We start from the raw sequence: 529,548 nt of genomic DNA, 5'->3' as shown, positions 1-529,548 counted from the left end.
GTATTTAATTTATAAAAATAACACCGAGTTTGTTTTTAAATTGGGTCAATATGACCCGAGGACCTTAAGTTTGTGTAGTATTTGAGGAACCGGAAAGGTTAAACGAAATATATACATATATATATATACATATGTACATATATATATATACATATGTACATATATATATGTATATATATATGTATATTGTATTTAAAAACTTAATATTTGAATTAAAATATAATTTTTATATGCATTTTTAGTATGGATACTAATATATAGTATATGTACATATATATTACCAGTACTTGTACTCGTTCGATTCGCTACTCCCTAACGGTTGATGAATCGAAGACAGCTTGGTTTTTTGTTTATGAGAGAAACAATTAGCGACGTCGAGAATATTTGTAAAGGCATATGTACTTAATTGTGATGAATAGTTGATTCGGTACTAGGAACCTATTAATTAAGGTTAATAATGGATATTTATACATATAATATTTGTAATAAAAATATATTATTCCTAAATATGTTGTTGTAGCAAAGAAATAATAGTTCTGAATATTGTTGTCGAAGTGTAAGCCCTCGCGCTGCTTTTAATCGAATAGTAGACTTTTTAGGTAGACTCAACTGTCGGGAAAGGCTGTAAAACGTAAAATATGTCGATTATTTGTACAAATTTAAGTACTTAATTGCACAATGCGTCGCAATTTACAGTTCGATCGATTTTCCTTTGAATTAGCGTTTTATTTATTGTAATTCTAAGAATGTTCATATTTTATTTACACTTTTAATGACATGATTTATGTCTGGAATACATGTATCTACCTATATTTTACTGATATGTATAAATATTTCAGAGTCAGAGTCAAATAAAAAAAAAATTATTACGATATGTGAATGCAGTTTTTTGTATAATATAATATTTATTTGAAATATCATCTTTTCATAAAATTGAGAAAAACTTAAATTTGTTTAGTATTTGGTTGATAAACCTTTATTTTCATTAACCGCCTTCGCTATTTGAGGCATACTATTCAAACAAATATTATCATTATTTTTTATATGTATGTGTCTGGATCATTCAGGCACACATCCTTTATGTTATCTTTGAGTGGGGCTATTGTAGAATTTCTTCGGGTATATACCTTCGATTTAAGGAACGTCCAACAGTTTTCGGTGGGGTTTAGGTCGGCTGAATTGCTCGCCTAAGGTAATATATTGATATCCAAGTTGTGAAGGACATTAGTCGTTCGTCGGGAGGTATGGCAAGGGACCTCAGCGTGCGTATAAGTGTATTGGGCTGCTGGAGGGTTCAGTGTTGCCAAATATGGTACAAAACCATATTGAAGTACATTGGTGTACTGCTCACTATTCATCGTTCCCTCAACAAAATAAATTGGTCCAGGACCTTCCACCGATATGCAGCTCTAAATTATTACATTGAGGGAAAATTTTACCGTTTTTTGAATGCAGTCCTCCACATAACGTTCACACGGTCTACGTCGCACAAATTGAATGGTCTCTATCACTGCTTCTAGCCGTCATTTGTCGCTAAAGTTAATCTTTGTTAAGGAGAAAATCATGTTAAATAGCAGGGTAACTTTGAGTGGGGGACGTTCATAATTTTTATACTCTCGCAACAAAGTTGCTAAGGAGAGTATTATAGTTTTGTTCACATAACGGTTGTTTGTAAGTCCTAAAACTAAAAGAGTCAAATATAGGGTTATATATACCAAAGTCATCAGAGTGACGAGTAGAGTTGAAATCCGGATGTCTGTCTGTCCGTCCTTTCGTCTGTCCGTCCGTCCGTGCAAGCTGTAACTTGAGTAAAAATTGAGATATCATGATGAAACTTGGTACACGTATTTCTTGGCTCCATAAGAAGGTTAAGTTCGAAGATGGGCAAAATCGGCCCACTGCCACGCTCACAAAATGGCGAAAACCTAAAACCTATAAATTGTCATAACTAAGCCATAAATAAAGATATTAAAGTGAAATTTAGCACAAAAGATCGCATTAGGGAGGGGCATATTTGGACGTAATTTTTTTGGAAAAGTGGGCGTGGCCCCGCCCCCTACTAAGGTTTTTATACATATCTCGGAAACTACTATAGCTATGTCAACCAAACTCTACAGAGTGCATTTCCATATGCAGTTTAAAAATGGAAGAAATCGGTTAATAACCACGCCCACCTCCCATACAAAGGTTATGTTGAAAATCACTAAAAGTGCGTTACACCGTCTAACAAAAAACGTAAGAAACACTAAATTTTACGGAAGAAATGGCAGAAAGAAGCTGCACCCAGGCAAAAACCATATCTCAGGAACTACTCTACCGATTTCAATGAAATTCGGTATATAATATTTTCTTAACACCCTGATTACATGTACGAAATATGGGTGAAATCGGTTCACAACCACGCCTTCTTCCAATATAACGCTATTTTGAATTCCATCTGATGCCTTCTCTGTATAATATATACATACATTTTAAAACTTTACACAAATCCGGTATTTGAAAAATATGTAAATGACGTATAATGAAATCTCGATTATCACTTTATCATGCAAGAGTATAAAATGTTCGGTGACACCCGAACTTAGCCCTTCCTTACTTGTTTTTATTATTTTTCTGTAGGATCTACTTTTATCTTTTAAAAGTTCGGCAATAGCACTTTTGGTTTTCTGTAAAATGCCCGATTTTTTTTACCTATTTCCTAAAAAGTATATTTTTCATTGTTGGTATTATAAAGCTTCAGAAAATTTCAAAAATACTAACCTTACAAATAAAACTCTGGAATCTATGAAATAATAGTTAAACTCTTATAAAAAAATTCGATTTCTTCCATTACGCCACACAATTTAACTCTGATAAGCCAGAAATCACAAATACCAATTCCAAGTGAAGTAAGCATTTCAATTTGATTTCGTATTTAAGTTCCGCTAATTGTAACGGTATATTTATTTTATATTTGACACCGAGTAATATGTAGTACACAGCCTACTTAATACTTAGGCAGTGGAAAAAATTGAAATTATTCGCCTAGCAAGCTTCCCCAGTACGTTATTCGTAAATTTTTATATTTATTTACCATGTTTCTAATGTGTTGGCGGGGTACTGTATGTATATTAAAATTACATCTAAATATGTATGTATGTATGTATGTATATATGGAGTCATCATCTACGAATTTGATGGATTAACTGACTTCCCCATTTCTCTGTCTGCTATCTTTGCGCGCTGCTCTCTTGCTCTTCTAAGTAACAACAAAGTTATCGCCATACACGAGTCTCAGTGGTATAACTGCTATTTTCAATGCTACCGAGTTTTGTTTTTGCTTTTAGACCAGTTTGGCTATTGTGAATGGCGCAAATAACAATGACAAACTTAATATACAAAGATTTTTTTATTCAAAACTTCAGACTTCAGATGAATTATACTTAGTTGTTTATAAAAAACAAACCTGAAACGTTTCTTTACGCGGAACGAAGAATTTCTTCGACAACGTAAGAATCGCAAAAATTCCGCATGAGTTGAAAACGCAGAGTTGCACCGCAAGTGTTGGCTGTTATTTAAATATCTGGTAAATATTTTGAATTGTTTAATAATATTTTTCTATAATATGAGTGCAAAATACAACATTCCCCGCTCAATTACGTAATAATTACTTTTGTATGAGCACATTAACTGATTTACTGTACTGAATATATGTATGTATGTATGTAGACTGATTTAGTTACCGATTATTAATTAACGAATGCTAATTGAAGGTCGTTTAATTTATTTATATAAAATCAGTTAAAAGAAAATATATAAAGCTCTTGAATTATTTATTTACATATTTATAACAATTTTATATTAAATATGATTACTAAAAATATATTTTTATATTTCTAGACAATATTTTATGACCGCTTAGGTAATGTAATTAAGAGAGAATTTAATTAAAACGTGTCCAATTAAGCGGAAAATACTATAAAGATTTCTCGCAATTGTTCGGCACGTAGATAAAGGGGAAAACAACATCCATTCCATCCGTCGTCATTCAATTATTCCTCAATATTTATTTTGTCGCCTTCAAAGTAATCCCCATCAGATGTAATATATGTAAGTACTTATGCCAACGATTTTTCCAGTCCGGCAATTTCAGTTTGGGGAACAAGAAAATATGATACGGAGCCAAATCTGGTGAATACGATGGTTGATCGATGGTATTCATTGCTTTTTTGGCTTTAAATTCAGTTTTATCGGGACGAGTCGAGCAAGAACCCGGTTTATATCCAAATTATCCACCAAAATCATTCGAATGGACTCGCCAGAGATATCGATGATTTTCAAGCACCATTCATTCACTTTTTTAATACTGTCATCAGTTGAAAATATCGAAGGTCGTCCAGAACGGGGCATGCCTTCAACGATCTCTCGACCGACACTCATCGCCTTGTGTTTTTGACAAAACTGAATCACCGTAAGCCTTTTTCTAACATTCGCACCGATTCCGCACACGAAATTTGAACCAAACTCTTTGTTTGATATTTTCATCCATTGTAAAAATCGCAACGCACTACTGCGGTACCGACTTAACAACTGGTGTAAACAAACTGGTTGACAGATCGCGCTCATAATTGGCATAGTAATTAATTACAGTCCTGCCAACTTAGCAAAATACATAGTTTTGAAATATGATTTACCCGGGGAATTTAATTACAATTTCCGCGTGTTTTTTGGTTCCAAGGTGAATCTACTATACAAATCATGTATAAACAGTTAAGAGAGATCATTACTATTTTGTTTTAAAAACAACTGAATAACTTTGTATCTGATATTAAATCCATAAATATTTTTCATATATTGTTTGTTTCTATAATTATATCTTTAACTCTACGAGTTACGACAGAACTAAGTGTCTATTTACACATTTTATAATTTATATTAACTATGTCACTGAGTTGTGCGGTTTGCTAATGAGTCACTGAGTTGCCGTAAATAAAAAAAGCATTTAAACAAAGATGTGACTCATCACGTGTAACTCTTATGAAGTCATTTCGGTTGTTTGCGGTTATATGACTTAAAGTCAATCAATGTAACTGTCACATTAATTTATAATTTATATGTAGGCATTGCTCAGTAAACTGTTTCTGTAGTTTTAAAGATATTGCTAAGGTATCTAAGTCGTATCGTCAACCTCTAACATCATAGTCGCAAAACGGCTGTAAACTAGTGAAATCGACAATTAATTTTGACAATTTTTAGTTTTGCTTGATAGCATAGTCTATGTATCTTTAAGAGAACCTTCAAAAAATATGCAGGAAATAATATTTATCTGCTTAAATTTTTAACAAATCAAAAAAAATTAATCTTTAACAAAACGGCGGTTTTTCCAAAATAACATCGTTTATTTTAAATTGACTCTTCAGAGTGGTTCAGAAAGTCGAAATTATGATCAAAAATCATTCTCAAAGAAGAGATTTGAATCTTTCCAATGAAACACTTAAAATTGCACATCGGAAAAATGCTATTTAAGGGATTAAAAAATATTTATTTCAAGACATCCGTTGAATATTGATATTAGACAATGTAATAATATAAATTCTTTGACGTAGATTCCACTAAAATATGGTTGGTATTATCGATAACGACACTAAAATATTGTATGCATTTTGAATTGATTTTCCCATTGTAATGGGTTTTCGTCCATAGCTGAGGTATGCTCAGCCGCTCCAGGGTCAGCCTTGGGACCCACGAACCCTTAGCAAAAAAGACTAGCTTTATCCTCGTATAGTTGTATCCACACCCCACCCCTTATGTGGACAGCCAGACCAGCCTGATGTGTACAGTGGTGATGAAAACGAACGAGATTGGCGAACCAGGCGTTGACGCTTGTTGAAGCTGGCACGGTGATGAAAACGAACGGAATTGATGAGCCAGGCGTTGACGCTTGTTGCGACTGGCACGGTGATGTATACGACGGGCTCCTCTGTATAGGAGAGATTTCGTTAATAGCCAACCGTCTTCGTTGGCCTCCAGCTATCAACTCCCACAGTACTGCACTTACATGTCGCCTGTTAGTCGCGTTAGTTTTCACTAACGGTGCCTTCCGGTACGTAAGTACGGTACTGACGCTGTTCGAGGCAGCGCAGCTGTGCTCCTCGTAGTAACGGTCGAGCCTTTGCGCGTACCGGTATCAACCCCTGCTTACTGCTATTTTCTGCGCGATGCTGGGCGACCGTCCTGTTCGCCGAGCTGGAGCAAATGATCGAATTTGGTGTAAAGTGCTTGCTTTTATAGCAGCATAGCGCAGCTTTCGTCACCGTAGCGAAGTAAGTTGTATGCGTATGGTGCGTTAGTACGTATGGTCTAGCAGCTTTCATCATCGTAGTGAGGTAAGTTGTGTGCGTAGTCAATGCGGTGAAGTTAAGTACGTATGGTGGTATGGTGAGGGTACATGATGTACTGTGGAGCGAAGTTGACGTAAATTATTGTAAGGTGGTAAAAGCCACGTTACACCATTTATTGAACAATTGTTGTTAGGATGCTTCTTAAAAGCCTTAAAACAAAAAAAAAAAACAATTATTGAAATTTTATAACTTGTGTTGTGAGACTTGTATAATGATTTGGAAATAATTTCAGACTAAACATACTCAAAAATTTTAAAAACTTATCGATACAAACGAAGTCAGATACCGCCATTCCCAGCGGTGAAGCTCTCACTGAATGGCGTACTTGGAGTCAAACCACCAGCCATTGTTGACGAGAGCTCGAGTTGCCGCGAGAAACGAGAGTGACCCTTGCGCAGTTTCGCCCTGTTAACCCCACATATCTTACACCCCTCTCCCTATGGTCAAACCCCGTCGAAACAGCACGTTTTAACAAACAAAATCTGTTATAACAACAAAATCCTTTTGTATTTTTCTGGTATAGTTTATCACTTATTTAGCATAATTGTCCTTACAGGTATATGAGATAGCTGAGGAATGGTTCTAAATTTGTCGATAAAGGGTCGAAAACAACTACTTATGTTGTATTTTAAAATTAAGAAACTCACATTCTTCATTCGAAACAATATCCGGTGTATGATTCAGAGGTTGCAAGCTCTCTCTCAAATATTGTACACAATTGTAATTTCTCGAGCGGTTCTCCACAGTTTTAATTCTGGCGTTTCTATTAAAACATTAAAAGCAAAAATTATTCATCTTCTATCACTTTTATTTATTTGGTTTAAGTATTTTTAAAATAAATTACTTCAAATTCAAATGCCTGACAAAAGTAACAAACAGTCAAGCGTCCACAAACACCACACACCTACACACTCTCACTCACTAAAACTGATTTTCTGCATTCTGTTCCATCGTCGCTCAGCGAAATTAGAAAAAAAAAATCGATTTCCGAAATGTCTACGTGATACTTATTTGCCCATCTTGTTTATGTTTTGCCGTGGGTTTAGCTAAATATTTGCCTACATGTCTGACAACATACAGGCCAACCATAAAGAATAGCAAGCAGATGGAACGCAGGGTAGGTAAGAAGTACACAAATCTCGTTTGTTTCGAAAATTTGGAGCCTGCGTGCTCTAACTCATTAAATCTTTAACTATCCATCCCTTTTGGAACAGAGCAGCTTAACGCAAAGGGACTAATTTTATTCGCTGAATTTTGCCAACGATGCAAAGTCTCAAATCCAATTCGCCAATGCTTGTAAACAAGTAAATATGTATGAAGTATGTACGAGAAAACAATAAACAATGAAAAAGAGAAATAGAAATGGCAAGTTAAGCGCCGATGTCTACCTGTGTGTGCGCACATGCGCTGCTCCCAAAATGTCTGAATGATCTCTGCATGGGCGACCTGACTGTCGGCATGTAGCTGCATTTGTGTGCGTGGTAATATATATGTACAATATGTACCAATGGATGTGTTTGGTTTCGGCTGGCGTACTTCTTTGATTCCTCTTTCTTTAATTTCCTTATTTTCAAGGTCACCGTTTATCTTGGCGCAATTGAACCAAATGGGGAACAATGGCTAAGTGCAGCAGAGGCGGCAGCGCACAGTGGTGCGATTGTGTTCATAAAACGGTTGTAAAATAAAATGCTTGAAACTTTGGATTCATTCTAAGCAAGATTCTAAGTAAGAAGAGATATACATGTGTATATAAATTCTCTTCTTTAGGTCACTAAAACATAGAAAAATAGAGACCGACTCTCATTACCACGCTAGCAATAGTGGTTGAGTATTTTTCCACACATTCTCCTGGACATACTTCAGTACTAAATTGACCAGAGCCATGGCAAAACCGGATAATATTTGTTAAAGAGGTTAGTAGAGGTATATAATGAACTCACATTATGCGCCAAATTGTTTCAATGGGTCGTTCAGTTAATAATTTCTTGTGATGACAACAGCTGATCTTATTGAATTTTTTCGCAGCGCATTATGTATTAACAACTAACGTTTGTTTATGAAAAAAAATTCTTCAATTTTTTTGAAATAGTTTTTGTTTGGTGTTCTATCGAAGATGGAAGATCTAAAACAGCATTTTTCTTATATTTTACTGTTTTATTACCAAATGGGTAAAAATGTTGTTCGAGCAAAGGGAAAATTATGTGATGTCTATGGAGAGGACGTGTTGTCCAAATTTGTTTGCAAAATTTCGTTCAGGCATTTTCGATCTTGAGGATTCATCACGTCCTGCCTCTTGAAGCCGATGTGGATAAAATGAAATTGTTGGTTGACGCAAATAGTTGAATAACAACTCGAGAGATTGTTGAACTATTAAAATTGTTTAACGTGATCGTTCACATGAAACGTCTAGGATTAATTTCGAATTTGGAGAAAATTTTTTTGGTCGCATTAACGACTGTGATTTGCTATCAAAAATGAAAGAAGTGATCCGCAATATTACTGGCGACGAAAAGTGGGTTGTTTCCAAGAATCTAAAGTGCAGGAGATCATAGTCTAAATTTGATGAACTAGCTTATACCGCTTCGAAAGTCGATAGTCACCAAAAGAAGGTTATGTTGTACGTTTTGTGTGATTTCGAAGGAATCGTTTCTTTGGACCTTTGGCCTAAAAATACCGCGATTAATTCTAATGTATTGTGATCAGCTGGACATACATATGTATTAAATGATTCACTCAAAGAGAAGAAGACAGAATTGATCAATAAAGAAGGTGCAGTGCCCCATCAGGCTAATGGAAGACCTAAAACGAATTTGATGGCTCGCCAAAATTTTTTGCAGCTTGAATGTGATGTACTAACATACCAACCATATAATTCAGACTTGGCACCGACCGGAACCAGGTCTCTGCATAATCGTTTGGATAGTATAAGCTTCACTGTAAATTAAAATATCAGAAACCACTGGACCAGTTTTTTGCCTTCAAGGATCAACAACTTTATAAGCGTGCGATCAATCTCTTGTCCGAAAGATCGCAAAAGGTAGTAAATAAAAATAAGTAACAACTAGTCCCCCAATTTTTGGAATATCTATCAGAATTTTGTTCATGTCTTTTTCTCCTTAAGAATCTGCTCATTTCTCGGAGCCGTCGATATTGGATGACTATAACATATAGTTGCCATAGAAATTAAACGATCGAAATCAAGTCCGCTTATGGGTCTAGAGAATAATATTCTTAATTTGTTCTTATATCTTGAAGACATATAAAAGTTGGGCTATTTCAATGATATTTTTTTTGAAATATTTCAAATGAACATACATATATAATAATTAATAATTTTGAGGGAAATCTTCCCACTGTGCAGGGCCTGACCGCATGAATCAGAGGCACGTCGTTGACAGCAAACGAACAGCTTAGCAAAGCAAAAGCAGAAAGCTGTCGCTGCCGAATATGTTTGAGAGGTTTCGCAGTGAATACGCGCAAACAGTTTCGTAAACGAATATGAGCTTTTCCATTCTATGTGCAAGAGTGATCGACGAGTCTCTGCCTATCAGTGTCCTTGAAGTATATACGCAAGTCGTCGACCTAATTGAATTTGGCCGCAAAACGCATTAAGTTGCAAGCTTTCTAACGGTGCTTTTCTTCAAGGCGAGTGAATCCGGTGCTCTTGCTGACCTAAAAAGCTTGCTAATGTGTGCTTTCTTTTCTCCCAGCGCTCTAAAACTTTTCCACCTAGATAGTAGATAACTGCACTTTACTTCGCCCATTTTCGACTTTTTCCAAATTTCTAGAGACATTCTATATAAAACGTACATACATACTTATGTCCGTCCATTTGGTCTGTGCGCTACGTGCTCGCCATCATGACTGAGTGCCAAGCAAAATTAACATTAGAGTTTGTTAGACTTTTAAAACGACGATGACGGTAGTGTAAGCAGTAGAGCGTGTGTGCGGAGACGCTGACGCGCTGGCAAAAGCAAAAATCGGCAGAGGCGAAAGAAAGCAACGATAGCATTAGAAACAACAGGGGGCAATGTGTCTTTGCACGAGCATTCATATAAACATAGATTTGTCTAAAAATAAACGCTGGAAACGCAGTGAAAACCAAATAAAACAAAAGCAACAGCGCAATGCTAACAGCGGAGCAACAACAAAACAACAATAAAAACATTAAAATAAACACACAAAAATATTGATCATAAAATCAAACGAAATTTCGGATGTTGGACGTTGCCACCCAATAGAAATTTGATGATTTTTTTTTGTAGACAACTAAAACGCAGCTGCTTTTTCCATAGTATGATTTGTAGAACTGGCGTAAGGTCAAGCGGAGATTAAACTTTGATAAGACATACTTGAGATTCGGTGAATTTCACACTTGATACTCAAATTTACTACTTTTATATGTAGGCATATGTGGAGGCATGACACTTTTGTCTTTGTTTTTATTGTACTGCCTCTTTTTCATTTCAATAAATTACCGCTATTATTCGTAAATATTTTGCTATTCTATTTTGAGCATTATTCATAACACTTTGAAGACTCAACTGCATTGATTTTATATATCGTGCCATTTCGCATGATCCGGATTTGTTTGAGAATTGTGCACAGTCCACTTAATAGCCTGTATGCCTTTATTTTATTTAAAAGCTGGTTTATACACAAACTTATTGTCAAAAAAACTGTATGTCTCGCTTTTCCCACATCATTTGAATTTGTATTTGAATCGTCACCTAGAATTTAAAGTTAGAAATACACTCCAAGGTTTGATATTAACCTCTAAGTAGGTACGGCTTTCAGAAATTTATTATTATTTTTTTCTAACAGTGAGTTAGAATGGTCTTTTCGACAACGTTAACCGTAAAATAAAAGTTTTGCTAAGCTAACTTCATATAATCGCAAACAAAAGTCAAAATAAATGTGATAATGCCAGTGATTGGTGGCATTGGATTTCATTCTGACAAGAGCGCAAAAAAGTTAAGAATCTGTTATGTTGTGGCGGCTGATTCTAAAGAAATGTATAGTACCGCAACGTGTTTTGTTAATTTTTGCCGAGGTTGTCTGCAATCTTGTTTTCAATAGATATGATATCCTCTAAACCGTATAACGGTAGTGCCAAGGACTGTGTTTCATTGATCTAATCATGTTTGGATCGGTAAGTTGTAATCCTAAAAGGTGTTACTGTGTATGGTCCGGAAACAATGTGGCAATCAACTATTTTGAAATAAAAATCCGAAGATGTCGTTTGTTCACAGAGTAGTTATTTCTCTATTACGTCCTAAAATAAGACCAATTATTGGTCTGTAGTTATTTTTGAGTTCCTGAACGGTCTGTAAGCGGTCACCTTCGGTTATATTATTAAACCTTAACCACACTGCAATTTTGAAGGGTTCAAACCACCGGAAGTTAAATTATTTACACTTAGTTTTCATGAAATTGATATTATAAACACTTACTTGTATATGTGTGTATGTATGATGTTTAGACAGAGACCCGTGGCTTTAAATCTCCTCGCCGCGTTTAACAGTTAACACCACGTCAAGGTCACGTGCCTACGTGTCCCTGCACTTGTACACGCTTTGTTCTTCAGAGGAGAATATCCACCCCTATACTCACCTTTCTAACCAAAAGTCAAGCATCCTCTACAAAGCGATACATTTACGAAGCGTGCTCTCTGAGATAAATATTTGGCTTATACTCAGAGATTTTCCTTTAGTCAATTATTTATACCGATGCTTTGTTGGTATATGTAAATATATGTATTTATATATTTCTTTCTGTTTTTGCATATTCAACCAATATTAAAGCCCAAGAAATCCTTAAATCCTCCGATAGCAATTAAATTGTTTTTATGTATGACTTTATATACAGGCGGCAACACCTTCACAAATATATGTAACAAATTGTCTCTGATTCAACACAGTGTGTTAGTTCAGTCGAATTTAAAGGTACCCAGAAGGAAAAGTAGGCGACCCTATAAAATACATAAATACATAGATCAGCTTGACGAACTTAGCCTATTTGGCCATGCCCGCCTGTTTGTATATGGATACGCGAACTAGTCTGTCAGGTCTTTATACATCGATCAAAATTTTACGCACTTACTTTTTTTCCAAGAAAGTTATAGCCTCCATACGAGTTCTTGGGTTAGATTATTGTCTAATACAATCCTAAATCCTTAAATCTCCGAATATATCCTTCAGATCTGACCACCATAATACATATATAGCTGCCATACAAACTGACCCATCAAAATAAACATGAAGATAAAAATCTTTTTGCATCCTTCATGCTATAAGAAATGCACCTGTGTGTAGCCATAAAAGGCAAATTATTTTTTGTTTGTTTATAATTTTTCTCCTAACTTAATATTTTCGAGATTTTAAACACTCGTGGGTGGATTTGTAAAAGCACAGTGAATACGAACTAAATGTAACAAAACATTGTATTTCCAAAATAAAATACACATTTATAAGCCACTGTATAGTACTTAAGCTCACGCGAACTCTTGTTGAGGGCGTTAGTCACCAAATACTCCTATGTTTGTATGGCAATTACGCTTGTGCGAAGACAATTATTAATATTTTTGCAAAAGATAATTCTCTCAACAATATGTACATACATACATATGTACATATGTATGTATTAAAGTGCGCCGCATTTAAAAACGAGAGAATTGCTTACATACGAGTATAAATATATATTTGTTGTCATTGTTGTTTTTGGCCCTACTACGTGAGATTTTCATTTAACTTGTACGAATCGATTATGCAAACACACACTTGCATACATTTGTGTACAAAAATCGGATGTATAGCGTCCATGGGAACTCATACTGAACAACCGGCAACACGCATGACGTGCACAACTACAACGCCGCAACTTCGTACGTTTTTTCACATTCGTGTAAACGTGCATTCGTACGACTTGCATTTTGCCGAAGACTTGTGCGATGACAAACAGTCGAAGGTGTGCGTTGTCGGCGGCAAATGCTAGTTGGCTCATTCAATTTCCAACTCTTGCTAAGTGCGGTCACAAAGTGCGCAAAGCGTGATGTGAAATATCTATAAACTACCAAAAGCTAAATTCATAAATAAACTAATTAACACACTAACAATTTGATAATTTAAGAAATGAGCAAGTGAAATTCATCAATGAATAATATTTTAGAGTTGCCCAAAGGAATATATTAAAAAAAAAAGTGAAAAATCTCATTACCAAAAATTGTGCAAATGCAATTTGCTGACACAACAACCAGTCTGTAGCGGCATTTTGTTGTAATTGTACACACGTGGAAAGATAAAAGTGCTAAAAGCAATTGGAGAAGCAACAGTGGGAAACAGAACCCATAGGTTGGCTAATATTGACCGCACAGGCGACTATCTGACAGCTGCTTAAACACCAACACACACACTCACCATCGTATATGTGTACAAATGCGTACGTGCGAACGCAGCACAACATAAAAGTCAATAGTAAGCAACTCCAAATATCACGTAGTCCCCTTTGGCTATTGCTTTGGAAGCGCCAACATTAGAGGCAAATTCTTGCTGCTCGCACTGTCTACCGCTGCTTATTCGTCTGCGTTGTGCGGGAAAAAGGGGGTGTGTCACAACGCCGTTTGTAAACGCTGAACTAAAATATAATTGCGTCGGCCTCCCTCAAGCCGTATAGGGCTGTGCGTGTGAATTGGTAATTTGTAAAAACTGCAAAAATAAACTCCGAAAACAAATTGGGTGCCGGCAAGCGAAAAAGTGTTGTGCGTGACACACAAATTAAAGAAACAAAGTTTAAGTTGCCAAAAATTATTTGCCGTGCAAAAATAAAAGCGAAAACCAACAATAAAAATTGCTCAAGGCCGAAACTGATTTCCAAACTGTGATTTCATTCATTCATCTATCAGAGGCTGAGCGCGCATTTCGGTTTTGTGTTTCTTTATTTGTAAACACCAGAAAATATCGTCATCATCAATTTATTCATCTGCTCGTGTATGTATTTGTTTGGTTGTGATTAAACACTAAAAGAGACTGTGATTCTTTTTAATTTAATTTTACGTTAAAATATTAAATTTTTAAACTTCTTCGCAACTTATACGTTACGTTCCTCAATGAAATCCGAAGTATTACATTGTAACAACAACAACCAATTCAACAGTTGTTTAAGTAAAAAACTAAAAGTGAAAAAATCGCTAAAAGAAATGTCTACGAAAATGATCGCCTCTCAAGTAACCGATTATGATAGTTTCTTCAAGCGGGCGGCGAAACCCTCCAATGCGGAACAGTTCTTCCGCGACAGTTTAGACAATGGGTAAATATTGAAATATGCAGTAATTAAGTGTACATTGGATATTTGTTAAGTGTAAAGTGAGTTGCCAAGGGTTATAAAATACATTGTATGTGAATAAGCTCCGAGAGCTTAAGGGCTTAGACAAAACATTGCTATATAGAAGGATGGAATTATTATATGCTTGCAAAAGACTTAAATACTTACAGATTATAACTGGTTCTTCAAAATTTTCTTATTTATTAATATTTGTGCAAAAAGAAAATAAAGTAAATGAGTAAATACTTACATATATTTTTTACCGAAAATTTTGGTAGATTTTAAATATTGTATTATTTAATATAAAAATATTTGTTCACAGTTTCTAATAACCGGAAAAGTAAAAATAAAATCTGTTAGTAATTAATTTAAATCTTAATAATTTTAGTTTGAATTGCTTTAACAGAAAAATCGAAACCAATTTTTCCATGAAAATATTTACTAATTTAAAAGAAAATACATTTTGTTGTTTGTCTATTAATTCTTTTTACATCGTCTCTTTTTCCGGTTCTCATTAATATTGTAAAAATATTAGTTTGTAAGAAAAAAATAATTAGTTGTACCTGTGTTAAAAAAATCTTTTATGTGTTTGGAAATTTTAAAGTTTTTATTTTTTATTTTTTGTTTTATTTTTTATAAATATTTTTTTTTCGAATTATTTTTTTTTTATAATAGAAATATATATAAAAAGTACGTGTCACATTGTTTGTCCGCGATGGACTCCTAAAGTACTGAACCGATTTTAGTAAATTTTAGCACACTGTGTCCGGTTTGAACCAAATTAGAAGATAGGATAGTAAAAACAATTCATAAATAAAAAATACAGTGAAAGCTCTATTAAGCGGACAACTCTATTAACTGGACAGAAAGGTTGGTTGGTAACCAGACATTGAGAAAGCAGCCTTAAATTTGTTATTATTTCCAATAATTTATTTCTATGAACATATTAAAAATTAAAACTCAAGTACAATACCTTGGATTCTTATACCGACAAAAACGTTTTCCCCTTTATTCGTAAAGAAAATTTTCGCTGTATTGAATAGTTTATTATATGAATAATAGTATAAAATGTATACCACAGCAACGCGTTGCCGGATCCACTAGTAGAAATTATAAAAACTAAAAAAAATTATTTGAAAGCAATTTGTTTTATCAAATGTTTATTACGAATTTAAAAAAATATGTATTCAAACGCATGCATTCTTTAAGAGCTTAAGTACTCTAAAGAATATAAAATCACACTTTTATTATAAATATAATATATATGTACTTATATGAAAGCGGATTATATATATCTATAAAAAAATGTAAATTGGTGTAGGAATTATTTTCAAAATGGCTGTCTTACTTTGTTTCCCAATGCTAATGGAACCTTCGGAGTATTCCCGACCACACCTAAACCTCCGAACAATTTTTATTTGTAAGTCAGTTTTGGATTATTGAGAAAAATGTTAATGGAAAATATTACTCGGTTAGTAGGCGGGATCTAATTCCGATTAACTGTTGTATTTTGGACTGCATATTTTCATTCTTTCTGCTTATAATATCGATAGTTCTGGATAATTTTTAATTGAGTTACCAAAGTCCCATATATAGAATGTCCCGCTTTTGCCGGAGCAACGCAAACAAACCTCGGATCCCAACTTTCAGTCATCAATCTGAAATAGCACAAAAAAATAAAATACCTAAGCAAATTTCTGATAGGTACAGGGCGCTTTGTCGATAGCTAATATCCATTCACAAGATTTTTTTGAGGGATCTGAGGGATCTTTTCTTTTAAATGTTTTCCAAAATAATTTTTGCTCAAATATCGTTTTAGCTTCACACATTTGTATATCTATACCATATTTACTGCTTCGAATACGTAAATACATAGAAGTATGTAAATGTGTGTGCCAAAATGTGCATTTCAAAGCAAAAGCAATTGTGTAATTTTGCAAGCGACACAATAATTTACGGTCGTAAAAAACTAAAAATATTTGGCGCCGTTGCATTTATTACATATTTATTATTATTTGCTATGTACCCGTATTGTATTTATTGCAATTTTCAGTTCTGTTTTGTTTTTGCTTGTTTTTGGCATGTGTGGGGTTTATTGTTATTTAGCATTAAATTACTTTCGTAACAATTTATTATTATTGGCGACACCAAGTTCTGTTTCATTTTGGGTCTAAAGTTTATTTTTTATACTTTAAACATACCGCTGACTCCGATTATAATAAGTTTACTTATTTATTTATGCTTTCATCCAAGCGAAAAAGCAGTTTTCGCAATTTGTGTTGGACAAAAATAGCTTTTTCGAATATTTGTGGTAGTATTTCAGTCTTTTATGATTATTGCGGTATTTACGCCTTTGTAGTCAGTGTCGATGAGTGAAAGGTGCTATCTAAGAAACGGAAGTCTTTTATGACAGTTATTTAGATAAATTCGAAACTGAGTTTTTTATTTCATATACTGATCATGTACTATATAAATTTGTACCTAGGCTAAGAAATGTCAGTGCAATTTTTTTTATTTTATATATTTTTCTTGCAAATTTTTCTCGAAACAAAATGTTAATATCTGCTACATATATTTCTTTATCAATTTTAAAATTTGTTAAAAGAAAAAAAAATTATTGAAATCAGAAATCCTCTCTAAGCACAGAAACCGTTAGTTACAAAAATTATTTAAAAGTACTAAATATGAAACGCAACTTTCAAGAATAAATAAAATCTCACTTGAGTAAAATTAATTTGCACGAAAGTTCTTCACTAGAAATCAATTTTTCTCTATTTTTTTCAATATTTAATTTTAAGTTGTTTTTAAAAGTTGTTTGTAATTCAAATCGTAAATGAAATTTTTTTATGAAAAAAGTTATAAAGAACTATTTTAGTTGCATTGCTTACTCTTTATATATTATTAGAAATAACATTAAAAATTAAAATTAAGAAAAAATCATAAAAATATTAAAAAGGTAAATAAAAAGTTAAAATCGAATAATAACTAAAATTATTAAAAAATAAATAAATAATGAAATGAAAATATGGAAAATATGAAAGTTAATTTCTAATTTAATGATTTCGAAGTTTATAAAACTTAAAATCATAAATTTTTACTCCTGTTTAAAAAATTGTTGTTGGATTACATACAAAAATAAGTTTACGCAACTACAATTCTCAACGCTTAGGTTTTTTATATAGTCTCATCAATTTATAAGTTATAACGAACCGAAAAAATAGTTATAAACAAAAAATTTTGATCTATACATCTTACATAAAAATATACATTTTAACAATACACATGAGTTAACACACAAGAAAATATGTGATAAATTCAGATTTCTGTAATTGATTATTCGTTGATTTTATATTTCAGCGCTTGCGATGCTGTCATCAACTCGTTACCTTACTTCTGTCGAAAGTTTGAGTAATTTTTTTCCTCATTCAAGTTTAAGTGCCGGTTTTTACGGCTACAATACACGTACTTTTGTGCCCAAACATACTTATGCCCTCTGTACATATGTATGTATGTATGTATACAGCATAGATTATGAAACCGTATGCTTTGCAGTTGTTGGGTGAACGTTTTGGTTCTCACGTATTCTCCAATTCACTGCAGAAATAGGTATACTTGTATATCACACGAATCATACCTGCGCACGCTTAGCGTGCGTTTGCTGAAATCCTCGAAATATTTGGAACTTGTTGTGAAGAAATCAAGTCAATGGCAAATTGGAAAGAATAATAATATGTGTATATACTATATATGGTCTAAGTGAATTTGAATTTAATTTAATAATAATATATGTTCTCGCGCATGCAACCCTGTGTGCTGACTCTTGAGATTTTTTCACTCAGTGAATACCTCATACAAAACTACAAAAATGCCCTTAAATTTTTTTTGTTAATTTTAAAATATGCCAAAATATGTATAAAATAGAACATTTTTGAAAAATAAACACTTACTATTTTCCAAAATTTTTTTCCGATTTTCATTCTAAATAAATCACTATTTATTTCTTCTACTTTTAGCGAGCGCCGCTATGACGAATTATGTCGAAATATTATCAGCGACATGAATCAGTACGGTTTGTCGGTGGTCGATGATTTTCTAGGCGTCGAGAAGGGCCTGCAGATTCTCAATGAAGTGCATCGCATGTATTCAGCTGGTGTCTTCAAAGTAAGTCTTATATTTGCGCAATATTTTTTTAAAATAAATTATATTAATTTTTTGTCTCTCCATCTCTCCCTGTAGGACGGCCAACTGGTAAATAATTTGCGAGAAGAAGAGCTGCGCACAATACGCGGCGATAAGATAACGTGGGTTAAGGGCGTAGAACCAGGCTGTGCAAATGTTGGCTATTTGATAAATCAGGTATGTTAGTGCAAAAGCGTATTTATAATAAATTTTCTAACATTGCACTTGCTCCATTTTGTTTTTAAAGATTGACGCGGTCATTTGTCGGGCAAACACAATGAAGAACAATGGTCAAATGGGCAACTATAACATTAAAGAGAGAACAAAGGTGCGTGCGTGAAACATAAAAAAATATAAAAATTTTAAATTATAAAATTCACCCACATTTTTGTGTGCTTTTGATGTCAATTTTTTACCGTTAAAATTATACATGTGTGTTGTTCATCCTTAATGTAGCCTATGTTTTATATCATTTTATTATTTTCATAATTTTAGGCTATGGTGGCTTGCTACCCGGGTTCCGGCTCGCATTATGTGGTGCATGTCGATAATCCGAACAAAGACGGTCGTGTTATAACGGCCATTTACTATTTGAATGTCAATTGGGATACGGACCGCAGTGGTGGCATTTTACGGTAAGTTTTTTTTAATTTGTTTAATTATTGAACATCATATTATGCAATATGGCTATTCGTGGCGAGAAAATTCAAGGAAATCGTATGGTTTAATTAAACTCCCTTTTTGTGCACAGATTTCATATAAACTATTTAAAATGTTAAGCAACTTTTTTTCTTTCTTTCTGTAATTTTATTTTTTGTCTTTATATATTTCTTAATTTTTTTAATTTTTAATTTTATTTAACTACTAATTTTTATTTTTGTTTACTATTATTATTATTTGACTTTGTTGTATTTATTATTATTTGTATATAATTACATTGTATTATTATTTATTTTTAATATTTTTTTTAAACTTACACATAAACTTATCTTCACTTCCTTTTATCTTTTTAATTTTTTAATCTTTAATTTTTATTTTCTAGTAATATGTATTGAATAATATACATACATATGTATAATATATATTTTCTTTAATTTTGATCCCGATTTTATATTATTGTTTCTATTTGTTTGTTTTTCCTTTTTATTCTATCACTTATTTTTATTTTAGATTAGGTAATATTTGTCTCACTTATTTTTCAATTATTAATTATTTTAGTTTTATTTTACTTAATACGGTTTTAGTTTATTTTATTTAAAACATAAAATAAATTTAAATGCTCTACAGTAAATAAAAATAAATTACTTACTAATTACCTGACTCGTTGACACAATTCTACTTTATAAGTAAATATCTACAAATATTTTTCATAATAATACAACAACTCTCTATTATGTTTGCAGAATTTTCCCAGAGCACGGTAATTCAGTTGCTGACATCGAGCCGAAATTCGATCGTCTGATCTTTTTCTGGTCCGATCGTCGGAATCCCCACGAAGTGCAACCCTCACATCGCACCCGCTACGCCATCACTGTGTGGTATTTCGACGCGAACGAACGCGAAGCGGCGCTGAATCGTATTAAAAACAACAAAAATAATGCCAAATCAACAACAAATACAACAGCGAGGGCGTCGGCGCCTACGAATATGCACGACAACTCGAGTACAACGCATACAAATCCGCAATTGAACACCAGCAATGCGTCGGCGCCGACAATAGCAACAACAGCAGCAGCACCACCAACAACGGCAACAGCAACAACAACGCCAACAATGCCAACACCCGCAAATACCAAAATGGTTGCGAATTCGAATGCGACCATAAACAACAGTAAATGTGCGAGTATAAACAATGCGACGGGGAATATCGGCGAGCACCACCACACGAACAGCAACAGTGCGGTGCTTGCGAATTCGAGTGAAATTTGCACGTAACACCGCAACCAGCTGTTGTTGTTGTTGTTGTAAAGAGAGAAAAAGCTGCTCTGTGTGCTGTAGCGCGCGTGTTTCTTGCGTTTGTGTTTTTTGTTTTGGTTTTATAAGTTTTTGTGATTTTTGATGATTTTATTTTAATTGTGTGCGGAAGTGCTATAAATGCGTAGGAGCATAGGAAAAGAACAATAACAAATTGGAAATGCATAAAATATTATCCTAAACTATGAAAATTGTATGTATGCTAGAAGTATTATATTTACGAATGTAATGTAAATATATATGTAATTCACTAGAACTAAACTCTTCGGCTTCATAGCTTAGGTAAAAAGAAAGCTTAATGAAATATTTGTATTACATATGTGTACTATGTATTATATACCCATTTGTACGAACATACATATATATGTATGTATGTAATGCATGCAAACATTTGCGCCTATACCTGAAATGTGATAAAAGCGAAGAAACAATGTGGGAACGCATTCTAGAGGTGTGAAACGCTGTAAAGCCGCTAACTTAGTCTAAGTATTGCGCGTTTATGAAATTTCTATACAAAATACAGTTGTATGCATGCATATACTTACATATGTATATGTACAAATATTAGGGTGTCCATTATTTGACTTTTTTGTGCTTTGTAAATGATTTCTAAAGTTTCAGCTTTTGCCCCAAATGAAGTACATTTGCATATAATGTACTGTATTCATATAGTGCACCATGTCGTATGAGCAACACTCTATGAACGCTAAACATTTTTAAATGTTGTAGATATACTTGCTTAATGCAACATATCAAAAAATCGTACGGAAAATAGAATTTATGTCAGGTTTAAATTGGAAATAAAGAGCTTGCTTCCGACAAAAACTGATACCCCTACTACGAATTTCAACTCCACTCGATTGAATTGAAGTTCAAATCAACCCAACTCTTTTTTTGGGATATTCAACTATTTTCAGTTGAAGTTTGATTGCTGTTGCCAACCTAAAAAATAAAGATTTTACATAATGTATAATTAAACAACTGAAAATATTTAAACGCAAAAACAATTTAATTTAATTATTCCTCATGAAAAGGGGAATAATTGTTAAAATGGACATTAGTGTTGATTACCGGTAGATATCAAGAATGCATTTTAAATGATTTCAGCTTTGAGTTGAAGCAACCTGCTATGGTTGTTGCCAAACCTGCTTTTAAATATTATAAACTCTATATTTATGCGCTATGTATAAAACATCAATGAAGAAAAGGAGAAAAATGCTTTAACAATTTAATTTTACTCAAAAAGTGTATCCCAAGAAGTAGTAGGTTATATCGAAGCTTTATCTTTGAAACACTTCCATTAATTTTCTTTTAATCTAACCAAATTGTAGATTGTCTCGTTCAGTTTAATACCGAATTTGAAAACTTCAACCAAAATGCAGTCGGGTTGAAATGAAAACCGTAATAGGGGCCTGAAACTTTATGGGGCATTGTAAAAAAAAAAAATTAACTTGAGCAATAACGGACATCCTAATATATATTTATGTGCGTATTTTGTGCTCGTCATACGAATGTATGTATGTGTGTATGTACATGAATGCACTTGCAAATAATACAGTATGAAAAACTTATCAAAGCTTTAAACAGATTTGCTATGAAAAGTCACTTAGCAAGCCAAAATAAGGGCAAAAAATTGTAATTACCAATAATGAGTTGTTTAGAATTTTATTTTAGGCGCTAAACGGAAGCTTATTGCTATGTATATACATATAACTGGTATATATAACTGGTGAATATAACTGACTTTGCTAATTATTTAAGCTAACAATTTTGTGCTGATAATACCAGTTGACATATTCGCTTAGTTAAAGTCTAATTTATTCGGTAGTATTTCAAAGTGATGATGGAAATGATTGCAATTCACACAAACACACATGCATTATTAATGTGTACGTGCACAATGGCATGCAAGCAAAAGTCAAATAGCAGCTGGCAAGCAAATATTAGCAACAACAACAAGGCGTAATGCAATAAGCTAAATGAATAATTAAATATAAATAACATGCATACATATATACATACATACATACATATATACTCATTGAGCACGCATAAATATTTGTTCGTTTGCGAGTGCGTGTGTGTGTGTGTGCTAATGGAACTAGTATATGCTTTATAAGAAATGAAGAAGATAATGCAGACTTTTTTGTAATATACTAAAAAAAATTTGTATCATTAATATTCATAAAACACATAAATATATATATGTACATATATATAGAAATATTTCTACTTGCATAAAACAATTCGACTACTAAACTTAGTTACCTTGTATTATATATAATTTAGTATGTTGTTACACATACATACATACATACGTACATAAATAAAACCAATAAGAGCCTGTGAAAAGCAAAATAGTTATATAACAATTGTGTAAAAAAAAATGCAACCAAATTTATTTGCTAAATAAAAATGTATACATAAATAATTTATTATTCAAATGAAAACAAGTAAAACCTATAAAAAATGTGTGTTTTCTGGGCGGTGCATAGGCATTTGAAATATTTGTACATAAGTACAGTGGCGATCAAAATTAAGTGAATATGGAGACCACGAATATACCGCCTTAAGTAACATTGTACAAAGGCGTCACAATGTCGGCGACTTTTTGGTTTACAGTTACTTTAAATTCAAGCGAACAGGTAAAATTTTTTCCCACTTAACCTGTGTAAAATCATTCGTAGTGAAGTACTTTTTTTATTTATTCGAGAATATTGACGTTTAATAACGTCTGCTGAAGATATATAAATCTCTTCTCGTAAGTAAAGTATAATTTATTAGGTGAATTTTTTATACCATTATCCTGTTTCGCAAATATTTGATTTCGGTGAATAAATATGGGAAAATTACAACGTTTTAGTACGACGGAACGCACTGCAATTGCGGATTTGCATAAATATGGTGAAACTATACGCTCAATAGCAAAAAGTTCAACAAATCTTCTTCAGCAGTCCACAAGATTATCAAAATATTCAGGAATGAGAATCGAATTGCTCGAAAGTTGTCCACAGGAAGGCCTAAAATTACACCAAAAAGTATTGATTCCAGGATTATAAATATTTCCTGAAAAGCGGAATTGGTTTTATTTCGAAACGAAAATTAATACTCTGTTGGTGGCGGAAGGGAAAAGTGCACCGCATTTGCCTATTATTCGTAGGCGCTTACACGAAGCAGATATGTACCTTATTAAATTCCTTATATATGTAAATAAGGTCAACTTGTCAAAACGGAAGATATGAATTTATTGAATGCTATGATAAAAATAAAAATAATTTCATAAAGCTTTCGAGTAAAAATATACATTTAATTTTGATTGCAACTATATGTCCACATGTTTGTTATGTATGTTGCTCAGCGCGTTTTATTCGCGAACGATCGACCAATCAGCGCCTTTGTCCACTCGCTGTTTTTGCTTAATGTTTTCTTTTCTGCGTTATCGCAAAGCCGCCGTTTTATTTTCATTTTAAAATTGGCAAGTTTTTGGCGTTGCGTTGTTCATACAGAATATAGTACGAGTATACGTACACATATAAAAAAGAGATATATCAAGAATAAATCCATTATTTTTTGCATTAAATTGAAGCCTTAATTTAGTATAGTTAAAATGATCAGATTTTAGGTCAAATATGCACCGTTTTATTCGATACATTTTTGCCATATTAAAGGTAGTTTTATAATAACTATAACAGAAACCGAGGGTGTTGTGTCGTTTTCATGAAGGTATTTTTTTTACGTGGGGGGTCCCAAACCCGGCGCATAACCCTGGGGAGGGATGATTCGCCTTCTTACTTTAGCTCACTTTGAAATGGGTGTTTTTTGGCTACCTCGACGATACCTGGTCTAAGACCGGAAGTCGTGAGTAGCTTGAGCTTCGCTCAATTTTATTTTTTGAGCCACATGTAAAAGAATCGTTTCTGATCATTCCCAAGTGAATGGCGCTCAGAGAACTTTCTCACTTGCATGAACTTCTACACATGGAAGTGAGACGCATTTGCAGACAAAAAAAGAGAGAGACCGAAAATCGTGAGTACGAAGAGCTTGACACGCTGGCCGATAGGAACTAATGCTCGAAAATTTACTGCGAAAAGATCGGCAACTAACAAAAGGTTTCAAGACGAGTATATTTTTGTAGAACCCTCAGAGAGTGATCTAGTGACTAATGGGTTATGAAGGGAACACTTATCCAGCCTGCTGAATGGCAGTGAAAGTTTAATCGATGACGATAGTGTAAACGTTCCATTGCTCAACTATGAAGAAGACCGAAAACAATTAGCAGTCTGAAGAACAACTAAGCAACGGGGGTCGATGTATTGCAGGCCGAGCTATTCAAAAACGGCGGCGGAGAATTGATAAGGTGGATGCATCAGCTTCTTTGTAGAATATGGTCGGACGAAAGCATGCCCAACGATTGGAATTTAAGTGTGCTCTGCCCAATCCACAAAAAAGGAGACCCCACAATCTGCGCCAACTACCGTGGGATAAGCCTCCTCAACATCGCGTATAAGGTTCTATCGAGCGTATTGTGTGAAAGATTAAGGCCCACCGTCAACAAACTGATTGGACCTTATCAGTGTGGCTTTAGGCCTGGAGAATCAACAACTGACCAGATATTCATCATGCTTTAAGTCTTGGAAAAGATCCGTGAAAAGAGAATCGACATTCGCCACCTCTACCTTGATTTGAAAGTTGCTTTTGACAGCACGAAAAGGAATTACTTTTATGCCGCGATGTCTGAATTTGGTAGCCCGCAAAACTAATAGGAAGGACCTCTCCGAGCCATTCGATACCAAACGAGGTTTCAGGCAAGGCGACTCCCTATCGTGCGACTTCTTCAACCTGCTTCTGGAGAAAATAGTTCGAGCTGCAGAACTAAATAGAGAAGGTACCATCTTCTATAAGAGTGTACAGCTGTTGGCGTATGCCGATGATATTGATATCATCGGCCTCAACACCCGCGCCGTTAGTTCTGCTTTCTCCAGACTGGACAGGGAAGCAATGCAAATGGGTCTGGCAATGAACGAGGGCAAGACGAAATATACGTATCTCCTGCCATCAAACAAACAGTCGTCGTACTCGCGACTAGGCTCTCACGTCACTGTTGACAACGTCTGTTAGTGTTTAACGTGGGATCCTGCTGGCGACAGCTTAAATCCACGGTGCTCAAAAGCACAACGGATCAATACAATGCGTCAATCAGCGCCCTGAAAACTGGGTAACGATTTTCAGTACCAATCGGCAGTGTTGAATGGACACACTAACCACCTTGGTAGGGCTCGAGGCCCATCTAAAACCTCTGCCGTACTTTGGGTCCGGCACCCGGTTGCAATGCAACTCCACATTCGACTGACGAAGTCAGTTCTTCCCACTGATTTGGGTTTTAACCACAGCCACCACGGAATCTCCACAAAGGGCCAAACCCAATGAGCAGACTGGAGCGAACTCCAGGGGCTACTGCTCCTCGTGGTACCAGGTTAAAGTCTTTGGTATTGACCTTGTAGCCGAAGCTACGACCAGTTGAGCTTCCATACAGCCCTGGACTGGTGGCCAGGATCTTAGTCGTCTCTTTCGACAAGCATGCGGGTATATTCGGTTTCCCCTCGAACCCAGAGAGGTCCTCCCGTACCCGCAGTCATAACTTCGAAGTTGTAGGTAATTTCATCTATTTAGGAACCAGCAATAACAACACCAATAATGAAAGCCTGGAAATCAAACGCAGAATAACTCTTGCCAACAGCTGCTACTTCGGACTGAGTAGGCAATTGAGAAGCAAAGTCCTCTCTCGACGAACAAAAACCAAACTCTATAAGTTACTCATAATTCCCGTCCTGCTGTATGGTGCAGAGGCTTGGGCGATGACAACAACTGATGAGTCGACGTTGCGAGTTTTCAAGAGAAAAGTTCTGCGAGAGATTTATGGTCCTTTGCGCGTTGGCCACGGCGAATATCGCATTCGATGGAACGATGAGTTGTATGAGATATACGACGACATAGTTCAACGAATTGAGAAACAGTGGCTACGCTGGTTAGGTCATGTTGTCCGAATGGACGAAAACACTCCAGCTCTGTAAGTATTCGACGCAGGACCCGCCGGGGGAAGCAGAGGAAGAGAAAGACCTCCACTCCGTTGGAAGGACCAGGTAAAGAATAACATGGTTTCGCTTGGAATATCCAATTGGCGCCACTTAGCGAAAAGAAGAAACGACTGGCGCGCTGTTGTTAACTCGGCAATAATCGCGTAAGCGGTGTCTGCGCCAATAAAGAAGAAGAATCTAATTGTATATCCCATACATTTACCGATATTTTCGGTCCAAAGTCAACTATAGATACTGGAGTCCACATTTACGGTATTTGGGGACTTGAACAGTTTTGGTTGGATTTGAGCAATTTTATGACCATTTGGCATACTTTAAAGGAATTATTACTGCAAAGTTGTATCCCGTTTTATCAATTGCTTCTTAATTTTGGTATTGGAGAGCGAAAAAAACTAGTGGAATTTAAAATTGTGCCTATTGTAGAAGTAGGCCTGTTTGTAGTCCGATAATCCCTTACTGCTGAGGAGGACCTTAGCCGAAGCGTCTAAAACTGGCGACGGCCTTTGTCGACGATTATTACTGGCCTTTGTCGGCATTCTGATGAGCGACATTTGACGTGGGAGTTCAAACTCGTTCAAGTCCCGGGACCAGACGGCATCATGCCAGCGCAGCTGCAACAGGTTGTTAAGGTGGCATGCAACTAGTTGGCACCTATCTATGCGAACTGCATAAGACTGGGTTCCATCCCGGGGGCCTGAAGAAGATTCAGAGTCATGTTGATCCCGAAGGCTGGCAGGGGCTCCCATGTCACGGCCAAGGATTCCAGGCCTATCAGCCTCTCCTCCTTCTTGCTAAAGACTCTGGAGAGATGGATGGACTGGTATATAAGGATTCGCATTCCGAGAGACTATCTGTCAGGAGCACAACATGCTTATCGTAGAGGCAGGTCAGTTGACACTGCCTTGCATACTATCGTGTCATGGCTCGAAGAAGCCATTGAAGCCAAGGACTTCGCTGTTGGGACCTTCCTGGATATCGAGGGAGCTTTCAACAATGTCCTACCGGAGGCAGTAATAACTGCTTTTGACGGTATTGGGGTTGAATCGAACCTCAAGTGCCTCATTCTCAGTCTTCTGTGTGACAGAGTGATCGAAACGGAATGGGGCAGCGCGCGTGCGAGGCGTAGGGTGAGTAGGGGAACACCACAAGGTGGGGTTCTCTCTCCTCTTCTATGGATCCTAGTTGTTGACGAATTGCTCAAAAAACTAGAGGATCGCGGCTGTCGGGTGATTGCCTACGCAGAAGATGTAGCACTTATTGTCAAAGGAAAGTTCCTTAACACCGTTTACGAGCTGACGCAGGGATATCTCAGCGTTGTAACAAAATGGGCGGTCGGAAGTGGACTCGCCATTAATCCAAACAAAACAGAAATGGTTTTATTCAGCCGAAAATATATAATCCCGGTGGCACCGTTGCCGCAGATGGGAGGTATCCGCCTGCAACCGGCGGATAAGGTGAAATATTTAGGGCTCATCCTGTATAAGAGGCTTTCATGGAAGCCGAATATCGATGAGAGAGCAAAAAAGGCATCTATTGCCTTATACTGCTGTAAAGGAGCTATTGGCAAAAGATGGGGCCTCTCACCGAAAGTGGTCCTCTGACTCTATGACACCATAGTCAAGCCCACCTTGTTCTAAGGTGTCTTCATGTGGTGGAGGGTTTTAGGGAAGACCACACTGGCCAAGAAACTTGAAAGCATTCAACGGGCTGCGCTAATTAGCATATGTGGTGCGTTAAGATCCACCCCAACCATGGCACTTACTGCTATTTTGAACATAACGCCGATGGACATTGCCGGTAGGTGCACAGCCGCGAAGGTGGCTATCAGACTCAGATAATCTGGATTCTTAAAGGAACGCGTATCTGGGCATTCGACTATCCTCACAAATTTGGACTGCATACCGGATCATCTGGATCATGGAGTCGCCACACCGAACTCTGGCGGCTCCTTCTCTGCCCATATACCGACGAGAGAGATATGGGTGGGAAGAAGCCGTTGGAGGAGAGGGGCAGCAAGCTTCTTCACGGATGGGTCAAAGCTTGGTGGGAAGGTTGGTGGAGGGGTCTACTGTCGGGAGCTCTCTATCAACTACTGTTTCAGACTTCCTGACTACTGCAGTGTATTCTAGGCTGAGGTCGCAGCCATCAAGGTAGCAGCAGATTTGCTGCTACGGATTGCATCAACCTTCAGGGAAGTGACCATTCACTCAGATAGTAGAGCGGCAATACTAGCCCTGAACTCATTCACAGTGCGTTCAGGTTTGGTCGAAGAATGTCTAACATCGCTATCTCTAGCAGCTAGAGTTTTTGTGATTAGACTGGTATGGCTGCCGGGCCACAGCGAAATTGCAGGTAATTGCAAAGCTGATGAGTTAGCCAGGAAAGGCACCCTAGAATCATTATCGGTAGAATTTGAACGGATCGGTGCTCCTGCATCTTCTTGTGTTCTACTACTAGATAGCTGGGCCACGCGGATGCTCGTCCAACGCTGGGCTAGCTTCGGTACTTGTGCGGTTGCAAAAGCCTTTTGGCCCAGAATAGATCGCAGGAGATCTAATGATCTCTTGGCCCTCAGTAAGGCTAACCTCTCATTATTAGTGGGACTCTTAACAGGCCTCTACCCTATTGGCATACATGCGATAAAAATGGGAATCTTACCAGATGCCGACTGTAGAAGCTGTTTGGAAGAAGATGCGGTAGAAACAACCCAGCACTTCCTGCTTGACTGTCCCGCGTTTGGGAGGTCAAGACTCAGGCACTTGGGGGCGCATACCTTTGGACATCCCACCTAACTGGCGGGTGTTGAAGTTAAGCGTCTGTGTAACTATGTATTCGCTACCAAGCGCTTCGCCAATCTGTAAGTTCGAACAGGGGAGTTCTTTTTCAATGGACTACATTATTAGTCTACGTCTAGTCAAATGACTACATTATTAGTCTACCTGTGATCTTTGATCAGCCATCTAACCTAACCTAACCTAGTCCGATAATGTTCGCACTATAACATAGGAATGTGAGTGAAATGTCACATAAAATATATAGTCAAAATCGGTCTGTCGGGCCCCGAGTAAGTTGAATTTGTATAAAAGTTGGTAGAGCCACGTCAACTCGTTTCGCTTTCCTGATAATTTATATATATAATATCTAGTTATGTGTAACCTATCTCGATTAGTTTTAGATGATACATACAACGGTTAGGTGAACAAAAATATCATACTCTGTGGCAACATGTTGCAAGGGTATAAAAACACAGCAGTTACTTTTGAATAATATGTATGTATACATTCTTTATTTTTCGAAAATGTTTTTTCAATGACTTTACATTTACATTAGAATTAATATATATGCATGTATATTTATAATAATATGTGTAGATGTAGGGCATTTGTTTGGGTTACGCACACATATATTTCTGTATGTATATGTGTGTGTAGTTATGTACTTTTAAATGTATATGTATGAATGTGTGTTTTTTGTTTTTCACTTATGCATGTACGCAACTGACTTTTTATACTTTCTTCACATTTTAATAACCGCAAAGTTTTCACTTTTTTTACAATAATATAAGTATATAATCGTATATTTGCACATACAAATTTGTGTATAGATTTTATTTTTTTTACATTAACAATTTGTTTAGTTTTTTTATACACATACATATATATATTTAATGACATTTTTCCTTTTACTGGCTTGTTATTATTTTTTTTTTATTTAAAGTATTCAAAAGCGTGTTTTAAGCCATTTTTATTATAATTTATTTCTCATATATTTTTATTTTGTTTTTAACTTTTTCATATTTTTTTTTATTTTAAAATATGTTTTTATATTTTTTATTAAAATTAAATTTTCCATTTTGTTGGTTTTTGTTTGGGTAATTTGAAACAGATCTATGTATTCTTGCACTGTATGTTTATGTGTGTGGATTTCAACATTTGCAGTTATTTCAACAATTTTGTAAACCTTTAATGTATTATACTTATGTGTACTCTTGTACATACATATGTATATATTTACTCCTTTAATCTCATTTCATTAAACACAAATTAATGAATTAAATAAGTTATATATTTTTGTTATGAAAAAAGTTGAAAGCATTTAACAAATCATGGAAATAAATATATTTCAAATGAAATTTTATAATATAAAATAAATATTTCGAAGTTCCACTGCTTTGTGGACTGCAGAGCGCTCCTGGGCATAAATTTTGAGTTGTAACTTTTTTTTGTTATGTCTACCTGCTTTATAATTCATATATGTTTTTTATTTCTTTGTCAACTGTTTTATTATTATTTGCTCTTGATTAAAATTTTTACATAAGCTGGCTTTTTCACTACTCTTTCCATTCACTTTTTTCAACATTTTCGCTTGAACTATGAAGTACTTTTGATTCCTGAATTGATGCATACATACGAGTACAAATGTATATGTACATACATATGTATGTATTTAATCTATTATATAATGTATGTAATACTTGCTTTGAATTTCAGTTAATGAGTGTACCGTTAATCCTCAACCATTCTAATCTTAGCTTGAAAGCACTATTTGCATATTATTCAGCACTGTTTTGTTGTTTTTGCTACGACCAGTATAAAAATAAATATATGTATGTTTAACTTTCATATCTCTGCTCTGCATCAACATCCATAATATACATATTTATGTTTGTGTTTAATTCGAAGTTTGCTATTTTTCAACTATTTGCAATGGTTTTTTCTTAATTCTTATGCAACCCTGCGTCTAAACCGGCACTATTTATAAATTGACTGCAACTGTCAGTTACTTCCAACTCACAAAAATATATTGTAATATATAATAATTTGATTTTATTTCTTCTGTGTTTTGTTGCTGCTTTTATATACTTTTTGTTGTATATATGTAAGTGTTTACATACGCCTTTATATATATATAATTATTTTTTTCTAACCCGAAATTGTGTATATGCCTTTCTAAGTTCTCACAAATCTTTGCTTAAACAACGAATAATACTTTATATAACAATATCATATTAAATATATAATTATACACACGTAAGTTTTAATTATACCAAATGCTTAACGGTTTCAGCTGCTAAATATTGTGATTACATAATTGATTTTTTTGGTTTTGTAGACAAGTTCGTGCCAATATTTGGCGTTGCTAAATAAATCTACAGCTCAGGAGCTTTTATAGAATTTTGCGTGGAGCTTTCATTGAACTTTGGTGATATCCAAAGCTCACAGTTGAACCTGAATATTCAGTGAAGTAGGCGAAAGTCCAGCTTAGGAGCTTATACACAGCTTTCGACAAAACTTTTAGCATATCTAAAGCTCAAAATTTGATTTCGTATATTCAGTGAAAAAGGTGAAGAACGAAAGGGAAACATTTGCAAATTTTGCTTTCAACTTAATACTCAATTACAGAGCTTATTTATACTTGAAAATATATTTTAATATTTTTATTGTTATGTGTGTTGTGTTCACTGCGTCACGTCTTGTTCTTGATTAATTACATCTCTAAATTTTATGTCGAATTACATCATAAAACGTTTATGTAATAACTCACAATAATCGAATTTCATAAGGATTTACAAGTACTACATATGTATGTATATGTGTAAACAAATATATGTATATGTATGCTAATTACATAAGTATTTATATATGTATATGTAGTAAGTGCGCACAACTATTAGTATCAAAAGGGACTTCCAACAATCGGTGCATACGCTTAAAGCAGTTTCTTTATGTAGTTCAATCTACCTATATACTATAAATATATTATATTATTTACTTTGAAACTTTTTGATGTGAATTTTTTTCTTGTATATTATTGGAAAGTATGTGGCATATAGTAGTGCAGAACTTTATAAACCGCACTAAGTTTACGCATTATTCAAAACCGCAAAGTTTTCCAAAACATTTTTAAATTACACCCGCTCAAAATGTTTTCGAAAAAAATGCTCAGTTCTGCTTTTTTCTCTTGGCACTTACTCTATTTCAAAATGTATTCAAATATACCGCAACTTTACATCATTTAAAGACTTTTGTCCAAATACTTACAAAAATATCTATATCTGACTAAGAGCAAGTTCCTGAAGTTCGTGTTTCGAATTCGACCTTTTAGACTTCGGAAGATGGTTAGCTATACAGCACATAATTTCAGAATCCAATCGATTTCTTCTTTGGATTATTTGAAATTCATTATCATCAATTTTGAAAAAAAAAACATAATTAATCTTAGAAAAATGGTTATGTGTAATATTTGACGATTGTGAAAGGACTAGGAAAACAATTTCAAAGCAAAAACTAATCCTAAAAGTCAGTTTTCTGGATTTTATTATTTTTTACCCAAGCAAGTTTAAGCAATTTAGTTCGTTCTCGAGCATGGTTGAACATACCGTTAATCGGACTTCGAAAGAGTTTCTTCCTGTTATAAGGACAAACGTTAATAATAATCATAGACAACAGTTTTGGTTCCAAAGCGGTTACTTTTTCCGGTTAAAACGATAAAGGTTAATAGTAACCATATACAACAGTTTTGGCTCAGCTGTACTGCATTCAGCGGATTTTGATCTTAAAAGTCGTTAGAATTTTATGGCTTATAAGTAATTAACCATGTCAACACAAGTCTGCTTTACAGAGATTTCGAAGCATGGTGCCGAGTTGACAGTCTTTGGCCGGATAAAAACTCGGATCCGTTTCGTTTACTTAGACCCGACTCTCATGGGAATGGACAGAGGTCGTCTCGACAATGGAATTGGAATTTTTTGCGCTGCTGATCACTTCGTTTCGGGTTTTCTTGGCATCACCGTTTGTTGCTAATAAACCGCTCACAACTATTGAAGTGGTTAGAACGATTTAATTTTTGTAAAATTTAGTTTTTTATAAACCTAACCTATAACAATAGATATCGTAACCGGTATTATTCTACCAAAATTGAGTTTAAGCGGAGACTTTTTTATAAAATTCTACACTACTAAACATCATTTTTCAACCCCAAAGCTGACAGCACTAAAGTCGGATTTTTTTTTCTTCAGAATTGTAGTACCAGTGGTAGTCTTCATTTGACAGATATAGAAATACGAGTACAATACACGCAAAATACGAGTACATAAGTAACCGATTAGGCGAGTACATCAATGACTATATGGTTTCCAACAGTGAACTTACACACTATATACGCACATACATAAGTTCATAAAAAAAAACATTTTTTCTTACACACAGAATCACGAATGCACTTTAAATTTTGTAGAATATTCTTATTTGGTATTTATGCACATATATTCATCTTTGTACATAATTGTACCGTTACGTGAACTCATGTATTAATATAAGTGTGCTCACACAACAATATTTTTTCTTCTTCTTCTTTTTTAATTAAGCTACAAAAGCATTTGTGGGTTGCGCTACCGATAATTTTAATTACAAAAATATTTACAAATAAAATGCAATAATTCTTAATATTTTATTTTCATATTTAAATGTATGCATGCTTATGTAATCATATATATATCAAATATTTTTACTTGTGTATATATATTTGTTTGTAATGAATTCAATTTCACTTAAATATTGAATATTTGTGTAGATATTTCTATGTTTTGCAACACATTTGCAACCAATTTAAACATTTTAAAATATATATACTTTTTATAGATTATTTGCGCGCGTTTTATCAAGTATTTATTTATTTTTTATAATTATGTAAGTTTTTTCTTTTTATTTTAACTATTACTCGCTTGAAATGAGCCAGTCTACAATTTAATTGACAGAAGTTACATTTTGCCGCGCATTGAATTTAATCCTTTTTTGAATTGATTTTTTTCTGCTTTCTTTTGTCCTTTTTGTGGCTACACAACGCCAAACAACAAAGGTGTATAAGTGCACACATAAAAGACTACCAATTTTATATATATATAGTATATATACATATATGTATATATTTATGCTAATTTCATCAAATTAATTCGCGGCTTAAGCAATATCAACACTACGTACATCGAATATTCTTTTAAAGCTAAGGGGTGGGACGTAGACCTACCAAATTTATTTAATATCTATATGTGCTAATAATATTTTAAATAACCAAAATAATATTTAAAACAAAAATCATAAGTAAAATTTCATATCAAGGATAATACTTAAGCGGCTTTAAAATGCAAGACTTCTACGAGTACTTGCTTCACAAAATTATTGACTTGGCAAGGAGGTTATCCCACAAGGAGGCGGTCGGCTCATAACGGCATATTGATATTAGGTGAAAAACATGAGGTGTTGAGATGACTTGATATCAAGTGTAATAATATCATATAATTATTAAAAAGTGTGTTGAATTCTCTGTTTTCCTGACATAAATATATACTTCATATACCATATATATGTACATACATATGCACTGTTACAACAACAAAATTTTTTTTTTTGTTTGGGACGTCTAATGATCTTTCAATCAAAGGAAAACATGAGAAATGCTGGAACATATGGATTTTATTTTTTCCGCCCTTGCTCAATTTTTTTGGCATTTTCAAAGTTTCACATTTCAGAATATGTCTCTTTTGGGGAGAAGAAAATGTTATTATAATATTATTAGTCCATATTTTCATCAACATCTGCTCTAACCAAATTCTCTTCCAAATAACAGTAAGTTTTCAAAACCTCCCCTTTCCGACAACCTGGATTTGTCTATGCTAATATTAGTTCCAACTGTCGCTAAATTGTTGCTCAAGCGGCGCCGTCTTATAATTTTAACGACTGGCCGCTATTTCCAACGTTTTTTCTCATTCTATCTAGATTCGTTTCTTCTTTTGCCGTTTGACGAAGTAGATATATTTGTAATATTGTATAGATTACTATTTTTTTTTCATTTGTATCATCCTCTTCTTGCTTCAGTCACTCACATCTAATTTTACGTGTGAGCCATCAAAATGCAATGCCTCGTTCAGCACTATTTTAATATTATTGTGGTTTGTTTCAAACAAGATACTTATCTGAGTACGAGGAATTTCAACAGTTGTTAGAGAAACTATGTCATAGTTTTAACTCCTTATCTGAACGATCTTTTTTTTTTATTCTAAATCTACCTTTTTCCACATAATGCCGATTCTAAGGTATGTATGTATTGATATAAGGTTGTTTAAAAAGAGATTTTGTCAATTGGCAGATGCACCAAATGCGATGTAAGCAATGTATTTTATTTCTAACACAATCGATTGTTACATGATCTTAGCAGATCTGATAATTATGTTTTATCCATACTTTTTCTAAATTCTTTCGCTCAAGGATAGCTTCCGAAGTTAACTTAGCTGAAGAGTCCCGATTTTTAACAACATATTTATGTCCGGTTTCACAGTCCATACTTAAGTTGTGCTTATCATAACACAGGAAAATAGTGTTTTACAGTTCATACTTAAGTTATGCTTAAAATACGGAAACTGAAAATGGGGAGACTTAAGCAGTGCTTAAAGTAACTGCAGATTTTGTTTTGAATTGTTTTGAATTTTTTCAGTCAAAAAGAAGAATAATAAGAAACTATTTTTTGTAAAACAATGTGGAATCGGATTGAGATTTCCACCAGTTCCAATAGATGCTCCGACTCTGCTAGCGGAGAAATTCGGGTCCTCCTTTGCTGTTTTCATCCATCTTCGATATAACTTTCTCGCAAATTTATGCATTGTCTGTTATAAATTAAATATTTCAAACATATTTTTATGGATGACATTTGTAAAACATATCGCCTCATTTGCTGCAAGACCGGCATAAGTCAAAAAATCGATTTGCCAGAAAACTCGTTAAAAGTTTTCAACTGACTCAAACCTTACACGGAAAACAGGAATCATATTCTCTTCTCAAGCGGAGCATATAAGAGGTATTCATATGAATTTTTCACTCAACATGAAGTATGATATAACGAACAATTCTGCATCATTAACTCAAAAAATCACGTTTTTGATTTATGCCGGTCTTGCAGCAAGTGAGCGATATGTTGTCCATAACGTTGCCATATATCATAATAAAATTTTAAAAAATTAAGGATTGACTGTGATACTCAAACGACTACTCAGTCCGAAATAATGCTTAGCTAAGATTTTATTTGGGCGCAACTTAAGTATGGACCTTGAAACCGGGCAGTAGTCTAGGTCTGAAAAAAAAATGAAAATTCGTTCAAATAGGATGGATTCTATTACGAAATTGTACGAAATCTTGAATTCTCGACAGACGACTCTAATTAAAAAAAAAAAATATAGAATATCGATATCTTGAATTCGGTGTATAAATCTAAATCAAGACTTTGCTAAAGGGTTTAGAAGCTTTAAAAAAGTCTTTAGAAACATATGGGCATTTTCACGGTAACGGAAGCGACATTCGTACGCTTTTAAGTGCGTTCAAAACAAAGAAGACAAAGGAAAAGTTTATATATATTGACATTGTTTTGAAGGGCTGACGCAGTACTAGATTTTAATATATACGGGAAGGTTCTACTACAAATAAGTACGTAGTTATAAGCAATTATAAAGTGATACGGACGCGACAAAAATAGAAGTTTTTTTGAGGCGCATTCAGAAATATACAAAATTCAGCAAATTAAGGATTTATATATATATAAAAATATATATATTAATAAATGCGAACAGATGACTGTTATTCGTAGGTTTATGAAATATGTTAATTTTCCCTTAGTTTTTTTTAATTGAGTATAGAAGAAATACGGACGCGACATAACGGACGCGACAAAATCTTCCAAGAACAAAGAAATACAATTTTTTCATTATAACACTTCAATTTTATTGAAAATTAAGCAAAACAATAAAAAAAAAAAAAAAAATTACTTAAAAATTAAGAAGAAAGTTATTAGTTTTTAGTATGGTCTATTTTAATTATTTTCTTGAATGAATAGGCGGTCCGAGCAACTTCAATAAATTTACTGTCGAAATATGAAAACCAATGCAAACTCTTAACTCCTTTGATATTTGGAATATTTTGCCATAACTCTGACAGTTGATTACAAAAACTATCAATTTGTGTTCCAGAGATATACAAAATGTTAACTCCATGAATGTTGTTCTTAGCACATTCATAGAAGCATGAAGCATCACCGAGAACAATATTTTTTGCTTTAACGATTTGCCAGACTTTTCGTTTAACTACGGCACCTATTCCGTCTACAGCACCTTTGCCATGTGAAGTGGCAAAAAATTCCACTCTAAGATTCCGCAATTAAATTCAGCTGCAAGTCTTGGAATACTAGAAAGAATAAATTTATTTTTGAATTGGGAAGTGCTTCCATCAGAGAAAATATAAATGCTGGTAACTCCTTTGTACTGGTTTTGTAATATATTGATAATTTTGGAAATAAAACAATAAACGTCGAATTTACTGTGGGTCAATCTATCACTGATAACAGCAAAAGACTTGGTTTCACCAAGAACCCAAACTACGCACGTAAACACTGTTACTTGGCTATAACTAAAGTGGGCATCTTGAACTTCGTTTTGGAATGTCAAGCGATAATTTTCAGCAAAATCAACTTGCATAACAATTTCATTAGCTGCTACATTTTTTTTTTTAGTTTCAAAGTAATTTTGTTGGTGTCGTTTAACAAAACAATGCATTTTAAAAGCTGGTAGCTGAATCTCTATATCATGAATTAAGTCGATTAATGGACCAATAGTGTAGTTTAAAGTTATGCGATCATCTACTTTTCTCCACTGTTTCCATTTGATTTGCGTATTAAATTTATTAATAAACTGTATTGGAACTAGATCGTCTTTAATATCGCGTACACAGCTGTCACAATTATTAGCCATGCACTTTTCATTCATAACGTCGCAGCAAACTGATGTAAGAAATAATTCAGCTTTGGCAGGAATCTGCGGTATAATCTTTGCACAGCCTTCTAGTAGAAAAATAAAATTAGCATGGTACTTACAGACACACATATTGTGTCGTAAATTATTGATTAACTGAATGTAAGTTGGCTTAGAACGAATAAAAATAGTTTTGCAGACTTTTTCTTCGGTATATTCGGCTTTGAAAAGTTGATCCTTTCTTCTGAGTCCTTTTCTTTCTTCTTTTCTAATAAATTACTATCACTTTTCATTTTTTGCGATAATCTTTTTCGGTACTCTTGCTTTCGTTTTGCTTCTTTCTTCTTGTATTCCTGCCATTTCTCGACGTTTTCTTTCATTTTCTCTCTATACTTCATTGTTATTGCTTTTCTTGTTTCTTTTGCCGTTTTTGCCATCAATAAAATTTTAATTTTATGCAATTTCTACAACTTTATTTAATATTTAAGGTTTACGGTAACGGACGCGACGAATTTCAAACACCAATAAATTTTTTAATCGTTTTTGCCGAGAGCCAAATATTACTTTTTAAGTGAAATAATGTATCTGCTTTTAGTCTGAAAGCAATTTACACTTCAACACTTTGTTCACTAATGAGAACAATAAATGCTGTTTTTCGGTAACGGACGCGACATACGAATATAAGCAAAAGCAAACACAAAAAACTACCGTTATTCGATCTCCACTCAGTCTGTCTGCTTGTTGAACATTATGTTACTATCAGCAGAAGATTTTTAAATTATAAAAACATCATAGTATTACTTTGAATTAGGGAATATAACAAGGAAAAACGTTGGTATATTTGGTCAAAAAAGTGAGATTTTTGTAAATTTTGTGTATTCGTTGTATATTTCGGCTCAAAATTAGAAGAAAATAAAAATTCCTTTTATATTTATAAAATAAACACATTTGAGATTTATTATTCATCAACAGAAAGTTTTCAGGAATTGTTTGAATTTTGCACGCGTGGTGGACCTTTTGTGAAAATGCCCATATATGAATAGACGGAAAGTGCAAAAAGTGGCGACAATTTTAGATTTCCTTTGTTACTTGAATATAGTAAACGTTGTCGAGACGGTGCGGCCTCGACCGAGTATGTACGTTACGGCCAATGTGGGCAAATAATGATTTAAAAACTTTAAAGAAATTAAAAAATTAAATAAGATAGGCTTCCCGCTAGAGTAACAGTTCGACATTCTTCTCTTTTTAAATGGTAAGATACTACGTTGCCAACAATGTCTTACGGTACGATCAGATGGGAGTACTTAAAAGTCAATGCGGGACTTGCAGGAGCTTGATGTAATTAGAAAGTATCGTTTCATTTACATCATGCTTAATATTATTTGCATACATTTTTCTAATCAAATATATATGAAGCAACAATGGTATAGGTTTTGAAAGCATTAGTTCTACAAATTCTTAAAAAACGTCGTAAAAAATCTTAGGAGTTATTCTGAGATTCCTGCCATCCCGAAAATAAAGCTTTTTGGCGTGATCGACACAGTTCGTTCTGGGCAAATAGGGAACGTGCGCAGTGGGTTGATTGCAGCCGATTACAATGTTCTTTGTTTCAGTATATTTGAAAAGTTTTTTTTTTACCATTTGAGTTTGCTTAAAAACTACTTTCCACAAATGCTCGCATTATAAGATTGTGAGGTTTCATAGCTTAAGCTTTTTATGCGTCTTGCGCTGGTTTCTTTATACCGTTAACATTTTGTTTTTCAAAATTTCAGCTCAACAAGTGTACCGTTACAATTTTATTTTAAAGCTGAAGGGTTTTTGCGGTTTTCGCTTTTTTTTCTTTTAGGAGAAATCGTAAATGCACCAACAACGTACTATTTACTGATTATGAGGGTATGTAATACATACAGTGTATATATGATTTTTTATTTAGAGTATTTAATTTCTTTCAGTTTTCTTTGGAGCGTGCAAAAAACTACAAAACTACAGGAATACCACCATACATACATATATACTACGGATTTTTGTTTTTATTTAATGCGCTTATAGTTTTGTATACGTTTTTCTTAGGATTTGCTAACATTTTTGATATGAGTAATATTTGCACAAGCAACAACGTTTTGCAGCATACATAAGTAGATCATACACCAACACGGCTACATACATAATACAGGATATGATATTGTGAAATTGCAACGATACGGCAATACGTCGATACAGCAATAAGAAGGTGCTACAATTTGTTTCTTATTTCTACTACACATTTGGGAACTGTGCTAAGCGCTTACATAAGTTTTTCATTTATTTCAATTTCATTTCTGAGTTTTTTTCGTCATAAAACACTTTTTCAATTGAGTTTATTTGATTTGATTTCGTTTATTCCAAAAATTTTGAAACTCGTGTGCGTATTGTATTGAGTTTTTGAGTTTTTCTGCTGCTATTTTGCTGTAATGTGTATGGCAAGTTTGAGGTAGAAATTAATATTTGTGAAATAAAATGTCTGTAAAACATAGAAGCTAACATATAAATGCAGTCGTTCTGTAACCTTTCACACAGCTCTTAATGCAGTCAATTAGAAAATTGTTTAGGTTTACTAAAGCTAAACGGGGAAACATGTCACACTATATCACATAGATATCTAAAGGAGGTAATGCTAACATTAAGAGGTTATCAAAAGCTGGCCAATGAGTTTTTAAAGTAGTCAACCTCGACTGAGTGTCTTTTGTGGCATTGAAAAAGAATTGAAGACTTCCAGAATACACGTAAATCGACTCAATTTAGGAAACATACCTAAAATATACTATATTACTAAGAGAGAATAGTTGTTGAAGTTATTTTTAAAAGGCTAAAATGCAATAATTTCTCTTTCTCCTGAACAACTCAAGCTTGTCCAAAACCAAGCAGAACTTTTTTTATTAAAACTATATCAAGGTATCCTGAAGACTTCCCTGTCTTATGGGTAGACTGGGGATACCATACAACGACTATTGTAGAAGCTGCCAAGAGGTAGAGGAAGATGGGGCTATAGAGCAGCTTCCATGCGAATGCAAGGCTTTGTATAGAAAAAGAAGCGCAATTATCGGTCGAGGGCTTCTTGACGCTGTCTCGAAAGTTGCACATATAAAAACTTCTGTATTGATAAACTTCATCTGCATATTAGAGTGGTTTTGGGAGAACATAATAGAGTGAGGGGGTTTTAGTACCGGTGTTCTCAAAATGGACATCTTAAAAGCCTCTGTGCGTCGCCAGACATCCATCCTAACTTAGATAGTTAGTTAGCTGATCACTACATTTGACAAATCACAAATAATGCTAATACTGAAAAATTGCTGATTAAATCAGGCTTCTGGTTTCAGTATGGGTTAAGGGGATATTGGCCATGCAAAATCTAAATCAACAATATTAATCATGGCAAGTGATTTTGTGCTCAACTAAGAGATAATTGCTTCATTGCTTAACCTGATTCAACTTCCTTTAACTCTTTAAATATTTTTTTCTTCGGAGATACAAAATTTATTTCATGGATTTCAAAAGAACCGTTTGAATTGGACAAAGCTTTCTTTTTTATATGACAAAAACTGAAACTTCAGAGGGCGTTTGTAAAGAAATCAACTTGGGAAATAACGGTAGGCGGTCCGCATATACCTACATACATATATAAATGAGGTTTATCTATTTATAGTTTTTACATTTTCAAAGTGATAAGCGGTTGTTTAAAAAATTCTGTTGTACAAAAAAAGTTCATGTTTTTTCTCGACCTTACATGCAGAATACATTGCATTCAAGACCTTTTAATACTGATTAAGACTTCTAGCAAAAACTTGGAAGTTTTTAGTCGGAAGGATAATAACCCAAAAAATCTCCATGAGAGGAGAGAGCACGAATTAGAAATAAGAAAAGTGTAGACATAATTTTTATTTAGATATGAAGAGCCAATAAAAATTTGTAAGTCAAAAAATTTGTTGCAAAAAATCAATAAAATTTATAATATTATAATTGCATTTCGTTTGCATCCAAATTTTTCTGAGTCTATTCCGATAATTTCCGTATTGAATGCACCTTGTGCGTTCAAATAATTATAATTATAATAATTTCTGACTCAAAATTCTTATACCTCACTGTGATCAGTGATCAGTGCGCCTAAAAGTATGCTAATATATTAACTGATCTTCATGGGAAGAAATAAGACTGAACAGTTAAGCAGTCAGCAAAGCTTAAACAAACAAATTTATATAGTTTTTTTTTAACTCGATAATAGAAGAAGCCGGGAATCAACTCTTGAAGGACGGCATGTAAACTAAGAATACATATTGAGAGCCATATTTAACTCGTCACACGAATCCGTTAGTTAGTGGACGAGTTCTTCATGCGAACGATATATCAGATGAGGTTTACCAGAAAGTTATCAAATGCCACATTTGAAAAACTTTTAATTTTTTAAAATCACAAAATTCAAAACAGTTGAAGTAAGTTGAGTTACGGTATCAAAGAGCTAAATTACAACTTGTTCAATTTTCAGTTAATTACAGCACAGCTTCTGCATACAGTGATTACACAGTTGACTGTTTCAGATACAAATATTTAAACATGGAAGATAATAAAAAAATATATTTTTGCAGTGTGACACTTGAAATGATGAATAAGATGGATTTGTAGCACATTCAGCACAGTATTCAGCTATCATTTCTTTAAGCTGAATAAGCGTTGATTTTCAAATCTCTAATAGCACGACTTCAAATGAGGTTTTCAGGGGCTTCGGCTGCTTGGCACTTTACTCAGTTTAATTTTCTTTAGCTGAATGGCTGCCGAAAGCCAAGTTATGGTTTTAGAGTATAAATACTGAATTCTGTCGAATATACTTTAAACAATATTTTAAAAATCTAAATATTTTCTGTGCTGTAAGCTGTCTGCTTTTTCTACTCGGGGTTCTTTTCAATAAAATACTTTAAATCATATCTGTTTGTATTAGGGTGGGCTAAAAAAAGACGTTTAATTTTATCTAAGGAAAAAAATTAAAATTTTTGTCCCACCCTAGTATGCATGTAAGTTTGTAAAAATTTTCTTGCTTTTCCCCAACATACTAACCGAAATTGAATTGAAATTCTAACAACCAAAGAGAACGAAATGAAAGATATTGTGTTTATTTGTTTGTATCTGTTTTTGTTTGTAAATAATGTATTTTTGAAAATTTCCTTTATGCTCGTTCACATAATAATTGCCATATATTTATATATATATGTATGTACATATGAACTCTTGATTTGCGTTTTATTTGTTTGTTTTCAACGCTTCTTTTTGTATAATTATATTAAAATTTTCATAATTATTAAATTGAATATTTTCAATTACTTTAGGTCCATTATGCATGAAAATTACTATCCTTTTAAAACAATATAAATTAATTTTCTGAATTAAAAAATAAACAAACAAAAATACGCGACTTCAATGCTCTATGGTTGCACGTTAATAACAATGAAATAAACGCTACAGTTATGGTCATAATAATAAGAATTAGTTTAATTATTTAATTAAGTGTAAATTACTCATTCTATTAAAAACTTAAGTGTAATTATGACGCAATCAATGCGTTTTTTAACAGCTAGCTAGCTCACAATATTTATGTGTGTGTATATATATTTTTCGTTTTTTTTTTTTAATAAATTTTTTTTTGTTATTACAACATTTAAAATTAAATTTATGAAATTCTTAAATTGTCAACAAAAATCAAACCATGAAGCAAGTGCTTGCTTCTCAAAGCGCTACAGAAGTGGTGTGGTTGGTGGCGATAAGTATCTTGTAGGTGTGTATATTTGCAGCATAGGGCCTGTGGCCCGAAAGCAACAGCATGACAGGCGTTGGTGTAAATGCTACACATACATACACATGTATGTCTATATAAGCATTTTTAAATAAATTTATAATTTTAAATTTTTACAACTGCTAAATTATTTAAGTTACGTTACGTTACGCCAAGTCAGGTTACATTATATTATGTCACATTAAGTTGCGTTACGTTACGATAAATTTTGTTTACGTTACGTTATGTCACATTAAGTTACGTTACGTTACGATAATTAATTTTTTTTAACCATAATCAATACATATGTATATTTCTTTAAAATTAGTATATGCGTATTACTGATTTTTTACGGTACTTTTTACTGCGCATACTAACTGTAACATTTTATGTTATATACATATATACCTTTCAAAACCCAACAATTTTTTTACTCAATTTACTCAATCATTATGCTAATATAAAGTAAGAGAAGAAGTTGTTTTTGTTTCGTTATAAGCCATTTTTTATAGGCGCTTTTCACACTTTTATTCCACAAAGTTACTACTTTTCAATTATAATTTTTGAACGCACAATTCTACAAAATCTACTGCGCTACAAAGTATGCAACAATATTACGTTTAAATACATTTTTTAATTAAATAGCCGTACTTTTCTAATGAATAATTGCACTACGAGCTGCTGCCTCCCGAAAGTAGCGCTAAACCACATGCTGTGCCAGCGAAATAGCTTCCGACTCGCTTTGCCAAACAGTTTAGTTACTTTCAGGAGGCTTTCTCACGAAATACTGCAACTTAAAGTGTCTTTCGAAAAGTCGACTTTTACATTTTTGTTGTAGCATTAATACATAATAACTTAAATAAAGCAATGACACAGCATTTGTGTGAGTGTGTGTGTAGCGCATTTGCACAAAATTATGCTTAGCGCTTATGGTTGTATGTATGTAAATGTGTATGTGTGTTTAGTTTATATGCTTTCTTCACTACTCTGGCGCTTTTGCTGTTTTTTGTGTTGTGTTTTTTTACTCAAATGACACTTTTAAGGCTGACATTTGACGCCAAGTTGCATGTGTGTTTTCAAAATGTGCTGCGCGCGCATGAATATGCGTCAGCCGTATGTATAAAAATAATAATAACAATTCTTGCCTTTCGTTCTAAATGATTTGCTTAATAGCGCTTAATGTTTAATTATTATAATATGATTAACTTAATTTAATAGTTTTAATTATAAATTTCTTTTGCTTTTGCTTTTGCTTTAGCTTTTGTTGTTGCAGACGTGTTGTTTCTGCTTTCGCCGCAGCGTACCACAGGTTGGCGCTGGTCGCGCCACCACTTTCTTGTTGTTGTTTTTGAAACACTTCAACTTTATGGGGCTTTGAGAAGTTTCGCTTCGCTTGCATTTGTTGTTTTTCCTAAATTGGTTGTTACACAAAGTTAAATATGTTTGCTCTCTTGTTTTCTTTGATAGTTTTCTTTTCTCCACTAATTATAAAATAGTTTAGCTTTCGTAATAATTTTCTGTTTGCTTTCACTACAAAATCTTAAACAAATGCCCAGCATTCGAGTGTTTTGATAACGAAGTCTTCTTGCGGTGCTAGTGGCTCATTGCCGTATGTGCTGCAGGATTGTGATCGCCCTTGGTTGAGGTCACCGTCTAGCCATAGACCAAAGCGACCGCTGAAAAAAGAGTGAGAAAACGGAGTTAGTTTTAAAGAGAGATATGTGAGATATGTGAGAAATATAAAAAATTATTTGAAACTAAAAAAATAGGATTTGGAAAAAAATAGATTCGCTGCAAAGGGTTAAGGCATCAAACCAAGTCGAGTATTTTCGCCTTAAAACATATTTTTTCACAAGATGGATTTCGATAATCAGATTTGTGGTCGGTCGAGACCTTAAAATATCATTTCAAAAATATTTTGACATCTACAACAAACAATGAGTTTAAAAAACTATTCTTACACTTGAAAGTAATTTAAAACAACTCACACATAAAAAAGTGCTAAATAGTACAACTTTTGAGGCACAACCTTTTATTTAGAGAGCTAAAAAAGCATAGCCATTTTATTTCCATTTTTCAAGAAACGATTGGAGTTGAAAATTATGTAAAGATTTTAAGAACAAAAAGTTTTTTTTTATTAAATTTTCATAGGCACTTTTCATACACAATAAAATTTGAAAAATATGTTTTTATTCTTAAGAATTATAAATATTATTATTTATGTTAGAAAATTTTAATTTATATTAAAGAAAATATTGATGAAAATAAAAAATACAATCGCAAAAAAAGAACAGTAAAGATAAAAATAAAATTTATTCAAAGAACATGAAGAAATATTTAAAACCAATAAAGCAAAAATTAATAATTCCGCATATTATAAAAACTACAAAAAAAAAATTGTTTTAGAATTTTTCCTCCTGCTTACTTCGCTTTCTACTGAGCATTAATGCGCTTAATATTGAATTATTATTATTTTTTTTAAGAGAAATGCTATACTTCAAAAAAATTACTCAAAACGTATATATATTTAACACCTGTGAAAATTAATTGAAATAACTAAATATAAATGTGATTGATGAACTTACTCTCCAGCACCGATCGACAAGCTCTCCATATTGCCCTTAATGAAATATAAATTCTCGCCGGTCCAATGGAACACTTTAAAGCTGGGATTAAATTTGTATAACAGCGATTCGCCGGTGCCGTAGAAGTGATCGGACACGTGCAGGGAGCAGGACGTTAAAGCGCCAAAGACCTAAAAAACCAAATTTAATTTTGCGAAAATTATTTTGAGGCCTGAAAATATAAAGGCAATTTGTACTCACATTATTATCTGTATCTTGTATGACAATTAGTATGGGACTTTCGAGTTTCTGCATCTTTCGGTAGAGCGAATTCAGCGAGAAGCCATGCTGGGAGGTGCTGAATATCAATGACCACGAATAGCCTTCGGCGCGTGCGGGTAGGTGTCCACAAAGTTTTTCACTAAACGTGCGCAAAGAAACAACAACAACAATTAAAATAAATTACAAATTACTTAAACGTTGTGTCATGATACCAAATGGCACCGTTTTCTGTGACTTAAAATACTCTTAATTACATTTCTTTAATGACATTGAGCTTAAAAACGACTGAAATACGTTTTATGCATAATTATTAGCATATACATATATATTTTTATAATTAACACTCAAATCATTATGTAAATCAAGTGAGCTTTCAATAAAGGCCTGCCTGTATGTAGATATGTATGTGTGCTGGTTGCAAATTTTCGTCACAAAAAAATTTTAAATTACGGTTTTAATTACTTTTTTTTTTGCAAGAAACATGCGCCGTTAATTGCATGTTTTGAAGATTAAATCATCTTTGAATTATCAAATGAGTTAGATAATTAAAAATTCCATTATCATATACCTACATATGTGGGTCTGTTTATGTACGTTTATATGTATGTATAAAGTAGAAATCGGCTTCAGAACTATTTCAATAATGCTTTAAAAAATTAACTAAACTATTTTTCTCTGTGTAATATATGGCCACACGGTCATTATCTCAGAAGAGAATGCAAGCAATTCAAAAATTTTATTAGTTATCAAGAACAGTAGTCTAATATATTTTTTTTATAAAAACTTAATTAAAATTCAAAATTTACTCCAAGAACCACACTTGGCCACATTTTTTCCATAAATTCCTCTGTTCATAGCTTAAATTGTGTTAAACAAAAATTCCTTAACCACTTACCGATGCTCTTCTGTGAGAATTTCTGTTGTGCCAATTAAATCTGGTATGGGGAAGTCCAAGTCAAAGGAACCGGTTGCAAATAATGAAGCCTTGCGATAATCATCTGTGCTCATAGACAGCACCTGTACCGAAAAAATTAAAGAAAAGCAGTTAGTAAATTCTCAATTGTTATTGTACAGCGTAGCATTGTAAGTGTGTTTGTGGGGTTTGAGGAAGAAAGTAGTAAACATAACCTAGCAAAACAAATATGCAAGTACAATTACATCGTCAATCAATCAATCAAACCAAATCAATTCAGTTTAATTAATTAATTAATTAAGTGAAGCCATTTGCTGTAAGTTTACGAATATCACAAATATAACGGTGTAAGAAGTCGTGGCTAATAAATACTGCGTGATATATTGCATATATGTACATATATGTGAATATACTTGTAGGAACTACGATTCACTTGCTGGTGACGGTGAAATCACAAAATTACAACACAAATAAACTTTACTTAAAAGGTGAAAAGTAATTATGTGTTGGATAAGGTGAATTATTATATAATAATTAAAATTGTAGACTACATAATAGTAGTTACAACTGAAAAATACTTATAACTTATTTGAAATAAGTAAATAATTAAAAATATTGAATTTCTTTTTGAATGAAAAAACGTAAGTTTTGAAATTTTTTTCATTTTAATTAATGTAATATATTTATATATGTACATATATAATAAAAAGCGAAAATTATTAACCAAAATTTTTAAGCTAAACTTTTGTTTAAAACTACTGTAAATCCTGTAATTATGAGTTGGCAAAAATAATTAAAAAAACTTGAAAAATATTTTTAAATAAGATTAGAAGAAAACAATTACATTCAAAAATATTAAAAAAAAGAAATTAATTGAAAACAGCGAAAAATAGTTAATAATGTGTTAAAATATATATTGAAAGCTAAATATATTACGAAAATAAAATTTATTGAAAAAACAATCCGCTTTATGTCATTAAAATTTCAGAAAAAAATAAATTAATTAAAAATGATAAAAGCAAAAACTTAAAAAATAATAACAATTAAAAGTCTTAGATTTGGACTCTTCTCTTTTAATAAAAAAAAAAGTTATAAAAAACTTTAAACAAAAATAAATTTAAGAAATTTTAAAAAAATGAAAGATTAAAAACCTTAACAAAAAAATCGAAAGTCTAAATTTTCTTCATACATTTTTTTTAAATATTGAAAAATAACTCAGTTTATAACAATAAAACCTTTTGCATAATTATCATTATTTTGTTTTGTTAGCGCTTGGTGCAAAAAAAAATATTGTTAACTGTGCCATTTAGTGCTGTCCTATGTGAAAGCTTTAAGAAAAAGTATTCCCATTCGGTACAATGAACGATTTTACATACATATATGTATATATACTTAGCTTCGTGTGCACGTGTACATATGTATATAAGTATTTAGCACAAAATTACATACAAATTGGTTTAATGATTTTTCTCTGCGTTGGTGCTATTAAAAACGGGCAAAACCTGAGCGCAGTGCATAAAATTCGATTAAATATTATATTTAGCTTATATGTGCACATGGAACTGTTAAATAACTAGATATAAAATAAATATGTATATATGTAAATAATCACTGAGAAAGTAAAATCCTAAATAATGTAAGAAATGCAGCGCATACTCATTATAAACACACAAATAATGTAGATATGTAACTAAATGAATTAAGTTTTACATAATGCCACTGATAACGGTTATTCGCCGCAAACCGTGTAGTATTTATCTGTATAAATATAATTAAATTTGATTTCATATTGCTTTTATAATTTTCACATGCGACGAAACACGTGAAAATGAGGCAAATAATTGCCGCCGATTTATTGATTAAAGTTAAAGTATATTTACACTAAAATATTGATAAAAAAATAATTTCTAAGTGGTAGTTACAATGTAGTTGAAAACGTTATAAAACATAACTTGAGTGCCAAAGAATTAGTGAACGACTTATTTTTAGCTGAAAAATTTGTAAACAAAAGTGGAAGTGATTTTGATAGTAAACTTGCTTCCAAGCAGTGTTCTATAACAATGATATAATCAATTGTTTAATTGTTTATGTATATAATTATGCCTGCAAGTGATACTAAAAATAGTTGGCATTAAGCCAAGTACTTGAATCACCTAAACAAAATATATTTTCTACGCACTCAAGTGCCATCCATTATTTGAATTATTCCCTTGCATTTCATAATGCGCTCAGGTGGCAAAAATTATAAAAAAAAAACTTGCAATTGAACAGTCTTAAATGTTTATATACATCTTATTCGCAGGATTAAAGTTGTCAAGCGCGCTAAAGTCAAAATTTATGTAATTTTCCTTTGTTTATTGAATTTAATTGAAAATATTTACTTTGCTTTATTGATAGCACTGTTCGTAGAAAATTTATTTACAGCGTAGTCAACAAGTGTTACTCACGACAAAAAAAAAGAATATATATATATAATATATTGAACAGCTGTTTGTAAAAGTTGACCAAACAAATGAATTTAAATTCATAGCAGTTACACAGATTGATCGAGCAATTCAAATAATCGATAACAGTTCGATAACTTACATGCAATTATGTAACTTGGTGAACTAAAGAGTAAACAAAATCTCGCTCCAATTTTTGTAGAAAAATGTGGAATATGAGACTTTTATCACTTTTCGAGAAATGTGTCTAAAGGAGGTTATTCGATTTTTAGCCCAACAATGGCAATTGAAACAACTTTCAATTCCAAATGCATATTAAATAGAAATCTTTCACAAAATTTTATTTTTCACATATTTTGGAACAGTGTTGCCAAATATCGAATGAATTTGAGTGGCGCAAAATATTGAAAAATAACTGTCACACTTAAAATCTTACGAAAACTGTTCGTGAGAATTAAAATTCAAAATATTTTTATGTGGCCACTATTTTTATAAAACTATCAAAAAATAAAATAACCAAAACTGAGCAAAATATGAAAAAGTGACAAACATAGATACATAGACAAGGATATATTTTAAAATAGAGTTACAACATATCCGAAAAGGTACAACTGGTCAAAATTTTACAAAATGCGCACATAACGAAAGTCGTTTAGAAATGCTCGGCGAATTTATGAAAGCATAAATTTGCATCTGTTTTAGAAAAGAGATAGGAATTTAAAAAATTCTTCTGTTAAATGTTGGAGAAGTATGTTTTTAAAGATTTGCTGGCTAAAAATAACAGTATATCATTTGCTGTGCTGTAGACGACGAATAGTATTTTTATTTTTAGCGAAAAATTAAATAAGTGTTTAAATTTTGTGTTCTATATTTGACATAAATGCAATGAGATAATCGCAAAACTAATGAGAAAAGTAATTAGTGGTTAGATATTTGCATTATATTAGCTCATTCTAGTTGTCTAATGTGTAATTGCAAATTGGGTGAACTTGACGCAAGAAAACTAATATGTAGCAAGAGCGGTGTTACACAATATACAAGTCAAATAATTCGTAAATACATGGATGTGGGGCAAAAATTTTAGCTTAATATAAAATCTTTATTACAAAAAATTACCTCTTATTTATATCATTAATAATTTTAATTTTTTGATTTATAAATTTAAAATAGAACTCACTACCGTTACCCACAAACACTTATTTTTATTTACCGCGCATAGAAACTGAACAATTTGCAAGCCACAGGTAAGCCTCTTGTTTACCATATAATCACGTATTTATATAAAATTTGTTATTTATCTAGCTACATATGTTGAAGAGAAAATGCCACCCTCTTATAATTTCATAACAGCGTAAGTCCGTAAATCGATAATAATCTACTTTTAGCGAGGACGCATTTATGAATAGGCAGCAATAAAGCAAAAAATTACATTTGGTAATGAGTGACGCATTTATGAATAGGCAGCAATAAAGCAAAAAATTACATTTGGTAATGAGTGATTTTGACCCAAAATAGCCGTGGACTTTGCGCAAAAACATTGTAGTATACTTTATCTATTCGATGCTGATAGCAACAGTGAACTGCTGGTGACAATAACAATTGGAAGAAATCGCTATAGAAACACGAATTTTTGTCATCAATGTTACTAACTTGGAACAAAATGCCATAAAGTTAAATTTATACTATTTTTATTAGCGAAAAATCAATTATATGCTCGTCATATTTGAGTTCATTTCACCTGTTTTTGATGGCAATTCGTCACACAGCGAATGATGTCAATTGAGCACCAAGTTTCGCACAGACATACATACTATATATTTTTATTAATTATTCGAGCTAAGCGCGGTTGCTACTTGATTTTGATAAGCATTGTTTAAATGAGAAATTTCTATATATTTACTACGATATACATACATATATAATTTTTGCTGCTTATGAACTATCAACGTGTTACCAGCTCAAGTAAAAGCCGTTAGCGCAGAGCTGGAATTGTTTCTGAGCCACTGATAGTTACGACAAACAGTTAGACATTTTTAATTCTGATAACCAATTGCTGGCCCCGCTTCTGACCTAAAAAAGGGGAAATCAGCTCGTGTAGGAAATGTGTGAAGCTGCTACAACAATGACAAAAATATTTAACCTAGCTTCTGATCTACTTGAATTAATTTGAAATCTGCGAGTTGACATTTTACGTTAACAAGTGAAAAATTCAAAAAAATTCAAAAAATGATTAAAACCAATTTGCTGTTGGTTTCGCGTTTTGTCAACTCTTTTGTTTAAAAGCACAATGGAGAACACAATCAACAGCAATGATTCACAAATACTTTGCTTGAAATGTGCTCGCGTGTTCCAGAGCACGTTTTACACTACGTGCAACCATTTATTTCCACCGCAATCACAATTTTGCATAGCCTACATACATATCTCTAGCAAACAATAGTATAATTCAATCAAAATAGTTTTCATTTTCACAAAAAGCACTCGAATACTCGAACTAATAATGAGCACACTCACATCGCTGCTGCGACGCCGCCAGGAGAGCAGGCTTCTGCGCCTTTCCGTATAACGCGTGAGAAACGAACCTTTCACCATGTTGTTAACACTTCGAATGACAATTTGTTTATTGAACTGACTAGCCTAAGTAGCGGCTATTTAAATAAAGCACAGTTATTTTTACCATTTTGTTTTCGCCAAGTGCAAAAATCGTTATCTAATGGAAATGCCGCGGGGAGGTACAGAGATAGTGGATGAAAGGTGCAACGGAGTAGTTAAGGGTGCGAACTCGGCGGCTTGGACATTTTTATTATCGGCGAAATATAGTTACATATATATGTACATACATACATATATAATTGAAATTATGTTTGTTTGCTATATTTCAATATTTCACAATGTCTCTGTTGACACTTTGTAGTGGGTTAACTCCACTCAAATCAAGATTTTGGACATTACTTGCGATAAGCGCCGTTCAATTGGCTATAAAATTCAAAATAATTGAGATTCGCACGCGATCAGTGGCATTCAAAGTAAACAGAGTAGAGTGGGGAAAGTGACGGAGTAGTGAAGTTTATATATTTATATGTATGTATGTATTTATATATAAAGCGCAAGAAATGTGGTTATCAGCATTTAAGACAAGGACAAACTGATGGTACCAGGGTGACGATTGGCGCCGCCAATATGGAAAGACAGTTGCAGGTTTGTTTTTATTATTATACTTTTAGGTTTTCAATGACGATAGTTGTTTATAGTAAAATCTTTAAGGTTCGCACCGACGATTGAACGAACTGATGAGTATTGATTAATAGTGAGATTGACTTAGTTTTTGGCGACTACTTCGCAAACTTCATAAAATAAATATGAAATTATTGCGTGGTTTTTATAAAATAAATTGACGTTCTTACTATTTTATTTTTGCCTCAGACTTAAAAAATCGTATTGTTTTTGGCAAAAAAAGTCGGCAATTCCAAAAGTGAAGTGGACTGATTATTCATATAATGCGCAAAACATACTAAATCTGATCAGCACTGATGGCTCGAACAACGTGCAGCATGTGACGTAGTTCAGATTCAAATTACGCTTGGTAAAAAAAGTATTCAAAGTAGCAACGATGAGATCAGCGCAATAAAATAGCAGTGCACAAGCGATTTAATATACTTTATAACCGTTATCTGTTTCGCATGTGTTTGCGCAATTCTCATATAAACCAACGCATGTGCTTGAATAAAGCTAATAAATTAAAAATTTCAACGTCGAAATTGTTTTCGATATTTTCTGCAAACAAAAAATGATAATATTTCAACAAGCAATAAATAAATAAACAAACTGTAATCAATAGTTAAGCCGTTAGTGTCCAAAAGCCCTGAATTATTGTTATTCCTATTTTGCTAAAAGCGATTGAAGCGGTCAATGCACCTACACTTGCGAACGCCGCTGGCAATCAGGGTCAAATATTATTGCGATTTTGCCATAATTGAATTGTGGTGGTGTAAACAAGGCATTATACGCATTGAAGACTTATGTGTACCTATGGCAACTGATGACAGCGCCACAGAAGCCATTCAAATTGAGATTGATGGCCGCATTACTGCTGCAATAGGGTGAGGCTTTATACAAATATAGATGCCGTTAATTACATATTGGTATTTTATACGCTTTTTGTAAAGAAATATAATGAGTATTTCGCGTTCGCTTTGTTTATCACTTGAAAGCGAGCCCTTGGGTAAACACTATTTGAATTGGCAGGGTTCAATATACTGTTATTTGCGCGCAAAATTGACATAAATAACATCTCAATTGCATTTTAAAAAGTCCTGGACATTTCAAGAGAATGAAATATGGATGATAACTAGTTTCTGAGTAATGTCATGATAAGAACACTTTAAGTTTGCACACAAAAAACACACATACGTACATGCATATGTATATATTTATTGTATTTAATAATAATAAAATAAAATTTATCTAACAGGCCACTTTAAGTTGTAATTATAGTTTTAGTAAATTTTAAATAACAATTGAGTTAAACAATCAGTAGTAAATCAACTCCCAGTCAGCTGTGCACATCGCTTGTCTTTAGTGACTATGGTTTGCGACCAGACTTTGTTGGGTTACATACCATATTAATTATGAAAAGGAAGCGACCGTCTTTAACAAAGTAATAGCGGGATTTTGTAACCAGTCTCTAGTCTTTATTTGAGGCATTTTGAGGTAAAGTCTCAATAAGTGACTAGTTACTATTCACTAAACAGTCTCTAGCGTTAGTCTCAAAATATTGCCTCAAATTTGAGACCTGATAGTTAGCAGGTCACAAAACTAAAAGGAACTCATGTCTGCCATTATGAATAAACTGAATAGAGATCATCATAAATATTAATGGATTGCCGTCTTTTTATATTTTGTAAGCAACTCAAACACGAAAACGTTAAAAATAAATTAATTTTACATAAATTTAGTAAATATTATGAAACAAAGTATTTTTATTTTTATTGATAATTGTGTTTTTTGACCATGTTATAGAAAATTTAATATTTTTTATCAACATATTTATTTTCATTCAAGTGTAAAAACAACTCTGAATAATGAAATGTTATAGATTTTGTGACTGTCACTTACAGAACAGAAAAATCGTCTCAAGTCTCAAAAATTGTCTCTAACTTAAAATCTCAAATTTAGAGACTTGAGACTGTATCACAGTATAGAATCGCACGGTAAATCTATCATTACCAAGAGTGCGAATTTTCAGTACATTTTTATTATATTAAAATCTCAACACATCGCTTAAGAAAATGTATAACAAATATTTTTATTTAAACTATTTAAAGTTGAGGCACTGCGAAGGGTGTGACATCTACGACAAACTAATTAACAGTTTCTGCGTTAATTATGCATTTTTCACTATGCTTTTCACTGCCTTGCAATGTTCAAATGGACTACACGACATGTGTGAAATTTTTTTGTTTGTGAAGGGGTGTGATCTGACACATTGTGTTTGAGTGTTAAATATACAATATATAAATATGTATTTATACTTAACATTGAGATAGGTAAGAATTAAAAAAATAAGAAAAAAATAAATAAATTAGCAAATTTAATTTTTAAAATTAATAAACAGCAGACTTTTTTGAAACTTCGTGTGATTTTATAGGAAGGTATTAACGATTATATAATTTCAAAATCGTAATACTGTACTAAGAATTGAGTTAACCGTAGTAATTAAAAGTGATAATTATTTTTGATAATTGGGAAAGCAGAAATTTTTAACATTTTTATTTAAAATATATTTTCTATAACTTTTTTCCATTTTTTAAAAAATATAATAAAAATATTTTTTTTTTCAAATATTCATTTCTTTAATTTTGTTTACAACAAGAAAACAACAACAAACTCTTTACTTTTTCTGGAGTTATTTGCAATTAGCAACACCATATTTTTCGCCATTTTGTATTTTAATTCATTTTTATTTTTTTCAGTATTTGCTTTACTAAATATAATCCTTTAAAAAAGGCTTCTGAAATTAAAATATTTATATTTTTTGATTTAATTGAAAAAACTATCGTTTACTTTTTTAAGAGTTCCTTTCTCAAAAGTTAAAAAAGTTTGCTGTTTTTGAATCAGTACTGTAAACTTGTTCCGCTTCATTATTTAATTATCTTACTAATTCACACTATTATAATTTCTTTTCAAAGTAAAATACCCATTAACTTTCATCTATTATCATGTATACCGCTACGATTAATCAAACTACAATTTTTTCGCAGAATCCGCATTGAAATTTACTAAATTTATTAACTTGGAAATGTGCTAATTCCTCATTTGCATTGACATCACAAAATCGCATGCATCATGTTACCAAAACACAAGGAGGACAGGTGCCCATGTATACGTTTCTATGTAACATATGTACATATGTATGCATAACTATAACCGCAAAAAATAGTCCAAAAATCCGAAATATCGTGATTCAAACTTTATTCGGGTTTTTTCATCACACACCATCTCAATCCACTCCAACTGTTATTCATATTTAACCCAAGTACGCCCACTAATGATAAAAATCAATGAATTCCCTTTATAATAACATACACTGCTGTCATATGAGCAATTTTCATTGACTATCTATACACACATATGTGAGTGTGTATTTCGACGTTTGATTGGACAAATCCCAGTATGTTCACTCGTAGCTGTCAAAGTGTGCGCGCGCTTGTCTGCGGCAATGACAAAGTGCCAATTACCTGGCGGTTGTGATTTTTTTGTTATTGTTACTGTTATGAATTGTTTAGGCGGCATTGTACTTTGCTGATATCTACAAAGTCGCGCAAATAAGTGACTTTGAGTTATTGATTTATTCGACAAGTATTGTTGCATTTTTGTTTTTTTTTTTGCAACGTCATCAAATCAATTGCGATATAGTCGTTATAATCGCTGAATTACAGACATATCTGCTGCTGTAAACTTGTATTTTGTACAGTAGAAAATTGATTGAGTGTGGGAAAATCAGAGTGCTTTACTAGCAATAAGCAGGTGGCAAAAAAAAAAAATAATGAAAAAGAATAAATAAATATATGATAATAGAAAAAATATTTATATTATTGTAAAAGAAAAAATGTGATTGCAAAGCATGCGAGTAATGCACAGTTGTATTTGCGTTTAGCTGGGGAATTTTTATAACAGAAAAAATTCTGTTGTATTAGAATTAAAATTCTCGCGAAGAGCGCAAGTGCATAATTTTCATTAGAATACTACGGCGGCATTTGCATTTATAAACAACTAGCTGATGATGATTATCTGATAAGTAGTTGCATCATTGTTTTCATGTTGCAAGCAAAATATTATATATTATAATTTCTTAGATTAATATGAGAGAGAGGAAAATTAGCTGCTGGGCGTATGAGTAATATTTTAATTTTTTGTTATTTTCATTTAAGCGCATTACTCATACGACATGTAGTACCACACCAGCACCACACAGCAATGCACAAATTGGATTAAAGAAAGAAAATTATACAATTATGTGCAAGGAAAAAGACAGTTGCATATCCATATGCACACGTTACAATTATGAGTGAAAGTGTGTGCACCAATTTCTAACTGTGTACGAGTACGAGCGCAATATAAAATGCGCAAACGTGAAATGTTGAAAGCATTAACTTCCAGCAAATTCAGCGTAAATTGACCGTGAAAATATTTTGTATATATACAAAGTACATGACATGACACATGCTCGCATATGGAGAAGTCCAATAGGGAAAATTTTATTTAATTGGAACAAATTTTGAAGCAAAAGCAACAAAAACTGTTATTATAGAGAGAAGAGATAACACAGCGTTAAAAAAAGCATAAAAACAAAAAAAATATTTATGAAAAATATACATAAATATGTATATACGTAATTAAAAACAATAAAAAAAATCAAAAAAAAAATTAAAAAAGAGGTAAAAATATATAAAAAATGTATATGAAAAAATATATTATTTAAAAAAATAATGAAAAAAATGTAAAATGAGAAAAATGTATTATAAGATAAAAAAACAAAATGTAATGTATAAAAACAAAAAATATATAAGAAAAATATATATATAATAAAACAACAACAAAAAATAAGAAAAATAATATATTTAAAAATATACAAAAAGCATAAATAAAGAATTAATATAAGTAAATTATTAAAAAATATAAACAAATATGAAAAAATTAGGAGAAAAAATAAAGCCACATTTCGCTATGAATTTGCTCTCAGGGTATACACATCCGTAAGCGCTCAAACATGCACTAGCACTCATGCATATTTACTACACAAATTGCTATTTTTTATTCTGGTCCATTTACTGCTGATGTAAAGTGGAAAATATAGAGCAACCTCACAATTGTGATTTATATTTGCTTGTTTTAATAACGCACCGTTAATGCATATAAACATATACATACATATAAACTCATATACGAGTATACTTATGAATTATGCATTTAATATCACAGCGGAACAAAGTTCATACCCGCAAACGTGCATTACTTTTATGCATAAAATATATTTCTCCATATAAATATATGATTACATATTTACATGTAGATGCATGTTCGCATGAAGGTTGAGGAGAAATGGCCTTGACTTTCGTTTGTGCACATTTCAATTAAAAATTCTAAATCAAAAAAGTGTAGACATGTTTTGATCACATAAAAGAACGGCCGAAGGACGACATTTATATTATGAGGAAAAGTCAGTTGCTTCAATTTTCTTGCAAGATTTTATTAAGTTATATTAAATAATCAATTTCCCGAAATTGTTACAAAAAAAAAATAGTGAATTCAGATTCCCTCTTAGAAACTCCCAATGAATCAAAAAAATATGTATGTATTCACATCTGCCTTATGTTATATTGTTCTGGTATACCAACTCATAGTTTGTCTTTCAAACAAAATTTTAAACAAACAAAATTATCCTTTTAAACTGTGTTTTTTTTAAATAAAAATATTGAAAAAATATTAAAATTTTTATTTTTATAAAAAAAAATCTGAAGTAAATATTTAAGAAAAAAAAATAAAGAAAGAAGATTTTATAAATAAATAAAAAATTATGAAGGACACTAGTTTGTCGTATGTTTTTGAAAAAACAATTTTCGAAAATTATGTAAATATTGTATATTCAAAGCTCTTGTGAAAATAATATGATAAAGCCATTTACAGATAAATTTAAGAAGAAATTCAAGAACAATTTAGTTTTCTATAAATAAAAATATTTTGGATATTTTAAATATCCCAAAAACTGTTCTGAGTTAAATTTATTATTATTTAAAATTTAGTGTTAAACATTTTAGCTTCTTTGAAAAAACAGTAAATATATTAGTATTATTAAACTGTTACTGCATTTTCTAAGAAAAATATTAATTTATTTTTTTTTAATTATTTTTTTTTAATATTTTTAAATTACGATATTCTCACATTAATATTTTACAAAAATTAAAAAAAAATGTATGTTATTTATTATTACAATAAAATATTACTGAGATTTCTCAAGGAATATATTAAAGTTTGATATTTCTTTAATTTAAATTTTCTTATTTTTTTAATATTTTTAAATTAGGTTATTCGCAGATAAATATTTAATAGAAAAAATTACCTACATACGTATGTATGTACATATGTATGTACAAATGTGTATTTATAAATTTTGTGATTACCTCACGCCGCAGCGCTGGAATAAGCGCCAATTCGCACATCTTTATGCCGCTTCTGGTTGCTTAACTTTTTAGCGCCGAAATAAACAGAACGCAGGCAATTCAATGAATGTTACTTATACGCCACCGTGTTCACCGCAGAGTATTGTGAATTATGGCGGTTTAACCACACTATATACTTCAATAAGTGCAAAGACACAGATAGTCTACGATTTGCTAAAATCTGCTTGAACTTTAAACTTAATTAAGTGCACTACAAGGGGTCCGCCGAAGTATTAATTGCTGATAAGCGCTATCGCTGCTGCTTTGTAATAATTTCACACGCTATTCAAATGGTATGCCGCTGCAGCTACTGCCGCAGATTTTTTTTTATCTTTAGCTTCTGTATTTGTAATTTTTTTTCTAGAAAATTTGTGCCACTAACACAGTGAGAAATGCGTGTGAACTGCAAAGGAGCGTTTGTTGTTCTTTTTTAATTTTTCACTATTTTTTCTTTATTTAATTTGGTCAATCGGTTACAAAACAACGTTAATTTAAAGCTTAAATTTGTTTAGAAATTAACGGGGACCACACGCTTTGCCGCGCTTTTCGCAAAAGCTGACTGCTACTTTCCACGTTTTAACACAAACTGTTGCTCAATCAGCGCGCTTGAGCCAAATGAAGGGTGTTTGTGCGAACTGAGGCTGTTTGTTCGAACTCTGGCTCTCGCCGAGTTGCGCCAGCTGACGCTTAACAGTTTTATTATTAGCGGCTTCGCAGCCGGTCTGCTGTCGTGTCTGGTTGACTGCCTAATCGGCTGACAAACTGTCTGGCTCAAAAGGTGGCCAACGTGTTGTTGTTAAAGTGACCGCATGCTAGAATTTCCAGCTGCACTTCAATGGCTTGCGTAAGTGTGTGTAGCGATGTGCGTGTGTGCGTTGGCATACTCACCGTATGGTGCTCAGTTGCGCGGCTGAGCGCGCAAAAATAACAATAAAATAACTCTGATAAATTCACATTTTTTGTTGCAACTGCTGAGGCAAAAATGTTAATATGTATGCGTTAAATACCACACTGTGCTAGGCACCTTTTAAATTGCCAGTTTGTTTTGCCTTCGCATTTATTTTGAATTTTTTTCTTATTTGTTTTGTAACTCATTGCAATTGTTTTCTTTATTTAATTAAAGTTATGATATTTGCACATGGTGTGCAGTTGGGTGTGCAAATTTAGTAGCCAGAGATTTTTAATATTTATTATAATTAGCTTTAGATAATCACATGGCCACGTTGTTGGTTAGGTTAAGTGCGATAGTCGGAATTTGAAATAGAGTTTATTCACAACAAAATTGTGTACTTCGTTCGGTAATAATTATCCATTAAGCAACCAAGTACTATCTAGCACTTAATTACTGATATACATATGTAATTCATTATATTGTTTATTGCTTAAAAGAAGCATTGATAAAAGAATTTGTTTTGAAAGTAAATCTTTTGTTTTTCTTAACTGAAAATTTTTTTGAAATTCAAAAATTTTTAGAGCAATAATTTAAAAGTATTTTTTGAATACATTCCCAATTGTTTTAAACTTTAACATCTTATTCAAAATTATATTTTTTTCGAAAACCAGAAAATTTTCGAATAAGAAATGTAAAGTATAAGAAAAAGAGTTTTAAAGTATTTTTCGAAAATACTGAAATAAATGAAAAATTTTTGGGATTATAATTAGAAAGCACTTTTTGAGAATAATTTTTTTAAAATCAATAATTTTTCTAAATCAAAAATTCAAACTTTTTTTGAAAAAAGAAATATAAATTTTTATCGGATTTCAAAAACTAAAAATGTAAATATGTTTTGAAAATTCAAAGTTTTTTGGAAAAAAAAATCGAAATAAATTTAATTTTTTTTTCGAAAATCAAAAATGTTTTTTAAAGAAGTGCATATGTTTTGAAAATTCAAATATTTATTTTTTTTAGTTTCGAAAAAAATTAAATTTATTTTAATTTTTTTTTTCAAAAAATTTTGAATTTTCATTTTGATTTGATTTCAAAAATCAAAAATGTTAATTGTTTGGTAAATTCAAAATTTAAAAAAAAAACTTCACTCAAATGTTTAATTACGGATTTAAGATTTGATTTGAACGCCATGATTGATTTAAATGATATAATTTGCTGTGGCACTTGAAATATAAATAAAAAGACTTTCTCGAAATAACGGTTAATAGTGTTTGAAAAATTTTTTGTAAGTCAAATCAAGTGAATTAAAAAAGGAAAATTGTATCCTTAGCTACAACAAAACGTTTTAAAATTTTATTATAATAAAAATTAAAATTTGAAACAGAAAATCTGAATTCAAAAATGCGAAAAAATAATTATTTCGAAATTAAAAATATAAATTTTGTTCATTCTTTCTTTCTATCCCCATGGAAGTATTCTCATTTGCTCATTTTGTAACTAATTTTAGTTATTTCGTTAATTATTCATAATTGACAGATATCAGCCATAAATTTGTGCAACAAAACGGCATTTATTGTGATTTTTTGTGTCCTCAAAAAGCAAATTTAATTTTGCTCGAGTATTTTGTGCGAAGTAAATGTATGAAGTGTGGGAACACTTTGCGGCAGGCACGCGATATTTTAATGCAATTAATTGAATATTTGCATAATTTTTAAATATAAGTTATTTTTAATAAAAGCAATGGAATCCAGCAACAACAAACAACAAAACAAAAGCGTAAACAAATGATTAAAGAATTGATGGTCTGCTTGGGAAGAAAGAATAATTGACTGCTTCCTCATTGGCACAACTGTCTGAGAAACAGTTGCAAGACAATATGAGGAAGAAAGTTTTACAAAAAAAATTTCGAGGTAAGGGAAAAAGCGAACAAAAATGCGTTTAATTTTACACATTTCAGCACAAAGACAACAAAATATGAGTTTAGTAAAGCGAGGAAAAGCACATTAAAGGCAGAGCCAAACGTAAACAAAGCGGAATACACGACTGCTAATGCTAAAGGCTACAAAAACGAAATGTAGGGGGCAAACAGTTAGATAGTCGAATGACTGATAGTCTGAAGCTGCATTAGTGCGCATTCTAATCTGTTTTGCTTTTGTAAACAATCTGTTTTTCGAAAATCGCTTCCGCTTTAGTTAATTAAACATAATTATATAGTTTTGAGCAAAATTATAATTATTAATTCCAATATATTTTTTCGAAATCGTTGCACATGTTCTGACTCACTACGAAATAAAGAACAGCTAGACATCGTTAGACAGATATAAAACAAATTCTTTGAAAAAAGTAAAAGAGAACAGATACGGTTCCACAAAACCGAACAAGAGAAAAGTTGTGTCACAAAGCTTTTAATATAATGCCACCTGAAACGTTTTAACAGATTTTTTTGTATGGACTCTTGAAATTTAATAAAAGAGAAGAGGTATGAACTCCACAAATCGGACGAACAGTCGCTAGTTTAAACATTTCATCGGAGGTTCTGTGGAATTAAACAACAGAAAAATTAAGTTTCTGAAACGATGAAATGGTCCAAGTAATTTGGATAACTTTTTCGAGACGCGAATACTTCAAGATACAAAAGTTACAAATTACTATAAAAATAGCTAAATATTTTTGAAAACCTTGTTGGCGAAAAGTGTATATTTTCTATATATTTTATAGCGTAATATAAAGGCTTCCTTAACTGTAGATAATTTGTACGGTAATTTTGTCGGTGGACCTTCATTAATTCGTTAAATTGTGAGGAAAATTAGGTAATTATACAAAAAGTTCGAACATTATATGTATGTATGTATGTGTGTGCGTGCAAGTAATTTAATGCGCATGTGAAGACAATCCAGTTCATATTAGTTTCAAACAATAGTTTGCTGATTGCAAACAACAAAATCATTATGTAAAGACCACCTTGACAGTGTTAAAATTTATAATTCGTCATAAATATATACGAATCTGTGGCACGTGAAGGCTTTTAGCAATAATAAAGCATATACTCGTACGATCTTTATCGCTTTCATAGGGATGACTAAAATACATTTCACATGCCGATGAAATGTTCGCACTCGCAGTCAACAATTGATTACATAAATTGAACCAACCAACTGGTTCAAATTGGTTACGCAGTTAGATGAAATCGCTTTCATACCTGCGTGCAAAAAAGTAGCACACAAAGTGACATGTGTTTAGATGTAGCATACATTTCAGCGCAAAACGAAATTCACGAGCAGTTTGATTGGCAAAGCAAGGAGTCATTTTACAGGTAAAAAATGAGGAGAATCGACACTATTGAACAAACACTCACACAACTGTACAAACACACATACAGATCGTTTGTGTTAAATATAATTTTCATTTTAAAATAATTTAAAAAAATATTTTTGTATTTAAAATTGCTTTTGCAGCGCTTCGTACATTAAATATTTACCTTGTGTTCACTTCGAATATTCGCAAACATTATAAAGTGCCTTTCGAAATATTTTTGAGTTTAAAATATATTATATGTTATACATACATAATATACATATATTTGTATGTAAAGTTATGTATTCTTTTGAACGATATTGGCAAGGCTTGAGCAAACCTTTCGTATTGCTTAATTTTCCCGTTAACTAACTTGGCTGTTGTTGGTTTGGCATGCTGCTTGCGAAACGTTCTGGCAAGGAGAGGCACGGCTATGAACTGTTGCCACAAAGTGGCACATCTGAACATTAAAGTGACACGAACAAAACCACATTAGAATGAGCTAAATAATACATATATGCACAATAATGCATTTTTTATATAACGGTGAATATACACACACACACACATATATGAAGTTGGTATACGCATGCATTTGCTTTGCAACTGAAAGGCTTAAGGCACAAGATAATGGGAAAAAATAATAGAAAAGTGCATTAAGAGTAAAGAGATTGCAGAGAGAAATGTTGCTTGAAGGAAAAACACGATTTTAACAGTATAAAAATCCGTTAACTGTAATTTGATACACTGCTGCCATAATAGGCGAGACAAATGGATCAGCAGGCAACAGAGAGCAAAACTGTTTCCAAGCACAAACTTACATACACACACACATACCATACATAAATTCATACATATGCCGTCATACAAGTTGCACTCAGTGTCGCCAACACTCTGTGTGCCACATACATATGTATTCGTATTTACTAAACCAATATGCGGAAGACAAGAGTGCAAATAGCCTTGCTGCAAGCAGCCGAAGTGATTGTTGTTGTTCGACGTGCTGCAACGCATTGCTCTGTTTGCTGCCGCGTTGTACATATCTGCTGGCGGCTCTTATGCACATGCTAGTCGTTTGGAAGCCGGCTTATTGCATACATATTTACTTGGACCAAGCTCCCAGTGTGATTTTATGATTTCGATGGCACCAATTGAGTTGAGAATAGTCTCTCGCAACTCTGGTAAGTTATTTTTTGTAATAAAAAGTCCATTGGTCAGTTAACCGCAGCTAAACATACACATATGCAAATGTGTGCTATCTTTAAATAGCATTGAAATCGATCTAATAAATCAATTAGTTCCACATATATGAACGATGAAATCAATTTTCCATTACAAGGTGATTCTTAATAATAAAAATATTGAAAAGAAAAATTATTTTGAAATTACCCTACATTAAATATTTTACTATTCGATTTCTTAAATGCTTTTAATTAAAGTTTCATTACTTATTTTAATTTTTTTTTATTTCCATTTTATCATAATTTTAATTATTATTTATTTTTAAATTATTGTTCATGAATATTCTAGTTATTACTGAATAAAAATTTTAGTTTATCGAGATTTTATAAGGCTTCATTAGGTAGAATATAAATATAAATATAAAATAAAAATTTACAGTTTAATCCATTATAATTTGGTTAATTATAGGCTTATATTTCAAGTGATTTTATATTTTATTTGAATTTATTTTATATATGAATTTGTGTTTCATTTTCTATATATATATTTATAATTTTTATTTTTTATATTTTTGTATTTTTTTATATTATTATATTTTATGTTTTTAATGTTTTCATATTTTTGTATATTGTTATATTTTTAATATTTTTATATTTTTTATATTGTTATAATTTTTATTTTTTGACATTATTATATTTTTAAATAATAGTTTTATAAGTTTTATTAATTTTTGTATTTATTATATTTAATGTGTTTTTTGCTTGGTAATATTAATTTATGGACATTAAAAAATGTAATCGCTTCGATTAAGTGCATACGATTTTTTTTAATAGTAATATAATATAAAATTTAATATAAAATTCGTCTTATATTTTCCGTTATTTTTAATTTTATTAAGTAATTTGTATCATTATTTTTGTTTTTATATTACTGTTGTTTTTATTTCAACTTGCTTTGTTAATATGTCTATACATTCCATTTAAATTTTGCTAATTTTAAGTACAAAACTCCTACAACTTTTAATATTTCATACAATTATTCGTAATTTAACTATGTTTGTCAACTTTTTAGTTAACATTTTTTTGTTTTTGTTGTTCAATTGCATTATTAATTATTTCGTTTTTCAATTAAATTAATTATATTTAATTATTTTATTTGAATTTGTTTATATTTCTACTTTTTACATTAGCTATTTTTTTGTTTTTTTAAATTTCCATTCATTATCGTTTGTTTTTTTAAATAAATTAATTGTATTTTTGTATTATTTTTTTTAGAATGTACCTTAAAATGTATTTCTACATACGTCTTTTTATGTATTTTTATTTATTTTGTATTTTTTCATTTTTTCTTTATTTGTACGATTTAACTTGTAAGCTCATCAATATTCCATGAGTCACCCTGTTTATGTGCATTTGAAACCCACCCATTTCATTGACCTCAATATCGGTTACGTCTCATTTTTATTGACAAGCAGTTTTGAGTTTATTTTTCATTTTTTGTGGATGTCTAAAGCATGTTTTTGTGCAATTTCGCATATTGACGAGAGCGAAGAGGCGCAGGCCAATGCCTTATTCATGGTTTTATGAAAATGCTTTGTGTTTTAAAAATGTTTGGTATAAGCACAAAAAAAGTGAAAGAGCACTTCAAGTGAGCAATTGAACATAATTGACAGTAAAGTATTGTAAGTTCTACAATAATCACATTATGTATGTATGTACATAAGTGCATGTTCACACACTTATTATTGAGTGTGTAAAATTCCATAATTGCTGTCAAGATTTAAAGTCTATTAAACATTTGAAGCAACAAAAGCAAGCGCAATAAGGAAGCAAGATGATATTAAATATTGGCAATTTATATTTATTTCTTATTTTTTATTCTTTTTCATATTTCTCCTCATCTATTTTACTAACTGTCAACTTTGGCGGTCGTTTTTTTAGACTCAATGTTTCATTTAAAGTTTTTTTTAATTGTTCTTTTTGTTGTTTTAAATGGGTGATGCACAAACATCTGTACTGAAATTAAAACATGTCGTGAGTAAATTGACATTTTACGCTTTCCTTCGAGGTGTGCGCTTCAACTGCAATGCCAGCGTGCTGCTGCCGTCAACTCGCCGCCATGCAGTAAGCGGCGCAACAAGTCACGTCTGCGAGTCGATTCATTGCCAGCAATCTGTTTTAGCAATCAATTCGAGTGTTTGTTGAAAATGCTTTTCTAACACTGATTTCATGCGAGCGATATTTCTCAATCAATGGATGCCGTGTGCAACGCAGCAGCGCATCTGCCCGGTTTGTATTGCCCGCGGACTCACGTGGTATTCACATTTGCATGAACACTCCAACTATTTTGTTTATATTTGTAAACAAATATTTATTAGCTTATTAGCTTACGTGAAAGTTAACTTTTTATTATATTTATCTTTCATTTGTTGTCTACAATCTTACTTGCGGTGTTTTGTTTTTACTTGCGACTCGAACAAGCGCACACTATTTTAAATATCTATGTTTTGGAGAGTATGCCAAGAGAGCTGTTTAGTCAACTTTTAATTACATATTTGTTGATACGAGTAGCATCAAGATTTTTTCTAATTTAATTAAATATTTTGCTGCTCTTTTATGGTACAAATATTAGATTTCCGAAAGATTGTTATTAAAACAGAGTGACACAGATGTGGAAATACTAAAAAAATAAAGCCATTATTTATATAAATTTTTGTAATTTTTCTGTTGACAAAAGAAGTCTTCTCTCACGTTCGTACGGATATAAGATAGTTAGTATATGTAAGTATATACATAAGTGCACTTTATTTTTAAGCTCTTCTCTGAATATTGACTATTTGCATAAGTATGTGCGCCTTTTCGGTGTGAATAAAATATTCCACTCTAAAGTGATGATTCTTTTTTTTTAACAGTTTCACAAAGGCTTCCTGGCATGGCTTCGTTGCTTACTAAATAAAATCGACCAAGGTAGGCTTTGTAAAGAAAATGATTCTGAATAGGTTGACAAATTGGGCATGGCTGAGCTGTAAACTCGTCAGCTGTGAAAAGCACAGCACTGTGCAGATTTTGATTTCGAAACTAAAACTTACTTAATCAAAAGCTGGCAAACTTAAAAAAACTGTTATTTCAAACAGTTTCAAGAGATTATAGAAATAGGTTAAATGAGAAGTTCTGATGAATAATAAGTTGTAGGTATTAACGAACTAATTTTTTGCTTAATGCTGTAATATGTTCTAGAAAACAGCGTCTCAAGAGTTATGTTATGATAAAGGAAGTTCACGTTTTTTTCAGTTCAACTAGATCTTTTTTAAATAACTAATTATATAATAGAGTAGAGTATGGGCGAAAACCTGATTTCATCGGTTTTACAGGGTGGTGAAAAATAATTTTTCTAACCCAAGCAACACATTTTGATCCTTTTCTTACCGTGATACTGCCTAATTTAAATATTTTCTAGCTAATAAGACCATATTAATCCATCTATATATGTACATATATATAAATATATGTATATGTTTGTATACACGCTGAAAAATAATTTATGTGCTTTTCAAACACTTAACAGTTATTTAAAAGAATTAGTCATATTTTTTAATTTACCAGCAAACGTGCTGAGACTAAATTAAAAAATTAATAAAAATGTGCAAATTACGCAAGCAGCTGGAGCTGGTCCGGCATGTCCGTAAACCGCACATAAAATGTGATTCTCTATTAATCTTCACTAGCACAAACAAATTTAATGTGAACTGTTAACAAATTGCATAAACACTTCCATAGAAAACGCTGCGCCAAACTGTTATCTGTCGACAGATGCTAATTACACCGCTTTGTTGTTGTTGCCACATGCAAACAACTGATTAAAGAGACAGCTGACCGATCACGTTTGTATATTTGATTAAACCCGCGTGGCAGGCAACGAATATATAGTACAGATATAGATTTATATATACATACATACGCTATGTAACGACTTGTATCTAACTGTAGTTGTTGTTTGCCAACACTCACCGTTTCATGCATTTCGCCACCCTCATCCAACAACCCTTCAACACTTTGCACATCTTTCGTCGGCGACGGTGGCGGCGTGGGTGCGCGATTTTTCGCCGTCAACATGGAACGCGGCAAAAAGTTGCGACCATAACGTAAATAAAACCAACGCCCCCACTTGCGACCGGCAGCCGCCAAAGCCACCGCGCAGCCCACCAACGAAATGACAAACCACATGTTGCTGGCTTTTTAATTAAGATTGCTGTTTTCCTTCCGAGTTGATTGTAAAATCCAACAAAAAAAATTCAAAAAAGAACTTGTGTGGCTGATAAGCACACCTTTAAAAGCTTAGTAGTCGCACAACAGGTTGCTCTAATATCGCAGGCTGTTCGTCGTTTCCCTTGAGTTTTCGCGCTGTGTGCTTTGTGCTATTGTTTATAAACAAATGCGAACACGCACGATAAACAGAGCGTGAAAATGGAGCGCGTGTGGGTGTGTGTGCGAGAAAAGCTTAACGAAAGCTTTGAGGGTTGTGCGAATAATTTGCCGGTAGATTCGTTGCTTTTTGGTGTGCTTGCTGTTTGAGCGCGTTGTGTTTGGCACTGAAGCGCGTGTGAAATTGAGCGCCTCTCTTGTCTAATTGAGCGCGTTGCACTATTGCTCGCATCGAGCGAATGTGTTATTAAATTAAGCGCTGCCTTTTCTAATTTAGAGCGTTGTGTTTTCTCTTTGAACGCACCTGAATTGTGTCAATTTATCTTGTGCGTTTGTACGGTTGGTTCACACTGCTCCACTGCAGCATTTGCGTGCTTTACTCTGGTTTCTCACACAGGCATATGATTTGTTTATTTTTTATTTTTTAGCTTTGTGGGCTCGTTTAGTTCTGTGTTTGTGTGCGTTGCTTATGCTCTTTCATATTTTTACACACATCGAATTTGATTTGCCAGCTGTCTGCCTTTATTCTCGGTTTGCGCTCGTTACTGTTTCTTTTTCGCTGTGTTTTACACTATTTTATCAATCGGTCTCATGGTCTTGTGACCAATTTGCTCGAACTAATATTGATATTTCCACACTTTGTCTGCTTTAGATTGCACAGTAGTCGACATGCACTTAGTTTTGTTGCTGTGCGCAACTATTCGTATATTTTCAGTTGCCTCAACAAATATAACAACTATTTCACATTTTTGAATGATTAGTTTTTCATTTGTTACAACAAATTTGCCATTACATTGATTTGATTTTGTGCAATGAAACTTGTGACACAACTACCGTCACACCAAAAACTAAAAGAAAGCACCACAAAAATGCAAAACTCAGCTGTGCTTAGCTGTCGATTAAAGGTTCCGCTCTGCGCTCTGCAACATTTGACAGTGAAAATAGGAACCTTCTAACTAGAGCGAGTAGGTGTCAAATTCTTTCGATGAGCTCAGCAGTGGGAATTGTAGAGGAGCTGCAGTCGTGGTGGGGACAAAGCTGTCGCTGATACGACCAAAGAGGAACTGCGCACATAAAAGTAGCTGAACGCGTTAGCGAATGATGTGAAACGTGAACTGGATTTCAAATGGCGAAAGAAATATACAAGCAATAGTTTGACGGCACCAACAAGTACCAGCGAGTGCGAAACGCCGCCAGCGAGTGCCGGGCAAAGAATATACAAGCATAGTTAATAAACAGACAGAGAGAAAACGAGCGAGAGCTAGTGAGAAAACAACTTGTGAGAAACAGGTAAAGAGCGGAGTCACTACAAAAGCTATATGTGGATGCGAGCGCTAGATATTTGGGGAGCAGCAAGCAAATCACTCAATGATACACCCAACTAGCTACATTTAACAACGAACGAACAACGAGTTGTAGGCGCGAGTGTTTAGCAGCTACGAAAAATACACCGAACCGGTTACTTGTTTTCCAGATTCAGCATGCCAGCGTAAGAGAGCCGCACGTTTGTTGATCGCGCGAGTGTTTATAACTCCAAGTTGGGTGTGTACCCACGTAAATTTTTTTTCCATCACTTAGATGCATTATTACACACAAGCTTGGTGTATGGTGCAGCCAAATAACTGCAGCCGTTTGTGGTGCTCTGTTTGACGCGTGAATGCGTGTGTTGGAATGCTGACTCGATTGTTTGACCATAATGGGCTAGTGGCTTGTCGAGCAAGCGGTTTAACCTGCTCCACTTGCGCTTTTAGAGGCGAGTGAGACAACAAGCTTTGCTCAGCGCTTGCTTATATAATGGAAGCAGTGCAAATGGAGGCCTGCAGCTTAATGGTAAAAAGTGAGCTTTAAGAAAATAACAATCTATTTCTGATTTAGTAATTAAAATAATAGTTTTCTTGCTTGTTTACGGTCTGAAATAATTACCATTTAATTAAACTGCAATGGTTTTGCAGCAGCAACAACTATTTATAGTGGTTTCAGCATTTTCTTGTTTCGCTGTGTATAACAGTATCATTCCAATTTGATTGGCTAGCTTTGAGTGTCGCGCAGCCCCCCGGGCGTATGCGTGATTATTTATGGCGTTGGCCGTGCGCATGCGTTTGAAATTCTTGAATAAATAGTTAACAATTTTTGTAATTTTTACAAATTAATATTATTTATAGGATTTTTTTTTTTTGGTTGCGAGTACACCGTTTAACTCAATACATTTATTTTTGGCGATAGTGAGCTGTGGGGCAATGCGCCACAGTGTGTGTGTAGGTATGTAATTTTGTCGTATTTTGAAATTTTTAATTAGTGAAATGCTCTAATAACGCATTTAAAGCGATAATTTTAAATTAAAATTTATTTTTTTAATTTTTTCCTCTGCACTGGTCAATCAGCTGAGGGGATAGTTGAAATATCATGATATATTTCAGAGCCACTCTGGCTTGTTTGCTAGATTTTCAGAAAGCATTGTAACAGGTTACTTACAGCTTGTTATTCTCTCAGTACGCTTTGGTTTTAAAATAACCTCACTTTCTTTAAATTTCTTGCCAGCAGATCACATTTAGAAATATATTTTTTAATCAACTCTTCTTTCGGTGGCCTCAAAACTCTATGAAGTTCTTTACATACTAATGTTTGTGTGTGCATTAGCATGTGTAAATTATATTAAATTTGCTTGCAAAGTTTAGTTGTGCAATTAGCACTTCCTCAATTTGAGGAAGTTTGCATTCTAAGCGGATGTTACTTGCTTTTGTTTGCACTTAAGAAATATAACAAAAGTTGTTTGTTTTTATTAAATTGAATGAACACAAAAACCATGTACATATATATATATATATACATACTATACAAACATATGTATATTGGTCAAGGGCAATGGTCGTTTTTGCTTTCGTACATGATAAAAATGTTTATGTTTTTTTCATCGCAATTTTCACGGAGACATACACGTACATATGTATGTATGTTAGGATAGTTAAGTGTTGGGTATATAAGTTTGTACCTGCTATTTGTTTTTTATAAAATGTTTAAAGGGTTGTACTAAATTAATTTTGTTTGCTGGTGAAGGTTAAGTTAAAAAAAAATAAATTATGTTATATAAAAACAAGAAATAAAAAATAAAGTTATTAATAAAGAAATAAATAGCAGCAGAAATAATAATATTAATAATAAAAATAATATTGTTATTAAAAAACAATATTAAATTTAAAAAAAAAAAAATACTTTACAGAGGAACAAAAAACAAAAATTAATAAAATTATAAAATAATACTCCACATCCGTTTCAGAAGAAATTGATAATAACCAATATTGTAAATGTATGCGTAAAAAATATTAATAATTAAGAAATAGAAATTAAAAAATATATAAATAAATTATGGTAATGTACTAGATCTGCACGCGGAAAAATAGATAATTGTCAAATTAAACACCAAAAACAAGGATTAATAAAAAAAATATGCAACTTTAAAAGTCGATCGATAAATTAATTTTCTGTGAACTCGTTAAACAAAACAAAAATCTATCTTGAAGCCAAATAACTGTAATAAGATCAATGTAAATAAGAATAGTGAGTTTTCAATATTTCGAAAGCTTTATTATAATTTATTAAGTGCACGGAATCGGATGGAAATATATTTTACAATTTTATTTATCAGCAATTCATTATATATACAAACATACATACTATATACATATGTATGTATATATGTATAAATACATATTTCAAGAAATTTACTACTGTTTATAAAACATTTCAGCACTTGCTTTGTTCAGCTTTGTGAAAATATTTATCGAAAATATATGCAAACAAATGTACGAAAATAAATACATACAATTCACCAATAAGAAAGAAAATATAAGAAATTAAAAAAAAAACTACAGAAATACAAGTAAACAGCTTAAATGGTGTTATCCAAGCTGAAAAAATGCCAGCGGCCACTAGTGCTGGCTTAACGGTCTGGAGCTTCAAAATGGAGCAAAACAAAAGCAAGCTGATAATACGGCCATTGTTGTTGGTTGGCTGTATGAAAATTTGCACAAGCTTATATAAATATTTGCACACGTTTGCATTACACTGTGTACATAGTTATACACGTATGTGTGTATATATGCAATAGCATCCAGACTCATAACCCTATTTGCTGTGACACACAGTGCAAAAATGATCGATTGTCGATCGTTTAGCAAACTGAATGCTACAATTATTGACAGCTGTCAACAGCTGGCTGCAAGAAATAAGATAAAAAGCGTGTTTATATATAAATATACATATACAAACACATACAAATATACATAGATACGTATATGCAATGTATCTAACATGACAAAGATTTTATTGTAAAAATAAAGAAGAAAAAAAATACACTGCTTGGCTTAGCTAATCGATTCAGCGATTGCAATGCGAAACTATTTATCGAAATTAGTCAATAATTCTGTGCCAATTTATTGACACGAAATCCCATACAATATATTTTTAATATCCTTTCGCTTTCTTAAGGCCAAATGCAATGCTAAAGAAATTGTGATAATGCAAAAACAAAAAGACAACAACAACGCTAAATGGAATGACACAATTTATTTCTGCTTTTCGCAATTCTTAAATTGAATTGTAAATTGGCTTTTATGGCAACAACGTCCTCTACTCAATTATTTCTCAATGCATGCGTGAGGAACGCGACTTAGCAGCGACGATGGAGCCGGGAGTACTTAAATATATAGTACATATTTACATCTAGAAATGTATATATGCATAAACGTATATGCAGTTATCAACAGCGCGATGCTAGGTGCCTTTGAAAACTCAGTTTAGTTTGCCACATGCAATTTGTGACATAAATAGCAGCGCGATAAATGCGATTTAAATAATAACAATAATGAGGACGCCGAGTGACCCAATCTAAAATATCACAATATCATGAGCTTGAATCATAATGCCTTGAAATATAGTTCATGAATATTTTTACGCATTTTAATTTGTAGAAAACATGTGAACACCTTAAAAACAAAAAATAAAAGATTCTATGAAAGAACTCTATTTTGATCGGTCAGTTTGTACGGCAGCTATATAGTCTTCCGATGTGAACAATTTTTTCTGCCAAATTTCTTGAAGAAATCTCGTTAAATAAAAAAGTTTTCCATACAGGGAAATGATTTTGGTCGTTCAGTTTGTATGACAGCTATAAGCTATAGTGGTTCGAAATTGGTGGTTCCGACAAATTAGCAGAAAGGAATTAGCGAATATGCAGACATGTGGAATTAACTAAATTGATTTAGTTCACCATATTGATCATTTATATAGATTTTTTAAAGAATCGCCGACGTTTCCTTCTGGTTGTTACAAATTTCGTGGCAAACTTAATATATATATGTTCTTTGTTGAAAGTAAAAAATAGAAGATTTCCTAAAGATTGTGCGGAATATTATGTTTATATATAGATTGAGGAACATACACCCGCGGCCAAGCGTAACTTACCATTAAGAAATTTCTAGCGAAAACGTGTTCTATCACTCATTGTAACGGTACTTGTTGCGGTAATGGAATTTTTCCGTTAAGTTTTAACGAAGTGATCTCTGACTTACACAAATATAAAATATTAAAAAAAAAAAATAAGTTCTGTCAAAAAAGTTAAAGTAAATCAGAACTAAAAAAAATGTTAGAAAGTGTTTGGGAGGAGGAAATTTCAAGCAGTGTTTTGGAGAAACTTGTTGGGTCAATGCCTGCTCGTATCGAAGCTGTAATATCCGCTAGAGGTGGACCGACGCCATATTAGATTTCCCGTTATTCTTTTTGAATATGTTGTAATTACATTTTCAATTGAAAAAAAAAATGTTGATAAGTTATTACAAGAATTAGTAATAATGAAATCAAAGACTTTTGTGCAAATAAAAAAAAGTTGTCTCAATTTAATTTTACAAATGGGCCAGATTAAAGTCAACAGTTAACCAAATATATTCGAGCCATCGATATATTCCTCGTATTCTATTAAATCCATAAAAAAGTTACCCAAAGAACGAAAAAATTGAAAATAGTGAAAAAATATCAAGTGGTAAGTTACGCTTGGCCGCGGGTGTAAAATACCTAGCCTATACCTATTGTACTTATAAAACCAAAGTTCTTCTTTAAGCTAAGTCCTTAAATGACGGTTAATTAAAGCCAACCAAAAAATACATTCTTGTAGATTTTGCATTAGATACTGACTTGTGTTGAAATATGGCTATATGAAACAAGTTGGGATTATAGATTAACAGCTTAAGTGATAATTTTCATTTGTGGCAGGGCTGCCATATATGAATATTTAACAAATAAGTTTTTTGAATCGGTGTTGCTTGGAGTGCTAAAATTGAAGGAAGATGACATCCCTAGAGAAGCATTCGACAAGAGTCGACACTTATAAATAATCATATTTTGTTTTAAGGAATGTTTGCCTTACAATATGGCCGATTAAAAGTAGCCACGAAAAAAATTTGAATTTCTCATGAAATATTTATGTTAAATAAATTCTGGCAACTTGGTAAATATATGCAACCAATATTAAGAATTTAACTCAGAAAATGGATAAGGGACAATTTTTAGTATTATGTATAATTCCAGCCACTCATTCAAAATGAGTTAGTTAACTGATTAATTAAGTAACAAGTTGCGCTAAATTTAATTAAATTAAATTGAAAATATATACAATTTAGAGGTTATAAAAAATTTTAAATTTCAATTAAGCGATTTTCAATTATTAATTAGCATCACTTAATCATTAAGTTTGTTATATAACTTTTACCGTAATAGATGCTAATTGAGCGATAACAATAAGGTGCATACAATTAACAATAAAATTAACACATTTTGCCGTAGAAAAACATGTTGAAATATAGCAACAACAATTACTTCATGCTTTATTAGCATATAATGACAAGAATTTGACAGTTCGTCAATTTTAATTGAGCCATCAGCAGACACTTTAGCAAATGTAAGCACCTACTTGGTAGTTAGCCATCTACAACAACAAGCCTTGAGTACTTGGCGTAATGAATACAAGGTTCGTAATACCATAAATACATTTACAGAGCTAGCAATTAGAATTTTCAGCACTTTTTGGCATGCATTATGGCCAGTCATTTTTTAAACGGCTGCCATTTGCGGCCATGCGATCGAATTGAAAAGGTAATGGCAGGCAATCAGTGGCTGAGACAGTTGCAATTAAATTTCGCAAATTTATGCGTTGCTTAAATACTTATTTAATTTAGTCGGCGTATGCAACCAAAATATAATTATAATTTTTCAATTTTTATTTGCACTTTTAAGTTTTTGTTTGTAGGTATGCGTGGTCATTCACAAAAATTTGTATGTACTGTATGTGCGTATGCACCATATTTTTTCAAGGCACTCCATCAAACGTATAACAAGTTTTGTTTCTCGCCTTTTGGCCTTTTTTGACTATATTATAAATATTTAATGACAAGGTGGGTTTATACATATGTAGCGACTGATGCGCATCAGCTATTTTAATGGGCATAAATACATATAGATACATACTATAAATATCGCATCAAGTCAGGTGGGTCAGGTCAGCTGACTTCGGTTGAGCTGTTTATATTCATGTAGGAGTGTATTAAATAAGAAAACAAATTGGCATACAAAAGTCACGTAGTCGATTTATGCATATTTATCGATAGTTTCGACTAGGCTCATACCTACATATATGTATGTACTATACATTAGGGCGCTTCAAAAAAATTTTTGATTTTTTTTTTCAACTCTTACCCCCTCAAATGTTAGTGGTTGTCAAACAAGAAATTCTCCCTCAAGCCAGGCGCTGAAGCTTAACTCTAAGGGGTCGCTATTTTTTTTTAGGTTCCCATACATTTAACATAGGAATTTTCGTTTTTTCATTCAAACTAGAATTTCAACAACAATTTTCGTTTCTCAAAAATAACCATCACATATTCATAAAGTTGGCTTTTCAAACTTTAAAAATTCCCGCGTAAATAATATGCGACTAATAATGCTATTCTTAGTGTTGTCCTCGCCTTTATTTTTCATTTTATTTGCTAAAAAATTATTATTATTTTGTCAACATAAACATAAACGAAAGACCTTGAATTATGACATTTAAAGTGAAATATAAAAGTGGGTCAACTTTTATGATTGATCTGTCAGTTTTCTATATTGAGGATGGCTTCAAGCACATATGACATATTAAAACCCACAACAACAAAAACCTCTTTCTGACATAAATATACACATTTTGAGCGCTGTTCCGTGCGAATGCTGGCACGTTTCTCACACATTTATAGATAATTATAAGTACTATGTATTTTATGTCCCCTATGATTATGAGTATTTATTACAATTTGCAATCTTGGAAATTCTATCGCAGCACACATGACACAATTGCGCCAAAGCAAAAACTGTGATTAACGCAAAAACAAAAAGAAAAAAATAAAAAATATACAAAAAAATACAAATGAAATAGTATAAAATAACATATTCATAGGAGGTGCTGAGAGGAGGGCGCTTGTGGCTTGTGATGGCCACACCTGTTGCGGTGACAATACCAAATGACGTACAATGGCTGAATATAAATCTTTGTTAACTAGTATAAATTTACCCACAATTCACCGATCGAAACAAAGCGTGTGTTTTTTCGAAAGTTAAGCTCCCGCTACTGTGATCAAACCCAGCAAGCATAAACTCAAGTTATTATACCCTGAACAGGGTATATTAAGTTTGTCAAGAAAGTTTGTAACACCCAGAAGGAAGCGTCGGAAACCCTATAAAGTATGTACATATATATAATGATCAGTATGTTGAGCTGAGTCGATTTAGCCATGTCCGTCTGTCTGTCTGTCTGAAATTTTGCAAACGTCATTTTCTCTTCAAGAAGTTGCTTATTTTTTGGAACTGCCGATATCGGACCACTACAACATATAGCTGCCATACAAATTGAACGATCGGAATCAAGGGCTTGTATGGAAAACTGCTTAAGGTAATAATATAATCTCCGAAAAAATTGTTCAGATCGGATTACTATAGCATATAGCTTCCATACAAATTGAACGATCGGATTCAATTTCTTGTATGGAAAACTTTCGCATTTGACGTGGCATCTTCCATACAAACTGAACACATAGTTACTAAAATGAATGCACCTGTGAAGGGTATATTAGCTTCGGTGCAGCCGAGGTTAACGTTTTTTCTTGTTTTATATTTGCGTTCTATTTTTTCTCAAATATACCTATTTCGTGAATTTGTAGTAATGTGTTAAAGCAATAGTATTTAACTTAAACCAGCTGACCATCGAGCTTTAAGCTCACGATAGAAAGCTTTCAAACTTTTCAAACTGAATAAAAAAGTATCAGCTTAGCATAATACGAGTAACATTTGTTCGGAAATCCGTTTCTTAACCCATGACAGGCTTTGACCTTACAAGCCACCCGCATCAGCAGCCTCTAGGTGCTTAGTAGTGTAAGCTTTAAGCCTTTTTAGACAAGTCTATTAAACTTTTTTTTCGCAAATCTAAGTAACCAATATCCAGAATAATATTCGCATTCCGTTAAAAATTAAACTGACAGTTTTTGTCATGTGGTTAGCTGATCACTTGAATACTGATGTTTTCTCTGCGGCCTGTTAAGCTTTCGGTTTTAGTTTCTTATTCTACTGCGGTCACGTGGTTATGGGTAAAGAAAAAGATACAGATTCAATGTGTATGAATAAGAACAATTGGCAGTTTCCTTTTGAATGAATCGTTATTGTTTTTGCGTAATATGAAAAATAATATACATACATAATTACATACATATGTACTTATATGTACACGTAAATAAATTTGCAATAAATGGAAAAATTGGCATAGGGAAAAAAAGAAATAATTATAATTATAATAAATTCACACGAAGGTATTTTCAGTGCGTTCAAATTAAATGTTTCATTAATTGTAACGGTAAAATAAAACAAAAGTTACGTTGCTAGAACCATATATTGGAACATAATAAATTTAGTAAAATGATCAAAAATAATATAATTAATACAAAAATTAAAATAAAAAGCTTAAAAATATAAAGGAAAATTGGATATATAATAAAAAAAATAGTAAAATTTTAAATCCAAAAAATAATTTTTTTATTTTTTTTTTATTTTTTTTTTGCAAATAAATTTAAATTCATATTCTATTGTTTTTATTAGTATAGTCCAATTTTTGAAAAATATAATTGCAGACTAGTAGTTTTTATGGCATGAAAAGGAGTTACACTTGCAACTGATTAGGTCACTGATGGAACTGATTGAAACACCGCACACAAAGAGTAATTGGCAATAATCCTCCGTAGAGCAACAATTATCCTGAGTTTTTAATATACAAATATACATATTGGACATTAGTCAAGCACCCCACTAGTGTGTTTTGCTAAATTATACATAATGTATGTATATATCGTCACCTAAAATGCAAAATAGCTTAAGATCACTTTTCATAAGTTGCCAGACGAAGGGAAAACGATATAATAAAAACCACTCATATTGAAACAATATTTGAGTTTTGTTTTTAAAATGGTTATATATTGGTCACATCTGACAACGAAAGTTGCAAATTTAATGCTACATATCTGAATATGAAGTAGTGAATCGGAAAGATTAAAAAAAAACAGTTTCGATTTTTTTTGATGAAAAGTTGTTTTGCAATTAAATATATGTATATATAGTCATAAAAAACTGATAAACTCCCCGAATATTTTTCTACTAATAAGGCACAGGCTTGTCACTCTGTGTGACGTTCACAGAAAGTGGGGTCAGTAAGGTGAAAACATAATAAAATAAAATAAATAACAATAATTTCACTCATTAAGGCAACATTTACGCAAATGAAATTAAATAAAAAGTAATGATTTTGTTGACAATAAAAAATAGCAAAAAATAATAAAAAATTAGAAAACATTTCACCACTCAAAATGTGCACAATAAAACGCAGGCGCCTATTGTTTAAGCTTAAAGTCGAAACATCCAAAGTTTAATCACCCTGAAACTGTACGAAAAAAAACACTTGGCATTTTTTTCTCACACTACGTGGTCACCACAACCACAGCACCGAAGAAAAAGTTACACGTAACGGTTTATCGCATATTTACCTTTTGCATAAATTAATAGATCCAAACAAGAGTGAAAGAAAAATGCGTTTACCGCTATTTACATGTACACATACATACATATACGATATATGTATTTACGTACATATGTTCATACAAAGGTAATTAGATACATACATACATATGTATGTATGTATCTAAGTTGCTGGCCGCGAATGTGCACCGTGCGTGCGCAGTGTAAGGCGACGAGCATTGAACCAAACGGCAACGTGCCAACGTTGTAAAAGGCAATAGAAATTTCTGCATTTTTGCGCAATATTTGGCAGCAGACGCGACGGAAAACATACTCACATAGATACTTATGTACCTAAGTTTATATTTAGTTGCAGCAAATGCAATTGCTTAGCGCAGCAGATCTTACAAATGACTTTAGAGCTTGCACTCTGCTGAGTAAAGTGAAAAGCAGAATGTGGTAAAACTGTTGAAAATAGTAAAATATTTTCATTAGTGAAAATGAGCTGTGAAAAAACAACAACAATAGCTACAACAGTCGCTTATATGCGTAAGCGCAGCTGGAAAGCCGCCAAAAACCGCACCTTTTCACTTATAAAATTTTTCTTGGCTGACTGCCTGAAGACTCTGGCACAAATTCAAACAGGTACTTTTGTATATATGTACATATATATCCACACAAAAAACAAACAAATATAGCTATACTCATATATATGTATATGTATGTGTGTATGTATACCAAATCTTTAGCTATGTTATGTTGCCATTTGCATAATGTAGTATTGCAGTTGTTGTTGCTTTTTGCTGACATAATGCGTTATGGCAGCGGCTGATATTACAACATTATTTTTTCCTCGTGCATTTATTGCTTAATTGCTGACAACTATGCATGTTGCTTGAATGCATTTTTACAGATCGATTTTTTTCTGCGGTCTGCATGTAGTCACTAGTCTATTTTAATTGCTATTTCGTAATTAGTTAGAAAATGCAATTCCCATTTCAAAGGTAAACTGTAATTTCTTGGCACACATATCGATGGGCAGACGTCACAGTTGCCTTGCCATATTTAAGAATAACTGCAGCGATAGCTTAAATCGATTTAAGCTAATTTTGGTGTTTGGGTTTATAGTGTGTAAATATGTAAGTATATGGATACACATTTCAATTAATTTGCCACCTAACAATAAATGTTTCATCTATTGTACGAAGCTCTTTTCCAAATAAATCAAGTGAGCTTTAGAGCTAAATATACAATTTTTCTTCGACTACCATAAATTCTTAAAATGAAAGCTCTTTTTAGTTTGGCTATCAGTTTTTTCTATGAGTATCATATTTTTAAAATTAGAGGAATAATTCAAGCTATTTAAGTCGGTATTGATTTAGCCATTATATGTAGATTTGAATAAATCTGCAAAATTTATTATAACCGATTTTATACATAACTGAATGGTAAATTTTGTTATAATTAGATTTGCCCTCGAGTACTAAAAACCTGGCTATTTTTTTTTTTTTTTTTTTTGAATGAGTAATTTTATTTAATTTTTTTATTATTTTTCCTTATTTTCAAAACAAATTCTTCACATTTGCTGGTTGCAATATTAACTAAAATGTAAATTGTAACTGCGTGAGTTGTAAATCATTTAGAGTTATTATTAATAGGTTCGTTGAAAATGCTTTTAACCTCAAGAGACATTTTTTTGACGCTGTTAACGCCAGAACATGTGAAAGGAATTTAACTAAACGCTGAGAAATACTTTAACAGGGCTTAGATATGACTTCTGCGAAATGTAAATCATGTAGTGCTAAAGAAAGCTTGGATAATTGTGATACAGTAAGCGAACAAAACTCAAACTAAGCGAAAAATTGTTAGCATATGTAGGTAGTTAAATATATTCTTTAGGTCAATTTCGCTGATTATTTCAAATAGTTCTAGCAAGAGTACGAGTACTCAAAGTCTAAGGCTATAATTCAAGGCACAAAACTAGAAACAGCTATGTCAACTATTAAACTAATAAAAATATTTTTTTTGGAGCGCAAATACTATTTTATTATTATGTTTTCATTGAGAAAAATTTCTGAAGCCTGCAATTGTAGCAACAAATTTTTGTAGTTATATTTCATACAACAATATATTCAAATAAAAAAATTATTTATAAATAGCTTTATATGTTTTTACATTTTTAGAAAAAAGTTGTTTTTCAACATTTGTTTACCGCTTTTTGACGCATTCGTTATTCATTCTGAATAAATAAATATGTCAGTATGCCATAACAAATAGAAATCAATATAGCATAAATAAAGTAATTACATTTTTATTAAACGCCATTTTTTCGCAACACGCTGCCCGCGTTTAACAGCTAAATATACCTATATATATATTTACATGAATATACTATCTATTTAATTAGACTTTTATAGGTTTAAAAAATGTTGTGATATGTTGTTTATTGTCTCGGCATATTTCGCGCGGTAAATTAGTTTTACAGTTGTTGTTTTTTTTTTTTGTGTTCGTAAAATAATTTTTTCACTAATTACAATACGTGCATATGCACTTTGCACTTATCTATATTAAAAATATAATTTATTTCGAAGTTGCAATTTCGTTGCGCGCTGACGTCGCAAAGCCGGAAAAAAATATTTTCTGTCACAAAACCCGTTAACTAAAGTCTTCGTTGCCGCAAACTTTCACTTTGCTTGCATATACTGCTTCATTATCAAGCACCACGTATGTATGTATATTGTCACGCTCTTTTTGGCATGATTTAATTGATTTTCGAAAAATAACAGTAAATATTGAAATAGCTCTTGTTTCTAAACTTTTGAAGTGATTTCACAAAAGCAAGTTCTTTTTAAACTGGCAAATGTCTGCTTTTTGGCGGGTCACACGTCAACGTTTTGGTAGAAATAGACGCAAGAGGCAACGCAAGCAAAGTGACATGTGGAAGATGAGCAAAGCAGATGAGGCGATTTGTAGTGTGGGAAGGCAAAAGAAGCAACGCAAACGTAATGCTTTTTGAAACGGCAATAAGTACAATGGCTCAGAAGAATATAAATAAAAATATGAAAACAAAAAGAAGGAAAAGCCTAAATATTCGAAGATTTTAGAAAAGAGAATATTGTAAACAAAACAAAAACAGAAAACACAAGCAAACGTACAAATATCTATACAAGTTAAAGCGAGCAGCAAGAAATATCTAAAAATATTCAATTTGCTGCAGAATATTCTAGTAAAATATTTCGAAAGATCGTTTGTATTTATATGTAGTTGAATGTAATATCGAAAACAGAAGAGGCGACGGTAAGCGCTTTACAAAACCACAGTGTCTTTATTTACATGTGTTTTCTTCCACGAAGTCATGACTGACGACAAGAGAATGATAACATTTAGGTTATGACAGATCTTCGGACAAATAGTTCTTTAAAAAATAATGTTTGTGTACAGAAATGTAACAGTAAAGGCAAAAAATTACGATTTTCGAAGTATATTTTTTTTTCAAAGAAAATATAACGGAAGACGATTTATTTTTTAATATTTTTTTTTTTGTTTTTAGTACAAAAAACTCAAAGCTTAGTATACATATGTATATATCTTTGGGACAAATGCGATATACTGAAATAATTAATATTATGATTACCGGGCATAAATCGCGTATTCGATCTAGAATCGTTATAACTAAAAAGGTTAAGCAACGAGATGAAGATATGGAAACTACCCCGATTGATATAGTTCAAAAACTTCTGAAAATACTGAGGCTCATTATTGAGGTCTTACTGCTCTGTAGATCAATTATGGATTAGAAATATAAATTCTTATTTATATAGAAAATATAGGAATAGGCCTGATTATACTTAGAGAAGGAAACTCTATTGCGGATCTAATTTCAAAGTTTAGAGAATGAAACTCCTTTGTGGTCATATCTGAGTTAATAATAGCGAACATGCAGTCTACTCAAGAAGTTTGAGAACAACCTTTTAATAGTTAAAATTATAATAACGATTAATTCAAATATTTGGGATGGTGGAGGCAGGAGGCATCAGAATCGATCGCGATCATCAAATAATACGTCGATAATTGAAGAATTAAGCAAAGAAATCTATGCCAAACCAAAATTGATCACAGGGGAGACGACGTGTGCCTTCGGACAAGTGACTTTTTGCGAGTAATTATTTGAAACAATGTCAAGGAGCTAACTAAAGACAGTTGAGACCGGTAACGCGTAGTATAGGAGAATATTTCGTGTATTCGGTAAAAGTTGTTATGATGGTTTTAAGATGGTTACATGTGTTGTCTTAGATGGAGAACATTTGGGTGGCGTAAAATGATTATCACTATAAATTTCTACGAAGCAGCTGAAGAGCTTTCAAATTTTTGAAGAAGAAGTAAAGACTTTTGTCGAATTTTTTATTCGAGTAGGCAATCGCTTTGCCGGATACTTGAAAAGTATCCACCTTCAAGTAAAAATTTCAATAAGAAAAATTATTAGATATAAAATATAGAAAAAAGTTTTGAAAACATTTTTGCTAAATTTTAGTTTTTGAAATATATCTTTTCGAAGAAGCTTTTTGGCATTCATTTTTAAGGCGACAAATATAGACATTAAACATTGGCTTTAGTACCGTTAACTAATTTTTTTCCTCGACTCATTCACCTTGTGTGTATTTATACATTATTATACCCTGAACAGGGTATATTAAGTTTGTCACGAAGTTTGTAACACCCAGAAGGAAGCGCCGGAGACCCTATAAAGTATATACATACATATATAAATGATCAGTATGCTGAGCTGAGTCGATTTAGCCATGTCCGTCTGTCTGTATATATACGAACTAGTCCCTCAGTTTTTAAGATATCGTTTTGAAATTTTGCACACGTTATTTTCTCTTCAAGAATCTGCGCATTTGTCAGAACTGCCAATATCGGGCCAGTATAGCATATAGCTGCCATACAAACTGAACGATCGGAATCAAGTTCTGGTATGGAAAACTTTCACATTTGACAATATATCTTCACAAAAGTTGGCGCAGATTATTTTCTAAGATAATAATTTAATATACGAGGAAATTGTTCAGATCGGCTTACTATAGCATATAGCTGCCATACAAACAGAACGATCGAAATCAAGGGTTTGTATGGAAAACTTTCGCATTTGACGTTGTATCTTCACGAAATTGGACATGGATTACTGCTTAAGGTAATAATATAATCTCTGAAGAAATTGTTGAGATCGGTAAACTATAGCATATAGCTGCCATACAAACTGCACACATAGTTAGTAAAATAAATGCACCTGTGAAGGGTATATTAGCTTCGGTGCAGCCGAAGTTAACGTTTTGTCTTGTTTTTAACAGTTTTTTATTTAAATAAGTATAATTAGTTTCGTGAATAAGGCCAAATAAGGTTATTACGTAACGGTATTTTCTTTTACTGTTCATTTAAGTATGTAGGTATGTATGTACTACATGTTGAGCAACCAATAATTACCTTCTTCTTAATATATTTAGCAATTTTCGAGAGCTTTATCGCTTTGGCATTTAATTTGTGCGACGTCGGCTTACTCGCCGGCGGCATATCGAATTTGGCTATTTTGGGTAGCGACTCAATTTGATTGCAACTCATCTTGACTGAGCTTGAATAAATGTTTGGCGCAAAACAAAGAGCACGTTTTGTGGCTTATTTTCAGAGTTTTTTCAGTTGTGATCAAATTTTTTTTCGAATTTTTTTGGTTTTTGTATTTTTATGTGATTTAAGTCGAGCGAAATTCAATTTTTGTTGTAATTTAATTTAATTTTATTTTTAATATTATTTTTATTGTGTTGAAATGTTGCGGCAATAAAATGCAATGACTTATTTGTTTTTGGTATTTCTTTCCAACAAATTATGGGTTATTTTAAGAGTCAATTTGCAAATTTGTTTCAAAATTTAATAGTGGTTAAATTTATTTGGCTACACTTTTGCTTTGATTTCACTACTTTATTTAATTAAAGATTCTGTTATTTGAAAGCAGTCACATTTTCACAATTTTTTCGTTCACAAATTCAATGCACAATTTTGTGCGCGACCACAGATGCTTCCACAAACTTGCTTTGAATGGGAGTGTAGTGGAAAAAATTTCTAAGCTTTACTTTCTTCGCTTGCAAAGCGGCGCAAACAACTCTCTCAAAATGTATATTTTGTTTTAGAAAAAATGTATTTCAATTTGTTGAAATCAACATTTAACTTTACTCCAGTTAAGTACGAACATTTAGTAGGTATTGACAGGCGAAGAGCTTTGCTGCTTGGGCAGTTTAGTCGCGAAACGCCGATCGTTAATTGAACGTGTGTGAATAATAAGAAGCACAAATTGTGACTGAATGAAATGTTTTCGAAAACTTCGAAACGCTTCGTCGGCGCACAGCGCTGTGACGGTGGCATTTAGTCGGTGGCCTAGTGGCCGGCGTCGGTGTTCCTAGAGCGGCACGATCGCGACAGCACCGAATTCAAATGCAATACTATACAATTGAATAGACAAGATGAAACATACATACATATGTACATATGTACGCATATGGTGGGCTTGACAGCGCTGACCATACACTAGTCAAATGGCTTGCAAGTCGCGTAGCCAGCTTGTCGGCTCAATGCGCTTTCGAGTGCTCGAGCGAGCGATGGTCAGTGTGGCAGTTGTGACGATCGTAGCTTCGTTGTTGCACTTATTTGTTGCAGCATAAAATATTTGCAATAAAAACTGAACTCTTGACTTTCTTTTTGCTGCTGCCGCTTTATCAGCAGTGCGCTGCTGGCCTTTGAGAGCCACTTTTTTCGCTCTCGCTGTTTTTACTTGCAAGCAAATCACGTTCGAACTCGAGAGACTAGCAATAGAAGCTACTTAACGCTCAGTTTGAGTTTGTTTAACAAACAACTTTTAATAAAACTATTTGAAGCTTTTTGGTCAGCATAAATGGCAGCGTCTAGTGCGTGCCATAGTTATCCACTAGATATACTTATGTATATATGTATAAATATATAAATATATATACTCTTAAGTATCTGTACTGTCTAGGTACATATGTACCAATTTCCATGACTTATTAGCTTCACCTTGCTAGCTAGCAAAATTCAATTTCACTATCACTAGACCCAGATCTTTTAAACTGTCGAAATAATTTAAGCTCTATTTATGAGGTTTCATTTTCGATAAATATTTTAAGCCGCCCATAATGACAAAGACAGACAAGTGACTGTCTACAGTAAATTCCTCATATTTAACAAATATGATGAAATAAGACTTTTCGTAAATTGTTCTTCTTTGATTCTACTTTTCTTAGCTCCGTTTTTTTAGACTGTTCTGAAAGAGTAGAAAGTAGAGAGAGTCAAAATATCTGTTGCTGAAAATGTAAAACAATCTTTTGTCATTATCAGTGTGCCTCATACATACATAAGTGCATATGTATGGGATTGCGAAAGCCGCCACATAATATACGACCAAGCGCAAATTTGGGTTGATAACACAATGGGCGGGATGGTTTTATGGTTTTATGGTGCGTGGTGAGAAATAAGAAATTGTTACAATGCTGAGGAAAACATATATTTGTGATTGTTATAGAAATTAAGGCAGAGTTGAAGATCAGTCTGGAGATGAAGACAGTTAGATGTAAGGATATTTACCACTACAAATTCACCAAGCTAAAAATATTTTCATTAATAGCATACACTCACTCTGTCTAACTTAGTACATCTAATCCACCACACCAAAATTCAACATATCTAATTTACCACATACGGACTCACAGCATGTGCTAAGTTTGAAAATTTTCTAAACCTTGAATTTCGTTTGCCATTTAATTTTTACAGATAGTTGAAATCTTTGTAATAAATTTCTTATTAATCCGTACGTGGATAAAAATGGATTTATAAGTAATTTTTGTTTACAAGAATGACCTGAGTACATTTATTAACTACAATATTACTTTGTTGTTATACCGCCTGTTGATCACAAGTTGTTTTTGTCACTAAAAAGTCGTATTATGCACGTCTTTCGAAATAAGCTCTCAGTTCTCAGAAATTGTATTTCATTGAGCAGGGAGTGTTCCGAGACCAATCTAATTTGATATGGATATGCAATACTAGTTACCACGAGAGCTATTAAATAAGCCAAAGCAGACAACAAAGTTGCTTTATAAGTGATATTTTTATATCACTATATTATATTCGAAAACACTTTATTTATTATCTCTTAAAGATTTAAGAAATTATAAACAAAAAGACATGAAAACCAATCGTGCGCCTGACTGAGCTCAGCTCCATGAGACTTAAGCAAAGCCTAGAACGAACATCGAAAGTGACTTTTCAATCAACAAAACCAGTTATACCATCGGAATAAATGGATTTATTAGAATATGAATTAAACTCACAAAATGAAATCAAATGAAAATCAGCCCAAAAGAAAATCGCAATGAAATTGAATTAAGATCAGCCCAAAAGAAATTATTTTAATGAAAATTATCGATAAATTGTCGAAAAACTTTGAAATTTATTTTAAAATTTTGGTATTTTATTGGAAGAGATAAATAATTTATCGAAAATGATTGTAAAAATATCGAAAATTTATTGTAAAACCGATAATTTATCGGAAATGTAATAATTAATTGTGAAATCTCGATAATACATATACTACATATATACTTATATATGACAAAAAAAAAAATATTTGAAAATATCGATTTACCCAGAATTCCGTTGAAGCTTTTGACGCTTTGTGTATTGAACGCAAGAAAAAACGCAATAAATTTGAATTTGAATTTCAAAACGATTTGGCCGTTACAATGTTGCAAAAAATAAATATTCTAAATAGGCGTGAAATGCAGAAATATATTTACATACAAACAGCTGTAGGCGTACGTGCAGAGAATAGTTTCGAATTCATCGCATTCCTTTCCAGTCGCTACGACATGTCAGGGGTAATAAATTTCGATGGGTACAAACTTGTACCAGGTGCATCGTGCCGCGGCGGCCATAAATTTGTAAATAAAGTGTGTAGCATCTTTACCTACTTTACTATTTCTCTTTAAATACTTGTAATGATATTATTGAGATTGCGCAACTTATTTGAATTTTTTCATTCTCGTAATTTCAAAGGAAAATAACTGTAATAGCCGACTCATTAAAGTTAAATAATTATATTAAAGTAGAGAATTTATGACAATAATGAAACGAAAGCACAATTTGCACTACAAAAAACTGGCCAAAACTGAATTTTGCAGTTGAAAAGTGTTCCGGGCATATTTTGTTTTGTGTGGTGACTTGAAGAACTTATGTATGAAGGCTTAGTTGACTAAAATTCTCATCAAAATATCAATAAAACTTTGAAAGACTTTTAACGCTTTTCTTTTATTTAAAATTTTCTTATTAAATATTTGTCCCCGCCCGATTGCACGTCTTAAAAACAGGCTCTTTTAGAAGAAGAATTTGACTAAGAGCTCTAATGAGCCCATTTATGGACGCATAAATTTCAATCTATTAATTTTTTACTCAAGCTGTGGGAATTTTTGAATGTAAAGTTTAAAATTTGAGCTTATGAAATAGTTAAAAATATAAAACACCATTATTACAAAAACAAAAATAAAATACTAAAATCAAAATAGTTTTGTAAACATGTTGAAGAGATCCATTGTTAGAGGCAAACACACGAGGGCGCCTCAAGCATACTGATATAATTTGTGTAAAAAATGCAACACAGTTGATGGCAACTATGAACTCTTTCTGGATAAAAAGAAAATAATGGATGCCAGAAAGAGCGGTAGAAATAGTTGAAGCCCATTGATGGGCGGAGGACCGAGGATTCTGACACAGTCGAGAGCCACTTGAACTGCGAAGCTTCTAGATATCTGAGAGGAGTTCTAGATAAGGCTGGACAGAAGCGTACGAGTGGTTGCAGCGTTTCTCTCATGCCAACTTAACTCCACTTTCTGCATGAAGTAGCCACGATAACTTGTAACTATCCGGTGTGCACGTCATGCCAGCAAGTTGTGACATGTCAGTAGGTCAACAACCGTCCTGTCGTTCTTTCTAGACCGTGGAGGAAAAGGCATGGGTTTTTTCCCGCTCTTGCACATGACCTTGGTGATCGTACATGTCTGTCAGCCCTTTCGGAAATTTCATTGTGTATCGTTTTTGGAAACTTATGTATTTTCTGTACTTTGGTCAGCTATTCGTTCTAGAATTCCTTTGGAACGATGAGCACTACATTAAAACAGAAGTCTTGTATATTCACGGCCCTTTGAAAAAGTGTATAATAACTTCAATTTAGTTAAAAAAAATAAATAAAAGAGTTTGGCGTGAGTAAAGAAAAACAAAATTTCCATAATTCTACCATGAAGATGTTATATAGCAAAACAGCCTCAGGAATTTTTCAGTTTGCATATCGTTCCGTTTTACATATTGGACCCCACAATTACTATTGTCGATGATGACTGCCGACACCGTAAACGCCATTACCCCTGCTAGGCGATTTTTTGTGGTACCTTGACAGCAGTACAAAAGCAAAAATGCAATTGTTCATAGAATGTGAGTTTGTTGTTGTAGTCACATATGTCTAAATCTACAACTATTGAAGTAAATAAAAGTTATCTGTGCATTTTTGTAATTAAAACGTTATTCCAAGTTGTAAAATGTAAAGTATTTGCTAACCAATCAATATAGTTTTGTAAAAAACTTGCCTTTGCCGTAAAATGCAGTTAATTGCATGAAAAATATCACCCCTGACATGTGAAGTGTTGCATTTGATATAACACCGGGTAACACGTGCCTCGGTATTAAATAACCGGTAAATCTAATAACCGACTTAATCATGCCAATTGTAGTTGACATCCGTGTTGTAATAGTTTAAACAAAGTGTTATTCTATATAACGGGTGATCCAAGTAGATGTACTTTTTTCAATAGCCCTTCCTTTTATTGGATAACGTAGGACCGAATAGACTACGTCCATTACGCATGCGATTCGGCGCCGTCTTTGGACTGATATATGTAACGACTTGCTTATGACTCGCCTTTTAGGTCGAGATCTTAAATTGAAATCGTATAAAAAACAGTTTTTGCAAGAACTGAAGTTACTTGACTTTCTCAAGCGACATCGCTTTGCTGCATGGGCTCTTGGAAAGTTCCAAGAAGATTCGACGGGCCAAATTTAGTTCAGGGATGAGGCCCATTTCTGGGTCAATGGGTATATAAACAATCAAAATTGCCACATTTGGAACGAAAAGCAACCAGAAAAGATTCAAGAGCTGCCATTTTCATACAGAAAAATAACGGTTTGGTTTGGTTTGTGGGCAGGTGGAATCATCGGTCCAAGTTTCTTCAAAAATGATGTCGTGGAGAAAGTAACCGTCAGTGGCGACCGCTACCGCGACATGATAACCGACTATTTGATGCATGAATTTTGAAGCTCGTGATCTCGGCGACATTTGGTTTTAACAAGACCCCGCTGATCAACGCTTTGATTTGATCCGTTGTACTTTTGAGTATCCTGGAGTAAGGCTGTCGTCAGCAGGTGCCCATGTTAAACATTCCGGTTGTTGTCCCGCCACTTCCCATACATCGCATCAATCAATGAATTTATTGAGAGAACAGTTCGGTGAGCAGATAATTTCACGTTTTGGCCGCTCGATTGGCCACCAAGATCGTGTGATACCATATTTTTAAATTTTTTTCTGTGGGAATAATGTAAAGTCTATGCGGACGATCCCGCTTCAATTCAGGCCTCGGAACAAAACATCACGCGTGTCATTCGCCAGTTACCAGGCGAAATGCTGGTGGAACGTCTGAGATGTAGCCGCGGCCAACATTTGAGAGAGGCAATCTTCATAAATACCAAAGAATGTTCTTTCGAATGATAATAAGCAATCCCCATTTTTTTTTCTTTAAAAAAAGAAGTAGGGAACCCCGAAATTGATCACCCCTTAACATAACGGTTTTTGCAAAAATGTACATATATCTACGTATTAACAGAGAATATATATTTATATATTTTTTTGCTCTGGGAATAGAAAGTTAAGAGCTTCAATATTTTCGACACAATTCAGGATTATGAGATATCTTCTTAAATACGGCAATCGTTTTTGCCTCTTTTGAATCAACAGTGCTCCCTCAATCTGAGATAGTCTTCAAACTGTCACTTCTTGTCACACCCACATAAATGCAATGACAGAAGAAACAAAACCTTTGCAGAAGTCTTTCCTTCTATTCATTCAACTGTCGCGACTTTTTATTTTTAAAGAGCAGCAGGAGTTTATAGCCTCTCATTAAATAATTGTGTTGAAGAACATAAATATTCATAATATTTAAATCGATTTTACTTCGTTTTTAACGGTTTCGAACTGCACCCGAAACACCCATAAGCCGTTAACTGAGGCTGGTGCGATTTCATAACACAAGATTGGATATAAAAATATATGCTTGCTGATTTTTTATATGGTGTCGGGTTTTTTAAGCCACAAACTGGCTACTTAAAAAACAAAGTTAATAAATAAACCATATTTGTGGTAGATATTGTTTAACGAGTGTCGGCAATAAGTGTGAGCGATTTAGGTACAAAAGTGTGTGAAAAAACAAAACGAAATTTGTGCATGAATGGGGTTAGAATTATTATTTTTTTCCTTTTGAGGAGTCATAAGACTTTGTATGTATCTATTATATATTTTGTTAAGAAAATGAATAGAAACGAGCTATTTTTGAGACTAGTGTGGACAGACTGCTGTACTGATTTCTGAGTTGTTTGAAAACGATTTTCAAAAGCTTTAGTTTTTTTATATAAAGCTACATATATTCGGTAAAAATTAGATACATTTTTATACTCTCGCAAAAAAGTTGCTAAGGAGAGTATTATAGTTTCGTTCACATAACGGTTGTTTGTAAGTCCTAAAACGAAAAGAGTCAGATATAGGGTTACATATACCAAAGTGATCAGGGTGACGAGTAGAGTTGAAATCCGGATGTCTGTCTGTCCGTCCGTCCGTCTGTCCGTCCGTCCGTGCAAGCTGTAAGTTGAGTAAAAATTGAGATATCATGATGAAACTTGGTACACGTATTTCTTGGCTCCATAAGAAGGTTAAGTTCGAAGATGGGCAAAATCGGCCCACTGCCACGCCCACAAAATGGCGGAAACCGAAAACCTATAAAGTGTCATAAAGATATTAAAGTGAAATTTGGCACAAAGGATCGCATTAGGGAGGGGCATATTTGGACGCATTTTTTTTGGAAAAGGGGGCGTGGCCCCGCCCCCTACTAAGTTTTTTGTACATATCTCGGAAACTACTATAGCTATGTGAACCAAACTCTACAGAGTCGTTTCCTTCAGACATTTCCATATAGAGTTCAAAAATGGAAGAAATCGGATAATAACCACGCCCACCTCCCATACAAAGGTTATGTTGAAAATCACTAAAAGTGCGTTAACGGACTAACAAAAAATGTCAGAAACACTAAATTTTACGGAAAAAACGGCAGAAGGTAGCTGCACCCAGGCTTTTTTTAAAAATTGAAAATGGGCGTGGCGTCGCCCATTTATGGACCAAAAACCATATCTCAGGAACTACTCAACCGATTTCAATGAAATTCGGTATATAATATTTTCTTAACACCCTGATGACGTATACAAAATATGGGTGAAATCAGTTCACAACCACGCCTTCTTCCAATATAACGCTATTTTGAATTCCATCTGATGCCTTTTCTGTATAATACGAGTATATACATTAAGAATCAATGATGATAGCGGAATAAAACTTTACAAAAATACGGTATTTGAAAAATATGTAAATGACGTATAATGAAATCTCGATTATCACTTTATCATGCGAGAGTATAAAATGTTCGGTGACACCCGAACTTAGCCCTTTCTTACTTGTTTATATATAAAACAATAAATGTCGAATAAAATACCGATATTCGGAATATATAATTTTTAGAACAATTAATAATTTTCGTTTTGAATATCGCATATATTTTTATATATTTATACCGATATTCAGTAAAAATTAGGTAATTTTTTGAAAAATTAATATTTCGGAAAAGTTTTTATTTTTCATATAATTTGTGCCCATATTCGGTAAAAATTAGTTTATTTTAAATAAATATTAATCGTTTTGAATTCCGCAGCAAGAAGTTATACTTATTTTTAAAGTTAGACTGTTTACTAAGTAACTACCGTATAATTTCAAAATTATTTTGAATACTGAAAGGAGTGACACGGTTCTCGAATAGCCAATTAAATTACTGAAAACCTATTAAGAAGACCTTGGATTACTTAATTTTGCTTTTGTATAAATTTTTCATACCCTCTTCATTATACATTCCTCGGTCTCTTCTAATTTTTATTTCAACTGTTTTTTGTAATTATTGAAGAACAGAACTCTATATCATAAACAGTACTTAACATTTCAAACAGGTTTAAGAAATAGCAACTTGCTGAAAATAAAATTAAAAACAAGAGAAAAAAATAAAGAATATTCGATTGCATAAAAGAGACTTGGAGTGCCTAAAGCCAGCAGAGCAAGCTATCAAAAAAGCGTTATGATAATCACTTTTGGGGGCTTGGTGCCCTGCCGAATACGTAGGCCAAGGTGCGAAGCAAAATATGCGAAAGTTAAGGAAATATCTTTGACTTAGACAAAGAGACTTGCTTTGCAGAATATCAGCTCACTGCGATCAAGTGAGTATAGCTAAAACGTCTATTTGTCTATTAAGTACATAGATGTATAGTATATTGGCGTACGTGTGCTTTTGGACGGGCAGCTGTTTCATAAATAAGCTGAGCTTAAAATAAAGTAGAGAAAAAAGGCGCTCAGCGCGAAGAAACTTGTTTGCAATTTTGCTAAAAATTCTAAAATAGATTTTAAATTTGGTAGCTGCCTGAATCTGCTGCGCTTATGTGTATTTTCGAAGTTGGATGCTCTGCCGAACAGGTTTTAGCACTTCTCACACTTCTCATCATTTATTTACAAAATTCAAAAGAGTAAATGAAAAGAACCAAAATACAAGAAAATGAATTTTATGTTAATAAATATAAAAGAATTGTAAGACAGATAATTAATGAAGTCAGTTATGAAATTAATCAAATCGAGCAGGTGCGCTAACAGAGAGGTACATATGTAGATCTACACGTAAAGTACGTTAGTAATGAGAATAGAAACGGAACAGTCGTACAACAAGTAATTAAACATGAAATGTGCAGTGAGTCGTAGTTGATGTGATGATATGAAGGCATCTAGTAACGCAATTCAGTGATATTTTGCTCAAATAAAAGATATGATATTTTTGGTATCCCGAATTTTTAATTATATTTTACACGCCTTAACTTTCAGCTATTAAGTAGTATTTCGATAAGAATTCTGTGAAGTATTCAATCAATATTATAAATAACGGGATAAAAATTTAATGATTTTGGGTTTAAATAAAAATATATGTACATACATATGTACATATGTAATTTTCCATTTACCTCACTATTACCTACGAAAAAGATTTTCATGAAAAACTTATTTGAATAATTGTTAAAAACTCGTCTTCGTCAGAATAAATTTTCTTTAGGTCCAGAAATGTCAAGTTTAAAAAAATTAACCGGGAATTTCAAAACGGTTCGGTATTTGTCAGAATAATTAAAAAATGTTAATCCTGAAATTTCGAAACTTCTGATTTTCCAAATTGTTCGGAATTCGTCAAAATAATTATCATTTTTTAATGACGAAATTTAGGGTTTCAGAGAATTACTTGGTGTTCTCGAAACTGTTCGGAATTTGTCAGAATAAATAATTTTTTTTAATCCCGAAATTTCGGGTTTCAGTAAATTATTCGGGATTTTGCTAATTGTACGCTATTTTACTGAATAACTTTATTTCTTTTAATCCCGAAGTTTCGAGTTTCCAAAAATTACTCGGTATTCTCAGAATTGTTCGGGATTTAAAGAATTGGTTAATTATCAAAATTAAATATTTTCATTTTTCGGGATTTAATGAGCTATTTGAAATCCCGAAATTTCAAAATTATCGAGATTGCTCGGAATTAAAGTTATTGGTTCAAATACAAGTCGATTCTATTTTTGACAGGAAAAATGTCTCGGTACCAATACTTATTACCACTACTGTTTATATATAGTAAATTTGAAATTCTATTTTTATTCATTTGACTATGTGGCTCGCGTCATCAACTTATTTAACTAATTTCATATGCAAAGATGTCCGTAAAGCCTGCTGCCAGCAGCACTGAATTCCAATATTTCTTCAATAGAAGTGTGTTTTTGCATTCTAACATATTTTTTTGCGTTTTCTATGTATGTATGTTCTATTAAAAGGAAATTACAATGGCATGAAATATTAGTAAAGCGTGCGCAGGCGTACGATTGCGTAATGCAATATTAATATTTAAAGCTAGTGGCCGCTAGTTTAGACAAATAGATAAATAAATAATTCCCATTGTTATTCATTGTTTTAACATAAAAACTAATTTAAAATAAATTAAATAAAAAAATTTCGCATTTTTGTTGTGCTGTCATTTTGGAGAAAACATCTTTAAAAATTAGTTCCAAGCTATATTATTGCATTGAAAATTTTCAGAGTAAAAGTGAGCTGTCTAAAGTCCTTAGCAGAAGGAACGTTAATTGCGGCTGTGATATCCGCATCGGCGGTTCTGACAATTGCCCAGCCTTTTGAGGAAAAAATGTGCAAAATTTCAGATCGGTACCTGAAAAACTGAGCGACTAGTTCGCGTATATACAAGCAGTCGGCCATGAACTTGCACAAAACAACTGATCAAATGTACCGTTTTTTCTTATTTGCCGATTCGATGATAAGAAAATTATTTATTTTTAATAAAAAAGTTACAATTTATAAAGCAAATTGAAAAATCGAATGTAAACAGCGTACAATTTGTACCGAACAGTACGAGCATTTTCCGAAGATAAGGTGATTTATGTATGTGTACTGAGCACATGTCCGTCCACGTGTGATAAACTCAAGTGTTGACCTTTTATTGATAACCAGTTTGTTATTGTTATTTCACTGTAACCTTCTATACAGCTCAATGTTTTGATGCAGTCAAAATTGATTAATAGTTTCAATAAACTACTAATTTGATGTCTTGATAATCTTTTAATCGAGATACTCTTGAATATTATGCTGAAAATTCTTAATTTAATTTGTTTAGATGCTATATACTTATATAATATATAACCTTTTCATGATGTATGGTGAAAGCTCTGACAAATCTTTTGGTTTCAAGAAAAAATTAAACTTAATTTAAGCACTCGCTAAAAAATCACCGAAGCAACCAAAGCTGTTGATAGCTGTCGTGAAAGCTTTCAATGCTTAAAAACGTTTTCACTTTAATGCGAGTAATATTTCTGAAAAAAGCATTAATTGCTAAGAGTTTGAGCATTTAAGCTTTGAGCTTTTAGTTTGCATCAAAAGTAAATCTTAATACTACAACAAAATTACTATAAGATTAAAGTATATAATAATATTGAAAACTGTTGACAAATGAATGAAAGATTTGCGTTTTCAGAAAAAGCTTCCACTTAATGACTAGTTGTACGAGTATTACTAAAAATAAATATCAATGATTTGTATTCTTGCTAGAGAGATTATAGACTTTTGTACCCTGCAGCTAAAATTGTATTGAGAATTGGTGTGAAAGGTTTGAGTTTTTAGTATTGGAAAAAAAAATTCCTCAAGGAAAAATGTAATACGCCTAAGTGCTATGAACACTTTTCGACGTAACTATATATTGTTATTTAAAGATCACATGTCATCAGCATGGATATCGTCTTATTGAAAAGCCATTGAGAATTGAAGTCCAAGCTTTCAGAACTTTCAAAAAAGCTTTCACTTAATAACTAGTTAAAGATACATGAGTTATAATTTGCCTATTGAGATGCTGTTGAGAATTGTTGTGAAAGCTTGAGTTTTTTTTATTATCGAAAACAAAAATGTCCACTAAAAAAAGACAGTGTATAGTTAAAGTTGTTAGTTGAAGATCACATGTCACTCAGCGTGCAATGAACACGAGCGCTGAACTTTATGTTGATAACGAGGTCCAACAAAAAGTCATTGAACATAAAATTCGCACATAAAAAAATCATATAAGTTGATATGAGTACATAAAAAATATATTACAAGGTATTGTAAAAAATAATGATTTTAAAGGCACGACGCTAAATCCAAAACTGATTAAGCGGTTTAAACCGCAATTACTAAAAAAACGTAAAAATCTTCACAAAAGCGTAAAATTCTCATTTTTTGGCGCTTTCAAATACATTTTCAATTTGTTTATATTGAATACTTATAGTAAATAAAAGAAAGTAAAAAAGTGTTTTCAATTTCATTTTACGTCTTTTTGCAGGTTGATTCCATTGCGCTGAATGAATGAGCTTCAATTAATCGCTTTATGTAAACAAATCTAATTAAAGTTGAGTTTATTTTGTGCAAAAAGCGAGAAACAAGACAATCAACGCACAGTAGCCACTCGCTCAACGCTTCGGTGCACATCAGCCGAATTATAAACAAAAATCTTTATCCTGAAATTACCGGTATGCTCGCTGCTTCCGCTCTCTCCCACCTGCCTCGTGTTTTCTTCTTTCTTTTGTGCTTTCATTGCAATCAAAAGCGCACCTCACACACACACATAAATGTGGGTGTGTATGAAAGCGATTTGCGATTTGTAGGCTAATTATTTTCGAAAAGTATATAAATAAATTAAATCACCTAATAAATTTCGATCTATGCAGGTAGTACTATGTGCCGCGGTCAGGAAACATGCTTCAGAGCACGCAGACAAAGAAAGCGACGTGTATTTTGACCAACAACCCTACAAATATATAACTGAAAGCTCAACTGCGCAGTAAATAATAACGATAAGCCTAAGGAACAGCTGAAAACGGCGTGGAGAAAGCTGCTGATATGATTTTGTTATTGAAAACCCTACGCATGCGAAGGTGTATCTTCTTGATTGAATTTAACCCTGCTGTTAGGTTAAAAAAACTTACGAATCTTATGTTAGAGGACCATTTGGTCCATACTGCAGTTTTCATACAAAATAACAATTTAATCTTACTCTTTTTATTTAGTTTGGTTCAATACTTGCCAAATATTATTATTTTATTATTTACTCAACTCTGGTAAAATAAAAACTAGGCGAGGAGTTCCCCCGTTTTGCATTTTTCTTTACTCAACATAGCTAGTGCAAAAAATAATTGCGGGATTCCCCCTTTTGGCTTTTTGTGGTAGAGAATCACGAATGTTTATGCGAATTTGTTCAGTTTGTGTGTTGATTTCGAGAGTTCGGACGTGTTTACTTATGAAATGGCGCACTTGAATGAAGACGAGATACGAGAAGCGCTCTATGCAGAAAGTGAATCGGATATCTCAGATTGCGATATTGATTATAATTCGGAAAATTATGAAACAAATGAGTCTGAAACAGATAGGGAACCGGAACCCCTCTTAACTCCAAGTGGCTCTGTTGATTAATTATTTATTGCTATAAACAAGATGGTATGGAGTGCCACACCATTACCTCAGCATATTGGATCTGCGGTTGAGAATATTATCTCAATACAACCAGGACCAACTCGATTTGCAGTGTATAAATGCCATGACATTGTCTCAGCTTTTTTGTTGTTTTTTCCGCCTCCAATAGAAAAAATTGTGATGGAAAATGCTAATAAGTACGGCAGAGTCAAGTTCGTACTTATTTTTGGAAAATTAATGTAAAGAAAATCAAAGAAAATATACTATGGACCAAATGGTCCCTTAACCTAAGATTCGTAATTTTCAATTTATCTTAGTCCAGTTTTAAGTCAGAGAATTAAATTTTCGCACATAATATTGTTTTATAAAAAGACCACCTGAGCTGAAAAATTTAGACAGTATATATCACCGTTCCAAAGTTACAAAGAAAAAAAAAAAAAATTGGACCAAATGGTCTTAACCTAACAGCAGGGTTAAAAACCGTACTTTGCTCTGAACTTTGAGTTTGCGTGCTGAAGGACGACGGTTATTAAGGAAACTCGTAGGCCATAGCCTTATGCCTTAGGTCAGTGACTTTCAAATCAAGTCATTATAAAGTATACGATGAAGTGAAAGAGGACTAAATTTGGATTCTAAACTATATATAAAATATTTGCGATGGCGATGTCCCAAAAATATGGGGTCTAGACATAAGCATTATATGTTTTGTAATACTTTTAAAAATATATCTTCGTGTTTTCTAAAATTATTATATTGGCTATATTTGTTTAAAAAAGGCAATTGGGCTTATTCGAAACTTATTTTACAAAAGGAGAGTGTAAATAAAAAATCTTGATAGCGAGGATCAGCCTCAAACCTAACCTGACTTTGGAAACAGATTGGTTCATCTATAATTTTTTAAATTTATGTTTTTTGTATTAAAAAATTCCATGAAACCTCATCATGTTATTGAAAACTAATTTAGAAACAAAAAATCTAATTTACAGTTGTTTAAAAAGTAATGAGCATATGATATATGAATTTATTATCAAATATATAATTATAATTAATTAATGCACTAAATCACATTCATCAAAACCAAATATGGATAGTAATAAGTCAATATGTAATTATATTATTACCATTCAATTTGAATATAATTACATTTATCAGATCAACTGTGAGCATTCAAATATACCATTCATTAAAGACCGATTTAACTAACGAAATTATTTATTAAACCACCTGTCATCATATTTAAGTTAGCGCTTTAGCCCTGCAGCATGTAGGGAAATTAAAATTACTAGGTTAGGTCAGAAACAAGAAGAAAAGAGCAGCTGTGTTCGAAACTCAGAAAAAAGTAGTTATATGGAAAAAATTGAAGGCAAGACGAGAATCCGAAAGCGTGTGTCTATCTTAAAGGTCTTTGCCTAGACTATATTATGGGTGAAAAAGGTTCCTTTAAAATTATGTTAAGAGCAGGGCTGCCAGCTGTCCGCAACAAAAATTTGTAGTGAAGCACGGCCCAACACCTGTTAAAGGTCTCAGTTTCTCACCCATGAATGTATGTATGTAAATAAATACAAAATCTATTATAAATAAACTTAACAGCGCTAAACAGGCAACTAAATAAGTATATATAGTCGTGAGAAAAACCTATGAAGTGAGTAGCCTATATTTAATTACAAATTTCCATATATACATAGTTAATAAGTACTGCTACTGTTGGGTAGGTGTGCAAGGGCATGTAACATCTGTTGCAATGACATGTTAACAAGTCTTACAAATAATGCAGGGAATATTCATTAAAATTTTGCAAATTACAATTACTTGGGTAAAAATAAATACCACTATGCGAGTTAATGGCTGGGCAGAGTTGATTAAATGCTGATGGAAAGCGTGTTTGCGCTAGCGGCAACCAATGCGTTACTTAAATGCAACTCAGCAATGCGGAAATATATATACATATATAAATTAACGGCTTTTTTTTATTTTTTTTTGTTTTTTGCTATGCATTAGTTTACAGCTGCTACTTTATATAAGGGTATGTTTGTTAGATTTTAATATGAGCATTATGTAATGGAACTGCGCTCTTGTGCTCAATGAAATTTTTTTAAAATAATTAGCTTTTTTAATTGCTTAGAATATAAGAGTTTGTGAATTTGTACAGCAATACATTGCTTAAAACAAAATTGAGCCAAGTAAAGGGTGCTCTTTCAGGCATATGCTTATGTTTCAAGTATGAGTAAAAACAAAACTTGTAATTTTTCGATAATTTTAGTTAATTGTAGCCGGCTTTTGTTGCAAAGCTTCTTTAATTTCCAACCAACCTCCCCATGTAACCTTGCTGTAAGCGCATAAATAACCGACCACGCCGCTAAATTCTTACATATACATAACTAAAAAACTCCCGCTTTTTTATTAACTTTAATTGAGGTGTCTGCTTTATGCCGCTTCATGACGTTAACGGTAATAAATTAATATAAAAAAGCTTTTTTTGCTTTCACAGCGCCGTCAGCACAGTTTTTCGCGCCCAACTACCGGCAAAAATCAGGTCAAAACCGCTCAGAAACTGTGCTGCAAACAAGTATGAACAAGTGACAGCAACGACAACAACAATTACAGTTTTTATAAACAATTAAATGCTGCAAATACTGACTGGTGTCCTTTTCATGTAAAAAAACAGCCTAAAGAAAAATCCGAGCTTAGCCGGTAGGAAGTAAACGAAGCGACGCGACTATTATCATACATACTTATGTACATATGTATGTATATGGTTTGTATTAAAGAAAGCAACTACAAATTATTTTAATTGAAGCAATTGATTTTGATAACACAATCGATAAAGCGGCAACACCGACACAGACACACACACACGCGCGCAGAGCGATGCGAACATGCACTTGAACGAGCGTTTCATGTCAGAGTACTATTTACAAATTGCACTACTTTTGTTGTTGTTGTTGTTAACGATACTGAAATGTGACAAGATAATTTGTAAACGCCTTCAATTGCGCCGTGTAGCAGTCGAGGCGAGGCATAATTGCTGTTTGCTTCAAATGTTTAAGAGCAAGAGCTGCAAAGTAATCATTAAATTTATGCTAATAGAAAAGTGAGCAGTAACAGGGTGTTCCAAAATGAAAAATAAATACAATAGGAAATGCTTATCAAAGCTGCTTTTGAAGCCTGAAGTGCAAACTGAGTACAACTGCACTACTGTCATAACTGTACATTATCGAAAATTTGCTAGTTTTTCGAAGTTAATATTGATTTAACGCAAAGTTGTAGTTTTTTCCCCAATGTAGTGTTTAGAAAAATTCGAGTCTTAACCGTGACATCACAGTTTTCAATAAATAATACTTATTATTTATTTAAAAATTTATCGATATATTGATAAATTATGGGTATTTTTTTAACTTGTAGCTTCAAAATATTGTTTTAAGTTGATGTTTTTACTATTATTTTACACTAAATATTTGGAAAATTTTATACTTTATATTTATATGCAAAATTATCGAAATAATTAATTATCGATATAATGACTATCGAGTTTTTTACGTCCTCGAGGAATTTCTTTAACTATATATGTTTAAATTATTTGTTATACACTGTTTTTTAGAAACGTTAATCGACATACATATTTATATATACTAATTTCTCGACGTATCTAGCGATATTGTTGTAAATTTATTTCCACAGCAATTTTTGTTGAATTGCAAATTGATAAATTAACACACCAAACAAACGCTGTTGTATTTTTAAATGGTGCCTACAAAAAATACTGTTACGACTGGAATATATTTATATTTAAACTATTATTACAACTTGCAAAGGTTTGATCTTCACCCAGGGAGTATGCTCTTACTACAATCATGAATCCCTTGTGATTTTTATACTCTTAATGAGCATATCTCCTAGACCACCAAAGCTATAATAGCCAAATTCGCTTCAGACAATTCTTATAAGAACTATGACAGTGGGAAAATGGATGAAATCGAATGGTTACCCCACTCTTTATATAACAGAACTGTTAAAAACTGCTAAAGACGCGATAAATCAATAAAAAAAGAGACATTAAAGTTTACGCTCGAAATTATATGAAAGAGCTTTATTGAAGCCGGTGTAAAAATTTTACGATGGGCGTGGTACCGCCCACTATTAGGTAAAACTGCATATCTTAGGACCTTTTATATCACCGTGAGAAAATGGACGAATTTGGACTGTTATGACCATATATTATCCAAATTCAACCAAAAAATGTTCAAGCAACTAATTACCGAATATTTGGACCCCAGTATCTATAGTTGACTTTTTGCGACAAATATCGGTGAATGTGTGAGATATAAAAGATATATAATTCAGGGATAATCCTTGCCTGACCATATTATCTCTGTGTGTCGCAAATGGGTTGAATCGGGTCAATACTTATTTTAGCCCCCATATACCTAATATAAAGGTTTTCGAACTTCCTGGTGACTTTATACCACATACATATGTATGTATATCGGTCAACATGTGAGTATGCAGTATTGGTAAAAATAGATGAAATCGGGCCGATACTATACGCAACTCCTATATACTAGATAAGTATGTATAATGATTTTCATTTTTTTATTAAACCTCGGTCACCGAATATATCGGCCAGCGTATAAATCATTCCGATCTTCTGGTTGACGGGTTGCATCTCAAGGGGTCCCGGTGGTCTAGAACTTTCAAAAAATCTATTTTTTTTTGTTTGATAGTTCGAAAGTATAGTCTTTTTAGAATATACTGTAAAATTGGAAGGATATTCACATTATTTTAGTTTCTACAGCGGTTTTAGCAGGTAGCGCGCGGTCGAGAGGCTCAATGAATGAATGCTTTGTACTTCATTTATCTCAAAACTTCTTTTTTCGGCGTGCCGTTGATGAAAAAAAAAAATATCCATCCGAATCACTTGAATTTTTAATATGGTGTTTATAAGATCTATATCTATCGCCGGGACTACGATCAAATTTTAATTTTAAGAACTTCGATTTTTTTTCGATCTAAAACTGGTCCAAAAATAGCTGTTTTCAGAATCTGAACTTCAAAAGCGCGAAATTTTTTTTATTTTCAATTTTTTTTGGTTGTAGTTCCAGCGACAGCGGCACTCCTAGTGATTAATAATTTATTTAGTTTTTATGTTTCAGATGTTTTGAAGAGTTAAAATCAACAACGGCACCGGGAGTCATTTTTAAAATAGTTTTTTTTGGACGCCATTTTTAATGTTGTTAAAAATTTTTTTATTTAGCAAAAAAAAAAAATATTTTTTGTACTTTTCATAAGTGTATAAATAAACTCTAAAAATTTTAAATCGATTGCTCTTTTTTTAAACCTTAAAAACAATTCAGAAAACACCCTGAATTTCAGCGTTCTAGACCACCGGGACCCCTTAAGGTATTTCCCTAGCTTTGATTATGCCAAGTTGCAAGAATATAAAATGTTCGGTTACACCCGAACTTAGCCCTTCCTTACTTGTTTAACATTTAATTATTTATAACAAGTCGCTAATCATCGTCGTCATATTTATTTCATTAATATAAAAATATTTAATAATTCGGTTTTTTTTTTTTTTTAATGAGTGTGCGCCACCAAATAACAGTACTTAAATTATTAAAATAAAATGATTTTATAATATGTAAGAAACAATTATTTAAAAATATTGAAATAAAATAATGACATGATTGTGCATTTGCATATAATTTGTTGCAGAACTTCCTACCAGTGGAAAAAATACATACGAATTATATACTATATGTATATAGGTATATATTCATAAAAGTACATAACTAATAAGTGTCGGTAGTTTAGAGGCAAAGGGTGCTGTTGTACTAACATACAATTAATTATTTGTCATTTTTACAGAGTGTTTCTTCAAAGGAATTCAACTCGCCAGTAATTGAAACCAAAGTGGTGAATAAAGAGTACATTAGGGTTTCTTAAGCGTTGCTGGCAGGAGTGCATTCAACCGAAAAATAATTTAAAGTAAGAAAACTCGTATATTTTCAGGCTACAATTCGTTTCATTAGAAATAAACAACGAAATTTCTTAATAATTATAAATAGATAAGTACTTATAAATAAATAATTATAAAAAAAAAAAAAAAATATTAAAAAAATATTAAAAAAAAATAATTATTAAAAATTAAAAAAATTAAAAACTACAATCCCAAAATAATTAAATAATTACAAAAAAATAATAAAAATTGGAAAAAATATAAGAAATAGTAAAAAATTAAATAAATAATTGAAAAATTAAAAAAAAATAAGATAAATCAAATTGCTTCGATTCTTTTTAAACTAAATTTAGAAAAATTAAATGTTTCCAATAAAATTTTATGCAAAGAATTTCAAGTTATTCCTAAATAATTTATTTTCTCTCTTTTAAAAATTATTTCTATAACTTATTGCTGCACTTTCACAAACTATTTTTTTTAATGCGAATTAGTTTCAAAAAAATTTAAATAAAAAATTACTAAATATTTGTAATCAAAATTTTTAAATTTTTTTTATAAAACATCTAAATTTCTTTTTACTATTTAAATTTATTTTTATAAAAATAAAAAAATATATTTATCTCTATATAAAAGATTTTTAAAAAATTTTTGTGAATTTTTGTTTTTAGCTTTTATCAAATTTAAAATTGAAACTGAATAGAATTTAGTAAATGTTTGAAAAATATAGTCTTTCTTATTTTTTAATCAATTTTTTTGAAACATTTTGGCTAAGTTTGTGTGTTTTAAATTTGAATGAAATTTAAACATAGCAAAAAAAATGTCTTAACTTTTTTTATATTTCTGATTTCAGGCATTATTTTGTTAAATAAATTTTTAAACTCAAATAATTTTAAATTCAATTATACATAATTGATTATGTTTAGTTACAATATTACAGGTTTAAAGCTCAAAAATAAAAATAAAACTTTACATAAATTTTATTATTTCAAAATTATTTAAATTTTGCTTGTTAAATATATATTTGTATATAGTTTTTAAACTCAAATAATTCTAATTTCAATTATAATTAACGATTTTTAGTTAGTATTAAAATAAAAAAAAACTATATAATTTTTTTTTATTTATCCAAAGGAAGAAATATTTATTTTGAAAATAAAAAAACATGAAAATTAGTTAAAAAATACATATTTTTAATTAAAAAATGTTTAAACTAACTTATATTTTTGTTTATTTAAGAATTTAAAATTTAATATCAGCTCTCACTGGAGTTCAACTATACTATAATATTAAAATTTTTAAATTAACTGTCGTACTGAGCGATTGTAAATAAATTAGTTAATAAAAAATATTTTTTTTTATACTTTTAGGTTTTTGATTATAAATAAAATGAATAATTTTTTTTTTTAATATTATTTTGTTAATATTATTTATAATTTTCTTTATTATTTTTATTTTTAATTTTTATTATATAATGTTATTAATTAAAAAATTATATGTATATATTTTTAAAAATTTCATTTTTTTGCTCAAATAGTACGCAATTCCAAATAACATAATTAAGTGTAAACTAAACAACGTTGAAAATACTTGACTTAAGATTTTAAAAATTTTTTTATTATATTATATACATATGTTCGAATCTCATTTCACTCCAACCAACAACGCTTGGTGCAATGTAGCAACTACAACGGAAAAATAAATACCAAAAATCGGCATATATGAAAATAAAACAAATTCACTTTGCGAGCTAATGAAATTTCTTTAACAAAATTTTTGTGCTTTGTGGTTCTTATTTTGTTTTTGTTTTGAGTGTCGGGTTTGTAATAAAGAATAATATTTTCGTTCCTAACCTCGCCGCTCAACAAATCCATTTCATGCGATGCGGCATGCTTTGCCGTTTTTATAATGCTGTAGGTCTTGGCGAAGGGCGCCTTTATAAGCTGATTAATGCGTTAGTAAATTTAAGGATTCGTCAAACATTTGTTAATTTGTATTTTTCATTATTTTAATATAATTTTTTTTTTTTGGTTTGTAGTAATGGAGCAGTAAAAATGTTCACGTTTTGGCGGAATAAGAAAACAGAAAAGAAAAAAATTCAAATGAAGAAAATTTCGTTTAAAATTATATGCAAGAAGATAAATGGAAATTTTCGTTCTAAAATTTTTTTTAATTTAAATTTAATTAATTGCTAAATCGTAAAGGAATCGAGTAATTTATTGGCATATTGTGATTAAACCTAAAAATATGAATTATTTAGTAGAGTTGCATAGCTGAGAAAATTTTGATTCGGACTTACAATTTTAAGGAAACTTATAATTTACAAATATTTATTATATTCAATATATTCATAGATATGTAAGTATGTAAAGTAATATTTGTTATATTAAGTTGTGATGATAATTATAGGAGTTAGTACCGAATAAAAGTAGTAATAGTAGCATATAATAGTAGTAAAAGTGAGAAAACTTAATCACGATAAAAGTTAAACCGCTGCAACCAAGGCACACGTAAAAAGAACGCTCTTGGCAATTCAAAACTTGTATACTCACCTCCCACGACTCGCGTGTCAAGTCACTAATCTCCTCGTTCTCTTGGCTGCCGCTGCGTCCGCTCTTGCCGCTGCCGCTCTTCGTCCACTCGGTATCATCTTGGATGAGTTCGAAGCCACGCGCTTTGATTTGCTCCTCATTCAATTCACCGTACAGGTGCTGCACCCAGGTGTTTATGAAACGATACAATTCATCAACGCTGTGAAGTGGAAGAAATTACAAAATAAAATTGTTAAAATATTTGAAAAAGTAAAAAAACTAAAGCTTTCTTTTGCAAATTATATTATATTTATTTTAAGGTATCAACAATATGTTTTTAATTACGGCCACGTTTCTTAAAAATATTAACATTTCCTATCCGTTTAGCTCGATACTCATATCGAAACATTCGATTTAAGTTTTTTTTTTAAAGCTGGCAACTCACTTTAAAAATGTTTATAATTAATGTGTAAATATAAATACTATTGATATTTTAACATCATTTTTATAGCATTAAGAAAATGTTTTTTTTATTATATACATATTATATTTTGGTAATCGTTTTCTATTTGTTTAGAAACACATTTTATTTGATTAAGTTTACTAAAAGAAAATTAAATTTAAACAGCTTCAACTCTCGAAAATATTTATATTATACTTTTTTCTATAGTTTAAAATATTTTAGAATTAAGTATTGTTACCGAATTGATTTATTTAATTGTAAACAGCTGGCAACTCTCCTCAAAAATATTTTTCACTGTATGAGTTTTGGAACTTTTAGAATTTAGTGCCCATATTATAATTTTCGCTTATGTTTTTAACTGTATTAAAACATTTAAACAGCTGGCAACGCTTCTAAGAAAATCTTATAAAGGTGCAAGTTTTTTTTCAATATATCAAGTTGTATGCCCATTTTGTGACATTTAATTTTTCTTATCAAAATTATTGATTTAAATTTTTTAACTGGCAACTATCACAAAAAAAATTCACTTTTATGCCTCCTATCATATTATAGTTATTTGTAGCATAATTCAGTTAAATTCAACTGCAAATTTTTTAAGCTTCTTTCATTTGTCACAAATATTCTGACAATATTTTAATTTTTTATCAATTTTTTTAATACAATTTTTACATTGTTGGCAACACGCGTCAGTGATCATTTCAACGCTAGTTTTTTTTAAACATTTTCCATTTGATATATTTACTGTAATAATCTATCCGTCTCTTAAATTTCATTTAATAAAATATTTCAACTTCTGGCAACTCTATTGAAAAAATATACCTTACACTTACCGATTTTTAGGTACACTAAACCAGTATTCAGGTCTCAATTTATTTTTGCCATAAGACATAACTGAAGTCGGTAGCGGTATTGCCTTGCCAATGGGCTTGCCCATGCGCAGGCGTAAGTACAATGGTGGGTCCGGACAGGCGCGTGCCGGTCGTGGTATCAATTCTGGAGAAAAAAACAAGAGCGGATGAAAAATATATTGTATTAAATTATGAAAAATGCAATTATCGGCTACACAACATTTAGGCACATATATGTATATGTAAAATATATACAAATATACATATATTAATATATACATACTATATACATATATACGTATGATTATGTATAGGTATGTGGCGCACAAATATGTTTGAGTATGTGTAAATAGAAATTAATATCTACAAATTATTTTAAGCTAGAGCAGATAAGAGCTAGGAGTATTTCGTGTGTGCACTGGTTAGAAATCGCAGTAGGGTTTATGTTATCTCAAAAAAAAACAAAAAAATATAATAAAATAAATTTTTGTGGCACACATAGCTACTGTATACAATAAATTTATAACACTTAAGCTGCAGTCGATTATTTTAGATTGATATATGAATTATTTACAAAGGAAACGCAAACACGGGTGAATTTTTTCTCAATTGAAATATAAAGTAATAAATTTGTTGCTATTTTTAAGCATAACTTTTTTTATTGTTAGCCATATTTTTAACTGAATTTCAATAATACTTTCGTTTTGTGGGGTAAACATTGAGATAAAGGATATGTAAATATATAAATGATTAAATTTACTGTTAAAGAGTATAAAAATATACTTATTTAGTATACAAACTGTGTCACATACCGACTATATTCAAGAGTGGAAAATATGGCGCCCGAACTACACGGTATTAAATTTTTTCGAATATGAATTAGGCGAGTATGAGTGTTAGTTTGAGTAGATGGAACGATACAGTGTAGCATTTTGATAATTTTTGTGACAAAAAGTGATAAAAAAAAAAAATTAATTAAAAATACTGTTACAAATATTAAATGTAGCTATATCACATCAAACATTATTTTAAAGTATCGCTAAAAATAAACCTCTATAAAATATGTGGGACTAAAGAGTCACTGTCCAAGATGAATAAACATGATTTTTGCTGAGCAATATGAAGAAATATATAACATTTTCCAAATGAAAATATGAAATACTACTAATTCGAAAAACAACTTTCAAAACAATATTTTTGAACAAGAGCAAAAATTTAAATAGCTTTATAACAAGACTGATAATGACACCAGAGCGACACGCTACGTCATAAATGTAACGTAACGAACTGTCAAACTTTCATTGTAATTGTAAAAAAAACGGTCGACTACCGAAACTTCTCAAAAACAACTAAAATTTGCTTAAACCACTAACTTTAAACTCAGTATTCACTTAAATAGATTTTTAAGTATCAAAGCGAGAAAAATTAGAGTTCCATTGTACATATTTACTTAAATAACAAAATAGTGTATAACTTAAAAATATAAAAGATTTACATCTACAAAGATTTTAGAAATCTCCAAAAATTTTAAAAGTCTCCAAAAACTTCAAAAGCTTTCTAATATAATATATTAAAACACAAAAGCAAACTACGTCTCCAAAAAATGTAATAAGTCTACAAAAACTCTAAAAATCGACAAAATTAATAATATTGACTTACTGTCAACGCTAATGAACAATTCCGGTTTGTCATCAACTGATACCATCGAACGGTAGTCCAATTTCGGTTGCTGTTTCACGTCCTTCAATTTCGTTGTGGAAGCAGTGCCCTCCGACGATTGTGGACGCATAAATGTGCCAATCGATGAGCGTCTGCATGTGGAGAGAAGCAAAATATTAGTTCAAAGAGAAATACATATTTATTATTTTCAACTTTTTTTTGCATTAATGCTTTTTTCTTTTGACGCGGGATATTATTTGTAAATATTTGAATAAATGTTATGACCTCGCAGCCAAAATACAATTCGACAATTAAAACAAATATTTTTAACAACTTTTGATAATGAAAGATAAAAGTGAAAGTGCTAAATGTTGTCCTACACAACCAGAAAGCAATAAACTAAATTAAATTTTTTTTTTAAATACTTTTACAAAAAACAGTAAAGCAGTGTTTACTCCCTCTATTATATACATATATTATGCAGAGAAAAGTAAAAAAATTGGTTTTAATTTTTATATTTTTAAACACATTTTCTTTTTTTATATAAAAGGAGGTGCAAACTTAAAATAATTTTTTTTTAAATTTCGAAAATCTTTACATCAAATGTAATTTAACTAAGCAAATCGAGTTTTTACTGCTTATAACTAAAACTTTATTTAACAAAATAACAAAATACACACTTGTAAGTTTTGACTTATAGAATTATTAATATTTTTTATTATTCATTATTTTTGCTATTTTCAGATTTTTCTTTAAATTTACTTTAAGATTTTTATTTTTGTTTTTATATTATTTTTTTTTATATCAATTGAGTATAAATGCTTTAGACCTTAAAAAGCCTAAACAATTTTCCATAATTAATATCGTTAGTCGATATGAGTAGAGAAATATGTGTTTTTCTACGTTAAAGCGCTAAAATGATTTTTTAAGTAAAATAGTAAATTCATGTTTTTAAGTAAAAAAATGTTACGAGTCTGATACGTCTAAAATAAATTGCTTTAATGACACTTTAGAAACTCTAAGTGCAGAGTTTTCGATTCTTATGTAAATTTCGAAATCGAATTCACCACATATTTAGTTCTGTTGCTACTCCGGCCTAGTTCTGCAGCATGTCAAGTTTTCGCTGTAATTATACAAACTTAACGACTAGCAAAAAATAATGTTTTTATGTTCGAATTAATATTCGAATTTTCGAACAGTTCTCTTTATTCACTAAATTCTACATTACATCGCATTTTTGGCGTAATTATAAAAACTTAGAGTGAAAATAAATATTTTTAAAGGAATATTCGAATTTTCGAACATAACAAAGTTTCACTAATACAGTCAATAGAACAATTTGTTTTTTGCGTTGAACCTATTACCTATTTTAATTACAATATTTCTCGGTTATACAATTTGATTTTATTTTTAATATTTCGAAATTAAGTATTTTCATCAAAGAACGGCTACATAGTAAGTATGTATACATGTATATATACATATATACATACATACAAACAATTTCTTAGATTTCGAAATTAATAATCGAATTTGGAAGTTTTGCCTTCTAAATATCTATATAACTTATGCCATCATAATAAAAAGAAAAAACCTTTCTGGACACTATATGTATTTATACAGATGTAATCTCACTTTCAGATAATATTATTTGGTTCTGTTCGACCTATGATTTCTGCAGCATAACGAGTTTTCGCCGTAATAATGAAAGCTTGATGATTAGCAAAAGTCGAATTTATGGTCGAACATTCGAATTTTCGAACATTCCTCTTTATTCACTAATTCTATATAACATCGAATTTTCGCCGTAATTATAAAAATTTAAAAAATTTTTTGGGCGGAATATGATAATTTTCGAACATAACAATTTCGAACACAATCTAGTTTTTTCTCCTATTTTTTTTTAATACTGCAATGCAAGCCTAATTTTTTTAAATTGATTTTAACTATGAATTTCCGGAAATAACAAGATCGGCTATACACATACATACATACATATGTACATACATATGTATATGTATGTATATATAAAACATATATTTTTTAATTAATTTATGGATTCGGGAGTTTTTTTTACTATATATCTTTATAATTTCTGGCTATACAATTATCAAAAAAGCTTTGTGAGATGTAATATTTATACATATTATATAATATTCGGATAAAACTATTTACTGACATTATTATTTAAAAAATTGTAGAGCATGTATTGACAGCAATAATTAATATTTTTGTAAGTCGACCAATACCTCTTTCTCTAAATTTGAATGCAAGTGGTGTTGGCGGATTTTCGAAAAATATGCTTAACAACAGTGAAAAAAGGCTATAGGTCAACGAAGGTAAACGAAATAAATAGCAGACTTTTCTATGAAGAAGTTCTTAAAACATTTACGGCATTTAGTAAATACTAAATCAAACAACAGTGCATGGGAAAAAGTGCGGAATAAAAAAATAACTTTACGCTACACATTTAGGAATTCGAACTTGTGTTATTTACATGACAATTTACATGTGTAGTACTTTCGAGAAGGGATAGAAACACATTTACATATATATTATAAAATAGTTTCACTAGGAAAAGGAAAAAATAAAATATAAAAGGAAAATGGCTTTAGAGCGATAGCACAACTGGGATAGACTCCAAATTAAACGTAAAATGAATTTTTCTATTGACGAAAAAATATCGAGCATACAATTGATTCGAACATTACAAAGTAACAAAAATTTTTATAAACAAATATTTGTTTGGCGGACAGTGAAACGACAAACAAGCATTTAAAAAATCCATTGAAATTTCAAAATTTTCGTTTTTGCTTGCGAAACGTAACAGTACTCGCGGCCAATGCTATTAGTCAATATTCGATATTCGAAGTTAAATGCAACAAAGCAACTAATTCTTACCCAGTGGAAATATGACCCTCGGAATGAGTTGAATGTGGAGTCAATGGTGGCACTGGTGAGCCACCAGAGTCTTCGGACGGTGTTTTTGAAAATAAATTGCCACCCAACTCTGAGACCAAAGTAATGGGTGAACTGTGAGTATTCGAATCGGAACAAAATAATAATAGTTGTTTTTGTATGCAGTGGGTGTGGAGAGTAAAGTGATGTGTTGGATTTGAGGTGGAAAAAACGGTAAACGAAAAGTTTACATGGCAGCATGGTGTGTTCGTTTGTAGGGGCGTTTAATGGTTGGTATTTGGTAAGTGCACAGAAAGTATTGAATAAATAATAATATTTATAATTTGTGATATATGTGTTTGGGTAGTATTTTTTACAAAAAAAAAAACATAAGATAATAATAAAAATATTCCAATCGCCGCAAGTTTAGTGAGCATTGTTTGACAAATTTCGTTTTGATTTTTGGAAAGGAAGAAAATCAAAGGAAAAAAATGTATACCAATTATTCTTTTGTTTCTCATAAATGCCTTACAATAATACTAATTCAACTAAAAACAATATATGATTTCCACTAACGGTAAAACTATTGCTGAGCCGCTTATATGCCGGTGAACTCACCTTGAAAATACTTTCGAAAATACGCTCTGATTCGAATCGCCCGTGTTGGGCGCCGACTCAGAGTCCGCCGACTTGCCGAGGCTGCCACCAGTGCCCGGAGGGCCGCCTGCTTCGCCAGTTAGGCCTTCCACCCAAGCCAAAGGATATGATAAGCGTTTCAACATCTGCAAATGCATAAAAATATTGTAATTTGATTATTTCTAACACACATCTATTGCATTTAGCTTATACTTTATTCTTCTTCTCAGTATTCTTGTCACCCTGTGCGGCTGCCGCTGCCGCCGATGCCGCCACCGCCGCCGCAGCCTGTTGCTCGCTATTGTTATCGTCCACGCTGAAGCTGACGCTAGTGGTCTTCTTGCGCCCGCCAGCCGTGCCCGCGTCAAGGCTTTGTGCGCTCAGCACAGAGCTGCGCGGCGGCGATTCGCTCATCAGTGTCGGCGAGATGGTCTTCGGTGGCACCCAATCGGAGCTCAGCACAATATCGGCATCACTGTAAACGGTCTTCTTTGGTATGGGCTGCAAATTTGCTATGGGTTCACGTATATCGATGCCCGAGTCATAGCACGATTGCTTAGCTAGCTCCTCCAGATGTTCGAGATCGGCCGGCGCCAGACCGCCAGGCAAATGTAAAGCGCCACTAGCCGCACCGATGCCGCTGATGGAGGAAGTGGCCGAATGTGGATCCTGCCCACGGGCACCGCTATCAATGGTCGTTTGCGATTCGTTGTCGCCTTCGTCTTCCGATGATCTTCGGGAATTAAGATAATAGAGGCTGAATTTTTTGCAAATTTTGCGTATTTTATACAGTATTATTTTTTGGAAGTAAGTGCACGCGTATGTAGTGGTGATGGTAAGCGAATTTCGCTCCGTTAAGAACGTTTCGTTATGGAGGCAAATGTCGGAGAGTGGCAGTTGTACAATAGCATTGGTGGAAGTTTTTGTTTACATAATGGAAAGTGGACAGTTAATAATTATGTGTGGAATGTGGTTGCCAATTGATGTCGGTTTTTTGCATTTTTGTTTTCATACACAAAATGTGTGTGTGTATGTGAAGCGGTTTCACAATTCACATATGAAAATATAGGAAAATAAAAATTTACAAAATTAAAATTTCAAAGTTTTGCAATTTCATTTAATAAATAAATACTACCAATTATCGTATATAGAAACATATACACGCACACGCTGTCTCGGCATGCGTGGTTATTAGGCAGCGTGCGAAAAGGGAAGCACGAGACCTCAGGAGGAGCGAATAAAAGTTGTATTTACGTCAATAATTTACGATTCACTTTTATTGAATCTATTTTTGATTAGTGTTAATTGGTAAACTGATTTTTAAAATAATTATTTTTAATAGGAAAAGTCATTAGAAGATGGTTACGCTGAAAAGGTGGCGTCAGTTTGTTAGAAAGCGGGAAATGCGAGAGCAGGCTTTAGCAAAGAAGTTATTTTGAACCGAAATGGATTCAAATAATTGCAAGTATTTAGTTTTTATAATATGATATAATAATTATGAATTACTAAATAAAATTGAAATTTAAATTAGCAATAACACATTAAAAATACATTTTTAGATTTCTTGGACATTTTACATATAAATTGAAGTTTTTTGAACTGCTCGCTTTATCTTCGTTATAAAATGCATAAATATTCGAGAAGCATTTAATTTTGCGCACTTTCCTCTTCCCAGTGTCAAATATTTACTGAATTTAATTTGATTTTCTTATCACGGAAGCGAAAAAGATACTCGCTGCATGATTGATGTTGGTAAACAAAGCTTTACACATATACTAAACGTATTGGAATTGACAACGGCGCCAGGTAATGCTTTCTTTTACGATACACTGTACGGTTTTCTTTTATATATACACTGCACATTGCCAATAGTTCCACTTTCAGCAAGAAAACTTAATTCTTTGCTAACCAAATGGCTCATTTTAAACTGTGTCAGAATATATGTAGCGCAATATAAGCTGAAAGCGTACTTAGCTAATTAATTGAACTTCCGAAAGTGGCGCAGAAGACTAGATAGTAACCCTGAACCAATTAAGATAACTGCACATTTATTTCTTAAACCAATACAAGAAGCTTACGTAAGCGAATTTACGTAGAAAAGGAGAGACAAGCACAGACACGAAGACCGGTACATAAACATAGACAAATTCATGCAAATATAGAGTGATGTATGATGGTTAATCGAATGCTGATTGCTTACCGATCTTTGCTCGGTATGGCCCAATGGTGATCCAATAGACTTTTGCGTCGTTCCTCCAGTGTGGTGCGTGTATCGGTGAGGTTAAGTGTTTTCTTCAAATCATTAGCATCAGCATCGTCTTCGGTTTTGTTGGCTTTCGTGTTGACCTCATCATCAGTCTTAGCACTTTCTTCTTTGGCTTCTACACCCTTCTCTGCGTCTTTTTGCTAAACAACAAAGTGCATTATATCATTTTTTCATATACGTACAAGAGTGTGAATTATTAACAAACCTCACGTTCGCCCGTGTTGGAGCATAGCGACTCCTGATCGTCACATGTCTCCATGGAACCACCTGTTTGTTAAATACGTAAGTATATTTAGTGATTTGAATAATGTAACAGTGCATATTTTATTTATTAAACTTATTTTTTACGCATTTACATACCTGTAGCGCTTTGCTTGCGCGCACCGTCAACACTTTCGTCGCCCCGCTCTTTGGCCTCTTTAGCCTGTTTCGCTTCTAATACTGCTTGTGGATAGTAGATTTCGGCATTTTCATTTTGTTCGGTATTTACACCGCCCGACACACGCATATGCGCTATATCGTGAAAGATGGCGGCATTCACGACCAATTCCATGGGTGCAATTACACCGTAGCTCTCGGGTCCATGTTCAATAACTAACGGATCGGAGACGTTCGGATCGAACATAACGGCGTTGGGTGTGACCAACAGGACACCACCCACGACACCTTGTCCATCGGTGATATGGCGTACATTGATTTTGAGGAAACGTTGTGTGATGACGGGATCGTCACTCTTATTTGCTTCGGCTTGTGCATTGTCGGTGCTCTTTGCAGAATCGACGCGTTCTATATGACCCGGCTTAGGTGAACCAGGGCGGAGACCTTCTAGTATATCTGTAAGAATTAAAATAAGAGAAATAGTGTAAAATTTCATTATTAGTTAAAATTTATTATAAAAGTAGGTCAAGACACAGTGTGCTTCAAGCGGAATTGAATTATAAAATTAACACAAGCTTGCCTTTAAAAACTTACGTTAACAACTGTTTCACTTATCTAGGAAGGCTGCACCAACAGCTAATACAATAAAAAATTAGGTGAGTCAATACTAAAACTATATATGTATGTACATATATATATATAATATACATTGTATATGGCCCGTGAGAACTAATAAAAATTAACTTTTTGTTTTGGAAAATCGAAATCAACTTTTTGTTTGTTTTGTTGCAGTTGTATGGAAGGTAAGGCGTAGGCTTGAGAAACTAAGTTTAAATAAACATGTGCTATTATATAATAGTTCTAAAACAGCGCTTTAAGATAATATCTAGATAAAAACAGACAACGAAATGTTTACTAGATGGTAAAATCTGGTAGGTAAATGTATTAGGACGCTAACTCATCAGTTTCTCTATCATTTACCGCTCATAATTAATTTTCAATTGCTTAATTGAAATTTTATTTGATGAAGTTGATTATGGATTTGGTGATTGACAACAAGTAAAGAGTCCTTTTCCAGTATGTTATTGGAATCGTCTTTGAGGACGTTTCGCACTAAAAACTAAAACAAAAATGATAAAACTATATAGCCGGTCATTAATACGGGAAAAGGTATTTTGACTAGCTTTGTTTGTTTAAATTATATATACACTTCAGTTATTGTTAAAAAGTTGTGATAATGATATCGTCGAAAACATGTGCACATATATCGAACATTTAGCACGTTTCTTAGTAAAAATTATTTACTGTTTATTATAATGGTATCTTTTTACTTAAAAACTATTAGAAAATGTTTTCAAATATTTATTTAGAGTATTTGCATATGCATATACTTAGAACGTTCACCTATAAACGTTAAGAGAAATCGCATGATAAGTTTTTGCTTCGGAGCTCAAAGTTTCAGAGCGACCAATAAATTTTCATAAATTTTGTAGCGTTAGTTCACACAAAAGTAAATATACACAGAACTAAATAGAGAAATTTAACTTTTATTGATCCTAGTCATGTGCATTAAAAATAAATCTGTTAAGGCTTATATAATTATGTCTTATATTATCAAAATATTTAACTAACTACTGCAATGTCCACTTTCTTTCTTAACTAATAGCTAAATAAAACTTTTAGTGTGTGTATTTTATCAATTTCAATAGATAAGAGAAAAAGCGTTAACTTCGGTTGAAACTGAGGTTAATACCCATCACATGTGTGGATTTTATGTAATGAAATGGTAAAAAGACGTTAAATCTTGATTGTGATTGGCAAATAATTCAATCTAAATTTCGTAAAGATATCTCATCTTATAAAAAATTTGATTTCGATCGGTTAATTTGTATGACAGCTATATACATTAGTGTTTCGTTATCGTCGGTTGCATAAAATGCAAAGCTTTTTGGAAGGAAAAGGACACGTGAAATATCGATATTTCAAAAACTGAGGGACTAGTCCGCATTTATACATACAGACAGACGGACATGGCTAAATAGACTCAGCTGATCATTTATACATCATATGTATATAATTTAAAGGGTTTCCGATGTTTTGTTTTGAGTGTTACAAACTTCGTGCAAACTGGTTACACCCTGTTCAGGGTATATAACTAATAGACAACAATTAAAGTCTATTCAAATATAAGAAGTCTGATTAACACCTTTTATGCAATATTTATATTGATAAGACGTCATATGAGCTTATTTAATAAGTTAAATAAAGTAAAGCTAAAAATTACTCTACAACAAAATAAACACGTTGCTCGTAATTCATAAGGTCCCATATGGTCTAGTGGCTAGGATATCTGGCTTTCACCCAGAAGGCCCGGGTTCGATTCCCGGTATGGGAAGATTTTTTGCACATTTTTTTAAAAACTTTTTTTTTTTATTTTAATTTTTTGTTATTAATAATTTTTTTCATTTTATATTTGCTAAAATTTTAGTTATGAACATTGTCATTAAGAACAATTCACACCAATAAGAATGTAAAAGACCTTTCATTATCACTTCAAAAAATTAATCAGGGTTTACAACTTTTTGATTAAATTAATATTTTGTAGTAAAAGCATTTTAATTCCTTACACAGCACCAGGTAACAATAACATTTTTTGTAATTTATGTGGCCCTGAAATTACGAGCTTTTTTCGATGGCCGGCTAATATAAAATAAAAACAAAAGCTGCAAGGTAACTTCTCTCGTTGCTCTGCATATGACTGGCTGTAAATGACAACCCTTATTTCACATTTGTTTTTTATTCACACAAATTTCTTAACAATTAGCACAGTTCATGTATTGTTGATTTATTGGAAAATGTAAATAAAGAACTGGTATATTTGTGTTCACCTCCGTTACGCCAAAAGACCGCTGTATGCATTGTTAGCACTTTTTATTTTCTCCCACTCGCCGTTGAACTTGTCGAATTGGGCTCTTCTTTCACATAAAACACACAATTTACACAAAAATTTTGCAGTTATTAACGTCTCTCCATTAAAAATTCTTTCAAATTAAGTGGAAAACGATTTTTTGCAATAATTTATACGATTCTAAAAAATGATTATTTGCAGAAGTCTTGACTGCTGTTACACGTATGTTGTTGTTTTTACGTGTGCTAAGTCAATGACAGCCAAACGTCAATAGCATATGTGTGGAAAAATGAACGAGTGAGAGGCAAAATGCAATCCGCTGAATAAATGACTACGATGAATGGGTAAATTGCGAATAAGTAAACAAAACGAAATGATGGTTGACATTTGCTAATGCTGCCACATGTTTTTGTGTTAAAGCAATATTTTTTAGCGGAGTCGCAATCAAATTGGTACTCATTGGGTTTAATAAGGCGATGTATAGCCCTGACAGACGAGCAAAATTAATGCGCCTTAAGCAACGCTAATTTAATAGTGACAGACGGCAGACTTGTGCATTTAGACAGCTGATAGTGAAATTTGTTTATTTATTAAAAAAAAGTGAAATAAAAGTATGCGAAAAAGTTAAGAATATTGGAAAAATGTATAAGAAACTGTGCGTTGTTTAATTTCTGCCATCTAAAAATATAAAAATTTGTTTTTGTTAATATACTTGCACATAATTTAATTAGGAATATAAAAACTGTTTACCTCTGAAGCTGTAAACACAAACAAGGCGGCAGATTTCAAGCGACATCTGTCAAACAATAGCAGAACTAGTTATTTTGGGCAGTGTTGTCTACTCAAATTTAGTAAATTCAGCTAAATGCACTAAATTTTTGTGCATTACTAACTTGCATTAACATGGGTCAAATGCGCAATTAAATGTAAATTAAGCCCGCCAATGCATATTAGCGCTGTCGTTTGTCAGGACTATTAGACAAATAATTTCTTATCGTAAGACGAATCTCTTGTTGGATTGACTCCGAAATATTTTTGAAGGATTTCTTCAATATGGTAAATTATATAAAACATTAATGTATAATTATTAAAAGCCGGTTTTATGAAAGTATAAGAAAAATTAATAATTATTTATATTTATTAAAGAAATTCCTTGTGCTTTACTGCTTATCAGAATTAAGACGAATTAATTAAAAAATAAAAGGATAATAATAAAAGATGAAACAACAAAGCGCTAATACCCTTTACAAATATGTCCAAAGGTTTCCATTCAAGAACTTGATTTCGATCGGTCTGTTAGTACGGCAACTATATGAAATACACATAGTGCTCCGATTTGAACAATTTCTTCGGAGATTGTAACAAAGCTTTGGGCAATAAACCATTTTGAATTTCGTCCAATATTTCGACGAATAAAACAGAAACAGATAAGGACTGAGTTTTGATCGATCAGTTTGTATGAAAGCTGCTTGCTATAGTGGTGCGTATCGGCGGTTCCGATAAATAAGCTGCTTGTTGGAAATAAAAGCGCTTGTGTAAAATTATTATATACAGACAGATGGACAGGCAGACAGATAAAAAGTTGCAAGGATAATAAGCAAATCTAACAAGGTTTATTACCAGAAGCAAATTAGGCATATATGAGTATATTTAAGAATGAAAAGCCGCGCAAAACTTTAGAAATTCTCCACCAAAACTATCTTAAGTGCAATATTTTTATGTTTTTTTTAGTGTAAAATGTTGATTTCTTGATTACTAGTTCTACTTTAAATTGTTTTCAACTTTACATTTTTTTTCTTTATTTGTATAATTTTCGGCAAATGCAAAACTCACCATTTTCATCATTCTGCTCATCGGTGGTTGATAGTTTGCGATCAATGGGGCTCGATTTGCCCGATATGCTGGCGTCGGAGCCCTTCTCATCGATGCCAGTCGCACTGCCACTGACCGAATCATTCTTGGCCGCACTCTTATCCGGCACCAGCAACTGTTGGCCCGGATAGATGAATGAACTGTTCAAACGGTTGAGATGTGTCAACTCTGAGGGTGTTGTATCGAAACGTGCGGCCACCGAGGTCAAGGTATCACGATTACCCACCGTATACGATTTGGTCGGTATGGTGGGCAGCGAAGACTTTTTGCGTTCATCTAGAATAGGCGGTGTTGTGGATTAAGGTGGACAAAGTTATGACAGGAAAGACCAGGCGGATGTATGGCAAAGGCGGAGCAGAGAAATTGGAAGAAAAAGAAAAACAGAACATAATTAAATTAATTAATTGAAAATAAATGTTATATAAAAAAATAACAAATTAATCAATAATGAAATAATTGTTTTACAAGTACAGGCTTGGTATACAATACATAAATAAATTGTGGTTAGTAATGTGTTAGTATATATGTACAAAGGAAAACAATAAATGTAGAATAAACAAACGCACTTCTGTTACAAGCCGTTCCTGGTACACGGCTTGCTATCGTTGTAGTTGTTGGTTTTGTTATCACTTTCGGCGTTTGCTTGAAGATTACAAACTTGTCATAAGCATTAGTGAGCAGGTTTTGCAATGCGTTGCCGTGATTATCACTGACATCACCAACACCCGTCACCGGCCAAGCCTCACTGCATACATTGTTCGCTTTATTGGGCCGACACAGGTAAACAACAACAAAGTTGTTTGAATTTTCTTCATGTCGGAATATTTGCACACTTTTCATTTCAACATTTGCCGCGCATAATTCACTAAACGACACATAAATGCAAACATTTACACCAAAACACACACACTTCGTTGGAGCAGCTTGTAGAATGGGCGTGAACGAAAAGCAACTGAAACTTTCAAATTCGAATTCAAACAAACGAGTTTAATTTTTAACTAAAGCCTGCTACACTTCCAAGAAAGATTTTCATTTTTGACACATGTTTTATTTTCGTAGAACGGCAATTGAGTGAAAAGCTCAGGTTACGTTACATACATTATGTATGTATATAAGCGACTGTTTCAGCGGCACTCAACGAGCGCGCGACACCTCCGCAATTTCTTACTTTATAATTTTTTGGTTTTACAAAATAACTTCATTTCACCAGCAGCTCCCCGCGTGCTATTAATCGGCGGAACAACAAATAATCGTAGTCAAATAGACAAGCGCGCCGCTCTCATTACCGCTGGAAGCTGTAAGACAATCGGCGGAAAAAGTGAGAAACCCCGCTAAACGTTGCTGTGCTTGAAATGCAAAGGCAAAAATCTAACTAATTGTTCGTTTTGTGTAATTTTCTACTGGCGATCTTGTTGCGCTTTATAGTTATTTGTTTATTTTTGTTTTTGACTTTTGCATTTGCTTTTCATTACCGACTCAAAGTTGAGACATAGCGCGCGTTTTTCTTATTGACTTTTATGCGCAAATGAGTAAAATGTGTTTGTATGTGACATACATACATACATAAATATTCCTTCTGTTTATTGTGATAAGTTTTACGGGCTTCGCAATCCATTTATGACATTCTCTGAGCTTTGGACAAACTCTCCCATATATGTACATTTGTATAGTATGTATGTAAACTGCTGCCGCTGCACTAAATTGGCCATTTGGCAGCAGCAACTTGCAAAGCGAACAAATATTAAATAAATAAATAAAATTTGAGCGAATGCAGCGCTTAATAAGCGCGAGAATACAGACATATTTTACGGTAAATTTTTAAATAAATTTCATATGACACATTTTGTTAACCTCCTTTGTAGAAAAACCACCATCTTTTAATTAAAAATAGTATTTTGGCGCAAAAGTGTCGAATAGAAATATGTGCATATAGCACATATGTATGTATGTATGTATGTATATTTTTCCAGTTCCGACGAGAAGGGCGCAATCCCCAAAGAGCGCAATTTGCCGAGCCATAAAAGGCAAGAGAGTTTTAAGCGTTGCGAACTTAAGCTGCTCAGCTACAAAAACAAAGATTTCAGCAACCAAAATTAAGAATTAGGTTAAAGTAAGTTTATCACTTTTAAATGTCACTTGTTAAGAGTAGAAAAAATAATTTTTTTAATGGTAAAGAGTGAGTCTTAGATCAAATGTGCTGGAATAAAAATTGAAATCGCGAACTATACGGCGGAATAGTTCGTTTAACTCAAATTTGTTTGAACGGGAACGTTAAAATTAATATCATACAACAGAGATGGACTACAGACTGACCCATTCGTAAGATTTACAAGAAATATTATACCAAGCATTTCCCTACGACTATCGAGTGTATGTAGATTTATAAGTTTTAAACTATTAGTATATAGGGGGAGATTTAACCTGGAATCCCAATGAAAATGATTTAAGCCAAAAAGCAAAAATTGTTTTTGAACGGACTCTAACTTCTCCGAATGGACCTGATTACTAAGGTTCCATATCACAGAAAAATAATCTAGTATAGGCCTCACCAAGGATGTAAAAAGAATTTTTGTAGTAAGCGAAACCCAAACTCCTTAGATCTACGTTTAACAAAACTAAGACTAAACTATCTTTAGCTTTAAAAATCATGGAAGATGCATTGAGATTAAAATTGAGTTTTGAATCCATAGTTACTCCAAGATTAACAAAACTGCATACTTGCTCCCAGCTAAAGTTTTGTATTAAGTATAAAGTATAGGGTTTACAGATCTACGGGAAAAGCACATCGTTTTCATTTTTTAAGGTTCAATGGAATATCATTTCTAACACACCAATAAACTAAGTTGTTTAAGTCTGTTTGCAACTGACATATTTCACTATTTAATGTACATATATGCATATACTTATAAGTATACTTATGAATACTTAATAACAGATGATATATCATTAATAAATAACAAGAACAGAATTGGAGCAATATGGCTACCTGGAAGAACGCCTGAAGGGACATTAATTAAACCAGAAAAAGTATCGTTAAATATAACTTGTTGAGTTCTATTACTAAGATAAGAAAACCAAGAAGCAGTAAAGTGCCGTTGAGTACAGCGACTTCTGAGATCGTGTTATCAACAAAATTTCGACGCGTAACACATTTCGAGGTTGGCATCTGAGTCGTTCGGAAATGCAAATGTGTCAAAGGCCAGTCAATTCTCCAATCTAAACCCGATTGAGAACATGTGGAGGAGATTGGCAGTCTTGTCTTTTCGATATAGGGAGCAAATGTGCTAAAAATCGAAAAACTGCGGAATTCATTATAAAACTACCAAAAGTTAATACAATCCATGCCATAAAATTGGAAAACTTATGCAAAACCATGAATAACCAGTATGGTTATGAAAAATCCATGGACCATAAAAAAACAAAAATACTTTTAAATTTTTTTTTAACAAATTATATTAATTATTATGAAACAATTTTCAATTTTACAAATCGGAGTAAAAGACATTCCAGTTTAATAAAGTAAAATGTAAATACAACATAAAATACGGAGAAAACACCTGAAGATTCGATCAGGAGATACGGTAGACTGAAGTAGGCATAAGAATAACGCAACTGGTAGGATGTTACTAATTTAGAGAGTAAACTCAATTCAATTCTAACCGTAATATAGACTAGTATTATAGTCCCTGAGGACAGAAACACACTCGGATTTTTATTCGGCCAAACACTGCCATGGCTGTCAATAACGGCTCAAAATTAAACATACTTAAAGTAATTTGTAAAAATGTTGACGAGTTGAAAGTCCTTGGCCGAATAAAAAACTAGATTCGTTGCGGCTATGCAGATCCGACCGTCGCACAGTGGCACCGCTCCATACATTTCTTGGAAAAAAATAGAAGGAGTGGTCGTACAACAATGAAACTTTGCAGAAACACTTCTCTGGACTAAATTAAGAAATTTTGAAAAAATCTTGGAAAACCGCCCACTGCCACACCCACCTCCCATATAACTGCAATTGCCAAAATTTTTATTTTTGGACCTAGGGACTTGAAATTCGGGACACTTCTTAATTGAGTTCTCCTGATGAAAAAAAATTAAACTTAAACGCAAAGTGACGTTATTTATACCTTTACCTTGATAAAAATCCAATATAATATGCAATGTTTTAATTGAATATGTAACAGGCGAGAAATTGTGTTAGTTTTTATTTGTAATATTATGCAAGCACCATATATTTAACAATCCTTAGAACTAGGGAAATTTTGTTCGAATGACTCCTTAAGCTGCTTACATATGTAAGGATCCGAAGTTATAAGAAGTCTGTTGAAGACATCAGTAATTAAAATCGATGTTACTAAAAGGGACGGTAATTGGCGGTTGTTTTTTTTTTTAATTGAAAGTACAGACTCGGAACTTTCATTTTTTTATAGTAAGAGGGCTAAGCAAGGCAAAGCACATAAAGTTTTTTTCCATCAAAAAATGAAAAGTTGATATTTTTTAGTATAATTTTTGAAAAATTATAAAAATTAGCTTACTTTGCCAATTTCAATAAATTTTTTTTTTATAAACAAGCAGGTGCTATATTTTCACAAAAAAAAAAAAGAAAAGCCATAGCTATAAACTTACACACAAAAAAAATTCTTTATTTTCACAATAATTTTAATCTTATTTTATTGAATAACTTTCCGTCGACTTCTGTTAGTTTTTTCAACTATAAAATTTCACTTTTTATAAAAAACCTTGTAGAATTTTTCTTATCCAAATATTTCTTTACAAAACAAAATCATTAAAGTTCTGAAATTGGAAAGTGGAAAAATCCTTTTTTTCCGCCGAAATGCCACTGTGCGTCGTGAGCACGGAACCGTAAAAAGTAGCACGGGTTTGTGTTGGGCATATTATTTCGTTTGACAACTGAAAACCTTGCGTTTTCATTCTGAAAAAGAACTTTTCTTTATCGAAGTGAACCTGCATACAGAAGTATGTCGCAAATTCATTGCCTTTTCTAGATTTCATTATGAGAAAATATGCAATTCGCCTAAAAGATATTTATACATGCACATATTACTTGGATCTTGGATGCAAGCTTTGTAATTGATCCGCTCTGCAGCGTGAAGAAATGACTCCATCACTCAGCGCATACAGTTGCAGTCGAAATTATAGCACAATGTAAACATAAATAAAGAAAGTCTCGGTTTGTTATTGATTTTCATGCAGGCTCAACAATTTCCCAAAGTTGATTATAATTAGTTGGATTACCATCGCCGACTGCTTCTCAGTTTTTTTTAATTTTCGTTGCAGGTGCAAAAGGATTCTGCTTTAAGAATTTTACTAGGCGCTTGGTCTCTCCGTCAGTTATTGCTGGACGACGCCCAAGTGTTTCATGATTTGGTTTGTATTTAAAGGTATTTCGAATCATCGTCGGCGAACAACCAGTTAAATTTTGTACTTCTTTATACGTCTTGCCTTTTAAAATACTTTTTAAAAACTTGCGCCGACAACCTGTGTAGTGCTTACCCTCGTCCCATTGCTGACAAAATTTGAATACCTGATTCATTGATTTTACAAAATGATAAAAAAATACATAAAACCCCAATACTTACTTTTCTGGAATTTGGTTAAAAAAATAAATAAAATAAAATAAATTTGTGTTTTGATAGTTTAATTTTGACTGCCTAATAGCTCACACTTATAAAAATACACGAAATTCCAATAGCAAGTGAAAGCTATACAGTTATAGTGGTAATTTCTTTCTTTCTTTATTTCAGGCTCTATCGAGCGTACTGTGAAAGATTAAAATTCACCGTCAACAGCCTGATAACAATTCATCGATTTTAAAGCTTCTTTTGACAGCATGAGGAGAGACTGCCTTTATGCCACTATGTCTGAATTTGGTATCCCCGCAAAACGAATACGGTTGTGTAAATTAATGTTGAACAACACCAAAAGCTCCGTCAGGATCGGGAAGGACCTCTTCGAGCCGTTCGATACCAAACGAGGTTTCAGACAAGGCGATTTCTTTCGTGTGACTTCTTCAACCTACTTCTAGAGAAAATAACTCGAGCTGCAGAACTAAATCGAGAATGTACAATCTTCTATTAGAGTGTTCAACTGCTGGCGAACGCCAATGACAACGATATCATTGCCGTTAGTTCTGCTTTCTCCAGGTTGGACAAAGAAGCGAAGCGAATGGGTCTGGTGGTGAACAAGGGCAAGACGAAATATTTCCTGTCATCAAATAAACAGTCGTCGCGCTCGCGACTTGGCTCTCACGTCACTGTTGACAGTCATAACTTCGAAACCGTAGATAATTTTGTCTATCAAGGAACTAGTATTAATACCACTAACAACGTCAGCCTCGAAATCCAACGCAGCACAACTCTTGCCAACAGGTGCTACTTCGGATTGAGTAGGCAACTGAGAAGTGAAGTCCTCTCTCGCCGAACAAAGACCAAATTCTACAAGCCACGTATCATCTCCGCCCTGCCATCTGTATGGTGCAGAGGCATGAACGTTGATAACGTCTGATGAGTCGGCGCTATGAGTTTTCGAGAGAAAGGTTCTGCGGAAGATTTATTGTTCTTTGCACATTGGCTACGGCGAATATCGCATTCGATGGAACGATGAGCTGTACGAAATTGATATAGTTCAGCGAATTAAGAGAAAGCGGATAGCTAGGTCAAGTTGTCCGAATGTATGAAAACACCATACATATCTCTGAGAGTATTCGACGTAGTATCCGTCAGGGGAAGAGAGGAAGCAGAAGACCTCCACTCCGTTGGAAAGACTAGGTGAGAAAGGACCTGCCTACACTTGGAAAAGGAAGAACGACCGGCGCGCTGTTGTAAACTCGGCTATAACCGGTGTCTACGCCAATAAAGAACAAGAATATCTACATAACAACATTTTAAGAAAAAGGACAAACAAATGAGACAACATTTGAAATTATAAACACTAAACTATATGCCACAGTAGCACTATCTAATTTTTTTAATTTTGATTAAAATAAATCAAAAAAATATATAATGTTACTATTTTTTTTTTCAAACCTGTCTTCGGCCAGTCAAAATCTTAGTAGAGCGTGAAAAAAGTGTTATAAAAATTTAAATTTTCTGAAAACTTTTGTGAAAATTTAAAAATAACGGTTTCATTATATAATCGAAATTCTTGGTTTTAATGTTGAAATTTTACTGTTTTTTCTTTAGTAATGTCGAAAATTCAGAATTTTAGCGCGTCGTGATAAAAAAAAATTGATTTCTGAGCGCAAAACTTATGTCGAAGTCCAAAATATTATTGGTTGCTTACCCAAAATTGTACATAACGCTGCCGACCAAGTAATAAAAAAAGTGGAAGAAAGTAAAGACAGTGAGAGAAGTCGATTCCATTGTCAGATACTCAAAGAGTTTCTATTTGCGGCTGCTACAGTGATAAAAAGATGCTTTTAATGTAACTGCATGTATTGAAACTGTATGCCGATCACGACCGAATACCAGCCGAAATATGCAACAAAACCGGTAAAGCATGGAGGTGCGAGTATCTTGGACCGATTTATTGGCTTAAGGAAATTATTGTTGGTGATTTGTACGTCGAAATACTCCAGAAAACCTTGCCAAATGCCACAAATGCCGCTTGTTTGGACGTTCCAGGACGGCAATCCAATTTGGAAAAAAAATAAAATAAAATATGTACTACTGAGTTTTTGACCGCCGAAATTCCTAAATTTTTTGATATATTTATAATATGTTGAAATTAGTTAGACAATTAGTTTTTTTATTTGTTTTACTTCCTCTACGAGCTTTTGTGGTACGAAATGTTTTTTTTTTTTATATAAGCGATAAGAATTTGATCGCAGCTTATTTATATACATATATATGTACAAATGTATTTGTGGTTTTCAATTTTTTTCAATCCAGATAAGCTTCTTCAATTCTTTTTCAAATATGGTAAAACTAAATGCAAGAGTATTTTTGTAATAATTTGATAATAAGCATTTTTTTTTTAATTTTTAGGAAGTTATATTTTTATTAAAAAGAAACTAAATATAGAAGCAGATAATGAAGTAGAAAGTCTAAAACAAGACACCGTATGTCCTTACTTTTCAATTTGTAGACTATAACGGAATCTTCGGGTCAAATTCGCATATTGACATAGTGTGTACATTAGGGTGCTTCAAAAAAATGTTTGAAGTTTTTTTTCAACTCTTATCAATCACTAACATTTGAGGGGGTAAGAGTTGAAAACAAAGTTCAAAAATCTTTTTGAAGCACTCTAATGTACATATGTATGTACATCCATCCATCTATGTGAGAACAAACTTACGAGAGTATTTGAAGCAGTATTCAGTAATGGTGTAGTTCTAAATATCGGGTGATTTTTTAAGAGCTTGATAACTTTTTTTAAAAAAAAAACGCATAAAATTTGCAAAATCTCATCGGTTCTTTATTTGAAACGTTAGATTGGTTCATGACATTTACTTTTTGAAGATAATTTCATTTTGAATGTTGACCGCGGCTGCGTCTTAGGTGGTCCATTCGAAAGGTCCAATTTTGGGCAACTTTTTCGAGCATTTCGGCCGGAATAGCCCGAATTTCTTCGGAAATGTTGTCTTCCAAAGCTGGAATAGTTGCTGGCTTATTTCTGTAGACTTTAGATTGACGTAGCCCCACAAAAAATAGTCTAAAGGCGTTAAATCGCATGATCTTGGTGGCCAACTTACGGGTCCATTTCTTGAGATGAATTGTTCTCCGAAGTTTTCCCTCAAAATGGCCATAGAATCGCGAGCTGTGTGGCATGTAGCGCCATCTTGTTGAAACCACAGGAGTCAACATTTAAATGAAATTATCTTCCAAAAGTAAATGTCATGAACCAATCTAACGTTTCAAATAAAGAACCGATGAGATTTTGCAAATTTTATGCGTTTTTTTTTTAAAAAAAGTTATCAAGCTCTTAAAAAATCACCCGATATAAGTTTCTACTCTCACAAATTTTTTAATTGGCAACACAAACAAATTTTCGAAAATGAAACCTCTAAACATTTTTGATCGAAATTTTAATTTCGAGAACCAATTTAAAGTAGATAAAAATTGTTTATTTTTTCAAAACATTTTAAATCACCAAACAATTTACTTGTATTCGTCCAAAGGCCGTATGTCTCTTATTGCGCCAAGAAAAGTATGTAAATGTAGAGCCGAAAATGTTTTACTTCAGTTTATTTTATTGTTTCAATATTTACCATCCGTCGTAACTGCAGTATTGTATCGTATAGTGCTGTCACTAAATATACACTATATAAATATATGTATATAATTCGTTGTATATGTATGTATATAAATGTATGTATAGGTGTGTTCTCATGTTTAACCATTTGTCATTTGAAATTGAGCGTTTTTTAATGCACAATTGAAGCATTGACTCACTTTCAATTGGCGTTGTTTATTTATTCTTTAATGATTTCAATTGAAATGCGACAAGTAAATAACAAGTGCACATTTTTTTGGACTTTTTGTGCTTCTCTTTGATACTGACCGATTTTCTGTGGGAAATATTTGTATGCACTTATATTAGGTACATACAAACATATGCATTTGTATGTCATATACTTAGCATTAATAAGTATATACACCTTAACTTGTCTGCAGGACTATATGACGAAATTTAATCAATAACAAGCAGGAAAGAGCTAAGTTAACATTTTATACTTTTGAAACTTCTAAAGATCAAAGCCGGAGAAATACCCTTAGGTGTGGGCAAAACTCCATTTTAAAATTGTTGCGAAAGCATGCAACAAAATTCATTGTGAAATCGTGAAATTCCTATGTATATTAGGTACATATGTATGTACATACATACGTATATTTGTAGATGTGTTAGAAAGGGGTAGGGTACCATTGACTCGGTTTTATTTATTTTTTATTAAGCTAACTGACATATTGACCGATAATTGCAGTATGAAGTCAGCCAGAAATTCGAAAATCTTTCTATTAGGTGTGTGGGGGCTGGATACCTATTGATCCAAATTCAACACATTTTTTGGCGCGCGAGCATATAATTATCAGAATAAAATTCTCTCTGAATTTCCATAATATATCTCACATTGACTTATATTTTCGATAAAATGTTCACAATAAGCAACTGGGGTCCATATATTCGGTATCTAGGGGATGATCAGTTTTGGTCCCTTTTAAAAATTTGTTCATAAACTGGCACATGTCAATGGCGGTATTTGTATATATGTAGTTTTATCCTGTTACATCATCAGTGTTTAATTTGTATACTGGAAAGTGAAAGAACCAGATGAAATTTAAAATTGTATTATAAGAGAAGCAGAAGATTTCACCCATTTCTGCGCTGTTGCATAGAAATATCAGTATCCACATTGTAAATTTGGTTGAAATTGGTCGAGCAGGTCGCGAGATATGGGTTTTCACCCGAATGTGGGCGATCCCACCCCCATCGTCAAGTTTTGACAGCGGCTCTTATAAAGCCCTCTCTTACCTTTTAAGGGGTAAAATTTAATGTCTCTGGGTTTTCAGTTATTGATTTACGTGCTTTTAGTTTTAGTTTAGTTTTTAAAGAACCGTTATATGGTAAGTGGGCGTGGTTATCATCTGATTTCATTTGATATATTTTTACACTGTCGGTAGGAGTGCTTAAGAGATTTGTTCCGCTCAAATTTGGTTCTTGTATCTTAAGTATTTTAGGGGAAAATTACATTAAACTTCTTAGAAGGAGGGGTCCGCTCAATTATTTAAGTTTTAGCCCACAAGCGACCTTTTATATATACATATATAACCTTATATCTATCTCAATTAGTTTTAGGTGATACAAACAACTGTTAGCTGAACAAAACTGTTATATTCTGCAGCAACATGCGACGCTGAGTATAAAAATATATTTTACAAATGCTTGTATGTATGTATGTGTATGTTTATAATATTGTTGGCTTCAAATTTCAAAACATGCAGTACATGATTGTATATACATACATACATACATACATACATACATACATTATTATAAAAGTATGTTTACATTATTATAATACATTCCTTTTTGTTTTTATTGAATCGAATTGAGCACCGAATTAGTTACATTACAATATTTGCATGTAATTTGATATTTTTAAACAGACGGTAAATCTGTTTCAAAAAAATGTACCAAAAAATGTACAAATTGTAGTATTCTATGAGAAATTTATACTTATTTTGGAATTAAAAAGATGGCCACCCTTTCATTTAGGAATTTAGAATTTTTAAAATGACTGGAAACTCAACTTCAAAAGATTTGCTGACTAAATTTTTACCTATTTGCTGTATGAATCCAGTTACGACTTCATTTTTTTGTGTAATTTATACTTTTATGTATTTTAATTAAGGTGGTAACTCCAATTGAACTGTATGATATTATCATATTAATATACATACATATGTATCTATTTCTGAAACAACTCCCAATTTGTTTTTGTTTTTTTTTATTTTATATGTATTTTAATAAAATTTACAGTATTAAAAGTAGACAAATTTTTCAAAAATATCCAATTTGAGCAAAGATACTACATTGATCTTATGAAATTTCTATAAAAATGCTGACGTAGCTGCTGAAAGGAAGGAAGAAGCCTGCAAAGAAGAGTCGGGGTCAAAAGACGGCTTTAATTTCTTCGACTTAACAGCTAAACGCTGGAGTTAAAGCATACATCCATACGCAGATATATACAAACAAAAGTGTCTTCAAGTATACATACCTAAACATTAACTACATTACTTCTGCCTTAACTGATTTTACAATGAAATTTGTATGTACATATGCACATTTGTATGTCTGTAGATTCGAATTATTTTCAATTAATTTTGTTGCGATCTTTTAATTGCTTGTTATGAAATTGGAGAGCTTTTTGCATGCTTTGTCACGTAGTAACGGACTTTTTAGTGCGTCAGTTTTCCATGCGCCTATAAGTATGCAGTGCATACTTATGATTTGAACTTGATTGTAGGTGGTATTTGCATCTGGTGTGCGACTTGGATGTGAACCAAGCAAGAAATTGCCGCTGCACGAAAGTGCTTCAAAGTGGTTGTTGAAAAAGGAAATCTTATACATACATATGTACACAAATAGAAATACTGAAACGCAAAATACACGAATGTTAAAATATATTTTTTCAAAAGATATTTATTTGGAAAATGTTAGCTAAATTTCGTAAAGTATAATAAGATTTTAGGAGTTAGCGTGGGGCTCCTATTCTATAAGATCCCACCTTCATAAAATGAGCAAAGTGGAGACGGGGATGATAACACGCTGGATTATTATCCATACGAATCGCCAGCTATATGCTGGGACATATTTCTTGTCTGCCTATGCTCCAACTTAAGAGACACTGGGCTGTTGGGGTAGACAAAAATCAAGTTTTTACCAAATCCACCGAGTTGCTGGGCAGCAATTTAGTTACTACCCGGCAGCACAATGGGCCTAATGATGGTCTAAGTGCGGCCGCCTGCGGGCTGGCGCTCATGCACCTCCCTGCCAAGCAACCAACCTAAAGTTACCGTGTGAAAACAGAATGTGGTTTCAATAGCAAAGACTCTTGTTTAGCAATCTTTTCTGCTAATTTAATGTGAAAGCTCATAGATAACTTATTTGTTTTTGGAAAGACAATCTGTTTTGGTGTTAACATAATTTTATCGATTGAACCATTTCTAATTATTATTTCCCTAAAACGCATATTTTGAAAAAATCGTTAGTTGTGGGTTTACCATTCGACGTATAATGTCAAACTTCAAAATTTATGTGCAATATGTAAGCCGTTCGGAGGTGTGGTGCCATAGAGTAAGACGAGGTTGGATTAAAAGTACCAGAAAATTCTAAATATCTAGCAACGACGCGTTGAAATTGAACTGAAACTGAAAAAGCCCGAATTAAAATTGGTCATGTCGCAGTTACGGAAGGTCAAATGGTTAATAAAAGTGGTATGATTCGGTACTTTGGTCAGTGGTCGAAGTTATAGGCATAAAAATTCATAAATTTTTCTTATCATATTTCACCATCTTATTTCAGCCTGAAGAAGATTTCAGCCTGATTGAAGTGAATGTATGACAAACCTCTGAAAAGTCACTTTATTTGCTTAATTTCTCTTTCTAGGGGGCAAATATCCGCTCAGGATAATACGATATGAGTCCATTAAGGCCAGAAATTGAATAACTAAGGTTCCGGATTTAATCTGATCCAAAACGTAACGCTGGGATTTTTGAGGAACTATTCGAGAAGGAAAATTGCTTTTCGGGCGAGAATACAGAAACAAAGTCTATCTTAATGATATGATAGACTCAACGCAACTATTTTTTGAGAATACCTTTATGACAAATAAAAAAAGTTTATATTTGAATGGCAGTACTCACTTGTCAATCGATCAACGCTCTCAAAGCGTCCCTCCACCTTCGAGCGCAGTGAGTCCAAATCGAACGGCGCAGCAAGGCCGTGATCAACGCTACGTGATTTGCTCCTGTAAAAGAGAAAAAGCAACAACAAAAACAATTAAGTCACACTCTTCATAGAAAAATAAAAAAAAAACACAAAAACAACAAAATAAACAGACCGATGATAATGCATGTGGGTGCCTAAAAATAGTCGAAAGTGTGAAGAGCCGACGGACATCATAGATAATGCCATACAATGTACTTATATGTATGTATGTTTATAGTATGTGTATGGGTATGTCTGTGGCATGACTAGTTGATTGGGTAGTCATGTGCTACCGGACTGCCAGTAAATATTTAGGCATTGTTGCTGCTTTGTTGAGTTTATGTCTTCACATTTTTAGACAGCGGCATTAAAAATATTTTAATTTTAATATAAAATAGGGCTGTCAACAAGAGTATTACTTCCATATAGGTTAATATAATATATATAAAGATATGTATGTGTGTATGTTGGGTTGGTGTCTTTAGAGATTTAGTGGAAATATTTATTAGACGTCTTTGCTTTTATGTGGAACTAGTCAAAAGTATATTCTTGAGGTACCAAATGCAATTTCCTAACAGATATGCATACATACATACGAACATATTAACATATGTATGTATATACATAGTTATAGAAAGTAAATGGTTGGCTTTCTTATTTCTTGGTGCATCGACTACGCCAATTTGATCGATTTATTGCTTTGGCACAATGAGGTGTTTTTTGTTTTTTTTTTTTGCGTGATATTTGAAACCAATATCTTTCGTAAGATCACTTGACGGAGTTGAGATATATTGGACTATACGTAAGTTCTTATTCGAATCAAAATATGATTTGAAATGCAAAGTACTTTGGAGCTTTAAGCTTTGAAAGTCAGCAGGATCTTTTCAGTACATTTTTTTTTTTCAAATTAAAAATAAGGCTTTCGGTGGTTTGGCTTTCTTTGAGTTCCTTAGGGGTAAACGGTGTTAGAAATTCGAACTTTTATGCAATTTTAAGATCCAAACTGCGAAATTTTAATTGATAAGAGTGTTTCATGAACATCGGCGGTGCTTATTTTACTATTGCATTTGTAACGGGAACAAGACATCTACTCATTCGTACTTTAACTTCTCAAAATCTGCGAGATCCATGTCAAAAAGATGAAACTTAAAAGCTTAGGTATTTCTTTCTTTTTTGTACGGTATTAGAAACTAGAGCTTTTGACTTGCGAGCTCTTACTCTTTGAGCGCTTTTTCTTATATAAGAACGTAGGTGTGGTTTCTTCTATTTTTGTTGTTCTCTTCAAAACGCTCTGTGTTCAAAATCCATTTCAAATGCAGACAATGCGTATTTTTTTTTAGCTTTAAGCTTCGAAAGCCTGTTGGAATTTCGGTCGTAAGCAATTTGAAATCGCAAAAGTAAGTTCGATTTAATGATTCGAAAGTAATTAAAACGGATGGAGAGAATGCCTACTTTATATATGTATTTAAAAAACCCCAATTTGCAGCATTTCAAAGGAATTCTTACGGATAATTCAAACCACTTAAATCTCAAGCGGGATTGTGAAGCCGTAATTAACCTGGACTTCTATCCAGACAAGAACTGTCAACTCGGCGACTTTCCTCGAAATTACTTCAGGAATGTTTTCTGCCGCTACAACAACAACAAACGTCGGAGGCCCAATCTTTATAAATATATAAAAATTACGTGTAACGTTGATTGTCCGCGATGGACTCCTAAACTACTGAGCCGATTTTAGCAAAATTTAGCACACTGTGTTCAGTTCGACTCAACTTAGAAGATAGGATAGATAGATAAATAAAAATACAGTGAAAGCTCTATTAAATGTACTCTCTATTAAGCGGACAACTCTTCTTAACTGGACTGAAAGGCTGGTAACCACACAGTGAGAAAGCAGCCTTAAATTCGTGGGTGCCTTTTCCAATGAAATTATTTGTACGAACATATTCAAAATTAAACCTGAAGTACAATCCCTTGCATTCTTATGCCGACAAAAACATTTTCGCTTTTATTCGTAAATAAAATTGTCACTGTATTGAATAGTTTATTATATGAATAATAGTATGAAATTTATACCACAGCAACTATTGGCCGGATACCCGATGAGAAAAGTTGAAACCCGGTTCACTGTCGGTCTGTCCGTCCGTGCAAGCTGAAGCTTGAGTAAAAATTGAGATATTTCGATGAAACTTGGTACGCGGTTTCCTTAGTGCGTAATCGGACCACTGCCACGCCCACAAATCGCCATTAACAGAAAACCTATAAAGGGACATAACTAAGTACTAAATTAAGATATAAAACTGTAATTTGGCACAGGGTATCGCAGTATCAAGCGGCCAATTTTTGAAAAAGTTTAATGTACATAACTTCTAAACTACTTAAGCTAGAGTTCAAAACTGCTAAAAGCGCGATAAATCACTAACTAATTACGCCAGAGACATTAAATTTTTCCTCCGAGATGGCATGGGAGATATTTATGGGAACCGTTGTGAAAATCGGACGATGGGCGTGGCACCACCCACATTTTGGTAATATCACATATCGCGGGTCCCGAAGGACTGATTTCGACTAAATTTAGTACGTAACATTCTTCTCATATTTCTATGTCACAGTGTGAAATTAGACTACAAACACGCCTACTTCCCATATTGCACAATTTTAAGTTCCATTTGATTCTCTCACTGTACACAAATCAAGAAGCAATTAATGTAACGAGATAAGATTTTGCACCAATAATTCCTTTAAAGTATGCCATCTTACGACCAAAAGTTGTCCTACAGAAACTGTTCAAGCCCCTAGGTACCGAATATGTGGACCCCAGTATCTATTGACTTTTGACCGAAAATATCGGTCAATGTAGGATATATATAGCTGAAACTCAGACAGAATCCTTTCCTGACAATAGTAATTCTGTATATCAAAAATAGGTTGAATCGGGTCAATACTTCCCTGAGTTTCCATATACCTATTATAAAGATTTTCGAACTTCCAAGTGACTTTATGCTTGATATATCGGTCAATATGGAGTTATCTCAATGAAAATTACAGAACGTGTTTAACTCCTAACAGTATATCTTTGTGCCAAAAATAGATACAATTGGGCGAATATAACTATTACCAGGAATTTCGAACGTCCGGCTGACTTTGCCCCACATGATTGGTGATTGTATGTGAGGTACCTTTATAAAACCCATTAAATATTTTTTTAAATTGTTGCATAGTTAGTAGATAAAATCGGGTCAATACTAACCCAACTCTCATACTACATACAACATATACTGATTTTCGTTTTCCTGACAAATCTTATGTCGAATTAGTCGGCCAGTATATGAGTTATACTCGTAGTATACGTACATATATATATATAATAGCTTATATACTGATCCTCTAGTTGGCGTTTTACACAATAAAGTATTTCCCTGACTTTGATTCTTGCAAGTTGCAAGAGTATAAAATGTTCGGTGAGATCCCTTCCATACTTGTTTGATTCAAAAATTATAGATTAAAATCTAAATTTAAAATTCTAATTTCCTTCTGATTACACAATTTTTATTCAAATCCGATTTTTATGATTAATTTTTTCTTTTAATTCCATTTTGTCGGAACGGCCAATATAGGACCACGATATCATATATCAAGTCATACAAACTGAACGATCGGAATCAAGCGCTTGTATAGAAAACTTTTTCATTTGACGAGCTACTCTCACGAAATTCGGGGTGGGTTATTACCTAAGTCAACAATGTAATCTCCGAAGAAATTGATGAGATCGGATTACTATAGCATATATGTAGCTGCCAAACAAACTGACTGATCAAAGTTCTTGTAAGGAATCTTTTGCTGTTGTAAAGGGTATTATTGCTTCGGTGCAACCGAAATAAACGGTATTTTTTGTTTAATGCACTATTTGCAACCCTGCTATCACTTCCATCGAAATTAGAAGTTCCTTATTTGAAATCATTTATTTACATATATGTATTGCCAATTGCATTTAGAAAACGAAAATCAGGTGATGAGCATATGACGGCAGAGAGGGAGAGAGGTAGAAAGATTTCGAGTATGGTGGCAGTAGCGTTCGTCAAGTGACAGCCCCTAAGCGATAAAAATCTCATAAAAGATGCACAATTTTAATCGTTTTTTAATTGATTTGTTTTGTTTATGCGCGCGTGCGCACAACCACGTCAACGCCCAATGCAAAGTGGTGAGCGGTGATCTGTAGAAAATGAATATGTCGTGAATGTCGCGCGATTGCTTGGGATATTTTATGGGATTTCAGTTTTTCCATTTCAAATATTTATTTCTATTTTGGAATGTGTGCTGGCATTTAACTTATTGCTATTTATAGTTTTAGTAATTTATGCAGCTTGGTTTTATTTTCTCAGCGCACTTTCGACTTAACGGTTGTTCACCGTAATTGCTTATTGTTTATAATTTTTCGTCTAATCTTTTTAACCTCAATTTTCAATCAGTGACATATTTTATTTCTCATTTTGTTCTCATTTTGTTTCTTTTTATTTAGCATTTTGGTATAGCGGGATGTTTCCAGCTTGCTGTTAAAGGGTGCTTCAAGTGGTTTTTGTTGTCTATGTTTTTGTGTGATATTAGGAAGGATACTGGATCCATAACAAAACTGTAAAGTAATAGTGTGCTAATGTAGGGATGGTTATTTTTACGAGAAAAAATCGATAAAAAGTATTTGAGATTATACCCTTTAAGTACACACACTGTGTACTGAAAGATACAAAGATATTGCATGTACACCTGAAAGATATGCAATATCTTTGATATTCAAATTTTGCTCGATTTTCATTAGTTGCAATAATTTCAGTTAAATTTTTTCAAATGCAACCATGCGCTATTAAAATAAGACGACAGAGCGTCGTTAGAAGGAATACCCGTTAGTTTTATTTGAAAATGATTAATCTCTTAGCAAGAACTAGTTATTTTTTGCTTCGAGGCATTAGCGAAACCAAGCAAAAGCTTGATTCAAAGGGTAGATAATGGTCTCTACAAGTTTGAAAACTTTAATGTTAGGAGAAACTTGATTTTAGGAATTAGAAAGTAAACTGTTGATGTCGTATCCCTAAAAATGACTTCGAAATGCCTAGAGTGGCTTTGCCATAATCGCAATTTAGTTTAGTCAGAGCTCATCTTTGTCGAAACATTAAAACATAAGAATAGATCAGTGGCTAAGAAACGGACAAAATTTCGTAGAGTATTGCTCACTTAACAGGGATATTGAGAATATTTGACCTATTTTGACATTCCTACTTTCAAGTTTGGGAATCTGCACGATTGGTGAGAAATTTGGTTCGACTGATTCGGCGTTGGTTGAGAAAACTTCAACTTTGAAGACTTTCAGAAGATACTTTACTATAATAATTATCAGTAATCTGCAATAAAAAATGAGACTAAATACATAATTATTATTCATAATTGCACATGAACCTAAAAATAGTAATGAGGCTACATAGGAACTCCAGAATAGTCAAGAAAGTATAATTAAAAAACAAAGTTAAGACACCTATTCTTCTCTATTCTTCTTCTTTTTAATTAGCGTAGACACCGCTTACGCGATTACAGCCGAGTTAACAACAGCGCGCCAGTCGTTTCGACTATTCTCTATTATTTGTGAAAAATCCCCCCGTTCTCGTCCAAAAAAACTACATATGGAAGCAACCATAAACTGTAACTGTTTGTTTCAAATGGTGTAACCAACTACAATTCTATCACTATCTGATTATACCAGTCAATGTACTTTATACCAGTTGTGGGTCCATTGGTCACTCTCCAAAGTTTGGCGAATAAAAGTCTACAAAAATGCATAAATTTACAAATAAATAAGTAATCAAGTTTCAATTGCGGCACCCTTTATTTACCACCAGCCAAGCGTGCCGCCCATTCCGCTTGTCAGTTAGTAAATCCGGCGATTCCATATTCATATGTACATATATTTGTGTATATATGTAGTATACATACATACAGTATGTATGTAAGTATTATTCGTATAACGGCGAGCTAACGCATACCACAAAGCGCCATTGTGTGTGAACCGTTTTTCTCTTTTTTGCTGTCATTCTCGTTAGTCGCTCTATTTACCTGTCATTTGGTAGTTAGTTGCATTGTTAATGTTGTTGTTTTCATATGTTTATTTTTATAATTTACTGCACTCGCTTATGCGTTATATTGCGTTGTGCTTTTTTCATGCCGCAGCCTTGTCCTTAAAATGTTTTCCTTGGCAAAAAATGCGTTACAACAATCGTTTTTTCTTAACAACAACAATGCAATATTGAAAAACTTTAATAAGAATGTGCTTGGCAGCGGTTCTATACGACATTTTTAAAAGAAAACTTAAAGAACTGTTGTTTTGGGAGAAATCCATTTAGATCCTTCTAATTTTATTTACTAATTTGGTCTAGAACAGAGCCATTGGTGACTGCTAAGTTCTTGGTAAAACCCTAAATCAATACACTAGGATACTATTTTTTGTCTCGTCACAAATTAACCATTCATGTTATCAACAAATTATTGACAATTAGCACTTAATGGTCTAACAACTTAACGTGTTTAACAAAAGCATATTTCGTTATATTAGAAGCCTATACTTGTAGAGATTCTTAAAAACCAAAAACAAAATTTTAACACGATAATCTTGATTACAATAAACTTTTTTTTAAAGCCAAACTAATGGATTGATAATTAGTTCTTAATAGATTATCTCTTATCGCTTAATTGACTATCAATTAGTGCTTAATTATCTTATCAAATGCATATGCAATGCAGTCTCGTCAACTAAAACGCTGATTAGAAAGATAGAATTTATAATACAGAAAATATTTCATAAAACTAATTTCAAAGAAATTGAAATTGGCAGAATTAACCAAAGCTTTCGACATATTTTTCCCGACGCTGTAAGCAGTAATAAGTCCTGAATTTTATACAGATTAAGTTAGCAGATTATACATTTTTTTCTCAGCCATGTAAGCACGCAATCCAGACTTTATTTTAAGAACTGCATTAGTTGAATATTTCTTTAATGAATTCAATTACATTTTTTCTCATACAGAAATTTTCACTAACAAAAATTAAAAATTGACGGCTGTAAAAATTTCTTTGAATAAACCAAATTGAACATTTATGAACAACTAATTCATTGACACAATTTACAATCTAATTGTCTGAGCCAATTGAGGAGCTTGGTATATGAAGCATTTGTATTAAAAGTATTATATCTACCAATGCCAAACAACTGCGATAGCCCTGTTTTTTAAACTAGGAAAAATTTGTTTGGAGCATTATTTTTATAACCAAATATAAATATGGAATTGAGCCAAAAAATCGGCACCAATGTAATAAAGGTTAGGCGGATCAAACTTAAAAATTTCGGTTTCACGTTGAAAATTACTTCTTTTCAACTTAGTTTAGTCGAATGACGATTTTTAAAATAAGAAAAGTTTGAAACTAAATTAACAGACACTCTATTTTGCCTAAAGAATAAGACTTCAATCACTTTTAATTTATATTCTAAATCCCAATTAATGAAATTTACACCTTTGATAAATTTATAGGAATTTATGATTTTACAAAAGTTGTTGCTATAATTGTTTGCGTTTTTTGACTATATTATACCAGTTTATAGCAACGGTTTGTTCGATTCGCCGTCAGACAAAATTCAGCGAGTTTAAGACAATTATTGTATGGAATTGAATGGTGAGCCTAAGAATTACTAATTGTGCTTCTTTTTAGTAATTGCTTGATCTTGATCTTCAAGTGGTTATTTAGCAGCTGTTTGCTTACGAGGCGAGCAGTTTATCTTGCGATTTTATAATGGAAAAATATTGAACAACGAGTTTACTAGAATTTTATGTTTCCAATAGAAGCACGGCTACGGAATTCGACAGCAATGATGTTAATGACAATAACGTCGAAACAATTAAAGAAACAGTGCTTCAAAATCGTCATAATGCCATCAGAGATATAGCAGAGGATCTGTTATGAATCCATCCAACCATTTTGGTAATTATTTTTGGTATGAAAGCTGGACTATAAACCTGAACACAAAACGAGAGTCATGGCTCCGCTACCGTACTTGCCATATTTAGATCCCTGCGTTTTTTTTTTTGAAACTTCAAAAATCATGTCATGAGTCCATTGACGCAATATAAAAAATGCGAGAAAAACTTTTAGCCTGGGTCCTCCGCCTAACGGTTTTATTATCAGATAGAAAAATTTATATCTCGCTTCCAACTACTTAAAAAAATATCTTGTTAATTAGGTTTTGTAGGAAATTGAATGCGGAGGACCTTCCCGTTACAATTAAAATCTCATATTTGGAGAGGCTTTCTTAGAGGTGTCTAGGAACCTATTTTTGCGAGTACCAATTGAAAAAAAATAAAAATTTTCTTTGAATCACCCTAATGTATACATATGTACATATGTAAAAAGGTCTCATCAATGAAAATTTCTTTTACCGATTTGGTTTTCTTGTTTCTTCAACAAAATGTTGAAGAAGTTCGTTTTAATTATTTTTGTACTTTTTATTTACACTTTTTTTGCTACATGCCGCCAGAAAACTAAATTACAAAAGTTATGTAATAAGGAGTGTGTCTCCATTAAATCGTCGCTTTACAAAGAAGTCAAAATCAATTTAACAATGCGCTTTGTTACGAAAACAAATATAAATAAATATGTTTGTTTGAGAGTATTTACAAACTAGCACGCATAAAACTGTCAGTGGAAGTCAGTTATTACAAAAACAAAAATAAAAAAAGAAGTGAAAAAATTGCAAAAACTTGAAATGCGCAGCGTTTTCCTTGCATTCATTCATTATTTTTTAAACTTGAATTTATTTATAAGAACAAATCAAAAGCAGAAATGAAAGCGAGCAAAAAATACACGCGCAACGCGACTGAAACACAAAAGAGCTAAAAGAATACAATGCAACTAACAACAAAAAGATAAAAAAATAACTAAAAGCGAATTTTTATTTGCATAAAGTGTGCTCAATCTTTCAATTTGTTAAATTAAAATATTTTTATATAAGCACATAGTACATACATACATATATTTGTAACTGTGTGTCTGTTGTGGTTCGCAGAGTCGCGCAGAAATCGGAACAAAACAAAAGGCGATTGCAAAATAGTTCGATTTTCATAGGAATAAGGCGTCGCTGGCTAAATTGGCGTTTTTTGTGATTTAAGTATTTTTGGTTTTTGTTGTTGTTCTGACTGTTTACTTCGGCGTTGCATATAAACATACTTACATACATATTTAGAATTTTCGAGGTGAGGCGCGCAAAATTGTTGTTGGAGGTGCAGCCATGCCTTGCCTCTGCAGTGACATAAGTCACGGTGCAGCAACATTTTAGAATTTCAATATTTTTATAACAACAACAACAATTCCACTGCGGTTACATATACACATGTATACAAACATATACATACATATGTATGTATGTATGTACATTTTATCAAGCTCAATGGAAATATACGCTTGCTGACGGTCTGAAGAAGCACACGTATGTACATATGTATGTACATACTCTTATGACAGACAGTTGGGCACGGACATAAGAGGAAAGTTAGATTTTAGAATTCACGTGATTGCTTTTAAGATTTTAAAATATTTAATATTAAAACTAATTTTAAATTATTTTTCACAAATTAAATTTTCCTGCAGGGCTTGTATGTATATTTACATAAATATATTCCAAAAATATATGCTAAATAAAAATCTGCAAGTGCACATTGACAACATTTTTAATATTCTTTACTGCAAATAAAAATGCAAAAAATGCATAAAATGCGTCAAGCGACTGGGCGCAGAGGTGATGTGTCCGCAGTGAGGCGCAGCAGTTTGGTAGACATTTTTGGCTGCGTAGGCGGATTTTATTAGCTGTGCTGAGTTTGGAATATATCTGCTTACATATATACTTACATATATGTATGTATGTATGTACCTACTGCGCATTTGGCTAGAACGAAGCGTTTACCAAATACAGTGAGGCAAAACTGGCATATGTATATTTATGCTAATAATATTAGAAGCTTGTGTAAAAAAGTGAGAGTTGTTCTTCTGGAAGATATTGTTTGATTATGCTGTTTTCGTGTCTTAAAATTCAAAGAGTGGCGAATCGAACAAACAACTGGTATAAACCAATCACTCTGGTTACTTAGAATTTTAAAGAGTGGCGAATCGATCAAGAAACTGGTATAAACTAATATAATTTAAATTAACTGGTATAACCATATAGAAGTTGTTGCTAAATAAGATTCACAGACTTTCTTTCAACGATTTTACCAATATAATTTTATTGTTTTTGAGGCCTGTAAACTTTTTGGCAAGAGTAAGAACTGCTGTGGAGTAATTAATAGAGTAAGATATATCAAAAAGCAAATATTTTAGACACTAAAAGTATTACGGAAACTATTAAAAGTGAAAATTGGTAGTTGCGAAATAGTCTAAAGAGAAATGCATATTTTATAATCACGCTGAAGTCCAAGTAGGTTTTAGGAGTGGCTAACAAGATAGTTAAACGAGGTTGATTGTCTACAGGCATATATATTTCATTGAAGATAAGCTACTATGGAGCGGAGTAATTATCTTTTGCTAGTCCTTATTTGATATAAAACTGCGGCCAATCTTCGCTAGCACCAAAATTATTCCTTTCAAAAAAAGGGTGCAATGGGAAACCTCAGAAGTTTGGTGGCGTTTTAAGACTTTTTGGATACATAATAATATTAGACATCTGGTCTATCAAAAAAGTAGCTTAGGTTTAATGCCTATCAAAACTTAATATGTTACATTACCTATTTAATAAAAAAAGAACGTTTGGCTATGGCAACTGTTGCATAATTTGCATTGATTTTCGAACAATAAAAATACTTCGATTAAATTAAAATCCTCAACAATATTTGTATGTACGTAAAAAACTTTCTTCAATCGATCTGACGACTATTGAGCATATTCAAAAGCCGCCGACCACACGGCGTATACTTAAAATGTCAGATTACAGGCAATCTATGAGTAATCCCTCAGCAAACCGTGGGTGGTATGACAGTACTTTGCAGCAGCACATATTTATGTATGAGTTGAGGCCGCTTAAGAGAAAATATAGGTATATGCGGTTATATATCGTTCTGTTTACATGGAATATATTGCTGTTTATTTGCCATACATATTACATACATATGCATATGTGAACGTAACTTTCCTTATGAATATGTGTAGACAAATATACATATGTTTCATCATATCTACTCTTATATATTTACACATGCTTGCAAATCTTGTATGTGGTTCAAGCTTCGACTTTGCCTTTTGCCGCTGACAGATGCTTTCAATACTTCCAACATTTCCGAATGTACATACATAAGTATGTATGTATATGATTGACAAAATTAATTTCCGCACACTTCGCGCACTGTTGTAAAAAAAAAAATAAAAAATCGAATAATCAAACACGTGTAGCTGCGTAGATTGAGAGGAAATATGTACTTTTATATTAACATCCGCTATACATACATATGAATATATGTATGTATATACGTTTAAAAATTGTCGGCTTCCCTATAAAGTTTGATTTCTTTCCAAAATAAATACATTAAACTACATAAATTGTTGTGTTCTTTGGCGTGTTCATGCCGCTGTTCAATCATTCATCAATTTTCAGCCGAGAGTAGTCAGCAACCAGCGTTATATTTGTATGTAAATATATGTATATACTTGGAAGCTGGTTTACTATGAGTAGAGTACCCAGCTGTTACGCAACAAATCAATTGCTGCTGCTGGCAGTGAAAAAATATGAAATTCATTAAAATTAATTAAAATCGCACGGAAGTGATTGCAGCGCCAATCGATACGGCTTGTGCGTGAGGGAATGGGATTCTAAGGAATAAAATTCAAAGAGTAGAACATTAAAACAGAGATAAAATACTTTAGAATTAGAATATAATATAGTGCAGCAGAAACATAACAAAAAAAAAACGTTAACTTCGGTTGCACCGAAACTAATTTCTTTTAGTAACTATGTGTCCAGTTTATATGGAAGCTATATGCTATAGTAATCCGATCTGAACAATTTCTTCGGAGATTACATTGTTGCCTTAGATAATAATCTATACCAAATTTCGTGAATATATCTTGTCAAATGAAAAAGTTTTCCATACAAGAACTTGATTCCGATCGTTCAGTTTGTATGACAGCTGTATGTTATAGTGATCCGATATTGGCAGTTTCAACAAATGAGCAACTTCTTGAAGAGAAAATGACGTTGTCAAAGTTTCAAAACGAAATCTTAAAAACTGAGGGACTAGTTCGTATAAATACAGTCAGACGGGCAGAAAGACGGACATGGCTAAATCGACTCAGCTCAACATACTGATCATTTATATATATACTTTATAGGGTCTCCGACGCTTCCTTCTGGGTGTTACAAACTTCGGGACAAACTTAATATACCCTGTTCAGGGTATAAAAATTGAAATCAATACTAACACACTCATTCATATAGTAAAATCAGTAATTTCGTCAACAATTGATTATGGATTCCCAATATTTAGTAAAATTCCCAAACGAAATTGGGCAAAAATTACGGCTATATACCACACAGGAACCCGACTGGCCATTGGAGCTTTCCGGATTAGTCCAATAGTAAACATATTAGCCGAACCTTATTATTATTTCAACTACCTTAGAAAACAGGTTACTCTTCATCACAAAAAGCATGACTACTAAACTGACCTACGCAGAAGGATCACCTGACAAAGTTATCCTAAAAAATAGATTAAACAGAAAGCGAAGAAAAAAAAAATCCAGCCTTGCAAAAGATAATCGACGCGGCAAAAGAAATGGATATTCCTGTTACCACTCCAGCAATGCCCCGCTTTCGGGCTTTCGGGCTTTTGCTATTTTGGACTTGATCAAATATAAAAAAACCCATCCCCTAACGTTTTCTTACAACTCTTTTTGGAAATTTTAAGCAAACACACTAATTGGAAAACTTTCTATACTTATAGTTCAAAGCACCATAATATCGCTGCCTTCAATGTCGTTAATAACTATGCAACAATAATGTCTGCTATACTACCATCTTTCTTCAGTGACTCCTTATCATAGCTCAAGGCTATTCTAAACGTAAGTTTTGCTAACCAATTGATTTTCAGAGAACTTTGTATATTATTAGACTGGTATTTTGTACTATTTGTGCTAGTAAATGCGAGGTTTACCAATAATGCAACAATATCATCTTGAATTCTGTTTCAGCTGTGGTATTTCTCTGATTAACCAAAGATATTGGAATACAGAAATATGGTATTTTCAAACAAGCTGTGCAATTCGGAACTCGCCTTGTACCAAATAATTTCGAAACCTGGTGTCCGGCAAGAGTTCTAGCTTCACTGTGAGGGGGAACAATAGAAAATAGCCGGTTAAAAAACCTTCCGGAAGGGCAAGGTAAATATTGCTAAAAACATGGAGCTCTTCTATTCCTGGTCTGCAGTCTGATGATTTTGGGGCGAAAGTTCCTTTACAAGGTCGTTGCGTAAAAGCTCCATGTAATTAATACAAGGTAAGAAGGTAAGTCTTCACTTGTCAAGAGCCCTCGAGCAGTGGCTTAACTCATTATAAATACCCTTTTCTATAATAAATTATTTTGTACAACCTGATTCTATTAATTTGAAATTTCACTTGCTACTATAAAGTGCAGTCAATTTGCGCGAAAAGCTTCAGACAATAAAAGGTTTATAGAGTGGCTTCATGTTTACGTTTTAATTAGACGCTGATTAGGGTGCTCGAATAATAACGGATCATAAAGCAATTTACTGATTACCGTTATACATACTAAGTACTTATTGTTTACTTTTCGAATTGAAGATAATTGTTATTAAGCGAACTTTAAACCAAGTATAAGTGGTCGTATTTCTTATTTTATATAGAATTAAGTAAATTAGCTGAAAAATAGCAAAGTGAGAAATGCAACAGCTTACAGCAGCGCGTGAGTCGTTTTTCTTTTTTGCTGATTGCTCACGACTTCCGGTCTTAGAGCAAGTATCCTCTGGGTAGCCAAAGAACATCCGTTTGAAGGCGAGCTAAAGTGAGAAGGCGAACTATCCTTCCTCAGGATTGTGCGCTGAGTTTGGAACCCGCCACGTTAAAAACGTCCACAACAGAAAGAGGAAACATTCTCGGACAACAGACCCCTTTTTGATGGCGACATGGCAAACGCAATAAGATCCTCTGGATTATAATTTATATAACTCTATTTCGTCAAAAATCGGTTAGATATTCAAAATGCGTTAAGTCTGCTTCGTTGAGATGAAACTGACTACTAAAAGATTATTAAAACCTTAAGTCCAACTAAGTGAACTTGAGAAAACCTCGACAAAATTAAGCCATCCAATATTTTTTGGTTAATTTTTATATTAGACAATAAAAATATGTGTGTTCCTAGCTTTACAATTGCTTTAAAATAGTTTTGCGAACTGAAAACAAGCGATGGTGATCTATGAAATATGGCAAGAGCTTGAGGTTCCAGAACAATGAATTTTCGATACTTTTTATGAGAAATATTTTTAGAATAGATAGAATTTTGGACTTGGTTAAAGGTGAACACTTTTAATTTCATATTTATATTTATTAGGGTGTAACTTACGTGTTTTTGACACTATTTTTTTTTTAATTTATTATAAATTATTACGGTAAAATACGAAGGCGTTTGCAAGCAGCATTTCCGAAATACTTCAGCAATTGATTTCGTTAAATACAAAACTAAATATAATGCCTAGCAATTTAAGGGAGTATACCACTTTAGAATTTTCAAACTATAAATTTTTTGGTAAAGAAGCTTTCTGAAGAACTTAAAATTTATACATATATATATATATGCATATGTATATGTACATATATAAATTCTTTGATAGGAAGGAAAGCCAATCATTCTTTAAAATGATCAAAGAAATTTTTAGAAAATATTCCAATGAAACTATATACAAATTGTACAAAAAATGTTATGCAATTTTAAATATTATTCTGAAAATTTTCTTATTAATTTGGAGTAATTATATTATTCTGGAGGTTTTCATATTATACTAAAGTCTTTAAATATAATATTTTATCCAATTTCGTTCGAAAAATAGTTATGATATTTTACAAAATTTTTCTGGATGGAGAGTGGTGCGCCCTAATGCATAACTATGTACATGTGTATGAAGCCTAAATCATCAACATTATTCGCAAGTGCATAAACACTTACTTGTCGCCTAACTTTACATTACTAATCCGCTGAAGTGGGTGTCAATGACCGAGCGTTCGCAAACACTTCGCCTCAAAACTTCAACACTGAAAGTGTGACTTTACTATCTGCACGCAGCTGGAGCAAAAGCAACATGCGAACATTGCTAAAATATATAAATGTACACATATGTATATACATAGGTATATACTTATATAATATACGAGCCTTTGTAGATATGTAAACTCTTAAGTGCTGCCCATAAATAATAAAAAAAATATTAAAAAGCTGTCACAGAGTCGACCTTCCTGTAATATAATCGCTGGATTTCGCGCAGCATTTTATTTTATTTCATTACTTCCACGTTTCATTGCCAGCCACAAGAGGGTTTATGGAGATGGCTCGTTTACTGAACACTCATTGTGCCACTGTGTTTACCTTTGGAGTTGCCACACACTTTGCACTCGAGCTTAAGCTTATGTGGGCACTCACACATATTGCAGGCACTGTGAGCACTCGAAACTATCGATAACGCAGCAAATAATAAGTAAAAGTGCCGAAGAAAAAAAAAGACTCAAAAAAATGAATAAATAAATAAAATAAAGCAAAAGCCCAGTGGCAATGAGGTAGTTAAAGTCAATATTGTAATATCGCAAATAATGTGGCGTTCCAATTTATCAACGCTGCGCCGCACTGACAGCGCCGCTGACACTTGAGTAGAAAATAAAAACAGCTGATACACTTCAAGACACTTGGGCACTGGCCGATATGTCATGGGCGCGTACTCGTAGATAAAGATCGGCCACTTTTCTTTTCATTTCGGGCTGGGTGCTTGAGATTAAATTTTATTTCTTTTTTGCCCACCCACTTAAAGTCGCCGGTCACCGATAAGTCAAATTACCAAAGAGATCATATGTTTCTTACCGTATATGTATTTCATATCAATTGAAGAAGATAAAACCGGTTAATGTCTCGAATTCATTTTAATTCAAGTGTGTGTCTCGTGCTTTATTGTTAGCTAAATGGCACTTGGTTCGTTTCTAAAAATTAATTATTATCAATATTAGTCATATTTTGTGTATTGTCTTTTAGTTCGGAATGAAAGGCAACACATTTCAAAAACTGTCGATGCATTAGTGATAATTTTTAAATACTCGAAAATATTTCTGGAAAATAGCAGGTTGTTGCTGTAGCAGCAGAAAACATTCCCGAAGTAATTTCAAGATATGGAACCGAGTTGACAGTCCGTTCCGGTTACTTAGATCCAACTGTTTTGGAAACGGTTGTTAGTTAGCGATGGCAACGTTGTTAGTAATAAAATTTTAATTAGTTTAAGCTTTCAAACATTTGACTTAAGCTGTATGAAAATTTTGGCAGAATGCCACTCAGAGAATCTGGGTTTCTAAGTGAATAAGTGTCGGAAAATTCGGAAATTCTCCTATGCTTTGGCTTTTTATCGGGTATTTTGGATGATGGGCATTGCCATCGGTTCATGCGCTGTCGCTATATTCTTTTGGCCCAAGCTGGATCGTAAGAGATATGGTGAGCTCGCCGCCGAAGGTGCGTTCCAAAGTAAACAGGACTTTAGAAAAAGAAATAGAACAAATGTTTTTTTCGGCAAAATCAATTTACAAGTATTTTATTCAAAATAGTCTCATTCTGCTTCAATACAGCTTTTGCCACGGTCCAAAAGCATGTCGAACGAGTGTTTTAGCTCATTGGCCGGTATGGTCGCCAGTATGCCGGTACAAGCCTTTTGAATGGCCACGTCTGAATAACGCTGAGCAATTTTTGGTCGTCAGTCAATTTGTGCGGAACAATCCGTGCACACACCTTTCGTAAGCAAAAAGGTTCGGTCAAAATGCGATAAATTGATGTTTTGGAGATCTTCAATTCCATTTCCATGAATTTCAATGATGATTTCGGCTGATTTTTGATGAATTCACGCACAGTTTCGATAGAATTTCCGGTAATCACTGATTTTGATTGACCCACATGTTGATCGTCATTTGTGTCCTCACGACCACTTTGAAAATGTTGAAACCACTCGTGCACTACGAGATAGGCAATCATCGCCATAAACTTGTTTCATCAATTGAAACGTTTCGGTAAAAGTATTACCAATTTTAAAACAAAATTTAATGTTGGCTTTTTTTCGAAGCTCATTTTCGCACCGATAACACAAATATACTGACACTTAAAACGCAATAACTTCACTCCCAATAAATGATATGTCATGAAATTCTCACTGGACAATCGATAGAGATAGCAGATTCTAACGCACCAGTTGACATATAGATGGCGCTACCAGGGGACGCTAGATTCAAAAAGTCCTGTTTACTTTGGAAACATTGTATTTTGTATTCTTCTGTCCTCAGGACTGGGGCGTCTATGGAACTGATCCTGAAGTCGAAATCTTAGTCTTATGTGCTTTGTGTGTTTTTTGGTTTTTGCTTTAACGTAGTTCGCTTTAATGTAGTAACTAAACTAGCCTTCTCAAGGGTACATAAAGATAACAAGTATACGTTTTGAAAATGTATAATCAAAACCAAGATTTTAAGAATTAAGGGAGCTTTAATTATTTTCAAATATTATATGCCATTTTGAATATTAATTTTAACCATTGACTATGCACACAACGGGTGATCCAAGTAGAGGTACATTTTTCAACAGTCTTTTTTGATAGATCACTCTTGAGCTTTGATAATATTTTTGCTCATTTCAGCATGGAAACACTTACGCCTGAATAACGTTTACAAATCGTTCAACATTATTACGAAAATTCTACCTTCTGTAAATAATGTGTTTGTTTGAAAGCGTACAAAATTAGGCTTATGCAAGAACTGAAGTCGCTCGATCTTCCCGAACAACATCGCCTCGCTTTAAGGGCTATGGAAAAGTTCCAAGCTATGAGGTCCATTTCTGACACCATGGCTATGTGAACAAGCAAAATTGCGCATTTTGGTACGACGTGCAACCTGAAAAAATTCAAGAGCTGCCATTCTATCTGGAAAAAACAACGAGTTGGAGTGGTTTGTGGGCCGGTGGAATCCTCGGTCCATATTCCTTCAAAAATGATACCGTTGAGAATGTAACCGTCAATGGCGACCGTTATCGCACCGTGATAACCGACTATTTGATGCCTGAAATTGATCTCGGCGACATTTGGTTTCAACAAGACGGCGGCACTTCCCACACATCGCGTCAATCAATGGATTTATTGAGGGAACACTTCGGCGATTATTTCACGTTTTGAGCCGTGGATTGGCCACCAAGATTGTGTGATATCACACCGTTATACTTTTTATTATGAGGTTATGGAAAGTCTAAAGTCTATGCGGACAATCTCGCTTTGATTCAGGCCTTGAAGCAAAACATCACGTGTGTTGCCAGTTAGCAGTCGAAATGCTCGAATGAATCATTGAAAATTAGTCTCAATGGATGGACCATCTGAGACGTAGCGCAGCGGTCAATATTTGAAAGAGATAATCTTCAAAAAATAAATGCTAAAGCATGTTCTTTCGAATAGTAACAAACATTCCCCATTACATTTGAAATTTCTGTGTTTGTTCTTTAAAAAAAGTAGGGAACTTCGAAATGGATCACCCTTTATATATTATTTTCGTGTAATTTCTAGGCAGGGCTTTAAAATATACTCAATGACTTGAGTTCTGTAGCGTCTTTTTTTAATCTTTAAGGGAGATTTAGATGTTTGGTTGGATAGATAAATGATACTATTATTTGTTTTCTTTGATTAAGTATAATCAAATTAGACTATTTCCACAGTAAAAACAGCGGATAATTATTATTATTATTTTTTTTTTAAATCTGTATTCAATATACGTATATGGTATATATAAAAAAGTTATAAAAGAAATTATATTTTGTTTTAGAAATATTTATAAAGGTGAAAGTTTAAAAATATACGTGTTTTATATGCGAACTTGTTGTTCATATGCAATTGTTTACTTGATTAAAATAATTATTTCATTGGGTAAAATAAACTACTAATTATAAGTAATTAATTACTATATATATATCAAATAAATGTGCTAATTTTTGTGCGCCAATACGACAAATTAACTGAAGTCGACTTAAGTTGTGGTATGCATTTGGAGTATTAATAAAAAATCGAATTTAATTTGTTTACATTTCATCGCAAATAAAGACTGCCGATTCTAAGACATCGTATAAGTAAAAACACAAAGTCGTGATTGGGAAAAGTAGGTCGAAATGGCAATAATATTTTCACGCAACTAAAGTCGACTTAAGCTCTTTTAACAAATTGCCACATATGCAAGTAAATAGCTAATGATTTATGAGTTTCAATGTTCAAATTTCAACATCAAAGCTACATAATTTAGTTATTTCCACATCGATTACAGCTAAATGCAAACAGCTTCAAGGTGCATGCCACAAACATGTGTACAAATATGCATGAAAATATATACATACATAGGTAAATATTACGGTTAAACATATAAGCATGCAATAGCAAATTAAGTCATCAGATAATACATATTTTGATAAACATTATTTATATGCCATATTCAACATTGACTTGCATAAAAGAGCATAGACAGTAAAATAATAATAAATAAATACAGTTTTTAGGTTAGAATGTACATTTGCGCATTTGTTTGTGTGTAAATAGTATAAGTATTGAGTAAGGTGCGGTTAAAGGATTAATTTGTGTACTTACCGACGCACTGGCACGGCTAAATTGTCAACGCTGCGTGACAAAAGCGATACATCTTGACTAGCCCTACGTGACCTATGCAAGTGTTATTTGTTTTTGTTGCGGTTAGGAACCAACGAGCAAATCGAGTGAACATAAAATAAAATTAAAGAAAAAATGAAAATGATAAAACGTACAAAAACAAAGTGTTAAAAGCGTTAAAAATAATATTTTAAAAAATTGCTAACACTAAAACCTTTAAGTAAAAAGTAAAACTACTTAAATTTATGGAAAATTTAAAAAACTAAAAAAGTTGTCTGTGTGCTCTGTGAATTTAAACTGCTTTGCGTTGTCTCTCCCCCTCTCAGTCTGCAGTGCAAACACGCGCTCTCCCTTCTAACAAATGAAAAATAATAACTGTAAAACACAGGGTCGCACCGATTGCATACACCTTTTGCGCGCGGACGTCACACTAAACGCCGTTAAATGCATTAACGGTGCATTAAAGCGTTTTGCGGCTTTTGTGCGCGCCATTTACCTAGTCACAGCGCAAGAGGCGCCCTCAGGGAAGCGCAATTATTGCATTTTCCCAACATTTCATGCATAGACAGTATGGCTGAGGCAGCGCTAGGGTGAGTAATGGACGGCAGGATTCCATGTGCCTTTGACATTTCACCGGCTATAAAATTCATGGCTAAAGAAATGCATCAATTCACTCGATTTTTTAGGTGTTTGTGTGAGTTCGCATGTCGAGAACGAGAACAGGAGTGGGTTAGGTGCGTGCAATTTGTGTGAATTTAAAAAAATTATAAGTAATTTCCGTTTCTGCTAATGCGCTGTTCTAAAAGGTTTGGCTTTAAAAGCTTATAACGGTTTCAAATGCAAAATACTGTTATTAAAAGTTTGTTATCTCAGATTGTGATATTTTTCATAAATAAAAATAACTGCAATTTGTAGAAACTGCGTTTAAATCAGGAAAATTCAAATAGTTTCAAATGAAATAATGTCCCTAGTGTAGACTTGATGGTAAATTGTGACAAAAAAGCACCCGGAAATTGTAATTAAATTCACTGGGTAAATGAAATGTACTTTGCTAAGTTGGCGGGACTGTTCTTAATTACTATGCCAAATATGAGCGCGATCTGCCAACCAGTTCATTTACAGAAGCTGCTTAAGTCGGTCCACCTTAGTAGTGCGTTGTGATTTTTACAAAGAATAAAAATATCGAGCAAATGATATGTCTAAAATTTTGAATTTCTAATCAAATTTTTTATGCGGAATCGTTGCGAATATTAAAAAATGACATACATCGATTCGGTTTTATTAAAGATAGAAGCCTACGAGTGGTGTAAAGCCTTCAAAGACGGTCGAGGGATCGGTAAAGACATGCCTTGTTCTGGACGACATTCGACCTCTTAAACTGATGAAAATATAAAAAAGTGGAGAATATTCTTATTGAAAATCGAGAAGTCAGTGTTAGAGAGATGGTAAGAGAGCTCGACAACTCTCACGAGTCCGTTCGAATGATTTTGGGTATGAAACGCGTTCTTGCTCAATTCGCCCCGATAAAGCTGATAAAGCTTTTACAAAAAGAGTACCGAAAAAAAGTCTGATGGTGCGAATTCCGATCCCACATTTATGGAGAGTATTATAACTGCCGATGAGACATGGGCTTATGAGTTTGACATTCAAATAAATAAAGAATGGAGGGGAAAACACGAGCCGAAACAAAAAAAAACACGTCAAAACCGTTCCAAAATCCAGGTAATGCTCATTGTTTTTTTCGATATGCGTGGTTTGATGCATCATAAATTTCTTCCGGAGACACATACGACCAATAAGGAGTTCTATTTGGCCATATTGAGGCGTTTGCGTGAGAACATCCGTCGAAAATGGGGGACTTGTGGAAGAACAATTCATGGATTTTACTCGATGAGAATGCAATATCGCATGGAGCCACGATTGTGACTGAATTCAAAGCCAAAAACGCAATGAAGACTTTCGATCAACCAGCGTATTCACCAGATTTGCTTCCGTGTGCTTTTTTCTTGTTCTCCAAACTGAAATTGCCGCTCTGTGAACCCGTTTTCAGTCGATCGGATAGATAAAACAAAAATACCCTGAAGGAGCTGAGGGCTATCCCAAAAAGTGCTTATGAAAAGTGTTTCGAAGACTGGAAAAATTGTTAGCATTAGTATTTTACATTCATGAATAATTAAATATTTTGCATTTTATTTACAATTTCCGTTTTTTGATAAATAAAAAAGTGATATCATCGTTTATTTGTATAGCAAGAAAGAAATACCTCAGGGCGATACAGTCAAGATTCCGACATTTAACCTTTCATACTAATCATTAGCAAAGGTTGCTCCTAATTTCGTTAATGATATCATGAAGCTCACTCCGAAACAAGAAAAAATTTTAAGTTCGATTGCTATAATCCCCTTTTCAAATAAAATTGTCCATACAAGAACTTAGTTTGGATAGTTCAGTTTGTATGGCAGCTATACCATAGCAGTTCGATATCAGTGGTTTCAACAAATGAGCAGCATCTAGGAAACGCATGCCTACAATTTTAGGAACGTTATATCAAAAACTGAGGGACTAACTCGCTTATGTACAGACGGTCAGACATGACTAAATCAGCTCGAGCTGATCATTTTAAGGTCTTCGGTGTTACTTATGTTACTTCTGGGTATTAGAAACTTTGTGGCAAGCTTAATATACTCTGTTCTGGTATTTCTAGAATTCTTACAGCTATAGTTTTATAAACGATTTGAAGACTACGGATAGAACATAGTAAAATCATTATCTAGCCACATACGTATGTATATATGTATATTTTTGAAACCTTAGCTTTACTTCTGTACGTCAATGAATAGTTAATATAAGTACAGCTTGGAGAACAAGTTTCCAAACTTCTGGACATCCGTAGAATAAGTAAGAATGAATAATTCATAAGAAATTAAGTTTTCGCCACTTCTTCAGGCATCCAAACGAACATTAGGATTTTGTCCACATAGCTTTTAGTTCCAAACATTTAATAAAATGCATCAGACTTTATTTAAGGGTGCCGAATTAATACAAAAATGGTTTTCAATCACTCTCCACCTTACTGTGAACCAGAACATTTTTACAGATTAGGAGGTTTTCGCGACGAATGAAAGCTCAATCAGGTGGAAAAAACTTACAATTCTTTAAAATTTATGAGAAAGCTCTGTGAAAAGTGGGTGTCACGCAAGCTGACTTTTGATCAAAAACAACGATGATGATTTAGTTTAGCGTGGAAAATTTTATTATTATAACGGAATTATGTTAACAGGTAATAATCGAAATTTTTAAATAATTTATGATTTGTCATGCATTTTTGAGTAGAAATTCTCTGAAAAAGCTGCTTCTATCTGATATCACACATAGAATTTTTCCTGTTGATCAATACCGGTTTTTAAAGCGATAAAATATAGCCTGGACGCACCACAACTAAGTGTATTTTGGAAAAGAGTTATATATAGTTGGATCAATATGCTGCCCGTGTTTGCCTATCTTTCGGATATAATAGTTCTCGATTGAGCTAATTGAAGTATTAGTCGAATGAGTTCGAGATGTTAAATGTTACCCAAGAACTACAGCTCAGTCTCAGCTAATTGCTCGATGCAAGCTTGAGTATAAATCATTACTTATTCGAAAAAATGGTGCCTTCCGAGTACAGTAATGTACAACTAACTTGCTTTTTTTGAATAAAATTTTGAAGTTATCTCTATCTAATGGTTGTCAAAAATAAACTAAATGGCTATATTGAAAAAAATTTGACAATAACAATTCGATTCAATTAAATGAGAATTTTATTATTCTTTTTTTTAACCTCAGATATATGTACATATGTATATTGTTTTGAGCACAATTGAAAGCGTATTTCCATCACTTAGGCATTTTAAATATATGGCCATCAAGAGCAAAGTTTGAGTTTATTTAATTTTTAACACTTTTAATTTTTTCTAGTAATAGACGACGCTTAATTAACACTGTAATAAATGACAATTTGCGTAAGTCAGCAAAAGAGTGTGCAGCGAAGCACACAAGTGTACATACATACATACATTTATAATAATATTATATATAAGAATAAATTATGAAAATATGCACTTATGTAAGTCATATATTATTTATGATTTTATGATTTTTTTATGGGGACAATAAAAATTAATTAACATTTTTGAAACTAATTGAATGCAATTTTACAATCAATTAGCACGATTGTCAAATGACAACTAAAAACAAGTGAGAGAAAACATTGAAAAGAGCATAAAATAAGGTGAGCTACTTTTCAGAATGTTGGGGATATCATATTACATATCTATGTTTATACTTTTTAAGTGATTTGATTTCGTTATCTTCTGCTTTGTAAGCTGTTCACACAGCCCATTCCATTGAATCGACATTGCAGAGAATTTCAAAATCACTTAATTTATTGACGAACCGGAGTTTACTATTTACCAGCTAATTGCTTCGTAAATGTTGGTTGTTAATTACATAATTCACTCAAGCCAATGACGTGATTTGTCTGATTTATGCAATGCTAATTAACTTATCGATTCAAGTGAAGGCATCGTGAAATGTATATCCACCAGAAATTGGTATAATCATATTAATAAAAGCTCCAAAAATTTTTTGTAGAAATATTTATACTTCGAGCGCGTGGCTAAAAATATCAAACGCAATTTTCTTAAAAAAAAGTAGGTCAATATTTTGAGTTCGAATTAACATCACAAAAAAATTGTTCAGAGGCTGATAGGGTTGTGGACGATGTTTATCCTTAACTTTGATGGTTGACTTGTAATGGCAACTTTATAAATATTCGTGATTTTTTTACTGATTATGAGCGTCCTTACATTGATAACAGAGATTGACAGCAATGTGAAATGATTGATGGAAATGTCATTCATATGTTTGATAGCTCTTAGGCAAGCGATTTTGATCAGAGGAGGGAGATTAAGCATCAGGTAGTTTGAATCAGAGATAAAGAGATGCCCAACTCTCCTGTCACTGGAAATGTGAGAACCGCTCACCTATCGAAATTTGACAGTTGACTGGTAGGTTTTGACGTTTTGCAATTAGAATGACTGGAACGGCAAGATAACAAAAAATTTTGTGAATTTTTTGCCGCTCAAACCATTTCGAAAAGATAATTATACGGCTTTTTGAACATTTGGCGAATAAAAATAAGTTTCTTAAGAATTTCATAGCGTTGATCTTATCCAAAAAGTTCTTGCCATAAACCAACTGGAAGAGAAATATCTGAATGAGACATTTGAAGGAATAGATCACTGAATCTCTGCATTACTGATTTGAAGCCGGACGAGTTGTATGAGGAGCTCGGACTTTTCTCATACCTTAAATCCTTGACGGTCGAACGATAATTAGGACATTAGTACGAAAAAGATTTGGGTATAAGTGAGGTAGAGAATGCTTGACCTCGCTATCTACAGGGTGCGGCAGTCAATCCCGCATTTTTGAAGTAGGTGTAAAAAAAACACGGACATAGATATCAAAATTATATTCATAAAATATTTTTCTACATTAAAAAGCATTTAAGAAACATTGAAAATAATCACTGTTTGAAAATAACATCAGCAAGATGGCGGCCTTCCCGTGCACGGCATTCGCGCAGGCGATTTGCGAAGCTGTTCATAACATCACGAAGCATAGGCTGAGGAATTCTCTCAATTTCTAGCCGGATTCTTGCCTTCAGTTCACCAACAGTATGAGGTCTTTCTTCGTACACTTTACTTTTTAGATAACCCCACAAGAAAAAATCGACACAAGAAAATGTCGACGCGCTGATCTCCGAGGGCTTCTTCCCACAGCAATTCGAACGCGTTCAATATTCTCTGGAGTTCGCACTGATCTCGCACTGCCACCTCTTTTTCTTGTCGTTTCACCAATATTTTCAAAGTTTTCGACCCACAACTTTATTGCGTTTACCGAAGGCACTGGTCTATTGCGATTAATTTGAAAATGCGTTCGGAAACGACGCCGAGCGGCTACATAGCTACCACTTTGATAAAAAGCTTTCACGGCAAACGAACGTTGTTGCTTAGTCCACGGCTCCATGTCTACTGAAATGCTATGAATAGGACAACACAATGGTGACCTTGGCTGCTCGCCCCCCACCACTCCTACGCTCCTGCGCGCTATTTATAATTGCAGTATTGACTGCCGCACCCTGTATAACGCATAGTTTGGTGAACTTTCAGTAATATACTATATTTTCTGGGAGTATTTTTTAGTAGTTATCATTTTATGTGTCCAGTGGCAATGTGTTATTTTTCACTAGATAAACTAGTCTTATTCAAAAAAAAAATATTCGTAAGATGGCGAGAGGGCTTTGAACAAAGAAATCTAGAGAGCTAAAGATCTTGAGAATATTGAATATTCGAATAACTGCAGAGGATATTATTTCATTATTTTTCAGAAGAATATTAATAGTTCTCTATTATAATGTTCTCATAAACTCTCGCTTGCACTCTTATTGCGAAATCGAAGCCTCTTATAAAATGTAAATATGTATGGATGTACTTATGTATACTTATGTTGTTGCTATAGGCACAACGAATTACGATTGCACCGCTGAAACATCATCGATTTGGTTGCGGCACCCATGCTCTAAGATTACTTGCCGTGTGGATGGCCTGAACGCTGTCTCCGAGTTTAAATAGTGGAGCTTACGTGACGTGAGGCACATGTGGCGGCTGACGGAGATTTACAAATACAAACATACATAAACATACATATGTATGTACAGAAGTACGTCGTCTTCGCGCCTTTTTGTTGTTGTTCATCTCTACTATTTTCTCTACAAAGTAATGCGCGTACTTTACACTTGCTCACGCGCTCTTTCACGAATCAGCACAAGCTGTCTAGCCGAATCTGTGTTGACCCTAATTTGAAGCATGCTTTGTTTTTGTATCGGGTGATTTTTTAAGAGCTTGATAACTTTTTTTAAAAAAAAAACGCATAAAATTTGCAAAATCTCATCGGTTCTTTATTTGAAACGTTAGATTGGTTCATGACATTTACTTTTTGAAGATAATTTCATTTAAATGTTGACCGCGGCTGCGTCTTAGGTGGTCCATTCGGAAAGTCCAATTTTGGGCAACTTTTTCGAGCATTTCGGCCGGAATAGCCCGAATTTCTTCGGAAATGTTGTCTTCCAAAAGCTGGAATAGTTGCTGGCTTATTTCTGTAGACTTTAGACTTGACGTAGCCCCACAAAAAATAGTCTAAAGGCGTTAAATCGCATGATCTTGGTGGCCAACTTACGGGTCCATTTCTTTGAGATGAATTGTTCTCCGAAGTTTTCCCTCAAAATGGCCATAGAATCGCGAGCTGTGTGGCATGTAGCGCCATCTTGTTGAAACCACATTTCAACCAAGTTCAGTTCTTCCATTTTTGGCAACAAAAAGTTTGTTAGCATCGAACGATAGCGATCGCCATTCACCGTAACGTTGCGTCCAACAGCATCTTTGAAAAAATACGGTCCAATGATTCCACCAGCGTACAAACCTCACCAAACAGTGCATTTTTCGGGATGCATGGGCAGTTCTTGAACGGCTTCTGGTTGCTCTTCACCCCAAATGCGGCAATTTTGCTTATTTACGTAGCCATTCAACCAGAAATGAGCCTCATCGCTGAACAAAATTTGTCGATAAAAAGCGGATTTTCTGCCAACTTTTCTAGGGCCCATTCACTGAAAATTTCTTGATTGGACTTTCCGAATGGACCACCTAAGACGCAGCCGCGGTCAACATTTAAATGAAATTATCTTCAAAAGTAAATGTCATGAACCAATCTAACGTTTCAAATAAAGAACCGATGAGATTTTGCAAATTTTATGCGTTTTTTTTTAAAAAAAAGTTATCAAGCTCTTAAAAAATCACCCGATACTTTCCGAAGTCAGCGCGTGTGTGCTGCCTTTTCGGCTATTTTTTGTTTACAAACTTTTTTATTAATTTCAACTTTTTTTTTCAACTTAATTTATGGTGCTAAGAAGTCGGCGTGTGTGTGCGCGCCCTCGCATAAGGAAACTCTGTGCTCTGTAAATGGAATTGACCTTTGGAGAGGCGTACACATTGCATACAAATCACCGTCAATTAATGGAAAATAGTTTTTTTTGGTATAAACCTAAGTACGGTACGACTACATACGTAAGCCGGTAGGTAAGCAGCGCTTTTTCGTCAACAGTAAGCAAAGAAAGGAAATGCCGCTTTTGTGTGCTTTTAATCATATTTCTGATAGTTGTTGTAATTTGTTGTTGTTCTATTACACATCAAAGGTCTTTGTTAGGGCAACTCGTACAGGGTCACCAAAGTTTGTACGCAAATTTTTAGTTTTTTCCACAACCATAGTTGCAGAGATTTTCGTGGCTGGAGTTAGCAAGCTAATTAAGTTGTTTTGAAAGTCTAAATTAAGCTTTTAGAAAAAAATCAAAATATTGCATAAGAGTATTCAAAAAGGCATAGCTTGAGTGAGTAAACAAAAAATGAATTTGTAAATAGGGCAATTTTAGTTGATTCAAACAATTTCTGTAGGCTTTACAAATACTTAATATTGTAAAATTATATAAAGATTCCCAAAAAACTTAAAATTTTGTTCGAAACTATAAATTTTTTCACGTCATCTAACTTATCACAAATCTTATAGACACTCAAAGTAAAAAATTAAACAATTTACTACACTGTTTTAAAATTTGTTGAAGAGAACAGCATGTTGTACTCCATGTCGAGGCCAAGAGAACAATAAGAGAGTGCTGATTACATAGAAAATTCTCTTCAATCATCATTCATTATTCTAAATATACATACATATATACCATTGAGGTCTTAGAGATAGAAACAATTTTGGGTAGTTGGTTGGTCGAAAATTAGGCTCATTTCCAAATAGGTAAAAATCACAGGGTGCCAGATCAGATGAGTAGGGTGAGTGATTAATGGTTAATATGGAGTTTTTTTTTCAAAAAATCAGCGTCGACTGATGACACGGCGCATTATCGTGCAACAGGCGTCAGGACCCTGCCTCACGGTATTGTGGTCGAGCACGACGAATGCGTGACAAAATACAAATTCATAACACCAAGGTAAATCACAGCATTAATCGTTTGGCCAGGTGGGATGAACTCTCGGTGTACAATACCCTCGGAATCGTAAAAACAAATCAGCATTGTCTTTATTTTTGACTTCTGAAGACGACCGACCGACCGACCGACTGATCGTCACAGAGGTCCTCACGACCTTCTTTGAATCGTTTAAACCACTCATGCACATTACTACGGGATAGGCACTGATCACCATAAACTCTTTTCAGCATTTGAAATGGTTCAGTAAACGTTTTCCCAAGTTTAAAACAAAATTTAATATTTGCTCTTTGCATTTTACGACCGATGACCAAAAGCTGCTGTCACTTTTTGATCGATAACATCGATTGTAGTTATCCAATTGTGTTAAAATTTTTACGAAATGTCAACAAGAGATCAAATTTTTATTTCATATACCAACCGAAAGGTGGCGCTACCAGAAACAGTTATATTTAAAAAGTTCTGTTTCTTTTACGACAGACCTTGTATTATAACCTGAATATTCCAAAAAAGAAACGTCGGAAGCCCTATAAAGAACATAAACAAATGATCATTGTGTTGAGCTGATTCGATCTAGCCATGCCCGTCTGTATATCCTTCTGTTTTTAGATATCGAAGCGATGTCACCCTTCCTTTTCCCACTTAGAAGCTGGTCATTCACATAAAGATCTTTTTGGATGTAGAAATGCATATATGTACATAAGTATCAAGGACACTGTGCCATCGGTGTTACCGAAATTCACGTTTTTTCTTGTTATTTTTCAAGTTTTTGCTAAAAATTGCTCAGAGCTGATCAATTATTTTACGACATATGATAAAGCTGCATTAATAACCCCTATAAAAGCTTTTTTTATTAAGCTATAATCCAATAATTTAATGCTTACCAGTAAGATTGCGTTGCCGTCAAAAAATGCTGCATTGTTTGTTGTTGCAGCATATATACAATTTGTATTTGTTGTACTATTTATAGAAATTCAATAAATATTTTGAATAAATTCGACTGCAATTATTGTTGGCACTTAGCTTTTACATATTACTTTTCACTTTCCTTTGTTTTTGCTGCAAGCAAATAAACCAGCGGCAAAAGTAGAAGAAATAACAAAAGCAAAAGCAATTGATAAGTCAATAAACAAACAAAGAGATGATTAATTAAGCCAAAATGTTTAATGCCGAATACAAAGCTGTGCAAACAATCACTTTCACTGTGTAAACAATTCAATCATTTCAGTTTTATTAGAACGCAGCGATCCGATCCGTCTTGCGACAACTGTCACATGTGAGCGCTGAATGCATGGCTCTCTTTGTCTCGCTGACAGGTGCTCATAAGCGAAAGCGATAAATGAGAATTTGCGTCGCAAGCGAAATTAACGCGTAATATCAAATTTTATGTTTTTTTCGGTTTCTTCGGTGCAAACACGAGACTTGGGTTGTCACGTAATCTCCTTTACTTTGTTATGGTGGCATTGACACGGAAAAAGAGCAAATTACAAAGTCAAATGCCGGATCTATCAGCTGTTTGCCAATTTTTGTAGCAAGAGGAAGAAAATCCTATTAAATATTAAATATCAATTTAACTTGCCATTCAAGAACTTTTTTTATTTGTTTTTTTTCTTTTTTACTTGCAGCAACAGAAGCAGACTCTGGTTTCATTTTGTAAAATTATGATTGAAAAATCTAATAAAATGCGAGTTTTTAGTTAGATCACATACCAATTGACAACTTGTTTAAGAATAACTTTCATATTCAGCTTCCTCGCTTTCGAGGGTTGTCTTTTAATTATGTGCGTAACTATTTCTGCTCGGTTTAATTTTAATGCTAGTTAAGGGGGTATTCTGGTTTAGAAATTCTAAAAAATCGAATTTTTTTTTGCATATTTTTATAGTATAACCCTTTAAGAAAATGTCTCTAAAAGGATTTTTCGAAATTCAAATTATTTTCCGAGTTACAGCTCATTTTGTGACTCCGACTACGACTGCGCGCGACTAGTTCTCAAAATTTAAACTCGTTTTTCTCATAACCACTTTTCTAGAAACGGTGCATGATATCTCAAGTTCTACTCAACCGATTCACATGAAATTTTACACAGGGACTTCTTATACATTATAGTATCGCACTACGAAGAGCTTTCGAATGAAGTTTTTTTATTATTAAAAAAAACCAAACCACAAAAAAACAGGAAAATTACGAAACTTTTTTTGCAAACCTCCACCTTTTTGTAAAAAAAAATGTTTTCGTAGTGCGATAACTACTTTTTACGGATTTGGCATAAATTTTCATTTTAGGTCACGGAAAGGATTTATATCCTGCACACCAGGACAAGCCATTGTTTCATCAGTCTCTACTTCGCCGACCTACAGTTTTTTTTAATTTAATTTTTTTTCTTATATTATTTATGTTTTGTATTCTTAGAATATCAATAAACAGCATGTGAAAAAATGGATAGTCAAAGTAATTTTTGATTTTTTTTTTTCAAAAAAAAAAAATAATTAAAATTCGGGCTTCTAAACCAGAATACCCCCTTAAGGCACCGCGCCCACCTAATTGAGTTGGACAGATAGTTTTAGGTCTTCAGTTTCTTCCCTAAAGTTTCTTTCTCTTTAACCAAATAAATAGTGGTTATAATGAAGAGCTCTCCTATTTTTAAAGTAATGACAATTTTCTGAAATGAATACAGTTTCAAAATACATTATATTCTGAAAGTAGCACAGAACTTCGTCGAATTTGATTTTCTTGGAATAAAAATGAAGTACTTATTTGCTGTAAAAAATCATTGAGAAGGGTCAATTTGCTTTTCGAGATACTCAGAAAATGAAAGCAACTTTGTCATAACTTTTTTCCGTGTCAAAATATTCAAAATTTTGCAGAAATTTCAAAATTAGTTTTAAATAAAAAAGTCTTGCAGTCGTATACAGTTTTGAAAGGCGAAAGAATTTTTCGTAAAGTTTCGGCTGTGCATAGACTTGCAGAATAAAAGTACTTTTCGAGAAGTTACAAGAATTTCGAACATTGTAGCTACCGAAGTTGCTACCGAAATTACGTGTCTAATGGTTAATTGTTAACGCAATCACTTGCGTAAGTACAGTCTAACGGCACCTTAACTACTTTGCGTATTTGTTTGTTTTCAAATGTATGACTGCTGACACCAGCACGAGCATAAAGAAAAAAAAACCGAACTTTGCTGACGTCAACTTCGCCGATCATGTGCCAAGTACCGTTGGGAAGCTGCAATACTTGTATACGGTGTTTTTTAGGCATTTTGTCAGTGGCAAATTCTCATAGCGTTAACGGCATACGGTGGCTGTGTTATCAGTAGCCTTGAGCTCGACAGCACGACTTCCCGAGATAACTTTTGCCGAAAGCACTTGTATAAACAGTGAAAAGTATTTTAATGAAATTCTGGAAGTCAACAGATTTGAATAGACGGAATGTTAAATAAACAGTTTAGGAAATTTTGATAATGTAAATATGTATATATGTTTATACATAAGTTTAGTATACTCTGGCTGACAATCTCAGACCAAGCGAAATATATGTATTTTTATTTCAAAATTGTAATTAAAAAAAAGGCAGAAAAAATGTTTTCCAATTTATTTTACAATATTGTTTGTTTCTATGAATCTTTAATTTGTCCAGGTTTTAGATCTGAATGTCTATTTTGCACAGAATGTCTATTTTGCGCCGTCAAATGAAAGTTGTGCCTTTGGAAACCTATTGTGACAGCTGTGAGCCTCAAATAATAAACTTAAATATTTATACAGAGTATTAACAAAATAATGTCTTCATTCACCACTGGTGGCACGTACTCAACTCAGCGTAAATAACACAGATTTACATAGACTTCGCACTTATTTGAGGAACAATGCACCGCACTTTATTGTTTGAATAATTGCAGAGCAATAGCAATCGCATGACAAGCTGCCAGATCACTTAATTTAGCTGTGAAATGGCGCGAGTTTTTCCCTTCATTATTTATCATTGTTTACTCAAGCCATTATTGATGCTGCTCACTTCAATATATGTATGGATGTGCTTGTGTTTGTTGTAAATTAAGTGGTCAACGATAATTTTTTAAATAAATAAATAAAGCTAGGCTTTTGTGGTAGTTAAAAATTTCACATGATGCTTTCGAAATGATTTGGTAACGCTGTCTCCATTGACTTAATTTCGGTTTATTAAACAAATATGCTCCTAATAAATCTCTGATAAATAAAATCTGGTAGTAAATAACTTAATTTATGTGTTGTCATTCAAAATTTGGCTTCTCGAAAGTTGCGTAGTAAGTATTTTGGTTATTGAACATGTGGAACACAGTGTTTTAAATCAAAATTTGGGCTTTACTTACAAAATTTCAACTTAAGGTAGGTGCAAAGTCATTTTTATTCAATTTAACAATGTCTACGTGAGGGCCTTTCTTGATTTTGCTATTTTTGGCAAAAGGAGACTGCGTAATATCTTTTTTTTCAAATATAATATTAATTTCAGACAAAATTTTCGAATTTCTTCACGAAATATTAGTAATAGTCTGCAAAAAACAATCTGTAGGTAATCCAGCGGATAAAACCACCGTTATTCTAATATGAGTCCCACGAATATTGTCCACTTCGGGCTTTCATGCCTTGATCTTGAAAATGAGCGCTGAAATTCTCACACCAAGTAATATTATTTGTACATACTACATGTGTATGGATTTCGATGCCGATTTCTTGTATGTTTTCTGGTTTCTATTTTTAAAAGCAGATCTTCTGGAAAAGCTCGTGAAAGCTTAAAGCTTGTGAAATTCAATATTTTCAGCCTTCCTTGCTAACAAGTACACTGTAATAGAGTATTTTGAGGAACATAATTTATGTGTCTAAAAATATATTTCCCAAAAATTTTTCTAGAAGTCATCAGTTTCACTTATTTTGTTAATAAAGTTATTTCTAATGATTACAAGGTTTTCACACTATGCATTGTGTTCGCTTTTCCTCAAGGTTGTGTTGTAATAATAAACTCAGTCTGCTGACATTGATACGAATTTTGACCCCTTGAAACGATTTAAGAATATAAATTCTCTTAGTCACAAAGTTCCCGCACTTGAACATTGTATTGTGTTGAAGTTTTTAAATTTATGAACACTCAAGAATATCCGACATACACTCAATCTTATAAGCAAAACAATCTGTTATAATCCGAGATTATCTCAATTGGCGATTGCGATTAGATTGTGGGATTAACCAAGTTGATGGAATGCGAGGTTTGGAAAAGAAGAAGCGAATTTCAACCTCTCTTGAAATAATTTGTATATTAAAGCGCAATGGTAAGAAAATCGAAAACACTTGAGTAACTAATGAAAGCCATAAATACGGTGAGTACACATGTTTGAAATATATGACGGCAACTAAGGAAAAAATATATATGTATATGCATATATTAACGTTTTCTGGCTTTACGATGCTAATGATATTTCTGATTGTGAGTATGCACAATAGAGTCATTCACGCTTTGTGAAAGACAGACACATCTCAGCCATTATTTATATTAGAATTCGGGAAAAATAACCAGAAACAAAATCATAACGAAATAAAGTGACTAAAGGCGTTACAAATTTAAAAGAAACACTAACTGAATTTGGAATATAACTACAGTACTTGTCCAATAAATTACGAACGAAAACAAAAATTTTATATTTTTAATATAATTTAATAATATTGAATATGATTCAATATAAAAATTTGATAATTTAAGTTTAATGTATATAGCATATAAAAAATAATTTTTTTTAAATACGCCAAATATTTATGTTTTTATTAATTATTAAAGTTAGAACTCCGGATAATTTTTTTGTTCGTTCGTAATTTATTGGACAGGTACTGTACATATGCATGTCATACAAATGAACACCAACACCTCACCTATACCAATAAAACCACTGCTTTAAGAAAAACAAAGCATCAGCATCGGATTATCACCAATCATAAATTAATTTTCATTGCGACAAGCTTTGTGACACCAAGAGCGCTTGAATCGCGCGCACTGTCTATTGCGCTGCGCGCTGGAGCAAACATGAGCTAATAACATCCCGAACGGGTGATAAACGGGCGCGCGCAGCGTAATCAATTGAGTTACTGTAAAAAAATCAATGTAATACAGCTCATAATTTGCAAGCGCTTGGCTCTACGTGCGCGTCCACGCATCGCGCAATCCATCAACGCTGCGCGTCGACTACAACTTGAGCAGGTGCGCCATCAGTGAAGCTGCATGCGTTAATAATAGCGGCACCGCATGTTGCCTTCTACTTCGCTTAGCGTGTCTACTAACGCCCAGCGAACGCGCATCGCCTCCTACTTTGTCTGCGCGCCCAGTCAACTCGAGTCACCTATGCGCGCGCTAAATGTTTGCACAAGTTGACGACAGTAAGCGATGATATGATGGCACATCTGTGCATCAGCGCAATGCCCCAATCAGTAGCACATCCAAAAACATACAAACACACTTAATTCAATCAATTGACGCGTGGTCACCCAATTTTGTGTTCGCGCGTAGCTGTTCTTTTTGCACAGTAGCTACGCGGCATGAGTTACGGCGCGACGCGGCGCGGCGCCTTGAGTGGGGCGGTTTGTGCTGTCAGTTTGGGTTGCGCGTTTCGGCATGTATGTATGTATGTATTTGGAGTGCGCTTGTATTATATTGTGCGACTGTGCTATTAACAGCAATTTGTGCAGCTGTTCGTTGCTTTTGCTGTTGTTATTGCTTATCTGTTCATTTGTTAACATCCGCTGGATGTGCTTTTTGTAGTGAGCGCGGTTAGTTCATATTTGCATTATTTATTAAGTTTCGCTGCAATTGCTTCATTCACTGTTCAGTCATTCTGTCATACTGTCTTTTTAATTAATTAAAACTCTTATTTTTGCTCAATTAGAGGCCTTTTTTTTAAATAAAATCTGACTTTCAGACAGAAAAATACCAAATGAGCTTCCATAATTGAAAGGACTGACTTGACTTGTAGAATAACGACGAACAAGACAGTTGTCCGCAGAGAAGATAATCACATATTGGGTCACTACGTAGGTTGAATGAATATCCCTGTAACTAAGTAAGAAGTATACTAGTTCGCTTAGCAAACGTAATAACCCCCTGGTCGCTATATAGTTCATTTCAAGATAATAAAGAATTGGAGCATTACGAGTAATCTGATCTTAATCGCTGCCTTGTATCCAATCTCATCGATAGCTTAATATTAAAATAAATTTTGAAGCGTTCTTTGCTCATTACACGATAAACTATATGTTCATAAAGACCTAAAAAGTTTAAAATAGTGCTATTATCTCCTCAACAGAGTCGCTACGAACCCTTTATGGCTGTAAGAGGTTTAGAACGCATGACATACAAACATACAACTAAACGACTGAGCCATGAGCTCTTATTTAAATTACTTCGATGAGGATTGGATGACCCGACTCAGTTGCAGAGATACTCCTTCGGCACTCCTATCTAAGTGTATATTCTAATATCTTTCATTAAGTATCAGCGGTATTATTTAACTTTTGTAGAATATCATGCGAAATTAACGTTATGGGCTCAAAAGTTGAGTTTGTAAATTACGTCGAAACGATAGAATTATAGAGATCGGAGCAAAATTTTTTATTGAATATCATTTCGAAAGTCCTGAATTGAAATAAGATGCCATTCCTGGTTGTAAGAGCGCACACTGCCTACTTAAATTGGCAGTGTTCTACAAGTTTAGTGTTACTCTTACTTTCTCTCTCGCTGTTCGCACAATCTTTTGACTTGATTGCCTTGGCTATACTGAGTTCAAATTAAATAGTTTCAAATTAAAAGTTTTCATACACAACTTTTTTTCGTGTATATACATAAATATGTATGTATGTATTATTAATTCACTTAACGAAATACTTATACGAAATACTGCCCAGTAATCTCTCATTCTACCAAAAACCATTCTTTAACTACACTAAATATGGTAAACAAAGAAATTTAGATAAGAGCTAACTGAAGAGTGAATGCTAGAACAAACACAAATCAAGGCGTCACAAAAAGTGTGTCAAGGCGAAGGTTGTAGAGCTGCAGAGGAAGCGAAGTTCTCCAGTGAGATTGCCATTTTACCAACATCTTTTAAAGGTGTGTTTAATTTCGGAATATAGAAGTAGGGTTCTGGCTTATTGGATTTTTCAGCAGACGAGGTTAAGTCTCTATTTTTTCATTTATCATTGCACATTTAATTCTAATTTACTGCAAACACGAGCTATCGAAATTTGATCAAGGTGGCCTGGTCTGTTAGAAAATAGAATGAGTTCTACAAATCTATTATAGTAAAGAAGCTTTGGAGATGCTGCTACTACTTCTCCCGAGCAACGATTTACATTTCAGAAATTAAAAAAAGTATCGGGTCAAACACAAAAGGTTGAACTATTTAACAGTTTTTTTTCGAAGGTATACAAACGTTATCCAAAAAATAACGTGGTGTATGTGTTGTGAGTACAAATAAACTTACGTCACACCTTTAGTAATCAAATATCGACTGACAGTGGTCGAAATCTAAAGAGAGCGAGAATGCCAACAATGTGCTTACCAAATACAAGTAATAAGCAAAATAATTGAAAGTGGAATTTCGTGGAATGCATTCCACACGTGGTAAACTGAGCTGGCGATAACCCAATGAACATAAAGATTGGCGTTTCAATTCTTTCTGGGTGTAGAAATAAAATTAAAATTTAGATAACGGCCAGTGTTTTATACTATTGTGGGCAAAAAATCGTACTTTTTAATTTAAATTTTGCCCGAAAACCCATTTGTCGAAATATTTTGTTTCCTGCTTGGTATGACTGTCAGTGACGTCTGTGCGAAATTTCATAAATAACGTCGTCTTTCTGAAGTACATAAAATGTATTCGACAATTTTTACGATGAGTGAAATTATTCAACAAAGAAGTTCCATGAAACTTTGTGTGCAGAATCAATTTTCTGGTTCTTGGTACAAATTATTCAAAGAGTGTCGAGAACGCGTTGACGACGAACCGCGTTCAGAACAACCAACAACATCAACTGATGATCAACACTTCAAAGAAATAAAGACTACCAGAGTGTCATGGAACGTATTATTACTGGCGATGAGTTTTCAATCTATGCTTATGGCTCGAACAGACGATCCATCGGCCGAATATCGTGGCAAAGGTGTGCCGAAGCCGATGAAACCACGTCAAGGCAGGTCAAAAATCAAGATTATGTTGACAGTTTTCTTCGATTATCGAGGACTGGTGCACTCCGCATTCCTTCCGAACAGCCAAACTGTCAAACTGTCAACAAAGAATACTATGTGAGTGTTACGCGTCATTGCGTGCTATTCGTAAAAAAAGCCAAAATTATGGGTTTACAACTCTTGATTTTTGCACCACGATAATGCACCGATGCATAGCATTGATTCTTCGTGGGTTTTTCGCCAAATTTTCAGTCAATATCGTGCCGCAACCATTATATTCGCCTGATTTATTTCCCTGTGACTTCTGGAAAACCATTTTGAGTCAATTGAAGACATTAAACGTGAATCGCTAAGCGCATTCAAGGCAAATCGAGTTTAACAACTATTTCGATGATTGGGGATTACTTTGAGGGGGACGTCACAGATTTTGAAGAATAAATTAAGAATTTTAAAATTATGAACAAAGTCTTACTACTTTTCGCTCTTGGTAGTATATACAGTATATATTTAAATTTATTTTTTATATTTAAACAAATGACAAAAGTCTGCATTATTTGCATTTCGTGCTTGTTTTTCCATATTTTCGAATTTATCATAATATTTGCGAAAGGTAGTTAAAATTGTTGGTCGAAAAATGTGGCAGAATAGAAATTCTGCGCACATTTCGTTTGCACAGCAACGAGATAAGCGTTTGTTTTCACTCTGTTGTTTTATCAGGCTCGGCAAACAAAGGAAGCTGACGAGCATTGAAAATTATGAAGACAGTTGTTTTTGTTGTCTACTAGTTATTGCTATTTTTAGGCGGAACAAAAGCAAATATAACGGTATGATAGCGTATAATGTTGCTCATTTGCAATACAATTCAGTTTGCCTGCGGGGGAAAGTACTAAAAGTTATTAAGGCACAAGGGTGAGACGGAATTTTTTTTTAAACATTTTTTAATTTTAACTTCGGTCAATCTCTATGAAGATATTAGAGATACTCCGTACCTCTTGTGGAACTAGTCTAAACATTTGGTTGACGTTTTCAATTACAAAAATGCTTTGTCATGTACAAGGTCTGTCGCAAAAGAAACAGGACTGTTAAAAAAACAGCAAAAAATTAACATTTTTCAAAAGTTATATTTTTTTATTCAAAGTAGTTTCCTTCGGCTTCGATACAGCGTTTAGCCCGGTCAATTAGCATTTCAAATGAGTGTTTAAGGTCATTTTTCGGAATGCTCTTGAGAATATCGGCCGTCGCCTTTTGGATAGCTGAAATGTCCTGAAACCAGTGTCCTTTCATGGGCAAAAGAAAATTTCCAAATAGGTAAAAATCACAGGGTGACAGATCAGGTGAGTAGGGTGAGCGATTAATGGTTAATAAGGAGTATTTTGTCAAAAAATCAGTGGCAAGCGTCGACCGATGACACGGCGCATTATCGTGCAACAGGCGCCAGGACCCTGCCTCACGGTATTGTGGTCGAGCACGACGAATGCGTGACAAAAGACGCTTCATAACACCAAGGTAAAACACAGCATTAATCGTTTGGCCAGGTGGGACGAACTCTCGGTGTACAATACCCTCGGAATCGTAAAAACAAATCAGCATTGTCTTTATTTTTGATTTCTGAAGACGATCGACCGACCGACTGATCGTCACAGAGATCCTCACGACCTTCCTGGAACCGCTTAAACCACTCATGCACATTACTACGGGGTACGCATTGATCACCATAAACTTTTTTCATCATTTGAAATGTTTCAGTAAACGTTGTCCCAAGTTTAAAACAAAATTTAATAATAGGTTGTCAAAAAAGTCTTGCGGTATTTCCGCTAGTTGGCGCTGAAAGCGTGTAGTTCTAGTTTTATGTCCCATGGGTCATGCTATACCTTTTTGGAAAGCTCATTCCACGCGCTAACAAGTGTTTGATTGATGGTCGTTTGTGAGTTATAGCGTCGCAAACATGGAGCAAAATAAAGAGAAAATACGGCATATTTTACAGTACTACTACGATAAAGGCAAAAATGCATCTCAAGCCGCCAATAAAATTTGTGCAGTTTATGGACCCGATACAGTTTCATTTCCACCGCACAACGATGGTTTCAACGTTTTCGTTCTGGTGTAGAGGTGGTCGATGATGCGCCACACTCCGGAAGGCCTGTCGTCGAAAATTGCGATAAAATCGCTGAATTCGTCGAAAGAGACCTGCGTAGTAGCAGCCGTAGCATCGGTCAAGAGCTGGGCATGAGTCATCAAAAATTCATTTCAATTTCAATAAAAAAAATTCAATAAAAATACCGCAAGACTATTTTGACAACCCATTATTTGTTCTTTGCATTTTACGACCGATGACCAAAAGCTGCTGTCACTTTTTGATCGATAACATCGATTGTAGTTATCCAATTGTCTTAAAATTTTTACGAAATGTCAACAAGAGATCAAACTTTTTATTTCATATACCCACCAATAGGTGGCGCCACCAGAAACAGCTATATTTAAAAGTTCTGTTTCTTTTGCGAAAGACCTTATATTTTATAATGAAATATCTGCTTTCTTTGAAAAAACAAACTTCAAAATAGAAGTCGCCAAAGAGTTGCTAGGCAACGAATTGCAGAGAAGAACATTTTCCAAGCCACCTTTTAATAAAATTTTGCTTATTTTGACTTTCGCTGAACCCACAGATTTGTAATGAGTGCTGGAAACTTGAAGTGAATCAGACTTGCTTGTTTTGATAAAAAAAAGTGCCGTATTTTGTAGGACATTGTGATGGGTTTGCTAAAAAATATAAATTTGTTTGTTACACTTCCTGTAACTTTTTCACTTTTCGGTTTTCAAAAATTAAATTTTATGTGGTGCGTTTTTGCCACTTTTTCTTGCATAACTTTGCCATCTGCCTTTGGCATAGCAATTTATTTTAAAATTCATATTTCTAAAGCATTTCAGTACATTTGCTTATGTACATATGTACATACAGATGTATATGTATGTACATATGTATCTTATCAATTGCTTCTCTTTGCTTTTGGCCTTCAACACGCCCTGCACAACTTCACTGCCACGTTCCGGTAGACGCTAAGATACAGCATTCATTTATTTATTTATTTATTTACTTTTTGTAACTTGTGCTCAAAGTCAAACACTTTGATAATAGCAAAATATAAATATGAGAACTTTCGTAAACACTTTTCGTTTTATTATTAAATTTCTTTGCGGCACTTTCTGGCGATTTGACGTTATTTGCGGCACCTTGTATTCGTTTACTCTTCAACTGCGCGACAGACAAACTAAATTACCGCGCTGTTCTTCAAAGCCGTCGAGGAGGCCGCCTGCAAGTACACCATTCACACACATACACACATGTATGCATGTACATACGTTTGTGGATACTTCAGCTGAGCTCCAGCGCTCAGTGGGTCGACGAGTTCTATCTTTGTTGTAGACAATCGTCGCGGTTCGTGTATTTCTGGTTTGCATGTTTTCCTCATTCAGCTTTATTAATGTCACTTTACCTCTCTGCCTTTACATATGTATCTACATACGCTCATATGCATATGGATATATTTTATACAATTTATTTGTGGATCGTGTTTCTTTATTTATACAATAATTTTATCACTTGTGTGTAGTTCGTCACACATTTGTGAACATGCTTGTTTGTGTTTTTGTAGATAGTGAGGAAGTCAGCTGATTGTGTGCGCGATTTAAAGTGTTGCATGAGAACGCAAAGCGGAGCACAAAATTCCCTGCAGCGATCCATTTAACCGGCATATTTTCGTTCTTTCGCTGAGTAGAAAGCATACATACAAATGTATATACATACATACATATGCGTACGAGATATATATACATATATATCATATATACATATATGTATATCTAAAGTTTCTGTAAGTATTATTTATACTTGTTTGTCCGCTGGGCAAATGGGTAGAAAATGTTTTGTGCCGGTGTGGTCACACTGGTCGTGCAATCAGCAGATTACATACCTACAAACATACAATGCAATAATGTAAATATATATGTATGTATACATATAGAAAATATGATTTGTACCGTAAGTGGTACTGGCCTGAGCCAGGTATCCTGTTGAGATTTATTAGAATTAATTTAAAAAAATTTAATTCCATGAACTGTGGCAACCACTTTTGTATTAAACGGCTCATCGTTTGTTTACTGGTTAGAACACAATGACTCTAGAACTGAAAATTTGACAGGTGAGTACGCTAGAAAAGTACTGAGAAATAAATTACATCACAAACCAATATTTATATCCTGAACTGGGTTATTGAGCTTGCAGCGTAAAAATAATCTTTGTGACGAGTTGAGTCGATTTAGCTATGTCCGTCCATATATAAGCAAGTTGGTGTCTCAGTTTTTGAGATATCGATCAGAAAATGTATATATTTTCTCACCAAGAGCTGCACATTTATCGGAAACACGGTTATCAGTAGACCATGAGTAAAGAAAATATAGCAGACGTAGCTGAGAGGGTACACGGAGACCGTTTAGAGTCTATTCGACGCAGTTCGCAGCAACTGGGACTGACATATCGAATGGATATAGAGCATTTTACGTCGAGATCTTAAATTGAAAGCGTAAAAAGTACAGCTTGTGCAAGAGCTGAAGCCGTTCGACCTCCCCAAGCGACATCACTTTGCTCTATGGGCTCTTGAAAAATTACAAGAATATCCGACGCCTTCGAGCCAAAGTTTGTTCCGGCTCAATGAGTATGTAAACAAGCAAAATTGCCGCTTTAGGACAAAAACAACTTGAAGAGATTCAAGAGTTGCCATTTCTTCCAGAAAAAATAGCGGTATGGTGTGGTTTGTGGGCCAGTGGCATCATCGGTTCATATTTCTTCAAAAAGTGATGCCGGTGAGAACGTAACCGTCAATGGCGGTCGTTATCGCGCCATAATAACCGACTAGTTGCCTGAGAATGAAGCTCGCGATCTTGGCGACAATTGGTTTTAACTAGACGGCACAACTTCCCACACATCGCATCAATCAGTGGATTTATTGAGAGAAACCCTCGGAGAGCAAATAATTTCACGTTTCGGGCCGTTCGGTTGGCCACCAAGATCATGTAATATCATACCGTTAGACTTTTTTCCTGTGGGGACTTGTAAAATCTAAAGTCAATGCGGACAATTCTGCTTCGATTCAGACCTTGGAGCAAGACATCACGCGTGTTATTCGCCAGTTACCTGTCGAAATGCTCGAAGGAGTAATCAAAAATCAGACTTAACGAATGGACTATCTGAGATGTAACCGCGGTCAAGATTTGATAGAGATAATCTTCAAATAATAAAAGTCAAAGGATGTTCTTTCGAATGATAATAAATAAATTTAAAGTGTGAGTGACATTTCTTTAAAAAAGTATGGAACCTCTGCAGCACATTTGTTGGAAACGCCCCCTTTTATCTAGCATACGTTTTCTTTCATTTAATCAAACTGAACGTCGTTTCTATTGCGAATCCAACGTAAATGGAAATTGAGAGGACACCTCATTTCGAAAGGCGAATGTGATAAAACGATTACAATGTGAGGACTCGGTAAGTCTTCACTTTTTTTTTTCAATTTTATTTTCATTTAAAGCAATCGCAAAGACAACAACTTGTTTTAAATTTGAAAAAAGAATTTTTTAGAAAACCATTTTACATACTTATTAAGGAAGATGCAGGAGATGAGATCGTTTATATTGATTTGCTGTTCACTTTCACATGGAAACAATGTTGACAAGTGAGGTGCTACTTAAAGTTAGTGAGTAGAGAAATAACGAATCGAACACGGCTAATACAAACGAGGACACAGATATCAAGTATTGGAAGACTATCGCGATTTCACCTAAGTAAAAGGTTTGTGTTTTTGCTTGTTGTATATTCTAATGCTTTTTTTATTAACTTCGAAGCGTAAGTATCAAACTAAAGAGTGTTGAGAATTATGGGATGTAGAAAAAAGATTCGCTTTTTGTCACTACATATAAAGTTAAGAGAGGTCGAGTCTGAAAATGCCTTTTTGACTAGCTAATCTACTATAAGAAGCTAGCGAAACTTGGTTGGATAATTATCGTACAACCAATCCCGTAGTTTTCTTTGAAAAATATATTCGTTTAGCTTATTAGTTTTCATTCTCTTCACTCTTCTCTTTTTATTCGCATCAGCCGCGCCGAGTTCTGGAAAATTTCCATCCACACGGCGTCGTTGATAGTCAAAAGCGCATAACCACGCACATCAAAGCGCACTTCCGGTCTCTGGGGGATGTTGAATCAAAATATACATGTAGCAAAAATCAGTTTGTATATATATTTTGTGTAAACGCGTTCACATACATACATACAAACACTTCAATTCAATCATTGCGAAAGCGCAAGGCGCAAAATAAACAGAAAAATGCAGAAAATATAATTTATATTTCATGCGGACGACACACAGGACGCCAATAAAAACGCGATTGCAAACAAAAAAGGAAAATTACGTTTTTTATATAATAAATATTATTTAATTTAAATCTTTTTTCATTGCATTCAAGGGGAAAATGCATTTATCGCAAGCCTCGCTTGTCCACTTCGTTTTTTGCTGAGAGCGAAGTGATAAAACTGTTTTGAATATGAAGTGTGTATGTATGTGTGAATATATTTATGTACTATATAGATATGTATGTGTGTATGTATGTAGTTGCGCGCCGCGTGGCAATATTTGCATAAGAAATGCAATCAACTGTGTGCAGCTGCGTAGCGCCACAGAATCTCAGCTGGCAAAAAGTTTGCTACAATATACACACATACACATACATACATATGCATACAACATCGCGTACGTGTTGCCTTCAAGCCAACGCGATAATTGTATGCAAATAGTTAGTGTTAAATATAATGACAGTTCAATGTTGGAATGATTAAATGAAAACACCGAAAACAATATATAAATGTCGGATAAATATGTACTTGCATGTGTGTTTGTATGCGTGTGTTCATTATTGTCGAGTGATTTATGGCTATTGACAAAGGGAAAAGTAAAAATTTAACACTTTTATTAGCAGGCCTTTAATGAAGTCATTAAAACTGTGACAAATTAGCGCTTCAATTAAATGCTAAAGAGTATTAAGCAAACACTTTAGTTGAACGGCATAAATTATTATTGCCGCAAGCGTTTAATGAAAAGTGTCTGTAATCGTATAGCTGTAATTATAGGTACTTGAAGAAGGTTAAAGATACACTTTAATCGAAAATAATGCTTTTAAACTAGCCAAAGCGAATAGTTTGAGAGAAAGAGTGAGTTTGACAAAAATGTGCAAAGTCAGCTTGGAAAATATTCCCACTGAGGCGATCTTTCCAACGAATAAAAACGAGGGTGTATTGGAGTTAGACTAGATTAGGACTCCTGATGGACCGATATTGTGAATTCATCTATACCCAGTCCAACCCAAGTCAGGTATAGGTCTGATTGTGCTGTTGTTGGAATGTAGTGCAGAGGATAACTGATTTGCTGATGGCGAAAAGACACTTCGTATGTTAAGGTCGAAAGTAATAGAATGTTTTTCCTGTGTATGCAGACTTAGGTTCCTATAGGTGTGGAATCTGTAGGAATCTGATAAATTAAAAAGAAGATAATGAAGAGTTTTCATGATATGTGACCTGGTCTACGAAAAGGGGGCTTAGGTGTCAAAAAAAAGGAGAACAATTAATGAGATAACGAGAAACTGACGATTATTTTTAACAGCTTTTCCGTTAGCCCCCTTTTCGTAGACCAGGTCACATATTATTATTAGAACAGCAAAGATTCAAGCTACAGCGAAAAGCTCCTTTGACTAGACACTAGTGGAAGGAAAACGGGGGCAACGACGCTCAGACATCCAATGGAAGGACCAAGTTCTGCTCTGGGGTGTACAACTGTTGTCCGAATAATGTAGAACTTACCCAAAAAAAGTTAAATTTGTACACCCTGAACAGGGTATAAGTTTGTAACACCCAGAAATAAGTGTCGAAGATCCTATAAAATATATACATATATCAAATATATATGATCAGTACATACATATGTTGAGCTGAATCGATTTAGCCATGTCCGTCTGTATATATACGAACTAGTCCCTCAGTTTTTAAGATATCGTTTTGCTAACGTCATTTTCTCTTCAAAAAGCTGCTCATTTGTCGGAACGGCCGATATCGGACCACTATAACATATAGCTGCCATATAAACTGAACGGTCGGAATTATGTTCTTGTATGGAAAACTTTTGCATTTGACAAGATATATTCACGAAATTTGGTATGAGTTATTGAAATAATGTAATATCGGAAGAAATTGATCAGATCGGCTCACCGTAGCATACAGCTGGCATACAAACCGAACGATCGGAATCAAGGGCTTGTATGAAAAACTTTCGCATTTGACGTGGTATCTTCACGAAATTTGACATGGATTACTGCTTAAGGTAACAATATAATCTCCTGTGAAGGGTATATTAGCTTCGGTGCAGCCGAAGTTAACGTTTTTTCTTGTTTATGGCTAACAAAACATGTCACTTGATTAAAATTTATTCCAAGAGTAGTCTAAATAAATTCTAATTTAAAGAAATAGCAAATACGGCGGTGAATCTGCTTTCGGAGAAAATTATTCGAGCTGCAGAACTAAATAGAGCAGGTACGATCTTCTTTAAGAGCATACAACTGTTGGCGTACGTCGATGACATCGATGTCATTGGCCTCAACAACCGCGCCGTTAGTTCTGCTTTCTCCAGGTTGGAAAAAGAAGCAAAGCAAATGGGTCTGGTAGTGAACGACAGCAAGACGAAATTTCTTCTGTCATCAAACAAACAGTCGTCACACACGCGACTAGGCTCGCACGTCTGTGTTGACAGTCATAACTTCGAAGTCGATCTATCTTGGAACCAGTATCAACATCAACAATAATGTGAGCCTCGAAATCCAACGCAGAGTAACTCTTCCAACAGGTGCTACTTCGGACTAAGTAGGCAAGTGAGAAGTAAAGTCCTCTCTCGACAAACAAAACACAAACTCTATAAGTTAATCACTATTCCTGTCCTTCTATATAAGGCAGACGCATGCTCGATGACAAAACATCTGATGAGTCCACGTTACGAGTTTTTGAGAGAAAGGTTTCGCGGAAATTTGTGGTCAATTGCGTTTTGGCCATGGCGAATATCGCATTCGATAGAACGATGAGCTGTACGTGATTGACATGGTTCAGCGCATTAAAAAGTCTTGTCGTCCGAATGGACGAAAACACTCCAGATTTGAAAGTATTCGACGCAATACCCGCCGGGGGAAGCAGAGGAAGAGGAAGACTTACACTCCGTTGGAAGGACCAGGTGGAGAAGGACCTGGCTTCGCTTGGAATATCCAATTGGTGCCACATAGCAAAAAGGAGAAACAACTAGCGCGCTGTTGTTAACTCACCAGTAAAGAAGAAGAAGAATAAGATTACCCATACTGACATAAACGATGGCGCACCCTATATTTATTTGCTAAAGCGTTCTTTGCAATAGTTCGTAGGTAGACCTGTATATATGTATTCTCCTTTCTTCCTTCTTTATAACACCACAAATAGAATTTAAAATTGTACATTTATTGCAATAAGTCGTTAGGTTTAGCTAATGTTGTAAGTGTCTAACCAAGAGCTGTGCCATAACCTAGAAATGATTGATGGTTTGAGGAGGAAAAATAAGGCAGGATTTAAGCTCACAGCTGTAAAAAATCGAAAAACACAACATCCGAGTTAATAATTATGTGGCTATCACGTATATATAGACACATATGTATGTATGTACGGAAATACATTAGAGTGGGTCGATTTTTTTTATCTACATATAAAACGCGTTTGCGGGATATACGAGTATTTTACGGACCATTCGGAACAACTTTTTAAGAAGACTACGGGCAAAAGAGCGTTTTCCTGCAAGCGACAAAAAATCTGATAAATCCGTTGTATGAGAGATATGTAATATAGTTATCCCATCTGACCGATTTCGACTTATTAAATTTCATCCGGATATCTTAAAAACTGACGAATAAATTTTGTTATTCCTTAAAAATCTTCGCCTTCAAAACCGCTGGCGCGAAACCGCTTTCAGACCCTTAGTCCCTTAGGCACAGCTGTTACGAATGGTGCGTAGAACCGCAAATCGACCCCCTCTATTATGCATAATACTATGTATGTATGTACTTTTATATGTATGTAAGTAAGCGTTCGCCCAAGCTAATTTTAGCTTATGCCACAAACTATTACTTGCTCGCTGTTAATTTCATAAAATGATGCTAATTTTTGCACCATTCTTTAAGCCATTAATTTTCTTCAGCTATTATTATTCGTAACTTTTACTTTGCCAAAGTTTTTTGCTTTTTTGAGACTCGTGAGAATTGAAAGAGCGGAAGCTAAGGCATTGGAAAAGCTGAGAATATATATAGCCTTATATCTAGACACATGAATATATATAGTACATGTGTAGATACATAGACTACATATGTACATACATATGTACATACAATAATCTACACTAATTTTAGAGCAAATAATATGAAAGCTGAAAAGCTGCTGTATGCCATAGTCAGTAAGTATTTGTTTTATTTACATATATACCTACAAGGGATTGCACATATGTATGTATGTGTATATGTACTTAAATTCTTATACATAACATTTTATGATTGCCGTTTTCGGTGCCACATCGTTGACATAAATAATAATGAAAACAATATTATCTATATCACAGCGGCCAAAAAATGAGTTATGGCTCACTTTAGTTGCATGGGAATAACGGTAATAAAACTTCGAATTGTTGGATCGCAAGTAAATAAATAGCATACGGTATGGCTGATTGGCCTGCTGCAGGAGTATTTAGGGTGGAGATAAGCCGTCTGCTACATATAATATAATTTATAGCGCTAAAAAAAAATTATTGAAAAAAACTTTTATTGTGAAGAAATTCCCGGGCGAGTTAATTGGCAGCGTTTATGGAGAGAGCGTTTATACTTCGGAAAAGTAGTTACCAAAATATTTTAATTTGTGGAACAAAAAAAATTAATCAACTCTTTCCTTTCGATTGCTTAATCCACTTGACTAGTTCGAACAAAAACCATTAAGCTCTGTTTTTTGAAAGACCTTTGCGTATTATTTATTAAAATTTGAAATTACTGATTATAGAGAAAATTATTAATCTATAAATCGATTTAGTGTTATTTTTCAAAGAATAGCATTTTCATAAAATTTGTGCATGATAATTTTTCAAAATATTTCAAGTTTATATTACGTCAACATATTGAAAGAAAAGTAAAATTTTTGAGCTGAGCTTTAAACTTTTTGAACTTTAATGTTACCAGAAGAAGTCGGCAGCTAAGATTTGTACTCCTAAGCAGAATATTAATTTCATCTTCCAGTGAAAAGAAAGTGTGCAATATTGGCTTCGAGAAGCTCGATTAAATTAAGATAATTCTTATCAGTTGACACCTACAATATACATATCGTCACCTGAAATGCAAAATAACGTAACAACATTTTCGGAAATTTACAGTGGCATGATATTTTCTTGTATTAATATATGTATGTAAGTAGGCTGATGGAAAGACAAATTGCATGAATTAGTGTGGGCAACTACAACAAGAACAGCAATTTGAAATTCTTTAGAAATTGTTCAGGATTGATTTGTATATTAATTTTAATAGAAATTATCGAAGTTTAAAAATTAATTCATCAGACTTAATTTCGATAAATATCGTTAATAGTAATCGAAATCAGCTTTCATTAATTATTTTTTTCAGTAGCTTTAAATATATTCTTGAAATTTAAAATCTAATAAAGAGTGTTCAGGATTTTTTTTAAACTTATTCGAATTTTAATTATCGAAATTTGAAAATCGATAAAGCCGATTGAAATTCGATAACTTTCGATAAATGTACTCGAAATTGATTTTCTGGTAGTTTCAATGTATTGTGTTGTATAGTTGAAATATATTGCGCACTGCAAGTGCGAATATTCAAACTAAAGCTTCAAAAAGTATTAAAACGCATTTTGAATTCCCGCGATTCCTGATAGTACAATCAATATATTTGTTTTCGAAAATCGGTAATTATTTTTTAAAGTAATAAATAATATTCGAAAATCACTAAAAAATATTTTAAAATTGTGTTCACTTCTATATATGTATGTATGTCGTTTAGCGATTATTTTAGAAACACCTCAGCTTAGGGTTGCCAAGCCAAGATAGTGAATTATAACGGTACATTACTAACCAGCGGTTTCCAAATAATTATAAATTGAAAGATTAAGTATTTATATATTATTGCTGTTTATTCACACCCCTGCATACCCGTAGAAGGTGCAGCTTTAGAAATAAATTTCTAATAAAAACATTCAAAAGAGTGGAAAAAGAGTTAGGTGAAGGTTTCAATAATATTGTTGGATAGTGTTTGTACACTAGCAGCAACAGCCGAGTTCTGGGTGCTACATGGCGTATACGTTATCTGCGCGGAATTCTATATATTAGCACACTCTTTCACATACATATATACATAAGTGTATCAGTAATTGACGTTTTCAAATTTAAAGTACAAAAATGTGTCGTCTGACCATTAAAACTCAAGTGTTTATTGTTTATCGATGGCTATAAATTGTGGCGGCAAATACAAACATACATTTCTACGATACATATATCTCGTATTTTCTTTTTGTGTACGAATTTCAGCAACAGTCAGTGCTGTTTATACTCATAACGCGTAAATATGTCAGACTACTTGGCTATTTGTTGCCACTTATTTGCACTTTTTCACTTTTTCGATTATTTTCCCTCGCTTTCATGATTACAGTTGCTTTCAGTATTTGCCATAAAAAATGTTGATTTTGTAGAAACAGGCAGGTAAACATCTATAACATATAAACAACATAAAAGTCAACAAAAATTTTGAAAAGTATACGACCGCAAGCAAAAAATGGTAATAAATAAAAAAAATGTTTAAAGAAAAACCGCAAAGCAGTAGCAGACAGTCTTGAAACGCGATAATATTAGCGCAAAGTTACTTGTTATTTTTGTTTTTGTGTGTTTTGTTTTCGTTTTGCATTTTTGCTTACTCCCCGTTTTGCTCGAGTTTTTACTTTTTTACGATATTTGCTGTGCAAACTGACGCGAACGCGCAGAATTTGTTGTTTGAGTTTTGTGATGTGCTTATTAGCTACACATTACCGTAGCTATTCTATGTATTTTGTTGGTATATAAATTACAACAACAATTTACAACGTTAGTATATTGTTTTTTCAAACAATAATTGTTGGTTTGATTGAATGTATGTGGACTGACTGCAGAGGAAGCACCCAACTGTTCTGAAGTCTGACTATCTAGACTTTCACTTTTCATTTGCATAAGCTAAACTTATTTTAGTCATGTTAGTTTTAAGAAACTTAGCTCTATGCAAAATTTCAAATAATAATTGGTTGTCTTGCGAGGTTTTAGAGCGCTTGAACTACTTTTGCCGGTCTATGCAAGCTAATTCACTTCATTCGCATGGTACGAGTATCTGCTCTAGACTACTTGCCCTGAACTGCTGTTGAATCTGCAAAGATTAGCATTAATGTAAATTTCGTGGAATCCTTCAGATTACTTTCAGCACAAAGCTCGATAGAAAACGCGTATAAAAATGTTGTGATCTGAGTTTGGGGGCTAATAGCAGAAACAGCGAATTCCGCTTCTCCCTTCCTTAGCTACCGCCCGTAGTGAACAAAATTTGTGAAAAGTTGAGCCATTCTTTTTTGTTTTCATTTGAACAATATTGCCATTGCTCAATACGCATATACAGTTTTGTACACATCTAAGTTTTCAATAACAATTTTTCATAATAAAAACATTTATAAAAAATAACATTCGACTCTGATTTTTAGTTAGTTTAAGACAATTTTTATAATTACTACAGTATATCGAGACTGGCAACCCTGCCTTGTGAGAGAGCAATCAGCTGACTCGTGGGAAATTCTACGGTATCGTTCGGTAAAGCCGGCGTTAGAAGCGGTGTTGACTAATCATTTATATTACATTGCGCTCTCATAAGATAGGTCGTATCAGCTGATTCGGGCTGCTGGTTTACGTTGTTTGCTGTTTCTGCTATAACTCTTCATTTTGGCAAGCAGACATCGAGGTGTTACAGGTGTTTGTGTACTCCAGTTTAGATCGCCAAAACCAGTTATAGACTAGTTACATTAAAGTAAAGTTAAAGCATCTTTCGGATATTTCCCAACACGGGTTTATTCAAATTGACACCAATTTTGCGAAATTGAATTACAAACCTTAAGAGGGGTCTACTAATATCACGATTTCTCATTAGGCTGTGAGACTTTTTCGCAGTAAAGAAGTTCTTGTTTCACCGTGATAACTTTTTTCGAAATTATTGACAGCGATTTAGCTTCCTAGCCATTTGAGGCTATAATCCGACTGAGTCAATGTATTACTCCGAATATGTCACCTCAGAGTACTTTTTAATACGACTTTTTGGAGTCCAAAGTAAATGTAGTGGTTTTTTCTATAACTAGAAGATATTCTACAAATTAATGGAAAGGCTTGATTTCATAAATTTAACCACTGGAAAGTATTGGGTTTCAAAAAGGGTAAGAATGGATTGACTTAAAAGCGTTTTTGTTTTTTTAATTTTTACGAAACATATCATTTTATTAAAGAAGTTTAATAACTATTAGGTTTTCCCTAACAGATTACTGTACATATGTATTATATAAATAGTTGACAAACACATACAGATGTAAAAATATATGTCAGTAAAAATGTAAGAAAAGTTTAATACTGAAATCCCCCCGAAGAATCCAGCTGCTAAAGGCAATTGAACAACTTCTCAGAAAATTTTAAACTGGAATTCACTGCGAGTCAAGTAGCCACTCAGTTTTGCTGAAAATGATTCGAGACATGTTTGGCTAAAGCGGTTTTTAGACAAGTCAAGTAAAATTACACAAGAAATTGGTGATTTTGCTTGGTGCGAATGCGTGAAGCCGCGCGAATTTCTAGAAAAAAAGTTCTGAAAAAATACGAATACGCGCTTGGGATCTCGGAAAATATGATGCTGTATGTATGTACTTGAATTACTGAATTACATAACTGTTATCTAAGCAATGTCAACAACCTCAAATAAGTACGCTTGGCAACAGCTGTCAATGCTTTATGTCACAATTGGTTGTGTTATTACTGTTTTTATCGCTAGACTAACATCTAGAGATGCAAAGTGGTACTTATAGTGAAACAATTGCAAAAATTATATATATGTATGTATATATGTATATTTATATATAAACATTTCGTTTATTGTCGCTTAATTGCAGGCCTAATTCATTGCTAACGACAACAAAAGCTGAAATAAAAAAAAAATAATATGTTAGAACTTCAATACTCTGCCAGTGCCGAATTTCGGTTATCAATGCTTGTACGAGTATGACCCACTTTTTTTTATCAATAACACACTTTTCCGGACAGCTTCTATACCCAGAAAAATATATTTATGTAAGTCCCGATAATGAAAGTCAGCGGCGCTGTGAATTTGTTTATAATAGTGTAGAGCTTTTAAGAAAAAATCGATATATTGTTGCTGAAATCGATAGTTGTAAAAATTTATTGATAACGTTACCACATTTTTCTTGCTCATTAATCGAAAAAATTCTTTTTTTTCATAAAAGTAAAAATTTCGTTAACCGTAATAAGACATTTATCGACATTAAAATTAAGATATCGATCACTTTAGATTAGATTAGAAACTTTTAATAAAAAGTAAAGGCGCTGTGAAGTTGTTTATCACAATTTGTAGTAGAACTTTACGAAAATCAATAATTATAACTATAAAAGAACAATAATGCTGAAAACATTAATTTTTCAATACATTTTTTATCATAGAAATTAGTTTTCGATAACTAAATAAATTATTTATAAATATCAAAATTAAGATTTTCAAAAATATAAGATTCCAATAAAATTTTAATGAAAATTAGATGAGCTATGAATTTGTTCGTCATGGATATATTGCTACTTAAATCGATATTTATAAAAAAAGTTATAAAAAAATATCGATGCAAAATAATATTTTTCTTAAAAACGAAAATACAAATTCTCCGACATAATTCTCTTTTGTCATTGATAATTGCACTTCGATATACGAAATAAAATATTTATCGATGTTAAAATTTAGACTATCGATGATTAGAAATTTCGATAAATTTATAATGAAATATAGAAGCGAAATGAATTTGCTTTTAACAAACCGTGATAGATATTTTCATCGATATCTACGATCGATATTGCCACTGAAATCCATAGTTATAAATATCTATCAATAACTATAACACATTTTCCCACCAAAATGATTTTTATTTTAGTAATAAATATTTTGATGACTAAAATACACTTTTTATCGATAAAAGAATTAAGATTATCGGTCATTTTAGATTCCGCTAAATTTTATTCGAAATTCAGAGCATTTCATTTATTTTTGTGGTTGGCTCAAATTTAAAAAGTGATAAGCCTGCCACCTATTTGAAATATATTTGGCAAAATTCCGATTTATAAACTCCAATTTCCGTCCCCTGAAAGTCATTGATTACTGTAATTTTCATGAAGTACACACTGTCCACTGAAAAACATTGTTGTTGCTCACTTCTGATTCTACATACGAAATTGCCAAAGAGATGTACTCTCGCCCACTTTTAATTACAACAACTACTCTAGCAATTAGTAAAAACGACAACAGCTGCTCATAATTCTTTAGAATTGCTGATAGCCAACTCAAATATTTATTGTTTGCCGCCAAACAGCGCCATATGCTGCGTACACGGTTGCATTCGAGGTACACGTGCTGTCGTACTCGCGTTCCCATCTCAATTCGATCGTTCCTGCGTTCATTAATTGAGGTGTACGATGATGCAGGCGGCGTGCAATGCTCGTAAGCACTTATTGTTTACAATTACTCGCATGCACTTGAGTTGTTGCTGCCCTCGCCAACAATATATTGCTGCTGCCGGTGCTTCTGCTGCCTTCATTATCATATGAGTCGCTTCGCTCGGTTTATGGTAGGTGAGTTCGCAGTGCAAATATTTTCATAAATAGTAACGGTAAGTGCCCACAAAGTGATTCATTTGGTTCTTATCTTAATTAATATTGATTTGTTTTGTTCGGGCGGAAAGCTGCATCTTTTTATTGTGGTTCATGTGGGAGTTCGTTACTATTTACAATTACATGCCATTACTTTAACGTATCTACATTTAAAGTGCATTGCAATTGAAGAAATTTATTTATTCATGCATTTGGGAATGGAATTTTTCCGGGACATCGTGGAAATAAAATAAGACAGATTAATTATTCGTTCGATGTTGATTGCAATATAAATTGATTGTTATTAATCGAAGTTATGTGCAGAAGATACTTAAACGCTGTTTGCATATTTTAGGAATGTGATTATATATGTAATAAAAATTATTATTTTTCAATATATACATACATGCTTTTTAGGAAAGGAGTTGTAGTAAGCTTTTGTGATCTTTATGTACAGGCTTTCGGTGATATTAACTGATAGTCAACATATCAATAAAATAAAAGAATTGATGCTAGAGAATTGACCATTAACAGTTAGAGATCTTATTGGCACTGTTAGAATATCGGAAGGATCAGTGAAAACCAGTTTGAAAGTTCATTTGGGTTTAAGAAGAGTAAAAGAACGAGAAATTTCTGGCCAACAGCATCACGTTATCGTTTGTGCAACAATACTTCTCGATTACCAGGATGTCATGAAACGTAATACTACTGGCAATGAGTCTTGGATCTTTGCTCTCGACCCGGAAACAGACGATTAATCGGCCGAATATTGTGGCAATGGTGAGCCGACGCCGAAAAAACCTCGTCAAAGCAAAACAAAAATCAAGGTTATGTTGACAGTTTTCTTCGATTATTGAGGTGTGGTGTACTCCTAATTTCTTTTGACCGATCAAACTGTCAACAAGGAATACTATTTGAGTGTTATTCATACGAAGCTATTCGAAAAAAGAGGCCAGAATTAAGGGCCGACAACTCTTGGTTTTCGCACCATGATAACGCACGGTCGAATACAGCATTGATTCTTCGCGAGTTTTTCGGCAAATTTTCAACCAATAACGTGCCGTAACCATTGTATTCGCCTGACTTAACTTCGGTTGACTTCTGGCTATTCAAATTCAAACGATTGCTCCGGGGAAACCGTTTTCAGTCAATTGAAGCCGTTAAACGTGAATCGCTACGCCCATTAAAGGCTATTTCGGAAATTGACTTAAACAACTGTTTCGAAGATTGGAAAAAACGTTAACACAAGTGTATTGGGGCCAAATATTACTTTAAGGGAGACGACATAGTGTTTGAAGAATAAATTAATAATTTTAAAATTAGGCAGAAAATCTCACTATTTTTTGCTCATAGTGGCACATTTATAAGAATTTATTTCTAATTTTTTTGAAACGAAGTTACAAATTTTATAAATTTCGTTGTTAATGTATAAATAGTCAGGCAAAGCGTGGAAAGTTGTATGTGAATTGACCGTAATTTTAGATCAATTTTGACAAGTTGTTTGTGTGATCAACTTGAAAGCAAGTTCTGGATTGTGTAACTGCAGCGTTATCGGGGCGGAACTCAGTGCAGATCAAATTTCCGGCTTTGTGGATATACATATGTAAATGCTTTGAAAGATGCTTAAAATTTTTTGCTACTTTTTACCAATCATATTTCACTTAATTGATATTGTCATTGTAATTTACCATTTTAAGGGTTTGTGTTTGCTTGCTCGTTTAGAAGCTAATAGTACTATTATTTATATATTAATTATTATTACAAACATTATTATTATTATTATTATTATTTTTATAGTTTAATATCATTTTTAATTCTTTATCGTTTATATTACTGTTATTATTATTACTCCACAAATTTAATATAATTCGTCATTTCGTTTTATTGGCGCTTAATAAATTTTATGAAATTGCTTGGAAGCCTTGAATGAATTGTGTTTTTCCAATTAAGTTAATTTTATGCGAATAATATCAATTTTGTATGGAAGCTGTGTCACGATTATTGTGGAACAAATTAATTGATATTAATTTATTTTGCAAATTAGTATTCATTTATGTATTTTGCTACAAATTACTTAATTATGAAATTAATTTTATGCGCCAAATAACGCATGAACCTAGAAGATGAAATTTATATGCATATTTAAGTATCTTGTGTGACTTAAAAGATTGCGCAAAGCTAGCAAATACCGTTACACTTGAATGATTAGCACATTGTGTGGCTAACTGTAATAGTTGGATAAGGTCAATAATCATGATACGTACATATTGTAAGCCAACATATGTACATACAATAAATGATTAAATTAGTGAAAACCAAATTAATATATGTATGTATGTATGTATATAAATATATGCATATTTAAATGCGCAGAAGAGCCGGTTTGCACTGAGTTCTGATTACATCTTACAACAATGAACTTGTTAATTGAAAAATGCCTTCAAGAGATAAAGGAAGATATGTATGTATATAACAGTACATACCTACAGATTTTAATAAATATAGAAAGATATTCATATATAAATAGTTTCACTTGAGTAATTAGTTGAATTGACTGTTTGACAGCCGTTACCTTTATCATTTAAATTTCCATAAATAATGACAGACAAGAAAGCAAATAATCCAACCGAGACGCCGCATGGAAGACTAAAGGGTTTTTCAATAGGTACGCTACAAAAGTAGACCAATAGGGACAGCAGACCACGCCACTTTTTTCCCGCTCTTTCGGCATTTCTTTTCAGTAAGGTATGCCTGGCTGTGAACGAGGGCAAAGCGAAATATCTCCTGTCATCAAACAAACAGTTGTCGCACTCGCGACTAGGCACTCACGTCACTGTTGAGAGTCATAACTTTGAAGTTGTAGATAATTTCGTCTATCTTGGAACCAACGTAAACACCACCAACAATGTCAGCCTGGAAATCCAACGCAGGATTGCTCTTGCCAACACGTGCTACTTCGGATTGAGTAGGCAATTGAAAAGTAAAGTCCTCTCTCGAAGAACAAAAGCTAAACTCGTATAAGTCGCTCATAATTCCCGTCCTGCTATATGGTGCAGAGGCTTGGGCGATGACAGCAACCGATGAGTCGACGTTACGAGTTTTCGAGAGAAAAATTCTGCGAAACATTTACGGTCTTTTGCGCATTGGTTACGGCGAATATCGCATTCGATGGAACCATGAGCTGTACGAGATATACGACGACATCGACATAGTTCAGCGAATTAAAAGACAGCGGCTACGCTGGCTAGGTCATGTTGTCCGGATGGATGAAAACACTCCAGCTCTGAAAGTATTCGGAGCAATACGCGCCGGGGGAAGCAGAGGAAGAGGAAGACCTCCACTCCGTTGGAAGGACCAAGTGGAGAAGACCTGGCTTCGCTTGGAATATCCAGTTGGCGCCACGTAGCGAAAAGAAGAAACGACTGGCGCGCTGTTGTTAACTCGGCTATAATCGCGTAAGCGGTGTCTACGAGAATTAAGAAGAAGAAGAAGGTTTGCCATTTCATCATGGAAAGATATACGAACTAACAATGGGTCGAAATTATTAAAATCTACTGCAGAAATTCTGAGTCAGTGGCTTCAACTTTAAGAGCGGGTTTATCAATAATAAGAGCGACACAAAGTTTTTTTGTTTAATAAGTTTGCGATTACATGGGGCAACTTTAGTTGCTAATTCTCGGGCGATTCTCTTTTGCTGTCGCCCATTACCTTCACACGAGCAACTTGTGTTGCGCAACTCTGTTCGAGTTTTTTTCTCATTCTCTTTCACTTTACTTTAACCCATTGTCGTTTCTTTTTCCTTGTAGGTATTTGGGCCACTCTATCACATTTATTAATCAGCTCTGTCAATTAAGAAATACATTTTATTTATTAAAACAAAGATATATCACCCTTTTTACTATCGTCTGAATCAATTTGTATGGCTTCCTCCATTCATTTCACAATATCTTTAATTAATTCGATTTTTTCATCATACTCCATTTTCTAAAATATTTATATTATATTATGTATATTTGTATACATATTTGCAAATTACTTACCAAAAGATGAAATTAAATTTTTTAAATATATTCAAAATATTAATTTCAAAAAAATATACGCAAATGCAACTATATACTACGAAAGAAAGAACACGAATGCCGAAAAACGTCGCAGCGAACTGCTACGAATAAGAACACAAAGCGAGTTGCTGAATACTGGAAACTCGGCGCGATTCTCCTCTCCTCGTCGCCCCCTCGCCTATAAACTAAGAGTTGCCGCAACAAAAGTTGCCGTGTGTGATAAGGCTCTAAAACAAAAACTGTTTGCGATATATTTGAAATTATTTACTCCTGTGAGAGTACATTCGTACGTACTCCATGAGTATCCATTGCATTACGAGAAAAATACAGTTTGGTGCAGTTTATGGGCCGACGGCGTCATTGGACCGTACTTCTTCCATTCCAAGTCACACAGCAAATGTCACAATCGATTTATTGAAAACGAAGTTTGGTGAACGTGTTATCTCATGAAATGGTCCAGTCAATTTGCCGCCACGGTCGTGCGTTTTGACGCCGTTAGACTATTTCTTGTGGGGCTACGTTAAGTCTATGGTGTATGCCAACAAGCCAGCGACAATTGATGAACTTCGTAAGAATATCGAACGTGAAATTGCAGCATTATCGGCCCATTTATGTTTGAAAACCTTCGAAATTTGGGTTCAGCGTCTGGACTTCTGTTAGTAAGAATTTCATTGATATCCCAAACCATTTTTATTTTTTTTGTAAACTTTTGTAGCGCTCTTATTGAAAACCCCTTTACAAACAATGCTACCTCTCAACCATCAAAGAAAATAAGTGAAAAATCAAGGTACTTTTCTTACAAATGTCAAATTTAAAGTTGTTTAAGAAATATCTACAAGGCATAGTTGTACTAGAGTGACGGATTCCTACTATATGTATGTGAAGCGCTTCCAACACTGTTTAGTTGACCAACGTTCTTTGTTCTCTTACCTGAGAACATCTTTAATACACTGATTTAAAATATAAAATGGGTCTTTATCCGATATGTCGGAAATATGTATAGAATAAAACGTAATCTGAAACTTAGTTCTTAATATAGCGATGCAATATCTTCCCTTATAATTATGTACTGATAGAAGTTAGAACCTAACGCGCACTTTAACCAACTCATTTAATGATTCGAGGCTAAAGCCTCGACGACCGAAGTTATAGTAATGCTGGAAAAGTTCCCTCAACTATCTTTGAGAATACCGTCAAGTTGACAGACCTTAGTATAAGCTCGTGAGACGATCACACTTAAAAGATTATAGGCCCATTCGGACCCTGGAAGTATTTCTGAAGATGAATTTGGTTGTTGATGAGGGTAAAACGGTGTATTATTATGTAATAATTCATACCGGGCGTCTTAAATATGTATGTATTCTGTTAGTATTTGTTGGTGTGTGCTTTGCCATCAGATATTTTTTAGTTAACATTTTTTTTGTTTTTTGATTAATCAAACATTCGGGGAGTTCATAATGTTGACTTTTGGGGATTAATGTGTAGTTTTACGACTTAATTAAAACTTTGTCGTACCGAAATTTTAGCATTTAAGTGTTAAATCTTGTAAAACGTAAACGATTCGATTCAAATTTAAAAAGTTGAAAAATTTTGAGTAAAGAAAATATTCATAACGATCTCTACGGAGTACAGTAATTTACGAACGACATTTACGGGTTTCCTTTGTGCTCGTACAATTCGTATTTTTAGCATTTCCGAACACACAAAAACAAAAATACTGTGACACCCATTTGTGTGATGAGGAGAAATGTCATAAGTGAAACTAAAAGAAAGATGATATTCAATTATGCAACCACAACCGACATACCCATATAAAGAGGTGTGGCACAACCTCAAGCTCACATGCATTTCATGTCATAACACGACTTAATATACCACAAAAAGTTGCATCCAAAAGTAAAAAAGCGGGAACCGAAGTCGCTAAAGTGCAAAAATACTGGTTCTTTCGCATTTCTTCTTAACCTTCCTGGAATAAAATGCATTCGCCGCCAACCGCATGCTGGTTATTCCCACGTACGAAATATATGCCCACTCACGAAGCTACGCACATTTTTTAACACATTCGATTAAACACGTGCAATTATTTATTTTTCTTTTTGCACTCGGCAGCATCGCTCCGCACAAGTTAATATTTGTTAGTCATTCATGTGTGTGGATCTGCCTTCAAGCCAGTGAAGAGCAGTATTTAAATATAGCTGAACCCGGTTAGAGTCCCTTAAGAGGTTATTTGCACAAAACAGGCACAAAGATAAGAACAACTACAAAAATAATTAGAGTAAAAGTTAACAGTATGGCATTCCAGTACACTTCGTTCGGTAATTCCGACAGCGCATGCCGTTATTAGCCTTGCGACAACACATTTCTTGGTTATTTTCTATAAAAGTAAGAACACGTTGCGCAACAAACTCGAGTTTAGGATTTTGTGTTAAAGATTATATCGGAGTTGTTTTGTCTATTTACATATGAATTTAACGGTACCGTGTTGAATTTTGGATTTTTTGCATCTCTCAAAATCTGTGAGTTAAAATAATTTTGTTTTATACATACATACATATTGGTTCTTATTTTTAAAAGTTAAACACCATAGTCCGCCCTTAAAACCCGAGTTTACAGCGCAACGTGAACACTAAATCTGATTAAAGGATCTACATACTAAGTTAGAAGGGAGGCACACTCGCAGTTATTAGCAATTTTAAATTCACATAACACAGTTATCCGGTTAACGGTTTTAGTTTAGTGCCCCATACTGTTACTCATAAAGGATTAAGATCTATAAAGGAATTCATTCTCTCCCGCTCACCTGGTCTTCAAGTTGTCTGGCACGAAAATATTCCACCACGAATGACGTTTCTGACGCGGAAAATAAGCCGAATGATGCGGATCGATATCACCGCCGGATAGATCACCCGACGATGCACCGATGGCGCTACCGCCCATACTGCCATTGGTCAAATCGCTTTGTGAGCCGCTTGGCAGGCTGTTGTCTATGCTCAATTGACTGATGTCGTTATTCTTGCGACGATGTCGCTCTAATTTGGCTTGAAGTGAACTGCGTCGTCGACGATTACGCTCTTTGTCTACGGGCGAATCGTAAGTATTGTTTATACCCTTCACAATGGGCCTTAGGCTAGAGCCATCATCGAAATAGGTTACTTTGCCCGGTTCATTGGGCGATGAGGCACGCACATGCTCCGCTGAGCTGAAGGAAATTTCCGGACTAGCGGGTGTGTTGGAGCCATCGCTTTTTTCGTGTTTCACAGCTGATTCATATGAATCTTTGGTTGTATTCTGAAAACGGAAAAGAGCATAATATTAATTGAAAGAATAAGAGAGGGTTTGCTAGTTCTTCGAAATTAGATACTTTGTCAATGTCTACCTAAGTGCTTGCAAACTAAGGGTTTCCAGTCGAATCTGAATGCTTGATTCATTGTTTCTGTTTTACTTTTGGGATTTATGGGTTACTTTTACGATAGTATATACCAGTTATTAACCCGTTTTTGTCTATGAAATTCTCACACATAATCTATACAGTAATTCTTGGGATGACTTTGGCACCCTATGATCAGTTTTTTGAAATATAAGCGCCAAGCTTATGAGAAATAATACTCGTATCAAGTTATATCCACAATAAGGAGCTCTATTAAAATCTGAATGAAGAATCTTGAGATTTTTTCAAAGTAGCTGAAAGTTCCATCAAGAACTTCCTAATTTTTCAGGTAATCTGAATTTGTTACACCACTACCACTGATCTATGATTACATTAAACCTTGAAATATATAAATCCATTCAGTTTTATCGTTATTGATCTACAACCCAGTTTAATGAAAAAGTAGGCTATCATGGAAGTTATCTAACAGTTGACTGAGGAAACGAGTTGTTTTGACGACAATGGACCATGATGAGCCAGTTTCAAGGAGGGTAGCGAGGGTACGGTGGCGGAGGTGGACTACTTGTATACAAACAACATCCGGTTTTACGATAACGGCATTATGCCTGAGTTTTGGACAAGAACTGTTTTTTTCGGTTCTAACCTGGATCAGTAAGTTTTAAGCGAGGCACAACAAATATTTCACCTAAAAGTCACGTGCAACTATACTCAGCTCAGAGCCAAATCGTTACACAGAACGTACTTGATCCGTGTTTTGTAATACTAGCAGCTAGAAGTTAGTAAACACTTCTGATGACCGAATCCCTTACACTTTCCTACAATAACCTACAAATACAGGTATATACTAAATGTGCACTCACCTTATTACTGTCGCGTCGTAAAAACACCGCAATCGAGCTGCGTCGCTTCTGACTCTTATCGCCTTTGCTTGAGAACAAACCCAAGGCCAATGAGCTGCGACGTGGCGGCTTTGGTGGCGGCAACGGTGTGGTAATATTCAGCGAATTCTCTACCTCATCACTCACATGCTCATCGATGTCGACCAATGACGGTATGGAGGCGCTGGCCCAATCTTTACGCAGCCGATAACGTCCGCTATCGATAATACTCATTTTGGATAAAAAAAAAAGCAGCGCGCGCGCGCGTGGAACTGTCTGCGGTCAAAGTCAGTGGGGTCAAGGTTAGTGAGCTTAACTTTCGTTTAGCAATTAATCAAAGTCGACTTTGACTTATTTTCGGGTTTCTTTGTTATGAAATTTCAAATAACGTCCTTTTCGTTGTTTGGTAAAAAATTTAGGTAAAAAATCTGTGAAAATAAAAAGATCAAGTGGATTAATGATAACTTACATATCTGTGAAATAGTTCCCAAAGAAATTCGCATTACTAGCTTCTATAACTGGATATTGAGTAATATTTTTCATTTGTAGATTTGTAGGATTACAGTGGGAGCTGAGAACAAAAAATCGTGCATAAAAATTGCCTGGCGTTTATTGCCGATTTAACGCCTCGCTGGCATTGCCTGCTTAACGCTCAAAATATGGCTAATTGTGTTAACAATAAATTATCTGTTTTCGCAATGTGATTGTTTTAATAACACGACAATTCACGGGCCGTACGCCCTTTTCCGACTCCACCAACCACTTGTCGCCGCGCAAGCGGGTGGCGCGGCTGTCGACGGCCGGTGATCATTCATTCATATTTACAGCGCTTTGTTTTACATTGTGAATCTCGTGTAAATCACGGGCATTACATGCGCTTAGCGTGTTCCGCGCATATCGACGGATAATCGAAGCTGTCAGTCCGACAGCCGCCAGCCAAACCCGCCGGGTTGCCGCCAAAGCGGCAGGTAAGTAAATAAACAGGCAGCAGACGGGCAGCTGGGCGGCTGGAGGCTGACGAGCGGATGCACCTACTCATTCGTATACTACAACTCGGTCTATATAGTGTGTATGTATGCGTGTATTCACTGCTGATTGACACTTATCGCTGGCGTACCCGCTCGTACCGATAGAAAAACTCATTTGTAACACATTTTTATCTGCCGCCGTGCGGTTTCAATGAAAATGAAAGTTTTACCCCGTACAGCGCACGTCGTACGCGTCTAACACGTCTAACGCGACGCTGCGATCATTGATCTTTGGCCCGTTTTCCCACACGTCGTCGTACGTACCGCACAAGCTGGACGTGACTCATTAAGCGCATGCACTGTGTGGTGAGGGGGATATTTCCAAAGCTCGTACTTATGACTTTGTGATTTCCACTTAATTCGAATTCGAGTTCGAACAGTTCGCTTAGCCGTAAATATAGTATTAGTTTTAACTGAAGCCGCGTAATTATCCGACATCGGCCAGGCGCTAGATGACTCGAAAAACTTATGTGTAAACACTGCTTTGTTGCTGTGTCAATAGAAATTGGCTTTTAATTGGCAATGTGTAGGCAATTGCCTATATACTTTGGTATCAACACAAATGCTGTTTACCTGCCGCCACTGTCGAGTTAGTAATTAGCGCCTTTTAGTGTCACGTTAATTAAACACAATGCGAAATTAGCGTGTCGTCGTATAATAGGCTGTGTTCGGATTTGTATTTGCAACGAATTTGAGGTGTTCATTACTGCACGAGCGCAAATTGCAGTTGCGGCAATGACATTAGCGCTTTGAGGGGGCGGGCGAAGGGGCGGACGGTTGAATGAACTCGAGTTAATGAGAAGGTGACGATATTGTTTAACTTCTGTTTGCACTTTTTTGCGGCATTGACATTTGATAACACACAGAATTAGATAATAAAAAATCCTAACGAAGTGCTAAGAGTGGCCAGAGTTCGAGAATTAAACAATTTTCTAATTTCTGCAAAATACTTAATTCTTGTTTTCAGATTATCACGTTAAAAGTTTTGAGTAGTTTTCCATTTTTCGTTGTGGTGATATCATATTTTATAAAAATCTGTTTTGTCTTTTTCTAAAAAAAACTGGTGCGCATATGGTACTGTGCATTTACTGCCAGGAAACCTATTTCATATAAATTACAACTCTGTATGACTTGCCACCTTCTCCAGATGCTATCCGAAACTTGTCACTGCGCAGTTGCTGCCAAAAAACCTCCCTCTCAAAAATTTCAACTCCGCATGACTTTATCCCTTAAGTCTTGGCACAGTCTCATTTTTTCAGATTTGAAAAGAGAAAAAAAAGTGGCGTTACCAAAATTGGCGAATTGAGCATTTTAGTTGAGAATACTGCTTTTAAACTTATATTCCTGAACACCGATAATCTATGGAAAAATGTTTATAAGTTCTCATTGAAATGTCGAGCATATTTAATGCTTTCATATGCTTAGTCAGGAGATACAGTCTCATTTCCGGAATTATAATATACAGTAATCGCTTCGCTGAAACTCACACCTGCAAATGAAAAGTGGGTCATAAGTAACCAAGCCATGCGAAGAGGGTCGTGGCCGGCTCACGTTGAGTCCGCGTAAACAGTGGTCACGCCTGGATTGACTGTCAGGAAGGGTATGCTGTGTGTTTAGTGGCATTGGGGGGATCATCTACCTTGAGCTCCTTCTTTACGGCCAAGCTCTTAATTCGGATCAGCACTGTCAACAATTGGACCGTAGGAAGTATGCCATCGGCCAGAAGAGGAATCTATGACCAATAGGAGAGTAAATGCCTTCCAATAGGGCAACACCAGGTCATACACATAAATAGTGACTCACCAACATCTTGACAAACAGTGTTTATCGCCAGATTCTGTAAATGGCTGGTGAAAAATTCGCCTCAAGGAAAGTCAATAGGACGAGTGTTTCTATGAGAGATGCATAAGCCTAGGCAACTGTCAGTTACAAAATATATATTGCAGCATTTGCTATTTTCGAAAAAAAAATCTCAGACCAACTTCCTTGTGTAAGTGCTTCCCCAAGTGACAAATATTTCCGTTCGACGTTCGTTGAAAACTTTATGATCTATTACTGGAAATTTGCTAGGCTAATAACTGACGTATTAGTTAAATATACGTGTAAGTTTAGGTTTTTATATGCCACTACATTGTATCTACATACATCATTGCCAGCAATCAATCGTCAGTCAATGGTGAATATTAAATAGGTCTACTAGTTCAGGCGAGAATTTTTAATGACTCAGTTTCAGGGAGAAAACCAGGTGTGCAATGAAGATGACACATAATTGAAATACGGATTCAGAGACTCTTTAGCAAATGATTATTAGTACTTTTTAAGTAATTTACAAATAAAAAAAATAAAAAAATTTCAAAATTTTCAATTCACCAAAAATATGCAATTATATTTTATTGGCATACGTTTCAATATACAGTATACTCGTACTGTATTTAGTTCGATTGTAAAATAAAATTTTTTTAATTTTTAAAATTTTAATTATATATAATGTTATACAAAAATATTATGTTTGAAAAATAGTTATTATATCTTTTAATATGCGATTTGTTTAATAAAATATTAAATTTTATCTAAGAAAATATAATTCATCAAAAGCTCGGTGCAGCACCTAAAAATACACCTCAATCGTTTATTGTCAATAAAACCAGCTGTGTTGACGTAGGTGTCAACTATCGCCCTGATACCGCTATATCTACTCGTGTAGGTGACATTGTGATCGCCGACATACCCAATCGTCGTAGTCTAACATGGGCTCGGTTGACAGGCGTATCAATTCGAGGCGAATCAGCAAGCGTAATTCATTAAGCATTATTTCTTTTTATTTTAATTCTCCACATTTTGATTGATTTAAATTTTGTTTTTATTTTTTTTATTATGTGGTAATTATATATATTGCTTTTCATAAGATTTCTAAAAGGCTTGAAAAAACAAGTTTTTAAGTTCGAAAATATCGGCAGAAAATTTAAAATTTGTTTTGGAACTTTTTATTCATTTTTGTTTTCTAACTATCCCCAAAAGTTTCGGCCTTATTTTGTCGATCGTATTTAAAATATACAAATTAGATAAACAATAATATATTTTCTTATTTAAATAATCTCAGTTGAGTTATTCTTTGCGATTTAAATTACATTTCTAAACAAGACTAAATCGAAGACGATGATCTTCCTATGTAAATATCAACCCCAGTGCTGCGAGAAAAATCACATTTTGACTGTTTTCTGTTATGGTAGAATATGTAACCATTTGTGGATAAATATATACATTTTTGAAGAACTCACAACAGATAACCATTGAGCAATAAAGCATTTAGTGTAGCCGTCAAAATACTTCAAAGGTACGAAAAAAGCCAACCATAGCCAGCCTTCCTTCCAGCCATATAGGTAAAGTGGCTTGTTTTAAATGACAGCTTCAGTAGATAATGAGATGACATTCGATTTATTCTGCTAACAGGTATTAATTCAAACTAATTTTATTTTCACTTTAATAATAATTAAAAGACTTGTTTGCCCAACAAGAGCAGCAATGATTTGTAATTGGTGCTGCGTGGATGTTGTTAAGGCGGAAACTCTTCGAAGCTCCGAAACTCTTTGAAGCTAAGAGAGAAAGGTTAAGCTACTTGTTCTCTTCCAACCTTATCGAAACTGCGTGCAGTAAGAGTAGGTGAAATCCTAATCGCCATTTGATTTCGAACAAACGATCTGTACTGTTATATGACTTTAATTTTCAAAATATCAACAAAGCACTTTCGAACAGTTAGTCAACAGAGAGTCCTCTCGACGGTTATCATCCTAATTTACCTGTCTCCTGTCTAGTAATGTTTTCCTTACTTTTAAATATTGGAATATTCGCGAAATATTAAAAATAAAATTCTTTGTTGAATTCCCCCTAATAAAATCCCTCATTTATTTAAAATAATTGCACTTTGCATTCTAATAATAATTTCCAAACAACGATTTAAAAGGTGTCATATTCATTAATGTATATATGTATTCACGATATAGTGCTATACCTATTGCAAGCACTTACATACATATACACGAATTGCATAATATTGACGCCCTCGTCGAAAGTCAAGCTAGGCGGCGTGCCATCACTGCCTGGTATCTTCTTTAATTTAGCATATAAATCCTTGAAATTAGCAAATAATTGGCGTATCACGTAATAACTGCATGTATATACTTATATATATGTATATATAACTATATAACTGCAAATATCGACTTTATTTATTTAGATTTATAGCCAGACTTTGAAAGTGCATCAATTAGAATGAACTACACTTTTGGTATATGAATAGAATATCAAACGCGGAGGCTTTTAGGGCGTTGAGTTTTATGAATAATTTTTGATATTTCGCTAATCAATTGTGTGCTATAACGGTACCTATATGTGTATATACAACTATATACATGCAATACATATGTACATATATTACAACCTGCAAAATTATTTTCCTTTATTTTCAATGGTGTGCACTAATCGAAGCACCCTGTATGATTTGGTTTTGGTATGCTTAATGTAAAATAATTCTCAAAATTTTGAAAAAAGTAAAAGAACCGTTTCGAGGCAAATTTTTTTTTTTTGAATACTTCGATGCCCAATTCAGTGGGAAGCATCCACCACTTTATTATACCCTGAACAGGGTATATTAAGTTTGTCACGAAGTTTATAACACCCAGAAGGAAGCGTCGGAGATCCTATAAAATATATATTTAAATGATCAATATGTTGAGCTGAGTCGATTTAACCATGTCCGTCTGTCCGTCTGTATACTTACATATGTATATACGAAGTAGTCCATCAGTTTTTAAGATATCGTTTTGAAACTTTTCGAACGTCATTTTCTCTTCAAGAAGCTGCTCATTTGTCGGAACTACCAGTATCGGAACACTATAACATATATCTGCCATACAGACTGAACGATCGGAATCAAGTTCTTGTATGGAAAACTTTCACATTTGACAAGATATATTCCCGAAATTTGGTATAGAACATTTTCTAAAGAAGCAATGTAATCTCTGAAGAAATTGTTCAGATCGGTTAACTATAGCATATAGCTGCCATAGAAACTGAATGATCGGAATGAAATGCTTGCATGGGAAACTTCCTCATTTAACGACATACATATCTTCACGAAATTTGGTATGAGTTATTGTTTATAGAAATAATGTAATCTCCGAAAAAATTGTTCAAATCGGATTACTATAGCATATAGCTTCCATACAAACTGAACACATATTTACTAAAAGAAATGCACCTGTGAAGAGTATTGAGGTTGGTGAATAGGTGTGGTGAGTTGTGTTGGTTTCCTTAGGGTGGGCCAGTTTTTCCCGGGTTGGATGGGGGGTAGGCTTAACTCATTTAAACACATATGTATGTTGAAAGGACTGTTACCTACCTTTAAATTTTTGAAAGCTTTTTAAATAAATTATTATTATTAATTTATTTTTTTTAAATAAATTAGTATTTATTTAAATGTCTAAATTTTTAGGCACAATTTTTAAGATTTGAAAGTTAATTTTTGAATAGGGTTGCCACCTTCGAAAAATATAAAACACTCTTATGATCGTTTTTCATTGTCTGATTGCCAGTTAACTGTCAATTAAGCTCTGGTTAGCTTAATCGAGACTTCTGCTTTCAGTAAAAAATAACCTTTTTTTTAATTTAGAACTTAACTAACAGTTGACTGCTAAGCAGACATTGAGAAAATGGCCCTTAGTCAGCAAATTGAGCAAAATGCATGAATTTGCGTACCAAAAGAGTTATACTTGGACTAGTTGTAGTTCGGCTATAACCGCGTAGACGGTGTCTGCCAATAAAGAAGAAGAAGAAGTTGCAGTGATAATGCTTTTATATAGAGATGTCATTTTCTGCTCTCAATTGTTGCATTTTTGGTCTTTTCTGTATTTTTATACGTTCATAAAAACACTCGTGGCCACGCAAACCTTACCACTTTCTTAAATTTTTTCTTCGGACTTTTTCGTTCGTTCGGGATTTTATTCAATTTTGTTTTTTTATGTCTTTAGTAAGTGTAAGTAAACTTAATTATATTATCTAATTATAATTATAGTTTTTAATTTATTACGTTTAATGAGTAACACACAAATTAGCTTTTCTGTGCTTATACAAAAGCGGCCGATTTTTTTGTTTTTAAAGTGATACACCGACTTAACTTCGTGTTGCAATTAAAAAAAAATAAAATATTGATTTCAATTATAGTGTAAATGAAACTAAATTAAAAAAATAAAAAATATAGTTTTTTCATCGCATGTCAGTCTCTTACATTTACTTATCTGTAAGTGAATGTTTTTTGTTTTTAATTTTTAATATTTTTGATTAATAACATGTGAATAACTTATTTCTAAATAAAAAAATTCTCGCGAGAAGTACCGCTGTAAAATGTAGTCAAATGTGCGCAATACTTGAAAATTTTGAGTGGTAAGGTTTGCGTGGCCACGAGTGTAAGGATGTAAGTTTATGTACGTTTTGGTGTAAATGCCAATATTCACACATAAATGGTGTTATGAGCTAATTTTCAATTTTTTTTTATGTTTTCCCATTCCACTTAATTTGCGCTGCCGCCTCACGTTCAATTTTATGTCATTGTCATGACAAATTTTGAACATCCGCACATATGTACATACCTGTGAATGGTATATTGCCATATACATATAACGTACGCATATCGCATGTGCACGTGTTAGAGGATCAAAATATTTAAGGAATTTTCTTTCTTAAAAATAAGAATATTTTTCTCTAACGCCAATTAGAGTAAAAGAACAAGCGATACATCAAAAAAATACAATTATTAATTAAGAAAACTTACATAAAAAGAATGAAGTATGATAAAAATTAAAAATAAAAAAATGAAAAAACAGCGATGTAAATATTAAAAAATCCAAAAATATATACATAAATACGTACATACATACATGTATATTTATATAAAAATAGCACTAAAAATTATTAAAAATAGTAAATAAATTAGTAAAAATTACAAATTTTGGTGTCCATCTACTATTTGGAATAAACTAATAATTCAGTTATTAAAAATATAATAATAAAAGAATAAAAACAAAAAAATTTAACTAGAAAAAATTATTAGCATGTATATAAGTAATAAAAGAAAACTTGAACAATACAAGAAGTTAAGTTTAAAAAAAAGCTAATGAAAACTAAATATTAAAAAACAAAAAAAAATATTAATATAAAAACTGGAAAACTAAACTAAATTAAAACTTTGACAGAAAAAATTAGTTTAAAAATTTCATATTACTGTGTTTAGCACTTTTTCAAATAAAGTTACAATTTATAATTCAAGAATTAAAAAATAAAATATAATAAATAACTTAAAAATATTTAAAAATAGTTAGAGATGAAGAAAACCTTTACAAATATAAACTTGAAATAGTTGAAAAGAAATATCCAATTTTTATCACTTGTATAGTGCTTCGAATAAAGAAATTATTTATTTATTTTAAAAACATCTCGTAAATATGAAGGCGTGACAAGTGGCCTTCGCGTAGTGTTTTGCAAAAACGCTTTGGAGCTTTGCCAATGTCCTGCGCAATGCATGGACAAAGTCCTACAAAAACTTATACATACATACTTATATTTTTGCAAAGTCTGAGAAACATTTTGCATAAATATGTATAAGTGTAAGTATACATATGTATGTGTGTTCATGTAGTTGTGTGTGTGTTTTTGTTTGATTAATGGAAAAATACAAGGCCTATTTAAATGATTGTCGAGCAAAGTAATTATTCGCAGCCTCTGATAAGCGTAAATACTCGAATGATAAGCGCTGCGTAGTTGCCGCCAAAGATGGGTAGTCGGTGAAAATGCAAGCGGCCGCGTTGCCTTGAGTGCGCCTAGCTATAAATATACACAAGTGTAGCAAAATTTTCCATAAACCCAGCGGCGGTGGTGCAATCGTCGATCGTTGGCAAAATTGCATTTATATTGCCATGAAAACAACAACAAACGGGCAGTGTTTGTGCAGCTTGTCATTTTCGTTGGCACACCATGAGGGGCCGCTGGTGTCGGCTGACATATGTACACAATCGTGTACGGCGAAAAGTTGCAAGTGCCACGACGTGCTGATGTAGCCATTAGGCCTAACAGGCGAACCGCTGCAATGGCGACGGCGTTGGCAAGACGGCCGTCCATACCAGCGATAGGCAAGCAAAGCCGTTTCTATTTGGACTGTTTGGACCCACGAATTAATGATGTGTGATTGTCTAAAAATAGCTGGGCAACGATTGTGACTGCGAGTGCAGCAACAAAAAATCGTATTTGCCGAGATAAATAATTGAAACAGCTGCAGTTGCAATAACAAAAACAACAATAAAAGAGTTGAAAAAAAACTAAAAAAATATTATTTAAAGTAAAGCGCAAAACTACTTCGTAAGGCTCGCCATTTGCAACCACATCCCAACGTTCGCAATTTGAGCAATTCAATAGATGCGCAGTCAATTAGGCTAATCGCAGGTCTAACGAACGGTTGTTCGTCGATCAGCAATTCATTTTTTCATCAGCCTATTTGTTATCTGCTAAGCAGGCAGTAGGCGGGACAGCCTCAAACAAAGCGATTCATGGGAACAGGCAGAGCACATATTGGCGATTCACAAAACATTGAAGAGTAGCGAATTGAATAAACAACTGGTATAAGTTATATAATGCCTCGGAACGAATAGAACAAATAACTGGTATAAACTGGTATAAATAAAATGCACTGGCATAAAAAATATAAATATAATAGCAAGGGACAATACCACTTTATACCACTTGGTATAAACTGGTATAACTGGCATATACTATTATGTGCTTAAGCTAACAGACAGTTTTCTACCAAAAATTATTACTACAAAAGAGGTCTTGAATTATAACTACGCGATATTAATATTTCTAAAGCCTAGACTAGCTTAGCAAGCGACAACCGTATTTTCAACAATGACAGAAGACTACATTGGTGCACAACATCAACGTGAGATAGAAAGGTAGGGTTTGTTTACATTTCCCCAGAAAGCTTAACGGTTCTTTTAATTTATGACGTTGCATGTATCATTCTTGTCTCTATCATACGCATACGGAGTCGTATGTCGAGGATATAGAATTTCTAGGTAAAAAATGTAAGTTTTGGGTTTACAAATATTTTTCCACTTAATTTAATTATTTAAGGTCTTTATATATACTTCACAATCACTAATTGCAGGTTATTAGCTTTGGTGCCTCGTAAACTTGAAATCGAACAAAAACATAATAACAATTAAATACTCGCTCAGTGCGCTCAGACAAAGAAGCGTAACAAAGGTAGTTGAATGTCAAAAATCACAAAATAAAATAAAAAAAATAAAAATGACAGCTCGACCACTTATCGCTGTCAAAAGCAACTTTACGCTGATTAATCAGAACTTGACGCGACAAACAACTACACAAGATACAAAAACAAACAGCGAACCTTTCTTTGTGCCGCATTATTCGGCAACGCTCCAAAGCCAAGGGCTACAAAGAGCCAAACTCCGAAGAACTTCGAAAAAAGAAATACAAAGAGCTAAAGCTTCAATTGCAATTTATGTCGTTTGCGGACATACAGACATGCATACCATATGTATTTGTAATGTAGCATTTGCATTGGACATTCAAAACTGCACACGATCGCCTTATGTAACCGCGTACGAAATTGAAATTCTCGAGTGTGTTGAACTGGCATTTCTGCCGGTGGCCATCGATTTTATAGTCGCTTAAGCGCATTTTTTCTGAAATATTTCACTACAACAACAAATGCAAGCGAAAAAGGTGCAAAAAGTGTAACAAACATATGTATTTACTTCGTATTTGCATACCAATTCGGTTTCATTTTCAACTCAATAAGTGTCAACGCATCGGGTGACAACAATTTATTAAAAGCAAATCAATAAAAACGGTAATTTAATGCCAACCAGCATTTTACATATGTACATACTTTATTGTGGGTAGACATAACAAACTACCATAAACAAGATAAAGACATAAATACCAACAAAGTGTTCGTAAATATGCGCATAAGCGTACGAGGGTCCTACAAATAGTTACAGGTTTATACTCTTTATCCTGAATAAGGTATGTGGTATCTCTAAGGCTTCGGTAGCTTATTTTTCCACAAAAGATTCATATCATAAGGTTTAATTCTGTGGGATTAACCAACGCAAACTTCGAATTTACTTCACATTCATTTTTGTAATTTTTGGCGTCACTCACTCTCACAATTTTCCTTGCTCTCTGTATTGCATGAGTGTAAGAGAACTATTTTTGAAAAGCCTCGCCTTTAATTGAATGAATATATAAGAGATATGCGAATATTCGGATTTGTAAAAGTTTTCACCATCATAGAGTCCTCTGAAGGGGGGATTACTAAGAGAGATGTGATTTACTATTGAGTGATGCAAATATTGATTCAAAACAGTAACAAAGGTTTCCAAGAAATATCACAGTAATGAATTTCAATAAAGAAGGAAAGTAGTCACGCTGCCATCGAGTACTTGGGGCCATCCTTAAAATGTGAAGTGATGAAATATTATCCTTCCTATGAAAGAGAAGGTGGACTGCACCTTCATTAGGTAATATTACCAGATTTACCCTTCTTCCAAAAATTTTAAATTTAAAGAAGCAATTCCGGACATTGAAATGCTCTGGATTTGGTTCTGAATAAAGATATATCCTTTATTATACCTTTTTTATACCAATTTTCCTTATTTCGAAAACTTTTATTTGCTTTACTGGCGTAGACATCGCTTACGCGGTTATAGCCGAGTTAGAACCTTTATAGATAACAGTAAATTTGTGTGCCACATTCAAGCATGTGCAAAATTTCATATAACTGAATATCATATTTCTGAGTTTTACTTGAACGCAGCGACTTTAAAAACATTTTTCTTTTTTCCTTCAATCATAAACTATTTATGTTCTAAGCTTTATTGAAAATTACTATCTCTTCTCATTTGCACTTGTATGAGGCGCCGCATATCGAGTTTTGACTGACTACTGCTTTGGTTCAGTCAAAATTGTATTTATATTTATAAAAGCAAAAACGAAATTAATCACTCCAATGCAACATAAGTGTAGTGTAGATACTGCATTGATGTGGCATAAATCATAACACCTGTTTTTCTAATTATACCAGTTTATACCAGTTACTTTTTCGCAGCACTACGCTTCAAAGTTAGCAAGAAGCTTGGAAGTTATATAGAGAAAAAAGTAATTTCGCATAATTTCTTTAAATTTATTACTTTTTGTTTTAATTTTTGAAAATATTTCCGTTCTCCTAACTATCCTCGCCACCACTGTATTACAAACTCACTTTTGTTGCAGAAATTGTTTTCCCTTAACTTTGCCACAAATACCTTCAGTGCTCTAACACTATGACACATTAGCCTACATTCTGCAGACAAATGAATATGTACCATCATAAAAACATACATACATTTATATATGTACGTATGTATGTGTGTTGATACACTGGCATAATGCAACAAATTACTGTGCCGAACAATTTATGTGGCCGAATTTTTATGTCGTGTCGCTGTTATTTTGGGCATATAAATTTCCCTGTCTCGTCTGTGTCTAATTTGCAATTGGAACTGTGCCAACAACAACAAACAAAAAACGCAAAGCCATGCGATTGCGACATAACCGCAACATCTCTATTGTTATTATGAGTTTAAATGAATTCTTGTTGTTGTTGGTAGATATGTTTATTGTATATAATGAAATAAGTATTTATAAAGGTACATACATGGGTATGTATATATGTATGTACATAGGTATGCTGTTGAGTGTTTATCGGTTTTATACTTTTATATGTGTGTGTATGTTTTAGTGTTTCTTGGCACAGCGCAAAGCCTATGAAACAAATTTAAAAAAATAAGCAACAACAAAGTAGTATTTTAATTTTATTTTACAATGTGCACTGTAAATATGTAAATCCCTGCATTGAAAGCGAAATTTTCACACAAAACGTTTTTCGCTGCAATTTCGCGCAAAAATAAATTTTTATGCGCTCACAGTCGCTACTAAAAATCCACAACCATTAATTTTAGTATGCTGATTCGCTTACATTGTTTTTTACTCACATATTGTATGTAGATGTTGTATTAATTTATTAGTCGGAAGGAAATAAATGAAAGGAAATGGAAAGGCGTCTTAACTTGACATTGATTTATTATTTAGCGACCCCACTTTTGCTGTTATTGACCTCCGCAGTGAGTAAATGCATTTTCGCTCTTAGCGTTTCTTTTTAGTATTTTTTAATGTCAAAACTAAAAGAAAACTTTTAAATTTTTATAGGCAAATTCGCTCATAAAGTGTTAATCGTCGTCGGCTATGAAGGAGATTGCAGTGGCAGAAGACCAAGGCGTATACAAAAAGTTTTATGGAAGTTTTAGTTTTGAAGTAAAGTGTATAAAATATTTAAAAAATATTAAAACTTATACAAGGAAGAAAAATGTTAACTTCGGTTGCACTGAACACATAAAAAATTGTCCATATAAGGACTTGATTTTGATTCATCAATTTGTATGACAGCTATATGATATATTGGTCCGATGTGAACAATATATTTGCAGATTATGGACAGTAATTCATGCCAAATTTCGGGAAGATTCTTGTCTAACGAAAAAGTTTTTCATACAAGGGCTTGATTTTGATCGGTCAGTTTCTAAGCCAGCCATATGCAATTGTGGTCCAATATCGTTGTCTAAATCAACTAAGCTTGTCACAATGACCATATACTCGATCCTATCTGATTTATAGGGTTTTTGTTGCTTCCTTGTGGGTACTACAAACATCGCGATAAACTTAGCAAAGGGTATACTGTTCAGGGTATAATATACATATATACGCTATTCTGAAGATTTGTTTTTACAGTTTTACAAGTGAATTTGTTTTTAAAAAGGGTGGCAATACCCAAATTTCAAAAGAAACCTTAAAATTTAGGAAAGAAAATGGAAAAATAAACTATGAAATAACGACAATTTTCGAAGCTACATACATTTGTATGTATGTATTTAGATTATAGAATTTCAGTTAAGCAATTAAAAAAATTTTGTTCGTACGTTGCCTCTAACTCGATAAAAATTGGCCGACTTTTTTAAAAATCATTTCAACTTTTATTCTACGTTTCGCCGATACACTGATTCCTTACTGATATTTGATGATTTCAATGTACAAAATCGAAATTTTATTGCTTGCTATATGAGAGTTTCCATTACGTTTACTTTCTATTAGAACTTATGTAAAAATCTTATTATCGATTTTTCCGATTAATCGAAATAGATTATTATAATTAATTTTTTAAATTATCGATATTTTTTTATTAAGTGAAAACTCTTTTTCCTTTTTTTTTCTTTTATTTAGTAATTGAAAATTACTCTATATTATTTATTACTGTTTATTGTAAGTCTCTATGCTTTACTGTTAATCGAAAATCGATTTTTGTTGATATACCAGAAATTAACTTTCCGCATTTATGCTACCAAATAATATTGATTTCGATATCAATCATATTTTAATTCATTATTATGTTTAGTGATTAAATAAATTATTGACATTTGCTTAACCCTGGACGGGTATCGATATTTTGCTGTTTGCAAAACACGATGATTGTTAGTCGAATCAACTTTATGTTTATGTACAAATTCTGTTATCGATATTTTCTTGTTAATCGAAGAACGATTATTATATTTATTAATTAAATAAATTATCGATATATTTATTTTGTAATTGAAAACAGTTTTTATTATTTATATTTGTATTAAGTGTCGTTATTTTACCGTTAACTGAATTTCGATTTTTGTTTATATTCGATTAATTTTCGGTTCGACTTTATGCTAAAAGATATTAATCGATTTCGATTTAAATCATACTTTTTAGTTTTCTGTGAGCACATTTAATTTTTGTTCTCCTCGAAGATAACACTATTCAACAAATCTGAAGAAAAATTGGCAGCTGATGCGGTAAATGGTCTGTGGGGTATTTGAGGTGCTCTGATCTTACATACATCTAGTTTGTCATTTCAGTAAAAGGTGGTGGTTTGACTCCTACACGCCGGGACTACAACACAAAAATCCCACGTGGTAGGAAGTTTTTACAATTATTTTCTGTTTCAACAATTTAAAATTGGCTCTAACATAACAGATGAAAAATTTCTATAAGCTATGTAGACTAGTGTAATTTATCTCAAATCAAAAATTGAACTATACAGACAACAAAAAGTGAAAAGACCACACCACTGAACACACCCAATCGCTTTTATCAGCGACTCTCTGCAGTTCATTGGCAATCAAGTAGAAAATTCGTAGATTTTTTGCAATTATTCATGCCGCAAAATTTCCGCAAAAAATCTAGGAAAAGTCTGCTTACAGAAAACATACATTTATATTTAAAGATATATGTAAATATGTAGTTATTTGCGCGGTTTATTGCGTCAGCCATTCAGCGGCCACCGGCGGCTCCAAACGAGTTGCCACCGATTTGTGAGGGGAAACTGGCGCGCAATGAATTGCTTTATGCACCTAATCAGCAAAAGCGTTGCCACACATACAACAACGACAACAAAAAGGTTGTGTGCAAGCACATAAATATGTATGCATGTATATATATATATATGTATATAATAGTATATGTATAGCAATATTTAGTAAATTATGTTCGTTTCAGCGCCATAAACTAGTTACTCGTACTTTGTACAAAGCACACAAACAACAAAAGCAACAACTTAATTAACTATATTGACTTAATGCGAGCAGCCCACTTAGGGTTTGGTCGGCTGTTCGGCTGGTCGCACGCCATACTACAGTTGCATTGATTGCTTTTAATGAGCTTGACGCGGTCGCTAGGTGGGTGCTGACCACTGCAACATAAAATTATCAGGGCCACCGGCATTCCAAAGGCACACTGCAGCAGAGCATACTACAACGTAGCATAACATAAGGCATAACATTACAATACTTAACATAGCGCAGTACAGTATAGCAAACCATAACATAGCAAAGCATAACATAACTTGACATGTGCATTTGGCTGGGAAAGCGCGTAAAAACGCTTAATCAATTTAGTTGTCTAACTATGCGCTCACTTAGTGTGTATGTATGTATGTATATATACAGTATGCCCTCGTATGCCTCTGTGTTTGGGGATTAATTGTGCAGCGACAAGCGACAGTCGGCCGCCGCACGAGTTAGATTAACTGTGTCGATGCTGGAGTCCGATTGTCGCCGTTGAGACGACTTTAAATTTGCGCTTGCGTCACGTGCTAGTGAATGCTTGGCATCACATAGATTTTATGATTGCGAATGCGACCGCTAATGTCAGTATTAATAAAAGTGAATTGCAAGCGTTTTCTGAAAATTGAATATCGGTGCCAGTGTGTGTGTGTGCCGTATGAATTCTATGCTTACGGTCAATATTGCATATTTATGTTTACATGTAGATGGTTATATGCGAATTAGGGTGGTAATAAAAGAACAAATAAAACAAGAGAAAACATTAACTTCGGCTGCACCGAAGCTATAATACCCTTCACAGGTGTATTTGGTATGGCATAAAGCTATAGCATAGCATAAATTTGATCGTTCAGTTTGTATGGCAGCTATAAGCTATATTTGCCCAATCTAAACAAGATATTCGAAGATTTTAGTATTGCCTTGCATAATGATCTGTATTAAATTTCCTGAAGGCACCTTAACAGATACAAAAATTTTCTATACAAGGACTTGATTATGATCAGCCATGGCAGCTATAATAGTGGTTCGATAGCAGCGCTCCTGATAATTTAGTAGCTTATCTGAAAGAATAGCACGTGTGCACAACTTCAAATCGATTTCTCGAACACTTAAGGACTAACTCGCGTAATTCCGTCTGTCTATAGGACATGCCTAAATCGGCCCAGCTCTTCACACTGAACAGTTATATGTATACATATATGCTTTATATGGTCTCCAACGTTTCTTGTCTAGGTTACAAACTCAAATATGTTCAGGGTATAGAAACTCACGGGCACAGATTGTGCTACTAAACGAAATGGTTCAGAGTTTGTTCTTGGAAAACTTCAAAAAAGTATATAGTTTAAACTTAGTGGAAGTTTCACAAAATTTGTAGCATATTCACCACTTTGTGTAACAACAAAACAATCTCGAAATGTGCGCAAAATTTATAAAATATTATTATCTCTTCCTTTGCATCGGCACGAAGTTCCCAAAATCTGCTGTTAACATTTTCCTACTGCACTTAAGTGCCACCCTACACTAACTAAAATATATATTTGAAGTAATATAAAACTCTTCATCCTACATTTAAGTACCACCCTAAAGCATATACTAAATAAGTAATCGTTCGCATTGCTGCAATAACATTTAAAGCCTAATTCCTTCGGACAATAGTGGCTACGCCTTGTTTTCCACAGCTTGTTGACAAATGCAATTGCCTTGCATGACTGTACAATTTATTTATATTGAAATATAATATTTAAGTCGCGTTCGCTGGAATTAGATGAAGCGTGCATTGCATTACTTCTAATTAAAATATGAAACAATAATAAATAAGCGCAGCTATCGAATGGGTTTGTCTGAAAACAGCGTGCCCGTCACTGCTGGACGTTCTTTGTTACTCAAATGGCAAGCGAATACTATTCGGAGAATAGTGGAAAAATGTAGGGTAGCAGAAAATAAATCAATATATGTATGTATGTGTAAGTGGTTAGATAAGAGCGAGGAAATTCTGTTGAAGTTGCACGTCCTCAAATTGATTCATGACTCAACGGGAACATTATACTGATTGCTATATTTTTTCCATGGACTCTTGGACTGTAAAGCCTGAGAGCTTGAAAGAAAGATCTATCATTACAATATCATCCGACTGAAACGAGTCAGAGCTCCGTTGATCTTATGCGGTCTAGCACTAGACAATTGTACTCCGCAACTTCCGCAAGATCCCTTTGATTCAGAGTGAAACGGAATAGATAAATTGAATTCTTTACTCATCTTCCCTGATATTGCTTTCAAGGCGTCTAACCAAATGTGTAGCAGTTTCAAAGCGTTTTGTCGATATGTAAGAATCTCTTAACGTATTCACAGAAGTTTTGTCATCTCAAAATTTGGGTGTTTCTACTATCCAATGGGGTCGCAGCTGCCTCTGTCGATGGAAACTCGTTGAAATGTAATCTTATCTACCCCACCTTAATCTACATAAGTCTATTAAATCGCTTGAATGCAAAGAACTTTCATGAATAAACGTGTGGGAATAAATTAAAGGCTGAAGATGGTTGAATCTAATGCTAAGTTTCGACTGAGGAACTTCACCGGAGCACTAACGCTAGGTTTTGACTTAAGAAAGTACATAAAATTAATTGACTGACCACAAAAAAGTGGAATATTTGGATGAAGACGTGCTTCCATACTTAGGACCTCACACTGCTGCTATGTAGTTAAGACTTTTATAGCTGAATGTTGCACTGATGCGACCCCAATTACTTAAATTTCATACCAGCTCTCTGAGAGTAATATTGAAGTAAGTGAATATAGGTGAGAATAGAATTTTTACAGCGTCGTAATTGAAGTGCAGGGAGCTCAAAAGCAGAATTGCGGCTTTTCGAAATGCAGCGTTAGCATTTATGGCGACAAGTTACGATCGCACATAATTCAAACACTAAATGCTCGTTACAAAGTACTGAAGCAGGAGGAAGAGTGTAAGTCTTAGTAGCACTAAGATCTTGGACACTCTAACGAAAGGGATACCCAGAGTATATTTTAAACCGTTGCGAATAAAGAATATACTGGCATATAGAGATCAGTTAATTGGTGGAGATCTCCAGCCAACGAATTTAAATAATTTGTCAATATTTGTTCTCACGACAGTGAGCTCTACATAAATACTATGGATCCCAAATTTCATCTGATTAAGGACTGTTAACTCGGCCGCATTCCTTAAAATTATGAAGAATATTTTCTGCAACTAAAAAGCAAAAACAAGAATCAAATTAACACAGAAGGCGATTAAGCCAAATCTTTTAACCGATATAATGAGATTAACGATCGCTTAATCTGAGTGGAAGAAATTGGCTGTCAATAACGTTGCTAAGGATCTATAAAACTTTCTGAACTTTTCAAAAACGTTCGCGTAAAAAACCTTATACAATGTTTGGATGAAGAAAATATTTTCGCTCTATTGTATACTCTATAAATACTGCTCTGAAAGTTCTAACGTCAAGTGAAAAAGAGAAGAAGAAGACTTACTTTGTATGATTGAAGTATTTTCTTTTTATAGACAGGTTAGTTAAATAGTTTGACTTGCTACTCATTAACAACTTTCATTGTCACGTGTTCCTTTTGCCACTATAAATATTCTTTAAACTTTTTTTCAGTGTACCAAACAACTTATTGCCAAGCGTTGCGCTTTGAACTGGTTCTCAAGCAAGTAGTCTACATAAACAACATATATGAATGTGTGTACATAATAAATACTTCCGTCACTGCAAATAAGTCATGAGTGCGACAATTATTATTATTCTATCACATTTGGCTCAATGAGCCAATACACACACGCACAAGTCTATTAATTTTTATAAAAACACCGCTATGTGGCGCAGTGTGTACGCATGTTTTTCTTTAATAAATAAAAGTTAGTTAGACAGGCGAGTACTTGTCGTAATTCGAACCAGAACAACAAGTGTTTGCGACTGATTGGGCGTGTCGCATGCTGTACAGAGCCAAGCAACATATATTTGTATATTTATATATATACATATATATATATATATGTGTGTATGCATTTGTGTGTGTGTATATTTGTTGTAGGTAGCGCGTTCCGCTATGCGCTTCCTGCTAACGGCAGGTAAATATTTACAAAACAATATATACATACATGCATATGTACATATGTATGTATGTATAGTATGTTTAGAACGACAAAGTATCAGCAGTCGCTTATGTCACTCATACGCCCGGGGGTCTGAAAAATTCTTACAAGCATTTAAGCTCTGTTTGGCCTTCCGCCGGTTCGAAAGTGTGTATTTATTTGCGTTACATAAACAATTGAGCGTCAATACAGAGTTCGAGGGATTTAATTTTTTATTTCTTTTATTAGTTTTTGTACGCGCTGGCGTTATCTATGATTTGTGCGCATTATTCGAATCTCAATTTCAAAAAAATTCTTTTGTCGCATGCAGCCGTGTGCGCAGAATTTTAAAGACTGTGTAGCGCTTTGAGCTACACTTCGTCATATTTAAATTCTTTGTTTTTGCTTTTATTCGCCACCTTCTTGCTTTGTCTGTCAGCGTTATTCGTAACGTAATTGATTTCGCTCGAAAATTATTTGGAGCACTTGGCGCCGAATTAAAATTATGTGTCGTAATAATTTCAGCACTTCAAGTGCAAATGAATATAAAACAATGAAATTGTATATTTCGTTTTATTTTCGAAATTATCGCATCCAAACGGCTTATTCAGTTCATGTGACGCCTTTCGGCACTTGACTCAACCATTTTCATTTTCATTTTATTAACGCGCAGTGTCTGTGTTTCTGCTTTCTGTGGCATGTGCGCTTCGGAATTCTAACTGCCCGATTTCAATTTCGATTTTTCATTACTTTTTCTTATATTTCTATTACTTGTACGTGCCGGGCATGCCCAGTAAATTGTTTTTATATTTTCGAAAGTCTTATAAGCATTTGTTAAGTAAGCACTTATGCACATGTGCTACTAATGCGCATTCTAACAATTCGCCGTCTATTTGAATTGATTTTCGAAGTCATTCGATAATCGCGAAAAAGAAACAAAATGGTTTCAGTAATAATGTTTCAATATCTACTGTGAATAGTCATAAATTAATGGACTGCCATCGGTTCCACATTGAAATCAGTAAAACAAAATTATTATTGAATTACAAACTGATGAAACAATAAACCAATAAATGTCAATATGTGGAAAAAAATTTCGAAAAACTCGAAAATAAATGATCAAGTACAAAGCTCAAGTAAACGCGGATAAGGCATTCGCTTTCAAATTGAGTATTTATATCTTTTCACCACGAATGTTTCAAGACCGAAGTTTAGAATTTTAAAACAAATCGAATTATAGTCCGATATTCGTTATATAAAAAGAGGCGTAGTTAAACAACCCTTTCCTCTATTTTGTGACGAGCTTGATCGTGTATGTAAAAGACATTTTGCCATAAATTTATGAGAGCGACAGATTGCAAAAATAACTAGCTGTGAACGATTGAAATTCATCATATCGTTTTCAGCTATGTGGGCGTGGTTGAAATCCGATTTCAAGCTATGTCGGTCGTTAATAAATTAGTATACTTCGAACTTTTTCTAGGCTGGTCCAGTTTACCAGCGTAATCTCAACTGAACATGGTTTCTCAAATAAAAAGGACGGCAATCCATCCATTGAATATTTATATTTAATCTCCCGTGTTTAGAACTTGTATATATTAAGCTCTCCAACCACCTTGTCGTTACTTATGGTAGAGTTAGTAGTCAGATATTCTATATGTACCCAATTCATCCAATTTTCACTTTTAAAACAGGTTCAGATCAGTAAATGGGCTTTAACGTTCTACGAAATATTGGAGAATCGAACAGTTTTCTTATGTTGATTATCTTAATCATCTCTAAAATTTGTCGGGTATTTTTCTTATATCAGAACCACTTTTGCAATAAAGCATAATTGGATAAGGATAGTAGGTTTTTTTGGTGGAACATTAAATTAAAATATGCATGTAATATACATAGAATCCCACAGATTTAAGAGCTAGTAACTCTAGTTGAAATCGAATTCGTCGCTAATGCATTAAGTTCAGCAGCTTTTTAATAACCGTTTTATAATCTGAGGCCCATGATGGCCCATGCATTTCGTCTTTGAGCAAGTTAAACGTGGGTTAAAAATGGCTGAATTTTTCATCTCCCGGAGTACTAGTAGGATATTTCTACTGTAAGCTTTTTGTGGTAGAGTAGGTTTCATGAGTTTATAATCATCAATCATTCGAATAGCGCGGTACGGATCGCACAAATAATTCGAAGACCAACAACTAGTCACACCGGAAATGTATAAGTTCTATGACATGGAGCCTGAAATTACAAAGCATCTGGTTTTAGATTGCTTAGCAATCTATAGACGCAGCAACAAGGCCCTAAAAGACACTCATATGAACCAAGAACGCATAGATTCACCAGCACCAGCATCCTTGAACATATAAGTGAGCTTGGTCTAAGTCAGTCCTTTTGCAAGAGGAGAAGGCACAATAGTCCAAAAGTCACAGTACATATCTCAAAAGCTTTATATTTTGATAGTCGGTGAAGACTGCTCCAAAAACAGTAACTGTTAGATTGCTGGAGCCGAAATTATTCCTGCAGACACGTCAGAAACATTTCTAAAGAATAGCATGGGCAATCACAATCAAGACTTATAAACTATTATTCATAGAGTGTTAACTTTTATTTACTACTTTATTGTAATTAATATCGTCGATGTTGGAAATCCGTCTGTGCTAGATTTCGAGTTCGAGTTTTTCGAAACAGCTTGTTTTCTGGACTTACTGTTTGTGCAACTCTTCGGCGATTCTTTTAATAACAAACTGGGAATCGAAATAAATGTTCACAATCAATGGTCACAAGAAAAAAATGAGAATATTGTTTTTCAAGATTCGATGTTTGAATGGTAGTTTTAAATATGAAGGAAGGCTAAGAGACCTTAATACCCAACCCTTAGTTTTCCTTAAGAATTTAGGTGAAAAGCAGTTGAATTTTGTTATAATTTTTTTCTTTTGCTTTCGAAAACACGATTTTGAACGCATGCGCTTTTTACTTGTAACCACATTCGTACTGACAAAAGCGTGTAAAGTAACCAGCTATAATTTGATTTATTAAATTTGCGTGCCCGGATACAATTAAGAACTCCAGAATTTGTAAGGTAGCTAAGATTTAATACTTCAAACGACAATAATGTGTTTCTTTTAACTATTCGACAGCTCCGGCATAGCTAATTCATAATTACCACTCGTTCTTTTTAATAATTTAAATTCTTTGTCTCACAGTTGAAATCTTTATAGCCACAGAAATGCTATAAGCTGAGGTTTCATAATATTTGAATTGTTGAAATTTTTGATTTTTGGCACGAATTGATTACCCTGCCGCTTGCCCTGCCGCCAATAGCTACCTGATATAATCTATTTTGATGGCAGTACGTGCTTTGAGTGCTTTAGCAACAACTCAGAGTACATGTCATACATATATATTATATACATATATAGTATATAGCATAATATATATAGACTTACATATTTACATATATATTTATATACGTATATATTCCTATATACATACAAGCACAAGTATATAGTATACATATGTAAATTTCGTAAAAAGTTTCAAAGGCAACAGGAAGAAAAGATGTGTCTGTGCGTCAATCATTTCTCCATTTATGGTGAATTTACTACGAAACTAGTTTCAGGTAATAAAAGGAATCCCAGGAAGTTTAATCAAATTGAATAGGCATTAATTTCAATATTTTTATGCTCTTCTTATTTAACTTTTTCCTTTTAAATACTCAACGAAGCGTTTATGAACAGCTATGCAGCCAAACCTGCCGAAGCTTACGACTGCGAGACTGTGAAATAGTAGTCTAGTACGCTACTGCTAGCAACCACTAGTTACTTGGTGAATGTCCCAGTAAGAAAAATCACTTATTTCAAGATCAACTTCCTAAGACTGGTCGGCTTTTTTATAATTAAAAAGAAATGATAAAAACCAGACGAGGCCTTGACTTATGCCGATTGGGCTTTTGAGCTTAGTTAAAAGAAAATTATGATAATATGAATAAGAAGTATACAAGCGTCAAACAAGTGTATCAAATTAATGAGAATTAAGGAAATTTATCTACTTTTAAATTCTATGGAGTAAAGGGGAGTTAAAATTTTTAATCTGACATCATATAGCCTAATGGATCATGTACTGTATAGACCTGAATTTGTAATTCATGCTCTTTTAACTTTTAATAATCCTAGTAATATCATTTATATTCAAGTTAACGGCAATATTTCTAGGTTTTGTCATCATAATTAGAGTAACAAAATATGAGGAAGCTACAGACAGCGAGAGCTTGTATATTGAGCAATTGATGGTGTTAACTCTTCTCAACTATATATATATTTCTATGAAATACTTCTCATAGATCTCATAGAGAATGAACTGTTTTTCCATCTACCAAAATTTCTACTTACAACTTCGATTCTATAGATTATAGATTAAGGATTGATTTTCTATGACATTACCACCAGCAACTTCTTCATTTATTAACATCTTCAGACAGACAAGCATGACTGAATCGACTCGCTATATAGTATAAGTATATTTTATAAGGTCTCCGACGCTTCCTTCTGGACATTACAAGCATCGTAGCAAACTTAATATACCCGGCTCAGAGTTATAAATAAAAGAAGGACCAATTTATTTTCAGAACCCAGTTTGTACGAGATGAACCAAAAGTCTCGCACTACAAAGTACCATAGATACTTCAAAAACTCACAAGTTTACTGCGTAAGGATTTGCCATTGACAAGTTAGCTTTATAATAATAGGAAAAAATCGATTAGTATAATGCAACTTCAGCGAAATAGATTTCACAGAAGAAGTATGTGAATCAGATTAGTTTTGGCACCATTTGTAAAGAACGTTCTTAAGACAGTGGGGTTTTCGTCAGCAAATTGGACCAATATTATTAACCAGACAAGCTCTATAATATCAGAATTGTAGGCGTTGTAGTCGTCACTTTTCCTACAAGGTCTTGCAATTTCTTTCCTCAGTACTAGAGGTAGTTAGTTTATGTTCATTTAAACCGATTAATATACCATGCATGTAATCGGTATTTATGTGACGGCAGCCCACATATATACATATCAAAAAGCGATAATAAAATAATACGTTTTTTACAGTAAATACTTCCGTAATTAATGCCACATAACACACAACGATAAAATAAACCGACTCGCTAGGCAAAATCAAGACAAATTTATGCACACATTTAGTACTGAAAACCGAAACAATAACTTGTAAATGCAGATTAAGCCAAGCAAGCGTTTAAGTAGCCGATCAAAAGCTCAACAGACGCAGTTGATTACTGCTGATTACACTTGATTGCGGGGCGACATAAAAGCGCACAACTAAATACTTTACGATTATCTGCGCACTCAAGTCACACCTACTCGTTTGTCTGTACAAATATTTACAAAATTCACAATTATTCCAGAATATTAATATGCAAGGCAGGCAATAATTGTATTAGCGACAGCTTTAAATATCTAATCATAAATGTGCGCATATAGGCGATAGTCATTACAACGTGGTTACACCTTGATCGACAGAAATGGTTCCGTGTTTTTGTTTACAAACCGAAATTCGCATTGAAAGCTTATGCAAATGGCTAAGACATGGCTCGTTTATTCACGTTCTTCTATTGTTTAGAAATTATTTTTATTACTATTATTATTCAATGTTATGTTTGTTATTTTATGAGATTTTTATGCTATCGAAAGGCATTCGCGCACCAGCTAATATAATATTTAGCCCTTCCTTTTGCATTACGAATTTTAAGTTTTATTCCGACTTTTTATTATTTAAAACTTATTTGCTTTTGAATATCACAAAAAGCAGTGTCACAGTGTCACAGCGTCTTTCTAATAGCGGCTGATTGTTGCGATTTCAATCGTGATTGACGTACGATTGATGCCTTTGGTGAAGTGCAATAAATTAAATTAAATATTTTTTAAAATATACAAAAATCAAATATGACATTTTATTAACTACAAGGCAGAGAAACCCTTCGGCATTACAGCTATTAGACCAAATCATCGCTATAGTAAAAGTCTTTCAATTTAATAAAAAATACTGTAGGTCGTTGCCAAACCGCATTGAATTGGACTTCTATTTTGCTGCCGCGTTCAACGAAATTGCTCCATTTTTTCACCAGCGATTCTTTTCTACACCCAACCTTCAGCGCAATGCACTCTGTGAAGAAAGTTGGCGCTAAGGTAATTGCCAATACTAAGGCCTTCTAAGAAGTAAAACTGAGCAATCGAAATGACATTGCAAGATGGAAGGATCGTTATAATCGGTGTATCACATTTGAGTTTGCTCAAAAATTCAAATTGCGACAAGCAAATATGTTTTACTTCAACAAAAGTTACGAACTTTTCACTCTGTGTCTTGCATGTGTCAAACGGCTCTCAATCATATATGCTATAATTATGCGCAGAAAATGAACTGATAACCAATAACAGATGTTTAACAACACCCAAAAAGATTACATATTCTTTTTTAGTGGCACTTGTTAACAAATTTTGATTGTTTTGGTTTTCAGATCCCTACAAAGGGTTGACAGCTCAGTGGAAATTTTTGTGATACTTTTTTCAAAATGATTTGCAAATTTAATATCAATAATTTTTTAAAATTCTTTTTAATATTTTAGACATTTTCCGTATTTCCTTGTTTGGTGTTTTCTTCTGCTTGCGACGTCACGCCACAATCAGCTGGTTGTCAAATAGTAAAGTCAATGGCTCTTGAACAAAATGCATAATCTTTCTCTTTTTAAATCCAAGAGTTAGCCGTTCAGATTTTCAGAAATTTGTTAGATTTAATTGAGCACAACAATATATCGTCACCTAAAATACAAAATAATGTAACAACATTTTCGGAAACTTACAGGGGAAAGAATAGAACACGTTATAAAATGGAAGATACGTGAAGCAAAATTTAAACATTGGTTAAAACAGGGTTATATCTGATAGCAGAATCTAAAAATGTTGGACATATGTACTTATATGTATGTAGATACTTTGAAGTAGTAGATCGTAATCAGTGAAACACTCAATTTCGAATTTTTTGATCATACGTTATTTTGCATTTTAGGTGACGATATATAAATATATGTGCATTTTTTATTGAGCTATAAATTTATAAAATATTTCGAATTTGTCTCTTTATATTTTAAACTTTGATAAAAGCTATTGTAAAGTGACGTAAAGTGTCAATAAAAATCACAAGGAATGAATTTAAAGTAAATATACATACATATGTATAGACCATATTATATATATTTGTGACCTAAATCTAAGCAGATTATTTATGAAGAGCAAAATTTGCTCGACGGCTACAAACGGTTTCCTAAAAATTAGCATACGTTTTTGGCAGGAATCTAATTGTTATCAAGCTTAAAAATCATGCAGAAAGCAACGAAAAGTAGAGCGATTGAAATATGTATATACTTACATATTTGCATCATTTAAACACACTTTAGAATTCATAGAATTTTGCCTCTCACGTTTTGTCAATTTCGATAATTCGACGCGATTATTAACACTAAATTAACTTCAAAGCTGTTTTAATTCGCCGGATTTGATCAGGTTCATCATTTTCGTCTTGTTATGTATTTTATTTTATGCCTTAAGCCAACAGCTTCTTATATTTGCATATTTTTTTTGTGACTATTGGTGCTTAGCTTCCAAAACTTATTAAAAACCATTTATACTAAAAGCTATTTATCTTAATAATTCTGGGTAAGAATGTGCGATTGGCTAGTTTTTGTGAATGAAATGAATTAAAATCGCTTGTTGCCACTCACAAGCGGAATTGAAATCAAGAAAACGGAAACCTAGCGAGAACTGACTGCACAGAAGCATACATACATATGTATACCATATGTATATGTATGTAGGAAAAAATAATAAAAACAAATCGAGATAAATGTTGCCCAGATAAAATGTATGAGAAGCTTGCCGGCAGAGTAAATGGAAGTGACAAAAAAATTCATTCACGAAAGCAAAATATGAAAAATATCCATTTCGAAGATGACAACATCGGCTTCTGAATTATAGCAAAGGTGATGAAAAAAATCCCTTTAATATGATATCAATGTGATTTTATACAGTTCTATTTTACAATTTAGTTTTAACTTGCATAGCAAAACGAAATGAAGGCATTGCAAGTATTAACTTTCTATAATCACTGCTACATACATTAGAGTAGGGCCTTAAAAATTCAGATTTATGAGTTTTAAGTCTCAACTCATAGATTTTCGGTAATGGGAAAAAAATTTAGTTAAATTTTTCTAGAAAAATTTCGCAAATATTTTTAAGGAGGAATGTTTCCGAGTTGACAGTACTTGGCAGTAAAGAATTCAGGTTCATTCCGTTTTCGTAAATACGCCTGCCTTGGCAGTGGCATATGCTACAGAACCAACACATATTTATGGGCGACATATTTGAGAGTAGTAGTATTGATTTTTTCATTGGTGGCGTTTTTTACGTGGCGGGTTCTAAACCTAGCGCACAACCCTGGGGAAGGATGATTCGCTTTCTCACTTTGGCGCTTCTTCAAACGGATGTTTTTTAGCTACCCAGAGAATACTTGGTTTAAGATCGGAAGTCGTGAGCTGTTTGAGCCATATGTAAAAAAAAAATCGTTTCTGGCCACTACCGTGAACTTCTACACATGCCTTCATGCTCCCGCGGCTATAACCGCGTAAGCGCTGTCTACGTTAATTGTCAGCTAAATTAACACTTTTGGCCCCATATAAGCCTAGCGATCGTTAGATAATCTCACGCACTTTAATTTTTAAAATACAGTCCAATTTTTGAGAAGATAGGGTTCAAAGATCTTAACTTGAATCATACAAGAGTCTTATTTTTTATTCAAATTAGTCTCCACAGCAGATTTGTTATGCGTTTATAACATTTCCTTAGTCCGTATATATCTGGCTTCAAGAACTGTGACATAAAAATAGTGAATTTGAAACTGTCCATCTCTGATCAGGCGAGATCTCCTATGCAAATCTAATATACCACGTTTGTGAACTTATTTCTTAAATTGCCATGATATTATTATAAATCATAAATAATTATTTATTACACATTTTATTACATATAATAACATAAATAAGCGCACAAAGATTGCAAGCAAAGGTCAGACAATTAATTTGTCTTATGAAATATTCATTGAATGGCGTTTATTAATTTTGAATATTTAATATAATTTTGATATTTATATTTCAGAGTTTATTTCAATAATAAAATAATAAAATGAAACTGTCTACATACATTTGATAGAGGCTATAAGATGCTGTAGGAATTCTAATATCTGCTATTTTATATGATTTATTGGCATTTGCGCTTGTGCAGTGCGAAAATGAGTAATTAACTCTCCTCGCTGTTTTCTCCTACACAAAATTCGTGTTCGGAATAATTAACGGTAATTAATTTATTTTGCAATTTGCATAGAAGACTTAAATACACGTGATTGACTTTAAAGTCGTTTAATCGATAATACTATACATGGACACAACAGAAAAATTTTCTCAGAAGTTATCTCGTTTATATTAGAATGGACCAAGATTATAACGTTTCGAAAATTAGTTTTCAAATTGTTACCGATTAATTAAATTAATAAAATTTCTCTTTATTTTACTTTCAGTTTTCATCGTGTGCCACACATCACCGCAGTATTTATATAAGTATATACATATTAAGCCATATCAAGGGTATTAAAGCAGTCATGTCGATACTAAATTCATTGCTTATTGTTGTAATTTGGTCTATTGTTTGGTAGTGCCAAAGCAACAAGCGTGTAAAAGGCATAGGAGAATTGCAAGATTAATTGTACAACATATTATAAGGTGTGCTTTTATAGAGAGCGCAATGTTACTAATTTGACGTTAAATTATTGACTGATGGAAACTTGTTCAAAAAAGCGGACTCTCTGTATAAATATAAAATACCGTTATAATCTGATAATGGGTGTTTAAAATTCGAAAAAGCTTGGAGAGTAGTGGTATAAATCAGAAAAAAACAAACTGGCATAAATATAAGTAACTTGCTTAAATAAAAGAAACTGGTATAAATAAAATTAACTGGTATAATACAAATCAATTGGTGTAAATAAATAGAGGTAGAATATACTATGGTTATGCGACTTTGTGAAAGCTTTTTTAAATTAAACAATGCTTGGAGAGTAATGAATCGAACAAATTGACTAGTATAAAACAAATTTGGTATAAATAGAATAAACTGATATAAATAAAGACAGAATAGAACGCGATTGTCCCACTTTGAAAAGAGTGTTTTAAAATCAACAAAGCTTGGATGGAATTGAACAAACAGATGGTATAAGCTGGTATAAATTAAATAAACTGGTATTTACGGTTTTGCGAACTTGTGAAAGGTGTTTTATATTAAACAAACTTGAAATGTAATAAATCGAACAAGCAAGTGATATATATAATCAAACTGGTATAAATAAACAGAGAAAGAATATATAGCGGTCATGCCACCGTGTGGAGGAAACCACTTACCCTATTATACTGTTCTTTTTTTGGCGAATCGAATACTACAAATTTTTCATCACAAACATCTCATCTAATAATTTTCAATAACCCTAAAACACGGTTAAAATTGCTCGTGAGACACCCTGTTCATCATATTAACGGTTATGCTATGTATAAATATATAAAGTATGAACAGCATTTTCACCGACAATATTCAAAAGCAGCAGCTTTTAAGCGTAAACAGCGCTGCCACTTACAACTATAAACCTTTTCATTTTGCCACTAAGTCGATGACCTTAAATAATCACATGAAATGCGGTTAAGCGCGCAAAAACAGTATTTCTTTCCTGCATTTTCCACTTTTTAAGCATTTTACTATTATTTACATTATACTACATTTTTGTTGCTTGTATTTTGTTGATTTTGAGCCACCGGTTTTGTTGGACGGATTTCAGTGTGTCAACGCTGCTTTTTTGCTATCGCATGGAGCTGCCTAGCTACCTACTGAGCATTTGCGTATGTATGTATGGAGTATGCATAATTATTATTTTCCATATATACTCGTATTTTACCGTCACTATTGCTGTCATTGGCCTGAAGTTGTAATAAATTACAACAGAATTACTCATAACGCGCGCGCTGAAGCGGTTGCCGGCCAAGTCCGAACTGCGGTGCGAAAGAAAAACGCACGAACGGTCACAGCTGCAAATGAGCACACTGACATTCATACATACTATATACATATGTATGTGTGTATTCATATGTGCGCATTAAGTCGCGTCGACTGTGGCTAGGCGTGCTTTCGGAGCACCCTAGCGGCCAACAAAGGTCAGCGTGGGGAAGTTGAAAAGACGTTTTGCTGCCGCCGCCGCGCCGCGCCGCCTTGCATGCAACCGTAACGAAAGCAAAAACTAGGCATTCATAATAAGCGTACAAGAGTTACTGCAATGTTTGCATAAAAGCTTTTGTCCGAATACAATAGCGCTCATTGCTTGTTTCCACCAATTCGGTTTTCGTTTTTGTTGCTGCGCGCACAGTGGACAAGAGTGATGCAATATTGAAATTTGTTTGTGCGGAATTGAAGGTCATTATTTTTTCTGTCGTATGGCTCTCCGGACTTTCTTATTTCTGTTTCGTTGGCGAGTTTTTGTGGTGTCATATTTTACAAAAGCGTAAGAAAGAGATAGATAGATACAGAATTACATGAGCAACGAAGCTTAAAGTTTGTACTTCTTTATATTGTTAAATGGTAGATAATAAAACGCTTTAGGACCATTCTCGCAATGTCTGGTATAGGTCATCAAGCAGCCATAGGTCACTTAAGTTCTGGTTAACTTCACAAAGACTCCTTCTCACGGTAAAGAATCTTTTTTTAACCAGTACTGAACCGATTTATGACTGCTAATCAGATATTCCAGAGACTGAGAAAACGGCCCTTAGTGTGTTTGCTGCCTGCTAATGCCTAAGCAAAGTCATTTCCAAATTGTATAGAGCTATTAAACAGTTCTACAGAAGTTCTTGAAATTGATCAACAATTGATATTTAGAAGTGGCATTTGGTTGCATAACCTGAAGAAAACCCGTTAATATTGTCCTTTCCCATTTTATTCGGTTTTGCCCAATCGAAATGAAGGCAGATCGAACTTTGAAAGGATTCCAAAAACCAAAACGAGGAAGTTTGTATGTCATTACAACAACAATATGGATAAGATAATACTTTAGTATCTTTCATGTAACCAAAAGGAACTCAAATCTTGATCTTTCAAAAAGCTTTGAATCGATTGTATTCTTAAAAAGTATTTGGATATTTTTTACCGTTACAGCAACCACAGACGATGCTATCAAGTGTTATATCTCTAAAACTATTTGAGAAATCTCAGTGTCTGATATGATATTTGGTTAGGTTAGTTAGCTAACTAACTAAGACACTATTAAGAAAATATCGAAAAGATATACATATGTATGTATGTACATTAAGAGCATGTCCATACTTACATACATACATTAATTAAGTACGATATATAAGCATTCCTTTGTTTTTGATTTAGTACCATATAGAGCTTAAAAGCGAACCCAACTATGCCAAATTAAATAATGTCGATCCCTTAAGAAGGATTTTTTTATTAGAATGTTAGCGGCTGTAGTTATTGAGAAGAAAGGCAGGCATAGTTTTGGATACTTAAAACGAAAGGGCGATTATCTCGGAGGCCGAAATCTCGTTGCAAAAGTTTTTTTTTTTTAATTTGAGAAGAGTACAGTAATATAACATTAAATGAAAAATTTTTCTGTGAGAACAATTTATACAAAAAACTTCTCTTACCCCAAAATAGTTATTAAAAAACTTTTGAATGTAGGGATTTTTGTTTTTTTTTTTCAGACCCTTCGTAATTTAAAAAGGAAGAAGCTCAAGGTTAGGTTTGTCTCTATGTAAAACGAACGTCAAAGAAAAATATTCTTCCTTTTTAGCCATTTTTATGTTTTCTATTTATGCTCACTTTATTAGAGGCAAAAAAGCATCTAATCTAAAAAAGACATCTTGAAATTTTTTAATTGGTCAGTTTAAGAAGCTTTTCGAGTTCTAATGTATGCGCATGCTGTCAACGTGGGTCTCTTTTTTATCCATAAGGGAGAGAGAATAATCACAATTTGCTTTCTCTTTAAGAAAATATAATTGAAAATATTTTTCTTAATTGGATAATAAAGTTTTTCAAGTTCAGTGAAAGTGATAATAAGATAATACTCACATAATATCGAACATTCTTTGATTTTGGAATATGAACACTATTTTGAAGAATTTTTTTCAAAATACATATGTATGTATGTACATATATTGTGTCACTACCCTTGAAACCTGCCTCGTTGAACTATGGAGACCCCCGGCGAGTTCGTCTTGTTGCACCGCATGCATTCAATTCTTAAGCGAGTGTTCGTTTGCTCGCTTACTTAAGAAAATATTAATATTATAGTAATTATCTAAAGGGTCGACTCTGAATTATACTGAAGATGTCTACAAGCCGAGTGGACGATATTTAATATGGAGTCACTGTTGCATGTACGAGTATGTATGTAAGTACACAAGCGAGTATGTGAGTGAGCATGTGAGTACTCGTTTGTGGGCAAGCATGTCGAAACCATAATTATGCTTCACATGGTTCATTGGGTTACCTCGAAAAAGGGTTAGTAAGCAAGCGCAAAACTATTGAAATGCTAACTATATGCAAAGGAAATTCAAAACAAAAAAAGAAAAAAGTGATGAAGAAAAACAAAAGCAGGCGAAAACAACAATGAGACAACCAGTGAAGACGCAACAACAAAAATATGTATGTATGATAATTAGATACATATATGCGTATATGGAATATATTATTTGTACATAATTATGTATACATGTGTACCTGTGTATATATATGTACATATGAGTGCATTTGAGCCGTTTAGCGTTATTGGCGGTGTGCAGGAATGCATTCCGTATATACATACATACATATATATTTGTTAATATGCACGAGTATGTATTATATGTAAGCACATAAGTATGTATGTATGTAAACGAATGTGGACCAAGTGCGCGGCGCTGGTCTATGCCAACGACCGAACAGCGCGCCAGACGTTCAATCGAAGAGCCAAACAACCGAGCAACCACATGATGGTTTCTGCTATTGTTTCGAACCCAGCTTTACCGCGGTAACGTTCACTTTTTCGCGGGGGCTTACCGAAGAGCGACTCACACACACACAAACACACCTACATACACATTTATTTATATGGTTGTTGTTGGCAGCTATTACGATCGAATTGAAGAAACGTGAGTTTGCATGAAAAGAGTTTGTATGAAGAAATAGGTTAGAGTACGAATTGGGGTTGACGAAGGCAAATGTGGAAGTGGGTATACAAAAAGTTATAAAAAAAATAACGCTTGCGTTGCCAACTATTTAATTTTATAGAAAACGAAAGTTCTTGCTTATTTGCATACGCGTGTGAACTTAAGTGAAAGAGCGCAAAAACAACAACAAAACACTATAAAAAAAGCAAAATATGCGAAACAATACGAAGTTATGCAAATTCGTCGATTCATACTTACATACATATGTATGTATGTATGTATGTACGTATGCTTGTGTGTTTGTATCGGACTGAATATTAAAGGCGAAGAAGTGACGCCTCTGCTAAATTTTAATGGACTTTTGTGTGTTTTACCGCTGTTTAGTATTTGCTAAACTCAGCAGCTAATAAATTAAAACACTTGTAGCTATTTTGTCAACATTTGTTCGAATTTAAGTGTTGCAGAGTGCGAAAATGCCGAAGGAGGAAATCCATAAAAGGTGAATAAAAGGTTAAGCACTAACAAAATTAGTTGCAGATAAGCAGCGAATGAAGAAATAAAAACAAAACAAGAAAAAATGTGAACTTCGGTTGCACCAAAGCAATAATATCCCTCACAAACGCAAAATGTTCCTTACAAGAACGGTCAGTTTATATGGCAGCTATATGCTATAGTGATCCGATCTGAACAATTTCTTCAGAGATTGCACTATTGTCTTCGACAATAGCATGTGACAAGTTTTGGTGCAGATATCTTATCAAATACAAAATTTTTCCATACAAGAACTTGATTTTGAGCGTTCAGTTTGTACGGCAGACCGATATGACTGAATCGATTTAGTTCGCCACGATAGTGTCTCTGACGCTTCCTTATGGGCGTTACAAACTTCTTAGTAAACTTAATATACCCACTTCAGGTTCTAGACAAAGCAGCATAAAAAAATTGTTGCTTTATTTTTTTCAAATTTATTCCTAAGTTAACGTTTAAGTCTCACATGCAGAAGGGAAGTGTTTGAAATACATATGTATGTATGTATGTGAAGCTAATCGGCGGCTAATGTATTATAGCAGAAAGAAAAGTACAAAAGTGTTTTTTTATCAAGAAACAGTTCCTAAAAATATTCCGGAGCTGTCTTTTGGATACCGTATTCATTTATGAAAATTGTCAATAATAGCTTTCCGATGAACAACATGCAATTTGAACTCCTAAGAGGGAATATCTATTTACATATGAGCTTAATATCACTGTTATATGAACCAAGTTTCTTAATAATAAACTCACATATCATTAAGTATATTTGCACTATTAAAATACTAATTGATTCTATTAGACTGCGTTTTCAATGATGAATTTATTTTAACCAAGTATCAAACTTCGTGATTTTAGTTAGTTGAAACTCTAACGCATTTGAGTTCGATATATCGTTCTAAAAGTAGGTTTAGAAAACTCTATTAAAATAACAACGACGTGATATTTCTCAGTGGAGCTTGGAGATGTTCAATCGTAATACACAAGGATTTTCGCAGCACTATTTGACAATAGTTGAAATTTCACTGCATCATGTCACTCCAGAGTCTTACCGACTGACTCCAAAATGGACCGCAAAACGGGGAAACCTAGAGTAAACTTGAAATGTAATGGCGTCTTTATTCTGGGTTGCGCATGTAGTAATGTTCATCGAATATTTAAAAAGGTAACAGTGCCTATAAAATAATATGAGAGCAAATTTTGAAGGCTGAAATCTCTGAAAAATGACTCAAAGTAGAAGAAAGTGCTCTCTTATTAAAAAAGTATCACAAATCAGTACAAACGCTGACAAAATTGGATAAATTGAGCTCCAAATTGCTTGCACATCGCCAGTATTCTTGGTATTTTGTTCCCAGAATCCCTTTCATTGGAAATCGAGAAGATACACACTCTTCGTGAATGTCGAAATTGAAAACTTTAATGGAAGCATGTAGAGTCCTCTCAGTGACACGAAATTAACTTAATTTTAATTGGTCTTTATTTGAAACTAAGGCAACCTAGCATAAGCTTTGACTTCTTTGAAATGTTGATGTGAATATTATATTGAAATATTAATCTCCGTTTTTTTTAGAAATACAAAGGTTTCAAAATAATGAAGGAATTTTATGTCTATTCCAGATACTGCCATATACACGATACTAAGAAAAATCTAATAACTTTTATGTAGGAGTGAATTATGGTAAACTTTCAGTTAACCTGAAATCTGGTACAAATTAAAAAAAATTAATTAAGTTTCTGCGTTGGTATTCTTTATACATAATTCCGTTTCATTATTCTGGCTGTCAAAATTCATAAAACAATTTTGGAGGAATTATTAAATATGTGAAATCACTATTTAAGCCAATGGCATGTTTTTGTTGCAGCATAAACTCGAGTTTAAGGTTTGGCGTGCTTACTGAGTTAAGAGTTTAAGCAATGCAGAGGGTAATCACATATATTTTTAACAACAAAACCAACTTTTTAAAGTAGATTATCTTACTATATTCTGTTGTATAGAGATTTATTTTCATAAAAACAATAAAAGAGTGGTGTTTAAAGCAAATTAAAGAAAAAACTGCGCAATAAAAGTATAATAAAATATAAAACTGCAGCTCAGTTGCGAATTTCTTTGGGAATTTTCAATCAAAATAAATAAAACTAAATTTAAATTAATTAAAAAAAAATAAAATTTGTTGAAACCAACCTTTTAAACGTTTTTGTTGTCGTCGGAAAGAATTCGTAATTGCTTTTCAAAACCCTGATTGTATGGCAATTGATTGGCGACAACACCACAAATTAGATTTGTCGTCAAGTTTTGTTGTTGATTTCGAATTTGTTGATATTAAACACGCACACATCAGCACTTATAAAAGTCACATTTCAAATTAAGCAATTTCCTAGGATTTTTTAACACTCAGTAATGTAGTTTAGTAAAAAATATAATTCGACGGCACAAACATTAGTACGCTTAACACTCAAAAATTGTTCGTAAAATGAAATAATTTTTGAAATAATATGTTTTTGAAGTTTGAATTTTTTTTCAGAAATTTTAATTTTATATTTTTTTCAAAAATTTTAATATTTTATTTTTTGTATTTTTGAATAACTTTTTTTCGTGGTATTTTTTTAATTTTTTTTTTATCGAAAATGGTAATAGTAATCGAAATCGATTTTATGTTTCAATATTTCACACACTTCTCAAGCAGATATTGCTTGTATTGCTGCTGTAAATATGTATGCTTGCATGTACTGTTATGTGTATTTAAAGGCACCCTGGCAAACGATTTGCTCACCTCTTCCTGAAATAAAATATTTTCAAAAAAATGATAGATTTGCAAAACACTTGTGTATGTATTTAAAGCACTTTTCGGATTATTTTCGAAAATATTGGCAATTAGCGACTTCGAATTTATTGGTTATTGGCATATTTTCGAATTTTGTAATTTATATTTTTTTCATTTAAACTTTTTTTAAACTATTTTCGGTTTTTTTTAATTATTTAGTAATTAATCATTTTTATTGGAATATTTTCGAATGTTTTAGTGTTTAATTTTTTCCTTTAATAGTAACATTTTCTCTACAATTTTCGTGTTTTTTTTTGTAATTATTTCCATATTATTTTCGTTATTTTTTTGTAAATAAATATTTGCTAAAACCGCGAAATTTGTGTATTTATTTAGCATACGAAATGTGCATGTGTGTGCGCAATTTGCGCAGAAGTGTCTTTGGCAAATTTGGAAAACTTGCCAAGAAATCGATTTATCTATTTTATAAATAGTTTTAAGATCGCCTGCGCTTACTACAAATTCGTAAATATTGAACTTGACATGAGCAAGAGATTAGTCCAGATATTGACAGTGAACAAATTTTTGAGATTTCGAAAAATGTTTTGCGCCAATTTCAAGGATTTCAATTTTGTAGCGCTTATTTGTTGAATTTTCGTTCAGAATTGCTACTGATTACAAATAAAACATATTTTCAAAAAAAATTATTGAAATCAACTTGGAATTATTTTACTGACTTAAAGAAAATGAAAAGCTATCACAACGGAACACACATTTCCAAACAAACATTCCCGCACAAAAACACTTCCAAAATCACTGCACACACACATACACGCCGCTCTGAAAGTAAACAGCAGAATAAAAACTGCGTCCGGCCGTGTTTGCGTTTATTTTATAATACATTTTATTATTTTTATATTTTTTTTTTAATTTCGCATTCATGTCTTCAGTTAAGGGACAATGTGGGGCGTGGAAGCCAGCAGACGCACTTAAAACGTTTTTTTCGCGCACACATCGCCCGACATACTTCTCATGTGTGTTCTAAATTTAGGCGTTTTGTTTTTAACTTTCCTTTGGTTGCTAATATTAAGCGTTTTGTGGTAAATGGGAACCGTCTTTTGCATTTAAGATTTTGCATAAATTATTGAATTTATTTGAAGTTATTTTTGAGCTGTTAAAAGTCACGTTCAACGACAACGTATTGTCTCAACAGACCGTATTCAATCGGGTATTTGTGTTAAGATTGTGATTATTGAGTCGCATGCATATCGTATCATCAAAAAAATCGAAGTTGAGTTTTTTATTGATTACGACTACCTACATCATATTACATACACATACATATGTACATATATAGTATGTAGTATTTCAGCTTCCGCTATCAGATATAACAAATATATAACCATTTTATAACCAAAACTCAAATTTTCTTTCAATATGAGTGGTTTCTATTAAATCGTTTTTCCTTGGCCTGTAAATTTATGAAAAGTGATGTTATGTTATTTTGCATTTTCGGTGACGATATGCTTTATATTTTTCACAAAAATATAGTTTATTTCATTCATTTTTTTATGTTTATATAAAATATGAAATTTAATTATTTAAAATTTTCTTTATTTAACATCTTTAATTTGAGAATTTATATTTCAAAATCGTCATGGTGTGCGCATAATCGTTTCCATGATATATACATAATTTTTTTTCCTATACAAGTATATTTTCGTAGTTCGTGCAGTAAAATCGCAGCAATTAACGTAGAGGCTGACCTCAAATTTAATTTTGGCTTAAAAGATATGTTGGCATTATGAAAATACTAAGTATATGCAGTATTTTATAAGGTTCAAATTAAAAAAAAAATAATAACAATTTGCACAATCCTTATGATTTGTATGTTAGTTTATTTTTAGTATTATTTGACGCAGTAATAATTACTTCTGAACCACCAAATCTTTTCTTTCAACTATATACAGTCGAAGCCTACAGTAACAGTTATACGTAACGCTGGATGGGTTCTCCGAGCTTGAACAGTTCTTGTTTCGCAATTCAAATGCAGAAATAAAATTAATTTTAATCGCAAAATTTAAGTTAACTTTAGATTTCAGCTGAATAAATATATACCGTATACTACCATAAATAGAAACAGTCACGGGTTATTGATACATTGTGTAAAGGGAAATATGTATTTGTGCTAAGACAATAAGAAAAACAGCCGAAGTCAGAAAAAGTTAATTCCAAAATGGAAATGCGAAATGCCCAGACTATGGCAATACATACTTGGTGAATCATACAATTATTTCATATTTTTAGTTTTTCTATTTTTTTTTAATTTGATCAGCATGTGATCAATATTTACATAAGATTAACGTATCAGGTACGTTCAAAAGCTGATAAGAGGTTTACTATGCCGGTTCTCATTCGATGAACAATTTCTGGTAGTTTTTTGCTTTTGATTTGGCCATAGATCTACCTTAATGTTTACAAGTAATTCTATGCTTACACGGCAGTTTGGTTCCAGCATTAACCGTGTAAAAAGCACCATGTAAAATAGAATTAGGTGTATATCAGAAGCCACTCATTATTATATTTTTTGCTGAACAACTTTTATTTAAAAGAACTGTGTGCTTCCTTCATTACATTTAAAGGTTAAGCGGCTCAGAAAGGCTTTTACCACAAGGGGTATAAAAACGGGAAGTGTTATATCTTTACAACCCAAGGATCGGTTCAAAACAAATATAAATTTTGGTACCTCGTCTCGAGGTTTCAACTTCCACAGTTGCTCTTTGATAGTTATCGTGGATTTTTTAAATTACATATGCGTCAAACAATTTTACACAATACTACAAAATCATATAGGAATGGCTTAGAATTTGTTTTTAACATCAATTGAAAGTTGGGAGTGGCTACTTCAGGCAAAGCCCCCAACACTTTAAGGTTATATAGCGTATATATATATTTTATATTCAACTTAGATCAAATTATAGTATAGTATAATATGTTTTTATATAGACAGTGTTGTAAAATTTTCCCACAAAAATTAATTAAAAGTTAAAAAAGAAAAACAAAATAATTTAAAAAAAACAACTATAAAAAATAAAAATTAAAAACAAATAAAAAAGTAAAAAAGAATATTCTTAAATTGGTTTTTAATTTTTTGTCTCGCCAGAATTGCCAGGTTTTACAAAAAAATATAATATAACTATTTAAAAAAATATTTTCGTATTTATTAATATAAACACAATTCAAGAAATAATTATTAAGATTACTGGGATTTCATTGCACACACTGCATATACGCGCTGATATTTTTCAGAAAGTGCAATTGAGTTACTATCGAAAATCAAACTTATTTCACATTATGTCATTTTAATACTTATTTTATGTGATATATTTATACCCTGAACAGGGTATATTAAGTTTGTCACGAAGCTCGTAACACCCAGAAGGAAGCGTCGGAGACCCTATAAAGTATATATATAAATGATCAGTTTGTCGAGTTGAGTCGATTTAGCCATGCCCGTCTGTCTGTCTGTCCGTCTGTCTGTATATATACGAACTAATAAGATATCGTGTTGAAATTTTGCAAACGTCATTTTCTCTTCAGGACGCTGCTCATTTGTCGGAACTGCCGATATCGGACCACTATAATATATAGCTACCATATAAACTGAATGATCGGAATCAAATGCTTGCATGGGAAACGTCCTCATTTGACGATATATCTTCACGAAATTTGGTATGAGTTATTGTTTATAGAAATAATGTAATATCAGAAGAAATTGTTCAGATCGGCTTACTATAACATATAGCTGCCATACAAACTGAACGATCGGAATCAAGGGCTCGTATGGAAAACTTTCGCATTTGACGTGGTATCTTCACGAAATTCACGAATAATAATATAAGCTCCGAATGTTCAGATCGGATTACTATACCATCTAGCTTCCATACAAACTGAACACATAGTTACTAAAAAAAATGAATCTGTGAAGGGTATATTAGCTTCGGTGCAACCGAAGTTCACGTTTTTTCATTTTTTTTAATTATTTTGCTATCATTCTTATTATTATCAATCGTATTATCATTCTCATTGCTATTATTGTTATTATTATTATTATTATTATTAAAATTAATATTGTTATAATTATCAATAATAAATTATTAGTCTAATTATATATGTACATATGTAAAAGGCGTACTCATTTCGTCAAATATATCTTATTTATATTGTTTTTAAGGGTTAATTATTTCCTATTGTTTATTTTTGTGACTTTTATTTTTAATATATTTCTCCCACAAAACGTACAATTGGATATACATAATTGTAGCATGACATATACTTTTTAAGCAACACAACATTTAAAAAATTTTGAAACGAAAAAAAAAGTTTAGGTTGTTTTCAATATTTATGCATCGCGCTGCTTAAATTTTAAGCAAAACGAAAAAATAGAAAAAATTATATGGAAAATTTAAATGACCGCCTGCCTCGTTAAGCACTGAAATTCACGGTTCTTTGAGAAGCTGTTGACATTCGTAAAGTGACTTTGCATTTTTTTATTGAACGAAAAGCCGATAATTAAAACTGTTTCCTTTTTTTAATTTATGTTTATTTTTGTTTTAGCTTTATAGATTTTTTTTTAACTTTTTCGTATCTTGACACATTTTTTTATTTACTTTTATTCACTTTTTTTGTCAATTTTATTGTAATTTTCAAAACTGTTATTTTTTTCTTAATAAAATTAATTTTTTTGAAATATCTAATTTTTTATTTTTGCGTATTTTCTAGTATTTTTCATTTATTATTTTATATCTTTTATGTTTTTGTTCAATAATTTTTTCACCACATTGGGCACTCTTCTTGGTCGTTTCCCAAATTTGCCATAATTTTTTATTCGTTTTCTTAATTATTGTTTTTGTATTCGTTTAACTGCACCCTCTTTGAATTTATTGTTATTGCCTTAACGGTAACGGCATCTCTGTTTGAGCACACCATTTACCGAAGAAATGTCGCCACTAACACGATAATGCGCGCGCACGAAAGCAGAAAAGGCAGGAAAATGCACAAAATTTTATTTAAAAAAAAAACATAAAAATAATAAAAAAACAATATTATAATTTAAATTTAAATATTTCACTATTTCAAAAAACAACAAGAAAAAATAATAATAATAGCATAAACGCGCGCTGCGCATGCTGTTACGGCGCTCGTGTTGTTGTTGACATTTACACGCTCCGCTTACTTTTTTCATTAAATGCTGCCTGACATTTACACTTTTCCAACTCGACACAAATTTACTTGACTTTTTCGCATATAAAATGAATCTTTTTCTTTTTGTCTGATTAATGCACGCTCGTCGGTTTGTTGGTTGCAGCAGCACGCTTCGCTGGCCGGTGAATTTTCTTGCGTTCACGTTGCGTTCGGCGCAAATGAAAAACTTGAACTGATCGGAAATTGAGGCGCTACCGTCTCAGCAAGCCGATACAGTACGGACCAGGCGCACTCAAACACACACGCGCACACGAGAATAAGAGCTCGTCAGCGCTGCAAAATCAACAGAAGAAACACGAAAGCGATCGAGGTGGAAGCAGCTGGCTGCGGCGGTACCGCCGACCACTGCAAATATCTGCGGCGGCAATAGCAATTCGAGCGCCTGCGGTCGCAGCCAGCGCATTGGCGCAGACGAAGCTAACAACGACGAGCAGCGATCAATCATTCCGCGTATAAGCAACGCGCTTAACTGAGCGACGCAAGTGCTTGGAGAGCAGCGCGCCGCAGCTTTGGTAAGTTAAGTGGCGAAGGTATAAAAGTTTCGCCGAAGAAACCGCAAGAGAGACATGCGTATAATTCGCTTGCTGCTTAGGACAACCACCGACCGACTTCAGGCGATGAAGAAACGGTTTGTGCGGTTTTGCGCTTTGTCTAGCAGCAGTCGTGAGGTCGCTTTGTAGGCCGTAAAGACGACCGCTACGCGACGCTAACAGCTGTTGAGCTGTTGGGAGTTCCCTCTCATATTGGTCAATCGCATTGCCGAAAACAACATTTTATTAGCATTTTGCTAAGTTTAAACTAATAGATTATTTATTTTGTTAGCACAATGCGTGAGTGTGTCATATAAATTTGTAGTGCTGATAGCGTACGCACCTAGTCAGCAGCGCTTGCGGTCGCTCCATTGCGAGTATCGAAGATCGTTTGCGCTCTCACTGCAAATTCAGCGCGTTGCTGTGAATGGCAGTTGCAGTTGCAGCGCCAAATGTATTTGGAGGTAAGTTATGCGCGCTGTGCTTAAATCGCTTTCGGACACCGTTTTGTGGGGCGCTACTTTTATATGGTCATTCGTGCATTCAAGGAAGTACATTCGGATTTGCACGAAGTCGGTTGTGTTTGTTTAATCAACACAGTGGGCTGGGGACTGAAAAAAAATGTTCAAAATATTATTTAACTACATCGATCAACCAGTGCTGTATATTGTATGTATATCATCGTATATCTATGAACTCAAGTATAATTTCATATATATAAAAAAATTAGAAGAGTTTTTGAGAAAATAAAAACCTGATAGTGATTCATTAATTCAGGTATGCGCTTAAACAAATACCAATATGATAGTTTTAGGTAGCACAGACCGACAGTGGTTTTCAAGTGAGATAACTGTTAGGATCACCTTCTTCTCTAATCTCCGTTCATGCTAATTCCGTGATGCCTTGTGTTTCCACTGTTAACAACAACACTGACTTTTACGTTCCTATACGTATAGCACCATTATGAAAAAAGGTGGCAAATAATTTGCGGTAACACGGTAGTGCCTACAAAATATTAGATGAAATATGATATCACAAAGGTCTGTTTTTGGAAAACTAGACCCAAAAGAAGGGCTGGTGAAAGGAAACCGGAATAAATTTTTCGGAAAGAAATTTAAATTCTCTACGGAAGAATTTTTTTAACATTCAGTGTCGCAACCTTGACCTGTTTGAATAAAAAAATTCCATATTATTTCCGGATTATTAACTTTCAACCCCTTTTGAGTTGCTTCCAAACGATTGGTGTATTTATGAAAAGTTTGCTGCTCTACTGAAAGTTTTGATATGGTTTGCAGAAGGTCAGGATTGGACTCAGAACCCATCCATTGGTAATCAACTATTCAAGATATTTATTTATACTAAGGTGGTAATTTTACATCAACTTCTTCTTTTTTACTTAGCCTTAGTTAAATCTTGATATAGGTTTTTGGTCCGAAAAAACCCAAACTATAATAGCCACCACCGCCTATTGCAATTTTCCACCAAACTACACCACTATTCCGCGGCAAATGAGTTTGTTCCGACACCCGAGTTAAAACAAAAACCAGATTACAACAAAGCGCAACCGCCAATGCAACTTTTTAAGCGCCAATTTTGTGCGCCGTTGCGTTCCGATTTCGAAAAACCACAAATTATGTATTGCATTAAAAGCGAACGCTAGAAAAAAAACCAACAAAAAGGAAACAAAAACAGCTCGCGCTACCGAAAAGCGTTAGCGGAAAGCAAAATAAGTTAATTTTCTAGCCAAATCGGCTAGCGCTCTCCGGCCAACTTCGCTCAATACGTGCTCCTTCGCTCTCGCCATTGACTCGCGGCGTGCGCTTTGCAATATTACGCTCATGATTTAATTAAAGTCTTAATAATGTGTGAATTAAAAACTTGTTTTCAACTAACAACCAACAATGATGATGACAGCGATGACGCTTAACGCTCGAGTGGCCAGCACATATGAGCACATGGATTTATACAGTTACAACATACTGAGCGTACATTTGTATGTATGTACATATGAAATGTTTAGATTGTTCAATGTGTGCTAATATACATAAGTATATGCTGATTGATTGAATCAGCTGTGCTTGACAACAGAATAAACAAGAAAGTATCAACTCTCTTTAATCACTCACAAACGCTCTTACGCGCTCTCGAATCGAAGCTAGAAAATCTAATAAAGTATGATTCACACATTTTTAGACGATTTGAAGTGCTCCGGCGCGCGCTCAGACGTAACGTTGGCAGCGCTATTTCGCGGCTGCGCTGCCGAACGCGTCACTTCGGCTGAGTGGGCTGCGCGCCTGCGCTTTGAACTTGTTTACATTTCGTGCACGTTTCGACTTTATGACGCCGGGAGGGGCACGCTTTGTCAATGCACTTTGCCTATGCAGATTGTTTTAGCAATTATAATGGTTATTAACAGACAGCGAGAACTCAAACAAATAGAAAACCAACGCAGACTTTTGATTCGCACTTTCGAGTTTTGCTTGCGTTTTTACTTCGTATTCGATTTTCTTTCTTTTAACCGATTTAGGCTGCGTAGGCCGCGGATTTTCACAAAAAAGGATTAATGTGCTCTAGGGTGCTAGTGCTTCGGTAGATTCCCATTATATTGCTTTAACCATATTTAGGAAGCACAGAGCGTAAAGAAGGTCGAGTATCATTTTTCTAGGCATAGAAAACCAGCTTAAAAATTCACACTGTGAAGTCTCCTTTAAAATTGGGCTCATATAGGCATAACTAAAGGCAAACACAGACAAAAAAGATACACATTTTTCTCGCATTAAGATGAGAAGTAATGCTTTAAAGGCGAAGCTTTCTACACACAATGCCTCGAAAAATTTGTAGGTCGGCTGTTGACCTAGACATGTTATAATTTACTGAACTCGGCTTAGTTATCTAGAAGGCTCGCAGTTCAAGAAACTGGTTGAAATATCAGAATTGGATATCAAGTTTCTGTTAAACTTCACACACAGCGTTGACGTTGTGCACGCCGACACGTTATTATTGAAACTATACCTGTCATTACCAAGAACCTGTTGGTACACATAGAGAGAGACGTGAGAGACAGCCAGAATTGCCTAGCCTAATTTAACCTACAATTTTCAACTATAAGATAGCAGTGCAATGGTCACATGGTCTACTTTGTTCGGCGAGAGTTGGAAGTTGAAAGTTTGGAAACACCAGAACCTCTAACACCATCGAATTTTCAAACCAGCTCTTACTCATGTCCAGATTTTCTTTGGAGGAAATAGTACAGGAACTTCGCTTTGAGAGCTTAAAATAATTTTAATATTAATAACAAGGGAACGTGACGACGATTGGCTTGATGAGAACTGCACACGCAGTAACAGTTTTCTTTAGCGTTATTTCAAGGTGGAAACCATAGTCGCATATCGAAAATGTCGCCCACAATTTCGGCGTATTGACTTAAAAACATGGTGGTGAGAATCAACAACCATTATGAAAAAACAAGGAAGCAATTTTCATATAAAACTCAGATAAATAAATTCAAAAAATTCTCAACAAAAAATAGCAACAAGTTGAGATCAGTATCGTGCAAGTACCAGTTAATAACCCGATACCGTGAAGCTCGCATCAACTCTGTAAGCTATGTAACTGTAGTTAAAATTTTTTTAACTGTGCAATCGCAGGCATAAAAATGTATGAAGAAATTTATGAAGAAATACTGTACAATTCTACGTTACGTAATTAGTCATTTTCTGCAAATCATTCTTTCATCGGCGTGTGGAGTAGGAAATGACAAAATGTAATGATTAATGGCAAAACTATTTTTGCTATGCACTTAATGTCAATCTGCGCAAAAACAACAATTTATATGCGTAACGCAAGCTGCACTTTATTTTTCATAATCAAAAATTAAGCGTCTGGCAAGCAAATTACTTAGGGTGGGTCGCATTTTGCGTCGGATGCTGCCTTTGGAAATATTGCAAAGACTTTGGAAATATTGCAAAGACCGAAAAGTTGTGCCAAAACTATTTCGTAACCATTTTTTAGATAACCTGAGCATTTTTTTTTACTACTCAAGGTATTTTTATTGCATTGCAAGCAATCGAAGTAATAATATGGAAGCAAAAAGTGAGGTTACAGGTATGTGCGATTTCGCTGATTTGTGATCACATTTTAGCACGCTTAAAGAGTCTCCCAAAATTAACGCAAGCTTGGACTTATTTACAGGGTGTCCCAAACTTAATGTAAGATTTCAAATTGCTGCCAATTATATAGCAAAGTGTCGACAATCCTAAAATCAACAAATCAACAGCTGACAATTTAGGCTTAGTAAAAATGGAGCCTCACGCGATTCATTAATGAACAATATTTGAAAAATAAACTATGGTGGAAATAGTGATTTCACTTCGTCAAGTGTGGAGAGTTTTTGAAATTCATCAAATCTTAATCTTGCGTTAATTTTCAGACACCCTATATACAAGTATATAAATAAATCATAAGTTTGAAAATTGAGGTTAAGTCACCAATAATGCATATTATACTGCGGATATGATTATTTAAAAATTTATGCTTATTAATATCAATAACTTGATTACTTGAATATGAAGAAAGATTTGGAAAAAAATTTAATTTTTTTTGGTTCAAAGTTTTTTTATTATATTGTTTATAAAAAAAAATTAATATTTGTTTAAAACTTTTCACTAATTTCGCGAAATTCTTGGCTCCAGCGCATTTCAAAGTCTTCGCGAATACTTTATAGTCCTTTATTTTTGGACCACCCTAATATATATCTACCGCCGTAGCAAATAAAAACCTATAAATTTATTTATAATCGTGTGTAGGTATTAAAAATGACATGCCAGAGATCGCAACGAGTTACATATGGTACATACATACATATGTATGTACATGACATGCGAGTTTATCGTTTGTGCCTACGCAAAAATTCGCTAAGGTCACTCACTTGACTCGCAATAATCGCATATGCTTTTAGATTACTTTTTGTCGCACAAAAGCATGCGCATGCGCAAAGTGAATTTTGCACTGCATTTACATAAGTATGTATGTACTTCACATACACATGTATAAAAAAATATTCGCGTGCTTCAACTGCTTTATTAACTTTATAAAGCAATTAGTCATGATTACGTTTTCATAATTAAAAATAAAAATAATATTGAAAACTTCGCCAACCTTCATTTAAATTCAAGCAAAGCTATCTTCCAGAGATCTGACCATTATTAATCGACGCGAATTCGGAGCTTCTAGTGATACCGAGATTTGATGGTGGTGAAGAATATTGGATGCTTTCAAGAGAACTTTGGGTTTTGATGATTTGAAATAAAAAACAAAAAAACATTTTAATGTTGTTTACGATCAACTATTGTATTATCTTTACAGTCGCGGATACGAAAATAGAACCACCTGATGCATCGATTATATCAGTTCCCAATTTCTTCTTCTTTTTCTTGTTTCCTATCAGTCCGAATAGTTTCCTCCCTTTACTGGAAATAACTTTAGTTCGGATTTAATTTAAATATGGCAGCGCTCAAGACGTAGTCGACAACAAATTCTTACTTGTAAACCAATAATAACATGTTGTAGGAGTGACCTAAAACTAAAAATCACTGGCTACCCATTTGGTCGAGAATTAAAGTGAAAAAGATAAGCATGAGGATGACCCAGAGTCAAAACCACATTCAATGAAGCATGAGCAGCTATATTACAAGCACTTAATGAAAGTCATCACAAGGTCATAAGTAGAATGTTTAAAATTTAACAAAACTATAATACTCTCCTTAGCAACTTTGTTGCGAGAGTATAATAATCCCTAATTAATTAGGAAGTCTAAGCTTATTGTCGCGGTGATCAAGGTCTTACTCCAAAAAGTTAACTCATAATTTTGTGGTGGTTTAAAATGACTTGTACTACCATTACGGCTACTATTCACCGGTTTTATAAGAGGCACATTACTTCTTCTAAGTCGATTCTGTAATGTGTTACCCAAAATATTTACATGAAGCTCTGTGTGAGATTTAAGTACTCCCAGTTAAGGCAAATAAATAATAAGGGAAGCATGGTTTTCGCCTTGAATAATATTTCAGTTATTTTTATCGGTTGTTTTAATGTCTGTCGTTAAAGTTTTTGACCTGCGTCCTTTTAACTGGTAAAAGAACTTAATATTCATAAAAATTACGAGAAAGAAAAGAAAGTTAATAAATTGGCATAAGCTTGAATTCTAGAAGGTACAGTTGCGATTAGACTGACGTCATAATCGATATTGTCTATTGCTAAATTTCTGAGTACGTTTCTGTTGTAAATAAGGTTCCCCGAGGAGCAATCCACTCTTCGAAGTGTGCTTAAAACACAATGATTTTAATAAATGACCCGTAATATCAAGCGCACCCCAAAAGTGTGAAGAAAATCTCCTTCAAACATCCAATGACTATTACATACATGTATGGATCCAACAGCGATAATGATTCGTTCTTTTTCGAAAACAGTGCTGTTGAGGTCAACACTTTTGGTTGATGATAATGAGCACTCACATTCGTTTATCTTCGATTAGGCCGTTAATATAAAAAAAGCGAGCATTTTGACCACATATACCTTGTTTTTCCAGCGGGAACTATTTGAAGTTTTGACATTCTTCAGACGAAATAATGAAGAATCATAACATTGGCCAACGAAAATTTCTCTTGAGGGATTAGTAAATTTATTTTCTCTTTGGTTAGCATAAACAGAAAATTATCTGAATTAGTGTACCAATGTGTCTAGAATAACTCTTGCCAACAGGTGGTACTTTGGACTGAGTAGGCAATTGAGAAGTAAAGTCCTCTCGACGAACAAAAACCAAACTTTATAAGTCACTCATTATTCACGCCCTGCTATATGCTGCAGAGGTATAGACGATGACAACATCTGAGGAGTCGGAGTTACGAGTTTTGAAGAGAGTTTCATTGGCCACGGCGAATACCGCAGTCGATGGAACGTTGAGCTGCACGAGATATACGACAAGATTGACATAGTTGAACGAATTAAAAGACAGCGGCTACGCTAGCTAGGTCATATCGTCCGAATGGACGAAAAAACTCCAGCTCTGAAAGTATTTGACGCAGTACCCGCTGGGAGAAGTAGAGAAAGAGGAAGACCTCCTCTCCGTTGGAGGGACCAGGTGGAGAAGGACCTGGCTTCGTTTGGAATCTCGACGACTGGCGCGCCATTGTGAACTCGGTTATAACCGTGTAAGATGTATCTACGCCAATAAAGAAGAAGAAGAAGTCTCTAGATAGGGTTCATGATACCGTTAAAACCCAAAACAACATTTAGTTATGAGGTATGAGGTAATAATTTCAACTGAAGTAACTAGCGACTTATGACTAAAACCTAGTCATTTGTTCAACCGTACCCACTCATAGCGATATATTCAGCAGCATATATTTCAAACAGGAAGCTTATATTTTTGCTATTTTTCGCGAGCAAGCAAAAATTATTTATTATTAATAACTTTAAAGCGCGCACAGAAATGGGAAAAATAACAGCAGCGCTTTGACTTATGAAAGCGAGAGTTCAGCGCGCGAAAAACATACATTATTTCGGTAAAACACAACAACAACAAAAGTGAATTTGTGCAATTTTGCAACATTTATGCATAAAATTATGCACGTACGCGTTGTCAGCTGCATTCAAGCACGCACGAACACAACCATATATAAACACATATACATATAAAATATGAGTGTGTATACATACATATGTATATATATTTACATATAGGTATATATGAGTGTTGAGTAGGTCGGTTAATTGGTCAATTTAGTTGCGCGAAATTGTCTAAGTCACCTTTTAGCAATGAGGAACTCATATATTTTCCTTTTATTGAGGTCTACAAGGTGTTAATCGCTCAAGTGTACGCAAAATATGCTAAAAAAAGTACCGTAACATTGAAATTAATAGCAAAATAGTGAACTACGTATAAAGTGAACGAGTACTTTGGTACTTCGATCAAACCATACATTTAACAAGTATTTTTCAGCAGTAACTCAAACAAATGGGTACAATTTACTTAGGTGAGGATTGGCTAGAACTGGACGCCGCTCCTTTGTGATAGCAAAACATTTTAGATTGGTATAAAAAAGCCTCCAAAATCAACAAAGTGTTTTACGGATAACTAAAATTAATAATTTTCTTACAAATTATTGTACATAACAATTAATATTAATTTTTATTCTAAAGCACGAAATGGCTTCAAGCTGAGCTCATGTTTCGCAAAAGTTTAGTTGAGAGTTCACTACCGCTTTTCTCGGTTTCATGCAGACTACATAGATTTGGTTGGTTTTAATAGTCTATATAGTATTTTTTAAACATAACCTATTTGGCTGCGAACTTCTTTTTCCAATTGAAATGTTGAAGGACTTATGTAGTACGAAGTATGACTCCACCAATTAAATGATGAATTTATTTAAAACATTTATAATACTTTTCTAGATCCGTAAACCGTTTTCCTCTTTTCGAGATTGATAATATGAGCTTCGTCTGGGTATGGTAAGGCCGAAGAACTCACCTATTCTATCATTATTAAGTCTTACGTATCGGTTACTCATTGCTTTGAACAGCATTTCTGGTCAACACTAGCACGTACGCGGATAACGGTAATTAACAGACTAAACCCACAATAAGGCCATTACGGCAAACACATTGTGAGAAATAAAGTATTACTTAATTAAATTAAATACCGGTTCGTCGCGTGGACATACATTATAATATTTGGCTAATGAGACATGGCTAATATCGTATTTACCACATACGGAGGGTAAAGCGAGTGCGAAAGAAATGCTGAACTTAATCAAAATTAGTCTGAGTATATTTAAAAATTCTGTCAATTGAAAAAAGTCATTAATGAACAAGTAAGATAGCGCTAAGTTCGGGTGTAACCGAACATTTTGCAACATGCAACAAAGACCGGCAAATTCCTTCAGGTGCTGGCAAAATTTTATATTAAATTACTTGGGTTTCGTAAAGTATCTCAAGTTATACGAACAACGTTTTTATTTGTAAAGGGTTTTCTAGCGTCGGTGCAGCCGAAGTTTACGGTTTTTTTCTTTGCATTACTTCGCTGAAGTCATGGATTTTTAGACCTCCTACCTTCCTAACTCGAGTTTTTCGGAATCGATCTTCAGTAGTCGAAGTCGATTAAGAATCAATTCTTGACATCGAAAAATCGATTATTTTACGAGAAAACTCGATTTTCAAGTAGAATCGGAATCGAGTTTACCATCCCTACTGGCAGCCATCGCGTGCACATATAATAACCTCCGTACAATAACCACCACAAAAAAAATGAAATTTTCTTCCATGTAATTTATATGGGAAACTGAAAATTTGAAAGAGGCACCTCTTAATGTTAATATTAACAGCTCATCTTTTGAGTGACTTTTTTGTTCACATTTCGAAAGTTTTGAGCCTGTTTTTCAGTTGAAAAAAAAGGTTGCCTCAAAATGGCACACCCTAATAAGTAGGTATGCTAACCACAAAAAGGATTTTACATTTTTTATTCAACATTCTCTTTTCCCCGATAAAAGTCACATACATATGTACATATGTAAGTATAAATTAACATTAATTTATTGAGTAAACATTATGTTCGCTTTTCCACGATTAAAAATTAACAGCACAGCTGTTCAAATAGCAATTTTCAGTCAATTGAAGCTGTGGAGACCGTTGGAAAATCCATTAAATGATTGTCATACATACATACATATGTATGTATATACCGTAGAGCACATGCATGTGTGTGTGTATGTATGTATAGCAACTGTAAATGTAACTGGTCAGTGGAGAAATGCAAAAGCAGCTAATTAAACAATTTAATTGCCGCTCTTTCTTTGCTGATTTGCATAAATGTCATTGTTTCCATGTCACAACAACAATCGCAAGTGCAGTAAAAGTCATAGACGAGCATTGTGTGCGAACAATCGCAACTCTAATACGAGTAGTCGCTTATGTTTGTTTGTACATTGTACTGCTATCCAAAGTGACATTGACTTTCAAATGCAAAACTCAAAAGAAAGCATTTGTGTAAATGCTTAATTGTTTTGGTTCCACACAATATACATTATGATCCCTATACATACATACATATGTTTAGATGGCTTATAGTGTGTGGGTGAGGTAACAATGAACGCCAGACAGCAAAACAAGTTCGTATTGTCTCGGTCAGTCTAAATATGTTTGTTTGCAAAATTGATAAACAATTTCACAAAATTTCATTGAAGGTGGAAATTTCCTTCAAAAGCTGTTAGTAAGGCAGACATAATTATTATATGTTGAAAGAATTAAACTTAGCGGTGTAATTTTGATAAGAAATAAAATAGTAACATTTAGAAAGAACAAGGACATATAAATGAGAACAAAATACAATGGGATTCGAGTACAGGGTGTTTTATAAGATCCATTAAGGGGCTATACCAGTGTGAAACTTTCAAGTTTATATATTAAAAAATATCCTGTGAAATCGACGAGGTCGTATCTTCAATAGTTTTTGAATGGCAGCGTTCTAAATAGCGACCGCTCAGAGGTGCAAACATATATATGTACATAAGTGAAACTTTAAACGCGTTTTTCTCGAAACGACATTTTTCAAAATTGCTGACATTATAACTCAACGAGAAATTGACCGATCGACTTCAAATTATTTGCTATACAATAGACTACGATCTTTTTGATTGGTTGAAAATTGTCAATTTGGCATTAAAAAACCACCATTTTTTTCGCAAAAAAAAACGATTTTTTTTTTCAAAATTACGTCATTTTCTTAATTTTTGATATTTTTCAAAGATCGTAGTTCATTGTATAGAAAATATGTATATTTAAGTTTAATAAACATTTTGAATTTTTTTGATTCAGCTACTCATTCGACCGGAATCATGCCAGCAGTTGAGGCACTTTTTTTCGGCACTTCCGCAGACAGCACATTACTCCGTTATTTTTCAATATTAAAAAAAAAAAAAAATTTTTCATATAGCTAAAAATATGCTTTATTACGTCTATAGAACGTCGAAACATTAAATCTAGTACTTTCTTTTAAAAAAATTCTCGAAAATCGCCTAATTTTTCATGCGTCACACTGGTATAGCCCCTTAAATGGCTAAAAAGGCTCTGAATAGTGTTAGTATGTAGTATCGACTGTCGATTATCTTAGCGTCGCTCATTACGTCAATTCGATAAATGATATTTCATTAAAAGATTCCTTCTTTCATCTGAAAAACAAAGATTGAATGAAAAATCGTGGAAAACCAATTCTGCTAGAACGATTTGAAAGGTTGCCTTAGTCCTCTAAGGAGAGGAATAGACCCCGATGACAATCAATGTCTAGCTCATAGATGGCTGAACGAGGTTTAATAATAAAGTCAAGCAGAGATACATAGACGTACTACTATAAATGCTCAACAATCATGAACAAGTGAGGTAAAACTAAATGGAATTGGCTCAAAACATTATCTTTGTCGCTCAGTAAACGAGAGTCTATAAAAAGTAAATATCTGATTTAGTACTTAGGTATATAAGTAACTATATATAATTCTAGCTTTAATCGAAAAATGGGATGAAACGCACTATATTGATGGTGAGAGGGATGACGAAATGTCTCCAGCCTTAAAAAAAAATGTATAGAATCATTCATTTTGGGTCTTTCCATGCCGCAGTTGGAAATTATAATTTTCAAAAATGAAAAGTTATAGCAAACTAAATATCGGAATAATAAGAAGAGGCAAGTTCTGAAAAACTCAGAAGACAGATTCTATCAATAGCTCACGGACAAATAGGCTAAACAGGTTTAAGCAAACTATCAGAAATCGAGAAAAGGATTGTAATATTCTTAATGTCGACCCAAATTCTTATTTATTCATCGAGACGCTTCTCTGCATATCAGTCATCATGGATTAGGATAACAATTCTGATAAAATTTGCAGTGTAAAGGACTTAATTTCTTTCGCGATGTTGTTGTTCCACAAATCACAGAGTTGCTCAAACACGACAATTACTTTATACAAGGTTCATAAGACAAATATTGCAAGAATTTTATTTGAGCGCAAAGCAGTCGTCGACAATAGATGCCTGCACCCAACCAAAGCTACAAATTAAGTGGCTACAATGCAACACGAGTTCTTGTGGACTTGCCTACATAAAGGTACATGTGTATATGAAGCATTCACATACATACATATACATATATATCCGAATAGGCAGTGTATGTAGGTGGTCCGTTGTCTGCGCCATATCCGTGAGATACCAAGGCACGCAAAAAATTCAGGTGAGTCGCAAGCATTTTGAACTATTTGACCTTACTGGTGTATATGTGTGTCTGTGTGTGTATGAAATGTGGGTGAGCCGTGTATTTGCTTTGTAGTTGGCTACATATTTTTACCACCAGCAAACAGGTTAAAGCAGAAATGTGCATGAGATCAATACATTTTGAACTCGCAGTCGAAACCACTCTTAATACAAGCTTTCACATGTTCTCGTTGTACCCCAACAACAATAATAATACAAATCGCTTATGGCAAGTTGAGTATTGTGGAGCATTAAAATTGATCGATTTGTCGCCCATGAAATACTATGTACATATATTGTATATACATATGTATGAACATATCTTGGTATTTGCAGACAAAAGAAAGTTTTGTCGGTGGCCAGCTTAGGAAATAACTACTGCTCAATTCATAGACTCTCAACGAAAGATTATTTCACTAATTACTACATATCTATAACGAAAGAGCTAGCCACTTTGCTTACTGCTTGACCGACAGTTTCGAGGCGGAACAATAAGCTCAGCCTAAAATTGAAATTATTCTTTTATGTATCGAAGGCAAGTAGAGCTCTCTTCCGATTTCACACATTATGACTCGAGTTTATAAGTAAAGAATATAATAGAATTAAAAAGTGAAATTAATGAACTTTTTTGAGACTAAGAAAAAACCTATAGGAATATATTGAAAACTCGCATCTACGAAAAATGTTAATACATGGAATAACCGAAACTGATTATTTACTTAGTATGATCTAGTACCACAACGAACTGGCGTTCTTTCTTAAGATCGTCCTTATAACCTAGCCTAATCTAACCTAGCCTTCCATTTTATGTGATATTTATCTATATATGTATCTATCTTAACCATGCTGAATAGTCACAAATCTTTCGGAAGATATTTTTTTGTAAACTGTAAAAATCCGTTTCATCGAATATAGTGATTTAAGAATATGATCCAGATCAAAAAGTGAGTTTTCTAGATCGATTTCGTATTTAACTTCCGATTTCACACTGATTTCCAGACTCATATCATTTTCCGTATTTCATCTGGTCCCAAAGCAGACGAATTTCTCCTCAACTGCAACGTTATAGCGGTTAACCGCGAAGTATGTGCCACGAAGAGTTTGTTTACGATTTATTTAATGGCAGGAAATATTATATGTATATTATGATTTATTCTCCTTCACTATCTGATGTATTCGCCTTGTTCTTGTTTTAAGCGATCTAGATAAAGAAATTGTCTTAGTATCATTGTTGAAGAGGTTCCTACAGGTTGTCAGCATTCTAATGGTCGGGAAACAGTTAAATAAGTGGATAAGTTAAATAATACAAAATTATCGAAAAAAGTACAGCTTCGAAAGAAATGCATTTTGTTATTATTTCAGAACTTCGCTGGAATTAGATCAGGATCCGTTTCGGTTAAGTAACGTTGACAGTCGTAAAGAAAATACTCTAAGCACCAATTGTTCATATAAAGTATCTTCTAAACTTATTTCGAAATACTTTTTAACAAAAAATAAAGATTAGAGTGTCTTCATGAGAAAGAAAAACTTCGAAATAGTATAATAGCTTACATAATTTCGTTACTAAGTAACTTCTAGGTTTTTTGTTTAATATTTTTTTTTTTGCCTAAGTAAAATTTTGAAAATTAAAATCAAATTTATTTACAGTCCAAATTTTAATTAAACAATAATTTATAGTCTAAATACGATAATCTTAGATATGTAAAATTTGTATGGTAGTATATGTATGTTGGTAAATGTAACCGCATTTCCCTGCACCATCTATGGCCAACTGTGTTAAATTTTTGTATTTTTGCGGAAATCAAACACTTTTCCCATTTTCAGTCTAAACCAGTTTTCTACACACACACTAACTCACATACTCACATACATTTTGTAAAAGCAACACATTTCAGTTTCATAAAATCAATGTAGCAACAATATGAACATGAACCTAAACATCGTAATCGAAATCGTCAGCCACGAAATCACCATTAAACTTTGGCATTTTTCGATGTAAACATAAAAGGCATATTGCAGCAACAACAAGTGTCAACTTTGTATGAATTTTGTTTATACACACTTGGGAAAAACTGAAGCTTACGCAAACAAATGAAAGCACTGAGCTTTCAAAAATAAATGTATGTACTCATATAAATGGGAGCTTTCATTCGGTTTCATCTTGTATGAAAGCTCTGGGTAAGCATTACACTTATTAAAGTAATATTTAAGGAAATATAAAATAGAATGAAAATCGAAAGCTGATAGGAGGATTTTACTCCAGAAAAAAGCTTTTCAATTTTCTATACAAACATTTTTATAATTCACAACTTTAATGTATGTAATAAATAATAAAACTCGTTTAAGATTTCTAAATTTCAGTTGGTATGGTTTTATTTAAGTTAAAGCTGTTTTTAAGCTCCAAAGGACATAGCTATTTGAACTCATCAGTAAGGTAAGACAGCTTTTATCTAGCTTTCAGCGATAATGATAATGTAAGAACCTGGAGCTCGGCAAAGAGAGTGAGTAAAGAGTAGGTGGTTTCATAAATAAGAGGCTGTATGTTCTAATTCTTGCACGGAATAGAACTCATCGTTGTTGCATTGTATACAACACCAGATGCTCCAATGATCTAATAACAGGATTTTTTGAGCCCTCTACCTGTGTATTGCAGATCTTAGATCTTCATAACTCAAATTAATAACAAATTTTGGTTTTTGTCTTTACAAGTCGCACTATCCATGAAGAGAGTATACTTGCAACCAGTTTAGAAGCTTTCGGGTTTTTTTTTTGAGTCAAAATTCCATCTAGGCTTTACGCCACACAATAACATTCTCTTTATCTTAGGTCCTATCTCTTATGGAACACCTTTTTCACACGCAAGCATTCAGGAGCACGTGCAGTTGGATTAGAACTTAGTACAACAGGCTTAATACTAGCATCAAAGTCACACTCCCATATCTAACTCACACATACATATGTGCATACATAAATACATTATATATGTATATTATCCATACCCAAGTACCGGCATACAAACACCAAAGCTGACCGACCACAATCTCCGATCAATGGTCAGCCAGGCTGGCCTGTCGACCTGTCCGACAAGTGTGAGTGATTGTGGTTTGTTTTTGGATTTGTTGTTCTTATTTTGTGCTATTTATAGCCAACTGCTGGCTGTGGTCAGTGGCCAGTAAACAAAAATAAAACTGGAAATGGCACAAAAAGGAAAATAAAAGTTACTGACAACAACAATAAGCACAATCCACCACACCGCTGAAAGGAGCTACTTTTTAGCGCTTGAAGTTAGCAACTTGTTCGCTGCTGCTGGGGCAACTGTATAATATATGTACAGACAGTGTGTTGCTTCGGTGTTGCGTGCACCATTAACCAAGCTTTATCGAATGTAAAGGGTTGTACAAGAGCACTTATAGAAAATGAGACTTAAAATTAGTTGTGACTATACTTCGACGTCTATACTATTCGAAGCTTTCGAGAGTTTCGTGAAGACTCATATAGTAAAACGCTAGTATGTAGCGGTCATAATAATCTTACATAAAGCAAATAACTGAAGAGTACCAAAGACTCTTGTACAAACACCCCAGTAACTTCTTTATATAACGTCGAAGTAATCGAAATACTAATGCAAGTACATATTCCTCTATCTTCTTAGGCGATTGTATAATCGGTCCTTTTGATTGGAAAGGCTCTGGGATAAGTTCAACAAATCGTGCTTCTTTTCCTACTAACAAAGTAGGCCCATTTATGATATTTTTCTGAACCAGATACTTCCAATATTGGATTCTTCAAAACAAGAACCTCAAAAACAAAAATTTTCTCTTCGAGAGTGATCATTATTAATCACTTGATTGTTTGCTTCATCTTTTGTGCTAACGTTTGACGTCGGAAGCAACGAAAGCTAAGAAATGTGTGAAGTGTCGTTCCGAATATTCATCGTTTTACCTTTTTTCTTTATCTAGTTGCTAAAATTTTCCACCAGTGTCCAGTTGGAGTTTTTAGTCAAAAATCTTACTATACATAATGTATATGGTATACTTCCACAGTTCCACTGTTTGTAAATATCAGAACGAGGGTTTCTCGTATCTGCAGAAAATTCTACTTCCTAACTGCTTTTCAAGCCAAACTTCTAAACTGTCTTATTTCAAAAGCCTTTTTTGACAGATCACGCATGAGTTGCGTCAACCTGTCATCTTATATTTTTCATTATTGTTTTGGCGTACTATTCCCAACTCCATCTCCCATCTTGAGACCCAGCATTCATTAGTGGATAATATTCGACCGAATAGGCTACGTCCAGCACGCAATGAAGAAAATATACCAGCCGTAACTGAGAGTGTAGACGAGGACCGTAGAGAGTCGATTTGGTGCCATTCGCAGCAACTCGGACTGATGGAACGATTTGTTGCATTTTACTTCCAGATCTTAAAGTTAAAGCGTATAAAATACAGTTTCTGCAAGAACTGAAGCCGCTCAACCTACCCAAGCGACATAGTTTCACTCTATGGACTCTTCAAAAGTTCCAAGAAGATTCGATGTTTTTGGGACAAATTTCGTTCAACGATGAGACCCATTTCTGGCTCAATGGGTATGTAAACAATCGAAATTGCCTAATTTGGGACGAAGAGTAATCTGATGAGATTCAAGAGTTGTTATTTCATCCAGATAAACAACGGTTTGTTGTGGTTTAGGGACCGGTGGAATCATCGGTCCATATTTCCTCAAAAATAATGCTGGTAGCTAATGACATTATACTCATCAAAAGCGTCATTACTGGACGAGCCGTGGTTTTATGAATATGACGACGAAATTGTCCACCAATCTAGAGAATGGTCCTGCAAAAATACCCCGCAACCGAAATACCTCGGCGCAGGTTTAGAACAATTATAAGAAAATTAGTTAAGGGTTGGATTGCTTGGATTAGCTCACGACCCTATGTTGAAGGTGATAATAAAGATATAAAAATAAACACATGAAAATTGAGTATTTATGGAATTTCCCGTTGTTATCTATAAATACCTTCATATTCTACTACCGAGTTTCTGGATTCGACATAAGTATTAAAAATATAAATTATTGTGCAATAAAATTTTAATACCCTTCAGAAATCAAAAAAAAACAAAAATCCATACAAGGACTTGATCTTAATCGGTCATTTTCTATGGCGGCTCCGACAAATGAAGAGCTTCCTAGTAAGCAAAAGAGCTTTGCACATCTTCAGATCGATATCTCAAAAATTAAGTCGGACAAATAATTACTAATAATTGCGACCAGTAGCTGTCACTATTGGCGCACCCGGTACCGCAAGTAGCATCGGGAATGAAAAAGTGTAAAAATCAACTGAAAGAAAAGTAAACACCTTCGGGGAAGCTGTGCAAAAAGTATGCGCATGCGAATAGGAAGCATAAAGGAGAGTAGGGAAAACCAGCTCCACTGGAGGAGTTGCTGTAAGTGCCATGGTATTTTTAGCTTTTTATGCCTGTTATGCTTGCGACCAAACGTGCGCCACAACCGGTTATCAAAGCGTTGCAACTTCGTACATGCGGCAATGTGCAGCGAATACTTTTACGGCTGGACCATTTTGGGCTTTACTTTTTATACCGAAGCAGTAAGCGTCAACAAAACCGACAGGAAGGCCAAAAAGTATATGTAAATATGTATATAAAGTGAATATGCTTAGGTATTTAGGTACACAAAAGAGGAATTAAGCAAAACAAGCTGGTTAATGGAATCAAGGGTGTTAATGAATAAGAAGGGAGAAAAATTACTGAAATGTGTTCAAGCACATAAAGAAGCGCTGAAAGTTAAAATTCATAAAAGAACCTTCTGGGTGAATGCATTAAATTGTTAAAGGGATTGCAGGCTTTCCAAACAAAAGTATTTTGCTTTTTACAATAAAATTATTGAAGACCTTCAAATACAGGGTTTCCAATAAGACTAATTGTTAAGGAAATTCAAAACTTTTATTTAATGTGAAGTACAATTGATACAGTTAAGTTCTAAATATAACATCATTCAAATGGCCTCCACGAATTCTTTTGCAGGAATGAGTTCGGTGAACCAAATTTTGGAGTACTTTTTTAACTAAATTAAATCGGAAGTCTTGAATAGCACGTTCAATACTTCTAAGCCTTTAAGGGGTCTGTCTTATTTTTAAAGACCCATGACTTCAAATAACCCGACAAAAAGTTGTCTAATGCTAAATCACAAATTCTTGGAGGGCATTCAATGTCACAATTTCTTGAAATACTCGAATCTCCAAAATTTTCTCGCAATAATTCGGTTGTTGCACGTGCTGTGTGGCACGTAGCCCCGTCTTTTTGCAACCAGCTGTTGTCAGGATCAACTTCATTCAATTGGATTATGTTCTAGTGTTCTTCAAATCGGATTATGTTCTAACCAGCCAGTTCATAAATTTTCTATTAGTCAGCCTTGCCGCTGACTACCCGTAACGCCTATACTAACTCTCATTGCGTTAGGTTATGTAAACTCGGTCAATATCATCTGGGTAGCAGGTCAAATAGAAAAAGAAGGAAATGAAAAAGCAGACGAGCTGGCGCGCCGCAATAGCTGGTAACACAATTCCCTAAGCTGTTCCAGACCATTCAGTCACTTTAAGGGGGTATTCTGGTCTAGAAATTAAAAAAAATCGAAAGTTTAACTATTCAAGAATATGTGTACAAGAGGATTTTTCAAAATTCAAATTATTTTCGGAGATATAGGCATTTTTCTGACCCGGCATCCAAACTGGTTCGGCCGGAACTAATCGAACAAAAGACTTTACGCGAAACTTTAAACGCGTTTTTCTCAAAACTGACTTTATCGGAACGATACCCACGATTTCTCAGGTTCTACCGGACCGATTTACTTGAAATTTTTATAGAGTCTTTTTTATAGGCTTGTTTATAGTTGGAACTAGTCCCACCTCCAAATGTTTATTTTTATTATTTTTAAAAAAATCGAAATGGTCAGAAAAGTGATTCATAAAACTTTTTTTTCAGGCAGTCGCCTTTTTGTGAAAAAAAAAATTTCACACTTTTCCGTACTTCAGGCCATTGCGACATTATTCCAGATAAATAATCTTTTTATTTTTTTGGTTTCAGATAACTATTTGGGTTGAAATCATGCGTATGGTCACGTGGAAATTTTTAGAGACCCCCCACTTCGTCAGCTCATAATTTTTGAAATTTTTTACTTTTTTCAGTTTTTAATTTTTTTCTGTACTCTTCTAAAACTAACAAATATCTAATAAAAAAAATGGATAGTAAAAATATTAATAGCCCTTTTTTCCAACACTTTAAAAATTACCTGAAATTCATGCTTCTAGACCAGAATACCCCCTTAAGAGTTGTTTGAAGCAATGGACTCAGGTTTTAAAATCAATAAAGGCCATACCACAAAGATATTTTTGGGTAGTGTTGATGGTGAACAGATCAAAAAGCACCCACCTCAAGGTAAAGGGAACTTAGTAACAAGGGAGTCATCACAGGGCACCTACTATAAGTCTGGGCGCCTGCGGTCTGGCGTTCATCCGCCTCCCTTTTCAATCAATCAACCATACATATTCCGAGTTTCGAAACTTTAGAGATTTATAGTTATATATTTGAGAAATATACTTGTATGTAGATTCTTTAGTTAATTTAACTGTGTTGCTGCTTTATAAACATATTTTTATATCGAGTTTTCGTTTCTTGCTCGCTTACAACTCAATGGGGCTAATAATAAGCTATTAGAGAGACTTTCGAAGTTTAAACGAATGTTGTAGAATGCATGAAAGATTTCTGTGCGAAACTTTCAGTAGAATATTCACACGTACATATGTATATTATTCTTCCGATGAGTATTATGACATGCCATAACTCTTAAAGCATAAATCAATCCAGCTTTAGCTAATCAGTAGATGACTCAACTAGTAAGAATCTCCTATGATGGACATATTTACTTTGAGATTAACGATGTTTGTAGGGGCTTGTACTTTAACCTATTAAGTTCAAAACAAAAACAGTGAAGCGCATACAATATTCATGACTGCAAAGATTTTGGCCAACTTTTTAGTAAAATGTTTATGATTTTCTGGAATTTTCTTAACAAATAAGAAACTAAATAATATATATGTAAATACCATATACATTATTATAAAAACAAACATCCCATATATAATGAAAAGTCCCCCCCACAAAACAGTTTTGTTTTTTTTTTTTTTTAACATAGTTCCCTTTAAGGGTGATACACTGATTAAAACGACCCTCCAACTTTTCGAGTCCACTTTTATCGTACGATTTGTCCTTTGCTTCAAAAAAGGCCTCAGTTTCGGAGATCACTTCTTCATTCGAAGAAAACTTCTTCTCAGAGAGCATTCTTTTTAGTTCTTAGAACAGGAAATAGTCGCTGGGGACTAGAACTGGTGAATATGGTATATCCGGAAACAATTCTAGGCTGAATTCATGGATCTTTGCCATCGTTTCCAGTGACTTGTGACACTGACGAGGTGAAACAGCAATTTCTTTTTCTTCAAGGCGGCCGTTTCTCCGCGATTTCGTTCTTCAAACGGTCTAATAACGCTATATAATAGTTGCAGTTAATGGTTCTTTCTTGTTCAAGGTAGTCAGTAAAAATTATTCCATGCGCATCCCAAAATAAAAACGCCATAACCGTGTCAGCCGACTGTTGCGTTTTTCCACGCTTAAGAGCGGACTGTCGATTGGACTTCGGATTGAAATGATCGAGCCATGCTTCATACTAAACATTATTACATACCAACGCAAGACTTCGGGCTTATTACGCTTGAACATCTCCAAACTCTGCTCCGAATCATGAACTCGTCGTTGTTTTTGTAAAGAAATGAGCTTGCGCGACACCCACTTTCCACAGAGCTTTCCCATACACAAATATTCGCGAATGATATGATGTATGCGTTCAACAGATATCTTTAGAGTACCTGCTATGGCGCACAACTTTACCTTAAGGTCATCCAAAACTATTTTGTGGATTGTTTTGAGGTTTTCGTCGGAAACCCCTCTTTTGGGCGTTTACAGCTTGCTGTGCTTATTTCTCCACGTCCACCATGTCTAAACTTAGGATGCGTATCCTTGCTGTTTAATTTTCCTGGGACAGTGAGCAAGATTGGTGTATGGTAATGATACATACTTAGGTTTGGTATATTTTCTTCGAACACAGAAAAGTTGGAGGTTAAGCTGTTACAATATTCAGATAATAATTTTACTAGGTTTACGCTTAACTCTCTTAGGAACCTAAACTCTTAATTTACTAAACATACATATATGTATGGCGTTTTGATTTGCTGAACATCATTTAAAGAGAGGGAGAGAATAAGGAAGGTGTCATTTACCGCTTTTGATTTATTTCGAGAGCCTTTTTGGAGAAAATTACGTTACGAGTGGATGTGGTACTCGTTTATTAGATATTTTTTCTTGCTCTTTCTAAAGTTCGAATTTGCTGCCACCAAGATTACACACAATTACAACCACATATACATACATACATAAGTATATTTTTTTAAATCAAAATTTCAAGGGTTTCGAAGTAAAGAAAATGTTCAGACCTATTTAGTTGGTTTTGTGCTTATAAAGACATTTTAATTAATATTTTGGTTTAATTTGAAATAAAATGAAACTTTTCCCACAAATATTACGCATTTGCATCACTTTGAATGAAATTAATAATTTATTTGCTCACCACTGTATCTTTGCAAGCGCACAAAAGACTTCAAAATGGAATTTGTCGTAAAAAAAGAAAAAAACACAAATTACAAATGCATTAAGTAGTAGCTGGGATTATCTAGCCACTCGCACACATTTGCATGTGACACACACACACTTGCACATACAGATTCAAATAAATACCACTAAGTATGAAAGCAAAGCTGACATTTTGTTTACTCGGCCCGACATTTGTTTTGCTCCTCAGCTTGCTGGCTTAGCCAAGATTTTTGGCTGGAAAAAGCTCTTTTGCACACAGAGCGCGCACACACACACACAACGACATTATTGCAAACAAATGTATGTATGTATTTGTTCTCATGCAGCTTAGCTTGCTATCTACTTTAGTGCGGTTTTCCTCGACTTTCTTCTCTACGTAATGCAAACAATTACATGTTTGTTGTTGTTTATTTTTTTGTATTTACTTTTACTTTATATTTGGATTTGTGTTTATATACTCGCATATACTTACATACAACTTGCTAGTTTAAAGAATATTTACAGATTTGCGCTGTGTCTTTTTTTCTTTTTCTCATCTTTACTTACGCTTCCAATTTTCATATTACCGTTAGCTAGCTGTATGCCACCCGCCCACACATTTGCGTATATTGTATTTGGTTTATATATAAGCTTGGGTATATTCGATGGAAATGCTGCGTAAATAACGGTACATGGGCGGTGTGTGGCGCTTTGGAATTGTATACATTTAATCTGCTTTTAGAGCCGAGTAAACAAATGATTTTTGCATGCGGAGAATAAATGAATGAATTGGACAAAAAGGTGAAGCAGCATGATTACGATTTGGAGAATTAAGACAACGAAATGGCAGCTGACATTTGTGGACAAGGCGGACATAAGCACTGCAAAAACTGTTGAACAAAATTAATGAAAAAAGTGAAATACAAGTAAAAATGAGCAAATAAAATGATAAGGAATGCCCGCAGTCATTGGAACTATGAAAAAAGCAACACAATAAATAAAATGCTTCAAAGCAATAAACAAAAAAGGTGTCGATAAATACGATATTCTGAGAAAATTTTTAAATTTGAACAATAGTAATTTTGTTGAAAAAGCTTTTTAAACATTTTTTAAAGCTTCTATATCCACAAATTTTTGCTTAGATTACTGAAAATTACAATTAAAGAAAAAATAATAATAATTAAAAAAAAATTTTATTTACGAAAACAAAAGTAAAAACATATTTTAATAATAAAAATAATTTTTTTTTTAAAATGTTAAAAAAAACCCCACAAAATTTGCAAACACTTTTTGGGCTAGATATTTCTATATAAAGAAAGAAATTTTTTTTTTCATAAACTTTTTCCTGAAAATGTTGAAAACTTTATTTGATAAATAAATGTTTATTATTATTATTATTATTATTTTTAAAAAATATTATTTCAATATGAAAATTATATTTGAAAAATATTTTAAAACTAGTTTTCGTAAAAACTGCTTTATTCCAATTTTTTTTAGCTCCTAAACCAAACGATAAGAAATTGTGTTTTTTATTATTTTATTTATTTTATGTTTATTTTATAATTATTTTCATGCTCAAACCTTTAGTAAATTTGAAAAAAATAATTATATGAAAAACTTTTTAAAAAACAAGAAATTTTCGCTCCTGAAAATTATATTTCAAAAATTAAAATAAACTTTGTTTTAAAACCCGTTTTATATATTTTTTAAAATTTACACTAATTTTTTGTTTACTCTTTAAAATTATGTTGGAAGAATGAATATAAACATTTTTGCAAAGATGTGTTTTTAAACACTTTTAAAAATACTTTCATAATTAAATTTTTTTAACAACTGCTCAAAATTATGTATGAAAAATCAAGAAAAACAAATGCTTTGAAAAACTTTGTTTGCTAAATTTTTATAAGAATGTTTGTTTATTCACAAATTTTTGGTGAAACCACTGGAGTTTTAAGAATCAAAGATTTAAGTTCTAAATAATTTTTGAAAATGTTTGCTCTTCAAAATAATATTTCAAAATATATTTTTTAGTTGAAAAAGAAAATAAATAAAAAGTTTAGTTAGAACATCTTTTTTAAATTTTCAAAATTTTTACAAATTTGCTAAAACTATTGATAATTCTACTTTGAAGATTTTTTTTTAAAAAGTTTTTAAATTCCTCATGAAACAATTTTCATGCTCACATTTTTTAATACAGATGCTTAAGTTATATTCTGAGCAGCTAACATACTAAATATAAAATATTTTTTAAATTATTTTTATTTACGAACTTTTTGAAGAAGTAAAACTAAAACATTTGTTTGAAAACTTTTGCAAAAAAATATTTTCTTGTTCAAAATGTGGCAAATTTGAAAAATAAATAGAGTTTTTTTTAATTGTATTTAAAAATTAAAAATTTTTTTTTGAAAACTTTTATAAAATTTTTAAATTTTTTTTTCATTTACAAACTTTTTTAAAATATTATTTTTTATTTTCATTTACAAAGTTTTTGCTAAAACAGCTGAAAATCACCGAATTGAATGAGAAACTCTACCGGGATAATAAAAATGGAAAATGTATTACTAGTTTCTAAAAATTAGTCTATACTTATATTAATTATTGTGTTATCATTGACACTCTATGCGAAGCCATTTTTGCCAAAATTTTCGTATAGTAAGTATATATTTAATACAAGTATATATTTTCATTTTTAATCACTGATTACCTCCAAATGTGATTCATGCCATACAACACCATCTTCGCACATATGTATACATATGTACATACTCATACCTTTTGCTAGCGATTGTATGTATGTGTACGCAATTATCTCCTTGCTTTGTTTGAACACCATGGCGTATGATAAACAACCAAACAAATTAATTACTCAGTAAATATTAGAAAAGAAGATTACCTTTCTAGGCCCAGCTGACATATTGCAGCGCTATTATAAATGTTGTAAATACTTTATAAATATATTTTTCAAAATAATGCAGCTTTAATGATCATAAATCGTGTGAGCTACCGTTGAAAGTGAATAAAGCGCAAAGCGCAAGCGTCATTTTTACCTGTTTTGCGCATAATCGTAAGTAAAGACTTCTCCAAAGAATATATTTGATGTATTTATGTAAAATTGGAGCTTTACAGAGTTTTTCGTTTTATATTTATGGTTTCGTGGTACTGTGTGCAGATTGGAAAAGGTCATGCAAGTTAAGCTTTTGCATTTCAGAAATTTCGTGGCATTAAGGGGGTATACCAGTGTGACACTTTCAAAAAAAATTTTTTTTTCTTTTTAGATAGTTTATATTTCCAAAAATATCCTGTGAAATCGGCAAGGTCGTATCTTGAATAGTTTTTAGATTACAGCGTTCTAAAGAGCGACCGCTCGCAGGTATAATCATATATGAAAAATATCATTTTTCACCGAAAAAAACGATTTTTTTTTCAAACTCACGCCATTTTGTTAATTTTTGATATCGTTTGACCACCCGCTTGGAGCATAATAGGGTCACGCCTTCTCCGTAACCAAATCACCTTTGAAGTTTCTTCTTCTTCTTAATTGTCGTAGACACCACTTACGCGATTATAGCCGAGTAAACCTTTGAAGTTCACTATCTCGATTTTGCGTAAGAGTGGAACCATGTTTCGTCAGCTACTGCTAACTCACCAATCTCGTGTACCTCCAATTGGGGTTCTGTCGATATGAGATCGCAGATACTGAGGGATAGTCGTAGGATCCAAGAAAAAACGTCACCATATACTATACATCACCAAAGCTTTCCATGATCTATCTACCTATCTATTTCCTATATCTACTGTCACATCTCGAAGCAAGTATACCATAAATTGTCTATTACTTAAAACTATAACAATAATATATTTATATTATATACTATTTTGAAAATTCTTTATTTATTCTTCCAAATCAATTTCATCCCCTTCAAAGTAATCCCCTCCCGATGCAATACACTTCTGCCAACGGATTTTCCATTCTTCTAAACACTGTTTGTAGCGGGATGGCCTTCAGTTCCGTCTTCGCTGCGTCTTGAATCTCCTCTATCGTATAAAAACGATGTCCCGGAGCGTTCTTTTGAGCTTGGTGAACAGCCAGAAGTCGCACGGCGCCGGATCAGGTGAATACGGTGGTTGCGGAACGATATGGGTTGAGTTTTTGGCGAAATGATGACGAATTACGTTCAAATAATATTAATTGCTGACTGTTTGACCGGTTGGAAGAAATTCAAAATGCACAACACCACGATAATCGAAGAAAACAGTCAACATGACTTTGATTTTTGAGCGACTTCGGCGCGATTTTTTTGGTCTCGGCTCTCTTTTGGCACGATATTCTCTCGATTAATCGGTTGTTTCGGGGTCGTAAGCATAGATCCAAGTCTCATCGCCAGTTATAATGCGTTTCATGACACCCTGGTAGTCGGAAAGCATCGTTTCACACACTTCAACGCGACGCCTTTTTTCCAAAAAATTCAATGTTTTCGGTACCAGTCGAGATTTGACGCGCTTGAGGCCCAAAACATCCTTCAAAATGGTATTGGCTGAGCCTTTCGATATGCCAACTTCATCAGCAAGGTCTCTAATTGTTAATCGACGGTTTTTCAACACCAAATCTTTGATTTGTTGAACATGAGCTTCGTCGGTTGAGGTTGATGGTCGCCCTGGACGCTCTTCGTCTTCGACACGTTCACGGCCGGCTTGGAACTCACTATACCACTTGTAAACATTTTTTTAGACATAGCCTCATCACCAAAGGCTTTGTGCACCATCCTCAACGTATCCGCAGCAGAAAATTGATTACGTAAACAAAATTTAATGCAAATTCTTTGCTCAACAAATTTCGACATCGCAAAAAACGAAAAACTCACTTTTAGCAGCTCACAAAACGACACGTATCTCAAACACTAATGAATATTTTGACATGAAATTTGACATAAATGTGACTGACAGTACTACCACCTAAAAAAAAATAATTCTCCAAACCCTTCGACGCGCGCAGTTTAAATTCAAATGTCATCTTATTTTTTGGGCACATATACTTATTTCCATTTATATTTCCAGGGCCATTAAGGCGGAGTGTTTGTTATACCTTTACAGGGCACATTAAGTTTGCCACGAAGTTTGTAACACTCAAAAGGAAACGTCGGAGTCTCTATGAGTGGAGTCTATTTAGTACACAGGTGAACTAGTCCCTCAGTTTATGAGGTATCGATCTGGAATTTTGCCTGCATCTTTTTGAAAAAAAAAAAGAATTTGTAGGCACCACGAATAAACTCCTGACCTTGCAGGGATTATCGCCAGCGGCAGCGCTATAATCTTTGAATATATTGTTCTGATCGGACCACTACAGCATGTGCATATGTGCAATACAATCTGACCGATCGAATTCAAGAAAAGATCCTTTGATGCCATGCATCTGTGAATGGTATTATAGTTTCGATGCAGCCGAAGTTAACATTTTCCTTGCTTATTTATTTTTGGAAATATCTAAAAAAATTCGAAGCAACTTTACATATTTTAGTTTTAGTGGCGTGCGAGCATTTAATAAGTTCATATAAAAACCGCTATAATGCCGTTGAAAAATCCGCGAATCGCATATATTGATGGTGAAAGGTGTTAAGAGAATTCGATTGTCAAATATGCACGCAAGTATGTATGTACATATGTATATGAGTGTGTGTACACATATCTTTAGCAGCGGCACGCCAGCACAGCGGCTACGAGCAAACAAATCACATGTATTAGGAAGACATACATATTTGCTTACATAAGTACATACATATGTATGTATGCAATAATGCACAGATTTTCGTGTTAATTCACTCGAAGCATAATTAATCATCGAGTCAACACTTCGCGGGTTGAAATAACAAAGCTTTACTAACTGAAATTTATGTCTTCCCCAGCGGTTCGTGAGCGAGCGTTAAGTGCGAATGCAAATAAATTTTCGACAAATGTGACTAAAATCTGTTTATTTGCTATTTGTTTGTGCTTTGCATATTCCTACACAGTTATTTACATATGAAGCGACACATGTTTGTGTATGTGTGTGGCAAGTGAAAGGAATTTGGAGGAGACACTCTCGCGATTTATTTATGCACAGGAGCCGTGCTATTGTTTGGCTTTCAATTGTTTGTTGTTGTAATTGTTTTTAATGGCGTGGTCGTGGTGTTCGTTTGTCTAGACGTGATTATATTTAAATAATTATTATGAGGAAAGAATGCATTTTTAATAATTCAACATTTTTTGCGAAAGACACGTGTGGCTCGAGTCCTCTGTGACTGAACAAACGCTTACTCCAGTTAGAAGTAAGAACAACAAGTAAGGTCACGCTTAATTGGAGAGACTCTCAGATTGATAAAATGAGAATAAGAGCATGTACGATGTTTTCATATATCTTATCTTCTTCAAAAGATATACATATGTGTGTACATATGTATGTATGTACCTAGTGAAAGCTAAATTGTGTGAACAGAGTCAAGTAGAGATCATACCATTCAAAATTGATTGATATACATGTGTATATTATATCTACTATTCCTCGAGACATCCATCGCAGTAAGTTTTCCTGAAACTATGGTAATTTTGAAAGATTTTTCTCTTATATCAAAACTGTGGAAGGGAAAAGTCAGTGGAATCACACTTAAACTTCTACACATACAAGGTGCGTTCCAAAGTAAATAAGGCCTAGAAAAAAAACAAGCAGAACAAATGGTTTTTTCGGCAAAATCAATTTATTTTATTCAAAGTAATCTCCATCTGCTTCAATACAGCTTTTGGCACGGTCAAAAAGCATGTCGAACGAGTGTTTTAGCTCTTTTTCCGGTATGCCCTTGCAAGCCTTTTGAATGGCCTCTAGTTCTGCATAACGCTTTTCTTTCATGGGCAAATGCATTTTTCCGGAAAATAAGAAGTCGCACGGTGCCATACCAGGTGAATACGGGGAGTGGTTAATGGTTAAAATGTGATTTTTGGTCAAATAATCGGTCACAAGCGTCGATTCGAATGTTGGATTCTGAGCAATTTTTGGTCGTCAGTCAATTTGTGCGGAACAAACCGTGCACACACCTTTCGTAAGTCCAAATATTCAGTCGAAATGCGATAAATCGATGTTTTGGAGATATTCAATTCCATTTTCATGAATTTCAATGATGATTTCGGCTGATTTTTGATGAATTCACGCACAGTTTCGATGGAATTTCCGGTGATCACGCATTTCGCTTGGCCCAGATGTTGATCGTCATTTATGTCCTCACGACTACTTTGAAAACGTTGGAACAACTAGTGCACTCTGCTACGGGATAGGCAATCGTCGCCATAAACTTGTTTCATCAATTGAAACGTTTCGGTAAAAGTTTTACCAATTTTAAAACATAATGTAATGTTGGCTCTTTGTTCGAAGCTCATTTTCGCACCGATAACACAAACATACTGACACTTAAAACGCAATAACTTCACTTCCAATAAATGAAATGTCATGAAATTCTCAGTGGACAATCAATAAAGACAGCAGATTCTAACGCACCCGTCGACATACTTATATATGGCGCCACCAGGTGGCGCTAGATTCAAAAAGTTGTTTACTTCGGAAAACACCTTGTATACTTTTGTGAATTCACATAAAATTTCAGTAGTTGCATTTTAACTCTCGAGAAAGTGCCTCAATCCATTACAAATCTGCTTGAATGCTTTATTTATACTTCTGCTTTTTCACCAAGATGTCTAAAAGTACGAGATCAAAGGTAACTTAGTTTTGATACGGCAAATGCGAGAGATTCAAGTAAGAAATGTAGAGATTTTTCTATCTCATCTTCTTCCCAGCAGCTTATGCAAGCGAAATCCGGTTAAATGTTCAATCTTGCGGCATGAATCCATATCGTTTTATAGCCAACTAGAACTTCTGCAACTATTAAAAAATGAACTATTCTTAGGGCGAATAACTCACTAGACCTCGATACGATTTATTCTGAGCCAGAAGAACCTTGGAACTGCACAGTTGAAAGTAGCTTTCCAGATTCCAGAGGCTCAATCATTCGGTAGTTATCCACAAATAGGTAACGGAGCTCAAAACCGATCCCATTCTGCTGCTAGGAAGTCTGAATTTCCCAATCTAGCAAGCTATCGGCTTTTCAGTTCCTTGCAATTATGCGGTGGACCGCACACAAAAATCTGTTTTATGCTGATGTAACTGGGTGGTATAGATAAAAGGTTTCGACATCTACACACTAGTCTCGTGCGTACAGTCATACTTGTATAATTCAAGACAAGTATCGCCGACTTATCAACTGCTACCTTAATGGTAGCCACTTCAGCTTGAAACGTTTCAATGGCCAGGAAGCCTGAAGCTGGACTCTATACATAGTTCCCGAGGGTTTGCTCCTCCTCTTGTCAATAGCTCCTTTCCAGCAATATGTGACAACCGACACTTTCATCGTTCTTTCCTCGATATTGGGTTACCACGAAAGCTTTCTGCTAAAATGGGCCAAAGGTTCAATCCTAACGCCGTAGACATGTTCCCCCCACTGATGATAGATGCGCCTTTTTTTAGATTTGTAGCACTTGAAATGTTTAGGGGAAACCGTTATTTGATTTGTGCCTGTGGCTATTATAAAACTGCAGACGTTTCTACTTCGTGGCATAGATGAGGAATGTCGTGTAGCTGAACTAAGTTGCACATTACATGAATTAATTGTCTACTTATTTAGAAGGTTTGTTTTGATGCAAGATTTAACACAGCAAACGGTAGTTCCTAATGGGCTTTGTGTCGATTATCTACAAAATTGTTTGTTATGTCTGAAATGAAGCTCCCGGCATGCCGATCGCAACGCAACGTAATATTAAGGTTTACCTTTTTTCCTACAATCCACATACTTAGCACCATTAAGCGGTTGAAATGCAGGAAACAAAACCGAGAGGTTAAAAAATGTACCTGATCTCATACGGACACATAATATACATACATATATTAAAAAGAGATTTTTCTGAAAAAAAGATCTGCCACAACTTCCTTGTCTGCGACGATTCATCACCTCGGCCACTTTATCGCGCCTGGCACTCGCAATTAAATGTGAGTTCAATACTTTTATTTACAAATACAAAAACCCATTAAAATTTTAGTCAGCACAGAAGGCTAAGAGAAGGTGTATGTGTGATATCCATACATACATAAGCACATACATACTTACATACCGATTAATTCACTTAATCGCAGTTTCGTCATCAAAGCGACGCTTATCTTCGCTGGCTGCCAATGAAGCATCGCGAAAAAGTGCGACAATGCAACAATAACAAGAGCCATACAACAAAAAAAACAGCTTGTGGAAAAGAAATAAGAGCCGTCTATCATTAAGATGGCATCAAGTGGATTTATTGCCGAATCTACTTATATATGAATGTATGAATATAATTGCTACAGAGTAATTTAAAGGTACATATGTACATACTTATCTGTATATGTATAGTATACCTTGAAGAAGGGGAGGCCTTTTAATGCAGCGGCCACTTCAGGCGTTGCGGGTTGTCGTCAGTTTATCGATCGATCACGCGATGTGTTTTTGATTGTGTGTAAGTATATATGTATGTATGTATGTATAGTACGATATGTATGTAAATATGTACTCGCAGTGCAGTTGTTTTGCCGTTTTGGGAAAATTCCAATGCAGGTCACCCGTTATTAAGAAATTTCCACTTTTATGCGTGTAAACACGAAGTAGTAAATATTTGCTGATAAGAACAGCTAAGCGCGAATGGCTACTGATTTTGTAAATTTAACGAAAGTTCTATAATATTTGCGGGAATATTCCCATATAAAAATAATATTTACATACATGTTTGTGTCCATTACATACATACATATGTACACAAATGTACTAACCACACAGGAATTGGACCGAGATAAGATTGTGGCACAAATATTTATTTATTTATTTATTTATTTGTATGAACACTCTCAAAAATTGGTCTGTCTGTCTACATAAATATTGAATAAAAAATAAAAATAAAATATCTACCAGCAGTGAAAATATAATCATAGTATTTTCGAAAATAGTTTGCTGCAGAAAATATTTTATATAAATACTTATATACATATGTATGTATGTACCTATGTACATATCTATGTATTTATGTGATTTACTAAATTACGTGACATTTCCAATTCCCACACTTTTCATATTTCTATGCTTTTTGTTGCTGCCACATATTTTACCTCTTATCTTACATTAGAAATGTATGAAAAAAAAAATTGTGATAAATACTGCAGCAAAAGCCAAGAGAGTATTGATAATAAAAAATTTAAGTAATTAAATAACTATGTGACATAACTGTAAACAGCAAATTAATGCAAACAGAGAAAATAGCGCAAAAATTCAAAATAAAAACATAAAAATTTAACTTCAGTTGCAAGCTACATATGATACCTTCACAAGCACGAAAAATTCCTTAGAAGAACGTGATTTTGATTGGTCAATTTGTATGGCAGCTAATGAAACTGAACAATTTCTTGAAAAATTGCACCATTGCTTTCGACAATAATCCATATACAATTTTGGTAAGATATGAATTAAAATGAAAAATTTTCGCATAAAAGATTTGACGCCGATCGTTCAGTTTGAGTGGCAACTATACCACTATAGCAAGTAGTCCAACCTGAACAATATACTTGGAGATTGTAGCGTTGCCTTCGAAAAAAATCAGGGCCAAATTTCATAAAGTTATCTCGACAAGTTTTCTATACAAGAACTTTGTTTTTATCCTACAGTTTGTATGGCAGCTATGTATATTCTATATTCGCCCGATATCGGCGGTTCCAACAAATGAATGAAAATTTCAGATCGATATATTAAAAACTGCGGAACTGCACGACTTGCTCCCGCGTGCCTGAGAACAATTATGGATTATATCTTGAAAGTTGTCATGCTTTGTGTTCTGCATAATGTGCGTTGTAGTTTTTTTTCGATATAGGCCCAAAGCTAATGCGTGTAATGATTCAGATGTGTAATAGTGGCATTTTTTTGGCATTGGAATCTACCGGCACGGTACAAAATGTTCCCGTGCCAGTCTTGATGTGCCCGTAGTGCCGAGAATATTGCTGCCGCTAACGTATCGATTGAAGAAGACCCAAATCAGTCTCACACACGTCGTTCTCAAGCAGGCCCGTCCAACATAATTTTGTGAAGGGCCAGGTTTAGCATTTTCATAACCGTAGCGGGCCAAAAAAAAAATATTAAATGACCTTCAGTTTTGGTATATTTATTTATTTATAATAAGCAACATCACATAAATCTTAATATATTATTATTAATGTAACTATGGCCTTAGCATATAAAGATATTCTTATTCTTAAAATCTAATTAATGAGATGTCTGAAATTTTTTCTGTTTGCACAGCGCATCTATGTGAGCTGGAGTTTTAGAAGTGGCTATGCGCAAAATGCCTTTAAGATGGCTATCTAATAAAGATGATCTGGTTTTTGATTTGTTAAATTTCATGCGAGAAAACAGCTGCTCGCAAACATATGTACTACCAAATAAAGAAATATGTTGAATAGCCAGCTTAGTAAGGTTTGGGTATTGACTGGGTGTAATATACTTTTTGTAAAATTCAATTAAGTTTGGAAGACAATTATTATATGCTGTTTTTAGATGAGAGCTGCTTTGCAATTCTATTAACTCCAGCTGTAAACTCAGCGCAGCGCTTTCAATTTCAACATCAAATGGATTTTGAAACACTTTCATGCAGGGAGTTTGTGATTTGAAGTCTGCGAATCTGTCGTCAAACTCGTTCCTTAATCTTTGTAACATCAACACGTACTTGTCAAAATCCAAGGTATCTTGCTTTCTTGTAGATAAGGTCTCCCAATGAATCAACTGCTTTTGTTCCAGCTGCTTTTCCAACAATAAAAGCTTTTTTGTGAAAGCTAGAACGTGTTCGTATAACTGTGTGCATAGTTGGTCCTTCCCTTGTAGTTTTAAGTTAAGATCAGAAAGATATTTAGTTATATCAACCAGGAAAGCCAGATCAGCCAACCACTCCTCATCAGTAAGGAAGAAGTCTTGGTCTTTGTTGCCAAGAAAAGTCTTTAAGTCGTCCAGCAGAGAATATAATCGTTTTAGTGTGGCTGCTCTGCTGAGCCAGCGAACGCGACTGAAGTATACAATGTCTTCGTGATCTGAACCGACATCAGCCAGAAAAGCCTGGAACTGTCTGTGGTTAAGCCCTCTTGCGCGTATAAAATTAGTTGTCTGCACTACTTTATCCATCACGTGTTTCAGGCCTATACAACTGGGATGCCCAAAGACTATAAGAGATGGCGGGCCGGATGAAGGGCCTATGCGGGCCGGATGGTGGCCCGGGGGCCGTATGTTGGACAGGCCTGTTCTAAAGCATTGGGCATCTCTTATACGTTGTTAAGGCGAATTTTGCGAAAATATCTAGACCTACATCCTTACAAAATCAAATTGACGCAAGACTGAAGCCGCTTGATCACCAGAATCGTGGTATGTTCGTGAATTGGGCTGAGCAACAATTGAATATTATCCGGATTTTCATCGAAAAATCATCTTTATCACAATCGCCTTATTGAAAACTTAGTTTGGTGAACGTGTTATCTCACGAAATGGCCCAATCAATTGGCTGCCTCGGTCGTGCGTTTTGACGCCGTTAGACTATTTCCTGTAGGGCTACGTCAAGTCTATGATCTAAACCAACAAGCCACCGACGATTATTGAACGTGAAATTGCAGCAGTGTCGGTCCAATTATGCAAGCGTGCCCGTGGTTCCATACATAAAGACATCGAATGTACTTTCACAGGACTAAAGAACTCCATTGATATCGCAAACCTTTTTTTTTACCTTTTGTAGTGCTCTTATTGAAAACCCCTTATAAGCAATCGTCTAAGCTACATATATATGAAAAAAAAAACTGGTGAGATAGTAGTAGTATTGTTTGAGACACGTTGAATATGTACTCCAGTAAAAAAAAAAATAAATCATCTTTCAAAGTTAAGACGAAAAAGTAATTTTTGAATCGAATTTCCATCTACGCATCGACAGTGAACCACGGTTAGTTACAATATATTGTCAGTTTTTTTTTTTTGAATTTTACACAATTCCTGACTTTTAATCATGATTACAAAAAAGTAAGAAGTTTCAGTTGAACCGAAAATTGAGGAGAAATGTGGCCCTCACCATCGAATTAAAAAACTTGTAGAACTTCACTTTGGCGACCATCACATTACTTCTTGGATATCAATTAAAAGCTTAACGTTTCCCGAATTTCCTACCTAAAGTATTCGAGTAACTTTCCTCTTGCCTTGTCAGCTGAGTGTCCGTAGTGTAAAGTAAGGTTCTGCTTCCATTTATAACGAGCTTTTCCATCTTGAGTAATTCTCGAAAGCCTTTAATGATATATCATTTGGATAGTTTTCTGAAAATTTTTAATATCCGTCATTCAGTTTATGTCGCTTTTTGACTTTTTTCTTCCTAGCAATAATCTCTTCTCTCCAATTACAGTGAGACATACATACATAAGTACATTTAAATATTTAATTTCTTGTGTTCATACCTAAATTCCAAGCAGTTGAATATATTTCTTTTAATAAAATAAAACTAATAACTAATAAGGTTGACAGCCTGTTAAATAGCACCGAATCCAATGAGTTGAGCCCCCGGCAACAATTTAATGGTACATACCGACCCAAATCAATTTAGACCACGTCAATAGTTCGATAAAAACCGTCAAATAAATAATAAATAAATAAAAATCCGCTTGAAAAAAACAAAATATTTACGTTTCTTATCTAGTTTATGTACTAGCACTTGGTCTGAATTTAATTGCTTCGAAATGCGTTAGAAATCAAATCGATTCGCAAATTAAATGGCGCAAAAAGCACATTGATCGCTCTCATTGATTGGAAATGTGTTGATCTAGGCAATGCATTTAAACGCTTTGACCTCAGCAACAAATCAAAAGTTGTGCCTGCCAGCTGTGCGCTATTTTAGTGAGCGAACTACATCCATTACACTGCGATTACATACGAGTACACACTCATTGACTCAACTTTGTTGAGCCATATTTTATCATGGCGATTACCGCCTGCTGGGCAAATGCGCTCAAGCGCTAAATATTGATCGATGATTTATTTATGTTTAGACATAAAATTGTTGATGATTAGAAAATCTATTATTACTGACAGCAAGGATACATACATATGTATTTACGTAAGTACATATGTACATATACACGTATATATGTATATTTAACTTAATGTTTTATTCGACACATAGAAAGTTTATTATTAATAATAGAATAAATGTTGGCGAAGTGAGAATTTTTTTAAGCAATGCACATAATTTTAGAACAGCAACAGAAATTATGTAAAATTGAGCTAGGAGTGTAAGAGAAGTTATACCAAAAATGATCAAGAGAGGACGTAGCTGGGTCATAACCACTTGTAAATAAGAAAAAACGTCGACATAGTCGGATAGATTTGTTATCAATCTTCAAGGGGACCTCTGAAAATAGATGGCTCGTAGTTTGGAAAATTGTTTTGCTTTTAATTATCTCAAACCCAAAAATCGAAATATTTTACTATTATTATAGATGAACCGATCGGCTTCGGGCTTCCTAAAAAATTCATTTTTTGTACAAATTACACTTCAGAGTAGCTTAAAATTGATATTATTATTTCAAGTCGATCTTGACAACAGGTGCTATTTTGAACTGTGTAGGCAATTGAGAATTAAAGTCCTCTCTCGACGAACAAAGACCAAACTCTATAAGTCACTCATTATTTCCGTCCTGCTATATGGTGCAGAGGCATGGACGAGGACAACATCTGATGAGTCGACGTTACGAGTTTTCGAGAGAAAGGTTTTGCGAAAGATTCATGGTCCTTTGCGTATTGGCCACGGCGAATATCGCATTCGATGGAACGATGAGCTGTATGAATTATACGCCGACATAGTTCAACGGATTAAGAGACAGCGCTGCGCTGGCTAGGTCATGTTGTCCGAATAGATGAAAACACTCAAGCACTGAAAGTATTCGACGCAGTACCCGCCGAGGGAAGCAGATGAAGACATCCACTCCTTTGGAAAGACCAGGTGGAGAAGGACCTGGCTTCGCTTGGAATCTCCAATTGGCGCCACCTTGTGAAAAGAAGAAACGACAGGCGCGCTGTTTTTAATTTGGCTACAATCGCGTAAGCAGTGTCTACGCCAGTAAAGAATAAGAAGATTCTGAAAACAGTGTTTCGATGAAAATGCGTTTAAAGGTTTGGAAGCCGAGTGTAGTTAAAAGGTGCTTGCAAATAAGTTCACATCGCCGAAACCAATTGTCGTATCAATTTCAAATTTTCGGAGAATATTCTCAAATATATGCAAACTCGCTTTAAATATATACAATAACAAGAAAAAACGTTAACTTCGGTTGCACTCATGCTATAATATCCTTCACAAACACAAACACTAAAGATTCCTTACAAGAGCTTGTTTTTGATTAGTCGGTTTGTATGGCAGCTTTACGCTATAGTGGCTCATTATCAACGATTCCGATAAATGAGCGGCCTCTGGGAGACAAAAGCACGTGTACCAAATTTTATAACGATATCTCAAAAACTGAGGGACTATTTCACGTTTATACAGACAGACGATCATGGCTAAATTGACTCAGCTGGTCAACGTTTCCTTCTGGATGTTACCAACTTCTTGGTAAACTTAATATACGTATACCCTGTTCAGTGTATACAATTTTTTTTGCAATTCACAAGTTAATATACCCCCTTGAGCTAGATCTAGAAAGTAATTCCAAATAAAGCTCCATGCAAATTCATTTTCCACAAAAAAAAATTGTTTAAATTTCATCTTAAGTCTTAAAACGATTTTTAATATCTTTGAAAAAAATTCCATTACAAAAAATATTTTCATTTCTTATATGACATACGCGATGTCATTGTACATTTGACATTTCAGACTACGTGACAACAACAATAACTAATAAGATAATGAACTAATCAATTTCGTCGTAGACATTTGAAAGAACAATGGGGTAAACAAAACTACTGGCACATTATAAATTGTGGGCAATAAATGTGAAAAATTGCCGTCAAGATACGCGTTTGCGCTGTCATTGTGAGCGCTCAATGCTGGAAAGTTCTAAAAACGCTCACGGCTAATTTATTTGTATGCATTTATTACGCCTTTTACTTGTTCGCGCTCACTTCCTTTTGCTACCTTCCGGTATAGCGTTCCATTTGCACTTTGCTGTTATAGTTTTTATTGTAATTTTTATAACCGTTGTTTCTGTGTTCTCCGTAATTACACATAAGGCACTTGTGTGGGTGCGTGAGTGTGTGCACAGCTGTCGGCTGACACTTCGCTGACAAAAGACATCAATTAATCAAAATCTATCATAACGGTTTATAATTGAACGATATTTAACGACGAAATTGAAGCGAAAGGTTGCAATGAAAATACACAACAACAATAATACAGCAGATCAACAACGATATTGATCGGAAAGGTAATCGAAAATTTGTAAAGTGAATATTGACAATTAGTCTGTCGGAAAGTCGCCAATTTCCTTTTGACACATCGATCGGTTGTTGTTAGCGTTGCTGCTGTTGCGATACAATAAAGTGACAAATGCGTGTGTTGTATCCGCGCTGTCACAATAATAACAACAATGCGTTCACTATAAGTCAGACAACAACAATAGCTAATCAAATAGCAAATAGCAAAAAGTGACAACCGTTAATTTTCAAGTGTAAAGTATTTTTGCGAAAACTCCACAACGCTGCGCTTCAACCCTCCCACTCACCGCTCTAGCTCTAATTCAGCTCTATGTAATTATTGATCTACATTTTTATTCAAACTACGCCAGTTGTCATCTGCTGTTTTTGTTGGTTTAGTAATGTGCTAATTGAAGGTGATTTGTGTTGCAAAAACTTCACAGTTATAGTTTTGTACAAATGTCATCATCTCAGTTAAAACAAGTAAGGAAGGGCTAAGCTCGTGTGTCACCGAACATTTTATACTCTCGCATGATAAAATGATAATCGAGATCTCATTATACGTCATTTACATATTTTTCAAATACCGTATTTTTGTAAAGTTTTATTCCGCTATCATCATTGGTTCCTAATGTATATATTATACAGAGAAGGCATCAGATGGAATTCAAAATAGCGTTATATTGGAAGAAGGCGTGGTTGTGAACCGATTTCACCCATATTTCGTACATGTCATCAGGGTGTTAAGAAAATATTATATACCGAATTTCATTGAAATCGGTTGAGTAGTTCCTGAGATATGGTTTTTGGTCCATAAGTGGGCGAGGCCACGCCCATTTTCAATTTTTAACAAGTAAGGAAGGGCTAAGTTCGGGTGTCACCGAACATTTTATACTCTCGCATGATAAAGTGATAATCGAGATTTCATTATACGTCATTTACATATTTTTCAAATACCGTATTTGTGTAAAGTTTTATTCCGCTATCATCATTGGTTCCTAATGTATATATTATACAGAGAAGGCATCAGATGGAATTCAAAATAGCGTTATATTGGAAGAAGGCGTGGTTGTGAACCGATTTCACCCATATTTCGTACATGTCATCAGGGTGTTAAGAAAATATTATATACCGAATTTCATTGAAATCGGTTGAGTAGTTCCTGAGATATGGTTTTTGGTCCATAAGTGGGCGACGCCACGCCCATTTTCAATTTTTAACAAGTAAAGAAGGGCTAAGTTCGGGTGTCACCGAACATTTTATACTCTCGCATGATAAAGTGATAATCGAGATTTCATTATCCGTCATTTACATATTTTTCAAATACCGTATTTGTGTAAAGTTTTATTCCGCTATCATCATTGGTTCCTAATGTATATATTATACAGAGAAGGCATCAGATGGAATTCAAAATAGCGTTATATTGGAAGAAGGCGTGGTTGTGAACCGATTTCACCCATATTTCGTTCATGTCATCAGGGTGTTAAGAAATTATTATATACCCAATTTCATTGAAATCGATTAAGTAGTTCCTGAGATATGGTTTTTGGTCCATAAGTGGGCGACGCCACGCCCATTTTCAATTTAAAAAAAAAGGCTGGGGTGTTGCTTCCTTCTGCCATTTCTTCCGTAAAATTTAGTGTTTCTGACGTATTTTGTTAGTCGGTTAACGCACTTTTAGTGATTTTCAACATAACCTTTGTATGGGAGGTGGGCGTAGTTATTATCCGATTTCTTCCGTTTTTGAACTGTATACGGAAATGCCTGAAGGAAACGACTCTATAAAGTTTAATTGATAACATAGCTATAGTAGTTTTCGAGATATGTACAAAAAACTTAGTAGGGGGCGGGACCACGCCTACTTTTCCAAAAAAATTACGTCCAAATATACCCCTCCCTAATGCGATCCTTTGTGCCAAATTTTACTTTAATTTCTTTTTTTTATGACTTAGTTATGACACTTTATAGATTTTCGGTTTCCGCCATTTTTAGGCGTGGCAGTTGGCCGATTTTTGCCACCTTCGAACTTAACCTTCTTATGGAGCCAAGAAATATGTGTACCAAGTTTTATCATAATATCTCAATTTTTACCCAAGTTACAGCTTGCACGGACGGACGGACGGACGGACAGACGGACAGACAGACATCCGGATTTTAACTCTACTCGTCACTCTGATCACTTTGGTATATATAACCCTATATCTGACTCTTTTAGTTTTAGGACTTACAAACAACCGTTATGTGAACAAAACTATAATACTCTCCTTAGCAACTTTGTTGCGGGAGTATAAAAAGTCAAATTATTCCAGAGAAATTTCATATACATATGTACATACATACCTTTATCTAGGCAAACCTAATTACAAAGTTTTTTCAAGATTAAATTTTATTTCCGAAATTTTAACGCGGGTATAAAAAGTCAAATTATACCAGAGAAATTTCGTATACATATGTACGTGTACTGCGTCTCAGTAGAGGATTTTCCCTTAAACGGAGTACGTACAGAAAACCATACACAAATTACCCCAAATAGGCTTGAGACCTTTATCTAGGCAAACCTAATAGTTTCAAGATTAAATTTTATTTCGGGAATTTTAACGCGATCTCAGATTAATACACATAAATGGCGCCACTAGAATTAAATCCATATGATTTTTAGATAGCCCTAACTTTTAGAGGGCGCGTGCATAAATTTGACAGCTGTCAGATCATTAGTTTGTGAGTTATTCCATTTTAAGTCAAGCAAATTTAGTTATTGTGAAAAAAATGTATAAAAATTAATTTCGAGTATTGATAAAGTATTGATTTTTCAAGGGAAAAAAACACAGTCGGAGTAAAAACTTGACTTAATGACGGGCGAATACCGCCCCAGGAAAGTCTATCATCAAGGATTGGTAAACTAAGTTTAGACGTGGTGAAAGGAGCACCGAAAACGATGAAGGCAATGGATGCCCCAAAGATATTGTTACCGACGAAAACATCAAAAAGCTTCTCAAAATACTTTCGGATGCTAGTAAAGTAAAGTTGTTCGAGATGGCAGCCACTCTAATGATCTCAACTGAATGCGTACGTATCTTTAGTTAGTAGTTTACGTATCTTTGTCTTTGAGAAAGCTTTGTGCGAAGTGCGTGCCACGATAGTTCACTTTTGTCCAAAAACAACGACGAGTTGATGATTAGAAGCAGTGTTTGGAGATGTTCAATGTGTTTTACTATGGTCAGCATGGTAGATTTCAATTAACTTGTTTGAATGTGAAAATGTCACTTAGTATGTTGTCTAATAAACATATGAATTCAGAGTGTCGCCTCTTTGAATAGTAAGACTTTTGAACTGTACATTGATCTTCAGCATAAGATCGACTATATTGAACGCCATCCTTCCCTCATTCGGACTTTTTGAAAAAATAAATAAAGATCAGACTAAAAGCGATTGCAGATAGCGCCACTTATCGTCAAACAGCAAAGATCTTGTTGGGTTTTCGAGTGCTATAAATAAATTGTTTCGACTTATGCCACGTTTTGAGATACTCAAGAGAGTTTTTGAAACGTTTTGCTAACAGTTTAAAAAAAAGAAACTTTTTCATGAAGAAACAGTTAAAAGTTGGCAGCAGTTGGATGAAGACAATAAAGATCACTGGAGATAAAAGATAGGCTAAGTTCGGGTGCAACCGAACATTTTATACTATTGCAACTTGCAGGAATTAAAGCCAGATGAAAGAATCAAAACGAGGGCAAGCCGAAATATCTCCTGTTATCAAACAAACAGTCGTTGCACTCGCGACTAGGCACCCACGTCACTGTTGACAGTCATAACTTCGAAGTCGTAGATAATTTCGTCTATCTTGGAACCAGCATCAACACCAACAACAACGTCAGCCTGGAAATCCAACGCAGAATATTTCTAGCCAACAGGTGCACTTCGGACTAAGTAGGCAAGTGAGAAGTAAAGTTCTCTCTCGACGAACAAAAACAAAACTCTATAAGTCTCACACATTATTCCCATCCTGCTATATGGAGCAGAGGCATGGACAATGACAACATCTGATGAGTCGATGTTTCGAGTTTCCGAGAGAAAAATTTTGCGAAAGATTCATGGTCCTTTGCGTATTGGCCACGACGACATTGACATAGTTCAACGAATTAAAAGACAGCGGCTACGCTGGCTAGGTCATGTTGTCCGGATGGATGAAAACACTCCAGCTCTGAAAGTATTCGACGCAGCACCCGCCGGGGGAAGCAGAGGAAGACCTCCACTCCGTTGGAAGGACCAAGTGGAGAAGGACCTGGCTTCGCTTGGAATCTCCAATTGGCGCCACTTTGCGAAAAGAAGAAATGACTGGCGCGCTGTTGTTAACTCGGCTCTTAGTCCAGTCATTTAAGCTTAAATAAAATGGGTAAATCGAATTCCGAGGTGAACTTACTATAATGACTGGACCATCTACGCCAGTAAAGAAGAAAAATGAAGTAGAAGAAAGAATCAAATGAAATTTAAAATTGTGTTATGTGGGAAGTAGGCGTAGTTATAGTCCGATTTCGCCTATTTTCGTATTGTGACATAGGAATATGAGAAGCATGCCACGTACTGAACATTCATTTACATATGTATGTTAAGTCATTTATGTAAAATTCGAGTAGGAATTTCTAACAGGGTTCTCATCCTTTTATATTTTTAACACATTGCACTGCACAAACCATTAATTAACTTTGATCGACATTTTTTAATGTTATCAGCCTCGTTTAGACTGATCACACCTCCCCAATGACTTAATTAATAGGCATGAAATTGATTCTGTAAAAACACTGTACAGATTTATATAATATACCAAATTAGGAATGTATAATACATCAAATAGCACAGCACCCAAAATGGTTTACCTTTTTCGCAACTTTTTTTCCAAATATTTTGTTTTTTTGAGACGACTATATGCATGTTGTTGTACATATGTAAATATAGTATATAGTATTTGCGACTTTTTTAAAAATTTTTTGCATTTGCGTACTTTCCGTAATTATTTGAACCCAAAATGGCAAATTCACGACCGAATTCAACTCCATATAAACACGTGTGTGTGAATGTCGCAATAAATTTATTCAAAATGGCTAAGCATACTTGTAATCGTCAAATCATTTATTGTAATTGCTCCGAGTAAGAGTAAGAAATTCATCGATTTTGTCATTTCACAAAAATAATACCAAAAATCAGGCAAATAAATTGATTTTGTAATTGAGCAATGTTTAATTGCGTCAATTATAAATAAATTAAGTTGTTTTTTATTTGAAGCAAACGAAAGGGGTGGGCAAATGTTTAGAAAATAGAAAAGAGAGAGAATGCGCTTGAAAAATGTAAATACATACATAAGTGCTTAGAAAATAAGGAAAAAATAATTAAGTTGTAAATCAAAATTTTATGCGCAAAGCAACATTTTTTACATTTACATACACTTATAATCGAACAATCATACTTATATGTATGTAGGTTAGGTATGCTATTTCGAAACATAAAACATATTTGGATTAGAATTGGCACGTATAATTTTAGAATAAAAGTTTCCATTTCACTCCAGCGTTAACGAATTCACAATCAGTTTTGGTAAATTTGTGGCGTCCGTAATTTGAGATGAAGGATAGAAAAAATCTATAAATTCATTAAAATTTGGCAACAATAAATTGACAAACAAAAGACTCAATGATATAATCGAATATTTTCCAAAAAACGATTTTTTACTTGTGAGCCTAGTTGACATATCTAAATATTATTGTCAGGGCATTCCCTTGGTCATATTATGATACTAAAATGTGAGCTCCTGCTGAAAGTACAATTAAGAGCAGACACATAGCTGGCACTACTATTATTACATCTATATGATTCTTAGTTAGCCCTAACCTTCAAAAGCCGCTTTTATAAACTTGACAGCTGTCGGAGCATTATCTTGCGAATTACATCACTTTGCGTGAATCAGCTTTTGTTATTGTGAAAAAATTGATAAAAAGGGATTTCGTGTGTTAATAAAATATTGCTTTTTGGAAGGGAAAAATACTGTTGAAGCCAAGATTTGGACTGGTCAACATTATTTGGACTCAGGACCAGAAAAATCAACCCTTGCAACGTGGAGAAATGAGAACCGAGAAGGATGAAGGCAGCCGGTGCCCTAAAGCGGCTGTTACCGACAAAAACATAAAAATAGTCCCCAAAATGATTTCGAATGCTCGTAAAATGAAGTTGCTCGAGATTGCTGAAGCTCTGAAGATATCAAAGGAATGTGTTGATGATTCGGAGCAGTGTTTGGAGATATTCAAGCATGAAAAACCCGAATTTTTGCGTCGATGTGTGACAATGGATGAAACATGGCTCCAACATTTCATTCCAAAGTCCAATCGAGTGTCATCCGAGTGGTCTGCATACGATCAACCCGCTCCAAAGCGTGAAAGAACGCGGCTGGCAAGGTTATGGCGCCTGTATTTTGAGATGCGCATTGAACATAATTTATTAACTACCTTGAAAAGGGAAGGACGAAGTTATTGGACCATTTGAAAAACGAAAAAAGCTTCTCCAAGACAATGCACTGTGTCAAAAGACAGCAGCACGAAAGCAAAAACCGATGAATTGGGCCTCGAATTTTTTAGGGATTCACCGTATTCTCCAGATCTGGCTTCAAAGACCTTTTTCATGTTCTCATAATAACCATCGCGGAAGGTTATGAAGGTTATTTTGAAGCTAAGGATAAATCGTACTACAAAATTGTTGTCGAAAAGTTAGATGGTCGCTGTAATAATAAACAAAATTATGCCAAAAGAAGAATGTTTCACTATGGCAGGCTAGGGACTTTTCAATTTACCTGTTATAACCGCTCTCTTTTTTAAGAAATGCACTTCGCTACTAGGGATTGATTACTAATATTATCAAATTGGATGGCAGGGCTCAGAGTATGTTCCCCCGTCATCATTAAGTTGGTGTGATAAGTGTTGCTTAAAAATATTATTTTCGCTCTGAACGCATAACCTCATAAGGACGCCTTAGCCTTGGCGAGAGAAAACGTAATATTTTTGTGAGAAAAGAAAACTCTATCAGTAACATTAAGTACTACCCTAATTTGGGGTCCAAGCGCTTATTTTTTAAACAACTTTCGAAAGTGTCCTTTGGACTTGAGATTTGTATATACGAATAGTGGTAGTAGTAGTCGTAGTTTCCAACCCTCTTTTCAGCTGTATATAATATCAAATAAAGGCCCACAGATCCAGTGCCCTGGTGCACGACGACCGGCTTGTTCCCATCCCAAAGGGGTTTGGGTAAGCGTGTCCATTACAGCGAGCTCAGCTGCCTCAGAATTTCCGACGGTTCCGCTACGACCAGGCACCCAGACAAGTTTAATGTGAAAATAGCTTGATGCCACAGATAGCGAAGTCATGCACTCCTTTACTAGCTTTGAGCTTACTATTTTCAGCGTTGCCAGATACCAGTTCTTTTTTAGCGAGTAATGAATTGGTCTTATCAAAGTGCTGCTGTAAGTACTTTATTAATCTTCCGTTGTACTTAAATTATTAAAGTATTTCAAATTGAATATAAAAATAGTTTATAAATAATTCATTAGGGTTGTATATTGCAAACAATTTATTTCGAAACATTCAGTTATATCATAAAATATTGATTGTTCTACTTTTAAAAAATTACTATAAACCAAACAATCGATTATTTAATATGGAAATAAATGAAAAAATCGTTTGCAACAATGTAACGGTAACTTAAACGTGTTACACGTGTGTTTAAATGCATTTCACAAATGTTAAATATACATTTAAATTTCTTTAATTTATTTACTTTTGAGACAATATAATTAAACGGCAATTGGCGCTCTTGCAACTACCGTAAATAACCGGTTTTGGCATTCAATAAACGGCTACCGAGTTAAACGAATGGCTTCAAATCAGCCGATAATAATCAAATTGCACAGAGTTTTTGAAACTCACGAAAAAAATCACTTGAGAATTCAGCGGCCGTAAGACGTGAGAGACAGTCACAGTCGAGATGATGATGATAATTATATCAATTAAATTATGATTGAGCACCATTGAGATAAATTTATGAACTTGAACGTTGCGGCTAACTATAAATTATCTAAAAATACACAAACAATATATGTATGTATAAAAAAATATATTGGCAAATGCACAAATTATATGTATTTAAATCCTGAAAATTATATTCATGTGCGCTGAAATTACCGTCATTGAGAGGCGAGTTAATTGCGCGGCAAATGCGCATTTACGCGAAGGAATTTAAATCACTTGGCGCAAGTCAAATAAAAATTAAATTATAGAAAAATAAGAAATGTTAAAAAGAGCGAGATATCAATAAAAAATTTAACAACAATTACGATTTGTATTTTTATCTAAATGGCATTATTGATTTATTGCAGCGCGCGCATAATTATTACTCGCCATTAAGCGGCTTATGTAATTGCGCAAGAAAATAATAAATTATAATTTTTTAATCGGTTGACATGAAAGCTTTCCTTTGCCTTTGCAAACGCAGTTTATTGGCAATTAAATTTGTAAGTAGACAGTCAAATACACATTTATCGGTATATAGTAAACAAAAATTGCTTAAAAACACCTAAAGCTCAACTTTGTTATTTTTATTTACAGAAGCAATATTTATTGTTCATAAGTAGCATATTCACTCCTACAAACACACCAAATTTATTTCGCCAGTTTATTGTTTTCCTTTTGCTGATAACCTTCAAAAGTGAAATGCTGAAGATCTTGCATTATACCGAAGTGTTACTTTCTTCGGAATTTACTGTTGAAAAATCTCTTTAAAAAAATTATTATCTTATAATGTACGTATGCATGTGTATATGCTGTGTACGAAAAGTACGGGTTGGAACAGGGAGACTTACGAACATAGCGATATTCTGAACCGGCTCAGATAAATTTTAAATAATCAAGACTATATTCTCCTAAGGTTATATTTCAATAACTACTTCTGGGTAAGAATATACTCTCGACGTGTATGAAGAAGAGGTTTAGTAGTGGAGGCGGATACTATTTTAATCTATGCAGACGCGTCCAAGATGGACTGGAATGTACTCCGAGGATATTGATATCTTTATCTATCCGAAATACCAACTAAAATCTTCCAAGCGATCTAGGCATAAAAAAAGTCTGCGGAGTTATACTAAGTAAATACAGATAGCCAAGCGCCATTGCTAGCCTTGTCGTTGATAAAGAATTTTTTCGGTAGAGTTAGTTAATGTATTAAGGCCTTCGGGTTAGGTTAGGTTAAGAGATCGATCGTAACAGGAATCTCAATGGAACTGCTAAGAACGCCCATCAGTTATGTTAATTAAAGCTCTTACATACATATATATTGGATCATGAGACCATTACAAATCTTCGAAGCGTTTTGGCCCTATCACAGATTTGCTGAGACGGCTAAAATTAGTTTCAGCAATGTCTTCTGGTTTGTTTCAACTTCAGTCCTGCAAACTTTGGCGTATGAAGCAGAAAATACCTGGTTGTTTCCCCGTCATCTAATTCCAAACAACTTTGAAAACTAGCGTACGAAAACATGAATTGGACAGTGACCAGTAAGAACTCCTACAATGGCGACAAGAGAAGCTTTGCTCAGAAAAAGTAGTTCAGTAGACCTCTTACGTTCTACTCTAAACCTGAAAAACCTCCCAGTCGCACAGTAACTGGAAGAGAATTTCAAAGTGTCCTTGTTTGGCTCCCTGCTTCCCTAAGTCTTAGAGCACACCTCGTAGCCATACACTTACCCGCAATGTCCACGGGTGCTAGGTCTTAAGCTCACTGATAAGTCAACTCCACGTATTCATAATTAGTGTTCGGGTCACATGAACATTTTCGGCAACGTAAGAGCAGAAGAATTGGTTAAATCAGTAGACTCTTTAGATGAATCCGAGGCAGAGGAACTAAAGACTTATTAAATAGGTCCAAGAACATTATATATAGACTTAAAGCTGCCATAACGGAGATTGGCAATTTGGAATGCCCTGTAACACGCCTTCTCGGCGTGTATCCTGCTTTACCAAAATTCCGATGTAGAACTCTTGAAATCCATCAGGTACCAAACCTTGATTGTCGAACTGTAATTATCTTCACAGCGATATTGCAAGTGAGTAAGAATGGGCATCCGTACCCAAATCGCATCAAGTTGAGAACGAGTCGTCTGACTTCCGGACAATAGACGTCCCGAGTGCAATCAAAACTGGAACGTTGGGAGTCTATTGAAATAGTAGCTCTTGGCAAAGTAATCCAACGCCACTGTGAAGATATTAGGACGATACCGAGATTCCTCGATTTTCGAAGGTCTTGTTGATCCTTAAGTTGGCGGCATCACATACGAACGAGCGGCTTTCTTTGTTGGAATCCTTCTTGATCCCTGTCACAAGAATTGGTCATATTATCTAACCTAATCTAACCTAACTTTTTATGTCCTTTGAAAATATAAGAAATTAGAACAAGTTATGCGGGTACACTTCACTTCTAATGAGTGCCAGCTCACAAAGGCATCGATGACAATGAGACAGCCGACGAGATACCTACATTGATAAACCCATTGATAGAAGAGATTGTAGGAACATTATAGGATTTCTTACTGGTGACAGTCTAGTGGTGCCGCACACCTGCAGAATGGGGCTGACAGATGACTACTGGAAATGGCAAGAGCAAATCATCATCGAAGCAATGGAACATCTCTTGTGCACTTGTCCCGCGCTAGCACGGCAACGCTTCAAACATTAGGAACCCCCACGGTATGAGATACTGGAAAAGCTATCGATAATTAGGACGCAGAATGATTTTAATCTAAATAAAATCTGAAAAAAATTCTATGCTTATGCTTTGGCATTAAATTGTATCTGAGCAATTTATCAGGCTGCCTCCTTTTCGCAATCCTAACTGATGACCTGAAGCCATAAGAAATATTTCGACTTTCACAAGGTGGCTTATTTCTCTGGGAGAAATTGGAAAAGTAAAAAATAGTTATTTACTTAGTTTACATTTTTCTATAGAAATGTGTTCAAAAATGATTTAATGAAAATAAAAATTAGAAAGCAAACTGTTTTCACTATAACAACCCGAACTGTGTTTCACCAAATGCTAACTCAAGTTGTTAACTCTACAGAAATATAGAAATTAATATTAATTATATAACCTTAGGACCTTTCACCTGCAAGTAACCCTATGGAAGCGAACCACAGAATGTATCGACCACGAATTGAATTAGTCGAAAGAGAGATGGGAAAACATGAAAATTATGTGCTTTCAGCAATTACCAATTTTGCACGAAGCCGCAGTCAACATGTTCCGCGTAATTACTGCTGCACACACACACCAATACTCAGAGCAGTAGCCCACCCCTTTCCCAAGCGGGCTTGTCAGCGAACCTTTTGCCTGCTGAACAAACCGTTAATCGAATTATGACAAATGCAACCAAAATGTCACCGAAACGATGTAATCATTGATTACAGACCCGCATAGCAATGCCAACAACAATTATTCAAACGTACTTGCCACTCTGACTTTGTGACCCACTCAGCGAATGAATGCTTTGTGGAGCCTTCTGTGCTGTGTATTGAGTAGGTGTAGATGCTGATTGTGCGCAAGCCCATTGCACATAATCCACGTCGGTGGACGAGGGAATCTCAGTGTGATTGCATAGCAAAACCAGCAATAGTAATTGCACTCAATTTCAACTGAACGACGAGCAGTCGAGTAGCTGCAAACATTTTGTGGCGCGAAGTCTAGATAATCGCTTAGGAAGAACTGTTGCGAAACTAACAGGCAAGGGCAAAACAAAAGCACAAACCACACGGAGCATGGAGGTAGTAAAGAAGAAAAAGTACTACTATAATACCCTTTCAGGTGTATTTCTTATAGCATAAAAGGGTCAAAAAAGATCTTTATATTGATTTTGATTAGTCAGTTTGAATGGCAGCTATATTCTATAGGGGTCCCATCTGGAATATTTTCTCGGGTATTGTTATGGTCGTGGGCAATAATCCGAGACTAAATCTCCTGACGATATCTTGACAAATAAAAAAAATTTCGATCAAGGAATTAAGTTTGATTGGTTAATTTGTATGACAACTATAACTTATAGTGGTCCGATAAAGCAGTTCCGACATTGGACCATCTTCGCAAGAAACTTAAGCAAGTTTTTAGACCGATGCCTTAAAACCTGAGGGAGTAGTCGGGGTCTGGATCGTAAAGTATAGTATTTCTATTGGAACAAGTTTATTTTGGGGAAAGCATTGATAAAAAAGAAGCACGAGCGTTTATGAAATATTATTTTGTGAATGTTGTTCAGACTCTGCGACAACCCAAGCTGCAATTCGTTAAAGGTTTGTCGAATTTTTTGAAGGTCGTATGAGCAACGAAAGAGATGAACACAGTGAACTTCAAAAATTATAGTAAAATGGCTTGAATTGGACAACCGTATCTATTGTCTTTTCCGATGTATGCCTTCAGTAAACTTTTTCTACCCTCAGGTCTAAAGAGAATATTCTCTGAAGAGAAACCGAGGAGACAGGGACGCATTTTGAAGCAAAATAGCAATGGTACCACATAAATGGTATTGAAAACTTAGAAATTTTTACATTCATCGCTCTCTATAACAACTCTGTTGAAAAATTTATCTCCTTTAAGGGATGACTCTAAACAAGTAACTGATGTTGGTGTCACTCGTGCGGATTTGTAACTGTTGCCTTCATTAAGCTTTTCCTGGGCTGTATAAATAAAGAGAAACACTTTAAATCAATAACATCGAAACTAGTATTCATTCCAAGAAACAAATGTTATCGGATGCAATGAGCTACCTTAATCAAAATTAAACAGTACTAAAACTTAAGTCAAGACGAGATCTTCGTATCAATTTTCATGGTAGAAAATAACTTGACTTATATTTTTGACGGATTGAAGGAATTGAATTGCAAATGGATATTTCGATTTGTATCTCTGGTGGATGTTACGAAACAATTTTATGTAATAAGGTCAATCGAAAAACCAGTTTGGACGAGATCAGTCAAGAACTTGGCCTTACGTGTGAAAGTCAGAGGATTCTTCTTCTCAAGTCCTCTCTGGGAAAATAAAAACTATAAAGATGTCTTAAACCAAAAACTTCTTTAAGTGAAGAAAATCCGAATAAAGGGGAAGTGTTTGGACTTTATCGAGCTTTCCCAATAATCTGCGATGACAGAGATGTTTAATTCGCACAGCATTAGTTTAAAGAGTGAAGCCTGAAGAATTCTTGTTACCGCCATGCAGAATTGGCGAATTTTCGTGGAACAAATCAAAATTTTTAAGAAAAAAACTTTATCGGTTGCAATAAGCAACATTTATAATAATTATACATTGCTAAGGCTTCCAAAAGTACTAACCAAAACAAAATCAGATCTATTTTCATGGTTGTAAATAACTTGACTTACTACTGTGATCATATTGAAAGGTGAATTTTGTCAATTTCACCTCCTTCAAAGTAATCCCCTTTCGCTGCAATACACTTATGCCAACGCATTTTCCAGTCATTATAGCACTTGGAAAAATGCTTCGTCGTGATGGCCATGAGAGCCTTCTTCGATTCGGCTTTTATATCCTCAATTGAGTCAAAACGGTGTCCTCGGAGTGGTCATGTGAATTTGTTGAATAGCCAGAATTTACACGACGGTAAATCAGGCGAATGCGAATGCGGTGGTTGCGGCACGATATTAGTTGAAAATGTGGCGAAATGATCACGAATAACCAATGCAGTATGAAATGGTGCATTATCGCACTTCTTTGTTCAATAAATTCAGACATAGTAAAATCGAAGAATTCACTTTTAGAGCCTCACAAAACGAGGCGTATCTCAAGTACTAATGAATATTTTAACGTGAAATTTGGCATAGATGCCACTAAAAGTACTACCAACTTACAGAAAATAAATCTACAGATTCGAAAAACTTGCGAAGTTAAATTAAAAATTCACCTTTCAAATTGGTCACAGAAGTGAAGAATCTTTCTGAACTCAGCGGATTAAGAACGTGATTGCAACCCTGAAATTTTCTACCTCAGACAACTCTAGCTGCATTTAAAAAGGACATAGCAAAAAAATAGTATTATTTTCCAAAAGCATTTTTTATTAATTTATGTTTATTTTTTTTCTGACAGCTCTCTGCGTCAATTTATTGTGTGTTTGTATGCCATTGATTACAGTGTGTTGCACAATTAATTGTAACTCAGCTATTGATGGCTTCACAATAGCAATGCGACTTTTGTGAATGCGGGCCAATACAACAACTGCACAAGCACATGTGACAAAGTCCGTAGATAAATTTCCACGTAAAACCGTAAAATATAGTAAACAAAATAACAAAAAATAAGAAATCAACTACCAACAAATAGACGAGCGAATACGGCAGTTGCAGCCTTTTGTGGCAGACATTACCTGCGCCTACTCAAAACTAAAAAAGTGCTCCCGCTTGGCGCAAAACCACTTACAGTATGTACATACGTACCCGCCTTTGTAAGCGCAACCATGAGTCGAAATTATTTATGGCATCTCTGCCCACATTTTCTTTCAACTCCACGGTTCATACTTATGGGGAAATAATGTGTCAAAAACAATAATAAAATATAATCATTAAACAAATGCCAGCAGCAAGCGCATAATTTTTAAACAGCAACAACAGCAGAAAAGTAAAATTTATTCGAGGCACGTACACTGCGGCCACAAAGGCCGGGCGCACAAGAGACAGCCAGCAGGCGGGCGAAAGGCAGGCGAACTTTTGTCAGCGTCAGCGTCGCTGGAGCTAAAGCTGCTTCAGTTGGGGCTGCTCTGACCACCCTCACCGCGCTTAGGTGCTGTGATGCCACCAGCGTTAATACCTTTTTATATTTTTTTGTTGAATTTTTATAATTTTATGGATTTGTATTTTGATTGTTGTTGTTGTTTTTGAAATTGCTGTAATTATCGCGTCATCGAAATCATATTTTAAGTACTGAATTCATTTGTTCGGTTTGTTACCTTGTTTGCCTGCTAAATCCTTGGCTGTCAGTTTTACCCTTATAGATAATGACGTTGACGTTGCGTCACAAACTCGAGTTTGAGGTTTTGTGTTTCGGAATAATTGTGGTGTAATCTCATTGATTGAACTTTTAGTTTAAGTAACCTTCATACTTTTTTTCAATGAAGCGACCTAATTTATTGCCAAAACCCTGTTCTTCGTAAACACCAAGAAAGTGGAATGTTTAGTCGAGTTAAAGAATATATTAGCACATTCCTTCCTAGCTAAAAATGCTTAAGGGCGTATTCTTGTCTAGGATTTTGAAAAAATCGATTCTTTTTTTGCATATCTTGAAAGTTTAGACTTTCAAAAATATGACCTTGGAAGGGTTTTTCAAAATTCGACTTATTTTCGAAGATACAGCCAATTTTGTGACGTGGCGTCCGTGTTCACTAGAATTGTCTCCTAAACTTTAAACGTGTTTTTCTCAAAACTGACTTTTTCGGAACGACACCCACGATTTCTCAGGTTCTACTTGACCGATTTACTTGAAATTTTCATAGAGTATTCTTTATAGGCTTGTCTATGGTTGGATCTAGCCCCATCCGCAAATTTTTATTTTTATTATTTTTAAAAATTCGAAATAGTCAGAAAAAGTGATCCAAACAAACTTTTTTCAGGCAGTCGCCATTTTGTGAAACTTGGAAATTTTTAGAGACCCCCCACTTCGTCAGCTCATAATTTTTGAAATTTTTTACTTTTTTCAGTTTTTAATTTTTTTCTGTACTCTTCTAAAATTAACAAATAACTAAAATAAAATGGATAATAAAAATATTACTTGCCTTTTTTACGACACTTTAAAAATTACCTGAAATTCATGCTACTAGACCAGAATACCCCCTTAATGCAAAAAACTCGAGTTATTTGAGTATCGAGTAATAACAGCTAATTGTATTTTAATATCCTTAATATTTTCCACTCGTGCGAATTAATCCTGTTGCCAAATAGGATTGTAGCTTCGCAAACCCCAAAAAGGTTGTTACTTGAGTTGAATTTGAAATTTTTTCGAACAAGTTCTGTCTTAGTTTTACCTTTATATCAAAACATGGACATCATATCATTCACGAATATTTGTGTATTAGAAAGTTCTGTAGAAAGTGGGTGCCGCGCGAGCTCACTTTTGACCAAAAACAAGGACGAGTTGATGATTTGGAGCAGTTTTTGGAGATGTTCAAGCGTAATAAACTCAAACCTTTGCGTTGGGAGGTTACAGTGTATGAAGCATGGATTCATCATTTCAATCCGAAGTCCAATCGACAGTCATCCGAGTGGACTATACACGATGAACCCGCTCGACAGCATGGATAAACGCAAAAGACATCTGGGAAGGATATGGCGTCTGTATTTTGGGATGCGTATGGAATAATTTTTATTGAGTATCTTAAAAAAGAAAGGACCATCAACCGCGACTAGTGTAATTGTGGCTTCTGAAATCTAGTCTAGAGACGAAATAATAGAAATCAACAGGTTTTCGTAGGCAAAGTGAAAAAAATGTTTATTCATCAGTTATGTAGATAGCGGCGAATACGAGGTTTGCCTTTTATTTTTCAGGATTAAAAACAGAAACAATTACTAAAACCATTGTTTTTGTTTTTGCCACTCTGATTGAGCTATCTCCAAAACATGGGTTCTGTATGCTTTAACCGCCTTTTCAGGTGTCGCAAAAGTTTGACCTCTTATTCTATCTTATGCGTACAGAAATAAAAAGAAGACATTCCTTAAGATTACACGGTTGATGACTCGTCAAATCGATGTTTTGAGTGCTCCAAAATTCAATTCTTTCAGTCGAGTCGAGAGCTAACATTGCATTACATAGCATTATTGGACCGTTTGAAGTATGAAACCGCCGAAAACCAGCTGCATTTAATAAAGATCGTACTGTTTCTCCAAGACAATGGACCGTATCAAAAGTCGATGGCAAAAATACTTGGGGCTTCCAACTGCTGTGTATTCGGCTGGCCTGAGCGTAGAGCAAATTGTCTGCCTATTTTCCGTATTAAGCCAAATGAATCAAAAAGATTAATCAAAACACGAAAAAAAGTCTTCTAAAATATATTTTTCAATATAGCAAGAAGATTTAACCTTCATAAAGTATTCAAAATTAATAAGCCAACTTTACTGAAAAGTGTGCAAACATTCGCTCGATTTCCGGCGCTGGTTGGGCTAATTAAAAACTAAAATCTTTCATAAATATTTTGAAAATTCCCAGCATACCAAAAGCAACAAAATGTTGCATAACTAAAACATGTTAAATATAATGCAACACCAACATGAAACCCGCAATTTGTGTAGGATAGTTTTAAATACGAATATTTGCAAGTATCCACAGTAAAGGTTATAAATAAGTTACCAGCTTAGTTGAAAAAAAACTGTACTGGACTTTTATTATAGTTGTTAGCACTGTGCTATGAACCTCAGTATGCTGTAAAGCTTGGGTATAAGTGATGTGGCGGATTGAAGGCTCCCAAAAGTGAACTATTTGTAAGTGTACTGCCAGAATACTCTATGGTTGGATACAAAAAATGGTTGGTAAATATAATGGTAATGACCTTTCATCAGGTTAGGTTAAGTTCGGTTAGGTTAAAAGGTCGATACTATAGGAATTTCCCTGTGGTATCTAAAACTCTTATATAATCGTTCATAAGAACCTTATAAATCGACGAAGCGCCTTGAGCCGTTCACAAATTTTTTGAGGTGGCCAATGTCAGTTTCGGTTTGCCTTCTACTTCTCTGAAGGTATGACTGCCGAGATATTTCAACCTCAGTCTTGCAAAGGTTGGAAAATAGAGGACAAACAGCCAAAATTTTTCCTCCTCCGCCTCATGCGTAGAATTTGTCAATTTGAGTTCGACTGGATTTTTAGCCTTACTGCATGAGTGCCTATGCTAGATGACTTTTACGAAGAAACCAGACGGATCTCGCAGTCGCCTGCTAAAAGCACGCTAGATACATTGATCTCAGTGCTAAAAACGTAAGTTGGCAATGCCCCATCCAATTCGTTCCCACTCAGATGCTAGCTCATGAAATGGTTACATTGGCAAGGACTATTTTCTAATTTATCAAAAATTTGTGCCCCACGCACATCACTTTAAAACGCAAAATTTACTTCATGTGGACAAGATACTTCCTTGAGAAATGTATGGAATAGAATTGAAAGGTTATTTGGACCCTCATTTGGCCTCAAGGCCGGCGTTTTTGAAGTTTAGGTAGATCACTGATGTATAAAAACGGCCATTTTCTTAAAAAAATTTGGGCATTTGTGGACTTTTGCTTCTGTATTTCGTTGCTTTAAAAGCAGTTTGGTAATTTTGTTCAAGGGCATAAAAGAATCGGGTCAAATTAGAAATCAAAATTAAAAAAGTCAGCAAGTTTACCGCAGCTAAGAGTCTACCGCTCAGAGTAAGTTTGACAAATACCACTTCCTAAAACTCAATACACCAATTCACAGCAAGACAAAGTAGTTTCGTTTCTCTAAATTTCCATTTAGCTCAATGAGATTACCATATAAAATTTAATCGAATTTGGATCGAAGAATCATAAGATTGTATGTACCAAAAACATATAACCGCTGGAATAATGAAAAACAAAAGAACTCACAATGTTATTACATAGGGTCTAAACTTTAAGTCAGCCTTTAAAATTACTGTGTTATTTTCGTGAGACCGCCAGTGTACTTCTTATACGTGCATACATATATAATTTGCTGCAAAAAAATTCGAAAAATGCATAATTAATGTGCAACACCAGCAACTGCGACATCTTCGCATGCATCATTTTGCAACAAAAAAGCAAAAACAAACAGTTTTTGTTGCAAGTCTTCAGTGAACAGTCAAAACTGTTGCCACAACACTCAGATATGCAACAACAAATGTAGTAGTAACTTCATAACGAACAACCAGTTTTTGATGTTTTACAGAGTTGCTGTTGTGGCAGCTGTTGCTGTTACAACGCCTCGAACCATTTGTTCAGCACAAAATGTGTCATAAGTTGAGAGCAGCAAGTGGAAAATTGTATGTAGGACCTGCCGGTAAAATTTGTGGACTGACCATGGAATGGGAAAGTGATAACTAGTTCAATAAGAAAAACAAAAAAAGAGAGAGATTATTCAGCAATTGAACATATGCGATGTGGAGACAAGACTTTGGCTCCATTTCTTTGGAGACAAATACAGAATCCTTTGAATATAAATAAAAATTATGAATATTTTACTTTGATGTTTTTTGATTGAAAATTATGAATTTTTTTCAATATTAGGCCAATATAAGAGGGAAAAACAAATACTTTAAATAAAAACAATACAGGGACAGTTATTTGGGGCAGGTAAGTTTACATTAAAATTTCATGAACAAGATTAAAAAAAAATTAAAATCGGGGTTATGTGAATTTTTCACATAAACTTTGAGGTTGTGTGGAAAAAAGTCCGCATATACAAAAATATATCACATTACTTGTTTCACAATTGTACAATACAACTTTTTTTCTATAGACTCGCAGTTTTGCTGAAATAGAACAAAAACCTTTCACCTCTAAAAAATACATTCATTTTTCATTATCGAATACTCTTCGACCGAATAGGCCACGTCCAGCGCGAAGAGCAACCTGAAGAGATTCAAGAGCTGCCATTTCATCCAGCAAAACCACGGTTTGGTGCGGTTTGTGGATCGATGGTATCACCGGTCTATCTTTCTTCTTCAAAAATGATGAAGGTGAGAATGTAACCGTCAAGGGACACCGTAATCGCGCCATGATGCCTGAAATTGAAGCTCGTGATATGTAGTATCAACAAACGCGCCACTTCCCATCAATCAACGGATAAATTGGACACCAAGATCGGGTGATATCATACCGTTCGATTTTTTCTTGTGGGGTTACGTAAAGTCTAAAGTCTATGCGGACAATCCCGCATCGAACGAGGCTTCGAAAATCGCTATCAACAAATGGACCATCTGAGACGTAGCCGCGGCCAACATTTGAAAGAGATAATCTTCAAAGAATAAATGCCGAAGAATGTTCTTTTGAATGATAATAAACATTCCCATTCATTTTCATTCCATGTTTTTTCATTAAGTAGGGAATTTCGAAACGGATCACTCTTTATAATATACAAAATCACAGATTACTAAATTCTTGGAGCATTAGTTATTTGAGTGTGTTTGATTTGAAAAATATGCTTAAAAATACAGCTAATAAGAGCTACAGGTATTGTTTCATTATTCTTTAAATAATTTGAAACACAAGAAAACGTTAACTTCTGGCTGCACCGAAGCTAATATATTCCTTCACAGGTACATTTCTTAGCAACTATGTGTCCAGTTTGTATGGAAGCTATATGCTATAGTAATCCGATCTGAACAATTTTTTCGGAGATTATGTTATTACCTTAAGCAGTAATCCATGTCAAACATCGTGAAGATACCACGTTAAATGCGAAAGTTTTCCATACAAGAACTTGATTCCGATCGTTCAGTTTGTATGGCAGCTATATGTTATAGTGGTCCGATATCGATAGTTCCGACAAATGAGCAGCTTCTTGAAGAGAAAATGACGTTTTCAAAATTTCAAACGATATCTTAAAAACTGAGGGACTAGTTCGTATATATACAGACGGACGGACGGACGGACACGGTTAAATCGACTCCAGCTTAACATACTGATCATTTATACATACATATGTATACAGTATATGTATATATTTCTTTATAGGGTCTCCGACGCTTCCTTCTGGGTGTTACAAACATCGTGATAAACTGGCATATACCCTGTTCAGGGTATAAAAATTACCAGTCACTTTTAATGCAAAAAAGTCTCTTAAATATAAAAACTAAAACTTCTTCTTCCTCACATATGTATGTACTATACATCGTTGAACGCTTTGGAAGTGCATTTCACACCTACAAACTTTTTCCTACAGGGTCTGCCGATTCATCTGTGTGGACTATATATGACAGCACCAGCCAGTGTTGTTTGCATGCCTGCAGTTGATAGCTACACATATAGTATGCATACAACTTGCTTTTAATCGTTATTTGTTGTTGCAGAGTTGTTGTTATTGCTAGTTTCATTGCAACTGACATTGACAACAGAGCAAGGAAAATAGCAAAATCACCATAAAACTAAATGTAACTGCATTGATATCAGCTGCAAGTGAAAGTTGACAGCAACACAACATTACAACAACAAGAATAACAGTAGCTAATGCAATAATAACAGCAAACATTGAAATGCAACGCAGCTATCATCGGATAAGCGGCAACTGTGCTCACATGAGTGACATAACCATGTTAACGGTAATCAAAGCGTACAGCAATATCTTGCAACGAGTCGGCAGCACTTGTGTGTGGGAGGAAAAAGTGCAATAAATATTCATTAGAGTCTATGATAGCATTGTCTCCTTTGTAAACAGGCGCGGCTGTTCTACACATTTGGTCTAATGTGGCTTAATTTGGCGAGCACGAAGATGATTAATGTTGTTGCAGTGACGAAGATAACCATTATTATTGTTATTATTGCAATGAGATGGTATTAAATAGTTATATGATATGGTATGAAATTATATACATACATATAGAAGGGATCGAAACGATCGAATATGCCTTGTGAGAATTTTGACATACATACGTGAAATGTATAGGAAAGACCTCGACGTATCTCTTCGAAGCCACTCGCACTCCGACATAAACTTTTCTATATTTATACACTGACGAGGTACATATATTAAATTTGCTGCGATATTTGTAACACCAAGCAGTAAACGTCCGAGACCCTTTAATGTATGTATGTTTACGATCAGCATGACAATCGGTACGCGAGGTATGTATACCTAGAACCCAGCGTAAAGTATAGCAATAATCTAAGCCTGGAGATCAAACGCAGAAAAGCTGTTACCTTGGGATTGGTAGGCAATTGAAAAGCAGATCCCTCTCTTGACGAACAAATATTATTATAATACGGCGCAGAAACATGGACGATGACGAATTTGAAATAACTGATCTCTGCAAGATTTTTAAAACCGACCGCGTGAGCAATGAACTTCGAAGAAGATAGAACCATGTTTGGTACAGTTAGGCCTTGTCGTTCGCATGGAAGATGATGCTCCAACGTAAAGCTCTTCGATTCGAGACACATGGATGTACGATGGAAGCAAGGTCGCTTACGCATTCCGGCTCAGACGGACTCACGGTGCCAAAGTGGCAAAAACAAAGACTGCATGATGGGTGTCAGAGTTCTATACTCGATAGTAACAATGAGAGCAAGGAAATGGTGATAAGATTAGATTAAATAAATTGAGTATTGCCTTGCAACCTGTGGTTCATTGCGATACCAGGATGCTCTTTCTGCTTTCCGAAGCACTTCCTTAAATATACAATAGATGGACCTACAAAGAAGAAAGGCTTAAGTCGTAATGCTTTGGCTTCTGTCGACAAGTTCAATAGTGATTAAAGGAAAGACGTGAGAAGTTTGAAAACTAGGGAAAGAGAGAGACGAAAGAAGAGAAAACTCAACAACAGAGATTATTTAAGCAAAAGCCGAACCTCACCACTCTTTGACTGAATTCCAATATGATCTTAAAACGAGTTAGGAATAGAATAGATGTTGCAGAAGTAGCATCCTCTAACTATATACATATGTATTTACATACCATATACCATAGGTTCTTGATTAACCCATAATTATAGATTCCAATGTGACATGTAAAAATAAACCGCTTACCGACCTGTCTTCAAACTTAAGTTGTGCCGCCCTTTTCATTTCGAAAGCATTTCATGGAAGCATTTAAGTCACTTGTGCATATGGCAAAAGAAACTCACTTAAGCCCTAAGCTGAAGTTTACTCATAAATCTGCTTTCATGTCACTCCATTGAACCGCTTTAAGGAGTAAAGGGCTGCATTTAAATCCAACGCGGCTTTATACGAGCATTAAGCTTTCGTTTTTACTGCAATAATTGGAGGCTGCAGGGATTGCGGTTGGCTGCCCACACGAACACTGCTGCATAACGGCACACAGGCACAGGGCCAATGCCAGCATTTGTATATGTATATATGTGTGTGCTCTGAGTGCTTTGAAATGACAACCGCATGCATTTTAATGCAACAGCGATTACGTGAAATACGCGAATGCTCGTCGGTGAGCGGCAAATATCGACAGAAAGAGAGGAAAGTCCGCACAGCAAAAACAACAAAAATGGGGGAAAAAAGAAAAACAGAGAACAACAAAATATGCGCCTCGATGCGCTATCAGGGAGTTACGCATCCATGTAAGTAAATATATTCATACCAGTTAATATACATATATGTATATGTATGTACGGCGAATGCATATAAAGTAATGTCATCGACTGTAGGCACATATGGACCCATATGCACCGATAAATATTGCATATGTCAAAGCCAGTTTGCATATGAAAGTGGCATGCATGCATATTTATTGTGAGGGCTTCAAGACCACAACAACCAACAACAACAAGGAGGCAAAAAACAAAACATAAGGAACTGCAACGACAATTAAAGAAGCAAAAAGAGTGTAAACAAGTGCATTGGCATTGGTTTTAGCTCGAGTTAAAACTATTACATACCTTCCCTCATACGTCAATACATACTTATATAGTAATGTGTTGGTACATATGCATCACTACGCCATACATACATATTTATATCATATTTGCAAAACAAATAGTGAAATATCCGTAAAGTCTATGAAAATGCTACTACATATACAAGAATGTATTTCAAGTTCAAATATTTATGAATATTTACTAATCTGGAATAAATTTTTTATTAGTATTAGTCGCCTTGCCGTGCTGAAGGAGCTTAAGTGATAGTAATAGGCTCATCCCAAATGGAAACACACTTTCCTATCACCATGAGGGATACCTCATAATTCAAACAATATTGGGATAGAAGAATAAACTCTCGGTTTTACGCCTATCTTTGTATTTTTGGGAAGTTTGAGGATACCCGCAACAACACCATCCTAAGCGAAGGTGTCAAGGTACCCGTGTTGATGGCTAAATGGTCAGCGAGCGGTAATTGAGTAGTTGATTATGAACTGTTCCCTTTGATGTCCGGGCAAGATCGAACGTAACAAATGCCCGTCTTCCCGGAATATTCCTGAGACCAACAATGAACACGAAACAACAACAATAACAACTAACAGCTTGGCAACTACAGGGACATTGGAAACACGCACAGTTAACGGAATCCTAAAGCGGATTCTATAACGGATTCCGATGAAAACAACCTTCTCGTCAGGAAATGATAAAGAGCACTACCGATCAACAAAAACGAAACGGCTATCAATCAAACTACTCTAAACTTAGAACCGTCAATCCCCATGGCAACCAAGAGTACCAACCAGAGTACACCCGCAGCCAAGGGGGAGGTACAGCCCAAAACGGGAAAGAAATATCAAAATCAACTGAGGAAGAGCCGGTACCAGATGACATTCTTTATACTCGGAAAGATAGCCGAAGATCAGGCTGCTGGCGCCTCACTTAATTAAGCGGAGATAAAGCAATCAGAACCATCAATCATAACCTTCCGTGGAGACCTTCAAAACAAATATGCAGAAAGTAAATCGCTCTCATAACGAAACATTGGAAACTCTGCATGTTTAAGCAGGACAACAACAGTTTGACACTTTTGCGATGTGGCAAGGGACTGTCTGCAAGTGTCTAGACAAAAACTCCACCACACAAATACCACAAAAGAGAGTTGATTGGAGATCGACATTAGATTATCAAGTCTAGTGATAAGCTACGTTCTCGACAATCCCCATCCGAAATTTGACTCCTCTGAAATCCTTATGGGTTAAGGGGCAACCAAGTGCACAGATTAGGCCTCTTTGGATTTCCTGGCATGTTGTGTCGCTAAAACTAGCCTTAGACGGACTCAAACTGAAGTTCATACCTGCTACAGATATCCATACTACTGATCGATCAAAATAAGTAATGCTGTAAGACTGCACCGTGAAGGGTATTGTAACAGTCGTAGTTAACTTTTTTCTTGTTTCACCATTCATCCAACCATTGGAAAAATAGTATATATGGAGATTATCTGCATGGAAGAACATATGTTGTGGATACTCGTTTAGAAAATTACTATAAGTATATGCTTGTTACAGAGTTCACATTTTTACGTGGAATGATTTTGAGCACAAGTTGAGAACAAGCTCATTTCTCAAATCCTTAATGTGGTTTCTCATTAGTTCCTCAACCAGGTAATCATTAAGAAGAATAAATTATTTATATATGTATATGTATGCTAGTTCGATTGGCAACTATAAATATAATATTTCTGTGCTTAACCTCAATGCGATTTTGAGATTTAAAGCTGCCTTTTTAGAAAATCAGTACAAAAATTTAGATCCACCGTATATAAATACGACATCATCTCCCCCTTATGGTCTTATTCTCATTTACTGTCTTTCTTGATGGAAGCAATCCGCTATAAAGATATGCTCCAAAGCTTAGATACTGTATAGTACATATAATGACCCTTCAAATGAAGAACCCCTTTTGATGGCTCATATCTGCATCTTTGTGGCACTTTTTTTAAGTACGTAGAATTAGAAATAAGAACAATCCATCAGCTCGTTAAGTTGATCATTTATATACTTACATATGTATGTATGTATGTTTGTATAACTCCTTTTTAGAGTCTTTGACTCTCAACTTTCCAATAATTTCTACGTTCAAAGTACATGTGATGCAACCCTGTCGGAGGAATGAAATATTTAAAGTTTATTTCTTTAATAATGGCCTCATAAAAATTGGTATAATTTATGATGCGATTAAATTAATTAATGTAATTTATAAACATACTTTTTGTAATTTCAACGAATGCCTGAAAACCAATAATTCCAATAAATCATAACCGTTTGCAGAAAAGCGTTCGCTGAACTCATTAATCATTAAGCAGCTGAACTGTGTGCGCAACCTTGAACTATTTTATTATCTTTTTCCTCTTTTTTCACTTTGTCTTTGCGCTATTTAAATATCTTGCCACACCAAATTCAATTACGACTCACTTCTTGAGTAAACAGTTATTTTTTTCTCAATGTGAACAAAGAGTATTTGATTGGTAGCCGACAAAACTACTTTATCGCAAAGTCAACGGAAATACGCGTAAAACTACAAAACGCCGAACAGGTCACTAACCCAACGTAATTATCAAAACTACAAAAACAAAAACACAAACGAGAAGTGAATTCAGCGCTTTGCCATTCATTGGGAGCAGAATGAGCTTAACGGCTGAACGAAAAGGCAGCAAAACGCAGAAACGGTCGCGTAATGCGTGTCATGGAGCAACAATTGATAGTGGTAACATGGCGTTGGTAACATTAAAACAAGTAAGGAAGGGCTAAGTTCGGGTGTCACCGAACATTTTATACTCGCATGGTAAAGTGATAATCGAGATTTACGTTCATTTACATATTTTTCAAATACCGTATTTTTGTAAAAGTTTTATTCCGCTATCATCATTGGTTCCTAATGTTTATACTCGTATTATACAGAAGGCATCAGATGGAATTCAAAATAGCTTTATATTGGAAGAAGGCGTGGTTGTGAACCGATTTCACCCATATTTCGTACATGTCATCAGGGTGTTAAGAAAACATTATATACCGAATTTCATTGAAATCGGTCTAGTAGCTCCTGAGATATGGTTCTTGGTCCATAAGTGGGCGGCGCCACGCTTCATTTTCAATTTTTAAAAAAGCCTGGGTGCAGCTTCCTTCTGCCACTTCTTCCGTAAAATTTAGTGTTTCCTGACGTTTTTGTTAGTCGGTTAACGCACTTTTAGTGATTTTGAACATAACCTTTGTATGGGAGGTGGGCGTGGTTATTATCCGATTTCTTCCATTTTTAAACTGTATATGGAAATACCTGAAGAAAACGACTCTGTAGAGTTTGGTTGACATAGCTATAGTAGTTTCCGAGATATGTACAAAAACTTAGTAGGGGCGGGGCCACGCCCACTTTTCCAAAAATTACTTCCAAATATGTCCCTCCTTAATGCGATCCTTTGTGCCAAATTTCACTTTAATATCTTTATTTATGGCTTAGTTATGACACTTTATAGGTTTTCGGTTTCCGCCATTTTGTGGGCGTGGCAGTGGGCCGATTTTGCCCATCTTCGAACTTAACCTTCTTATGGAGCCAAGGAATACGTGTTCATCATGATATCTCAATTTTTACTCAAGTTACAGCTTGCACGGACGGACGGACAGACGGACGGACGGACGGACGGACAGACGGACGGACAGACGGACAGACAGACAGACATCCGGATTTCGACTCTACTCGTCGCCCTGATCACTTTGGTATATATAACCTATATCTGACTCTTTTAGTTTTAGGACTTACAAAACAACCGTTATGTGAACAAAACTATAATACTCTCGATTAGCAACATTGTTGCGAGAGTATAAAATACGTAGCAAGGGTGCGTGCGGGCAAGCGGTCGACGGCTTCATTTTAATAAGCCACCAGCTGATTGTTTACCCTATGTAATTAAAGCCGAATCGTCGTTGTCCGCACATTGAAGGCAACGCCGCCAAATAAAGCGTTGAGATCACAGCTTTTAATTATCACCATAGTGAATTGCAGGTACTTGAGTAGTTGGCAACAACCAAAACGATTGCGTACAAGCAGCAAACAAATGAAAGCAACAAAGAACAAGTAACAACGTTAACTTCGTCTGCACCGAAGCTATATACCCTTCACAGATGCATTTCTTACAGGATAAAATGTATAAAAAGATGGTTGATGGACGAAAATTCACGCTAAATTTCGTGAGGACACCTTGACAAATAAAAAAGGTTTTCATAGAAGGGCTTGTGTTGGATCGGTCATATCGAATGGCAGCATAAGCTGCAGTGGTCCGATAGCGGGGGTGATATTTATCAGTTTTTTGAGAGTTTGTGCTGCAAAATTGCTCAAAACTAAGGAGTTCTAGATTTGCGAATATAGAGACGGACAGATGGACATATCTAAATCGACTCAGCTCTTCACGCTGATCATTTGTAAGTATGTTTTGGGATCTCCATGTGTCTAGGTGGGTCAAATTTTGTGGCGAGCTTAATACACGCTGTACACGGTATAAAATTATCCTTTATATAAACGAATATATTGACAAGCATATTCATTGCGAGGAAACAGTTTGAACTTGCTACAAAGTCTGTCTGGTTTTTTCGGTAAAATCAATTTATTCAATTTCCTTCTATTTCTGTTTTGCACGGTCCAAAAGCATGTCGAACGAGTGTTTTAGCTCGTTGGCCGGTATGGCTGCCAGAATGCCGGTGCAAGCCTATTGAATGGCCTCTACGTCTGCATACCGCTTTCATTTCCGAAAAGGAAGAAATCGCACGGTGCCATATCAGGTGAATACGGGGAGTGGTTCATGGTTAAATGTGATTTTTGGTCAAATAATTGGTCACAAGCGTCGATTTGAATGTTGGATTCTGAGCAATTTTTGGTCGTCAGTCAATTTGTGCGGAACAAACCGTGCACACACCTTCCGTAAGCCCAAATGTTCGGTCAAAATGCGATAAATCGATGTTTTGGAGATGTTCAATTCCATTTCCATGAATTTTTGATGAATTCACGTACAGTTTCGATGAAATTTCCGGTGATCACGGATTTTGATTGGCCCACATGTTGATCGTCATTTATGTCCTCTCGACTACTCTGAAAACGTTGAAACCACTCGTGCACTCTGCTACGGGATAGGCAATCAACGCCATAAACTTGTTTCATCAATTGAAACGTTTCCGTAAAAAATTTACCAATTTTAAAACAAAATTTAATGTTGGCTCTTTGTTCGAAGCTCATTTTCGCACCGATAACACAAACATACTGACACTTCAAACGCAATAACTTCACTTTCAATCTGTGAAATGTCATGGGCAATCGATAAAGATAGCAGATTCTAATTCACCAGTCGACATATAGATGGCGCCACCAGGGGGCGCTAGATTCAAAAAGTCCTGTTTACTGTGGAACGCACCTTGTGTAAAGTAGCGAACATCAATCCCAGTCACAACACTATGTTCCAGATATTTTAACTTCAGTGTGACAAAAGCTGTGCATTTGAGGAGGAAGTACCTAAGTGATTCCACTTCGCCTTCCTCAACACAGCTAAGACATGAAACGTTCGGCAAGATATTGAGCCAAACGTGTCAGCTTGTTGAACAGTGTCCAGTCTACAACTACAGTTGCGGCGAGGTGAAATTTACAAAGAGCAAGTATTTCAAAAGATTCCCCGCGTTCCTCTCGGAACCAGAGGACCTCGCAACAGTAGAAAATGTGATTGTTGACCAGTGTTTGCCGAGCTCCAGGGAGATTCATAGATTCAGTATTAGAGTACAAGAGGACACATACATGTCGCTCTAACAAGGTATTGGGCTTTGCAGCACTGCCGTTGTATCCAGGCGCTTAGAAAAATAACATCTGGGCCACAATACACTTGTGCCAACGCCTTTTCCAATCTTCGAAAAAGAGGCAAGCGCGTATCTTCGATACAACAAGGTTAAGTTTTCCAACTGTTGTACCAAAGATACCTTCTTTGTCCGTCCTGGCGTTAAAATCGCCAAACACAATTTTTACATCGTGGCAGGGGCAGTTGTCATAAGCGCGCTCTGCAACATTTTTCAACATAACACTATTTTGCGCCCACGCCTTTACGCCGATATGACCATAAAGGTAGAAGCCTTTTATGAGCATCTGAGAGCGCGCACTGATGCGAATTGTGCTTAGACACTGATCCACCGGAGTGAATGTCAGTACTCGACGACTGAGTCTTTCTCCCATCACGAATCCCACATCGAATTTGCACTCCTTTATACGGCCACTGTAATAAATGGCACAAGTCCTACTCCATCTTCAACATATTGTCACCGTTAATTGATATATGGATATGGATTCAGAAGAAATAAATCTAAAAATTTGTATTTGATAAGGGTCAAATTATATGTTGGATAAATTTTGTTAGTCATCAAAAACCTCTTTCGATAAGATTCGTTTTGTGCCGCAAATCAATTACAAAAGGGTAGTCAATTTTCCACAGTTGCTAGAAAAACCAAAGCCAAACAAATACACTTTAATTTCAGCTGTCAATCAATGTTTCAAAAGGTAACAGATTTATAAAGTTGAAGATTTTGTTTAGCCCTTATTGCATATATGTAAGTAAAGCCATAGATATTATATATGTATGTATGTAAATATACAAATATATAGCAGTTAATACACAATAAATGGTGGAAACTTTGCATATTGGATATACTATCCAAGTAGAAGTACTTTTTTCAATAGCCTTTTTGAAGTTATACTTCTTATACGAGTTCGGAAAAGGTTGCGATAGATTCATGTTGCGCAACCTTGCTCAATATGAATCTACGCAACCTTGTCTGCGAAGATGTTCGAGCAGCAAGCGAAAGCGGTGACAATCGGCGATCGCTTGTTCGTTTCTTTCGGCACAGCTCGGCTTTTCTACCAACAACACAATGTTGCCATGCTTATGCTGTTGTTGTTTTTGTAGAACAATGTTTCAATTTTTGGTTGGTGACATATTCAATTTAAAATAAATTCTGTTGGGATTCGAACCTACGTGCTCGTCGTCACTTTTGAAGCGCTTACCACCAACACCACCATTGACACTTGAATTGCGTTGTCCTAATTATGGTTTGGTTATGCATGAAAGAAATATACAATGGATCGCCGATTGTTACCTCTTTCCTTGCTGCTGCTGCGCATATGTATGTTTGTATGCTTGTTCATTATTGAAGTTATACTCCTTTTTCTTTCCTTTGTCTTTCATTTCTGCGAATTCTCAACTATTTTATGTGCCCTTTTATTGAAATACCCTGCGTTGGCCGTTGAAAAATTAAGGCTATACTTTACAGGATTATTTCTGTAGTTAGTCTTCATTTACATTTTTTGGAAATCGACCCGCGATGACGAGGTATATCGTTTTATCTGACAGCGTGAGGTTTAAGAAGTTCATTTCTAATTTTGTCTTGTGGCATATTAGAAATGATGTTTCTTCGAAAATCGTTCGCTTACAACGGATAAAACGACTTCTGAGTGGTGATTTTAATGAATGAATTCCTTTTGGTTGAAATGCTCTGCGTTGGCCGTTGAAAAGTTAAGACTATACTTCTCAGGATCATTCATTTCTTCAAAGAAATTAATGACCTTTAGAAATATGCATATTTGCATTATTTCGTTGTCATTTCCATATTCGTAGCAATAGAATTTCTATGGCATAAGTAAAGTAATGGCCGCCGATTGTCACCCCTTGCCGCTGTAGCAGCTTCGCCTACAGACATGCGTAAATATGTATGTATGTATACGTATGATCGTGAATACATATCGACGCAGATTTTTGCGAGAAGCACCAGAAAGTTGTGCAGTTTATGATTTTTAGCTTTTGCCATCGTTGCGGAAAGGGGACTTGTTGGCAAAGGCATGCTCGGGGAAATAATAAATTATAATAAGTTTATAAAATGTGAATTTAAGTTTTCTAGTTTTCTTTCATACAAAATGATATGCATTTCTTGGAATATCACTAAGAAGTATAACTCATCCGTGCGTAGGGACTCCACGCACCTTTTTTTACAGAATTACAGTTTTGTTTGGCATTTCATCATGGAAAGACTTACGTCTGAACAACGTTTACAAATCGTTCAACTTTATTACGAAATTTCACGTTCAGTAAGGAATGTGTTTCATTCAACTTATGGTCAACATAATCGGCCAACTGAGTATACTATTCACAACACCATCACCTATCTTGAGACCCAGTATCCATTATTAGATAATATTCAAAAGGAATGGAACACGTTCAGCACGCAGTGTACTCGAAGACTGTGGAGAGTCGATTCGGCGCATTTTACGTAAATACAGCTTGTGCAAGAACTTAAGCCGCCCGACCTTCCCAAGCGACATCGCTTTGCTGCATGAGCTCTTGGGAAGTTCCAAGAATATTCGACGTTTTCTAGCCAAATTTTGTTCAGCGATTAGGTCCATGTCCAATAGGTAAACAAGCAAAATTGCCGCATTTGGGACAAAGAGCAACCTGAAGAGATTCAAGAGCCGTCCTTTTATCCAGAAAAACAACTGTTTGGTGCGGTTTGTGACCGGTGGCATCATCGGTCTAAATTTCTTCAAAACTCTTGTAGGTGACAAAGTACCGGCAATGGCGACCGTTATCGCACCATAATAACCAACTATTTGATGCTGAAGTGCGGTATAATCGCACACCTTGAAGGACTTTGAGAAAATCTTGCGCAAAAATTTTAAAACGAAATCTTAAATTATAGTTAAAGATACAATAATTTAGCTTGATAATTATTCTATAGAAGTAAGGATACGACAGAACTTTAGTTTCGTTAAATTATCGTAATTCGGAAGTCTCTACGGTGGCAAACCTGTATGTAAAACAGTAAGACGATTTTTTATTCTTTCCGTAGAAATTTGACTCCAAAATATTCCCTTCATTAGATCCGAACGAGCGCATTTCTGTTATGTCCATTGTTTCGTACTCATCATTGATGGATATATGAAAATTATGTATTTCACAATTATCAGCCAAAAGTATTGGGTACATTAAATATATTTTATTATTCGCCATAAAAATGCTAAAATGTGAAACACCAACTTTGTATGCAGTAAAATTAGTTGCAATTAAGTAACACAAATTATATATTTTTCTTCAAAAATTCTCTTCAAATTTAGTTTACGCCTTTAAAATCCCCTTTGTAATATTCACTTGCTCTGCGCTAATGTAACCGATATATCAAAATACTTAATTATTTCGGATATATTCATTTTATTAATAAGACCCCAATTTTCGTAGGACTCATACGGTAGAAAATAATTTTAGGTATAAAAACAAATTTTAATAAGATTTGAAGAAATATAATTCATGAAATAAATATCATTGTAAGCACACCTTAATAAGCTTCTTACCAGCAGATGTCAGGCATGTACCTTCACAGAAAACTTTTGATTTAATAAAAAGCTTAACTATGATAAAAAAAATCGTAGAAGTATTTTGCATTTGAAGTATGTAATGGTTGAACATTTTACCAAATACACTCATTACTTCGCCAAGCTTTATTCCAAAAAAAATCAATATTTTTTCACATTTTATACATAAATGTAATTTTAATTAAATATAACTTTTTCTATCAAAAAATAGCAAACGAGATTTAACTAAGTCGGAGAGAGCGCAAGGAAAAAATAAAATACATAAATTGTTCTCGCACATATGCGACGTACTGTGCATTGTTGATGGTCACCTGCTTTATGCTCCACTATGTACTTAGCCTAAGGGATCAAGTGCTTACAGTACAGTGCAAGTAGTAAAAAGAACGTATCAGATGTACAATATTGGGTATTCGTGTAGTTTTGAAAAAAGTTAGTAAAAACTTAGAAATATTTACTTACAAATTTGCTTATAATTGTTTGTGCTATAGCTACATTAGTGACTTTACGAATTACTTGTATTTAGAAGTGAAGTAAAATCTTCAAATTTACTCAAAATAAAAATATTTGAATATCAAATCTAAATAAATCTTTCGCACTAAAAAATCTTTACAAACTGATACTTTATATATTAAATTAAATTTTTATGAATTTCATTAAGCCGATTAAAGAGAACACAAGCAAACCGCCTTCCGTAACTGATATATTCAAATTTAATTTAATCGCTTATATTCGAGTACAAAATATGTACTATGTACAGACAGGAAAGATGTGTGAAATCATTTTGTAGTTTTCGAAGTTATTTTATTATTGTTTTTATTTCACTCAGAACTCTTTATTTTCCGATGCGTCTGTGTAAACCAAACGATTTCCTGCTCAACTTGTACTCCTGGTCTCTGCGAGCACTCATCAGCATCACGGTATACAGGAACTGTCGAACGGTATTTCAAACTCCTTACGTACAGCTACAAACGAAACCATTGGTTTTTCGGAAAAGGCAAAAGAACAACTGATACCTGGTAGATACCGGGAGTTGAATAGGGAAGCGAGACGCGAGACCCGATTACAGACAAAATAAGCGATAGGCCGAAATGATTGAGTATAAAGAACTTGATAAGCTGCTCGAAAGCGGTAATGCTCGAAAATTTTAGGAAATGATACGGCGACTAACAGACGGTTTCAAGACCGGAGCATACTCTTGTATAACCCCCAAAGATGATCTGGTAACCGATGCGCAGAGCATACCAAAATTATGAAGGGAAGAGTTCTCCAGCCTGCTGAATGGCAGCGAGTTTATAACGCCAGGAAATGATGAACCCAATTCCCAATCGATGACGATAAAGCAGACGTTCGATTGCCCGAACATGAAGAAGTTCGAATAGAAATTACCCGTCTGAAGAATTTAGCTTTGTCCAATTCACAAAAAGGGAGACCCTATAAACTGCGCCAACTCACTGTGGAAAAGCTCAACATCGAATATAAGGTTCTATTGAGTGTTTTGTGTGAAAGATTAAAGGCTATCTGTCAACGAACTGATTGGATATTATCAGTGTGGCGTCAGGCCTGGAAAAATCAACAACTGACCAGAGCTTGGAAAAAACCGTGAACTTCCTCTCTCGATTTCAAAGCCGCTTTTGACAGCACGAAAAGGGCCTGCCTTTTGAAAGTTAAGACTATGTCTGAATTTGGTATCCCTGCAGAACTAATGCGGCTGTGTAAGCTGAAGTTGAGCGATACCAAAAGCTACGTCAGAATCGGGAAGGATTTCAGACGAGTCGACGTTACGAATTTTCGAGAAAAAGGAAGGAGTTATTCCACTAGAACAGTTTTGGACTACCTTTTAGTGTCTTTAACAAATAGCTGTCAAAGCCAAATAAACTATGTGCCTCAATCCCACTTTACTCGAAAGTCAGTGACACAATCTCCAGGTTGAGAACAATATTTAACGAATCCGTTTGGGATACGATTTTTCAAAATGATATTTCAAAGATGTTTTGAGAACTTAGCCAAGAAAATCAAGATTTCAACAACAGTGGATCTTTGTAAGTACGATACAAATATACCAAATATAACGGTTCTTTTATCAATACAGCTAACCAAAAAACTGCAAATTTCACATCTTTCCTTAAGTGGTTTGCTTGCATTACCAACAATAAATTTTTATTAGTTGCAAAATAATTTTGAAGATCGTTTTCTAAACAAACAAACAGGAAATCTATTACTTCAAGACTCAAAATTTTGTTGTCTACTGTGTCTAATATTCAAAATCAATTACAAATTATTACGCTAATTAAAATAAAATACCCAAAAGCACGCCTGAACGAAATTAACATTTCAGGAGCTAACAGTTAATTAAATGCTACATAAATAACTCAAGGAAGAAAAAATACCAAATAAATTTGTGCAAAGAAAATTCATGTGAAAGAGTACGAAAGAAAACGAGTAACTCGAAAGCCAACTTACTGCCATGAGAAGCTGCCAGTGATGCCGTCTTTGAGGCGGTCGCGCAGAGAGCGCTGCCTACTCGGGCCGGGTCCGGTGAGTGGCGGCAACGTGGCATGCTCACCGTTGCCATTGCCCTCATCGATGGCGGTGCTGATGTTCGAGGTGGAGCTGGACATGGGTGCGGCGCCGCCAGCACCGCCACCGCTGCCACTGACCGCTGCGCCCGCGCCAGCAGCGCTAACGGCATGCGCCACTTGTTGTTGTTGCTCCACATGCTCCATTATGGGCGGCTGCTGCTGTGTGGTTGCTATTTGCTGTAAACTATGTGGCAGTTGCTGCTGCTGTTGCTGTTGTTGTTGCAGATGTTGATTATGACGCCGCCGTATGCTGTGGCGTGGCGAGTTTTCACGGGACATTTTGTGGTCGTTGTTGGTAGTTCGTGTGTGTAAGTGATAATTTTTTGATGATTTGAGGAAATTCGTTAAATTTTTAGAAGAAATCAATTATTACAGGGTATGTTTATTTATTATTTCGGTTGAGTGTTAAATTAACTTCTAGTTGATTATTTGTATTGAATGTGCGAAATACGCAAAATGCAATCGCGTAAATAACGGTATTTTTGCGTTTATTTGTCGATTATTTATTTGGTGTAGTATAAAGTTCATAATGAAAACTCAATTTTGGTACGCATATTTTATCAAATTTTAGGTCATGTTGAAGCAGTAAAAAGCCGTAGCAAATAAAAGTGGTTGCACATTCAGGCATCTGTGGCGGTCTCTACTGCGATTTATTTGTGGTATTTAAATATTTTCTATTTTTTTTTGCATTTCTAAAACAAATCACATTCTGATGCACATTCAATTTAAATTAAATCAATTAAGAATTTGGAAAGTTAAAAATTGTTTAGTTTGGGAAGAGCAAATGGAGCAAAGGAGGAAAAGAGTAAAAGAGATAAAATATTTTAGTTGCAAATTGAATTAGGAGAGTAAAAAAATTAAATATTTATTAGTATTTTGAGTAAGAGTATAGTGTTTCTGTGGAATGGGAATTGAAGTGCTTAGTTTTTTGGAGTAAAATAGCATTTTCTAGTCTTATGTACATATATCAAATAGGCATAAAATATACAAGCATATTTTTTGTCTTTTTATTTGAAGAATTACAACGAATTTTATATAAAAAAAATATTAATAAAAATCGGAATTTTATTATCGTTAATTATATCTATAACATGTACATATAAGTTAAATAGTGTTTTTAAAGGTAAAAATAAATAAAAGTGCAATTAGTAGTCAATATTCCACTTTCCACTTTTTCCAAAGAGAGCGGCTTCATCGAGTTATCTTTTGAGTCTATTGTTACCAAAAAAACGAAAAATATATCTTATGCAATGACTTTAGGAGATTCAGTGGAGAAGCAAATAAACTGATAGCCTTTTTGCACAGGAGTAAATTGATTAATTAACCGGCCTTTGCTCGATTAAAGCGCTAATTTAGATCGATTTAGCACACAAAACAAAAATCTTATTTAATACATTTATTGTTAATCGAATTGAAATCGAGTGGAAATTGAAATGCACTTGTGGGTTTGGGACTTTGTTGGTTGTTGTCCACACTGTAAATTTGCCTGTGTGCATTGATAAAACAACAACCAGTTGACGAATTTTAATCATCGGAAAAAATACAATATGAAGTAAATAAGAAAGTACAACAGCTTGGACTGTGCGAAAAGGCTATAATGAGAGGTAATCAATTGGGGGTTTCATTAGGTGCGGAATACCGTTCAAAGTTTGCAAACTGTGTAATAAAAGCTGCATAATCAGGGGTGTTGTAGAATCTGACAGTTTTTGGAATCCGAATTTAAACTCATAAAAAATATATATCAAAAGATATAAATGTGGCAAATATTTCTTTTTATCTTTTCGTTGCTTTCCTCATTCAATAAAATAAATTATAAAAATTGGGGAACTCATTGTCAAGTTTTTAATAGCGTTGTGCCCACATTTACTCATTTGCATTAGCAAACATCTGAACCGAAAATTGGTTTTGTTATGCTCGAAAAGACGAATCCAATCAAATTCTGTGTCACTAATGAAAATCACAATTAGCAGCAAATTTGTCTTAAAGTCCACAACACCCTTGAATATAAATTTCCTAGAAACCTCTAACACGATTTCGAAGAACCAAAATGTACTTAAATTTATTTTTGAGAAACTATTAGTAATCTTAATTACCTTACTTTCAATAAAATATTATCGAAGAAGCAGAAAGGATTGGATAAAAGAAGATTAGATTGGAAAACATTCAAAAAATTTAGAGAAATTGGAAAATGGATGAATAAAGTCTAATTTATTTTATTCACTAATTTCAATATATACTTATAATTACCATATATAAATATTAATAAACACATCAGAAATTATAATAATTTTTAAATGAATATTCGAAGTGATTAATTCAATTAATTACTTTAATAAATCACAAATAATTATGAAATATAGCATTTATCATTCAGATTAGTTACAATTAATACATATATACATACATATGCAATTAATTGAATTTTACTTATTTTAATTAGGTTTAATCATAAATTGTAATTAATTAACAAACTTATTTATTTAATTAAATAACTATTCTAGCTCTATTTGATTTAAGACAGTACTAAATAATTAATTTTATGTAAATAGTTAATTTAAAAATTAATTTTAAAATTTTATTTAGTTAAAAATTATTTATTTAAATAATTAAGTTTATTTCATTGACGTTAATTAATTGAGTTATAATATTATAATTTAGCTATTTAATTATTTCATTAGTTAGTTTGGTAATAAATTTTATTTAATTAATTTATTTTTATTTACGAAGTATTTAATTCAAAATAATTTAACATTATCAATTTATTTGAATTATTAAAATGTTATTGATAATTAATTATTAAAATTTCGTCAAGTTTATTTATATAAATAAAAAATTAATTTTAACAATTTATTTCACACAATTGATTATTACTTACTAATTTAAATAACTGCCACTCTCATGATTATTTTTTATAATTTAATTATTTAATTTTTTAATAGTTGGTAAAATAATTAATTTTATATTTGTAGTTAACCAAATGATTAATTTAAATTAATTCTCAACTAAGTAGGAGTTCAATAATTGCCAATTTAATTTTTTATTAGATAATTAGTTAATATGGTCTTAATTATTTTAAACCTCAAAAAATTAAAATTATTTTATTTGATTTAAGTCCAAATAATTCTATTAACAAATTAATTTATTTAACTACATAAGTAGTTCTGTTTAATTAAAAAAATGTTATTTTACCAAATAAATAAATCTTTTGTAATTATTTAATTAATTTATTTGATTTTATTCATTTAATTAAATAATTAAGTTTACATCATTGAATTTATTTAATTGAATTATGTTATTATTATTTAGTCATCTAAATTGTATTTAATCATCTAATATTAATTAATTGGTTTATTTAATCAAATATTTTATTAAAACTATTGGTACATAATTTACTAATTAATAATTATTAATAATTAATAATAATTAATTATTTTAATTTAATTTTAATTAAATTTGTTCCAATTACCATAAAATTAAAGTTTAAATCCATATATTTAAATACTAGTAATTAATAACTTTTATTTAAATAAATTTAAAATATCACTCATAATTATTTTTATAAGTTAATTATTAGAATTTTTTTCAAAGTTAGTTAAACAATTAATTTTATTTTTGTGATTTAATGAATAATTGTGTGCTACAATTGACTAATAATAATTAATGTAAATTATTTTGGATAATTATATTAAAATATGATTTTTGGTTTTTAATAGTTAGTTACTTAGAAACCAAAAAAATTAAATTAACAAAAGTTTTTTGTTTTTTAAAAATTTAAATTTTTGTTGTACAATTTTACATTGAAACAGTTTTAAAAATATTATTGAAACAGTTTAGAAGAATAAAATTTTTGTTTTGCTTAATTAATTAAATTAATTTTTTAGGAAATTTGGCGAACTCGTTCCATGAAAACCAAATTGTTTCTTTTGTTTAAGCCACTTTTAAATCAAAGTTAATTAATTATCGAGCTTGAGCTTATGCATATACAAATATAGTTGTTACAATACACTTTTATACATTCCATTTAATACCATACAAATGTAAATTCACTAAAAATTACACAATATGAAAAATCAGAAATATATAAAATAGACGAAAGGATATAACGCATAAAGTAATGGAAAGATACTAGGTTTGAGAAGACGCACATTTTCTTGACAGCTGAGGAGGCTTCTAGCACCGATTCGGCTGCATGCAGGCATTTCAATCCGCAATTCACTTGTACATATGTACATACAAGTAAATCACATAACACATCTAGGGGTGTTGGCTAGCGAAGCAAAGTTGCCTATTTACAGGATGGATGGATCCAGCATGGCTTACCACGAAATATCGAGGTTAGAGCACATTGAGTGCAGACTAACAGATTTCAACTATTAATTTAAGTATATACAATAAGTTATTCTTTCACATTATATATATGTGTAGCATGTATGTATATATATATATATTTATGTAAGCTTTGTTTAACCATATGTACACGCCCTTTTTGTCATTCAATTCCTATGTGTTCCTTAATTTTACTAATTCAGTATATATGTATGTATGTAGAGTTACGTTATCAGCTGTAAAAGCAATAAGCATATGTGTTAGTAAAATTTTTTACAGTTTCCACTAGCGTTATATCATGTGTGTATGCATGTATGTGAGGCAAATGAGGATTTATTCAGCTTTGCTGCCTTTTCAGGAGTTATGATGTGACTAAATGTATGAGTATGTGTGTTGTTGTTGCCATGTTTATGGTTGTGTATGTATATTAAGTAATTAATTTAAGACACTTTAGAAATACAAGATTACGCTCGGCAACGAACCTGCAAAGAGAAAAAAGGAAATGTTTATTATTTTGATTATTTTTTATAAGAAGATTATTTGATAGTTAACTTTCAAACCAAGATAAAACGATTAACTTCGGTTGCACCGAAGCTATAATACCCAACCTCATTTTGCACAAAAGCAATATATTTAATTGAAGAGCACACTTTATCTTATGCGCTGCTAACTTAGCAAGTGCTTAATATTCTTAGTAATTTGCATTTGTGCTGCAATTATGAACACGGTTTTGTTTGACGTGACATGTGTTGGCGTATGAGTAACCTCCACATCAAACTAGTTAAGCGCTTCCACCTAAAACTCGAGTTAACATAAGCACAGCAAACTTTCAGTCGCTAATGTGTAATAGTCTACTTGCAGATGAAGCAAGCAAGCAACGGTAAACAGTGGCAGACGCGAAGACGTGAACAATGCATGCAACGAACGCGAATTGTGAAGCATGTGCTGCCAAGCCCCACGAGCACGCAGTGAAGCATTGGCATTGACAGTCGAGTGCAGCTTGGCACGCTGTATTTGCCAGAAACTTAGTGCTCATTCTGCTCAGCGCACTTTGGCACACTCTAGGGCCATTGGCAAATGTACTACCGTTACTTGCGCGCTCACTTCATAATTTTAATGGAATTTCCTTTTGCGGCATAAATGAGTGTGTATGTGCAATTTTGGTTGCAACAAATTTTGCGGACTTTGTGAAAGTCAAAAAAGCGCGCAAAAGTTTCACTTAATATCAAATTATAGCGTAAGCTTTCAATTTCATTTAGTTCTTTACTGCAACATCTTGATAAGTGCGTCAATAGCGGGAAATAATTTGGCTAAAAGCGTAATGGCACGCCAGTCTTTTGCAGTTCTTTAATTAGCGCCAAGTTGAAGCAAGTGAAGTCGTAACTTTCTCAAGTAAGTTTTTCTCATGCAGAAAAGGCTTCTGAAATTGGAAAAATACAAAAATTCGGAAATCAAAAGCTGCGGGAAAGCTTTAGATCGACATGTTGGAGTTGGCGAAAAGTTATGTAATGCTTATTCTGTGTTTGGTATTTGTCTGAGTCCGTAAATGTCCACCATTTCTCCTATTCCTGAAGCTTGGGGTTAGACTTTTTACCCCTTTAAGAAATTTTTAAAGATTCTTGAGAACTTCCAAATTTCGGATTTTGACGCCTACAAGGCAAAATAAGTAGTGATTTAACCGGTATTACCTATAAACCGACTTTATGGACAAAAGTGAGCATTTCTGTTGCCTCTTGTATTTCGAAAAAGCACTTGGTGCGACACGATAATATCGACGGAAACCTTGGACCGTGTGAAACTTTGAAACTAAATATGTCTGATAATGGATTAACAGTTTCGAATTGAAACTATATTTGTCATAGGCAATCTCCAGTTTACTACACTGGACTCAGACTTCAGATTATAGACTCTATGTACTTATTTTTAGAATTTGAAAATCGATATGTCGATTAGTCATTTGGCAGTATTTTTTTCGGATTTGGTCTTTCTGGCAGCTGTTACTTGATTTATACACACTTTGATGAACGATAAAGCTCACTTTTGGTTAAACGGGTATATTAGTAAACAAAATTGTCGCATTTGGAATGATGATAATCCATAAGCCATTGTTAAGACCTCGTTAAATAAAAAGTCTCTGTTTGGTATGCTTTACGCCCAGAGAGAATCATTAGTTCAATTTCTTCAAAAATACCTTCTATATTGTTAGAGTATATAAGCAGCCAACGAAGCAATCAATTTATTGAAGCAAGCGTAATGCGTGGCCTCCAAGATCGTTCGATTCAACACCTCTTGACCGTTTTTTATGGAAGCCGCTTGCCGCACCGTCGGAAATCTCAAACAAATTTTTGTGTTATTTTAAAAATTTCATCGTGTAAGCGTGGAACACGTATGTATAAATATACCCTGAAAATTTCCCAAAACAATCGATAAGAATTTTTAATTCCCAAAATCAAGATTTGTCGACGGTGTGCCCCTTTGTAAAAGCGACCTTAGAACCTAATCCACCCAAATTTCCATCTAAATTCTAATAACCTTTCTGTCAATTTAGTAATTTTCTTTTCTTTTTGCCCTAACTCGAGAGTAGAATTTAATGTTTATTCATATTTTTCTGGTCTTTAAATTTTCATTGAAAGTTTCCTTTACCCCAAAATTTATTTTTTACTTTGTAACATGCCCCTCAAACAGAGACCAAACTAAAAGTAAAACCAAAAGCGTCACGAAGTAAAAATACATATTTATTTATTCAAGCAAATATATATTTATATGTATTTATACAATTGTATACAATCACACCAGGTTGCCGGATATTTGCGCAGCCATTTTGTTGCCACATTTTTGAGTTGGCCCTCTTTTGTTTCAACTCATGGCGCGCTCTCATGCGTGTTGTTGATTTGTGCATCGCTGAGCAATTTGTTTTGATTACGAGCTCATGGGGACGAGGGGGAAGTGAAATATGTAAAGAGAAGAATTGAAAATGAATAAACCAAAACAAAATGATACCCATTCATCGGCACATTATATAAAATGTGAAATATTGCATAAGCGCCAAACCCAAACGTGCCAAGCTGCACTGGGAAAATGTTGCACACATATACACATATAATATGTAAACATATATATAGTACGTGCAATAACAGTTTCTCTTGAATGCGGAATTTCATATAATGTGCTACAATGTTCGAAATTGTTTTGTGATTTGGACACATTGTAAAGGCGCAATTTTCTATGATTCAATGGCTGCCTTTCACATCGCATGATAAACTTTTTTGTAACTCATAAAAGCTTCAATCATACTGTTTAAGAATGTGTAAACTACATTGTGCTCTTTAAAGGACAAAAAAAAGTTAGTTTTTCTATTGGCAAAACTGCGTTCTTTTATAGAAATCAACGGGGTATTTTGGGTTTTGTTTGCGTAAGAGAGCATGGCTTTCGATAATTACCAATGTGACTTATATTTGAAAGGCGAAATGAGACTGGCACATCTTCTCAATAGTAGCTGCCTTCAGTTCAACAAGCGCTAGTAACTAGCGAGTAATAGTGATCGAAAATCTATGATAAAGTTTGTTTGCACTTAAAATATCTCCGCATACTCTCTTGTATCGAATTGAAATCTCCGTTTTGTTGTGCCCTTCACATATATTATTTTAGACAAGAGAGCTACATATTTGGCCTCATCGCAAGGAAAATTTATAAACTCTAGTATACTAGGAGGATGGAGTCATGTGTACAAGTTCACGCAAGTGGGGAAAGTTCTCTGATCGCCATTCACTTGGGAGTGGCCAGAAACGATTCTTTTACATACGGCTCACGACTTCCGGTCTTTGACCAAGTATCTTTTTCGTAGCCGAAAAACATCCGTTTGAAGGCGAGCTAAAGTGAGAGGGCGGAATATCCCCTAGACAGGGTTGTGCGCTGGGTTTGGGACCCGCCACGTAAAAAACGCCCCCAAGTCGACCATAGCCAACGAATTAAAGATTACGATTTGTGGGCATGCACCTGGAATTTCCGGTCCCTTAATTGAGAAGGTGATGGGGCTGCCCAGCTGGTTGATGTCCTCGTGAAAATAAAGGCTGACATCACCCCCGTCCAAGAAGTGCGATGGATGGGACAAGGACAGAGACGAGTAGGTCCTTGTGGCATTTACTACAGTGGCCATATAAAGAAGCGCAAGTTTGGTGTGGGATTCATGGTGGAAGAGAGACTCAGTCGCCGAGTACTATCATTCACTCCGGTGAATGAACGTCTAGCCACAATCCGCATCAAAACGAGGTTCTTCAAAAGATCGCTGATTTGCGCCCACGCCTCGACGGACGAGAAAGACGATGTGACCAAAGATGCCTTCTACGAGTGCTTGGAGCGAACTTATGAGGGCTGCCCCCGCCACGATGTCAAAATCGTGCTTGGCAACTTTATCGCCAGGGTGGGCAAAGAAGGTATCTTTGGCACTACGGTCGGTAAATTCAGCCTCCACGACGAAACATCTCCAAATGGGTTGGGGCTGATTGACTTCGCCGGGGCCCGAAATATGGTTATCTGTGGTACTAGATTCCAGCATAAGAGAATTAATCAAGCCACCTGGCTGTCTCCCGATCGAAAAGCCACTAACTAGATCGATCATGTTGTGATAAACGGAAGACACGTCTCCAGTGTTTTAGATGTCCGTGCGCTGCGAGATCCTAACATCGACTCAGACCACCAGCTTGTTGCAGCCAAGATACGCACCCGTCTCTGTGCAGCAAAAAACGCACGTCAACAGATACAAGGAAGGTTCGACCTCGAGAAGCTGCAATCACAACAGACAGTCGAACGATTTTCTACTCGACTTGCAAACCAGCTCTCTGATTATTAGTGTGGCTTCGAAAATCAACAATTGACCAGATGTTCACTATGCGCCAAATCTTTGAAAATCCGTAAAAATTAACGACATACGCCATTTCTTCGTCGATTTCAAAGTTGGTTTTTACAGCACGAAAAGGAGTAGCCTTTATAGACGTAGACATAGTTCAGCGAATCAAGAGACAACGGCTACGCTATCTAGCACATGTCGTCCAAATGAATGAAAAGACCTCCTCTCTGAGAGTATTCGACGCAGTACCCGACGGGGGAAGCAGAAGAAGAGTAGAGAAGAATCTGGCTTCGCTTGAAATCTCCAATTGGCGCCAAGCAGCGAAAAGGAATAAAGACTTGCGCGCTATTGTAAACTCGACTATAACCGCGTAAGCCGTGTCTACGCCAATAAAAAAGAAGATATAATCCAGTAAAACTGCAATAAATTGTCATCAACTGAATATTTCTACTGGTTAAACGTTTCTTGTCTAGATTTGGTTGGTAGGTTGATTAAAAAAGGAGGAGCATAAAATATTCCTGCATGTAATTATCTTCGTACATGCTCTGCATTCATCCGATTTTTCTGAAGGTGGGATCTTAAGAGCAGCTGCCCTGTGCTGACTCCTACAATATTACCACACTCCCTTTTCTCTAGAAGAAGGAGCTTTTTACTTTGTTCGGATTTCGACCTTTTATTACGCTCAATTGTAAATTTAGTCTCTTAACCACTGCACTGCATGCCACTATGTATTAAAAAATATTTTCTAATGTTCAACTAACAAAAAGTAATCCTAAACTATTTAAATACCGTTGAAAACTCTCTAGGGCAGACTGAGGATTTAATTTTATGCTAAATTGGCATTTCATGTAAATTGTATACTTAACTTTTGGCTTTGTGCAAATATATAAACATGTATACCATGCACACTCAGTGCTTTGGCAGCAGCGAATTTAAGCAAACATGGTCGCCACTGCGTATGAGCAACTTTTTGTACTAGAAATTTTCCGCAATAAATCATGCATGCTTTTGCGACAATAAAAAGTTATATAAAAGGCACAAAGCATATGAGAGATATTAAATATGTATAACACTTAAGTGCAATCGCCAAAATATATTATATGCACATACTTTGAGCTACAGTTGCGAGCAATAAAATTGCAGTTGTTTAGGAATTTTTTGGAAACCCTATCTTTTTTTGATTTGTTTAGTACTGTTTTAACTTATATATATACTATATATACCCTATACGATTCACATATCCATATAATTTAAAACATCATTACCAACTTGCAATTTATTTGCTGGTCACTGTATCCCCACGAGTGGGTTAGCATAATCACACAGCTAATAAAATAAATGCGATGTTGGAAAAGTTGTCACTCACTTAAAGATAAATGGCTTAAATATATTTTGCGAGCAAAGTCCATAATTTGCAGACACACAGACATACATTTTATAGCGAACACAACATTTTTATTACAAAAACCCGTCAATTATTGTTTTTTAAGAATTTAGCTGAAAGCGTTGAATTAAAAGCTGGCGAAAATTGAGCAGAAGCTTCGAATGGAAGCAAGGAAACTAAATCGATTGAATGATGCGTAAGAAAAACTGAAAATCTCAAAAACAACGACAACAATAAGACGACTTTAGATATCAATGCATTCAGCATATTTTGGGAAGAATGGCGGGCGTTGGTTAATGCTGCGCGGGTCGTGCCTGCAAATATTGCTATTCGTCAAACAACCGCACGTATATGTATCTGTGTGTGAGTGCAAATATAAATAAATTTATTATGCATGCGTGGGCGAACTTTCCATTTGGCACATAAACTGAAAAATTATATCGAGTATACTTTGGAAATACTTTAAAATTGTATTAAATTCTGGCGGTAGAGGGTGGGCATACATTGATTTTGAGTGGCATATAAGTAAGTAACGGCTCTTACATCACTTATGTAGATACATAAACTATCATATATAAAACCATCTATCTATAAAATAATTATTTTCAATATTTTGGATTTGGCCAGATTTTTCTGATTTTGTCTATTTAAATACTTACAAATATGGATTCGAGCCAAGAAACCACTCACGTTCTATCTTCTTGTCACAATATGGTTGGAACCGCCACAGCTAATGCTCGTAATGCAATTAAGAACACAAAAATTTACCAACGACACAACACTCACTTAATCCATTATTCATTTCAGATAGAAAGGCTTAAGGTTCATATATGTAGCCACTTGAAATCCAGAGATTGATAAGTATATTATAAAATATATTAATATATTTTTATAGGCAAAGATCTTACGCCAGGCCTGACAAAAAACTCGATTCTTTAAAGTAAAATACATGGAGACACCAATTGGAGTAGAAGATAAACTATGAAGAATAACAAGACTACATAGCTCAACTCAACTCACTCAAAGAGTGGAAATTTTTTTGTGAAACTAGACCTGTACAAAATAAACTGAGTCCTAAGAGATATCGGAATTATAAGGAATCCAATATCCGTAATAATAATCCGTTTAAAATTAAATGAGATTTCAAAAATTAAAAAATCCTCATCATAATAGCTTCGTTGCTATTTTTAATCTGCAACAGCAACAAGACAGATTTTTGAAGGATGGTTTGAACGCGCGAAAACTCGCTGAATTGGGAGTGTTAGTTTCGATAATATAACAGAATATATTTATGAGTCGAAAAATTACTTTATGCCCATTGTAGCTCAGCCCAGTTGATTTTTGGAATGATTCAAATAGTAACAAGTATAGAAGGACCAAGTTCGGGTGTAACCCAACATTTTATACTCTTGCAACTTGCAAGAAACAAAATCATCATTTAATTTAATGTCTCAGGCGTAATTTGTTATTGATTTATTGCGCCTTTAGTACTTTTGAACAGTGTTTTTGGAGGGCGAAGCCATGCCCATTTTTTCTAAATATTAACTTTACTCAAGTCACTGCTTGCACGGACGAACGGCAGACAGAAACCGTCAAATTTTCACCTTTCTGGTCATCCTGATAATTTATATAGATATAACTCTGTATCTATCTCGCTTAATTCTAGGTGATACGTACAACCGTTAGGTGAACAAAACTATAATACTCTGTAGCAACAGGTTGCAAGTGTATAAAAACAACTGCTGGGAAGTTTTGCAACACCGGTTTAGCCCATATCTTGCCCCTTCTATCTACTGTTTAATATGGTCGATATAAAACGTTATCACTGAAAAGGGCTTACATCATAACAGGGTATCAAAATTCTTCTTGACGAGTTTAGATCTCGGCGTAGTCTGTTTGGAAAGCAATCCACAATAACTTGTTCATCATTAACAATGAAATATTGAAAAAAACGAACGAATATAGGTATTGACCACTTGTAGCTTTTTCAGATCAGAATAACACTAACTTTATATGATTATATATTTTTACTTGGCCATTCTTTGAATCTAAAACCCATCGAGCAGCTGCCTCTTAAACCTTACCAGAAGTCGTGAATACAAAAACATTAACAACAAAGAGTCACACTGATTTATATTGGCAAATCCTAAAATGCAAATTAAAAGCTATTTATAAATCTGTACAGAAGAAATATGCCTTCCGTCCACCATAACACATTTCATTCCTTTGTCACCGCCTATTTATAGTAAAATTTTGTCACATTTTTCAGTGTCACTTCAAGGATTTCCGACAAGCAGCCGCACAAAGCTCGCAAGGTGATTTATGTTTTGCACTCGACGCACTTAAATGGTCCAAGTGCATCCGGCTCTTGCGCTGGCCTTTCACGCACACAACCGTACAAGGGAAAACACATCCCCGCGTATGTGTGAGTGTGTGTGTGTTTTGTTGTGAAAACTCAGGTTAAAAGTGGCTGCAATCAAAAGACTGGCGGCAATTTTCAGCAAAACTAACGAAAACAAAGTTTTTGCTCGACGAAGGAGAAGCTGCTTGTGCGCGTGTGGCAGCGAAAGTGCATTCAAAACAACAACAACTATGCGCACACATGCTCATAAAAGCTGAATGCGGTCATAATTGGAGCGTTGACAGGATGAAAATCCTTGGCGCTAACAAAAGCGTGAACTTCCGCATTTCGTTTGTTCGCCCTGCCACAATTGTCCCGTCTGTCCTCTAGCTTTCGTGCTTTTTTAATGTTTCAACTTTCTCATAAGCAGTTTATTCGGTTGGCATGTTTGCGCTCATCACATGAGTGTGTGTGTGTACGTGTGTGTGAAATTTATAAACACTTACATACATACATACATACGAGTGAGCTTAAATGACACCGAAATGACCACGAACTAGTTACCAACTAGAACTTTTCGGCCGAATTGGGACCACTTCGTGAAAGGGGTCAATAGTTTTCTGCGGGTATTTGAGCTATTGTGGTGATTGGTATTAACTCCTCCTCCTTCTGAATTAATGACTGCGATGTCGTTATATGAAAGAGAAAGTGTCTGAATATTTCCACCTCACCTTCCGCTATACGACTTTGACACTTATTCTCTTATAAAATATTCATACAAATTGCGGCAAGTTGAACCTTTTTGAGAGTGAGTTCGGTGGATCTCTTGTCTTTCGCACAAAGCCAGAAAGATATCGCAGTCGCACAGGAGTTAGTTGTTTGCCGGCTCGGGGAAGTCTAGAAGTCCAACATTAAGGCGCAAGAAGACAACGAACACCTATCTCGTTCCCAATCAGATGTAACTAAACCCTATCTTGCGAGCTCATCCGCTTGGCAGTTTTCAGCAATTCCTCAATACCCGGGTACGCTGACGAATTCGAAGCTCGAGTTTCCGCGATAATCTAGGGTGACCATTGTGCAACTTCGTTTTGGATACTGTAGCGGGTTACACTCCAAACTCCGAAATTGACGCCCCATACCAAACTTATGTCCAAAGAGTCATCGCATGAATCTAACCACCTCTTTGCATTCCCAGCAAACCCCACGCATCTAACACCCATCTACTTTGGTCCGACCACGTCGAAGAAGCTCGTTTCCTTGGGCCTACCGTTAAACTACTTCGATGTCAACCAATGCGAGCCTTATCACCCAAGCGAGGATTAGATAACCGTTACAAAAACAACAACCAATCTGAAAATAAAGTTAAAATAAAGTAAAGTAAAAACTCCACCTGCAACCTTCAAGCTAAGTTTCGATCCGTCCGGAAAAACATGCACTGCGCCTCTTCTCCAGCCCCATGTACATGTCCCTCGTCGGTACGTGAGAAGTGAGCAAGATATGAGGAGTAGACCCTATGACGCAGTTATCTATATTTTCAGGGATGCAGTTGAAGAAAGGAGATAATTTCGGTATTTTCCAGTGTGAACTCTGGAACAGTTTCTCTAAGTCTTATAGCAGCAATGCACCTTCCAGCTATGTGAAGAATGGCATTCAGTGCTATTATTGGCTTATTTTGTAGTGCAAATGAGAACCGTTTTTTGAACACATTAAGGCTTTTTAGCGAGTCGCTTTTCCAAGCGCCAGCCATCAAACGAAAACTCCAAAACCCCATAAAATATTATTGGATTAACTAAGGTTTCGTTGCGCCGAAATAATACCTTTGAAACCACTCAGGTTCTTCACCTTTCAAAGGATGAAAACACGAGCTTTCAAACGAAGGGAGACGGGTTCTGGAATTGTATACCTCCTGGTAAATATAACTTTTTCGGTTTCTGATTAGAATATAAGTATATAAAAAGCAGTAAGAATCGTTTATGATAACAGGCTCTAAGCCGTTGGGATCCAGTTCATTTCCCTGCTGGGTATACTCAAACCAATAGCTGTGTGCCGCTTTATTATTTGCTGTTCGTGCACTTTTTACATGTATATTTATAGCTGTTAGCACACTTTTTATTTATTCATACACACGCTTGCCCCTTACTTTGCCTTGCTCACACTCTCAAGTTGCTCATAAAGCGTCAAATGCATTCTTCAGCCAGTCTCCATACAGCACAAGAGCAGAACTTGTTAGTCAACACCGCTTGCCAAAGTTCAAACAATAGGCGCACGAGAAGATTAAAATAAACTTCTGCCGCTTAGCAACATGAAAAACAACAAAAAAAAACTGAAAATTGTTGCAAAGGAAGCCGCCAAAACCAAAGCGTGTAAGCAGAGTAGTTGTTGGTAAGTAGTTGCCGAGTGGTGAATGCATTCACACTTCAACCCGAATGCACGAATTTCTATTTTTATTACTACCTCGCAGCTTTATAGGGCAACACACTCGCACACAGATGCGCGGAAAGGTAAATAGAAGGCTGAAAGCGGCATCAAACTGCCGAAACTCAAGTCACTTCACTCTGCAAGGAGCGTTTCCAAGTAATTTCGACAATTGTTTGCAAAAGTTTCACAGACAGATGCAAATAGCAGGAAATCTGAACGTAATTTTCTTTTATCTCATATCAGCCGTCTTCATTTTTCTTCTCTAATTTAGTCTAAAAGATTTAAATCAAGCAAACATTCCGAGCCCGTCGCTTTCCTCTTTCGTGTTTATGTGATCTACTCTCTCACTTCTTTCCAACGCAGGCCCACATATCCCTTTTTTGATCCAGCAGATAACGAAACGAAAATCGTCAGTTCTGGCCGACTTCATTTGGAGTTCATAGCATACAACCAAAGACTTGGTGGATGGGAACATGAAAGCAGGCTGAACAGTTAGTTACTTTAAAAGTTCCTCATGCTAAAACCATAAATGAAACATTGCGACTGTCGACTAAAATTTGTTTCTGTAGTCTTCGTAAGACGATCTTCTAATCTACTGATTTATGTCGAAAATGGAAATAAATAACTTAAACTGAACTCTCTAGTAGACAAGAGATGATCATATTAGAAATCGCCGATGCAAGTATGAAAATCAGAAAATAAAGTGAAGTCATCCACATTGTACACCTCCGCTAGATACTTTCCGTCAGATAAAAAAGTGGATTTCAGTAATTGATCTTGGATTAAAATTCTAGAAAAAGGAATGAAAAAACTTATTGAATGTACAAGATGTTTCTTGAGTTTTTCGGTAAAAAATTGGAAGCGAGCGAAAAAGGGTGGTGAACGGGTCTTCGAAAACAATAAGATAATTAAGAAGGTGGTGAACCCGAACCACCAATCCAAAATGATCGTGTTTGATAGTCGCACGGACTTACTCTGATCGTTTTTTGATAGGGCGACACTATAACTTCTTTGGACGAGCTAAGTAACTGAGAAGTTAAGTGTTCTCTCTACCACAAAACTCAACACTTGATGGAAGAAATCTCTTATCAAACGAGGGAACACACCTCCTGAAATTGTTTCTGACATTGTAGAGGAATATTCAGCTAAAATTTGTGAACTTTTACGCCTTGGAAACGTTGAATATCGTAGCAGGACGTACAAGAACCCAAGAGTGATGTGATTAGAGCGAATCCATATCTTAAAAATTGATCAAGCGTTCGCGGATCTTTAAGTATTTGATGGCATTAGCTGCTGCAAGTAGAGAAAGGTGGAGATTTTTAACGTGTAAGAAAGATGAAACAGAGCTGGACGTTAATCCACTTGATGCTTCGAAGCAGTGCAAAAAACAAAATCACTGAAGTCTACAGAGATTCATCTGAAACAAATTAAGTTACTGGAGTGACATCAAGATCAAGAAGCAGAAAGAATTATATGTAACTCTCTCTTGCGAAAGAAATGGTAAAAATTGTAAATATAAAATTTTCAATTTAAATCTGAGTGAGCTCGTTGCAGAGCTTTGTTGATGACGTAGCATGTTTCGGAGAGCGAAACTGAGAAAAAGTCCAGCTTTTAAAGAATACCACGTGCGCTCAAATGACAAAAGCTCGTTTACAACATAACACTCCACCATTTTATTGCAAAAGCATTCCGTCATTCTGTTGGCTCCACACATCAACTAAGCTGTTGTCCTGAACAGATAAGCTGATTTAAGTCAAGCGACGAGCCATAACTGCAATCCCGCTCCCACCAAACACGCTTATAACAATGGTACGTAATAATAATAAAGAGAGAACGAGAGCTGATGATAAGAGCATATGCTGTCAACATAAAAACGGCCACGAGATGGGATTACATAACAGTGAAAAACCGTAGAAGCAGAGCGAGAGGATCAAATACACACTTTTATGTTAGCTCTGGACTGAGTTGTTTTTGCACATTTACCGTTTTTGTTGATGGTTGGAGATAAAATGGAAAATGGCAGCGTAGAGAAATCTTTGCAATGAAATGATGGCAAAGGAGATTTCGTAAATAAAAACGAGATTGCGTGAAGCGATGAGCAGAATAAGCTAAGTGCGAAATATGAAAATCGCAGATTTATGCCAGTCCTAATAGGAATGATTGGATGACCGCAAGCAATAGCAATAAAAAACACATCAGCATGCAAAAATAGAAATTGTTGAAGTATTATTGTGACAACGGCAAGTCGCCTGTAACTGCCTGTAACTGTAAATTGCAACAAAAATAGCTTAGACCAAGTCGCCTATGACCTTCAAGTAGGGACGGCAAATGCCTTGAGCTATTGAACCAGAAAGTAATTTGCTATCGATAGAGTAATAAGCATGAAACGCACACACACATGAACACTATTTACTCGCGGAAATTAAAAATACGAAAAAACACATGCACGCACATGTGCAGCTACACAACAATAAGTGTGTGGGCGCTTTGACGAGTGACACAAGTGTTGCATGCTTTTAGGCGCGGAAAAAATATCGATTTACACTTAGTGATTACATACTATATGCGATTACATGCATGAATATGTGCATACTAAATCGAAAATAGTAACGGTATGCAGGGCATACAACTTAGAGGGTTGCCAACTTTTCGAAATTTTTTAACAAACAAAGATGAATTTAAAGAAAGGTCGCATAATTTTCCAACTTAAAAAGCTTTAATTTAGAGCTAATTTTTTTTGCAAAGCCCTGTTGCTGTTTTAATTTTTTAAACCTTTATTTTATGACTTTAAATGGTAAATTATATACACCACACTCTTGGTACCCATAAACATTAACTAACAAATTCATTCACGAATTCGTGACACAGCCAACAGCTTATGTACTTTTAAGGTTTCCTACAGCAATTCGCGACAAATACTTAGTAATTTAATACATGCTGACATATGCGGCAAATGACTGACAAAATAATCGCATAAATAATTTCTAAATACATCGAAGGCATGTGCTTTGACAACAAGCCAGGCAACAAGTCAATATATGTACATATACATATATATGAAAAATTTAAAATTCTTCACAGTGCGTTATAGGAAAATCATAGTTGAAGTCGTCTTCACCCGTTGTCTCATGTCTTTTGCATTTTATTGAAATTCCTGGACAATCCTTGTCTTGATAATTTTGTGCCCTTGAATCAAAAATCAATAAAATCGGGTCAATACGTCTCTCTCTAAAACATTGTGCCTTTGTGCACAAAATGGATGAACCTAATATACGAATTCCAAACTTTCAGATGACTCCCATATACTTCCTAGAATGATTTCCGTGCTTCTAGCAGACTCCACGCCGAATAACAAAATGTTCGAAACATGACGAGAACATGCTCATATAATGAACATACTCTAGTAATGACAAAAGTTAATCCCATCCACTCAGTTCTTCCCCAAGCCCCAATATCGCGCTATAGTGCTATATTCGGACTTTAATCCGTTAATGTTGGCCAAAATGTGTTTTAATGAATTTAAGTTGACAATTTTTTTTATTATATAGTTTAGTGCTGCATATGAATAAAATTAGTCTGGATCTTAGTCAAATCTTTTTACCCGTAATATGTATATTGTTTTCTGATCCTCTAGTTGATATTTTCTCATACACCCATATAACTCAATTTTAAAAGAAATATTTCGGACAAGCAAAAAGTGGTAATGAAACTACGTGCCGCTATATCCAATCATATGAGTGAATAAAATTACAAATGGTATCACATGATCTTGTCAAATTATATGCCTATCAAAGTGTTCTCTTAATAAATCAATTGATTGATGTGATGTGTGGGAGGTGGCGCCGTCTTGTTGAAAGCAAATGTGGCCGAGATCACGAGCTTCAATTACAGGCATCAAATAGTCGGTTATTATGGCGCGATTACACTAACAATTGACGGTTACAAACCACACCAAGCCATTGTTTTTTCTAGATAAAATTGCAGCTTTTAAATCTCTTTAGGTTACCTTCCATCCAAATGCGACAATTTTGCTTATTTACATACCCTTTGAGCTAGAAATGGACGTCATGACTGAAATTAATTTGGCTATAAAGCGTCGGATCTTCTTGAAACTTATCAAGATCAAGGTCGCGCTACTTCAGTCCTTGCACAAGTTGTATTTTGTATACTTTCTATTTAAGATCTCAACATAAAATGATCCACATGTCAGTTCGAGTTGCAGTGAACGACGCCGAATCGGCTCTCCACGGTCTTCGTGTACACGGTCAGCTACGGCTGCTATATTTTCTTTACTGCCTATTGGACGTGGTCTATTCGGTCGACTATTTTCCAATAATGGAAGATGGAGTTGGGAATAGTACGCTCAGTAGGCTGATGATGTTAACCATAAGTTGAGCGAAGCGCAGAACGTTTATTTTCGTAATAAGTTTGAACGAATTTAAACTTTGTTCAGATGAAATTCCAAGCAATTCTGAACAAAAATAACATAATAGTTGGACACAACTCGCGCGTGATCTGTCAAGAAAATGCTATTGGAAAAAGTTACTGCCTCTCTGTCCGTCCGCACGTGCAAGCTGTAACTTGAGTAAAAATGAAGATATTTTGATGAAACGTGGTACATATGTTCCTTGGCAAAAAACAGCCAGTTCGTAAATGGGCGTAATCGGACCACCTATATTTAATGGAAATTACATATCTCCGGAACTCCAATTTCAACCTAATTCGGCTCATAAGATTGCTGCCACATTTCAATCGTACTTCCCATGTATCACAATTTTGAATTTCATTTGATTTTTTAACTGTGCACAATTCAAGGACCATTATGTCCTTTATGTCCCATGCCTTTGCGAAGGAGGAAGTTTCTCGTTACTTCTGAGAGCATACTGACATAAATGGTTCGTCTCTCAAATCGCTTATTGTATTAGATTCCTTGGAAAAACATACATTTTACTAAACATCAATAAATATTTATTTTTTTCTTATAATATAACCGCAATTATAAGTCGATTATCAAAATGCAACAATAAATGATTCAATAGACAATTGGCGTGTGGACGCCATGGCGTATGACTAACAAATCAGTTCAATATCTACATTCTATACATATACCTGTACATACGTAAGTCTTTGATTAGTTGAATAATATTTTCTTAGTCAATATTTGTAAGGTCTTTCAAAAGCAATAGCTGATGCTGTTCCAATAAAGCGCCGTTATTTGTTTTTAATTTTCTGCTGCACAAAAAACTATGACAAGCGACAAGACATGCCAGTTAGACAGTCAGCGAGCCTTAAACGCTTTAAATTGTAAATAGCAATCAGCAACAGTTATTCCAACCACCACCCCAATGACCTCGAGAGGTGTGACAATTGTTATAGTGCGCCAACACTCACTCACTCACATACACGCCATTAAGGCCGAGATGCGCTTTCGCCCGTATAGGGGACAACCCTGTACAGCGTACTCACACACATACAGAAAAACTAGAAAACCTACTGAGAGGTTGCCTAGAATAAGCGGGTAAGCGCTGGAAGGAATGGCGTAAGCCGAAATGCGCTTGTAAATGTCAATACAAATGCCTTCAATGTCAAGACAAGCAAAGCATTGTTTCGCCATAAAATCCCTGCTGCAATTTTCCACTCCAACAAGCACATACACGCACTTACACAAAAGCAGTCGCTTGCATTTATGGTATCTATGCCAGCAAGATACAACCGAAAGTGCCTTTGGCTTGGCTTACTGTCACTCAAGTGTTGGCAGCGCCATCGGGCTCTTATGCAATTATTGTTGTGCATATGAAAGCGAAGCAAACGAAGAATACGAAGCAAAGCGCACCGAAATGCCCGCAGTTTATGGAAGAAAAATATAAATGAGCGTGAAAGTAAAGCCAAGCATTCGCATACCGATTTTGTTGCTTGACTGGATAACTGTTTTACCCACACGCAAAGGCGCAAACACACTTACTCACCATAGTTACGTAAACACTTGCTTTATGCGAGCACAGCACACCCTGCAGGAAACAAGTGGCAAAATGAACGAGCTGAACAGAAATAGAGGGGTTATTTTAGAGGTGTAGGTAAATTTACGAGATCAAAGTAGACTTCTTGGCATTTTCTAATAAAGAGTTTAATTTTTAAAAATTGGAGTTAGGTTTGAACAGGGTGATTGCATGTAGGCCAAAACTCAAAGCCTCAATATTTAATAGGTTTGAGCGATATTTTGTGGTTACATTGCTTTAATGGATGTTTCATTCCTTTTCGTTTCGTCTCTTTCATTGTGAAATTGCCAATTATTTCGTTCAGTTCCAGCTTTAATCAAGTTTTATATTTTAATAGGTTTGGTTGCTTCCTGACTGTAATGTAGCTTAACTTGTTCTAACAGCACTTTTATTACTTTTCTCCGCTTGAACGAGTACTGGCGCAGTCGCATTGTCCTTGTGGCCGCAACACACAAAATATCTTCGAGATTAAAAGCAGAGAAATTAATATTTTAGCTAATATTTATTTAAATGCCGACTTGACGATTACTACTCACATGATTACTGGCTCTGCGGTATAAGAGCGTGTCCGGATTTATGTGAAGTCAAGCATTGCCAGCTTCGCAGCATTTCCAAAACTGTATGGCAATGTCTTCAGACTCGCAACGCATTTCTTGCATAATTTTGTCGAGGTCTTAGTCCTTGGTATTCAATTGACGATAGCAGATCAAAGATAAAGCTCTTTTTATACTCTTTTATGCTATCAGAAGTATAGTACATCTCTGAAGGGATATTTAAATGAACTAAGCTTCCGCATTCACACATATGGTATGCACCATTCTTATTTCTTGTTTTAAAATTTTCAAAATTTATGAACCATAAAATTTCTACCGGGTATTTACATATATGAGCAATTCACAACCTGTCGTAAAGCATCGTAAAATCGTAAAATTATAAAAAAACAAGTGTAAAAATTTATAATTTTACGATTTTACGATGCTTTACGACAGGTTGTGAATTGAACAATAATATATGTACACTTCCTACAGGGCATTTCTAGCATACATCGTAGCGGTCATCTTCGAGTGGTATTACTATTTCTGTTGTCAAGCAATCTAATGCGTGCATAAGTATGTGTGCAATGAAAGCCATACAAGAAGTTTGCGAATTCCGAGACAGCTGTGAGTTGTCTCATAAGTGCATTTCCTTTTCAAGCAGCAATCACACACAAATACCGCTACATAGAAGTATATCCAATACATAGTTACAAACATACGCATAGATGCATATATAAGCGCTTAAATTACAAAGTTTGAATCGCACTCAATAGACCTTGTAAATGAGTTTCTTTTACACAAGTTAACTTGTTTCGTTTTGCGTCAATTTTGTTTTTAATTTTTCTTACGCCATTTCGCTATACCCGTTTTCGTTGCTTTTTAAATACCAAACGACTGTATTCCAATTGCAATTTTGTATTTTCCTTCCACTTTCACTTGTTAGAAAGTTATTTTCACTCAGCCCACATTGACATTTGACATTTCCGTCATTTGTTGTTTTTTTTTTGCATTTTGACACGCAAACGGTGTTACTTTCCTTTGTTAGGTTATTTCTTTGGTTGTCCTTATTGCTTATCGCATGTCCATATATCACGCTCGGCTGTCAAAGGCTATAAGACGAACGTGCACTCGGTTTTTCTTAGCTCGGGGTGAAATTTATTGTTGTCGTCGCATTTTTAGTGACAATATTTACTTACAATTATGTGACATTGCAAGCGTCTAACTCATTTTGAAAACAAAATTCGGCGACATATTTTTTAAAATATCGAGATATGAACGAGTACATTTTCAAATACACTAAGCAATATGATATGCAAATTAATATAATGGGTTGTCAAAAAAGTCTTGCGGTATGTTTATTGAATTTTTATTTTATTGAAATTGAAATGATTTTTTGATGACTCATGCTCAGCTCTTGACCGATGCTACGGCTGCTACTATGCCGGTCTCTTTCGACCAATTCAGCGATTTTATCGCAATTTTCGACGACAGGTCTTCCGGAGCGTGGCGCATCTTCGACCACCTCTACACCAGAACGAAAACGTTGAAACCATCGTTGTGCGGTGGAAATGGAAACTGTATCGGTCCATAAACTGCACAAATTTTATTGGCGGCTTGAGATGCATTTTTGCCTTTATCGTAGTAGTGCTGTAAAATATGCCGTATTTTCTTTATTTTGCTCCATGTTTGCGACGCTATAACTCACAAAGGACTTAAAAGAAACGACAATCAATCAAACACGTGTTAGCGCGTGAAATGAGCTTTCAAAAAGGTATAGCATGACCCGATGCGACGAATAAACTAGAACTACGCGCTTTCAGCGCCAACTAGGAAAATACCGCAAGACTTTTTTGACAACCCATTATATTAATTTGCATATAATGGCAAGCCAGTTACGGTTACCGATATACAAAACTTTGAAAGAATTGGCGTGGAAACCAACACATACACACCGTGAAACTCATAAGGCCTTTGTGCAGAAAGGCATGAACGTTCACTCGTACACTGGAGTTTCGGTTAGAATTGTCAATAGAGCTTTAAGAAATTCATAGAAACTATAACAGAAATCGCAGGTAGCGCTTTTGATAAGTTACCGGTGATTTAAACGTTAGACGCTTTTGGGTAATTTACCGATCACTTAGCCTTTAGGTGGAGGTGGCTTGCAGGTGTTATCATTAATTTTCGGAAATATGGATAAAGTAATCGATATTTATATAATCGATAGATTATTACATTTGTAGATCATTTCGTTAATAGTTATCGAATAAATTTTATACTTAGTCTTGTCCTAAATTCTGTTAGAAAGTTCACAATTTATACAGCGGTGAGAGAAGGTGGAAAAAATACCGCTATTTTTTATTCTAATTTGTAGGCAGTGTCTACTCATATACAGCAATCGATTCAGTGTTTACTTTGGCGTATTACCAAAAATGTAAGCAGCTTACGAAAAGCGTGCTGTGGTGATCATTTTACGAGCTTCTCGAAAACTTTATATTTCAAGATTGTGTTTCCTTTCAGCGGTTTTTTCAAACTTTTATAGGTGATGACAGAAAGACAGAAAGAGAAGTGATCAACCTCGTGTGGTTCGCAACCAATTCAGCGATAAACACTGTTCGCGAACGCATTCGAAGAAAACCCCTTAGAAAACAAAAAATTAATGCAAGTAAAATGGATATAACAGTTCAATTGTATAGTTTCCGGTCAACCATAGCAACACAAGTTTTTTTTGTGAAAGAATGTAGTTCTTTATTTACCATACTTCCCTTCAAAGGTGATACACTAATTAAGGCGACCCTCCAACGATTTGCTTCAAAATAGGCCCAAAATTATACAAATAGACATACTTATATACATATGTGTCAAATATATAACATATATGGTCCAACTTATGTGGTTTCAGGAGATAATTTCTGGATTGTAAGATAACACATGTTATCTGCCTTAAGTGGACTGAAATTATACTTCTAAGAAGCAATATTCCTGATTTAATAGCTGCAGATGATTGACCGTGAGAAAGTCCAGATTTCAAGCCATTGTATTACAGTTTGCGGTTAGAGCTTTAGAACATGGCGTCTCGAATGTGCTACAGAAATTTCTCTTCTCAAAGAATCTGTGGTTCGAGCAGTTCGAAAACAACAGAAACAGTGATTGCAGTTATTGATCAATGATATTAGCCAAATCGTTTGACGGTTTGAGTGAAAGTAAAATGTGACCATATCAAATGCAATTGCATATACAAATTTTTAGATAAAATTAACTCTAGGAAATATTTTAAAACTCATTTCTATAACGGACTGAACTTGTAACAGAACTTATGGCAGGACATAATATACAAATGATAGCTTTGCTGCGTAATATGTGCTATAACGGCTTAGATTTATTGCGGAATACTTTTTGTTGTTGGTCTAATATACGGATCATTCATGAGTTATATCAACTCTAGCCCTAGTTATTTCTATCTTTATTAACTGCTTAATGACGATTATATTTCAAACAAAACAAAACAGATTTTTAGTAAAAAAAATATATATGTACATAGAAGATTTGCTTGTAGATGACTCCATATCACTTTACACTTCACACTTTTACACTTTACAGTTTACTATATTTCAATAACTTCACTTTTTATATTCACTATACGAGCACAGCAAGTTCTGCTCCTATCAAGATCACTTCTTGGACTGATTCTGCGAGGACATAGCGCCTAATTATATACGCACCCCTTCATTGCTCTAAAAGTAGCTAACGGTTCCTGAGTCTCTTCACTCTGTTCGCAGAATACGATCAGACCTCACTCAGTAACAGTTTCTCTAGTCCGGTTATTATGCTTATTTGCGCATTTACATTCTATAGTACCGTAATATATGCCGCCAATACATCGCCTACTTTAAATAACGTTCTGCCACATACAGTAGCCTACGAAATATTTGCACTACAACATACGCATTTACAGTGACATACAAAATACAAGCATAAGCGCTCCGATATATATGTACATATTTTGACCTCAATATCATTTACCAAGCAAAAGTATAGCACACACAAACCAAGCAGGGGAGTAGTCTCTTATTTTCGACAAAGCTTATCAACCAATGAGAAATAATTAAAGATATTGTACTGGTTCTTTGTTTGAATTACACTCTAACCTTCAACAGCGCTGAGTAAATTTAATACACGGCTTACACGATATAGATATTTGCTAGTGGTCTTAGGATTACATTTCCGAACCTGTATAAATGACGCAGATACATTATTTGGATCATCATTTAATAAAACTGCGTACTCCAAAAGGTATGCTAACACAGATTGATTTTTGTATACAAAGATTGAAAAGCACAAAAATACATACCCAATTATTATAACTACAAAACTTATACAAATAATATATATTTGTTTTTTATTTTAAACCTTTATTATCATTATTATTCTTACTTTTGTGATAACATCTCCTTAAGTTACATATAAATAATTTAATCTACTGAATCCGACTCTTTCATACTTTTTGGCGCTTCGTTATTCACAAACTAAAATAATTTGCCTACTTTATTACACGCTGTAAATATGTAAGATGTGTCACTTATAGCCACAGCCGCTTTCAATATTTTAGCATGTTGTAAGTAGATGTATTTCAGTTTAATAGCAAATTCTGTTAATGTTATTGTTGCGGGTTTTCCGCGCATTTTTTCAAGCCATTTACTTTATTAGCACATATTTATGGGCACAACTTTGTGTAAAAAACGCCTACCGAATACTGGGTGTGCACGCAAACATATAATATTTCATTTGAATGTCTGTATTGGTCTGCCTTTCCGGAACTCATTTGACAAGTGACCTTAATTGGTTTGTATGCCGCGGCTGGTGATAGCTTCTGTTTCTTCAAACAGTTAGCAGAATCTATGTTTCATATGTAGGTCAACTCTGTTTTACAGATGTTTTCTAATTCTATAATGCTCGAACTTTGTATGCACATTGTTGTCTGCACTCTGTATAAAAATTGGGCAAATATTTCCGTGATTAATCAGTAGAACATTTTAGCTGTGTCCTTTGTACTACCCAAACAATTTCCCGAATCGGACAATTACAGCGGAACTTTCGACAACAAAAGCCACCGAAATAGGCGTTAATGCCTTTTAGCAGCTTACAGATAAATATGTGTGTCTGGTTAGCATTTTTATATACTAACTTAAGCACTTGCCCAATCAGCATTACAATCAGGTCTCAGCTATTAATCCACTTGCCCACATACCACAGCTCACTAATAGACGCAATGACAGAGAATTTACCGCAAAATGGTCATAAAATCTGTTTTGAATTTCGCATTTGAAATGTTCGTAAATCCCCAAACGGCAATAAAGCGTATTATTATTATAAATATACGCATTCACACCCAACGAAAGTGCGACCTACATGGCGTATACGTGATTTTCGTTGTAGCATTTTGTGGGAAAAACCTGGCGACTCGAAGGAAAAGTCCAAAACGTTCATACCAGCTTTGAAGTGAAAATACAAATAGTTAATTCCAGGGAGAAAGCGCATAATTAAATGCTAATACACATGTGTACGCAGAATAGGTATAATTTATGTGGCATTAGGGTGTGTACAAGAAATTTATTGTTTCTAATAGTATTTTACACGTGAAATAAATGTCTAATGTGTACTTACATATGTTTTTTAAATTTGAAGTGTTTTTTGAGTTCTGATATTTTGGTGAGTAATCACGGTAATTAAGCCTCAGATAACCGTAAGAGCTGTATAATGTACATAAGTATGTTATGTCATCGATTTTAATGTTTGACTGAGAGAGCAACATTATTGATGTCCGAAAATGTTGATGTAAATGTATTGCCATATTTAAAAAAATGTGTATTAAAACCAGTAATTTCGAATAAAAATAACATAATTATTTGAAATTATGAATTTGTACATACATTTTTTGCTAATTTATTTCGTTTAAATCTTTCATGAATAAATTGAGTAGAATTTTCAAATTTTTGTCTAGAATGTATAATACTAAACTCGGACAAGTAGCTTTGAGATTTACTAAATACTACCCTAAGGACATTTTGAAATATTTATAAATCTATTTATAAATACAGTTGAACTTCCCTAACTCGAATCACCATAATCCACAAAATAAAATTCGAGGTATGGAAGGAAATTTGTATGAAATTTGACTTCTATTGCCAATTTAGTTATGGAGAACTTCAAGTTATAGCAGTTCGAGTTACTGTACATTCGAATTGAAGCACTACCGAGTACCCTGTGCTTGAAAAAATTTAATAATGTTTTTGGTTAAATTTAAATTTTAAAGAGATGGCAACTCTTGCAAAGTTTTAATTACTGATTTTAGTATATTCTTTCTAAAATTTTATTTAAAATCCAATTATATTTATATCTATGCTCCATATTATTTCAAGTATCTAATCTGAGCCATTAGCCTGTCAAATTGAAATCTTTAACCAAATTTCGGTATAGTCTAAGTATTATTGTTGAGCTTTTTTTGTAATTTTTAAATCTATTTACTATTTATGCCGCAAAACTTTATTTAAAAAATTAAAATAAAATTCAATTAGGTGGTAACACAATTTTTAAACACATATAAACTGAAACTAACTTAAATATTTCAATATTTGCTTAACAAAGTTTTGTTTACATTTCATTTTTTAAATAAATGGCAACCTTTGCTAAAAAAAGTATCGTATTTAGATATCTTTTGATGATTAGTTAGGTCGCAACACTTCGCTAAAAATTTAATATTATTTATAATTTTTTTATTAAAGTGGCAACATCAGATTTCAGTTAAATCGATACAGCAAAAGTGGTCCTTTTTTCGAAGATTTTAGAATAGATAACCTCGGTAAACCAATTCAAGAACCGTGGTCATACAAACGGAAGGTTATGCATATGTCTTACCACTAAAAATGTTAAGTGTGTATAATGTAAAGAATATGTTTTGATTTCCTCGGTCTTTGAGAGATTTATATATATATATATTGGCACCTCTTCTGTATCATATCGGACAAAGTAATTCAATATATGTTTTACCCTAAATAGGGTATGTTAATTTTGCCACGACTGTTTGTAAAGCCTAGAAGGAAACATGGAGGCCTCATAAGAGATATACAAGTATATAAATGATCAGCGCGACGACGTGGCGAGCTGAGTCGATTTAGCCAAAATCCGTCTATTCGTCCGTCTGTTTGTCTGTATATAAGGGAATTAGTCCCCCAGGTTTTGAGATAACGATCTGAAATTTCGCAAATTTCATTTTCTGCCAGAGAAGCTGCTCATTTGTCGGAATCACTATTATCAGACAACTATACCACATAGCTGCAATACAAACTGATCGATCAAAGTCAAGTCCTTATATGGAAAACTTTTTTATTTGACTTGTTTCAAACAGTTTTATCAAAAAGTACTTAATGAATAAAAAAAGCCAGTTCAATCATAGCTAAATCGACGTATTAAGGAAACCCACTCATGTTTCAGTTATAAATACCAAATTTCGTAGCACACACCTAACTTATTTATTAAGTTACTGGCACACAGATATTAACAGGAAATATCGACATATTTTTCGGTGAAATATAATATCATAAAGTTTTGTTCCGCTTGACCGTCGGACACGAAACAATTTCGAAAGAGCAAGTGGCAGCGGCACAATATTATATTACCAATAGAGGCAACATAAAAGATCATGTTAGTGTGCGTGTGTGTTTGCATGTACACTGACGCAAAGCAGACCGAATTCCAAAGCGACGCTTTTACACCACTTAGCAAGTACGCATATAAATAAGAGTAACGGGAGTGTACGAGCACTTGACACGCAAACGGATATTTTGTAACAATGCCATTCCTTTCGGACGCAGGACACGCACACACACACATGCATATAACTGTACACGAACGGCGGAAAACGCTTAAGCAATTGATGAGCCGCGGCTGTAACAGATGCACACATACACAGACATACATATACTTATCTCCAAATCCCTCTGCTTACTCGTACGAGTATAATTGAGAAAATATAACGAGTTAATGCAAACGTTGTGGTTAACGGACGAGCGACACGAGCCTACACAAAACAACAAATACGATGCGAAACCTTGTCAAGGACAAACGGCATTTGTGTTTGTTGCTATTTTTGTTGTGCTCGCTAACACTCGTCGTCGAGTGCGCCGATCAGCTGTCTATTTGCGACTGCTTGTGTTGTTGCTGTTGCCGTAACAAGTCAACAAGAAATTGCAATTTTCAGAGATTTTGAGCACTTGAGAGAGAGAGAGAGAGAGAGAGCGAGTCCCAGAACCGTAATAACAGCGAATAAGAGTTGCAATAGTGGCTTTACAGCGTTTGCGCAAATAAACAACGATTTTTGTAAATGAAATATGTGAATGAAATTTTACAGTTACAGTAGCTGATAACAGTTGTTATTTAGAACGGTTGTTCAAATATGTTGATAAAAGCGTATTGGCTAATAAATGATGGCAATTCAACACAGGGTTGCCGGCGTTACATTTCTGAAAACTAAAACTTTTAAAATCCAGATTTGCAGAATGCAGATAACTTGTTGATTAAATTACAGATAAGTCAGAAATATACAATATAAATAACAAGAAATAAGTCATAATGTGCGAATAATGCGATAAATTGGTAAAGGTATAAATCAGGAAGCACATTCAGGCAAATTAACTGTATATAATGTTCAAATAGACGTTCCATTGTCCCACCATGTAGAAGGTCGCAATCATTCGTCTGAAGAATAACAAAGCGACGGGCGCCGATGGATTGCCGGCCGAGCCATTCAAATACGGCGGCGAAGAACTGATAAGGAGCATGCATCAGCTTCTTTGTCGAATATGGTCGGACTAAAGTACGCCACACGATAGGAGTTTAAGTGTCCAATCCAATCTGAACCAACCTTTGTGGAATAAGCTTCCTAAACATCGCATATAAGGTTCTATCGTGCATACCAGGTGAAAGATTAAAGCCCACCGTAACAAACTGTTTGAATCTTATCAGTGGGACATTAGGCCTCGAAAATCAACAATTGACCAGATATTCACCATGCGCCAAATCTTGGAAAAGACCCATGAAAAGAGGATCGACACACACCACCCCTTCGTCGATTTCAAAGCTGTTTTCGACAGCAGAAATAGGAGCTGATTTTATGCCGCGATGTTTGAGTTTGATAACCTCGCAAAACTAATACGGCTGTGTAAAATGACGTTTAGCAATACCAAAAGCTCCGTCAGGATCGGGAAGAACCTCTCCGAGCCACGCAATACCAAACGAGGCTCCAGACATCCCTATCGTGCGACTACTTCAATCTACTCTTGGAGAAAGTAATTCTTCTATAAGAGTGTACAGCTGCTGGAGTACGCCATTGCATTGGCGTCAACAACCGCGGCGTTAGTTCTTCTTTCTCCAAAATGGATAACGAAGCGAAGCGTGGTACTCGCGACTTGGCTCCCACGTCACTGTTAATGGTCATAGCTTCGAAAACGTAAATAATTTCGTCTATCTTAGAACCAGTATTAACAGTAACAACAATGTCAGCTTCGAAATCCAATGCAGAATAACTCTTGTCAAAAGGTGCCACTTCGGATTGAGTAGGCAATTGAGACCTCCTCTCTAGACAAACAAAGATCAATCTCTATAAGTAACTCATTATTTCCGACCTGCTACATGGTGCAGAGGCATGGACGATGACAACATCTCACGACTCGACGTTACGAGTTTTCGAAAAAAAGGTTTTGCGTGAGAATTATGTTCCTTTGCGCATTGGCCACGCGAATATCGTATTCGATGGAACGTTGAGCTGTACGGCTACGCAGTCTAGGTCATGTCGACAGAATGGATGAAAACCAGCTCTGAAAGTACTCGACAGAGTCCACCGAAGGAAGCGGAAAAAGAAGACCTCTGCTTCGCTGGAAAGATCAACGGAGAAGGACCTGGCTACACTTGATATCTCGAATTGGCGCCAAATAGCGAAAAGAAGAAATGACTCGGCTATAACCGCATAAACGGTGTCTACACTATTAAAGAAGAAGAAGTTTAGTTGGTATGATAATTTAGAAGATTTGGGGATACGTGTTCTATGGTATATGGTATTACCTTGGCCGTTTATTTTAAAATCAAATATGGAACGAGATAAATACCTCTAGTATTACTATTCCCAAGTATTCCAAAAGCTGTACTTAGTCGACATTGCCCTCTCCTTTTATTTGAAGACAAATTATAATGAGAGAGATTTTAAGAACTTTTTAATTTGTTGTTCCAAAATATATCCAAAAGCATATGATACATATTTTAAGAAATAGTTACTTAATATTTATAGAAAACTACAGTTCTCTATAGGCCGTAACAAAGAACAGTACAGCTAAAAAATGTTAAATGTAAATCTTTAATCTCCACCCAAAGCAGTGCTCATTTATAATGGTCCAACTAGCCATACTGGCTCTTCTTTTATATTTTAGTCTTCTCATGTGAGTGATATATTTTTTCAGTGAAAAACTTTTTTGTCCACTTTTCCATAAATATGCCTTTGAAGGTCTCTCTTTAAAAAAACAACAAATGTGAATTGTGGTGAAACTTTGGAAGTATTTTAGTTCAGCTTAGCGCTGTAAGACAAGGCTGGACATATTCGTTTGTGACGCGATCTTTCAATCAGTTCATAGACTTTCGGTGCATAGTTCTTAAGAAGGTATTTGGTGATCATTACGACAGTCGCGTCTACGGAATACACCTTTGAGTCAATTACCACTTAATAAACTTATTTGAGCAATTTTTAGCCAGAAAGTGTCTAAAATATCCTTGGAACTCTATGGATAATCAAAACAATGTATGGAGATTTGGAAAATATTGATTCACGACAATTCCAAAAGTGAAAAAATATAAAATACAACTCACAAAAATAACCAATTGGGTTGGAAATTTGTTATGTTGAAGCCCGGAAGGCGCCAATTGCATAAACTAACCGATAAAACTGCGTGGTTTTATCAAAATGTCTTATATAAATATAGTTATACATACAAACATGCATAAATATTTAATGAAGGAATGTAAGAAACAATGTGCAGATTGAAGGGATATAAATATTCAAGCAATCAAGGTTACGAAGGCTAATCAATGAGAAGTTGCAGTGGGAGCCGAAAACAACTGCGCCTAATGAGGAGGACCATAACTACGAAGTTAACAAAAATTTCGGAAAACCTTTGACAAGGCATATACAGACATATAACCCGAAAGTGTACATATATAAACGAGTATATCTACAGACGTGATGATGATAGCAGCAGAATGCGCCTAACAATACCAAGCACCACAGAAAAGAGACTGAAGCATACATTGCGTAGGCGGAAAAAGAATTTCAACACAAAAGCGACCACCGCATAAACCACAACAATGCACCACAAAAAGTAAACGAAACAAAAAATTGCCCTAACAGGAACAGAAAAGTACAACAAAGCCAAGGAAGAGAGGAGCGGTGAATTCTAGGGAAGAAATACGACTGCTACTACATATAATTATTACATGAATGTGTAGGATTATATACATATATATGTATATATATGTGTGTTTAGTAGTATTTAAGCAACTCGAGAGCGTAAGGGTCTTATGCGAGCGCTGTTAACGGTGGTGGCACGACAGGTTGGCTGCCAACGGCAAGACAGGAATGCCAAGGTTATTAGATTTACAGTTGCAGGGAGCAAGTTCATGCTTGGCTTACATACAAACAATATATATATCCATACAGAGTATATATATACTTACATGCTCATACGCTGGTAACCAGACATTGAGAAATCAGCCTTAAATTCGTTATTATTTCCAATAAAATTTGTAAACATATTCAAAATTAGACCTCAAGCACAATCCCTTGGATTCTTATACCGACAAAAACATTTCACCTTTATTCGTAAATAAAAATTTCACTGTATTGAATAGTATAAAATGTATACCACAGCAACGCGTGGCCAGATCCCCTAGAATACATATATAAATACACACAAGTGCATGCGTTCTTATCACAATGTTTGAAATGAAAGTTGTGTTTGTGAATGTGTAACGGTTCGAGAAACTTGGCAAACTTAATACCAGCATGTTGGTGAAAATAATTGATATACAATTTTCTCGCTTCTAAGCATGGGCGATTAATTCTTACCCGCTGTTAATTGCTTTATTTCTTGGCGAGTTTTTTCTTATTTTTTTAATACAAAGTTCCTGATTATGATAAATGAAAGAAAGCTAAATTCCGACTAAAACAGCTTCGGTTCGTTGGGAAGGCCTAAGGCTGCTGGTAGCTTAAGTAAAAAATTAATTAGCAGCGCGTCTTAAATAATTTGGTTGCACAGCTGTGGCTTAAATTAGAAAGATTAATTCTTCGAAAGAATTTAGAATGTATAAAAAACACAATAACAACAAAATTTTATAGACTTTGAGGGTAAAGGCACCGTAATAACTGGTCGCACACAGGCGAGACTACGCAACCGGAACGAAGCCGAAGATTTTACCACCAAAAGGCTGCGAACTCGGCTGTAGTCCTCAAAATTCTTCTGGAGAAATTATCAGCCACTACAAACACTAATTGTACTTGTAAGGAAGATAAGGCTCATAAGCCATGGAACCATCACCCAACTCACATTCTAATTAAGACTCAAGCATTAAGGTAGTAACTTGGGTTCAAAAAATCGAAATTTTTTTAAATTTGCTTCATTTGAAAGTGCAATGTCTTGAGAATATACAGTGAAAATTTCAGACAGAAATTCGAAATATTTCGGGAGTTATAACGAGTTTCCTATAGCGCCTCGGAGTCCTCTCTCTCGGAATTGTTGAAGTTTAAACGCGTTTTTCTCAAAATATTGTTTTTCTGGTCGGCGCGGGTCCTAACTTTTTTTTCTACTGAGCCGATTGCTTTCAAGTTTTAACAGGCTGTTTTTCACATTTGTAGTTCTCGTCGGAACTAACGATTTTTTTCACCCCTAACTTTTTATTTTACAACCCTTTCTTTGCTAAAAAAAGAGGACTTTTTTTTCAAAGTCCGCCTTTTTATTATTTCCTCTTGAAATTTAACTTGAGTAGTTCCGACCAGAATGACATATCTATAAATTAAGTATGAACAAGAATATTTGATTTCAGATAACATTAAGAGTCAAAATCACCGTGCATTGTGTGCATTTTTTTGAGGTTCCAACTTCGAGTGACAGTAATAATAGAAATAAATACATAAATAAATTTTCAAATAAATTTTTTTTTTTCAATATGTAAATAAAAACACTCTAAATATTCAAGATAATTCATTTATATTTTCCTATAAAAAACCACCCTATAAAGAAGTCATTAAAATAGGCATAAGTTACCAGACTACTACCTTAAACGGCCTCAAAATCAAGCATTGTAATTAAATATTTTTCCCTCGCATTGGCCACGGCGAATATCGCATTCGATGGAACGGTGAGCTGTACGGCTACACAGTCTAGGTCATGTCGTCCGAATGGATGAAAACACTCCAGCTCTGAAAGTACTCGACGCGGTGCCCGCAAGGGAAGCAGAGGAAAAGAAAAAACCCCTGCTCCGTTGGAAAGATCAGGTGGAGAAGGACCTGGCTGCACTTGATATCTTGGCGCCAAATTGCGAAAAGGAGAAACGACTGGCACGCTGTTGTTAACTCGGCTATGACCGCATAAGCGGTGTCTACACTATTAAAGAAGAAAAAGTTTAGTTGGTATGATAATTTAGAAGATTTGCGGATACGTGTTCTATGGCATATGGTATTACTTTGGCCAAGCATTGTAATTAAATATTTTTCCCTCGCATATCCTCCAAAAAAAATTAATCAGCATATACATATGTATGTCAATATCATGAGATCCAAACTTTTTTCAGTAACCTTATAGCTAGACTCTGCAAAGAAGAAGAAAATATCGTGCTCTACAAAAGTTCTCTTAAAGAACTAAGGCGTTTCATACCTCTAAAACTCATGAGGTAGTTGTACTTAGCAGCAGATTTTATCATACGCTAATACCTGGCGTCTAACACGATATGAAATCGAACACGTTATGGAAAGCTTATTTTATATATAGTATATTGGGCGTTTGCTTCAGCCGACAATAAGTCTATAGTGCAAGCAAAATTCAGCGTACAACATTTGCACTGAACACTTCTCTGCTTCGCGTCACAAAATTCCAAGTGTTCACACTTTATTAGATACGAGTATAAACAATATTAAGGCGATAGTTGATAGTTCTGAAGCCTTCAAGAAAAATATGCTAACAACAACTATGAACATTGTTTCAGACTATGGTTACTAGGTAGAGTAGAAGAGAGACTACATATTTCTTCACTAAAGAAAAAAACTTTGAAGAATGGAAAAAGGCCGTAGAGCTTTTGATTGTCTTTCGAACTAGACACATTGCTTGATGATTTCGTTTGATGTACTATATGTCTTTAGTTCTGCGCTCATTAGCTTATTTCATTAAGTTCTGAACAAGCCTTTGTCTTTTGGAAAGTACAATGGGAGCAATTCGCTGCAGCATTGTCATTTCCAAGACAATTGGGTCTATACATATATGGACTTAGATTAGATTGGGCCTATAACAACAACAACAAAAACGGAAATGTTATTTTAATAACTGTAGCGTTTTTGTTCATTATATAGTCAAATCCGTTGTTAAATCCACTTTAATAAATAGTGAGAAAAAGGCTTTTAAATGCTAATAACAGTATATTGGAAAAACTAACTTCTACATAAAATTGAAACATACGTACATTTGTATATAAATATAAAAAAGTGCTTAAAGTATTCGAAATTGCTTGCACTTACATTGTTTAGACAGAAGTGTTGTTTCTACAGTTGTTTAGTCACGAAAATATAATTTTTGGTTGTAAAATAACGGTTGTTATTTCTCAAATTGTTGCACCTAACAATTTCTTTACACTACAAACACATTTATGGCTGTTAGCAACAATTTTGCTGGCAATATTTTATTTACATATGAAAATATTTTATTCAAAATTTTTTTTTCCGATATTATTTTCACCTTATTATATTCACAATAATTGACACATAATTTTTGTTTATTTAATTTTTGTATTTTTGTATTTTTGTTTTTTTTTTACTTTTGCGCAAAGTCTCTGTACAAAGTACTATTTCTAACGGTAATTTTTTAAAACAGTTACCGCAACAAATTTCACACGATTTCGATTACTGCATTTCTGAACGTTTTTGTCATACACCGTTATGTGGACGTACGTAAGTGAACATGTATAGCTTTCTAAAAATTCAGTAAGAATTCTCTTTACTATTTTAATGTGGACTCGCACTATTTTTTTCAGGGTTTGTTATGTTATTGTTCTAAATTTCTAAGTAAAACTTACAATAACTACAACAACAGTAGCACGTTTCAACCATTGATATAAATTTTATCATAGACACTCGCAAGTTCAGGCGAGTTTTTTGCACACACACATGGAAAAAATTTAGTGTCTGAGTAAACTTTTTTTGGTGGAAAATTGTCAGCACGACCACGTCGACGTCAGCGATAAGAGCGGCAGCGACGAGGGCTGAACAGCAAGCGACAGAAGTTCAAACGTTACTGCGTCACTTAACGTCGCATGGAAATCGAAAATGTTGAAAATGGAAATGGTGGAACACGCTTGAACAGCTGAAAAATTTATGTAACCACTGTATACAAACGAAACAGCGAATTTGTGGCGTTAATTGCTGTTTTCCACACAAATTCGAAGAACAATTTCACCCAAAAACATGCGATGCAAAATTTTGAAATTTTATTTAAAAAATCATGCAAAGCTCGCGCTTAAAATATATATACATACATATGTACGTAGCTAATTAATTGCGACTTTTTCAGTAACACTCTTGCATCACACTGTCAATAATTAGTTGCGTTTCGAAAGCACTTTGCACATGTTTCTCTATTTTTTGAAATTCTTATTTTATTAGGAATTTTTTATAATTTTTTTTCTTCCAACAATAAACATTTATTTTTCTATATTACATTATTTATATGTGTGTGTAGCTCGTCTACTGCTCCGAATTTTGCTTTGTACTGACGTTCGCAAGCGTCTCGAACTAACTGCTGATAACTGTGTACGTGGAGTAGGGAATGACGAGTGCGCACCTAAAAATTGTTACAGTTACTACTCGCTGCTTTCGAACACAGACGCATACATGCAGGCCAACAGGCAGGCAGCCGAACATACATACTTACATCAACGTCAACTAACCCCCTTGTATATATGTACTTATTTGCATGTAATTTTGCTGTGTGTTTTGTGTGTGTGTGTTTTCACTATAACGCTCGCATACTTTTAGGCGCACGAGCGCTCTCTGAGTTTATCGGCAAGTCGCTCAGTGCCCACTCGCAGAATTAGCGCATTTTTTCGTTCATGAATTTCAATGAAATATGAATGTGTGTGTTTCTTATATATAAATAAAGGTTATTATATAGGAATATGTAAAATAATAATAATATTAGTCGGGTAGCTTTGTTAGCGAGCGCCAAAAGAATACTCGCTAATATTACAAAATATTTATTATGCAACAAATAAGTGTCTATAATTGTATTTACATTGCATTAAAAATAAATGGCTGTATCCCATGAACCATAGCAAAAAACTCAGAAGATCTTCAAGAAAAAAGAAAGTTATAATAACCAATAAAAATCAAAGCCAGGTAAATACTTGTACTTTATGGTGTAAAATCTGAGGATCGAAATTCAAGCAATATTATATATATTATATAGTACAATATACTTGTACTATATATAACTCCTATACTGACAGACACATAAGGAAGTTGAGGTAGTATGCTACTAACCTGTCACTTACTAAAAAGCTAATCATATATAGTAAAGTCAGCCGGATGTTCGAACATCCTGATATTAGTTATATAGGGGCTAAGCTAGGCTAAGTTTTCGCTCAAATTTATCTATTTTAAGCACATTGATACATTGTTTCGTATAAAACACGCTCTTTTGTTTTCTTTGGGTTAACTCACATATTGGCCGATATCTGCGGTACAAAGTCACCTGAAAGATCGAAAATTTTTCTATTAGGTGTATGGGGGCTACGCGAAGTATTGGTCCGATTCAATTCATTTTTGACATGCAGACGTACCATTATAAGAGAAGGATTATCCCTGAATTTCAAATATATATCTTAGACATTGACCGATATTTTCGATAAGAAGTCAGCTATAGGTACCGGGGTCCAAATATTCAGTGCCTAGGGTATTGAACAGTTATTGTTGGGTTTAAACAATTTTTTGTCATAAGTTGGCACCCACTAAAGGCCTTATTCGTGCAAAGTTTTATCCCGTTATATTAATTGCTTTTAGATTTGTGTACTAGAAAGTAAGAGAATCAAGTGGAATTTAAAATTGTGATATATGAGAAGTAGGTGTGTGTGACATAGGAATATAAGAAACATGTCACGTACTAAGTTTAGTCGAAATCGATCAAGTGGGATTTCACCAAAAAGTGGGCAGTGCCACGCCCATCATACAATTTTCTCATAAAGCTCTCTTATATCATCGCGGTGGTAAAATGTAATATCTCTGGCGTATTTAATTATTGATATATTGGGCTTTTAGTAATTTTTATCAGTACCGTTATATGGGGAGCAAGCGGGGTCATCCTCCGATTTCATCTATTTTCACACTGTCGGTAGAAGTTCTTATAAGAGTTGAACTCTGGTTATTGTAGCTTAAGTGTTTTAGGAGTTATGTACATTAAACTTTTTAGAGCGCGGGGCCACGACCACTTTTCGTGTTCCTCTGTACCAAATTACAGCTATTAGTTTTGCGATACCAAATTAGTAATTGCGGCATAAAGGCAGCTCCTTATCGTGTTTGTCGAAAGTTTGAAATCGACGATTTGTGGGTGTGGCAGTAGTCCGATTACGAACATCTGCGAACTCGATTTTTTTTTTGTACCAAGAAATCCACATACCAAGTTTCATCAAGATATCTAAATTTTTCTCAAGTTGCACCTTGCACGCACAGACGGACGGACGGACGGACAGACAGTAGTCAACCGAATTTCAACTTTTCTCGTTATCCTGATCATTTATATACATATACATATATAACCCCATATCTTAGTTTAGAACATTATACTATCACTGGATCCCATCATATCTGATGACTGTCCTGTGATAGATATTCTAACAAGTTAATTGAAATCTCCCTAGGTAAAATAAATTTTTTTTGGCAAAATTCTGTTTTTTTATTCAACTTTTCGGTATTTTTGTGGGAGGATTTTTTTTTGCTTCAAAATAGGTTTCAATTTCGGCGATCACCCAACCTTTCGCCGAAAATTTCAGCGAGTATTCTTTTGAAATCTGAGAACAAGAAGTAGTCGCCGGGAACCAAGTTTGGTGAATCTACAAGAGTATGCTCCGGCCTTGAAACCTTCTGTAAGACGCCGCATTTTTTCGTAGAATTTTCGAGCATTACCCCTGTCGGCCAGCTTATCCAGCTCTTCATACTCACGCATTTCGGCCTCTTTCTTTTTCTGACTGCAAATGCGTCTCGCTTCCCTCTTCAACTCTCGGTATCTATCCACACTTGGAGCAGGTTTATCGTGTGCTGTCCACTCGGATGACCGCCGAAGTGAAATGATGGTGCCATATTTGATCCAATGTCACATGTCGACACAAAAACTCGAGTTTAATACGTTTAAACTGCTCCGTAACATCAAGTCGTGGTTGTTTTTGCTCAAAAGTGAACACGCGCGGCAACCACTTTGCACAGAGCTTTTTCATAACCAAATATTCATGTATGACATGATGTACACGTTCAGTTGATATCTTTAAAGTGCCGGCTATCTCGAACAACTTTACGGTCATCCAAAAGTATTTTGTGGACTTTTTAGATGTTCTTTAATAACAATCTCTTTTGCGCATCCACTTGCTTCACACTCTTCGAAGCTCATTTCACCATGTCTAAACTTAGCACAACAATCCTTAATGGTAGATTTTGCTGGAAGCTGTCCGGAAACTCGTCATCAAGCTAAGCTTTTGTTCAACTTTTCCCTTCAAAAGCAATATTTTATCAACACGCGAAATTTCTTTTTATACTTTTGTTTCACGATAACAAAAGTTGCTTCATTTTAAATGATGTAGTTCATCAAAGGATCCGACGCGCCTTTTGAATGTTGGGGCTAACTCATAAGCATATGGATTTAATTCTAGTAGCGCCATTTATCAAGAGAATAAAAACGTTTCCTTATCTCTGTTTGTCTCAGTTTCTTGAGAGTACAACTTCTTTTAGTTAAATCGAGTAATTTCTAAAGTGTCTAATGCCTTAGAAATTACTACGGAAAGACTTTTCAGCGTATTGTCTCGATCTTCGTAACTCACATACTGCATTTTCTTAGTACTGTTGTCTCAAAGCAAACTCTTTCCGTAGTCATTTATAATTTTCCATAAAAGTCGAAAAATAAATCTTTCCATCAGTATTTGTTCTCCTAAAATACTCCAAGGGAATTTCCTTTAATTTTAGAAGATTACAAAGCTACACGCATTCCATTATGAATATTTAGTGATAGTGAAAGACGTACGCCTTTTATATTTCGGGTTTTGGTAACCCTAGTGCTGCAATCTGGCAACTCACAACTTTAATATAAGGTTTAACATTTTTGAAGTTATACATACTCAAAACGTTTTGACATAAGGCCGCTATTTTGTTACACACAGTAACGTGAAATGTTCATCTGGACCAAAATATGGAAATAAATCGCGATTATTCTTAACAACTTTCGACGCTGATTATCTCAGCAACAGTAGTTAATTCAATTTTTGGCGGTGAAACCCCATCAATGGCCAGAATACAATCGAGGTCGTAACTCCCTGCAAGACGAATTTCATGGAAGTCGACCAAAATCAGTTGTTGCTCCAGAAACTATTGATGCTGTGTCCCAACAGATATTGCAAGATCGTCATGCGACCCATCGTGAGATTGGGATAGTGGGACCAGCATATATTCAATACTATATGGACATTCGATTGTGAAAAAAATGTTTCACATACAATTTGTCGATCGCACAAAAAAGGTGTGGGAGAAATGTTAAGAAAATACGAAGGCTGTGCTTCGAAGCACTTATGTATATGAAAGTAAAGAATAGTCCACTGCATGGGTGTTTTAAGATGAGCCGAAACTAACATAAGTTGTTCGCGCTCGAAACAGTTCCAAACAAATGATTGCCTGTATTTTTAGGAAAACTGAACATGTCGCAACCAAACCACGGGAATAACGCAGCGCAATAAATTCTAAGTGATACGCAACCATCTGTTTTCCAGTTTTCTTTCAAGAAATCAGGAAAACCAATCACCGAAGACGGATTCAAGATAATGCTAGCTTTCACACAACGACTGAGACAACTGCATCGATTTGATGAGTAATCCACCATAAAGTTTTGACTGGGCACCGATTGACTTCTTTTTAATCCCGTTTCTAAAAAAAAATAAACTGAGAGATTAACGACTTTCGATACTTGAAGAAGCGGTTGATGCGTCCAAATGGCATGTTTTGGAGTTACCTTATCCAGAATGGTTAACGTGCTCCGACAATTATATGAAGCGTATGAAAAATTGTGTAGATCTTAATGGAGCATATTTTCAAAAACAATAAAGCGATTTTCGAAGATTAAAATTTGTTTTTGTTCTCTAATCCCGAAATATAAAAGGCAACCTACGTGGTAGGAAGATTGTGTTGTACAGTTTAGAATAATAAATTAGAATTAAAAAGTAAACTTAGAGGGCCTACGTTCGATCAAGACACTATGAAAAAATGTATGTATAAACGAAAGATAAATGTTGCCTACATTTCGGCGCATATTTCAACAAATTCATATACCCACACTACAATCTACGATTTGAAAAAATAGTTCTTTATAATTTATAAATTCTTTCGGGGACTTTGCTCACCTACTTTGTGATTTCTATATTTTTTAGCTCCAATAGTAAATAATCGCAAATGCGTAGCGTTGAGAGTCCCCTTATAAATTTACGACTATAATACATAGCTAAACATTTTTAAAATGTGTTGAGGCAAGCTACTCAATGTCATGTTCAACTGACAATTAAGCAAGGGCGTAAGCAGCGACGATGGCAGCTCGTGCCTAGACACTTTCACTCTCACTACACATCGTTACAACAAAAGTATTGTGTTAACAAATTATGTTATTAGTTGTTGCTATCGAAGAAAAGTAATTGCATACATATAGGCGCACGAAATGCATATTTAATAAAAAGTGAAAGAGGTGCTTGCTCTCTGAGAGCGCAATGGAAAAAGTAGGAGCAGCCACTTCAATATACATATAGCCAAGAACCAGAGAGGAACTATTTAACGACGCAGTTGTAACTATCTATAAAGGTATTACACAAATCTCCTGAAAATATGCAACACTAATACAACTATATAACTTAAAAAAGCTGTAAATTTTTAATTAAACAATATTTTGCGTTGTTTATAATTCGTTAAGATAAATAATATTTATTTTGCATAAAAATGACAGTCAATATTTATTTTTTGATGATTTATCTCCCAAAAAAAGTATGGCAACCCTATCGCAAATACATGGATCTCCACGTATGCGTGTACTCTACGGCAACCGGCAGGAACGTCGACGTTTGACGGAAATACATACCAATCATTCAAATGGCTGCGTGAGTGACGGCCACCCGAATGCCACTGCCCTCGTTGTTGCTGTCCTACTCGTCGTTGGTAACACATGTTACCACTATGTCCACACTACTGTCGTGTTTAGTCTTCAATGTCAAATGTTTGTTGTTTGTTTTGATTTGTGTATTTCACACTTGAAACACTTTTGCAGCGACAGTGCTCTCACAGCGTCCCCTGAGAGCCTTGAGAGCGTGTATGCCCACTGTGAGTACTTCAAAGCAACGAAATTTGCATGACAAACATACAAAACTGTAATAATGGAATAAATCAGAAATGTTAAAGTAGAGGTGCCCTTTTTCAAATATTACATATCGGTGCCTCCATAAATTAGTGGATTGTGAATGTGACTCTTGGGAAAAATACACGACTGATAGAAAATTGCTCACTTACACATCGAAAGCCAATATATTATATATGTATCACACTATGTATTTTGATAACGGTACCATCCGACATTGACTAATTTCTTCATGAGAAGAAGCTGCTAGTAAATTGTTGGCATAGACGCGAATCGAATGTGTTTTGGACATAAACTAGAGCGACAATCTTCTTTATGTGGTTGTTGTCTTCTCGGAAAATATTCCTAAAGTAATGTGGGAGAATGCCACCGAGTTGACAGTCCCTATCCGGGTAAAAATCCGTGTACATTCCAATTACTTCGACCAATATTCTATCTAATCGTGTCTGTTGCCCTGAGGAGTTGATCAGTAATACATTGTATAGCTTTTGACGAAGACCCAATTACAATACCCACCCTCTTGATTGAAAAAAGTACGCTTCGTTAGATCCTTCCAAGGAGCTTATAAAAAGATTTTTAGTAACTAATATTCTCTCGACCAATACATTATTTTCTGTTAGAGTCCCTAGCTAGTCATTTGTTCGTCACAATAGAAAGCACCGAGGTTGCATATTTTGACCACTGTCCGAAGACGAAATCAAAAATATCTGAATATTGAAAGCCCACAAACTGTCATCAATCTCTTCTTCATAGTGTAGACCAATATTTCTTTTTCCCTTGTTCTTCTCGAAATTTAATCAAAGTAACTAATTGAAGAAGAAGTAAATAATGTTGCATTAGAGAGTGTGAATAGTTTTTGCAAAACACACAAAAATGGCTTTATTAGGTAACACCATTCTTCTGGTGTTTACGTTAAGGTCAGTATGGTAAGATAGTAATAATGCACGCTCAGCGTCTTTGATGACAGAAGATCAATTTTGTTCTTGTTCACTTCAAGTCCATTCTTTTCAATTTGACTAAAAGATGGTGAGAGATGCGCCATGTAACTATCTAATCTATGCTCTAGGGCCTTTCACTACATGAAGAGCAATGGCAAACCACTGAACATATTTCTGTTCCAAAAGATCTTAACATAAAAAAGGAACGTTCGAAGTCGACTAAAAACTTGAAAACTCTATGATTTGCTGGATAACTAGAAGCAGAAGGAGCACAAATAGAAGCACAGAGGTCTAGAAGACATGTCAACGTCAATTATTTCAAAGTCTGAGTAAAAGGGCATTACTCCAGAGGTACAGCAAAGGACCATAAATCTTTCGCAGAACCTTTCTCTCGAAAACTCGTAACGTCGACTCTTCGGTTGCTGTCATCGTCCAAGCCTCTGCACCATATAGCAGGTCGGGAATTATGAGCGACTTACAGAGTTTGGCTTTTGTTCGTCGAGAGAGGACTTTACGTTTCAATTGCCTATTCAGGCCGAAGTAGCACCTGTTGGCAAGAGTTATCCTGCGTTGGATTTCCAGGCTGATATTGTTGGTGGTGTTAATATTGGTTCCTAAATAGACGAAATTATCGACAACTTCAAAGTTATGACTATCAACAGTGACGTGAGAGCCAAGTCGCTAGTGCGACGGCTGTTTGTTTGATGACAGGAGATATTTCGTCTTGCCCTCGTTCACTGCCAGACCCATTTGCATTGCTTCCTTGTCCAGTCTGGAGAAAGCAGAACTAACGGCGCGGGTGTTGAGGCCGATGATATCTATAAAATAACCGAGTTGTTGATGAGTGCTCTCAGAGAGCAGGAGTGCAAGCCGGGTTACCAATCCGTCGGCTGTCTGTTGTGATTGCAGCTTCTCGAAGTCAAACCTTCCTTGTGTTTGTTGACGTGCGTTTTTTGCTGCACAGAGGCGGGTGCGAATCTTGGCTGCAACAAGATAGTGGTCCGAGTCGATGTTAGGACCACGGAGCGTACGCACGTCTAGAACACTGGAGACGTGTCTTCTGTCTATCACAACATGATCGATCTGGTTGTTGGTTTTTCGATCCGGAGACAGCCAGGTATCTTCTTATGCTGGAACCTAGTACTACAGATAACCATATTTCGGGCCCCGGCGAATTCGATCAACCTCAACCCATTTGGGGATGTTTCCTCATGGAGGCTGAATTTACCAACCGTAGTGCCAAATATACCTTCTTTGCCCACTCTGGCGTTAAAGTCGCCAAGCACGATTTTGACATCGTGGCGAGGGCTGCTCCATAGGTGCGCTCCAAGCGCTCATAGAAGACATCTTTGGTCACATCGTCCTTCTCTTCCGTCGGGGCGTGGGCGCAGATCGGCGATATGTTGAAGAACCTCGCTTTGATGCGGATTGTGCCTAGACGTTCATTCAACGGAGCGAATGATAGTACTCGGCGACGGAGTCTCTCTCCCACCACGAATCCCACACCAAACTTGCGCTCCTTTATATGGCCACTGCAGTAAATCCCACAAAGACCTACTCGTCTCTGTCCTTGTCCCGTCCATCGCATTTATTTGACGGCGGTGTTGTCCGCCTTCACTCTAACGAGGACATCAACCAGCTGGGCAGCGGCACCTTCCCAATTAAGGGTCCGGACATTCCAGATGCATGCCCTAATATCGTAGTCCTTATTTCATTTGCCATGTTCGTCATCAAAAGGGGGGTCTCTCATCCGAGGCAGTTGGTAATCTTTCATTGGGGTAGGCTTTTTACGTGGCGGGTCCCAAACCCAACGCCCAACCCTATGTAGGGGATGTTTCGTCTTCTCACTTTAGCTCGCCTTCGAACGGTTGTTCTTAGACTACCCAGAGCATACTTGGTCAAAGACCGGAAGTTGTGAGCTGCTTGAGCCATGTGTAAAAGAATTGTTTCTGACCATTCCCAAGTGAACGGCAATCAGAGAACTTTCCTCACTTGCGTGAACTTCTACACATGACTCCATCCTCCAATCTAAACACAGTGGCTTAAATTATATTTAATAATCATTACCAATCAAATTTAAAGGGATTATGATAAGCGATTATCGGCCAAAGTTTACCACGTTGGGAATTCAAAGGGTTCACCAATATGTAAATGTGAATGGAATGAAGGAAAACATGGGGGAATATTTTGTAGCTTTAAAGTGCCAAGTATTCAGGTCTGTTACTATTACATAGATAAGAGTTTTCATAGGAACGTATGCACATATCCGGTTGAATATAAATAATGAACCCCATTTACTTAAATCCAATGATAACCGGTTCAACTAGAGCTGACAATTTTTAACGGCTAGTAATGTTAACGGATGTATAAGTTTTAAAAGACTAGTGTAAAAAGGTTTTAGGAGCAGGCTTACTTACCACTAAAGAGTATTTAAATTTTTATAATTCTGATTTCTTAAGGTCATCTTTCAACAGGAGCACTTTTAGCTTTTAAGATGAAAGTTGACAGTAAGCCTAAGATCCATATTAGTCCCAAGATATACAAAATTTAATATTGCCTATTGCTTGGGTTTAATTAAAGACACTAAGGCTTAAATCGATTTCGGTGTTACTTCGACTTCAACAAACGGCGCACATTAACTCACCCTTTATATGTTCCGTAAGCGCACATGAAATCTTTGCTGAGACGTGTCCGTGCATACCTTTTAGTTTTGCCGCCATCGCACAACAATTAATAATTAATAACACAAAATTGGGCACTTCTGTTTTGCACACATCCTTCAAGAGCCCTTAATCAACCGTATGCCCCCCTTACGCATGAAACAATTTACAAGTCGCCCACTTGCTTGCTCATTCATTTAGCATTGACTCTTACTCAGGCTTTTGATTGTATTCACTCCGATTGGGTGAATACTTTGACAACAGACCTATGCACGTGATAACGGTACACATCACAACAATTCTGGTTTGGCTGAATACAACCGAACTCACAAAACTCATTACTTACGTGGGCAGTTCGAGTAATCGTTACCATTGGGAAGGAAGAAACATGCCTCCGAAGAAGAAGATTAGTACAACAATATTTATTGAATGTTATCTCCCTTTTAACATCGAAGTAATACGTTAGAGGCATTCTATTTATAAAGCGCTTCCGGTTTAGTTTTAAATCTGTCGAAGAACTGCAAATAATATTTCTAAGAGATACTATCGGGACGTCGGCCGGTCGTCTATAACGACTGCTTTGGCGTTCTTGAATTAGTAAAATAATTGAGACTAGTAACTGGCCCACACAGGCCACGAAATTCTAAAAATCGAAATTTTGAGGTATGTTTTCGTGTTTACAGTCCTTATGCAGACATGACTTCGCGACCCTTCGGGTTACATAAACTAGAATGTTTGAGCACCGAAGAAACGTTGATCTTCCACATTGGCTAATACTCAATGCTACCGAAGATTAGGAGGCAAAAGTGACAGATGGAGTCGATCAACTTTCAGACCTCCTCACAATTAACCAAACAATTAAGAACCGGAAGATTTATAATAACAACAAATATTTTCAAGCTGAAACTAAATTAGCAGACAATGAAATTTCTATGCAGCAAACTATTATTCTACATTTTCTGTGAACCTCGCATGGAGATTATACTACAATACATGTACAGGTATCTAAAATTTATAGAGAGATCCCAAAACGACTGCGTTACTCTTATCCCCCACGAAAAAACCAAAAAAAAAGCTATTAAAAGGCGCAAAACAGGACCAGTGAGGCCACGAAAGTAATACAGGATAATACTACGGGTCAGCAAAGCGCAGGCGAAAAATGGGTGTTGTGAAAAAGAGGAAACCGATTCAGAAGAAAATAAGAACGTAACCGGACGCCGTCATAATAAAAAAGAGGGTGGGTTATACGCTGTTATTCTCCAGAAGATAAAAGGCGACAGTTAGGTTCAAACGTGACTTACATACGGAGAACGATGACCTACTGATTGAGCTAAACAATCAGACAGACAAGAGAGCTGAATTGTTCCCAAGCGTCTTAGAGGGAGCGGTGGGTGAAATGGCGGTAATACAGTAAAAAGCTCAAAACGTTACAATGGCGTGAAAGGACCTAGACGAAATTTCAACACTTGAAGAAATCTGCAAGGCACTAAAAAAACAGTTTTGCATGGGCGAACATTCATGGAATTTATCTTGTAAGCTGCTATGCTCGCCCTAACGCATCAATTAATGAATTCGAAAGCTTCCTCCTGAAGTTGTGCTTATAATGCATGGTCGAATGCTTGGGGTAGCAAAAGTACGAATCATAGTGGGTGTCTTATTCTAGTACATATACTTGAGCCAAACGACCCTTACGATAATAAATAGTGGCACGCAAAATCCCTATCAAAAGGGAAATAAGAGTTCCATTATTGACCTAATGTTTGCTAACGACAACACCTAGCAGGCACATTAAGTGGGAAGTGTCGGACCTGTACACATACAGTGATTACATGGCCATTTTGTTCTCCCGAGAAACGGAAACTCTCTGCAGAAACATCTCTCAAAACCGAGAGAGAGAGCGTCTGGAATACAGCAAAGACACCTGGCGAAGGCGTCGTCGACTTAGTATCCGCGGTGCAGGAAGAACTAGTTGCAGCATGCGATGCAATTATGCGTAAAACGAGATACCTTAACAAGCGAAAGCCCGTATAGTGGTGGAACGAAGAAATCGATCCCTAAGCAGTCAAATAACTCATCGTCTATGAGGAAATTCGTCGAAGCTTTATTTAGATATCACAGGTGTGAGCACCACACACCGGCACAAGAAATTATTATTCGCCCTATGGTCACTGAACAAATATTGTAGCGTAATGTTGATTGGGTGGAGGATGGGTCATGTGTAGAAGTTCACGCAAGTGAGGAAAGTTCTCTGATAGCCATTCACTTGGGAGTGGCCAGAAACAATTCTTTTACTCATTGCTCAAGCAGCACACGACTTCCGGTCTTTGACCAAGTATCCTCTGGGTAGCCTAAGAACATCCGTTTGAAGGCGAGCTAAAGTGAGAAGGCGAAACATCCCCTACAAAGGGCTGTGCGCTGGGTTTGGGACCCGCCACGTAAAAAAAAACACCCCCAGTGAAAAGAAGCAACAAGCCTCGGATGAGTGACCCCCCTTTTGATGACGACGATGGCAACCGAAATAAGTACTTCGATTTGAGGGCATGCACCTGGAATGTCCGATCTCTTAATTGAGAAGGTGCCGCTGCCCAGCTGGTTGATGGCCTCGTTAGAGTGAAGGCGGACAACACCGCCGTCAAATAAATGCGATGGACGGGACAAGGACGAGTAGGTCCTTGTGGTATTTACTACAGTGGCCATATAAAGGAGCGCAAGTTTGGTGTGGGATTCGTGGTGGAAGAAAGACTCCGTCGCCGAGTACCAGCAATCACTCCGGTGAATGCACGTCTAGCCACAATCCGCATCAAAGCGAGGTTCTTCAACTTATCGCTGATTTGCGCCCACGCCCGAAAGAGAAGGACGATGTGACCAAAGATGCCTTATATGAGCGCTTGGAGAACACCTATGAGCGCTGGCCCCGCCACGATGTCAAAATCGTGCTTGGCGACTTTAACGCCAGGATGGGCAAAGAAGGTATCTTTGGCACTACGGTTGGTAAATTCAGCCTCCACGAGGAAACATCCCCAAATGGGTTGAGGCTGATGGACTTCGCCGGGGCCCGAAATATGGAGTACTAGAGTAGTACTAGATTCCAGCATAAGAAGATTCAACAAGCCACCTGGCTGTCTCCGGATCGAAAAACCACCAACCAGATCTATCATGTTGTGATCAATCATGTCTAGTGTTTTAGATGTGCGTGCGCTCCGAGGTCCTAACATCGACGAAAAAACGCACGCCAACAAACACAAGGAAGGTTTGACGTCGAGAAGCTGCAATCACAACAGACAGCCGAACGATTTTCTACTCGACTTGCAATCCAGCTCTCTGAGAGCACTCATCAACAACTCGGTATAAGGGAACTGTGGGACGGCATTTCGAGCTCCCTACGTACAACTCCAACCGAAACCATTGATTTTCGGAAAATGCAAAAGAACTGCTGGTACGACGAGGAGTGCCGTGTTGCAGCGGAGAGAAAACAGGCTGCCTACCTCGCAACGTTACGATCGACCACAACACGTGCGGGATGGGATAGATACCGAGAGTTGAAAAGGGAAGCGAGACACATTTGCAGACAGAAAAGAAAGAGGCCGAAATGCGTGAGTATGAAGAGCTTGATAAGCTGGCTGACAGGGGTAATGCTCGAAAATTCTACGAAAAGATGCGGCGGCTAACTGAAGGTTTCAAGACCGGTGCATTCTCTTGCAGAACCCCCAAAGGTGATCTAGTGACCGATGCCCAGAGCATACTTAAAATATGGAGGGAACACTTCTCCAGCCTGCTGAATGGCAGTGAGATTATAACGCCAGGAAATGGTTAACCCGATTCCCAATCGATGACGATAAAGCAGACGTTCCATTGCCTGACCATGAAGAAATTCGAATAGCAATTACCCGTCTGAAGAACTACAAAGCAGCGGGGGTCGATGGATTACAGGTCGAGCTATTCAAACAAGGCGGCAAAGAACTGATAAGGAGCATGCATGCATGTTTCTTTGTAAAATATGGACGAACGAAAGCATGCCCAATGATTGGAATTTAAGTGTGCTCTGCCCAATCCACAAAAAGGGAGACCCCATAATCTGCGCCACCTACCGTGGGATAAGCCTCCTTAACATCGCATCGCGCATAAGGTTCTATCGAGCGTATTGTGTGAAAGATTAAAGCCCACCGTCAACAAACTCATTGGACCTTATCAGTGTGGCTATAGACCTGGAAGATCAACAACCGACAAGATATTTACCAAGCGCCAAATTTTGGAAAAGACCCGTGAAAGGAGAATCGACACACATCACCTCTTCGTCGATTTCAAAGCTGCTTTTCTCAGCACGAAAAGGAGCTGCCTCTATGCCTAGGTTTCAGACAAGGCGACTCCCTATCGTGCGACTTCTTTAACCTGCTGCTGGAGAAAATAATTCGAGCTGCAGAACTTAATCGAAAAGGTACAATCTTTTATAAGAGTGTACAGCTGCTGGCGTATGCCGATGATATAGATATCGTCGGCTTCAACCCCCGCGCCGTTAGTTCTGCTTTCTCCAGACTTGGCAAGGAAGCAAAGAAAATAGGTCTGGCAGTGAACGAGGGAAAGACGAAATATCTCCTGTCATCAAACAAACAGTCGTCGCACTCGCGAATTGGCTCTCACGCCACTGTTGACTGTCACAACTTTGAACTTGTAGATAATTTCGTCTATTTAGGAACCAATATTAACACCACCAACAATATCAGCCTGGAAATCCAACGCAGAATAACTCTTGCCAACAGGTGCTACTGGCCTGATAAGCCGTATGAGATATATGACGACATTGACATAGTACATCGAATTAAAAGACAGCGGCTACGCTGGCTGGTGCCACGTAGCGAAAAGAAGAAACGACTGGCGCGCTGTTGTTAACTCGGCTATAATCGCGTAAGCGGTGTCTACGCCAATGTTGATTAGGTAAAGGAGTAAGTAAGAATTATCAGGGTTAAAACGCCGATATAAATCTTAAAATTTAGCCTTTTCCGGTAGATGTAACCGGCTCTGTCTTGGTTGTAATTCCAATATACAAACGAGTATGTTTGGGAATGTTCATAAAGCTTGCGGATACGCAACCAGGCAACAAAACGTCTCTTGAATATTCTTGATTACTGTCTACGGATCAAACTCTGCCCTCTCTCAATTAAAAGCCCGTCGAAATATCTCCGGAATCAACATATATTCGCTTGCTTTGACTAAGGTCTACCCTGCAAGCAACAGTCAGATGCAATGCCACTTCATAGGCATATCTTAGTTTTTCTTAATTGATAGTTCCTATTTTCTGAATTGGTTTAACTCACTTCGACCTCTGGAAATTTAATCTCTTTTTCTCTTGGCTAATGTCTCGAAAACAAAAATATAAATCATAGTAAAATAAGAGTTTCTTCTTCGATCAGCTATCTGTTTGGATTGGGATCAAAGCGGAATTGGTCTTAGATGGGCATATTTGATGGGACAGATAAAGTTTAACCAACTTCATATATGATGAAAGTTAACTGTCTCTCAATGAATGACCTTGGGTGTCATTTTAGAATTTATTTCGGATATCGTCATTCACTTCTATATCGCTTTCTCCCCTGGAAGTGTGATTTATACGAAAAAATACCAACTGATATCAGCTAAAGAATAAGGTACTCAATGTGACCCTTTGCTTATTTGGCCCCTCCTCTTTTCACATACTTCATCTATTCCAGTGGTTTTAAAGAGGTCTGATTGATATTGTTTCTGAACTTTTTTACATTGTATTCTCCCAGAAACAGCTACGCTTGGCGAAGTCCAGACGCTTGCGTCTCTAATGAAATGTAGACCCAAAACGGCGAAATTATGCAGAATGCGATCCTGTCGGCTTATTTGCCCTACTTTCCTAGCTGGATGGTCACCAATCTGTAACTTTTGTCGTTGTTGGAGCGCCAGAGAGCACCCCTGAGGTAGCCGCTCCCAGGATAGCTGGGTCCACGTAACCGGAATGAACCCAGAATTACTAACCAGCCAAAGACTGTCAGCTCGGCAGGATTCTGCCACTATAACAACAACAACAATCTCCGAAGTAATTTGACGAAATGCTGCCAAGTTGACCGTCATTGGCCGAAAAAATAACCGAGCGTACGTAGACAGGACTGTCACGAATTGAGCACCGAGGACAATGATGCTCTAAAGATTCGAAAGCTATGTGCAAAGTGGGTGAGCGCTCTTTAATCGTAATAAAACCGAATTTTTGCGTCGGTGTGTAACAATAGCTCCATCATTTCCCACTGGAGTCTAATCGACTGTTATTCTAGTGGACTGCACATGATGCACCGGTTCTCAGGCGTGGAAAGACGAAAAAGTCGGATGGAAAGGTTATGACATCAGTCTTTTGGCTAAATTTAAATCCGAGTACCTTCTTCTTACAAATTGTAAGCTGGAATATGCTTCTTTCCTTTTGATATCCTACAATATTTAATGTCAACCGATAGTTTATGCAATTACCGACAACATTTTTACCTGCTTTGTTAATTTTGTTTTTTTTTACACAATTTGCATTTATTTGATATTCATAAAAACATGCAACATTACCGCATTTGAATGTTGAAAGTATGATGTGTTGTCATGAATGCAAGATACTAAAATTCAATTTGAACTAAATAATAATTAAATGAAAAACTAACTATTATAAAAGTATATCATAAAGCATAGCGGCAAAATTCGTACAAAGCCCATGCACATCACAATTTTTCTAAAGTTCGGTGTGAGCATATTCATTGTGTGATTCTTTATCCTTTGGTACAATAAATAAACCCTCTGCTGTTGTCCATCGGGTGCCGTGCTGAGAACTGCTAAAACCGACAATCTCCATTTGGCCAGAAATTGGTCTTCCAAACGAACGTCCAGACATTCCCAAATAACTGCCTGTGTCTAAATGCCGCAAGCGCACATGAGCATCACGTACCCATTCATCATTGGAACAAATTACTTCCCAATGATCACCGGTGTCACCTACACCATCATCCCCATAGGCCGATACTTCCTGTTCACCAGATAAGGGTGAGGGAAAATGATGGGAATGTAAATTCTTCTTGGTAGTTAAATGCTCTAAGCGTATAATGTCGCCACATTGTATAGGTTCGCCACGTTCACAATGCTTATTTGTTGGTGCCTTTATCACCCAATGACTGTTCACATCTTCTTTTAACTCAATTCCTGTCACCGATTGTTGGCCCGAACCAGAACCATATTTTACATCATGTGAATGCAAACGGGAACCATAATCTGAATTCAGTAGTTTTATTATTGAGCCGCATGTCACGAAATTGGTTTTACCCGCTGAAAGGAAGCCAAAAATGTTACTATAGAAGTGATAACAAAACAGCAACCGGAAAAGTACAACAAATATACACAACTAGTGGGCGGACCACCACCAATCACGGGCGACCACATCAAACTTACCAAAAGACACGGGAAATGTGCAAAATATAAATGAAAGGATTATTTCTAACGACAAATTCAATTTATTCGGGTTCATTTTCTCTTATTTTTTACTTAAACTAATTATTTTGTTCAAATAAATACTCGTAATTCTCTGTAGATGAAAAACGATAAGTTTACACTTTGTGGGGAACTATTGACTTCTATTTGTCAAAATCGGCGACCGACACGCAAACAAATGTCAAATTAGATAACACAAATCTGGCTTGCGCAAACAATAATATGCCAGAATTTAATTTACTAAAAATGAGTTTTATGTCTTGCTTTTACTTTATATGCAATTATTGGATTTTGTAATTTTTTAAACTGTGAGAAAACTAAAAAGCAAATCAAAATGGATATCATTATTACAAACAATTAAATCGAAGCATTATAACATATATATATTAACTTCAAAGTTAGAAATATCAAAATTTATTTTTTTTTAATATTGTTCAATTGGGGATACGTTCCGTGTCATCTGAAAACCGTGTAAGATGAAATAAAGAACTATATATACTTCGAAAAATAGTGTAAAAAATATTGAAAACTATAAAATTTCCGATATGCATACAAATTGTATGAAATACATAATTCATACAGGCGAAAGATTGGTAGATTAAGCAAAAAACAAAGAAATCTGTTAATCCAGAACTAAGAAATGTGTAGATAAGAGTTATCGAATAAGGCGATTTCCCAGTTACTACTATGTATGTTCATTTCAGCAATGGTGCTAAGGGCAATATTACGATTCTTTTGGCTAAGTGTGGTAAAAACAAATATAATTACAAGACAGTGATTTTGAAACCGTAATAGATTAAACATTTTTTACAAAAAAATTTTTTTCCAACCGTGTAACTTCAAATCCTGTAAGCCGTGTAAAAAAAGTGTTGAGTGTATTTGGTATATTAAATAAAAATTCTAAAACATTTAGGGCATATCTTTATGATAAATATTCTACGGCATCACCCAAACCAAACAAAGGATGTCAACATTTGTGAACATGATCATAGAAAACAGCTGACAGGAGAAAGGAAAGAAAAAGACAAAATAGACATACAATTATTAAAATTTTACAAAATTTCTTATTTAATTTAATGAGCAATGTTTCAACAAGAAAACATGGCTTGTAGTGCTACAGTATTAGGCATTTTATGCTTTTCCTTCAGCGTTTTGGTGAGCGTTCAAAATTTTGCTTTGAAAGTTCATAAAACAAGGTATATTTGCAGTTGTCTACGGCAGATGTAACTCCGCAAAATACCACCAATCCAGTTAAGGCTGATAACAACAATATTCCTGCTGTCAAAAGCGCATTGAGCAGCACTTTAGCACCAAACATATTAAATTCCTTAGTGCAAGCCACAAATTCAACGCCCAAATGGTACATATTACAGTTTTTTAATTGTGATTATTAATAACTACTTTTATTTATCATTTGCTTAGTGTGTGTGATGGAGCTTTGTTACCTCGTCTAAGTGAAAATGGTAAAGTGCTGGAAATTTGTCCGGAATGTAAATGTCAGCATGAAGCAAGGAACACAACACTAATTAAGGTAATGTGCACCAGTTTTGTATACATACTATAAAGAAAGTGGCTACTTCAGAACTCCTATTATTCATATCGTAGTGGAAAAAATTTACGCATAACATTAATTAAAGGTTAAAAAAATAAGTAATAATAATTACATTACCATAAAACTGAATTTGAAGAAATTTTTATTAAAATTTTACAAAATATTAATTTGACTATATATTTTAATAATTATATTTATTAATATGAAACAACTATATTGCACAATTATATTTACGTGCATATGTGTACATATTATTTCTCCCATATTAGACAGTTCAATGATCTTAGTTTCTAAATCTTTTAACAGGTCGTTGTCATAATCGTGATTTGGATTATATCCATACTTGTGATATATATGCTATTTCTAATTTGCTTGGATCCACTACTCAACAAGCGTGTGAAGGCGAATTATCAGGAGCACACAAATGAAGATGTACATATCAAATATTCCAACGTTCAATATAGTCTCTTAGTAGATGACAATAAAGATTCTGATTGATTATCTTTTAGTTTTCGTTTTCATGTTGTTTTTACATACTTTGTTGCACATATGTTTAATTTTACATAGCGTTTTATATTTTTGTTATTAACACACTAACGACACATACATACATTTTAATTCCAAAATGTCCATTTCCGTTACCAATATGAGTTTGTATACCTAGTAGGCAATTAAGCACACACATACAAGTTCTACGAATTTACACTAACACCAAATTGTTACAATTTTATATTGATAGCTGTGAAATATTTAACATCTCTTCATTATTTCTCTTATTATTAGGATGAAGCAAGCGGTACTTCCCCTCCATTGCCGTCCGGCATGGCTAATCAAGAAATGAACTCGCGCGCAAACGTTTTGAATCGTGTTGGTCATCAAACGGATAAGTGGAAGCGACAAGTGCGCGAACAACGTCGTCACATCTATGATCGACGTACAATGTTGAATTAAATTCGTAGCGTGTGTAGTGAGTTTTCGCGTTTATTTTCTTTAATATTTTTGAATATATTATTTTTATTAAAAAAAATATATATATTATAATGTAATGGAAATATCTTATAACTGCATATTTACATATCCATATATGTGTCGCCACTATCTGCAGCTATCCACGTTTTTCAATGTGGCGACGATCTCATACGGGAAAGTACTTGTTTCAATATATTATTTCTTTTTCTTTTGACTAAGTAAATTTTGTGAAAAAATTCATGTATTAGCAGTAATCACTTTAAAATGTCGCATATGCCTACATACTTACGAATATTCATACGAAATAACACATAAATGTATATGGTAGAATTAAAGGATTTTAGCGAAAATATATGTAACATTATTATTGGAACCAGAAAAAAATGGAAACTAACACATTTTTCACCGAGCTACCAGAAAATACAATTCAGGGGAAATGTTTTATTTAGATCTATAACAACCGTCAAATACGATGTACACTGATAATAGAAAAGACTTCATATAAGATCTTGATTCCGATCGTTCATTTTGTATGGCGAGAAGATGGTGATGTTCGGAAAGTGTCGCAATATTGGTGCAGTTATTTGCTTCGTAGAACGTTCCCGATATTTGTTCGATTGAAAAAGTTTCCTTTGCAAAAACTTTATTCTGACTGTTCAGTATATATGACAGCAATATGTTATAATAACAAACAACAAATAAGCTGCAACTCCCTTCTGGGCACTGTCTTATCCAAAAACGACCTCGACATACCAATCAATATGGTTATATCGCTCGTGCAATGACCCCATTCATGTAGCACCTCTCTCCTCCTGGTCCAACCTCATCGAAACAGCATAATTCCTCCGCCTATCTTTAGGTGATTTCTATGCCAACCAACTCGAACCTCACCACCCGATCGTCGACTACAAAGTTAATTGCTACAATAAATAAGCTGCTTATCTGTCAGGACAGTAAAAATTAGGTGTGGTTTTTGTTGTAACGGCAGAAAACATTCCTGAAGTAATTTAGATGAATTCTGCCGGTTTAACAGTCTTTAGCCGGATGAGAATCCGGGTCCGCTCCGGCAACCTAGACGTGGGAACGGATTATAATGACGTGGAAAATTACGTGCGCTGTATTTCTAATGGATATTTCAAAATCTGGGACAATTACAAAATCTGCGATCTACACTTAATTCTTTTTAACATTTCTCTCGTAAAAAATGTGATTTGATCTAGCAGGAGATGCAAAAACTTAGTATGAGATATTATGAAAGCCTTTAATATCTATTAATGAATAAATCAATTTTTAAAACATTATCTTTTATATAGTATAAACATATATCTGAAATTAATAGCCTTTAACCAAAGTTGCCAATTGCCAGTTCTGGTTAACTTCGAAGGGTCCTTGAACAATTGTACCTTGAGCGGTGGAAACTGCTACCGAGTATTTCGATATCGCACGACAATCACGATAGTACAACACTTCCATGCACTTGCGCAGCTATTAAACAACAATATCATTAAAATTTTTAAAAATATTTATAAAGTAATATATATCGTACCACTTGTGAAGCTTCACTTTGCGACAGTAACCGACCTTCCGAGATTTGCTCACGCACTAAAGGCAAAGCAAAATGTTTGCCAAAACCGGTGGCCACTACATCGTCTTCATAAGCACGTCCGCGCAGATCCACATGACCCAAGAAGGGCACACCATCTTGCATGCCACCAACTACCATCTCTAGCCACAATGGATTGACACGGCTGCGACGATTGTACAGAATACGTGTTAGCCAATTGTACAGCGATTTAGGCTGCATTTCAATATCATCTTGATAACACATGTCCTCTACCATTTTCTGGTCTATACTTCTTTTCAGACTTTGAAAATCAGCGAAATCGCCTCCAGCACCAATGATGGTTTTTTCATTTATTTTGAAAACACGCTGCACATCTTGGTAACGTGCTAATGAGCCATAAGAGACGAGATTATCTGCAGCAATCATAACACCACCATCAAATTTAACTCCAATTACCGAGGTACCAGTGGTAATTGGTGATCTGCAAATAAATCACACAAATTAATTCTTGTATCTCAACTGAATAATACATTTTTACTTACGACGAACGATTGGACCCATATAAACCAGGTGCTGTGATATTGCCGGCATTGATATCTTGGCTAGTGCCAGGAAAGTTATAAAATTGTCCAGGTACAGGGCCACCTTTCCATAATTCGGTTTGTATAAAGTTATTGTGTGAATACATTTTATATGATTTTTATACGAAAAATAATATTGCAGCAAAAACGATGAAATGCAAATTGTAGACAATGACAACCAAATTATTGTTTGACAGTTTTAATAGTTGCCACCCCAGGTGAAGTATTGAAAGCAAAATATTAATTTCCCAACACTGTTAAAACTCCCGACACATGGTTGCTGTAAATCGTATAAAATAATAACTTTATTTTGTACTCTGACCAGAGAACGTTTATAATTATAATTATAAATTATATATGACTAATTATAAATTATAATTATAGACGTTCTTCAGTGAAATTCGTAGTTACAAGAATGTTGGAGAGGCGAATTTTGTTAACGATCTAGTATAGAAGGGCTGCCGGATATTGCAGCGTAAAATTTTTCGTCTGGTATTGGTGGGGGTTTAACTTCCAGTACACCATTCACTAGGAGGGAGTAGATAGGTTCATTACCATCGACATAATCCAGGAATTACATCTTGATGTTCTTAGAAGGCGGCTCAGCTTCTACGAAAACATCCCAGTAGAATGTGTTTGTAGAGAGGTACTTTGTGTTCCTTAACCGGAAGCATGTAAGCTTCACTATGTACATAGGTCTTGTGATGTTAAGATGCAGTCTGTACTCTTTCGTCTAGTTCGTGAAAAGCGTGGTTGTGGATTTGGTGGAAGAGAGGTTTAGAATCAATGCAGAGAAGAAGCTAGAAAAATCGCTGTGATATCTTTTGAATACTTTTCATTAATTCCATTGTCATGATATTAATGGCAATATCGTAAAATCATCTGCGTTTGAGGTAAGGAAAATTCCCTTTTAATTTTTAACTTAAAATCTTAACCTCGTCGTGGTACCAGACCCAGGTCGTGAGCGAAAGACGGTTGGCGAGGTTCCCTGAATTTGGTAGTGGTGGTGTGGTTTCTCACTCTTCCAACTTTCCTCGGGTATATAAAGAATAGTCAGCGACAGATTGAGAACCTTAGTCAGGTATTTTTAGAATCAACATGTTTATACCGTCTGGGCTAATGGACAAAGACAATTTTGCTGATGACGATTCTCCGTTTCCTACATTGTTGCTGTTTTAGCAATAGAGATCACGCAAAAAATCCGATATTTCGGAATTGTCGAGACGAGTCATTTAGAAGTTACAATTTAAGTTGCTGCCACTAAACGGTTTCAATTATTGAGCAACTACCCAACACTATATGTATAAAGTTTAAACCGAAGAAACTAGTTAAGGTTAGGCTCAATGACTGAATCGGGAATTGATCTTGGACTACCATAAGCAGGAGAAATAACAGAAACACAAACTGGGTTCTTTTTTTGCAGATATTATTAGGCAAGGGATAACTCATATCACACTTCTTGAATAGGACATGCCTATATTCACGAATGCTCCTCATACAGCTTTTCAACACGCTTGGCCTACTCTGCATAAAACGGAGCCCCCTTGGTGGAACAATGAGCTTGGCTCTTGCAGACGCAGAGTACGGGAATGTATCAACTTGACAAAGCTAGCAGAAAGCGAAGACTTTATATAAAGATCTTCTAAAGGACTACAAAAAGTTGGTGCACAAAGTGACAGTCTGAGAAGAACTTTTGTAATAGCTTTGAAAAGAGAAACGAGGTAGGGACGCTTAGAAAACTATTATTCAAAAGCTCCGCCTCGTTCGGTCTAATTCGATAGAGTGGACGGACAATGAAAATAATGGTGTATCAAGCTTTCTCGAGCACATCATTACGCAGAATAAAAAATAATGGGCAATCCGCTCACTCGATCCATACAAATCTCCCGGTATGGAAGGAATCATTCTAGTAATGCTACAAAGGCAGTTTGTCTTCCTCTGCTTCCCCGGCGGATATTGCGTCGAATACTTTCAGAGCTGGAGTGTTTTCGCTCTTTCGGACGACATGACTTAGCCAGCGTACCCGCTGTCTTTTAATTCGCAGAACAATGTCGTCGTATATCTCACACAGCTCATCGTTCCATCGAATGCGGTATTCGCCTTGGCTAATGCGCAAATGGTCAAAAGCTCGTAACGTCGATTTATTAGATGTTGTTATCGTCCATTATTGTTGGTGTTGATACTGGTTTTAAGATACACGAAATTATCTACGACTTCGAAGTTATGACTGTCAACTGGTACGTTTGAGTCTAGTCGCGAGTGCGACGATTGTTAGTTTAAAGACAGGAGATATTTCAGCTTGCTCTCTTTCATCACCAGACCCATTTGCTTCGCTTCCTTATCCAGTTTGGAGGAAGCAGAACTAACGGCGCGGTTGTTAAGGCCAATGATATCGATGTTATCGGCGTATGTCAGCAGCTGTACACTCTTATAACAAATTGCACCTGTTCGATTAATTTCTGCAGCTCGAATTATTTTCTCCAGCAGCAGATTGGAGAAGACGCACGTTAGGGAGTCGCCTTGTCTAAAACCTCGTTTGGTTCAAACGGCATGGAAAACTCCTTCCCGATCTTGATGAAGCTTTTGGTATTGTTCAACGTCAGTTTACACAGGCGCATTGCTTTTGCGGGGATATCAAATTCAGATCATGTCATAAAGGCAGCTCCTTTTCGTGCTGACAAAAGCAGCTTTGTAATCGATGAAGAGATGGTGTGTGCCGATTCTCTTTCATGGTCTTTTCCAAGATTTGGCACATAGTGAATATCTTGTCGATTGTTGATTTGCCAGGTCTAAAGCCACACTGATAAGGTCCAATGAGTTTGTTGACGGTGGGCTTTAATCTTTCACACAATACGCTCGATAGACCCTTATATGCGATGTTGAGGAGACTTATCTCATGGTAGTTGGCGCAGTTTGTGGGGTCCCCCTTTTTGTCGATTGGGCAGAGTACACTTAAATTGAAATCATCGGACATACTTTCATCCTACCATATTCCACAAAGAAGCTGATGCATGCTCCTTATCAGTTCTTCGGCGGGAAATTGCTATTCGAACTTCTTCATGGTCGGGCAATGGAACGTCTGCTCTGTCGTCATCGATTGGGTAATCGGGTTCGCCTTCTCCTGGTGTTATACTTTCACTACCATTCAGCAGGCTGGAGAAGTGTTCCCTCCATAATTTTAGTATGCTCTGGGCATCAGCCACTAGAACACCTCTGGGGGTTCTACAAGAGTATGCTCCGGTCTTGAAACCTTCTGTTAGTCGCCGCATCATTTCATAGAATTTTCGAGCATTACCCCTGTCGGTCAACTTGTCAAGCTCTTCGTATTCACGCATTTCGACCCCTCTCTCTTTTGGTTTGCAAACCAATAATTTCGCTTGCAGCTGTACGTAAGGAGCTTGAAATGCCCTCCCACAGTTCCCTTATACAAAGTTGTTGACAAATGCTCTCAGAGTGCAGGAGTTCGATGTCGAACCTTCCTTGTGTTTTGCTGCAACAAGATATTGGTCCGAGTTGATGCTGAGACCTCGGAGAGTACGCACTTCTAAAACACGAGAGACTGTCTTCCGTCTATCACAACATGATCGAGCTGGTTGGTGGCTTTTCGATCCAGAGACAGCCAGGTAGCTTGATGTATCTTCTTGTGCTGGAATCTAGTACTACAGATAACCATATTTCGGGCCCCGGCGAAGTCGAACAGCCTCAACCCATTTAGGGTTGTTTCCTCGAGGAGGCTGAATTTACCGACTGTTGTACTAGAGATACCTTCCTTGCATACATGACGGGTCCCAAACCCAGCGCACAACGCTATCGAGGGGATGTTTCGTCTTCTCACTTTAGCTCGCCTTCAAACGGATATTCTATGGCTACCCAGAGGATACTTGGTATAGGACCGGAACTGGTGAGTTGCTTAAGCCATATGTAAAATAATCGTTTCTGGTAATCAGAGAACTTTTCTCACTTGCGTGAACTTCTACACATGACTCATCCTCCCTTGGACATTAGTTGTAAATAAACTTCTAAAGAACTTAGACGGCGAAGACCCTAAGATAAGACGCACGATTAGCAGTATAATGACCGCCACTCTCAATACAGTATCTAGCGGATCTGGTATTGAATCCGGGGAAAACGGATCTGCTTGTATTCACAAGAAAATACAAAACTCCTCATATAAATGATAGCAAACTCACACCAAGTATTTTGGGTTAGTTTTGGACAACAAACTGCTGAGAGAAGACAATGGAGAAGAAAGAGTGAGAACGAGCTACCTGCGTGCAGAACTGCAAAAGTCATGTATAAAATTATAGATAGGAAGAACACAAAATTCTTACTGGAACTCGATAGAAGAGACTGTAGGAACATGATCAAAATACTCCCTGGTCAGTCTGGTGGCGGCATATGCCTGCAGAATGGGACTGACAGAGCGAGAAGACAACAGTAAATGTCAAGAGCAAGACACCATAGAAACAATGGGACATTTTTCGTTCACTTCTCCCGCATTTCCAAGGCTATGCTTTATCTAGGGCCCCATGATGGACGACACTGAAAGAAGTTTCGATGGTGAGGTCCCCATGGCTATTGAAGTTCGCGTCAAGAGCAGCAACTTAAAGGATAACTACTATTAACTGAACTCCATTTGGTATCGCAAAGGACCAACACTGGTCTGAGTGGGTCATCAGTCTAATCTAAGACAACCATCTATATGCAGTACTTTGGGAAGCCATAAAAATAGAACCCTTATATGGGACTTTATTATTCGGAAAAGCGTCTTGTGGGCAATACAAATTTGCTAAGGCATTTAAATTTCTATTCCCAACTGCTCGGAAGGAGATCTGAATGCCCAAACCAAGTGTTTAACCCTTGTAATCGCAAACACGAGAGAATAAGGAGGGACGTGTTGAGATGTTTATATCTCGTCTTCATCTATATCGCTTCTGCAGCTGGCATCCGGAAAAATTGTCAACAGCGTAGATGGCTTTTACTTACCAGAAGTATAATAAGTTTAGAGCGATAAAACCAAGTAATGTACCTTATTTTTGGCCAGTAAATAGGTGTCTCATAAAAATTATAAAAAATAAAATGTACTCATTTATTTTGTTTCTCATTTATTGCTTCTTTATTGGCGAGTAACCATAAACGGTTAATTAAATTAAGCAGTTTGATACCCAGTTGCCACCATAACATCACCAAACTTACAAATAATATATGTTTTCATAAACTTTGAACAATAATTAAAAAACATCGTGAAATTACTAAATAAATCACATACATCTATACAATATCAGCTTTTAAATAATTAATACTCTTAAGAATGTTGGGAATGTTGGCTTACAATACTTTATATCTGTATGTATGTATACATTTTTAAAACTTGAACAGGAATGATAACAAAATGGAACCAAATATAATAGATATAAATATATATACATGTAAATTATATATGTAGGCATTCATTTTTTGTTTATAGAAGTAACTTTTTAAAATATATGTTTATATATGTATATATGTATGTATGTACGAAAGGCTATCGATTATCAATTTTAATTTTTCAAATTACATATTGCAAATATTTATTAAAAATCTTTAGTGCTTAAAGCTTATTGTTTCCGATTTAGTTATACACTTTTCTTCATACCTATCTACACATGCAACACTTTCAGCTCTAAGTTAGGAGACGTCTACGCAAATTGGCCAGAGTTTTCCACATGAAACAGCAAACGATGGCTGTACCCACCAACTTTTGTAATAATTTACATTCGATCGCGTGTCAAAAAACTTCCAAAGCATTATGGCTATGTTAATCATCACTTCGGCAGCAGCCACAGCAGCAGCACAGCAAGGATTTGCCACCGCTCTTCACCTGTTTATTGTATGTGTGTGGTCCACGCATGAAGATGTCGATTAATTGGCAATGTGAACTGGAAGAATTTCAAGTAAATTATTAGCATTGAGTAAAATCATAGAATTGTATGTTTAAAATCGCAGTATTTAAAATATAACATATTTATATTTCAAATTTAATACGTGGGACGTTCGATAGAAACCGTGTCTACAAAGAAAATTGATAATTTCGCAAAACTCGTGATTTATTTTTCAATCTAAATGCTAAATCGACACACTATAAACCACCAATGCTCCATGTTCTTTGTCCGCTGGTAAAATAGGCTTTATGGAAGTCCGCAAAATAGGACTTCTCTTCGGCAATAACCTCCTCATTCGACACGAATTTCTGTCAAGCAAACGTCTTTTTAAATTTTATAACCAAAAAGATGAGTAATCATATATTGTAATATTGTAAAAAAAAAAAAAAAATACAAAAAATAAGAGTCACCGACTAGTACCAAAAAAAAAGTATTGCACGATATTACATCTTGTAAGCTAAGATCTTGAAATAACCGCACTCGAATATACTTATGTATATCTAATGACTGTCAACTCGACAGTATTACACATTATGTTTAAGATTTATTTCGGCCTCCCGAAAGTAAATGTAATGAAATACATACATATTTGCTTAAATTTTTTTTTGTAAAATACGTACATCATAGTTAATTCCTGATCATTAACCACCTCTCCGTCACAGTTCCAACGCGACAAGCCGTTGTCATCATCATAGTCAACATAACCATCCGCAGTTTCAGCGATCGGCTGACAGGAACTACTAATGCTGTACTCTTGCACAAGATTCGCATTAGGCGAACGGAAGCAGAACTTTTTGGTGCGATAGGTTTCAACGAAAGGCAAATTTCGCTACAAAAAAATACATACAATAAAGTTAGTATACAGAGGTATACAAGTATAGACAATGGGTACTCACAATATCACCACTGCGGTCCGTCAAGTTTAAGAGCAATCGTACATTGTTGAGCAGCGAGGTTTTTCGCACTAGTACCAGGTCTAGATAGCCATCGCCTAGATGACTGTAGGGCGCCACACCTTTAGGGCTCCGCGTGCAGGCACAGGTAATATTCGCGCCACTGATCATGAAAAATTCACCATTTATTGTTTTCCACTCACTTTCGACTTTACTTTCCGGCGCGCACACGCCATCTGCTGCGTCGACCATCATTTCACTATCATTATCACAGTCTGTCAAATTTATATTCTTCGTATCATCAAAGTCCATAGTTTCATTGCTATTAGGAGCAAATATTTTTCCGCCGCGCAACTCGGCAGCGGTGTCAGCCACTTCCAAATAATTTGTTTTATTGCTTTGGCCGTCGTTATTATCCTCACAGCTCTTTAATGAAGCGTTCGAAGATGTGGGCAGCTCATCACCTGCAACGGACGTCGGCGTAGTAACGCCCGCCAATATGCCTTTGTGCATTAAAGCACGTTTCGTTGCAAGCGCCGCCTGCGCAATGGACGCCGCGTCACAGCGTGTACAATTCGCAAAACAAATCGTATCCTCTGTAGTTCTCACGTTTTCACACCTCGCGCCTTCTTCGTGTGCAGCCGCAACTGCATTCAATTTGTTGCCGCCTATTGGCTGTAAGATGCGCAGCTCTGCTTCGTAGCCGTTATTGGTAAGGAACGTTTTAACACCGGCAAACTCATAGCGCTTCGTACCCAGCCAACGATAACGCTCGCTCTTCGCCGCCACATCGCCCAAATAGCCGTAAGATAATACACTGGCACAGAAGCGTATGACGCCTTCACGATTGCGCACGCTACAAATGTCCACACCGCGCCGCTGACCCAAAATCAAATGTATCGCCGCGGTGCGCACATCCGATGTGCCGTGCAGGCTGTACGCGACCGTATCCGTACTACCCGCTGGTATAATGGCCACGGGCAGCGTTGGCTTCGGCACATACAGCGGCTGGCGCGCATCCATGCCCGCATCGCATATCGCGCGAAAGATGAGCCCGTTAATTACCTCTGCCACTGTGCCGTCGCCACCAACACAGCAAACCGCGTCGAACGGCGACAAATCATGACTCAACAGTATGTCGCGTATCTGATTCGAACGCTGCGATATAATGCAGGACGCGTCGATTCCAGCCAATTGAAACAGCGGTTTACAGTGGCGTTCATAGACCTGCAAGCCACGCTGACGTCCGCCATACGGATTGATGAAGACCATTAAGCGGCGCACACGCAGACGCGTTGGCGCCGTATTCGCGAGCATTTTATTGAGCAGCGCGTGCCATTGCCGCACCACATACGCATCGGCGTTATAGAGCACCAGCTTGTGCACATCCCAGCAGTTGCAGTCTGTCTCTGAGTTGATGATGCGCGCGGCGTATGACAAGGCAAGATACTGTTCAGTGGGTGGCGTACTGCTGTGTTGTTGTTTTTGTTCGCCTGCGCTGTGTGCATCGAACTCAGCCATTGGCTGCGGCGCTGCAATATGCAATGCCGCCGACTTGGTGTTACCCTTGCTCACTCTGATTAGCTCGTTTATATGCAACACATTCGTGTTCTTGCCATAGACTAAGCCTAAGTAACAACAACAATAAGAAAAACAAAATATTAATGTGTTTAGAACGCTTTGAATTAATTTTTTTTGTAATAATATTAACTCACCTTGCTTGAAGTTGCCCTCAGCGTCCGCGTCGCTGTTGCGCTTCGTCTGCAGTCGCTCCCAAACGATGTGGTCATAGTTGAGCAAGACGCGATACCGTTTCTTCTTGATTTGAAAGTTGTTTAGGAGAATATCACAATTTTGGCTGCTGACTATGGGTCTCGCTGTTGGCGCTGCGGCAGCTGCCTCCCTCTCTTTGTGGCTTGCGGCATTTGCATTGTTGTGCGCAGCGGAGAACTGCGTGAAGTCCGTGCTGCTCTGCGTCATCTCGGTGGCTGGCGTTGGACTGATTAGTTAAGCGCGACTCGACATGCCAAAAGCTGAAATGAAAAAGTTTTTAGCGGCGTTTCAAACTGGTTTTCGTACGCAAGATGAAGCAAAGAAAAACTGTGTAAAAGCGAATTGTGAAAAAGAACCAAATATTGGTGGATAACGAAAGGAAATTATGCCGAGAAACGATTAAAACCGTATTTTCCACACCAACGATTGAAGTAAGTGGCAAGAAAAAACAACAGCAAAAACAACAAATTAAAAATATTAGCTTGTTTTCGTTTTGCTAACATTCGCAAAGCGAGGTTAATGCTTCCATAATTAGTAAAGTATTACAAATACAAAAAATATATACTCGTATTTATGTACACTTGCATATTCTAAAAAAATATTTGTGATTGTTGTGTTCGTTTGTAAACTAAAAAAATTTTTTTAGCTTTATTGCGTCGGTTCTAACAAGTTAGACTAAATCGTCGGCTATTGTTGTTACCGCACCATAAAATAGTCCGCAAATAGTTTTTTGAGCGTGAATCGTGGAAGCGGTTTTAAGTCGTCAGTAAGAGACACACATTTACTTAATTCTTTAAGCTACAATTAAAATTGTATGTTCATGGAAGCTCTTCTGCCATTTTTTGAAGAGATAGGGTATCAACGAAGCTTTTACTTAGATTATTGATGCCTAATTTTCTGATCGAACACAACTTTATGCACACTAAATTTAATTCGTGCTGTCTTCCAAAAGCATACTAGTCTTACTAATTGACTTCCTCACAGTATGTTTTCAAATTACGCTCAAATATTCTTAACGACAAGCAATACAAGGTGTGTTCCAAAGTAAATTTTTTGAATCTAGCGCCTCCTGGTGGCGCCATCTACAAGTATATAGTTACGGACAATAAAATAGAATCATTCATGGTACTAATTTTCCTTTCTCAAAAAAATTATGAATTTGATTTAAATTCAACTAAGTTATATTTTTATTATGTACTTTACATCAAGTGCTATTGGTAGCTGTAAAAATATTGGAAAAAAACAATTCATAAATATTACAAAAACAAAGGCAAAGAATATATTTCAAAAATTCGATGGACAAAAAAGTAGAATCAAAATCTTTTACATTAAAAAAATATTTTTTTAAGGGAACTAATAGAAAAATTGGTAGTACATTGTAGTGTATTCTTAATCGTATAATACCGATGCACATCTTCTAGGCATAGACCTAATTAGGCTACCGAAAGTGTTTTGTGGAACAGAATACCAGACAATTTTCCGTTAGTTCTTGATGAGATTCAGATCTGCTGATTACTCTGGCCAAGCCATAACGCAAGCACCATGATCTGAAAACCATTTTTTGCAAGACCCGAAGTATGTTTCGGGTCGCTTTCTTGTTGGAATTGCCAAAATGCAAGGCTAATTCCATTCAGCATTTGGGAGTATGACCTTATCTAAAACCTTAACGTATATAAGGCGGTCAATGTTTTCTTGTATAGGCCCCGGAACACAATATGGGAAACAATATTAAACCATTATATTGCCCCCACGGGGTTTGAAGGACCTAGTCGTGTAGCGGACGCACACTTCTTTGTTTTTTGGACGACGGACTCACGCGTAACTATCATTTCCTATCATATTAATTTTTCATTGAGACCATAAACTGTCGAATCATTTTTTCTTAATTTTCAGCTCCGCCCTAAATAATGTGTCGTTTTGCAAACTGAATACAATTGTATCTATGCCGTTATCTCAGCATTGGCACCTTTCGGGACCATGTGCCAAAGCAATTTTTCTCCACAAGTCGTCTTCTTACTGTTCTTGAAGAAATTTTTGCATATAATTCTTATTGAATGGCTGCAGAGGCCTTAAACGGTACGCACATCGGCAATCATGCAATATTTTGAACGACTTGCGCAGTCATTTATTTGTGATCGGCCTATTTTTTCAATATTTTTCAGAAATTTTGAGGCATCAAACACAAATATTTGAGACATATGTATGTATTTCATATGTTTGCTTTACGCGTGATCCATTCCTTGCAAATTTTAGACGCACAATCTTTCCTCCTCTAAGCAATGTTTTGCTCGACTCATTTTTTTTAAATAAATTCATAATTGATACAATTATTCATTCTACAGATCTAATTAAGTTAATATAACTACTTATTACGCTTTTTGAATTCAATATTTTTTGTTTATGAATTCATTTCGCTCTTGATTCTATTATTTTGTCACTAAGCACGAGGCACGTTATTTAGACTTTTTAAATTACAGTTAATTGTAAAACTCAACAATGCTATCTTTTCCTCTCTTTTAAAACTACATTTTAGTGCCTTTGTTATTATGCAGAAAAGTTATTACATAGATGAAAAATTTCAAAAAAATTATGCCATTGTTTCAAAGCAACACCTTTGATTCTATTTTATTGTCCGTCACTGTATGTCGACTGGTGCGTTAGAATCTGCTATCTTTATCGATTGTCCAGTGAGAATTTCATGACATTTCATTGATTGGAAGTGAAGTTATTGCGTTTTAAGTGTCAGTATGTTTGTGTTATCGGTGCGAAAATGAGCTTCGGACAAAGAGCCAACATTAAATTTTGTTTTAAAATTGGTGAAACTTTTACCGAAACATTTCAATTGATAAAACAAGTTTATGGCGATGATTGCACGAGTGGTTTCAACGTTTTCAAAGTGGTCGTGAGGACAAAAATGAAGATCAACATGTGGGCCAATCAAAATCCGTGATCGCCGGAAATCAAAAATCAGCCGAAAGCATCATTGATATTCATGGAAATGGATAAACATCTCCAAAACATCGATTTATCGCATTTTGACCGAACATTTGGGCTTACGAGAGGTGTGTGCACGGTTTGATTATTATTTGACCAAATATCACATTTTAACCATTAACCACTCCCCGTATTCACCTGGTATGGCACCGTGCGACTTCTTATTTTTCGTAAAAATGCATTTGCCCATGAAAGGAAAGCGTTATGCAGACGTAGAGGCCATTCAGAAGGCTTGCACCGGCATACTAGCGGTCATACCGGCCAACGAGCTAAAACACTCGTTCGACATGCTTTTGGACCGTGCAAAAAGCTGTATTGAAACAGATGGAGACTATTTTGAATAAATTGATTTTGCCGAAAAAACCATTTGTTCTGTTTTTTTTGTAAGTCCTGTTTATTTCGGAACGCACCTTGTATTATGTAGATTTTGGCTTAGTCGTTCGAACAGGTTGTGCTTTGGAGTATACAAGTCTTTTGTGGAGGTTTTTGAAAAGTTTATAAAGCATCTTTTACATTTCGAAAACATCACTTCCAAAATTCCCGCATTATTTTTAACAATCTTACAGGAAGAGCGTACCCGGAATCTAAATCCACAGTTTATGAATCCTCAGTGTCAAAGTATTGCAAAAACCGGTATTAAAATGATTTCAAGCAAGCATTTGATTGACAGCATTGCTTTGGTTGGAGGATTAACCAATGCCAATTTCGTCTGCTTAATAAAGTCTGTCAGAAAAAACTAAGCGGAGTTCGTTCTTTGACAAATTTTTGGTCACTAAGAACGTTCAACGATAAAGACTTGAGATATGTATTTGTTGGACAGTATGTGAGAATTATTGCATCAACCTTGTATTTCAATGACAGAGGTAGCTTAAATATTAAAAAAACATAAAAACGTGATTTACGTTTGACCGAAGCTATAATACCGTTAACAAATAAAAAAGTTTTCCACACAAGAATTTGGTTTTGATCGATCAGTTTGTATTGCAGCTACATATAAGCTATGGTGGTCCAATCTAAACAGTTTATTCAGAGATTATAAGATTATAGCTTGGCTTTGGACAATAATCCGGGCCAAATTTTGTGTAGACATCTAGCAAATAAACACGTTTTCCATACAAAAACTTGATTTGGATCAGTCAGTTTGTGTGGCAGTTATATGCTATAATGATCAAATATCCACGGTTCCGGCAAATGGGCAGCTTACTGGAGAGAAAAGGACGTGTATTAAATTTCGGATCAATATCTCAAAAACTAATGGACTAGTTCGCCTACATACATATATACCGACGGACAGATAAAGAGACCTGAATAAATCGAATTAGCCCGTCACGTTGGTCAATGACATTAACAAACATCGTGGCAAACTGAATATATCCTGTTCAGTGTGTAATAGTGGAAAACACCGCCATTCATTTTTAACAATTATTTCTATTCAATCATATTACATGCTATATGCATCTATAAAAAAAATCGGTGTAACTGAAGGTTGTAATAGCAGCTACGAACCTAAAAATTGGATACGAGTGTGTGTTATTACAACATAAGAAAGTTTCATACTGTTCCTGGAAGAAATTTTAAAAGATACTTGTATTATATTTTCCGCTAAGAAAAGCTTTCTTGTCTATCAATTCGACTCCAAAATATTACAATTTAGTCTCAAATCAAAGAAATTATCATTGAATAAATAACTAATCTTTAGATTGCTTGTAGGATATCACGTGTTATGTTTGTAACTCTTTCACATAACACGTGATATCCTACAATATAGAATTCAAACTTGTCTCATAGTAGAAGCATTTGTTGCTGCAACATCGTGTGCTTGTAATTATAACTAGGCACGAAAGTAATTTGTGGGTGGTGAAATCACGTTGATTACTTGTTAACTCAAGTCTGCACATTCCGAGAAGTACTGACACCAATTGTTGCGAGTCATTAATTTCAAAGCTGCGTCCTACAAAGCGCACGCGAGAGCCGGCAAAAACGCAAAAAGCGCAAAGCAACGAAGGCAAAATTCGACACGACTTCCACTTGAGTACTATTAACTATACATAAGTATGTATGTGTATATATGTATATATGTATGTATGCGCATATTATTACATACATATGTTTATATAATTATTTAATTAAGACGCCGTTGAGTACTAGCAGAGACTAATAATTGTCTTTAGCTTTAGAAAAAGTGCAAAGTTTAAAGTTCCGCATTTTGTAAGCAGCGATAAGTGTCTTGAAAATGCAAATCATAACACAAACAAAAAAAATATACATACATATATACTATATACACATGTATGTATAAGACTTAATAGATGATATACATAAATGCAAAGTACGAAGATGATGAAGCAACCATTATTGTCAAGTTCAAGTCCAAACCGTTCACCTTCGACAGCGATGCGCGAAGGCATTTACGACTTGCCCAGACTGGCGTAACTGCGATAAAGCGATCGGAGATGAGGGGGGTGCCTTCATACATTTTGATACTATTATTATTTCTTTTTTTGCAAACCGTTTTTCTTTCGTGATTATATTTTACATCAAAATGGCATTTTTTGAGCTGAACGTAACTCCAATATTTCTTATTGCACTCCTTTTCACTTGAAACATACCTAAATATTTTAACTTAAAGCAGAATAATCTTAGAAACCAGTTGATCTTGAAAATATCAACCATGCAAATATCGCTCGCCTTTGTTCTCTGGGTTTTCTTGAGTAACCGGACTGGGCCATTGACACTGTGCGAGTAAACAGAATCAGCAAAAGTATTTTTCTGGGTCGGTACAATCTCCTTTGTGTGAAGCTCGAGCCCAATATGACACCGAACTGTCGCATTAAATTAGATACTGAATATAGAATTACGGCTGGCATTTAAAAGTTTGCAACGTGTTTCGAAGGATAGTAGAAAATTAGAATAATCTGATAATAAGTTTAAATATTTTGTACTTTTACTTTTTCATCCACGCTTAGTTGATAAAATGTTGATTTTTTTTACCTCGATATAATAAAGTTAACGCACTTTATAATGATATCGATATTTATTAATGTTATCGATAGATAACGATTAAGTACAATTTTCAGACATACTATGTAGTTGATATCGTATTGAATTTCTTTTGCCTAGAAATGAGAAAGTGCTGATAATCATTTTTTCGAACAATTTTATAATTATATACACTCGGCGAAAAAAAAACCCACGCACTTTACAAAGTGGTTTCAAATAGCTCAAAACTTAGATACATGTTATTCTAAGTAAAACATTTTTCTTGGGGAGTCAACCACTTTTATTTAGTTCATGTTTCAAGCATTTTTATGTGAAAAACTTATAGTTTAAAACTTGTTTTAATGAAAAATGTAAATACACACATATAACATACCCCAGACGAAAAATTTGTTATGGACAATAATGTGTTTTTTAAACAAGTTATTAAGATATTTTATGTTTTATATGATCTTTATTTAGCAATAGAATACATAACAAATCAAAATAACATTTTTTGTACAAAAATTTTCTTAGTATTTTGTTGAACCCCCCCTCCTCTTTATAACCTCGGCTATTCGTTTAGGCATGGATTCAAACAAACGTTCAAGATAATTTTTGTTAATTTCTTCATTCCACACAACTTCAATAATTTTTTCCATTTCTTTTAGACTTTTTGGACGCTTTTCTTTTATCCTTTTGCCCATATAATGCCAGCAGTTCTCAATTGGATTGAGATCTGGACTGTTTCCTGGCCAAGTGAGAGACTCAATTCCATAAAACTCTTTTTGTTTTGTAACCTGTATATGTTTGAAATAAATTATTGAATAATGAATTTCAATATTTTTATGCTTTAGTTACCGTTTTGGCTCTATGGCAAGGGGCTGAATCATCCTGAAAATACACTTTTTGGGTATGTTCGGACAGCTGTTCAATTGTTGGCAAAACGCCTTCTCTCAAAATTCCAATGTATTTTTCGGCATTCACAGATCCTTTTAGAATAATAAGCTGCCCAACACCAAACTTCGTTATAGCCCCCCACACCATTAAATAGGGTGAATGCTTTACGGTGGGCAAAACACAGCTTTCTAAAAAACGCTCCCCTTCCCTACGACGCACTGTGGCATTTCCGTCGGGTCCAAATAAATTAAATTTGGATTCGTCGGAAAAAATAACATTTCCCCTATCTGATATAGTCCAAGTTTTGTGGGACTTTGCCCATTCTAGTCGCTGTTTCTTCATTCGTGCAATGAGAAGTGGCTTCTTGGCTGGACGTCGCGCTCGTAATCCGAGATTATTAAGGACATTTTGCATTGAACGTGTAGTTATTTTTACACCAGTGGTTTCGTAAAATGTTGCATTGATTGCTCCAGCATGTTGAAAGCGATCACTAATGCACATCCGTTTAATTTGTCGTTCGTGACGAGGTTTTACTTTTTTCGGACGTCCACTGCCTTTTTTTCGAGCTAATGAATTAAAATTCGTATAATTTTTAATTATATTGCGCACGCTCCAATCACTTATGCCCATTTCACGAGCTATTTGACGTTTGGATAATTTATTTTTATATAAAGCCACTATTTCTGCTTTATTTTCAATTGACAACACCATGTTCAACTTCACTTATTTTCACAACTTACTCAAACGAAAATTCCGCAAATACTGAAAAAAACACGTGCGGAGGCCAACGGTTTTAGAAATAACGGTAAACTAATGTAGTCACATAACAGAAACGAAAAATAAGACAACTAGTGAATTTTGAGCAAATAGTGACAGTTATAAATAGGAATATTAGAAAATTTTCGACTGCGTGGGTTTTTTTCGCTGAGTGTAGATTAGTAAATAAAGTTTGATTTTTTTCAGTATATACACATATGGTCAAAATAATAAGTACATACGCCCGTGTAGCATTCAATGACTAATAAATTTTCTTTTATGACTAAAATAATAAAAATAAAGATATTTGTAATAATAGTGTAAATATAAACTTAAATTTCTAGCAAATAAAAAAGAGACTAAAAAAATGGCTGGACAAAATAATAAGTACATCGGATATATGTGAATGAAAAAATGTATTAGTTTGAGTTTTCTGTCTTTTATTTGACTTTTATTTACTTCTTTCATCAGTATCTAGTATATCTGTCATTATTTTCAGTTCCTTTTGAGATTCGTTTTGGCATACTGGAGATAAGTTTGCGGTACGTATCAATTGTGATCTCATAGCAGGTTTTTTCAACAAAATTCTCTGATTTGATCCTTATTTTGGAACGATTGCTTGTTGCTTTAGCTCCCCCAAAAGGTTTTCAATTGGATTCAAGGCGGGAGATTGACATAGTCATATAAGAGAACTCACACCATTGTCCTGGAACCAATCTTTTACCAACGTCGAAGTATGATTAGGATCATTATCCTGCTGAAATTTCCATATTAGTGGCATACTTTCCTTAGTATATGGCAGCATCGTGTTTTCCAAGACATCTTTATATTGAAACCTATTCATGGTGCCTGAAATACGATGTATTGGTCCTACACCATACCACGAAAAGCAGCCCAGACCATTATGTTGCCACCACCGTGTTTAACGGTCTTTTTTGTAGACTGTGGATGCAATTCTTTGCTTTTCGGACGTCGAACATTCCCTCAGGCATCATTTCCGAACAAATTAATTTCTTGTTTCGTCGTTCCACAAGATATTGCGCCCACTTTTTCTAACCACTTGGGCCGGACCAATTTGCATGATTTTTCGCGAATTGTAATCTTATCTGTAATTTTTTTTTTGCAATAATGGTATTCTTCTGGCTATCCGGGTAGGTAAATTAGCTCGATTTAGTATTCGTCGAGTCATTAGGGAAGATATTATGCTACCAATGTCGGCTGATATTATCCTTGAAGATACCAAGGGGTCCTTTTTACTAGAGCTACGATACGGTTGTCCTATGTCTTTTTTAATCAACCGCGAGTTTCAACATTCTTTTTCATCCTTAAGGCATTCTGCGCACGAAACACAATGAACGACCTAATGTTTTAGCGATATTCCTAAGACTTTTGCCCTCTTTTATGAGGATTAAGACGATGTCCATTTCCTCCGCCCTGCAATTTCTATCCATATACATATACATTTTTTTAGTTTATTTAATGAGTCTTAAACTTGGAACTATACAACCTAAAGAGCAAACCATTAAAATAAATCACTCGATTTGATGAAAATCTGAAAATAATTAACAGTGTACTTATTATTTTGACCACTTAGAAAACGAACATCAACAATCAATTGCCACGCCCACTACAAAGTGTGAATTCAGCATTTTCTTTTCAATATAAAAAGTACTACCATACCGAATTTAATAAAATCAACCCATAGTAGTGTTCGTGTACTTCACCAAACATTCAAAATTCAGTCATGACTGCAGCCTAAAGGAATGTACTTATTATTTTGACCATATGTGTATTTGGATACACATTTAAATGAATAAATTTTTGTATCCACGCATAATTGATAAAATATTACATTTTTTATCTCCATATAAGCAAGTTGATGTACTTACCGATATTAATTATATCGATATTTCTACTGTTATAATATGTGTATATCGATAAAATATGATTTTTTGTCCAAAATTAAAATATTAATTAATTACATAGAAATGCGCTAATAAGTCTCGAAGTAATTTTTATTGATATTTGTGAATATTATGCTTTATCGGTTTTTTATGAGCTTAGTTTAACAGGAGACGAGTAAGTGATACAGCTTGTCGGTATTTAGATATATTATTGATATTATGGGAATTATTTTTCGCTTAAAATAGGATTTTAATATTCGTTACATCAGGTTAAGTGAAAATTATCGAAATATTGGTTTATAATTTTTATCGATAAAATATATTTTTTAACCAAGCTAAGTTCATGAAATATTTAGACCCGTAAGTGACGTAACATATCGATATTAATGTAATGTTATCGATAAAATATGTTTTTATAAAACTTATTACAAGCGTAGTTAATCAAATATTAACAGTTTTAACATAAATAGAGTTGAGTGAGTGAGGTAAAATATAGATATTAGTGATATGTTTATCGGTATTAATCGATAAAATATGTTCTAATATTTTATATACAATATTTTATCCAAACTTACTTGTTAAAATATTGAAACTTATACATAGAGATGAATAAGTGACGTAACATATCAATATTAATGAAATGTTTATCGTCATTTATTGATTAAAACATGTTTTTAAAATTTTTTTCTAAGCTAATTTTAATTTGCTGCTACTTATTAAGTTATACTAATGTATATTCTATATACATATGTTTATGTATGTGTCTCCATAAAACTCAAATTTGTTTTTGCCTTTCTAATAGTATTTACTCAGTCGTTAAACTATTAGCAGAGCGGAAGAGCCACTAATTCACCTTGTACCCCCATAAAGTAAACAACGTAGGGTAAACAGTAAATAAAGCAACGCAGTGCTAAGTGATTTCTATATTAAAGTTGATCACTTTGAATGTGACTTTTATAGTGCTATATTCATACATACATACATATCTGATTATTTTACTTGGCTAATAATGCAAAATATTGTTTATGTGTTACATAGTGTACAGATACATGTATGTATGTACATATATACATATGTATAAGCACACACGTGTAATCATCGTAATGTTAACAAATAAATATGTATGTATAAATGAAATAATAATCATCGAACTGCACATCTGTGAGAGCACACACATACATGTACATATATGTATGTATGTACACACTGTGCACCCTCCCATTATTCCAAGAGAATTTCAGATGAATGCAATCTTTGTTTTGTTGTTAAAAACCGCAGTTGATTTGTTATTTGAGTTTGCTACAATACGTAAATGAAGCGTAAATATTCTGCTTCGCCTCTATTTTTCTTATCGTTCTGCACCATCAGAAAGGAATTTGTTAAATAAACACATTTGAGAAATACTCGCATGTTTTGCTTTCAGAATTTTCATATTTTGATTCTTAGCTCAATTAGTACGATCTAAATGCCTAACACAAGCGTAAGTACACTGACTCACAAAAGTGTGCGTGACAAGCTTGCATGAGTCTAAACTTTTAAAGGTAATGAAAAGATTTGCTTGTTGAACTTCTTTGAAAACTACCGTTACTTGGAAAGTAAGAGCGATTTGTATGCAGATACTTGACTTTTACAGCCTTGATTTATAGATTTCATTTAGTTGAGGTTTAACAGTGTCTCTGAAAAAACAACTTTGGGCAAGTGTAGGAATTTCTAAGAAACATTTTGGTTTTGGTTATGAAATTTAGAGAAACATTTCGAAAACTTCAAAGCAAGCACCGATTCTGAGGAGTCGGTATGCTATGTAAAGGGCCTACGTGGATTAACATACTGTTGAAATGTTACTTGAAAAAGCAACCCTGCTAATGACAATGCATAAGTTCAATTTCGAATTCGTGCATAATTACATGCAATATATTGTTTTCCGATTTCATTTTGTTACTTATCAATAAACTGTTCAATCGTTAAGACGAATACTGCGGCTGCGCGTTTCATTTAAATCCCACACATACAATACAAATGTTCAAAACGGAAAGAAATCAACAGAGTTTTTCGCATTTTTCAAAATGTCTAATGTAAACAATGTTCAAAAAAATTATACTTTACTTACAAATTTATAAAAGATATGTCGGAAAGTATTTATATATGTATACATATTTTGTCAGTAAGTTGGTGAAAATCTTTCCAATTACTTCCTCTCACCTCCGTTTTTCAAAAATAGAGTGGATGATAGTCGTTTTTAACATTTTTAATAGTCTGTTGAGGTTACAAGAAAACTTGAGGTACTTTAGAATAGAAGAAGTATGTACATAAACATAAGTTGAATATTTCGAATAATATTAGTTATATATTTTTCCGACTGCTATAAGAATAACTCGGTATATTTCAATTTATTATGAGAAATCGAAAACACACATCGACTGAATCAACTGCATTTTTGAGCACTCAAATCATCTATTTGATGAGTATAGTCCTGACTTGGCACCGTATGACTTCTTTTTATTCCCACAGGTAAACGATAAACTAGGAGGTTAACGTTTTTCGACACTCAAAGAGACGGTTGATGCGTTCCAAACTGACAACCTTAACCAGAGTGGTAAAAGTGCCTCGAGAATTGGTTCAAAAGTATGCAAAAGTAAATTGGTTCTAATGGAAAATATTAAAAAAAAAAACAATAAATCGATTTTCGATGAATAAAATTTGTTTTTGTTCTCTAATTACAAAATATAAAAGGCAACCTTGGGTTGTTACTTTGCTTCCCCCGATAATACTTGTAGCTTTACATGTACATATGTATGTATATTTTTGGCAGTATATGTACATACATATGTGTATATATGTATACATACAAGTAGTCAAAAAACACAATAAGGTACTAGAGCACACATAACGTTTCTCTTAAGTGGGCACTCAGATACCCAAAACATTAAAATTAATTAATTGCAACTTTTATCTTTGTTAGACTGCGATAAACAAGCAATATTTATAAATAATATTATACACAAAAATGTTTATGTATATTTTTAGATATGAAAATAAACAATATAAGAATTAATTTCTTCATTGGTTGTATTATTTGTAAGATCAAAGTTCCAATTGCAAACTTTTTATCAAAAATATCGGTCAATCTGTGAGATATATTATATAAATTCGAAGGAGTACTCTTTTCTAAAAATAGAACGCCTTTATGTCATGCATGGGTTGCATCGGATCAATAATTCCCTTTCATTATTTTGTACATCCGGTTAAATTTATACTTCATAAAATTGTGACAGCATGTGTTTTTCTAATAACAATCATGACTAAAATGGATAAAATCAAGTGAAAACGGGCCTTATGTGCCTGGAGGTATTTTTTCGGCTTTAATCCAGGCAGAACTTAGTCCTTCCCTAATTGTTCTGTTATATAATTTGTTCAGATCGGCTTTTGAGATCATAAGATATTAAAAATTTGATTGTAAATTCGAACTCGTCGTGTGAAATATTTTTAAGAGTAAAGATTTTCTGTTTTTTGATTGATTTTTTTTTTGGAAATATAGTACTTATAGTATTTTTTTTTTAATGAGATCGTTAGTTAGGTTCTCTGATAGTTAGCCTAGAGATCAAAGCTGTTTAAAAAATCTTATCGGATTTCAGCTGCAGAAATTTTATGGTATACTACTTGTTTGCCGCGCATTTGTGAGATCAAGGCTTAGAACCTTGGCAGCTCATACATTCAGATATCTCACCAAGCGCTTGGGAATAGAAACTAAACGCTTAAGCAAATTTGTTTAGCGAACTAATAGAATCGACTACACCAGTTATATTTTTAACGTCTGCATATAGTAGTCCAAGTGCGATCCCTGGATCAGCATCGAACCTGACCTAACTTAGATTGCCTCCTTGTTAGCAGTTATAAGTAGCTTTTCTATTAGACAAATGTGAAAAATGAGGCCCAAATTGTCAGCTATCGAAATGAAAAAATAAGGAAAAGTATAATTATTTAAACTAAAACTTATTATTTGTAAAGTATTTTGTTAATTTATTTAGAATTATATTTAGCAATATTAGTTTCCGATTTTTGGCACTTATCTCTTTGTCTGCGAGTTATTTTTGAACTGTGCAGCTTCCCTTTTTTCTTAAGCTAGGATAAACCACCAAAGGTAAGATTGATTAGTGCATTCATCTTTAAAATGTACAAATAATTAAATTGAGTCTCAATATATGTACTTATGTATGTCTAAAAGAAAAAGTAACTGCCTACAAGGGATGTCCGAATATGGGCTGCCTTAGTGCATATGATTCAATGTTGAATGCTTGAAAATTTACTGTTTGCTGAAATTTGCATAAATGCCTGCTTTGTTTACAAACCAACACAATTTTGGCGAAATTAATTAAAACAAAAACGAAATACGCGAAAGTGTTGCCATTTATTCCTTTGCCACCGATAGAGTCTGGCCCATTGCACTCAATCACGTACATACACAGCTCGTAAAAGTATAATATTTCAAATTAGGAGATAGAAAGAATAACAACAACAAATTAGCGGGCGAGAATGCTTCGTGCCATCATGTCCGCAATCAGGCGTTTGCAAATCTAAATTGCCGTTTGTCGTTTAATGGTGCCGTTTTGTGACATTAAGCACTTTAATTTTGTGTAAAATAATAAGCACATTTTTATATGTATATGTTATGTATATTTTTAATTTTATATGTATATGAATGCAGTACCGACAGGAAATTTGTATACCATTTTTTCTCTTTGTGGAGTCTAAATCAGCTGTGATAATGTAATAGATTTCCCTACTCACAAACAGATGAGCTAAATCAGAGTCACTCAGGGACATTTCGATTAGATTAGCTTCAAATCACTTCTGTGACGAAACTAATATTTAACTGGCATTTGGCAACTCTCAGGGCATTAAAATATCAAAAGTATGCCTGAAAGGAGGTAGTCGGACTAGTTGGACTTGTGGTTGAACTATATGTAAAGTAGTTTGATTTCACTTGTGGCATTTGTGCTTCACACATATGTACATATACACATACATATGTATATGTAAGTATAGTTATAATCAGAAAAAAATGATAAGATTGTTCCCTTTAATTAATAAATAGTAATTAAATTAAAATTGATAAACGTAATCCTGTTGTATTTGATAAGAAATATGTTTGAATTGAAAATAAAGTATTTTATACACTTGAAATATTATTTATAGCTTAAAGATTTATTAGGGTCATCAAATAAAGCGATAAGTTAGTTTTTGTTTCGAAGCATTTAATTAAAAATATTTTTGAAAACAAGTAAGGAAGTGCTAAGTTCGGGTGTCACCGAACATTTTATACTCTCGCATGATAAAGTGATAATCGAGATTTCATTATCCGTCATTTACATATTTTTCAAATACCGTATTTGTGTAAAGTTTGATTCCGCTATCATCATTGGTTCCTAAGGTACTATATATTATACAGAGAAGGCATCAGATGGAATTCAAAATAGCGTTATATTGGAAGAAGGCGTGGTTGTGAACCGATTTCACGCATATTTCGTACACGTCATCAGGGTGTAAAGAAAATATTATATACCGGATTTCATTGAAATCGGTCGAGTAGTTCCTGAGATATGGTTTTTGGTGCATAAAAAGCCTGGGTGCAGCTTCCTTCTGCCATTTCTTCCGTAAAATATAGTGTTTCTGACGTTTTTTGTTAGTCGGTTAACGCACTTTTAGTGATTTTCAACATAACCTTTGTATTGGAGGTGGGCGTGGTTATTATCCGATTTCTTCCATTTTTGAACTGTATATGGAAAATGGCTGAAGTAAACGACTCTATAGAGTTTGGTTGACATAGCTATAGTAGTTTCCGAGATACATATGTACAAAAAACTTTGTAGTCCAAATATGCCCCTCCCTAATGCGATTGTTTGTGCCTAATTTCACTTTAATACCTTTATTTATGGCTTAGTTATGACACTTTATAGGATTTCGTTTTTCGACATTTTGTGGACGTGGCAGTGGGCCGATTTTGCCCATCTTCGAACTTAACCTTCTTATGGAGCCAAGAAATACGTGTACCAAGTTTCATCATGATACCTCAATTTTTACTCAAGTTACAGCTTGCACGGAGGGACGGACGGACAGACGGACGGACAGACAGACATCCGGATTTCAACTCTACTCGTCACCCTGATCACTTTGGTATATACATATAACCCTATATCTGACTCTTTTAGTTTTAGGACTTACAAACAACCATTATGTGAACAAAACTATAATACTCTCCTTAGCAACTTTGTTGCGAGAGTATAAAAATGTTGCTTTATTGATTCCACACAGAAAAAATAAGACAATTAAAAAATGTTGTTCCACACATTTCAATAGTTTTGTTGCGTAATGACTATTGTGATAATTACACTACCCCAAAAAGGCCTTCTTATAAATATATTTTCTAATCCATAACGCCAAATAACCTTTTCTATGTTTTTCTCATGAATTTCTTGTTTACATTTTAATGATTTTGTACGATTTCTTCTTCTTATTCAAAACAGCTGATTCTGCCGTATGAGTTGACAAATTATTTATTTTAATTATGCTACATATCTTCTTTGTCGATTTCTCAGCTAAAGCTGTCCTTTGGATGCAAAATTTTCATGAACAATCTGAATATTATATATCATTTTTTATAAGTTTTCCTTTCATATTAATATAATTATGTACAAACAAAATAATTTATGAAACACATTTTTTAATTAAAATTAATTTATTTTACATATTAACTCAGCACTTTTACTTCAAGGCAATTTTTAAAGTTCTGGTAAAAAGCTAATGCAAAACCGAACCTAAAAAATTAAGAAATGCTGAAACGCTTGAAAGCCGAATGAACAAGTTCATTGAACAAAAAGAAAGTGACAGCGTGTTGTCTGCGAAGTAACGCCGCTAACCTTAGAAAGAAATGCAATGTGGGCACCGACGCAATTATGGTACATATGTATGTATATGAAATGATGTACATATGTACATATGGTATATTCCAAAACTTGATGAGTATGCATGTGTATGTACCTATATTTGTATGTGTGTATTTATGTACATAGTATAGATTTCAATGTACAAAGAGTAAAGGCTCGTTATCTCAATCTTAATCAATAGGTTATATGGGGTGTTATATGCGTATAACAAGAAGGTTTGGCAGAGGTAGGAAGGACTTAAGTGGTGTAATACCATTGGCTCTTCTCCCAAGGGACAGCATTACCAAAAGGGTAAACTTCACTAAGAAGGTAAAAGGGATAGTACGGTTCGAAAACGTCGGAGAGGATTGGTGCAGAAGTCGCAGGACCATCCACCAAACTCTCCATACCCAAAGGAAGTTTTCTGAGCATATTTCAAGCAAAAATCGTTGCCAAAAGTCGGTTCGTAAAGATAAACCATACTTAGCGACAGTCAAGCGGCACTTAAAGTAATCTCTACCTACAAGATCAAATCGCTACAGGAGTGTAGATAACAGCTGAACAGTCTATCGGAACGTAATCAAGTGCACCTTATCTGAGTGCCCGGTAACAAAGGTATAGGCGGGAATGAATTGGCTGATGAGCTCGCCCGCTCCGCAGCATCCTTTAACAAGGGAGGCCCTCATACTATAAAGGAGCTGCTTCGCAAGGAAGAAGGAGTAAGCAGAGAGAGGTACTGGCAATAACTCCCAGGCATGCGCCATGCCAAGTTGCCAATACAACTTCAGTAGGTTTAAATATGTAATAAACCTCCTTAGGAACAAAGTCAGACTATTTGTCATACGTGTATTTTACACTGGGCGCTGTAAGCTGAAGAAGCTTCTTGTGCAAATTGCTGGTTCTGCGGCAAGGAGCTTGAACTTTCAGAACACCTGCTAATTGACTGTCTGCATGTGCAGGATAAAGGCAAGAAAATAAATTATACCAATTATGCTGTTCAAAATCTCACTAGTCTGGAAATCTTCAGGCTTCAACCAATTTTTTGAATGTTGTTGTAGGAAAATATAGTTACCACCGCGAATATTGTTAAATAATCTTGAAATAAATTAGAATTCTTCCTAAGCAGTTTTGTATCGAACTAGTAAGAGAGTGGCATATTTTTGACCAAAATTGGACAATTAATTAGGTAACATCCTACATTACATCGAACAAAGCCAGTCCAAGAGAATAACTGATTGGACTGGGGCTTCGTACTAGTTTAAAAGTAGTTTATAACTATTTGATTTTACTACAAGGTATTTGTAAGTACACATCTACCTGGGACGTTCTTTGTTTCTTTCTAGTCTTTAATCTCCACAAATGCAATTTTTTAATGATAAGATAATGAAATGTCCATAAAAGTCCCGACATTCTACGTTCAAACGATTAGCGACTGCGCAGAATAGTTATGTGAAATGTATATATTACCACGACAAATACATTATGCATTTTAAACCTTTCCTACAAAAGAGTTCAAAATTCGATTCTCTGCTGCATTTTTTTTATTTATATTATACAAAAATTTTATACTTTTCCACTCAAATAAGTTTCTATCGGCAAAATTCTGCCCAGATGACAGTCTATAACTGGCTACCGTCCGGGTTACGTACATATGTCCGACTGTCGTGGGAACGGTCTCTTCTCAAACCTCTACCATTGTGCATCAGCAGTACTTCCACTGGTGTCAAATTCTCAACACAAAGAGTATTTTAACTTAGCGGAAACATTTTTCTCAGCTTGAGAGAAAAATAGTTCTCAACGTTATATCAAATGTGATTCTTCAAGGCGTCTCCACTATGTACATATGTATTTGTTTACTGTACTTATAATGAACTGTATATTAAGTTTGAAGTGTAACACCCAGAAGGAAAACGGTGCAACTGAGCTTAACGTTTTCTTGTTTTTAATAAATCAATTTAAAAAAAAAGTAAAATTTATTCTCAACATATCCTTAATTTAGTAATCAAAGGTTATGAAATAATTAAATAATGATGTTGGACTTCATTTCTTGAAAGTTTCATTATATTTATTTATTTTAAGAATAATTATTTTTTGGCAAGCGTCTAAAGTATTCACCAGTATGTACTATTTACGTTATTTATTTATAAAACAATAAAAAAAAAATATTTATAATATTTGCCATAACAAGCCAGTTTTTGCATTCCTGTTTCTCATTTCAATATCAAACTTGCTATATTTGAATTCATTTACATAAATACTATGAAAAGTATTCTAGTTTAAAATCCTAAGGTCTTGCCAATAAGCAGTTATCATTTTTAATTAATGCGGCAAAAAAGTAAAATGACCTGTGCTAATATACAACCCGGCAATCAGGTTGTAAACATGTATTCAATCATGTAGTTCAGCGCTACACCTGAACATTGCAAAAGTCTTAATTGATACTGATATGTAGAAATATACCCAACTTACATACACATACATATGTACATATGCTATTATATTTTCATAATAACACAAAGAATACTGCATTGTTTCGCATTGCTATTTGGCAGTTCAGGTTAAAGCGAAGTGCCCAACTGTGGTTATGTGATATCACAAGTTAACGTTCTCGCAGAATACTATTTAGCTACCTTATCGCCATACATACACATATACTACACATATGTTTGCACATATTTACACACATGTCAGTTAGTCACTCAGTGTCATGGAATTTTTTTTTGTAAACATTTAATGATGGTGTTTTGTTTTGCACAATGCAGTTTAATTTCTGGTTTGTGTCCTGCATTCGTAAGCAGTATTAAGAACAATAAAAGTAATACATACAGACATGACAGCGAACAATTTACGTGCCTGCATGCCTTGACTTCGTTAATCCACGTAAAGCGTACAGCTTTACAGTTGTATGGACAGTATATACAAACATTTATATTTGCAGTATAAATAATCAGCATACATTAGTTCATTTCGAAAAAAGCAAAAGCGAAAGCAGATAAGGAAATGGAAAAAGCATGTGGCAAGTTTAGGTGGAATTGAAAATTAAATACAGAAAAGTTGTAGGAATGTTTTTCACCGTTATGCAAAGGATATTAACACAGAGTCAGCAATCGTTTGATATAGCATATGAAAATCAGATAATAGATCGGTTTGTGTAAGAAAACATTGAGTAAGCTTCCGAAGTAGGTACTGCTTTTACTAAGGTATACTGCTCAATGACTGGAAATCCCAAACATTTTTATATTTGGTTTGTTTGTTCAGATTGGTTCATTGCAGAACCAAATTAATATTAATACGGCCAAATCTGCCACTAAATTAAATCGTAAGTTAATATATCTAGACTTACATGCATTTACAAAGCGTTTACTATTTTGTAGTATTTAAGGTAAAATTAAAGCAAAATGCTCCCTTTGCTTGATCAGAGCTGTATAAAATGAGCACATACACATGTGTACAACAAGCATAGACTTACAAACAGACACACAAATTTTGCAATTCATTAGCACTTTGATAACTGGCAGCAACGAGAACTTTGTTATAAAACTCGTTTTATCGGTTTAATACATCTACATATAAATATTAAATACCGCAAGTGCATATGCGCATTAAGGAGCACATATGTATATGTATATATGTATTCTTAAATGTTATGCGATATAATAAAATAAAGTCACTTTATTCACCTTGATAGCTTTTTGGTGTTTTGGGCATCAACGTGTCCGCCTCCAGTGAACAGTGGGTGTCCACCATATGCTTTGTTCCGGTTTCTTTTAAAAAAAATATGTATTTTTCCTGTTTGTGTTGTTGCTTTATCTTTGTATTGTAGTGTATTGGCAAGTAAATTGAAGTATTTTAGAACTTCAAGAAAAGTCGATATGTCAAATACTATGCCGAATTTAGAGGTAAGAACTTGTACTTTTGTGCAGATATCCCTTAATTAATTGCTGTAAAAATACGCACTTTCTCAATTACAAGCATATGCAAATATGCGGTAAAAAGTGCTTTCCACTTTAACACCTAATTATGTTGCTTAATCACTTTTTTCACTGAGCAAAAGTCCCGATTTGAATTACTCTTTTTTAACACTTCAGGTACTTTGAAAAGTATAACCAAACAGTTGTGTATATGAAAGCATAAGTATAATTTTTTTCAGGAACCGCTTGTTTAATTAAAACGTTTACAACAATAATAAGTGCGATAATTTATAAAAATTAATAAGGCAACGGAAACCACGAACATAACAATTCAATTTCACTACCGAGAAAATACTAAACAAAAACAATGTCGAATAAAATGAAATTATAATTGACTACACGATGTGTTGCCAACTACATGTGATGGAGGCAATTTTATGGGTTCAAACGAATCGTAATAAATTTTTTGTTTACAGCAAATATTTTCATTATTGAGGGAGATGTTTTGTATACCATCTATAGTGGTAATATTTTATATTATAAATTGGAAATTAAAAGCAAACTAAACTATATAAATGTCTTTTGCAAAAATTACTTTGAAAACAAATTCATGAGTTGAATTTATGTTAAAGTATTCGCATATTTGCTATAAATGTACCCAACATTGGCGGTGGCAACCTCCGCTCAAAATCGAACAGAGCTGCAAAATGACAGCTATTTGTACAAGAACAAGAACAAAACATCGCTTGTCGTTTTTCGTGCACGCCGTAGAGAAATTTTGAAATACGTACGTACTTTACTATTATTAAATTTAATATTTACTCTTAACTCACAATATGGATGATGGAGATTATGATAATGATGAGTAAGTATAAAAACTTCACAAAAATAAATTAATTTTAGAGACATCCAAAAGAAGCCACGTTTCGGTCAAGCACTCTTAGACCTTTAAGAATTTTAATTTAATTTGTTTTTGTTTTTTTTTTAGTGTCGGTGGTGATGAATTCGATGATGTTGACGAGGAGGACAACATTGATGATATTAATCAGGAAGAGGAGGCCGATAATATAGAAATTATAGCGCAAGGAAGTGCAGGGGGTGGTGTACCTAAGTCAAAACGTATTACCACAAAATACATGACGAAATACGAACGCGCGCGTGTATTGGGTACGCGTGCGCTACAAATTGCTATGTGTGCACCTATAATGGTGGAATTGGAAGGTGAAACTGATCCGCTACAGATCGCAATGAAAGAATTGAAGCAGAAAAAAATACCAATTATCATAAGACGATTCCTGCCAGATCACTCATATGAGGATTGGAGCATAGATGAATTAATTATAGTGGATCATTAAGTTGTAATTTTAAAGCGTAGATTTTATTAAAAATATTTTTTTGAAAATTTGTTTTTATTAGTTGCCACATTATCTATGAGTATATGCTTTATGGAAAGTATCTTATTTCTAAGTTCTTGGAACAATTTTATACTTGTCAACTCCATGCGTAGCCGTATTCTTTATCGTAACAAACACGTTCTAAAAGGGCGACGGCATTATGTCCCGTACGGCACATGCACTCTACAACACTGGATATCAGACCACAGTCTGATAAGTTTTCTTGCCCAAACACCTGCCCAGCTGCTTCATCATCGCTTGCTTTCGGTTGTTGTTGTGCATCTGCTTCAGCTACAGCCTTCTCCAGTAAACATTGAGTTGCTTTACTAAACGCCAGCGTATTATTGTTAGTGGCAAGCGTTGCGCTAAATGTGTCTTTACTTTCCCCTAGCAAACTGCAGGCGTATGGCAAGAAAGATGGTAATATCACACCTTTCACTTCAATACTATTGTAGTCAACACCATCCATACGCACTTTACTCGAGCGTGTTGCTAATTGCTGCATTGTAGCTTTGGGGAATGCCACCGGAGCTAATAGGGTAGGTGGAATGCCTGCCAGTTTACCCACATTAGAAATTGTACTTTTGGCATTGAGCAGAAAACTAAAAAATCCTTGACATTCAACACCTTCTATAAGCAATAGTGAGTTTTCGCTGAAATCATCGGACATTTCTTGCACGTTTAGCTTGCGCGCATGCTCGGTTTGAATTCTTCTTAAATCCTTATCGTTCACTTCAAGATTTTCCAAAAAATTATCAGTATCTTCCTCGTCTTCCTCTGCTAGCAATTCGTTGGAAGTGTCAGCGGGGCGGCCAATATTTCCTGTTGGTACAGTTTGTTAGTAAAAACATAATAAATTAAAATATTGTATGAATACCTTCAGTAGCTGCATCGACGCTGTTACTCTCTTCTGTGAAGTTACCTTCATCAGACTTATTTAATGCGCTATCCTTTTTCAATGGCATTGAGTATTCTATGCCCTCTTGGCGTAAAGCGCTGCGCACACCGCGTGTGCTAGGCGACATAAGAGCATGAGTTTCCACACAGCCACCAGTGCCAGCTGCACGAAAAAGTACTGTAAACGTATTTGCGCACAGATAAAAGTAAGGACACTGACGTGCGCGCAAAAGTTGAAATAATCCCCTAAAACTGTAATCCCAATCGTCTGCTAAAGATTTGCGTTCACGTTCGCCAAGCACTATACCGTTATTAGTTTTGGTATTACGTGGAAATAACGTCATCCAAGGGAGATAAGGATGTTGCCAATAGTAACTGGCCTGATTGAAACGTGTGGCAGGAGAAATATCTAAACCGCACTGCGCATTCTGAGGATCAATGCATCGCACGAAGCTAGTCAAACCGCTAGCCAATTGACTTGTTTTTAGCGTAGTTGTTGGCAATTCACTGCGACAAAATAAGCGTACACGTGTTTTGATGCTCCAATCCATTGGTAAATGCTTAGTAAATTTTTGTTCCTCTAAAGCAGCTTCGTCATCTTCGGCCATCGCAGTGCCATGGAGCATAGCCGCAAATGATTTCGGATCGAATGGTTGCAGTGTCAACTTGGCTGGTGGAGGACGTGTGGGTGTTTCGCGCACAAATGCATCTTTCTGTGGCGGAGGTGTGTTGACAAAAGCAAGGAGCGTGTCATCTTCAATGAGCGGCGTGTCGTCGGTACGTGTACGTTTCGTCTCAGATTTTCTAAATATGCGTAAATAAAATAAATATTTAAAATGTGATTTGTGAAAAACAAACATTTTCTTACATTGCAAAGGGATTCTTTCGCTTTTGCGCTATTTTCGCCTCCAACAAGCTCTCTTTATCGAGTCCGCATTTCTCTACAATTGGCAAATTTGTGTTTTGATTTAAGCGTGCGGCCAGCTGCTTTTTCTTTTGCTTCAATCGATGCAATTTTATGAGCTAAATGGAGTGGAGGCAACCGACATGTATTATTTCGTATAATACTAAAAATGCACCTTTCTACCTCATCTGGATGCTTCCAATTTTGTTGATTGCACGGTTTTGTTGTTGACATTTTGTTAAATAATTACATTTAATTTGTATGCAATAACCATTAGCTATAAAATACCTAGCTCGCGTTCTAATTTGAGAATTTATTAAAGCGTTGCGCGCGTAATTTTGCACAAACTTGGTTTTCTGTTGTTTTTCTGGCAGCTATCAGCTGTTGTGAGAGGAAGTGTTGCCAACAGATGAAAATTAGAATTTATAGGAAACTTCATTTGTCATTTCCCAAGCATATTTTTATTGAGTTAATGGATAAGAAAAACGGATATAAAAAAATAATAATTTTTAAATGAAGTTTACAGATTTTTTAAGTCTACATAAAATGGCCAAATTGTGTTCGTGTGGAGAAATATTGGATGTCAAGGTTATTGCTTAAGCATAAATGGTTACAATTTAATATCTTGAATTTATGGGAAGCCGATCTGGGGTATGATGCTCCACACTACTTAAAATTATATTATATATAAACTAAATAGATATACCTACAGCATTGACGCTATAATATTTTCCTCTTTCTTATAATTTTCTAATTTATTTAGCATTTTCCGATTTTGTAACCGACTTTTGTTCGTTTAATGTTGTCACCGATTTATAATATAATATAATTAGGTCTGCGCACAGATTTACGAGCAACTATTACTGTACTGAAAAAAACTCCTTCTTAAATACTTATATATATTCCTACAAATGTATATATTTATGTATATCTATTGTCAACATACACATTTGCGTCAAACAACTGTTGCCGTTACAACAACAGCAAAATACACAGGCAACAACCATTGCTGCTGAAGATAAATGAAAAGATTAGCATAAATTCGGGCGCCATATCATTTTTTTTATACTTCACGCGCGACGCCGCAATATTGTATAATGATAATATGTCAAATTTTTGAACAAGTTCGATAGATAGATAGATCGACTTAAAAATTCTATATGACTTTTGTGAATATATGTATTTGTGAGGTAATGATTGAAGGAATGAAATTTCTGATAATGATTTCGTATATTTAAGCCACTTTGAAGCGAAAACTTTTCCAGAAATATCTTTTGAGATACTTAAAGAAAATCCTCACAGTCAGCCATTTTTTTTTTTTGGATGAAGGAACATTTTCTAAACGAGTCCCGGTTAATTAAAGTAAATTAATTTTTTATACGTATGTTGTTAATTATTTGTTCTTCAAAATAAATTAAGAGAAACAAAACAAATTTCATTAATTATTATAAATTTTTCCTCAAAATACATTAAGGAAAAAAAAATATTTTTGTTTGGCTTGCAAGTGAATACATCACCTTTAACCTACAAAACGGGCATTTTAAAAATTTATTTTAGACGACCCGGAAGAGCTGACAAATTTTTTGTGAGAAATGAATTTTTTTCGGTAATTATATGTACATACATACATATGTATATGCCTTATATTCAAATTACAAATGAACAATTAGCATTTTATTATGCTTTACATATAAATTTCAAAAGAATATTGCAATTTTAAACACTATTGCCGCCAGTACAGAAGTAGAAACGATCAATTTTCTTGCGAACGCTAAATATACATAATAAAATTAAAAGTAATTACTTTTTAAATATTTTTTTGTAAAATATACAATTCAAAACCTATGTATAAAAATCCGTTATTCTCAAAAATCATACTACCCAGTGAGCTGTACGCCGGGTATAAAACCACCACGGCCATGGTGTTTTTTGTAGCGCTGCCACCGTGGAAAATCGATAATTCGCCGAACGTCACTACATAGTATACGTAGATACAAACAGCGAATGAGTGATTGAAAACGGAAAAACACGCAGTGGCTTATCATTAACAATATGGCTGCTCAACGTAACGGTAAGATTGATATTAATAACCAGCCATTGGAGACACATATATTTGAACTTAAATAGTGGTGATTTGTAACACAAATAAAATTGTCTACTTCTAGGCGCTTTTTGCTTTGTGCTCTACGCCATTTTCTTGTTTGGCAGTCAACAAAATGTCACCGCTTTCAACGCCATGCCCAAAGACAATATTTTCGCCGATGTGCTGCTCACCGAGCTGCTAAACCGCATGGACAAGGACATCGATCCGGTGCAAAATTATTTCGATTTGCTTGGTGATGTGCCGAAAAGCGTTGATCTGGTGTCGCGCTCCTCGAAGAACAACAACAACGGGCCGGATGAGTACGAGTATCGCGGCATGTACGGTTCGCATCCGTCCATACGCGACCAAGAGTACATGCAGCACAGTTCCTTATGGGGACACCAGTACATAAATGGCGGCATGGGCGAGATGCCCAATCGCTTTCCAGCCATCAAGACCGATGCCACATTGCCGGCCTACTGCAATCCACCGAACCCCTGTCCCTATGGCTATGAGGAGAGTCAAGGTTGCATATCGGATTTTGAGAATACCGCTATTTTCAGTCGCGAATTTCAAGCTGCTCAGGAGTGCACCTGCGACAACGAGCATATGTTTGATTGCGCCGGTCAGGACAGCAACGCTAGCGCTAACGAGATGACCTCGACCATGGAGAAGTTCTTGATGCATCAATTCCAGAATGAAAACGGCTTGGACAATCCAAATGCGGTGGTTAAGAAATTCTACGGTTTTGCCACAGGCCACGGCGGTCCCAACAATCCCTTCTTACAGGGTGAGAAGCTGCCTATAGCCGCCAAGAAGGGCGATCATATCAGCGCTTAGGCGGGTCGCATGTTATTGGTGTCACTGTTAATAGATGTTGTCATTAATTGCAAATACTTAACCAAGCACACACTTAAATATATATGTATGTATGTAGTGGAATATACTTGTGCTGTCAGAAAATATCATACTATACATATAAAACTTACAATGACGAGTGACATTGGCATTTTTGGAGCATCTAAATGTTGAAAAACCAAATTGTTAAAATATGCGAATATGAAATGTTCAGCTCGCTGCCCTCAAGTTGAAATATATAATAATATTTAGTTGCTAGAAAATGATTTATAACTGTATTTAAACTTCGAATTGTTTACATGTGCATGTATAACGGCATATTCAGTCAACCGAAAGACGCAATTGTATAAGTAATCAAGCTCTCTTACTTCCCGAGCATTACTTTAGTCTAATTGTTTAAGCACATTTGTATTAACTGTAACTAAATTTCTTAACGGTAATATATATACATATGTATACACCCAAAATATCGGTTGAAATAAAGAATAATAAAAATAATTAATAAAAATGCCATAAGGTTTCCAGGGCCTTAAGGAGTTAGAAGTAGTCAGAGACATAAAAAAATGACAATTTTAAATATTCTTTTTCCGAGTAAATTCTTATATTTTATAAAGTAAAAACATAGATCTTCATAAATTGGTTTGATAGCTGCTAAAACATCAGAAGTTAAAGGAAAATAATCGCGAGAATAAGTAGCAAGCTCTCCACTTGCTTCAGCGCGCGATAAGAGCACCAGGAAGTCGTCACTTGCAGCGCCTGCTCTCGAAAATTCTGATTTCCGAATAACTCGAAAAGTATTAGTCGGATTGATTTTAAATTTTCAGAGAATATTTCTAAAACATCTATTTTTTTAAATCCGACTACCGCTAACCCCTAAATAAAGCACGCCAAATGAAGTAAACTTCTCAATCTCTATGCAAAAGAAGCGTTTTCCTACAAGGTCTTCAAGACTGGAGATTATAGATCAATTGTTATTTCTGGCCTGTCTAACGTTAGTGTTAACGTTACAATCGACCAAAACACGTGCGGGTTGGGAAAGGGCTGATGCATTGCCGGGTGAGCTGTTCAAACACGGCGGCGAAGAACTGATAAGGAGCATGCATCAGCTACTTTGTAAAATATGGTCGGACGGAAGCATGCCCAACGATTGGAATTTAGGTGTGCTATGCCCAATCCACAAAAAGGGAGACACCACAATGTGCGCCAACTACCGTGGGATTAGCCTCCTCAACATCACGTATAAGGTTCTATCGAGCGTATTGTGTGAAAGATTAAAGCCCACCGTCAAAAAACTGATTGGACCTTATCAGTATGGCTTTAGGCCTGGAAAATCAACAACCGACCAGATATTTACCATGGGCTAAATCTGGGAAAAGACCCGTGAAAGAAGAATCGACATACACCACCTTTACGTCGATTCCAAAGCTGATTTGACAGCATGAAACGGAGCTGCCTTTATGTCGCTATGTCTGAATTTGGTATCCCCGCAAAACTAATACGGCTGTGTAAACTGACGTTGAGCAATACTAAAAGCTCTGTCAGGATCAGCAAGGACCTCTCCGAGCCGTTCGATACAAAACCAAGTTTCAGACAAGGCGATTCCCTATCGTACGATTTCTTCAACTTACTGCTGGAGGAAAATTCGAGCTGTCGAGCTGAATCGAGAAGGCACAATCTTTTAAAATAGTGTACAGCTGCTGGCGTACGCCGATGATATTAATATCATTGGCCTCAACACCCCCGCCGTTAGTTCTGTTCCAGACTGGATAAGGAAGCGAAGCAAAGGGGTCAGGTGATGAATGAGGGCAAGAAGAAATATCTACTGTCATCAAACAAACTGTCGTCGTACTCGCGACTTGGCTCCCACGTCACTACTGACGGCGGGTGCTTTGCGCATTGTTAACGGCGAATACCGTATTCGATAGAACTATGAACATATGAGATATACGACCACATTGGCATAGTTCAGAGAATTAAGAGACATCGGCTATGCTGGCTGGTGTCCGTATGGATGAGAACACTCCAGCTTCGAAAGTATTCGACGAAGTACCCGACGGGAGAAGCAGAGTAAGTGAAAAATCTCCTCTCCGTTGGAAGGACCAGGTGGAGAAGAACATGGCTTCGCTTGGTTGGCAAAAAGAAGAACGACTGGATAATATCAATTCACTCAACTATTTTCTATAGTCTTGATGTTCCTCAATCCGGTGTTGACAATATGTAAAACCCTAAAATACTAGTAAGAACACGTCATACATATTACAGTCGCGCTTCGGAATCTCTTGAGTGATTTCGTGATGCTTCTGAGTGGATTACGGGTTTGGATAATTTTGTAATTTGTGAAGTGGAGTAAACTATTGGAATGGCAGCTTGTACTAAATGTCCTAAGGTTCAAAAGCCATATTGACCTAAAATAAAAGAATTGAATATCTAAACTCTGGGCACCATAAACCTTTCAAAGTTGTAAGCTGAGAAAGCTTTTTTCTAAAATTACAAAATAGGAAAAAGTTTCTAATAGTGCTTATCTCTTGGCTCTCCTCCAAATGCATTTGTGGAATAATGTTACCATACTTGCTTTCCTTGCAAAATCCTATAATTTGATTGACTTTGTGGACTTTGTAGACACATTGCTTCTTGATGTCTTCACAGCAGTTTCAAGTCGACTTAAACATGCATCGTCAAGTCAAGTGTCATCGACCCCCGTCCCCTCTTGTAATAATACTAAAAAGTTCAATTCGAATTTTTTGAATTGTTTAACAATGTTTTATTCTAATTTCGTATAAATTACAAATCTTTTAGAGTATTACATGATATGAGTTTCATATAAAAATAGCTAAGCACATACCAAAATACATATATGCTAAAAAATATTACAACTGAGTGTAAATTTGTTTTGCATAATTTATGTAATTTCAAACTAAATGGTAAAATGAGTATTATCCATGATTCATACACTGGTACAGGTATTGCTGTCCGTTGACCTCAACACACATATATAACTTTGTACATACAAAGTATATACCGTTAAATGTAGCCAAAGGCAATAACAACAATTTTTAAGACATACAAAAATTTCAAAATATAAACATATGTATGTATATAACTAAAAGAGTCATTAAAAAAATTAAAGAAAAAATTAATCAAATTGATCAAACATAAAAAAGTTAAAAAAATTAACACGTGTGAAAAAATTTGAATTCAAAAAGCTCAAAAATTGCATTAAAAAAATTAATGACAAAAAATTAAATTAAAAATTTTAAGTTTAAAAATTATCAAGAAAAAAAATTAATTTATATGCTACACTAATTTATTCGCTAAACGCTATATATTTCTAATTTACTAAACAGTTGGTTACTAACTGTTCTGCAGGCAGTGTGCACCAACTATTCTCTAAGTAATTCGGACGAAATATTCGATTCATATTCATCAACAAGTCTCTCACATGAGCGGGCAGTGTGATTAGCTAAAAAATATTCGTTGTCATATTTACAAAACACTAAAGTGCTTACATTATTATGTCATTATATATTATACAATTAGTTAAAACAGACATACATATATGTAAATGAATGTGTATGTGAATGTACATATATTAAGGTGTCCGTCAATTCCTAAGTAGTTTGTTTTTGCAAACTCTTCATTTCTGACTTCAAACGTGCTTAAATCAAATCTATTTTCCTAAGCATATCATGAGCTTGTTTTATGTTTTGCATGAAGCAAGTAAATCTACAACTTAAAAAAGTGATATTCTACATACAATTTTTTGTTCTACAAAAAAGGTCTTAATAGTTTTTCTAATAAAAATTTTCTTCTAAAAGTTATACGCACTCCAAGTTATGCATTAAATATACTGAGCATTCATACAAGTCATTTTTAAATACAGTGTTGCTCATACGACATGGTGTACCATATGAATACAACACATTTGTGACATTTAACTGCGTATAACTATTAAAACAATGCTTTTATGGAAAAAACTATAGGGAGCTTTTTTGTAGAGCAAAAAATTGTGTATTAAAATGTCAATTTTCTAAATTTTTTTGCTTTGGAGATAAATAAAAAAGGTAAAAATCTCCAAGTAAAATGGATATGAAAAGTAAAATTAATTGCCTGTTACGTTGGATATTGTTCTAAGCGCAGAAATTGAAACTTCAAGGGATGTTTGCAAAAAAATGAAATTGTGAAGCAACGGACACTCTAATTTATATATATATGTTTGTGTGTATACGTATATAATCGTATAATAATCATTATTTTAGCTTATGAAATTATTTTAAAATGGGAAGCAGTAGAAAAATATAAAATAATTGTATTTATAGTTGTGGCAGTAGTGGTTACGAACTTTAAAAATAATCTGCTGAATACGAGTACCAACAGTGCTTTCTCGATTACCATGCCTAATTTTTTTAGGTGTCTTGAAAATGTTATTTTGATATTTTATTACTTGTGACCAGGCATTCAAATTTATAATTCAAAAGTTTTGGATAAAATTGAGTTTTCAGTTTTTAATCCCAATGTTGGTTATTGAAATGTTGAGTCAATTATTTTTTTCAATGCATTATTAGCCATCCTGCTGTGACCATCATAGTACAAGTAATTTCGTTTTTAATAAAAAAGCTTAAATTTTATAACACATTTGTAACACAAAAAATATTTTTCGAGGTCTACTTCTACTTCTACTAAAAACTGAAAACCATCTAGTGCGTTTTAGCAGTCGCGTTTAACGAGAAAGCACTGTGATTCACTTTGTGACAGTGTTTGTAGCTTAATCAAATACTTAGTTGTATATGTAGTGGTTTTTGTAATTGTTAATATATAGTAATTCGAGACAAAACTACTGTTATATTCCTACATTTAAGTGGCCTGTACAAAGGACTTGGAAATTTCAACGCTTCGCGGGTTTTTTTTTTTACTAGGACAACATCGTGCTTACAATTCTAATACTATTAACTAAACAAGTCCTTCGCTTTTTGTTTTGTTTTTTTTTCCAAATAATCAACAACAATAAAATCGATATGAAGCTGGCAAGTGGCTTTGAGTGACGCCTTCTACAAACGTCCCGTATTGCTGCTATTCTGTCCCCATGACACTTGTTGATTGGGATTACGCGCAGTCAGTCGCAGCGAGTTGCGGTCGTCATCTTCGAGTACATGCTCGTAGCCTTGATTAATGGTGCCGCCACCGTTCGAACCATAGATTTGCTGTGTGTGTAAGAAATGAATAAAAAAATGAGATTGAAAAAATCGCATATAAATATGTGGGTTATTATGTAGTTTACCTCGCCTGGTCCGCCGTTGGCGTTGAACACATCCTTGATGCTAATGCCCGCATTTGAGATACGTCCACTGCGCTGATTGGGTATTACGCCGTTGTTGTTCAGCTGAAATGTTGAGAGATGGCACATTTGATTGATACTCAATAGAAGAAGTAAGCAATTCTCTAAATCGGCCGAAGGTAACTTTGACGAAAGGCAGTTGAAGAACTTCTAGGCTTCTATTCTACGCTAAATAATCACTTTGAAACATGCTAGTATGTAGTTTGTAATTTATTTTAGACAAGAAACAGCTTAAAGTGATCTATGATAGGCTCGCAGCTTTTGAAGTCTACAGTTTATTAATCGAAAACTGAATTACTGTATATTGTAATAGATTAAACTACAAATAAGGTATGTGTTCTATTTATAAGATTTTCCGAATAACACATTGATTCCTAAAAGCTCATGAATTATATGGAACAAGAGTAATATCACATGTATTTTAGTCTATAGAAAATTATGAACGATTTTCACACAAGATCCTGAAACCCCCACATTAATGATAAAATAAAAATATAGTTTTAACTTTAGTGTTGGCTAATACATATATTGGCTAGTCTTTCCGTATTTTGTCAATAGATGTCGTGCAGTCGTACATCTCCATTTGTATCATACCATATAGTTTAGGTAAGGTGAGATTTAAGGCTTCATTCACCAAAAAAAATAAATAAATTCGGGGAAGTCGAAAAAAAGTTACAACTGTTCAAAAATGAGTGAAAATAACGAAGAAATTCGCTATATTTTGAAATTTTTATATAAAAAAGGGAAGAATGACCCCAAGCCACCAATGAAATTTCTGAAGTTTACGAAGACGATGCTGTATCAGTTCGTGATCAGAACAATGGTTCGCTCGCTTCCGTTCTGTAAATTTCGATGTGAAAGATGCACCTCGCTATGGTCGACCTATCGTTGAAAAAGCCGATGAAACTATTGAAAGGATTGAACATGACCGTCACATAAGCAGCCTTGACATCGCTAAGGAACTTAACATTTATCATCAAACAGTTTTAAATTATTTAAAAAAGGCTGACTATAAACAGAAGCTCGATATTTGGGTATCACATAAACTGACTGTGAACAAGTAAGGAAGGGCTAAGTTCGGGTGTCACCGAACAATTTATACTCTCGCATGGTAAAGTGATAATCGAGATTTCATTATTCGTCATTTACATATTTTTCAAATACCGTATTTTTGTAAAGTTTTATTCCGCTATCATCATTGGTTCCTAATGTATATACTATACAGAGAAGGCATCAGATGGAATTTCGCACTTTTAGTGATTTTGAACATAACCTTTGTATGGGAGGTGGGCGTGGTTATTATCCGATTTCTTCCATTTTTGAACTGTGTATGGAAATGCCTAAAAAAAACGGCTCTGTAGAGTTTGGTTGGCATAGCTATAGTAGTTTCCGAGATACATATGTACAAAAAACTTTGTACTCCAAATATGCCCCTCCCTAATGCGATTGTTTGTGCCTAATTTTACTTTAATACCTTTATTTATGGCTTAGTTATGACACTTTATAGGTTTTCGGTTTCCGCCATTTTGTGGGCGTGGCAGTGGGCCGATTTTGCCCATCTTCGAACTTAACCTTCTTATGGAGCCAAGGAATACGTGTACCAAGTTTCATCATGATATCTCAATTTTTACTCAAGTTACAGCTTGCACGGACGGACGGACAGACGGACGGACAGACGGACGGACGGACAGACAGACATCCGGATTTCGACTCTACTCGTCGCCCTGATCACTTTGGTATATATAACCCTATATCTGACTCTTTTAGTTTTAGGACTTACAAACAACCGTTATGTGAACAAAACTATAATACTCTCGTTAGCAACATTGTTGCGAGAGTATAAAAATTTAATGGACCGAATTAACATCTGCGACTCTTTGCATTTCTGAAGCGAATGGTAACAGGAGACGAAAAGTGGATCAAATACGACAATAATGTGCGAAAAAGATCATGGTCCAAGCGTGGTGAAGCTCAATAAATGTTCGCTGAGTGTTTGGTGAGATTGGAGAGGAATCATCCACTATGATCTGCTCCAACCTGTTCGAACGATTGGTTCTACATTTTACTGTCAACAACTGATGAGATTGAAGCAAGCAGTCGAAAAAAACGGTTGGTTCATTAAAGTTTATTATAAATATAACAAAAAAAGGAGGAGTTTGATTAGAAATACGAAAAACCTTTTTCGACTGAACAATATATGTATATCGTTGCTATTGTGTGAGCATTCGTCTTATGGCAAACATTGCATACGTTTCATTATATCCAAAGAAACCGTGTGGTTTACAATCATATTTGGTATATTTTTAACTTATTTAATATACCATTCACTCAGACTCAGAATTTACTATCACAGATTATTCCTAATGAGGTTTAAACAAAGGTCTCGGCCAATTCCATTCTAATTTAGCGCTAACTCATATATTTTTTAAGAAAACACACACTTTGACCAAGATATAATTTAAAGTCAATTGGAAAATCTTAAATCGCTATATCGTGATACATTGGGGTTAAGGGTAGGTCTGGGCTGATCGCAGTAACATTTGGCTTAACTCAAGTATACAGTTGAACATGTTTTCATGTAATTTTGTGAAGTTAATTCACATACTGGCCGACATATTGAGCCTAAAGTCTGCTTGGGGTAGAGTAGTTCGTGGACCGACTCCACACATATTCCGCATAAAGCTATAGGATATCCATGTATATATCCAAACATATTCGGCATAAACCTATAGAACAAAAAGTTAACCATACTTGGGTCTCTGTCTGTAAATAGGCGAAGAGACTCAGCTGAGAGAGTATATTACTTCTGTAAAAGTACTTTAATGTCTCAAGACCTATTGATCTTTCGAGCTGGATGTGATGAAGAATTTTCCTAAAAACAATAATGGGATCAAGAAACTGACGGGGGTTACAGTAGTTTACAGTGTCTCGAAAGGATGAAGATTGATAGGTTGGTGCGTCATTATCGGTTCCTGGTAGATTTCCTCTAATTTTTATAATAAATGCTGATTAATGTTTACGATTGTCAGAGCAAAGTGGGATTGGTTAATGTTAAAATAACTAAATGTTTCGCAGTTGATCCGCAAGGGCTAGATTATGTTTTTCATGAATTAAAAATAATTATATAACTTACGGCAGCAGTTGTTGTAATGCCATACTCGTTCTTTGCGCCCAGTGTTTGCATAGCTGACTTACGTCGTTCCGCCATTACCGAGTTCTTACGCACTTCCAGCGCGCGTATCGTTTCGGCGCGCATTGTCAAGCGGCGCGTGAGTATCGGAGTTGCTGTTGAAAGTATACACAATTAGTTTAAAGAAATGTTCTTGAAAAATATAAAAGATTTACCTGGATTATTTTCATCCGCTGTTAGTTTGAGGAAACGCTTCTTGAAAGCAACGTCCAAGGTGCCGATCTGGCGACGCGGTTGACGTGCTTTCTCCAGATTTTGTATCGTACGACGACGAGCAATTCGATCGGGTCCACTGCCAGAGTCATTGTCATAATCGCCGTCTATGCCTTGAAGACGTTGCAAATTCTTGACGATTTCCACAGCGTGCTGCAAGTAAGCGGGAAACAGTTTAGAGGGTGTTAGGTGTGAGTATGTGAATTTTAGAGTGTGTTGTTTTAGATTAATGTGTACCTTGTCTATTAGCGCATCCTGTGAAGTGTCTTCCGACTTCTTCTTGCAGAAATTCAACTCGGTGGAGGCGAGTATATGCGAAATGGTGCCGAAACGATGGAACAACATAGCGGTAAACTGTATGATCAGAATGAGCGCAAAGAAGAACACAAACACCAAACCGATCGGTTCTAATTGTAGATATTCCTTAGAAATGTGTACCTAAAAGTTGAAAGTGTGTGGCAAAGTAAAGAAGTTGAGCTTAGTTGCACAGTCATACAAGAAATTCGAGGTAATTTGTAGGTTAGTTACACAAATTATAATTGTACGATAAGAAAAAAATTTATAGAATAATTATAGAAATTTTTCTGTAAACCATTTTATGTGCAATGTGTGTGATTTTTTTTCATCATATGATTCATTATATGATTGATTGTTTGGGATGGGTTCGTAAATGTTCGTTTGAGTAATGCAAGGGTTAGCTGTTATGGACGGGTGTCTTGCATACAAAAAGGGCACCCATGTTTGGTAACGGTTTATGAAATGTATGTATGTATGTATAAAGGTACGAGTACTTGTTTGTTGGCAAGTTCATGGCTTAAGTAGTAACGGTTACTGTTGTTTGTGTAGACTTTGTATAGACTGGACGTGGTTGTAGTGGCATTGTTGGTGGTCGTGTTCACGGCAAAAGAGTAAAATGTTCATTTTGTGGGAATTATGCGAAATCCGACATTGTGCTGGCTTTGTCTAAACATTTATCCTTAAAAGTTCGCTCGCAAATCGAGCACAGAATATTTTTGCTTGAGAGTTACAAAGAGAGGTTTCTTATAAGAAACTTTGAATTAGACAAGACATAAATCATATATAGACACGAATATTAAATACTACACAAGTTATAAAGTATTTTAATAAAAGCTTGCAGGTTTAATTAATCAGTGCAAATTTAATTTTATGCAGTGCTTTTAATTTTTTTTATTTTATAGCAACTTAAAAGGTAACTTTTATGATTAAGACGAGTATTTACTTTATTCTATTTGTAATACGACGATTTTAAGCTCTGCAAACTCTAACATCATGATATACAAACCAAGCAGCGCCTCTCCCAAGCAACTACAATATTTTCCTTGGTTCTTGAAAATCGATTTAAATCGAACATTTTTTTAATAGGAAAACATAAATATTTTTGTAGTTTCATATTGAAGAAAGATAAGAAAAAAGAGAATAATAGAATAATATGGGAAATATATTCTGTGGGTTGCTAAAGAAATTGGTCATCATTTTACTGTTGATATAATACTAAAGGGGCTTTGTGGACCAGTAATGAAAAAGTGTTTATTTAAATGAAAATGTGGCTTTATTCTTCGTAATACAACTAGAGCAATGCATTTATTTTAACGGTCCTCCGGTATTTCGATCAGAGAGCATCGAAGCTCTACGGGATCAAAATTTAAGTGAATTCCGTTTCCAGCGAGCAATTTTTGTTTTTGGGATTTTAGAATAGTCACTGGGTGTCAAATTTGACGAAAATAATGAGTGATGGACGTGTTCAAAATTCTTTATTCCATCAATTTATGATATACTATATACACTAGGGTGGGCTAACAAAAAGTTTTTTTTCGCTTGGTCTTCTGAAAAATAGGTTCTTTGACCTATCTAAGAAAATGTCTCCAAGTACGAGACTTTTTCTAAAATCTAACGGCTTAAAAGATATTAACGGTTAAACTTTGATTATTTTAATATTTTTTTTCTTATGCATTTTTTAATTTAATGAGAAAAAAATCATTATAAATCGGAAAACTCATAGTTTTGTTGAAAAAAATATGAATTTTTTATCCACCCTAACATACACATTAATAGATGGCAGACTTTCCAGCCCTTGTGTTTACGACTATTTCTTGTCTGTCGACTTCTGTGATTCATTCAAGATTAAGTATTCAAGTGCTCTACTGTAAACTTGAGAAATCATGAGGAGCTCGAAATATTTTGCTATCCTTAAAGGTCTACAGAAAACTCAGTCCACATTACAAGTGCCAACAGAAAAATGATGAAAATCTTATATCATAGCCTACATTCAGGCTTCAGTCTGAGTTGCTCAGATAAGTAAAGATTAATCTCTTTATATCCATAAATCGGCAGAATACTCTATGGTATGCCACCGGTTAGTGAAGAAATGCTGTTAGAGAGGCGAAGCACTTTAGTTAAGGGGAATTCAAAGCGCGTGAACCGAATCGGATAGTGCGGATACTTTATGGTATCTTTAGAGAAAGTTCTACCTCGTCGACATTGGTCCAGCCTTGACAAAAAATGACTAAAAGCGCTAATAGAAAAGCAGATAAAATAATATTGCGTTGATTAGGTATTCAATAGCAGTAATACTATAAAGTGCTGCATGACCGAATCCGTTCGACGCTAACAAATGATTTTCTGCGATGATATATAGTATACAAGTATTTTCTGACTTACATACAAAAACAATAAATACAAAGCAAGCACAAAGTGAATAACATCGTGAGCGGATAAATAGGTGAAGTTTTTAGGAATATTTGTTCATTCATATGTAATTATAAAAAAAATAATAAATTAATGCGTGCAACCACTTCCTTAGCAATCAATAAATAATTAAATAACTTATATAATAACAACATTCCATTTGCATGTATAAAATATTACAAAACCACGCCCAATTTAATCAACAAATTATATAATATATATTATTTTTATTTGTTTTTTAGGCGATGGAAACACTAAAACAACACTGACAATAACGAATTTTCGAATTATTTCACATTATGCGTGGACAGTCAGGTTCATGCGAACAAGCTGCGTATACTTTATATAGCATATAATTCGATTTTACAGCAAATCCAGAAACCGATTTTGTATTTCCAGCTTTGGAAATGTGTTTTTGGCTTGTGAGTAAATTTTGAACGCGAAAGAAAGTTTTCAAACATTGTTAAACACAAAGAAAAAACTAAAAATTGAAAAATTAAAATTAAAAATTAAAAAAGAAATAGAGCAGTGGCTATGAGGGAAAGGGGTGTATACAAATTTTACACATTTTAGTCCTGCTTTTTTTTAATTTTGCACAAATGTAGTAGAAGTTTGTTATAGATAATTTTTACAATTAATTTAGGTTAAAAATCAGTTTTTATATACGAATTTATACATATATGTACATATGTATGTATGTATGTATATAAAGAGTTAAAACGGAAAAATGTACAGCAAAACCATGACAACAGTTAGAAGAGAGTGTGTGTGTGAACAACAAAGAGTTTCATTGACTTTGAGAAATACAGCAGATAAAAACCTCTGATGTCTCTTCAATATACGTTATGTTTGTCTTGACGCCCAGTGGCCAGACAACGTGCAATTTATCCTTGTTCAGCTGAAGCAAGAACACAATCAGGACGAACAAGGCGTTGGCCATGAAAAATGCGAAGACGGACTTGTTCCTCAAATCAATGAGATCGGCTGCGATGCGTGCCTGTTTATTGTTGTTGCATTTTGTTTCGATTTCAATTTAGTTTAATAATAGTAATAATTCGTTTTAACATTCAGCAGCGATATTTTTTTCGTTCGTGATATTTTGTTTGCTCGGTTAAGAAATATTGCCGTTATTGCGTACGTTGAACGTCAGTTTTGGTTTTTGTTTTGGTTTTGTTTCGTTTAACACATCACCGCACAAAGCATTTGCATATTTTTTGATTTATTTCAGTTTTTTTATATTTTTCATGAAATTTTATTTTTCCATTTTAAAAGATAGTTGATTTTTTTGAAATGTTTTAATACAAGAAAAGGAGAAAAGAAAAAAGAAACATGTTAGTAAAATGTTCAATTGGGGATTTCTTTCACGATGACGTCAAACATCAAACGTGGATTGTTGTTGTTTTTAGCTTTTTATGAAAATTTGTGTGTGCGTTACGGTTTGCTGTGTCATTTGACGTCACGCGCATGAAATCCCCTTGCCGAAATTTACCTCTTGTGTGGATTCGTCGTAGGTTATGTTTGTGCGTACACCAAAAGGCCATTTCACGTGTATGTTGTCCTTGTTCAATTGCAACAAGAACACGATTAAAACGAATAGCGCATTACACATGAAAAAGGCGAACACGGAGGAGTCGCGCAACTCTTTAAGATCTTTAGCAATTCTAGCCTAAAAATGCATGCACATTAATATGTAATTGAAATAAGGAAATCATTACAAATAATAAGGAAATGCGAAAATAGTTGTAGCTGAGCACATCTGCTAGCGTACCATACTGGCGAAATCGTTAACGAAAACCCTGGTGTACGATCTTTGTATTAATCCACCTTGTAAATGCATTTGCGCTCAACCGAAGCCGGAGCGCAAACGAAAAGAACCACAAAATTACCTGTTCCACCGGATCGTTATCGATTGGGAAGAGATATTTGTCGATCAGATCTTTCCAGAACTGAATTTCCGTGCTTGACAAGAAGTCAACCTCGCCCTTACGCAAATCTTGGTCCTCAATCCAGAATGGATTTGTAAGGAAATCACGTTCTTGACGTGGTTCTGCCGAGGTGTCTGAATCTGATTCCTCCGACTCATCGCCAGATTTCTCAGCAACCGAAGACAACAAATGATGATCTTTTGAACCGCTAGATGTTGTGCGTCTGCGTCCATGCCGTGAATGACCATGTGGATCTAAAGTGTGTTCCAAAGCTTCCAATCTCGTTTTGATGGTGTTCAATGACTCAGCAATCGCTGTGAGTTGTGCTTTTTCTTCCGACGTTTTGCCATGCGTACATAGTATACAACGGAATAAGCCTGCCAATGAGAACTCAATTGAACCCTCCTCGTCTCCATTATCGCCAATGCCACTTTGCAAGAAACTCAGCATGCTCTTTTGCTTCACGCGCTTGGCAGCCTCTTCGGCTGCTTTCTTTTCCGCTTCCATTTCCTTCTTTGTCTTTTTAGCGACCACTTCACGCGTGCCCCAAGAGACGACATTCAGATTGATGATCGAATACAGAATAAGCAAAAGGTACATAGATGGTATGGAAAGTAAATAGATGAGACCTGCCGTGATGCACCAAAATTCTTGCGGATGCAAACACGCCGCTATCCAAAATGACCCCGTCATAGCAATCAAGAATATAGCGGATGGTGAGCCGATACCGTCCTCACCCAATTGCAAAGCCGTACCCACGATTACCGCCATCATGATGAGCGCATACGCCGTGGATAGCACCTGTGCCACAAATAGCTGGATATTCGATTTACAAGTGAAGCAGACTAACATGAAGAACAAGATCGGCACGATATTGTAGTGGAAGGAGGTCCAATTGTCTATGCGGAAAGCGGCTACGAAAGCACCCACCAACATAAGGAAAATCGTGCCAGGTCCAAGAATGGTGCCGCCAATCAACATCATTTGGTAGAAGATGTAAAGCAGCGAAATGTTGTCGTTAATCTTTATAGTACGTTTGGCGTCACCCAGCAGATCCATAATGTTTGCGATGGTAGAAGGCACCCAACGACGACGTTGATTGTAGAACTCATTGAAACCTTCGGGACAGTGAGTGTACGCATCGGAGGCAGCTGAATATTCGACGCGATAACCACGCTGTAGCAGTAAAGTACAAAGCCAACGATCTTCACCCTGATCGTACTGTACGTAGTGACGAGCTTGATCCGAACGTGTGGTATACTTTTTCATAACATTGTCGTCCATAAGCGCTTTGCCACGGAAAAGTGAAAAGCAGCCGGGACTACAAAGTACACAGCCGATCATGTGTTCGGTGGCTTTTTGCAGCCAATGACCAATAGCGTATTCGAAGAGTTGATACCATACCATAGGGCCCGAGCCGACAGGATGAATGCGTCCACATGCTGCGCCCAGGTTGCGATTCTTCTTCATCAAATCGATCAGCAAGGTTACAGCGTTCGGTTTGAAGTCAATATCGCCATCCAATGTTAGCAGGTAAGTGTTTTGCGCAATCTCATCTTTACGATCGGCAGATATGGGTAGCTCAATGAGACGATGACCGAGCAAGTAGTACATGTACATAACTTGCGACCAACGTTTACGATGACGTATACGATCCTTATCCTTCAGATGTGTAATGAATTTGGTCTTACCGGGTAGAGTCCACACTAGACGACCACCGTAAGGGGTTGGATACTTTTTGGGTGGACGTAAGCGTATGGTGGTCTGATGAATTTCGGAAGCCGCATCATCCATAGTGGCTACAAGCAATTTGACGAAACGATTCACTTGAATATCGTCATCGCTGTGATCGGAAATTTCAAAAGCATCATCGAAGAAAGTATGTGCTGAAGCATAAAGATTACACATAAAGAGGTTAATTAGAAATTCATTACAACTTTTTAGACTTTAGCTACTCACTTTCAAATTCATAGTAGTCCGGATCAACGATGCGTAGATACTTCTGGGCTACACGTCGCGCACACTGGTCCTCGTCCATGCGCATAATACTTTTTAAGAACTCCATCATCTCGTCTTTCGTTTCATGCCACATGGTGGCGCAGGCATATATTCTGGTAATGTGATCTGAAGATTTAATGCTCGGCTTATTTTGTATAGCTGAACCGTCAGTGTGCACAGAAATGGTTTCGTAGTATTCGTCGCCCTTCTCCTTCTCGATTTCCGATAAATCCTGCAGTTGAAAAATTACGAAAAGCCTACTATACTTTTCTTTAGTTGCATACAATTGCACTTACCTCCGTCTTCACGTCGGCTTGGTCATCCCTTCGCCGGTTCATGGCCATAGACTGATCAATCAGCAGCGCCGAATACATCGGACGTACGAATAACTTTTCTGTTGTAGCCAAACGTTCACATTTTGGTGTCCAAATATGCAGTGAGATCCATGTCTGACTAAGCAGCCACAATATCCACGCCCAAGCCATTTGTTGGGTCACAAAATCATTGAAACGGAAGTTGCGTGGACTTGTGAAGAACAGATAGTCCGGAATGGTGTCGTGGAAAAAACAAGGATCGTCTATGCGCAAACCGCAGGCTGCGATCAACAGGGAAACCGTGATGGGTATAGTCAAACTAACCGGGAAGGCGTAACTGAAGCCTTGTATGAGAATCTTACAAGCGAATTTTCCAAAGATGTAACAAAGATAAGCGCCAAAAATCTGTATGAGGAGCACATAAATAACAGTATTGTGTACGGCATCAATCTCTATGCTATCTATATTGGCTGCATCCAATGTATCTGGCAAGTTGCCCGTCAAACTGGTAGCCAATTCGTCAATTGAAATCTTATGTGGCCCCAACGCGTCACCATACATACTGAAAATATTGCCAGGCTCGTCACCCTGCGCCCAAAAGATGAGTAAAGCGAAACAGACGAACAATACAACTTTCCATAATGAAAGGAACATGTGATTGAAGTAACGTGTAGTGCGCATCTCATCCTTCACGCGTCCCATTGCACGCACCAAGCCGATGGGCGACTGCAGTGACACAAAGTTCTCCCACCAACCGCAAGAGATCATCACGCAGGCAATCGGTATGACCCACAATTCCGGACGATTCTCTAGTAATGGCCATATAACGAAACCAGTTACTTGTGCCGCAATCGCAGCCATATCAATGAGTACTTTCACGGCACGTTTACCCTCCTTGGAACAGCGTGACAAAAGCCCCAGTATACCAGGTATAACGCACAAGCAATTCGTCAACATGGCACCCTGTATGGCATCGATTTGTGGCAGCACGACGAACATTAGCAAAGCGGTACCAAAACAACTCAGACTCTCCATCAGCGTGACGAAGAGAAAGTGTCCGGTCTTGGGCACACGAAATGTTTTGAAGAAACAAATACGCGCCGAACGTATGAAGGCACCGATCTCGGGTATTGCATAGGCAATCAGTAGCGCCCAAATCCATGCGATGCGCTCCTCTTCGGGCAATTTAACGACGAATGTTTTGTCGCGACCCTTGAGCATGAGTAACAAATATATAATTATGTATGAATTAAAAATGCTCAAAATTGATTATGAAATATTTAACTTACCAAATCTTTATTGCAGTATTCTATTTTCTTATCTTTACGTATTTGTGATGTCATAAATAGTACACAACCCTTCGCCATAACCCCACCCGTTAACACTATGATGAATGTGAAAGCATACGCGAAGATCTTCAATATCTTCACTGTGAGCTCCAGGCATTCCTGATTGGCCGTCGAGCCCGTCTCGATCTTGATCGGTGGATCACGGAAGACATCCCAGCCTTTGGTTTCTTGTATTGTGCGTTGGCTGTAACGAGCAATGTTCTTTTTTAGATTGTAGTATTTAATGGTGTCTATTTGGTTAATTTTGTCCAATTATCGCTGCCCTGTGGCGAGTTAATTACTCATTCTATGTAAAGTACTGCGCGTGCAATCAGTGCTTGAATGAAATAAGTTCCGGCATTTCAAATAGTTATGGGGCACATAAATGTGTATGGGGTATGTGGGTTTGTGCCTTTGTTATAATTATAAAAGTAAAAGTGATTAATTATGACTGCTGAGCCGCACCCTCTTTGTGGGAACCAGTTTTAAGTGCTTTAACGTAAATAAATAAAAGAGGCGTGTGAGGTCAGTCAATTCAAGCTTGCTCACAGTTATTTAATTGTAGTGTAGCACATTTCATAAAGTTCCGTCTGACTGGTTTCTGGCGCTTTTGAAGATTTTGGTGCGTTTGGAATTGTTTTTTCACAACCTAAGACAGCTTGCTTTCGTTCAGTTTGAGTTTTGCTTCAAACTTCAAAGGGATGATTGCTCTTGATTAAAATTAAATCAACTGGGTATATTAAAAGAGGACGAAAGGCTTCATTACCGGAAATTTTTCAATGAAATGCGCAAGGTTTTTCTTAAAAGAAATGAAAAGGTTTGTCGTTGTCGACCTTTTATAAATTTGGACTTTTCTGCAACTCAGTTAGTACGCATATGTTCATAGAGAAATATTTTTACTCGCTAATCTCCATTATGATCCTTTTAAGCGGCTTTAGTTTTTATGATCGCATTCTTTGTTCAGTACCAGGACAAATAGATCTAGTTTATACTAGATTTTTGCACTTTGCTGACCAACCAAAGTTACTCTCCTTTTCTCTAAAAGTGACATACTATCTTATAGCCTTAAGTACGCTGGGAAGTTAGGTTAAGAACACTTCGCTCTGGGAGTGGGATATATTAGTTGATGGTGACGCTCAGATTGACGAATCTACTTGTATGACACGATTTAACTTTCTTTCGGTAAAGCTGAACGGTCGATCAGAAATACTCTCTTTATATTGTGCTCTCTTATTATTATGTGCCTTAGGCAACATATCCCTAAAGAGAGAATGTGTGAACCGAAGGCTGATGAATTAATAAAATACTTAGCTACTATGCCCTAATTAGGTGTCTTAGGTCATCTATATTGATTTGTCTCAGAGTCAATAGTTCAAAGGGAAGACATCAATATTTCCAATATTTCCGATCTCTGCTTGTATAAGTACAAAATAAAAGATACTTAACATCTTCTTCAGGCTCTTTAGATATGTTCTTTAAAATTGTACAAAATTTCAATAATATGATTTCATAATTATATAATTATTTATCCACAAACTAATATCAAACTTGATAGCTGAATGGCGCACTTTACTAAGTATGTGCGTGTGTGTACATGTTTTGGCCAGTAAATGCATAATTTCAAGGCAATTTGGTATGTTATTTCCGTCATTTTTGACCAGGTCGTATATTCACCGAGCCACTGTGTTGACTGACAGCTGTGAAGATTGTGGAAATAGTTGCTAGACGCAGCATACATTTGAACGTATGGAGATATACAAAATTATAATGGTATGTGTACTTCTTAAGTTAGGGTGTGCCAAAAAAGAGGGAGATTTTTTGGGCAACGCAAAATGACTTGCGACCTAAACACCCCTTGGATTCCTGGACTCGGCCTTAGTTTATCAATGGAATTATGAGTAGGATTAGCTCTTAAAGATTTTGGTAAAATCCAGGACTGGGGCTGACGGGCTAATGTCAAAATTGCACCGTACCGTTAAAACCCTGGTAGGCCACAGAGTACGTCGAAGTAGATGTAAGGTGAGAAGACTCCGTCTATGCGTTGGTCGGATCTGAGCGCACAGCCCCATAAGGGGGTGTGTCAACGCTCGCCTTGGTCTCATTATTGAGAACATTAAATGCGACTATTTTTTCGGAGGACGGATAGCAACTCTTAGAGGTGACCCAATCAACATAGACAAGAAACACAATACTAAAATAAAGTATGATGAAAAGGTGACGATGGAAAGCGTTGGGAAACCGAAATCGTCGTCAACTAAAACCAGTTCGTAACTACAGTCGTTGGAAGTACGGCGTTAGGGTCTGCTAAAAGCAAAAATTTTGCTAACACGTATGATTTTTCTGTGTTGCAGTCAAGGTTTGAACATTTTTGACCTCAATTCGCAATCAGAACACATCAAATAATCCAATGAGGTCAAGCTCTTCAGTTACAAAATTTTTCTTTAGATTTTTTGAGTACTATTATCGATATATATTTATACCCTGAACAGGGTATATTAAGTTTGTCACGAAGTTTGTAACACCCAGAAGGAAGCGTTCGAGACTCTATAAATTATATATATATAGTGACCAGTATGTTGAGCTGAGTCGATTTAGCCATGTCCGTCTGTCTGTCTGTCCGTCTGTCTGTCTAGTCCTTCAGTTTTCAAGATATCGTTTTGAAATTTTGCAAACGTCATTTTCTCTTCAAGAAGCGATATCGGCCCACTATAACATATAGCTGCCATACAAACTGAACGATCGGAATCAAGGGCTTGTATGGAAAACTTTCCCATTTGACAAGGTATCTTCACGAAATTTGACATGAATTACTGCTTAAGGTAATAATGTAATATACGAAGAAATTGTTCAGATCGGATTACTATAGCATATAGCTTCCATACAAACTGGACACATAGTTACTAAAAGAAATGCACCTGTGAAGGGTATATTAACGAAGTTAACGTTTTTTCTGTTAAAACAAATTATATCACCTTAAAGTGCACGGGTACATATATTTTTATATCTAATTTGTGTATCTAAAAGAGACGAGTTGTTTTAAAAAAAAGTCCCCACCCTAATGCTCTTTGCGAGATATATTCCAATATGCCGTTGTTCATTGTTCATTTCATAGCTGTCACATTATCAGTGCACTTACATGGTAATTTGCATAAATAACATTTTGCGCAAAAGCGACAACAACAACAAAACAAACGCATACAAGTAAAGCCACAATTTGCCCCTCTGGTTGTCAAGGCGCCAGCACCCGTCATGCAACACCACTTGTGGCACGTTGCAACTGCATTTGAACTCAAAATCTATTGTGCGACGAAGTCGTAGGCCTTTTGCGCGTCGTTTGTGTTGTTGTTTGACATGAATACATTTAAGTTTAATACGTTTAGGTGTTGTTGTACATATATACGTTTGTGAGTATGGCTTTACCTTCCGCCATAAATATCTTGGGTTAATGGTGTGCTCTCGTCGTCGGTAAAGTTGTCATCGCTGTCGCCGGCATTGCCCGGCGGTGCCAGGGGCCGATGCCTTACGGCAGACATCTCCCACGGTTCCACAAATTGGACGCGAAAATATTGTTACGCTTGTTGTTGCTGCTGTTGCCACAAATATTTCTTGCTCTATTGTTATTTATAGTCTGTCTCAGCTATCAAAATGTCTTGAGCCTGAAGCTGTTATTGGCTCACTTGCTTTTAATCGAGTTGTTGTAGCTGAAAGGAGGGAAGAAATAATAAATTTTAGTAAAAGCTGTTAAGGAGGTTGGCTTATAATACGGAAGATTTCTATAATAGCTATGCTCTATAGTAATTGATGATCCCGGGAGTTTCGAAGATTAATTATTATAGGTTTAGCATTAGGCCATTTTAAATTGTACTTGATTTTTTCGAGTTCTTTAGATGTTTTATCTAATAAATTCATCTTATACTATTTTCCTTAAACGAAGGGTTAAACTTAGCCTGCTGCAGTGCTCATGGTCCCTCTAGTTAAGGTCGTGCTCTCGTCTGAATCGGTTCTTATTCATCATAAAATTAAAAAAATCGTTCGGTCATCACCACTCTTTCTTTACAATTTCCAACAAGTTTGTTATTTACATTTTATCTATAGCTCTTGTCATTTACGAGATAAATACAAAAAAATGCAAATTTCGTGGAAAAATCGGGTTTAGAACCCCATACTAATTCGCCGGTGTGAGTTTCGACTTTGTCGCAATGCCCACTTTTGTAGAGTGTTCAATTCTGAGGAATATGTGCCTAAAGTCAAAGCGATGCCATAAAATGCCTCTGAGCAAATTTGAAATTTAAAGATAAAAATCACGATTTTCGTGTATTTTCAATGGAAAATTCTTAAATGCCTTGGTCGAGCACTTAATGTTCAAAAAAAATGGCTCAAATTTTCAGGGAATTTTTGTTAGGGTATATCCAAGAAAATTTCATGAGGGGATTGAAAAAAATTAATAGTTCAAAAGAAAAAAACCCCTTATATATACATTTATGCATGTTAATACCATATGTCTGATGTGATCTGGATCTGCATAAGTGTGCAGATGCATTAAGCAGCAACCATAATTATTTCATGCTGCTTGGCAGCGAAAACGGTTGGGCGATTCAATTTGTCAAGCTGTCTTGTAGCTGGACCATGAGTTGCTGCACTACTGTGCGACCTTGAATGCTAAAAATAAATATGTTGGGGTCATTGGTACTGCGGAAACCTATGTGAAAGGTGAATATGAGTAATGGAAGTTATATTTGAGTAGCGAGAGTAAAACGCTCGCTTGAGGAAATATGTACCTACTAAAGTTCTAAATTTAAAGGGTGCCTAAATAAGAGCTGGTTGATACTGAAAAATATAGCATATGTACATATGTATGTATTTAAGTATTAATTTTGCTCTATTAATCCGCAGCGACACATAATAAATCTGCTTTAAGCTAAATTTTGGCATAAAAACCATTTTAATTTGCTGATTCTCCCAACAACAAGTTTGCGTTAAAGTTTCGCTTTCAACATTGCTTTTAGCCGAGTGTTGAAATAACACATGACTTCAAAATCCAGTTTGCGCTCACAAATCTGCATTCCAGTCGCAGCCATTGTGCTGTGCGAGAATTCAGCGTAAGGCTTGTGGGTCTTTCAGGTTTCGACCAACTCTGCCTTATGTCTACTTAGCTGTTAAAAGACAATTTAAGCTTGCATTAAATGCGATAATTTTTTGCATGTTTGTTTAGCTAATTTTTATGCTTTTGCTATTAAAGCGTACGATTTTTTGGCTATTCAAAGTGATCAGTGCCAAGCACCAAGACGATTTATGAAGACCGAACAGCGACGCAATCATAAAACTTTTATATTATTTCATTATTTTTTACTATCGTACATTCTCTTCCAAAATTTTTATGTATAATTATCTATGTGTATATATGTACATATATACCCATGCCTTTCCCAAAGTAGCACTTTAAGTTTGCGAAATTTTGCGGCAATTAATAGCCAATGGTCCGAAAACTTTTCGTGCTGATTCGCGCATTTTCGTAATATCTCAATTGATTAGGCAATCAATACATTTGTATGAAGCTGAGTGTGTTGTTTGCAATGAAATTTCCGATTTATTTGTTACGCTTGCGCAGTTTTAATTGCTCAAAACCTATATTTTAGCTAAACACTAATTTTACTGGAAATAATCTTGCGTTAAAACGCTTACAACACTTTTATTATAAGTGTCTTCTTACTATTTTTTCATTGGGGATTTGAGTTATATAAGATGGTATATTACTTGCTTTAGCAAATTTAAACGTAGATCAACAAAATTCATCAGAGCATCGAATATGCAACAAAATGTAGCCAGGAGCTTTCTCCTCCTTATATATTCAGATTTGTGCTATGCAGAGGCGGCTGCAATTGGGTGTAAGCTTTTTCCCAACCCGCAATAAATTTAATGAGAAGCATCCTCATGACAGAAAACTAAGAAGCAAAATAAATCTTTGTCGGATATAATTCACTTCCACTCGACCTACCACTATAAATAGTCAAACTCAAATCTAATAGACTATATATTCATGCTAATTAAGTTCTATAGTTCAAGTTCTCTTCTGTCAAAATGTTTTTATTTATGTGAAAAACACTCCCCATATTCCGAATAATTACAAACAATTCCGCCAGACAAAAAGTAATTTTATAATCCGTTTTTAAATCATGAGGAGTGACCATAGTGAGATTTTGGTTTATCGCAAAAAGAATACAGATTTTTAGTGACTTCAACTGGATCCTTTCAATGTCATACAAACTTAACCAAAATTAATACTAATTGGTTAGTAACCAGGTTGATAATTGGAAATACTTTTATAAATGTTGCCTACATTTAAGCGGAATGGTTTATTAGGTCTAGTCAATGTCGAAAATATAAAATTTTTCCTTAGAATGCCTGTTTGAAAAAAACGTTGATTTCTATCCTCCTTACGCATGCTCCAATTTAAAATCTTAGATACTCACTCTGTTGCACTATTACTTTCAAGAAACCTATAAAGAATTTACACCTCGACTAAATTGACTAAAAACCCATTTCAGAAAGCAGGATATTTTACAACAAAGCAAGAGTAGTGGCTAAAAAACAGAATTCGATAAAAACAGAGTATATGGTAATGTAGATTATAATAGTAGTGTTATAGTAAAATCTGTTTAAGGTAGACTAATTTTTTATTGATTTATTCAATTTATTCAACCAAAAATTCTTATTACTTTTCAAGTTTCTGGAAGAGAGTTCTAAATTTGCTATAAAGTCCCACATAATGTAAGTCCTTTTTTATTATAATTCCATCTTGATAACTGAACTACAGACTGTTTTTAGAAAGACTGAAAAGATGTGCGCCAAAATCAATTGTTCTACAGTTTACTAAATCACTAAGGGCCATTTTCTCAATGAAACGTTAGTAATCAACTGCCAGTTAAGTTCTGGTTAACTTAACCAATACTGCCTCTTTCGGTAAAGAACCTTTTTTGACTAGAACCGGCTACTAACCAGACTTTAAGAAAACGCCCCTAAGAGCAAATATTTGTTTTTATTAGCGAATTAAGATCAGAAAACAGAATTGAAGAGTTGAGATTGAATATTGAAGAAGCAAACTGTAAATATGAGGGAGATCTATACAAGAAATGCAGTTAGAAAAACAAGAATAACCTCAAAATAGGAGTCCTTCTAAGACACACAAAAGGACACATAGACAAATTAAAATAATAAATTGATGAAATATTAAAGATACAAAAATTAGATGAAATTAAACAAAATGAAACATTTTTTTTTTAATCAAAAAGCACTGGTGAACTAATTCTTGCATATTCATTGCATTCGATTGCTCTTGAGTATTATTAATCCAAGATCAAAATTGATTTCATTGTCTGCTGTTGCATTTAACTAATGAAATACATATTCTGAAATACACAAGTACCCAAGCCAGCCATTAAATATAGTCAATCAATATTGCAAAAGTGAAGGAGAGAATAAATTCTTAGCTCAAGGTCAGCTAGCTGCGCAATGGGCAAGCTACCATACAGAATGGCGGCGAACCTGTATTAAAGTGGTCAAGTGGACTTGATTGGCCAGTTTGCACTCGCATGCACTAAATGTGCATCTACATATGTACATTGTATATAAATTAAACTGACCATTTTACGCCATAAACGACAATCAAGGCAGCGCAGCAATGTGAGCACCAGCTGGCGCTAAGATTTTCGAAGCAAAATGTAGTATATACGGGAGGTGTTAAACGTGTGATTGTGTCGTAATTAAAAATTACAATAAATATTTGCATTAGCTAAGGAAATCAGTACGAAATTTTGCCTGGTATGACAGCTAATTATCATGCCAATAGCCGTAATAACTAACATCACAATGTTAGTTGAAAGCACACCGGGAAATTAAAAACAAAATACCTTCTCAAAGAGTTTGCGTTTGCGGTTGCTCCGAAGCTAAAATACCTGTCAGCTTCTTTGGGAAAAAACGAAAAATTTCAGATATCTCAAAAACTGAGAAAATAGTTCTAGTATTAACAGCCAGACGAACATGGCGGAAAGGACTCAGCTCATCTCTGAAGTTTCTTGTTACTAGAGATAAAAAGTTTATTGTTACTAGAAAGAAAGAGTGAATTTGTCACTAAAGAACGCTTATTTCGAGGATTTCTGTACGAGATTGTGGCTCCAAAAAAATTAGTCTTTCACTGTAATCACCAGGCCTCCGGTATGTCTTAGTAGGAAGTCTAGTAATTAGTTTCTGTTCACAAAATTTGGAAAACAGGGTCGTATTTCTAAGCTTTAGCCTCCTAGAACAGATCAAATACTTTATCTTGACCCAAAGTCAAGATTTCTTAAAGTTGCTCTCAGCCATTACTCTTTTAAAATCTTTATTATTCGAAAAAAAATGTTCTCATAAAACTTATTTTGGTTTTTTAGATTAGTTTGCATAATATTTAGACATGTAAGCCGCACACGTCTAGATTTTTTAAACGAACAAGCTGTGAGACCTCAGAAATATTCTCTAAAAGCTGCAGTGGATACTAGCCCAATACAAAATACACCTCTATTTCCTCTTTTGCAACGAAATATCTCGACACCTAAACTGCATTTCGTTTCGAAGTGCCACCCTAATGTATAGGCTTGCGTGAGCCAGTACTATTAAAACATCCTCTTAACTTGTATTTTAATTTGAAATCGAGTTTATTGCCTTCACACTTCGAAAAATTTTTTCTGCTTTGCTTTTTCCTACGATTCCTCACTCTATTGGTTAGTTGTACCAAATTTCGTGGTTTTGCGGCGAGTACTCGTAACTGTCGACCATTGAACGCGGCGAATGAATGCATATATGTACATACTTGTATGTATTTCATTATAAAAGTTTGTGGTAAGTACGTGTAAGCAGTGATAACATTTAGTCAAAAGAAAAACTTAAACTAAAAAATGAAAATATTGTCTCTCTACATTTTTTCTCATCATAGATTTTCAGTGAATGTAAATATCAGTGAAAGTGAGGCGGCTGGGTGCCAGTGAGAGAAAACTCACGTTTCTCCTTCAAGGTGGAAAATATTTTTAGAAATATTTATTTATTATAAAGGAAAATCAGCTGAAGACTAATTATATTTTATATTATATAATGTATTATATCTTTAAGTAGATTTCCATAAGCTAGATTAATAGCTACATTAATTTTTTTAATTTACCTATTTCAGACGACTACAATCTGATGAATTTCATGAGAAGACTTTTCGAAAATTTACTCGGTGATTTGCTATTTTTTCGACCGAACACAGGCCATACACGGTGTATAGTCAATAAAATTACATATGTAACCCATAAGTGTTCGGTAAAGACTGAACATATGCCACAAAAAGGCCTAAGAATTTGCACACACCATCCTAGATGCCCTTGACAACCTGGTCTTTGTATCTGGAGCAACAGATACCACTGCAGCATTCTGCAAAAAAGTTTAAAGAGGATTCTATATTGTTAACCAAAAATATAACATTTCCATTTTTAATTTTCAATCTCTTTCAAACTCAACTAAATAATTTGAACATAACTGTTGTTGGGCGTTCGTTTTACTTAAGGGGTCAGTAATATTTTTTCAAAAAAATTTTTTTTTTGCATTTTCTATTCCCTTACATCCTTAGAATTAATGTAGAAACCCATTTTACTATTGGAAGGTTTCGAAAAAGGCCCAAAAATAATATTACCGCTCGACGTTCGGAGCGCTCGGAGTGCACACCTCAAACTTTAAACGCGTTTTTCTCAAAACACACTTTTTTTAACTGGCGGACATGATTCCGTTCGAACTACTCAACCGATTTGCTTAATTTTTTTTAAATGTTCACAAAACGCCTTGCTTCGTCCCTATATTTTTTATAATTTATTGACAATGTTATGACAAAATTTATGTAAAAAAACATTTGGAAAAATTACCTTTTTATTTATCAACAGTTTTTCATGATTCTAGTAGAGACGATAACCATTCACGTACTTTTTAAGAAGAAATTGGGTTTTTGTGTTTTAGATGATCCAAACATGAGAAATCGTGTCCGCCAGTGAAAAAACGCATCTCATTCACCCAGCCATTTCTCCGACAGATGTCATCAAAAAATTACGAAAAAATTTGTTTATACACTCCACGATATACATACATACATATGTACATATATATCTCGTGATTTATGAAAAAAGTTCTATTGTAGAACAAAAATGTCTATGAAAAAAAATTTCGAAAAAACTGGCCAGGTTACTCTACTGACCCCATAACTTCACTTATAGATTTTATAAGATCAATGACAAAAAATATTTTCTGTTTCTTTAAGTTTTATTCTAGTGAGGTTTCCAGAGTCTCGCTTACGGTAAATATAATCGGACCCTTTCTCTTGTTAAATAATTACACAGGAAATGCTATAGTAAAGTTTTCCAAATTAATTAAATACCATAAAATTGCTGTTTTCTAGTTTAAAAAAATCTAGTCTTAGTAAGTTACAACAACCAGTTTTTTAAACTAGTATACAAATTTATTAATTTATGATTTTACGATGCTTTATGACACGTTGTGAGTACCCCAATTATAACAATAAATATATTATATATGTATATGTATGTGACCTGGTCTACGGAAAGGGGGCTTAGGTGTCAAAAAATCAATTTTCACTTTTTAGTTGATTCGGATGGAAGTTGAAATTGTTTATTTTTAACAGCTGTTTCCCAGAAAACTAGTTTTCGCACGTTAGCTCCCTTTTCGTAGACCAGGTCCCATATGTATATGTATGTATATACTGGTATATTTACATAAATGATTTTTTTTTTAAACCTATGTTAACTTATACCTTGATGAACACACAGCTGAGTTCATTTCTACCACTATCTATCGGCTTCAACGGAAACCCCCCCTAAAAAAGTATATCTATGCCACTTTATTTCCCAAGATTAGCGTAAGCTTCCAACTGTGGTGAATATTTTCGATTCAGTTATTAATTTCACCACTTTATAGCAGAATGGTGTATTTGCAATTATAGCTCAGCCTCGATGGGGTGGCAAAGCGCTTCCTGATGGGGGTTGTTTGTGTGGCTGCGTGGGTTGCACAGCCTTGAGAGAGCATCCACCCCGTTATTGGACGCCAGGTTTCATGCGGTATGCGCATGCACATACACATACACACACAATTACGTAATAAAATTGAAAATTTCGTCCTTATTATACATGGATCGCTGGTATTAATCAACAAGGACCGTGTGGCCTAATGGATAAGGCGTCGGACTTCGAATCCGAAGATTGCAGGTTCGAGTCCTGTCACGGCCGTAAATAATTATCTTTTTTGCGTTATTTTGAATTTTGAACTTATAATTTATTATTATATTATGCCTTTCCATTACGGTACATATTTTGTATGTAAGTTATAACATCATAAACTTTTCTCTTCAAAGCGAAGCCTACTAATTACCTTCAAAGCCGCTTAGTAATTATCTACAATTTTAATGTAAAAATAAAGCAAAGGTAGTCCAACATCTATGCCACATCTCACATCAAACTATTAGCCACGGCAAAACTATTAGTGCTTTATAGGTTTGTCTTTGTGAAGGGCAAAAACTGCATTCACCGATTATTAAGATGAATGAAATTATTCAACAAAGAAATTCTATTAAATTTTGTGTGCGGACTCAAAATTTGGTTGCCCAATCGTTCAGAATACTGGAAGAGGCCTTCGGTGGTAATTGTTTGTCGAGGGTCGAGGACGCGTTGACCACAAACCAGGTCCAGGACCGGCATCAACATCAACTGATGATCAACACGTAAAAGAAATAAAGGATCTTAGTGGCATCGTTGAATATTGAAAGGATCAGTGATCATTTCGAGAGATCATTTGGGCCTAAGAAAAGGAGCTGCCCTTATGCTGCGTTTTCTGAGTTTGATATCCCCGCAAAACTATTACGGATGTTCAAACTGACGTTATCGCATTCTTGGCTCCCACGTCACTGTTAACAGTCATAACTTCGAAGTCGTAGATAATTTCGTCTATCTTGGAACCAGTATTAACAGCAACAACAATGCCAGCTACGAAATCCAATTCAGAATATGCCTTGGCAACAGAATCTGCGAATTCCGCTTCTCCCTTTCTCAGTTGTCGCCCGTAGCGAGCAAAATGTGCCAAAAGTTAAGTCCGTAGAAATCAGCTATCTTTTTTTGTTTTCATTTGAACAATGTTGCCATTGCTCAATACGCATATATAGTTTTGTACACATATATGTTTTCAATTACAATTTTTTAATAATATAAAATATCAAAACTGAAAACAAACTATTAAAAATAGTTTATAAATATATTTATAAATAATAGCATTCGACTTTTGAGTTAGTTTAAAAAAATTTCAAACATATTGAAGACAATTTTTAAAATTACTACAGTATATCGAGACTGGCAACCCTGCGTTTTGAGAGACCAATCAGCTGACACGTTTCTACGGGAAAAATCCAAATCGTAGGAAATTCTACGGTAACCTACGGTAAAACGGCGGTAGAAGCGGTGTTGGCTGATCATTTACATTGCGCTCTCATAAGATAGGTCGTATCAGCTGATTCGGGCTGCGGTTTTGCGGTGTTCGCTGATTCTGCTATAAGTGGGTCAGGTGGAGAAGGACCTGGCTTCGTTTGAAATCATCAGTGCAAAAAGAAGAAATGACTGGCGCGCTGTTGTAACGACCCGGCTATAACCGCGTAAGCGGTGTCTGCGCCAGTGAAGAAGAAGTATTTTTGTACATATATTTTTTTCACAAAGTCGGTTAATGAATCATGTTAGTTGTTGGGTTTCTTGTATCTTTTGCTCTTCAAAAATGTAAATTAATTAATTTTTATTACTCGCATCTGCATGTGTATATGTGTTTGTTGCATCATATATATTCACTTATTATCGCATGCAAAATTGGTGGATTTGACGTTGAAGAAACCAGTTCTTCTGAAATAAACTTTTGAAATACTCTTTATTCGTTGTATTTGTTGGTATATATGTAAAGCATAATGAAGTACATAACCTCAACACTTAATTTATTAATTGTTTTGTAGGTTTTTGAAGATAAAATCAAAGAAAAAGCACAATTCATAAAAATATGCTAAATTCGACTTCAATCACAATGCTGTGTTCACAATATACATTTTACATTGATATACATTTTATACTATTCAATATAGTTAAAATTTTATTCGGGAATAAAAGCGAAAAAGTTTTTGTCAGTATAAGAATCCAAGGGATTGTACTTGATGTTTGATTTTGAATATGTTCATACAAATAAATTGCATTGGAAAAAATAAAGAATTTGAGGCTGCTTTCTCAATGTCTGGTTACCAGCCTTTCTGTCTAGTTAATAGAGTTGTCCGCTTAATAGATTGTTCTTAATAAACATTAACAAATTGTGGGACCGGCCAATGTGCATGGTTAATGGAGATGTTCGCTTAATAAAGGGTCCATTTAATAGAGCTTTCACTGTATTTTTTTATTTATGAATTGTTTTTACTATCTTATCTTCTAAGTTAGTTCGAACTGGACACAGTGTGCTAAATTTTACTGAAATCGGTTCAGTAGTCTAGGGGTCCACCGTGGACACACAATGTGACACGTACATTATAGTATAAAGATACATAGTAGGGTGGGTAAAAAATTTATTATTTTTTTACGTTTGCTTTGAAAAATTGACACATGAAAAATTCTCTGCAAGAATGAGTTCTTAATATTAATAACAGGGTACTCCGTTTTTTAATTTCTCATTTTGTCCTTATTATTGTACAAAAAAGTCATATTTCTATAACTTTTATTAAAAAAAACTCTTCAATTTTTAAGAAATTGAATTATCTACAAAAATGATCTGTTAAAATTCTACCGTAAACCTCATCGTTTTACAGTTATTAAAAGTATCATACTATTTTTTTGTTAGTCAAAAATATGTCTACCAACAGTTTTTCAGAGTATAATATGATTATGATAGATTTGTATGACTAACTCCAACATTAACAGTCATTTACACACTTATATACATATTATTTGAATCATGAAAAATTATCGTCAATATTTTTTAAATTCTGCTGCAAGATATTTACACATAAATATTTATGTTTGTCTGTTTGCATGTGAACGCTTTTCCGTATCGTTTGGGCTTTCCGGTATTTTGATTAATAATTTTGATTTTGTTTTTATTTTTACAATGACTCACTTCATTGCACTCAAGTTATTGGTATCAAAGAGAATGTTTGTGCTCATTCGAAAGAACATTCTTCGGCATTTCTTCCAAATGTTGGCCGCGACTACGTCTCAGATAGTCCGTTGACTTCAATTTTCTCTGAGTCGTTGGAGCATTTCGACAGGTAACTGGCGAATGACACGTGTGATGTTTTGCTCCAAGTCCTGAATCGCAGTGGGATTGCTCGTATAACGGTGTGGTTTCACACGATCTTAGTGACCAATCGATTGGCCCAAAAATAAAATTATCTGCTTACATAAGTGTTCTCTCAATAAATCCATTGATTGAAGCAATGTGTGGGAAGTGGCGCCGTCTTGTTGAAACCAAATGCCTACGAGATCACGAACTTCAATTTCAGGCATCAAATTGTCGGTTATTGACGCCATTGACGGTTACGTTCCCATCATTCCCCAAACCATATCAAACCTTTGTTTTTTTTAGATGAAATAGCAGCTCTTGAGTCTCTTCAAGCTGCTCTTCGTGCCAAATGCGGCAATTTTGCGTGTTTACATACCCATTGAGCCAGAAATATACCAAATCGCTGAAAAAAATTTTGCTCGAAAACGTCGGATATTCTTGGAACTTTTCAAGACTGCAGTTGTGAATAGTTGTGAATAAGTTGAACGATTTGTAAACGTTGTTCAGGGGTAAGTCTGTTCATGATGAAATGCCAAACATTAATCATTAACCGTGCGCTGAAGACTAGTTGAAGAATGCCTAACCTCGTTATTAATGTCATCGAGACTTTGTGATAAGATTAGTATGGATACCAGCACAACGGAAACGCAAGTAACTATAAAACTGACGAGTTGGCAGGAAAAGGCACCCTAGTGCCGCTATAAGTAGAATGGACTACGGGGGCGGGAGATCCTTTTGGCTCAAGGTTAGAGATAACAACAAATATTAAACCGAAATAAAATCGGCTGAAAGAGTTTTTTTCTGTCTACTCGAATGTGAGCTAGCCGCTCTACTCTTTCGATAGTTTCACAATGTAATAGTCATTCGGTATGAGTCAAATCGCTCGATTGTAGTCAGATATATAATTCCTTTATAACTGATCATTTAGTTGCATGATTTTGCATTGCTTCAAACTTGAATTAAGTTGCTGAGAATATACAATTTTCTGAAATACTATTTGAGCATATTATAGTACATACGCGAGTATAAAGTGTATCTAGAAATCCGCATGACTTCTAAATTGTTAAAAACCGGTATACAAACTATAACTAGAGATTTTTTTCAAATAATAATAAACAATGATCGGGATAACGATTTCAGTAAATAATGTAGTGGTTGAAGCTTAGATGAGATAAGAGCGTGGGTTTACCGAATAATTGTTAAGGAACATTATTCAAAATTGAAGTGTCATAACAAAAACAGGAGGGTGATGAGATGACACATAGTTCATTTGTTTCATCCAAGTTGTTCATAACCTCAACTTACATATATTAAATTTGCCGAAGTTTGTAACACCCAGAAAGAAACGACGGACACCCCTATATCCATTAAGATATAAAAGCACCCGAAAATTGTAAATAAATTTTTTGTCACAATGTCATCAGAGCGCCGAGCTGAGTCGACTTATCCATATCCGTCTGTCTGTATATACGCGAAGAGCCCCTCAGTTTTTGTGTTATCGATCTGAAAATTTTCACACCGATAACCGACCAAAAAAGGATATATTAGATGCGATACAAACTGATCGATCAAAATCAAGTCTTTGTATGGAATACCTTTTTAATTGGTAATATATCTGCACGAATGGATTATTGTACAAATTAACGATACAATCTCTCAACAAATTGTATAGATCATACTGCTACAACTTTTTTATTTGCGAAATGTATTTTAGGTTCGGCATAAACGAAGTTATGGTTTTTTCTTGCTTTTTTTTGTTTGAATGCATAGACAGATCAATATATTGGTTCGTGTTGTTACGAACGATTTGGCTGCATTGGACTTTGCTTTCCCGAAATTCAACATTTCGTTCTTGGCCATGCTTTGTTTCAGACGATTAGATGTAATATGATTACAAGACTTGTGGATGACATTTTTAATACATGCAGTATATGTACATACTACTGTGCCCAAAGATAATAACATTTGAATTTAAACTGCGCGCGTCGAAGGATTTGGAGAATTATTTTTTTTTTAGGTTGGTAGTACTGTCAGTCATATTAATGTCCAATTTCATGTCAAAATATTCATTTGTGTTTGAGATACGTGTCGTTTTATGAGCTGCTAAAAGTGAGTTTTTCGTTTTTTGCGATGTCGAAATTTGTTGAGCAAAGAATTTGCATTAAATTTTGTTTACGGAATCAAGTTTCTGCTACGGATACATTGGGAATGGGGCAGAAAGCCTTTGGTGATGAGGCTAAGTCTAAAAAAATGTTTACAAGCGGTATAGTGAGTTCCAAGCCGGCCGTGAACGTGTCGAAGACGAAGAACGTCCAGGGCGACCATCAACCTCAACCGACGAAGCTCACGTTCAACAAATCAAAGATTTGGTGTTGAAAACCGTCGATTAACAATTAGAGACCTTGCTGATGAAGTTGGCATATCGAAAGGCTCAGCCAATACCATTTTAAAGGATATTTTGGGCCTCAAACGCGTCAAATCTCGACTGGTACCGAAAACATTGCATTTTTTGGAAAAAAGGCGTCGCGTTGAAGTGTGTGAAACGATGCTTTCCGACTACCAGGGTGTCATAAAACATATTATAACTGGCGATGAGACTTGGATCTATGCTTACGACCCCGAAACAACCGATCAATCGAGCGAATATCGTGCCAAAAGAGAGCCGAGATCAAAAAAATCGCGCCAAAGTCGCTCAAAAATCAAGGTCATGTTGACTGTTTTCTTTGATTATCGTGGTGTTGTGCATTATGAATTCCTTCCAACCGGTCAAACAGTCAACAAGGAATATTATTTGAACGTTATGCGTCGTTTGCGCAACGCTATCCGCCTAAAAAGGCCGGAATTGTGGAAAGACAATTCTTGGTTTTTGCACCACGATAATGCACCATCCCATACTGCCCTCGTGATTCGTGATCATTTCGCCAAAAACTTTACTCATATCGTTCCGCAACCACCGTATTCACCTGATCTGGCGCCGTGCGACTTCTGGCTGTTCACCAAGCTCACAAGACCACTCTGGGGACACTGTTTTTATACGATAGAGGAGATTCAAGCCGCAGCGAAGACGGAACTGAAGGCCATCCCGGAAAGTGACTACAACCAGTGTTTCGAAGATTGGAAAATCCGTTGGCATAAGTGCATTGCATCGGGAGGGGATTACGTTGAAGGGGATGAAATTGATTTGGAAGAATAAATAAAGAATTTTCAAAATAAATACAATGTCACCTTATTTTTTGGGCACAGTAGCATATAAATTGCTAAGCGATATAATATTTCTGATGTTATAATTTTCAAACGAATGAGCAAAAGAGTACTATTTTTTCTTGAGATGTTTTTGAGTAGGTTTTTTTGGGTATTCTTCAAGATTTGGCTGTGCTAAGGTCCTATTAGTGGACACGAGAACGAAATAATCGTGACTGAATTTGAAAAAGTTCCCAAGTTGAATTAATCAGAACATCGATAGTCCCACAATGCGAACCCCTAAAATGACTATTTAGTTGATCAAACAATAGCGCCTGAAATAAACAAAGATTCCAAGCACTCATAAGGGAAATTATAATATTTTTCTAGTTTTGAAAATTTTTTTAAAAATTAAGCAAAATCGTAAATAATTATTCAAACTCTTGTGTTTATTATTGCAGAGGAAAATATATATAAATTACCGTTATCCACTTGTTCGCTGTGGCTTTTGTATGTATGTACTACTGATCATTCGATTAAATTTCAATTAAATTACAAAGTAACCATTTTATTTTATGGCTGATTTTATTACAACAATAATGCATTGTTGTCTTGTTGTCGCAATTTAATACTGGAATATTTAATGCAACAATAATGAGTTGTTTTTTCCTTCATTGTATTAACATGGCAAAAACCCGAAGGTATAGCGACCTAACAGTAATTATGGCACACGAATCGACAATTTTACTGTTAATTTCCTTTGATTTATTTATTATTACTTTCAGAATGACAAAGCGTTGATTTGCAATTAGCAATGCATAAATAGTTTTATGAACAAATTCTCAAGGCATGGTTCATGAACACAGGTATGCCTCACCTATAAAGCTATAAGTTTTTGTTGTTTGTTGTCATTGTTTTGCTTTGCATTTTGCAGCCAATTTACTTCCATATTTAAAAGCAATTTTACACAAAATCTTAATCGAAGGTCATATTGGTTTTTGGTGTGCGAAATGTAGCAGTGGAAACACATATTATGTATGTATATATATACATATGTATGTAAATGTGTATGTAGCACATAAATTTAATTTTTCTGAAATGATTATTGCCTGAGTGTCTTGAAAATTGAAAAATTATGCAATGATCAATGAATCGAATCACAAATGCTGATAGTTTGCTTTTCTTGAAAATGTTTTTTAGACAAAAATATTATTCATATGTATGTATGTATGTATGTACGTACTACATATGCAAAGAAGGTGTTTAAATACTTAATAAATCATTGTTGAAAATTGTTTAAGCGCACTTTGTGAGTGCATGAAAGGCGCATTAAACTCTAGTACATACATATTTACATAATAAATATCTATAAACGAAGGTAAATACATGCATATGTATGTGTAAGGGAGTATATGCACTTACATACATACATGCATTTATAAGAATGCGACATGTACTGGCTTGTGACATAACAGTAAACGCGTGAGTAACTCAACATGCATGTGTGGCATACTAATTTTGACCTCTGTGACGCAAAGTCGCGGATATGGACTTGGTCTCTTGCTTGGCACTGTCCAGTTTGTGTTGTTCTCTGTCGCTCAGGTTGTGACTAAAAGCAAGCAAAAAAGATACGCTTTGATTTAGAAGCTCACAATTACGAATTCATGCAATAAACCGTACAACGCCTACACGCTTACCAACAACAAGATACACATGTTTGTTTGTGTATATGTACATCTTCTTTCACGAGCGTATAGAAACAACAACTACATTTGTGGGGAAATTTCCCAAATTTTCGACTCATTTAAGAATCTTTTACGAGCCTGCCAAAGCTGGTGACTACTTTTATAGCCACTTGTGCATGTCAATGTATGTATGTACATGTATAGAGGTAAGCTTGCCTATGTGACTCCTTAAAGCCACGTAACGCAACTGTGCAATAAATCCGGCTTAGAATTCGTTTTGGCTCATGGCTGTGATATTAGCATATATGCATACACATCTACATACACACCATATACATATGTATAAAAACATACACTCATATATTTGTAGATTTGTATGTTAATCGCACAACAGTTAGAAATTGCGACACTTTTCGTATCTGCGCTCTTGATCCGAACGTGCCAGATAAGCGGCGCAGATCAACAAGCGGCCACCGCCTCAGGCGCAGGCGTCACGCCACACAGTCGTTGAACCGGTTACACAAAGAAGTGAATAATACAAAAAAAAAAAATACCAGGCACTTAAAGTGCTAAACAAATTTTATTCTTATGACAGTATGAATATATTCTAGTATACCCTCAAGCACAAATTCGCATTTCATATAAAACAATATTTTTTATTTAAAAAAGAACTTGTTCTCTCTTATATAATTGGCTAATTAAATTGTTCTTGTTTTATAAAACACTTTTAGTAAGCAAATTTTTTGAGCGGCAACCATTTGGTGGAACGATAAGTCAAAATACGGGCACGCAAAGCCTTAAATTGCTGGAAAAACACTTTGCGAAAATATCGGTTATTCGAAAAACAGTCGCAGGATGCGATTCTATTTGTAGAAGCATCTCTCAGTTACTTAAATGCTTGTTAAAAAATCTCTTCGAAATTTTGGGCACGTATGAAATTGGTTGGACCTTCTATTTGTCGACTTAAGTGATGATATTTGAACTTGTTTTAGATATATTCCAGAAGGAGCTATGCAAAGTGATCCGATCTATATACGATCTATACGAATATTGTAGCGTTGCCTTGGGTAATAATTAATGCCAAATTTCGTGAAAATATCCTATCGAATAAACAAGTTTTTCACACAAAGACTTTATTTTGACCGATAAGTTTATATGGCAGCTACTTATATGCTACAGTTATCCTATATTGACGGTTTCAACAAAAGAACAGCCTCTTGGGGACAAAATTTCAGATCCATAACTCAAGAAATTAGCGACTAGTTCACGTACATACAGGCAGATAGGCGGCTAAACCGACTCAGCTCGCGGATCATTTATAGTACATATGTATGTATATGTTCATATATACTTTATGGAGCCTTCAACGTTACAAACTTTGCGGCAAACTTAGGGTAAATAAAGTTAACTGTATAAATATTTGACAATCTTAAAAGCATATATGCCAAACCTTCTGTCAAATTAAACACATGTGTTTGAAATTTTTTTTTATTTTGTTCACTATACTCACACTTTGACAAAAATCCATGCAAGGACTTGCACTGGAACCAAAGTTAAGAATCGTGGTATTTTATTTCCAAAACTCGCATTCTGGTAATTAAACTTACATTTATACATTTTGCCCTATAGTATATATTGTTTACCGTTATGTCATAGTTTCTGACGAAATTAATGAGTAAAGTAGGCATTTGTGTTTGGAGTGCGAACTCTCTAGGATCTCATTGAATGCAGAATGAGTTAGTGGAATTCCTTACCTATGTCTCGAGTATGAATTCTACAATTTTTATCAACTACAAGACTTCAATACAGTCTTCGCACTTGCTCAAAATTCTTCATAACTTCGGAATCTCTTTTGGCAGTATCTTAAGCTCGCTGGTTTCATACAATATTACAAGTATATCTTTCTACTTTATTCACAAACGAAAATTCCTCTAAGAATGAGGCTAAATTGACGCCGACACAAGAATATATGTACACTTCTACTGCCATTAAAGTAAAATATATAAGGGGTATGAATTTGTGTGAATATACACGTACATAAATATTCTTATTTCTTTATAAAAAGCTCGGAAACGTTATGCCACTTTTGAACGCGCGAGCCAAACTCGATCGGCAACTAATCGAATTGGTTGCAGCACAATTATTTTATATACATACATACATATTCATACTTTTAAGTATGCACAAGTCAAGTCAATAAATAAAAAAATAACGCCAAAATAATCCAGCTGCAGGCGATTTAGGTCGAGTTATATTGCTTGGAATTGTCGATTGGCTCGAGCGTAGTGGAGGTGGGCATTGCAGATTCGAAACGGTTTAAGTATATGCTATGTGTGTATAGGAGTTTATCTAATATCAAACACAATTTAAGCGCGATGCTGACCACCTACCATTTTTCTCCGCCTGCCCTTTGTGGAGCCTCACAATGTAGAGCTTGCTGAAATTTCGGGCCAGTCATAGCTTACGCAATCGTAGTGTTTCGATTAACTGCTTCAATTACACTTCTGGTACGACTTTTGTTACTTCACCTACACATGCGCACCCCACCCACTCACGGACGGCTTTGACGTACAACAAAGTCAATTTCAGCTTTTTTTCTATTGAACCAATTCAATTGAAAGCTGTCAAAGGCCTTGACGTCGAAAGTAAGTGTTCGCGAAGTGTAGTTGTTGTCCACGCGTAAGTGTATCGTTACGTCGAATAAGTCTTTGTCATTACTTTTTGTTGCGATTTGTGTTGCTAACTTTTTATATCTTTAATTTCAATAGAAAGTGTTACTTGCGTTTCCTTATACGGATATGGTTGGACAATCACTTCAAAAGTGGAAAACCGACCACAAAAATATTATTTAAACTGGTAATCAATAGAGGAAATTGTCAATTCTGCGACCACTACTCTCTTTGTCTAAAGTTGATTGCTCTTTCTTGTTTTTTGTTAAACAAGTTAAGCTAGAAAACAAGTAAGTAGCTAAGGAAACAATAATTGAAGTAATGGATTTTTTGTTGCCGGGGATGTGTACATACATACATATTTAAATGCTGTATGCGATCAATCTTCAATCAATTATATTCATAAATATCTATCACAAAAAATAAATCCTAAATTCTTAAGGTACGAGTAAACGAACTGAGAGTTTGTGGTTAGAATTTTAAAAAAGGAAAGCAAAACTATTTGCGCCTACGTCTAATACCTCCGTTTGAGCGAAATAAAGCTCTTGATGAGAGCTCTCGATCCAAAAAGCAGTTTAATAGCAACCAGCAGACCCTCTTGCACAGAAGTATTCTCCTGGTAAGAAGGTTTTATTTATTAATTTTTGGAATAAGCCTGCTGAATGCTCATAACGATAGAATCTAGTACTTGGATACCTCGGCGAATATGTCTAAGTGCGATAACTTACATACTCAGTATTTAAGTGAGTTCAGGTTTAGTTTGACTAGACTGGTAGTCTGTAAGCCTTCCATAGACCAGTTTTGGCCTTTTCGAAGCCAGATGGAGTTCCGTTACGAAGTCCATGAGAAGTAGATATCCATTATCCAAACTCTGCGGTGTCACTAACGACACCTCTTTCACCGTTTCATACTGTGGGCCCCCAAATGTGAGTATTTCAATTATTATGTGCTATTCTATCGAGTGTCAGTAGGAGTTTTGCATATTTCCGATTTACCGTTTCACACATGACTGTTTCAATTTTACACCCGGGTGGATTGTTTCATCACGTTTTGATTTTTCTTACCATTACCTGATCCAGATCACCTTATAATTAATGCAATTCGATTATTGACAACGTTTTCGGGTATTAGCCGTACAACACTCTTGGCAATCTCGTCCACTATTTCATTGCTCTCGATGACTTTGGGACCTGGAACCCAGTAGAAGTAGAAGTGAAGTCGCTTGGTTTTGGCGCGACTTCTGGCCGATTTTCGAAAGGTGACCTTGATTGCTGGTTGTCTGTGCACGTAGCTGTTAACTCCGGAGTTGTCTGCTGACGCATTAGAGGCTATTTTCCCGAAGGGAGTCTTGCTATAGCAAGACGTTTTTCTCAAAATTGGACACCCGTTGGAGTTACCCGTTACTTACTTCTTTATCATAAAAATACTTTACATTTTCAGGGATAAGTGGATATATAATCGAAAATCTTTTCAGCTTGGCTGACTAGTATTTAATATGGCCGGTCTCTATTAATTACGTAGGCACCAGCTTATAGAGCGAAATCACTAAACTGAAAAAGTATGCTATAATATTGATTTTCGGTATCGCTACTTTTTGATCGGTTATTATAATTATATGGTAAAAAATTTGGATGCTTTCCACCCCGATCATTTTTTTAACCAATAACGGTATTTATATACCATAATATAAAATATAAAGGCTTCCAACATCGATAAATTTATTAATCGATAACTATATAAATATAGTTTACAACTTTGCGTTTTTAGGTGAGGAGAGTTTTGTTAATTATAATTGTACATATGTATGAACATTCCTGATATCGATAAATTTAATAACCGATACTCAGAGAATTTTAGTTTTCGTTGTCAATTTTTTTAATACTCGATACAGAACTCTAATCTTTCTGTAGTTGTTAAATTTTTATGATAATTATTTATAGGAAAAATAGTCGACTATATACGTAATCGATCAAAAAAGGAAAAAGTTCGTTGTATAATTTTCAACTGTTATTAATCGAACCTCAATATCTGACTAAATTATATCAATGCAAAATTTATTACCAAAATCGATTTAAACCGATACTTAAGTCATACTATTATCGATAAACATTAACCAAACGAAAAGTACATTTTTATTTTCTAACTAGCATATCTAATGCCTAATCTTTTTTGCTAAGTTATTTTAATTAGTATTTAATTTTAATACTGGTTTAATGGATACTAATACAACAAATAGTTAGATACATAAGTATGTGCCTCCAGCCAGTCAGTGCCCACAAGTCGTTTCAGTTAGTAACGCGTTGCTGTGCTAATTGAAAACAAAAGTGAAAGTAAATATTGTGGCAGCGCTGCAGAGCAGAGTTGAGACGTGCGGCGAACAAACAACAACCAATCTAAGCTCAAAAGCTGTCATGAATGTTTGGAAAACGGTAGTTCGAACAGCAGTAGCACAGCAGCTGCGGCGAATACTCATTCATCGAAGCAAATATTGAATTGCAACTAACAGTTCGCCATAATAAAGCAAAATATCGACAAATAAATGAATATATCGACAAACATATATAATTATATATACATATACATTCATCCACATATACAATATACACAGCTCCTGCTGAGTCAAGCATACACTAAATTGGTTATTGTGATTGGCTTGATCGTTCGGTGATTGTCAAAAGTGGAGAACAAGCTTTTTGGCAAATAAAAAGTAAGAAATTAAGAAAACGGTAAATTAAAAAATCGGTTAGCCACATCGAAAATTTACGAAAATCATTTTAACAGCTAAAGTAATGGCTTTGGATTAAGAAAGCTTTTTGCAAGTAAATTAATCCTTATAAAAAATGAACAGGGTGATTCATATAATTATTTTATGACACGATTTTTGATATTAATAGTACTGTTGCAAATCTTCAGTGAACGTAACTGCATTACAAAATATCCGATTGGACGCTATTATTTACTTTTGTTGCTAAGAAGAGTTCAATCCAGGCTCTTAAGGCTCTTAAGGCAAATATCGCCTTAACCCAGTAAGCGTTGCTGAAATGACAATGTCTGTCGCAGTCAAGCCTTGGTTGGTAGGTAGGTAGGGGTGCAGCCCTGTTATCTGTCGGGCTCTATTAGCACTTGATGTGCCATTTTGATACACTATTCGTAGAACCTCCTGTATCTGCTATTACGTTTCACCTTCTCTCTCAAACCATTTTGAGGTTTCGATGAAACTACTTATGTCTGATATGCTTTTAGTGGAAATCCATTCAAGGTTTGGTGCTTGATGGATTCCAAGTGTTTTATGTTGGATCTGTGCTAGAGCCGGGCATTCGCAGAGAAAGTGGAAAATTGTTTCCTTGTTCCCTGCTACCCATTTTGGACGCATGTTCCCCAAATGACCAGTGCCCTGTTGTGGTAGCTATTACTCTGTATATACTTTTTCTTGACCTATTTAATAAGTCGTTGGTTCTTTCTTGTCATATGTTGGCCATAATTGTTTAGTTATGACGCATTTTGTAATGTTTTTCCACCTGTTATTTGCAACTTGTTGAAATTGTCTATTGATCTCTCCTTTGTTCGATCCTAGCGGGCTTGGTATTATCTCCGCCTCGGATTCGTTGAGGAAAGCTCCTGCCTTTGCCAACTCGTCTGCTTTGGAGTTTGACAGTGTTGCTTTAAAACAAAATTCCATGAGACCTTCAGAAAGCTTTTAAAATGTAATCAATTCAAGACTATAAACAAAAAATCAGTAGAAGTTTAGCCAAATTTATAGTTAAGGTCTGTCAAAGGTTTCTGCATAGTGTTACATAAAAAATATATTTCCAACTATAGTATTTAATACCAAACCACACGTCGGTTTTTTCTATTGGAATGTTTTTTTTATACTCGTTGGAAATTATAGTTCTTTGGTTAAAAACCGAGTTATCTAACTCTAACAGATCATCCACAAAACTGTATTAGAAATGACATCGCCATTTATTTCAGGCATTTTTAACAATCTAAGGCTTCAGATCGTAAATTATGGTATGTTTTAGAAAATTTTTCCAAGAAATCGCTGTAAGAAAAGTAAAATCACATCAAAATCACGCGTAGCAAAAAATGTGAAGAACGCAGATTTTAAAATTAAAAAGGAGACTCTGTACAATTTCGAGGGCTTGTGACTGTTGTCGGAAGCCTACTGAAAGTTTAAAATATGCTTGACAATTCCTTAAACGGCGTGATGCAATATTATTCCAATTCATCGATGAATACACATTTATGATGATGATTAACCGATAGATTTAAATCGAGAAGAAAATCAGTGATCAATACCTAAATTCTTATTTGTCTGATGATTCATCGCAGTCAATATACATACATACATATTTTGCTACTCAGTTTATATGTATTATTATACATAAGCTCTAGCAATGAGTCATAATTTTGAGTTTTAAATGGTTAAAGAATTGATTGCAAATACCGTTAAAAGAAGGTGACGCCGCTAATTAAGCGAAAAAACGAATGGCTCAGCGGCAAACTGATTAAAACCGCACTCAAGCGTGGCATTCCGGGCCAAGTCTTGTGGAATTACGTTAAAATATCTGGACTGTGTGAGCCATCAGCAACAACAATAATAGCAAGCTTGACCACCGCTGGTATGCCAAGGTAATTTACATTGAATCAAGTGAGAAAAAGAAAGAATACAATTGTGGCAGATCGACGAAGTGAGGAATTTGTATTCTTCGCTTGAAGAGGAACTGCTGAGCTGATGCGTTGCGGTGGACGAAATTTAACACCGGATGCATTAGTTGGCGGCGATATACATATGTACAAACATATATGTACGTATTGTATGTATGTAGTATTCGTTTCAATGATTCACTTTGTTGTTGCGCTGCTGTTTGGTGCAGTTCATAAATGTTGCTGATGAGGAAAAGCTCAAATAAAGCTTTGCTATAGGACAACTCTCATTTATTTTTGATTTGCTTTATTATTGCTTTTATCATTATTTTTCAGATAAATGCCGAATCGCAATTGCATATCGACATTCATAATAAAATTAGAACACGAATTTTTCTTTTTGGGACTTCAAAATTACATTTATTGTTTTACTATATGTTTGATTATAATTTGGATAGATAAAAGAGCCGCGCGCTCATTAATTTTATAATTGTCAGAGAACGCTGATGAGAAGATACAGATCTTAAGACCTAAACTTTAATATTTGATTTGCTTAGTGGCGTTTGGAAGTCTAGATTTGAATCAATTGGACCAGGATTTGCAGTCTCAGTTCAAGAACTTTTAAACGACCTGAATTTGTCCAATATTCGGTGTATCGGTTTCGCACTTCGTTTACTGTAGTACATCATCCGCGATGCGCACCGATGTTGTTATTGCTGCTGTGGAGCAGAGAATCGAAGAGGACCCAAACGAGTCTAAGATCAAAGGTTTTCCGCAACGATCTTGGTTTGCGGACTTACAAAAGCCAATTCGTGGAAAAATTGAAGCCGAATGACGATCAAGCCCATCGCACGTACGGTGAAAGGGGCCAAAACGAGGTGACAACCGATATCGAGTGTCAGAAGAAAATTTCGTTCAGCGATGAAGCTCTCTTTTGGTTAAATTGTTACGTTAATGAACAGCATTGGCGCATTTGGAGTAATGATAACCCACAACCGTTACATCCTCCGAAAGTCTCTGTTTGTCACTCTATGGACCGAGGAACTCATTGATCCATATTTGTTCTAAAATGATGCCGATCATAACATAATAGTCAACGGGGAACGCTATAGAGCCGTCATTAATGACTTTTTCGTGGTCATAACACTAAATTACATGCGTTTTATTTCTTCTGGAAACCCAAGTTTCTTAAAAAAACACTCCTTATTAAACCTTCTATCAGAGAGCGTAACTTGTATTGGAAATAACTGGAGCATTTGTTTAGGAAATATTTTTAAAAGGTTTGGAGAAGTTAAATTCAGATTTGATTCCTCTCCGAGGAAGTTCTTTAGACTCGAGATATACAATATATAATCTATATAACAATGAGAGTTATTGCTAAACTTTTACATAATACCAATTTATGGGTTATTCATCTGCGAGTAAATAGTAAGCTTTCGACGACCTCTTCCTCCAGAAAAGTAGCAGTTTCGCCAAAACAAGACCACACTTGTATAAAGCGGCAGTTATGTGAGTGGATTTCAGAAGGTATCTAAAGAATCATGGGACTTATACAGTTTACAGCTGATTATACCGCGTATCTGTCAATCGTGACAAGTTATAAAGGACTAAGGAGTCCAAAACTTTCAGATAATCAAAATTGCATTATATTTCATAACTAATTACCGGATTGAGCCAACATAATTATCTTCGACTGCAAACAATAAACTTACAATAAACAATAACACTAATTATCAATAACAACAACCAAAGAGGGCAATTGTATTTTCTTGCTCGGCATGTGGCTGAAATTCGCATGCTAATCGATCAAGATTGTTGCTGCCTGAACAGTTAGACAACCCAATTCTACAGCGCGTATTTAAAGAGCCACGAATACCACGCACGCATTGACTAACTGAGCTGAGTGAATGGCACACAAATTGAGTGACGAAAATTGGCAGTCGCTGAAGTTACACTGTCAGCCAATGAACCAGACAAGCGCGCAGACAAGCGATTGCACGACGGAGCGGGTATCAAGGGGGAAGCAAACAAATCTATGGAAATTGTTCACATGCAAGCGCGATTGCGCGTACGCTTTTCGTAGCAAATAAGCAAATATAAATAAATGAAGAAACTACAGTGTGGAGGCGGTGTAAGGGCAAGGTAGGTGCCGCTGGCAGACGGCAGTGAATTACGATTATGTACTTGGGTATGCTAAGCAGGTTTGATGAGAACGGAATTTTAATGCACCACCACGAATTTCGGCTAAAGAAAATGGTGACAAAAGAGGAAAATATAAAACACGGCTTGGCAAGTAACGAAATGTAGTAGAAAGTAAGCAAAAGAGTAGGAAGCGTGACAATGCAGGCAAGACTGAAGAGAAAGACATTTTGAAAAATATTGGGTCCACAAAAAAGTAATAATAGCAGGAGAGCCTTCTAAAGGTGCCCAGAGAGGTGACGCTCAAAGCCTAGTCGAACGTAAACTCTCGGCTCGGCTTTAAGCGTCCACTCTGCGGGCACTCTTAAGAGATTAGTGTTCCCTTTGTTCTTCACGAAGAAGTATCAGTTGGGAAATGCCTCTCGATCTTCTGGAAAGTATGTCTAGTATATTCGAGAACCTACTAGAGTTGTGAATTTAGTAGCGATTGTTTTTTAAAAGTTACTTTGACCTCATGTTTCCTTATTACTTCTTTAATATTTATGCACTGAATAGGGTATATTAAGTAGGTAGCAATGTTTTTAACGTTCAAAAGAAAACAATTACCTATAATACGTATATCCATAATGATTCCTTTGAGAGATCGATCTTAAGCTTGTTGGTAATTGGGAGCTTAAAGAGACATTTTTGAAAGGTTTTTTAGAGAAATTTCGAACTCGGGTAGTGCAGCTGGTGAATCAAAGCTCTCTTTTGATGTAAATAAGAGAGTAAGGAATCTCAGGACAACGTAGCTAGGAAAGTGATAGTAAAAATTTAGTTCACGCAAACATGATTGTCTTATGCTCTGAAATTACGTGTACACCTCGATAATCGAAGACAAATTTCGACATAACCTTGATTTTTGACCAGTTTTGACGTAGTATTTTGGGCTTCGGCTTATCTTTGCCACGATATTCGGCCGATTGATCGTCTGTTTCGGGGTCGTGAGCATAGATCCGAGACTGAGCGCCAGTAATAATAGGTTCCATGACATCCTGGTAGTCGGAAAGCATTGTTTCACACAAGTTAACGCGACGCTGTTTTTCGAACTAATTAAGTGATTTTGGAACCAATCGTGCTTTCACTTTTCTTAGACCCAAAGGATCTTTCAAAATGGTTTTCAAACAACAAAAAAATTATCGCCTAAGGCCTTTTCCAACATTCTGAATGTTCCGGCAGCAGAAATTTGATACCGCACACACAATTTAAAGGAACTTCTTTGTTGAATATTTTCATTCATCGCAAAAATCGCCGAAGATCAGAAAGGCAAGTGTATAATAAACACTAACGATTATTTTAATGTGACATTTGGCACAAATATCACTGACCGTCATACCAACCTAGAAAAAAATATTTCGACGATCTGGTTTTCGCGCGAAGTTTTAATTAGAAAGTCTTACCATTCGGATCTAGTGATCCTTTTTCTGTTTTTAATGGGTAACATGAAGGACGAACATCTGTCTTAATAAGACCCGTCGAGTGGTAGCTCGTGGAACCTAACCCAGCAGATTATGAGATTTATAAAATGCCAAATACATAGGGATGCCCACAGCAGGAACCTCGATATCAAGGGCTTGTGGTCGACAATAGTCTAAGATGGCTCAGTTGCAAACTTAAAGTAATTTAAATGCGACCATTTTCGAACGATTGTGAGTTCAATTTCTCGGGTTTCAATGACCAAACTGAGTTATATCATATTGTGGTTTTCTTTTCGAACAAATTTGTGCTCTGAAATGCTGCCCAAAAATTAGAAGGACTACTCAAGCCGTAAATAAATCATACACGTTTTTATTATTGTGTACAATATGCCGAGAATTATTGAAATGCAGTTCTGTGTACTATATGAGATTAGTAGATTATCAGCAAGAATTGTATCAAAAAAGATAATAAAGTCTTCTTGACCTTAGTACTACTTACTAGATCCTAAAATTCAAAATAAACACATAATTTCCATCTCTTTGCAGATCCTTGTCCTAAAAACACCTGCTTGGATTCGTGTTTACGGATTTTGAATTTGATTTAACTTTAAAGTTTTCGGTAATAAAATTCACATTACCGGTATTGCCTGAGTAGACAAATCGAAAATGCAAGAAACAAGTTTCTCTATTAAAACTTGCGGCCACTGCATTCGCCAAAGCAACGTCTTTGCATTGGTTTTTGCTCTGTTTTCGGCACTTCGTGTCTTTTAGTTAGATCATTACGTCTACCGGAGTCTATGCTAAAACGCACGAACAGGCGACATAAGCGAATGGGAAAACGAGTTTCAATAATTAAAACCAAAAGCAAGAAATCTGTAGAAAATCTAAGAAAGCCAAAGCGAAACTGTAAATCCGCTTAAAGACGCGTGCTTAAAGAAAAGTGTGATCTTTTCACTTCTTTTAGACGATTATGCGCTAGAAACTAAAAGTTCTAGCGAAGCGCGCCTAACTTCACGCTTGAAAGTGGCGACAACGAAAGCGGAAAATATTGCAAGTTGGAGTAGCGGTGGTCTAACGGCAGCGCAGAGCAGGTGATAACTTTCACAATTAGACTGCTGTGATACATACATATATACATACATATTTATATGCACATATGTTGGTATGCATGTGTATATGTTTACATGTTTGTGCAAACACAAGCCAATCAGTTAAGATAAACATGCCTTCACACATGCTATTTTTTAGAAATTTATTCATTTCTTTTGAAAATATAATTATGTAAAAATTGCCAACAGTAAAATTGGAAAGCAAGTGCTTCATAACAAATCTAAATTGTGAATTACAAAGCAATTTTATATACATTTTATTGTGTATGAAAAGTATGCATAGCGATTTGATTTCTTTCTGCCTCTCATACAAAGGCCCACGGGTGGTATGAGTAACGTGAAAAGCTTCAAGAAAAAAATATACAAAACGAAATGATAAGGAATAACAATATGCAAATTTCGACAATTAACATTTGCAAATTCGATTTTCCTTTCACTAAACACAAAGAAAAAGACTTTTAGCTCTTTTTCCTGTAAATAACTCAAAATCTGCGTAGCTTATAAGCCAAACTTGCCGAGGCGAGCTGCATGCTTTCTCATGACGCTTTGTCTTTAGAAAAGCTCATAGTTCGCTATGATATTTGCATATAAATGTATATATTTGTATATGCCCACTTCTGCGCTGATTTGTTGATAAAATATTGTTGTTTGTCAGAAAAATATTTTTTTCCATAAATCTCCGCTCTTTTTTTTAATTTGATTTGATGATGAACGCTTGTAAATTTTAATAAATTCACAAATTGTTTCACACTTTTGGATTGTTGTTTAATATTTTTGCCTGCTCCCTGCTCTTCTGCTGCTACCTTTCACTATTTCTAGCTTTGCGATCCCCTGTTTCGTTTCCCTTCACCCAAAAGTATTGTTTGGTAATGCGATTTCATAACTCCAAATCAAATTTTTTTGTGTCATTTCATGTACACCACATTCGCAGCGCATAAACACTCGCACACACGCGCACACATAGAAATTTATAAAAAAAAATATTTGTCTACTAGTGGTTGTAGTTTTCTGCTGCTGCCTTGTGTTTGTGCTTTTGCTTTGGTATGTGACTTTTAGTTTCACTCTTAGATTTTCTACAAAAGCATAATTTTACTTTCGTTTCGCAGCGTCTCTCGGGCGTATAATTTTTCACGCATAGTTTTTCTGGCGCAGATTGCTTGCATTACTTTGCAATTGCTTTATTGCCGCACTATTTCGCAGCTTTATTTTGTATTATTTCTTATAATTTTTGCTGCTTCGCTTCTGCCGCTACCAAATGTGTGTTGCGGCATGTGAGCAACTGCGCATGCGCGGCGCAACTTTCGATATACACACAGTACGTGAGCGCCAGCGCCGTGTTTGTTGTGAATGTGTGTGTATAGGTGTGTGCGCTTACAGATATACAAAGCAATAAAGTTGTAAGCGCAGCTTTTAATTTGCTTTTTGGCTTTGCTAACGTCTACAGAGTGCACACACATACATTTCGAGAACACAAAGCCAATTTTAGCATGATACGGTATATCCAAATATATGTTTTAAGTAAGTCCCACAACTAGCAGCTGAAACACACTTTTCTTCCGCTTACCTCGCTTTCAAGTCGCTCGTATTTGCCGTCTTCACTTCGTACACAAACACATGCACACCACAAGCGCTCTGCTGCTTGTCGCCTCCGCAAAATCGCAATTTTTCGCACTGCAAACTCAATCGCGCACAACACTCGTCGCACACACAATCGCTATTCAATGCAATTGGCCATATTTACTTTCAATTCAATTCAATTCGCTTTGTTATTCACTTCACTTTGCATTCGACACCGTTATGCATGTGGACGGGTAAATATTTTAACTCAATCCGCCCTTTCACTTTGCCAAAATTTGCTTAAAATTTGGTTTTAGTCGCTTTTAGCAGCAACTTCTTTGACTTGTTCAACTTTTGCTTGGTTTGCAGCGTTTGAAAAATTCGTTTTACTAGCCTAAAACGCTGTCAGTACCTAAAACGCTTTCAACGCTCTCTGGTCTGGTCTTTTCACAAACCGTTTCACCCGTTAGCGCACAGCTCTAACTCTGTTCGAGTTCGTTGTCTTCGCCAAACTAAATTGAAGTCTTTCGTTTGTCTTGTGGGCTAGCCGCGTTCGCTTGGTCGCTCGCTGGTTCGGTGCTAATGCACTGGCGGATTGGCTCTTCATGTGGCTAGCTGACTGGTTAGCTGCCTCTTGTTGTTGCTGCTGTTCGATCTGTAGTCTTCTTGGTTGTACGCCTGTGTTGTCGACATGTTATGCGTTTTGTTGTTTCTGTTTTTCTTTTGCGGTATTTCTGCTTTGCGCCTTCTGCTTCGTCTTGTTTTTCTTTCGCCACGCAATTCGTTTCTTTGTTGCGGTCCGTTTCTTGGTTATTTCATTTATTTTCGAGTCTAGTTAAAGTTACATACGTTTTGAAATGGGCGCAAACCGGTTACTTGCAGTCACTTCTGCTTAACTGGATTTATTTGTGTATAAATATTCAATATATCCACAAATATAAAGGTAGTATGTAAATTTCTGCTTCGCCAAGGGTTCAAGAATTTAAGAGAATACCTTTGGGTCCTAACGTTTGGAATTTTAGAGGCTTAAACTTTGAAACATTTGTGCAAAGGTTCTGCACCTCGGTGCACCTCTGCGCACTCAGACTAAGGTCTAGTTTTTGCTGACAATGCTTTAACGCCGGGAAGAATATACTCAAACCTATCGCAGAAGCTTGTTTGTAATACAGATTAGGTTAGGCTAGTTTAGATTATAATGGCCGGCTGTTATGCCCTACATAGACCCACTGGTCTTTAGTTATTCTAGAATTTTAATTTGAGTTAAAGTATATAGGATTCGGTATATAGGATATCAACGTTTTTTGCGAACTTTAAAAGTGATTTGTTATCTATTTTTGATACTTCGTTTAGTCCCCTGAACTACAAAGCTCCTAGATATCTAAGGCGAGTTCAAGATAGTGCGCCAGCATCTTTCACAGGCCTACTTCCCTGCTTTTTCTGCATGGATCGCCATTACTTATGCTCATTCCGATCGCAAGTGATGCCTGGCGGTTCTGATTAGTCATTAGGCCAATAGCATGTAGTCCTTTCGGGACCGTATCAGTAAAAAGCATGCGTGTTTTTTTAAGGACTAGTGCACATGATGCCCTTAAGGCGAGGCGTTCTCACCCTTAACTTTTCGCCCTTTCGAAAATGTCTTTGTATATCGTTTTTATTGACTTCCGCATTTCCTGTACTTGTTCGGTAATCAGACGGATGGCACTTTTGGCAATCTCATCAACTATTTCTTTTCTCGCTATTCTTTTGTTAGGAAACCAATACATACATATATATGCAGCCGCATTCCGTTTTCAGCTGCTACTTCCTCCATGCTTTTAAAGCATTTTTGCATTAATTACCGCCAGGATATCGACATATATTGATCTTCTTTGTGTTGTTTCCTGCGTTGTTAGCTTTCTCAGCCGCTTTTCCCATCGCAAAGATTTCCGCACGGAAGATAATCTTCATATTATAAAAAAAAAAAAACAATTTTTTAAACAAAAATTAAAACTCTCACCTCTGAAATGCTTCTTGGAATCACTTCTAAAACACATGCTATGAATCTTGGTCTGTGGATTTTTAAGAATTAAAACAATGAGCCATAGTTTTTTTTAATACCTTTGACTATTATTTTCGTAAGCCCTTGGTTGGTTGCTGAAAAAGGGTGACGTATAAGATCCGAACCGCAGGTACATATGATTAGGCCCATTGTGCTCCTTGTAGGCCTTATTAAGACATATTTCATTTTCCGAGAGAGCTAATACTGTTTTGAGTGTCAACTGTCCTCGAAGAATCTGTTAGAAACCTCTACGATGACCATATTTTTCTGTAAGTTGTACTGAAAGTTTTAGGCTTAAAATTGCCAAAGATCACAAAATGTACCTTCAATTAAATACATAATTTCTTTAGTATTTACAGTTTATGGCGTTGAGTGCTTAGATGAAATAGATGTACCGCCATATCCATCTGAGAAAGCAAATGCTGTTCGAAATCTAAACATTGTTTAAGTCTCAACACCGGAACCGAACCGATTACTTTTTGATTTTCTTTCATTTTAAGCACTGATTTTCTGCACCTCATGCGTCATACTTCTTGTCGAAATTAGCATTATAAACTCTTTAATCCACATACATAGGGCCAAACATGTGTGTATTTGTGTGCGTGTGTGCTGCTATACTGGTAGTATCTAGTTGGTGCTTTTGGCTACTCGTAGATTCCGAAACTCGGCATGTGTAAGCGACTGACTAGGCGGGTTTTGTCGAGGTCGTCTGGTTTTATTTTTACCTTTTGTTTTTATTTTCACATATCTATTAATATTGCTCCCTTTTATCTTGACTGTTTGTGGTTACATGTTTCTATGAGTGACCATTCCAGTTTCTTAATTTGAAAAATGCAACTCAATTCGAATGGTCGCGCTGGCCTGACGCTGTTGCTCTTTGGGCCAACTCAGCTGTTTAATTGTTGCTTTGTTAATTGAGCTGTTTTAATTCGTACTAATACGTGTATGTGTGAATATATGTACATACGCATGGTAAGTTAGATGGTCTCTTGTTGATTGGTGTTGCTCAATGTAAAAGTTCGCGGCTTGTGATCTGAAAATTAATAAAGTTAATTTTTTTTAGTGTGATAACACAAGCTAGCCGTAAAACATGAATTAAATAAAAAAATTTCCTAAGTGTCTTATACTATTGTCTAATTCTGTCAATCCAAACTATATACATATGTATGTACATATGTACACATGTATGTTTTGAACACAATAACAGCTATTTTAAAAAAGAAAGAAAAACACATAAAAATTTAGTTTATACACCCTACCTGAAATGTTTGTGTAGACCCTTATTACAAACGCTGTTTCTCTAAATTTATCTAAACCCCTTTAGAAACGCGTAGTTTTCAAATTAAAAACGTCCAATAAACCTGCAGCGTCTTAACGTTCACTTCCCTGTTATAATGCCAATTGGCAGAATCCAACCTATTTATCTGAGGCTTTCATCGGATGTAATGCGGACACCATATTATTTTTATAAAAACATACATGCGTAAAAGGTATAAATTTCAACAAATCACCAGGTTTCACTACCTGTGTAGATAAAATTTACACGTTTTCCTTTTATTTTTTTATAGGAATGTCGGCAGTGATCAGCTGTCGAATAAAAGAACCGTAGCCATTTCATTTATTTAAGCATTTGGACCTTACTTGAAATACGTAATAGAAAAACATTTTTTGCCGCCTCTAATTTTGGCGTATAGAGTTTATTTATATACATATTTAACGGTAAATTACTTAAATAAATTCAACTGCCGGAAGTGCAATAACAGCGCCAAATAACAATTATCAAAGCTCTCGGATTCACCCTGTGGTGTGTTATGGTTTTGCATGCAATGTAGTTTTTGACACATGTTTGCGGAGTTGCCACTGCTATAAATATCAATATAAATATTATTCAATTCAGTTATATACTTATTTCATTGATGTTTTCTTTTATTTAAAATCTATTATAATATTATAAAATTAGTTAAATATTCAATTAATTAAATGAGAGCCGAAGCGAATTAAAGCTTTTCAAGTGTTGTCATCACTCAGAATTTTTTTTTTAACATTTTAAAATCGAAACCTTTTGTTATAATTTTAATCATACTATTGCATTATTTCAAAAAGTTGTTTTCGAAGAATTTGTAATGACAGATATTAAGTAAATAATATTTTCTTCAATTTTTTTCTACACTCTTAATATGGTATTGTTTTTATACAAACTTATTGATTATTTAGAAAATAGTCCGATCTACTATTTCGATGTGTTCAACGTTTTGCGATGTTTTGCGTCAATTAATGCACAATACGCAGCCAAGTGGCCACGCTGCATAGAAATGTCAAACCAAGAAATGGAATTGAAATAGTTGAAAATGAAAAAATTCTCTGCGAAGATCGTGAAAATATTGCGGAAATGTTTGGTGAAGAATTTGCAGAACTGCAAATAAAATATCAGTGGAAGCTTCAAAAAGATTTGTTCAATAAAATTTCCATGCAATTAAATGCTTTACAGTGAGTGCTCTACATTTAAAACATATCAAAAGTGCGTCAGGTATTTGGTTGCACGGTTGCTGCAAAAGTCGTGAAAAAGGCAACGTGAAAATCTAAAATAAAACATACATATGCTAAAATGCCGTCAAACGAAGTGGTGCAACAGTAAAAAAGCAAGGCACACAGCAAATTCGAAAAAAAAGATATCACGAATTAAAAGACAGTAAAACACAACGCGCGCACTCCAATAAAATTTGCATTTCCAAATTGAACATATATTTATTTCGTTATTCCTTTCAATATATTCGGTCGTACACGGTCATACGTTCGAACGTGTTTTCCGGCGCTGGTACGCTGTTTTGGTGGACGCGCAACACGTAAATTATATGCGAAAATATGGGTGGTTGCATTGGCATACACAGCACCGACAATGAGACAGTTAGTGTGTCTTCAGCGAGTTTATCGAGGCCACCGACAGGCGGGGGTGAGTGAACGCGTTTATGGGTGCATTATTATCCACCAGCGCAAGCAGTGCAAGATAAACTCAGATACACATATATTGTACCGCAATCTCTATTTTCTTTCGTAATTAGGCGGCGCCCAAATGGGTCCATCGCGTAAAAATCGCCCACTGTGCAATGAGACAATACGCTGGCGTTCCGATGTGCCATTGACGGAGGGTCAACTACGTTCCAAACGTGACGAATTCTGGGATACTGCGCCGGCGTTCGACGGTCGCAAAGAAATTTGGGATGCGCTGCGGGCAGCCACAAACGCGGCGGAGGAGTTAAATTTCGAAATGGCGCAGGCAATACTTGACGGAGCGAATATATCGGTGCCCAATGGGTATGTTTGCATTAAAGTTGTGCACCATTATTTTGTCAAAGTCATGAAAACATTCAGTCATTTGCTAATGTTGTAGCGGCAGAAGTCATTTACTAATGTCTTTTATAAATGATTACGCATGGTTATAGAAAGTGATTTTGGGAGACTTATAAGGTTTTTTTTATTATGTAGAGTATTATTCATTTTGGTATCAGTACTTAAAACCATAACAAATATTGCAATGTGACCAAAATACAAAAACACGTCATGCGGCGACTGAGTGTGTACATATATATGGCTTTAACTTGGGTTTGTCGCGCCTACGCATAATTTCAGAGAAATACACAAACATATTTAATGCCGAAATTTATTTTACTTCAATTCCATCGTTTTCTATATTAATAAGTCATGGCTTCCTATTACTCCTTGACTGTAGGTCGTAAGTTAATTGATGTATTTATTCTTTATCGCCGTTTAATCATGGATAAATTTACATACAAATTTACCTATGTACATACAAGTGTTAGTGTATAGTCGGTGGTTATGCAGTGCATAGTGCGTCAAACATTAGGCAAAACTTTGGAAGTAAATGCTAATCGCTCTCTGTTTTGTTTTTGTATTCCGATTAAAGAAATTAGAATTGGTGTTACCCCAATTCTTGTCGGAGCCGTTTATTTAGATGTACATATGCATAGATATGTATATCGTCTAAATATATAAACAAATGTAAACATCGAAAATCAATATACATATACATATATGGCATTAGTGCTGTTGACTAACACATGCTCATAGGTATCATGGTTAGTGGATAGGTCATGCAACACTAATCAAATGCCAATCTCTCCTAAATTTGTTAGTGGCGTCTATGTTCCATTAAATTCTTATTCGTGAGCAACAACAAGCAAATGGTCATCATTCAGTAATATGTATATACTGGGACATTAGTGAAATTAGAAAAACCGGATTAAACTCTGTGTGTTTACGTCTCAATTGTTTGCTTAGTGAAATCAATTGAATTAAAGTTTGTGCCCTTTGCTTAGCAGCAGTGCGAAGTCAAATAAAAACATTTTTACGATAACTTCAATTTAATGATTGTAGTGCTATAACTCTATATAAATCGGTAAATCTTCAAGACAATATTGTTTACGTGGAAACTACCAGTGTATTTATTTAAGCCTGCCGCTATTTAAAACATGATTTTTTGTGCCATTCCTCTGCGTTGTTGCTTCTCGCAAACATATATGACATGATTAAATCACTTACAAATTATTTGTGTTACGAAACGTAAATTCTTCAATTTTATTTATCAATTTGACATATAATGTTTTATGCCCTCCAATTGTGCACACCCTTAACTCTAAAAGCACACAAAGATACAACACTTGTGCGGAACATAAATCATTATCATTTACATTCAATAACCAAGTTAAACAGGTGATAAAAACTTATACAAACGGCCGTTGAACAGAGATTCGATTAGTGAGCGCACATGCAAATAGGCACTTGTACATACATACATACATATACATATGTCGACTTGTACTTTTATTCGCTAATATCATATGCAATATTTTAGTATTCGCTTTTATAGTTATGGCATACATATATGATCATAAGTATATATTTTCCATCTTCTCTTTGAATACCATTTGCTATATTCATAACATTAATAAATGTTTATACTCCGAATACTATATAAATAATATATAATATATTTAGTTTATAACACCTAATAGGAAACGTCAAAGACCCGATCAGAATAATATATAAAATATAAATGGTTAACGTAGCGAGCTGAGTCGATTTAGCCACCTCAATTACATCAGTTTTGAAATAATTGTTTAATAGTCCACTAGATTTAAGGTTTTGTCTTTGTTTTTGAATTTTCTTTGCAATATTTTTAAATAGTTCTCTGCACCTAAAGAATACAACTCTATCGCTAAATGGAAGTTATGCTCGTGCTTAATTGCTTTTGCATTTATTTTATAACAACGAAAAGTATTCAATAAGGAAATTAAAAGTGATAAGATAAATCGAATTGACGACTAGACTGAAAAAATGCTGCGTGTACTGTTTTCACGCTTAAAAGCAAAGGCATACATATTTATGTATGCATGTATGTATGTCTATAAAGCTGAAATTTCACGTTTACATTGTGATTAAAATATTTCTAATACAAAAATCAAGAGTATCTGTATATTTTGCATATAATCACAACACGTTTAAGCGAATAGAGCTCAAGCTGGCGCTGTTTTGCACATTTGTTATGCAAGTTTTAAATTTTGGAATATAAATTCTGCAATTCTCTGCAACTTTAAGCATATTTAATTAAAGAATTGGTAATGAAGTGTGAATGTGTGCTATTGGAAATAAAAAATCAAATGCCATTTTCTTGTTTCGATTGCTTTTTAATTTATTTCCCTCCCACGTAGCTGTAAATGCTTTTCACTTCAAATAAAGCAAAGTACATTATATCCTCCTGGCATTTTTGTGTTAATTTCCCACTATCATATTAAAATTGCATGACATTTTTATTGATTCCCTCGTATGACGAATGGACAAACTTAGGGGCAGTAAGTGCCGCCCAATAAAACCAACCAACTGACCAGTTGTGGTGCTATTTTCAAAAGTGTGAACTGCGGTGTATGCAAATAAAAGTTTTAATTCCATTTCATTATCGACAGCTAGTGTGAAGAGTTTACCCGGCGCATGCCATAACTTGTGCTACACGTTGTGCGGATGTATGTAAATATACATTGACAAGGTCACTGGCTGTGAGTGTGCAGCGTGAGTAGGCTCTTTCCGGGAAACAAACTTCTATATAAATAAATAAATAAGCGCGCATTTAATTTTGTAAGAGCAAGTTAGCTTTAAGTATTTTTTAGAGAACCTAAACTTACTTTTTTATTACTATAAATTAATTACTATAAATTATTTTTGATCAAGCTCATGTTGTTCATTTATGAAGGATTATACATATTATTTTTTCATATTCTGTGTATGGATTCCACCCTATATTTTGGTGAAAGATGAGCCCTTAAAATTATTTATTCGACAGCTACAAGTTGGCTGGACAATTTCCTGGACCTTGCAGTTATTTGAATACACATTCGTTATCCGCACCTGCTTTTGCTGCAAAACTGTTACCATATTTGCATTACGTCAGCGTATTGTAGTAGAGATTGCACCCTAGGCTCAACTCGAGTTTAATTTTGGCCACAGCGAGATAAGATTGGGAATTGCATGAGATAAGCGTGCAAATGCGATTATTGCAAATGAAATTCTTTGCAGAAATGTTTAATAAAATTATAACAAATCTTCATTTGCATATTTCGTCTAATTTTTTTTGTTAGAGAGTTTTGTTTCATTTTTGGTTTCAAAGTAGTTTGAAACCGAAATTCAGAATCTCTAGTATATATTTATACCTTCACATTTGTCTGATTGAGCTTGTTTTAAAGAAATATCTGCACTTTGGGCCCTACTTAATTTTTAGAATAAATATTGTGGAGAAATATAAAGAATCTGGTATATATAAGAACTAGGCACCAATTTATTCTTACTATTGGAGCTCAGAAATAGCCAAAAAGTTCATAACTATACATAGAAGGACGTTAAACCATAAGATTCATAACGACCGTTTCAACGTAACCTCAAAGGCAAATTTATTTTGTCTTACCCAGCAGTGTCAACTCGTTAACATTCTTTTATATCGATAAAACAACCACTTTAAACTAAGAACTGATTTTTTTAAATTTTCATAAACTTTCGAAAATTGGATTAAATTTAAATAAACTTTAAAAATATAAATCCAAATAAATCACAAATAAATAGTTTTCATACAATAACGAGAGTTCAATCATTCAGTTTGTATGTCAGCTTTATGCTGTAGTGATCCAATCTAAAAATTTGGTCCGTTGGCTTGGATTATAATACATGCTGAATTTCGTGAAGATATTTCGTCCAATAGACAGTTTTTTATACAGTAACTTGATTTTTATCGTTCATTTTATGTAACAGCTATGTGCTGTGGTGGTCCGGTATTGGCGGTTCTGACACATGAGCTGCTTCTTGAAGGGAAAAGGACGTGTGCAAAATTTCAGATCGATATTTCAAAAACAGAGAGATGGACTCGGCTAAATCGTTTCAGCTCTTCATATTGATCATTTATCCGACGTGTCCTTTTGGGTGTTAGAAACTTTGTTGCAGACCCTGTTTAGAGTCATACATAGCAGAATATTCGATTTTTACAGTTTATGAAGAAATAATTGATTTTTTTTATTCATATTTTATATTTGGTACAATTTTTCACTTATTAAACTTTTACAAACACTTGGAAATATATGTACGCATGTGTGTACATATGCATATAACACCGGTCAACCTATTACTCTATAATGCTACTTTGTATTCCCCGATATTAATCGTTTTATGTGTTTCATTAGAAGTAACAACAATGTTGAAATAAAATTATAAATCATCACTTCTAAAAAGCCTGACATTTATATGTACATATATGTACATATATACATCTGTGTGTACTGTATGTTAATTATCGGACAGCTGTTCTCACACTATATTTCATTGTAGTAATACAGTTATAAATTGTTACTACTGATTCGTATCAGTGAAAGTTAGGTTCGACTGCGCTATTTAATCAGCAATTTGTTTTTAGCGATAATTCGTGTAATAAAATGGAAATAATTTGCATCATAAAGTCTTGGAAAAACAAAACTGTGAGCTTTTGTGGAAATCTACTGAGACTTTTATTTGTCATTAGTGACTTACAGAGAAATGAAGAAAATTTGAACAATGCGGTTTATTGAAAATGAAATTGTCTATGTTCTGGGTCTAGACTTGTTCAGTTATTTATGTGCTAGAGAGATGAATGATTCAATTTAGTTATAAATTTGAATTCAAAAACTTTGACGAAATTAGTGTTTGACAGCTGCTTAAAAAAATAGAAAGTAAAATAGAAATTAACATAATGAAAAGTGCTTTTCAAAGATATTTGATTAATCTTCCTTTTATTTTTTTAGGTTAATCCATTAACTTGAGCTTGATTAATTAAGATCTACACTACTTTGTTGGCATACAAATTTTGAACTTTCGCCATAAAAGCTTATTTCGATCGTGATAAACATTTTAAGCCCGCCACTAATTTAAAATTTTGTGTAGAAATTGTTTGTGTAAAATTTAAATTTAGTCAATAGAAAATGTTTAAAAAGTTGGTAAACAATTAACTACACATTGACTATTATATGCTAAATTAAGGGAAGGAAGTATGCGACATTTCATGCGGATATCTCAAAAGCTGAGGGGCTAGTTCTCAAATACCAGATGCGTTGTTTTAGTGAAAGTGAAATACTCATTTTGAAAGGGAAAGTCAAAAAATTTGTTCAAAGTATCGACTATTGCTTTTTACACATTTTGTCCACCTTTCTGACAATTTGTAGATACCATGCCATTGGAAATGTTCGTCTTTAAAGCAAACCAACAGTCACCCAATTTTCGACTCCTGCGTAAAAACCGAAGTGCTGCTTAGCCAATGCGTGTCCCATCAATGGTGTCCAAATGGTAATCGGAAGGCGGGGAGAGTATCAGCTTCCAGCCAAGCACTTTGATTGTTTCCTGAACCGATATTGCTTTGTGTGTAGGTCCATTGTCGTGAAAGGAAATTACTTTGCCGTGTCCGTTGGCCCATTTTGGTCGTTTTTCGATCAATGAATATTTCAAATTGATCGTTTGTTGGCTGTAGCGATTAGTATTAACAGTTTCAAGAGGTTTTAGAAACTCATGATATGCCACACCCTTCTGATCCCACCAAACACAGAGCATTTCCTTCGTACCGAATCGATTAAAGATAAGTAAATTTACCGATTTACTTATTTTTTGTATAAAAAATTTCACTTTGATGAATTGTGTACATGCAAAATGGACAGCTGTGTTGTCTTGTGTACATGCCGGCCATTGTTATGTCGCTGCCTTCTTACAAATGTTCATGCAGAAGGATTCACGACGCCATTTACTGTTCACTGTCGTGCGCCATGTCGTGCCACGCTCTATGTGTTCAGCATTTCATTCACAACAAATGTTCGCTACCAACAAATTTAAATCGAAACGATCACATCATACCGTTATATTCAGACGGAAATGGCTAAATCGATACCGCTCGTCATGCTGATCATATATTTGAACATTTTAAACCTTTTATTTTTAAATTTATATATTTTTAAAAGTTTTATTTATCTTTATATTGCGTTATTCTCCACCACAGTTACCTCACAGAATGCTACGATGAACTTGGCACACAATACAAAGTGCCAATATACTGTCTATCCTATCCTATAAATATCGTTAAAGAAGAGAATGGACGTGATTCACCAGCGGAATTCTCAGAGCCCGTCGACGGTGGCACTGAAGTATTCCTTAAACTGCGAATATCGTCCACAATGTTGGATGTCAAACTACCAGTATATTCAAAAGACACTGTGGGACAGTGCAAAAAGAAATTGCAGGTAAGTGGCTACCCACCCCCTCTTTCTATATGCATGTATGTGCATTTGACCAAATCTCGACTTCTTCACTTTCTTCGCGCTTTAGGCTGTGGAAGGCATCGACGCCTGCTGTCAGCGTTGGTTCTACAGTGGCAAATTACTTGGCGACAAAGTGCCCATAGACGAGTGCAACATACAGAACGGCTATGTCGTACAGGTCATTGTCAATACGGAGCATTACAACCACGATAGCAGCACAATTATACCGGTTGCGAGCTAGCCAAGTGTTAACGCTAATGCAAAATGTAAAAAAATATTAGCAACGATTAAAGCAACAGCAGCGACAGCAACGACAATGTCAATGCGAACGCTAAAAACAACAGCAACAACAACAACAGCAGTAACAACAATGTCGAAAGCCACAACAGATGTTCAATGTAGCGGCTGTGTTACATTTGCATACATCGTAGTAAATATATTAACAAACCATTTTATTATGAATGAGACAAGTAAGCGACATTTAATAGACGGACGGACAGACTGACAGAACGACAGACAGCGCTATGCATGTAAATTGCAATGCGTTCTGCTAGAAACGTGCTGTGTATAAAGCGCCAGACTCACGCGATAGTGTGTGGGCGCGCACTTTATTGTTGTTGTAACATAGAAGTCGTCAACGATCGTTCATATAAATGCATAAATTGTTAATGGTAGGTGTTTTCTCTTTTCGTACTAATTTCAATCATAGCATCACATTTTAATTTTGCTCCTTGATTAGACATGCATATGTATGTATGTATGTAAGAATTATTGTAGTTGGTAGTTGCGAAAATCGAGAACGAGTGACTTATCGAAATTGTGCTGCGAAACGTCGTCATTTGTTGGTTAGTTGTTGTTGTTGTTGCCTGACTGTTCTTGCTACGCCTTGGAGCAATAGGCTGTGCAGCAGATATTACACACACATACACTTACTTATACACATGCATATAAATACCTATATGTATATATATATTAAATATATTGAATGAATGATTGAAAATGATTGAAAGTTATGAGAATATGCAAAATTTATAAAAAAATAGGAAAAGAACAAAAAACATGAAATAACTTATTTGAAATAGAAGAAAAGCGCTGAACTTGTAAAATAAAATAAACAAATTAATAATATACTTTTTCGAAAAGAATTAAAAGTAAACTAGCAATTGCAAGAAACAAAAAGGCATATGTTGTTGTAGCATTTTCTACTATGTACCAACTGTGTGTATATACTCAGTTAGTAACGGAAATGTAAACACAAACAAAAAAACAACAAACATTTTCTAAGCATTAACAATTCGAAGTTAATAGACTAGACAAAAGGAATATTAGCAAGTCGATAGAAAAGGCGAAAAACAAACACAAATAAATAATATGTACAGTACACAAACATAACAATAGTTATAGACAAACACACACAAAGTTTGCAAAGTATAAATGTGAAATAGTGGTATTTTTTGTAAGTATATTAATGCCAGCAAATTTCGAACGTCGCGAAACGAACAAATAGCATACAGTGCTTTTTTTTATCTCAGATGTAATATGCGCAAATTTTCGTAAGAAAGAGGTGATTTGAGTTGGAATTAGAGTGATTTTTGTTGTCAAAGATCACATTGACGCCATTTAAATACGGATATAGTTTTAAAGTAAAATTCGAAATTTTCGAAATTAAGTTCGAAAATACTATTTATTAAAATTTCGTTTTTTGTGAATTTGGAATTAGTCACTTATCAGTTTTTATAGAAATTATAATTAGCTTTCGAAAATTGCCATATTTTCGAAGCTAAGTTCGAAAGTAATATTTATACAAATTTCGATTTTTATGAACTTGAAATTAGCCAATATTGAATAAAATTATAAGCAGCTAAAATTTTCGAAAATTAACAAATTTGTCATTTATGCTGACAATTTTCTTTGAAATAATGTTTGAATATTTGTAAATTAAGCTTTTTTGGCGAACTTTTAAGCATCAAATAACTGGAAAGAGTTATTACATATTTTCGGAGTTAGGTTCGAAAAACAGTTTTTATTAAAATTTCAATTGAAAAATAATTTAATAAATAAATTGATAGTTGCAATATTTTTCCAATTTTTGTGTGCTAAAATTTGCGTGTTTCTAAATAACAAACTTCGAAAATTGCTCATACCACAGCCATTTTTTTAATTGCAATAAAATAAAAAAAACACAATATCGAAAAGCATTGTTTTAGAATTAAATTCGAAAGTAAAATTTGAAAGGTTTGTTTTCATCACTATTTTCGAAACACTGTCAAAAACAAGTAAATAATATAATTCGAAAATTTGACATTCGCTTATGAAAAATTTTGAAATTCGAATTAGCTTGTATTTTAAAAATTTCATCGATAATGCGAATGTTTGTAAATTAGAAAAGAAAACTCTTGTTTTCTGATGCTTTACTGCTCCTTATCAATTTCGAAAATTCTCCTCCTCGCTTAATGCGGTTCAAGTGGTAAAATTTAGTTTGTTTTTCAACAATTTAATGATTGTTATGATTTTTTGTTGGCTAGAAAAAATAAAACAACAATCAATTCTAAATTCGAAAATTTAAAAATCGAAAAAATCGAAAGTTATGTCATGAGCGCTCTAATTGTCATCTTTCATAAAAATAATAAATTTAATCGTAAAAAACAGCAACAAATCCCATAGAGATACATACATATCTACGTATGTAATAAATGAAGAGCATCGGCAATAAACGTGAAAATACTGAGAACAAACGGAAAGCTAAAGCACAATTTTTGTAACTACGTATAGTATCTCGCTCGCATTCTAAAATCCCAATGTACCTTAATTCCTAATTTTTAACAGCTGCAAGCCCACAAACAAACGCTGACATCCATACAAACACAAAAAGAAATGTGAGTGTATTATATACATAAATATTACGAACCAGTTATTGTACCACATACATACATATGTACATGCTGCCGGAGTTGTTTTGTTTTAATTTTTTATGCAATTATGTTACAGACTTGCGGCCTAACGGTATGTGTCTAAGCAAGTGTATATACATACATACATAAGAACGTATTTGTACGATATACGAATGCCATTACGCTTTCAATTAGATGTAATTAATTTAATATATACATTTAATGCTGTTAAATTTTAATAATTAGTAAGAACAAAAGATATTACATGGCATTTTGTAAGCAGTTTGCACAATAAGTGAGGTTATGTGCATTTGTATACGTGTTTTATGTAAGAAAGGCAAAATTTTTAACCAGAAAGTTGACTATCATAGCTATAACTTCTGCATAGTTCACTTTTAATCCCATTTAGACCACCGTAACATTTCGAAAATAGTTAAACATTTTTTTGAAATTTCGAAAATAGATCAAACTTGACAATTGAAACAAAGTACGCCCCCAAATCGATTCCAAACTGAATGAAAATGCTTAAAGCTGCGCACTGTTAAGTTATTTTGGCACAAATTGTTCGCGATATAACCTCACTTATGCCCGCGAGCACCGATTTTGCGCTCGCGCTCTCTCCCCGGTGTACCCTTTAAAAGCTTCAATTGCATTTATGTAGTGTCTTTTAACGCCCAATTGCACATAAAAAGATTATTTATGAAAAGAAAACAACAACAATATTAATATTATATGTTTTTTGTATGCTTTGCATTATAGCATACTAAGTGTGTTTATAACTATTTATTAACCAAAAGTAATATGTTTGTATGTATTTTAATTATAGTGTTGCAATTTAGTACATATTTATTAATTATAATATTTTTCCCCTCCTTGCGCTAAAAAAACACAAGCTCTCGTCATTTAAGGCGTGTTACGTGTTACGCAGAATTTGTATAACTGTAAAGATCAAACAACAACACATGGCGAAAATAATTTATTCGTTCAGTAATTAAGTAACGGACTAATAGTAATTGTATTGGAGTTTTAAGGAAACAAAAAGAGCATGTAGGGTTCAATGCGTTTTAGAATGCATTTATGAAAATTATATTTTTATTTAAACATAAATTAATTTAATACACTGAAATATAGAGACAGAAAAAACCGTGGTATACGAATTTACTTTTATTTTGGGAATAACTGTAACAAACAAACCGATTTAAAGAAGACCATCCAGTCCTCTTCCCACTCCACGAAGCATCCCGCAATGACAAATAGATCGACGTAACCGTAATGGACCGAATTATATCCCTTCAAGAAGGACATGTTTCCTGCCGCTTTGGAAACAACAATATGAAGTTCTAGTTCCTAGAATTAGAAGACATCAATTAGTCTATCGGTTGTCTGACGGTTTCTTCACCTTAGTATTACCGACCAAAATCCAAAATTATAAAATCCGCAGCAAGTCCTTTAACATAAAACCACATGTCATGAAGAAGAAGCCACTAACCTGTCAGATCATCGCATTTCTGACAGTGCTAAAACGTCCCTTAATATCTTCTGAACATTCTCTCTACGAAGACAGTATCTGCGGGGTAGATTTCGACGAAAGTTTGAAGGAGATATGCTTTCCACGTCGATCAACGGACGTTTATAAACTACAACGCCGATAATCTATATTTTACGCATCAATTAATGGACAAGGTCAGTAGGCAAAGCTTTATGCCTAATGGGTTCTAAGTAATCTATGTCTGGTTTGTGTTAGAGCTGAACATTCATAGAGGAAGGTAAAACGTCTTATGTGGACTTTTGTTTGTTCGAACATGTCCGAGTTTTTGTCAAATAATCTTCATTTGCGGGAAGTGTTTATTTTCTTCTTTCAGTCAAAGAAATCGGCGGGTGAAGCACATGGGAAACCGCAAGAAGTTTAACGGAGGTATTGCCCCAAGTGAAATAAAGTGCCGCACATAGGTTTCTGCTAGTGCATACTGCGGCTAAAAATATAAGGAGTTGTCGCAGGACAATGATATTTGGTACATCATTGTTTTGGATTCCAATCAAGAAAAAAATTAAAAAATCAAAATCACGCCCCCCTTTTTACGCCCACCTCCCATATAAGGTGAAACTTAATTTTTGACCTACAGCACTGATTTTTGGTTCATAGCATTTTTATGCCATTATATATGTTGGTGTTAAATTTCAATAATATCCGCCCACTTTTACGCCCACATCCCATACAAACTAAATTCTCTTTTATCAAGTCTCTTTTAGCAACTTTTTTACATCTTCGTGACATTCTAATTTTTTTAATTTTATTTTAGTACGAAAAATGTTTATGTACGAACCCGAAGACATTAATAAGTGATGCATCACATCTTCGTTAGTGGATATGCGTCCAATTCTTCTGGAATGATACATCCTATAGTTCCTGTAATCCTTGTTATATATATATTGCATACTTTTGGGCGGTAACTTGCCATTTTAGAGTATCTCATTGTTTTTTTCAAGGGGGCAATTTGGGGCAGCTGAATTTTTTTATCGTTTAGCTGAGACTTCAGGCTTTAATTCGGTGTATGTATGTCGACAGCGGTAGACAGCGCTAAAAAGATGCACCACTTTGAATTTGAAGAACATTGAAATTTTGACGTCCAAATTATGTTGTTCCACAATATTTTTTATGCATTATTTTTTTTTTAATGGATTTTGATGCAAATTTTTTCTTTGATACATATTATAAATGAAAAATAATAATAAAGTTGAATTTCAATAGTTGTTTTATTGTATCAATGATTTGACTTTTGAGTAAATTTTTTGCTAATTTTGATGTTTTCCACATTCACCAACTTCGGGCAGTTCTGGACAAAAAACTAATGCAGATAGAATCCTAATACTTTGGGAAAATAACGTATAGATAGTTGGTAACAAACTGTGAAATTTTCATTCAAATCAGACAACATGCCATTTTTGAATTTCAGCCACGGAAATACCAATGTGTGCCGTGATTAGTTTCGTCGCTTCAAAGATGGCGATCTCGATGTTAATGACCTCCGCGTCGAGAAAGACTAAAAACCTTTGAAGATGGTGAATTGGAGACGTTGCTTGATGAGAATCCGTGTCAAACGCATGAGCGTGTTTCAGCATTGGAAGTTACCCGCCTAGCCATTTCAGAGCGACTATATGCGCGGGAAATGATACAGAACAAGGAACGTGGATTCCTTATGTTCCAATGCCAGGAGGCTCGACCTTATGTGACCAAAACCATTTAAAATCTACCTGGAAACGCTTGAATGAGTACTTCTACCCCACCCGCCATATTCCCCAGATATTGTACCGTCCGATGGCAAATGGTTTGGCTCTCACCCTTCACGACAATCCGGCCGTTTTAATTCCTAACAACTGATTCACGGGATTTCATTGTCTTGATTTTGATCGGGGTTATATACAGTTAGAATTTTCAAAAAATCGATTTTTATAAATTTTATTTTCTTAATGTACATATATTTAAGAATACACACAGACAATTTCATATTGTTCCGGTGGAAATTTTCTAAGTTACACGCAAGGTTTCAGAGTGCTTGAAAGTGCAGTTTCTCAAAATGGTGTTTTCAAAGCCGGTAACCAACATAACGCGAAAACGGCTAAGCCGATTAGTCTTAACACGAGCTTCTTAAATATATTTTTTAGTACTTAATCGAAGATTTTTTTCTCCTGGAAAACTATTTTTTATAAACAATTTAAGGCCATTACTAGATTTAACATTACTTTAATGAAATCTGTTTGGGTTTTTAATTTCGGAGGATTTACGTAAGAGGTATAGTAGTCAACGTAAAACGTATTTTTTGAGAGGAGCTTCCGGAGATCAGCTGTAGCTCTTTTCCAAATAAATATTTTTTACTAATACAGCAGAATCGTGGAAAAGTTAACCAAAATGTCCCAAGGATGTCTAACTTCTCGGAATTATTAACTTTTCCAAAAGGATTTTGAATTTGAAGAAAACACGGAAATAAACATAATTTTGATGATATAATACGTGTAATTTATTTGCTTTTACTTACACTTTTACTAGTAACAAAACAGAAACTTAGATTTAGTTTGTACTTTTTTACATTATACATACATATGTACATATGTACATATTAATTTGAAAGGGCTGGTTTAAAGAAGTGGCCGAGACTTGTTTGTTTCTTTTCATATCATATCTTTTCATCTTTCGCATATTAATAAGACGTGATATCTGATTTGCATCATTATTGTTTTCATACCACTTTATCAAGGTATTGATACAATCAACTGATTCCGAAAAACTCTCTTTCTGTTGTTGCATATCTTTCCCGATAACTGGTTCTTCAACTTCATAGTCAGGCACTTCGAAATCTTCATCATCTTCCGTATTTAGGTCGTCGTTCCAATTTTCGATGTCTTCACTGCTAACGTCAACACCACCCACCTTGGACAATAACGGTTGTACCTCTCGAAGTGTATCATCGTGGCAACTATTTGATCTAATCAATGTAAGCAGTGGAATTTCGTATTCGCTGTCGTATAGATCATCGTCTCACTGTTTTAAATTTCTCCAAGCTTTTATAATATAAGCACAGCTCTTGGCAATTCACTCCATGCTGATTTAAGCAGCAAGATGGCATCTCGAATTGAATGTCCTTTCAAAATATTCTCAACTGGAACGTTTTCTTGTGGTACAATGTTCGATAACAGTTTATCCCTTATCTTAACTTGAGCTGTCTAATGGGATTTTGATCCAAGGGCTGTAAAATTGCTGTCATTGCCGCAATTGGCTTATGTGCAGTACAGTTGTCAATCAGCAATAATGCCTTTGGTGGTAAAATATTTTGAGCAGAAAATTTACGAACCTGAAAATATATTGGCACACTTTAAAATTTAAAATGATAAAAAAAAAAATAATTTACCTACTTAATAGTATGGAACCAGCGGAACAACCAGCGGGCTCTGAATTCATACAAGACTTTTGCGAGTTAGCATATTCCAATGGGTTTTCAAACCCCTTGAAGCAACGGTGGTTTGCGGATTTATGGTTTCAACTTATGCGAACCATCTGCGTTTGCACACAACATAAATGCGATTCTATCCTTAGCTATTTATCGGCCAGGTACTGTCTTTTCGTTTGACGCGATAAATGTTTTATCGGGCAGAAAACGATAAAATAATTCAGATTCATCTGCGTTGTATAGCTGCATGTTCGAAATTTCCATTTCATTCATTTTTGCCCGCAAATTATGAATGAACGGTGTTATTTCTGACTTGTCGCTTGAAAGGATTTAACCACAAATTTTTAAGTGGTGTATACCGTATCGCTCATTGAAATTTGCTGGCTATCCATCACTTGCATGCAATTGATTTCCAGGGTGCAATTTGGCAAATTCAAGCTTGGCTCCTTTAAAATTGGACCACTCATTGTACAATTACTCTGTCTTTGGTTTAAGAACCATTTATACAACCTTGCCTCAAGGGTCGATTTCCATGAATACCTTCATCGATTTTTCTTAAAATCTCAGATTTTTTATGCAAATTTATACTGACTTGCAATGATTTTTTCTGCTTTGTTGACATTTTTTAACACACTAACTATAAACAACTCACAAGCTCAAACGTTCATGACAAACTACGTATGTTCCTCGCGACACCGACAATAATTTTTTCCATAGAAATTCGGAGAATACATAGCAATTGTTTTTCTTGTCAAACAAACAGTTGGGTTTGGAAAAAAAAATAAGCTCAAAAAAGGTGACCAAAAGCTAACTTTTTGGAGCGGTACGTGGTCGCTCAAAATCGGTCAACTTAGCCGAAGGTTTAACTTTCTCGCGAGTTTACTTTTGCGCGATTTTACTTTACTAAGTCTTAAAATATAGTTAAAAGATGCCAACAGTGCTTTATTGAGTACTTCTAAATACGAAATGTTGACTACGATGCATAACAGACGTGTGCTTACAATATTATTAAATATAATATAGTCGAACTTGTAATTCTTCCGTGAGCCTTATTAAGATAAAGCTTTCATTCACCCTTATCCATGCTCCGCAGTAAAGTGAAGAATGAAAACGATGTTGTGATGATCTGCAATGAAAATGATAAACGATGTCTTTTTAGAACGCAACTTATATTTCTAAGTAAACTAAGAAAGACGATGTGAAAAAATCTTGAAAACGTGTTGGCCCAAAGGAACACCAAATGCGCTTAAGATATTACATAGCTATGGATTGTGTTAAGAATAAACTGCTTACCCCACGAAACTTTTCCAAACGTAAGGGATAAAGTTTGCCAGCCGTGAATTCGAAAGTTTTTTGAGCACTCGTCAAAAATAACAGATAATCGGCGCGTACCTCACGGAGATGCAAGTACCAAGGACTACGTAATAGAGCCTCACCGCAGCGTTGACTTCCTATATAGATTATCTCGCTGGCATAGCAAATCATAAATAATTCACTCAGCCCCAAAAACAAGTAATGACTTATAGAAAATAACTTCAGAAAAGTTTTGCCCTCCGATAACTGATCCGTAGGTAATCAAAGAAAGCAAAATGAAAAGCAATAAGTAAGATATTAATTAAAGCTCATTCATATTTAATAACTCACCTTGACTATATTAAAGGCGGCCATGCAAATGAAGAGTGTGACCTCAAACGTTTTCACCAACCACGTAAAACTAAATAATTTCTCCACTTTACGCAAAACATCCATAATGAAAATATGATGTTCGACACAAGGCCTTAAAGCGTACTTAAAGGCTTCTCGAAAGCTACGAGGTCTCGCTGTATCAGTTGAATTTACTACGTGAGGTAAGCAATCCAAATCAAAAGGTAATTCGTCCGTAACATAATACTCATTGATCTCCTCATTTGGCATCCGTTCTTTATCTCGTAATTCTCTTGATGAATCAATTTAAAGAAAATATTAAAAATAAATTACTTTAAACTTAGTAAAGACACAAATCTCTTGTTTGTCAGTTATACTTCTATGGAACTCTAGATCTACATACGCAATATTGTTTCCATACATATAAAAAATGGGCAAAGTTCGATTAAACAAAATGTTTCAAAAGTCGAATAAACTGTTAAGATGAAAAATATTACGTCATGTAAATTAATTTGAAGAATTTTAAGATCTCTCTTATATAATCGATAACGTTTTATAAATTTACAGCACTATTCACATGCCTTCACAAAAATTCCAACTCTCACCATTGTGAGTTTTTCGAATTATCTAAGGTTAACCTTAGGTAAATTCAAAAGCTCAAAAGCTTACAAATTTCTCACAATTCTATGATCTTCGAAAGCAAACCTCATAAAATAAGCATTTTTTCCTCACAAATCAGTTGTGAGTTTTTCTAAGAATAGGACTGTTATTTAATAGTTTTTTTTAATTAAATGTTGGTATAAGAGCTTTTCGATCATAACCTCTAAATTAAGTTCATATTTACATTAATTCACTTTTGCTTGCACCCATATAAATGTAGGTCGTTGCCACTATATTCTTCAAACTGCAGTTCAGAATATCGAATTGTCCGGAGAGTAAGTAACAAAGTGACAAGAAGTAGGCGCAGCTAACCATAAATAAAGCCGATAGTTGTACTTGCGCCACGGTTTGAAAAAAGTAAGCGATTTCGTAAATGAACGGTGCCTGAAAATAAAATTAACATTTATTTATCTACAAAAATATTTGTTTCTTTAAGTGAGTTTAGTTGAACCTTATAGTCCACAGGATACCAACAGACCAGCGGCAGCATTCGGCTTCTGTATATAATTGGCATAAACAATTGAAATACTATAGCTGAGTTACAGCAGACAACTAATATTTTTATGCCGTTATTGACCTTTTCCGAGCACAATTTCATGGTGACGTAAGAAAATCCTAAAAAAAAATAAAAAATAAAAATGTGATTGGGTAATGGATTGCATGTATTAGAGTTTGATCAAAAATATTCCGCTACCAACTTTACCAAAATGTGAAAGTTGTGTAAAATCGATCGTTTATACCAATACTTTCCATAAGTAATATACCTAAATATTTTCGAACTTGCGGTTGATTAATACCGTATACATATATCGGTCCAACCGTGCGTTCGGTCGCATCATTATTTATCCTAGCCCCAAATATTCTTAAATCTGCTTGGCTTTATACGATACATATCGGTCAATCTGTGTGGTATTTTAATAAAACTCTGAGGGGTATTTTTGGTAATACCATAGTAAGTTGTAATTCTAGAATTATATAAAATCGCGTCAATACCCGCTTTGAGTAAGAAGGCTGCAGCTAAAACATAATAAAAGCCACGTGGCTGGCTCCAATAAATCCCATCCACGAGGCCTAATTTTCGACCACTTATAGCAGTATTCGGGCCACATGTCAGTTGTTATAACGGGTTAACCAGGTTGTCGTCTATGTCATCTAACATAAGGTCCAGGTGGTCTGTGTCATGCGGAGACTCATTGCACGCAGGACATAAGATGACTCCGTCCATTGCATGTATTACATCTGTGGAGTTTGAATGGAGCCTTCTAGCGCCAACGCAGCAGAAAAATCCCTCCGGGCCCGGGTTGGACTCCATGCCAGCACGAGGTAGGAGGATATGGAGCAAACCTGCTGCAAGGCCTTGCTCCAGTGGCAACAAACTTAGACTAAAACTTACCGATCTAAACGGGGTTAGATCACCGAAATAACAGCCCATGGCCGAGTGAAATCCGTGTCAATTCCGGTACGTAGAACCGGTTGTTGTTGGAATGTCAGCAATAACGAGCCAAGTATTCTCTTGCAAGACGTCAATCTTCTCAAGTTTATCCGCAGATCATATGTATAACCCCAAAAAAGTAAAAACGCACTATCTAGGAGGCCATTCCACAGGCTCACGACGCGATATAATGCGTTCATCAAAAGTTTCCTCAAATAAATTAACTGTTTGGTCAGCTGTATGGCATGTAACGCCATGTTGTTTGAAGCAAAAGTCGTCCACATCAACATCCTCCAATTCAGGCACGAAAAAGTCATTAATCATGGCTCTATAGATTTCTCCATTGACTGCAATGGCTTCAGTTTTTCATATGTATGTACCAAAGATTCCATCCTCAAACCTTACGGTATCCTCGACTCCAGTTACATTGCCCTCATGTTCCGAAAACTTTAAATTTCGTCTCTTTGGTTAAGTTTATAACACCTTTATAGCATTTGATTTCGATAAATGTAGTATTGAAATTACGTGAGTCTAGCTAAGACCTATCATGCAAATGAAAAATATACCAAATATGGTTTGACCCAGAGATATTTTTGTTTAACAACGAATATCGAATCTTTTCAGCAAAGGTTTGTCAATACCTGAATGTATTTCTTCCTTTGAACCTTGCACATCGCGGGAGTATAAAATGTTCGGTTGCTCTCGAGCTTAGCCCGTCTTACATTTTTTTAATTGTCCTAATACAAAAAAGGATCAACTTTGTTTGCAATTAAATTCAAAATATATCATTAAAAATTAAAACTAAATTAAGATATTAGTCTATAAACTTTGCTTCGAAATTCTTTTTTTTTTGGCATATCGAAATTTAAAAATCTTTTTATTATTATTTTCCACGAAAACCTCTCTCTTCTCTAAAAATAAATTTACATTTGACACTGCTACCACTTACCGACAGCCGAATGAACTACATATTCTTCATTGAAGTAATCCAAAATTCCATTGCTAAGATCGGGGTACACACGTCGAAAAATAAACTTTACGAGAGTAGCATAAAAGTACAACAACGCCTGTATGCCCACACTTATTAGAAAGTCCAAATCGCCATTTTTATAATTGATGTAAATAGTACAGAGGTAGAGCACTAACATATGAAACACCATTAAATCGAGAAATATGTCCAGAATTAAATTAAGTGGTACACTGTAACGATGAAAGCGGGTCGGCAGAAATTCTTCAAACGGTATTGGACGTATCGCAGTTATATACAAAAGCCAACGCATATATCGGAATAGATCGCAACGATTTTCGTTCGATATGCAACCGTTCGGGTTCGCACAACGCTCGGCTTTACCGATATTTCGTTTCCTTGCTGGAATCATTGCACGAAACCCAGATCTTTCAAGTCACTTACTATTTTCTAGCGCCTCAGAAAGCGTTCTTTTATAGGTTTTTTGCGAGAATTGCAGTATTTGTTGTTGCAAGTAAAAAACGCCCTCTAACTGTTCGAAATTCGAGGCGTATTTTTGCAACACGTAAGGGCATTAGCGTACTTTATTAACACCTCGGGTCGTTAATATAACTAATGACATTTTAATTTAGGGTTAGTGCTGAAAAGGGCTGTATTTATGCACAAATGACGGTGCTTTAATAACTACTTCCGGTATTTTAGTTTAGTATTCAAGTACTAAATTCGATTACACGGTCTGTGATTGTCAAATAGATAAACAGGAAGCTGAATACTCACTAAGTGCTTTCCTCTAAGTGTGCTGAGTTTACTCTCATGTAGATGGATTGACGTAAGATGTGACGGCGACTTTTCGAATCTTCCAAACCTCGATAGCAATGCTGCTCTATTTTCTGTATACGGTTTTAATTTAAGAAGATGCTTCATGGCAAGAGTTTAGTCCTCTTTCTGTATGATATGAGTCGACAACAAAAACAAAAAACCAAAATTCTGTAATAAAAAAAACATATATCAATTGCTGACCGGTTATCTTTCAGAACTAGCCATTTTTATTTCCTTACCTTAATACTACTTACCAAAATAAAAAATTGTGAAGTCCGATACCGAGAAACCACCTGTCATGGTGAAGAAGCTGTAAACCTGTCAGAACACACAATGACAAGATCAAAAAGAAAGGAAAGAAATATCCATCTTCTATTGCCAAATGAAGTGGTGATTTTGATCATTTAAACATATGATCGCGTGTTCTTTTTTACTCTCCTGAACTTCAATCTTTGTCTAAAGTTTCTGAGTTAAATATCTCCACGTTAAGATTAATTATCTAAATTTAAATTATCTAATCTTAAAATTGTAGGTATCCAGATCGCTGAGTAAAGTTCACTCAATTTAAAAAGTTCTTAAAATCTCCTTCGTTACAAGGCGCGCCAATCATTCTTCCTTTTCACTGTTTGGAGCTAATTGGAGATTCCAAGTGTATCCAGGTTCACCTCCATCTGGTATTTTTAACGATGTTAAGGTCTTCCACTTCCTTTGCTTCCCCCGGTGGGTACTGCGTCGAATACTCTCAGAGCTGGAGTGTTTTCATCCATTTGGACGACATGACCTAGCCAGCGTATGGTAGTTGGTTGTCTTGATTCACTGTCAATGTCGCCATATATCTCGTATAACTCATCATTTCATCAGTTGCAATATTGCTAAACATTTCTCTCGAAAACCCGTTAGGCCGACTCATCAAAAGTTGTCATCGTCCATCCCTCTGTTCCATATAGCAGGACGGGAATAATGAGGGACTTGTAGAGTTTGGGATTTGTTCTTCTAGAGAGGACTTTACTTTTCAATTGCCAAGACAGTCCATAGTAGCACCTGTTGGTAAGAGGCGTTAGACGAAGAGTTGGTGTGTGTGTACGTAGCATACATAAAAACAAAAAATATGCTTGAATTTTGCGTTTTTCTTGTTTATTGCCGATGCTCTTCATATCTTATATACGTACGTATGTATGTATTTATATGGGATTTGTTTGCTACGGAGTATTATAGTTTTGTTCATCTAACGGTTGTACGTAGAACTAATCGAGAAAGATATAGGGTTATATATACATACATATATGAATAATTAGGATGAAGAGACAAGTTGAAATCTGAGAGTCTGTCTGTCTGTCCCCCCTCTCATTCGTCCGTGCAAACTGTAACTTGAGTAAAAATTGATAAAGCTTGATAAGCGCGTAAAAAAAGTAAGAATTCGTAGATGAGCAGAAAAAATACAGTTGAAGCGAAAACTTGGCTTGATGATGAAATTCCGGATACTGTTCCAGGAAGATCAACCATCAACGAATGGTATACTAAATTTAGAGGTGGTGAAGTTACGCCGTGTACGCCCAAAAGAGGTTGTTACCGAACAAAAAAGTCCACAAAATAATTTTGGATGATCGTAAAGTGAAATAGTTCGTGATAGCAATCATGAATATTTGGTATGAGTAAGCTCTGTACAAGGTGGGTGTCGCTCGAGCTCACTCTCGAGCAAAATCCACGACGGCTTGATGATTCAGAGCAGTTGATATGTTGAAGCTTAATAAACCCCAGTCTGTATTTTGGACTATCTTGAAAAAGGAAGAACCATCAACAGCCACATTTCAAGAAACAGAAAGTGCTATTTCACCAAGGCAATGTACCGTGTCACAGGTCAGTGAAACGAATCAATGAATTGGGTTTCGAAATGCTTCCGCAACCACCATATTCTCCAAATCTGGCCCCCATGACTATTTCATGTTCTCATAACTCAAAAGAAAGTGAATGCGTCACATGAAGAGGTGATCGCCGAAGCTGAGGCCTGTTTTGAAGCAAAGTATAAATCGTATTTCAACCAGTAAGGAAGGGGTAAGTTGGGGTGGAACCGAACATTTTATACTTTTGAAACTAGCAAAAATCAAAGCCGTGGAAATACTTTAAGGTGTAAAACCAATCTTATAGATTAAACTCAGTCGGAGGATCGGAAATCCTGATATTAGTAATGTGGGGGCTACGCCAAGTTTTCACTCTCCCATTTTAGTAGAGATAGCCCAAATATTGGTCGATATACGGTACAAAGACACCCGAAAGTTCTTTATATTATCTTTATATTAGGTATATGGGGGCTAAGAGAAGTATTGGTCCGAATGAAGCCATTTTTGACACACAGACCTGTCAGAGGAGTATTATCCCTGAATTTCAAATATATATCTCAGACATTAATTGATACTTTCGGACAATCATAATCGAAGAATTCACTTTTAGAGCCTCACAAAACGACGCGTATCTCAAATACTAATGTTATTTTGACGTGAAATTTAGCGTAGTTGTCATTAACAGTACTACCTACTTACAGAAAAAAAACAAGAAAAAGCGTTAACTTCGGCTTCACCGAAGCCAATATACCCTTCAGAGGTGCATTTCTTTTAGTAGGTATGTGTTCAGTTTGTTGGAAGCTATACGTTATAGTAATCCGATCTGAACAATTTTTTCGGATATTATATTATTACCTTAAGCAGTAACCCATTAAATTTTGTGAAGATACCACATCAAATGCAAAAGTTTTCCATACAAGCCCTTGATTCGGTTCGGTTTGTATGGCGGCTATATGCTATAGTCAGCCGATCTGAACAATTTCTTTGGAGATTACATAGTTGCTTCAGAAAATAATCTATACCAAATTTCGTAAAGATACATTGTCAAATGATTAAAAATTCTCCTTTCAATTCGATCACAGTAGTATAATTATTGAAGAACAAGGTCTGTCGCAAAAGAAACAGGACTGTTAACAAAACAACAAAAAATTAATATTTTTCAAAAGTTATATATTTTTATTCAAAGTAGTTTCCTTGTGCTTCGATACAGCGTTTAGCCCGGTCAATTAGCATTTCAAATGAGTGTTTAAGGTCATTTTTCGGAATGCTCTTGAGAATATCGGCCGTCGCCTTTTGGACAGCTGAAATGTCCTGAAACCAGTGTCCTTTCATAGGCAAATGAAGTTTTCCAAATAGGTAAAAAATCACAGGGTGCCAGATCAGGTGAGTAGAGTGAGTGATTAGTGGTTAATATGGAGTTTTTTGTCAAAAAATCAGTGACAAGCGTCGACCGATGACACGGCGCATTATCGTGCAACAGGCGCCAGGACCCTGCCTCACGGTATTGTGGTCGAGCACGACGAATGCGTGACAAAAGGAGCTTCATAACACCAAGGTAAAACACAGCATTAATCGTTTGGCCAGGTGGGACGAACTCTCGGTTTACAATACCCTCGGAATCGTAAAAACAAATCAGCATTGTCTTTATTTTTGACTTCTGAAGACGACCGAGTTCTGATCGTCACAGAGGTCCTCCCGACCTTCTTGGAATCGCTTAACCCATTCATGCACATTACTACAGGATAGGCACTGATCACCATAAACTTTTTTCATCATTTTAAATGTTTCAGCAAACGTTTTCTCAAGTTTAAAAAGAAAATTTAATGTTGGCTCTTTGCATTTTACGACCGATGACCAAAAGCTGCTGTCACTTTTTGATCGATAACATCGATTGTAGTTATCCAATTGTCTTAAAATTTTTGCGAAATGTCAACAAGAGGTCAAACTTTTTATTTCACATACACATCAATAAGTGGCGGCACCAGAAACAGTTATATTTAAAAAGTTCTGCTTCTTTTGCGACAGACCTTGTATATACATTATGTAAGTATTGAAGAAAACAACCACGAGGAGATTTCCCTCACGGAAGCTGCGTTAGGACAGTTGGTTTTGAAAGACATGATAGATATGGGGCTGGATGTTCAGAAATGCGTTGCAATAGGTACAGATGGTTGCATTGCTATGTTGGGAGATCGCGGAGCTGTAAAGGAAATACAAAAAGTAGCTACAAAAATTGCCTTGATTGGAAAGATATATGAAATATTCAGAGAAGTTACAACATTTTTCCAAGTTTCAAGACCGAAACGTAACACTATTTTAGCTCAATTCTTGGGCAGAAAAATTGTGCAGCTTTGTGAGACAAGGTGGGTACAAAGGCATGATGCCGTTCATCAATTCACAGTCACTCTTCCAGAAATCGTTCAAGTACTGACAAAAATAAGCGAATGGAAGAATAGAACGACTGCAGTAAAAGCGTCGAATTTAGTACTGTGACTACTGTGCAACTTCGAATTTATTATTGGAATTTTTTGTCTTAGTGATGTTTTGTCACTGACGCAGCCACTTAGTGTGATTCGGCAGAACGAATCAATCGACCTTGCGAAAGCATCAAACGCCATAACAACATTGGTTGCAACACTGAACACGCGAAGAATGACATGTGGTCGTCAGAGTCATCGAAACAATCACCCATCTCAAAGCTGTGAAGGCTTTTACAGGGTTTCTGCATACATTCCACTCATTGACACCGTCATGCACGATTTAAAAACGCGGTTTTTCGATGAAGTTCTTGAAAGTTTCAATTTGAGACAGCTGTTACCAAAATTTAACTTCACTCATTGAATGCCTAATAAGACGTTTTGGGAAAATCTTGCCCGGAAACAAAGAAACGAAAAAAACGAAGCTCAAAGCAGAAGTAACGCTTTTTCAACAACCATGGAAAATGAATATGACTAGGAGAACACAAGTGCTTTTTGCCTTAGAAAGCCTCAGCACTTGCGATAATGATATACATATATCCGTCGATTCATATTCTCCCTCACGTACTCTGCATTTTGCCAGCCATAATTGCTAGCGCTGAACTTTCTTCTTTTCTTCTTTGCGCCGAATCAACACATGGCTCAGAATAACGATGCTCCAGAAAAGATTGAATGGCTTAGAACTCCTCAACATAAACTACGAAATTGCTGTGGTATCAGAATAAATAGTAGAAACATTTAGTAAAATGAGCAAACACCGCATTGATTTTATGCTCTTAATTAAATGTTGAAACCTGTATAAGAAATAAAATTATACTCGTAGTTTAAAGTTAAACATTTCTTAAATCAATTCCAAAATCATAAAGTGAATTGCATCTTGATTTTTGTACTGTAAACTGAACGAATCAAGTGGAATTCAAACTTGTGCTATATGGGAAGTAGGCGTGGAATCTGACAATAGATTCCGTCCCATATCTTATTTTAGTGGTTAGTTATGGAACTTTATGTGTTTTCGATTAATGACGATTTGTGGGCGTGTCAGTCTCGAACTTTTTTTGTACTAAGGAACACGCATATCAAGTGAGTACTTGAATACTAAAATAGAATACCGAAATCAGTTATTAAAACAACGTCATTTGTGCATAAATACAGAACTTTTCAGCACTAACCCTAAATTAAAATGTCATTAGTTGTATTAACGACCCGAGGTGTTAATAGAGTACGCTTAATACCTTTACATTTTGCATAATTACGCCTCGAATTTCGAACAGTTAGAAGGCGTTTCTTACTTGCAACAACAAATAAGGCAATTCTCGCAAAAAACCTATAAAAGAACGCTTTCTGAAGCGCTAGAAAATAGTAAGTCACTGAGTTTCGTGAAATGATTCCAGCAAAGGAACGAAATATCGGTAAAGCCGAGCGTTGTGCTAACCCGAACGGTTGCATATCGAACGAAAATCGTTGCGATCTATTCCGATATGTTCGTGGGCTTTTGTATATAACTGCGATACGTCCAATACCGTTTGAAGAATTTCTGCCGCAACGGTTTCATCGTTATAGTGTGCTACTTAATTTAATTCTGGACATATTTCTTGATTTAATGATGCTTCACATGTTAGTGCTCTACCTTTGTACTATTTACTTCAATTATGACAATGGAGATTTAGAGTTTCTCATAAGTATGGGCATACAGGCGTTGTTGTACTTTTATGTTATTTTCGTAAAGTTGATTTATCGACGTGTGTACCCCGATCTTAGCAATGGAATTTTAGATTACTTCAATGAAAAATATACAGTTCATTCGGCTGTCGGTAAGTGGTAGCAGTGTGAAATGTAAATTTATTTTTAGAGAAGAGAGAGATTTCCGTAGAAAATAATAAATAGATTTTTAATTTTCGATATGCCAAACGAACGTTCGATATACGAATTCGCACATGATAGAACCGATTTTGGTAACGCAATTTGAAGTAAAGAATTTCGAAGCAAATTTTATAGACTCTGTAGTTCTATGGTTTTAAAACTTGTCGGCAATGGCAACGATATCTTTTCGTGAAGTAACTTAATATAGTTTTAATTTTTAATGATATATTTTAAATTTAATTACATATTAAAAAAGTTGTTCCTTTTTTGCATTAGGACAATTATAAAAATGTAAAACGGGCTAAGCTCGAGAGCAACCGAACATTTTATACTCCCGCGATTTGCATGTTTCAAAGGAAAGACAATCAGGTATTGACAAACCTTTGCTGAAAAAATTCGATATTCGTTGTTCAACAAAAATATCTCTGAGCCAAACCATATTTGGTATATTTTTCATTTGTATTATGGGTCATAGACTCACTTAATTTCAATACTACATTTATCTTTTAACGAGCGAACTCAAATGCTATAAAGGTGTTATGAACTTAACCAAAGAGTTGAAATTTTAAGTTTTCGGAATATGAGGGCAAAATAACTGGAGGATACCGTAATCTTTGGTCCATATATCTTCAAAACTGAAGCCGGCCATAATGTTGCAGTCTAGGGGAATGCTATAGAGCCATGATTAATGACTTCTTCGTACCTGAATTGGAGGATGTTGATGTGAACGACCTTCGGTTCCCAACAAACTTCGCTACATGTCGTACAGCCATCGTAACCATCAAATTATTTAAGGAAACTTTTGGTGAACGCATTATTGCGCACCGTGAACCTGTGAACTGGCCTTCAATGCCGTAAGATTCAACACCCCTGGACTATTTTTTGTAAGGTAGTGTAAAGTCGTATGTCTCCGCAGAAGATTGACGCATTGGAAGAGAATATGTGGCTCGTTATTACTGACATATTTCTAGAATTTTACTGTCTGAGTTTATTGAACAAAGAAGTGTGATTAAATTTTGTTTGCGTAGTGAAGTTTCGCCTGCAGAAACGTTGTGGATGTTGCGAAAAGCTGTTGGGCATCAAACTGTGTCTTCTAAAAGTGTTTACAAGTGGTATAACGAGTTCAAAGCCGGTCATGAAAGTGTTGAGAAAGCTGTGGTGTCAATTCGGCCAAAAACATCGACTGATCAACATCACGTCAAACAAGTCAAAGAAACGGTGCTTGAAAATCGTCAATATTATAGTTATTCGTGATCATTCGTGATCAACAAATACGAGGGCTGCTATATATATTTCTGGCCTAATAATGAAAATAGGAATATTTATCGACGAAAATGGTTTTATTGTTTTTCAAAATATTCTCCATCAAGATTTATACACTTTTGCATGCGCTCAAACCAATTTTCGAAGCACTTTTTCCACTCCGATTGAGACACCTCCAAAACATGGTTTTTGAATGTTTCAACAGCATCTTCTGGCGACGAAAATCGTTGACCACGCATTATTTTCTTGATGTGTGGGAATAAAAAGAAGTCATTGGGTGTCAAGTCAGGGCTGTACGGCGGATGACGCATCAATTCGACGTTTTGGCCGGTCAGAAAGGCGCTGGTTTGAGCCGATGTTTAAGAGCTCGCATTGTCATGGTGCGCAATGATTCGTCTTCTCTTGTTCGTTTTTCGAATTTCTCCGAAGACTTCAGGCAAACAAATGGTGGTGTACCACTCAGAATTGACCGTCCTACGTTGCTCAAGCGGAACAGTTGCCACATGACCAGTTTTGTTGAAGAAACAGGCGACCATTTGCTTCGAAGTGCTTTTTCCAGGAACAACTTTCGTTGGATTTGGCTCGTCTTGGAAGACCCACACAGTCGATTGTTGTTTTGTTTCGGGCTCATACGCATAGATCCATGATTCGTCACCTGTGACGATCTTATAAACGCCTTTTGAAGCACCGCGATCGTATTTTTTCAGCATTTCTTTACACCAATCCACACGAGCCTTTTTTTGAGCGATTGTCAAATTGTGCGGGATCCAACGAGAACAAACCTTTTTTACGGCCAGGTGTTCATGCAATATCGAATGTATGCTGGTGGGAGAAATGCATAGGCATGCCTCTATCTGAGGGTATGTTACATGACGGTCTTGCATTATCAGTTCACGTACGGCATCGATGTTTTCTGGCACCACGGCTGTTTTTGGACGACCTTCACGGAATTCGTCTTTGAGCGAGTGTCGGCCACGATTGAATTCGTTGTACCAGCTATTTTGCTTCATAGCCATACAAAGATTTTAGTTCATCGATGCACTCTTGTCGTGATAAGCCACGTCGAAAGTTGTGAAAAATGATCACACGAAAATGTTCACGAGTTAATTCCATTTTTTGGCCAAGATGAATTTTTTAATTCTCTGTAAATATAACCATTCACGATTAAATGACAAAACGTTCTGAGTGATGTTATGCTAAAAAATGTCAAACTTTCCAAAGGAAATGTCAGATTGCACCTGACAGCACTTAGTTTTGCCTAGGCCAGAAATATATGTATATAGCAGCCTCCGTATCGTTTCGAAACCACCGTATTCGCCTGATTTGGCCCCGTGTGACTTCTGGCTATTCAGCAAATTCAAAAGACCACTTCGAGGACACCGTTTTGACTCAATTGAGGATGTAAAAGCTGAATCGAAGAAGGCTCTCATGACCGTCACGACGGAGGATTTTTCCAAGTACTATGATGACTATGATGCATAAGTGTATTGTATAAGAATAAATAAAGATTTTACAAATATAACAAAATTCACCTTTCAATTTGATCACAGTAGTATCTTATAAAGCCAAGCGAAAGTAAGTATATTTGGGGCTAGGGGAAATAATCATGCGATTTTCCATTTTGGGCACAAAGACACATTTTTATCAAGAAAAGAAGGCTGGACCGATATATACGGTATAAATCAACCGCAAGTTCGAACATATTTAGGTTCGCTTTTACATAACTTTCACATTTTGGTAGCGGTAAATTTTTATCAAACATTAGAATGTTATTAGTATGTAGTAGTCACTCTAATACATACAATCCATTTGTATTTGTTTTTTAGGATTTTCTTACGTCACCATGAAAGCCTTCTCGGAAAAGATCAATAAGGGCATAAAAATATTAGTTGTCTGCTCTATCTCAGCTACAGTATTTCTATTGTTTATGCCAATTATATACAGAAGCCGAACGCTGCCGCTGGTCTGTTGGTATCCTGTGGACTATAAGGTTCAACTAAACTCACTTAAAGAAACAAATATTTTTAAAGATAAATAAATGTTAATTTTACTTTCAGGCACCGTTCATTTACGAAATCGCTTACTTTTTTCAAACCGTGGCGCAAGTACAATTCTCGGCTTTATTTATGGTTAACACCGCTTACTTCATGTCACTTTGTTACTTACTCTCCGGACAATTCGATATTCTGTACTGCAGTTTGAAGAATATAGTGGCAACGACCTACATTTATATGGGTGCAAGCAAAAGTGAATTAATGTAAATATGAACTTAATTTAGAGGTTATGTCCTAAATAGACTTAGCTTTAGAACATGAGTGATTTCGGAAATATGGTAGCTCTTATTTAATGACCATAAACTAAAATTTAACATAAAAATATATAATAACAGACCTATCATGAGCGAACCTTAGACCTGATTTGTGAGGAAGAACTTGTGAGGTTTGCTTTTAAAGATCACAGAATTGCGAGGAAGTTGTGAGCTTTTGAGCTTTTGAATTTACCTAAGGTTAACCTTAGATAATTCGAAAAATTCACAATGATGAGAGTTGGAATTTTTGTGAAGGCATGTGAATAGTGCTGTAAATTTATAAAACGTTATCGATTATATAAGAGAGATCTTAAAATTCTTCAAATTATTTCGCATGACGTAATATTTTTCATCTTAACAGTTTATTCGATTTTTGAAACATTTTGTTTAATCGAACTTTGCCCATTTTTTATATGTATGGAAACAATATTGCGTATGTAGATCTAGAGTTCCATAAAAGTATAACTGACAAACAAGAGATTTGTGTCTTTACTAAGTTTAAAGTAATTTATTTTTAATATTTTCTTTAAATTGATTCATCAAGAGAATTACGAGATAAAGAACGGATGCCAAATGAGGAGATCAATGAGTATTATGTTACGGACGAATTACCTTTCGATTTGGATTGCTTACCTCACGTACTAAATTCAACTGATACAGCGAGACCTCGTAGCTTTCGAGAAGCCTTTAAGTACGCTTTAAGGCCTTGTGTCGAACATCATATTTTCATTATGGATGTTTTGCGTAAAATGGAGAGATTATTTAATTTTATTTGGTTGATGAAAACGTTTGTGGTCACACTCTACCTTTGCATTTCCGCCTTTAATATAGTCAAGGTGAGTTATCTAATATGAACGAACTCTAATTAATATCTACTTATTGCTTTTCTTTGATTGCCATCGGATCAGTTATCGGAGGGAAAAACTTTTCTGAAATTAGTTTCTTTAAGTCATTACTTGTTTTTGGGGCTGAGTGAATTATTTATGACTTGCTATGCCAGCGAGATAATCTATATAGGAAGTCAACGCTGCGGTGAGGCTCTATTACGTAGTCCTTGGTACTTGCATCTCCGTGAGGTACGCGCCGATTATCTGTTATTTTTGACGAGTGCTCAAAAACTTTCGAATTCACGGCTGGCAAACTTTATCCCTTACGTTTGGAAAAGTTTCGTGGGGTAAGCAGTTTATTCTTAACACAATCCATAGCTATATAATATCTTAAGCGCATTTGGTGTTCCTTTGGGCCAACACGTTTTCAAGATTTTTTCACATCGTCTTTCTTAGTTTACTTAGAAATATAAGTTGCGTTCTAAAAAGACATCGTTTATCATTTTCATTGCAGATCATCACAACATCGTTTTCATTCTTCACTTTGCTGCGGAGCATGGATAAGGGTGAATGAAAGCTTTATCTTAATAAGACTCACGGAAGAATTACATGTTGTGCTACTATATTTTATGTAATAATTCCCTATATAAATGTCTATTAAACACCGTAGTCAGCATTTTGTATTTAGAAGTACTCAATAAAACAACAAACTGTCATCACATGGAATATTAAATCATTGGTTTATTCGATTTTGCTCCACACCTTTTAATTTTTAGTGACACCGTGAACAAACCACAAAGTTTCGGAACTATGGGAATAGCTGACATAAAAACTGGCTACAAAAAACAAATCTTTGTATTCAGTGCTCCTTCCTCTCCACGAAGCACCCTTCAATAACAGATGGGTCGACGTAACCGGAATGGACCGATAATTGTATCCAGTCAAGAACTGTTAACGCTATAGCCTGGAACAAAATTATTTAGGGTATGTTTGTTGCCGCTTTGAAAATAACAACAAGCAGTTCTGGGTCCTAGAATTAGTTGATCGGTTGTCTGGGATCTGATATGCTTACAACTGACCATCGAGCAGTTTCCTCATCTTAGTATTACCTACCAAAATCCAAAATCCAAAATTATACAATCCGCAGCAAACCTTTTAACATAAAACCACATGTTATGAGTAAGAAGCCACAAACCTGTCAGAACGTCTTATTTCGGACCGTGATAGGATGTCCTTTGATATATTCCGTACTTGTTCTCTACTAAGGCAGTATCTGCGGGGTAGATTTCGACAAAAGTTTGAAGGAGATATGCTTTCCACGTCGATCAGCAGGACATTTATAGACTACAACGACGATAATCTACATTTTAAGCATCTTACAAGTATAATGCTAGAAAAGCTTGTTGCAGCATTGGAAGTCACTCGCCTAGCCATTTCAAAGTGACTATAGTATGCGCTGGGGATGATTCAAAAACAAGGAGCTTTGGTTCCTTATGACCTCAATACCAGAAGAGGCACGAAAAAGTGAAAGGAAATGCTCTGGCTCAGAAGCAGAGATGGGCAGTTTATATAACTTCACCTAACTGTGGTCTGTATCACCTAAAACTAAGCGATATAGAAATAGGGTTTAATTGTTCAAATCCGGGTGACTGTCTTTCTGTCCGTCCGTGCAAACTTACCTTAACTTAAAAACTCTAATTCACAAATCTCCTAAACCAATACAGCTACAATAACCAAATTCATTCAGCACTAATATTATCAGAACTGCCACCGACACGCATAATTCCGACAAAAGTCGGAATTACAAACTTCAGCTATTTTACTCAAAATTGATTTTTTAGCACCTAAGTAACCGTACTACAATGAACCGATTGAATGAATGACCCTTAATCCGCTATATTGCCACACAAGTAGTCGGAACCCAGACTTCGTTCAGTAAGCACGTCCTTATTCGCGATACTCTCCATTGTTCTCAAAATTGCAAGTGGCTTTTGTGTTGCGTGAAGTGAATTCTGGAAAATATTTTTTATGGGTTCTGGGCAACTTGGTATGTATTTAATATTAATAATATAAAGATTAATTTAGTTAATGTATTATTTTTTTTTTGGGAAAACAATGAATTATCAAAAAAACTAAAAACAAATTTTAATTTTTTAGAAATTAGTGTTTTTGTTATAGTGTCGGGGGAGGTCGAGCTTTTTAATTTTTCTTTACTAAACTACAGGGTTTCTACTTAACATATAAGCTTAAACATTTTCCTCGGCTTTACCCCCCACTTTAAAAAACCGCGTTTTATTAGGTTGGTCACTTGACCAAATGACTCAAAATGAGTACTGCTTTATTTATTTTTTTAAATTAAATACTGAAATCCTGCTAAATTATTCTACACCATCTGTAATAAGGGGGCTCTATCGCAGCCGGTGTGAAAAATTGGCGTGGCAGTTTTTTCATATTCCTATGTCACCCTGTGAAAATGAGCGAAACCGGAATATAACCACGCCTACTTCCTAAATAACACAATTTAAATTTCCATTTGATTCAATCACTTTCGAGTAAACAAATAAAGAATCAATTAATATAACGGAATAACATTTTGCGGCAATAATTCCTTTAAGGACCAGCCACCTTTTGACCTATAATTGTTCAAATCCAACCAAAACTGTTCAAGCCTCCAGGTACCGAATAGGTGGACTCGATACGAATAGTTGACTTTTGACTGAAAATGTCGTTCCATGTGTGATATATGAAATTGAAATTCACACAGAATCCTCTCTGGCATTAGTATTTCATTGTATCAAATATGGGTTGAATCGGGTAAATACTTTCCTGAGCCCCCATACACCTAATATAAAGATTTTAGAACTTCTAGGTGCTTTATGCTTTATGCTGGATATATCCGCCAATATTTGAGTCATCTCAATGATAGATTCAATTGTGCGAAAACTTGAACATAAAACACCCAATAAAGAGGCTCTTAGCTTGGTCAACTGCTTTTTCGTTGCGTTCCTGTGGCCGTGAATCCATATAATTTTCATATTGAGCAGAGCTGACACTGAGGAAAAAGCCTTCCTATAATTGTTGAATATAATGAGAGAGAGAAAGATTTAGAAATCCTCCAAGTATACACTCGCCCCTAGTCCATTTTGAAACCGTCGGTATAGATAGAGGTTGTATACACCGTCCCTACTAAACCTCTTTCCACTCACGTCTGGAGTGTATCCTCATCCGTAATTATTACGTCGCTCGAAAGCACCTACAGTTTTATTTACCTAAGTTTAGCTGGTTTGGGATGGCGCTGTGTCCAGATTTGATTAAAACAATAGAGGTCACTCTTATTTTGATCCTTAGAGCATATGATGGCGTTTTACTCCCTTTAACTTAAGCAATTGCCTCATGGAACACACAGTAAAATATCTCGTCGTTTAGTACAATTAAATAAACATTTAGACCAACAATTTTCCTAAAATCGTAGATGACAGTACTGATGAGGAAGAATAACATACAATTATATTTAATATATCCAGAAAGCTCAGTAATTTTTGGTTATTTCAAAGAGTTCATAAAATCAGCCTTCACGACAATCCAGCCGTTTTAAATCCAGAGAACAGGTCTGGTTGTCTAAAACTTTATTCTAGTTTGTTCTAGCCACGTTGTTTCATTGTCTCGATTTTGAACGGTCAGTTTGAATAGAAGCTATGTATATGCTTTAATGGTTCGAAATGAACAACATTTCCGAGAGGTGCATCCCAAAAGACTGATGTCATAACCTTTCCATCCGACTTTTTCGTCTTTCCACGCCTGAGAACCGGTTCATCATATGCAGTTCACTAGAATGACAGTCGATTGGACTTCAGTGGGAAATGATGGAGCTATGTTTCTATTGTCACACACCTACGCAAAAATTCGGTTTTATTACGATTAAAGAGCGCTCTAACCTTTCTCAGAATCAGTTATTCGTTGTTTTTATTGGATTATGAACTTGCGAGGCACCCAATTTGAACATAGCTTTCGAATATTTAGAGCATCATTGTCCTCGGTGCTCAATTTGCCTGTTTCCAGCTTAGCAAATATCTTTTCAACGGTCGATTTCCTTGAGCCCAAATTCAACAGTATTGTCCCCCAAAAAGCAATGCTTTATTAACACACGAAATGCTTTATGATTAATTTTTTTTGTAAACTAACACAAGTTGCTTCACAAAAATGCTATATCTTATTAACTAATAGTTATAATCAACTAATAGAAATCATATAGATGGTAGTAGTAGTATTAGCTATGTATCAGCCACAGTGAAGCGTGGACGGGTCCTCTAGTATTTTATAAACTTACAGCCCTATTCACATGCCCACACCATTGTGAGTTTTTCGAATATTGTTAAGGTTAACACCTTACCGCGCATCTCCACAAGCAAACATTTATGGCATACTAACTTTCAAATGTATTGCCATTGTCGTTGCCAAATCTGTGTGTGGGCACTTGTTATCACAACATAATCATTTGCGAAAAGGCGTTGGGTAGGTAGGCTCGAGCTGATATAGCGCATGTTTTGAGCTCTTGAACTGTTTAAGTTTTTATATGGATACAAAAATATTTATGAGGAAAATGAAAAAAAAAAATTTAATACAAATGCATTTATTGAAAAAAAAGATTTCATATTTTCAGACTATAATAAATGTAGCATAAATTGTATATACCAATTAAATAAATAAATTGAATATGTATAAGTTTATTAAATATAAGACTTCGCTTATTCGCCAATCCATTTTGTAAAATTTTACTACAAATTAACAAAATTAAACTAAATATTAATTTTTTAGAAAAATATATAAAATTATTTAGTATTTAATTATTCGTACTTTATTTTTATTATTTAACACAACCGTCTTAATACTCGCGCTACAAAAGCTGCCTTTTGCCATTGGTATATGTGTAAATGACTTGTGTTGTCTATTCGAAATACAAATTAGTATGCCATATATTGTATTCCATAAGCAATATCGAGTCTCCATAGGCAATACGTACAGCAATACAGTTAGTTTACAATAAACTTTTGCCTGTCGAGATGAATCCTTATGCTGGCGTAAATTCAAAAGCTGAAAGCAAACCTAACAACAAATCTCAATCCATCATGTAGTAGAGTTTGATCAAAAATCAAAAATATGCCGCTACCAAAATGTGAAAGTTATATAAAATCGATCGTTTATACGAATACCATCCATACGCAATATAAATATTTTCGAACTTTCGCTTGACTTTATAGCGTATATATCGGTCAAGCCGTGCGAGATTTTAATGAACTTCTGAAAACTCCTCTCCCTGACGAAAATTGAAAAAAACATTATTTGCCTTAGTCCCAAATATACTTATATCCGCTGGCTTTATAAGATACATACATATCGTTCTATCTGTGTGGTATTTTAATACAACTTTGAGGGCATTTTTTTGGTGATAGTATGTCGTGTTGCTAAAATTGTAAAAAATCAATACCTGCTCGGTATAAGAGGGCAATGCCTAATAAAGGGAGTTATGGCCAAGAATTTAGCTTTATTATAAGGAAAAGGGTTTGTCATTATGTTTTAAAAATGATTTCGGGCAGCTGACCGATCTCAGCCTCGAGGACTTATTTCAGGGGCGAACGGGGGGGGGTTTGGGGTGTTAAAACCTCCCCCCCCAGTGAATGAATTTTTAAATAGTAGAATTTTATTCTACATAGTCATTTGAAAAATTGTAATTTGTTGTTTTCAAAGCAATCTTTCTGCCGACGATGATACAATTGTATCTTTTTTGATACTTTTTTTTCTAAATTTTGTGATTTGATACTTTTTTGTTCACAAACGGCCTATTTTGATACTTTTCTGCTGATAGAATTTAATTTTTTGAAAATATGAAAATGTTAAACTAAAAACAAACCTATTGTATCTGGATAGTATTAAAAAGTTGTGGGAATGTAGGCCAATTAAAAAAACCCAGAAAAATATAATTTGGTCAGAGACATTTTTTTAATTTGCTTCAAAGTAATGAGTTATGAGTAATGAGATGTTGCCTTATAACTCTGTGGCTGCTGAACTGGATTTTTTTTAGATTTAAGGGGAATTGTGAGTCGAAAATGGACTTCTTTTGAAAATTAGTTCTGAACTGAAAAGTCACCAAAAAGGTTTCTATTATTTTTTTAGAGTTTATTGTTAATCATAATACAGGAAAAATAAAAACTTATTTATTATGACTTTCAGTTTTCGTTCCATGAGCAAACTGTTGTGAAATAAATTTAAATTAAAAAAAATTATGTTATTTGCAAAAAAAAAAAACTTGAGTGTCTTAACTAAAATGTCTCTATTTTTAATAAAAACAACCAGAAAAAACTAGTCTGAATTAGATACACAACTTTACTTATTATTTGTTTTTCAAATGAAAATTTTTAAAACAACGGTTGTGCTTTTGATACTTTTTGATACCTTTTTTGCTTGGCAACATATACTTAATTTTTTTTAGTTCGCGGCAACACTTGTCACTAATGATTAGAGCGTGAATGAGAATAGAACAAATGAATTATGTGCGTACGTGCGTAGTAAAGCCAATTTTTGCATTATCAAAAAACATAAGCCTATGTTTGCAGCAAATAGACTGTGATTTGAGCAGCTGCGTTGCTTATGCAAATAATTTGTATGCTGAAATTAGTGAAATGCGTAAGGATTCTGAACAATCGTTTAAGCTAATTTTTAAATCAGTTAAAACAATAGCCGCAGAATTAGATTTAGAAATCAAAATTCCGCGTTTGGCGAAACGGCAAACTAATCGCGACAATTATGAAGGCGAACCGGAAGAATATACCGTTTTTAGATAATTTTTTGGACCAAATCAATGAACGATTTTTAAAACATCGAGAGCTGCTTTCCAAAATTGAAAACATTTTGCCAAATAAATGCATAAATCTTGACGTTATTGAGATGCAGGAGACTGTTCGTGTTTTAGAAAAGCAATGATCCGCTGATGTAGAAGATCGCGCTGAATTTAGAATGTGGAAAAGGTTAAAAATCTTTTCTTCAGATTATATTTTCTAGCTAAAACTTTGAATATAGGAACTGGTTAAATCAAACAAAGAGATCCAAAACTTTTTTAGACGCGTTGAATTGTTGCGATGCAAAAATTTTCAAAACAATACATCGTTTTTTAAAGATTGCGGCAACAATCCCTATATCTGTCGCTTCAAGTGAACGCTGAAAGTAAAAGAAGACTAGACTTCAGTTTGTGAATAAAATAATGAAACCTTGTCTTTTTACCCAAAACCCCCCCACATTTTTTTCCTGCGCTCGCCACTGACTAATTTTGACTACTTTTAGCTGCATTCGGGATATATGTCAGTGATAACGAGCTTCTTATTCTTTTCTAAGACGTCAATCTTTGCCGGTTTATATGAGGAAACAAGTGACTTCATATAACCTCACAAAAAGCTGCCTAGTGGTGTTAAATTGCACGATCTTGTAGGCCAGTCCACAGGCCCACCACGAGATATAATGCGCTAACCAAAAGTTTTCTTCAATAATTTGATTGTTTCCTTAGATGTATGGCATGTAGCGCCTTCTTGTTGGAACCAAAGGTCGCCCAAATCAACATCCTCCAATTCAAGCACAATAAATCATCATGATCATTAATCATGGCTCTATAGCATTTCCCCTTGGCTGGTTTCAGTTTTGAAGATATATGGAACAAATATTCCAGCCCCTAACTTTACGGTATCCCCGCCTTCAGATAATCAGCCCTCATATTCAGAAAACTTTCGTCTCTGGTTAAGTTTATAACACCTTTATAGCATTTGAGTTCGTTATATTGATTGAAACACATATGTATGTATGCATAAATATCACAGACATAAAGATAGCTGCAGAAGTGTGAGTCTATGACATATAATGTTAGTGAAAAAGATACCAAATATGGTTGGATCCCCAGATATTTTCGTTGAACAACGATTATCGAATTTTTTCAGCCAAGGTTTGTCAATACCTGAAAGTATTTCCCCCTTTGAACTTTGCAAACGAACTTAGAACTCTTTAAATTCTTTTAGTTGTCCTAATACCAAATTATATATCGGTATATCGAAAGCTCTTTTGGCATATCGAAAATTAAATATCGATTTATTATTTTCCACGAAAACCTTTTTCTTTTCTAAAATGAATTATACCTTATATACTTACCGACAGCCGAATGAACTATATTCATTGACGTAATCTAAAATTCCATTCGTAAGAACGGGGTACACATATCGAAAAACCAGTTTTATGATAGTAGCCAACAAGTACAAAGCCGTTTGTATGTCCACACTAATTAGAAACCCCAAATCTCCATTGTCATAATTGAAGTAAATAGTACAGAGGAAGAACACTAACATATGAAACATTTTAAATCGAGAAATATGTCCAGAATCCAATTTAGTAGCACACTGTAACGATGAAAGCGTTGCGGCAGAAATTCTTCAAACGATATTGGACGTATGGCAGTTATATACAAAAGCCAACGCATATATCGGAATAGATCGCAACGACTTTCGTTCGATATGCAACCGTTCGGGTTCGCACAACGCTCGTCTTTGCCGATATTTCGTTCCTTGCTGGAATCATTGCACGAAGCTCAGTCACTTACTATTTTCCAGGCCTTCAGAAAGCATTCTTTTATAGAATTTTTGCCAGAACCGCAATGTTTGTTGTTGCATGTAAGAAACGCTTTCTAACTGTTCAAAATTCGAGGCGTAATTTTGCAAAACGTAAGGGTATTAAGCAATGAGCTGCCTTTATGCCGCGATGTCTGAATTTGGTATCCCTGCAAAACTAATACGGCTGTGTAAACTGACGCTGAGCAACACGAAAAGCTCCGTCAGGATCGGGAAGGACCTCTCCAAGCCGTTCGATGCCAAACGAGGTTTCAGATAAGGCGACTCCCTATCATTCGACTTCTTCAACCTGCTGCTGGAGAAAATAATTCGAGCTGCAGAACTTAATCGAGCAGGTACAATCTTTTATAAGAGTGTACAGCTGCTGGCGTATGTCGATGATATTGATATCATCGGCCTCAACACCCGCGCCGTTAGTTCTGCTTTCTCCAGACTGGACAAGGAATCAAAACAAATGGGTCTGGCAGTGAACGAGGCCAAGACGAAATATATCCTGTCATCAAACAAACAGCCGTCGCACTAGCGACTTGGCTCTCACGTCACTGTTGACAGTCATAACTTTGAAGTCGTAGATAATTTCGCCTATCTTGGAACCAGCGTAAACACCACCAACAATGTCAACCTGAAAATCCAACGCAGGATAACTCTTGCCAACAGATGCTACTTCGGATTGAGTAGGCAATTGAGAAGTAAAGTCCTCTCTCGACGAACAAAAACCAAACTCTTTAAGTCGCTCATAATTCCCGTCCTGCTAAATGGTGCAGAGGCCTGGACGATGACAACAACTGATGAGTCGACGTTACGAGTTTTTGAGAGAAAAGTTCTGCGAAAGATTTATGGTCCTTTGCGCGTTGGCCACGGCGAATATCGCATTCGATGGAACGATGAGCTGTACGAGATATACGATGACATTTACATAGTTCAGCAAATTAAAAGACAGCGGCTACGCTGGCTAGGACATGTTGTCTGAATGGACGAAAACACTCCAGCTCTGAAAGTATTCGACGCAGTACCCGCCGGGGGAAGCAGAGGAAGAGGCACTCCGTTGGAAGGACCAAGTGGAGAAGGACTTGACTTCGCTTGGAATATCCAATTAGCGCCACGTGGCGAAAAGAAGAAACGACTGGCGCGTTGTTGTTAACTCGGCTATAATCGCGTAAGCGGTGTCTACGCCAGTAAAGAAGGAGAAGAAGGATATTAAGCGTACTTCATTATCTCCTCCGGGCGTTAATGCAACTAATGACATTTTAATTTAGGGTTAGTGCTGAACAGTTCTGTATCTATTCACAAATAACGGTGTTTTAATAAGTAGTTCAGGTATTATAATTTACATAGTATTCAAGTTCTAACTTCGATCTCACGGTCTGTGATGCTAAAACAGTTTACTTCGAAATTCTTGACTTCGAATTGATGTTCTTTTCTAATCAATTTAAAATCGAAAATTGTAATATCTTTAACACATCATTTACTGTTATAATTGCGTATATCAAAGTACTTTTGGCGCGCCGAAGATAAAAAATCAATTTATAATTTTCCATGAAAACCTTTGTCTTTACTAAAAGTAAATCTAAATTTCGCACTGCTACCACTTACTGACAGCCGAATGAACGACGTATTCTTAATTTACGAATTTCACAACTTCTTTGGTAAACTCTGGGTATACAAAATGTCGAAAATAAACTTTTAGGACACAGCGCTCGGTTTTGCCGACATTTCGCTTACATGCTATAATCATTTCACGAAAACCCAGTCTGTTTTGGAGATCTTAAGAATGCGTTCTTTCGCAGGGTTTTACAATAATTGCAATATTTATTGTTTCTCGTAAGAAATACCTTCTTGCAGAATTTTTTCAAACCCTTAAGGTCATTAAGCGTACTTTATTCCCACCTCTTTGTGTAAAGACAACTAATGACATTTTAATTTAAGGTTAGTGGTGAAAAGCACAGTGTTTATGCAAATCACGGTGTATTAATAACCAGTTGTGTTATATTAAGACAGATTCATAACTGTAAAATTAGAATAATCATTTATCCAATTAACATCGACCAAACGCTCTTTTTCAACTATGTATGTGTGTAAAGTTTGGGTGTGCCCGAACATTTTATACTCTCCCAAAATGCAAGTACCAATGCCAGGAAAGCACCTTTAGGTGTTGGCAAAACATAAACTCACTCGATGAGGCATTGATATGGAAAACCTGAAGATCGGAATTCATTATATTAGGGAATTTAGGGAATTTTTATCTGTACAAACGTCTCGACTAATTCCATTAATATATTTGCGTTAATCCACATCCATCGCATTCGTTACTTGACTCACACGTCACTGTTGACATTCGTACCTTTGAAGCCGTAGATAATTTCGTCTATCTTGGAATCAGCATCAACACTAACAACAATATCAGCCTCTAAATCTAACGCAGAATAACTCTTGCCAACAGGTGCTAGTTTGGACTGAGTAGGCAATTGAAAAATAAAGTCCTCTATCGAGGAACTCTACAAGCCCCTCTTCATTCCCGTCTTGCTATATGCTGCGGAACCGTGGATATCTGAAGAGTCGGCCTTAAGAGTGTTCGAGAGAAATATTTTCCGAAAGATTTGAAGTCCTTTGCGCATTGGCAACAGCGGACATTGACATAGTTCAGCGAATCAAGAGACAGGGGCTGCGTTGGCTAGGTCATGTTGTCCGGAGAGTAAGAATCAAATTGATATGAAGTAGAAGCAGCTAAACATAAATGAAGCCCAAAGTTGTAGTTGTGTCAGGATTTGGAAAAAATTAAGCGATTTGATAGTTTACCGGTGCCTGATAGTAAAATTGGCATACGGGGTGTGTTCAAAAAGTATCGCGAATTTTGTGTTTTTTCAAATATTATTTATTTATTCATGAATATCTATTTTGTCCCCTACAAAGTAATCCCCATGATATATTATACACTTGTGCCAACGGTTTTTCCAATCTTCGAAGCACTTCAAAAAATCATTTTTTTTATCTTCTTCAACTCCTCCATCGATGCCGTCTTTATCTCATCAAAAGAAGCGTAACGTCGTCCTTTCATGGGCCTCTTCAGTTTAGGGAACAAGAAAAAGTCACAGGGGGCCAGATCTGGGGAATACGGTGGCTGCGGCATCATTAGTGTGTTGTTTTTGGCCAAAAAGTCGCACACAAGCAACAATGTGTGAGCAGGCCAATTTTTGTTCTTCCACAAATCCGGGCGTTTCTGGCGGATTGCTTCGCGCAAATTGCGCATAAGTTGCAGGTAATATTCCTTATTGACCGTTCTTCCATGTGGCAAGAACTCATGATGCACCACGCCCCTGCAATCGAAGAAAACTGTCAGCAAACTGTCGCGATACTTTTTGAACACACCTCGTATATTCAAAGTAAAGTAAATTAAATGTGAGTAAATCTAAGCAAACTTTGTTGAACCTTATGGTACACAAGAAGTATTTATAGTCGAGAAACAGCAGAGAACGGAAGTGGTTAAGCTTCTATAGACCTAATCCAAGCATATTTTCGTTGTGCCGTAAGTAAAACCTGAAAAAATATACAGATGTAACCTAGAATGGATTGCATGTATGTAGTAGATTGATTGAATAATATTCCATTGTTTGAAACAAAAAGAGGCATTACCTGAATATCAAAGTTATTTAACATCGATCTTATAGGAGATGGTTTAACTAGTGTTGGGTACTTCATGTCTTACGAAAGTTGTCTTGGTGTCGAGGTTTATATACGCTCTAAGTAAATGATACTTTATGCAGTTTGGTTCCTAAAGTTTTATGGGAACTTACAACCACAGTGTTGTTTACATTTCTATAATATTATTTGTATAAATAGGTATAATCTGTGAAATCGTGGTATAGTTTGGTCATCCACTTAAAAGGGGATTTACAAATATTAATTTTAGTTCATGACTACTATGGAACTGCGTAATGTGGTACGACCTACTGTATGATCAGTTTACTATGATTATGACTGCTGTTGTTAACTATTTAAAGCAAGCTCTTTTTTCATCAATTTGCTTTCCACTTTTCTTTATAAGGAATTGTGGTATAAATTTCACATTGTTACCACTTACCCACAGCCGAACGAATTACCTATTCTTCATTCATGATATACAAAATTCCATTAGCGAGTTTACGTCAAAAGCCAACTTCATTACAATGGCCCAAAGCTACCGCTTGTAAGCTCCCTCTTATCAAATATTCTAAATCGCCATTTTTTCATGTTTGAAGTAAATGGTACAGAGAAAGAGCACTAACAAATGAAGCAACATTGAATCGGGAAATATGTCCAGAATCAAATTAAGTATCACACTGTAACGATGAAAGCGTTGCGGCAGAAACTTTTCAAAAGCTATTGGACGCATCTCAGTTGCATACAAAAGCCAACGCACATATTGGAAGAGATAGCAACGCTTGTCTTTCGATATGCAACCATTCAGTTTGGCGCAACTGTCGGTTTTCTCAATATTTCGTTGACTTGGTGGAATGATTTCACGAAATCCAGACCCTTCAAGTCACTTACTATTTTTAGCGCTTCAGAAAGCGTTCGTTTATAGGGCTTTTGCAGAACTGCGATGTTGGTTGTTGCAATTACGAAACGATCTAATGGACCAACGCCCAAAGAGGAGGTTTCCTACTAAAATGACTAAAAATCCTAAATCTCGTTTTTGATGCCCAATAATGGAGTCTGTCAAGAAAAGTGACATACTAAAAACATCAAAGATGAGTGCAGACACGTCCCTGAATGAAAAACCTTCGTATTGCTTTCATATGCACCGTTTGCTAAGGCCACAAATGAGTTGCTCTCAAGAAAGAATTTATAGAATGTTCTCAGCTAAGACCAATAAAGAGACTATCGTCGATCCTGAGTCTCATTTTGAAGTAAAAAATAGGTGCTACTACCAAAATCGGAAGTTGTAAGACCTATGTAATTGATGAATGATCATCAAGATTGACTGAGATTAATCAGCAGGCTCACTTAACTCTTGTTGCTGGATCGTCTAAATATTCGCGCTTCACTCCATTATCTGGCTAAGCCAGCAAAATTCTAGGAGGCTTTCGCTTCATATGTCTTAGCGTCAAGGAAAGCAATTATCCAGGAACAAATATACGATAAGGCGAACATTTTTCTTAGCTTTCATTTATTGCTGTATTTAAAAATGTACTCAAACTTAAAAAGTTATTTTGGCTGTGGTTGTCTCAGATCCATATTTTGCAATATGGTTAGAATCGAGAACGATGTGGTTAAAATCTGAAAAAAAAACAACAAAAGCAATTACAATATTAAAATAGAACTACGATATAAAGGCTCATTACAGTGCGAAACATCTTCAAATTTAAGTTGTACATCTTGCCACCGGTCAAGCGGAAAGGACGCTGGGCGTTGAGTATAAAGAATAAAGCATCCTGTTTTATTTCACCAGAATGCAAGTGCCATGGGCTACGTTGAAGGGCTTCATCGCAACGTTTGCTACACAAAAATATAATTTCCCCCATATAACAGATCATAAACATTTCCCAGAGCGCCAAGAGCAAATACTGACTAAGCGAGAAGAGACGCAGGAACGAGTTGGCGGCTGTGGACTTAAAGTTTTGATACAATGTTATACGATTTTAATTTCATTTTATATTTGTGGGCCTACCTTAACCCAAACAAATGCGACTAGGCAAACTAGCAGTGTCACTTCAAGATATTTGAGAAACGACAGATAACTGTACAGGTCCTCCAACATTTTTAGGCCGTGCAATATATAACGATGATGAGCAATGCAAGGCCTGAGGGCGATTTTGAAACCTTCGTAGAAATGTTCGGGTTTCGGTGTTTTCACGTCCAAAAAATGTGGTATGCAGTCGCAGTCGGTGCTGTATTCCTTGGCGATGTAATATTGATTAAGCTCATAGTCGGCGATGCTTTGTTCTTCTCTCAGTAAACTGCAGATATGAGGCAGAAAATTATAGAGAAAGTTGTGAGGAAGACATCCTACCTAAAAATGATACTTATAAATATTACTAAATTATTCTTTTAATCTCTTACTCTGATGTAACCATTTCTAAAAATTTCGTCACAATCGAACGTCTGGCTGACGAAGACGCACTATTTGATATACCCGTATATTTACGAGAAACTTTGGTCCCCTAATGAAGTAATTTTAAACCGGGAATGAGAGGTTTTATGGTAAGCTTTTCCACTTTGAAGTTTGTCATTTTGTTCGTTAGAGTTAGTAACTGGTATCGGTCGGGAATTAAGATTGAAGCCAGAACTGTCAAGACTAGACCCTTATCATGCCTCCACTCCACTTTGATTATTCTAGACCCTATATGTGTGGAAAGGCTTAAGTTATTTGGGAGGCTCTGGAAACTTGCGTTTTCGATGGGTTGTGGTATAGGGAGTAAGGTGTGAGATGAGTGGGATTGAGAAGAGGTGGCTAGAGTCATGCTGGGACTCATCATTCATTCACTATTTGGTATTTCTGGGTCGATTATGGATAGGTAAGAGTTTAACTTGCGTCAATATCCAGAACTAAATTACGAAAGGGTGACTCTAGATCCCAAGTAAACACGAATTCTTCGTCTGCAATGGATGGTAGTTGAGGTCAAGCGAGTCGGTGAAGTTTTTAGGTCCACTGCTAGTGGCGTACAGTGCGTATCTGTAGCTAGTTGTGTCTGTATTGTTCGATATCGAGGGGGCATCCCAACAGAAAATGTTAGTCTTCAACGGGCGATATCCCTGCGACCATTTTGGTGTGGTGTAGTTAATGAAATCACTTTGTCTTTTGACCTGGTGTCGGTGGCTAGCGAATTGGGGATTTTGTTGTGTCTCTGTACATACTTTGGCAATAATCGCCGTCGTTTGGAAAGTGAAAAAGTACACGCTGTCGATTGTTACACCTAAAATCATAGGATTTTTGGTAGACGATATTACAATGCCATCGATTGCTTGCTGAACTTGGAAATTGCACAAATGATTGCCGACACCTCAGATAATTGTTGCACTACGTCTTCAATCCGGGAAGGAACATAAATTGTTTGATATCTTCAATGAGCCTTGCGTAATTGACTATGCCAAAAGGTTTTGGCAAGTTTAAGGGTACTAATCAAAATCCACCCTGTGAGATAGAATCGTCATCTATGGCCGCGAATTATATGGGTATTTATGACGGTAAGTGCTGTTGTGAAGTTGTTTACTGTACGGAGACTATGTTGATGACCTCCTAGACACAGAAGTTGGATTAAGGTCGGGAGTAATCTCCCTCAAGTGTCTGTACTACTTAGGAAAGGAGAGTTATGGGACGATAAGACTCCCCTAGGTTGTTAAGTTTCCCAGGTTTTAGTAGTGACCTTTCGCACGACCTTTCACGACAGCGCTTTCACTGCCAAATGGTTATGCAGCAATTTGTCTGTGCACTGCAATATAAACTTACATGAGTTCCGATTTCGGTTTTTTTAGAATTGTGTATGTAGTAGCCAAAATATTCTTCAGACTGCAGTTAAGTATATCGAATTGTCCAGAGAAGATCAACGCTATCAGCACATAGAAAGCACTCGTACAGCCGAAGGCAGCAGCAATTTGAAGCTGACCCACAGTTTGTAGAAAGTAAATGAACTCGTAAACTATGGGTACCTAAAAAATTTCAACAAATGAAAATGTGAATCAAGAGTCGTCTCGAGACAGTCACCTCAACTTAAACCTACCTTATAATCGAAGGGATACCAACAGGCCAGTGGCAAGCTGCGATCCTGATTGAAAATTGGTACAAAAAGCCAGAAAGTAACGCCAGCATAACAGCAAATCAGAAATACCGTAGTCCACCTGCTCGACAAATCGACGCTCTCCTTAAATGTAACGTAGGTGAATCCAGCAGCTGACCGCGTTCGACATTCCTCGTTCAAATAGCGCATTAGCTCTTTTACACGTTTGGGTTGGATGCGTTTAAAGAAGACCTTTGCGACTATTGCCCACGTATAGATGACCGTCTGGATCATACAATTCACTATCAGTTCCAGATCACCTTTATCCTGATGTAGATATATGGTGCACATAAAGAGTATGTCGATATGTAGCAATGTTAAATATAAGAACAGTTCGTAAGTCCAATCCAAAGTAACGGCGAGAAACCGCAGACGAGCAGGAAAATAACGTTCTAGTGGTAGGCGATACATGGCAGAGAACCATAAATGCCAACGAATACATTTGAACATATCGCGTCGTTGCATTCTGCACGTCGAACATCCTTCTTGTACCGTTGCGGAAATATCAGGACTTTGCTTTTCTTCATTCGATGCCATTTGAATCACGGTCAATAAACAGAAAATAGTTTGTGTGCTCTTTTTATAGGTTTGTAAGCACCAAGCATTGTTCATTTGCCCAGCAGGAATGCTCTTTCCGAAGCGTGTTTCTTACATATACATATGTACAAATAAAATTGAATAACCACTTCCCAATTCATTCAAGGGCCGTCGATGTTTCATATTTATGGAAATATTTGAACTTAGTGAAGATCTAAAAAGAAGCCTCAAAAAGATTATGGCGAGTGCTGAGGCATACCCACAGCTCTTAACCGTTAGGCGTGTTGATAGAAAATCATTTCTTGATTCACTGTTTTTTGAATGGAAATATAATTTTAGAGAATGAAGAGAAAAGGTCTGCGGACCTCGTCTCGAAATGTCTAACGGGAGGATTGAAGCACTTTTTTACAATAACTCACTTTTTTTCTTCCATTTTGAAATTCCACACAAAAACGTCCTGCAGGGTTGCTTGCATAACTTTCACTTTGTTATTTTGATGTACCGTTGTGTGGCAATAATTACTATATTAAAACAATTTTATAGGCGGAAATTTATTGGTTTTAATAAGAATTGTGCGTAAAAACTTTTCGATTTACCTTTGTTCATGTGATTAAAGCCCAATGGACAAATTATAGGCAAGTTTAATTGACAGGGAAGGAGTTTCGATGACATTCGAAGTTTTAATAATATTTAATCAAATATTTACGCTTTTCGAAGTTCGAAGTTTTAGTAATGTTTAATCAAATATTTACGCTTTTCTTTGCTTTTAACTTGAAGTAGTTACTTCTGGTAAATGTTTAAAAGCTAGGTCAGATTTTCAAGGTATCCAAAAAAAAGCCAAACATATTAAAGTGAAAATGATGTGGGAAGTTTGTTGTTGGTGAATCAAATTTTACAGTCGCTTTAAACTATAATTATTCGAAACACAAGTCTAGTCAAGCCCTAACTAACTGACACAGACAAAGTAGGCCACCCTTCTTTTTTGTTTTGTATACTTTAAGAGCTGCAGAGCTTGGTTCCATTCTGAGTGATTCGACTTTGCAATTCAAGGTTCGTGTTATTAACGCTGATTATCTCATAACAACAAGTATCAAGATTCAGTAGATGGACACTTTTTCGCGGGGATATCTACAGGAATCAGTGCTGCGACATCCATAGCTTCGTACATGATTATAGGTAAAACTTCGTGCCAGAGCAATAAGTAAATACAAAGAATGAGCTAAATTTTTGGGCCCATTAAATGAACGGATATTCATAGATATCCTTGCAAAGCTATATCTTTTTTGCAAGGATGTTATAAGCATATGTGAATATTTTGACTGATTATTGCGTTTATCATCAGTTGTCGTCGGCATTATTTCGGCCTGATTTGTTCTCTACTTAACGGACTTTTTTTGTATATATTTAATTAATATTTATAATCTAAGCACTTTTGTACAGCTCTTGGTTGATCGGCATAAGCAGGAAGATATAACTCCCCGATAAATAGATTCCAATAATTTTCGATTCATGAATAATATGAATAATGGTCTAAGCGTTTTTAAATATTTTTCTGATGATGAAAGACCTTAAAGAATTTTTGTCCGTTGATCAATCCGTTCTTAGTAATGTTATGATCAGGAAACCCCAATTACGCTAGCTGCTTCCTTATTGAGGTACACTTTAAGGAGTAGTCTTGAATTATGCAACTAACAAATTGTTATACTCTTTCAACCAGTTGCTACAGAGTATTATAATTTTGTTCACCTAACGGTTGTACGTATCACCTAAAACTTAGCGAGATAGATTCTTCAACATATCGCTGATTTGCGCCCCCGCCCGACGGAAGAGAAGGACGATGTGGCCAAAGATGCCTTCTATGAGCGCTTGGAGCGCACCTATGAGAGCTGCCCCCGCCACGATATCAAAATCGTGCTTGGCGACTTTAACGCCAGGGTGGGCAAAGAAGGTATCTTTGGTACTACGGTCGGTAAATTTAGCCTCCACGACGAAACATCCCCAAATGCGTTGAGGCTGATTGACTAGTTCCAGCATAAAAAGATTCATCAAGCCACCTGGCTGTCTCCGCATCGAAAAACCACCAACCAGATCGACCATGTTGTGATAGATGGAAGACACGTCTCCAGTGTTTTAGATGTGCGTGCGCTCCGAGGTCCTAACATCGACTCGGACCACTATCTTGTTGCAGCCAAGATTCGCACCCGCCTCTGTGGAGCAAAAAACGCACGCCAACAAACACAAGGAAGGTTCGACGTCGAGAAGCTGCAATCACAACAAACAGCCGAACGATTTTCTACTCGGCTTACACTCCTGCTCTCTGAGAGCACTCGTCAACATCTCGATATAAGGGAACTGTGTTACGATCGACCACAACACGTGCGGGATGGGATAGATACCGAGAGTTGAAAAGGGAAGCGAGACGCATTTGTAGACAGAAAAAGAAAGAGGCTGAAATGCGTGAGTACGAAGAGCTTGATAAGCTGGCCGACAGGGGTAATGCTCGAAAATTCTACGAAAAAATGCGGCGGCTTACAGAAGGTTTCAAGACCGGAGCATACTCTTGTAGAACCTCCAAAGGTGATCTAGTCACCGATGCCCAGAGCATACTTAAATTATGGAGGGAACACTTCTCCAGCCTGCTGAATGGCAGTGAACGTACAACACCAGGAGAAGGCGAACCTGATTCCCCAATCGATGACGATGGAGCAGACGTTCCATTGCCCGACCATGAAGAAGTTCGAATAGCAATTGCCCGCCTCAAGAACAACAAAGCGGCGGGGCCGACGGACTACCGAGCTATTCAAACACGGCGGCGAAGAACTAATAAGGAGCATGCATCAGCTTCTTTGTAAAATATGGTCGGACGAGAGCATGCCCAACGGTTGGAATTTAAGTGTACTATTCCCAATCCATAAAAAGGGAGACCCCACAATCTGCGCGCCAACTACCGTGGGATTAGCCTGCTCAACATCGCATATAAGGTTCTATCGAGCTTATTGTGTGAAAGATTAAAGCCCACGGTCAACAAACTGATTGGACCTTATCAGTGTGGCTTCAGACCTGGAAAATCAACAACCGACCAGATATTCACCATGCGCCAAATCTTGGAAAAGACCCGTGAAAGAAGAATCGACACACACCGTTTGGACTGTATGTTAGAAATTTGCTCATTCCGCTCAAATGGTTTTCGTTTTTCCGTTCACAAACGGTTAATTAAGTCAGGACATTTTGACGGTCCAAAACTAAAAGTATTTCGCACAAAAAAATTTTTACTTTAAGTAGAAACATTACGACCCACTCAACTTTGGGTTAAGCCTTATTGTTTGGCCGACCAAATATCTACTGTTATATGAGCAAGTGGCATAAATGAGCATTCGCAAGAGAAGTGGTCTACAATTGAGTGGACAGTTAAATGCCACTGCACACGCGTCTGCTAGACAAATTTCACTTCAATGCAAGGTAAGCGTGTTCAGGCTTCACTGGGAAAGAGCATGTGAAAAGATTCGTACGCACATACATATTTGCAAGTGGCCAGATGGTGTGTGTGGGTGGTCAGCTGTTTTGTTGAGTATTAAAATAGATCTTTGTGAAAAGTTGAGTTAATTCAAACCTTTCGTTTAACTTTCACCTCCGTTCGCCTTTTTGCAGGCGACAAATTTTGAAATTTGCCAACAGAGTGAACACCTCTATTTTTTAGGCAGAAAAACAAATTTGACTGTATTTTGACACGAACTGACGATGGATCCGATCAGATATCTGTTCATATGTAGAATAGTTGATCGATACCTTAGATGTGCGATCCAGAATACTGAGAACTAAATCTGGGCTACATAAAAAGTAAGTATTGTGAATCGGGGAAGTTCTTTTCAATCAAACTTAACGTTTTTATTCAACTTAGTTATATTTTGCGGATCCTTAGCTTTGGGAAGGCAGACTCATTGAGTGTCGAGGTCAAAAAAGCAAGATTTGTTCATTCATCACAGTTATCTATACTAAATGAGCAAATAGAGTGGCGGTCTGCTTCAATCGGTTTATTTAATAGTACCTAAGCTAGTTGAACGGACGGACAAATTCAAAGTGATACCAAGAAGTAGACTATCAGCTCTGGCTCTTTTAGAAAGTTTGAAATTTACATAAGCATTGGTCAAAGTTTTGTGGATGTTCATTTTGACTATATGGCCTGGCATGTATAAGATTTGTCTCTAATGTATCGCAAGATCGTATAGAAGGTCCTGTGCGCATTTCTTTGAAAGTTTTTTAGCTCTCCATTCATTTAAACTTTGTAAAGTTAAATATCTCTAAACAACTATATGGATGGCCCGAAAATGGACGGTGGAGTTGGTGCGGGAAAATACTGAGTTACTGAGTCCAGAGTTAGACATAAGGCAACCTTTTAAGTTGTCGGATCACTGCAGTTTATTTCAAGCTGAGGTTTTGGCTATTGCGAAAGCCGCGAAGCTGGCCTCTAATGCACCTGCAGAGACTTCCGGAAAATCGACGCAGACAGGCAAGCCGCAATCAAGGCAGTAGCCTCGCATTGCATATCGGCCAGAAGTCTTGGGAAGCAGGATTGCAGTGCAAAGCTGAATTGCCAGAAGTAAACAACTTCACTTCAATTGGGTGCCGGGCCACAAAGGCATCGGGGGCAATGAAATAGTCGACGAGATTGCCAAGAACGGTGTACGGCTAACATCCGAAAACGTGATGTCAGAAAGCTTGTCAGTTGCAATCAAAGGAATGATGCTGTTCAAAGGATATGAAAACTCACGAAGGTGATACTGATACTGATATTCGGCGTTCCCTTGTTTGTTTCCCGTTAGTACAATGGTAAAATAATGTTTAAATTTTTCTGATTTTTATTTATTTCATTAAACATAAACGAATAGCATAAAAGAAAAGAGAATGAAATGAGTGGCATGAGTAAGTTTTACCCACACAACAAAATAACAAAATGTGAAAGATTTGATTATAAAAGTACAAATGTGAGTAATAATTTTTGCGACTGTGGCACAGTCTTGCAAAAGACTACGAGGCAATACGGAACAATAGTAACAAAATAATAATAATAATGGTAAAATTTAATTATTTGTATATACACACAAGCGAATGGTATTTATACAAATGGGGCGATGTCAGTAATTTATTTAAGCTATAATACGAATTTGAGCACAAAAAGCAGCAGCTAGCTTCAAAGCAGAAAGCAAGAGAAAGCCGCGGAACGCAACCGTATCCGTACATCCATTCTATCCTAGCGCTAATCTCAACTACGATTAAATTTGATCTGGAAGTCGTGCAACCTAATCGATGTTCAGCTGTCGGAAGGTGCCCTCCATACCGAACAAATCATCACTGGTCTTCGGTGAGCCGGGACGCAACGCTTCGTTGGCCTTCTTGCCCTCCTGCTCTTTGAACCAAGGTGTGTATTCCTCCAGCTTCTTCTTCCATTGTTGATTCAATTCGACCACCGAACCAGCTTTGCCGCCATACTCGTCGGGCAACAAGTCACGTGGCACCGCCTTGTACAAGCTTTCGATGTTGCTGTGGAAAGTGATGCGATTGCGTATCTTCTCCTTAACGAAGGGGCGCACAAAGTTGAAGATCGTATCTACCAATGGGGAAATATTGAACACATGTACCTCCTTCACCTTCACCGGGTATGCCTCCTGCACCGCAATGAGGAATTTTTTAATCACAGTTGGCGTGAATTTGGCAAAATGATGTGCCGAAGCCAGCGTAGCATCGACAATGAAAATATCACCGGCAATGCCGACTTTCTCCTCCAACAGGCGAATGTCGCCGATCATGAGCGCCACCTTGGCGGCATCGTTAATGTGCTGCGCCTGAAAGTCGACATCAATGCCGCGAACGAAAGTGATGCGGCGACCGTTGGGCGTGAGACCAGGTAAAGTTGGGCAGTGTCTAAACATGCGAGAGCGTGAGAAAGAGAGCCAAATGAGTTTAGCTGACTTCATGGCGGTAATTGTAAATACTTACAAGTAATCCAAGACCATCGCCAATTCTGGCCGATTAATATCACGATTGGCGAAGAATTCCGGTACGGCATTACGCATTGTATAGTACATGTCGAGCTTCTTTTTCACCTTCTCCAAACTGAATTTGCAGCCACGCAAGAATGTGGCCAAACGGCCATCGTCCATATCCTTGGGCAGATGCGGTTGTGTGTCCAACCATTCGCGTATGAGTTTGATGTCACGATCGATATCCGATTGGTTTTCGGGTTCGCGTAGTTCCTCACGAATGGAGATGCGTTGTTGAGGTGTAGGCTGGATGAGCATCATCTGTTGGAGAGAAGAGATTGCAATTGTTTCTACTTAGTTGGAATTAAATTATTATTTGGAATTATAAAAAAATTGTGAAACTAGTAAATAATTTATAAAACAGTTCAAGCAAAATGAATTGGAAATTGACCAAAGAAAAGAGTGTCAATTGAAACAAACATTTGGCATAAAGTATGTTATAAGCAAATAAAAGCTATTTTCGATCTCTAAGTCTCCGATAACTAGCATAACAAAATAGAAACCAAATTGATAGTAATGAATCAAACAAACAACTGGTATAAGTGTAAAACAAGAAAATAAGAGCGTAGTAGATTGGAATAGATTTGAGAGTGGTAAATTGAACAAATAATTGGTATAAATATAAAAAACTCGTCTCAAATAATGATTTTTTATTTGCAAAACGTTTAAGTGTGGTGAACAGATCAAATAATGTATACAGATCAACGGAATTGATATAATCAAATAGCAGTCGAGAAATGGTATAAAAAGTGGCAAACCTCTAACGGTGTATTTTATATATGAAACATTGGAGTGTGGTGAATCGAACACCTTTTGTTATAAACAAATAGAACTGGTATAATCAAAGAGTAGGCGAGCAAACTGGTATAAATATAAAAACTAACATAAACAACAACCTTGTATTTTATACTCGAAGCATTCGAGTGTGATAAGTCTAGTAAATGTTTAATATGTAACTGGTATAAAAAAAAACAAACAGGAGAAACTGGCATAAAGAATTGCAACGTTTATTAGACGCGAATAACGAAGTGTGGCGAATCGAACAAATAGTTAATGCAAACCAAAGAAACTGGTATAATAGGAGAAAAAGCAACTGCTATAAATATAAAAAACTAACTCTGTCTTATATTCGCGAATTGCCCGAGTAGAGTACATTGTGCAAATACTTAATATATAACAAAGACTAGCAAGAAAAAACTGGTATAAAAATTAAAAACTGGCATAATCAAATAAAACTGTTTCCAAAATTTCCAAATCTTAACGAGCGGCGAAACGATTACTGGTATAATAAGCACATATATTTTTCACTAATTAGTTTTTTTTTTAATGTTTATTGCTATTTTCTACCTACATACATATAACAATTTCGTAAAGTATTCGGTTAGCGAATTTTTTAGATATACATACATATATAACCTGAACCTGTACAGCCAAATTAGTAAAAAAAATATATTAGTAATAATAAAATATATACACAGAGACAACCTTCAAATTTTGCTTCACAGCTTGTGGCGATTGTAGCTAACATGTCTGCACACAACTTGCGCAACATGTTGATGCTAATGTTTCGCAACATAGTGATGTTGGCCAAGCAGACGGTAATATGCTAACGCAATAGTATGAGTGAACTGAGTTGCTTCATGTCGTTGTATGTATGCAAAATGAATGTATGTTTGTATATTTTTTCACAAGTGTGCTCAAAAATGTTATAAATAAATAAAAACATGCGACTAAAGCGGAATAAATAAATATTTACGCCAACCAGGGATGAGCGCTAATTCTGTCGGGCACTAATAGTTCCGGCGGCCGCATAGCTAAATAATATAGTGCGCACGCTATTCTAATATTGTTCTTTAGCTGATGCTGCGTGCAGCTGCGCAACAGGTTTTGGATTTTGCTTAATAGTAGGAAGCTAACCAAAATATATGCTAAGATATGCATAGTTATACATAGTTGCTGTGATGTTGTGTAATAAAGATTAAATTTATGAATAAAATGTGTTTCTTTTATTCTTTATAATCTTTTATGATTCTTCAATATCCGCCAGCTTGTCAAAGCCGCATTGCCGCCTCGTGGTGACCACAACTTTTGTTGCCAACAGCTTAGCCCACCGAGTGACAACCAAAGCCGGTATTGATACTGAGCTGTGTGCGAGGCATGCTTGTTTACTTATTAATGTGTGCAAATAACTTAATGTAGCAAGTGCAAATTGCCGTTTGGTTTGAGCAATTTTTGTTTATTTGTTTGCAATCACGCCACATTTCCGCTAATTACGCACAAAACCACGCTTCTGAGTTGACGAACGGAAATCGCTTGAACTCACCACTTCACTTTGCAGCACGGCAAAAAATTCACAAAAAAAAAAAATAAAATAAATAAAATAAAATAAAATAAAACAAAATAATATAAAATAAAATAAAATAAAATAAAATAAAATAAAATAAAATAAAATAAAATAAAATAAAATAAATAAAATAAAATAAAATAAAAAAAATAAAATAAAAATAAAATAAAACAAAACAAAATAAAATAAAATAAAATAAAATAAAATAAAATAAAATAAAATAAAATAAAATAAAATAAAATAAAATAAAATAAAAAAAATAAAATAAAATAAAATAAAATAAAATAAAATAAAATAAAATAAAAAAATATAAAATAAAAAAAATAAAATAAAATAAAAAAATAAAACTAAAAAAAAAAAAAAAAACAAAATAAAATAAAATAAAATACATAAAATTTAGTTTTTTTTTCTTTCTTTTAATGAGCTTTTTTGCAGTTTTCATGTTTATTATAAATTAATTGTCTTTTAATTGTTCGCAATTTTGTTTATGGCAAGTGCGCATGTGCATGTACTGGGCATACATACCGACAAATGCGACAACAGTTGCAATTATTATTGCGTCTTCAATTTAAAAGAAGATTATTTCTCAATTTTGCAGGCGTGGCGTCACGCTTGATGACAGCGCTTCGATAACAGTGCCATTTAATTGCGATACACATGACAATTGTTTCGGCATGAAATTATTTGTATTTTTAAATTATGACGTCGAGTCAAGTGGCGCAGTAGCAAAATTTAATTTTTTATTTGGTTTTGCTAATGTTTTTTAGCAAAAGTTTTGACTGCATATTATGATTGTATTGTTTTTTTAGGAAAGAATAATGTAAAGATTTATTGATTCAAAATTTTGTGTGACATCTTGAATAAACTCTTTCTGATTAAGAAACAAGGCTGCTAGAATTATATTCATATATTTTTTTGTTAGATCTAACCTTTAAATGTGCTGGGATAAAAGGTGTTGATAAAATATAGCTTTTTGCAGGGAAAATATACTGTTGAAGACTAGGTTAGGATTGGTCAACAATATATGGACTCAGGGACATCAATCTTCGAAAAGTGGCATGCTAAGTTCAAACGCGGCGAAATGAGCACCGAAGACGGTGATTGCAGCGAACGCCCAACAGGGGTTGTTACCTACAAAAACTTCAAAAATGTCCACAAATTAATTTTGAATGACCGTAAAGTGAAGTTGTTCGAGATAACAGACACTTTAAAGATATTAACTGAACGTGAACACCATATCATTCATGATTATTTGGGTATGAGAAATATCTGAGAAAAGTGGGTGCCGAACGAGCTCACTATTGAACAAAAACAAAAAACGCTTCAGCTTGCTTCCGAACCCTCCGTATTCTTCAAATCTGAACCCCCAACCCCTGTTTCTTGTGCTCAGACCGCAAAAGAATGCTAACTGGGAAGAAATCTTCGCCGATTGTAGAGCTAATCGCCGAAACTATGGCCTATTTTGAAGCAAAGAAGTGCTACAAAAATGGTATCGAAAAGTCGGAGGACCTCTATATTCAAAACTATCTTGCATAAGAAACCGAATTTTGGCACAACAAATGTATTTTACTATGGTAGGCCGGCGACTTTTCAATTGTCTTGCCTTGGCTAGAAAGAAATGGTGAACTGACGGCTGTTAGATCATTTCAGCATTTTGAATGGAAAATTTCCAAAACACAAATCGCTTGAAATGCGTAAAACATGATATGATAACAACAAGGTACTTCTAGATAAAAGTCAGCGAGCAGCCAAAAAGTACAAACTTCAAAGGACTGATAGTTATCTGCGAGTCCGCGAACGAATTCTAATTTTATAAACATTCTGTTGCTGTGCGTTTCCAAGAGTTTGAAAATCAAAGAGCTGCCATAGTTCCATTCATCAAATTGAGCGAACAACAAAAAAGTGTTATGAAGCCGCCTTTCAATTTCACCTCGCAATCACGCTTCAACTGGCAGACCGCCCAATCAGCAGCCACTCATTCGATTCATTCACGGTACTAATTAAATAGCAATCAAGCGACAGCAAGCAACTGTTATAATAACAGCGATAACAACAGCAAGCCTTCGACTCATGCTATCGTGATGTGTCATTTAGGCAGATTTGTGTTGAACTATTTACGAGTATTTGCAACGCTGTTTAGTGGCTCACAGTTGCAAGACACACCCACGAACAGCTGACAAATTAGTTGTTGTTAGTCGTCTTGCAATTACTAATGCTGCTGGTAGACGCGGTTGTTGCTGGTGTTTCAGTTGTACACACAATTTGCATAAACGCCTTGTCATGCAATGTCGCTGGCAGCACAACAACACTTCTTCCGTTGATGCGAATGAGCCGCCATCACGCATACATATATGTATATATATGCATAACAACACTCAATATGTATTCAGAGACGTATATGTTTGTAAATAAATGCAAGGCATCACACCCACCCGCCGTCTCTAATATTGTGCAATATTTACTTGCTCATTTCATTGATATTTACGGTCGTCTTGTCTGTGAATTTGCTGTTATACTCTCAGTACTTTGGTTAATTGATTAGCATTAGTTAGTGAAATGTTGCACAAATGCGTACGGGCATCTGAATAAAAGTTGGGAGGCTTTGCTGAGCATGAAGTTTCTTATCGGGTTCACTGGATTAGTCACTGGTTTCAAGTTGGCTACAGAGCTGTTATTGCAGGGAAATTTTGAAAAATTTCTACCCAAAAAAAATACTCTTTTTTAAACCAAAAAGCTTCACACATGTTCCACCTTATCTGGCTGTTTCTTCCTAGGCTTCAAAGAGACTGTCTTCCTTGTTTGATGGAGAAATCCTTCTTAATTCTCCATAAGAAACATTTCAGTGACCACTTAATTTCGAGGCTTACGTTTTCTATAAACAATATTGCTTTATTTTAAGTCTTAAGTTAAAAAAAAAAAATTTATTTTCCATTTCAATTGTAAAACTGGTATAAAATGCGTAAACCAAAATAATGGTAGCTTTGAACATGGCGGTTATACCACTTTAACGAGGTACACGCATGCGCTCTTGAATAAGTATGGAGCGTACGAGCTCAACTCTACTACAACTAAGGAAAATCTAAATATGAAATAGAGGTTTCCGTCCAGATATAGACTCCTATTTTTGCTGGCTTATATTTATATTTTCAAAGTTTGACACGGTTAAACGCACTATATGTATATGGAGAAAAAGAAGTGTGTAGAAATATAAAGTTTGTAGTGACGACAGAATAGGAATACAGAGAGAACTGGAAGAAATGAAGAAATGAAGAAATTTGTTTCGGTTTTCATAGGGGAAAATGGAAGAAAAAAAAATTTTTTTAAGAATCTGATAATCAAAGAATACTTTGGGGCTTCCAAAAAAACAAAATTAATGAAGAACTTCGAGTAAGAAACTATTGGCAGATCGGGCTAGCATATTCAAAATAAGCTTTTTAAAGTTTAGCATTTGGCGCTTTTTTTGAAAAAAATAAATAAATTTCTTTTTCCACTGTAATTAGATTTTTTAACCAACTATTTTTTGAATTTGGTATACATTGAAAATATTTTCCTTAAGCAATTGAGAGTAAAAGTAGTAGCAAAGAGCTTTTAAAAAGTTTTTGAAGTTATTCCAGTATTTGTATAAAACTTTAAAGGAGCTTTTGCAATCAATATTGTCAGCATTATGATGCTTTTTTTGATATATAGTACAACAAACAGCATTTTCGAAGATAGAGTGGTATTAATAGTACATATAGGGTGTTTCATATTATCGTTGTTTTTTTCATAAATTTTGAAATTTTTATTTAATATTTTCTTTAAAAAACACGATGGATATTCAGTATATATATGATTTTTATAGCTTTTATGGTATAAGGAAGTAAACACAAGAGCATTCGTAGGAAAATGCGAAGTTTTGAAGCACTGTGGTTGGCAACACTGGTTATGATATATTTGTAATGTGTGCAATTGAGTAGCTGGAAGAGAGGATTTATGATATCTATTTCTAATTCTGGTTCAAGTTATTAAACGCACCCAGTTTTAAGTGTTGGAAAGCAACTCCGTTATTGTTTTTGATTTTGCATTCTAAAAATTTTATATTATTATATATACAAATCTTAACATAAAAAATTAGGCATAAAGTGAAAGCAGATATACTTTTTATCGTATAAAAGTCTCCAATCTTAAATGAAAGCGTATAAATAATTAAAAAAAAGCTTCCGAAATCCGCGCCATTAAGCGACCAATAAATGTTTCTCTTGCCCAACTGTGCTCTTTACACAAAATTATTAAATTATTTTTATAAAAGCGAATAGAAATAAATTTCGCCGCGAATTCGTTTCACCAGCTTGGCAACGGCAGAGCAAAATGAAGCAATTACAGAGCGCAATTAAAAAAAATTATGGCAATAATAAAATTTTAAAATATAATAACCATATTTGTTTGTTGTTGTTGCAAACGCAGGCAGCACGTTTTCGCAACAACACTTTCGCATTTTGCTTTTATTGCATTTACGCCGCGGAAATTGGTGCGCACGTTCGGGGCTACGACCAATAAATGTGTCTTACAGTTGACGGCAGCTAACGGTAGCGCTGTGTGTCGCTTTCGATTTCGATGGAAGCGATGGATTTACTGGTGCCTTCAAGTTGCTGCACCAATCAACAGCGAATGCGGAGTTATTGCACGCATGTTTGTGTGGTATGTGCACAGCAAATGCATTGAGCGGTGATTACAACAACTAAAGCAATACTATTCACCATTATTTTGTTGTTGTAATGCAACGGCAACAATTTCGTGTGGCAAACGCTTGCAAAATCGATTGCAACTCTTTTTTCGGAGGGGAAATTAGGCAATTACTCGTAAAATCGCAGCAATTACGCATACATATGTGTGTTTATACATATATATACATATATACATATATATCATAAATATATATATATATGATATTATATACTTATATAGCATATACATACATAATATCTAGTTAATATGCTTGCAATTGCATGCGGCTGTTGGCGCGCTTTGCTCCCGTTGGCAGCGTGTAGAATCGCGGTGGACGCGCTTGATCAGTTTGCTGTTGTTGCTATTGTAAATATACAGAAATGTCTTCCCATCGCAAATCGGTGTACAAATACGCTCACATACAGACTTCTAACTCTGACAAGTCCGCAATTGCTAGTTGATTACGCTCGCTAAGTGCTTGCAACCTGCTTGCAGCTTTGCACAATGGCTGAGCGTGTTGCTGCCGCCAGAAGTTGCAACATCTAGAAAACCAGAAACAAACCTGTTTGGTCGCTCTTGCCGCAGCATTTGGTCTATTGTCTAACATTTGCCAGCTTTTTGCACCATTTATTTGTATTTTTTCGTAATTTTTTGCTTGTATGGCATTTTTGTTATTGTGTATGTATGTGTGCTTAGCTAAAGCGCCGTGTGTGTTTATTGACCCAAGCCAGCAAGCATTTGGCAAGCACGTTGCTTACAACATATTTGTTGTTTGTTTATGTTGGCCAACTTTTGTCATTCTTGTGCTTCGGGAAGTGGCAATAAAAAGGCGATAAATGGCTTTTCGCAAGTTTTGGTTTCAGACACTCTGCGATGGTATTGAGGATTACAATTTGTTTTAACAAATGTTTACAGCGCAAGTGTTAAGTTATATGAGTGTGAAAAGATAACTTGAATTTGAAGAGGCTTGTATAATTTCAATGTAGATTGTGTTTCAGAAGATTTGATGTCAAAAAATTTTATAAAAAAGAGCTAAGAACCGAATTGCTTTGTTTGTGAAAATGTAATAATTTATATGAATTTTAAAAGATTTTCAACGCGTTGCGGTAAGTTGACTTTGCAAGAGTATCCTATAAGACATAAATTATTTTTATTATTTATAAAAAATATTTGTATATATCTGCGTTCAGAAAATCTATAATTTGGGACTTTCTATGCCTCTCAGCTTTAAGATTATCATAGATGAAGAGACCAACATTTTTTTTAAAAGCCTTTGCGAAATTAAAAGCACCTTTTAGATAATAAATAAAAATTCTATTTTTGCATGATTTTTGTTTTTTAAACTCAACAAATATACAAAAAAAAAAACATTTAAATTCAGTGATGCAGTTCATTGGCAAAATGGTATACAAATATTATTAAGGTCTAATTTTAAAAGTATTTTAATTCCATTTGACTTTTCAAAAGTGATTTCGTATTTTTCTGAATTTTATATGCTGTTATATATTTTTAAATTCAATAGCTTTTTCGTTTGATATACAAATGTAGGAAAATATATATTAGATTTATTAATAAAGATATAATATATATATATATA

The 529,548-nt window shown here is 34.8% G+C and overlaps 15 protein-coding genes, 1 long non-coding RNA gene, 2 other non-coding genes and 3 pseudogenes across 41 annotated transcripts in view; 9 read left to right on the top strand and 12 right to left on the bottom strand.

The window, feature by feature from the left end:
- Window positions 1-23,184, top strand: part of LOC120782506 (hypoxia-inducible factor prolyl hydroxylase) — a 103,394-nt gene extending 80,210 nt beyond the window's left edge. Inside the window, exons 3-7 of the mRNA XM_040114814.1 lie at window positions 18,713-18,860; window positions 18,936-19,055; window positions 19,126-19,206; window positions 19,374-19,513; window positions 20,282-23,184. Coding sequence (XP_039970748.1) covers window positions 18,713-18,860; window positions 18,936-19,055; window positions 19,126-19,206; window positions 19,374-19,513; window positions 20,282-20,813 — 1,021 coding nt within the window. The 3' untranslated portion in view covers window positions 20,814-23,184. The remainder of the gene's footprint in view (window positions 1-18,712; window positions 18,861-18,935; window positions 19,056-19,125; window positions 19,207-19,373; window positions 19,514-20,281) is intronic.
- LOC120782511 lies at window positions 5,358-11,987 on the bottom strand. The gene is made up of 3 exons (XR_005706264.1): window positions 11,834-11,987; window positions 7,028-7,143; window positions 5,358-6,529 (listed from the first exon to the last, which is right to left on the bottom strand). It is a non-coding gene; the product is annotated as an uncharacterized LOC120782511 (long non-coding RNA).
- A 19,129-nt stretch (window positions 23,185-42,313) lies between the features above and the next one.
- Window positions 42,314-317,599, bottom strand: LOC120773898 (TLD domain-containing protein 2). Of its 23 annotated transcripts, none has more exons than XM_040103078.1 (19): window positions 200,276-200,723; window positions 198,828-199,315; window positions 156,601-156,672; window positions 136,606-136,709; window positions 123,182-123,496; window positions 118,423-118,896; window positions 118,268-118,329; window positions 117,997-118,202; window positions 116,010-116,553; window positions 115,779-115,942; window positions 115,164-115,295; window positions 112,263-112,414; window positions 110,586-110,748; window positions 109,314-109,512; window positions 108,615-108,704; window positions 48,274-48,395; window positions 47,358-47,517; window positions 47,118-47,287; window positions 42,314-46,208 (listed from the first exon to the last, which is right to left on the bottom strand). In XM_040103078.1, the coding sequence occupies exons 1-19, from the start codon at window positions 200,525-200,527 to the stop codon at window positions 46,073-46,075; spliced, it is 4,005 nt and encodes a 1,334-aa protein (XP_039959012.1). In that variant the 5' UTR covers window positions 200,528-200,723; the 3' UTR covers window positions 42,314-46,072. The 23 variants fall into 23 exon arrangements, with proteins under 23 accessions (XP_039959012.1, XP_039959021.1, XP_039959040.1 ...); XM_040103087.1 differs by having other exon boundaries at window positions 116,010-116,529; XM_040103106.1 differs by lacking the exon at window positions 108,615-108,704.
- Trnae-uuc lies at window positions 120,764-120,835 on the top strand. Its single transcript has one exon. It is a non-coding gene; the product is annotated as a tRNA-Glu (tRNA).
- Window positions 313,014-313,216, top strand: LOC120767105 (annotated as a pseudogene).
- On the bottom strand, window positions 317,576-318,113 carry LOC120774000 (AT-rich binding protein-like). Its single transcript, XM_040103279.1, has one exon. The coding sequence runs from the start codon at window positions 317,975-317,977 to the stop codon at window positions 317,576-317,578; it is 402 nt and encodes a 133-aa protein (XP_039959213.1). The 5' UTR covers window positions 317,978-318,113.
- Window positions 318,114-371,580: 53,467 nt separating this feature from the next.
- On the bottom strand, window positions 371,581-372,710 carry LOC120775477 (stromal cell-derived factor 2). The gene is made up of 2 exons (XM_040105680.1): window positions 372,522-372,710; window positions 371,581-372,398 (listed from the first exon to the last, which is right to left on the bottom strand). Exons 1-2 carry the CDS (start codon window positions 372,595-372,597, stop codon window positions 371,812-371,814), a joined length of 663 nt encoding a protein of 220 aa, XP_039961614.1. The 5' UTR covers window positions 372,598-372,710; the 3' UTR covers window positions 371,581-371,811.
- Window positions 372,711-373,543: 833 nt separating this feature from the next.
- Window positions 373,544-375,471, top strand: LOC120766599 (uncharacterized protein CG1161). Its single transcript, XM_040092204.1, has 5 exons — window positions 373,544-373,715; window positions 373,769-373,920; window positions 373,983-374,091; window positions 374,419-374,544; window positions 374,896-375,471. The coding sequence occupies exons 1-5, from the start codon at window positions 373,644-373,646 to the stop codon at window positions 375,061-375,063; spliced, it is 627 nt and encodes a 208-aa protein (XP_039948138.1). The 5' UTR covers window positions 373,544-373,643; the 3' UTR covers window positions 375,064-375,471.
- An 897-nt stretch (window positions 375,472-376,368) lies between these two features.
- On the bottom strand, window positions 376,369-377,422 carry LOC120766622 (proteasome subunit beta type-4). The gene is made up of 3 exons (XM_040092233.1): window positions 377,188-377,422; window positions 376,628-377,126; window positions 376,369-376,566 (listed from the first exon to the last, which is right to left on the bottom strand). Exons 1-3 carry the CDS (start codon window positions 377,331-377,333, stop codon window positions 376,414-376,416), a joined length of 798 nt encoding a protein of 265 aa, XP_039948167.1. The 5' UTR covers window positions 377,334-377,422; the 3' UTR covers window positions 376,369-376,413.
- A 5,313-nt stretch (window positions 377,423-382,735) lies between these two features.
- LOC120774216 (ceramide kinase) lies at window positions 382,736-406,529 on the bottom strand. Its single transcript, XM_040103675.1, has 5 exons — window positions 405,944-406,529; window positions 385,756-386,073; window positions 384,044-385,668; window positions 383,768-383,976; window positions 382,736-383,144 (listed from the first exon to the last, which is right to left on the bottom strand). The coding sequence occupies exons 2-5, from the start codon at window positions 386,018-386,020 to the stop codon at window positions 383,024-383,026; spliced, it is 2,220 nt and encodes a 739-aa protein (XP_039959609.1). The 5' UTR covers window positions 386,021-386,073; window positions 405,944-406,529; the 3' UTR covers window positions 382,736-383,023.
- Window positions 406,530-406,893: 364 nt separating this feature from the next.
- LOC120775005 (DNA-directed RNA polymerases I, II, and III subunit RPABC2) lies at window positions 406,894-407,578 on the top strand. The gene is made up of 2 exons (XM_040104942.1): window positions 406,894-407,039; window positions 407,163-407,578. The coding sequence occupies exons 1-2, from the start codon at window positions 407,011-407,013 to the stop codon at window positions 407,527-407,529; spliced, it is 396 nt and encodes a 131-aa protein (XP_039960876.1). The 5' UTR covers window positions 406,894-407,010; the 3' UTR covers window positions 407,530-407,578.
- LOC120774993 (protein downstream neighbor of son homolog) lies at window positions 407,563-409,748 on the bottom strand. The gene is made up of 4 exons (XM_040104915.1): window positions 409,553-409,748; window positions 409,334-409,488; window positions 408,446-409,269; window positions 407,563-408,390 (listed from the first exon to the last, which is right to left on the bottom strand). The coding sequence occupies exons 1-4, from the start codon at window positions 409,601-409,603 to the stop codon at window positions 407,666-407,668; spliced, it is 1,755 nt and encodes a 584-aa protein (XP_039960849.1). The 5' UTR covers window positions 409,604-409,748; the 3' UTR covers window positions 407,563-407,665.
- A 1,581-nt stretch (window positions 409,749-411,329) lies between these two features.
- On the top strand, window positions 411,330-412,812 carry LOC120775001. Its single transcript, XM_040104928.1, has 2 exons — window positions 411,330-411,440; window positions 411,535-412,812. The coding sequence occupies exons 1-2, from the start codon at window positions 411,422-411,424 to the stop codon at window positions 412,290-412,292; spliced, it is 777 nt and encodes a 258-aa protein (XP_039960862.1). The 5' UTR covers window positions 411,330-411,421; the 3' UTR covers window positions 412,293-412,812.
- Window positions 412,813-416,562: 3,750 nt separating this feature from the next.
- On the bottom strand, window positions 416,563-432,849 carry LOC120773350 (chitin synthase chs-2). Of its 2 annotated transcripts, none has more exons than XM_040102174.1 (11): window positions 432,737-432,849; window positions 429,278-429,521; window positions 427,971-429,200; window positions 427,636-427,906; window positions 425,638-427,562; window positions 425,241-425,417; window positions 421,283-421,483; window positions 420,988-421,198; window positions 420,776-420,927; window positions 417,586-417,687; window positions 416,563-417,508 (listed from the first exon to the last, which is right to left on the bottom strand). In XM_040102174.1, exons 1-11 carry the CDS (start codon window positions 432,847-432,849, stop codon window positions 417,356-417,358), a joined length of 4,779 nt encoding a protein of 1,592 aa, XP_039958108.1. In that variant the 3' UTR covers window positions 416,563-417,355. The 2 variants fall into 2 exon arrangements, with proteins under 2 accessions (XP_039958108.1, XP_039958116.1); XM_040102182.1 differs by lacking the exon at window positions 425,241-425,417 and adding an exon at window positions 424,572-424,748.
- A 7,690-nt stretch (window positions 432,850-440,539) lies between these two features.
- On the top strand, window positions 440,540-440,613 carry Trnar-ucg. Its single transcript has one exon. It is a non-coding gene; the product is annotated as a tRNA-Arg (tRNA).
- Window positions 440,614-466,488: 25,875 nt separating this feature from the next.
- On the top strand, window positions 466,489-475,115 carry LOC120774893 (ubiquitin domain-containing protein 1). Its single transcript, XM_040104764.1, has 4 exons — window positions 466,489-467,108; window positions 467,218-467,470; window positions 473,727-473,967; window positions 474,053-475,115. Exons 1-4 carry the CDS (start codon window positions 467,021-467,023, stop codon window positions 474,224-474,226), a joined length of 756 nt encoding a protein of 251 aa, XP_039960698.1. The 5' UTR covers window positions 466,489-467,020; the 3' UTR covers window positions 474,227-475,115.
- A 5,876-nt stretch (window positions 475,116-480,991) lies between these two features.
- On the bottom strand, window positions 480,992-482,441 carry LOC120769354 (annotated as a pseudogene).
- Window positions 482,442-482,859: 418 nt separating this feature from the next.
- Window positions 482,860-486,934, bottom strand: LOC120766706 (odorant receptor 83a-like). Its single transcript, XM_040092354.1, has 4 exons — window positions 486,505-486,934; window positions 483,464-483,753; window positions 483,113-483,379; window positions 482,860-482,945 (listed from the first exon to the last, which is right to left on the bottom strand). Exons 1-4 carry the CDS (start codon window positions 486,932-486,934, stop codon window positions 482,886-482,888), a joined length of 1,047 nt encoding a protein of 348 aa, XP_039948288.1. The 3' UTR covers window positions 482,860-482,885.
- A 6,477-nt stretch (window positions 486,935-493,411) lies between these two features.
- On the top strand, window positions 493,412-498,578 carry LOC120766444 (annotated as a pseudogene).
- Window positions 498,579-511,758: 13,180 nt separating this feature from the next.
- On the bottom strand, window positions 511,759-514,865 carry LOC120766492 (odorant receptor 83a). Its single transcript, XM_040092044.1, has 5 exons — window positions 514,272-514,865; window positions 514,001-514,200; window positions 512,222-512,510; window positions 511,896-512,162; window positions 511,759-511,830 (listed from the first exon to the last, which is right to left on the bottom strand). The coding sequence occupies exons 1-5, from the start codon at window positions 514,863-514,865 to the stop codon at window positions 511,759-511,761; spliced, it is 1,422 nt and encodes a 473-aa protein (XP_039947978.1).
- A 4,833-nt stretch (window positions 514,866-519,698) lies between these two features.
- LOC120766613 (alpha-tocopherol transfer protein-like) overlaps window positions 519,699-529,548 on the bottom strand; it is a 14,689-nt gene continuing 4,839 nt past the window's right edge. The window contains exons 2-3 of the mRNA XM_040092221.1: window positions 520,860-521,164; window positions 519,699-520,784 (exon numbers count right to left, since the gene is read on the bottom strand). Of these exons, the coding sequence (XP_039948155.1) occupies window positions 520,163-520,784; window positions 520,860-521,164 (927 nt within the window). The 3' untranslated portion in view covers window positions 519,699-520,162. The remainder of the gene's footprint in view (window positions 520,785-520,859; window positions 521,165-529,548) is intronic.

Source organism: Bactrocera tryoni, chromosome 1 (assembly GCF_016617805.1).
Source record: "Bactrocera tryoni isolate S06 chromosome 1, CSIRO_BtryS06_freeze2, whole genome shotgun sequence".
NCBI lineage: Eukaryota > Metazoa > Arthropoda > Insecta > Diptera > Tephritidae > Bactrocera > Bactrocera tryoni.
Note: the sequence above shows the minus strand (reverse complement) of the source record. Positions and strands in the feature narration are given on the sequence as shown.

Excerpts from the sequence above, each read along its gene's own strand:
- LOC120774000 (XM_040103279.1), bottom strand. The coding sequence starts at position 317,977 with ATGTCCCGTGAAAACTCGCCACGCCACAGCATACGGCGGCGTCATAAT.
- LOC120773898 (XM_040103078.1), bottom strand. The coding sequence starts at position 200,527 with ATGAGTATTATCGATAGCGGACGTTATCGGCTGCGTAAAGATTGGGCC. Across the intron at positions 118,203-118,267 it reads CCAACACGGGCGAACGTGAG|CAAAAAGACGCAGAGAAGGG; the intron begins GTTTGTTAATAA and ends TTTGTTGTTTAG. Across the intron at positions 109,513-110,585 it reads TTTAGTGTACCTAAAAATCG|CGTTGATGAATTGTATCGTT; the intron begins GTAAGTGTAAGG and ends TCCACTTCACAG.
- LOC120766599 (XM_040092204.1), top strand. The coding sequence starts at position 373,644 with ATGTTTCAACAAGAAAACATGGCTTGTAGTGCTACAGTATTAGGCATT. Across the intron at positions 373,921-373,982 it reads ACAAATTCAACGCCCAAATG|TGTGTGTGATGGAGCTTTGT; the intron begins GTACATATTACA and ends TCATTTGCTTAG. Across the intron at positions 374,545-374,895 it reads AGGAGCACACAAATGAAGAT|GATGAAGCAAGCGGTACTTC; the intron begins GTACATATCAAA and ends TCTTATTATTAG.
- LOC120774893 (XM_040104764.1), top strand. The coding sequence starts at position 467,021 with ATGGGTGGTTGCATTGGCATACACAGCACCGACAATGAGACAGTTAGT. Across the intron at positions 467,109-467,217 it reads GAGGCCACCGACAGGCGGGG|GCGGCGCCCAAATGGGTCCA; the intron begins GTGAGTGAACGC and ends TTTCGTAATTAG. Across the intron at positions 473,968-474,052 it reads AGTGCAAAAAGAAATTGCAG|GCTGTGGAAGGCATCGACGC; the intron begins GTAAGTGGCTAC and ends TTCGCGCTTTAG.
- LOC120774216 (XM_040103675.1), bottom strand. The coding sequence starts at position 386,020 with ATGACGCAGAGCAGCACGGACTTCACGCAGTTCTCCGCTGCGCACAAC. Across the intron at positions 383,977-384,043 it reads CGGACCGCAGTGGTGATATT|CGAAATTTGCCTTTCGTTGA; the intron begins GTGAGTACCCAT and ends ATTTTTTTGTAG. Across the intron at positions 383,145-383,767 it reads GATCAGGAATTAACTATGAT|TTCACATTGCCAATTAATCG; the intron begins GTACGTATTTTA and ends AAATTCTTCCAG.
- LOC120773350 (XM_040102174.1), bottom strand. The coding sequence starts at position 432,849 with ATGTCTGCCGTAAGGCATCGGCCCCTGGCACCGCCGGGCAATGCCGGC. Across the intron at positions 421,199-421,282 it reads AGGATGCGCTAATAGACAAG|CACGCTGTGGAAATCGTCAA; the intron begins GTACACATTAAT and ends GCTTACTTGCAG. Across the intron at positions 417,509-417,585 it reads CCAACGGCGGACCAGGCGAG|CAAATCTATGGTTCGAACGG; the intron begins GTAAACTACATA and ends TTACACACACAG.
- LOC120766706 (XM_040092354.1), bottom strand. The coding sequence starts at position 486,934 with ATGATTCCAGCAAGGAAACGAAATATCGGTAAAGCCGAGCGTTGTGCG. Across the intron at positions 483,754-486,504 it reads TGTAGTTCATTCGGCTGTCG|AATTACGAGATAAAGAACGG; the intron begins GTAAGTGGTAGC and ends ATTCATCAAGAG. Across the intron at positions 483,380-483,463 it reads CCGCCTTTAATATAGTCAAG|TTATCGGAGGGCAAAACTTT; the intron begins GTGAGTTATTAA and ends CCTACGGATCAG.
- LOC120766492 (XM_040092044.1), bottom strand. The coding sequence starts at position 514,865 with ATGGCATCGAATGAAGAAAAGCAAAGTCCTGATATTTCCGCAACGGTA. Across the intron at positions 514,201-514,271 it reads GGTATCCCTTCGATTATAAG|GTACCCATAGTTTACGAGTT; the intron begins GTAGGTTTAAGT and ends GAAATTTTTTAG. Across the intron at positions 512,163-512,221 it reads TCGCATTTGTTTGGGTTAAG|TCCACAGCCGCCAACTCGTT; the intron begins GTAGGCCCACAA and ends CAAAACTTTAAG.
- LOC120766622 (XM_040092233.1), bottom strand. The coding sequence starts at position 377,333 with ATGTATTCACACAATAACTTTATACAAACCGAATTATGGAAAGGTGGC. Across the intron at positions 377,127-377,187 it reads TATGGGTCCAATCGTTCGTC|ATCACCAATTACCACTGGTA; the intron begins GTAAGTAAAAAT and ends ATTTATTTGCAG. Across the intron at positions 376,567-376,627 it reads AAAGTGAAGCTTCACAAGTG|CTGCGCAAGTGCATGGAAGT; the intron begins GTACGATATATA and ends GTTGTTTAATAG.
- LOC120774993 (XM_040104915.1), bottom strand. The coding sequence starts at position 409,603 with ATGTCAACAACAAAACCGTGCAATCAACAAAATTGGAAGCATCCAGAT. Across the intron at positions 409,489-409,552 it reads ATTGGAAGCATCCAGATGAG|CTCATAAAATTGCATCGATT; the intron begins GTAGAAAGGTGC and ends CACTCCATTTAG. Across the intron at positions 408,391-408,445 it reads CGTCGATGCAGCTACTGAAG|GAAATATTGGCCGCCCCGCT; the intron begins GTATTCATACAA and ends CTGTACCAACAG.
- LOC120775005 (XM_040104942.1), top strand. The coding sequence starts at position 407,011 with ATGGATGATGGAGATTATGATAATGATGA. Across the intron at positions 407,040-407,162 it reads GGAGATTATGATAATGATGA|TGTCGGTGGTGATGAATTCG; the intron begins GTAAGTATAAAA and ends TTTTTTTTTTAG.
- LOC120775477 (XM_040105680.1), bottom strand. The coding sequence starts at position 372,597 with ATGAACCCGAATAAATTGAATTTGTCGTTAGAAATAATCCTTTCATTT. Across the intron at positions 372,399-372,521 it reads CACATTTCCCGTGTCTTTTG|CGGGTAAAACCAATTTCGTG; the intron begins GTAAGTTTGATG and ends GCTTCCTTTCAG.